We start from the raw sequence: 413,908 nt of genomic DNA, 5'->3' as shown, positions 1-413,908 counted from the left end.
AACCAGTACAAGTCTAACAAAGAATTTATGTGCATGTACACACACACGTACACAAAACCCCACCCCCACAAAATTAATACATATTCCTGGATAGACATCCTGCTGGAAGTAGTTTTGAGGCTAACAGCTTCTTTATTGATCAGGGTTTCTGACATAATTTGACACATAGCCATAAGGCTCAAGCATTTTGCTGAAGATGAGTTTGTGCAAGTAGATAGTTAATATGTGTATCATGGGTTTAATGACCCTTCTGGACTGGTTGATTTTTAAATTACTTTTCCCCCTTTTTGCATGTTACCCTTCATTTCCAGAAAGGTAGGAATTAACGATCCTTTTAAAATAAGAGAATAGTTTAAGAACTGTATTTATTACTCAGATAATTTCTCTGAACATGCAATTGTGAGGTTCCATAATGAGCAATTCTCAATACTTGTAGTTCCGCTTGTTCAGCCTACAGTAAGACTTTGTTTTCTTAAGCTGTTCTGAAAACTCCTGAAGCCAAGCCACATTGCTCCCTTCTCATGCACTATCAAAAGTAATAAAGACTTAGAGGTCAAATTATGACCAACATCCCAGCAGCACATTACTGATGACAAACTTGCACCAGTGTAACAGAGCAGGAGTATAAAAACTATCTCACTGATAAAGCCACAGGAAAAGACCTGCATTTCACTCACACTCAGCTGTGCTGGTCTCCAGTGTTTGATCAAAAAGAATATGAAGATATATTAGAAAAAAATAATAAAAATCCTTAAAGTGCCCAAGTAATAGTCCTTGCACTCTCTACGTGACAGAAAAGGGCCCGGAGGGATTCTGAACTGGCCACAGAGATAAGAACCGGACACAAAGGAGCCAGTGGAGAGACAGTTCAGGCTAAGGGCAGCATAGCAAAGACTCAGAACAGGAAAATGGGTGAAGTCATAACAGGAGATAGTTGCTACTTCTGCGAGGTGGTGTATCACCCCGCCTTGTTCCAGTCCTCCCTCTAGCCATAGCTGGCACTGCAACTTCAGTTAGGATGCAGACTTATGATGACTCCTTGCATGGAGTTCACTCTCACCTTTGGATTCATTAGGAGGAGCTATTCATAGTCATCTTTGCATGTGATAGGTCTAGCTTTAGATTTCCAAATATCCCCCCGCAATGACCAGGAAGCGTATCTTAATATGATTCTAAACACACTTTGCGAAGCTGATGACATTCCACCTTTATTATACTTGGAAATTGGTAGAGTGGATTTGGGAGTTTTTGAGGACCACCTGGAATGGTTATCTTAATTTAAAGGCTGTTTATCTCATTTATTATTAATTAGCTTTTATTTACACACAATTAAGCACACAGCATCTACTTCTGGAAACTAAATTCTATTCATAATAAAAAATTCTATAGACCTTAGGAACTGGGACTGATTAAGATGCAACTGCTGAAGTCAAATGATCGATCCCAGCATTACGTAGAGGTATTTAATTGGTTTTCTTTACAGATGCTATTCAATCTGTTCAACTGCTTAGCAATGTCAAATGGCAGCAATTGACTTGTGTGGAAAAGACCATTTACAAAGGTCCCAAGAGAGACATCAAGGGCTTCTACATGTACAAAAACTCCAACTTAAAAGATGGCTGAAAATAGATAAGAGAGATTATTTTGGTGATATCTAGTCAGAATGTCTCTCTAATTCTATTTATGTCACAGTACTTCTACCGGTATCACATTTTGCTTCTGCTTATTCAAGTAACAAAAAAGGAAAAGCAAATCTATTGTATCAGAAATGCATTATTACAGAAAATATGTTCAGAGCACTGCTTGGGAAAAAGAATTCGATCATAATTATTCCTATATAATTGATGCAAAATAAGCAGGAAGTGTATCATCAGTAAAATATCAATTTCCATGAAGGAAATGTAACAGGACTGCATCTCATCAAATTTCAGACTTCAATGAGAATATAAGGCTTATGGCTTGGTTTCACTGCTTCCCTTGGGATAAATTGATGTTGCAATGTTCATACATTCCTTAAATTAAAATGATGGCATTGCCAAAACACTATACATTCTTTCTGAAAAATTCAGTTTGTTAATCAAAAAAACAACTTTACCTGTATATTAAATATTATTAGTATATATTAGTATTATATATAAATATACTATATTATTCATCCAAGGTATAATAAAGGTCTGAAGTCATCATGCTGTGTATATACAGCTGTGGTTGACAGATCGGTATAGCCCTCTTATCTGGTAAGGCACGAATTGCATATTTACAAAAAAAAACAAAAAACAAACCCAAAACCCTCATAAATGTACAGTTCACTCCTTTCATAGTGTTAAAGGGACCTCACGATCAGTGATGTTGCATAAAATTTTCTATGCTTAATTCTGCTCTCATTTAAATCAATACAGCTTACTCTAACTTCATTGTGCGCCTCATGCATCATCTGAGCAAAGAAAAATTGCTCAGGAAAATGCCTTCCTAGCAAACCAGGATCTGAGTAATAGCACCATCTAGGGGCATCAGTTTCTGAAGTGACATTTAACCATAAATTATTTGTACAGAGCTATTTTAAAAGCTTTATCTTCATTATATTATCATGAAGCAGTCTGAGGAACTTTGATTTCTTTCTGAAAGCTTGTCTTGCTATCCTGTTCAGAGTGTTGAAGGGTTGGGGGTTTGTTTAAGTTTTAATTTCTCTGTTGTAATATAAACAGCACAAGATAATAGATCAACAAATCAAACTGACAGAAGGAATTTAGAATCACAGCTGAGCAATCATAACTATACTTGACATTTGTTCTTGCAGTATTACATAGTTATGCTAATAGTTTTAAAGTTAGTTATTTCTGAAATTTAAATGGTGCAATAAAGAGAACCAGACTGTGCATTTGAGGGGTTTCTAGTGAAATTACTGTACTTCTTCCCTTCACTTATAGCAACAGAATATTCCATAGCAAAGAAGCTGTTGCAATGCAGAGAACTAACTTAATCGGCTTCTTAAAATTTTCAAGCTTAGAAATATCAGGCAAAGTAGACACCTGCAATAAGCAAGCCAGACAACTTGCACAGAGAAATGAAAAGAGGGTGCAGAGCAAGACAATGAAACCCCATCTCTTCCCATGGAATGACAAGGCATTTAGAAAAACAGCTTTGGGAAATAAATCCTTGGCAGTTATCACACAACCTGTAGTGAATTTCCCCACAGGTCTCTTAAAATTTGAGTACTGATGTACACTAAATCCAAGTGAGGGTTGTCACTGAAAAAGGTCATTCTGTTTAATTGTCAGCTAATCAGCTCCTGTTCACAATGCAGCTACGTGAGCCCTCCTCCTGACTTCGAGAAGCAACCTGCAAACAGGTAGTGCTGACAACCCCTTTTGGCCACAGCCCACACACAGCTCAGGCTAACCAGCAAACTGTATTTAACACATTTTTGTAACTGTTTCCAAAACCTGCCTGATAATCAGCATGGTGATAAGAAAAGAAGCATGAAAGAGAGCAGTTTGGTTCGTTTATCCCTTATCTCAGAAGTTTAAAACCTCTATCCGTTTCAAGTTGATCGGGGAAAAGGGCATAGTGCATCTCAACGTTTTAAAGTTCCTTGTAGAACTGCAGTTAAATAGAAAATAAGTAACAAAAAGCCAAGGGGGAGAAAAGGACACAACAGCACTTGCTTTCTCAATCTGCAACTTTATAATTAAAAAACAAAACAAAACAAAACAAAAAACCACAGAGGCTTACATTCCTCTGAAACTTCTTACCACTAGATAGCAATCTGGTAATTAGTGGATTCACCTCAGATTTGGCAGACCATAGGTTGAGCTTACAACTTGCCACATTAAAGCTTGGTTCCAATATCTTTAATGACTGCCATGAGGAGTCTATGGAGCTGTTGTCTCTCTCTGTACTGTGAATATTATTTAACATAAATTTTAGCAGTAAGCGAGCCAAGCGATATGGGGAACACATCAGCCCTTAGAATTACTCTCAACTTTTCAGCATTGCAAGACCCATTCTGAAATCTAAAATTAAATAGGTGGATACTGTAAATAAGTTTCCTATACAGAATTCACATTTACTAGACATTTCCTGATGACCACCATGACTGTATTATATTAGAAACACACTTCCATATATAAATTGTATGTAGAACTACTTTGCACAGGGGAATCCATGCATGCAAATCCTTGATTTTTAATACTACATCTGATAATATGGCTAACATAATCACTAGCAAAATAGATTTCTTAACCTTAACTTGGGATCATTTATGAAAATCAGCTCAAACACCTGTACTCAACCAATATAAATAGATTCAGTAATAATGCACAACAAATACGTATTATATATCTCTCTAGCGTCAGCAGAAATCACATCAACAACCTAACCAGGCCTATTTATATAATATACTGCTCTCACCATAATTACGTGCACATGCATGAAGATTCTGCCCTGTTTCTCTTTTCCATGGCTCACCCCCCTAGAAAGTTTAGGAAAGTTATGAGCAACTGGAAAACCTCATTAGGAATGTAAATGCTGAGCCACACAAGGGAATGCTCTAGCATATTTTGCCTAAGATCACAAAACTAAACAGAATATATGTTGCCATGTATCTAAAAGTAATCCTAGTCTAAGTCAGATATACTGCTTTGATATTCAAAACTCTGCTGGAATTTCCTTAGAGGCTCTTCTAACAAACACACATTTTCTGCACACATGCACATGATAACCGTCATCTTCACATACAGCAAAGATGTAGTATTAATGTAAAATGCAGCAGCTAATTTATTTTATTATAAAATATAGTTCATATATCATAATGCCCCCACTGAGAAATTCTTCCATTTTCATATTTTAAACCTCATGAAGCAGCCTAGAACGTATTTTATTATGCTACAAATTCCTGTAGCGACATATTTAGCTACCTTAATTATTATCATCTTTCCGAGTATGGGAAATTCACAGCTCTCCATGATTGCATGCTTTCAGCAATTGCAGGTTCTAGCTGCAGCAATGACACAAAAAACTCGTAACAGACCTGTAGTAACCTCTATTACAAAGAAAATGAGCCATTAATCTGTGCTGCTACCATTAATCCGTATGCATAAAACCAGTGGATTAGTGGATGGAGGACATTTAAATCCTCAATTCTCAATTTACTGTGTCTTGCACACAATGTTTAAGGAGTTCCACTCTGCCTCTGCCCCAAGTGCAACTGATACCTTTTTCTACAGCTCTGCAGGAGGAAGATCAGTACATAATACAGTCCATCATGTTCATACATTGCATCAAGTCACCCTTGCTCTGAACTGCAACAAGTCAGGCATCTGAAAGCGAGTTAGCCGATCCGTGATTAGAGGCTCCAGTGAAGACCAACCCAGGTTCAATTTTGATAAAAACAGTAACCAGTGTTATTTTTGAACATGGCCCCACAAAGCTGAAGCCTCAGGCCATAGTTTGCAAGGTCCTATACAGCCAGCTGTCAGTGTGCAGTAAGTCTGACACATCAGGACTCAGTGTATGAACATAAGACTAAATTAAAGTCCCTGGCAGGTTTTTTTTTACATAGTCTTTGACATTTGCAGGCACATTTGCACAACGATTACTTATCTGGCTGATAGTATGTGACCTTTTCTAATGGTATGTTTGAGGTAGAGGGGCAATACACAATGAGAGACTACTAAAAAAAGACTTTGTCATTTAACCATTGTTAAATATCATTAAATGACAGTGTTTTGATCTACAAGCAACATTTTGCTTTTTAAAGTTCTATTCTGTTCTAATTCTATTCAACAATTTTTAATTGTTGTTCCAGAAAGAGAGCAACATCTTAAATGGCGTAAAACTCGCACCAAAAATCCAAAATACTGGCAATCCAAAGCTTCTGCAAATACACACATAAGTCTGTTACCTTTTGAAACACCAGACCAGAGCTGTGTAACTCCAGAAGAAGAAAGTGTACCATCAACAACTACAGAAATAACCAGAAAATATTGTGCACTGCTATCACCACAAGTCAGAGTCCCCACACTATGAATTGTGACTATAATTCTAACAGGCTGTTAGACTTAGCCTGTATAAGCAGGAAATATGGATAGGTAAGATTGCTCCAAGTTATAGGTATATTAAGCATTTTAAAATTATTTAATTCCCTAGGAGCATTCCCTTTTACTAAGGGAAGAAATCCATTATTACTGCAGTGACTAGTCCTAGCTGTACTAATTTTTAGAGTATTACTAACAGCTGTTTGTAATTTCAAAATAAAAGAAAACAACCCCCCGCTCATTTATATTTTTAGTAAATGAGATGATTCTTTTATTCCCAAGGATTTTTCTTGCCTTTAACATCTCCTGCAGTCTTCATCTATTTTACGCTTTCCTTGGACTTACTTTCATCTTTTGGAAACCAAATCATTTCCTGTGTAACTCAAACACAAAACTTACATGTATCTTTCAGAGCATAATGTCAACCTTCTCCTTCCATTTCCCACTTCTAATGAAGTTATTACACACAAAAAAACCCAGTATCTCAGTCATCATCTACTCTCTACAGAGGAAATACACAAAGTATTAATGGTCCCCAATTTCTTTAGACATAACAAACATGGATCTATATCCCATAGCAGTTACCATACACTTAATCATTTTATATACATTAGGTAGATACTGAAACACATACACATATACAGAAAAAAAGAGGTACCATCTGTAAATGTAGTACCATATAAAATTAATTCTATACCAGTAAAGATCTCCTATAGCCGAAGATAGAGGTAGATTTGTACTGGATATTAAATTGGATTTCTTCTCTTTGTTTACATTATAATACTGTCTAGCTTTGGATAATCCATAGCACAGCCTCTCCTAATCCCCCCTTTTGTTATTAACAATTTGCAATAACTTTCCAACTTCACCTCTGCTGAAAGTATCCTGTCCTACATTGAAATAGTGCAAGACAATTTGTTAAATAAGCATATGTAGTTAACAAACCTGACATCTCAAGAAAACTTTCTTGTATGATACCAAAATATCAGCTACTGTATTTTACTATGAATATCTCAAACATTCAGCACTGATGATACCAGATAATTGAAGGGCCCTGAAAATGATAAAATGTTCTGAAGACAACACTGTAAACGCTCCTAGACCTTCAGAATATTATTTTACTATTTTCTTGAAAGAGCACTACAGTATCTTATTAAAACTTTATTTTTGATTGCAATTCTAGTCATTAAAATCTAGTTTAATGGTAACATTCTGCACTGTCAAGATATTAGCATCTTAACAAAAAAAAGCTCAGACCTATTAAGGCTTACATAAAAATTAATGATGAGAGAGTTCATGTGACTAGTCACACAGAGGAAGGCAGGGTGTCACCTGTTTTTCCTCTTGCAACAATAAACAAGATTTCATTGAGCATTCACCACTAGAACTACAGGACCTCTGATTTATGGCCAAAAATTATTTAGGGGAAGAAAACCCTGTGTTGTCTAAGTTGATCCATTATTGAGCACTGCTGTAGCTCATCTTGCAGGTTTCCAGCCCGAAGTTAGCTTTTTAAGAATGGCAATTGCTAGGCAGTAGAACAACTATTCTGCAATCCTGTAATGTTTGGAGAGCTCCTTCTCACACTGTATGCTCCTTTCACTAGAGGAAGAAATTCACTCGATTCATATAAAGCCCATGTTATTGGAATCTAGACAGACAAACTGGAAAGGCATTATAAGAAGATAAAGCCATTTATGTAATTGGAAAGAGCGAGGAAAATGAATACTTCCCCATTGTGACTCCTAATGTCCAAAACAGACCAGATGGGACTTGACTTTGCAAGGTCTCAGCCAACACATCTGTCACAATAAACTGCAAAACCCCCTTAATTTAGCAGCCAAGAGATAGAGGTTTGTATCATCCCTCCTGGGACTTCAATCTGAAGCTCCAGAAAGACTTTATATTTCAAAGTTGGTGTTCAGACCCCAAAGGCATCAGTTCCTACTACTGCTGTCATTTAAATAAATAATTTTACAAGTGTCACAACATTTTTATGGTAGCAAAATAATTCTATCTGTAGTAATGAAAGCACCTCTGTAATAACAACCTTACACAGCATTTATACTCTTTTATAATACTTGAAAAATAACTAAAATGAGCTCTTCTTCTAAAAAATAAATGAGAAATCTACCCCCATACAATAATGTGCATATTTACATGAGAAAGGAACTTCCTTCTCTAATGTTACTGTATAATAAACGCAATCAGCTTTTTTCCTGAAACACTAAAATCTCCTATTGGTGACTGTTAACACAGATGAAAACAAGCAAATGATGGATTGAAGATATACAAGCACACTTACATCACTATACTTTCTCAAAATGGTAAAAGCATTATAAATTCTAGTACATTCATTTAGTGAAGTGCTGTATTCTTTTGATAAACTCAATAAATATTGCTAACGCACCATGTTCCTCATTAAATTAACAGGAGTTTATTGATTGAAGCATATGACTGCAAGCTGTTTCTCTCCCAGAAGGGAGCAGACATTCAAACACAGCACTGGGTAGGAAAACAAAATAATGCCCTGTTCTCTTCTGATGTAACTTAATCTCACTTTGCTAGAGAAAAAAAAACCAACATGCTTTTATTGACAAAAAAAAAAGTTAACTGATGTAGTCAAGAGTTAATGGTAATAGGAGCTAATGGAGGAAAATTAATGGAAAAACCTACAGGGTAACAAGCTCAGGGTAACTCAGTAACTGAACAGGAAGTATGCCAAATCATGTAGCATAAACCTTGATTCATCAGTGCCTGCAAGATAACTACGCAGCTTCATTATCATTTTAAACCAGGAAGACTGCAAGAAGGAAGTTCTCTGAAAATAAAGAGTACTTGCAAGTTATCACAAGAGGCCAAACCCAGAATTACTTACTCAGACCAAACTTTTCTATATTTCCCTCCCAATATTTTTGTCAAGTGCATCTTAATAATATATACGTGTGTGTGTATACACACACATACATACAAATTCAAATACTTGAAGCAGCTGTGACTGGCACAGGGCAGCCATCGAGCTCCTCCCACAGAGGGTAACCCTGCAGCACCCCCTGCTACCGAACCCTTGCCATTTATGTCCAATACAACAGCTTTGACCTCCAACACATCACAGATTTCCTTGGACTGTACCTGACTATTCACTCCTTGCAGTTTTGCCTGTCACATATTGTCAAAGCAAAGAAATTTCTGAATGAGTGCCCCTCCCAATGGCTCACTAGGCTGCAGCTTGCTAAGTACCAGCACGCAGACCACCTGTCAAAGCAATGCAAGCCCTTGCAATGAATCTGTCATAGAAATATTGACAACAATAAAAAAAGTAATCTTAGAAGCATTTCACCCTTCTAGAGACAAGCAGACAAGTTCATTGTAACTCAGATTTGCAATCCAAACTTACATCTTTTTGCTGTAAGTGTTTAAAGACTGCCTAATCATCACTTCTCAAGCGTAACAATACTGTAAATCACTCCTGCCCTTTCCTTCACCCTCAGGTCACCCAGAACACCCTAAAAAAACTTCCTTTGGACTTGCCACAAATGCCCTATGAAAGAGACAAACCTCTGAAAACCAAGTGCTTTATTAAATATCATATATATCAGCAGAATTTATTGAATAACTGTAAAATTATGTCCTCATCTTTTACATTACTTTACTAAACCACTCTGTGGAACCAATTAATTACAAAATACCTTAAGCTGGGAAAGGGAACGGCATATACAAATTAATGTCATACTCTTTACTGAGAAAGAAAAGCATATTCTGCTAAGCTCACCTGTATTGACAGACATGATCCAGTCAAATATCACTGAAAACGGATAAGAAAAAGGGCTGGATTTGCCATTGGAGAACATGCAGTTTGCATCAAAAATTCACACTGTTTGCATGCACTGTTGTTTTGTGTATTTTAATCACCTTGTTTTTCATTGGAAAAAGAAGCAAAATGACTCAGTCTCTAAAATATTAATAATTTACCCTAAACCAGAAACAATTCTAATGTTTCATGAGAAAGTGGGCCTATCTTGTTTCTGCAAATGGTCTGGACCTCATACTGACAAAGGCTGTGCTTGGGCAGCTTTCAATCAGAAAAACAGAATGCCTAGTATCCTTTTCCCTATTCTGTTATCTCAGCATTGAAACCTTCAGATAGCCCTCTACATTATGCTACCCCCCCGCCTTGTTTTGACTGGGATTTGCGTAAAGACCATCAATCCTAACAAGAGGAAAAGAAAAAAATAACAACAACAACAACATAATTCCACCACTAAAAGAGACAAACATAGTATTCAAGTTCTTTTAAAGTTATGTTTCCTCTATTCTGCCAAAATCGTAAAAATGTAGAAGTGAATTGAGCACAAATGGTTCACTGCAGCATTATCATTACCACAGCGAGGGAACAGGAGACTGGCCTAAACAATCTTCCCCTGAAGGTTTAATATCCAGTTTGTTCAGAGTTCTCAGATACTTCAGGAACTTGGCTATCAGCCTGTTTCCTCAGTCCTGGAAAGTCTGTTGCCACATCATTGCTTGTGTTAATGTTCAATGAATAACTTATAATTTTCTGATATTCTATAGTGCCTAAGTAGTTAGCTCCTTGGGAACTAATTATTCATTCCTCTCCTTTGAAGGACATTTTCTCGGATGTCCTTTAAAATTAATGCCATGAAGGCACAGTTCTGCAGCACCCCATTACACTATTTTATACGAGGCTTTCCGCAGTGTGATGACCAAGACACCTCACAACAAACCACCAAAGGCTGATTTGTATGCAACTCCCTTTCTTCAGCAGTGGTCTACCACAAATGCCCCAGGTCTCTTCCACGGCATATATAATTACCAATTACCTGTGAACACAGCTTCTACTGTAGTCACCATGATATCAAACTTTTGTCCAAAGCACACAGTAATAATTGTGCTCTTCTCCCATTTCAGGAATGAACTCTCACAAGGCCTCAGAAGTCACCTGTGGCATGAAATCCTGTTCACATTAATGTAAGACATACTTATCAGGTATGTTTGTAAAAGTTTTCCTTTACTGTCAGGAATAGAAGATCCATTAGAAAAAGCAAGCAGGCCCTGCAGCTAGAATCCTTCTTCCACTTCATGATGAAAAAGAGATTTTTACACTGATCATATTTATGGCCAACAGTCAGGGGACAAGAAGAATCTTCTCCAACAGTGTCTGTTATCTACCGAGGCTCTCCAGTCTTGTTTTGGGAAACTTGTGGTCACCACTGCCACAGTAATTGACTGCTGCCATCTAGTGCATTCCCCCTCTGGCAGCTGCTGCTTGTATTGCAGAACTCTTTCCCTAGACCAGCACTTTTAGTTACTGTCTTCAACATATTACAGTTACATAAAGGTCTCTCATAAGATTGCCAATAGGTCTCTGTTCCTCAGGATATTATTTTCCTGGTTTTTTTTTGGAAAAGCATCTTATCTTCAAAACTATGCATGGATATGAGGAACGGTTATCAGGGCCGTGAGTGTACTAACAGGCCTTAACAGCCCTGACCAGCTTCACCTGGGGCCTCCCTCCACACCCCTTGCAGATGGGCCTAAGATCTCAATTTCAGCTTGCGCCATTAGTCCCTGCCTGAGCTCTCGGTTACACCTGTCTCCAGCTCTGCCATTGCCATGCCTGTGCCTGGCCATGAACCCCACTGATCTGGATTCAGACCTGTGGGCCGATTTCCCAGCTGGACCTTGACTCAGCCTCACCACCGTGGAACTGTCCAGTAATCGCTGGGCTGTGTCTGACTCTGGTTACCATCACTGGTCCTGACATGCCAATTAACTTTCTAGCTTGACCTTGGACCTGCCTCATCACCACAAACTTCCCTAGTGATCCGGACATTTGGTTGAACATGGCCACTCTCCCCAGTCCTGTCCCACCTGCCTTGGCTGGCAAAGCCCCCATGCCCCCCATCCCTTAGGGAGCAGTCTGACAATCCCTTGCTGCAACCTGACAATGACAACTCCATATTCATTCACATACTGTTTCCTTTTTAAAGAAGACTGCAAATGCTACTGAAGTATCTTTCACAACCTTGTGAGAGGGCTTCATCTCTGTTTTACATTATAAAGGAAATAAAATGGAGCCAGGTTAAGATATTTCTCCAAGGCTGTATATTGCCTGCCACTACCGAAGTTGACTTATAGCGTTGCATTCCTGATGAATCCCAGGGCTATCATAACAGACTCCGAGAAGCAACTTATGCAAAGACACAGGGTTTGGTAGTATCAAAAAATCCAAAACCCTACAGCACTGTATAAAATTAGGAAAGTCATAGATAAAATACTTTGAGGTCTACATATTAAAAATGTGAACCATACTTGCTAATATTTGTAAATGCTTTGATGGATGTCAAAATTATCTAATTAATCACTGTTCTAAAGAACTGTGAAGTGCACAATTTGACTTCATAATAATAGCATGAAGTCATTATTGTATAATTTCATTGATCATCTGATTTTCTGTTTCATTGGATCATGTTCCCCAAGTATTTATTATAATAGTAAGAATTAATAAGTGCCTTGGACAGAAACTAATTAATTTCAATTTCAAGCCATATCACTGCTACTCAGGTTCTTAATGAGAAAATAATCCTACATTGCAGCCAATATGAAATATTTTCCTTTTTATGTTCATGGCTGATTCAACATGGGCAAAAGATTTTTATGCTGAAGCTATTTTATTTTTTAAAGTTTCCAATATAGCTAGATAAATACTCAAATAGAAAACAGACTGCCAAAGGAGAGTTGATGATTCACCCTGATGCTGAGTCGAAACACTCTTAACACTGAGTATCTGCCTTCAGAGTAAAAAAGGATTTCTTTCCTGCATGGTACGGAAGACACTGAATAAGGTACAAATCAGTTTGAAAAGATGCATCACAGACAAAAATAATGTTCACCGAAGGAAGCTCACACTGAAAACAAGACATGCACATTTTTCCATTGCAATTTACACTTGCTAGCAAGGAGGGCATACACTATTTCTGAAACACATGAAAGATCCATCTTGTATAATTTCTACTTTCTGAATGGGAAAGATCTTTCTATTTTAGTTACATTCTGCAGAGCCATTAAGTGGCATCCATCATTACTTGCTCACTGAGGCATTATACACGGGAGAGAGGAGCATTTAAAATGATTTAAACTAAACTTAGAAAGACTCTTGATTGCTTTTGAGTCTTTTAACTTCCAATAGACCCTCCGCCTGTAAAAAAAAAAAAAAAAAAGGAAGCTACCCTGGCTAAAGCAATTTTGCACATTATTGATTTAGATAACTGGCTTCAAGACAGCAATTTTTAAGTCACACTGGAAAGCTGAAATAAGTTAAAGGAAAAGTCTCCCCTTAGCCTCTGCACACATTTTTACTGTAATTGTAACATTTATCTTGGTGTTTGAGAACAAACTGCACAACTCCAAATCATGTCATAACTATAAAAGAACTTTTATCACCCGTTAAAATTCTGTTACATTAGCAGTCACTTGCCTTTAGAATTTTCACTAAAACTAAAGAAATATTTGGGGCTAACATATTACCATTCACCTGCATAGAAGAGTTTTTCAAAATACAACTACTTTTTTGTCCTGAGACATGAATATGTGCTGTACATAATCTTATGCACAGTTTTCATGTCAATATACATCTATGATTAACCATTAAGATGACAGTATGAAGATATCAAAAGTTTGCAAAGGTTTTTTAAAATGTTTTAGCACTTCATAAATTATTTGCATTTACTATTAGCATAACACGTGCCTTGCCTTGCACACTTCAGCCATAAATCAGGATCCTGACATGCAAGGAATCAGAAAAAACTCAGAGCAGAAAACATCTCTGTACAACTGATTCTATGAACTACAAGAAAAACAAGTAGCAGAAGAGACTGAAGGCAAACCAGAAAAAATAAAGACATTGCACTAAAGAAGTTTTCACAAAGCAAAGCAACATTGTTTGTTGATGACAGTAAAGCTCAGAATTCAAAAGAACAAAGAAATCTAAGGCATAATTAATAGAACAAAAGGATGGTTTTACTCACTCAATGTAAATATGGTGGTGCAGATGAGAATAGAGTCACTTTAATCAAATTTTTACACAACATTGGGAAGTAATACCATATATTGTAACTACTACCAGAAAACATCTTTAGTTTCTTAAAATTTAGGTTACAGGGAATATTTTTTATGGAACACAGCAACTCAAATGAACTAAAGCAAGATTGTAGCTTTTGAAGCTTTTGAGATGCTTGAGATGTACTCCCTGTATTATCCATTTACTGTATGCCCCATCAAGGTGTTTGAACTCTCCAACTGAAGCAACACTTTGGCACAATTATGTGGTACAGAAAACAATAATCTGTTGGTTTTTCATCGTTAGTTCCTTCCATAGACGTTGTGTTTAAAAAAAATTAATGAAACCAATGAGAACATTAATATTTAGTATACAAAGGTCTAGAACAGGGCGGGCGGGGGGGGGGGGGGCGTGGAGCAGGTAAACTCCTACAACTGAAAGTCACTGTCCAGTGCTCAGAAACTGCACGTGTACAGAACCAACTTTCTTGGCAGTTCCCAAGTTCTAAAAGTACAATCTTGTAACATGGATGCAAGGTAACAGATACAAAATAAATAGTGCAAATATATCATATAATAGGAAAAACATCTGCAGAACCATTAATGATACCAAGGTTTATTTAATAAGGAGGATGTTACCAGAATTCAGAAGCAGGCACCTTGGCACAAGGAATCTAATTTAATATCAGGCTGCTTTAAAACTTGCCACTACATTATTAGTTTAATTTAAATGGTTTGCAAACAAAGTGGAACTCCAGATGAAGGCTGCAAACACAAAGTTTAACCCACATATTCCTTCTGAAAGGAACGTAAAATAGAATATTGCAATGTTAGGCTTCTGATTCATTTCTATGAAAGGGTGAAATACAGCTCTCTTGTATTCACATTACAATGAGCATATCTAATTAGCTATTATGACAGGGTTTTCTTTTGTGGTTTTTTTGTTGTTTTGTTTTTTTGTTTGTTTTTCTTTTTCCTTCTCCTTCTGGAAGATTCACCTTTACTCAAATCTCTCCCCTATCCCAGTTAGTTCACTGACACCTTTCTGGTGGGTTCACTTATGACTGTTTCATCAACTGTAAACAACCACAGATTTCAAAGCATCTTCACAAAACTGTCTTTTATTGTATTCAGAGCTCCACTGCATCTTAGATGAAACTCCCAAATAAATCTTATTTTTAGCATGAATTCAACCTTTTCTGCCTTAGAAAATACAAAAATCTCCCATTGTTATCCCCTACATATCCATCTTTCTTCACTTTAAAATCCTAAAAGGAAGCTGAATTCTTTCATGCTTGCCTTTCAGCAAAATCCCCCAATGGGTGAGTAGGAAGGTTCAGTGCTTTCTATAATATTAACTCACAGGTAGTAAAAATCTCGTAGCAGGTCAGGAACAATGCAGATATAAGAGAACAGTGACCCATTATTACGTTCTCCCACACCATCCTGCTCTTAATTAACACTTCATCGTTTTAAAGGGTAACTAAAACTACTTAATATTCAATTCTGAAAGCGTTCTTTTAATTGAAGGCCTAGAAGGTTGCTCTTCTTCAGCTGTCTTGAATGCCATTTTTGAAAACTGAATCATGGCTCACCCACTGTTTAGGACTTGTGCCATTTCCTGCTAGAACCTGTTTTATTTCAAAACATTTCTATCCCTGTTCGGGACTCCACCTACACTTAAGAAAGGCACTCTACAAGTAGCAAGTCAGTCTCTGCCATTTGACAGTTAAAGACTAGGAAAAGGAGAGGGAAGATGTGGTATTTCCCCCACCACCATTCCACTGCTGCAATTTCTAAAACAATAGAAATAGTACAAAGAAATTACATAATTGAAGAGTGAACTGAAATCTCCCTACTTTCACTGTAGCACCTCATTTGGAAAGAGTTCTTTCATCGTCTTCCAGTCCACATAGAAATACTGGCCCACACAGGTCCTAGGCCACTGCCTTCTGGAAGCCTGAAGGCTATACTAGAGAAAGGATTATTTGCCCATTTGCTTGTTCTTCTGTTTTAAGAATTCATTAGTCAAAACAGGTGTACTTGACTCTCTACATAGCATGATTCCTACATTGAATAAATCAGTTTAAATCAGCTGATTTCATTAGAACTGGGTTGATTTATTCTAGTTGAGAACTCCGGGCTACTGCTCTTGTTGACAAAATTCTGATGTTACTCTTTGTTCAAGGATTAAGCTTTGAAGATAATTATCGGTATAGGCCTGCTCACAAGTCTGGACAGAATTTAAAAAACAAGCGTATTTTGCTTTTGGACTAATATAAAGGACTTACCTCAATTTGCACCATTAATCTCTACAAATGAAAGCATGGAATTTTTCAGCCACTGGGGTAGACTCCTGCCAAAGGAAATCACCTACAGCACCTCCAGAAATGCTCTCCTCAGGAGCTTTGAGAAGCTTTGTGCTCTATCTGCACAAACATGGCTTAAAGGCAACATGTGATCTAAGATTTATGTAAATGTTCATTTAATTTAGGACAGAATATTCAATGTAATGTTTTCCAATCACCACCTACTTCAGGAGATGCTGCAGTCACCTACTTTACTCTTCCATCCCTGGAGACTCAGTGCTTAGTATTCTAGTCTTATACTTGCCAAATGCAAGACTGCTACTCACTTTGGTATGCAAATCTTAAGAGTCAGGAGACAAAAACATCCAAGTTAACAAAAATGAGGTGGTTAATTATGTTTCATATTTACACACATCAGACAAAAAAAAAAGAAGTTTTTTTCATCTGTGTGTTTCTGCAATCGCTAAAGCAAGAAAGTTTCTTTCGTAGATAAAATCCTGTTTATTCCAACTTCAGTTTGCTTGCAAAGCTGACCACTGCCATTTCAAATTCTGAGCCCTGCTTACGTTTTATCATTCAAAAGGAAAACATGTCATGTTAAGCAGTTCTCAGAACAATTCCTTTCAGGTAGGTTAAGCCCCTGTAGTATGTAGATTAACACATCGTTGTTCTTTGAACACTTACTCATATTGATGTGATGGAAAAAATAGGTCATCTGTTCACACTCAAGGTCTTTACGCTTAGGACTCAGTTTTCATTGTTTATTCATCTGAGTCAACAGGCCTGAATTGCTAGGATTCCTGCAACAGACTTCTAGGCAATAAGAAGAAAAAACCACTAAATTTGCCAAAAAAAGATTAATTTGTAATAGACATGAAATAACATGCTCAGATTCATCCAAACTATGTGTTATGCAGACTGCAGATAGAGATGTGTAACTAATACTAGCATAAAGGCCATGCTGTAACAGTCATCTGGAATAAGGTAAAGAACCCTTGTAAACCACGTTAAAAAAACAACCCACCTTGGTCTGCTGTGTCATCCTCCCAAGACTCATTATGGCTTTGCCTTATCACTAAAGCCTGCACAGAATACCCACCCAGACTCCGTTACAAATACTATGAAAGTTAGAAGTATATAAACTTAAATGATTAATTGCATATAGATGAAATATGCAATTAAAAGCTTATACTGCTTTTAGCATTTAGACTACTTTTTTTTCCCTTCAGGATAGCCGTTCTTGGAAATTTTACTTTCACATAGGACATTTGTTGGTTTCCCATAATTTCTGATGAAGAAACCATAACAACATTTATTTTGATGCCGTTTGTTTGGCATGTCACAGCGACTTTTAGACAAATGAGTTTGTCGCTATAAATGCATTTCTCAACCTCTCAAGCTTTTGTTTATTTTCTTAAATCATAACAGATTTTCTTCAAACAGGGTTTGACAGCAAAATATGAGGAAATCAAGTATAGCAAATAAGCCAGAACTGTACAAACATGATTCCCGTCATCTACCATGCATTAAAAGTACAACTGCATGCCAAGAAAAATATATTTTATCTTTGCATATTGCAAACAACCTGATTGAACAGCAAAAAAGGGAAAATTATCCATGGGAACATACAGAATCCTAGCCTCTTTCGATACTGGAAATATGGTCTAACACCTTCCCTAAGATCTATATGGCACCTAACATCTTATTTTACTCATGGAAGCTCAGAATATTGCATGAATGCATGTCATCCTCCAGAGAAATGAAACTCAGCTGAAATGTATGGTGGGATTAGGCGGCATGTGGTACCATTAGCAACCTATATAAAAAAAGCGATTTAAAATTATCATTGGCACACCATCTTTTGTGAATTCCTGCCTCTCCTTTCCCCTGCCACAGATAGCTTATAGCCATGAGGCAGTCTCAAAATATTACCTGTGCTCAATAGATCTAAACACTGAAACATGTTCTGCATCTCAGCTTACATTCTTACGTGCCTGAATATGAGTACAGAAGCTTTCATCAACTGTTGATGGCTTCCTTAGACATCTAAGTCTAAATGTTTTCAAATTTTGAAATTTCCCTAGCAGTGTTCGCAATTTACAAATCCAATGTAAAATTCCTTGGGTTGGGCCAGACAGTGCACAGAAGAAAGCAGCTGTGCACAGACACACCAGTCCCACGTGGACCCTCCTCCAAGACTCTCTGAATTGGAGTTGGAGTGTGTATGCACTGTTAGAATCTGCTGCCAAACCAGTCTGTATCAAACTGAAATTTCTTTCAATATTTCTAACGTAGCTGTCTTCTAACCCAATCAAAATAAAAGTAATATCTTTCACACCAGAGTATTTTTCAGCCACAGAAGGAAATCGTATGTTTCTCTCTTTGAAAATCTTTCTACTGTATGTGAAGATGGCTGTGCAAAGACTGGGGACAGCACAACCATCTTGTATAATCACACCTTCACGTTTAATTATTCCATGCGACATGGAGAAGCTAAGAGAACTAAGAGGAGACACACACAAAGATTGTAAATATCAAGAACTTTATTAGGACATATATCTGATACATTATCAGATAGTTGTACCAAATAGTTGTATCAACCAGAATAGTCGTACCAAACTATTCAATTCAGCGTCATTACCCCTAAAAACTAATTGAGTTCTTTCAATTTAAGATGGGAACATGAAGTTACTACTGTATCCTATAAGGCAAAACCAGTTAAATTCCTAAGTCTCTGAAGATGGATAAGATTCAATTTAAATTGCACTAAAATGTAATAATCAGTTGAGAGAGACGGTGGATTCTTCTATGCTACAGGATCTACCAATTGTTCAGCACTTTCAATACTACTACAACAAAAAGCAAAACTAACCTATGTTCACATACATAAGTAACTCTCAAATTACTTTCAGTAGGAAGCCTCAAAGTGGTTTCAATTTTTTTTATGAATCTCAATGCATTCTGAATGGGGTGTTTTAAGTTCTACATTTAAAACCAGTCAAAAGTAACAGACAAGGCCCAAAGCGCGTTAATTGCAATGCTAGATCTGAAAAAAAGATTGCCTGCTCTGCAGAGCCCTTCCAAAGCTTTCCAACATGATCTCTGAAGACCTCTTGCTGTGGTTCCCATACTAAAACACCTTCAGCAATGAACACTAGCCTTACCACGCCTTTTTGACCAATAGCAGAATTAACAATATGCCTCTATTAATCAAAACTTGTCTATAACAGAAAAAAATCGGTGTCTTCTGGTGGTCTGTGTCTGGAGACAGCTGCACAAGGTCTTTTCATTCAGGCAGAGACAAATCAAAACATATTGCTAATATAATTTGAGGAACATTTTTACATGATCCAGCAGATATCCCATCCCACATGTGTCAGGGGCAAAAGATCACACAATCATCTGGGCCTTTCTTACCTGCATGTTAGATAATAATTCAAACATAAAAAACCCTCTCCGTTATCACAATAATTGGACCTGAGGAGGGGAACAAAACTTTATGGTGTTTTAAGACACCTGTATGTTTCTCAGGATGCCATTAGCATTCCATGCAGGGGGAGGAGAGGAGAACACAAAGCAACAGGAAATCAGTCTTTCATATACAGTCAAGGACACCAAGATTTTTCACATTGCAAAATCAGCAAGTAAATGGTTAGGTCTAAGCACTTATTTTTAAATGAAGTGTCTGCATGCAAAAAATTTATAGCTCTGCTCTTTTTCCCCCCTGTGTAAGCAAAGAAAGAGGTACTAACATTAACTGGTGTAGTCATGGTATTTTCAGAATGCTTCTCAGCCTCCTTTGTTTAAGGATATTTCAACAGTAAAAAGTCACCACAGTTGCCAGCAAAGGATTCAGCCACTAACAGGAATCACCAAATACCTTTAACTTGATATATATTAGGCACGCACTGCATTACAAGTACAGTCTTCCAATAATTATTTTCTAAGCAAGTTATTCAACATGCTTGCAAGCCCTTCTGCTACAACCAGTGCTGCTTCTTGATTTATTGATCCATAAAAGATCAAAAGACAAAACTAAAGTTAGAGACTAAATATATGAAAAAAAGTTTTATCAAGAAAGTGGTATGTACTCCAAATACTTATAATCATCCCATGAAGAGTAAAAGTTTATCCTCTCTAGATACTTCAGTGGTATTATTTTGATATATTAACCCTGCAAAATTTACTCTGAAATCTGCAACACTATACATGAGCTAAAAATTAAGCACTTCTCTCTGCAAAGGACTGTGTCTTTCCCCTTCCTCCCCCAGTAAAAATCTTCAGTACAACTGGACTTGGATGACAATTATTTCTGCTTTGAGAAAAGTTTGTTTGCTTCATGCTAACAGTGAACAGGAGCGTAACAGTGGAACCAATGGCAATGTTAATCAAATTTTGACTCTCAAAACAAAGGGTTCAGCTGCTGAAGAGATATTGGCATTTGTCTTTGACAGAAGACCTATTTTATTATCATCATCCAGACTAAGGATCAAGAAATAAAGGCCACATTCTTACCTACACCCCCGTGAATTATATATTTAATGGTCCCAGAAGCGACCTAAAATTTTGCTAAAAAGTTGAAAAAATTCAATTAATTTCAATTATTTCTAGAGAGGAACTTACGTATAACCTGATCTCATCTGAAAAAAATGTGCAGGATTTCTACTAAGCTCACATGAGGAAAAAAAAAAAAGGGAAGAAACTGAAAAAAAAGCCTCAAATTTTTAAGACTTGTTTGTTATCTACCCAGGAATGGCACTTGGAAAGGAGTATCTTCTTGGCAGGGAGCTGCCTGTTAGGCAAGGCCACTGACTCATCTGAAAAAGAATGACTCCTCTAAAAAAAGAATGAAAGATACAGGAAACAATGAAGAAAAAAAAAAAAGAATTTTCCAAAGAAACAGACCCATTTTTACAAAAAGATACACTTTTTTTTTTTTTTAAGCTAATGAAAGAAAACAAAGTTTCAGAGAAAAAACAGGTCAGTTAACAATTCTCCTAACACAGACCTCAAAGTATGCAATAGTCCTGCTGCACAGCATTGCTCCATCACCAATAGAACCAAAGCTGGGGCTTCCCCATAGCCAAATAACACCCAGTCACAACACACTTCTAAATCTTGTCCAAGTGTAGAAGGGCAAACAAGTAGCACTTAAAATATCTGGCTTCTGTTAAAACATAATCGCCCTGCTGACAAAATAAAAAGGGTACAATGTAATGCATGTGATAAGAGAATTCTTTCTGCAAAAGGTTTTCTTTACCCTAGAAAAAGTTATAATCTGGTCTCTTTGGCAAATATTAAGACATGATGTTGTTCCTTCAGTAATGACACTTAACGCTGTGATCACTGATGAAACTGACAGCGATCAGAATACATTTACACTCAAAAAAGTGGGCAACTTCAGTCTTTAAAACTTTTATAGTCCCATAATGTCCAAACGTAGGTTTGTTTTCCTACAAGAGCTGAGGACAGTTAGGTTCTAATACATAGAAGGAATAAAGCTGAAAAAGCATTGAGACATGTTATCAGCACATGTCCAGACTTGGATCATGGCAGTTAAAGAAAAGGAACAAAGGATTGTCTTCACTCAAGCTGGTCACTAATTATATATCTGCCAAAATCAACTGATGCTACACTAGTACAAGAGGCAAATAAAAGATCAGAACTTAGTCCCTTGTTAAAAGTACCTGCCTTCCACTGCTTGTGACCCCAGTACTTTCAGTCCAGATAAGCAGTTACAGGGGAGCATACCTCAGGTTCATAAATTACTTATATAGGCATTACCATGCCACTTAAAATAATGAAATGCTTTTTCTCCTTGCAAATCTGCCAGAGGCAAAGATGTGAGCCAATCTTCATCTCAAGTGTTCATGCGCATTAACTGCCTTTTGCTATGACTCCATTCCTCCTTCAGTTTTAATTTCTAGAACAGTCATTTGAAAGAAATCTCCATTATCTACTCATGCATCCAATCCTCTGAAAAGGGCATTCCAACCTCTTGTTTTTAAAGTCTTTTTGTTATGTAGGGATCACTTCATATTTTGTTCTCAGAAAGCAGGCGCATGCACCTGCTCAGCAAATTGATTACAGATTATTTCAACACATATTGATATAACCTCAGATTTAAGCAATGTAATAATTTAAAATACATAATATCCTGAATAGTTAAAAGCTACCCACAACAAAAGGGAGAGATTTATTTTACAGGGCTGATTAGCCAGCTGCAATTGGAGTCTGCTATTCAGTGTGTCTTCTATCACCAGTCACCTGTTCCAAATTCCTGAGGAAGTGCAGGGTAACAAGGCTTAAGAATGCAGAAGTCTGTCATTGAGATTACTACTATACTGCTGTTTGCGAATGAGAGCCCTAAGAAAGCTAATTAGAACTTCTACTTTAAAGCAATATGCTTATTAGCATAAATGAGTAAGTCTGTCATTAGAAAAGAAGAGATACATCAGACTGTGTTCCATTATTCATATTATAGTCCTGATTTTTTTTTTTAAGAGAAAGACACAATTAATTCATGAATTTTAAAAAGAACATACAAAAATGTGATGGTTTGGCCCCAGCTAGGAGCCAATCACCCACACAGCCACTTGCTCACACTCTTCCACTAAAAGAACAGGGGAGAAAATAGGAAGAACAAAAGGGAGAGAATTCAAGGGTCAAAACAATGACAGGAAAAATCACTCACCAATTACTGTTGCAAACAAAATGGGCTTAACCTGGGGAATTTAACTTAATGTCAGTTTTAATTACTGATTCAGGTATTCAGAAACAAAGATGACAAACAGTTAAATGAACGCTTACAGAAAATACTTTTCCTCCCGCTTTGCCAGGCTCAACTTCACTCCAGACACATCTTCATCCCCTCACCCCCCCTCCAGTCTCCACTCCCTTGTCAACCCTGCAGGTTGCACTCCGTCCCTTCAGGGGCAATACCTGCTCTGCTGTGGGTTATCCATGTGCCACAGTCCCTTCGAGGATGTTACTAGCTCCACCATGGAGCACCTCTTACTACTCTGGCCTTATTGTTCCTCTTTCTGGGGACTTTCTGCCCTTTCTTAAATAAGTTCTCACAGAGGCTTGACCAGCTTCACTGATGGGCTCATACATGTCCTGCAGCGGGTCCAGTGTGGAGCCAACTGCATCCAGCACAGGGCAGCCCCCAGCCTCTTCTCACAGAGGCCAGCTCTGCAGATCCCTCCCTTCTCCACCACCACCAAAAACTTGCCATTTATGCCCAATAAAAAATAAACTATTGAGATAAAAAAAATTCTTGAACTCTTCCTTCCTGCCTTTCAATAGTTAATCTGTATGATTATTGGTTGGAATCTTGGAAGAAGAACTTGCATCTAGAGCCAGCCCCATTTATTCTCTTGGCTCTCCCTGCCTACATCCAGGCGTCCTTCACTGATATAAGCCATGTTCTCTGACTTGGTTCCAGCACATTTGCCCTGCCAAGGACAGCAATGCCTAAAATCGTACTGAGAAAAGAATGAAGCATGCCTCCATATAAAAGAATCCTCCATTCCTTAATTCCAAATTCTAATTTCAAACAGCTCTTAATCATTTAACAGCTTTCTGTTAAAGGTATGTACCACATAAACACTCAAAAAATCTTCATTTTGTAGTAAGTTCCCAGATTCACTGATCAGTTACTACACACGTTTTATACCGACTCATTCTTCCCCACCATTTTCTGGGCCAAATCACCAGCAGCCTATAAGGGAAAAGAGCCTTTCCAACGGCTATGTAATAAAGGTAGAAAGGATTCTTGTGACTGTTAGTGCTTCTGAGTGCTAGGGAAAAACAGTACAAAGAGCAGCTCTTCCCCCAGCATCTGTACTCCACCAGGCTCTGTACCTAGGAAACATCTATAAATCCTCACCAACTGAAGCTCATTTCCTGACCCACTCACGCTCTGTGAGTCACCGCTACTCACCCCACACACAACCACGTAAATGGTAAAATTATATCATTCCTAATTAGTTTCCTGTGGATATAAAAGAGGCTTTTCTTTTAGGCAGCGGTTTGAATTTTGTTATATGTTTACTGCACCAGTGCTTCTGCATAGCTGACCACAGAAGGTATTCTATGTGTATGTATATCCTATATGTATATGTATATCCTATAGACATGTGAAATTAATTGGTTTTATACTAAACCACAATTCCACACTGCAAGGAGAAAAAGTAGAAGAAAAAGATGGTATACACTGACAGTACTCGGCTTAAACATTAACGCTTTTCACCTTTCCCTGCCAGGGAAACTGCCACAGTCAAAGCTTACTAAACACATAGCCTTTCTATGACTTGTTACCCTTCTTTTGCAGTGCTACAGCAATAATCAGATAATCAGATTTCCTAGCACACACATTACAAAGTTGATTGATGCTTTTCCCTGACTCCTCTGATCAATTCCCCTTGTGCTGCTGGCAAGTCTGAGCAGAATCTGGTCACAGATAAGCAACTGTATTTCAGATCCTCTCAAAGAAAACATAGCTGTTGAAGCTTCTTTTTCTTTTTAAAATTTTGCTCTTATTAGAAAAATAAAAACCTGTTGAAAAATAAATAAGAGAAAAGTTGGTTTCAAAGGAGCATTTAAGACTTTTTAAAAAAATATATTTTTAATATACCTTCTGATTAAGCACAGTAGCAAGGCATAGTTCTTTGGACTTACTCAACAAGTAAAACAGACACATTGCTCCTTTCAGACTTCATCTCACACTCTTCCAACAGGAACACACTGAGCCACACCAAAAGGTACCTGCAGCCCAGTACCATTTTTACAAACTCTGCCTCCCTCCTGCTCCCTGCCCCAATCCCCTTTTGCCCCCCATCAGAAAAGAATACACTGAAGGCAAAATAGAATGAGAAGCCATGGAAAGCAGCATAAAAAGACAAGGGCTGATACAAAGTCTTTCTGAGCCAGGGTCCAGTTCCAACTGTTTGGAAGTCAGGGACTTTATGAACCGGTCTCAGTCCTTAAAATCACTCAATAAATTTATTTTTCATTAATTTACTTAACCTTAAATAGATTTTTAGCATTTGCACATGCTTTGGAGAAGGAGTTTCATAGCTTACGTGTCATTGAAAAAGTACCTTTTGTTTGAGCTTACCACCTTCATTCTATGCTCCCTCTGTTATGAACAAGTACCAATTATACACTCTTTCCATTATTTTACAGACCTTTATCAACATCTCATCTTAGTCATGTGTTTTCCAGCGTTTTCAGTCTAGTACAACTAACATGTTTTTATCTGTTCCTTTCTCAACAATTCTGGACATTCACATTGCTTTTTACTAGTCCATGATGCTTCCATGGAACTAACGTTACTCCTCAGGAGTTCATGGTGAGCTCACGGCTCATTGCTTCATATGCAACATTAGGATTTCCCCATCCATGTGGACCACTTAAAATTCAATGTAGCTCAACATAAGCTCACATTTTAGCATCTGGTTTCTGGAACTCTTTCAGCCTTATTTAGTACAATCAGCACTTCTGATTAAACTTTCACTCCTTTACTAAGCCTCTTACACAGACACTGTATTCCCAAACTATAGCCTTTGAGTTCAGTCACTAATGTATTTTCAAAATTCTGCAAGACAAACTATCCTTCCTTACGAGCCTTAAATATTCACAGAACTATTCAGTCCCAAGGGCTTGTCTGAGCTTAATGTTGTAGTAGATCCAAGGATTAGAGCAAACTCACTAGAGACAAAATAAAGCAATTAATGGATGAGATATGCGAGTTCAACTCCTGTGAGCCCTGTAAAAATTAAGAATGCTGGTGGATAAGAAGTCACATTTAGCACAGTGTGCCAGGATCATTTTTCACACAAGTTAACCTGACACAGAAAAAAAAAAAAAAAAAAGATTTCTGAGATAAAAAATGCTCAAGTGTGAAGAAATAAAGTGGTCTATTATTTTTGTCATGAACCATAATACAATTTTTGCACAGGAATACTGTTCAAACAGAACTTGTAATCAGTTTGACTGTAATCAGTTCTAGCATCTAAGAAACACAATCACAGATGACAAATTCAAGTTAGATTAGCTACCACACTGAATTGGTCAACTTAGGCAATTTAGATGCCAGAACAAGAAAACCAACAGAACTAGATTCACATTTTTTGTAAAATTAAAATCAAATCACAGCACAGGAAAGCAAAAAAGGCCCTAACAGCTCTCTTGTAACATTTTCAGTCAGAATCAAAGTTATCTAACCATTTAGACTGCACAATTAGAACAAAACAATGTTTTAAATTGGCCTATGAAAATAACCTCCCTGCAAGACATAAGAAAATAATCACAAAAATAGAATGACTTTGCAACTATCATAGCAGAGCTTTCTGTGCATACTTCAAGTTCCATGAAGTTCTTACCTTTAATAGGGTCTCAAAAGAATCCATAGCGCAGATCCAAAGAGAAATTTGTCATCTCAGCACTGTGCAGTTCTTTCAGATCTCGTAAGTGGGACATGTGGGTTTGGACTACAGGTATCTAACTTAACCTAACTGTAATACTAAGAGAAAACTAAAATACCACAGAAAGGAAATTTCCTGCCCATTGACACTGGAGCTTCATAAGATGGCCAGCAGGAAACACTGATGGCATGTGGATCTATCTTCTCTTGACTTTTGACACATCACTCAGTGCTATTAGGGGTTCTTCCTCCTCGTTGGGAAGAACTACCTGGTACTCTCTCCTGAAGAAAAAAATTTAAAACTGTTCTTAAGGTTTAACGTATATCCGAGAAGGAAGGCTGCCACTACCATGCTGCTTCTTTCCCCATTAGCTCATTCTTCTAGGAGTCTGATGAGGTTCAATTCCCTCTTCCACCTTAATTTACAGCACCTGTCCCTCAGGAGCATACTTCACAACCAGGCAGTTGCCTGTTGTGAAATTCACCTATTGAAGCTATTGTGTTTTACACACAGAATTTTAAGATTCAAGAAAAAAGAGCAGGGGCAAGGTCTCTGACCTAGAGAAGAGGCCATTTGCTGTAAGTGCCATATGATATTAAACAGCCTCTGAATAAACTAATCAACAGTACCTGAAGCAAGGATGAGTTCTTCCAACTGAGGATCATAACCACTAGATGAAGGTCATACTCTTCAATGGTTTCTTTTTGTCTCATTTCCTCTACACCAGAACAGATTTGTTACGAGGAAGAGAAAGTATCTGTACCACAAAACACCAGGGTAAGCCTGCTTAAAAAGAAAAGGGAATAGAGCTCAAGCCTCCAGCACCTTCAGAAGCAAAACTTCCCAAGCACAGGGAAAACTTTTTTTTTTTGGTGGGGGAGGGCAGGGAGAACGTATGCCTTAGAGCAGGCAACAGCCGAACAAACGTTTAAATATTACAGTTTTGCATTTAGGTGACTGGATTCCAGCTCACATACACATTATGCTCTTTTTTTTTTTTTTATTTAGTCTAGATTTGGGTAACCAACAGTTTTGTCTTCCAAACACAAATACTCTACCATCCCTAGTTCTAGCTACCACAACTGAGAGCCACAATATGTGACAACATGTATTCATGACACCATGCATGTTTTCTAATGAACAGCCTTCAAACCATACATCAAAAAAGGAAGGGTGTTAACACTCAATACAATGGAAAATGTAAATAAATAGTATACTGTGGCTAGTTTAAACAGACACCTGCTTGAGAAATAAAAACCTACCACCGATAAACTGCAGTAAGAATTGGGATATAAGACTCTTAAAAACTTGTGAACTTGCTAGAGATACATCTACTCTGGCATACCATAAAGCAATCTCAAATTAATATCTTGTCAAGTGATGAATATCCTCTCAATTCTGTTAAATTGAAACATCTTGAAAAGAATATGAAACATGTCAAATCAGCAATTCCAAATTTGTGGGCAGCTTAATCTGTCAAAACTGTAACATTAGGAGAGTCATTATCAGCAAAATGACTCTGCAATTGTTTCAATGCAACTCAGTTCATGAACTTACACTAACCTTTAACCATTTTATGCACAAGGCATGCAGCAAACGTCTGCTTTGCTCAGATCAAATTTAAGGTAAATACATGTTTAGATAGCCGTGAGTAGCTATGGGCTTTCTTAGAATTCACATTTATAAGACTGCATGAACTTCCAGATAGATGCTTGTACTGAATTCTGAAGATCTGGGCCCTTATACATTCTTTTTTGAGCCAACATCTTTCCTGCTCAAATTCAGTGACAGAAAGGTTCAAGGATATTGGTTTTTTTGGGAAGAATCTGATTATTTCTAAATATAAGAATGTATTCAATTTAAGGTAAACATTCTTTTACATCTTACCACTGCAATTTAAAAGTTCTAAAATGAATTTTTTTGATGTGTTTAAAAAAATTAAGCTCTCAATTCCACCAGTGAAGCACATCATTAAATAAAATTTGAAGAAGCTTGCCTGAGCACTTCACCCCCTCCCCAGCAATTATGCAAGTATCAGGCATTTGGAGTTGTTCAGGAAGCTGCGTAGGAACCTGAAGCTTGAAGGTCAAAGGCTAAAAAAGGAAAAAAAAAACCCCAAACCAGCAGATCTCTGAAAAGAAAAAAGAAAGAAAAAAACCCCACCACAACAAAAGCAACAATCCCAAGTCATTAACTCATGCCACAAATTATTAGTGTTACATTCGAGTAGGAAATAGGAGCAGTTATAAAGAAGATGTGCAACAAAATGTATCTTTCTGAATATTTTTTAAATATTACAGTTACATGTTTATAGCAACCAAACTCCTCGTTCATCAAGCACCCTATACTCTACTACATGCAATGACACTTCTTTAGATTGTAACTGCAAGATTTGTTTAGGTGTTGCACAACTCTCAATGGAACTTCATTTTACTGTATAGTCTCCTCTCCCGATGCGATTCATTTGAATTAGATGTGTAAGATACCGACCTTCTCTTCTTTAAGCAATATTTGAAATTAAACATTTATTTCCACCAATGTTTAAGCACTGACTTAAGGAAACACATTACTAGTGCATAATTTCTATTCTTTCTTGTTCTTCACTACCTCACCAATGATAACATGGAAAAGAATGCCCATTCTAATTACTAATATGGCTATGTATGTCAATTCTACAGTGCATAACAAGGCTTGCTATCAAATAAATATTAAGTAACAGATGCTAATGTTACTCTCTCTATGTATTAAAAGCCTCAGTCACATTCCAAACATGCACCAATGTTTAAGTTCACTTTTCCCAATTTCTGCACCTTACAAGTCCAGATTTGCTTATTCACTATCCGCTCCAATTTTCCTAGTCGGGAGAGTCAGGAATTTGCACTTAAGCTGAAGTTCTAGGGTAGTGACATGCCTCCAGGGCCTAGGTCTCTAAAGCAACACTCAAATATCTAGCGAACTGTGCATCCAAGTGGAAGTAATGTTTGTGCTCAGAGGTACTAGAAAAGCGTAAAACTCCACTGTTAACACCACCCTGAATTTAGTCCTCATGGCAGCTACCAGATTTGACTCTCTTGAACAGCTGAGCCCCAACGGAACATTTCTATCTGGCCAGCCACTGAACCTTTGTATTAATGGCACATTGCAGAGGGGGGGAACCCACTTGCTACACTATATCTGAGATGGACTCCACAAATATTATTTAGAATGTGAAAAAATTAGATTAGCAGGTTTCCTTACTTAAAAGAAATATGAATGTATAAGCAGTAACCTCTATTTTTTTTATTTTGGAAACTAATTAAAGCAGTCATCACTCAAATAATGTCATAGTTTCTCAGCCTTGACAAATCCTCAAAATATTTCTAGCAAACGGAATTGAGCCCTGAATTGTCTTATGAATTGATTTTTATTACTTATTGTTTCTATTAAGGTGGTTTGTTTGGTACACTGAGTTCTACTCTGTTTGACAAGGCCATGCGTTTAGATTACACTGGACGGTTTGGATAGTCTAAAATATTTGTGGCACAGAAAACAACACTGTCTATATAAACAGCAGGCAATTGCATTTCAATTTATGATGCTTCATGTTCTTTTTTATATCACTTTGCAAATACCATGCATAAATTTCCAAAGAGTTCATTTCAGTTAATTCAACACTCAACATCCTAATAGTCTTCTAACATCATACAGTGTACTGGGACTAAAGCCAAGCCTTTTATGAAAGTACAGAACACTAGAAAGGCATTTACAGCCTCAATCTCCAACTGATGTATTCATAGAGCTTCTAGAGCAGAATCTAGACCAAAGTAGGTTTTGGGATAAAATGCTGATTTGAAGGATTTCTCATTTTTTCAAATATCTCATAAAGCAGTATTATTTTTGACAGAATATTCATGCTGTTTTGATGAAGGAATCAGAAGTCTGAATGGTTAACGTACACATAAAAGCTACAGGAGAAGGTATAAAGATGAAAGCAAAGAATGTGCTCATTCTTCCTCCTCCCCAGATAGACAACAGCACAATTCTATTTTCTTGTCCTCCTCCCACAATATATATTTTTTTTCCTTGTTCTCTCCTCCCAGTACTATATTGTTCCCATAGTCATTACTGCGACATTTAGCTACTGAAGCAAGACCATGTCAGATGCCTTTCACTGCTGTAAAAAACGTTCTGCTTTTAGCCAAGCTCAGGTATACTTGCTTCTCTTGAAGCAAGGGACTCGAGCATGATCTTTTTGCTGGCAACTTTCTGCCCTAGTTCTATCCAGTTAAACTCCAGTGGAACATTTATGCTTAAATGGCTGTAGACAGATGCAAGAAAAAATTCACTGAAGTGATTTACAGTTAATCCTTCAGAAGAAATAAAGACTACCAATTTCAACTGGGTTAGGCTGCAATGGAACCAAACCCTTAATCCTATCCAGCGGCTGACATTAAATGCTTAGTTACTCAAGCTTAACTGCAACCACCAATCTATCAGTTGCTTAACTGCAACTATCATTGCTTTCTGCTTTCCATGGCACATAAGGGATTAGACTTTATTATGAATGACTTACAGATGCTAAACCCGTTGCATAAAAAACCGCAAGCCTTTAACGGCAAGGTATACTATGGACAATATGTATTTTACTAGTTTAAAATCCTAAAGGTATTACTTCAGTTTTCCTTTTTTCTAAATGAAGATAACAATGTTATTATTGCTCTTCATTTGCAAAGGAAGATCACAACAATACACTTTTCAATTCTGCAGACAGTAACACAACTGCAACTCATACCAGTTTGAAAATGCAGGCATTATGTTTCGTAGTAAACTCATCACCAGTAGGTAGCCTGTTGGAATTAATATATAATTAGCTTGAGATAGTACTTTAGGAATATCATGGTGAGCTCATTCAGATACTTGCCACCAACTGCAGCTGCTTCTTAAAATTTAATAAAAACATAATGAAAAAAAATCTTGTTTAAAAAAAAAAATCTCTGAGCTAGGAATTCTCCAGCACAATCTAGAGAAAGAAACCATTTGAATCCCTTGAAATACTGGCATGCATCCATCTGCTGTACCTTACTGTATCTGACACGTCATGAATTGCATTACCCAACGGTGGTATTTGTCTCAAACAGTGTCAGAATACTCACTAAAAACAAAAAGAAGAAATAATCATTATCTTGCCAGACAACTTCCAGGGCCCAGTACCTTCTCTTACCATTGCACCACAGCCACCTTGTAATGGAAACAGATCTTGTATTAACAAGCTCTAAGCTTACTCAAGAGTAGTCCCTTTGTACAAAATTCTTCACAAAATTACAAAAATGCTATGCATTCTAAGGCATGCACTTATATCTGTAGTTTTAAGATGTCTTGGTAGAAGCCATCTGAAATAGTGGTATAATCACATTATTGATTAAGTGATTTTGCAATAACACACAATTAAAAAAGAACCAGAAAATACCTATGAGAAAAAGGGAACAGTGAAACACCCCAACTTGCACTAATGTTCTCCAAAAGTGCAGAGATGCTGTAACGACACTCTGACATATCTGCCAGGATCAAATAATTGATTAAACTTGATTTTTGTTAAACCAGCTGTATCTTTGCATCCCTTATTTTTAAATAAATATTTCCCCATGTTAATCTCTGGAGTAGTCTCCAATAAGCTATTTAATACTTGAAAATTGTCAAAGCAGAGTTATTCTGTTAAATATGATCCTCTGAATGGGACTTTGCCCATTTCTGATTTATGCCTATTAACTTAATATTTAACTTAATATTCCCCACATTAATATTAACTTAATATTCTTAACTTAATTTCTGATTTATGACTATTAACATAAATTAAATTTATGACTATTAACTGTTGAAAATTCAGTTTCAACATCATCTGATAGAAAGATAAATTAGCATGTTCTTAATACAATTTCTTCAGACACAAGAAGTGCAAAACTTGTGTTGGGAAATCTGTAAATGTATATCCCCTTTGTTCAAAAAGTTTTGTCGAGCCATTGTCCTTTGTGTTCCAAGGTAAAGAAGACATTGTTTAAAACAGTGCTGCATAGCAATGCAATAATCTTGGTCACAACCTTGTTTTACTATGTTTTTGTAACAATGGAAAAGAACAAGGAACACCAAGAGGCAATGTTTCTCTACGAATGTTGCTAAAATAATCTGTCAGTTTAAAAGTTCAAACAAAAGCCAGCAAAAATCCAACACAGCTCTCAAAGGGCTCTTCAGGTGCACGGTGGCTACAGAACCATCTCTATTTCAGAACTGAGGAAATGGTTGGCATGGAATCCACAGGAAAAGACGAGAAATCTCTGCAGTTGGAAATTACAGTATTTATAGAAGCTGCTTGTTGGATCATTTGCTGTGGTGAAAGACACTTGCACGCAAAGGCCTGGCCCTTAAGTCTTCTTCAGAAGCTTCCCATGGTGTGTGTGCGTGCTGGACACATGGCAGAATTTTTCTCTGTACAATGTGAAAACTGAGCTAAGCTCTGTTATGGTTTAACCCAGCAGGCAACTAAACACCACACAACTGTTCACTCGCTCCCCCCAGGTGGGATGGGGGAGAGAATCAGAAAAAAAAAGGTAAAACTTGTGGGTTGAGATAAAGACAATTTAATAGGAAAGAAAAGGAAAATAATAGTAATAATGATAAAAGAATATATGAAACAAGTGATGCACAATGCAATTGCTCCCCACTCACTGACCAATGCCCAGCCAGTTCCTGAGCAGCAGACCCCCGTCCAGCTTTTCCCGTAGTTTATATGCTGAGCATGACATCATATGGTGTGGAATAGCCTGTTGGTCAGTTGGGGTCAGCTGTCCCAGCCGTGTTGCCTCCCAACTTCTTGTGCACCCCGAGCCTACTCGCTGGTGGGGTGGGTGGGGTGAGAAGCAGGAAAAGGCCTTGACTCTGTGTAAGCACTGCTCAGCAGTAACTAAAGCATCAGTGTGTTATCAACATTATTCTCATCCTAAATCCAAAACACAGCACTATACTAGCTACTAGAAAGAAAATTAACTCTATCCCAGCCAAAACCAGGACAAGCTCTCACAAAGCAATGTATAGCCCAGTAAGTTCTCGTCCCTGAACATCTTCTGAGCCTGGCCACAGCTTCAAAGAAGATTATTTTTTCATTTAGCTTTCAAACAACATTCTTACCACTTGTAACACAACAGCCGGGAGAGAGGAATTTGTGAGACAGAATATGTAATCATTCCTATGAAAATCTCATGAAAGAGAGAGCACCTTCGAGATTTTTTTTTGGGGGGGGTGGGGTTCAGGTGTGACATTGCAGTGTTACAAATCTGACTCAGAGTAATGAAATCAGGTACACCGGGCAAACATGCTATACTTTGGATTTCTATACGGAAGGGTTATATTCTCTTCATTATTACTTTATCTGGAAAAAATAGAAATCAACTGCCTGATTCATATCCCTGCTTAGAACCTCCCCCTAGCAAAAATGATCTGGATTAGTGGCAGAGAGGGTTTTCTTGGAAGATTCAGTACTCCCACAGTCCTTTGACAGAAGAACTATTACAGGTCTCTTGCCCTAGTTCAGTTGAACTCCTTGTGAAGTCTCTTCATTATGAAATGGGCAAGCTACTGTTAAAGAATTTGTGCTCACAACTTTCCCATTTTTGGAAAGCATACTGCAATATTCTGAAAATGAAAGGCACTGTACAAAGAAAACTCATGCTACTTCTCAAGCATGGCTAAATGCTGACTTACGTTGAAAAATAAAACAAAAACAAAGACAGTTACAGAAAAAGCACAGCAAAACAAGCCAAAATGGTGTATTCACACTGACATTATCATCTGTAGTCACTACTGATTGTCATTTGGCCTTCTCTATTGTGACGCACCTTCAATCTCAACTGTAGCAAATATTTTCTAACTGAAAAGCTACAAAACATACGTGAATAGAAATCTGAACTAGCAAGTTGCAGAGGAAACATAATTCCTACCTAGAAACAGAGTTTCCATTCCTTCTGTTCTGTAATAGTCAGAATTCCAGTCATGGAAAAGACTGTTTTTCTTAATGGCATCAACTTAAATGAAAATGAATGGATCAAGTTTTATTTCAAAATTCTCTTAGCTCTGCTTCAAGTGCCTGCAGGCTACATGCTGCCTCAGACTATATGCATCTTCATCAAGTAAAAGGGAAGTGACCTTCTCATACAGGCATACAGGTGCTCTGTATGAGCACAGACTCTGAAAGTGAAAGGATCTAAGCTTCAGAATTCAATTCCTGTCCAACTTTTCTGTTGTTGGGGATAACTGAAAAAAAAAAAAAAAAAGTTGCACCGAGAATAGGCAGAGCTTGGGATGCATTCAGTTCAAAGCACATTCAAATATTACCATGCAGATTATTAAAACACATTAAACCACAAAATGTGGGTATGTAGCTGAAATACATGTGTTTAAATACGAGGTCCCACAATACTAAATTTAACTAGATGAAAATACTGAAAATACTTATCAAGACTCTTCAAGTAATTTTCAGAGTGGCAGATTTTAGTTTGCAATAAATATTAATAAACTTCAACTGAAAAAATAAAACTGTTCTCCTTTAGTAAAACGTGACTTTGCATCCTCTGTGGAATACTAAGAGGCTGTAGAGCCAAACTGAAAGAAGCAAACTAGCTGACAACTACTTTCCAGTATTTTATTGCATTCTTATTCTGAGTGGTAAAGATAAGAAAGATGCAAATGCTGTATTCCATGCAGCTATGCTGCCATTATTATCAATGAATCCAAGACGACTCATGCTGAATTATACAATGTCTTTCCAACACAGGACTGAAAAGATGCCAAATGTACTGATATTGTGTTAATGTGGGGAAACTACAACTTTGCAGCTGGAAGCAGGGGGAGGGGAAGGCAGTCATTCCCTCTGCACTTCTAAAAGAAAAATCACCAGTTTTCAGCAGCAGAAGCTGAAAAGGAATGGCAGAAGTGGCAACTGAGTTTTATAGCACTCTTAGTCTGATCAGTCATTGCTCATGTAGACAGCCAAGTGTCTCAGCCTTTTTGCTGAAAACACTCATAATCACAGTGGATTTACTGTTCCATTTCAATATGTTATTGAAGCAATTCTAGGAAAAGTGACAACTCAGGAACCATAGGACTATGCTAAAATGTTCAAAGTTCTGTTATTTCAGAAATCTCACAACAGAAAAGAAAGTCTGTATTTTCACATAAACACTGTAGAAATTCACACCTAAAGAATGGCATAGCCTAGCAATTTGTGAAGGCATGTTATTTAAGCGAGCGAGCTTTGGATTATATTTCTCTTGCTGTTCAAAAGGAAGTGCCTACGGACTGAAAATTCAGCCTGCAAAAGATAGAAAAGGCATGCAAGGAATTAGGAGCAGGTACGTGTCATGGTTTAGCCCCAGTCGGCAACTAGACCTCACACAGCCGCTTGCTCACTCCCTCCACAGTGGAATGGGGGAGAGAATCAGAAAAGTAAAAGTCAGAAAAATCATGGATTGAGATAAAGACAGTTTAACAGGTTAAAGCAAAAGCCATGCACACAAGCAAAGCAAAACAAAGGATTCATTCACTACTTCCCACCGGCAGGCAGGTGTTCAGCCACCTCCAGGAAAGCAGGGCTCCATCACGCGTAATGGTTACTTGGGAGACAAACACCATCGCTCCAAACGTCCCCCCCTTCTTTCTTTTTCCCCCAGCTTTATATGCTGAGCATGACGTCATATGGTGTGGAATAGCCCTTTGGTCAGCTGGGGTCAGCTGTCCTGGCTGTGCCCCCTCCCAACTCCTTGTGCACCCCCAGCCCACTCCCTGGTGGGGTGGGGTGAGAAGCAGAAAAGGCCTTGACTCTGTGTAAGCACTGCTCAGCAGTAACTAAGACATCCCTGTGTTATCAACACTGTTTCCAGCACAAATCCAAAACATAGCCCCATACTAGCTACTGTGAAGAAAATTAACTCTATCCCAGCCAAAACCAACACAGTATGCAAGAAAGATGATTGAAAGAACGAGTCGAGAAGAGTGGCTTTAAGCAATACAGGCCTTTGGTTGGAAAAATAAATCCACTTAAAGTAAAACTTCAGGCTGTGGTTTCCCAGGCCAGACATCCGAGTTCAACTCCAGCATGACAAGAATAAGGGCTTGTACATAAGAAGGAACAGAGGTCTCCAGAAAATATAGAAGTGGAGGATCCACTTTTTATAACTAGGGAATGCATAAAAGAACACAATCCATACAAATACATATTTTAAAATACATATTCATTAAAAAAAATCCCAAAACAAGCAAAAAAAAACACCAAACAAAAACATATCCCTGAAGTGGGATACAAATCTAGCTGAATGACAAACTATTGTTCTGTACCACAGAAACAAGTACTCAAGTGAGAGCTCGTAAAAATCCAAAGAAATTGGATGCTCTCAGCAAGGGGAGGTTGCAGATAAATTTCACCGACTTACTCACTCCTGCTAAATACTCAATCAAAACAATAGTCATTTCTGTCAGCATCCCTCTCACTCCAAATATGCTTATTTCCTGAAATTAAGCATAGCTTATTCCTTATTTCACAGGATACAGAACACCCAAGACAAACAGAATAACTTTATTATTTTTATCATTACTGCTGTACTGTACAGTCAAGAACAGAAGTTGTTTCAAAAGACTGCTTAGTCCATCTTCCTGTCCCGAGGCAAGATTTAAAAATAGACATCTGTCTAAACTATCCTTATCCTACAACAATTCCACCATATCCCCCCCAGTCAGAAAATAATTCTGTTATTTACACATGGTAAATGCAATCTTCCTTCTTGAAAATTAAGTTGCTTTTTTCCCCCCTATCCTTGCAAGACTCTTTTATTGATCACTAGCCTCCTAATGATCAAAATAATTACATCAAAAAACCCAAAATAAATTCACACTGTGGACTGTTAAATCCATGTCCAGGCTTCCTCTTCTAGAATAAACAAACCTAATTCATTTAAAAATTGCTCATAGTGGATAGAGGCAAACATATTTATTTTGGTTTCCCTTTTCCAAACTCCTTTCAATTCACCAGTAATACTTCCCATGTGACACAGGATTTCAGTACAGATCTTATCAATGCTAGTCAGAGAGAAATCATTACTCTCGCATGAACTCAGGTTGTTCAGAAAAAGTCACTGCTGGAAGTGTCACTCGTAATTCTTCATTCAGTGTGATTTTTTGTAATGCAGTTATTCTCCAGTTTGCATTTGATCATTTAATTTCACATTCCAAATGCAGTATTTTATAATGTAACCTTTCTTCATTTTATTTCATTTTATTGATTTCAGATTACAGCTACAATTCACAATTTGGCTTTCTAATCTTCCTTTAAAAGTGCTTGCATAAAACATGGAGATAGCATATGTATTCATATAAGTATACATCAGCAAGAATTAAGAAGTTAAGAAGCTGATCCATTGTCTGCACGTCTTCCACACACATATTATCTGTTGCCCTCATTCTTTACTTATATTAATAACATAAGAAGCATTTTATGGTCTGTATCTAACTCCCACAGGTTATACTTACTGACCCAGTACAACAGCATAACTTACCAATTTACATCAAGAAAAGATAGGGCAAGTCAGGCATTTTTAGGATTTTTTTTTTATGCTAAGGAAGATTATGACCAATGTAAAAAAAAACCTGGGGAGGCGGGGAATCCAATTATTACAGTTTAGTTTAAAAAAAGTGATGTTTTAAGAAAAACAGTACCTCATGCACTAATGACATTTTAAAGTAAAAGAACTATGTGTCAAACTGCTACAGCAAGAACATGATTAAAAATGGACCCTGTGTTCTAAGTGTTAGAATGTGAAGTATGCACAGAATTTCTCTCTCCTTTTTTTGGAAGTACTCTTTCAAATAAACACCTTTTCCCAAGGTTATCTACTAACAACTATAAAGAAGTTAGTAGAACATTTGCATGTATGTTTTTCCTTGTTCTCTCCTTCTCTACTTCATTGTTAAAATAACATAAAGGTTGCTATAGGCTCCCAATTCTTCAGACTTTTGAGTCAAAATACATCAGAAAAGTCTGACTGGATACTCGTGCATTTATATAGCTGAGCGCACCACTCACCAATCTCCAGGATGAAAACTATACAGTATGCCTACATTGTATTCTCCAGTCTTAGCCAACTCAGTGCTGAGCAAGTTGGTTCAGTTACCAAGCAAAAATAATTTTTTAGGCAGGTGCTTCTCTGTAATTAAGCTGGACTGAATTTTACAAACTCTCATTTCCCTTTATTCTGCAGCAGCCAAAGAGCATTCATTCATAGTTAAAGCCCCACCTGCCCTAGTGAATTTATGACAGTCTTTTTAAGCAAGCCACATTCCTGGTATGTCTTCAGCCTGTATCCTTAAGTGTACTCTCTCCTTCTAGGACAACAGCAAGCATTTCCAAGAAAAGTTAACCTTTACTTTGTAAAAAAAAGTAAGCATTCTTTCCACAAAACAAACACGAAAGCCAAAAGACTTTTTCAGACAGCAGGAAATCTGGTTGAAAGAGAACATCCTAGTGGCGGAAATACAGTATGTGATTATGTTAGCCCTTTGCTCATCTCTACTGCTTATAAAAACAAATTACCACGGAGTGGGAGAAGCATGTTGGATGCTTCTTGGAGAAACAGTAACATGCTACTTTATTTTGTGTTACCTGTTTTTTGATTTTAACTAAGTAGGCCTTTTGACCTAGCTATCTGAAGTACTTTCTGCAGTCCCACACCACCTGACTGTAAATTAGAACTAGCAGCACCTATTTCAACTGGCTGCCGAGACCAGCAGCAATAGTTCTGTCACAAATTGCAGGCAAAGAGCTGCAACAGGGGTGGAGAAGACTGTCTGGAACTTAAACAACTTAAAAGTTCTGGAGATGTAATAACATGAACAGTAATTAAGAAAAAACAACAGAGGATACCTCAGACTTGCTCCAAAGCAGCATCTTTGGCTCCAGTAACATTTTTTTCCACCAGCCTGTTTCTTCCTATTTCACTCTGAAGTCAGACGGTCCATCCCTTCCAAGGCTTATGCAAAGCTGACACAACAGCCAGTCATGTCCTAAGGGAAAGAATGCACAGTTTAACATACTTCCCAGGGCAAGACATTTTCAATTCCATTTTGATATTTTCTTGCAGGTCATAGTAGATCCATTCATATAATAGAAACACTTTTGACCAATACCACTTTTGAATGTCTGGTATTGCAGTCTGGCATAGCTCCCTTAGTTTCAGTGGAATTTTGCCGATTTACTCTCCAACCATCAGATTCATGGTTCTGTAAACTCTGATTACCGATCTCAGAGTTTTCCAGAGAAGGATACCTTCACAAAGCTCCACAACATGATACCAAAATGGTTGTTTCTCCCTGTCAAACTTTGTGCTTTCTTTCAGCCTCACACCGCAGGGACACACGACAATAAAAAAGCCAGCTAGTAACTTGAATTGAGAAGTAGGAACTGTCTGCACGTGTTTACCGTTACCAGAGCCTGAGCAATACAGACAATAGCTGCTACCTGTTCCTCACAAGGGCTGACTCTTGGTCATACATCTTACTATAAAGCAAAAATAATTACCTAATGCAGAGAGTTCCCTATCCCAAAAGGATCTGACTTCCACCGGATTACTATAACACTGCTATCCACTGCCACTTCAGTCACCTGACTTAAGATTTAGGAACTGGAACTAGAGATGCTAAGATCCAGGTAGTTATAATCCACAGAATTGCACAGGATCATTCACTAAGGTTTGGGGTGATTTGTTTTGGGGTTTTTTGTTTTTTTTAAAACATATAGAGCAAGAAAATCAAATTGGAATGCTGGGGAATTATATTATTTGCATTTATTTATCAAAAGAATTTGCAAAGGTACAGTTCATAGATACAACTTTCAGATTCCAGCTTACCTACCACACTGGAGAAAGGATTACCTGTGTTCCAAATAGCAGCTACTCTGGCATGAAGTGACTAATGATTTTACAGTTGCTGGACACCAATGAAATTGAAAGCACACAATGTGATTTTCTTGATAATTACTGGTATGCTTCTCTGATACATTTGCATACATATGTCCTAGTAACTCCAATTTCAGTGCAGGTGCATTACATTAATTTCATATTATGTGCACTTTAAATATTTACTCTTCTATGCCTTACTCAAAATTACACAATGAGTAAGTAGGAATGGAGTATGAAAGTTATTTTAATATTAGAGTAAATTTGCTTTTGGTTCCTGATGTACCCTATTGGATTTTTCCTCTTTTGAAAGCCAGAGTCTTCCTTCTTCAAATATTCACTTTTCTTTCAATATATCCCAAACAAAAATGAATAACAGAGAACAAACAAAATAAAACAGCCCAATGCAATGAAGGAAAGAACAGAAATTATATACAGTCCCCAAAGCTGTGCCAGACATTTCTACGCATTTATTTATTTCCTCTCCTCCACTCAGTAACTGTTTCAACTCTATACCAGAATCTCTGCTTTGGATCTCAAGATTGCAATCAAATCTTCTCAGGTATTTCAACTGTAGAAGTCACCTGGTTGAAGACAACACAACTGACATCCTGTTCTTAACATTCTTCATAGTTCAGAGAAAGAAACTATGGAACACTTCCCTTCAACTTTCTGAAGACCACCAACAGTAACCAACACTCCAGACTCCCACCTGTTATGCTTTGAATCCACCCTACTTCAGTAAGGACTGAACATTTGTCCATAAGCAGCTAACAGGTCTCCAGAGCTAAAAGCACCTTTTGGCACACATTCAGCAGTGGAAGCCGCTGACTGGAAGCACTGATGCCAGTTCCAAGTTCATCTATACCTACTGCGTATCTGTTTTCACTTATAGCTGTTCCATATCATTCATTAAGCTTTCAGAAATCCACGCATTTCTAAAAAAATCCATAGATTTCTAGTAAAATAGAAGAGTAATAATAAGAAGGGGTTGTACTACAGCATTTTTCTCCCCTCTTTCATAAATTACATATGGAAAAAACATGGAGAGAAAAAGCTCTACTGAACAGTTATTTGTTCTTGGTAAGGAGCATTAATATCATCCAGACTTAATTTGGCCATGCCTCCACATCACTGGTAAGGAAAAAATCCTTGCATTTTAGAACCACTGGAGTTAATGGGCCTGTTTTTCTTCTGGCAGTTGAAATAGAACTCAAGGTCTAATACAATTTTACTTGGGTCTTATTTTCCTTAGCAATCTAGCATATAGATGATCTGAGTGAGTTAAACACAGAAATGTTCCCAACTTTATTTAAGAGAAGTATGTGAGAAAAAAAAAGCTCTATTAGAGACAAGTTCAGTGCTTATGCTTGCAAGTGTTAACTCCCACAGAAGTCAACAGCAACTAGCCCCCTGACAAAAGCCTCTCACAGCGTTTCACGCAAGTGCAAGTTAGTAAGCACAGAAGAGTTTTCAAAACCAGCAGACCAAGGACACAATTTCCCTTCTGTTCTACCAGTAGCAACTCTAGGAGCAGGATTCAAAAGGAGACATCTTCTTAGAACATACGGGAATGATTCCCTTGCATCTAACCTACTGCTCAGGAAAAGACTGACTGCTGCTGCAGTGAAGGAGAATGCACCTTGGAAACCAGAAAACAAAAGCTCAAAACAAAGCAAAGAACTGGCATTTCAGTATGGGTACAACTCCTAAAGAAGGTCAAATTTGAGGCCTTAACATAAAAATTCTCATTTTGTGTCTTGACATAGAGAAAATCTAAGATCCACTTCAATCTTCTGAGCACCCATCTACTAAAAAAGAGCTGTTTGACATGTAATTCCAGTAAATTGTATTTTTTAGTATGGTAACAAGTAATAGCTGATGAACAGTAATTCAGTTAAACAAGCTTTAAACAGCACAAATGAGCTATCTATGTGTTTTTAACAAAGCCTCTGGGAAGATTTAATTCAGAACTATTATTATTATTATTGTATATCTCATTATCTGTAACCAAAGCCTTGTCTGCTAGCATACAGCCAATTATAGTAAGAAACACAAAATCAGTCAGGGAAATTAAAAAAAAAAAAAAAAAAAAAAAAGAGATACTAAAAAAGCTGACAGATTTCAGCACTTACTTACCAGGCTGTTAAGCACATCTTTTAAGTACATCTTTTATGTATTTACTGCCTTAATTTTGGATGCTTTTTTCATCACTGACCCTTGTCCTAGGTACACCACAAAAATAAGTGCAGTTTCCCACTAGCTGGATTATATTACGCCTTTACAGAGAAGAATATCTTGTGTGCAGTGTCCTGGTTGGCTCACTCAGAATATTAAGGCGTAAGTCATCAGCATCAATTAAGTACAAGGCTCTATCCGAGTATAAGCCAGAAAGAGACTTAGTAGAGGGAGTCCAGTGAAAAAGGTGTCCAGGTCACAAAGATGATTAAAGGACTGGAGCACCTTTCATACAAGGAGAGGCCAAGAGAGCTGGGACTGTCAGTCTGGAAAGGAGAAGGCTCATGGAGGATCTTATCAATGTGCATAAATACCTGATGGGAAGGACTGAAGATGACGGAGCCAGGCTCTTCGCACGGGTGCGCAGTGACAGGACAAGAGGCAATGGGCACAAACTGAACACCAAACAGGAAATTCCATCTGAAAGTAAGAAAACAAAACCTGATATTCAAAACCTCATCTTCAAAACCTGACTGGACACAGCCCTGGGCAACCTGCTGTAGCTGCCCCTGCTTTGAGCAGGGGGGGTTAAAGTAGATGGTCTCCAGAGGTGCCTTCCAACCTCAACTATTCTGTGAAGAACTTTATACTTTTTTGTGCATAGGTGATATGACACGCTCTCTCTCTCTGTATATATATACACCTCAGACTCCCCCCACCAAAACCAACCAAATGAAAGGCTGCAGCTCATTCTTAATCAATGCTCAGATCAGCCTAGCTACAGAACTCGCATCTGTGGAGAGCCAAAATGATGTTTTCTGGTTCTTTTAACAGCAATTCTTTGATTTTACCTCATCAATAAACTCTCGATAATGGTTTCCTTTGGTTCCCATTTCCTTTTAAGACTATGTGGCTAGCTATAGCTACATAAGACTGCTTGCATAAGAATATTCTGAACTGACAAAGTTTAACACGGAAATAGGGTGTGGAGTAAGGCATTAAAGATGCGCATTTTGCTCTCAACAATTAATCAGCGCGGGGTTGCATACAGCTTACGTAACCTTGGCCACAGGCTCTGTATTTACCTCTAGATGGGTCCACTCGTTGCATAAATCATGGAAAGCAGAGAACCCACTGCCCGTGGCCTGAAACAGGCGGCTTCTGGCAATATGACGTCCTTCTCATGCTGCTCGGGCTTGAAGGCTCTGACAAATCACTACATGTACCATGACCACCTCACTTCTGAACAAAGATGAACAAGAGAAAAAAAAAACAATACTGCACTTGCCACAGGACTCCTGATTGATTTTATTTTAAACATAAAGAACACATGGGAGAAGAACAAGGAATTTATTATCGTGTAATTTTATGACTTAATAATTCAAGTTCTACTTTTTCAAAAAACCAAACGTCCATTAAACACTTACAGACACACATCTCGGCATCTGCAGAGCCCAGAAGGAAACCGGCGCTGGCTTCCCGCAGCGGGGGGAAGGCGGCCTCGGCCGGTGCCAGGCTGGCCCGACGCCCGCCCTGCCGGCGCGCACGCCCAGTCCCGCTCCAGCCCTTAGCGGGGAACCGCGTTCTGCTGCGCCCGCAGCCCTGCTCCCCGCGGAAGCCCGCGTATCCTACGCGGACGCGCGGCACCGCTAGGCGCCTCCTCAGCGCGGGCGGGGGAGGGCAGCGGGCTCGCGCCGCCGGGCCGCCGTTGGAGCGGGAAAGGCACGAGGCGGCGCTTGGCAACGGCAGCAGCGCGCGCCTCGCGGCCCCCCGCGCGCAGGCGCCGGGCGCCCCCGGCCACACGGAGGGCGTTTGAGCTCTTCGGTACAAACAGGAGTATGAATTCCGGGATAAAATAGCGGGAACTAACGCTTTTCTTCAACTGTGCAGAACTTCTCGCAACAGCAAAGATGACAGGTCAAATAACATTAAGGTATCTCCATAAAGGTTTAGGTATTGTTTTTCTCCCTTGGAATTTCACTGATTTATAGTGAAATTATAATGAAATTTGTAACGAAGTGCCTGTAGTGCTGGTCTGGGTATGCCAGAGTGGGGGAAAAAGGTACGATCCTTCATCAGCTACCCACAGAAATTCTACCTAGAGACTGCACGTTCCCTCAGCACCCAGGGTGCTTGTTTTACAGTGTCGGACGTCGTTTTATGGTATGAACCCACTTCAGCTGCATCCACGCTTAAATTATTTTGCTGTTACATTGCTGGTTTTTCACTGGTAAAGCACTAACTGAAAAATAGATGCAACTACAAAAAAAGAACTGCAAGATTCCAAAACTGGGAATGCCAGCCCAACCAAGGCACAGCAGGCACTGCTGCGCCAGGGGGTTCATATCCCGCTTCCTGCAAATACAAACCACTTCCTTCGCTGAGTCTATATGGGGAAGTGGCACAGCCTTGTCCTGTACATTGACACTAAAGTTGAGCATATCCTGAGAGCAAACCTGCACAGGAGATGAAGAGGCCCTGACAGACCAGCGGGAAATGGCCGCCTTTCCCCTGCGCAACACGCGTGGTTGTCTTGGGGGCAGTCTGTCGGGATGTTAACGGTTGGACTCAATGATCTTCAGGGTCTTTTCCAACCTTAACAATTCTATGATTCTATGATGTTGCTATCACTTCTGTAAGGCTGTAACACAGGTCATGCAGCCTTTGCAACATGACTACATTTTGCCCACTCCTAAATTTGCGTAAGGATTCCCTTAAGTGTGTTACACCCTTGTTGATGCTTGCGCTTAATTCTGAAGAACCTCTGGAAAAGCAAAACCACCAAATAAGAAAAAATTCATGTCACATAAATTCTTCTTGAATTACTTTATTTTTCACAATAATAAAAAATAAATTAGTCATAAACAAAAATAGTTAACATTTTTTCATCAAAGAGAAGGTGTATACAATATGAAAAGGATGCTGTACAGTTCTGGTTCAGGTGCACTGCCATGGATACATATTCCTGAACGAGTCAGAAAGCAATTTGCCTATACTCTCCCCCTTTAATTCACTCAAGGAACTGGCTAATCAGAAAGTTTAGAAAATTGTATTATGGATTTACAGTATGACATATATACAAAAATATATATGTAATACCTGTGCTATAAGATTCCCTAGAAAGCTCGGTTAGTATAGTGAAAGAGCTGGACAAAATTTGAATGGTATATGTAAATAAATACATATTAGGTCCCTTTTAATAAAAAATCTGCCTCTTCTAAATATTTGAAATATTTTGGTGCAGTGGCTTGTTCCATAGACACAGCTCAGAATTACATATTTCCCATAGACATCTTGTATTTACAAATAACAACAAAATAAGTTATAATAAAGTATATCCTTCTGCCAAAATCAATTATGAGGGTCAAGTAGGCAATTTTATACATATTTAAAAAGTCAGGGTTTCTTTTGTCTCCAGTCCTTCCTGATCCTCTATGTAGATCCTGAGTGGCTATGATGGGACTTCACAAGCTCGTATGTACCCAACCCCTGCCAAGGCCACTGGTCTCAAGAGACCCAAACACAGCTTGGACAAAACAGTTCAGGGCAAGCAGCAATAACAGACTGTCACTGGAAAGTCAATGATTTCTCAAAATTAAGCTCCCCTCCTCTCTAGATATAGTGGTAGTTATCTATAACCCATTATAGTAAATGGGGATATAGAAGATTGGGAACTCACATTCTTAAAATTTCTGGTTGCTAAAAGCTGAAAAGCAAAGAGCTGAGTTCAGGCCTGGTACGAGTTCTCTTAAATGGAATTTTCTCCCTTTCACCAGGTTGGAATTTCACCCACCCTATTGAGATACTACAATGATGACAAGTTTGCTTTAAAATATATTGAAAATGCTTAGTGGATGATTTTTCATTTCTGATACAGAAATAATTATTTTACTCCGTTTTCTAAACAACCGCTAATGTATCCCCCACAAACATATTCTGTAAGCTTAGGGATAAAGGAAGTTTACTTTCAGTGTTCAAAATTTCACGTTTTGTGTTCCAATTACAGACATGCACATAAATTATCTGCCCAATACACAAAACAGCTCTTAAAGAAGTCAGAGACACTAAGTGTAAGTCTCAAGAAAACAAGGTAGACACACAGTTTTTCCTTTTGGAGTGTGAAGAGGAGATTTCTCTTTTTTTATGCATAAGATATTAGATACGAGAATAAAGGGCCACTACATACTTCAATAGCTGTGCAATCACAGGTTCATTGCACAGGAATTAATTCAGTAGGTACTTTAATATTATGCATTTAGAACTAGCCAACATGGACACACACGCACAAAAAAAAAAAAAAATCACTGGACTGGCAGGAATATAGCTCTCTTAATATCTGGGCTTATTTCTAGCACAGATTCCTATCAAACAAATGGCCAGTTCAGAATTTTCAGTAATTCTGGCAAAACTGAATACTGTCATCCAAAGGACAAAGGGATGGAGGTGAGATAAGAGGAAGAGGAGAACACTTATGGGTGTAAAAGGGAGCCAGGTCAGGATGAGGATAAAGGAAAGCAAAGCCCTGGAAAGCACATTTTACTGCTTATGGTGGTATAGATTGTAAAGAGTGGAAGCAAAGTATTTCCTTTAGGAAGGCATAACCTCCCCTTTACTATCCATAAGCTGTTTCCAGCACCTACCTCCTTCCTCCCTCAGTGGTGATCACTGGTGCCTTCTAGGGCTCGGACGTAAGCAAAGTAAGTAGCAAGGTCCTGGCAATACTGCTGCCCCATACGCTCTTCTGTTCTACAAGTTTCATGTACTCACTTGAGTTAGGGCTATACTGACTACTTTCATCAAGTCTATGAACAAGTAACCTAAAATACGTCTTTGCATTAACATGTTATTAACATGCTCTGCAACACATTGGCTTTTTTCTGTATAAAAGGACCAAACTCTGAACTGCACCATATTGTCATAAAAGTGGGATCTAACCAACAACATAAATGTTAAACACTGTGTTGTTCATACAGAAAGTTCTCCATTTGCTGAAGTATTGGAAAAAAAAGAAAATAGAATATGCATGTAATGAGGAAGACACTAGTTCCCTGTGCAGGGATCCTGAGGTAGTCCTGCATGGAGTCAGTGGGCATAGGCTACAGCTGGACTTCAAGGCTAGCAGGCGTGCAAGAACACCCATGTCTCCCGCACTGCGCTCCCCAGCACTCGACTGCCTGCTAACAAGCCCCTCCCTAACGCAGAGCCCTGGGGACTGAAGGTCAGAGACACTAAAGCAAATACTAACTCTGTCTCATTGCTGGCCAAGTCAGACACAGGGTCATTCCCACAGGAACAACCCTCATGCTTCCACACCGTCTTCTTCAGTTTTCTCAGCTAGCAAGAGAAAGGGAGAACTCCCCAAATTCAGTGCTGCTAATAAGTGCTCTCAAACTTGGCATGCAATTGCTATACACAAGCAATTCCACCTACATATGCTTGGATCTGACATTGCACAGGAGCTAGCAAACCCTGATGGACCCTTGATAACTTGATAAACAACTGCACCAGCAGTCCTCAATTGCAGAAGGAAAGTGCTTTGAGACACAGAGCCTGCTCTGGATGGAGCCGATTTTTGCCAGCTGCAGGTCTGCAAGAAGAAAGCTGTATGCTGATTTTACCCCTATAAGCAGTTAGAGTGCTTAGACTCTTTAAATCAACCATCTACAGCAGTCTTCCTACATTTACTCTGGTCTTACTCGATTATGTAAGGTGAAAATCTTTAAGGCAAGGAAACATTTTTTTCCACTAGTCTGTGGGATTTTGACTGATGTTAAAATATCAGAAAAAGAAATTAAAGCATTCAAACTCAGAAGCCTGCATCATTTCTTACTTATATTGGTTTTACACCTGCTCTGAGTCTACTGCATTCATTAAGGGCACCTCTGATTTACAGTGACAGTAAAATCAGGCCCTCTGCAGGCATCATCCTAAATTGGTGCACTGCTCTATTAAAACAAACACTTGCTATAGTCAAAATTTCAAAAGTGCACTTTGTGTGATGGTGAAAACTTAGTGTAGCACTTACTTTGTGTAGATAATTATTAGTACATCAAAGTGCTGAAAAGAAGGGTTCATTTTGCAAGAACAACTATTTTGATTATGCTGACACACGAGAAGAGATGATAAATTATTAAGTTTAGCAGCATTCTGGCAGTTTCCTTATCATTAGATGTTATCATTAGGTGAAACAATCTTTTTTGTTTTATCTGGTACATCTGAAAACTGTCCCTTTACTAAAAAAATAAAAAAAAGTACAATTTGTATAACCATAACTCACTGCATTCAATTCACAAAGCTGTATACCTTAGGTGTAGTACAAGGTTATATTGCTATGTGTATGTATATATTCTTTGATATTAAGCTCCCATGAACTCTGCTTACTTTAGTGGCAGCTTAATGGAGCCTACAAGATGATCATCTGTGTAAAATAACCCAATGGCCATATATTCCAGAGCAAAATAACATTTTATAAAAGACCAGGATTGCCTATGTGCTGAGTCGCTGACTATCTCGCAGCCAAAAGTGTGTGCAAGCAGATTACTTCCTATGAACTGATTGCAAACCTGATTACTTCATTGCATTTCATTCGCCTTGTGGTTTTCAGAAAGCCTTTTCATGGAACAGGTATTTCCCTCAAGCTGACAGGATACACTTCCTTGGGACAAAAGAGACAATACCAAAAATTATATACTGTATGTCAAGATTTGCTGCAATGAGATATCCAGATGAAAATCTGTATTCCAGATTGGATTCCAGAGTTGTTTATGCTGCATTTTCTCCATGTCATTCTTTGGTCAAGAATCTAAGGAATATAGTATGATCACAAATCTGTAAGTTATCTTCATGGATAAATCTTTGTAATACAAGGGAACAGGACTGTGAAAGATTCATGAACTCAAATGAAAAGTTTTCTAATTAGCATCTCTGTTTCTAACAGCTTTATATCAATTAATTACAGTGAAAAAGCCCAAATCAAGGTGTACAGAAACAACTAATGACATTATTGGTTTATAGTCACAAAGAGTAACTTCAAATTTTAGGGGAAATGCTTCTTCATTTCACTTAGCCAAACAGTAGTAGTTCATCATGTCCGAAATATATTTTTCACAAGTGACCGAATCAAAAAATCTAAGGTTTTTCTCAATCCAAGGCATCTTTTAGACTACAGGAGTTCCACTGTCCTGTGGCTTCCAGCACACAAACTGCCGTGACTAGTACCACACCCAGCAACCTTTGCCTCCCAGTGCCCCATGCTCTCTACCAAAGCAGTAAGAAGAATACACAATGAGGCTCAAACATGGCTCTTCATCAGTAGCAGGACACCTTAATCACTGTTATATCTCATCACTGGGAGGGACTTAACATAGATTAAAACTGTTTTTCAACTCAGACAACAGGCACCTTAGAAATAGATGCATAGCTGGGTATCACTAATTTAACAAGCAATATGCCGTAATAAACAGCTGAACAAGCAGAGGTGTTTATTTTTTCCCTCAGCCTTATTTACACATTTGAAAGACCTCTCAGGTAAAGGCTAGAGAATGTGTAGATAATGCAAAAACTTTCATCTGCGCTGCATAGCACATTCTGTTTGCTTTTAGCAAGTCCCAAGGCTGTGTACAGTAATTGCAGAAATGAAAAATCACCACACAAATTCAGCTCTAAGTCTGGAGCCATTCTTGAGGAGTAGAAAAGGAGTGATATGAATAGATCTGCGGGATGGAACTTGACTAAACAAAGACAAGTATGTTGTAATAACTGATCAAAACCTGAAGATTGTCAATAGCTAAGATCTCCTTTTTACAGATACTCAGCTACTGCACTCATACTGCTGCCTGATACCAAGAGTAACAGACTAGTATAAAGCACGGAGGCCTGCATCCTTTGGTGGTTGTTTCAGAAACTGGTGACATAGCCAGACTAGGTCTGGACAAAGTACTTTGGTACGGTAGTTGTTAAGCGATAGTGCAGAGACAAGACATTAGGCAAGATACCAGTTCACCGAAATAACTGCCCTACAGGAAGGAGACCTTGCCAATGGAAACAATCACTTTTTTTATACCCGCAAAGGCACTTCACCTTTCTGGTCAATCTGTCTTACTGACAGCTGCAGTTGTTGAAGACTTAAGGGGCTAGACACTAGTGGCACTTACATGGCACAGTATTTTAAAATCCATACAGAATTAGAAAAGTGTAACTTCAAGAGTTTATGAATTAAATATAAAGGCACTTTTTGGCAATCAAGTGTATATATATTTGCTGCCTGAGGACAGGACGTTAGTCAAAAGTACAACCGAGAGAGCTTAACAGTGACTCTAATATATTACGAATGGACTGAAGTAATTACAAATATACGTTAGAGTGCTAAGAAACTGATGATAAATGGGTCTTCCAGAGTCTGTTTCTTTGTGAAGTTATTTTTCTTATGTGCATGTTTCATTGATTTAGTCGTCTAATTTAAGGCAGTCCAAAATACCAAGTAAGAGTAAGCACTCAGAAAATAATGCAGCAGCTGTATGCATACTGGTCAAATATGTCCAGTAATTGCCTGTGATTGATTTAATTTTCATTAATTTCACAATACTAAGGCTGGTATGTTCTTTAAATAATTATCTGATGAGCAGGTGCAAAGAATAGTATCATTAAAAATTAATGCTTTAAAAAGATCATCGTTTTACAACAAACATTTAAAAAAAGATTACTGCACGATAACTGTAACTGAAAGGGTGTGAGATTTAACCATAGTCTTGATGTACTCAGCAATATAAAAAATCATCTCTAAGAAGCTAAAACCTGCTGTAGTCAAAACAGTAACACTGTTCGAGCTCCATCCGAAGACTGACATTGATGCTTTGAGTAGAAGAGTATTTGTTATCTACGTCCTAGAAACCCTGATTGTCTGTTTGCCACACGTGTACAGGATGCACAACAGGCTGTTTTGTAATAGGTGTAGACACAGAGCCGGGCCTGAACCACCACATTGCAGTTGTAGTATTTATCTTTGCAGTTCTCATCTGTGGAGAAAAAGGAAGAGAGAGAGAAGAAACTGAAGAAAACAGTATTACAGCAACAAATAACCAATCCCCTTTCTTTTTACCATGTAAAATCCCTTGGACCTGTATTTAAACATTCATTGTCAGGTTAAAATAGGCTACCTATGCAAATAAGTTAGATTATTCAAGATTTTCTAGACGTAATATAAAGATACATAAAACCGGGGAAGAAATGTACCTATCCTCATTTATAGTGTTGTGGATTTTTTTGCCGTTTTTTTAAACACAAGATTTGTCTTGAATAAAGATGTTAGGAAAGTGTCTAGTATTCTTCACTTCGGTACCTGTCTGTACTAATCTCTTGTGGCAGTGTACAGATGGCACCAGAAACTGCAAATGTTGTTTTCAAGTACTGACAAATCTAAATACTGGAAAATAGTAAACCACCTCCCTCCTTACAAATATTACAGACTGTTTAAAATAACTAGATTGAAAAAGACAGAAGTTGGTGTTCTTAATGTTCCCCATTTTCTAACCTGTCAGGATGTGGTCTATTCACATTCTGAAGTTTTCCTTTACAACCAACAGGGTTAGAAATACTTTTAAAGTGACAACTAAGATTTTCATATGATCAGGTATGTCATCACAGAGACTGAGGTATTAAGGAAAAGACTGAATGACAAAACACTAATAGCAGATGTAAAAATGAGCAATTCTGTACAAACCTGTTTTAAATTAAAAAATAACAACACAAACACAATAAAAAAATAACAACACAAACACAATAAAAAAAATTTAGTAATATTGCTATACCATTTTTTTATATAGTTATCTTAAGTTGAAGGATAATTCTCAAGTGAAAACTATTGTAGAACATATGAGTGAAAACTGTTTCTAAATACTTACATCTTCCTTTCCCTAGTCATTCTCATTACTATTAAAATCAAATCTGTATCAGATGAATGACTAATTCCAATGCCAAATTATGTGTATGTGTACATTTACTATATATAAAAGAAAATTGCTTAATTGCCCTTAAAGTCTTAGTAATGTTACTGGTTCTTATAGAACCTGTTACCAAACACAGTATATCATACATGATCCTTTTTTTGTTTTAAAGACTTGGCCAAGAGAAACCTTGGAGAATGCAAGGAGGCTGCATAAAAATACCCAGTATGTACCATTTTCACAGAAGCAGATTTCACACATTCTCAGCAACTTTAAAAGTAAGCCAGTTTCTTACATGTTACAAAGAAAACGTTTTTAATCAGAAATTAAAACCTACTTTTACACCATAGGAAACAGCTGTATTTTGTGTAGCAATAAAACCCTGAACTTGATAAAGAAAATACACTCCAAAACCTCTGCAAGATTAGTAAATATTTTCTCCACTAGATGGAGTTCCATAGTTAAAACAGAAGCTTCCTCTTCCTTACCTATTTCAGGGGTACAATCTTGTGTGTTACACGGTTCTTTTTCTTCAGGTTTAAGCTGTGGATCACACTGAGTACTGGCTGTCATGTCATCCGATAGACATCGTACCTCTCGAACCCGAAATCCTCCTTCACACGATTTGGAACACTGAAACACAAAAGCTGAAGTTCATGAAGACCATATGAGATGTGCAAATACAGAAAGAAAAAATGGGAACCTTGAAGCCAGACCCAGGTATTGCTGTAGCCTTTTATCAACTTCACCATTTCTGTTGTTTTTTGTTTTCTAACTATAAAGTCCTTAACATACAGGTGCAATTTTGTTAAAGGTTCAAAAACGTTTTTGACCACAGGGGCAACAACTGGACAAGTAAACGTGGCAGACACTGAGCAACTGAAAGCACACTAGAATATTTCCCTTTCTGAATTTATTAGTTAGCTTCTTGCTTCTCTAATCAGTCTTGTTCTTCACTGTTTATTTATACATATCTCCCAAATCTACTCTTTCCACAGTGTTCACATTTCTTATTTCAAGAACTTACTGCACTGAACTTTACTACTTGACTGAACTGCCCTCCACTGCCCTTTTGCCTCCATTTATATACAATGAGGAATAATTTTAATTGCCTTTTTTCTAGCGCTCAATTATTTTTCACTTCTTGCAGCACAACAATTTTACTAAGCATTATCGGTTTCTTTGAATTTCTAAAGAAAATATTTCTGTGCTCCTTCAAAGTCTGTTATGAAGCCAGAGACTTTTGTACTTGCTTGTCACGGTATTTTTAAAGCCAATTATTACACATTTCTGCCTATACTGACGTAAATCCCCTGTTGGCTTCAAGAGTTTCGCCTGAGTGAGGTCTTTGAGATTTGGCTCACTGTCCAGTTTGACCTAAATGCTCACAAACTTAATTAAACCTGGGTCATTTATAATGATTAAAACCTTAATAGCCCCAAACTAGAAAGAATGTTTTCTTTCTGACTTTTTTGGCATAACTATTTCTTCTCCTAACATTGCAAAAACAACTTATCACTATCATAAAATCAGATATTATAGCAAACTAACCAAAATAGTCTCAGTAATATATTCTTAAATTGCTCTTTCATCTTTTAGTACAACCTTTCCCCACTTCAGAAAAGACATAGCCCTGTGGTGGCAGTAATAGAACACTTGCGTTTTTTTTATATAATCACTCTTGTTACATGCCTGTATAGAATATTGTAATTATCCCACATCCAACAATAAGAACTCCAGTTCAGGTTTGTAGAGATCTTAAGCACTTAAAATGGAACCAAGACAGAATTTAGATGTTACATACAACACACTATACACAAACCCCAGCATTCTTTGTTAGCCAGCCATTTAATCTCCATGGCTGAGAGGCCACACCATTTATCCTAGGTCACATAAAAAGTCTGCTGACGATACGAACTGGACAGGGGCTTTGAACCAGCTATTCTGCTTACAGCTAACCCAATAATCCTTTCTCTTCAGGTCTAACAGTAAGAAATACCACATACTCTGGTGACAACAGTAACAGAAGGAGTATTGAAAAACGCTTAGAATATGATCTTGTAAAACCCCAGCTAACATACGTCTTTGTTCCTACAGTGAAGATGGTCACAAAGGCTTAGACCTTTAAGGATTTTTAGACACCAATTCTTAGGAAGCAGGCACTTAGAAACTAACTAGGGATCTCTAAATACCTATCAGATTCTGAGTCTTAGCACCTTGTTACTTCTATGCCTGCCAAAGAGACCATTATTTCCATTTTCAGAAGGAATCTAATCTGCTGCATTCTGTGGATGCAGACGGCTGTATCTCTTGTGGCTACACACCTGCAGTTTCACATTTGAAAATGGGTTTGCTAAGGGGAAGTTATTTAATCTAAACTAACAGCTCAGTAAAGAATCCAAAGAATTTCCAGCAGCATCAAAGAACATACTTCGATCTACATGGCTTTATTATGAGTCTAACTTGGATGTTGTTTTCAAATAAACATCTATATCTGCAATTAAGGAAGAAAAATCAGCATTCCCTTCAGCTGATTTATTTTGTTAAAACCATTCTACCTTCTTTTCTGCTTTCTAGTGCTGCTAGTAGGACAGTCAGATAATTGAGCATTTAGTAAAAGGGAAAACCACAATAATTTCACTCTTTCATGTCACATGGATGAGGTATTTTCAAAGGTTCCCGACTAATGGAACTCAAACTGAAGGCATCTGAGGTGCTTCCACATTTCAGAGCTGTCATTGTGAATTTGATTTAAGGCTCAAGGAAGCCACCATTTTTATTTTATAAGATGACAGTGGACTTTCTGATTTTCATTTAGGACAAAAATGTTGATTTTTTATAAAAATCCAATAAGCTTTGTCAGGTATACCAAATGATGGAAAGATAGATGAAACCAAAGCATTTTGTGGCCATGCTGAATGTAGCTGGTCCACTTCCAGGGGAAACTGAAGATACATGAAGCGCTACAGTAGGTTTTCTCTCAGTAAAGTTCTAAGTATTACAGTGAAGAGTTTACAGTAAAATATTATGGTAAAACTGACTTTACAATCTGAATACATCCCTCATTCTCTATTAAATGCTCCTTAATTTTAACGAAACCAGAGGTCTGAAAAGAACTGCACTACATAGCCTCATTAAGGAGCAAACCAATTTCATTAAACAGGAAGATTCTTGGAAGAAGAGATCAGTGATGAAAAGACAACTATGCAGTGTCTCCTTCTGGTGAAGATACTTCCTAACTTTCCTAAGCTCCACTGGGTACTAAAGAGGATGCTTTCTTTTTAGTATCATTCCTGTGCAAGATTAAGTCCATTTCATTTTATGCAAATGGTGTTCCTTTTCCATATACACGGAAAAAGCTGTATCAAACAAAACTAGTTATAGAAAAGCATGATAGACTTACTGTGCTCCATTCTGTATGAAACCACTTAGATCCACAGGGTTTGAGGTAGCAGGATTGCTGGCTGGGAGGTTTTTCCAAATATGAACATTCATAGGGGTTCAAAACATCAAAATTACCTTCAGTTTTCCTAACACAAATTACTTCTCTCTGTTGAGTCCCACTGCCACATTCAGTAGAGCACTGTATCAGAGAATAAAAAACAGTGGTGGAATTTGTTATTCTACTGATGTCCTTCAGCTTGTTTCCAAAGTAACATGTTTCTCCACATTATTAGTTTCTGAAATAAAACAACACACGCACATACACACACATATACTTGCATTTTCAATTAATATTCAAACAGGAAAATTTGTAAAGTTTTGTTTATTCCCTATTCTTGGACACATACCTAGACACTAACATCCAAAATCCATTTCCTTACTTTTATATGTTCTTTCCTCAGTAAAATGAACTTAGCTGTATCTTTCCTTCCATCACTGGCATATGTATGACTTGAAGAGAAAGGAAAAGGGTAAAGTATTCTTTAAGTTCCTGCGGTAGGGTTTTTATCTTTCAGAACCAGAATAGTAGCCTAGATAAATCTTGGGTTATTATTATTATTTGTATGTAGTACTAACATAGTAGCCAGCAGTCCCAGTTAGGAATCAGGTCAAGAAAATGCTGAAGGATATAGGAATGACTTAATTCATCAAGTGACTACTGACTATAAGTGCCAGGTATTAGGTATTTAATTTTTAATCTTAAAAATGGTTACAGCGGTTAAAACTGTACTTCTGTGTATTTTTATTCCACATGGTACCACAGACTCAAAACATATTTCTAATTATTTTTATGAAGAAGATGACATATGACTGTAAGGGTGCTTTTGGAGAAATCTAAAAGTGTAATTTTACCTGTAGCTCCAAAAAGAAACTGGTATTTATTTTTTTTTAATAAAAAGAGAAGCCTAACTTACTTTCTCCATAAACAGTGTTACTGCTTCTTGCTGAAGCAGGATTGTATGCACTGCACCGAACCTTTGAGGTTATAAGGTTAGAGCACAATTTTGCAGCTTTACAAATCCCCGCATTCTGTGTGGTTTTTAGAAAATGCCTTGATCTGCCAGGGTGTTCTTTTCATGTTTGCAAGTATCTATGTGATGCAGTGTTGGTTCCAGTTCTGAAAAGCAAATTTGACTCACATAGACGCTTACTGCCCATTTAAAGGTTAAATACACACACAATAACCGTTCCTGGCACTTGTAAAAAGGTTTTTATAAGATGATTCCAGCAACATATTCGTTTCTACGTTGCATAAAGGACTACAATTTTCAAAGGCTTTTTCTAGCCTAAACCAAGCAAATGTTATTAAAAGTGGGGATTTTGTTTATATTTTGGGTGGAATTTATGATCGCTTTACCAGATACCCACAAAAACCTTAGGCTGAATGGAGAACCTTGAGATGAATGCACCCAAATAAATTCTACAGGAAATACGTAACTGCACTTTCTTTAACACTGAACATCTCTGTCACTGTTCTCTTTTAATGGTTCCCCCAAAAGACAATATCTTAACATTCAGCCTTAGCTCTAGCAGAGCATAACACGGAAGGTCATCCACCAGTGCTCTCTCCTGCTCTGGTCTACTGACTGTCTGCTTTCATTTTGGTATTTAGAAGTCAGGATTTGGCTGGTAGAATAGATGTTGTCAGACACTTCTTTCAGATAACATACAGCAAAGACTTTCTACCCTTGGTATGCATCAAACAACTCAATCTCATGCAAAGACAGAAGGCGAATTAGCTTAAAAGAACAGGAAATTGTGAAGGACAGAAACTTTCTTATTCAGAACAGAATGGGGAGAGTTAAGATGACCTTACTGAAGGCTTCTCTCTGTGGTAGCAAGAATGGATACAAAGCTCCTATTCACCTGCATGGAGTGGTGTAAGTAACAAGGCCCAGATTTTATCTGTTATTAGAACTGCAGCTAAGTATGTTTTAAATCTGAATTTGTTATTACTCTTACACAATACAAATAATTATCACTTACACTTGAAAGCATTAGCATAGTAGTAGCCCTGTAATCTCCATCTCAGCTGTACCAGTTTAATTTCCAACTCCTTATCACCTGGAAGGATCTTGGAATCTGAAATGCAGTGAGTTAACAGCACAGCCAAGAGACTTTTCCCTAACAACTCGATCAAGTGCTGGTACCAGCAGTCCAAAAGGCTCTCTAGGCTATATGAGAGCTTACACAAAGAAACAGAAATGTCCGAGCACCAGCTGACAGCTTCTGAAATGCCTTTGTTCCTGACAGCAGGAATGTTTATTTAGAACGAGGACTATTGAGGTGTGGATCAAGGGAAGAATTTACCTTGAGGAAAGAGCATCAGGATACAGGCCACTGACCAAATTTTGTTCTTTTCACCTGTTATCACAAATTTCAGCACAACAATAGTGAAGCTAACTTTTAGGTTTAGCCATTGCTTTTTGTCTTATTTATCTTTTGGAAATTATATACATATATATACACACACATATATATACATATATATATGTATATACATATCTCTCTCTCTCTCTCTCCATGCAGGTATGCATGATCACAAAGGCTGTACTTTAAAAGGTGCAAATCTGGTGCTTTAGCGTTCACCTTAATATGCTAAGCAGCTTTCTGTTACCTTTCATTTTATAAATACACTGGGTCAGTAGATGAGAAATAAAAATGAAGATACAGAGGAAGAGAAGAACAAGATCTTATCTTCATCAAAGTAAGAAAACAGCAGGTGCTGGAAAGTATTGAACATCAGCTCAGCAAAATACAGGAAAAAAATATCTGAATACTCCACAGCGATGTAGAAATACCTTACAGCACGCATCTTCATTGCACAAAAATACATTTTTTAAATTAAAATACCAGCAGACAACAAATACATAGGTTAGATATAGAGCTTACCTGTGTCCAGCCCCCAGCAAACCACTCCACTTTACCAGCACAGGGTCCATTATTACAGGCCGTTGTTTCAGAGGGTCTGTTATTGCCACAGCCTTCCAGAGGCAAACTGCTGACGTGGTTCGTCATACAAACCACTGAACGCGTACGGACTCCGTCACCACATTCTGCAGAACACTGGGAAGCAAAAGACAGAACGTGTTCACTAATCTGTCCTCCAGGCTGCACAATGAAATGAGTAGAAGCAACAATCATGAAAGTAAATGAATTTATGCAAGTCGATTATTATTACTTGTAATTCACCTGTAGCAAATCATCTTACAGTTTCATACTTTTGAATACACTACAAGTAGTACCTGTCCTTTACAGTCACAAATGAAAGAAACTGAACGATTAGGGAAGAAAGAAATCTCTTTTTTATAGCTTTTTATTAGCCTTCTTATTTTTCCTTCCTTCTTTCTGTCTGTAAATTCTTCCAGTTTTCATTTTATTCATCTTTCTCCATACCAATTAATAGACCCGAGAAGGGATAATTTCAATAAGTAGCTTTTCAGACAGCAGTCGTATTTCAGCCTTTGCCTTGTTCTGTGAGTTTCTCCTCCGACCATTCAAGCTGTCAGCCAGGTGAACTCTTACACTGGTTAAAAGGACAAGGCTAGGAAGACTCTGAGGGCTGTGGCATTGGTAGTAAAACAACTGCATAGCGCATCCTGGAACTTTTCCATATAACGAGTTGACAGAGTATGAGAGCACAATAAAGTAGAGAAATGTAAAATTTTTTGACAGGTGGTTTCAAAAGATTCAGGTAAATCCTCTGCAAATAACTGTAACTTCCACTAATTATTGCCCAACTTGTTTCAATTTTAAGTTGCTAATTAGTTTTAGCAGAAGAGGTGGCCATGGAAGTTTATATAAATTCAATATTGCTTTCTAATGATATGACTTCCCAGTAACTAACCTTCACCACTCTCAACTTTCCACTGCTCAATTCTGAAAGCTTCATTTGTTGCTTAATTCTTTCTTAATCTTCCCTTTCTTTCTTTTTCTTTTAAAATGCATTTGTCATTTCATGTCTAGACCATTAAAATAAAGAAAAATCCATGTGCAGCTTGCTGAAAGATACATATATAATTGAATTTAAACAATTACAATTACATTACATATGCAAAGAAAACCACAAATAAGTATGTAGCATATGGGAGAAAAAGATGCATTTGATTGACATCTCAGATTTTATTTTTAACATACAATGTAATTAGTTAGGAGAAACTGTGTATTACTTCCACAATGAACAGTACCCTCCTTGTGAATGAATGTAACTCTGTATTGGAACATTTTTTTTAAATTTTATTGAATAGAAGTAAGAATGATTCAAAGAACTAGTAATGAGACACAGATTTGACCACTGGTTTGATTTGGCTCCCATCGGTAATAATGTAAGGGTTCACATGCAGTAGTTCAACTAGAGAACAGCAGATGCCATGACAGCACCACTGTTAGTAACGGGATTAACCAATCCAGTCATGCATTTCCTCAAGAGAGCGACCAGTGACTGAACGTACAATTGGTTGCAAACTACTCTTTACTCACTCGCACTGAACATGTGAAACATGTTATATTTATTCCACAGATACAGCATAGAAAAACATTTTTCCTATCAGAAAGTTGGTTTCTTTCACAAGATGTTCAAAGAGAAGGGCAAAGCTTTAGTGAAGTGGAATCCCTAGAAAAATAAAGAAGTGATTCAACTTTTTACAAGTAATTTTTTTAACAAACAAAATACAGTTTTGGAATAGCTGGAAATTCAGAATTTAAAGAGATGCTTATGTACTCCACGGAATAGGAAAAAATTGCTCATAGTTTGGAATGGTTTCTTCCTCCATCTGCAAGATCAAATAATTAAGCTTCTCTTAAATGATGCCTCTAAGTAACATAATGAACTTTTTGTTGCTGGCGCACAACAAAATTTTCCACTTTCACGCAGATATGTAAAATATACTTACCTCCTCAGCAAACCAGATTTGATGGCTAAGGAGGTCTTTTCAAAGTAAACTGGCAAAATCTTGAAAATACAAGAATGATGGAAATTGTGCTAGTAGTGAACATTTTCCTGTTTAGTAAACTAAAACTAAACTAAACCTATTTCAAACAGTCCACTCCTAGGTAAACTGACTGTTTAACTGAGCCCCATAAAATGGCTACCTTTCAAACCCACTGTACAGAAATAAATTTTGTGGCCGTTCATATTTTATCCTTGGCAAGTATGTTCAATTACATTATGCATAGAGAACTATGCACATACTCTGCAAATACTTTTCTTATTTCTAAGTAATTTTCATTTGACAATCTAATTTGCTTTTCTGCCTTGCAAACCGGAGCTGGGAACAAGTTTAGTCTATAAAGTCATCCAGAAAATCTCCATAGTCTTATGTTTTAAATGATTATGCATGAACTAGGCTTACATATCAAATAACAAAGGAAATACCAAATGGGAAGGTATAGGGTTGTCCCACCCTCTGCTGCAAGATTTTACTACAGATTAACTATCCTCAAAGGATTTACAAAGCAAACTTAAACCTGAATGTTTCTGTGTTAAGTATTTGGGTTTTCATGTTTTTTTCTTCCTTTCAGTAAAAATCTTCCATGTGAAAGCCATGATTTCCAAAGCCCAAGGCAGGGAGTAGGGAGTGTTTGGATAATGAATCCTCTCCCTTTGGTTTTCACAACTGACACACCCACTACTTTCAATTTTGTGCCATTGATTTGTTTCATTAATACCTAGTAACTGCCATAACCTAACATTGTATGACATGAGGAACTTGCACAGGCTGCAACTTCTCTGTTCTGGTCCTATTATTAAAGATATTTTGTTTCACTGTCTTGTTTTAATTGGCAGAAATTCCTCAGAAACCTTAGTCTGTGGAACACCCTCCCTAGTTTTAAGGAGTCTGCCATTTCTCCTCTTCCTGAGGTCCTTCCCTCATGAGTTCAGTTTCAGAAGCTTTCCATTCCCATTAAAAACTAAAAATGAACACCCCCCTCCCAATCCAGTGCTCTGATAGTTGTCAGGAAACAACTGTAACAGCAGTCCAGGAAAATAAGGCTAGTTCCTGCAAACTTGGAAATGCCTGAATTTTTGTCACAGCCACAGGGCACGGTAGAGCAAAAAAAACCCTTAACAGTGCCAGTTCCCTTTCACTAATGTGCCAGCCCTACTCATTACCCTCAGCTGGGGCAACAGACCACAAGAAAGAGGCAGCAGGAAATCTACCAGAACTGGAGAGTCCTTTCACCCAGGTCTCAGCATCATTGCTAGCCTTAATTAACTTTTTAAATAGCAACCAATTGAGTCCCAGTAAAACATCCCCCTTTGTGCAGGATTTCTGTCTACCACACTTAAACTTTCATCATCTTAATTATTCCCCACAAGATAGTAAAGTTTTTTTATGAATCATCCTCCTGATGTTACACTACTGCAAAAAATAAAGATCTATGTTTGAAATACATTTATGAAACTCCTTAGCACTATTTGACCTACTCTGAGAAAATCTCTTTCAGAAGGGATTTTAGAAGGATTATGTAATCTTTGTTTTCCCCATAATAAACTAAGAATTGTATTTCAGAAGCTCACTTCTGTCACAAATCCAAGACTGGGGGCAGATTTTCAAAGGACAGCAAACTGTTGAGAGGAGTCTTGATTTCTTAAAAAAAAAAAAAAAAAAAAAAAAAAGAAGCAACGGGGCGGGGGGGTGTAGTCATATCCTTATGTAATCCTTATGTATTGCCAAAACACTTTCTGATACCTGGATTTAAATGATTTTCCTTTAGAGTGCATCTATGCATACAGTAGGTGCTGGATCAGAAGTCAAACCATCCCTGTATTGAGTCTAGCAGATCAATGATATCCTTCCAAGGTAACAAAAGTTTTAAAATATGGTTTTGAAACCCACTTGTACCTGTTAGGTAATGCTTTAGGATTGTGAGGAATAAAGCGTTGATTTTCACAAAGCATACTACAGGTCTCTAATGGAAGATATTACAGAAGCATCGCTGTTTCTCCTTTTAATGAAGAGTGAAATCCAGAGCATGTGTTTGATCTGTTTTGATTTTGTTCCCTGATGTGCAGCATTTTTTCTTTCTTCCCAAGATTTTATTTTGGCCTCAGAATCTCATTAACATCTAAGAAATGTTTGTATTTTGGCTTCTTTTCTAAGTATGCTCTAAACAAAATGAGAAACAAATGAACAGAGAAGATGGCAATGAGGAATAAACAAAAATGCAAGAGGGGAATGCTCCAGTTAGCTGGAAGGAAACACTGGTGAATCTCCCATTGCTGTAAATCAGAAGAATGCAGTTTCCCACTTCTGACCCATAGGAGAAGTAAACTTTCCAGCAATTAGAGCTGTCAAAGAATCAGTCATGTGAAATGTTTGCAAGGATCTCATCTGCTCCCATCAATCCAATTTTGTTGCTAAGTTCAGTAAGGTTCACCAGCTTTACTGATTAATGGATGCAGTTTGGTGGAACTCTGCCATTTTAACACAGTATGACATCTTAAGAGAATTATCAGACAGGAAGCCATCTTTCTACAAATGCACATAAAAATATCAGAAAAGTGTGTCCAGACTCTCTATGATCAAAATGGGTTAAAGATCATGTAGAAGACAAACCCATGAAACTGAAGTTAATTCTCTTATTTATACTCAAGATAGAGCAATAAATGTAAAGACAGGAACATACAAAGTAAGATGAGTCTCGCGTTGCTGCTAGAGACTTCTAACCTGTAATCTTTCCCATTGAAATGAGTAGAAATTTCTGCTTCTCTCAAGATTGAGCCTGGGGGATATCAGAATATGGCGTTTAGATCTACTTCAAAGACAAATAACAGAGCATATACTTTTCAGAAAATAAAGGTTTGATTCTTAAGGATGAATTGCTTTCCTTCCTTCCTTCCTTTATATGTTCCACCAGTGTGCACATGGTGGCCATACAACTCATAAGCTTTGCAGTTAAAAGTGTGTGTGTTACATACATACAATGGACTTTGATAGCTGTTTATCAAAATAGCTCAAATCAAGAACTGTATTGTTTTAAGAACACGGAGGGTTTTTTTTAATTACTTAGGATTAATTATATGTATAAAGAATCAGCCTGTGCAGAAACTGAATCCAAGAAGGCCAATGCCATGGGGGAAACAGGTAGGCCGTAAAATACATAGATCGATGTTGTGGGAAAACAAGACAGGAGCACGTGGCAAGAAGGCAGCCAAGTGTTATTTACGGAGTAAAGCTACATACAGCCCACCCTGGGAAGCAGACACAACTCCTACACATAACTCTGTATGTACTCGGCAGGTTTTTAAGTGCACATGTGTTTTATTGCAGAAGTTACATTTAGGGAAATTTAATGATATAATCTTCCAGCTCAGAACCACAGAAACTATTAATGAGAATGAAGGCAATTAGCATGATTTAGCATCAATTAAGACTTTGCAAGGTTTCAGTAAAATAAGAAAACCCAAAATCTTTCCACCAATCCTAAATTAGATCCTGTCCTTTTCTTAAAACTCAGATGTGAGTATTCACCTCTCTCTCTCCCTGTGTTAAAGAATACCCTTGTCAAATTCTGCACAAATATATATCACAGTTATCAAATCCTGAAATTTAACATCTGTTGGCGGAAAAGACAATTGTAATTTTTATGTTACTGTGCTTTTTCTTGATGTTTCGCTAATTAACCAAGGCTACATTGTAATGCCCCACACATCACATAAATCTGGACATGGAAGTTTGATACATCCCTTGCTGAAAGAGAAAATATGTGCCTAACTGATTTCTGACAGGCCTCTGGAAATCTCTACTTGCTGCATGTGCCACAGTACACATTAAGTGTTTGCAAAATGGGTTCAGAAAAGTACAGGCCAGGCCTTCTGTTATGGCTGTAACCAAGTTTGAACTCAACCATTTCAAAGTTCCAATGTTCTCAAAAGTTATGATAAGTTCTTTTACCTCTTATTTCTAGACACGGCTGAAACGTCAAAATACAATGGGAAAGACTGTTCTGTGGTATTTCCAGCTGGGACTTGAAGTAGGCATGTAATAAATCTCACAAAGAAGGTCTGTTCTTGTGAGATTTCCACCACAGTTTTGCAGACTCAAGAGGTTTGAACAAGCTTTCTTTAAGCATTTGAACTTTTGGCTGCTTATCTGAACCATTTGTGGCTGCCCATCACTGATCTATGCTTATTGCTGAAGTGTGGCTTGGCTTAAAGTACTTTTTAAAGAATTGTTTGGGGAAATTGCACATGCAAGGTCCATACACCTGGGAATGCCCATTTCCATTCCATGACAGAATTCTCCTCTTGTCTTTCAATAGAAACACACTCCTCTGCAAAGAGAGAGAGACTTCTGATCCTAAAAAACAGCCCTTGAAAGGCACAGTAAGAAAGCTAATAGCCAAAGGCCTGACTTTGCAATGCTATTGACTACTCCTGTATTCCACTGACTTCCACTGGAATCACTGCCACTAAACATCTCGGAACCTCTGAGTTACAAGGTTTGCGTGAACCTTCGAAGATTCTGTACATTCTAGCCCAAATCTAATTTCTTCCTGAAATAAGCCGTTCCTTCCATTCTTTTTGTGAATCAAACTCCAAAGCTACTGCTGGCAGAACTAATACTGAATAATGCCAACTACAGTAGCAAGCATTTGGAAGAAATTAATTTGTACACTTACATAAGCTGAGAAGTTAACTAAATCCATTCGTTACTCTCTGACCCTAAAATGTTTGTGGTAAGAAAAAGCTCCAACATTTTCCACGTTACCTGCTTCGTTTTTATGTCTCATTTAATACATATAAATAAGCATAGTAACATTCTACAGTCATAACCTTCAGCTACAAAAACTACTTTTAATTCTGCAGAGGACAAAGTATCAATGTAGAATAACGAAGAAAACATTGATGCTAGAGTCTTCATTGGAATGTATGTGCTTTACGTGGTGGAACTGCACTAGCTGATAGTAGCTGGGCCAGCTTTTTCAAGAAAGATGTCTTTGAGAGTAGAATGTATTTTTCTCCCTTACTTGTAAAATATCACTTTAATAGCACTGTACAAAGAACAGCTCTACAAGCTAAGAAAAAAAAAAAAAAAAGGCCCTGCCATTTCCCTTACAGCAAAAACTTTACCATTTGCACCAATACCTGTACTTTACCTGGTAACTTTCTGTCTGTGCTACGCAAGAGTGTACACTGAGTGAATAACAACTGGGAAAAAAAGTTCAAATGACAACAACAAGATTTATTAGTGTATGGGGTTTTTTTTCTTTATAAAATCTGAGTTGTCCGGAGGCTGAAAATTTTGCAGGCCCTTAATTGTAGCAAGAGTCTGATCAGCCTTTTTAAAATTATGCGACATATCAGGTACCTGTCCTACTTGGGAAGTTCCTCCTCCTTCTCCGCATATAAAACATGGAAAATCTTCTGAGTGTCGAAACTAATGCATAAACTATGAGCCAGACATTCCCAGCTTTCAGAGATACTACCACAAAATGATGTAAATACGGAATCCGTGGAGTTACGAATGTAATCTTACAGCTTCAACAATAAATTATATTATTTGCCTGCCGAAACAACCAGTCAAAGAAAAGGAAGATACAATCAGATTTTACAGACTGAAGGCTCAACTTGTCTACAGATGAAATTGACACGCAAGCATCCACAAGAGGGACCAAAATACCAGGCTTTTCTTAGCCCATGTTTGTGAGCCTTTTAATGAAAGCATATAAATATCACTACTGAACAACAGCTCTGAGCCCAATCATGAAACACGGTAAATCACCACTGTTTTTATTGCTTTCATGCAGAGAATCTGAGTCATTGGAATAAAAAAGTACATCCAAAAGCCTGAATCAACCTTGCCTGAGTTTATGAAGTTGTTCCCCTCTTTTCACAGCTATAGGATAATTGTTTTATGGCTTGAACTTAACCCAGACATCAGGCCTCAAACCTCCATCCCTTACAAAAACAGTAGGGAAACTTTTAGAGTATGAATCTTGAGACTCAGGGCTAAGCAAGGCAGAATAATAAATCTCAGCACACTCAATATTTTGGGAAGTTCAGACACAGAGCCAATTCTAAATCCAGATGTTTGGCCATGTACCCACAGGCTTGCCCCTTCTATGCATTCTTGTATCCAACAAAAACTCAAGACGCCCTTGGGACCATTATTGTTTTGTTTGCTCTTGCTTATTTAACAGATCAAGGATAAACATGGAAAATAAGATCACTCCTTTTATGGCTGTACAGATGTATATTTTTTAATTCTGATGCACTTAAGTTGTTTTAGAAGATTTGTCAGCACAAAGATAATGAGAAGCCTTACCCTGTCACTCCACTCTGTAAGGAACCAGCTCTTAGCACAGGGGCCCATGTCGCAGTTCTCAATATCATTTGGCCGCAGCTTCATGTTACATTCCTCGTCATCAACAATGTCTCCAAGGTTGCTGACACATTTCACATCTCGGGTCCTCTGCCCCACTCCACAAGGCACTGAACACTGTAACAAAACGGAGGTCGCATCAGGACTCTATGCAAGAACTGCAGTGGTTTATCAGGAAGCTGGGAATGTACAGCTCAGTCATTGCTGCTAAGACATCTACAGAAGCTATAGAACTACTCTACATTGCTAGGAATAAGGAATAAAAACACATTAGTAGTTTTAAATCATATTCTCAGTCTGTAGTATTCTACAGCATACTATGCAGGTACATTTGGAAAACATAAAATTACTCCCTATCTTCAACAGGCCATGCTGCACCTTATCAAAATGAACTGCTGGTATTTGAACAGCAGGCTGACATATTCGGCATAATTTTGATCTTGACCTCTAAGCACATATGAAACAAGAGAAATGCAAAGAAACACAACTTCTGAATCCCTCTTACAAGTAAAGGCCGCCTTCTCCTGCTCTCTTTTCTTCAGCCTCAGGGAACACTGACAGCTATTGATATCTCTGCCTGATGATGTGAAGCATCCAGATCATGAAGCAAGATGGGAACATAATTTTCTGCTGTGTACGCATGAAATGTTTTGATGAGTCCTGTAAACATTCTAGAATTAAAGGGGAAGATCTCTGGGAATTTGAAGATTAAAAACTGCAGGACCTGCATACAAGGGTACCTAGCAGAGCTTCCAAAGGCAGCCTCATTGTTTTTCCCTCACTTTCGAATGCTTAATCATGCCTACTATATATATATGTCAAAGTTATTTATCATGTAAAATATATTCCCTACAGCAAGACACCTCACAGACTTCATCTTCAGACTGCAGCTATTTCTTCAACTGTTCACTCTAGAACACTGGCCAAAACCCAGACTAGATGTGAGAGGTCATTAAGTAGCAAAATACTAATAAAAACAAACATCCCATTCCTTATGTCACAAAGGAGGCAATTTGTCCAGAGTTACTCTCGGAGTCTAGTCTGCTGACTCCAAACTTGAAATTACCACAATGCCATTTTTTCTAACCAGATTTAGATCAAAGTTTTTGAGATTTGTACGTCAGAAAAAATGTTAAGCACATGAAGATCTTAAGATGGGCTTACTTTTAAGATCACAGACCTGTCTCCAAAGTGAAAATCTAACTGTACTTCAGTAAGCATAAACACAAATAAATGTTCTACTGAAACCAGTTTGCAAACTCAATTGCTCCTTTCTTTATGACAGATCTTCCTCATGCCAAGAACTTCAGTTTTACTTCCAAGAGGAAATTAATCACAGAATTTTATTGGAATTACGCTTATACTCAACCAGCTACAATTTCTAAAGCATTTGTTTAGCTTGATTCACCATATGCAGTAAACCTCTAAAGGCTTTGTACACCAGAATACTTTTCAAAATGCAACAACACACAAAACCAGCTCTCCTTTCTCATCATTAACACAATAAAATAATCAAAACTTTACCTTTAATATCAGTTTTACTGCCCTTTAATTCCAGATGGATTTTAATTCTTCATGAATAATGAATTAACCAACCAACATATCTTTACATTCATCTGTCTAGGTATTTCTAATTTTTTTGTCAGGAATACATCAACGTATCACGGATACTTCAGAACTAGGAAGTTAACAATGCCACCATCAGCCTCAGAAATGCAGCAACTAAGGGAGTTAGCTCACACAGGCTTTGCTGTGGGGGAGGACCCACTATAAAGCCACACAAAGTCTGCTGCATGACTCTTTAGCCTACTGTGACTGCGTGGATGGAAAGCTGTGCTGCTCCTGCTAGTGCAGCTAGCCCATGCACAACACACTGCGTGCTGCGATAGGCATTCCAGCACAGGCTGGGGCAATTAGGAGCAAGGAAGCACTTCAGCAGAAATGAAAAGGAAGGTTTAGGTTCAGGGTTTAAGCTGGAATTTTTCACGGTCTATCCACCCACATAATTCAGCAACTAAAATTTTTTTGCTTTGTTTCATGGCTAACTGAAAGTGATTTGTTTATCGCTACACCTAAAGCACCAGGATATTTTCTCTTTCACGCAATGGCCATGAAAGTATCTAGAATGGTTGTTAGGTTGGCCAAACCTTTTGTAAGCAACATAGAAATAAAAGCTCAAAACTACCGTCCACATTTATTTGAAAGCCTTGGCATAGCCTCAAACCAGTAACAGTAACAGCAACTACTACTCTATTCTCAATACATACATAAAGTTAAATAACTCCTGAAACTAAACTCTACAAGAGCAGTAAGTTTGCCACCACAGGCAAGCCTATCAGGACTCTCCCAACTCTACTTCATATAGTACTTAAAAAAAAAAAAAGCATTGCTCAGAAAGCTTGTATACTTCTGTACACACATATCTGTGTGTTTTGTACTATTCAATCGCTCTTTTTCAGCTTCTTTCTGGTTCTGAACAGTAAACTTTAATGGTCATAATTGAGCAAGGCTTTCTTGATCTAAGATTCACGTATTTCCAAAGCTTTTCACATTCCACTTCCCTGTTTTAAACAAAAACAATTTTCATGTTTGATTAGTGATACCTGGAAGAAAATTCGTATTCTTTCCTGAGGTTTTATGCCCCACGTTAATTAGTCATACTTACTGAAGTCCACTCTGTCCTGATCTGCCATTCACTGCAGATCTTCAGCTGGCAAGTACTGGTTGTCTCTGGTTTCTCCAGGTGATGACAGCGGTATTGCTGAACTGTCAAGGTACGATTGGCATACATTTGCCGGCATAAGATCTGTCGATGCTGCATACCAAGGCCACAGGTTTTGCTGCACTCAGACCACTCCCCTATATCCCAGCTAAAGGGAGGGGGGGGAGAAAAAAAAAAAAAAAAAAAAGGACGTATTTTTTCAGTAAAGACTTCTCTAATGCTAATCTTAACAGGACTCGAATGACATGAGTCTGATGCTGGTACAGAATCTTATAAAATAACACTTAAGTCTTTGCATGCATAACTTAATCCTTTATGAAGATAATGTTATATACTTGTAACCAATCTTCCTGTAGTGGTTGATAATAATAAGCATGCATACAGATTGCACAATTCATGGTTTCAAGACATCTTACAAACATTAATTAAGCCACTAATAGCTGTTTGGTTTTTTAAAGAATCTATCTATAATATATATTATTACTCTAATGACACTTCCCAAAAATTTAAGATGTGTTGCATAAAACTTTTCTGCAGCAAAGGCTCTAAAAAAGGACAATACCACAAAAATCACAAAATGCATCCAGGCATTCATTCATCAGTAAAATTGAAATAGTAAATTATAAGCAATGAATAAATACATTTAATTTTAGAGATTAAAAAATCCCTAGATATATTCTTCTCATTCTAAGATTTCACTGTATGTATTTAATCACTTTTGTATAAACACGTCATTTTCCCCTTTCCATTTTCATTTCAAGCATGAAGACATACACAAATAAGGGAAGTATCTGAACTGTTCATTTTATTTCAGAACTCTTGTGGAGAGCAAGCGAAATCTCTGTACTCTTTTTAATAAATATTTACACATCTTTGTTTACATTCTTGATATTATCCTGTGTAAACAAATTAAGCTGAATTCCTATGAGTTGTTAGAAAGAAACAGGTGAGAAAAATGCTTGGTGAGAGAAGACATCTCCAAGTAAATGGCTTCAAGAGTTCCTGAGTATCTAATATACACTAGGAAATTGCTTGTCAGGCATCGTTTACACCGTAACAGCACTTACACCATTAGAAACTTCCATGGGATAAGGAGTGGCCACTTGCTGCTCAGAAGAGAACTGAAAAATGTAACCACAAGAGAGGTGGAAAATACAGCTGCTGACCTGAAATAAAGTTGCTATAATGGCAACAGGGTTTAACCCTTTTCTCTTCTTGGTATACACCCTGGATGAATTGACCTGGATTGATAACAGCGGGATCGAGTGCACCCTCAGCAAGTTTGCAGATGACACCAAGCTGAGCGGTGCAGTCGACACGCCTGAGGGATGGGATGCCATCCAGAGGGACCTGGACAAGCTGGAGAAATGGGCCTGTGTGAACCACATGAGGTTCAACAAGGACAAGTGCAGGGTCCTGCACTTGGGTCTGGGCAACCCCCAGTATCAGTACAGGCTGGGGGATGAAGGGATTGAGCGCAGCCCTGCCAAGAAGGACTTGGGGGTACTGATAGATGAAAAGCTGGACATGAGCTGGCAATGTGCTCTTGCAGCCCAGAAAGCCAACCTTATCCTGGGCTGAATCAAAAGAAGTGTGGCCAGCAGGTCGAGGGAGGTGATTCTGCCCCTCTACTCTGCTCTGGTGAGGCCCCACCTGGAGTACTGCGTCCAGCTCTGGGGTCCTCAGCACAGGAAGGACATGGACCTGTTGGAGAGGGTCCAGAGGAGGGCCACAAAAATGATCAGAGGGCTGGAACACCTCTGCTATGAGGAAAGGCTGAAAGAGCTGGGGTTGTTCAGCCTGGAGAAGAGAAGGCTGCGGGGAGACCTTATTGCGGCCTTTCAATCCCTAAAGGGGGCTTATAAGAAAGATGGGGACAGACTTTTTAGCAGGGCCAGTAGCGATAACACAAGGGGTAATGGTTTTAAACTAAAAGAGGGTAGATTCAGACTCGATATAAGGAAGAAATTTTTTAAAATGAGGGTGGTGAAACACTGGAACGGGTTGCCCAGAGAGGTGGCAGATGCCCTATCCTTGGAAATGTTCAAGGACAGCCTGGGTGGGGCTCTGAGCAACCTGATCTGGTTGTGGATGTCCCTGCCCATTGCAGGGGGGATGGACTAGATGGCCTTTAAAGCTCCCTTCCATCCCAAAGCATTCTATGATTCTATGACTTTTTTTTTTTTTTTTTTTTTTTTACTATTTAGAAGAAGTTGCTCAGCCCATTGTAAGTCACAGTTTCCTGCTGGCAAGTGTCTTTTCATAAGGAAATCACACCTGAGCTGGTTGTATTAGTGTGCTGGAAACAAGGACTACCACTTCAGAATCCAGTCTTTAAGCTGAAGAGCTGCTGAATTCCAGGAAAGAGAGGTGATGTTTATGAGGGGGCTGTTGGGAGCACTATCGGCCTAATCTCATCTTTAAATATGACACCATGGAATGAACAGGTGGGTACTACAGCACACTGATCCGATGTGGAGTGATATAACCTACAGAGCCTCTTCTTTAGACAGGTATACGCCGAAATCTGTCACCTGAAAAAATGTACCCATAGAGAGACCATGTATAGTGTGCATGCCTGAACAATCACACAAATTTTGAGAAACTACTACATGCACTCGTTGCCAATTTCCCTTTTGTCTTCTCTAAATGCTATTGCTCCTTGTGAAGGGGAAGAAGGCCACCAACAACTAAGGAAAAAAACATCCACTACACTTTATCACATAAGTGCATAGTACGTAGAAGTTCCAACTAGTTTCCTACTTAGAATAGCCTCTTTCACAGGCAAAACTGCAATGACATTGGTTTATTTCATTTGACTTAAATTGTAATATCTTACAAAGCTGGACATGGGAAGAGGTTGCAGGCCTCCTCTTCTGGAATGGGTTTGGTGCTGCTGTCACAGTAACTCTCGGATACCTCCTCGTGAGTGATTCTGTTGACACAGTGGAAAACTGGGTACTGCGACCCTGAAATGAAGAAGAAAATTAGGTGATGCATTGCAACAGACTCAGCAGTATAAGCCATAACAGCAGCATCCAACACTGATGCAGAAAGGAAAAGCATAAATTAACCACAGGAAACAGACTAAGATTTTATCCAAAATTTCCAAATGTGAGAGTTGAATGCTATACTGTTTATGTTGTAGTATTAAGGCAAGTCCTTAGTATATAGAAAGTACAGCATGGCATTATAGGAAGGGTTGAGAAAACATGCTCCTTGGTCTGCATGAGATCTTTATAGTGCAGAGAGTACAAACATTAAGTATTCAGGCAATTTAAAAAAATGCAGCCAAGCAGCCACAACACAGGCTTGAGAGGAGGAAAAATCTAGCAGTCATTCTGTTGTGCTTCTGAAAAAAGACTGAGCCTCCTTACTTTAGAGTTACGTGGTGAGTAAACACATTATCACTTTACCTGCTTTTTTTAAAAGATTCATAAGTAAACATTATCTTAAATAATAAGATAAACAGGTTAAACATTACTGTAGACTACAGACTCACTAAAAATTACTACTCTCCATATTTAATGCTCGGTCTTTAAATAATTTTCGTTCTGGAGCAGAAAGACAGAACTCTACTTCTATTACTATTGCAAATTGACTACCAAAATGATGACAAAGAGCAAGGTGCTAACATGCCTGCTTGTATTTGGCAAGTGAAAAGTTGGACTACATTAACAAGTTTCCTGACACAGGTGATCGAGGAGCCAACCAGGAAAGGTGCTCTGCTCGACCTGATACAGGAAAACAAGGAAGAAAAAGCCAGGGATGTGAAAATCAGGGGCAGCTTTGTCTGCAGTGACCATGAAATGGTAGAGTTCAGGATTCTAAGAGGAGGGAGCAAAAAGCAGGACCACAACCCTGAATTTCAGAAGAGCAGACCCAAACCTCTTCAGAGATCTGCTTGGAAGAATCCCATGGGATAAAGCCCTAGAGAGAAGAGGGGTCCAGGAGAGTTGGTTCATATTCCAAGACCACCTCCTCCAAGCTCAAGAAAGGTCTATCTCAACAAGTAGGAAATCAAGCAAAGGTGACAGGAGGCCTGTATGGATAAGCAAGGAGCTCCTAACTAAACTTAGACATAAAAAGGAAGTACAAGAGGTGTAAGCACGGGCAGGTGATCCCAGAGGAGTACAGGGATGCTGTCTGATTGTGCAGGCATGCGGTTAGGAAAGGCAAAGGCCTACCTGGAGTTGAATCTGGCAAGGAATGTGAAAGGCAACTCTACAAGTACATAAACAGCAAAAGAAAGACTTGGAAAAAATTTCCTTTTAGCTTTTTAGAAAGTAGTACAAAAGTCTGCTGATTCTCTCTGCCGTGTCTATACCATGTAAAGTGGCAGCAACCGCTCCTCTCACTGTGGTACAGCAATGGCATAGGACACCTCCATGGTAACAGGAGCCATTTCATAGAATCATAGAATCGTCAAGGTTGGAAAAGACCCTTAAGATCATCGAGTCCAACCGTCAACCTATCACTGCCACGTCCATCTATACCATGTCTTCAAGCATCACATCTATCTGTTTTTTAAATACCTCCAGGGATGGAGACTCAACCACTTCCCTGGGCAGCCTCTTCCAATGCCTGACCACCCTCTCAGTGAAGAAGTTTTTCCTAATATCTAACCTAAACCTCCCCTGGCGCAGCTTGGGGCCGTTTCCTCTCGTCCTATCACTCGTTACTAGGGAGAAGAGGCCAACCCCCACCTCACTACAACCTCCTTTCAGGTAGGTGTAGAGAGCAATAAGGTCTCCCCTCAGCCTCCTCTTCTCTAGGCTAAACAACCCCAGCTCCCTCAGCCATTCCTCATAAGACTTGTTCTCTAAGACCCTTCACCAGCTTTGTTGCCCTTCTTTGGACACGCTCCAGCACCTCGATGTCCTTCTTGGAGTGAGGGGCCCAAAACTCAACACAGTACTCGAGGTGCGGCCTCACCAGTGCCCAGTACAGGGGCACCATCACCTCCCTGGTCCTGCTGGCCACACTGTTCCTGATACAAGCCAGGATGCCATTGGCCTTCTTGGCCACCTGGGCACACTGCTGGCTCATGTTCAGGCGGCTGTCAACCAACACCCCCAGGTCCTTTTCTGCCAGGCAGCTCTCCAGCCACTGCTCCCCCAGCCTGTAGTGGTTTTTGGTTACAAGAGCAACAGGGCTCAGCCAAAGAGAAGTGGTCAAGGTACAGCCCACAACTGCCAGTTCAACCACTTGAAGTTAGACCCACTGACTTAAAAATTGGGTGATTTTAGTTGTTTTAGGCTATCCTACAACAAGTAACTCCAAATGACTAATTATTTATTGGTATTGAAGACTTGTTAGTGCAGATATTCAGAATTACGCAGAGAAAGAAACCACGACCAGGTAAATTAACTCTGAACTGAAGGAGAAACATTTTGCTTAGGTTAGACCTAACTTTCTGCCACAGAATGCAATAAGCACAACTGGAATGTTATTCAACCAGACAAGCAGATACACAGTTTACACTTCTTTCCACCAATTTTTCCTGGAACGTTTTCCTGTTTTTGCTGGAATGCTCTCCTTCTCAGATGTCACGTTTGTCATTTTGCCTTGGAGATGCATGGATGATGCGTGATCATTCTGAACAAGGCTGTATTTTTCAAGTAAAACTGTACTGACTGACCTTGATATTAACAATATACTTCAGAATTTGGGGAAATATAGTGTACATCCTGAAGACAGAGTCATAAATGCCTAATTCTCAGTGTCTGCCACCAGAAATAGAATGAGACAAAAAACAAAATTCAGGTGGTTTAAGCAAGCACTTTTCCAAGAGAACTCATATTGCTCACACTCACACTGCTCGTCTGAAACACCTACGTTTATCTAGGAAAGCCATCACTCTATCTCAGGAATGCGCCCTATACAACAGTGTCTCTAGACCAAGCATCAGAAAGATTACAGAATAGTGGTTTTTCTCCATGTTACTGGCAAGATAGGAGGAAGCAGGGCACAAGTTATCAGTACAACAGCTTCACCTTTCCAGAAAATAGACCTCTCTTTTCCTTAGATCAAAATATATGCCTACAAAAAACCAAACTGCCATGCCTCTGAGTGAAAGGCAAAAAGAAGTCCCATCTTGCCTAGAAGACCCAGGCAATTTGCACAGAAAACTCAGCTGCATCTTTGCTGGTATTTCTGTCTAAAAAAGAGTGTAGAAAAGGCCTAGGTTGTAACAGTTAAAGCTTACGTACCTCAAATGTGGGTTTACTAAAGACTGCACTGTCAGTGACACTGATTCATAAGATGGTTGACACTACAAGTCTTAGGCCACTGGACTGAAGGTGAGTTTTCTCCAGTTTTCCATTTCTAATTATCTACTTGGACTTGCAGTCTTTGTCTAAGATCTGTGGTTAATTAGCTCCACATTTTTTACCTCCTGGAGCTCAAAACCTCTGTCGATTTAATGGTAACTGCTAAATAATTTTTTAAATATTCTGAAATTAACAATTCAAACATCTCATCCTGGGTTTACTGAAATCAATTTCCTTTGTCATGCAACCGACAGGTAACTTACTTGTGATCAAGAAATAGAAAGAAAGGAGGTTAATACATTGAGCCATGTATTCAAAACAGTATTGCACCAGAGATCTGTAGTCACTCTAAATTATGACTTTATGGCTTTAAATAAAATGAGGGTGGCTGTAGTTGATGGTAACTGTTGGCTGGCACACTTCAATTTCAGAATAGAACATCTAAAATTACAATTCCCACTAAAGTTATATTTGTTCAAGAATTTAATTCTATCAACAGTAAGGCTTTGTATCTCACCAGCTAGCTTACACTAATACTTCCAAAAAAGCTATTCTATTTTCTGAAATCTAAGGAAAAAAAGAGCAGTCTGCTCTCTTTAACCTCCTTTCTAATTCTTCTTTAAAAAAGTAACAAACATGCTGCCATGACTGATAACAAATTACACATCCCAAGTACTTTCCAAGATGTAGATAACAGTTTTAAGGCACAGGCTGTGGTCAGAGAAGATGAAGAGAGGTACTCCTCCTGTAAGATCTTTCAGACAAAATTTGGACGAAGTTCCTGTGGCTCCAGGACTGGAGGAATTTGCAGTGCACCAGCCCTCTTCTCTCTGGACAACAGAGAGGGATGATGTGCTACTTCACTTCCCTGACAGGATGCGGTAGCAGTTCCCACACTGTCCAAATTCTAGCAGATCTATTTGCTCCGTCAACTTAAATGGAAATCTGGGACAAGAGTCGGCGGTAGTTCTCATAGGAAGCATTTTCACTTTTTAAAAAAAATGATAATAGCCTTTTTTTTTCCAAGCCAAAAGTTTTACTGAAAAGTGCTTTGAAATCTCACAGCTTTTCATCAAAACTGTTAATTTATCCTCCCTTTTTCCTTACGTAGCACAAAAATAATTTTTCTTTCTTTCTTGTTCCAACTTAAAATTTCCAATGTTATTTAGCTTTGACAGGTTTATTTTGGAAAAAAAAAAAAAAAAGAAAATTAAAAACCATGTATCATCTACATTTCTGCATCAAGAAATGAAGTAGCAGAATAAAGGAAAACATGGAAAAAAGAAAAAAGAAGAGAGTGTCCTATATTGAATCATACAAAATGAAAACAAAGCCTTAAATAGTACAAGATTTCTTTCTGATTTTTTCACTCCATTTCTTATCAGCCTATATAACCTAGTTTGACTTGAAATGCCTTAGGGGCATCAGAGATTCACAAAGGCTTCTCACACCAAGATCAGAAGGAATGTTCATACAGTCTCAACAGTGCCAGGATCTTGCTCTCAAGGTCCAGTTTCTTTCGAATTTAACTTGATCAGAACACGCACGTATTCTCCAAGCAACGGGAAAAAGAGATACTCATTTTTGACAGTTCTCTTGCTAAATTTCAGGGAGTAAATTTAAGCTGTGTAGGAGGCTGAAGGATATCCTTTGAATTCTGTTTTCCTACAATTTTGCTATCATCATTTTGACTCAGATTTCATTAATATCATTGCCAATAGCTACCAGGTCTCTGAAGAAATGGCAAGAACTATGTTCAAATGTCCATAGGGTCCATAGGAACTACAACCAAGACTTCTATGATGTAAAGGAAGAATACATTTACCCTGATGTGTTCCGGCAAGTGCATCATAAATTACCTGATTCGGATACTAAAATTCACCACGTATATGATAACCCAGATACTCAGCAGGTGATACTCACTGATTGCTGCTAAACAATAATAAGGTGTAATTAAGGATTCTGCCCATATGACTTGTATTAAAGACACAGAGTGTATTTAAATGCCAACCAAAATAATTCTGGTTTACATTCCCTCCTTTTCTCCACAAAAAGGCTGACTTCAAAAAGTCTCCTGACTTTTATAGGCTGTGTTTTAGCTCTAACACTTTTGCAGTAATTTCTCCAAGGAAAAAAGTTTTCTCAATATACTGGGAAGCAATTTTGACTGGTATCAATATTGCTGTATTTTTTTTAGCTCTACCTGTAGCTGTAACATGGATACTCATCTGGCCTTGGACCAAATTCACAAAATGTCCTCTCAAACTAATTAGGAAGCAAATGTTTTCAATGTATACGAACCGGTGACAGTCAGCTGAGATCCCTCACTGGTACGTCTTTATTTCAAAGCTCTGTGATTTTTAAGGTATGGCGATGGGTGGCTATGTATAGTACAAAAGCTTTCACTTTTACTATCACAAAAACTTATTCTTCCAAATAATTGCCTGTGCTATGCACTATTGAATCTGTGGTCACTGTGAATGTCTTACAGCAAAGATTAATCTGGCAAGCTCAAAGTAGTGTATCCATGACATCCCAAAAGCTCACTAATTACCAGTCCCTTTCCGTCCCTCTTCCTTCCCACTTCTCCCCTATGAAAACCTCAGTCTTCTGAAGTCACATTATTGCTGTTCCAGCAACGTCCAATGAAGCAAAGACATGGCTGACGGAATCCCTGTGAAACCTTCCCCTAAAGATCAGAAAACTGTTGACAAAGACACAAAAAGCACTGAGGGTGTATCTGACAAAGCTGGAGAGGCCAAATGGAAGGATAAAGAATGCCAAAGAATGTTGAGGAAAGCAGCTGTGTATCAAGGGTGTGAGAGTGTGAAATATTTCCTTTCAGAGGCAAATGCCATATATTCCCTTTTAATTTACATACTTTGTATTTCATATTTTTATTTTTGTTGTTTCTACTGATTTAAATATAAGCACACATTATAGTACTGATGTGTCTTTTACTTGTAAGATAACAGAAAACACAGGTCCAGCAATGCTTTGTGCACACAAGAGCTGCTGAATAGTCACCCTGCTTCTCCCCTCCATGCTTCTCTCCCACGCTGGAACCCTCCCATGGGTCATCTACTTTCTGTGCATGGTGTATGAAGCACTTACCTTTCCCACATGTAGTAGTGCACTCAGTTTTTCCAATCTGTTTCCAGTTGTGTTCTCGGTTTTGTCTTGGTGGTTGCACAGCAGGCACCTGGTTTTCTGGCTGATGAGAAGGAAATCTTCCTGGCTGAATAACTGGAAAAGTTCCAGCTGACTGTCCAGTGAGAGTATCTGTCTCCCTATGCAAATCCTCATCCTCATGATTTGTACTTTCTGGCATTCCTAACTGACCATTCAAGGGCTCCCCTGATGATGGACAACAACAAAAAAGTAAAATCATAAGCCTCACTTGCAAATATCAGTCTGTGTTTTCATCCACTAATAATCACAACTGGAGCATCATAAAACTTGAAAGCAGCTTTCATCTGCTATGCAGAGACCTCCTAATAGTGTCCTGCAAAGATTGTGTTGTTTTAAACTAAGATAACCAAGTCTCAGCCAGCAAATACATTAAAAACTGAAGAATCTCCAAACGCACTGTAGACTTAATGCACCCAGTGTCAAAATTTCCCAGATCTTTTTTTTTTTGTACCATATTCTGTATTCTGTCTCCCCATGTCACAGCACAGCTGCTCCTCATTACAGACTGCAAACACACTTAGAAATTTGTCAAGGCGAGTCACAAACATTAGAAGTAGGACCAAACTCGCTTGCAAATTTTCTACTGTCCTTCAGAACTTCATACCAGTACACACAGCACATATCCACAGCTCTGTCGGGAGCACGAGCTGTCCAGATTCTGGCTTGGGAAGGCAACAGTGTTGTGTTTGATCCTCTCCAGTTGGGAGAGGAAAGAGAAACTGTGAAGGGTTGTTTTAAATTATCTCAAACTCTGAAGAGAAAAATCATGTTCTATTTCATTTCTGAGACATGGTTACAACACTCCAGCTCATGCAAAGCCATGGTTAACATTTTAACAACAAAATGGTTACTGAAAGTAGAAATATGTGACCAGATTTCCTGCTACAGCATAAATAATCCCTGCCAGTATTAATTCACTGAAGTTACCAAATCTGCACAGACTTCTCTTTCAACACATAGGGTGAAATTCTGGGCCTATCCCATATCAATGGCAGTATTTACACGGAATTTAATGGTATGAATTTCTCCATTAGCTTGTTGGGTAACAAACTGTGTTTAATAATAGGAAATAGTGGCATTTTACCTGGCCTCCTGTGAGCAAGCAACTGAGGACTAATGACATTGTCTCCTGGAATGATATACTCATAATGTATACCTGGGTTAGGCTGCTGATGTATCATCTAAAAAGAAAAACAGCCATATATTCAGTTCTTCCACTTATTATATTACTAATACTTAAATATGTACTTGAACTGATCAACTACGTAACATTACTTATCATTGGTCAGGATAGAAACAATGGTTAATGACTGTCTCCAAAAAATGCAAAAAAAGATATTTGTTTCTGGAAAAAATAAGAAAATACAGGTCACTATGTTTGCAAACTGAGCTAGCTGGTGATGGCAGAGAAACTGTTTCTCTAAACCTTCTTTGAAAAATGTAAAACTGACATGCTCGGGGCCAAGGTGTGGCTGTTGACTGCATCAGCCGTGGCCTCGCCTCTCGCAAGAGTGGGCATCAGAGGCTCACACCAGGCCTCAGTAGCAGAAGAGATGGCCCTAAGGTCTCCAAAACATTCGCAGATAGAGGGAGCTTGACAGATGCCTGAGGAAACATAAGCAAGGAAGAAACAAAGCAGAGAAAAATAAATACCACGGACTTCAATCTACAAATCTAGCCAACTGCCTTTTTTAAGGTTTATCAGTTGTACTTGAATGGAGCACATGCAGACAGCACATATGTGTTATTCTGTGTGTACCGTCCCACAAATCAAACTGTTCCTTTCATCGCCATGCAGCTACCTCTGCACCACTCAATGAAGACTCAGCAATCAACTAGCTAAAATTACTAACATTATGCTGCTCTCACCATAAGCATTGCTTGATAAAGACCACAAGTGAACAGATTACAAAGGCCCACATACTTGTTACAGCAGCTGAAGGGTGCCTGTGCAACCCTCCTGCATCCTTCCATGCTAATTTTCAACTGACTGAAGATGTAACGTAAGAGCAGACAGACTCCCACTGCTTTACAGCTAGCCACACCAACTCTATCAAAGTGCTCGTTATGAAACACAGGAGGGAACTGTAAGGTTTTCTCCTTTAAATGTGAAAACGAAGCCGAGTGGTTTCAGAACGCTGCTGCACAAGCCCATGTGAGCTGACATGAGCACGCGTGAAAGTCAGCGTCGCTTCTTGTGTGCCTGTTTAAGCAGTTAGGCATAAGACCTGAGCAAGATATGACTTTATGAAACCTTTTTAGAACTGTTAGCAGCACGCTACATACGCAACTGGCTTGTATTATGTTGTTGCTGCTGCTGAGAGCCTAAGCATACACTAGAAATGCAGGGATGCCATCAGATGCTAACTTCACTGGTTTAGCTTCGATTACTTCAGTACTGCTTCTACTGACACCACTGCTTTAAAAGTCCTGAACTCTTTGTGGGGATTGGTCTGGCAGAAGCCTCAGATTACCTTTTTTTTAAAAACCAAACCAAACCAAACAAACACCAGAGCTTGCACTAGCTCTCTGGTTCTGACAAAGCATGGGCTGAAATGAAAAAAGTCATGCTATGCCAATGGCTTTATGACACAGCAGAGCACACTTAACGCTTCAAGGTTCCACTAAATTCGTCGCACCAATTAACACCAGCTAGGGATTCAGACCTTTGTTTTTCCTTGTGTCAAAAACACTTTTTCCTTGCCAAACATAATAGCTGTTCCTCTAAACTCTGTCCCTCAGAGATCATTCACCTTTCTGAACCGTCTAATAATGCATTGCCTGTAATATTTTTTGTAAGGGTTGGTCCTTCCCATGTCACTTTGTTATCCAAAAAATACACCCTCTTTGTGTTTGGTCCTGACAGAACTGAGCACTGTGAAGCTGACTTCAGCGGAAGAGTACCCCCCACCTTCCAGAACCAGGACCTGTTCTTAAGATGGTTCCAGGAACAGCCTTCCAGTGGTTCCCATGGTTTTTCCATCACATTTCTGGAAACAACTGACAGGCACATGTTATAAAGAGCTTAACTGATGAAGTCCCTATGAATATATTGTCACAGCTTTCCTGCAGGAAAATACCTGGAATTATACAATAGTTTTGCTTTGAGTTAGTGGACCTAAGTCTTTGTAGCCATGTATACTTCACACTTGGACAAAACTTGCATCTCTTTTTATCTTGCTAATTATAACCTGCTGTAACTTGAGAGAGATTTTTCCTCTACATTTTTAGAGTGGAAGAAAGACAGCATGATGTCAGGAAAAAGGAACAGAAAGCCATTTTAAGTTCCCATCTGCAAATCTCTTCATTTTTCTACACAGAGCATAAAGATCATGAGTAGGGATGAAAAGAGAATTATGTGATTCAGGAACTGCAAGACAAAGTCTGAAAAAAAGACATCTGTATCTGCACGGCTACAAATTTCAAACCCGTAAGAGAGGCTGTGGCATACTGATGATTGATTTTCTTTCATCTAGCACTATCCATTTTTATCTTCCCACACTAAAATGAAAAAGACACTAAACTATCAGCTTATAATGAATTATAGTATTCCTCATATCTAAAGGAAACATCTCAGATAAGAGGACAGTCAAATTAGATGTGACAATCCATAGTAGCAGCCACAGAGCAAAACTGATAAAGCTATGCCCATCAGGCCAGCTTTCTTATATTCATTGCAAAAGCAAAAAAAGAAGAGACTAAGCCTAAACTAAAATGTTAAAATATGATAAATTTAAGCTTAAGGGTTTTTGGTTTTTTTTTTTATGGTATTACTTTGGCAAAAAATCTGTTTAATCCATTTCCTGATCCTTTTCTCTCTGGGTCATTACGTATTAGGCATCAATCAGCTGACAATAGAAACTGAAAACCAAACCTCAGCTCATAGCATTCTGTAACTACACAATGATACGTATATTTTAAAAAACATGGAGTCTGCATTGCAGAATCTAGGAGCCCAACCATTTAATCTTCCAGGCTTTTGCCAGTCTTACATTGCAATCAATCATAAATTACCTGAAAAGAAGTAATGTTTGCATAATTATTACATTGCTTTAAGACACCATATAGCAGATGGGGAATAACCTTGCCAACTTCTAACTTTTCCGAGTTAAGTAATCAGGGTAGTTCCTATTCATTTTTCCATGAAACAACCCAGCACACTCATTTTTCCACCCCATATTGCACTTAAGGGCAAAAAAGCCATAGCTGGACGAAACAACCATATCACCAGTTAATCTATTTTTTTCAATGAGTGGATTTTACCATGTGAAAGTGTATAATCTCAGAACACATCATTTATTTTTGAATAACTTGTAATCAATTCCACTTATATTTTTTATTTCAATATGATGCAGTAGAAGTCCTATCTGAAGTAAACAGCTTTTTCAATATGATTCCCCCCTCTTAGGCACAATTTGTCTTCTCTCTTCCTTTCTCAGAAGGTTATTATCTATGGTCTCCTAGCACAGTTTCGTATTAAAACTGCTCTGCTGCAAATCCCACATTCTAGTTTTTTGGACTTCTGTTTCTTTTAAAGAAAACTGAGATGGTATCACTCTGTGAGAGGCCTTGTCTGATTTAGGTATTTCCTTCAGTTCACTGTAAAATTAAAGTACGCCAAATTTGCTTGCGTAGGAAAGTATCTGGAGGAAATCCAGTTCACAAAAATCCCCAAACCAACCCCAGACATTTGTATGCTTTATCTCTATTTTACTGAGCAAGTAAAATTGGTTTTACTGGATCAGTAAAATCTGAGAGAAAAAGGCTTCATCGTTATTTAGATTTCCTATGATCTGGAGCAAGATGGGAGCAACAGCAAGCAATAGTAAATATCAAAAATAATGTTTCAAAATTAAAGGAACAAAACAGTAATAAAGTATCGGCACTGAATGCAATTTTAGTGTTGCATGTTAACAGTGAATTGAACAACTTTTGTACATCAGGAAGATTAATCTAAATACAAGAAACTTACATAGACATCAAGGACTTCATTTGTTGGACCGTCAGCTAAAAACGACTCTCCCGCAGTGCTGGAGATTTCATTGGGGCGTTTATAAGTGAACATTGTCCCACCACCTTCATATCTTCCAGGTCGATCAATTGCCCAGTTTCCATTGATGATGGACCGTCCTGATCGACTCCGCAACGCTGTAGAGGATGGAGACAGAAACACAAGGACTTTGGTCAGAGGAAATCACCTGCACATACTGGTGCCCAAGCAAATCCCCAAAGGTGCATGACACAGTTAGGTGTTCTTTGATGACAGGACAAAGCTGTGTGGCTGTTGAAAAGAACAGTTATATCAGTAGTTGTGCCAAAGAAAAAAAAAAAAGCCTAGAAAACTTTGTCCAAACACTTGGTATGTTTATGTTGCAAGAAAAGAAAGAACAATCAAAGATAGCTTGGAAACCTTTTTCAACAGTTCCTCACAGGTTGCCATGTGACTCTCAGCCAGCCATCAGCATGCACTGAACACACGTGGATGCTGAGGAAGTGTTTTCCTCCACTTCCTTCCCATTGAATTGACTGTTTTGTGATGTAGACAGAACAAAACACAGAGGCAGATACAGAAAATCAGTACATTATACAATGCAGAAGCAGCAAACAATTTAGGGACACATGAGTATCCTGGGTTGCCAAATATACCAGTTATTCTTCATGAAGCCATTTAGCTACTCCCTCCATTTCCTTTTCAGAACACGACTTTTTGCCAGAACATCTGCAGAGCCCCGATCTGCAGCACTGTTTGGAATGACGAGCTCTCTGAAAATGTCAGCAGGATCTCCTGTGTAAGGAAAAGTGACTTTGCAAATCAGATTCTAGCCAGGGAAGGATATAATATGGATTCAATATCCAGTTGTGCCGTCCATTCCCTTTGTCATCACGGGCAAGTCACTCATTTCCAGGTGCCTCTGTTCCTTCTTGTTCCTACCTTCTCTATCTGTCTATGTGACTATAATTTTAAGACCTTAAGGTCAGAAACTCCTGACACATACACATACATAATTTTACGCAATATTACAGTTATATATTTTAAAATACAGTAATATCTTGAAGCTGAAACCACATCAAGACATTGTTTAAGTACACAGGAAAGATAGGACCCTTTCTCTAAAGGCTCTACTCAAAAGATTTTCAGTTTTATTACAGAACAACTTGCTTTTAAATACAGACTTTAAACCAGACAACAAAATCTACTAATATCCTTGGCTGTGTGTCATGGTTTAACCCAGCTGGCAACTAGGCCTCACACAGCCGCTTGCTTACTCCCTCCACAGTGAGATGAGGGAGAGAATCAGAAGAGTAAAAGTGAGAAAACTCGTGGATTGAGATAAAGACAGTTTAACAGGTGAAAGCAAAAGCCACGCACGCAAGCAAAGCAAGGAATTAATTCAGTACTTCCCATCGCCAGGCAGGCATTCAGCCACCTCCAGGAAAGCAGGGCTCCATCACGCGTAACGGTTATTTGGGAAGACAAACACCATCACTCCGAACATCACCCCCCTTCCTTCTTCTTCCCCCAGCTTTATATGCTGAGCATGACATCATATGGTGTGGAATAGCCCGTTGGTCAGTTGGGGTCAGCCATTCCGGCTGTGCCCCCTCCCAGCTTCTTGTGCACCCCCAGCCCACTCACTGGTGGGGTGCGAAGCAGAAAAGGGCTTGACCCTGTGTAAGCACTGCTCAGCAGTAACTAAAGCATCCCTGTGTTATCAACACTGTTTCCAGCACAAATCCAAACCAGCCCCATACTAGCTACTGTGAAGAAAATTAACTCTATCCCAGCCAAAACCAGCACATTCTATATTGCTCGGCAATTTACTTTTTAATGCAAATTAAAGCTACGAGCTTTGAACTCATAAAAATGTAGGGCTGAGGACCCAGTTATTCCAGAGACTGTTTCTTCTTCTGTCACAAGTGCAATGCTCAGTTAATATGCTCTCAGCATTATACACAACTATTTATGCTGCTGGGAAAAACTTAAAAAGCCTACATACATGGCCTAAATGATGGGAAATTTTAATGTTGTTAATTCCAAAGTAATATACATTAAAGAAGAAACTTAAATTGTTCTTACATATTCCAGACATCTGAATTAAGTGAGTTAGTTAATAGAAGCAGTATTTCTGCTTTTGCTGCAGGCTTCTCAGTGAAGAACATCAGTGTGACTGTGTGGTGAGAAATGGTCACAAAATGTCAATGTAAAGGCGCATTATATTAAGATAAGAAAAGACAGCAATAGAGAACCACACTGCAAATATCATTGCTCTTTTATATAAATTAATGATTCTAAGTGCAATACTATTGCCACATTTCAGAAACCGTGTCAATCACTTCATTACTCTTCTTTCAGTACCCCCTTGTTGAAAGCAAACCTTCTGTATTGAGAAAATTCCATAGTTACAGATAAAGATGCAGACAAATATAGACATATGGATTAAAAATCAATTATTCCAATTCAAAACAAAAAAAATAAAGGAAAGTAATGAAAAAAAAGTTTTTAAATTCAAAAAGAATACTTTTCACATGATGTGTGTCTATAGGCCTATCAGCTTCAATCCAACAAGAAGCTGTTGAGGGGAACACAAGGGACTGACTGGACTGGTAGAGATTTTTTTTTTTTTTTTAATTAATGGAAGTAAATAGCTGCAAAGGAACATCCTGATATTGAAGGTTTGAACTTCATAATATCCTATGTATATTAGGCTAAGACCTAAGAACTCAGAACAGAACATACTGGGCAAAGGGACAGTGACACTGTTAGTGTCCTTGCCTTGCTAAGTTGCAAGATTCAAAGTCTTTTTCCCTTATGGGAGTGGTTGCTGCTGACTAATCAACTATTTTCAATTTGCTTAATATTGATGAAATTGTTTATAGAGGATGACTTCATTGTGGTTTTTGATAAATTTTGTAAATAGTGCTTAGATACCATCATGTACTGATGTCTCTCGTAAGTCCTTACCATTGTTATTCGTTACTGAAAAAGGAATGGTTCATTAGACAAAGGGGGTGACTTTATCAGTCTTCAACCAACTAGAATTTTCAGTTCTGTTTGTGATTTCAAGTCAGCTTGCATTAGTTTGCCTTATAATACATGCAAAACCAAAGGTATGCAATACTAATATATTACCTAACTACTAATAGATTTGAATTGCAGTTGTATGGGCTTTATTAATTATCCCTGCACTAAACTGATACAGTCACTTTTCTGTATGACTACAGTCATACTTTTTCAAAGTGGGGTAACAAATGACATGAGAACACGTGTGCAATTTGCAAATTTAAAATATAAATTAGTTTAGTCTTTATTATTAGTGTCCCAGTTTGTGCAATAAAAAATTTTAATAAGATCAAATCTGTTTTTCATTAAAAGGAAAATAAGGTAGTAACTGAACAGAATGGGTATAAAAGTAGATAAATTAATTTAAAAGACTTTATATTATTGCATTCCTTTCTTTCTACACTGTAAAGAAATGTGTTTTTTATCGTTCTGGACAAAATGTAAGATGTAGGAAGGTTAAGGATTAAAGCAATTGGTTACCACCTGTTCTGAACCTATAAGAAAGCAGCCCATATTGTTGACAAGTCTTTACTCTCGAGGAAATACATAGGACTGTCCCTGGACCACTTGTCCCTGTAAAGAGCTTTGATGGGTGAAGTTTCAGACTTTTACTTCTCCCTATGCAAAACACTCAGTGGACTTGAGTGGCTAGACAGAGCTGCACCCACATAAACTCAGAAGGCATGAGTCGCAGTGGAGAACTTCCCACCTTTTTGGACTTCTAAAGGACAGCAAACTTAGTCCATATCATTCCCAGAAGAGCACTAAAATGGCTGGCATAATCAAGAACCTAGTACATTTGGCTTGCAACTGAAGTAAAAAATTTAAATGACATTAAAGGTTCTGGATCAGACCCTGTAAAAACCTATTCACACATTTTGAAATTTTATTTTACTTAATGCTACCTGTTTATTTTCCCAAGAGCTATCATACAGCCACTTGCTTCCCAGGTCTCATTTTCTGACACATTAACAAAACAGTCTCTATACTGTAAACATTAGTTGAAAAATATTTTATACATCAGCCATGAAAATGGCATCATTATTAGTCATATAGTGCTGGGAGGAAAAATTACAGCTCACATACTATTGCACACAGGTTGAATATGAAATCCATTCACACTATTTACATGCTATTTACACTTGTTACATTTTAATTCAAACAACTGTGGAGTAAACGCTTCTGCAAAATTTATTGGAGACTGGTTTTACATTGTTTTTTAATATGGCACACTTCCTTAACTTTATGATTTGAGTATTTTTTCTTATATTGCTGCTAAACAAATAAAATAAATGAATTATCAAGAGCTCTAGCAAATAAAATAAATGAATTATCAAGAGCTCAGAAGAAAGAAAGAGAGCTGGCTAAGATTAAATTGTTGTTAATAATGAAGCTGTAGAAAGATGGCTGTCTGAGAAACTGAGACTCCATTAAACTTTCATTTCAAATCCATCATCTGACAGGTCTGAAAGAGGCCTCCCCATAAAAAGGGAAAATGTGCCTCTCTCATGTTTTGATCACTCCGCAGCTATCACCTCAACTCTGCCCCGTGAAGAATTTTTATGGTGCTAATATTTTTAGCCAAAGCATGAGAGATTATGAAAAGCTTTACCGTTAATTCCTCATGAGGAATTCCTCATACAGTCTGTAGCTGATTTCATCTATCTTCCATCCTGGGATCAGCTTCTTAACTAAAACTTTGTTTACAGTGGCCTTCAGTAATGTTTTGCACTAGAGAGATGGAATATTTCAGGATACAAACTGTGATCAACACTTCTACTTGGGCTACAATTCCATGACAAAATCTCAATAGGTCTTCTATTTCAAGTATCTAAAGAGTATTAATTAATTTTCTACAGTTCAGCTTACAGCTCTCCTTTTAAAGATGTTTTGCAGCTCCTGCCTTCCTCTTTAACAATTCTTTACAGCCTCCCCTACAACTCAGAAAAAAAACTAGCGAAAGATAATTTAAATCAAAGGCAGTCGATGCAGTGGTGCAACGGAGTGAAGTTCTGTAAAAAATGACCTCACATCCACTTTCAAGGTCAGTATTTCCAGTTAGAAGTTGTGTTTTATGGTTTATAAGAGTAGCTTTTGTAATCCTAATTTAAACTACATCACTGCAATCAGAAAATTAAAAAATCAGTTTCTCCACTACTTCAAAGATAATTCCATTACTATAGTTCCCTTTTGTTACGTTTTTCAATCTTGCCAACTTTCTCAATTCTAGCTCACTACATGCTCCAGCTCCTGAATGTTAGTGACTACTTCATACTCTTAGGTGAGCTTAAAAAAAGATAAAACCAAAACCTACAAAAAAGTTTGTAACACTCAGAATGAGAAAAATATACGAAGACGGGAACTTAGTATACATCAAAGCTAGGGTACAAGTAAAAAGACCCCAGTATTATTATTATTGTGAAAAACATCATCCAGCCTGTATCAAAACTTTCTATAAAACTTTTAAATATGTAACAACAAATTAAGAATCTTACACAGGAAAAAATGCACTGCTCCTTACCATTTACTAACCCAGTTGTTCTGGCATAAATCCATCACTCCTCTTTCTCCTTTCCCCTCACCTACAGCTAATTTAACAGCTAAGGTAAGTTTTGGTGTTCCAGATTTTAAAAGTTTCACTCAACTTTTTCAAACAGGCAATTTCTTATTAGAACTACAGCATCTCATTTACAGTATTACCACCAAAAAAGAACAACCCACCTTTAAAAAACCAGAGTGTGGATACAATTCAAGCAAAACCATTTGCTCTTCTGCTCAAAACTCTCCTACCTGAGATTAAGTGCCTAGTGCTGCTCAAGCAGATGGAGAAGAACTTGGAAAAAGTTGATACCATTGCATATCTCCTGAAGACAGTTTTCAAAAATGTGCTCTCATTCCCATGATATCAGCGAATAAGCATATTATCAGACATAAGGTAACTGCCTGATTAATTTTCGGCTCCTCTGTAGTCTCCCTGTTTCCAGAATTATTGTCTGATTTTTAATGACTTGGGGTCCCACTTGGTTAAAACTGACCAGAAAGTCTTTCTAGCCCTTCTCAACTCTGAAAACAGAGTAAATAGCTGGAATTTGGCCAACTTAAGATGCTACACCTGCAATATAATAACTATTAGCCTGAAAAATAAAATAACTCACTCTGTCATGAATTGTATGTGTGAAAATAACTGCCTTGGTGAAAGGAAAGTGTCATGAGTCAGTCACAGTGAAGCAGCGGTGAATCAGTGAGAGAGTATTACATGTACAGATCCACTGCAGAGGTTAGAGAAATAACTCCGTATGAAAAATCCTAATATACTTCCAGCTACCAAGTTAAGTTTGAACAAAATTAGTTTTCCAGATATTTTTAAGCCGCTAAATTAGTAACAAAACTCATTAAATCTACAGCGGAAAAGGATTTCAAGACTTCCAGAATTTTTCATTTCATAGTAAGTTCACATTATGCAAGAAAAGCCTCTTCTTGTGGAGTTTTCCTAAGTCTTAATTCTGGGAAAAGCCCAAAACATTTGCTTGTGAAAATTAAAGTTTGCCTAAACTCAATGTAAAAATACATTCAGCTTGAGTTACAGGGCAAAGGTTCATATCACATCTTAATTTATCTCATTATTATTATAACATAATACAACAAAAACGACAAAAAAGAAAGTGAGCAATTAAGTAGGAACAAATGGCAACTGCCTCTGTAAGATATGTAATTTACAGTGTATTCATGTTAATGTGCCAGGCATTGCCAACATTACACATTTCAATTTATTTATCCCCATGTTCCTCAAAGTTAGGTTTTGATAGGTCATTTCTGTACACATTCAGTTTTAGCCTACCCAATGTTAAACACACCTTATACTATATGAAGTGTGTCCAGTCTGGCATTGAAAATTTATAAAATACATGCTAAAAGCTTTGTATGATCCAGAAAGAATATACATGCACTATTCCCAGCCCAAAGTCCCACCTGTGCTTCAGAAAACTGGAAACATCCCGATTCATATAAGCAGTTTGATATATTTTGTAAACTTATTACTGAATGACTCCTATTTTTCTAACCACTTCATATCTGAAGAGAAATATTTTATGTGTGGGCCTAGTACCTCACTATCTGCAACACATTTTCACCCAAAATTGCATAGGCACAGTACCAATAATGAAATAAAACCTCTCAAACCTGGCAACAGCACTAATATTGAGTAACACAGTATATTTATTTTCTGTCCTAAGGCCTTTTTGTCTGGGAGAACAGTGTCCTAAGTCCTACTTAATTGCTTTACAAACCACATAAAGTCTTTAGACAGACAGAATCAAAGTTATTTCCCATATATTAAAATTATTAAGTGTCTCTCATTTGGTCCTGACCCAAACAGAGAGAAGGAGCGAGTAGTTCCTCTCTGCTGGGAAGAGGACTGCATGGTTGCAACTGTGGTCAGTGGGAAACAAAGTGAAGGCTTGTGCTGTTGAAGTTAATTGCAAATGTCTCGCTGGTAATTTAATCCAGGGGACACTGACAAGCTGCAGGTGCACTCAAGATGCATGACAAAGATTGACAAAACATGGTAAAAAATTATTCGATGAATTTCCTCAACAGAGGCACCCAGAAAAGGCGAGTGGGTGAGATGGATGCGGCTCTCAAGCCACATTTGTTTTGCAGCTGCCAATTAAACCAAAGCATCTTATGGGCAAAGTGTAGCAACTATCTTATTTTTACACCTCAGCACAATTTTTACTCGACACATCACATTTCGAGCATATATTTGGCGTTTTACTTTAATAAGCATTTTTAAAAATAAATTTTGTTGCTGTTTAAGTTGAATTAAAGTGTAAGAACGTTTTGGCTAAACTAGTTTTCTTTAGAAATAACACTTTCCCAGCATCTTTAAAGAAAGTGCCCAGAAAAAGCTGCAGTAAATAACACTACTTCTGAATAAGTACTACGATGAAAGAAGTGAAAGAAACACACAACTTCTACTATTTATTTTTCCTGTATGAAAATACATTGTATGGAGCTTTCAGAGACAAATCTAAAATATTCACACACTGGATTATAAAAATCAGTGCAGAACGGTGCATCTTGTAACACAAACCCACAAAGACACCCTTTGGCGAAATCTCCTGTGAGGTAAGTCAGTCAGTTTCTTGGTAAAAACCATGCATAACTTGGCAGTGGGGAACGTAACAGTAAGAGAGACTTGGAAGGGGGGGTGTTGTTGGAAAAGTCCAACCCATGGACTGCATCAAGCTGGCCATTAACTCTGAACAGCACATGCTTACAGCCTGTTGACCAGCTGTATACCACAAGTCTAACTCCTAAAACCACTGGCTACTTCTGAACGTGTATAGATTGTAAAACTCTCTCCAAAAGTACTTGAAGACAACTTCAGATACTTTAAAAAAAAAAAAAAATTTAAAAAATTCAGTTTTACAAAACATAGCTTGCCTGCATGCCTGTCAGCCTTGCAGTACAGAATACACAACACATTTCAAGTCAGCGAAGAAAGAGCCCATTGACCACAGTCTAGCAATACTCTAAGTCATATTATACAGCTACTAGGCTACTTAAAGTATCTCTGATGCGTAAAGAGAAAAAAAAGCCAAATGCCTAGAGACTCAACTACAGTTTTAAAATAGTAAAATATGCATTAGTCCAAATGGATTCTCTGAAATAACTCCTTTCCAAAAGCATAGATACTTGCTATTATTAGAACACACCTTAGTTACAGAATATTTCGGAGAAGTTTGGCACACTTCTTGTGAACTGAATTATGCATTGTTTGCCTCTGACCTTTTGAATTCAAACTCCTATTGAAGCCATGGCAAAGCTCCCACAGGACTCTGAGCTTAATTCAAGAAATATTAGTAGGGCTAAGAATCTTGTAATCAGCAAGAATCAAATGATCTTTAACAGTCTGATCCTACAAAACCCTTATTCTAGAGCCAACTGAGGATATTAGAAAATGGTCAGCAGTTCACTGACTGGGCCCTAAATTAGCAGCAGATTGTACACACTCAGTCTGAAGAAGTATTTCTGCAGGTGGGACACCTTAATCTCCTGCACTGTATTTGATTTCTTCACTGGCAAGCAAGACAGGGTAAGGGTACAGATCTTCCATGACAAAAATGGGGCATCTTCTAACTGTGAATAGCTGCGACAAAGTGTTGCTGAACTTTCAACCATTTCAACCAACAAAGCCAATACTTGTCACTTAAACAGTGTCAGAAAGGACCCAGACCACAGAGTGGGACTCTCCACTGGGAAGTACTATATGACCTTACATAACCCTAATGCAGATGAATACTTTCTAATACAAACTTTAGGACAAAAAAAACCCTGTGTATACCTCCACTATTCCGCAGTCCAGGGAGGACCAGAAGCAAACATAATACAAAAGCATAACATGACTTTTCATATGTTTTTTAAGATCCTGACTGAAACCAAGAGTAAGCTGGATCCTGTGGTATTTCCAGTCCTTTTTCAAAGCCTAGGAACCAGAATCTTCTGCACAAGTATCCAAATTTGAGATACTTATTCATATTTGGATCTGGGAAGCATCTGGAATTTTTGTTCTGTCTTTCTATACAGTTACCCAAAATAGGGTAATATAGACCCCATCCTTACAAATCTTAATCATTTTTTCACCTACTAGGAACTTAAAAATCTACTTTTTAGAAATCCAGCAAACATCTTTCCTTACATCTTTGAATAGCTTGGGCACATGCTTATTTCCCAAAGTTATTGTTGCATGTCATCCATGAACTGAGTAGTATTCATAACACTGCCAGTTAGGTACGACACATAGTGTTATTGCTAACAATAGCATTCAAGCAATTGCTTAAATATTTTCATAGTACAGAGGAAAAGTGGTGATAAAAATACCAGATTTGCAATACTATTACAAGAAATTATAATTCAAGTATACTATTATTTCCAAGGAAAGACTTGCGCAGTTTTCTTTCTTATCTAAAATATTAACAGTAGACTTCAGATCAACATTATGTTCTTCAGCATAATCCTGCTTAAGGAATTTTTCTGGTATTCTACTTGGGGAGCTATCAGACCATATCAAAGAAATCCTGCTTCAAATAAATTTGAAATGCTGCTTTCAAATAAATTTGAAACAGTGAATTGCATTAAACCAATTTTGCCAAATTTGTCCTGAGGTTCTACTTCAGCAGGTTTTATCCTTCCACAGTGACACAGTGAAAAAAAGCCAGTACAAGAGATTCCTGCTCTGCTGTCTTAGGTCTAATTTACTGTTGTCTAGTTGTGAGGGAACAGACATCAGCTGGATGCATTTTCTAATGATTATGAGAGCCATCTTTTTTTTTTTTTTTTTAAACACAGTCTAGTAAATTTGTATCGATTTGAAAGGTGGGCACATAATCTTTAGTGTTAGAATGGAAATAGATTACTTAATGGTAAGTTAGAACAGGTGGATGAGAAATCAATTGAGCTGATGGAAAATTTATCTTCAACCTCTATTACTGATTATAAGCTGGCTTTTCTGAATCTGCAGTTTCGTACCGCAGTTCTATGTTATATATAGATGTCACAAAACAATCTTTATTACTAACACTAGATGAGTGTGCTGGAATCCAATTCCTTCAAAGCTCATTTACTTTTTGCCATTCATCTTGCTTGGCCACTTATCTACAATGCATCCAGCAGGCTTAATGAAAACAGCATTGCCGGTTCTACTTCAGTTTCTGGGCAATTTCCTCTTCTGGATTTCATGCAAGTGCTGAGATGTTGGGAATGCAGTTGCTTCCAAGGACATGCTTAAAATAAAGAACATGTTTGTTAGGGTAGTTCTTTAAGACCACATCCTTCTCCTGCCTTATCTATTTCATTTAACCTCATTTTTGGTCCAAAATAATCTGACAGTATTTTAAAATACTTAAGATTCTCTGGAAATATCCTCTAGTTTTGATACATTTTTCTTTTGTGTTTCACTGTGTTACAAGCAAGTCCAATACTCATGAATTGATAAAACTAAATTACAAAGGTTTTTTGTGCTTCATCAGCTGTATGCTGTGATCAATCTACATTTCAGTTCTGAATTATGTGCAGAGATGTGTCAGTGATTGCAGCACTGCATTCACAGAAGACAAATTATTGTCAACTTTTCCAAGGGTTTGTTGCCTGGAGGAGACATACTCTCTTCTAACTTTTCATTTCAGATTTTCTGACTACCATTCTAAGCTCCCCTGCAGCCCACTGTTAAAAGCAGTCTAAAACCAAACAACTGACTGCCCCTTCTACACTACCTACAGCTGCACTAGATGGTAAAGCTCAGCAAACAAAACCAGACAAACCCCCAAATCCTAATAATATTACTTTGGCACAAAATGAAATGTTTTCCTTTGGTGTCAGAACATTAGTACTTTTGGTCTGACTCTGAAAAACGTAGCTTGGATTTGAAATTTGTGTCAAAATAAAATTTTGAAAATATCGTGTCACAAACATCTGTTGCTTTCCTGAAAAAGCTGTGGCCAAGTACTAGAGGAATTTGACACAGATGCATACATAGTTTTCATCCTGCCTCAGCCTTTTGTTGAACTTGCTACTTTTTGGCAGGTATTTCCCAAGTTTTAATTACAATGGCAAGACAATTTTGGTTCACTTGTGTAATCCTCTTTTTTTTCTCTCTCTATGTATCAATTTATCAAATCTCTGAAGCAGCAGCATGGGTGAAGTTTCACAGTAAAGTACTGCTGGCAACATAATTTCTTTATTTCATGATAGTTCCGAAATTGTCCTCAGAGAAAGAAGTTTAATCTTGCTCAGAGCTCCTCATGTGCCTGTTCTTGCAGATCATCTCAGGCAACAAATCCCACTATAGCTTTCAAAAAATTCCCCATTTTTTTTCTACCTGCAAAAAGAAAATACTATTTACTTGTTTAAAGGTAAAGGTTTTACAGTTAATCACTGCAAACAGAAATGCTCATTTTCTGCCACTGCAGCAAAGAGTCATTTTCCTTTTGGAGCATTCATTAAACTGTTGCTCTCCTAACTTCCCCCTGCTGATGCAGCCTTCTCTTCACTCAGTTATGCCTGTTCGTTCTTTCACTTCTGACTTCAAAACCCATGTTGATGCATCAGCACAAGGAAAATGCTGGGGCAGCAAAGCAGAACAGACAATTAACTACTGCTGCAATAAATAATACAGGCTTTGAGAAAGAAAACTGATTTATCATATAGCCATGCAATCTATTCAGGCCCAGACACTACAGCAGGTTCAAAGTCTTGACAGCTTCAATAAAATCTCCAAACAAATTTCAGATTTAATCTGCATGTTACAAAAGGGCATACATCTTTAGCTCTTATCAGAAGAGGATGCAGTATTTCCCCATGTTTTTTAATACAGTCTTCCCTGATAGGTATTAATAATAGCCAACTGAAACAAAAACACATTAGCTAGTCTGCCCTTCCTCTTTTGTTACGTCTTTTTGATGAGATGAGAAGCAAAATGAAACAAACACACTCTCTGACTACAGTATTCTCACACTTCAACTTTTGATACTCTGGCACATGCAAGTTACTGCAGAATTGCATACAGTGATATCTGACATGACATTTGCAAAATATGTGATTATATGGCATTTATTGTGCTTCAGTGTTGCTACAGCTCTCCCACACATCACACTCAATCCCACTGGGGAACAGAGTGCAACACTGAAAATCTAACCAGGGACCTTTTAAAAACAGATATGAATAGTAGTGTTAATCAATCAGACAATTTATTTTAATCCAGCTGCTAGAGTAAGACTGTAAATATATGTCCGTATATGGGCTGGAACTTTTGAAACAGGGAGTTCCTGAAGCAGATTAGATGATGCAAGTAAAAAGGTTAATTAAAGCAGAAATTTCAGCATTTTGGCAATTCTTCCATTGCAAGGCATACGCACTCCTTATGAATTACACCTTGGGTTTCATTTTCAGGTTTTTTTTTCTATTATTGCTTTGCCTCTTTAAAACTGCTCTAATAAAAAGCCTTTTCCCATTTTTCAAACAGGGGCTTTTGAGTGATTGATGACTTTTCATATTATTATTCATAAGTACAGAATTAATAACACTTACACGATTCCCATGCTTTCCATAGGGAGTAAGTTATGCAGAGGCAATACTCCGCAATGTTGAGATATGACTCTAAATAGCTTACCTGGAGCATACAATTAGTTTCTAAAAGCATTTATTGTAGGACATACTAATATTTACAGAGAAAGAAAATGAAAGAACAAGAGGAAACAACAGAGATGAGGTTCATCTCTATGCTAGTGTTATGTTTACGAGGACTCTAGCACAAAAGTAAACCTGCTTAGTCCTCTTTAGCATGATGGGCTTTATTAAAGTAAGGAAAGTGTGGAGGCATTAATGGTATGCTGTTAACTATCTATGCAAATGTGTCAGGATCTCAATAACCACTACCACAATTAAAGATACAACAATCCAATTCTGCACCAAGGGTGTTTCGACTCGCAGTTTGTATCAAAGTGTATGGACTGAAACAAGTAAAAAAATCCTGCATGAAATGACATCACTCCTAAACACAGTCATTGTTATTTTATGAGTAGTATATTACAGTCCTCTGTACTGGAGGGGAAGTAAGACACAAGTTATCAAAAGGCCAGCACAGTGTTTGCTGAAGGTTAAGAATCATTCCAACATTAATTGAAAATGAGTAGGTTTCCTATTATTCTGTAAATGAGCTAAACTAAAAGGACTTACACAGTCTTCACAATGACAGCATATGATAAAGAATGATGAGCTTTCCATTTCTTTTCACCTGGCCATCCTCTATAATTATATACCTCAAATACATTTTATTAAGTACTATTAAAATGATCTATAAAAAGCTCATTCTCTTTTAACTTGCACAGAAATTTCCCTCAAGTTGAAAGGGTAGGAGGATATGACCAAATTCCCAATTCCATTAAAGTCAGTGTAAACATTCTGCTATTTTCAATGGTATATAATTTTACCATTGTTCAGGTTTGTCCTGAAAATACTGAAAAGGACAAAAGGGCTGGCACAAAAGTAGACTGAGTCAAATGAAATGGGAAGAAGATAAAGGACAGCACTAAACCCCAGAGGAATGGAGTAAGAATCATGCATGTCTTGTATCTGTAGAGAAACTATGTTAAATGTATACGCAGTTGCACATCTACTATTCTGTTTTAGGAAATACAGCACCTCCAGGGAACTCTTGTGGTTCAGAAGGACATAGGAATTGATCTGCAGAATAACACACATGTAACTCATAACTGTGGGGTTTTTCCTACACAGAACTTCAAAAAGTCTTTTCACATTCTTACTTATGCATCCTTAATTTCTTTCTTTAAAGAAGACAGGGTTAAAGTTTCTAAGTGGCAGTCTCAGAACTTCAGCTCTTATAAGACTTAACAAAAAATTCAGCCTTATCCCAATGAAAAAGCACGGCTTGAATTTTTAGCAACTTATTTCCTACCATACCTCAGTAACACTGGGAAATATTCTTCACTGGCAATAGCTGTAAACCAAGTATTTAGAAATAACAAACAACATTCAGGACTAGTAGTCTCCAGGAGAGATACATTTCCAACGTAGCATGTGATATTTTATGCAACTCCCTCTGAACCTGCAGATTATAGTATTTGGCTTAGTTACATAATTTCAGTTAGAATCTGGTTCTTATATTTGAGGAGCTGATGGGACTGGCTGCTAATGGCTCCGAACGTGATAGCTGAGCCTTCTGGCACAGCTCAGCTGCACATTAGTTAGCCCAGCACAGAAACTCAGCACACGTTTGACGTAAGTCCTATGGGTGGATAAATGCAATTGAATTATCTTCTAATCTAGACACTACTTCAGTCAGAAGGGCCAGATTAGTCAAATGCATATGTGCAAATACCCCACTCTTTTCTCCAGCTGGCATAACAAAAAATGGTTTGTACCTCCTTGCACTCCTGACAATTGCCAAGAACTGGAATAGTTGTAAGACAGCTAAGTTAAAACAGCAGATTGTGATACCTCTGCAGAAAAACAGCACTGTATCTCATAAGAATCAAAAGTTGAAGTAGAAAGAATTATAACTGCTTCTTTTGTTTGCTAAATAGCTTTAATTCCTTGCAATAAAAAACTGGAGCTAATGAATATTCCTAAGCTGTTTCACATTTCAAGGGGAATTTCTCAAGAATTTTGGATGCTCTGTGTGGTAAAGTTGAATACTGTAACTCAAAACACAAGATCTGAGAGCTGCAAAGCACTGTTGGGTCCCCTAGCTTAGACATGAATTCCTCTGGCTCTATGTCTGTCATTCTCACTCTCTGGAGGGCTTTTGAACCTCGTGTCTGATTTCAGGCAAGTCTGGCAAAGGTGCTGAAGTCTTAAATACAGAAACATTTGAACAAATGCTGACAACAGGATAGAGAAGAGATCTAAAATAGTTTTCCCCTACTGAAAAGCAGGTTACAGCATGAGCCCGCAGCTATCTGTAATGGTAGGCCAGCCAGTTGGCCCAGCAGCGTATGCAGAGTTTAGAACCAGGGCCAGCACACAAGGTAGATCTGAACAGGGCACTGGCACGGAGACTGAAGTTACTAGACCAAAGAGAGATCAAAGGTTATTAAGGCTGGGAGAAGATTGGCTTTGATTAATTTAGTGGCCATTATGGTAAGGATACAGGAGCTTTGATTAATTCAGTGGCCATTACAGTAAGGATACAGGCCACAAACTAAACCACAGACTTACTTCCACTGTCCATGTTCAGCCCTGAAAAAACATTCAATTCTTCCCTTATTCTCTCTTCCAATAAAAGCTGACAACAGCGTAGTAAACCTTGGTCTTCAGCTTAGAACAGCATTAATTTATTACAGATCCTCCCAAGTATTTGGCTCTTAGCAAATTAAAACAAGATATAGACTAGTGAAAGGCTGTCTCCATTTACCTGAGAACACTTTGCCAGAAGATGAGTCCCTGGCACAACAAAGCTGGGTGGTCAGAGGAAAGCTGGAAGTACAGCAAGTCAATTCAGCATTGGTATCCACTTTCTCATACGTTATTTTCTGGCTATAAGGGCTCAGGGCAGTCTCACACATGTTATTGTTTATGTCAGTCTGCACATTTAAACATAAAAAAGATGTTTTGGGACTGAACTGATTTGATATTTATTTGACAAAGCTATCAAACTATGTGAAACACACAACTGATACCTGGAGATAAACCCAGAAACCTATAGGCATGACAAAAATAGAAATAATCTTATTTTATTGATGATTTTTATAGGTCCAAGAACAACAAAGAATATGACTGAATTATTTCACGAAAAGTACAGGATTATCCCAAATACAAGTCTATTGCTTGTAATACAGTGTATCATTTCTCATTCTATCACTGTTCTTTATTCCCAAGCTACCTATTAAGCTAATGAAACAAAAATTTTCTCTCATCAAACTTTTTCATTGAAATAGGGAAAAAAAAATATGGATTTGCAAGTTGTGAGTCTATCCCCAGATCACTAAAAAAGTCTGGCTAATTAATGGCAGTATTTTTGTCTGCAGCATAGATAAAACAGTGGAGTCCAGATTCTGAATAGATAGTAGAAGAAAGTGAGTTAAGCATCACTAGTACAAACTACATAATTATTTTGCCATCAGGAATTTAAAGTTTTTCCAACCATATGTGGGAAAGAATATATAAGTTAGAAGAAAGTTGTTTTTTTCCTTCTTTTACCAAGAAGTTATTTATTTCTTCTACCTACACTGTGCAAGTAGATCTCTGGCAAACTGCTCTGCAGGCAGTTGTTAGTATTTCTCAAGTTTGATCTTCTCAACCTTCTGCTTCCAGTCCCATAGGTCTCCTCATCAATACAGTGAGCAGAGATTGTTACATACACAGACTAATACAGGCCCAGATTTTCCAGAGGAGCTAGGGGAATCTCAGTAGCAACAACAGGCCAAGTTTATGCTCCTAAACCATGAAATATGACCACAATGAATTTATCATGCTGAACATTAAATAGTCAACATTTCAGAAGCAAATTTCTTATTTCTCCTTTACAATTCCACCTTAGAAAAGAAAAATCCTTGTCTTTATGTCTTTGATTAATTCATATTGAAGTTTGATAAGCCCTATCTTCTCCCTTTAATGGAATTTCTCCAGTGTCACTTTTTCAGAACTACAAAAAGTGATTAGCTATAGCCCTAATTTTCATTTAAACAAAAATTCATATAATCCATAATCTATTTTTTCTGCATTTCAGACAGCATTTTTCACACTGTTTAGATTAACAGTGAATTCATTTTTTTGTAGAAGTAGAATCATAGAATGCTTTGGGATGGAAGGGAGCTTTACAGGTCATCTAGTCCATCCCCCCTGCAATGGGCAGGGACATCCACAACCAGATCAGGTTGCTCAGAGCCCCACCCAGGCTGTCCTCAAATGTTTCCAAGGATGGGGCATCTACCACCTCTCTGGGCAACGCGTTCCAGTGTTTCACCACCCTCATTGTGAAAAATTTCTTCATTATATCTAGTCTGAATCTACCCTCTTTTAGTTTAAAACCATTACCCCTTGTCCTATCGCTACTGGCCCTGCTAAAAAGTCTGTCCCCATCTTTCTTATAAGCCCCCTTTAAGGATTGAAAGGCCGCAATAAGGTCTCCCCACAGCCCTCTCTTCTCCAGGCTGAACAACCCCAGCTCTCTCAGCCTTTCCTCATAGCAGAGGTGTTCCAGCCCTCTGATCATTTTTGTGGCCCTCCTCTGGACGCACTCCAACAGGTCCATGTCCTTCCTGTGCTGAGGACCCCAGAGCTGGACGCAGTACTCCAGGTGGGGTCTCACCAGAGCAGAGTAGAGGGGCAGAATCACCTCCCTCAACCTGCTGGCCACGCTTCTTTTGTTGCAAAAAGTACACCTAGTACACTTAGTTTCATACTCAGCTGGGAACATTTTTTCTGTATTTGAGATAAATAAGTGTGTCTTTTTACGAACACTGTCTATGAGTAAAGAGCTTGTTAAATATCTACCCTCCCAAAGGACATTTAAACTGGCTTTCTGTTATAAACACAAACTAAATAATCACTGCAATGGCAACGGGTTAAACATGTCTAGAAAAATACTTCATGCTACTGAATGATAGCACAGATTCTTACCAGAGCACAAAATCTTTAACTTTATATGACCTATTTCAATCTGATTCAAGTCAAAAATAGGAGTTTTATCAGGGAGAGGGTAAATATAGAGAAATCAACCTTCTTAATCCAGTTCTTTGTGGGCTAGACCATAATGATTGCCATAATTTAAAGTGGTTACATTCACAGGTCACTGCCAAGTCATAAATCAAAGCACTGATATTTCTATGCACATCGTATTCCACTGAGCGAGTACCTTAGAGATCCCCTCCCATACCCTAATACACTAACGGAGCAAGCTACCACTTCTTTGGTGGGTAAGCTGTTTATCTGCATATACTGTGATCCATAAACGCCTTGTAGTATAATTCTGCAAACAAATTTGACTTCAAGTGCCATCTTGGGATCGAGTGCCACTCTAACACATTGGCTCAGAGTCTAGAGTCCTGCTGGGAACAAAACAAGATCAAAGTGCCTGGAACTGTCTTGGTGAATGTTCATGCTCTATCAGGGAGCACTGCCAGTGCAAAGCCCGACTCCACTCTCTTCTGCAACGTAACACAAGGGTGAAAGTATGCTGGTTGTTTGCTTTGAAGTGGGAAAGGACATGGCCTGAGAGAAACTCTGCTGTACTGCACTGTAATTTCTGCTGAACAATCCCCTTTCCTTCTCCCCCGCTCCAGTATCATTTATAGCCCAAGTGACCCAGAATCAAGGATCCAAGATCTCCTTCTGCTCAGTCCCCTTCTTCATTCAGGCTGACCTCTGCCTACACAGCACTGAAAATTAAGTTTGTCAGGTGACCTCCTTGTAGCATGGAGGTCACTGGCAAAGCACTCCTCATCTTCAAGCAGGAAAAGATTTCACCCAACACATCCATTCCACCTGCAGCCTTTTTATGCTTCATAGCATTGATTCCAATAGTTAACCATGTAAGCATCGTTCAATAGCTACCCTGCTATTACACTACTAATATTAATGATAAAGCACCACTGAAAACTTGTTGACTTTGTTTAATTTCAACTGTTTAAAGTGGAAGCATACAATGCATCTTCCAATTTACCTCTTATTCCTGACTAATGAAATACAGAAATAGTCTAACTACTGACCAAAAAACTAAGAATTTTTTTTTCTGGAGAGAAGAGAGCCAAAGAGGATCAACTATATCAACTTAGGAGAGGCTTTAGGATCCTTTAGAGTCTAGGCTTGTGGTATGCAGCTGCTTTATACACTGCACAGCAGGACTGGTAGTAACTGCCAAAGTTTACAGAGTTTGTATGGTTATTATATAACATAAAGCAATTGAATTTGAGTAAGTCATTCAATAAAGCTATTGAGTCACCTACATTTAAAAATGTACATTGTACATTTAAAAAAATGCACAAAATAAATTTAAACAAATTAACTGAACCAAAAAAGTCTTTATCAGAGATTATTATTACCAATCCAAGTAAACAGCAATCCACAGATACTTCTTTGATGACTTTTAGTAGATTTGTAAATCCAGGTTAAAATTCTCCATAGCATTTTAAAGAATGCATTTTTGGTTTTGTTTTTGTTTAAATGGGTTTTGGTATTTCCCATTATACTGCCTTTCAATTAGCATCTTCTTTCCTTTACTTTCTCCAGCCCTTTTTTTTCTTTTCTATTTACTCATTTTTTGTTTCTATACTAACTGCAAAAAAAAAAATCTAAACTAAACCACAAACCCTGCACACCTCATCCAAAGAAACCATAACCAGCTGATCCAACAGGAATGTCTCTTCCACTCAAGCCAATAAAATCATGCATACATCTGCACTGACGGTCTCTTCTGCTCAAAAAGCAGCACTGCATTGCTAGCCAGTCAAGGGAGCCGATTGTCCTGCTCTACTCTGCACTGGTGCGGCCTCATCTTGAGCACTGTGTGCAGTTTTGGGCACCACAGTACAAAAAGGATACAAAGCTACTGGAGAGTGTCCAGAGGAGAGCCACAAAGATGGTGAAGGGTTTAGAGAGGAAGCCATATGAGGAGCAGCTGAAGTCCCTTGGTCTGTTCAGCCTGGAGAAGAGGAGACCTCATCATGGTCTACATCTTCCTCACAAGGGAAGGAGGAGGGGCAGGCGCTGATCACTTCTCCCTGACGACCAATGATAGGACCCAAGGGAATGGCAGGAAGATATGCCAGGGGAGGTTTAGGTTGGACATTAGGAAAAGGTTCTGCACCCAAAGGGTGGTGGAGCACTGGAACAAGCTCCCTGGGGTGGTAGTCACAGCGTCAAGCCTGACAACATTCAAGAAGCATTTGGACAATGCCCTCAGACATACAGTGTGAATTTTGGGGTTGTCCTATGCAGGGACAGGAATTGGACTCGATGATTCTTGTGGGTCCCTTCCAACTCAGGACATTCTATGATTCTATGAAAAAAAAAAAAAACCCAAACCATAACCCAAAATCCAACCAAACAAAAAAACAATGAAACAAACAAACAAACAAACAAAAAAACCCAAAACAAAACAAAAACCCACAACCAAAAAAAGCCAAGGTAAAAAAAGACATGGAATAATGCTGCAAACCACTGCAATATAAATAATGTACTGGCTGAGCAACACACATGAAGTCTCACTGGCGTAACACACACAGCCAAAAAGCAGCAAATACTGTTCTCTGAACAGTGAAATTCTCTGAAGCTCACTATTGCTGCCCAGCTGATCAGCTAATGGAGTTTTCTGTCAAAGGAGTTGTTCAATACTTTTCTCAAATACCTGATGTAAACACAGTTTCTTCCTACTTCTAAATGCATCACAAAGGGAAAAGCTGTAGGGCTTTGTAACACCTTTTTTCAGCTATTACATTCCAGAAAAGACAGATGCTAGGTGCCTCATCGAGACTGAGCTAAATGTTAATCACCCTGGGACGCAGACTTCTATCATCGCTCTCAGTCTGGAGTACGGCAGGAAGCTCAGCTCTTTACCCAGCCAACTGATGCTGTAAACAGCATAAGATCTTCAGTGCACTGATCAATAACCAATAATGGTTTCCAATGGTTACTCAGGCAGGGTAGGAATATTAAAGCAGCAGAAAAAGGGCAACACACAATTGGATTAAATTTCTAGAGAATGAAGATCATCTATACCTATTGCCCAAAAGCTGTAGTTTCTTAATTTGTGTTTGTGCATGCATACATACAGGCCTGGGAGCCACCAACATAGCCATGTTAAAACCTGTTCAACGACAAGAAATATTGCTGCACTCTGAGTTGTCTACAAAAATGTTACTGCAACCTCAGCTTTACATAACATACCAAACAACTGATCAATAATTTATTCAACAGCTCTTTTCCCATCTCTTAGGTTCATTTCTGTCTACACTAAATAGGAAGATACCATAAATCTGATACAGTGAAGGTAACATTTCTCATTTAAGTTGGCAGACTGAAATACTATTCATAGTCTTCAGTATGACATATTTATCTGTCTTCTTTTAATCAGTCCTTGTTTCAGTGTTTCCAAGTTCACAGCCTGCTTAATCAACAATTATTTTACTTCCAAACTAAATATCATGCTTACATTATTTAAGGACCATAACTCCGAGGGAAAATATCTGACTGTGAACTGACATTGTGAACTAAATATTAAAGATCTTTCTGTGCGATATTGATACTCAGATATTTCAAGTTCAGTGAGTTTCAACGCTCCATATTTTTCATTTATAATCCTATCACAAATCCACACGGTAACTTCAGTGGTTAACAGCATTTCCTGATTAACTTCAGTGAAGACAAAAACAAACCCCACCCCAAATACCAAAACACGAACTGGTTCCCTTTACAATGACTTACTGTCAGATACAGTTTAGGATAATGGTCACTTGAGAGAGAAAGGAATTTTTGGTAATTCAGTGGAGAGAGAAAGTATTTTCCATTTTCATACTAGGATATATCCACAAATACCGATGACTTTATTTTGTTTTGCCTTTCTTTTCCATTCATTTAATGCGTCTTTCTCTTGACTCTGTCTCACACAAAATCTGTTCCATGTGCTTGCAAGTATATCTTCATGATAGGTATTATTACTATTATTATTATTGGGTTTTAAAGTGCTTTATTCAAATCAGGTGTTAATACATATTGCTTTACTTCCCAAGCAAAGAGCCAGGCCTTTCAGCTCGTCTAAGGCAGCACAGTTCCAATGAAATCAATGGCACCATTGTAATTTACAAGCCGCTGAGGATCTGCCCCTGCTTGTTTGAACAGCAGATTTTTTACGTCCACAAGCACATGGGCATAAAAGCCTGCCGAAAGTTCAAAAGCATTTTTAATTTTTGTGCACTTCTTTTCAAACACTTTTAAAGTTATTTGGGTAGTAGAAAAAACACTTTATCCAGCTAGGCTCCAGAAGTGTTTAATACAGTTCATTGCAGGAGGAGTGCTTAATGGGCATTTTCAGGCTGCTCCTTATCCTGCTCACAGGATCGTGAGGATCCAATTAATTAATGTCAGGAAAACACTTTGAAGATAAGAAGTACTTTCTGTGATGATTTTCTCAAAGAACCAAGGAGCTTTTGTTTTAACAGCCGAATCCTGGATGGAGGCATGAAATGCAAACCGATACACGGGTGGATTTCAGCAGAAAACACCATCGAGAGAAGGTGAAGGAGGGCAGCCTTGCACAGCAGGAAGTTTTAGTCACTGTTCCCACCTTCCCTCTGGAACTATTTACCATGCTGAATGGATTTTAAGTGCTAAACAGCTACACTGCTATTTGTTACTAATTTTAAAAGGCAGTGTCTTGAAATACTTTTGGAACATCTTGATGCTCTATGAAAGTCTGGGAGCCTTTCAAAGAACAAGAAATCTAGGCGACTCTGCTTATACTCATAGGCACTATGCATGCAAAACCACGCACAAGATGAAAGGTCTGGCCCATTATTGCATTCTCTCAGAAGATCAGTTCTAGAATTTTTCTTATATTGATGTGGACTCTGAGAAAGCCAGATCACCATGACAGTCAAGAGGTTCAAAATAAGTATTTAACTCGAACCACCATCATTGCTTCTGGGGATGCAAATATGCAACACCTTTGGTAGCACTCTCACTTTCATCTCTGTTGTGAAACTCAATACTTTGCAAAAGATTAGTATAATTTATCTGACACACAACACACCAAAACAGAATCTGTACTTCAGACTCTTAAGTACCTTAGAACAATTAAATACATTATCATTAAGGCTTGAAAATCTCATCTATATATTGTATTTTTAAGGTCTTAAGTTGCCAGAGTCAGCACATATGCAAGCCCAAAGAATTCCACTATTCCATTATTCTGCATCATTAGGGAGAGTGGAAATTTCACCCTTGCAAGTGGTGGTACTGAACTGCCTTAGAAGGAGAGAAGAACAAGAGGCGAGAACTGCAACTTGGACATTAAAAGCTGTTTTCCAGGGAAGAAAGCCATAGGATGGCTGCTTTATACTGGAGGAGGGAAGAAAAAGCACAAGCAGGTGGCAATGCATAACAGTTACCAGGTCTTGTTAAAATCTAAATCCAACAGGAATTTGACTCTACGTACACAATATTGTGCCAATTTTAAGACATAAGTATACCAGAATGAAGGAGCAACAGATGACTCGCGTATGAGCAGATGCTATAGTCAGTGCTTACTGTTCAGTCTTGTTAATTCATTGTACTTCTAACACATGATGAAAATTCAAAGATAGTAAATGAAAATGTCACAATTCAACCAAGTGAAAAGAGAGCGGCATTAGTCCATGACTAAGGACGCTACATTCACCAGGAAAATCTGCATCCTGAGATGTATAGGCAAAATATACCAAGGAAATACTAAAGAAAATTTTAGACTTCATTACACAGTAATGTTATATCTGCTCTGTCACTGTATTCCTTTGTTTTAACATGCAGCACTCTCAGTTTTAGATTCTAACCTTGCAACCTAACAGATACCGTATTAACTCTTTAATACCAAGGAGCATTGAGGGTCTCAGCTTCTTTAGAGGGTACTCATCAGCACCTGCACAATTAAGGCCAATGGAGATGCATCTACCTAATTCTGAAGCCTAGCTGGGTTCCAACATGCCTGATTTTGGTCAGACTTCATAGGAGTCCTGACCATACTACCATTGTTTTCTGCTTAAAAGAAGCGATGAAGCTAGCAGACTGAAAAAAAACCTTCATCAATTCACCTCCAGAAAAGCATTAAACTGTGATTGCTTCATCTGCATTAGGGATGATATTGAAATAAAACGCAAATGCTTACATCCCATTCCACACTCCCTGTTTCTTCCTCTTGAATCTTTAGAGACATTCCAAGGTGGGAACAAAACTATTCCATTTGATTTCACCTTTGCTTCAAAAGTGTATGCAGTGGAGGTGGAGATGCTAAAGATTAGCACACATTCTAAACTGAAAAACAACAGAGAACAGTGAATTTTAAGATTCCTTATTTGCTTTGTTTCTCAGTTTAACTTTCAACTTCAGCCAACAAAATCTAACTGAGGAACACGACTCTGGCACGATAGAGTATCAAAGATCCTAAGGCGTCAGTCTCACCTGATTCTCAAAAAATACAAAATAACATTCATCTTCCAAGGTGCATACAGAAAGTCACATTGCTGTTTTCTTAAGCGTTTAAGTCTTTGAAATAATTGTCTGGTTTTATTTTTACAATAACATTGTGTTCTACTTGTTAGTATGCTCATTTCACAGCCTGTTAACTGAAGACAAATAAAGGCAAAGAACAAAGATGCAAGCTGCACCGTCCTAAATAGCTTGTGAAAACACTACTTCTGTTTGTTGTATGGTCATTGGACTTACTTCTCCCTGGGTTCCGGGCACACACCTCTCCCGACACATGAACTACCACACACAGTTTGTTATAAGGAAGCACTCCACAGGGCCACCATCAGTACAAGGTAATTCAAGGTTAATCCGAAAACATTAATAGAATTTCCCATGTTTATCTTTTTAAACTAAACTATCTACAAGGTTCATGGCAACATACTAAATTACAAATACGTGATACTTCCTCACAGACTAACAGAATGGAATAAAATCCTGGCTTTTCCTCTGCAGTTCTCCAAAATCTGTCTTCTGTACAACTGCTCAGAATTGAGCCCACACTAAGAGGCACGGGGAAGGAACCCTCTGTTTCATTCGTAAACCAGTGAACCTTTGCTTATAAATAACTGACAAACTTTGCAGTTTCAATGCACAATACCTCTCCCTCTAATAGAGCTAACCACTGGTAGTTACCAATAAACTAGGTCTGTTGCTCATTAGGACTGTATGAACAGTTTCAAAACAATCCATGAAGAACTGTTTTGAACCAGAGACTCAAAAGCTTTAGGAATGAACTATGATGTTCTATTAGGAGAGACAAGGGTTATAGGAAAAATTAATTTCTCACTGTATCAATAGATACAGTCTGAAAAAAACACGAAGTTCTTAAGATTACATGCTTTTTTCCACTGACACATTGGAGACATTTTTTCAAAAGTCCACTTTGTTAAAAATGCAACTGAAAATGACGATATTGGAAAATTACAGTCTCTGAACACAAATTTAAGACGGCATCATGCTTCTTGGTCTTTGTTTCATTGGCAGAAGACAACTGAAGAAAGGTATTGTCTGTTTATAATGTAAATTTAAGCTCAAACCAATCCCCATGGCTTAGCCTTCCTCTGCATTAATTCGGCTTGGGGAACGAAAGAAAAAATATTTGGTAAGAACAAAAAAAAAATCAGAAGGAACTATCATTCTGGATATATAACCACCTCTTCTAGCTCTGCCAGACACTTAAGGGAAAATCAATCCCCCCAGTCCTCTGGAATACAAACCTAAAAGGGAATGATGAAGTGTTATGACAGAAATTCAACAGTAAACTTCTAATTCCACTTACTGAAGGAATCTTTATCCTGCAGTCTGACTGAACATCTGCAGATACACTAAGACGTTGTTGCCTTAGGTCCTTACAAGCAATTTACAAGACAAATGATGGGGCCTCTTTTTGCCAATAAAAATGTATCTCTCTCCCAAGTTTTCCAAAGCTCTGGTATTGCTTACCGTTTAAATGTTCTCATGCTTTGCTTAGAAGTCCTCCTGCTTAATGGAGCAGCCCTGCTCTTGCTCCTCCCTGAGGTTTACCTCCCATAATTTCAGTAGAAACTGCTACACAGAATCCTTATTTTAAGTTACATTCAGATGTTCCTTGCTTTGTACCAGCTACAGACAAAGCATTTTATAGGCGTGGAGGAAACAGCTGTAGCCTCATGCCATAGCAATCACTCACACCAACTGACTGCATGCTGACTCAAAGCTGTGTATTATTTTCTTCGGTAGGATTGCTGGTGTAGGTGAATGAGGTGGTATTAACCTCTTAATGCAGATTAGCTGCAGCTGGACAATCATGCCCTTAATAAATCCCTTTATTGGCATTTCATGGTTACTGGTGGTCAACAGACACTCAGTTTTTCTATCTCAGGGTCCCTAAGCCATGTCTAGATTAGCAGTGCAAGCTGGTAACCTTTGATAAGTAGCTCACTAAAAACAAGTTCATAATCTCACAGCAGACATTCACCTGACCCAGAACTCTCAGCCAGACTACCAAAATCTTCAGAATTACAGCAGTTTAACTGCAACACAAATATATGAAATAAATGGAGCCATGACCATGAGGTAACTACTGCTGCCATGGGTACAAATACGAAAGGAAGATTGGGTCTGTAAGGTTTCTAAGCACCCAAATTTTTCTGACATAAAGTGTTTGAAGTAATATTCAATAGAAAACAAAGACACTGGGCAAGTTAAGAAATAAAGGATAAAGTTTAATCTCCCTTGACTAACTTAATAACACAGTCGATAAATCAAGTTTTAAATCCCCATATATATTGTGTATTAGAAAAGACTTGGATTTCTTTTAGAATTTAATGCTGCAATATAAAAATATTCTCTGCAGATGAAATCTCTTTATTGGATCCAACCATGAAGCCACTAATCATGTAGAATTTCTAATGGGTGATTATTTTACTAAAAGAGATTTTTAAAAGGGCAAGAAACAAAAATGTTGAAACTGAGAAGTTCAAAGGGAAATAAGAGAACCAAGAAAAAAAAAAAAAAAGATAAAAACATATTTCTTTTACAGAATCAGACAAAGATATAAGAACACATTCTATCTGACTAGATGAAGGGATGCTTAAGGAACAAAGAAGGGGTTTTGCTATCCAAAAGAAAATTTTGCTCAGAATAAAGTAAGATTAGGGAATCAAAGAATGCTGTACAGAAATACCTATGACGATTGAAATCAGGCTCCCAACCATTTTTTCTGAAGTTTTGTTGTGTAGCATTCGAACAACTATTTAAATTAGTAACAACCTCTCCTTTTGGCAAGAAAAGGAAGAAATGTGTCTTCATGTGATGTGGGAATTTGCCTATGGATGGTTTATGAACTTGGACTGACACTGGTCATTCTCTATGTATATCTAATTCAGAATACAAAATTAATTTTGAATTAAAATTTGTAAGTAAGAGAGAAAAGTATTGTATTGGACCCATGACTAGCAAGGTAAGATCACTACATCTTGATCACAACTTTAAAAAATGACATGTTTAGTCGAGGTAGTGTTTACTCCAGGTAAAACCACAACTGAGCAACAGATTACATATGAGGGACTTTAATCAACTCACAAAGCTCATAATTTCCACAGAGTACGAGACATTTCCAAAATGATCCCTTGTTGGCCATCTCAGAGACAAAGGAAGAATGGAGTGAAAGCAGAAAGTCAGCTGCATTAGTGAGAGGAGAATCATGGCGCTGACCAGTATTCAGTAACATGGAAATGTATGCCTCGTAAGGTGCTCAATTAACACACACTGTTCAGAAGAGCTTAGATTTTTAAGAAGCCTTGAACAAACCATGTGTTGATATTCCCAACACTGTGCGCTAAGACCAATGTTCAAACAGGTATTTTCCTGCAAATTACTTGATGGTTTGGTCATCAACTGGAAGACAAAAATAATCTATAGCTTTGAAGTCTAAGAAGTTCACATTAATTGGGTTCAGGTTAATAAAAACTGTTCAAACAGCCCATCTCTTTCATTTTTTAATGCATTTTCTTTGAAATTTTGCATTCAAGTTCCTGGGTTCTGTCCATACCTAGAAACAGAAGTATAATCAAAACACTGTGAGAAAGGCTGAAATTAAAGATTTTGGGGTCTGACAAGAAGCAGGAAACACTGAAAATCTTACAAAGTCCGTTCTCCAGAGGCTTCCAGGCCAAGGGGGTTTGCAAAGTTATATAAGCAACCATATTGCTGGGTGCTTTACAAGTGAAACTGAACCACCAGCCTTTCTGAGTTTCCTCTCACTATTTTGCATACTTCTCTTCATCCTTTTCCCTTCCTTTCAGTATTTCAATATTTCCCTTCCTTTCTATATTTCAAGACAAGGACAAAAACATTCCTTTAATATAGAACTTATGAAACAAGCACCTCAGTGGGACTCATGGCTGCTGGCTGTTGTTCAGATGATGCATTTGCAGGGCAGATCATCAAAGCAACAGCAGGCTTCAGCTGGTGCACTGCTGTAGCGATAGCTGTTTTTATAACAACATTGCTTACAAACAAATGGTAAAAAAAAAATAACAACACCTCTGTCAAATGATGACAGAAGTAGGAAACACAGGAAATTAAAACATGATTTCTGTAAGTTCCAAAGCTGGTCATAACCGCTGTGGTCAATGAGCAGATATGAGCCAAAAAGCCTAGCCAATGGGTGCTGGAAAGAAATATTCATATGCTTCTCCAAGATGCAGAGGGAAAAGAGAAAAAAGGCAGGAAGCCGTTTATCTGGAAAAGCATCAACATGAAGAACTCTCCTTGAGATTGAGGCCAGATGGAAAGCCACCAGTCTCCCAGGCCAGGCACCCAGGCTTCTTGCTCAGCACCCCAACTTAGGGCTGTCTCCCAGCAGATCTGCCGCAATCAGCAAGCAAGGGGAAACTCATTTAGAAGCTTGTAAGTGCAATGGCAGGTGACATGCAGAAGACTGTTTTGTAAGACAATGGTGGAAAGCTGTGGTACAGAAGTTAACCCAGCCATTAAGGCTTAACCACTTTCCTGAGGCCAGGGGAAAGAGTACTTCCCATCACCCAGACACGTAACATGGTCTGCCTTTTTTTAAGATCTGCCACTTAATATATAGAAAAGAATAAATCAGCTTTTGAGAAAGCATTTCTTTTGTATGTTTTCAAAATGCGCCTGGAACCCTACAGACCGCTATACAGTGTTAGATATTAGCTGGCTGTTTAATGAAGGCAGAAGGGAAAAGGTCACCTTGGAATTTACTATAATAAGTATAATAACCTTGCCAGAAACTCTAAAATGTAATTATTTAAGCAACACCAGTATTGAAAAAATATATGGTCAGCAAAGAATAATGTCCTAGATATATTCTGGTTCAACTACAGGTCATTAGACTAGGTAAGACTCTTTTTGCAACTTGAATTCAGGGGAGTTGAATTCATTAACGCTAGGGTTGAATTTCATCCAAAGTCTTAACAACTTCAAGGGTTTTAGTAAGTGATCAGCCTAGCCAAGTAATACATGTTGGCTACAATAAGATGAACACTTATTTAGTGAAAGAAACTCTCCCTGCAGAAAATCAATTTGAAACTATTTTAAGGACAATAATTCAAAGGATATGTAAATGTAGGTGTGTGTCCATGAAGAACCAGGCATCTTAGTAATGAACTTCAGGTAAGAAGTGTTAGAAAGATAGCTGTTGCACATTTCTATCTGTCTTAATATACTGTCTCCTATTAGTTTTTAACTCTTTTGCATTAGAAGCAAACTTGTGACAGTCTTTATTCTCCTTGGTAACTTATCTACACATGCATTATCCTCAAACATAGGCTGAACTCCAAAGGTCAAATACTGACATAACGTGCAAGGACTTCAAGCAGCACTGTATCAGATCATAAGTGAAATCCCCTTAATGCAGCCTCAGGAGTGTTCACACTGGATTTTAGATTGCCTCCCATCCTATACCTTACATGAAGCTGTCCCACCGTAATTCTTCAGTCCTGGATTTTTCTGGTTTTGTTCTTTTAAATTCGATGATAAGCTCATACGGTTTTCAAAAATCATTATCTTGTAAAGGCTTTCACAAGTGAAAGATCCTACGCTCTCCCTGGCTTTGTGTGTCCTAGATTTTTACCTAGCATCACCACAGAAAAGGCCTTCCGGATCCCAGAATGAACTAATCCACGTCACAACACACATACAACTGTGGCTAGAAAGCCCAGGCAGTAATCTCAATTGTCCCGCAACCTAGCATTACCTTTCAGGAAGGAATAGTTTAATAAATAGAATATTATCAATAATGCAATTAGTATACAGAAGAAATGACAAAGCCTGTTAAATGTACCATAGCGAACACTTCATCCTAGCTATGACTTTTTTAATAGGGAAAAACCACACTCATTGTGACAGGAATATGACCACAGAAGGCGAGATCCAAACTCAGACTGACCCAAAAATTCTTGACAGAATATGCTTCTAAGATTTCTGTCATCTCCAGGCATAAAGCAGAGACTCCTCATGTCTCTTCACCATTGTCTTGAATCCTCCCAACAGAATGTGGTAGCCAGACTGGCTATGTTAAAGGTAATTATCATGACCGAGAATAAGAGTAGGGTGTAGGCCTCACACCCACTGAAACGACAGTTTGCAGAGGAAGACCACGAAATGACCAAAAATCACTTGGTAAACAAGTTTTGCCATAACCAACTAACCACAATACTGTACTTACTTTTCAGCTTAAGGAAATGCAAGTCTCAGGCCAGCATATGTAGTCTAGATGTAAATCCTGAAGCGAATCTGTCAGCAATTAGTGTAATATTAACTCACACACGCTGGACTGGGTAGTTGCTAAAAGATGCATGTTTGTCTGATCGGACTCTGAGCCTCTGTCATGGAAATGCATTTTCCTGGATAGGTCAGCATTAGACACTTCAGTACTGAGGCTGTTTTTAAATCCATGTTGAGAAAGACAACTCTCTTAGTAGACCCGTGTTAGTTTTGAATTAAAGCTTGGCCATGCAGACAATTAATTCAAATTATTATTAATTCAGATAATCAATATATCTACACCTAAGCAACCAATGCTAACTAAACTGAATTAAGTGAAGTGGAAAAAATCAGAATCTTCTCTGCTCATCAGGTCTCTTCTAAAACTGACATACAATTGAACCTTTTGAGGTGGCCAAAAATTGGTTAAGTTTCTATTAATGGCCAATTTTGTAGAGTCAGAAAATATCTAACCAAACATAAAATCTGAAGCCCTGCAGGAAAAGACTGAGAGTGGAGACAAGGAGATAAGGCAGAAGCAAATAAGCAGGAGTTATCAACTGATATTACCATTACCATGTTTTTATAGGAATGCTTGATTTTGCAAACATTTTTAGAAAAAACAAGTTGTTCTTCTTTCTCTGTAGTATTTCCTGACTCTTCAGTTCAGTATTCAGGAAATAACTACACAACAGATTTGCTAGGATTCCTAATCATAAAAAGCACATTTAAGGAATATTATTCAAAATATTCTGGTTAAGTTTACACAGAGATTCTAACTGCCTCTTCAGATATTAATAATTTCCTCTGAAATTTCCTTATGGTTTGAACTTGCTGTGCTTAATTTCAGTTTATTTAAGAAGTGATTCCTTAAATCTTTGCTTCACAGTTTGGAGCACATCGTTGTCTGTACAAAGAAATGTCTTTGTTGTTTCACTCCAGCAGAGAACAGGCAAGAGGACCAAGGACAAAAGGTAAAACAAACAGTTATTCTAATCCAGATATTGTAATTACATAGTTTATAAGTAATGCATTCAGTTAGCTGTACATATGAGAGAGACACTCCAATTCGAATGCATAAACTGACACATAGAGATGCACTCAGTGCGTAATATACACCATAAGAAGTACAATGTCAAAGTCCTTGTGGGGGTTTCACAAGTCCGTCACAATAAACATACATAAGAGCATAGCTTTGGGTTGCAGCACTTTGAAAATTCAAATGAAAAAATTGCAGATTTTGTTTCTGAATAGAAATGTAAGAATTATCAATGGTGCCCTGATAGCTCTCACTACTTGTTTGGGACAGTCACTGAACTCAATGCACACCTAGGGACTGTAACAGAAGTTTACTATAAGCAGATCCCTTGTATATAAAGTAAGTGAGAAAACAGAAAAACTCCTCTCCTCTGGTATATTCTCGCATGTTCATTCCAAGCCCTGAAAATTCAAACACATACCCTCTCTCCTCCATATTACTATATAGTTTCTGTTGCAGATTTTTTGCACAGAAACCTTTAATCTTGTATAAAATTTTTTTAAAAACCCAAACCATTAAGAGCAATTTAAAAAAATGTATATTTTAAAGTGTATTAATTGATCTAATTAGCACCACATGAAGGAAATCAATGAGTTAATTGCTAATATATAAATTATAAAACTTTTCGTATGATCACATGTGATATAGCAGTGCCTCTAACACTGTTTGTCTTCTAAATTCTCCGCCAGTGTTCCAATCTAACTCCTTTCTTTGCTGTAAATTTGAATCTCTAAACTGATTTCAAAATGTTATTTTAAGCTCAAGAGGTGCTAACAATATTTGATCATGAAACATACCGTTTGAATGTTATCTGCTGCAGGGAATACTGAATCAAAATATTTTTTAGAGAATCCTTTCACAGCCCCTTTAGTATCAGCCACTGTTGTTACCATACGACAAATTCCTTAAATGCATATTCATGTTCAGGCACACCAATATTCACAAGAATGCTATTAACATCTGTTAGACTTTTGTTTAAAAAAATATTAATGTGTAATTCCTATTTTAATTGCAAATACTGTATACTGGCTTATGCTAATAGAAGATGCTAGAATAGCAGAGTATCATTTTACAGAAAGCGGGGGAAATGGATTAGATCCAAAGATCTCCCTATCTCATTTAGTGGCTGAAATAACTTAATTCCATGAAAAACAAAACTGAAATACATAATATATTCCCTGAAGGAACTGTAAAGCAATTAGCAATGAAATAAATTTCACTATGAAACATCTTTGTAGTAAATAGCATTCAGGTAACGCACAAAACGTTAAGAGACTTGCCAAAACTCTAATGTATATACTTTCCCTTTCATAAGATATTTCATAAACATCTACCGCCAGCCATGGCAGGCAGTATGTCCGGTACCGTTTGCAGAACTGAATCTCAAAGCGATATAACTCCAGATTCAGACAACTGCTCTAAAAACAAACTGTTGTTTGAGTTACGGGACATTACCAGATTCTTTTCAATTAGAATAAGTTCATTACACATGGTAAGTGGATTTCAAAATTAATGCGCTTTCAACCATTGTATCTTTCACTGTTGTATTAAGCTAAATTTCAATTTTTACTATTGATACCTCCTTCCCATCAGATTCTCTTGCTGCTGAGGCTATGGATGTGGATAACAACCAGCTTCTTTGAATTAGGTTCTCAAGACCCAACATGCAAAAAAGCACCTTGCAAAAAATCACTTCAGATTCATGTCATTTGGCTTTAAAATTTTGCCATTATCCCACATCCCAGTGATGCTAAAGTACTGATATTCAAAACCACATGCTTTGCAGCATAAGTGCTGTAACGTACTGGTCCCACTTAAGGTATTATGGTCCTCCCTAATTCAGTGGCAAGCTTCCTGCTGCAGTGTATGAGAACTGGCCAGCTGATGATTACCAGTGGGATAAAAAGTACGTCTTTGTCTCTTTTCTGTGCAAGACTAGCATGTGACAGAAGTGCTTTGCCAATGGAAAAGTCTGTCCAAGGTCAGCAGTTCTGTTGCTGAAAGGTCTAACACAACAGCCAGTAAGAAAATATTGCTGAAAACTACTTTGAGAAGCAAGTCATTCTGTACATAGCTCAGGACTGTACAGCCTATAGCCTTGTTTACACTTATAGAGCCTAAACCTAAATTGTAATATGTAGCTTTTGCTTCTAACTGTAAAAAAAATACTGAAGTAAATCTACAGACTGATTAATACATAATTAATAATTATTAATAGTTATTATTTAGCAGTCCAAAACTGGACTGCTTTCTTTCCGAACATACACACACAAGAAAAAATACAAGATGTTTCCTGAGGAATTTCTGATCTGCCTTATGGCTCTACTAGAGGTAGTTCATTCTGGCTCACTAAGAAAGACCAGTTAATGTCACAGGCCATTCTCAATCCGACTGTTAAAATATTTTCCTTTATCAGATCGACACTCTTCCTACAGTAAAGATCTTTGAGAAATGGAAAATCCAAAAGGATTTTTAGCAGAGGGGCAGGCAGGGAGAAGAAAAGATTATGTTTGTGCTGTATGGAATTCATTCGTTCAAAAACAGAACACCCCCAAAAAAGAAAACATAAGCAAAAGAAAACAGAAACAATGTTGTTGAAGGTTTTTAAGGTATACAGAAATAAAATAGTATAGATCACTAGATGCACGAGAAATCTATGATTTTGTAGTTTTTATGAAAAGTTAATTACAAAGTTACATGAACAACCAGTTGAACAACCACTGAAATAGCCTATCTCCTTAATCTGAATATTCGGACTACCCAGATAATGGCGTGGTCCAGAAACACTAAAAGCTTCATATACCACTGTCATGTTTTTTCTCTTAACGAAAATTTATTGTTTTCAAGTAGCAAGAACTTATAAATTTTATTCTGCAATCACTCCAACTTCTGTGCAAAAACCAAAAATGCAATACTTAACATTAGTAAACCTCAATAAGCTACCATCATAGTTAGCATCATCATTAGAACTATGCTTTTTATGAGGGTGACAGGTTTTGCAACCATGAGCAATAGATTATTACAAAAAAGTTCACAAAAGCAGCATGGAGAAGCTTTCAAATGTCTGGACGACTTTTAGCCGAGTTTGAAACTCTTTGGGTGAGAAACCTCACATGCTTGCCTGCTTTTTCCAGCACCTCCTGATTTTACAGAAATACCCCCTTGTGAAAACACACTTTCCTGATTGCTTATTTGATAGTACCTTTGACAAAGCAGTGAAAAGGTGGGGAGCTTTGTAAAAATTGTTTAATGAAACCACATGGAACACAAGACAGCCTCCTGAACAGAGACAAGCAGGATAACTCAGATTCCCAGAAACATCTGCTGTCATCTTCTAAAAAAATTTTAGTGACCCTGAGCTGACTTATGATTTTGCACTGAAGAAACCACAAAATGTGCAAAGCGAAAGGAAAACCAAAAGCAACTAACTTAAACCCCTTGCAACAAGATGAATGTTGCTTACAAGCAGCTCTGATGGCTACAGCTGGACTATGACAGGACAGGGACCTGAAGCTTCAAGTTTTGCAAAGCACTCAACTACATGCTGAAAGGAATGGCTGCTGGATTGTTTTTCTTGGTGCTGCTGCAGCATAAGGATGAGTTTGAGATTTTTTTTGTTTTTTAAGGTTCAAGACTTCTGCTTATTATCATAAATATAGAGAAACCAGTAAATACCAGATCTGAGTTTTCAATATTCCCAGCTCTACCAGCATTATGTGCTCTATAAAAATGTGAATGTCTAAATTTTGAATGCTGTTTTATCAGTGAGAAATTTGTGACCGCCAATATGCCAAAAAACAACCTCCCAACTACCATTTCACTTGTCCAATAAATTGCTTGATAAACCCTTGTATAGTTTTAGTTTTGCTGATCTGTTAGAACATGTTCATTCCTGTCCTGGTGCAACTCACCTGCCTCAATAAACCAATTTATCATGTAACGGTGTAAGCAGAGACTGGGAGTCCTTCTAGCTGGAACTACAGCCTCAAGAATTCCTAACAGGGGAGGGAGCTGGCAAATTTAGCAGACTAAATCCATACCAGCAGCTTTAAAATGAAACATATGAAATGGATTAAAAAAAAAAAAAAAAGAAAGAAAGAAAGAAAGAAAAGATGTTAGCATAAACCAAAAGCTCAGGGGATAAGGAGATAAGGAGTAGCATGGGAAAGAAAAACTTCGCCACTTTCCCATACATGCCAACAGCCTGGTTATTTTTAAGCAAAAAATGTTACTCTCTTTCTGTCCTGCCCATTCCAAAAATGTTCAAGTGGCTCAGGACATTTTAACATAGTTAAGGGAATTTTTCTGCCAGCTGTGTTCAGATGCTGGCATGTAGATCTACAGAAAAATTACATTCAACGTCATGATTTTGTATATTAGTAACGTGGCTACTTTCACTGTCCTGCCAAGTAAGCTGCATTCTCACCTGTTTTCTACTGAATGTACAGGTATCTATGGAAGCTCTTTAGACAGAATTATTGGGTTTTTTCGTCGTCAAACAAGTTAGTGTTGATGGATGCTATACAAACTGTTCGCATCAAAAAACGAATGCTAGTGTATATAGGTGTACGTAATGTACCAAAACCACATTTGGATGAAACCAGGACAAATTAGAACCGATAAGACCACCCTACAGGATGTCCAGAACATTTGGTTTTCTTGGACTGTGGGTAGCTTATATTATTTCTTCACTTTTGAAGAGTCACTTTTTTGGTAAAATTATGGAGTTCACATTACAGTTCAGACTGTCCCCCATAACAAGCTCCCATCTACAGGCAAATGTTTCTGTAGAACTAGTTACGGCTCCAGCGGGAATTAAGGAGAAGAAAGCTGAAAAGAGAAGAGAAGCAATTCAATAATGAGCACTTTCCTTTCTTCTACTTGAGCAGTAGCTGAGATGCTTACCAGCCAGAAGTGAGATAAAGCAGCTGTCAAACAAGAGTACTGGGATTTGAAACTTCCAGTACAGCTAGATAGTTCTAGTAATAATTACATCAAGCTAGCAAGAAAGGCCTCATGTAGCTCCATTTTTATTATTTGCTACGGTAATTTTTAAGACAGATCTAAGGATGGACTGACAGGTGAAGAGAAATTAAAGGGCGAGGGGCAGGTTTTACAAATCTTAATCAACCCCTTTCTCTCCAGTCCACTCAGCAGAACTGGCTCCAAAACAGAAGCACGCATGTAGGCAAACTAAGGGCTTTGTAACCTGGGAACATGAAAGGTTACAACAGGGAATGGCACAGTTCACAAATGCACATAAGACAGACATAGATCTGCAGAAATTTCACATAATCTCTAATTTGCAGCACACTAGACAGATCTAGAAATATACCACAAGATGCTCTGACGTTAGTATAAATATTCCAGGATCCTTTATGGTTTTGAATTAAGGACCTGCTTCAGAATAAACAACTATACAAATGACCTTGCATTCTGCAGATACCACCTCAATATCACATCATCTCAATACAAATTTGATACACTTTCACTTTAAAATAACTGAACTTTTTAGGCAATCAGAAGATGCTCTTTTCTTCTCAGGCAGCCTTGATACACTTGACATAAATAAGCATGCTGCTTAGCTGAATTCTTGGTCACTCAAAGAAGGTTAACGATGTGGGAAGCATAATCACCACTGTGGAACCAACTAATAGGAAAACACCAAAGCCAAGTCAGACAGACAGAAAAATAGATGGTAACAGGTCTATGGTGTTTGTCACGTGAGATCAAGCCAGAATTAACAACTGCCAGTTAGTTCTGATCAAAATGCCTGTTTAATGATTTTTTTTCCTCTCCTCTCTTGCTGTTGACATCTAATTCACACTGCTTAGAAGGCCTTTCAAGGCATAACCTCCACCCAGTTGCACTAGCACACAAAGAATGCTTTATTCACTGAGATGCAACTTACCCAAATAGTTGTTGCTCTTTGACATCTCAGTAATGTTGATTTTAGTAGCTCCTTCAGGAATTTCCACTATCTTGTGGTAGCCAAGATTTGTTAGCGTGTGTTTGAAAACTCCAGACACAACCTTGCAAGCAGTGTTGTCCCCTCCACATATTCCACACTTGTCAATCACCTTGTCTGAACCCAGATAGTCGTCACAACCAATGCTCTGCAAAATAAAATAAGATTTCTTTTTCCAACATCTTACAACTGCAGACTTCAGACATAACAACTGAGGACAGTATGACTTTCAGAGAACATTGAATCCTTGAAAAGATTTTGTGAATTAGCATTTCAGCAATTGCTTCCCTTGTTCTTCTGTATGCAAAAAGCAATAAAAAACAGAGGGTTCACAGACTTGGGATTTCAAGTTAGCTGACAGGTTTTTACAGCCTGTTACCAAAAACACAAGAACACACTAAAGAACACTAATGCATTGATCATTGCTGATTACACCCGCCTCAGCTGAAAGAAAAGAATCTCTTAACAACATAGTTCCTTTAGCTGCCAATCAGAAAAGAGGTGAAAAGTTACAATTTTGTTATGATCCAAAATGGGCTTTTTACAAAAGCAGAACTACTTTATATATATAAAGTGTCGTCTTAATCTCCTCTAAAATTGAGCACTGAGCCTATTGTCACCAAAAGAGCTTTCTAAAAAGTCTTTACACTGCATCTAGACAGTTATAGAAGCAATCCTCCTGTTCACTGAGTAGAAAATCTTCAACCCACTCAGTAACAACCACTGGGACAGGATAGTTTAAAAAAAATAAATAATTTAAAATAACGTAAATTAAAGGGCAGAAAAAAATGTTAATGATTTGACACAAAGCAGAAAAAAATCTTTCCAACTTGTTGCACTTCAAAAGTGCACATACTGTAGAGACCATCTCCTCTTCTACAGAAACATTTCTGTTCATTGATCTTGCTGTTTTGCATTTACAGACTTCAAACAACATTTATGATGAATGCATCACCTACCTATATGATTAATTGGCACATTGAAAAAAGAACTTCTCATTCTCATTCAGGTGAGAATGAAATATTACGTGAGCCAGTAGAACAGAAGCCTATCACGTATTTTATGAAATGTAGTAATTTGATGGAAAATATTCAAAATAAATGAGGGAGTACTGTTCTATTATTTCAAGTTGTCAAACATACTTGCAAATTCTTGATGAAAAAATGGCTAATTATTGTTTTATGGTCTTTCCTGGAAGCAAACATCCAAGTAAGAGGGGGAAGAAAAAGAATTTTTTGATACCACCAACTTACAACATAGGGAGTATCTTGAGCCTTGGCATCACTGTATTTCTTTCCTATTCCCAATATTAACGCTTGGCCCTTGCTGCGAAAAATGTTCTAAACTGCAAGCCAGAGTCTGCTTAGTTCCAATATAAATATTTAACACCCAACATCTTTTTAATGACTATCCAAGAAACACAGATAAAACCATCTAACTCTTCACTGCCAGGATCATATGGAGCTTGACAATGATAACTGTTTGTAGTCATGAAGCAAGAGAATGAAGAAGATTCCCAAGCACTCTGTGTTTCACAGTGGTAACCTGATAACTCAAAATCTGTTCCATCCTATCAAATCTCATGTGAGCAGATTGTTGCATGATTTCAAAGAGATTTTGGATTCAAATAGAAACACTTGCTTTAACACCTTGCATTTGCATTGCTTGGCGGAAATCTTAAAATCATGTATGAGTTCAATTTTTGTGTTTTGCCTCAAAATGCCTTTTATTAGTAACAAAGTAATGCATTTTCTTAAACATAGGAATTACAAGTGTCACTACACCAAATCATACAATATGATTTCAGACCTGCTAAAACAATCTGAAGAATGTGAGTGATCTAGGTTTGACAGCTGTGCCCAATGACTGATTAATCTCTGTACTAGTCCTCCTTGAAAGATATTTTGCTGAGAGTATTTACGCTTTCTCTACCACATATTTTTTGGATGGAAATATAGTGGCACTTATCATCAGCCTATGTTATACAGTGACTTTGCAGGAAATTTCCACTGCCAGCAAGTTGTTTTATGGAGGGAGTGCTTTCAAGTATGAGGTGTTATACAATATGAATTGCTAGCATAAATGTTTAATGGTGTTCTCCATCACTACTGAGTCCCACACAGGTTAATACAATTTTCTTCCCCTTAGCAAATGAAAGAAAATAGAGAAAAGTGTGTTTTATTCATTGAGACCATAACGCAGAACTATTGTGGGTCAGTCTGAACAGAACTACTTTTCACAGAAGAAACACAACCAATCAGTACAGATGGGATTCCTTTGTAGGGAATAAATATCAAACCTGTTTTAAATTCACATGTCATTCTTAGTCAAATATTGACTGACATAAAAAACAGCCGTCAATCTTTGGCTGTACTATTTGGAACTCTTCCCATATAGGGTAAAAGGAGCCTGTGTCACAAAAAGTGCCTGTAATGCTTAAATGCTCTTTCACAGAAATGACTGAGAAAGATACAAAGAATGAATTACTTGAGACAAGGACCTAATAATCTGAAACCAGCAACTGACAATGAGGAAAAAGCCACAGAACGACAAGTATATAAATAAGATAAATAATAAGATAATGAGTAAATAGCACAAGATAAATAAGATAATAACTACAATAAATAATAAGATATAAGTGAATGATATATATTATGCAGAGTGCACTCATATGCATTTTACATACCAACAGAACAGGTATTTAGCAACACATTACAATTTTACAAAGAAAATTAGAAATCTTTACTGGGGCATCTACTGAGGCTTCCATGGAAATGATGTGCTTTAAAGAGGAATAGGTTTCAGAGGAAGAGGCCAATTATAACTAATACATTCTAGAAAACCTTGACATTTGCTTAATACTGTTTAGGCAGACATATAAAAATGACTGTGTACTCGTTTCCAGATCCAGCAAGGATATCATAAAGCAAGCCCGTGTCCCATGTGTTTTATGGGAATCTCCCTTTCTAACTGCATAAAGCATACATTTCTAGCACTGACAGGTCATGACATATTGGATCAGACACCTGTTACTGGTCCAGGACTCAATACTTAGGATGTCCTGGGCCTTGGTCCAGAGTAATTTTGGGAAGATGAAAGACACACCTTTCTGGCAAGCTGATTCTGTTTTCTTTCTGCTCTTAAACAGCTGCTCGAAGCTGTGCAGAGATTTGGAATGGCAGTCATCCTTGTAGAACTACACTGGTAAACAGAACTCACCCAAATTAACCAAAAATGTAGAATCCATGCAACTGCACTGAACAGATAATTCAGCATTTTTTTCTTTTTTTTTCCTTCCTGTTTTGACTATAAATTTAAGAAGTACCACCTTGCTGTTTGATTAACATACATGCATATAAAAATATGAACTGACTTCTAACATCTCTCAGGATGTGGTATTCATTACATTTAAGCACATGTATATGCAGCAAACATAAATCCCCTTATCACATTGCCTAATACACTGTGATACATCAGCAAGAAAAAATGATGTTAAGGAAAGAAGTGATAGAAACTGGAATTCACTGTGAGTGTTCCTTCCAATACTTGCTGTGAGAACATGAATAAGTCACTAGATATAAAGATCAGAAGTTTTGCTAGATAAGCAGATAGGTCTGAGATCTCAGATAGTCTCCTTGTACAACTCTGGAAGGTTAAGATGTAAAGTGGGTGCCAAATACATTAACACCCAACTTAACAGCCCAGTACACTCTCACAATGGTGAAAGAAGGTCTCGGTCAATGAAGAATTCACAGTTGTTTTTCATCATGTAATACACATTTAAGGAATCCAAAAGCAGATGTCACTTTTCGAGCCACATCACACACAACATTCCTACTATGAATGTAAAAATATTAGGATTGTGAATATGAGATGAACAAGACGACAAAGGTAAATGCATTCTGCCCACCAAAAAGATTTTGGACAGGACTACTGCAAGCTGTTCCTTGGCTATCAATATGAGGAAGTCTAGAACACATCTGTCCCTTAAAACATTTTCTTGCAAAGTATTGTTTCTTAGAAGAGGTACTTTTGACGTGCACTATCTATACATCTTCTGTATTGCTCAACTATTTTTGCAAAGTGGTTCAAGAAACTCAAGTTACAAGTTAGCACAAAAGACGCTGTTCAAAAATTACAGCCAACTCCATGCCAAAATTAATTTAAATAAAAACCCTTGAGAGAAACAAGGGACAATCTGGATGAAATATTCAGTGGTGGACTTATTAGGGATTTAGGACTATGTATACAATAGAATGGGGCTGGTGCCAGGCATTTGAAAACATGAAGTGCTGATCCTTGAAATGGAAAACAGATGTTACAATTCCAGTACTAAATGATTCCATTAAAAATTGCGATCTATGTGGTAGAGCGGCATAAATAATATAACATGACAATAACTTGCTTCGATCGCTTTAGCTGCATTGTATTATCAGGTAGGAAAGCCACAGTTATGAGTTGTAGTAGATTAACATGATTTACTTCAAAAATCAGTTATATTGACAGGTAGTTAGCTAAAAGTTGTAATACATAAGTAATTTGGAGTCCAGACATCCATGGGGCTAGAAGGCAGAAGATTAAAATGTTTACTAGAAGTCATACTTAAGTATAAAGTCAAAAATTCTAAGAAAAGGGTCAGGGACAGTTACGGATGTACCACAGCTGATCCAGCTGCTAAAGGAATGTTGGGCAGGGTAATGTGAGAAGAGTAATCAAGCAAGGTGCATGGTCTAAAACACTACCCACAGTGGGTAGCAGAAGAATACCTGGCTACTGGTGGTAGACCTGTTTTAACACTTTATATTATCAATAAATCCTAGTTCTACAAATTGCTGAGGCTACTGCTAATGAAGTTTTATATCCTGCTGTCCTGTGAAACAGAGCTTCATGGGAGCCATCACATTTGCTGTTCGGCTTGAGCAATACCATGTCTTCCCCAACTTGGTATCACTGATTTAGCCACCAAAAAACATAGACTCTTTCACCTGCTCTGTGGAATAAATAGAAGTATTGAGATTAACTATTAGCATTGTGGGTGATTTCTGAGGGTTAACTACAAGAGATGATGCCTTTACTTTTAAGTTACTGTTTCTCCTCTCCATGTTCTGAAAAACTTGGTACATGAGTCTTATAGGGTAGTATAATGTAACAGTAATAATGTATAATGTAACAGTATCAGAACTAGTCAATACCTCCTTTCTCAAACTTCTGGTCATCCTTCCAAAGTAGTTCAACATCCTTTGATAGTGAATCCAACAAAAATCATGAAATATCAAGACCACTAAAACTAGTTTTGCTAGGTGATAATATCATTTCAGTATTCTAATTTGCAGTTAAAATATTTACCTTTTTTCCCTTCTATAAAGTATCAAATTATGCAAAAACATATTTTGAATATATTGGGATTTATGCTGTTTAATACCATGTAGCTTCTACAGAGAAGCAGGATTACATCAATTATTAAATATTATACTGACAGGAAATATTTCATAAAAATTACTGGATCTAATACTAAGGATTAATTATTTACTGCATTTAAAGAACAGGAAAAGTCAGATCCTCCAAATCTCACATTAGCTGTTTTGAGTCTCTTTGCCTTGTAAGTATCCAGGTACCTGAGCAGAAACCAGTAAAAATACTCCATGGTTTACATTAGAAAAATACCATGCAAGGGTAAGAATATCTGCATATTGACACAAAACTACCAAAGCAAATGGGTAATCCATGAAGCATTATCAACACATGGAATGATTAATTTTAGCACACATATCCTGTAACATTATTTCGTGTTGAAAATAGAAAGACAGATCTGAAAGAAAAACGACATCCTGTAAGTGTGTCTAGATGCTTCTCTGTTAATACTTAGCTCTCCACTTGCTGTTACCTAGTTTCATTTGTACTGTTAGCGGCTATAAAATGAAATAGGTTCATCTTCATAATATATTATTTAAATATGAAAAGAGATACAGAATGGTGATTGCACGGCATACAGAGAATGAGATTCAAGCGTGAACAGAGTAAGAACTATTCTTATGCAGTCTGCCGCTTAAGACAGAGAATACATAGTCATTAGATGTATATATTAAGGGCAAGCAAGAAGGAACACAGATTATTTAGTTTACCCAGAAGGTAAAATACTCTACAGACAGTTTTCATAGGTACCTTACAAGGACTTTAAATTAACAAGCAAGGATTAAGTTCCAAAACAGGATACACGACTCTAGAGAAATTCAACACAGAGGGCATGTATTCTCCTAACAGTGACTGCAAGAAATAAAGTAGACGGCCCACATTCTTAAGCCTTTAATAAAGACCATTTAATACAGTATTTTGAAATACTAGATTTGAGAGTTTTGATGTAGGAATACTAGCTGATAAATCATAAAGCTAGTACTATCATATATGTCATCTAGCTGGTATTATCAAATATGTCACCCTTACAGTAACATTATTTTCTTCTTGTCTTTTTTTCTGGAATATCTATGACATGGCGTAAAAAGAATAAATATTGAGGCAGTAACACTACCATTCAAACTCTCCATGAAACTACTCTTGTCAGACTTCACTTAAAACAAGCCATCTACTGAATTAATTCAGAATGATCTGAATTTTTGAGGAGAAGATATTTCCTAGGACTCATTTAGGATTTTGCAAAAATTATATTTAGCTTCTCATTTACATTCAGATAAGGAAGATAGGATGAATGGGTTTTAACTATGTATCTTTTTTAATGAGGTATCACAGATTCTGATCCAAATGTCAGGAGTCTGGCATTTCCAGCATTCATATTGTAAATCTGCATATATTGCACTATAAAGGAACATCACTTTAAACCAAGCCAAGATAAAGCAGCATTCAAGATAGACTGGTACTGAAATAATTATTTTGAACTTCTACCGTTATATGATGCAGAAAAAAACAAAACAAGAGGAAGAAAATGCTTTAAAGGTGACCTGTGAATAGGTAATAACTTCAAGAATATTTGGTAGATGACTTAAACATGGTCTTCTCAGCACACAGCTATTATTTTGCTTTTTGTGCTTCTCAGGTCCATGAGAAGAGCTGAATCTTTTTTTAAGAAATCCTGTGGGTTTTTTTCCAGGTATCTTGTTATTTCTGTAGCTTATTGTGCATTCTTATAATTGCACCTGAGTAATCCATTCCAAGGATGCACACTAACAACTTCGAATAAAACACCAGCACAACAAAAAAAAAGCAAAAGTCATTATGCTCCTCATCCATATAAGCAATAAATGGAAATACATAAAAAGCGTGTGTGTGTCTACACAGTTATACATCTGCCCCAAAATGACCCTTATTCTGTCATATCTGCACTACAGGCCATATAGCCTGGTTTCTTTTCTTCCCAAAGGGCGGAATTGACCCATAATACATCAGCAGTGATACAGGTGATGAATTCTGCAGTTGCAGCTTATGTAGTAGTCATTATTGGTTATTATTGTTGAGGAGATTCTGCCCTACAAACAGCACGGGAACAGTAAATCCAACACGAGTTCAGCATCTGAGAAGATTCTCAGTTGTCTCACTTTTCTGCCCTTCTCCTAGAAATTACTATTTTCCTTTCATTTTCCTAGATGGTCTATAGGATTATTTTCACTAGTACAGAACAAGAAACATGGAGTACCTTATAGCTCTTGGTCTACTGTTACTATATTCTATCAAATGAAGCATGTAGAGAGTAGACTATACGCTGTAATATAACAATTTTCCCACAGAATCATGCTACTAATTACTACTGCACTATCTTCTCAGGTTCTATTGGCTGTGTGGTGCTGTACAACAACAATTTAGTGCTTCACTTGCCACTAGCTTAATTCAGAATTTGTCAGAGAAACTGAACAGTGATCCATAGCAATGTCAGTAGGAACTGCCTCTTCTGAGTTTTCCTCTCTTGGTCTTCCTCTTGAGAAAGACTTCCAAGGTCCCCAGACACATGCCTAACCAAAGTCCATAGAAGAAAATTTTTCTACACTTACCTAATCCCTCCTTTCAAAATAAATTAACTAAACTATGGCATCTCTGAGAACAATGAAGGAGAAAAATAAATGGGGGGGTGGGGGGGTGGAACATCACAAATGTTTTTAAAGTTAGTTTCATTTGGCTTTTCCCTAAGCTCTAAACATTTTCCTGAAGATGTTTATTCAGGTCTACCAAAAAAATGCTCATTCAAGCACAAAGAAATCTTTCCCAAAATCTCTAATAACGCTAAAACTGAAAGTCAGGAAAGATGCCATAATAAGCTAGAAATACAGCAACGATTTAAAAGAAAAAAGGAAAAAGTTAAGATTCTTAGCAGATAAATAAAGGGAATATTAGAGCCACTTATGGTAAAGCTGAAAGGTGATAAAAGCATGTAAACAACAAGACAATTCTTCCATCATTCTTGGTCTTTTCTACCGAATGCTGGAGCCTTAACTTTTTAACTAACCCTGCTCTACATTGTTCATGGTTCTGCTGTTAAGAGAATCATCTTCGACCTTCTTTCATCCCCATTTTAATAAACAGCTTCCTATATTCCAGCCAAATTTCTAAGGTAGTCTGAGCTTTCCTTGCTATGTCAGATATCTTCTCCATATACAGTCTGATGTTTTTACTTCCCAAGCCTTTCAAACAGAAATGGGAAGAAGTTATCTTAATAATTCACTCAGTAATGAAATGGACACAATTGAACTTGCACATTAGAAATTCAGTGTTGCCCCCAGGACACTTAGGTGAGGTAACCGTTTGTACAATAGGTAAAACGGCTTCCCAATAGCTGAGATGCTAACTTAGAGACTTCTTCACTGACCAGGAATATAACTGTATTTTTACAAAAACAGTGCTGCTGTATATTTTTGTACCAGTTTCATTAAAAAACAACTTATCTATAAGAGAAATCCGTTTCCGTTTTGTGACAACATACAAAGCGCTTCATCAGCAAGCCAAGGAAGAGATTTAATGTCCTGGAATTTTCATACTGGTTATGGTCTAAGTATAGCCTGGAGATAAGTAGGAATTTGTGACTGCATGTGCACAAGCAGTGGGAATGGTTGGCAGCTAAATAGCATACAGACAAACCGCATGGTATTTACTGCTAGAATACAGGCTTGAATTTGAGTTGGCTAGAGGGGAAACTCCAGATCCTCAAGAGACACTTTTAAGATAAGCAGTGGATACTTAATATACCTTGAATCTGACAGCACTATCTTTAAGTTATTAAGAAGCAGAAAAGTAACTACATATAATTAGAACCTCTGTATTCCTCTGAATAAAATTTGGTTTTATTCGTGCAAAGCACGGAAATGCCTGAGTCAGGGCTTGCTGTTACAGGCATCATTGTACCTAGGCACTAGAGACAAGACATTCCCCCAAACCCTGTAGAAACATGGCATAGCTGACCCACCCAGCACCATGAGATGTCATAACACCATGTCCCACAGCAGAATACAGCTGCCATAAACACAGGAAACGGCAGGATGTCTGACAAAGAAAACCCTACAACCCACACATACAGATGCAGACTACCAAGCCACCCTCCGAACACCACAGTCCACCATCACTTGCAAGAAAGTCCCAACCAACATAGGGACGATGATTGAGCTGTTCAAGAGCCACAAATTAGTCACCCATGGACACAGGGAGGAGAAGGGGTGAATAAGCAGCCGCCTTTTCAGATTGTTTTTAAATCTGGAAGGATACGATTGCTAGAACAACCTGCAGTCACACTGGAGATCTCTGGGAGAAGCCCAAACTCCTTCCAGACTTAAGCCCCAGACCATGCCTCCATTATACTACTATTTTTACTTGGTTCCTTGTATCCAAACCTAAAGCTGGTATGGACATGTCACTCCACAAGAAAATTGTTTTGCAAGTGGAACCAAGTTAGAAACTCTGTTGATGCAGAAACCAGGAAAAAAGTCTCATTTTCCCTGGCACTGTAGGGACAACACAGCTATGGGAATGTGAGAATAATTTGTTTCTGGTTTGTGCATCAACTGAAAATAACTAGAATCCAACTGTAGAACAATGACCTGTAGGAATGACACTCCAATAGCAGCTTAACTACATTTTTAATGCTTTTCTAATAACTTGTATTTTCTGCTTCTACAAACATACAATGAACAATATAAATTTCTCTATTATAACTTACAGAAAAACATTGACAAATACTTTCTAGGAAGTTCTCCTTGCAGTATTTAAAGTTCAGAATACGCTATATAGAAATCTGCAGGAATCTTCGCAGCTGAAAGAGGCCTTAGGAGGAACAGTCATCTAAGATCCATAGAGCTTCTCCTCTCGGTGCTCTCTTGATCCTGAAAACATATCATCGCATACTTCTGGTATTATTCATTTTGCCACTTTTTACGCTACAAGCAACATCTTGTTTCTCACTGCATTCGGGGGGGCAGGCAGAATTGATTCAATCTTAGCTATTCCTTCTACCATTATCACCTCCCTCCTGTTGTGGCGTGTTGATATACTACTTCCATTCTTGAGAGCACTAACTACTCAACGGTGTTTTTTCCTTTTGGCTGCTAACATATGTTTCATTTCAAATGGACACAGAATACAGGCTGATCTAGTTACCACAGCTTAGTAATGTTTTTGAACATGTACATGGCCATTTGTGTTTACAGAAAATTACTCGAATCCCACCATTCAAATTGACTGCAAATGGTTAGATAGATGGCTGAGGTAAAGGGGAGGAAGACAAAGAGGAAAAAAGTAAAAGAGAGCCCAGACACAGGCTAATTAAACTGCAGTTTCTTCCTTGTCAATGCAATTCTCCTAGTATTTGCTCAACTTAATGTACTGGCGAAGCAAACGCTGTTGGATGTTTTTTGGCTTTGTTTGATTTTAATTTCTCACCTTATATGCTTGAGCAAATAACTGGAACCATTTAAAAGTAATTTACTTTTCCTAAATATACTATTTGTTTCCTTTGTGCATTTTGCTCAAGATGGACAAGGCATTCATTGTCTTGTTAAATCTTCATTTTCATTTCTGGTTAACAGCATTTTGGTATTACTTAGAGATGCTGTAATTTTTTAAACAGACATTATTTGGAAAGCCCACAATAGAGGAAATTAAAATGACTGAATTCAACAACTGTACTTTGCAATGTCCACTATTCCACGATTCTAAGAACATATACTGCAAAGCTTTTATTGCATTGCCATGATTGAATTTTATGTATTCGCTTTGGGAAATATTAGCTTTTCTGTTCTCTCACACCTATAAGCAAATTCTGAGCACCAAGGTTAGTTGGTTTAAACAGAGAGCTCTGCTTTACATATAAGCTCAACACTGAAATGTTGTCATGCAGTATCAGATTCGGAAATTCTACTTCTCTGACCTACCTGATTCAAGAGAGCCCTATGCATTTGCTGAGGCACTCGTTTGCTGGCAGTCAGACTGGCATTCAGAATTTAAAAGCCTTTGGGCAGGAGCATGACAGAAGTAAGAGCTCTTAATAGAAAGAAGTGTATACAGGTAACATAGCATGAACTGCTGACAATTAAAAATTACATGTGCTACTTCATGATATTGTGTGAATTGTTACTATCAAGCCACTTTCACACAAGGACATTTGGGGTTACAACATAAAGAGCTTGTTAAATTACCAGACATCCAGGATTTCACTCCTATGGTATTCCACTGCTGTCTCACTCAGGAGAAGCTGCCAGAAAACACAAGTCTGCTCCATTATACATTTAGAAAGTACTCTACCCTGCACCTTTACAGGAATTCCTTGCTTTTCCTCCTCAGTCCTTAAATGGTTTCTTCTTTCTCCTTCCCATTCAAAAACCATGCAGGGATGAAGTCAGTCACAGGATAAAGCTGCTCAGTTGGTGGTTTATTTTCTCACCAGCAGTCAGCTGCACTCAGTATCCAACTCTCCTTCCTTTGAATATTCCAGACCTCCTCATGATATAACATCTAGGGGATACTGGACCTTCTTTTTTTTAGCTCCCTTGTAGTGCAATTATGCTAAAACATGGTGCATCACCTTCATATAAAATGTCTCATTCAGTGACCGTGGTCTAGACCCTCAGCTGAGTCCATGCAGTGGGTTCTTGAGCCAAGAATACGCAGGGAGCTTTGAAAGGATTAGTAAGAATGTTTTCTTCTGAATCTCTTCTAATCCTCCCACACACACACACATTTAGTAAGCATAGTATACGTGCAGTAAGTGTTCAGATATTCCAAGATGTGTCCAACAATACCTACTTCATGGAGAAACACGTTTGTATTACTTTAGTTACTCTTGATTCAAATCCCACTGAAATCAGTGGAAAGGCTTCCTTTGAAATCAGTGGGAGTTGAGCCTAGGAATTAGCTCTAGTCTCCAGTGAAATGCCATCTACAAAAGATACAAAAGTAAGGATAATATACTGTTCTTGATTCACCAGGAATAAATAGCTTGCTGAAATCACGATGTAGTTCATGGCCCTTTGTAAGTCTGGAAGATTTTCAACTTAAAGTTGTGGGATTCACTGTACCACAAATACAGCATGATTAATGGCCTTTCAGAGCCCTTTCACCTCAGACAATAACTTAGGAGGTCTCCATAGGGACTCTTTGTCTGTATCTATTCTTATAAAGGTCTTGAACTCTGAAGGAATATAATGTTGTTCGTTTTCTGGGTTGGTTTATTTGAGGACTAAACTACTGTTTTATGTATTTATTTATTTATTTATTTTATTTATTTATTTGAGGACTAAACTACTGTTTAGTCCTCAAATTTCATCTTACATTAAACAAACCTCAAGCCCACCAGGACAACTACAAAAAGCTAGATGATACGAAGGAAAAAAATTTGAATGCTATCACCAATAGCCTTTTATACTCAGTGGTTGCTTCACAGATACCTTAATCTCTTTCACACTTTAGCCACTGGAAATGATCATTGCTGTTGTCGCGAGAACCAGATTTGTTTTATCAATCCCAATTTACCTAACAGGTTTACCCACCTCAATGTTAAATTCACACCTGCAAATACTGTTATTGACTTTTTAGCAAAGCATTTAGTATGTCAATATTGTTGTCTATAATACACAACATTTTTTTCCTGTCTGTGACAGAGCCTTCAAGCCAAAGCTATAAATATTTGCCTTTCTGGGAGTACTTTTACACACTAGTTCCCTCACTAAGATCTTGCCTTCAAAACTTTTAAGAATCACACCAGTATTGCTGTCTCAGAGGTTAACTATGCTTTCCTCTGGTAAGTCTGAGATTTCACATGCATTTTTAGTGATGATATCTGTTCCCCCTTCTGTCATCTATTCACAGAACTTGTTTGTAATTTCTGAAACAAAAGTTCGCACATATGCTCCTGAGGCCAAATTGCATACCGACTCCTTTATTTGTTATTTACAACATTCTCTCTCACATAAACAGAACTGTAACTAACTACAGGATTTATCCTCAGGAGTCTCTAAGAACTGATACAAGATTTAAACTAATTTAGCAAACACTACGCCCACCTTTAATAAAGTATGAAATCTGAGCACAAGCTTTGCTGCTTTATCGATCTGTTATTCATCCATCAAATATCCATTTGGGTAAGACAACATCTAGATGTACGTATGTAATCCAGTTTAGCCTTTTGACAAAGAAACTTATGAGAAAGTCATTTTATTAGAGTTCTTTTGATATGAAGACCCATTTTGAATCAATTCCTTCTTCACTGATCCCACAAAAAGGCAGCAAATTTTGTTGGTCCCCAATGCAACACAGAAGATATTGATGTCATTTAATACACAGCCTGGAACACAACTGTGGAAGCTAAGAAAGACTGTCAGTGGGAATGGGAAGAGCTGGGGAATCATGCCCGTCACTGAGACTCAATTCCACTGCAACTGGAAACAGGAAAATTGGGCAAATAATTAGCTTGAATAAGCTCTTGGGAAACTAAACATAAAAGACAACTCACCAGAGAAGCAGAAAGCAAAACCAGAATGTTTTTTGGCTCATTTCACCTTTCCAGTTCTGGGCCTGAAGCTGCTTAGGTTTAGTTCCAGTTAAATCAACATCAGTCTAATATAAGTTGGGTAACATGGTTTGGTTAATCAGCCCACATTGCAAAACATGAGAGAAATGAAAAGATCACATGATGAAAGCAGGCTTACAAAAAGGGGCTTTGGCCAGGAAGGCAGATTGGTTCTTTTTCCTGCTTCCTAAACACAGTGTGAGCACCTCGGAGATTTCAGTGCTGCAGCTGCATCTGGTAGTCAGAGCAGGACTGGCTAGAACTTCTGGCACTGCACTCCCTAGGAAGGTGTCCAGACACACTACAACCAGAGCTTGGCAGCTGCAGGATAAAGCCTCTTTAGCCTGGTTTCCCAGGCTCTGAACTAGACAAAGCTGAGTTTTGTTTATTGCCTGTTTCAGATCTTGTGTACCACTCTTGGGAGGTTAGTGGCCCAGGCTCAAGGCTAACTTTCATAATGCAGCCATCCAGCCTTGAACCACAGAGCTGAGATGCCTCCTGCCCTCCTTTTTCCCAGGAGGTGCTTCTAAGGTCAGGGTCTCACCACTGGTCTCTGTCTGAGCTACGCTGCAGATACACCTGTGCCAGATCTTGTACCACCCTGATTCTGACCTTGGACCTGACCTGCTGACTTCATTTTCTGGCTTGACATAAGATCTAGCTCGTCATTAGGGACTGACCTTGACATCTGGACCATTGGCTGAGTCTGGCAACCATCAGCAGACCTGCCCTACTTGCTCTGGAACTGTGGACATGCCAGTTTTTTGTAAGGCCACTGTCTCCCTGGTTTGCTGTGATTCTCAGCTCCAGGCTCACCTTCTCCTATGGATCAGCATGCCCTTGTTGCTCCTGACACTGTAGATGAGACTGACCAAATTAGTATCTCTTTTTCCTCTGGCTGTCAAACTACCCCACTACTCCAAGTTCCAGTCAAAGGAAAAAGAGATCTCCTGCTTTGAGCAATGCAGTTTGCTTACTGAATAGAAAACAGAAACCCCAAATAAGCAAATTAATATTGCTCTAGATAAGCTAAAACTCTCTGAAGCAAAATAAGCAGAAAATGCACAACTTTATTTTTTTCCCCCTAATCAGGGGGAGCTTGCACTGTGCAGTTGTTACCTACCTTTTACTGTATGCCATGATGTAACACTGCAACCAACAATGGTTCAAAACCTAGACAGTCTTGAAACTCTTAGTAATGTGTGATAAGAAGAAAACAAATGTAGAATATATCTGTTCCTGCATGCTCCTACATTCTTTTTAAAGTTAAGGGGAAACACTGTTTTTTCTTCTTAATCTAGGAATGTTAAAAGATTTGACCAAAAAAAAGATCCTTGAAAGGTTTTAAATCACTAAACAAAAGGCTGTATTATTTAACACTACTGGGAACAAATGCTCAGTCCCCTCTCGAATACGGTGGGGCTATCTGGTGACTGTTAGACGGAATCTAAAGAGAACCTAGAGCTTGGGTAGCTGAGAAAAAGGGAAACTTACTAATTAAAAGACCTGCTTTTCTGCAATTTATAGTCTTTAGTAAAGTTCTACATATCATGTAACAAATTGCCATTTGAACCAGATCTGTGATCCATACAAGCTAACATTCAGGATCTGAGAGTGACCAACAAAGGTATTTCAGCAAGAACTGCAAAAAATCATAAAGTAGTAAGACTCCACAGTAAGACTAGTAGAGTTTGGCTTTACTCACAGCCATTGAAGCCAATGTTCTTTGACTTCAGAGATTTCTTACAGAATACTCATATACTAATTAAGAAGGTAAAGTCTCAGAACATCAATTAACAATACTGAAAAATACAATGAATCATAATCCTCCCATCCCCAAAGAAAATGTAACTAATTTCTGTCACAGAATTTGAAACTAAATTTTACTATCCAACCTCACCAATTTGTGTCCCACAATGAGATACAAGATTAATAATGTTGTCCACAAGGTGGCACTTACAATCCTTGTGAAATCAAAATGTAGAAGGTCCACGCAAAAAAAAAAAAAAAAAAAAAAATTAATTTCATACACCTAAACACAAAGTTTGTATTGCTCTTCTGTTCAAAACCTAAACACAAAGTTTGTATTGCTCTTCTGTTCAAATTAGTCACTACCACATGAGTAACAAGTACTACTGTTTTGTTATCAGCAAAATGTTCTTAAAATTTATCAGTCAATCCAAAGATTTATTTTGGTTTGGGAGGCATTTTAACCTGACATAAAATGTTATTCAAAACTGAAATGAAGTAGAAGCTCTCAAACTGATTTTTCTTGTGTCACCTGCTCTCCTTGTCTGGAGACCAGGTGGACTTCATTTATCAATCATAAATAAATATTTTAATCCAAATCCTGCTGTCTTTCCTCAAAAGGAATCCTCACTGACTTCAAAGTCGACATCAACTGGAAATTTGCCAAGTCACAGGAGTTGGCCTCTTTATGGATTTGACATGGCAAAATTATGTCATTTCCATGGTCTTCACAATCCAAAATTTACTAACAAATTTAAATAACTTTTGGTTTTAAGTGTATCAAACAGAAGTATATATTCTAATTTTTTCCACTCACTTGTATTTTTGTGTAAAATTAAAACATTAGGGAGCACTTGAGAAAATTTTATGTACACAAATCTTTGGGACCAGACGGGATGCAGCCAATGGAGTTGGATGACATCACAGCAAGGTCATGGTGATTGGTGGCAATGCCCAATGACTGGAAAAAGCAAATGCCACATCCATCTTCATTAGGGGCAAGAAGGAGGACCTGAGGCTCAGTTGCAGGTTGGTCACCCTAATCCCAGCCCTCAGAAAGACTGCAGAGCCAATCCTCCTGGAAGTCATTTCCAAGAACATGAAGGACAAAAAAATTATTGGGAACAACCATCATGGATTTACCAAGGTCAAGTCATGCCTGAACAAGCTACTGTCTTCTATGATTAAATGACTAGTTCAGTGGATAAGTAGAGAACAGTGGATGTTTTTTACCTTGACTTTAGCGAGGCCTTCACCATAGTCTCCCACAGTATTCTTAAAGCCAAACTGGAGAAATCCAGACCGGGTAAGTTGACAATACCGTGGGTGGGAAACCAGTTGGATTGCCAGATTTAAAGGATAGTGATCACCGCTCCAAAATCCAGCTGACAGTTACTAGTGGCATCCCTCTGGGAGGCCTACTGGAGTCAAAACTGTTTAACATTTCGTTAAGGATCTGGACAAAAAGACAAGATTGTGTTGTCAACAAACGTACAGATGATACCAAATTGCGGGGAGTAGTCAAGATACTGGAAGCAGGACTGCTACTTAGAGGGACCTTGACAGGCTGGAGAAATGGGCAGACAGGAACCACATGAAGTTCAAATGCAAAGTCCTGCATCTCGGACAGAGTAACTCCATGCACCAGTATGGGCTGGGTGCTCACTGGCTAGGAAGTAGCTCTGCAGACAAGGACCTGGGGGTCCCTGTGGACAACAAGTTGAACATGAGGAAGCAGTGTGCCCTTGCAGCAAAGACAGCAACTGCACTCTGGACTGTACTAGCAAGGGTGTAGCCAGCAGGTCAAGGAAGGTGATTATGCCCTCTATTTGACACTTGAGAAACCACAAATGGAATACCGTGTCCAATTTTGTGCTCCCAGTACAAGGCATTTACTTTAAGAATGTTTTTGAAGAGAAAGCATTAAAAGCTTCTGAATGTGTCAAAGACAAACCCTTCTCTTCCTCTTTTTCCTGTTTTCCTTACCCAAGTCCCTCTGCTACCTTTGCATCCTCCAGAAGAAGAAAAGTGAAAATACCACGAAATGATACAAAGAAATGTGAAAGCACAAAAAAAAAAAGAATGATTATAAAAATAAAACAATACCAGTTATCAACTGTTTCCACTGGACATCTTGTAAGATGATCTGCATCACTTCCTTTTCATATTTTCTTTTCAAAGTTGCACCACCAACTAGCAATGGTTCTTTCTTATCTCTTATTAATTCTAGTTATGTCTCTGTTAGTTTTATGAGACATAGTCATTGTAAAATAGGCAGTAACCTTGATTAAAACTGGCTAGATCTAGACATCTACATTTATACCTTCAAGAATTAAGGTTTCATTTATGCACTAGTATTAAAAGCCATGCCATCTTTAAACTAAAATGAACATAAAGCAAAGATCCTTTTATTCTTTCAATACCAGATTTCTTTTTCTAAAGAAAGCCTTGAGCATCTTTTTTCAGAGCCAAATTTGTATCCTGGACATCTCACAGAAATTAAAAAATTACTTTAAAAGAATACATTCAAAATTTTAAATAGTAAGAAAGGCCAAGGATGTTTGGCAAGAACAGCCCATTGCTCATTTTCTCCAGATGAATATTTATGTCTAAGAACTCCTACTTCTTTTATAACCAAGCAACACCATAAAAATCAAGTCATGGTTTTTTCCCCCTAAATAATGGCTATGTAAGTATGTAGCTGAGAAAGAAAATTATAAACTTTAAAGTACGTCCCTTTATACCACTAGTACCTCTCTATTCACTCCGAACTCCCAGCTTCCAGGAGTTTATATTAATATAAACTCAGCTGCCTTATTTCACTTCAGGTTGTACCCCACAGAAGATCTATACCGCACCCTTCATTTGCATGTGCAACTTAACATTTATGCATTCTGTGTCTAATGGCTCAAATCCACAGCAAGTAGTGGATATACTTTTACAAACCCCTAACACACACAAATTCAAAGAAGTAAATCAGAAAAATGAATGAGAAGCAGTAAGGTTAGTTAATGAAAAAGCAAACCCAAACATTAGAATATCTGACACAGAGTTTCAAGCCCTGTTTGAACAATTTGAATCTTCTAAGTTTCTCACTGTGATTAAAAACATTTGATGCACAATACTGAGGAGAGAATATCAAAAAACAATTTTGGCATACAAATGATGATCTTTTTTCTCAGATCAGTCACTTCAACCTGGGTAAAAACTGTAGGATAAAATTTAACATAAACGTTAGTAAAATCAGATCTTAACAGAATTCTACACCAGAATGGGTAAAGTACTTAGCTACAACAAAATGGTGCAGCTCTGTCTATGGGGTTCTATGGCAATGCACATCACATGAGTATGTCACGCACTCTAGAAGGTATTAGTTTATCCACAAAGTCATTTATGATATTGGACTGTAGGGGCTAAACAAGTCATTAAATGCTTGCAATATTGTTTTAGTTTGGTGTTTACATTCTCGGCTCCCCTTTTAGAATGTGTACAAGGAAGCTTGGATAAAGAGGGCATCACAAGAGATACTAACTAATAAAGTACCAGTTTCACTAATTTCACTCAGCTGGAACTCACAGAAGTGCTGCTCATTTAATCCTTTCTCTCCAGGCAGGAGGTACATTAGATTAGTAACAAGAAAGCACATATTGCTTTGGCATCTGAAAGCTTTGGCTCCTCATCTTTCAGAATTACAGTTTGCATTAGTGGACTTACATTCCGTTCCCAGACAGCCTGTTTCTGACACTTCCAACCCAACTCTTGTTTCTTGCCTTTGACACATCTCTCTTCTTTCCGCTAGGGAGGACCCTAGGTGTTTGGGGTCTTTTTTTTGCCCCCAAGCTCAAGCAAGGCTGCCTAGAGACTGGCTGGATGGCTCTCTCCTCAACATGTGAAGAAGCCGAGGATAACAATACTGGTTTTCCCTGACTGCTGTTAAAACCTTTGACCTTCATGTATGAACTTACAGATTTAACTCCTACAGTTAGGTGAAGATTATTCCTTTCATTGCTATCTGTCTGTGACCAGTCTTGTATGAGGCATCAATGAAGATTTCATGACTGCTAGAGAGTAATAGCTAGCACATGCCAGTGTATCCCCTCTCCTGGTGGGATTCCCACCAAACGTACACCTCATTTACCAGAGCTATTTGTAAATGAGAAGAATTATACAGATTTCCAGGAACTGCTTTCAGCTTTGCTGATCTCTGAGGGAGCCAAAACATATGTGCTTCATAGCATTCTAATAGAACAGCAAGCAACTTACACCACACAGCCAGCATTTTAAGCATTTTACTGTATGAGGTAGTTAACATGTACAAACAAAAGTGCAAGGTTCAGTGGTGCATGTCCTGCAGTGGAAACAAAATAAACCGAGTGTTCAACAGTGAGGAACCATGCCTATACTTGTAGAGCAAGAGATACCTTCAGAAAAATTCCAAAGCCAGAGCACAACAAAGACAGTATAGCCTGCTTGTCTAACATCTTGCGTGTCTTCAGGATTGCAGCCTAACCCTCATTTGGTTTACAAATGAAAGGAGCTGTGCTGAGAATTTACATTCAACCACAGGATAACAAACAACATTCTAATGGCTCTCATTTGATTTGTGGTTAGCTATAACCATAATTTTTACCCAAACATTTGATCCTACTTTGGCTTTCCAATATTTCCTGCTGTCCACAGACCTAATGCTCACAAATCTTTGATGCTATTTACAGCCCTTCACAAATAAATTGTGGTCACATCCAGATACCACCCACTTAATTAATCACAGATTTTCTACCTGCACAATAGCTGTTTTCATTACCTATCTGTGCTTTATGTTGAACTTCATTTTGTCAGCTAAATTTCCGACAGCAAGAAGAAACAAACTATTTGTTTTTGCAAACCTTCAGTATCCGAATGACATTTATGGTATCTAGATATGCACCAGTTTAATGAAAAAAAAGCTACTCACATAAAGACACATAAAGACTCTTTCAGTAAGACATTTAATGGTTTCTTGCTGGCTAGAGAATTACTTGAGAGAAAAAAGGTTTTATTCTTGTTACAATGGAAAAAGTAAAGCCATCCAGGAAAAGTAATCATGTGAAAAGATGGTCTTAAAGATACCAACTAGTAACAGCTGATAAAAAAAGGATTAAAAATATAAAGCATGCGTCTTTCTCACACTGATACCTCTGACAGTTAGCAAAACAATTTCTCTGACATTGTTTTTGTTCTAAGGAAAGATGCTATTAATGGGACTTGTAGCTCTCCCATACACAGAATCAATTTGAGGTGTATGAAATCAAGCTAATCGCCAGCAATACTGCAGCAATAAAAAGCTGAAATTGAAACAGACCATCGCTGGCTATTGCCTTATCAAAGTAAAGATAGCTATTCAACTTTGAGACCTCTACTTTACAAATACCTTATTACAGAAGTTTGTTACTCAAGTGTTTTGAAGTGTCCGTGTTAGTAGCATTTAAGAGTGAAGGAGATTCAGATGCCTCATCATAATATATACATTCCCCTGGAAACGGTAAAACATACATCAAAGGTGAGTGCAAGGCCTGTAGGCCTTTTTCTTCATTTGATCGCATACAATTCAGTCAGCAGCACTCATTTCTGCCTGGGTTAGAAAAAATCTGTCTTAACCATTCAGGAGCCTCTTGGCACTGAATCCAACCACAAACACATGACCATAATACAGAAGGAGACTAGTTTCACCATGCCTGGACCCTAGGGTCAGCCTGTTCACATACGTATCTGCTGCTAGAGCATTCAGCAGAACATCTAGGGTCCTGGGGCTTCAGTTTTCTGTCTTCATACTTTCAAGTGGATCAAATTGCTGACATTCATTAAGGATGGGAATACTGTGATAGAAAAAACAACTAAAAAGTACCTGAAATTGAAAGCTTGACTATTTTTGTCATCTGAACGTTACATCTGCAACTGGAAGCTCCATATCCAAAAAAGTTCTAATGCTCAAGAGGTACAATAGGTTCAAATGATATATGCATCTCTAGAATGCACTAATTGCTTTTTCACTTCAGAAAACTTAAACCACAAGGATAGTAAAGTTGCTTTAGTCTGAGACCAGACTAAATCTAATCTGAAATAAATATTCCAAATCAGATATAATGAAGCACTCATGTCTGCTTGAATATACTGACCTGCTGCAAATATGGCAAATTACTTGATATCACAGATTCAGCAAGAGTAAGCAAACTTCATGCTTCTATTTATACAACTCAACTGGAAAAGCAGAGAACCATTTCAATATCTAAGGTCAGATACCAACTCCACACATTACAGTTCTTGAAGAAGGGTATCTTGTTTCCTAGAATCTGCACACAAAGATGAAGTGTATGTTTATGATGTGGATCATAAGGCTAAGGCCTTCAAAAACGCAGACAGGGCCTGGATGTACAGATGTACTGAATCCAGTAACAGTGCAGTCTGAAAATTCATGAAACATTTCTTAAAATCTAGCCTAATTTGACCTTGTTGGCAATGACAAGGAACAGTTAAATAAAATAATACAATTTATGTCTTTGATGTTAACTCTATGCCTTCTTAAAAGACCTCTTATCTAAGTGGCTAAAGCAAATGCATAAGTCAGCACCACCCTGATCATATCTCAGTATTATTGTTGGCAAGTAGTACTATGCCCATTTCGGGACTAAATGAAAGGTCTCCACAATTCTCTTCAAAAGCTTGATACTTCAGAAAATAAGTGTAAAACACAACATAACCCACCCAAAGGTATGGCTATTTCCCCAATATAACATATCTACTCCTTGCTGTCCTCAAACAATTGCATTTTAAGTTTTCTCCTGAACTCTTACAATACCTACCATTATTACGTTCTGGTTCATGAACATCATAAAAAGCGTAAAGAAAAAGCAATAATATTTGAAGACAACATCAGGAAGAGAGCTGAAGAACACAAATAATCTCAGCTACGACCTAAGTTTAAAATAGCCCCCTGAGCATTACAGGCAAACATTCGCCTCTACCCACACAGCAGTGAGAGTCTCTGCTTCCACAGTAACTATTTAATTGTTTGAAGAACAGTTCTATGCCATGATGACCTCTATGATGCTGTTTTTATCCTGCCATGTAGGAACAGGCAATGGAAAAATGAACTGGTAGACTTTCCATTTGAATGATGGAAAAATACACTAAGTTCCTTCTGAAAAATCAGAAGTGGCAGAGCAGCCACTCCACAATGCAGCAGATGTCTCCAGTTACAGCCCGGAGTGGAATCCTCCATTCAATACAATTCTATTTTCTCCATCCTTGGTGCTGAACAGCTATATCAATCATATCATATCATATCATATCATCCCAATTAGCATCCATTTAAACAACATGGGTGATTTTGCACAAATTCAAATGCTTTCTCTTTTTGAAGAAACTATATACTACACAGAGCTGCAACAGAGATACTTGTAAAGAAATCTTTCAAACTTACAGGTTCAAGTTTTCTACTTTTTAGTAATCAGACAAACAAAATAGATTTTATCCTTGAAAAGCTCTATTTGAGTTTGCAGTCTTGGAATACTAGAATTCTGCCTGTCCTATAGAAAATAACAGCCCTTAAAGCATAAAAAGGGTGAGTAGGGGGGAGTTTATTGCAAATCTCCTGCAAGACAAGTGGAATCTAAACGCTCTGGAGCTTTACATACTCTTATTGACCAGAATTTAGGAAAGCAGGCGGTGCACTCTAGCTCTGTTACATGAGTTAATTACAAAGCCCATTTAATATTGAGCCATCTGGATTTTTGGCTGTACATCAATCCTGTAGGGGAAGGAGATGTGTGAATCCAAAAGGGAGGAGACCACAAGAGCAGAGGATGTGATGGCACAGAACAGCTCCTTCCAAGTGTGTGTCTGCAACACAAGTAGCAGAAATAGGAACACCCATTTCCTATGAATGCAAGCAATACCTGAGAAAACGTATTTCTGGAATACTCCACACAGCTGCAGATCACTTCTCTTTAGGATCTCACGTGGCCCTGAGCATTTGTCAGACTTTTTAGATTTATCTTGAAAGAGACGGTTCTTTGCTCTTCAGCCAGCAAGGACTGGATTTAACTAGTGCTTTTTTCTTAACATGGTGTTATTGTAAGGTTTGTGCCAAAGTACAATGCTGAGATTCAACAAAGCAAACTTGAGAAATATTCCATCTGATAAAAAGAAAAAATGAAATTTACTATTATGTGAAACATAGTCTTTCCAGGAACTGTTTCTTCTTTATGTAAGTTCTTCCTTGATCATCTTGCAACCAAGATGCTACAGGTCTGCAACACATTCCCATGGCTCACATTCTTCACTCATGTTGTTTTACCGTTTCTGGGTTTAAAAGAGTTTAGCCCAAATAACTTCTTGTCTATACAGTATACTAAAACATTGTTTTAAATACAACTGGTTTTTACTGCAGTGGGAAGTTTCCTCTACTACATGATCTTCACCTACTTGTGAGAAATTATTTGCAGAGATGAGTTTCCTTTTTACAACATGATTTTGCGGTAACAGACATGGGATGAAAGAGTAGCAGCATGCCATCCCTACTTGTAGAGCTCGTGTTTGAAGATAGACAGAATACATTTCTGAAAAAATACTTAACTAAAACTATCCATCTTTCTATACCAACAAATATGACATATAAAAATAATAGTAATATAGAATACTGTAATTTTAGACAAAAACCAGCCCTCCTTTTCACTTCTTTTAATAGACTGCTTATATGGGACTAATCAGTTTACATGATTACGCATTTTTCATGTGCAAACACTATCAAATAATGAAAGTAATGTTTTGAGTGACATTTCTGTAGCCAGAAACCAGGGAATTTGATAAAGTCCAGTTCTTAGGATGCTGATTTTCTTCAAACTCGGAGTGGTAGACCAAAATCCCTTTTCTAGGCTCCTAAGCCTATTCAGCCAACAGTGAACCAGTGGCTCACAGAAAATGAAAACTTAAGAATGGTCTTTCTAAAGGTAATGACACTGAACGTGCCAAGTTCCTTTCCTGATTACCTCTGTATATGACTTCATAGGGTTTGCACAGGGATTAGATTTAGAAGCTTGTATTACAAAAGAGTTATTCTTGAAACCTAAGGATTTTTTTTAAGCTGCTGCTTAACTAAGCTGTTTTAAACATCTCAAAGTAGACATGAAAAGGTAAGATATACTAAAATTCACTGGGAAGAGACCTCTTTATCACTAAAAATTTAAAATAACTACTTCCAAACCACAGAATACCTATGTGGAGATAGACAGGTAACACTTGAACTGTCCTGTACAATACAGACTACACACAAATTTTCCACAACTGTTATTAAGTTCTTGAACAACCTTAACCAGAGATGCAAAGTAGTCTGCTGTCCTCACACTCTTCTTCCCTTGTTGGGGTAACTCAAGGGCTGGGAAACATAATCAATACTTGCTTTACGAGTAAAATTTGGACACAAGGAAGAAAATAGCCTCCTGTCAGCGTGTACAAAGCTGTTACAGGAAGGGCCTGATTTGAACAAAAAGACTTTCCTTAGTGATGCAAGAAAAGATAATCCACAGTTAAGCATAGTCAAGGTCTCAATTCCGCTTTGCTTTGTCTCTTTTTTTTACTCATCACCTCGCCAGTGCTCTTCAAAACAAAATAAAACCTGACAGCCAAATTAGACATGGAGCAATAAAATACAGCTTATTAACTCATTCTCACAGGTTTGTCATTCCAGGATGCAATTTGTTATGTTATGAAGGAAATCAACTAAATCCTTGCCTCCTGAACTATATAGAGTATTATTAAGTCTAGAAGATACTGTGAATGGTTTCCACTGACCATATGGTATAGAACTACTTATACTAACAACAATCTTGACACTTTCAACATACAGTTTTTAATTCCGTTCAAAGTTTTTCAACTTTTACTTATATTCTAGCACAGTTTCTTGATATTTGCAGGATCAAGACTCAGGCTCAAGCATAAGCAAAAAGCTGTATCTACTATCTTGACGTATTTCAATGGTGCAAAGTTTCAAATATTTTTATTTCTGTTCATCAGAGAGAAAATGTGCAAAATATCAGTGACAAGGTCCCTGAAAAACTGGAAATGGAGAACTGTATGCATTTCTTTGTTTTGATTGGCATACAAATAAGGAAAAAAATGGGGACTAATGCCTGCCTTGGAATAGTATGTTCAACTTCACCATCGTGTTAATAATGACTTCATTCGTAATTTGCACTAGAAGTTCCTGGTGCTTAGTATTTTCTTGCTAATGTGAAGCTATTCAGGTTAGCAAAGAAGCCTGAGTATGAAGAGCTTCAGAAGAATCTCAAGGCAGTGAATGGTCAGGCCGTTTGAATGACTCGATTCAATGACCAAAATTCTTCAGCTATAGCACAAGAACACAGAAAAATAAGAAAGTCATGTCAAGTCAGATCAAAGGTCCATTATTCAAAGGTATCAACAATGTATGCATAAAAGAGATCCTAAAACCAGGAAAAATATATGCTATTTTGACAGTATATTTTTCCAGCCTGCATTTTTTATTTGAGGCACAAAGACTTCCTAAGTCAGATATAATGTGTTTCATATCATTTAGTAGTCTGTTATTGAATATGCTTAGCTTCCTTCGTAAATTTTAGCAGCCCTGATTCCTATGTCAGTGAGTTCCACTGTTTAACTACATGCCATATAATTTTATTTTGAGACTAACACTAGGTAATTTCTGCCAATGCCTTGTATTTCTTGTCTTGAGAAAGACAATGACAATCATTTCCTCTTCACATTCTCCATGAACTCTCAAGTCTTACGGACTTCACTCAGTCATTGTCACCCAAGTTATCTTTTTTCCAGACTGAAACGTGCAGCCTATCGAATCGCTGCTCATGCTGTTCCATTTCCTTGTCATCACCGTTGGCTTAACTGCACCTACTGTAGTTCTAAACAATCCTATTTGAGATGGGGAGGCCCACACATTTGATATGCACATGCACCATGTGTATGTTTGTCTGTCTGTACATACTTATATACAGAAGCACACACAGAACAACCGATTCTGTTTTCCATTGCTTTCCTAATTCCTAACTTCTGATTTGCCTTTTTACTATTTTACAGTGAGCTGACATTTTCATAAAACCATCTGTGTAAGTCCGAATGTTTTTTCTGAATGGCAGACTAGTTTACTATCATTATGTTTTTTTTTAATTGGGGATATCTTTTCTTCTGTGGATGACTTGCCTTTTACTGTGCTGAACAGTATAAGCCTAAGCCAAGACACAGTGATAAAAATAAATATTTTCTTCCATTAAGAAACCTTAGAACCATATCTTCTCATGCTTGGGGTTTATCTCTTAACCAGGTACTTATCTATGGTATGATCTTTCTTCTTACCCCATCACAAATTCATTTCTTTAAGGGCCTTTATTGAGGGAACTTGCACAGAAGCTGTGGAAATCCAAATAGGATCTTCCTTGTCCCATTATGTTGATATACCCCTTGAAAGAGCTTAAATAGATCACATGAGCTTGATTCTCCTTTAAAAAGTAAAGCAAGCAGCTACATTCATTACATGTGAAGTGAGATTCTCGAGCACAAGGTCATATGAAGTACAAATTATGACATAGCATTTGTTTATATATGAGAGGATTACTAACACTTGAAAATAGTTTCTAAACATTAGAGATTTGAGAAAATTCACATTTATATTTGAATTAAAAGATTTTTTGTTTTTCCTAGTCTGTTTGTTTCAACAGACTAGTTCTCTTCCTCTTCCAATCTCATTCTTCGAATATATCTTTAGTGCTTATGCAGAAGGCTGTTACATCTAATAGTTTTTTAAAATCTAATTGTTTTTAAGATATGCTTTTAGGAATGTACATTTTTCAAAGTTCAATCCTGTTTTAAACATCATTATCTCTGTGCAGACAGAGCCACAACCACACTCGCAGTGTTTTCTCAGGGTGGAACTCATTAAAGGTTTGGTTAATTTTGGCATGGTAAGCAAAAGTCCGATATACCTGCATATGAATGCAACTGTCCCGCTTTCACAATTGATCCAATTATTTACGGGGTCAGCCCACTGCTGTCCCTCATAGTGTTCTTACTATATTGTTTGCTCTAAAATATTTTTCGAAGGTAATTGCCTCTGCTACTACCTTTCTTCAAATCACTTATGAGTGCTTGATCTCAAACACCGTTTCTCTGTTTCAGAAGAATATTTTTCAACATCTTTTTTCTTCTGTCTTGGATATCTTGACAGGTCAAAAGAGATATGAAAACTGCAGGCAGTTTTACAAGGCGAGATCTTTCCCCAGAGCATCATCCATTTGGAATGCTCTGTAAAAGTCACTGCCACAGCATTTGGATTTTTTTCTGATTTTTGACATAGCTGATTTATCTCTTTTCCCAGAGCACTCAGGTTCAAAGAGATGCATTTAGGCTCATGCAGTTCTTCGAACAATTTTTGTGCTATAGGAAAGATAAACAATAACCAATTTTTGAGCTATAGAATTCCATTCAACTTCTATATTCCAGTTGTAAATGCTGAAGAATGCACAAGCTGCAGCACACAGTAACAGGCTATGCCTGAATGAGAGACAAGATTTGAAATTATAATGGACAATTTGAGATTACAAATGCAACCTCAAATTTTATCTCCTTTGGTTTTCCTTTGGTTGTTAGTGAAAAGCTGAGAATCAACCTAGGTAAATCAAGGGCATCTGAGAACTACTGAGAATCTCCTTAGTGCGGACTCCACAGCTGTTCAAATACTCAAATCTGAGTTTAAGTTTTGTTATGTCAAACATCATCTGAATTTCAAACACAAAGATACGTTCTCATAAAACAGGAAAACAATTAGAAGGAATGTAACACTGTGTCTCCTAGATTACTAGAAAATGGATATATATGCAACAAAGGTCAGATTTCAGGAATTTGACTTTTGTTTCTTACTGCCCATGGTCACCACATAGTCACCATGTATTTGCTATACACCTTGTATCCCCATCACTACTTTAACACAAATCCTGCCACTAGGATACAGGAACCGTCCACAAATGACACTTGTTTGTAAACACATTATATGAGATGGGGTTCGCACCATGAGTACCTACAACCGCACCATGGCCACTGGCCTACTGCTGGAGCTACATCCAGACTGCACAAGGCATTCAGGCAAGGAAGTCATCAATTTATTCAGTCACTGCAGTTTTGTCTGCACGTATTTATACTAGAGAATATATGCAAAAGAAGGATCGAAGTTTGAGCCGGGTTATCTTCCCAGAGAGGTACATATATTACACAAGAGTAGACAGAGAGGACTGTCTGTGTTTTTAACACTATGAAATGTACTCTGAGTCGCATCTAGCATCTGTCAGCTCTCAGTCCTTACATTTCCCCAGCTCCAAAGATGATTGCTGATGATTCTGTGTCTTTTAGGCATTTCTGTTTCCTGGACTGATATAGTGCAGAGAGAAAAGGAATGAGCTTTGAGTAGTCATCTAAACATGGATCAGGTATTTGGATTTTTTCAGCAAAGATGAGTTAGAGGACAGAATATAAAAAAAGTTTTTTCTCCTATTATTTGAGAAACATAACTTTGACAACAGCATTCTTTTACATTTCAAATGCAAAGGTTAAAAAACAGAGATACTACCGTTGTCATTCTGTGCCTCATTGATTCCACATGGAGGGATTCTGTAGCAAGTTTTATGACTAACTAGATGAGCAAGAAGTAAAAACATAATGGAAATGCAGCAGTTAATTTTGTCTACTCGAATCTTGGGTTTTTTAATTTCCACGTGTTTTTTCTCATGATACCAAAAAGGGTCGCTTTTTTGTTATACTATGTAGACACTCCCTCTCCTCCCCAAACCTGCAAAGCAACAGGTCTCAGTGAAGAATTATTTTATATACAATTTTCAAATTCAGGAAATGCTTCATTCAACTATTGTGGCAAGGATTATATTCCTCTGGCAGGCAGTCATTGTATTTGTCACCTTCCCACTATTCAAAAATATCTGGAGGCCATTTATCTTGACGTTGGAATCAAATCAGTAACGCCTTCAATTGGAGTAAAAAAAATATTGTAAGAACAAAAAATTAAAGATGTAAGACTTATCCACATTACCTCAGCATTACTCTCCTACATGTATAATCTGTTACCATCAGTACATACATAGGTCACAGTTCTAAGAAGCCTGTACAATGAAATGGTGGTTTTCCTTCTATGTGTAAACCATAAATCTCTGAATAAATGAGATATCAAGTTGCATCCTTCCCTTCCTCCTTCCCTTTCTTTTTCAGGTTATCAGCAGGAGGTTTTGCAGACCACATCCTAAAAATAAAAGCTGAAGAAAATTAATGGAAAGCACTGGTCCTTGGTCGGATCCACATTACATTCCAAGTTGTATCTGTGCAAGTTTTATGGTTGTGGTGCAGAAATATGACCTTAGAAAACCTCTGAAGGACCATGGCAGAAGAGAGACTGTTGTCTGCATAGATTCTACCCATAGAAAAAAGTGCTTTTCTGGTTTTCTAATAAAAACATGTTAGGAAAGGCTTTCTAATCAAAACACAACTGAAGATTGTTCTACAGAGAAACTAGTCTCTGTATAGGTTTCTTTTATTGCCAAAGGTCATATATGTAAATAAATTCTACTCTAACCACAATACGGTATTAACAGTGCTGTGCTGCTAGGTTGCCACCAGCTTCATATTAAGTGTCAATGGCATGAAAACTGCCACACATTCACTCTATCAAGTGCACTTAATTACGTACTGGAAAAGTGCAGAGAGAGTAACAAGAATTTGCATATGTGTATATATATTATAACGAAATACATCTGCATATTCAGCCTAACACATTAAGGACACGTTCACATTCTTTCCATTATCAATTATCTTAGAAAATGCAACGTGTGTATTCATAAATACCCATGTCCAAGGCAAATGATCCTATCAAGATTTGTTTTAAATTCCATTTCCTAGACTAATCAAAGCTAGCTCGTTGTTGGAAAAACTTCATTATACGTACTCATTTTTTTTTTAATTTAGAAACACTACATGTGAGGCAGTGCATGTGACCCTACGCACCTTCTATTAATACTAAAGATTTCTACAGCTGTGACTGTCAAGATAAAAAAAAAAACCACAATGTTGTTGACGTTCAGATGAGATGGGCCTGAATTTTACTGTGTAAGCTCATACTTAGTTTTTCTTTTATTTAAGTATTTATTGCAGTCTATGTTATAACAGTGTTGATTCCTCAGGATTCAGTACCGTCCACTCCACTGATAAGCAGAGATAAATGAATGCCAGAAGTCTCTCAGAGCAGCAGAATTTGGATTAAAAATAAAATGCCTAGAGGCAAAGCAAAGCATAGTCATTGCTGACCTGCTTCAATCTTCTCTTCTACTGAAGAACAAAATAAAAGTTAAACTAACATAATCTGTTAAAAAAGTTAAACTAACATAATCTGTTAAAAAAGCAAATTTCCAGTTTTAACAGGTAACAATTTGGTTACCTCATCCAAATTCTCAGTGGATTGTAGAAACCTAAAATCCCTGAGGCAGATACTACACTGCACACAGTTTATAGACAGGTAAACTGAGGACAAAGGAATTACATAACTAGTTTCAGCCATTATTAGCCTTACAACTCTTGTGACCTGGTGTAACATACAGAGAATCCAACTCTTACAAGCTCTTTTTTATGGGAAAGAAATGCATGCAAACTTCTGCAGAATCCAATTCATAGTTAAGTACCACTGCATGCCAACACTGCTCCCCAGAATACATAAACCTCAGCTTGCTAAGCCACTCAGACTTCTCAACTGTCTTTGTTCTGTAACAGGAGTTTTCCAAGTTTACCTGCTTCATATGCATAAATAACTGTCCCTATGGGTATAGTGTATTTAACAAATACTTGCATGTTTTGCAATTTCAAAGTTAAAAGAAAGAAATATTTAATATTTTCTGAAAAATAACAGACCTAAAGTGGTCTAAGGCTAAATAAAAGTGGCCTAGTGTACTACTGTAAACTTCTGTCTCTTCCATACTCCTTAATAATACAGAAGTCAAGAACAGAGACTGTGTGAGCTACCCTTGAGATGGGGGAAGTTAGATTCACCGTCTTTCTAATAATTCCCAATGTGAAAAGGACTCTGGCCATTGCCAGTAGACTAGTCCCAACTGGCTTTATACTAGGGTTATGTTTATTCAAGTGTTCTCCTTTATGAAGGAAAAACTTGGCTTTATTTCAAGGTAAAGAAAAAAACCTCCAAGCAGCAAAATATTTTAAGGACAGATGTCTGATCTTGAAACAGCAGCTAACATAGCCAGACTATATCTGTGCAATAAACACTTACTCATCAGCCCTCCCTTTCAACTGCATGTATTTCTTTTTATCCACTATGTTGCTCACAAGAAAGTAGCACAGAAAACAGTGTTCCCTATTATCTCCCAGGACAGCTTTAATTAATTCCTTTTATTCTAATAAAATTTGAAATTCTATAACAAGTGTTGTGGGGGTTTTTTTTCCCCCTCTGGGCACTTAATTATGCCTATTACACCTGGAACTGTGCTACTGAGAACTATGAGGTGCATGGCCCAAACAGCAGCAACACCCAGGAACTCAAGGCATAGCGGATCTCCTATGAACCCAACTACCGCTTTGACCTTTCTTCACCCTGCTATGCTCACTGCTGCTCCGCTTAAGTCTTTACTTCCTCTCCACCCTGGTGTAGCCACTTTTGAGACTACCTGCACTGATGCAATTTCATCCCCAGCAATCTTTCAAGTTACAATGTAGCTAAAAAAAAAAAAAAAAAAAAAAAAATAAAGGCAGAGCTGGTAACTATAGTAATGGCTAATATTTTCAAATGCTTTCCAATAATATCCCTGTTGCTTTTAGATGGTTATAGCTCGGCCAAAACTGAACAACCCACACTGAGAATTTCCTTGCCAGGTACTTGAAACAAGCTGAACATTTCTTTTCAAAGAAAATAAACAGTAAAAATAATTTCTTTTTTTTCCGAAAACTGGGATTACATGAAATATTGTGTTTTGTAAATATTTTTAGAAAGAACTTATAACTGGTTTACTCAGGAATTCTTGTACTTTTCTTTTTTAAGATCAGGGGCTCAAAACTGGCAAGGAGGCTGAGAAAGTATCAAGGATGTGCTCTTTTCTCTTCTTATGAAATGATGTCCATGTCTAGTCAAGATTTACACCCCTGAGTATCACCATGCCATCTAGTCAACACAGACTTGTTAAGAATTAGGCAGCATAACACTAAAAAAATACCCCTCCCATACCGTGCATGCTCCAGAGTTTCAAGTGAGTTCAAGACTTTGCCTGCAATTGCTACCATCATGAAGGAAAGTGCATGAAAACAGCCTGCTGTCACTGAAGCAGTACAAGCAGCTCAGAAACAGTGTATTTTACTGTACATGACCAAGGAAGAGACAGTCAGTGGGTGGTAAGGACAAAAAGAGAAGCTGGAGCACAACTTACAAGAAGCATATTCTCCCAGCACCAGGACAAAAGAGGAGAAGGCAAGTAGTTTACAGCCAGGACCTGCAGAAACTGTAGCAAAGAATCCCGAGTCTCAACACTTTAGCTGTTCAGCAAACAGCTGATATCCAGTGGCTGTTTATCTAATGACTTTTATATGCTTGCTGGCCTCTGTGAGAGTCAAGGTGATTCCATGATGGAATCTCTGGGGGGAGCAGGGTTTTGCAGCTTTCCTTCTTTAAAAAACAAAGCAAGTTCATATGACTGTTCCAAACACAGGAAAATGACAACATTAAAGTATATCTTTCAATATGCTCTCAAACTCTCTTTATCCCCGCCTCCCCAAACTCTGCATTAATTCCCAAGGTCAGACTTCAAGAGCTAGAGGTGCTCCAAAACACTGAGGTGCGGAGACGTACCCCAACACTGAACTCATACTAACTAGGTGGGGTGGCACCACCAGCAGCTAAGAAACATTCTTTCTTAGTAAGAAAATGCTACAGATTTTATTGAAAGGTCTGGCTTACCACTTATTTGGTCAGGCATTCAATAAACGCTCTTTCGCCCCAAGGCATGTTGAAAGTGAATAGACAGTACCAAGTCTACGCTTCAGAGCTGGAGTTTCAAATGGGGTAGAGTGCAGGCAGGCAGAACTCTCAGCTTCCTACTTATTTCTCATTCTTGGCTGCTCCAAGCTCACACTCATTTACAACAGGTTTTCATGGTCACCCCTGGACTTGTCTGAAGGCCGCACGGCCATGTTCATGTTACACAACAGCACTAGGCCTATCCCTGTCAGGAGAGGAGGTTTACAGACACCTACTAAGGCCTAACCTCAACCCTTCCCCGAAGAAATACTTCAGCTCTTTAAATACCAGAAAGTCATAAACAGCCCATGGTATGAAGCGGGATCTATTTCACCATGTTTTCAACTTCAGTCTGCCTACATATAATCCAGCATCTCTGTCCTCACTGTGGTTTAATTAAGCCACAACCTGCATTACCAGCCTGCAAAGCCACCCTAATACTCAGGAGCAAGGGACTGAATCCAGCATTCTCCGTGCCCTGAGCTGGAAGTGGTACCTTCCAGACAAGACAAAGTAAATTTTAACAGTACCCCTACCTGCTTTGATGGCACCCCAAAAGACAAGGGATTATCTACCACTGATGTACTGCAACAGCAAGAACTGAGTTGCTTTTTCAAGAAATTCATATTCAACAATGGGAGGTATTTTCCACGCTTGCCTTCTACACTAAAAACTAGAATCTATCATATTTATCATGCTAACAGCAAAGCACATGCATCTTTTTCCCAGCACTTCTGTTCTTAGAATGTACAATCCATCTGTTAGTAAATCAGCTTGGCCTCAGGGATTATGTAATATTCTCACTCACTCGCTGTATGGCACCAATTACACACAATCCCAGTTTCAGTCATATTTTAGTCATTTCAAAATCTCTCACTCCAAACCACCAGCGAACTCACTGATATAATTTAATTATTACACCTTGTTTGTGCCAAGACATGACAGGATTAACCACACAGTCTGCCCATTCTTGATCCCCAGCAAAATCACAAAAACAACTCTTCTAGGGCTCTTACTCTTTAGGCTTATTCTCTCTACTCCAAGTGCCTAATAAAGTACATTATAGGAAGCCAAAGTAACACTACATTTCTATTCAAGGCAGATCTGTATTTAGGCTCTTGCTGGAAATAAATACAAATTTTCCTCTGGCCCTAAACTGAGGATTTTCTTCCACTTAATTCTGCCTTTTAAAAATTTATTACACTGCCAGTGAGTGCTTTTCAAATAGAAAACTGTTGATTTCTTTCACTTAGCTCTATTGTATCTACTGTGGCTTGAAGGCAAAAACATTACTTTGCCAGCTGCTGTGAAGAATCTGAGTCCCACTCCTTTTTCAACCCTGCATGCTTTTCTCCAATCTTTTCTCTCTACTTTATTACTCAAGTATCTGTTTATTCATGATGGCAGGGGGAGAAATGATAAAACACGTGTTGAACTTAGGCTTCTAAATACATTATCTGGGTACTGAACTCAACAGTAATTCTGCTACTTCATTTATTGAAAAAAAAGATTTCTCAATCAGGCAAACTCTGTGGAAAAAATGTATCACTTTTCCATAATATTATTCAGCAACAGCTAATGAGATGTGCGTACCACCTAGCTATATTTCCCAGTGCCTTTGGACTGTGATTTATTGAACTGGTCCTACACAACCAGCAGGCACTCTGACTAACATTTAGGTTGGTATAGCAATTCTAACCATCCAAATACAACCATACAAATGCTCATCACAATATGAACAGTGCAAATTCTCTGACATCCAGCCAGACACCCCAGACAACTGTTCTCCTGTCCAAGACTGTTCTGCTTGCTCTGTCTTCCAGAAGACCACAGCTCGAAAACTCTGGAATAATTTCTATGCTATTCATCAAAATAGAATTAAAATCCATTTTGAGCACAACTACCCATCTAAGCTTTTATGGCACATACAACTGATGAGAGAATTTGGCTTCTGTATCCTGGTCAGATTCTAACTTGCCTACAGCTTCTCTCTGAATTTGAAATAGAATTCAATTCCTTATACATGCTATTTAATTATTATTTTCCTAAACACTTTCCCTAACACCCACCACAATATAATCACTGGCCAACTGTAGAGACACAAGACTACCAGGTATGAAGAACAAAGAGATTTTTGATATGTGAAACCATCCAAAAACCTAGGAAAAGCATTCTCTGTGGTAAAGACCTCTAGGAAGTGGGAATAACAAAGCCTTACTGAAAATAAGTATCTTAGACTAAGGCACATGAGACTTGCACAATCCCAAATAAGAACCCTTCTGCTAAGAAGAAAGAGCACTAAGCTGCATCTCGTATTTTATTATTTTAAATTAGGAGAAATGGAAAATCCAGAAACAACATGGGCTTTACTTACATGAGAGTTAATGTAATTAGCTGAGAATATGGTGGGAACTCCCTTTGCTTAGAAAAGCTTGTTTCAGAAAATGTATTCTATATAAAGAATAGAGGGGGCCTAAATTCCACCCTACATTATTCCTCTGACTGCCAAAGAAATTGTCAGTACCCAAATGCAAAATTAATCCATACTCTGTGCAGTTCTCTAGGATCAGTTCAATAAAAGGAATAATCAGTATTTCAGTCAATGAGATCATGTATTTTCTCTTACAACAGGCAAAACTGAAGAAGTAGGTATGTTGTGCTATGAAGACTTCAAAATTTTGAATGACACTTAATTTTGTAGCCTACTATCTCAAAGCAAAATACTAGCAGACAAATTAGATTATTACATGCCCTCTTCTCCAATGCTTTTTTAATTACAACAAAAATTCTAGTCTAGGTTGAATCAAATTAAATACTAACTACCAACAAATAACTTTAACACAGAAGCATACATATACCACCTCATCCTGGTTATGCCAGTTTAAATGTTGTGCACACATACATGAAATAGAAAGTAAAGCAAATTATCAAAAGGCCAAACTACATAAAACAATATGATCATAGTTACCAATGTACACAACATAAAATATACGGTGACTGCTAATAAAAAGCACCACTTGTCTGTAAGTTATCTCACAGTGTCCCACATATTGCAGGTATTTTATACTGTTCCACATAGGGAAACGCACGAACAATTGTGGAATAGTAAGTGCCAACCTATGTTAATTCCTATATGATAATTGCTAAAACACTGGTTAAGTAGTCAGGTAAGTTGTAGCCAATGGGATACTTACATATACTGACACAAAACAAAACCTTTAGCTTTATGTTTATATTGTCTTTAGGCAACATAAGAAACTCATCCACACACATGTATCATTTCTGATCAGGTGAGATATAATATCTCCACTTTTGCAAGGCTTACATGCTTATCGTACTCTGAATTTCTTAAGAAGCCGACATTCTCCACTGATAAAGGACAAGGCTTGCAAGACAAGATACAGAACTGACCAGCCTCATCATCCTTCCAAGTGTCTGTCACTTTGTTTGCATCTTTATTTTCACTACTGCTTAAAAGTCTACCCGGATAAAAAAGCAAAGTGATAAAGACCAGAATGTTTTTCACTATACAGCTACTTAATGGATAACAAACACATTCTGCTCAGGCCTGCTGAGCTTAACTAGCCAGCCACTTCTCCAGGATTTACCTATCAGACCAAACATTATACAAGTTAACATGGACATGCAGTGGAACACAGGGCAGATGAAAAACAAAAGCCTAAGCAATTTTAGGGAGTTACTGTCTTTAAACATTTTTAAATGTTTGCTTACCAGGACTACTAAGCACTTTTGTATGAAAGAAACATCACTTAAATTCTAGTAAATTTTTTAAAGCCAAAAATTCACCTTAACAAAACATCCCAAAGACTCAACTCCACTGCGAGTTTTGACTACAGTGGAGATCATAGTCTGAATATGGCCCTGAATGAGGTCTCCAGGACTGAGCTAAAACTTAACAAGGTGTGCTACAAATAAGCAGAAGTTAAAAGGAAAGTGTCATAAATGTGTGTATAGCAGCAACAAAAGCTACAATACATCCCAGAAAAATATGCAAAGACATCTGCATTTAAGAGCTAGAAATGTCTTACCCAAATGGATGCCACAAGGCATCTCATACTGATATTTCATAAATAGCTTAATAATTAGTCCTCATAAAAATGAGACTAACTATAGCATCCACCCACATGAATTTATACAACTGCAGAAAAAAACCAAACACCTAATCATTTCCTCATTCCAGTCCTGCAATATGCCCAGACTCACTTGACCCAACAACAACAAAAAAAAACCAACCAAACAAACAAAAAAAGGCAAAATAAACTCTGCTCTTTTCCCTAGCACAAAGCAGTACAAAACAAGTAACTGCAAAAGCAGGTAGTACAGTGTCAACAAAATTTCTGGAAAACTTAGGTTCTTCCAATTAGAAAAATAGCCGAAAGATATACGAAAACAGCCAACAAAATACCAATGGCAAGCAAGGAAAGAACCAGGCAAAAGAACACACTGTTTGATTTCCTATCCGAGGAAGGAGAGAAGGAAGAGAGGTGAATTTCCACCTGGAACAAATCCATAAAATAGTCCAGAGCACAGAATTCTGGCAGCTGTATTTGCTGTTATATTGAATCAATATCCTGATCAAATTTGCCAACACTCATGCAAGCATCTGTTTTCTGCATTCATACCTATGTAAATATTCAAGAAACACAGCTCTCTCCTAGGCAATGGGAGAGCGTACAGCAAAGAGCAGAATTCTCTAACCACAGAAGAACCATAACAGGCAGGGTTTCCCAGCAGCTCTCCGCAAGAGTAAGCGGAGGGAACAAAATTTTCTATTAGCATGCTATCAGCATGCACAGTCTACATGCAGAACCATTCACAACTAACCGTGTCCACCGTTTCACCAGCTGTATTACACAGTAAATTGATCATATGTGCACAAAGCAGCAGAGTGACTGAAAAAGGAAAATTTTCTATGCAACTCATGATACATGAAGCATATGTCATTGAAAAAAATGCATGCAATAATACAACAAAGTATTAAAAAACACATAAACTAGAGATGAAAGAAAATACGAGCAGGAAGGAAGAAAAAAGGAGGGGAAAAAACTAATTCATCAATAAAACCATACCACTATGCAAAGGAAGTAAAGAGCTGCCCTCAGAAATTAACTGAAAGTCAATCAGAAAACTAACTCTTTCATGAGCCCTAAAATTGACCTAAGTCAGCTAGGTGGGTATAAATAAACAAACAGTAGTAAAATGCAACTTATGCTTTCAAAACATTAAAAATTACAATTCCCCACAATCTGGGTCTTTACTCCTACAAGAGTCACCTGAACAAAACAGCCCGCAGGTATAGCTTCTAAGCTGTTTTATTTTACATAACTTTGGAACCGTAAAGTCACAGGATGATGTGCTCACTAGTCCTTAAAAGCATCAGGGAACACTATCAAAACGTGCAATATCTACGTATGCCAAAGTACCTGAAGGGCTACATAAATTGCCGTCACCAAGCCATTGTGAATTTGGTGACAATCATTATTCTAATAGCACCCCAAAGGGACCAGGGGTGGAGATTGTAGTGGAAATACCTTTAAATTGTTGTAACCCATGATCTGAGCTGCATGTTATAGAAATTACTATAGCAGGAACCACCCGAACCAATGGAGGAGAAGCCTTACAAGAAGCAGCACAAGCGCAGCAGTGACCAACCTGAGCTGGCTCTGGTGCCCAGGAACTCCACGCAACACACCACCTCTCCTGTCCTGTGATGTCCACCATAACAGATGGAGCCCAAAGTCATGGACTAAATGAACTCAGTGGATATTTATGGACATTCAAAAGGGGCAGGCCATAGACCAAGGGAATAATATCTGTGTATTGTATCAAAGGATGGGAAGAGGGGTAGTGGTTAATGAGGATGTATTGGATAGTGTGGGAACTCAGCATAATGTAGAAGGTATAGAATAAAGGGTAGAGGATGTATTGGTTTTGGCTGGGGTAGAGTTAATTTTCTTCACAGTAGCTAGTATGGGGCTGTTTTGGATTTGTGCTGGAAACAGTGCTGATAACACAGGGATGCTTTAGTTACTGCTGAGCAGTGCTTACACAGGGTCAAGGCCTTTTCTGCTTCGCACCCCACCCCACCAGTGAGTGGGCTGGGGGTGCACAAGAAGTTGGGAGGGGGCACAGCCAGGACAGCTGACCCCAACTGACCAAAGGGCTATTCCACACCATATGACGTCATGCTCAGCATATAAAGCTGGGGGAAGGAGGAGGAAGGCGGGGATGTTCGGAGCGATGGCGTTTGTCTTCCCAAGTAACCGTTATGCCTGATGGAGCCCTGCTTTCCTGAAGATGGCTGAACGCCTGCCTGCCGATGGAAGTAGTGAATGAATTCCTTATTTTGCTTCGCTTGCGTGCACAGCTTTTGCTTTACCTATTAAACTGTCTTTATTTCAATCCACGAGTTTTCTCACTTTTACTCTTCTGATTCTCTCCCCATCCCACTGTGGGGGGAGTAAGTGAGTGGCTGTGTGGTGCTTAGTTGCCGGCTGGGGTTAAACCACGACACTATGTTAATATCCAGCATGCGTCTGCAGTCATGCAATACGGACAACTCATTGTGTAAGAATAAATATAATTCCACATGAATATCCTAGACTGCATTTGTGTTGCTTACCTCTACACTTAACATCCATATAATTAACAAATTAAATTAAATAGATGAAAAAATTTCCTGATAGTTCAATTTGGATGAAACTCCAGCGTTGTAATAAAAGATAGATAGTACAATGTTGTTTTAACAAAATTTACTGTAGCCAGGAAACTACTTAAACAGCGTAAAGGAATTAAAAGTATGTTGCATAATACTACTACACTGTGTTTCTAGTGATGACAGACTGGCTGTGAAATTAGAAGAGATTGTAAAGACATCAGTGCTAGCTGAGGAAAATCAGTTTTAAGGTAAAGAGATCAATTAAAAGATTAGCAATTAGATCAGCAGAGGATACAATGAGAGAATTTAATAAGCAAGCAAATTGCACAGACTAGTCTCCATTCTGGTGCCAGTTGGTGGTTGGTAAGTGATTCTATTCCTATGGAAAACCTTGAATTATTTTTCATTAGTTGGATTACAGTTATGTGTAGAGAAGGGACTGTAAAAACTCTTACAAAAGCAGTTTCTTGAAATATTCCAAAAGACAGTAAGACATAGAGTGTCTTCATAATATTCTCACAGAGGTAAACCATAACACTGAATGACTGGGTGACATCTTCAAAATGACACAGAAGTCTGTGCAGAGAATTGTACCAAAAATATTAAGATTGGTATGGATGACAACATATATGAGCTCCAGAAGAAACAGCAAAGCAACAGTTTAAAAAAGTGGCCTGTGTTGATAACAAAGGACACCGTTCATTGCAATAAAACTGAGGAACATGATGTTTATGTCAAGACCAGACTCTGGCTAAAGCAGGAGGGCAACGTGGCTACAGCGGGTCACATTTACCGTTCCTTTTCCTGTTGGTGCAACAGGAAGACAGACTGTTTCCATGAAGTTATCCCTAACAAGAAAAAATGGACAATGTGCAGCAACTCTGCTTTGGATTTATGGAGTGAGCTTCTGAGTCAAAAAGTCACTCCTAAATAGCTTTTAGGTTAGAAAAGATCTGTCGAAAACCTAAGTCTTCCTCCTTAAGCAAGAGACAACCTAGAAGACAGAGTGAGGACTGGACAGCCAGCATTCCTTGCCTTCCACATTGCACAGAAGTGATCCCATCCAAACCACTTTGACAGATATGTCTTGGTGTTTCAGAGTATATGTGGGTATGTGAGCGGGAGTGGTAAAATCAACTTGCCTCGAGATTTTACTATAAAAAAACCCCACTTTCTCCTTTGGTAAGATACTGTATAGAGTTTTATCATCTTAATTTCCTACATCTGTACAAACTAAATACAGTTCTACTGTCCATTTCCTGATGCGAACACAATTGTTATTTATGCTAGTTGAGCCCTTTTCTTGAATTACATTTCATCTGTTGATTTAAATTACTTTAAAAAGACTAGTAAAATGAAGTATTAGAGTAAATAATGAAATACCATCATAGCCCTATGTACTCTTTCTGACTTAATGAGGACACGTTCAAAATTCTAGCCAAAAAGAATCTACTTCATGAAGGCAGATGCATACCATTCTTCACTGCTTCAATATTTCTTTCTCAAGTGTTTTTGCCATCTCCCAGTATAAAATGATTTCTTTTCTGGATACAATGAAGACATCGCTTACTACAAGAGCAGATAAAAACAACACAAACATTAATGCTTCTAATGGAAGACAGTAGTTTTCAACAAGAACACTGCTGTAATTTCAGCAAATCTTACAGAGCGGTAATAAAAAAGTAAAAGGAAATCACACGCTTCTCAAAGCAAGCTGGTAGAGAGAAAACTGCAAAATCTTTAATATTACCGCCTCTTTAACCGTGAGCCACTTGTTAAGTTACACCCACATCCTCTTTCAGTATATTCTTTTGAGGAGTGAATGCAGACTAGACTAATCCATCACTGATTCTTGTAGGTAAGAAATAATTCCTGAAACACCCAATTAAGAAGCAGATGACCAATTATTCTTGAATAAAAAAACCCTTCAATATATTTAAACTTCTACTACCTGCTGAATCCTTAGTAAAACCAAGATACAATACTTGGCACATACATGGCAATTTTGCTTACCTCTTACTACCACACAGGTTCATAACGCCTAAGAATCCAGCACCTATTCTAGTTTTCTAGAATGCACATCTCAAAGCAGTTGCAGCTGCCAAAAGATGCAGTACAACTTAACAATTCTCTTTTACGCTATATACTATTTATTGTCAAGTAAAAAGTGAAGTCTGCACTAACATAAAAGTTATTGGGATTGGCTACAAAAGAACAGTTAAAAAGAACTTAATGAGACCATCTACAATTACCAGCATCTCTAACAACTGAATGGATGATACTGGCTCAATGTTTGGTTAACTCTGGTCTGGTTAAATCCTTTACACCAACTGAAGTACTTGACCTACAAATCTGAGTTCCCTTTACTGTGACTGCATGCTTAGTATCTGCTGAAACTTTAAATATAAAGAAAATGAAGCAAGTGGCTTCCATGGCTTAAGCCTGACTAAAGGATGTATTGGTATTGATATTCAAGAGTTTTCTGAAGAAATTGCCTTTGTTATCTGTAAGCCTTTCAATCTCAGCCTCAGTGAAATAAAGGAATGAAAAGAAAAAACAGGATAAATAGTTCACATGCAGGACACCCTTCATCAACTATTCATGAGGCAGCATGGAAGGATCTTCCAGCCTCTGTGAAATCTTACAGCAGTTGCCACAGGTTGTTGCATTTGTAAAGCAGTTAACACTTGACTTCTAAAAAGCAGCAGATAGGAACTCAACTCCAGAGGAGAGCGAATGGTTCTAGAAGACCCAACATTTATACACTGCACATCTGTTTGAACTTTAAACTGAAGAAAGCTGGGGTAAAGATCCTCATGAAGACTCACCATCCTTTACCACCAAAGTGCCACTTGGCAACAAATGAGTCACACTGAAAAATGTTTATGTAAAAGTTATAATCAGGACTCATTTACAAAACTTACTGTTTCACAACAAGCTGCTGACGATTTTCAGTAAGCCCTAAGATCTTAAGATTTGCAGGGTGAGCTCCATAGCAAGCCATATTTTCTTGTTAATTTTGCCCCTAGAAAACCTCTAATCTGTTAGATAACATTTGGAATACTTCTTTCTAGAATTCTAAAACTTTTCCTTATCTTCAATGAAGTTGAAAATCCATTATTATTATCATCAAGCTAGCCATCAGTTCTAAAACAAACCATTTACAGAAAACAGTTTCTCTGGCACTGTTGAAAGATGTTAATCGTTTAACACTGTTAATCGGAGAGAGACTATATATTACTATAACACCAACCACAAGTGTAATTTTAACCCTTAGAGACAATCACTAAATATATGGAATGGTAGACACACAGCAACTTTAAGTAAAGGCTATTTCTTAATGCCAGGCTGGTTCTCCACCCCCCCACCACCCCCTTTTCTTAATCAGTAAGTGTAAGCAAGTACAAATTGAACCATCTGACCACCGGGAGTTAAATTAATTAAAATTTAAAAGAATTAAATTAAAAGTATGCTTCAGCAGTTAAGAATTAGAATGCATTTATGTCCTTAAGTAAATTATCATTCTGATATTAAATCAATCACTACTTCAGTCTTGCCAAAGTATCAGAATACAAAGCATATCACCTACTCTCATTCTACTTATTGCTCAATTCAAAATTTGTTATCTCACATTTCTAAACTCAGTCAGGACTATGTAAGAGTCTTAATTTCACGTCTGTGGATTAACAGATAGTTTTCCAAGACCTGTCCTCTCAACTTGGAGAATGACTGCAAGTCTTATATATTTTGCTTGATTCACCAAGCATCACAAAGTGTTAACCTTGCTTCCTGAACAGTTAACACCCATTCCCAAACCACTTTTGTAAAAAAGCAATGTTTGACTTTCTATTGATTGACTGATGTGCTTGGCCAGATATTCTCATTCTTTATGGATATATAATTAGGCATTTAAGCTAGATTTTACTATTTTGCAATCCAGCTTTTAATCGCATAGGTTATAAATAACTGGTGTGTTACATATAAATGACAACAAGATAATGTAATCACTACTAGTAGGGGTAATTACATGAAACCCTTTTAAAATTTCTTCAAATTTTCTTGTTATTTCACACTGATAAAGCACAGCAGTGCTTGCTGTAATGATAGTTACAATGTGAGGTACTTCTCCTTGATTGGAAAATTCTGCCTGATGGTCTTAAAATTCCCAGACCTTTGCAGGATCAGTCCAGATGAGTTTTTGCCAACGACCCACCTGCTCAAGAAGCGAGGGTGAGCTATGTGGTAGTGGGGACCATTGTACCTGTCAGACTACAAAGACAGCATGCTAGAAAAGAAGATTCCGTATTGCCATGTCAATGCTGAACAAACGGCCGGAAGTGCAAACTAAGGTGAAGCAGAGACGGAAGTTTCCACTACTCGGTGCTCTGTACATGAAGCAGAGCCAAGAGTTTCCATCACTCTGTGCTCTGCAGCATAAGACCAAGTAGATATTCAAGCACACAGTTAACAGGACAGGAGGAAAAGTAATTCTCTGCTCCTCCACTACTGTGAGGAGATCAATGACCAGGAAATTCAAGGAGTTTCTGCAAGGAGCACAGCCTTGCAAAGTAGGATCAGGAAACTTTATAAAGATGACAGAATTTGGCCTATTATGTACTTACCATATTACTTTTAAAATATTTTCTTTCTGAAGAATTTATCCCAGATTGCAACCACCATTTCATATGAAGCTTTAAAGAAGTTGCTACATGATGTTTCCTACAATCCATCTATTAAAAATCTCTATGCACAGATCAGAGTTCAAAGAAATCAGGATGTAAATCTGTTTGCCCATATGTGAAGATTAGTTTCCAAAAGAACGATTTGTATTATTCTGGATACAATGCATACAGTCTCAGTATAAATAAAAGTCATATCATAGAGAGTTTTAGAAACCTGATGCCAGAATTAAGAAAGAGCCTAAATATTCTACTCTCTACCCTAGAGCAAAATCAGCAGCACTTTGAAGTTCTGACACAAAATCTTCAAAGCCTGCCTAACATTAATGAAGAGTTTTGGTTGATGCACGCTGTTTAAAAGGGACTATGAAATCTGTAGGCCTGAATAAACTATCATGGGTTAGGATCCAGCCCTTCCAACCCCTCCCTACAGTCTTGTGTGGCTCCAGACCTTCCTGGCAGACTTCCCTTCTTCCTCCTAGCTTTGGCCACAGGATACACCGCAGGATTTATATCCAGAGGCAGGGTTTCAGGATGCCAGGGTTCAGCATGAGGTCTCATCAACGTTTCCCTGTTCTGTTTCCACATTCCTTTATGTTCTCCAGCGCTATACAGAACACCACAGATTAGAGCTACTGTGGTACCTAATCTAACCACCAACGAAGAGAGGAGATAAACTGCTCCTAGAAAAGCAAACATTCCTGCGCAATTCCTATCAACCACCACGTTGGCTTACAGTAACATTTCAACAGGCCGCATTTATGACATACCCTGCCTCTATGAGCATGAAAGCACAAAAACTAATTTCACATGAAAAATTCCAGGCCTCACATCCTGTTCAGTATTGAACTCATCAAGTCTATTGTACAAATAGCTAAGAAGATGCTAGTGCTACATTTTTGCTATATAAGTACTCCAGGCTTGCTTCTTCAATACCTTGCATTTTGCTTGGACACAGGCACGGGGGAAGAGTGGGTGTAAAACACTAATGTTCTGATTTGTTAATATTTGAAGTTCATTTTGCACTGTGGTGTAAAAACTATATGCTCATCTCAGTACCTGGGCAGTAAACACTGTGATGAGGAGAACTGTTCTAACTGCATTTTACTGGACAAGCTTTTAAAGCAAGTTGTAAGCAGTAAATAATTGTAAGATGGACTTTTTGTATATTTATTGCATTGGGTAAATAAAAGTTTCCTGGACTTGGTTCAAGGTTTTTATATTTGCGGGATAGTTGCCAGTCTTTGTTTTAAACTTAAAGCAAGAGAAAGCAAGCACACTGTTATATTTCACAGAACATCTATTCTGTTACCGCATGACAAAAACACCGACCATACTAATACTTACGCTAATTCATTGAAGAGTATCTCCTTAAACTTGGCAGTAAAGTACAAAGAATTCCAAATGTAATTCTTAACGTCCCCAGTCCCAGACACTGGCAGAGTTTAGAAGCCAGGCTTTCTCAAAAGGAATGCTTTTAACTTCAGCACTAACAGGGCTGAAATTATTGTAGAAAAAAGTGTACTTCCTTTATCCTTCAAACACCCACTGTCTTCTGTGCAATTTAGCCCAAGCTTATAGAAAACTCTATGTTCTAAGTTTGGTGATCCAAATCCTTCAGTCTTTACTTAGGCAGAAGTCCCACTGAAGTCAGTGAAATCAGTGGGAGTTTCGCCTGGGTAAGAACTGCTGGGTTTGGCTCAGAACATACATGGCTCTGTAAGCTAAGGAGAACGTTAGGAGAATGTGAGTGAAAGTCATTGCTGCATGTAAATAGCTCATGTTTCCAGCCATGAAAATCATAAATTACTTTACAATATGCAAATGAGCATCTTAATAATTTCATATTACTTACATGATGTTGTAGAATGCATATGACAAAAGGAATAGAGAAAGGCTTGTGTGACTACTGATAGTCAAGTGACTGCAATGACACTAATTCTGTGTGCAGTTGCAGCTTTTCAGTACAACCTCTTTCTTAGCAATTTGAAAAAAAAATCTGGGACCTAAAATAAAAACTCCACTGAAAAAGACAGGAAATGATTAACTGAACGTGCAGCTCTGCTTAGAGCTGTGGATCTCCTGAGTGGGAAGCTCTGCTTAAAGCCGTGTATTTCATCTTATCTGTGTCCTATTGCAACCCATGGGATACTATTCTTCAGTGTGTCTCATAGCCCCACTAGAAAACTGTGGAGAGTATCTGAGATAAAGAAAGATTTAGGTTCAGAGAAATGCTTCATAGAAAACAAAGCACTCTGTTACTTAATAGGTCGAATAGCACCGTTGTGACATGTCCATCCTGGGTTTTCAGGGCATCTTAGCATGCCTGCACTTGCCTGCATAAGTATATTCTCTCTCACACATATGTACGTGCATTCTGTGTGAATTCAGTTTATGTTCTTAGATTTGGACAGCCCTAAACACCATCAGTATTGTGCAAAAACAGATGTGGGGACTTTAATAATGGTTTAAGAGTGAAAAGTGATTCAAACTGAAGTGAAACAATTAAAAACTTTACAATGAAGCATAAATTTGATTGAACCCATTTTAGCCAAGCTTCGACATTCCACAGAACTACATTCTAAGTATCACGCTTCATTTTTAATTTGCTTCTGCATGTTTCCCTTCCCCCTCCTTTTTAGCTTCTTTTAAGTTTAGATTCAAATTCATAAATAGGTTTCCAAGCCTCATAAAACTCAACTTTTGATAAATTTAAATAACTGAATTTTTTTGCTCACTTCGAGCATGAGACCTTGATAAGACTGCATGACATACCGCTGTCAAAAAATCTAATACCGTAAGTTCTGCCTTTTGATATTTTTTAAGTCCTACTCTTCTGCTCTGCCAGTATGCACACAAAAGAGTTGGATCTGCTACCTGAAATTAACTATCAGAGCCATTTAGGCCTCTCCCTTGCTCCTTGAATGGAGATTTAAGGATTCAGGCTCCACCCAGGCAGCAGAATTTAAGAAGTAATAGGAAACAGATACAAATCTCTTGCACACTACTTTTCCACCTCCCCTCAGTATTCTCTGTTCTGCACCTGTAAGAAACCAAGACAAAGCATTCTCACCTGTGTATCAACCACACACAGTATTTTTCAAAAGACTTACGTAAGCTGCAATACTCTCTACACATGATCTTCAGAGAAATTCACTGGCTTGCTAACTGGTGGAAAGTCCTCAATTCAAACTCAAATCTGAGGAAGTTATATGTAAAGAACTCTGAAAGTTTTAAAAACAACTTTTCCCATATTCAGTACATCTCAAAAGGAAGTTTAAATTTTTCTAATGAACTGATGGAGCCGGATGAACTACACAAATATTTCAATTGTCTCCTCATTCTCACAGAACTGTATGCAGTCTTACTCCACTAGTTACAGAAATAAGATTACTTTGTAAAAAATCTCTCTGTAATGTTTAAGGCCTAAAAACATAAATAATCCATTTATTTATTTATTTATTTATTCTTTTATTCCTCCCCAGCAGGCCTCTTTCCATCTGGGTTCGTAAGAAGACTTTGGGAGACAATCAGATAGGACAAAAGTGGTTGCTGGACTTCAGCAAGAGAAGCCTGTGGAAGACAAGAAGGATTTGCTGCAGAGGAGGGGCCACACAAGCCTGCATTCCAAATATCAAAAAGCTACATTAATGGAAGACTTGCCTACACCAAAATCCTGTATCTCATGATCAGCCAGTGAGTGTCCTCGCCCTCCAAAACCTCAGGGAACAGGGCTACCACCTGATTGCCTTCACTTCCCATGCTATTCCTACTGCAAGTCCTTCATGACTTCCAGGAAGGGAAAAACTCCAGCTTTCCCATCTGAATCAAATTATTGTATCAAAATCTAAACTAAAGAGGGGAAAAATAGATGCAACAGGATGCAAAATAGTATTTCCAGAAAAGTTCATATCTGTAATACAGGCACAGATTCTCATCTTCCTCATACAAAAAGTTGTTTTCAATAAAAACAAATCTGTCTTCTTTGTACCCTTAATATTTTCAAGTAACAGGAACAGAAGGGATTCTCTCCCTCAGGTTTATCTGAAAGAAGCTAACAAACACATTGACGTTCCATTTGGGAAGGAAGCCACGTGTGGTAATCTGTTACGATGCCACTGCTGTACTTGCCTAAAAAAATCTGGGTGAAGGCAGCCAAAAAAAGGGAATTTGTAAAGTCAGATGGCCCTGCAAATGGATTAGCATGCACGGTTACCATGCACAAAAGCAGTGAGGACGGATTTTATCTGGGAGATGGGAAGAAGGTATCAACTTGTGCTGCTTTACAGAGAGTCGGTTTAAACCTCTGTGGCATTTTTCTCCTTTTCTTTTCGTCAAGAGTTCTGAACTATGCTGCAGCAGATGTTACCATTAGTTATGCCTCCACCTGTTTTAAAAGCAGTAGAGGAACTGAACTCTTCACATTGTTGATGCAGACCAGTGCATTTCAGAAGGGACAAAGCTTACAGCAACAGAGAACAAGTCAGAGGACAAATAAGTACTACTACTTTAGCCTTCTACATAACTGGAAACCACTAACTCTTCAGATGAAAAATAGATGCTCTTCTACCAGGTTGCCATGGTAGATCTTAGAAAGACACAGACAGTTTTATGGTCTTATAAGTGTTCTTCACTGAAAGGGAAACTTGGAAGTAATAAAGCATTTTCTTACAACTGAAGCCTGACCGCAACTGCTGCCAATTCAACAGTAAACTGGCTTCAAGTATGTGGAGTCAGATGGTTTCAGCTTCACCACTACAGGGAAACCAACTCTGTAGCCTGGCACAACCGCTATCTGGAAATCTGCCATGATTGTGCATTGAGTTAAGCTCCAGACAGACTGTAAGGGCTGAACTTTAAACCATTTGTATTCTTAACGTACACAAATAAATTTATAGCCGCATAAAAAAAATGTCATGCTTCAGGGATTAACCTCTAATAACCTCTCTTGCTATGTTAACAAAGATATTTAAAATCTGCCTCTCCAAGTTACACAGGACTCAGGTTAATGAAGGCAATTCAAAAAGAAATTTTAGGGCCTCATTATATCTAATAAGGGATTAGTGACACCAGCAATTTTTAAGACCATTTGTGGACACTTTGATGCTGCCCTGTGGCTTGGGACTCCCTCATTTTACCTCAGGATTCACAGATGAAGGTAAGTTTGGCAAGGTGAATAGAACGTTACAGAAGTGAGTGGCATGAAAATAGAAATAATTTTCAGAATGTCATGACATGCAGCTTTCATTGTAGGCATTCTACCATCTAACCATTTAGTGTTAGCCCTGTTTAACAGATGAGAAAAGTAAGGTCAATCAGGTAAAGCAATCTGCCTTAAAATTCATAGAATCATAGAATACCAGGTCGGAAGGGACCTCAAGGATCATCTGGTCCAACCTTTCTAAGATCGTAGTTTTTCTTATGAAGCAGAGTTTGCCAAGGAAGAATAACTATGGCTGAGCAGTATTTACGTGACACTAATGCAGCTACAGGACACTACCAGAAGTTTCCTATTTCTTAAGTCAAGCAAAGGCAATACAAGAAATACATGGCAGAACAGGGACTAGTTAATGGGAAGTTTTAAGATCTGACCAGTTTTAAACACACTGAAAACTTTAATGGCTTACCTATACACTTGAGACAGGCACCACAGTTTTTGGTAACAGGAGATTACGTAGAAGAAAGTAATCATACATTCCCAGTCAGAAAAAGCTGACAGTAGTCTGTCTTACCTCTGTTAGAGAATCCATACAGAAATGATCTGTTCTGAACAGAAACAAGGCCCTACAGAGATGTTCATGACCTTACGTATTTTCTGGGAAATTGTCAAATATTCAGACTACCCAAGTTTTGTAGGTTTATTTCCAAACAAAAGGCATATTCCTAAATTTAACTACTTATCTCAGAACCTTCAAGGACAGAAGGCAAAAAAAAAAAAAAAAAAAAAAAAAAAGGAACAAAGATGGAAATTGTCAGGTTTAGAAGAAAGATCATAACATAAGGTGACCTGCAACAGAAAGTTGGACATGCTTACCCACAAGGACAATTCTAATCCTATATTCCAATATGACTATTGGAATGCTTCTATTTGTTGTCTAGACAAAACAGTAAAAATACTTAAAAGTGAAAAATACCAGGGAGAAAATTTAGTTACATTTTTTAGAGCTTCAAGGACATGAAGTTTAGTTTGACTTCTGACCATAAACTATAAGGTTTCCACAGTTTTTATTTTATCTGAAGTTGTTCAACAAATCCCTAGTAGAAACCATTCCACAGGGTAGATGTAAAAAAGAAAAATAAAGCCAAAAACCAAGAAACACCCAGCCACCCAACTGCTAAAGCAATCCATTCATGCATCTGATAATATTCTACAACTGTTGATGTGACTTCACAAACCGTGGTCTGTTATCTGGGCTTTATGGAGCCTACACATACACAAATACACATTAAGGCTGTAATCCATTAAAAATTGTGTATACTTAATTGAGAAGCAAGATTACATTACATTTTCTATGCAGAAGATGTTATAAAATACAATTGAGTAGTTCATGTTCACTGGTGTCAAGGACACAATAAATACCAATAGCACATCAAGGACATTTTGTCAATAACAACTGACAGAAGCATGAGTGAAAAACAGCTTTTTTGTCTGATTCAGGAATTATTCTTAAAATGGTACGTTCTGATGAAATGTTAAGAGGCCATGAAGAGACTAAATGTTTGCATTTATACATACATCCAAATACATTGGTAAGCACGTGGATAGATTTTTTTTTTAATAGAAACGCAGCTGTTATTCATTTTCTAGAATGACTCTATCTCAATTACAGTTACATTAATTCTTCATGGTTTAAACACCTTCAAACTCAGTAGTCCATCATTTATACACAAAGTTAAAAGCAGACAAAAGGGAGAGATACACAAAAGAAGTGTGCCTCTATGTAAACATCCCCATAGGCAACTAAACAGAAAAACTCCAGCAAAATTATCTGTTTGGAACAAATAAATATGAAATTTCTTACATAAATTAGCTGAGAGAATGTTGTAGGCCTACCTAAATGTCATTGCAGTAATCCACACTTTTAGGGGTTAACTGCATGTTTACACTCCAAATATCTTAAGAATAAAGTAGAATGTGAGCAGTAATTTGAATTAAAACATGACAAAACTTACCAATGTGACAAATATAATAGCTATGATCAGTATTCTGCTTTCATTAGACTTTTATTTACATCTGAATCTTAGTAATAAAAGTGCTTGTTATTAACCAGAACACACGTACAAACATTGTTACATTTAATCCTCTCCATAGTACCTTACCTTTAACAAACAGTACAGAGCTTCATTTGATTGATACTACTAGGACCAACAAATTGTTTTTATTTTTATTTGAAGGATCTGTTTTGAAATAAATGTTAAGGTATGATACCTTATCAAAACAACCATATCTAAACAACACAAATACAAGAAAGTAGTATGTATTGTGGGTCCTGTTACTTTACAGACTACAGTGTCTCCTGCTAAGAGGAATCTCTCACGATTTAGCATTGTAATAATGCATCTGTGGGACAAAAAATTTAGGAAAAAAGGTATCTTTTCAAGTACAAAAAATATGAAGACTTCACTTAATTTTTGGTTTACATATCTATGGATTTCTAAATAGAAGTATACTATTAGCAAATTAAAATGAAAAATTTTGATTCAAGCTTTAAGCACATTTTATAGTGCCCACAGGTATTTATTGCATTGAAGAAAATGTCTCTGCTGTCAGCCTGCTTGCCTATAAAACCATTAACAACAGAAAACTGAAACCAAAATCTGTATGGAGGTAAACTGTACCTAAAAAAACCTGTCATTAGCTGGATAGCTCTCTAAATTTTTACACTCGTTCTCCAGAAGCCCTAAATCTTAAAACAAACAAACAACAAAACCAAAAAGCACCCCTCCTCAACCCCCCCTCCAAAGCTATGGAAGACTTTTTAATCCTTTCACCGTCATCACTATAACCCTCTGAAGCATCCAAGCAATGATGTCTGAGAGCTCTGTAATTATCATACAATGATTTCAGATCGGATTAAAAATTAACTACTTCTTCATATCTGTAAGTTTGACAATTCAGTGAGTGAATAACGTATTAACTGTGTTAATTAGACAAAGGGTTAATATTCTCATAGACCTACACCAAATCGTGGCAAATGTCTCCTTTTTTTTTTTGGGGGGGGGGGGGGGGGGGGGTAGGATGGGGGGGGAGTGGACTGAGGGGCCCCAAGGGATACAAGTATAAAGGAAGTCATTTCATGAAGGCAATACTTTATAATACTAAGATAATGACGCTGAGGAAACTATCGGATAAATCTACGAAAAAGATGCATCTTGTTTATTTCCTTTTTTGGCTTAGGCTTTAATTAATTCTGAAGTATCAGCAATCAACAGCGGATGAGGATCAATTAATGAAAGAACCCTGATTCTTGTATGGACAAGCAGAGTTGCTTCTACCACGGACTCAGTCAATGAATAAAAACCTATCAAAGCAATAAAACTCATTAAGTTTTTTCTTCAGTTATAACTTGGTTAGCTTCTGATATTTTTCATACTGAACTACTGAATTCTGATTAAGTAGTTTTTCTCCCAAGCATAAAATTATGAGTAGCTTTGAGACTTTATTTTTTCTTTGAGGAAGAAAAGAGTTTTTTTAAACAGGAAGAACAGATGCGATGACTTCATTTTTAAACATCACTACAAAGACCCTCTTAACAATGTCTTCATTATTAATCTCAGCACTAGCTGATTGCAAAAAATGTTACTTCCCTGTATCTGCACCAGCAGGAACTCTTGCCCTAATTCATTTTTCATAAATCTCACATGCCTGAAGACGTCATTTACCACAGCATCCAGGTCTCAAGACGCTGCACAAGAAATACACACTTAGAAAGAATCCTTTACAGTCATGCTTGCAAGTCCCACATAATTAACATTATTCCTAACTTCTCCTTAGTTGCCAGTAACACTGTGGCCTTAACGCTGCTGGAAACATGGTTCCATAGCTTTGTGTAGAAACTCCTATCATCTTCAGAAAGTAATGCTCACTATGGTCCTATCTGAGCACCCTATTTCAAGGGAACTTCCACACGCTTGAAGCTGTGAACATGTTCAAGTATTTGCTGAATAGGGCATGTCTCTGATAAAGGGGTACAAAAATTTAAGTGGTATATGGTTTCATTTTCAAGCACAGCAGATGCTGAAAAGTTAGAAATTATGATCTTCACTAGTTACTGTAACTGTCGTGATTACCAAACAAGACTACTACCAGGAAAATGATCACAACACTGACACAATCTTTTCCCTTAAATGTAAACATCCTTTGTACTTAAGACAGATGAAAAAAATTTTAAAAAGGTTAAAAAAAATTCCAAAAAAGGAAAACTGGGATAATCCTGTAATAATTGCTGTAATACCACGAAGTGCTAGGACATAATCACATATTTTTATGTTTCTTAAACACACAACTGGAAAATACTGTGTTTGGTCTTTGACTTGGCCTGGGAACTCAGCTATTACAAGCCCTTTGAAGCCATATGCAAAGACTTCCATCACATGCAGTGTGCACGTAAGATGACAGAAAAACTTACACTAACCACCAATGATGGCACACACAACAGTTCTCTAAGAACATTCACCATTTGGAAAAAAGAAGAACAATAAGGCTGAAGTAACACTTTCCCCCCTCATGCAGTAATACTAATTATATATTCATCCAGCTTACAACCTAACTCTCCGTGAAACTGGTTTCATTAAAGGTCCAGACTGAAACAGAGTTTGATTCTTCCACCCACTAGCAGAAGGTTGTTATCCAGGCAGAGCTGTATGTGATTAATTGGTACAAGGCACATGCCTGGACGCTCCTTGAATTACACACAGACCATTCACCAGTCTCCACCTTTTGACAATGTATTAAAATTAGATTAAAAAAGAAAAAAAAAATCCAAAACTTGTCATGCCACAGTACTTTTATGAATGAAAAAGGGACAGCATTTCTCCTGAAGTTTTAGCAGGAGAGTTTAGCAGTTTAACTAAACTTTACTTTAGTTCTAAAATTGAAAATGGTTTGCACAGAGTTTAGTCAGCTCTTACTATTTTTAGATATGCCCCACATCAGATGTTTTTTTCCTTCCTTATGTTGCAGAATACCACATTTATTTCCAGATCCTCCCAACCAATGCTTTTACAACTCAGCCATTGTACAACGCATATAGGAAAACTTGCATCTAATCAAGGCAGCAGGATTTGGCTAATGACATCTTTCCTAAATCCCGAGTTGCCTAGAATGAAACCCCATTTATGACAGTTTTAAATCATTGACAATTTGGCTTTCATCATCTTCATCTGAGCCAAGACTTCACCTTGACATTCCCAGTGTTGATCCTCTACTTTTTGCTTCCCTGCTATGTCTCCCTAATGAAGTCTCCAATAGTTTTCACAAGGCTGATTGCTTTTGAGGTCATTTCCTTACATTCCTATAGATCCATGGCCAAATCCTCTTAAAGCAAACAATGTTTTAAGCAATAGTGTTCACTTCTTACTTTCTGAAATTTTGCCAAACTGTTTATGATAAAGCAGAAATTTCCTTCTGACTTGAAGCAGAAGTATTAGAATTTTCTAGCAACATCAGTCTGTTATCCAAGAACTACTTATCCTTTACAGGGAGATGTGAAAGTTGTACAAATTTTAACTTGCTTACTAGGTATTCCCCGCTTTCTCTTTAACAGAGAGAAGAGCCCAATCCTGAAACTTGAGTGAGAGCAGTGCTATAGTGCTATAAACATTGAAATTTGTTCTTGCAAGTTCTGAAATGTTTCTCCTTCACTAAAATACAGCTTCACCAGCTCTTTAATGCTTCTTTAGCAGCTGGAAACAGCTGCAGATGTTAACTTTTGATGTCATCTGCTCTCAATCAATTCTTAAAATGAATGGCTGCATATACAGCTGGAGCTACACCAACTGCCATTCTTTCCCAGGACTAATGGACTTCTGTGCATCACGATACTGACTTCTGACAACATGGAAAAACGTATTAGATCTTTCCAAGTAACTCCTACTTTTTCAGTACACTGTATCTTGTCTTGTAAACAGGTATTTACTGATTCTTCTTTCCTAAAATTGCCTTTGGGAAAACCATAAAAGAATGAGACAGTTCTTTTTTCACAAGCAGAATCTACTGCAGCGAGAATGACAAAATAAAAATTAGCCTAATGACTCAATGTATCCACTACTAAAGCAAAAATGATGGACAGACAAAAAACGTGCTTAACAAACAACATTTATTATCACCTTTAAAATAGTGTGGTATTTAGGCAGTTTGTTAGGAGTGAGAACAAAGAAACCAGAACTGTACTTGATAGATTCCTGGCCTGATTCTCACTGAGAGTAATGTTCCTTTAAAGCCTCTCAGTAGTGACACAGCTATGAAGAGAAGTTAGTACACCTAAAAATAAGACTACTAATCTTTCTAATTTCTTCTGAATAAGTTATTATGATTGTTTACCTTTATTTGAACCCAAAGCATGGTTTTACTTAGCTATTAACAATTTTTATGTGGTTAGAAACTGATTTCTACCATTACAAATAAAGCATCATGATATTAGCTGTCACTCCTTGTATTTCTCACTCTCATATGCCAATGATAAGTGGCTGTCATTCAGAAAGAATAGGCAGGACACAACTCAGTCTACTGCTGATTTGCTTTTACCAGAGATAATCCCCAATAGCCACACTATGACAGCTGGATGCATTAGGTATTTTCTTACTTTCACCATCAGAATGATCTGATAGTGGAGCTGCTTATCATTTTGCTTTGCATTAGCTTTGTTGATTTCCTGGACCATAATAGAACAGCTGAAGAAATACCTCTGCTTCTTATGTTGATCATTCTTAATTACTAGTTTCTTTGGTAATGCGTTGTTCTTCCGGGTGCCATCATATCACCAATAACCAAGCACCTCTACGAACATAACATGTTACGAGTGTTTGGTGTATGCTCTATCAGGCAGCCTGATGATAACATTGAAGAGTTAACCTTGAAATACTAGACCATCACCTGACTACCTGAAAATTTCAAAAGGATGAGATGCAGCCACAGAGCAAATGATGCTGTAATCACTGCATGTCACGAGCAGGGTATGCGTGCGCTATCCTTAACAGCGTGGGGCTACAATGCCCCTATCACTTACCCTCTTCCAGTTCCTCCACAGTACCAAGAAAATCTGTGCCTGATATATAAGCAAATACTTAACAAAATTGTCTTCAGTTCAATAGATTGGCTCAAACAACATAATTCTACCATTTCAGCAAAGAATTTTCCATTTAATGAGGAAATAACAAAAGTCATTTACATAGTTATTCTGTGTCCTTGTGCTTTTCTAGAGGATATTGGCTCATACCTAACATCAAAACAGTTGGTGCCCCTGGCTAGAATACTTCACTATCACCTGCTCATTTGAGCACTAAATAAATCTCAGTTTTCAAGTACTTACAAGCAAGAGTCCAGCACGTGTTTCAAATGCTCTATTCATGTACAGATGTTAATACACCCTCCATACACTGAATGTTATCAAATGTGTTTTTGTTGTTTCTGCAGCAGTTACTTAAAACTCATTTCAAAAGTATACTGAAATTGTTACATTAAGAGAAAGAAGAGAACTTTCCTTAGAGGGGGCAATTTTTTTATGGTAAATCTATTAACTGTTTGGGATTAAAATGCAGCATTTCCATGTGTTTTTTACCATTGCTTCTATAATTTCAACTTCCAAGGAGCAAGGAGGCAATCTTATATTAAAATACTAAGCTTTTGACTGCTGTGTTATCCTTTACCTGCGATGACTTACATATTAGTCAATATCTTTTCAAAAAACAGTTCTAAAAAACCTTTTCAATTTTTGATGAAAGGAGTAGTTTCTAACTGACATATTTTAGCAACATAAGGATTCTTCCTTTAAGTCAAAAATGTTAAAGGATTTATTCCCACCACCATGACATTTTGGGAAAAATCTCACAAGAAAAGGAAGCAAACATTATGCTGCAGTCGAAAAGCAGTTATGGTTGGAAGAATTAATTTATTGACTCCTAATTCACCTCACTCTCCTGCATCTGCCAAATAGGTGGGAGTGGAAATTTGTTAAAAACTTCTGTCTCTTGATAAAACCTTCCTCACAACCCACACACTGGGAAAATAATACCTGTAACCCATGAAGAAACAGATCAACAGCTTCAGGCAATCACATACACAGGCAAACCTTTAATTTAATACTCTCTCTCATGCTCCACTTTCATGTGTCTCATTTAGAAGGGGTCTTTAAAGAGAAGCAATGTAGCTGCTGTCAGTGATATAATTGCTGTGTTGGTGCCTTTGGGTCCTTAAACACACCAGCAGATGATGTTTGATCCCTGCTGTTATCCTTTTGGCAGCAATACGTAGTAAGTGATATGGAAGGAATAATCAAGAAAGCTACAGATCAAATAAGGATAGGGATATGTCTCACACTTACAAGCCCCCTTCTATCCACTGTCTTTCAACCACACAATGAAAATTTGCTTTACGTTCCTGATCACTGCGTAATTCCCTCCAACTCTTGACTCACAGGCTCTGAGCCCCAGCTCAGTGAGTACTGCTAGTAATCCATCTACAGCAGTCTACCTGCAGGAAAGCTTGTAGCAAAATTACAGTCTTTAACAGCAGGGCATTTGTTCAGTTACTTAGCACAGTCTCTTCTGTGTGCCAGGTCCCATTTCCAGAATGGCCCTGGTGGTAAGAGGCTGGGTAATTCTATTAATCAACTACTTTCCTTAAAAAGTGTACATCATCCACATGCAAACATAACAGGGCTGTACATAAAACGAAAGATAATCTCAGACTGGGGCGGGGGGGGAGGGGCGAGGGGGAGTGTTTTAAGAAGTGATATTACTTAAAGGCAATCACCAGGAGTTTACAAGAACTTCCATTCTTTTAATTAAACATTTTATGAGTCTTGGAACACATTCCTGTGCCCTATTATACATCAGAGCACTTAAAAAAATTCAGAGTCTTATAACATTACCATAAAGAGACAGGAAAACCAAAGAAGTCTTCTTTAGAAGAAAGACCTATTTATACAATGACTTATGATTTAAGAACAATTACAGGGACTTACTTTACTTACTAGATTTTATTCCCCCCTTTTCTGTTGTTTGTGAACACCTTTCAATACATCCTAATATAAACTACTCACCTCCTAAATTCATTGCTCCGTTTATATGCTCAGCATGTTTGGAACAAATATTAAAAATCTAAGAAATTCAAGATAGACTCACTGTGCCAGAAGAAAAAGCATTTTCATTATAGTGATAAAAATACATTCATTAGCATTCAATTTTAAGTGAATTATTACTTCAAAAAGCAAAGATGAAAAAAAAAATAAAGCAAGTAGATCAAGAGAATGGATACTGATAATGAAATACAATAAAGAAAGTATTTTGTGAACCATCGTTTCTAGGTAAAATAGTATTTCCAGGTGTAAAATTAATGCTAAATTCTTTAAAACGTATGACTATCTAATAAGTAATTCAACAAGTTTCTAGGACAGCTTTCCAGAAAATGGTCTATGAACCATGTCTAAGAAAGAAATTAGTTCATCCATCACACACAACCATTTATTTGGTAATGACTTAATGAATTTAGCTTAACTATGGTAGGACTGAGCATGATGCTGTAATTACTGTGGGAATTACTGTAGCCCTCAATCTGCCTTTTAGGTGTTTATAGCATGGAACAAGAAGCTCAGCATAGCCTGAACCAGAGCCCAAAGTCAAAAGGCTTTGGATATAGGCCTATGATCTGAGAGCTATTAAGGAGGTATCGTTACAGACTTCTGCCAGTACACACCGCTCTGCTAATATTTCAGTCCTGCCTTTCCCACAAGAATAGGCAAGGATACGCAGTATAGGAAGAACTGAAAGCCCTACAGAAATCTTGAGAAGAAAACTAATCATTTAGTTATTGAACTAAATTCCACCTAATCATAAAAGGTGAAATAATACCTTTTGAGTAATTTTGCTAGAATGTAATTAACTTTAAACCGAACATCCTACTACACTAAGTTTACATCAAAGTTTTTAAAGCAAAATAGGGTTGTGTTACTAATAGTGCAGTTGAGACAGACAGTAAAGCTCGGAAGAGTGAGGCAAGAATGCCAGAGGTCAAATAAACCTGTTCTGTAGTACTTACAGCAACAGGAATACAGAGCATATTCTTATAATTTGGCCACGTCTGTGGATATTTACTTGACAGGATTATTTTTCAACTATAGTATGTCTCACTTTCAGATGTTCTACTGGTGATGTCAGCAATTACTGCCATATGTAAATTACCATCTGTTTTTTCTAGCTCAGAATAAGGTAATTTTAAAGTAAATCCAAATAACTTTCTTTTACATATGCTAAATAAATAAATGGTTCAATCTCTCCTTAGTTACCAGGCCACAAAGGCTCTCAAACATTCTCATGCTTCATAAACAGAAGGGTTAAGGGTGATGTTTTATGGGAAAATATAGTCAAGGTGACATACCAATTTCTCAGGAGAATCAATGGAAGCCCTATTAACCTTGGCTTGCAGATGGGAATACTCAGGTACAGAGATGAGAAATTATTTTTGTCAGTATGTCAGTGGGAGGAATTATATTTTCTTATACGCTGGCCCCATGAAAGTCAAAAATGGAAATGCTTGTGTTATTGGGTCATATCATGTGTTCCCTGCCTATAACTGAAGAAGTCGTATCAGTAACTGTAGCCTGGTGACTGAGCAGACGTAGGTTAACTAGTTCATTTCCTGGCCACACAGACTTTCTTTGAGACAGTGCTAGGATACAAAACCATTAAGGTGCTGGAAAGGCTGATTTGGCAAGCATATCTAAAAGTTCTTCTTATTGACAACTGTTTTGAGCTTCTGAATGGTATTATACCTCTGCGGCCCAGGAATTTGGAAGTAATAGCTGTGTAATAGCACTCCCCTACCTCACAGGACTATCATAAGGATAAGAAAATTAAAGACAACAAAATCCACAGATACAACCGTAATTAAGGCCATGCCAATATGGCTGGTAATGTAAAGCTGAATGCAATAAATGAGGATCATTAACAATCATGTAGTGTAAGGATTGCCATGCTCATTTCTCCACACTGTCCTTCCACAGAAATGTGCTGAAATTTCATTAGCCTACTTGTGTGACCTGCTGATTAGCTGTCAGCCCATGCCTCTTCACAAGCACACACCATTTGCCCCACATGTGTCAGGTCTGACCATCTAATACTGGAAGATTCCACTGAGTAAGGTCAGAAATTTTACTCCAACAAGTCAGAAGAAAGAGAGTTCTTCCTTGACAAGAAATAAGTCAGTCAAGAAACAGTGTCAAAAAGGCCACGACCTCAAGTTGTTTGTTGTTTTTTTTTTTCCTCTTGCTTAAGCAGTCTATTTCGGAGATCAGCAAGAGAAAAAGCTCCATTCCTATTGTACCACACAGAAATCAGTCACAATGCTGGCATGAGCTGTACTCCTCAGCTAACCTCAGAAACCAATTGGGCAGGCAGGAAAGAATTCTGCAAAGGGCTACATGTACCCTGAAGATGTTTTTTAAAATTATTAAGGTTTTTTTTTTCCACAGCCCAGCAGAGCACAGAATTAATTCTATACATATATACACATGCGTATATGCACACACGCAAAGTTTTACAAGCAAAATCACAACTTCAAGCTTACAATAAGGATTACAGGTCTTTAACAAGGTGAGAAAGATAATAATTAGGAATGGCAGAAATGGTTCACGTCTAATAGAAACTCTCTTTAGTCTCTTCTGAAACTAAAACAATGTATCTATCTATTTTTAGGCATGAATGAAAGCAGTTTACCTACAAAGACAGTGTTAGAAGTATTTATTTTCATGTAACTTATTAGTATATTTTGTTTTGGCCAGAAAGGGAACCCTGTCTCTGAGTGCAAAGTGTATATAGTTTGGATTAAGGTCTGAACCAAATCTTCTAAAGTTTGTCATTAATTCCTTTGCCCGTTTTTCAGTTATATATGCTTTAGAGCTCTACATGTTCTTAAGTTTCTTGCAACATGTAGTGGGGATTGTGACACCTGAACCTGTCCGGAACTGAATGATCTTTTAAAATGTTGACAAGTTCCCTTTGCTTTTCTGGTTCCTGTGGACAAGTTACATACTGCAGAGAGGACAGCCACTGCAAAAGTAGAAATGAATGGGGAGCTCACTACAATAGGATCCTCTGCATTTCTGTGTGTGTACTCCTGGTCTTGCAACTTGGGACACTGTGTAAAATAACTGTTCCAGGTATCAACCCATAAGCCACCGATCAGAACCAGTGGATTCTGTAGCATACAAAGATTCAGACTCCCTTACGCATTTTAGCAGACAGAACTTGATGTTTTCACCCTTTTTATGCCCAAATTCCAAAGGGAAGTATCTCACATCTGTGATTAAATAAACACAGCATTTAAAACAAAAATATATATTAAAACTGAACAATGTCCTCAGAGGTTGTGTCTTCTAGGCTTCATGTTACCTGCTTTATGCAGAAAGCTAAACCGTATCTAGTATTCAGATATTCTTAAAGCTAAATAGTATCCATATATTTAAATCAAAATTTTGTGTCTATAAACAACTTTATTTATTATATTAACTGTAGCAAAACATCCTGTTATCTGAACAATACTATTCAAGAACTGAAAATAATTAGGTTTAAATCTTAAAAACCAATTCCTATTCACTGAAACCTGTTGAAAGTTCTGTGTTAAGTCATATATCATGTATTAATTTGATTAGTCAGATTACGAGTACTTGCCACATTAAAATACAGATCAAATCAACATTTAAGTTACACGTGAGGCTTAGTTCCCTTTGTCTACATGTTTTGTCAGCTAGACTGAATTTTTCAAATGCTAATAGAAAACAATACAAACGGAACTCCAAACTGTACAATTGGATTTTGCTTTTTTGCCGAGGAGGAGAGGCTGGTGACTTTAGTACATTTGCGTAGCTTCACCAACACCTGTACTAGTTCAAGTAGTACTAATAGTACTGATTCATGGCCAATGTGTACAAGATTAAAGAAGCTACTACAACGGGAGGAGAATTCAGCTGCAACGACTACAATCTCAAGGAAGGTGAAATTCTCTTCTCAAAATACAAATACCTATCAAATATACTGAGAAATCAATACTTGAAAGGCTACCTGCTTGACAATGAGTGAAGAATAATGATATGCTTAGGAAGACTTGAAAATATGGAGAGATAGGCTATTCCTCAGGAAGACTATCTAGTTGCTCAAAGATGTATCTAGTCAAACCAATGATTTTCATACTAGAGATTATTCCAAACCACCAGATTAAAAGAAGTGGGAAGGAAGAAACCTTGATTAAGTAGTGTTTTGAAATTAGGAGTTCAGGCCTTACGCATTCTGCATAGTATCACATATCTTTACCCTGCTTCATCTTTACTTTCTAATTCCTCATCACACAGGTTTCCCATCTGATGCCAACTTAGCCTTAGCTCTTTCTCAGTCACAGAAGACAGCAGCACAGTCTGTTGATGAGGACAACTGCTCCTGGACACGCCAGAGAGAAGGAAGCTGAACTCCGACCCTCTAGCGAGGCTGAATCTGGACGCTACCAGCTAGAGCTTCCAGCTATGGATGAAGAGAGTCACGCTCACTTCCTAAGAAGCACACAAAAAAACTTTTGGTCTTGGCCACTGCAAATGTGGTGTAAATTGCAAACCTATACAACCTTATTTCCCTCCTGAATGGAAAAGTGATGCAACGCAGTTTCACTGACTTAATGCCAAGTCATTCCTTAACAGCAAATGAAAAGCAGAACATAATTATACACACATTAGAACAAGTGTTAGGTTTTCCTTAAGAAATATAAGGATAAAAACATAAGAGTTGGATTTTTGTAATTTTTTATTTCTTGAATGGTCAAAGTTCTGCAGCATTAAAATACAGAGAGAGCAAGCTCTCAAGAAAAGCAACTTCCCATTAACTTTATAACCTATCACAAACTGACACTTTTATGAACAGAACTTTTAAAAATACATACCTATAGATCAATTAAAATATTCAGAGAAGTAAACAGAACAGTTCAAAGGAGCACAAAACTACAATACAGGTTCCTTTTAAAAATGGCTTCTCACTTATTTTCCCTGTCTTCAATTCACTGTCTGTCCACCACAGGAAAAATCTGAACTGAGTAATTTCCTAGAGAAATAATATTTATATAGCTAAGGTTCTGCAGCTGGAGCAGGGAAATGCACAAGATTATCGGGTGGTCTCTTACAATACAGGACAAAGAATTACTCTATTAATAATAGTAGACACAGTATATTTTCTGTTATAATTTTCAAAATTAGCCATACGAACATAATAAAGGAGAAAATTTCTCACTACCTACTAAAACCTACAACCTAAGATTCATTGATAAAGTAACAGGCCATTTTTCATATTCTCTGTGCTGTATTAGCTGAAAAACTAAGAAGAGCAGTACAGCTTAAAGTACTTGGCATATGGATCACAGCGCTAAAACATTCCACATTGCACTTTTACTGCAGAAATTCATTTCCAGGTAAGAACACAGCATTGCTTTTATTTTACTTGCTAACGAGGGTAATTGGCAGGCAACACTGCTGCTGCTCTAGATTTGTTCTTTATATGGATCTCTGAAGACCACATGTGCAGGCAGTGGTGACAGAAATATTTTCCATATGAGCCACCACACATTTTAAGGTCCCTCAGTCTGGACAAGGTGAGTCCATCTATCATTTTCTGTGCTCAGTAACAATCAACCAGGAAGTTAAAAACTTCAGTGACAACTAGAGGGCAATGATCACCTTCCAATTGCTCTGATCATCAGTCCATTTAAATTCCCTGAGCCTCTGCTGAAAACTTTCCCCTGCTTTAATTAGAACAAAGGCAGCACAAGATTTCATTAAAAGACATTTTCTTGAATCAAAACCATTACAACTTCTCTTTTTAAAACACCCTGAAAGCAAAATACAGTTTATATCTAGACATACGAGCTACAGAGAGTGTCAACCACACACTGTTGGACAAGGTGTTTTTTCCAGTTCACTTCCACTTTCTTTTACCAGGGAAAGTAATTGCTCTGGACTTTATTAGGCTACTATAAACTTATGACAGGGCTAACAAAAGACAAAGCTCTAAAGCAGAATCACTGTTTTCAGAAGATTTAGTTAAGGAAGGCATATTGTGGAGCAAAACTATCCAATGATTCCTTTAAAATGCATAACTATACATCACATTTCAGTTAGAGCGAGGAGGAATGAGTATCAAATCTATGTTCTGCTAGTAACTTAATTAGATGGACTATTTCGTATCTAATATTACTATGCTTGATGAATTATTTCCTAAATGACAAACAAGTAGCTGAAATTTTCTGCTTTTGTATGAAATAAGAACTTGATGAAAAAGTGCTCCGATGAGAACAAAAATCTGCAAAACTGCTCTTTGTAAATCAATTAGCAACTTTTTAGAGCATAGCAAAGGCTATTCTATTCCATTACTTAAGATTTCTCATATTAAGAATGCATAAAGTCCCTCTTTAATGATATGACACACATTTTTAAAAAATAAAAGTTCTTTCTACCCTGCCACATACTAAACATTACATATATTTGCACAAAAAGAATGTTATTGAAGTAACGGAGCCTAGAATTTTTACATGCTCACATCCCCAAAATATATCCTTTGTAAAAACTTTTTCAATCATGCACGGTTTTTGTACAAAATCTGAACAGTACACCACCATCTACTGCTGCAGAGAGTATCGTATTTCTCTGTATGTTAGCAAAGAAAAATTCACAAATTAGTCATCTCTCACAGAAAGCATACTGTATATCAAATTGAAAGAAGCTAACTTTCAAACTACTCTCCCTTAGTACCTATAGGCTTTGGGGAAAAAAAACAAACAAACAAACACACACAACAAACCAAAACAAACCCCCAAATCTGAACCAAACCAAACCAAAAGCTTTTTACACGTGAAGCAAACAATGCAATTCTAAAATGTCTAGCAACATAAAAATCATTCACAATCCGTCTTAATAGATAGGAAGAAAATACAACCCTGACAAGACGATTTTTGACAAGACATTATACTTTGCTTACCTCATGCCCAGGTCTTGCTGACGCTGCTGTTTGAAAGCAGAGCAACGTTAGTATCAGGTAGCTGACAAACATTATTACCCAAAGTTAGAGCTACCCTGGAGGAGAAAACCCTCTGCCAAGTCCTAACAGCTAGCAGATGCACTTGTGTCTCAGTATCACAGCCCTTAGTTCTTCTAGGTACGACTCTTTCTCCCTCTCCCCCTTTCTATCTATCGCACTCACTGTACGACCAGGAGCTTTGCTCTCAGCCACTGCTCTGAAGACAACTGGTAAGTTGATCTCTTCATGTAATGACTTCTCCCTGCTGGGGGAGGGGGCTCAGCCCGCAATGAGCTGGGGGGCTGTAGTTAGTATAAAGCAAAGAAGGGGAGGGACAGAAGTGGTCACTGCCAAGTTATGCATCTGCTGTGATTCATGGAACAAGCTAAATGGTAACCTTTAATGCACGAGGAGGTTTGGCAATGCGTTATTGACTTAGGCAGGCATGATTGGAGAAACAGGCTAAAGCAGCTTGCAAAAGATGCCTGTTGATGGTTAGACGGCATGTGCTACTTAAAGGTACAGCACCTCCTTTTCTTGAAGAAGTTTAGAATACATCAATCATAAATTAAAAACTAACCAGGAAGCAGCCTATGGTTTTACAGTCAGCCCTACATCAGCACAATCCTGCAACCTGAATGGCTTGATCCTGCCAGGGACTCAGTCAGAACCTGCCGGCTTTCACTCCTGGCCCACAGGGAACCCAAGTGTCCATTCACTCTCGAGAATGTCACAACTGCTTCCTGAAATGGACCCCCATCCTTTAGGATAATCCTGGAGCAGGATATGCATGTAATCCCTCTTTCATATTATAGCTGAATAAAACAGATTTTGATTTATAACAGTCCAACACATCAAATAACCTGCTTTGACTAAGCAAGCAGAAGTACAAGCCTTTGAAAATAAAATCTTTACTTTTAGAAGATGAGTAAGACCTATTTTCAAGTAAAGAATAAAGCAGTATTGAAAGCCTGGTACAAAGCTGGATTACTACATCTTGCAAGCAAACCACTGAGTGTTTGTCCCAAAAATTAGTACAATTGTAAAGAGAGCTATAGAAGTTGGAGGGCTTCCCTTTAGTTGAGTATGTCTGATTGTAATCTAGGCAATAGACATTTTCTTATGGTGAACTAAGCAACATAAAAATACAGAATATAGTTTTGAACCCCAATGTTCTATCACATTCAACAACAGGAGAGAACAACTGTTTTCTAACATATACGGGACGCTCCAGTCCTGTATTCCCTTTCCTTCCCTTTCTCATTTTACTTTTTAACTTCTAACTTTACTGTTGCCCATTTAAGTACTTTATCATGGAAATGTGAGACATTCCATCTTTCTTAAAGTCCTAGCTCCTGAAGTCAAGAAATCACACTATATTCTCATCTTTCATGTAAATACATATTTCTTATCCTCATGATTGCAGGGGAAATCTCAAAAATATGACCCAACAATAACCTGGTCTCATATGTCAGACAGTAAACCACGTGAACTCAGAATACAGGTACTTTAAAATATCTCAAGATTTTAGGAGGCGGGAAGTAAAAATTTTGGTGAAATTGAGAAGCACAACATTCCTAGGTATTAGATTTCTTTTTGTAATATGGTAAGCTGTGTATACACAGCTGAATATGTCAGACACCTCACCCTATTTTTAAACTAGCTTTACCAACTCTTCTTTTCCTCTGTTATGAGGGATGAAAGATACAAATATCTTCCCTCTTTTTTAATATTCAAACAAATCATAACAACAGACTACTTTTATGTATTAGAGAGTTTTCAGAATTGTAATTAAATACAGTCAAACTCCTAAACCAGTATAGCAAATTACCATTCTCACTGTTGCTAAACAGCATAGTAAAATCTTACCTGCATTGACTAGACATCATTGTCACTGCACCTCGTCCCTCTCAGGCCTTTCCTTTTACGGACTACTACTATTGTCCATAAAGAGTACTCTCTCTTCTCCTGCCTAACCGGACTCACAATGCTGTATCTCTTCCACATCTACTGAAAAACCTGTCCTTTTTAGCCTCTCAAATCAGCAGACCACCTTTCACAGGTGAACCTTTTTTTTCCCTGTCGTTACACAGCCTTGCAGCGCTGTGGTTCTGACAGCATTACTGCCAACACCTGCTAGCACTGTGTTCAGTGAGGGCATGCCAGGTAGGAAGCAATGCAATGTAGGCCAAGCAGGACTATGGGTCTCAATGGCAGAAGAGTCCCCTTCAGCTGACTCCCCTCAAGGAAACAGTACAAGCTTAAGATGATTCAAGAAGCCAGAGTGGCAGTTGGAGTATGGAGTTCACGAGTAACTCTTCTGAATGATGGGAATGATCACAGGCAGCCAGCCACAGAGTTGTAAGAATGGTGACTGACAGCAAAACCTGCAGTTTTTGAAAACTTGACACTATAACCTTAATGGTACTTTCTGACAAAAATCATGCAGAACTCTCTGCTACTATATTGATCTCACAAATACAACACCTCCCTTCAAGACCTAAATGAAAGAAGCATTTTCCCCCTTTTTAAGGCAAGCTGAAGGTTTAGAGATTACACCATTGTGCTGACAGCTAAATGTAGAGCTGCCATTACAGGTACTTCGTACACTGGTTGCCTATGGCAAAGTCTCCGGACTAAAAATGTAAAGCCAAATAAACTTTAGGAAATTTTCCATCAAAACCCTGTCAGGAAGCCAACCTGTCTTTCCTTATTTTTTTGAAATTATGTAGATGTACCACAAAAGGAAAAGGGATAGTGAGGAAACTGCCAACTAAACCGGAGTTGAAAACACTTCCAACATGAGAGCTCCAACTATGATACTTAAAACTACAGTTCCAGTGCTTGAAAAAGTTTAAAAAGAATACACCATTTCAGATGTTGCAGTGTGTAACAAAAACTCCAACGATGAGAGTTGCTTCAAGCAGATTGACTACTGTTTCCGTAAAACAAAGCTTTGCCTTTTTCTGCAGTTCTTCACAAAGTGAACTGATTTCTGTGAATAAATATAGAGCATAGGCACAAAATTGCCAATCCTCTCTTTTTTTAATGGCAGGTAGACAAGCAAAATTAAAAAATTAGGAGTTACTGTGATTTTAGTCTTCTCTCTGCTCATCATTCCAGAAAGCAGTATATCCTCTGTACATAATAAAAATCCTTATCAAAGTCTAACTGAATACTACAAGGATGACTTTCTGAGCACAGAAAACTGTACTACATTCCCATTTAACAAGTCATATAACTAATTGTTTCCATACGCATTTAACTTTTCCTCTACAAAAACATACAGGCAGAGTTCCCTGAAATCCAGAAGCTGCTGTTCTGTTCTCCATGTTAAGACAAGAGATCTGTCCATTCCTGCTACTACACTTTCAAGCTTTATCCAACTGAACTGGATGGAACTGTGCATGTTCACAACCACAGCGTTTCTTTGCAGCACAAAGTAACTTGAAATTTAACACTAAGCCAAACTTGCACTGCTGCAACCAAGACCAGAATTTCTCTGCAAACCTCGACAATCACTACAATAGAGATTACAAAACTACTGGTGCAATAGAAAAAGATCAGTTTATGACTGAAGAGCTATTTCAGACACGAAGTTCTGCAGTAGCAGATAAAGAAACAAAAATATCTTGCAACAGTAAAATGGAAGACATGAAATAGCTTTAATTTCAACACAAAAGCGTCCTTGATTTTACTTAGAAACATACAAACATAGCAAAATAATACCGTAAATATTTTGGGTATATAATTTAAATAGAAAATTTAAAAAAAAACCAACAACAACAACAACAACAAAAACCCCACCAAAACAAAACAAAACAAAAAAAAAAAACAGAAAAAGACTTCAGAACCTTTTGAGGAAAGTTCCTATCTTTTATTCTCAGAAATTAAAATACACAAAACGCACAATGGACCTTTGGAAAGTATAGCTCTCATTAAAAAAGTACTGACTTTCATCTGTGAACAAATTAACTGTCTGTCTCAAGGGGTTTGTAAATTTCAGTCCGTTTATGAAGTTTGCTTACTAGCTGCCTCCTGAGGCAATTGCACCTAAATCTCAAACAAGGACAAGTTTGTTAAACTTATCAAAACCAAGCAATTTCTCTTCCATGTCTCTCAGCCTTCCTGTAATTCCACATGAAATCATGAACAGTATGCTCAGGTAAAATCACTCGCAGTTACTTCTTTCTGCTAAAGGTGTATTTGCTTAGAAAGTTGATCAAATTCCTAATATTAAAGTAAGAGAAAACATGAGTCAAAACAACATTTTAAAGACTTCCTTTCTACTTCCTACAGCTTTCACGTTTGTAGAGCTTAACTCTCAAAATCTTAAAGCAAGTTAACGTGAAGTATAACTACACATTTTAGGCTGAATTACTTTAGAACAAGACAATGATGATTTCTGTGTATTTCATAGAATCACAGAATCATAGAATCATTAAGGTTGGAAAAGACCCTTAAGATCATCAAGTCCAACCGTTAACCTATCACTGCCAAGTCCACCACTAAACCATGTCCTCGAGCACCACGTCTACTCGTCTTTTAAATACCTTAAGGGATGGAAACTCAACCACTTCCCTGGGCAGCCTCTTCCAATGCCTGACTGCCCTTTCAGTGAAGTTTTTTCTAATATCCAACCTCAACTTCCCCTGGCACAGCTTGAGGCCATTTCCTCTCGTCCTATTGCTTGTTACTAGGGAGAAGAGACTGACCCCCACCTCGCTACAACCTCCTTTCAGGTAGGTGTAGAGAACAATAAGGTCTCCCGTCAGCCTCCTCTTCTCCAAACTAAACAACCCCAGCTCCCTCAGCCATTCCTCATAAGACTTGTGCTCTAGACCCTTCACCAGCTTCATTGCCCTTCTTTGGACACACTCCAGCACCTCGATGTCCTTCTTGGAGTGAGGGGCCCAAAATTGAGCACAGTACTTGAGGTGCGGCCTCACCAGTGCCCAGTACAGGGGCACCATCACCTCCCTGGTCCTGCTGGCCACGCTATTCCTGATACAAGCCAGGATGCCATTGGCCTTCTTGGCCACCTGAGCACACTGCTGGCTCATGTTCAGGTGGCTGTCAACCAACACCCCCAGGTCCTTTTCTGCCAGGCAGCTCTCCAGCCACTCCTCCCCAAGCCTGTAGCACTGCATGGGGTTGTTGTGACCCAAGTGCAGGACCCAGCACTGACCCTTGTTGAACCTCATACAGTTGGCCCTGGCCCATCGATCCAGCCTGTCCAGATCCCTCTGTAGGGCCTTCCTACTCTCCAGCAGATCGACACTTCCACCCAACTTGGTGTCATCATTTCGAAGTATTAATATGTACAAGTGAAAATCATTAGTCTAATTCGCATTTTGTCACTATGGGTGCAACATCAATGCTACTGAATTGGGGAGGAAACAGAGGGTTGACTGGAATGTCCACTGGTACTCAGCTGAAGCATGCAAACCGATGAACTATTTAAAAGGAAGATAAAGGCTGAAACAAGTCTGCTGCTACAGCATAACCCATAAGCCCTTTAACTGTTTCTTAAAACAAGTATTTAAAATAGCGTTCTTTTAATGCGCTTTGGCCAGACACCATCTTCCTAGAATCACTAACACAAAAAGCAAATTAAGTAGACACTGCATATTCTATTCTTACTTAAGAAAAGGTGTTTGTTTTTTATTTCAATGTTCCATGTAAAAATTTAACAGAGAAAAAAGGCTGAATGTACTAGAAATTTAGTACAAGTTACATGAGATGCTGATGAATAACAAAAGAAAGATCAAGTGGAAAATCTACCATGTTTTGGTTTTATTTAATTGGTCATCTTCCCCACTTAGTGATCTACAGGCTACTTACAACAAAAAAGGAAGAAAAGTTTAACAGAGAAAGTCTTATATGCTTGACAGTCATGTGTAAAGATGGCTGCCATATTTAAAGCTGTCAGATAGGCATTAATAATTATCTCATTATCTCGTATTAATGATTATCTCATTTCATTTTTTCCAGGAAGCATTACCTTCTGAATTTATTATTCAGATATTTTAAAGTTAGAATAAATTACTGCTGTCCTTTACCCTGAACTACTGAGAGACACTGGCCATAAAACTTCACTTAACATTTCTTCTATGAATTTTCTTGATTTAAAAAAAAAAAATAAAAATTTGTGTTTGTTTAAATGCTTGAAATAAAGAAGTCTCTTGCCACTGCATGTGTGTCTCTGAGCAGTCAGGGAATTTAGACAGCAGAAAGAATGTAGATGAAACAGCGTACTGAGGAGGTTGCATGCAGAAAAATGCCGCTCCCTGCCCTGCCTTCTTGGATTCAGAAAACACTGCAGCTGAATCACCAAGGGATTTCTTTACCCGTATGGAGGCTTTTACATCCACTTCACTGGTTTCTGCATTTCAGTGGCCAGACAGGGTGAAGAAAGAGAGCAAGAGATTCTCTCCTATACTCTCGCTTCTATAGTTAAAGCATTTCTCCTTGCTATTGCAGTCCTTTTGAAAGAGGCATGCTTATACTCACACTGAATCTGAATTTCATCAGCATCTCTCTCTTCTGTTGACCAAGAAGAGACGAAATAACAATAGGTACAAGAAGGACCAAGAGGGAGTATCTGGACTTTTATACATGCCATTAAACAATGCAAAACCCACACAGCTTGGGAAGGAAGTCAAAGTGTGAGCTATGTATTACAGCCTAAAGGCTAAGTATATGGAGCCCTATGAGAGCGAACCCCAGACACTAAGCAACTTGGAGGAAACAAGTCCCAGAGCCTGGGAACTGAACGTATTTCAGTGCATCTCAGCATCTTTTCTTGGTTGAAGTTTTAATTCAACTTAAGCATTTCAGACACTAACACTTTTCCAAGTAACTCCCAATGTCTTATTTATATCTTTTTGCTTAATTTTTTTGTTAAGAAAGCAGCTGACTTCACATAATTTCTTGTCCAAAGAAACCTTTAAGGGGATAGTTATGCCCATAAAAGAATTCCTTCCAAAACTGAAATATTGATTGGCTACCAGAATACACCGTTGCATGGGGCAGCATGTCTTCCAATATTATCTTACATAACGAAGCTAGGGATATTCTTATCTACCTGTATGTCTCATCATTTTTTGATCCCACTGTACAGTTATGGAAAAGACAAAGGGACGCTGTGGAAAAAAGATCTTTAAAGAGTTTTTAAGAAATTATTCCATACGGTCGCTTTGTGTCCTTCCTAATACTTTTATTAGGTGACAACTTTCCAACTTACCTTTTAACTTCTATTCCTGCTTATTTCCCTTTCTAAACTGAACAATCCTCATTTTTCCACTTGTTTCTCATCTAAAGTCACTCCAAGTTCTGGCTTTTCCTCTGTTTCTCATCTTTTTGCTTCTTTGTTGTGAGGAAAGAGAGATCTGATCAGATCAGCTTAGAAAGCACACTATTAAAAAGGTATTATTGCATCCTGTGGAAATGGCATTACAAAGTAAGTTTCAAATAGGCGTCTGTGTATAATGAGGTCAGCCCAGCTTACCTTACATCACTGGAAGTTTGTCACTTACTTCAGTAATAACATGTTAGTCTTCATTATCATCTTCTTTTTCTCCTCTTACCACCATGGTATTGGCAGTGCATGGTGCTTTTATACTACACTCAAACCCTGAAAAGGAAATCTGAGCATTTCCTTCCTCTTCTCCCTACTCTTAACTTCTTAAAGCTCAGACTTTTGATTACAAAGCCAGACTTTACTCAAAAGGTCCACCTTCAAAGAGGTGAGTATTAACCTCAAATTGATTTATCATCTTGAATCTTTCCTTCAGTACTAAATCTATTATCCCTTTCTCTTTTCTGGCATTACAGTGTGCTAGAGGGAGGAAAAGACCCTTGGTCATTACCTGCTCAGGGCTGGGCTAGAATGCATATTTTTCATGGCCATATTCCAATTTTCTGTATTTTGATGATAGAATTCTGGTTTATATCCCAAGTTCTCAAAGCACCTCTTTGCCTCCCCAGACAGTAGTTGCATAGTGCAAGTAGAATAAGACGACATTTATGAGGCATTCCTTCCTCTGCCCAACACTACATTTTGAACAAGTGGACACCATGCTTTGAACTTCTAATTTTTATGAATACCATTCATTTTGTGACAAAATTTGTTCTCTCTGCATCTGTTCATCAATGTCTTCTGTTTTCCTAATAAGGCATTAAGATTTTTAGCACCATATTCTGGTCCTCCTCACACTTTATTTTAATATTATTTTCGCACCTATTTTCATAACACAAAATCCAACATTATTCATGCTGTCTTCTACCTCTTCCTATACACGAAAAAGCGGTGAAACCAAAAGGTAAAGAGTTCTTTCATGGATCATATTTAATCTCTTTCCTTGTATGCATAAAAAACAGACACACATTTCTAGAAAACTACCTCTCATCACACTAGTTTCACATAAGGCATTTTGATCTGTGTTTCATGTTGAAGTGTAGCAAATGAGCAGCCACATAAAAATAGGAACTAAAGGAAAAAACATGCCTTACCCTTTAAAATATTTGAACTGGTTCCTTCGCACCTACCACAAAACTGGAAATAAACTACTTGGTATCACTGCTATGTTTGGATACTTCATCTAAAATAAGAAATGGGACTAGGCCTGTTTGTCCTTAAAAAAAAAAATCCCCCTGAAAAACTGTAAATAATCTTTAACTAAACCAAATTAATTATAAATTACAGAAATAATGCATCTCTATTTCCTGTGAAATGTAAGCCTCCCCCTAAAGAAAACATTCTAAATATAAATTTGAATCATGGTATTTTCAAATCTTTCACTTCTTCATGAGGGATAAAGGCTTATACTTCTAACTGTACATGTAGAAAGTATTTTAAAGATACAATAAGGAAAAAGGTGAGGCCTCTGGATCATGTAAGTATACTTATTTTTTAATTACAAAAACAAATAAACAGAGGTCCTGGCAACAAAGCACCAAACTGCATGACATAATAGGCCATGACCTATGCTATGAATTATTCTGTGAAATCAGAATTATAAAGGAGAGTCTTTTTTCAGGTCCAAAACTAAAACGCATTAAACCTAGATTTTAGCGCTAACACACATTTTCCCAAGTGTCCAGCTGGCAAATGACATCAAACATGCCATCATAAAATGATGGGAACAAGCTGTCTCCAAGAAAAAACTAACTAGTTAGGATTGCAAATGTAATCATAATTTTCAATTTTGCTTGGAAATGTTCTTGAAATTCATTCAGAGGAGGAAGCCCTTGTAGAACATGTTTTCATGCATATACTTTACCTGTCCTGTTATTTTCTACATTGGTAGAAATCTCAAAACCATAATGATACTCTTTCAGACAGGGGAAAACAGATCTAGAAAGAGCTTTGAAAATCATTGTGAGTCCTACCCAAGGGTGGAACAACTATAGCACATACTAGTCCAATATGCAGGTAGGAAATGTGTAAAAAACAATATGTAAAAAAGCTACATTTCTAAGAAATGAGCATCATCATCTGCCAACTAAAGATGAAAAGAAAGCTCGGCAAAAGCTGGCCAACACTTTTCATGCTTACTACTTAACTAAAGCAGTAAAACAGTATCAGTCAACCTTCAAAAACTCTTGTCAGGGAGCAGCAACAGCTGGCTGCTCCCTAAAGGGATGGGGAGCCAAGTGTCAAGCATGCCAACAAGGGCAGCAAGGAAGTCGCCTTCACTGGCTAGGACTCCATCCCACTGCCACCACAAGACGGAGCAGGGCAGATCCAGGAGTGGCAGTCAAGGTCAAACAAGAGTCAAGATCACCAAACAAGTCTGTGGTGACAAGGCAAGTCCAAGGTTAAGCCAAGAAGTCAGTCCATGGATCAGGGTGCAAATCAGCAGGGTCCATGGCCCGGTGCACGCATGGCTGCGGCTGAGCTGGAGAGAGGCATGCCTCCAAGGCAGCTCAAGCAGGGACTGAAGGTCCAGGGCTGAATTTAAATGGAGCTACTGGTCCCATGCGCAGAGATGTGAGGGGAGGCCCACTAGGGTGAGGCTGGTCAGGGCTGTTAAGGCTGATTAGCGTAATCAGGGCCCTGAAAGTCTGTGCCTATGCCAAAATGCTCATTTCTAACTGTGTGTATACAGGGCTAGCAATAGTAGAAATCAACTAAGCAAAAGGAAGAAGTTATGAGACTGTATCAGGCAGCAGATAAACAGTCTTGAAATACAGGTAACCTTGAGAAAGGAGCCAGCACTGCATACATTACACACACTATTTAGGGGAGAGGACTAGATCAGCATTCCTCCTAACAAAAGAAAGTAAACATCAGACCAGGAGTCATACAGCTGGAGCACCAGAGCCAAGGACAAGTCTGTAGCACAGGCACCTCCATTCTCTGATGTCACAGAGGTACTGAACTAGAGCTTACTTCCAAAAGAAGAAAAAAGGGAAAAAATCTTGGAAGACTTGGATTCATGATCAAACTGTATTTTCTGCAGTTTATGGGAATACCAGGTTTCTCCTCTCTTCTTCTGACAGAAAAAATGAAAATAGCTGTTGTGTTGCAAAGGAAATTTATATGCTTGGCTAAAGACTCGAGATGTAATTGCAATACTGATCAAAACACACTGGATTAAGCTCTCATCCTGAAACTAAACACAGGAATAAAGAGGAGGAAGATTTCCAAAGTAATTTCATTACACAACCCAGATACCTGAAGTGAGCAGAGAGAACTAATCTCATAGTAATGTAACTTATGGTTTGGGCAGCAACCACATCCCAACTTTTCCCATCTACTTAGAAACCTCGGGAGCCAAAGATGCAATTATTCCTTCCCAAAATCTCTTCATGTTCTGTTTGATTCCATCTTCCCAGTTCACCACCTCTTCCAATAAGACCATCTGATTTAGGCATACTATAGCATACAACCTCCCCCTAATTGCATTGCAAATTAAAAGAATTAACACTAGCCTAGGTCAAAATCTACCCCGATAGTAGACTAAAGGCTCATTTTTCATCACTGGAGGTCCATGCCAGGTCAAGAACGCACAGCACCAACAGATCAGTTACACTGCTGGTGCAAATTAGGTACAAATTAGAAGCATGGCTGCAGTGCAAGAACAAGGCTTCTCTTTCTCTGCAGATGTATACCACACAAAAATGAATTAATTCTTTTAATTAAAGAGAAACTGTGTATCTTTACTGTCTTGAAGAAAACAAGATTCTAGGGAAATCTGATTGCTTACATAATAAATTTTTTGATAGTTTATCTTATAAACGTGCTTGTTTTTAATCACATTAAACAAATGTTGCCCATAAGAACCAAATGAACTATCAGCCTACGTGGAGTCTTCCAGCTGTCTGGAAAGTGGTCCCACATGCTTAAAAGTTTGGGAAGTACACAAGTAGAGCAGATACCTGGACTTTACTTCATTTTTCTAGGTGTCTTGCAAACACACATGCCATTTACAAAGAGAAAATGGCCAATTCTTGTGCATGGTTGATTTCTGCAACACAGGAAATAGGAAACATACAGCTATAGATTATGCTAAATCTTGAGCTACGTCTTGTATATGAATTCTGAAAATTCATATGCAGTTCAAACTAGATAACGAGGATCTTAAAATAATTATGCATTCTTGTGTCTCAAATATTTAATTTACTATAGGATCATCAACAAACAAAACTGATAAAACCTTGTATAAACAGCTGATAAGCCTCTGAGTATTCAGAGCATGTCCAGTACAATTTAACTTGAAATTTGTCTTCCTGAAACAGACAAGTGAAACAAGTTCAGTACTGTCAGATTTTCTCCCAGGACAAACAACATGCCTAAATTCAGGAACACTTTTCTACTATATAAGGAGGAGAGTCAAGCCCAAAATGACTGCACGAAATAGTTCGATACTCTGAAAACATTTTTTTAAAAGTTAGTTAGCATGCCATTTTATTTTTAAGCAGTTACGTACAATTATTAGCTACACAGCTAAACCTGCGGTATACAGCGTAAAATCTCCACATAATGGCACAAAATGCGGAAACACTGTTTGCTGATAACAAGGTGTAAATAAATATAATATGAACACTAAGAAAAAAAGATAATTTCTTAAAAGGCCACATAGAACAAAGGTAGTGAGGAAACATTCTCTAGATATATTTTGAAAGACGCAAATGGTGCTGATTACTTTATCCCCATACTCAGACTGTCTATGTGGGTTAAAGCTAGCAATAACACCAGTTCTAATCTTAAAGGCCCGTAGAGAGACATAAAACTTGACTGTTTGAGAAATCTGGTTGTAAAAGCACATCTGTGCAGCCAACACCATCACACGGCTGGAAAACAATCAGAATTCCAACAAAAAGCAAGTGAACAAAATCACAGAAAATTCCTTCAATGTGGAAGGAAGATTTCCTCTGAAGATTTCCTGCACAGTTCCAAGTCTTTTCAATACAGTAACTTCATATTTGTATGGATCATATCTTAAATAATTTTCAGCCAATGTTTCAGGGAAGACTTCCTCACAATGAACTGCTTCTCAATGACTATATCACTTAATTTTTATATACAGCTCCACATGCTAGCTCACGTTCAATGAAACAAGTCATGGTACTCACCAGTTAGTTATTTTCCTAGCATAACAGCACTATAACCCTGCCGTTCCATTGGTAGCATATTTAGTTTAGATTTGACTTGCCTTTTTCACATGTATTTCACAAACCACATATCACTGCTGTTTTAGATATGCTGTCATATGACATGTTTTAGATATGCTGTCAAGGGATTAGTGCAAGCATACAAAACAGTTACAAAATTAAGAATTATTAAGAATTAAGAACAGTTACAAAATTAAGAATTATTAAGAATTATTTATATATATATATAAAATATATTTTTCCTATCCTCAACTTTTTGTTTGGAGTTTTTCAGGGTTTTGTTTAGCTTGCTCATTTCACTGCAGATACTACTGAATTTAAGAAAAGATGACTCTTGAAAGATAATGAGCTTAGTGATACTTCCCATAGGGAAGAAACTCCGGCAGAAAATAGTGTCACATGATACCTGACATTACCATTACACTCAGGAAAGCTGGAGAGGGATTTCTCAAGGCATCAAAAGGACACAATTATCCTACAATACAGATAATTCATGAACTTCATCAGAACACCCAGATTTCTAAAGTGTCCTGGTCTAATGGATATGGTCCAAATTGTTAGTGACAGGAATTTGACCACGTGACTTCAACCCGAGATTAATGATCACTTATTCAGAATCACCAATACACACTAGCCAGGTATGCATTACAATCATGCTCCAATAGGAAAGAAAATGCCATCTTAATTCATAATTTGTAAGGATTAGAATTCTTCCGAAGCTGCTGATCAATCCAATTACTGATGACCTTAAAGCACTACAGGTATTTCAAACTTCACCTCATCAGACAAAACAGATTCCAGAAAAAACACATCTCAAAAAAAAGGCAATTATTATTTTGCTCTCTTCAACTGAGAAAATTTCTGGTACCCAGGGGCCCGCACATTAACAAGTAAGCCTGTGGTGTAACACAGAACTGAATTTTCTTTTAAACATTCTCCTGCATTCAGAGGTTAGTAGTCTAGCCATTGAGTCATCATTCATGCCAGCAGTCTATCCCTTAATTTAAAAAAGAATTACTCAAAGCTATATAGCAACCCAACGACATGAGCTGGTGAAGGATGGTAAGTATGACTAATACCACAGCTACTCTGCTGATGTATTTGGAAACCACTTGAAGATCAAAGTGAGAGCTTGCCATGATACTAGACAGCTGCATGGAGAATGCTGTTTATTATTAATACTCATCATTTGGAAAAAGTATACACAGATACATAAATTCCCCAAACTACAAATAAGTAAACAAAACCAGACACCACTTCCAAACTGGCAGGGCTTTTTTTATCTATATAAGTTTGCAGATTTGTCATTACCTGTTTTAGAAGCAAGTTTACAATTAAGTACGGTCATTTTATCCCTTTCCAAGGAAATACACCAAATAAAGTGCAATGATAAGGTTTTCAGCATATGTTCTTACCCACACACAATAACAAATATCCAACTAATGTTTTAAACTGTTAGGTGTGGAATCTTTTATTTTTTGGGGTCAAAAATTACTGCCAAGTCAGTAATAGTTTTATAGTGTCTCAGTTAATTTATACTTAACCACAAAAGGTGGGATTGACGGGAGATTGATTGCTTCTCTTTCAATCTCAGTAAGCATTTCTTTCATTTTTATAGTATCACAGACTGATTTTTACCTTCTTTCTTTTTACTGAAAATGAGTGATATTCTTCTCTCTTATGAAATGTTTCATAGATAATAACTCACAGTGCAAAATTCTACACAATATGCTAGAATAGAAGCCTAGTTCATACAAAATATGTATTGTTTCAAATTTCTAAATGCAATATGTGCAAGTAGATCAAGAGAACACGATAATATACATGCTAAAATGTGATGGTAAATGGCTTTACACAAATTCAATCTGCCATGGACCACCGACGACTACTTATCCAATGCCAAAATAGACAAAGATTAAATCAAGCATTAATCTATGAATTAAACTATTTATTATGAAGTATTATCATGGAAGACTATGCATTTATCTTAAAAAGGCTTTCAAAATCTCATTCTTTAACTTTCCAAGCACTCCTTTTATATCAAACAGATTAACATTAATCTAAATGTAGTATTATCCTGGTACTTTTTTGCAGCTTTTCCAATCCTTCACCTCCATGTTCTCAGTTATCTTTCTTTCTCTGATGTCATTTTCAAGTAGACTCCTCTATAATACCCATTATTAGTCCCCGTTTCCTCACAATCTCTCAGCTTGATTGCTACCATCAGATAACAAAACAGCTACTTTGCCAATATCTTAGAGGGAAACAAAAATAACTGCTTCTCCAACAAGTATTTGTAAACAGCCTGACTCCTCGGGGCATGGTCTTATAGATAAATATTAACTTTAAATGTAAAACATTTAATCTAAGTGCCACACATTGCTTATTTTTCTCTCATTTTCATGTCTTGTGACATTGGCACAGTAGACTATCAGCGGGTTCTATGTGAACTAATTCTTAGGACATATAACATATTTCCACTTCTGAAGATTTTTTGCAACCTAGAGACACTAAAGAAAGTGTTTAGTAAAGACTGGATTTTAATTTGTAACCTTTATTTCTAGGAAAAAAAACTTACCTTTTGCTTTCCTCTAAAAAATTGTAACTGCAAAGGATTCAAAGTCAGATACTGTACTTAGTTTTACCTATTAAAGTAAAAATTCTTATGTCCATATCTAGAAAATCATCAATATATCTAAGAAGAAAGAAAAATTTCCTAGAAATTCCTATCCAAGATCACTATTATATGTATTATTAGGGAGAGCATAATCAACTTTAAGAGTATTAAGAGATTACCAATTAGGTTCTTCAATACATCTATCCTACTACCCTAAAACTTTCAATCATTGCCTTTAAATTTGTGTAGGAGTCATAGACCATATTCCCTTCATTGTGGAGAAAAATACAGTACACATACATAATTCCACATCTACCCTTCATGCAATTCACTGCCAAGGCGGTTTGGCAAGCAGTGAAGATATTTCAAAGGAAAACATATAGGGCCTCACTCAGCCATGTTAATGCTCCTTCGCATTCCTCTTGCAATATTATACTGCCCATAGGCTTACTTAAGTACAAGAACATCTTCGGCAAGCAGGGCTTTCAAAATAAAGACCCATGTGGAGAATCCAACATCAGCACCAATACTTAGTTTTCACCTTCACACAATAGCCATATTACTAAAAGAACTCGTAGTTACATGAGAACAGAAAGTGATGTATAGGTTTAGGATTGCAATCAAATATAACTTTCCCAACAAATTTTAAAATTAAGAAAGTCTGCTGATGTCACCTGGTCATTTTGCATAAAAATAAAAAAATAAAACCCATACAGACCTAAATATATAAACAAGCATACCACAGCAGCACTGCAGAGAGTAACTCTAGACAAAGAATTTTTTTTTTTTAATGGGCATAATAGAGGGGAAGTGGGGACTGTCCAATACATGGCTGAAAAAAATAACATTCAGACACGTCTTCCCCGTCAAATGTCTTCTCTAAGCATGTTTATGTTATGAGTAGTCTAGCACAGTTTTAATTGGAAGAATACATAGGGTTTTAATCCAAAAGAGAGTAAACACCCATTATGCTTAATTTAACATTCCTCTTACAAACTGAAAAACAACAGGAAAGTTTGATCAGTTACAGTATGGTGCATCTTACACTAAAAGGACAAAGAAAATTGTCAGAATTATGGTTATGAAAAAAAGTGCGGAAAGCAAAATACCCTCTTGCATTTACATACGTAGCAAAAAGCAACTAAGAATTTGAAGCCAAACTCATCAGTGTAATTCCTAAAGCATAATGAGAAAAGACAGCAGGTAACAGCTGCTGTGCAATAAATGACTGTTATTAGTTTATCAGACATGATCAGAGTTGACCACAGAAGAGTTTAGAAACATGATTTTAAGGTAGCTTCCTTTTTACTTCGGTTTTAGTGAGACTATAGAGAAGATTTTTGTAAGAGTCAAACTTTTGAATGCATTGCATGCTGGACCCATCTTGGTCATAATTTGTAAAGTATGTGTATAAGTGACACATTCGCAATAAATTTCTGAGCTGGAAGTTGCTTTTGAATTACTTTCAAGTTCAGAAAAGTGGATGGAATTATGTTAAAGAAATATAATAATTTAGTTTTACACAAAATTAAGTTCTAATGAATTTGGTCTAGAAGAGACTCGTTATGCAACATATGATAATTCTGCATCTAATTCTGCGGTTCTGCCATAAATTCAATCAGGCTTTAGCATACCCCCAGTTTAATACTGCTATTACTACTCACATCAATCACACAATGCTTAATCTGAACATACATGTGCTTAGTCTGTGGGGGCACTCTGTAATACAGAAATTGCCAGGAATAAATTGAGCATGTGAACCTATCTATTTAAGGAGATTAAACCCACTACAATAGTAACAGAATAAACACACCACTCCTCTGAAATAGACTGATACTATTTTTTCTTATCTCTTGAATCACACTTTTGCAAACACCATCTTAAGATTTTGAGACTAGTTTCCTATGATTTCATATAACAGGCTATGAAGTCTTAAAAATGCACCCAATTCTGTCTCCATTTGAAAAGAAGAAACACAGCAAAACCAAATTCTTGAAAATTATCTTACAGTCCCTCTTTGTAGATCAGAAGCTGGCCAGGGAATCATCTTTCCTCTTACAACTAAAATTCCAATCGAGTCCAAGTTTAAACTTGTATATTCAGAAATATTTTTGAGAAAATAAAAATCTTAAACTTCTATCTGTGATTAATTCTACTTTCTTCTAATAATTGATGTGAAGGTCCTCTTCATTCAACTTACATATACAGTCATCTCAACTGTTCTTCGGTGAACACTATACAGTTTAACAGGTACACACTATGCACAGAGCTTTCTTCTTTAGTTCATTAAAATGTGCTCATTGCATTCATCAGCCATGGGAAAGCTGAAGAAAAAAACTGAAATCCTGATGATAAAGAGCTTCTTTAGCCTTCAAAAGGAAAGCATACTCAGGGATGCTCCATTTAACACGTAAGCAGCAACAGATAGAGCTACCAAACCCAAATTATCAGAGGACTTCATATTCTGTCAGCAGAGAGGGCAAACTGTGACCATCATCTGTATGGAGATTCAGCACTGGCCTTCATTTTACTGGTGCTATTTCCAAATCTGCCCTTTTTTTTGGGGGGGGGGAGGTTGGAGAACCGCAAATGCACAGCACCTCTAGGGTCTGTTGTTTAACTACAGCCTGCTGACAGACTGCTGAACAGCTACCTGTCAATTTACAGATGATCTCACCATGCCAGCTTGATGTATTCTGGAAATATTTATCATCTTAAGCTGTCCTTTGGAATACCTGTTCTATATCTCAAAGTGCCTTTTCCATACATGTAAAAAAGGTTGGTGTAACTCTGTAGAATTCACTAGGTTGTAAAGCTGGGCATAATGTTATACATCTGGATAGCCTGGACAAATACACAAAAGCCTTTAATTCTCTCAGGTCAACATTTCCAGGAAGAAAGAAGGACATATTTTAGAGGAAGAGATGAGGCCTGAACATATGGTTGCCATAACCAGTGCAGTATAAGTTAATACAGAAAGACTGGAAAGAAGGATAGGGTAGCTCATCCAATTTCTCTTCATGAATACATCTAAGACACACCCATAGACCCCATATAAACAATCTGAAATATCACACGCATAACAGGCCTAAAGAAAAGGAGAAAAAGAAGGCCTTTTGCTAGTTTTCTAGCTAGCAGCAAGTGCAATATCCCTCTTTGGAAAGGGAGCTGGGGGCCAGTGGCAATAACAGAACAAATTAGCTTTATTGGCCTGGAACGTTTATGATTAGCATGGGAGGTCTGAAGCCTGCTGATCACTACAAAAATAACATTTCACTTTGATGCACGCCTATCAACTCCCACTATATTAAAACATTTTCCTTTCTAAATGTGGGTTTCAGCTGCTGTGTCTGGCCACCATGTGATATGAAAGTGAAGATCTTTAGCCTATGTAACATATTGTTTTTCTAATCAGTATTTTGTATAAGAAAAGTTAGCAAACACTGAATATTCTGTGTGCTCGTGTGCTTGCAGTGATTTAAAAAGAGTTCAAACTAATAGAAAATACTCATTCTTGGAAACCCATACTGGAATAAGAAGCACAGGTTTGCCACTAGAAGCAAGACATTTTATGGCAAATTGAGTGGACAGTTCTGATTTTTTTTAAATGAAACTATAGAAAAACAGACAAAATTTGACTGCATAAAGCAAGGTCAAAACTGCACGTTAAGAGTGTATGAACTACTGAATGTTCACCATATATCCTCTATGAAACATACTGGAAAGAATTAATTTGTGTGTTGGCAGAAGTACAGCACCTTAAGCACTTGTGCAATAAAAATGTCAGACACAACAACCAGAGAGTATGATACAGTATTCTTCTTGAGGGTTTTAATATTTGTTACAAACTGATATATAATATAAGCTAAATCTTTCTTTGCGGCTGTCTTCAGTTTTTTCAGCCAGAGGCAAACAACTCTTTACAAATGTGCCACCTCAGCCTCTGACTTGAGGATCTGGGATTGGCTTCCCTAAACATGGGTTGTCTTAAATTAGGTTTACAGTAATTAAGAAAGAACTGCAGTTGTACTGAGAACCAATTAAGGAAAATATGTCTTGAGAAGGAGGCAAAGACATTTACATAGCTGTTGATAACTTACAGCTTCATGTTTTGTTGTTATACAGCACGTAAACCTCCCTTTGTCCCCTCATCATTGTGCAGTATGAGAAGGGTTAATGGTGGTCTTTTGTCTATGGCAATAGTCAGGGACTCTGGAAAGTTAGGTTCTTACACCTAAGCAGAAGTGAAATGAGCTGTCTATGTTTCTAGATGGACATGCACATACAAATACAATTCAAGATCAAGTTTAAATTTAAAGGCCAGCATTAAATGAAGACCAAATTTCACAATTTTGGAGAAATTAGTGAACTTACAGAAAAATTAGAGAAATTTAGAGAAATCTGACATAGATTTAAAAACTATCAGGCTGGATTGTGATCTGCAGATGAGGTTCCAACCATCACTTCCAAAACTGTCATGATTTTACATTCAACATTCCTTCTGGCCAATCCCTAAATGAACAGAGAGATGAGAAACAAGTGTTAAAAGTTTCCTAGATCCCACGTGCACAATGACAGCTTCCCTCTTCCACAGTCTCGGTGCAGTTGTTGCCAAGGAAATTACAGAAAGGCCTCTATCAGTCTTTACTGCTTGTGTGTCTGTCTTCTGATTAGAGAGCCATGCAAATGTCCTTGTAACTTCTTTGTGCAATATTCTTTCAGCTAGTGGAGGCGCACTGGCCTAGTTCTGGCCAGAACCTTCTGCAAGGTTCTCTTCTAGCCCAATAGCTATTTGCAGGCAATCACAATAGTGACAACTCTGCAAAGACTTTCCAAAAAGTATGAAAAAAATATATACCGCTTAAAAGTATTTAGAAGGCTTTGAGTATTAGCTGTCTGCAATATTCTTAGTAACTTCTTTTCTAGAACACTTTTGGTGATCCCCAGTTCTCTTCTTCTGCAGACACATCTTGAATCCTACACAGAAATTAACAGAGATTCCAAACATTTAAAGCTGACAGTTTATATGTGCAGAATAATGTATGGGTTACAAAGTTGATTGGGTATTACAGCTGATGAATGCATGTACTATACAAACCAATAAAACTGAACAGATTGATTTAAAATTCACATTAGACAGCTCAAGATAAGCTTCTGCATGAACTATTTGTCAAGAACAGCTGTCATGATTCTGTGACCAAATAGCTGGTGACACTAGGGAAATTTAGTATACATATGCAGGTAAGTTGGAAATTATTTTAGACTGCTGTCATTATGCAAACAAAACAAAATGAAAATTAAACGGAATGTTCTTTGTCATAGCTGAAAAAAGGAAGGGCACATTTCAGACTGAAATGTCACTGAATGTCTCTTGGATCTGCTTCTACAAAGATAATATTCACAATTTCGCCAATGACTTTAATGGGCAATTAAGTGGCTGACATGAATTCATTAGTAACATTTTGTTTCCCTTGCTAGTCAGATATTCATGTTCTTCATTTCCTGTCTTCTGTTCTACATATTTTTATTCAACAAACAGAAGAAAATCTGGCACAAACATCAGTCTCTGATCAACTAAAGAACCAAAACTAGGCAACCTTTCAACCGAAATCAACAGGATTACCCAATGTCAACACAACACTGGAGTATTTGTTGATTTGATGGAAGAAGCACAAGACTGCACATTTAAGATACTTAACTTTGTTTCATGCAAGATTAAATTCAGTTGACTTACCAAGTAGCAAACAGCTCAGCCATGAAGAGACTTAGAATACTGTGCACAGTTTACCATCTATTAGAAGTTTAAGACAACCAAGATACGGTGATGACACACATGTTGTCAAACTGATAGAGCAAGTGGTAAACTCGGACACATGGCTTCTGTTTGCTCTAACCCACTCTGATTGGTCTACTACATTTAAACTTTTTAATGAGCATTATCCTGGCCACGCTTTCAAACCTTTGACTTTTCACCAGGTTGTTTCTAAGGTGTGGGCTAGTGCTTATAAAATATGGTCTTACACCAATCAGATTTCTGCTTCTGGCTATACAGTTTTAATGGCTAACTGTAGTTTAATTCAGTTTCCAGCACGATAAGCCAGAATTGGTACGGAAGATACACAGAGCAAGGGAGAAACTTATAATAGCAATTAATGCCATAAATTAATTCAGGACAACATCTTATGTCACTACTGCCCATATAAGCACAGTAAGAATGCAAAAAAATGTTAGATATTTTAAAATATTTTTAATTGAACTCTTAAACAGTGGGAAAGATATTGTTGGTCTGAGCTGGTCATGAGCTAGTAAAAATTTTGCATTTTAATTAGGTGTGATCTAATCACCTTTCACTGCTCCAATGAAAAAACAAATGCTTTATCCTTTCCAAAGCCAGGTTAGATCAAGATATTTTACAGATTATTCTCAATGTTGCTTTTAAATGAACAGACTAGTTGTCTATATAGTAATGACTTTTTAACCAACATCACTACATAAAAATATGATCATGTAGGTATCCGCTGCCCATCCTCTGACACAATATTCCCCAAGACAGAAAATTGCAAATAAAGGGAGACTTGGAATTCTGGCAAGACAAGAAGGCAGTGCAGCTGCATTAGTAAGTTTGCAAATATTAACATTCCAGCTGAATATAAGCGTGCACAGAAAAGGGCCATTAAAAATGGCAAAACAAAGGATGATATTATTTTTGCACTATGTTCTTATTCCCTGCACAGATTTCTTCTATCCGTGTGGTCCCTTGTCTAAAATGAAAAACATTCCTGGAGGATTCTCAAAATTGTAACGATGAGGAGTAAGGAATAAGGAGGGGCTAGAGAACAACTACTGAAGCAGGGGTTAACACTTTGTTAGTAACAAAACCACAGAACCGATATGGGAAAGGAAGAGGCTGATGATGGGAAGATGTGCGTAGAGTGGTAGGAGGAGGAATCAGACTAATACTCATGATTAAACTGAGATGAGAAACTGGAAGATAAGCTTGATGGTGAAGAGAGAAAAGTGCAGGGACTAAATGGTTTAGGGGTGGAGTATCAGGGCTTTAGTATGAACCCCTGGGTAAGTCAGGACTTACTCTTCTCAGGCAGAAATAAGCTTTTTAAGGAGAGTTAGGCTGTTCAATTCTCTTCCACCTTCCCATTTCTTGTATTTGTCACCAGAGAAATAAAACTTCTGTTCCCTTCCTGCTATATTCCAGCAAAGGAACCTGAGGATAGAACATAAGCACAACAGGCACTGTCCATATAACTGGAACCTCTGTGTGCTATACAACCAGAAAAATCTGTTCTGTAAATGGAACGTTAATAAAGAATGCCCAAAGATTTGTCATGTATATTAGAAGGATCCTATGAAATAGGAACATAACATCCATTTAGTTGCATATTATTAGCACTTCATATCCAAGTGAAGACATTAGGAATAATACTTTTGAAGTGATTATCTCAGGAAATATTGAAAGATATTATATAAAATTATTCAGGTCACAATACAAAATGCTTGCCAAACAGGCAACAAGGACAAAATGGAAGTGAAAACCATCTTACATGCATCTTATGTCCATCTTAGAAAGGATAATGAACAGCAAGTAAAACATGCTCTATTAAAAAAACAAACACGCCCAAACAAACCCTTTCTGGTAAGATACAACAGTTGATCCTACTATATAAATAACACCAATGGTCCTTCAGAATACGATTTCAGCTTATAAAGAAAAGATCATTGACTTCTTGTGTAGAACAGGTTGCAGAGGAACAGCAAAAATCTACACAGGCACCACAAACACTGACTGGGCTAAACTACCATGATTTTATCCAGAAGACTTTTTGTTCCTCATTGAGTGTGAAAACTCTAGAATAAAGTAGAGATAATTCATCTAAGTATTGCAGCATTTCAATTTTAGCTAGCCACTATTTGAAAATTTAAAAGCATAGGACTTTTACACATGGCGCACAACTAAAAAAAATATACTAAAATGGAAAATTGAAGAATGTATGTAAGAATCACCCTTCATAAAACAATAAAAAACCATACTTGCAAAACTCAATAGAACCCCTTAAATTAGTTATTACACATGTAAGAATGTCCAATAGAAAAATTGTGAGCAAGGCTCAAAGATCTTGGCCAACTAGAAACAACCAAAGCCAGGTTCTCTCTGCTTGCCATTTATAAAAAAGGCTTTCTCTCTCTGCAAATGACAGAGGTACTGTAACAGTGACATTCCATTAACATTATAATCATGAATGGCTTTGATCTGTATTGTATCAAGCAATTAAAAATTATATGGCTTTTCCATTGTTTCCCTGAACTGTTAACCCTTTCCTGACAGGAACTGTGGGTGGCAATAACATTTTCCCTATGCAGTAAGACAGAAATTGCAGATGCAATGCCTACAGAAAAAGACATTCATAAATATACATCAGCTTTCACAGAAATGCCCTTCCTCTTTGGTGAGCAGAGGCGTATCAGTGACAGTGATCAGAATCAGGACGTGCGCTACTGACCCACAGAGCTACCGAGAATGATTCCTTCACAACCCTTCAGAGATTCTTCTACAAAAAAGCTTGCCAGCGACATCAAAGATAAGGGCAACTAGAAAGCTGGAGCTCACTCTGTGAGATCTGAGTCTCTTCAATTCACAGAAAGATCTACTCATGAAACATGGCACTGTTGCAGAAGATTTCCAAAAGCAAAATTTCATCTTGAATTTCATATTCAAATTTTAATAATGAATCTTCAGTGCTTAGCAAATCCAAAGAAAAGTTGATGAAATCTATTTAGTCAAGAAGCCACTTTGCTCTTGGGGAAATTTTCAAAAGTACCTTAAGTGTGATAGAACCACAGATCCTTGTGCAAGTCAACACATCTTTTGTGTTTGTATTTCTCCAGTGTTTCAAGAAAATCTCCCCCATAAAGCAACAAGAATATAAAAACATCTCTAAAAGCATTCTTCTCTCTGAAATGACTGTTCCCTTTATTCAGCATTAGACTTCTGCTATGTTTCTACCACCTTTTTCTAATTTGGAGAATAAGCTTGGCATTTTAAATTACAAATGTATTTTCAAACTATTTTTCTAGCAAGCAATTTAGTAAAATATTTCAAAAACAGAACAAAGCACTCAAGAGTAAGTACCTGGAACACATTTTTTTAAACATGGTGACAGTGACTTCAGGACCCAGTAACTCCCAGGTTGCTGAAGGTCTTCACTAACACATGCACTGCAGTGCAATGCAGAGATACCCAAGTCAGTCTTCAAGAGATCTGGTCCAAGTGCAGAACATAATTTAGCTGTGACAAAGTAAACCAGCCACCACTGAGATAGGTCTATGTTGCCAAATGGCTTCCACCACTGTTCCAAAAATCTCAGACCTTTTGCACCATGCTATGCCCAGAGCTATTACAGCTGGTATAACACTGTAAAAGAAATGCTCAACAGGATTAAGAGGGAAGAGTTTGTGCAGGAAGTCTAAAACTGTTTTTTAAAATGAACTCCTGATTACATTTTACATTTCATATGTAACCAAATAATCATGCTTTCTTTGTCCCTCAAAAAGAAGAGCTTCAAAGAAAAAAAACCTATCAAGAGTCCTCAGTAAAAAAAGCAAGCAGTAAATACTATAGGGTCAAAAATTTGAAAAATATCTGGCTTTTTGTTTTCCAACATACCCACCCTATGAGTAGGCTTCATAGCTTTCCTTAACAATGTTCTTAAAACTAAGGAGAACACATGAGCCGATTTCCTCCTCCTCTCCAGTAACTTTAACCCCTGGAGGTTTTAAAGCTAGTCCTGTAAACAGTGATGTAGGCGACTAGTGCTGGAAGAGCAGAGTGCTAGAATTGCTCAGCCTGAGCTCTATGCAGCTGTACCAGCTCTGCGATACATAATGCTTCTGTGCCAGGAGTCAGGTTTCTCCACACAAGGTTCACCGGCAACAGTGCCAAGGAATTAACCAGACACTGAAGTCACAGAGGGGGTTTATATGATTCCAGAAAAGCCAGTCTGAACATAGTAAACTACTTACTAAGGCTTCTAAAACCTTATAATAGAAATTAATTACTCTCAAGTAGAAGGCTGGCATGCCGAAATGTGTTCAGAACCATAATATTCTCTAGATGATAGCCCTAGGCACAGCTGCAGAAATAATAGTCCACCATATGAAAGCTGAGGTTTACTGGTAAAAATTTCCACAAAAGATTCGCATAAATCAGTGCACCCACTCAACACAAACACCACAGAGCAACATCCAAAGATACCTGCTTACAGTTCCCCACTAAGTGAGCAGAGAGCTGCCTGACAGCTAAAGATGGTATGTTTTGCAATTTTTTTCATACAGTGTTACTTCTAAAGAAATGCCTGCATGATACTTTGCAAGCAGATGCAACTCACTCTGTCCTCCTTCAAACTGGCCAGACACCAACTCTGTACTGTATAGACAAAGGGCAAAAGGTGTAAAGATTTAACAGTGTTTAGTGTGACTGCATGCCTTTCTGAGAGAAAGTACCAGTACCAGGCATACTCGGTATCAGCATCATGTGGCTACAAAGCTTCTGGATGGCAAGGAGCATGAGCCAAGAAACCTTGTATCTGTCTGCCAAAAAGCATGGCAAAAGATCACTTCAAAGCAAGCTAGAAACAGATCATTTGAGTGCATGAGGCTTTTGGCTGAAAATTTTTGACCAGATGTCATATGTATACCTCAGTCTCAGGGGTGCCACTTTATTTCAGCTATTATCTTACAAGAGACTAAAACAAAAAAAGAAAAATGAAAGAAAGAAAAAATGAAGGTACACTAAGGAGGGAAAGATTCTGAATTAAATCTCTCTGCAGAGACACCACATCTTTTGGATCAGCATAGGGAAACAAACTCAAGACATTAACTAACAAAAATTAAAAAACAACAAAAAAAGAGTTTAAGTCAAAAGCTTCCAATCAGAATTTTGTACACTCCTCTGAAACAGCCAAGAGAAATTACATGTTCCAGGCAAGACTTTTTGATTTTGGGGGGGCTTTCAGAAGCTGACCAAATAGCAAGGCAGTAAAACCAGCAGTCCTGTTGAACAGTACGTTCGCATTATCTCAAGGACATAAATCACAAATTACACAGAGATGCAAAAGAGCATCGTACTCTACTCTGTATTACAAAGGGAGGCAAAAGCAACTGCTGCCATTTGAATTCCTCACTATTTACTTGCAAACTGCAACCCTATCTTCTCTGTGTGTTCAGACTGAAGGCACATCTGAGTTCTGCAATGAATTTCTACTGTTACCAATGGCAGTCTCATGTATTCACTGTAGACCGATAATGTATTTTGAGCCATGTTCTGACTTCTCCTAAAGCCTTTTATGTTCAACCAGTGACAAGTTTTCCTTTTCTGTTTAAGATCCTCTGCAAGAGAAGGATGCGAGTTAACACCACCAATTATTTAGGGTTGCTATTTTGTTGTGGTTTCCAATGTTAGGCAGATAATTTTTAGAAACGTATGAGGCGATAGAAACTAAACCTCAGGGACTGGTGATGAGAGGAGGTCATAACTTTTGCAAATGCTGACTTCAACTTTTCAGTGTTACTATTTAGTTATCTGGCAATATTAATTTATCCGTAAATTATAGACCACTACATAGCTAGGAAATACAATTGCCAGGTGGACAATGCAGAACAGACTCCTTGTGCTACTCTGCCACTACTAAAAGCACTTGAAGTAATGAGTTCTGATGCTATGTGTAATTCCGCAGAATAATTTCATTTATAATCTATTAAAAACTACATGAATGCGATTATTGTATTAACAAAAAATAACAGTGTTCTCTCAAGCATTCAGGTTGTGTCCTATTAAAGACTGGGTGATCGTTTGTCTTCTGATGTGTATTTCTTTATATCCTTCCATCCTAAAATTCATGACAAAGCCAGAAAACACAGACTACAATCATCAAAAGATTAGATCCATCCTGATAGCTCCTCAAGTTCTCAGAAGGTTATTACCTGTCTCGTAGAAGTAAATTCTGAAAGCTCTCTAGTGAGCAATGCTGTCTCCCATACCATTAACTCAATAAGGCTGACTCTTCAGCAGGAGGCATGAGGTGCCAGTAATTAGCCTTCATGGCTGGCATGCCCAGGCAAAAAGAGCAACCACAGAAATACATTCTTCCCTAAAGGCTCATCAGTGTAACACAGCCTCATATAAAAGCAAGAAACCATCATCCCCATAGAAATACACATCTGTATTCTCTGTTAGCTTGTCAAGAAAGAATGTATTTTCTGAAATTTGGAGGTGCAGCACCGTAGGCATAATTCTTCCTGAAAATTGTCTTAAAATTCTTTTCCATCCAAGTACTCTTCACCTGTATTGTCAATCCTAGAATCAAACAGACATTTTCACCTTCTTCCATTTAGTTGATGTGCCTTTCAGGTAGGCCTGTACACTCAATTACCTAGTTAGTGCAAGGCATCATGTCATTACTTATTGCATTCACACCATCACATTAATTAATTATTAATAATCTGTCAAGTAGAGGCTGAATCTAATTACAAAGGGGTTCCTAGGAAAGAAAATCTTCTGTATGTGAACCTTTAATATTCCATTTTGAACAGAAGCTCTGACAATAATTTAATGCTTTATTTCCAACTATAGTATTTCACTTCAGGGTAATACAAAGCTTAACTACTTTAAGTCCAGCTCAAATTGAAGTTCTGACAAACGTGTGTTCTCTCTTGCTGAAAAAGAGAAGGCAGCAACACTACAGATCCTCAGCTCTAAGCAGTTAAATATAGTAGCAGCTGCCAACTTAGAAGAACATCATGGTAATCTTTGAAAAATTAGACTGTGTTTATTTTCACACACACAGATAAAGGCAGATCTTAATACCTTCTGCAGAAAATCAGTCTTTGCTCTCACTTGTATTCAGAATCACACTGAGTACTGTTATTCCAGGTACAGCAACCTCTTCACTCGCTATATGCAACAAATCATATCTTCAAATATGTCTGCTAAGGAAGGACTTCCCCAGCCAAGGAAAGGAAAGGATCCCATTTCCATTCAGATAAATGATCACAAATTACTTTTAAATTTTCAATTCCGGGGGGGGGGGGGGGGGGGGGGGGGGGAGGGGGGAGGAGATTTTTTTCCTTCAATTTAGAATCTACAGACCAGCTTCTGAAGATTATTAATGGAAGATAACTGCCTCACCCCATCTTGATTCAGAGATGTACCCTCCAAAGTGCAAATGCAGGTCATCTGGGAGCAGGAAGCAAATCTTGACATAGTCTAATTATTTGTAATTAGGGAAATATACCTATGGCATAAACATGAGCCTGAACAGTTTGTAACGGTTCTTAATAAAATACAGGCTTTCATGAAAAATACAGACTTATTAATTCAGGCAATTTCTTCCTGTGTGAAGAAGCTGTTAATTCATGTCATGAACATCTACAGAGTCAAACAGAGGGCAGGTGTGGGCTCCAAAATTACCTTGGTACAAAAGGAACAGATGGGCACTGTAACTACATTGATGGAATAATAAAATTAAACTTAAAAAAATTCAACTAGCAGTCAAAATAAGAATAAAAATACATTAGTAGTACAATGTAGGTCTAATCCAGTATTTAACACTTGAACTCAAGGAAATGCTGCAGAAATACAAAGCACATCTTATTTTCTGATTCAGGACATATTGGAGGAAGCTGAGAATGTTTCAAACTGGATCTGTGCTATTTTACAGAATTTTCAGAATTTGTAGTCCATGCAATGAATTTTACAACCACTTTTCATTTTAAACACATGACTGTTCAGAAAATCTTTCAGGACACAATTATCTTGAAACAGGCCTGAAATATCTGAATAAAGTCCTATTCCATATGTGTTCTAACTCATGTATATGAAGCTAAAAATACAGAGCTTCTTGTGTATGTCTGCATATGCAAAGTACAATTAAGTGTAATACCAGAATGTCTTCCATGATCCAAAAGCAGAATATCATGCTAAATATTTAAATATTCTATTTGTCTAACTAGCAAGATAACATCAACTTCCCTAATACAGTAAAGGTAAATTTCATGACTGAGACCACTAAGTATTATTGAGAAGATTTAATTATATACTGAGTTATTATTTATAAAAAAAGACAAAAAAAACCCCTTAACACTAAGTTTGCTGTACTTTGTAGTCCTCAGCAAGGTTCAACTTCATCATAAAAGGAGACTTGGTATATTGTCACTCCACCAAAATTTTTAATGTATAGTATTATTTGTGGCCTATGCTGCCTCAGAAGAGAGTGCTGGACAGTTTACTTGAAAACCTTCTGCACTGTTATTTTAAGTGCAAAAAACATGTACTATAAACATTATCCTGATTTGCTGTAGACATTGTAATGAGAAGAAAACAATGATAAATGATAATCTCTCAGAAAAGAAGTTATCTAAATTTATACCAGCCAAGTTTCTTCTCCCAATCAAAGATGGTGTGCAATTACCACCTAAAGTACAAGTGCCCTTTACATTTTTAAAATACATTTGTACAGGACTGGATTGGGCACTTGAATTACATAGCTAATCCTCGCCATACAGCTTTTCTGTAAATCTCATTCCACAATTACTACTCTGACCAACAGCTGGTGAACATGTGTAACTTATTTTTTTCAAGTTACCTTTTCTTAATTTTCATGTCACTGCCAAAGTTGCAGCTGTTAGAGCTAGGAGTTGCCTATTTGAAATCCTTAGAAAAAATCAAGGTTGTTTTTTTATCTGGCTAGCCAGTAGGTCCTGATTTAACTTCCTTAGTATGTCTGAGATTCTTTCAGTAAATCAAAATCAGAAATATTAACAAAAACCTTTGTCTGCTATACCAGATAAATTAATTACCTATTGATTTGCTTAGGTATATGAATGCACTACATATTTAGGCACACAATTTATGTTAAAGCAAGAGTCATTAGATTAAATGATAAGTTAGCTAGACACAATACATAAGATTGAGCCTTCTGAGTCTAATTCAGCAGAAGCAAGGCAAAGGTTAATTGATTAGTGCACTTAGAGCTACTGAAACATATATGAAGACTCGGCATTTCTGCCTTGAATGAAATATCCAGGCACAAATGCTTTTCATCCTCCTCCTCAAAGCATAAACATCCTTCAGCAGAACTGGTGTGTTCACATTGACTGAGAAGGGAGAGGAGCAGGAGATGGGAATGTGAACAAGAAGGTCAGAACCCACTCACAGCATCAGAGGAAAAGGACTAAGAACAAGTGCGAGTATCCATCCATGACAAAATCCACTATTTCACAAGGGATGTGAGGTAGGTGGGGAAGGGAAGAAACACTAGAGCTTCTCTAATTATTCATGTGTCAAACTGTAGACATGGCACTTCAAATTTTGCATGTGCTTATAACAAAACCAAAAAGAAGCCATTGTGTTCATTACTTCAGCTGGTATACTGTAAAGTTACATCATCTCATATAATAGACAAAATTCTCCTGACATTTATACCTGTGCAATCTAAACGGATGGGCTGATATCTATTTTCCATATACTGACATGAATGAAAGTATGCCTACTTATATTTTACCTTATATCTTAAATGGCATTTAATAAAAAATTTATAGCCATAGCATATCCAGTTCTCTTCTAGAAGTCTGCCCATAGTAGTAAACAATAGGCAATGAAGCCAATTCAGTGACTTATTCAAAGCTCTGCTTAGAAGAGCATACACATCAAACTATTACTGGATCACAGTGCACAACCAACATGCTTTACAAACCTCCAGAACTCTCCCTGGTGTGCAAGAGTCAACATAGCCAATGGCAGTTTCTCTGACAACATTCCCCCACATAATTAGCCTACACTCTTTCAAGAATGAACCAGAACTCCACCACTCCTGGAGGAACTCTGCAGCTGTTGGTTTTGGATCTATAACTGCTATGTAAATTTCCAACAGCAGCCTATACAGGGTTTTCCGATGTATAACCTTTCCACTTAGCTTTTTTTCTGGCTTCATAACAATAACTGCTTAGAGAGACAAAAGCAATTTGCAAAAAGCTTTAAAATAAATTCAGTACACTAGGTCATCGTTGTGTCACTCCACAAATACCAGCATGCCAACACCAAGATGCCAACATATTTTGGATTTGAAAATATAGTGTCCATTCTTTTAAAATATGGAAGAACTTCTCCAAATATAAACTACCATATAAATACTCACTGGGTCACAGCACAGAAATAATTTTTGTCAAAAGCTGTTAAACAATCCTTTCAATACTATGCTTAGTGTAAGAAAAATATTTCAGCAAATGTGCATGTATCACTGACTTCTGGCTTTTATACCATCCACTAAATTCTGAAGGTTTTTAAAGCACAGAGGCTTATTACGAAGTTTACCACTCTTGCAGTATTGTTACACCAGTCCTCTCCCTTCTTCCACCTCAAAATGTTTTTACAAAATGTCTTTGAAGTCAGGCATGTCATAATGTGGGCTCCACCACACTAGGTAAGACTAATATGCAATATGCTTATCTAATGGTGTTTTTGAACTAAAGCTAATCACAACAAGTAGATTGATCATAGGTTTTCTGATTATTCATCAAAATTGTTATGAATGATACAGCAGGAATAAATATGCCAGTCCAAGAGAAAAGGCTGCAATTATTGGATCTGAATTACTGAAATCCTCAGAAGTCAGAATATTAAGACAGGATAAATTTACAAAGACCAAATAGCAACACTGACATCAAATTACTCAGTTACTGGGCCAAAACTATCAAATTCCTTCCCGTCCCACCCTAAGAACAAACAGTAAGATATTCTCTCTTAGAAAGGAGGCACAGTGAAGCATAAAGCATCAGCAGGAAAAAATGATGGGCAGATAAATGGCAGGAGACAGTATACAACTTGTTAAATTGTTTCAGATATTGCGAAGGAAGGAAATCCAGTAGGAATAGACGACCACTTCTACACCACAGCAGGCCAGAGGTGGCTCAAATAAAAGAGGCCTACCACTATTTAAAAACTAAATAAATAAAATAATAAAACCTAAAAAAGCAAGTCAAATATGGAACTGTCATTACAGAAGCTCACAGGAGGGGGTGGGGGGCGGAGGGGAGGTATATTTTCTCATCATTTGGGATTATCATCTGGCTATAATGTGGCTGCTGCAAACACGGTAATATCCTCAAGGAATCTGACTGAATCTAAATAAATGAAAGATAAAGCCTCCTAAGACTAGTGATATTGAACTGTCACTGTGGGACAGTAAAGCCCACAGTGAAACTTGACCCCTACTGACATTAAATAAATAAAAGGTGTCAGAGTTACCAACTACAGTGAGCACAAAACTGGATTGCTGGTGGACTAAACTAGGATGACATTGCCCTTATAAAAGTGAAATTACATCGTGCTAAAAACACTACCAGAAATACAACCCAAAATAGTAAAAGAAAAAAAGCTCCAAGTAACAGGAAAGGCTTAAAACGAAAGAGAGTGGTATAGACATTCCATCCTCATACAAGTAAAAAAACCTACAGGTGTAAATAGTGATTTTTCTAGCAATTTTATCTGCTCTGCTAGTTTTCCAGCCCAAATACATGACACAAAATACCTGGGGAAATACAATTGGGCCTATCAGCTATACCAGAACACTGAAACCTAGATGCTACACTGTATTGAAATTTGACGCTACTTAAGTTACATTTGCAAAACCCACTGTTTTAGATTAATCTCTGGCACTATCCTGTTGGGATTATGTAGAAGGATTAATATCTGTCTCTGTTGTTATACTTACACTTTTAAAACTGCACAAATACAAAGAAATACAATCCAAGAATTTGTAAGACACCTTATCTATTCTTTGCTATATATAAAATTCATGCATTTCACTATTAAATGCTGAAACTTAAATTTATGCATTTCCCCAAACTTCTCAAGCCCCCAAGACAAAACAAAAAAACACATATACACACGTCCAAAAAAAAAACCCAAAAAATAAACCTTGCGATCTCAACACACACTTTTCTTCTCATAAGCCTTAGCATTGACCTATTTGTTCCCTAAGGAAAAATTCAGTCAGAAACAGCAGCAGAGAGCAATTAAACAGTATCGTAGCATTCAGTCCATTTAGGGTCATTATTTGTTAGTTTCAACAACTTTGACACTGTTATTTGAAGTCTGAAACCAACTCTATGCTACAGTTGGGGAAAAAACCTCCACAGTTAGCATCTGAAAAGCATTCAATTATATAGTAATACCCAATATTGTGTAAAGCAGATGTTCTCAAACTAGAGCCTGCTGCCCTCATGAGATGAGTAAAGACCTTCTGGGGGTCTGCAAAGTTCCTTGATTTTGCTTGTAAAATTTGTGCAGTTACCTAACTGCACTTGACAGAGGGAGGAAAGGGTCTCCAGAGAAAACAGTTCTGCAAAGATTAAGAAAAGGTAATCTGATTTCACAGTATGCACACAAGTACAAACTGAAGATTTAAAATGCTCATATGAGTTAAGATCTGAACAATATTTATTTTGATCATGCTATGGCAATAGAGAAAATTTGGAAATAGCAACAAATCTCTCATCTCCTTGTTCAGGGAGTTACCTGAGCAACCTGGACAGAAGGGGTTTCTCCCTCACCTGTCCACAGCCTCCTTCTGGCCACTGTCACTGTTCCTGCTGTAACTCCTACTGAGCAAGAGAAGAGACAGCAGCAAGCTGGGGGAACTGAGCAACTTTTCTTGTCTTCTTATGGCTTTTGGCCTTCCCCTCCCAAGCAGAGTCACGTACTTCTCTGCCACATGCAGAATCAGAGAATCGTGAAACTATTTCAAGGTCAAGAGACAAAGGTCAGCTCCCACAACTATGAAAGTTGTGGGTTTACTGTCATGCAAGGCCTCGGTCCAAAAAAGGCACCAGCATGGGTATAACTCTGCAAATGAACACAGCCTTTCTAAATTCGTCTTAGTATCACAGTATATGCTGATCACTAGGCTGCTGTGAGATCTCTTTCAAAGGCTCCAGTTCAGAAATACACTTATTTGCTTCTTATTTTGTATGAATTCTCTTTTTGATGGGAAGCAGTCATGGTATTGCTTTGTTTGTCTGAATGCAGATTTCTGCTTGGGAATCACTGAAAAGCCAAAGAAAATTTTATGTTCAGAAAGTAAGGTCACTCAAGGAAATTGCTAGTTTGCGGTAGTTCAGTAAAAGCACAGAGCCAAAAGTCCCATGTGAATAATTACCAGCTCTTAGAATGATGCTGTTCAAGATATAAGCTACTACCATGGTAACTCTCTGTATTAGGTGACTGCTACAATTTCTCACAGATATACACTAAAAAATGCAGCATATGATGGAATTCCTATTTCAGTACAACAGCAATACTCATTATTCCTTGAGGATTTTGTGTCATTAATTACTAATTTTTTTCATCTAGCGCAACTTTTTTCCCTACTAAATATGTATTTCTGATTCTATCCATGTGAGATACATCAGTTAAGCATTTTCATTAATATATCCGTGCTTAGAAAAGCTTTTTTGTGTTACAATACTCAGTCAGTCAGTAAAGCTTCAATTCATCAAAGCGCTTAAGCCTGCACCTAACGCCAAATATGCACATAATCCCATTGACTTTAATGGGACTGCTTACTTGCTTAGTTAGGCATGTGTTTAAGAATGAAGGCGCACGTAAGCATAATTGTGCTCTTTGGCCTGGACCCAAGCCCTTAAAAAAGGAAATAAGCAGAATGGAGAACAAATGTTCGGTTGAGCTGTAAGAAGGCACAGCAGCTTTCTAGAGAATACGCACAACATAAAAAATAATTTAACTATCTTTACAGAAAATCCTAACAATCAGAGTTAACTGGGAATCCAGTTATTGAATTCCACCAAGATATTTTCAAACCTAAACTAAGCATTTTTAAGTACACTTACTCAATAAAGGTGTTGGCAATCATAACTAAAAGAAAAGCCAATACTAGAACACACAAGCACTTTCTCCAGGTGCGTTTATGCTGCTTCACACAACTCATCCAGTTACTAAGGAACATAACTGTCCGATACTGCTGAGCACTGACACTTCCCTTTCTTTTTATGAGCTGAACTTAATTTGAAATATTGTTAGAACAATGTATATTAAGTCTAAATTTGGAATACAATTTTGACAAGATGCACTAATGTAATCAAGAATTCAGTCCTGCAGCTTGAACTTCTACAAGAATTCAATGCCCCTCTGGGTTAGTAAAAGGCTAACTTAAAAAACGTACTGGATACTGGCAGTGATCTCCTCCTAGTACTCCTCAATGCCCAGAGTGAGGGCACACGCCCAAGATGTGGAAATTCCAAGATCTAGCAAGACTTCCCACAATTTTCATGTGTGTTCTCAAGCAAACACAGCTGATCTGAATGTGGGATAATGCTTTAAATTCCTCAGTGTTTTCTGTGGGTGTTTTCTGTGGGAGTTACTCAATGCTGAGGCAAAGAACAAGAAAGAGAAAGGTTCAACAGCCTGCAATGGATACTTACCTGGAAGGTGGGACCCCACTCCAAGTAACAACCATAACTTCTATAGGAAGTGGAACAGCTGCCACAGTATTGGTAGGTAACACCATGCCCAGGGTATCAAGCAGCATGGTGACTGGGATAATTCTCAAAGCGATGGGACATAGCTCCAAATCCCACTGAATTTACTGCAACGTCAGAATTGGAAAAAAATTTCAACCGCCTTTAAGGCTGGTAAGAAATAGAAGATGTTTCCAAAAAATACCCATTTTCAACATTTTCCAACAGAATGCCTTGAAACAATTGTAGTAACAAATTAATCTGATTTAATTTGCATTTACTTGCAGTTTAAATGCTACAGACACTCAAAAGCTGCAGTATTTTTTGCCAAAACAAGATATGCAACAAAATCTTATAAACAGTGTTTCTCATGTCTAAACACAGCCTCTCTCATTGGAATCTGCTTTATGACAGGAACATCAAAGCAATGTATTTGAGAAACTAAATGAGGTGCCTGGAAGACTCATCCAAGATAAGACTGTTTCACATCCAACCCAATCTAGGAAACTGAGTTATAAAAACTGCACAGAAAAAAATAGGATGTTACATTCCTTTCTTTTTTTTAAAAAAAAAAAGGGCAAAAGAACAATTCCTCCCATGTCCATGTCCATGAAACTCAGGAACTGCTACTACCAGGCCAGGTTCATTCTTGCCACTGCGCAGCAAGTTAAACACAGGAAAACCTGACAGCTGGAACACAATGCAAGTGGTGAAACTGAGGACTTTTGGCTTCTTCCCCTTTCCATCACTGATGTTCAAAAGAGCGTAGTGGCAAAAGTAGCAGAAGCCGCCAGTACATGAAGTGGCAATGGTTTCATTTATATTATTAAAATTATTTGAAAATACATGAGGAGTGAGATTTTTCTGAGGCTGATGAGCCCTCGTCACGCTTCCTAGCAAGCAGGGTAGATAAAGACAGCATGGTTTTGATAAAAACAAAACCAAAAGCTTTCTATTTAACAAGACTGGAATTCTCTCTCTCAGAATGGAACTTAGACATTTGACAGTTCAAATGACCAAACACCTGACAGGTAAGATTTTTATACTTCTATAAAATAGATACCAGCAAGTTTAACATGAGAAGAACAACTCTACATAAAACATTTGCTGAGCAACGTGGTCCCAAGTTTCAGTTATACTTATACTTTGCACAGCTGCACTGCGGGAGAAAATAAATAAGATGAACCCATTTTTTAACAATGACTCATAGTGCAAAAATAAGCCTGAAGCTTTTCTTAAGTACTGTTTTCACTGGCTGGTTGATATCGCAGTGCAGAATTTAAAACTAATACAACTACAAAAACACAAGGCTTTAAACCCCTAATATATTAGATTCACAGAAAGCATATCATGGTTTGCTTGTACTGGCTCCTGAATAATACAGAAATATACACTGGTTTAAGTATCTGGTACAACTGAAAGGTTAAGCAACAACAACTGGAAGTCCACATTTTAAAAAGCACTGTACAGCAGAAGTCAAGCATCTTATAGTCCAGGAAGATCCAGTTAGCTAGCACTGCTGTTCATGATCTACTTTTGGCTGTTTTAATTGGTTCTGTCCAGTATCTGGTCTTGTGAACTATCTTTATCAGGACAAACGACAAGGACAGTAAAGCATCCATGAAGTATACTTTCCACAAAGCTACTTTTAAAGGGCAAGATGACTCTAGAGCTGCAATGAATGTGTCAGATCATCTTCATGTTTTGGTACTGATGGAAGAAACACTGCATAGGCAAGATAATACTTCTGGAAAATCACATGCAACAAGCAATGACACATATATAGAAATTTTATTCTGAAAATTCTTAGCTTTACCTTTTTTTGATATATAGATTTACTACTTCAGGGGGGCAGAAATCAAATGAAGACTGGAATAAAGAGTGAGCAACTAATACATAAGGAAATACAGAAACAATGATATCGGAATCTAGTTCATCCCATTTGATTTTGTTGCTGAAAACAGCAGCGATCTCAGAGCTGTATGGAAGGTGTAAGAAAATCACAATGTACAACTACTACTTGCAAAACAATAACTTTTTTTTTAATGTCTTGCTTTCCTAGAGAATAGAAATTTAAGCCTTGTAAGTACATCAGAGGGGGGAAAACAAACCTAGAAAAGCAACTGCAAGCTCCAGCCTAGCCTTAGTAGCTGTACAAATTAATTAGTATCCATAACAGAGTTGAATGACCTTAGAGCAATCTAAGAGTCCACTGCAAACATTCCAGAGTTCAGAAGTCATGTCCGTCACACTGTGACTCTGTGTTGGCAAAGGGGCTTAACAAACTTCAGGCACATAAGATAAACTGCATCTGCCACATATAGCCAACTGTAAACAAATAAATGTCGCAGTAATGAAATTTATTTGTTTTAATAAAATTCTATGGCCTGTAAAACAATATCCTTGTGCAGGTAGGATTTCCACAGGTCAAAGACTTTTCAGTCATGCCCCATTTCTTGAAATGTGAGCATAAACTGCAACAATCTCTTTAAAATGAAGGCTTGCTGTGGTAGGAGACACATACAATTACGACAACTATTTTCCAGTCTTAAAGAATACAGACATTTTAGGCTGCTTCCATGCAGGCCACTGTACCTATTTAAGGGTTTAAATGCTGCGTGTTCAGACACTAATATAGTTTCAATGCATACATATTTCTTCCATTCAATTCAACAATAATCTGATGGAAAGACCATGCTTCTTTATAAAACTCAAGGGTTGCACAAGGCCACCTAATTGATTTTAAAAGTTGTTTCCTCCCTCTCAGCAAACATTGAGATGAATATTTTAAAATTAAGCAGATGTCTGGCCCAAAATTTAGTGTCCAGTTTACCTGTGTTCATATTTTATTTAAATAAGCTTTAGCGAATGCGTAATCCCTCAAATCTCTCAATATTTCACATTCAGCCCTTCTCCAATTTTACTACTGAAGTCACCTTAAGACACACTTTTCTCTACATGAACTGTTTATGAGAATCTTAAATCATGAAACGAGAATATTTCCTAACTGCACAAATGTGTGAACTTTTATTTAAAAAACAGTGGAAAAGATTAGCCAAGTTCTTCTTCAGCTTTAGCCACATACACAGCTACAATAAAATGAGGTTTGGCCTATCAACACAAACCCCAAAAAAGATGTTCTGCAATGGCTAAGGTAAATTCAGACATACTGGTTTTTGCGTCGGTGCCCCTTGCGCGTGTTGGTTTGGATCATGAAAGCTCCTAGAAAAATTAAAAGAGCTATTCTGAAAGATGACATTTCTTCAAAAGGTTAATTTCTTTTAGGAAAATTCATTTTCTAATATGAATAAAATCAATACTCAAGCTACAGCTAGTTACTGAAATTTAACATTAATACAGATGAACAGAGCTACAATAATTGTATAACCCTTTGCCCACAGCAAATGAAAGGTAATGCGATTATCTTAAGTCTTTAGTTGCAGCAATTCCAGGCTGCATTATTTCTTACTTGACATGAACAAGCATCACAGTCACAGGTGGTTACTGGTTTTTAGCTAATCTGCAATAATGTGGTCTTGCATCCAACCACTAAAGTACTTCCAAACCTTAGCAAATACCAGTTGATTTAAAGCCACATTTTCTTCAAGCTATTTGTTGTACTGCACATACTGCACACCTATGTGAAACATACACATTTCCTTCCCATACTACCCAAGCTGTGTAAGACTTCAAAGCCCTTCATTATCTCCTCTGTAGCATGCTCTTTCTTACCGGTGTCACTGCAAATCTATAGCAGAACAGTCTAGATTTGGTTCTGCTCTGATTATCGCCAACAGAAGCATCAAGTAAGTTACAACTAGAGAACCCCAATTCTTCTTTTTCTCATACTTTCCACCCTACTAAACTGGGTAAAACTCTGTGTGCTAAAGAGAACAAATCAGCAACACAGCTATGATGTAAAACAACCCTTCTAGGAAAGCAAGACTACATTCATTTATTGTAATCGTATGTCAAGAACGGTGCTGAGGAAGAAGCATCTGCTTTGTAAGAACATGTATTTAACACTACAGCAGGAACTTAGTCCCCTTCAAAAATTTTATACTAAGCAATTCTTCCACCTTGCATTTTATAAGATATCACCAATCCACACTTGAAACATCTACATAAATTCATTAGCCTTGTGTGTAAAGACTCACACCTCTCTACAGAAAACAGCTTGGGATACAGGGAATAAACATGGACAGGAAGGGAAAGAAAGTGCCTCTGTCACAGAAGAGTTTGGGACTAGGGGACTGATTTTACTCATAACTAGTTTTTGAAGTTGCTCACTAGTATTCTGCAGATATTTTTCATATTTACACAGGGACCAAACCAATATGCACATTCCCGCTTCTGTCATCACAGTTCCTTGTGTGTTCATGAACTTGAGAAGAATAAGCCAGACTACATATAAATAGCATCAGCAACAGCCCAATATCAGTAACTAACAAGTCTCTGACGTTTCTAATTTCTGTAAGGTCAAATCCTGGCAAAAGACCGTTATTAAAATTATAGGCACAGCTCTAGTATGGAGAGGGAAAGGCAATGTCTGTAAAAACATTTTGCATTTTATAGAAGAAAACAGATTTTTGTTTCAAAGTCATCTTTCCCTGCTATGAGATACTTATGTTTCTAATTTCCACTACACAGGGTTTGTTAAAACTACACACAAGCCAAACTATACTAAAACACTGCCAGTGAACTATTAGGATTGCTTGACTGCGGGCACAAAAGCTTTAACCTTGGCCAAGTTTTCATTTCATGAAATGCACTTAGATGCCAGGTTAAGCTGCCTCAAACTACAAAGCTAACAATGTCACATGGCAGACATTATTGATACATTTAAATGCACCATAATTTAAAAAGAAAATCTATCAAGTGTAATGCATGTGCTCAAGTAGGTTTTTACAAGAGACTTTGAACAGATCAGGTGTCACTGTTTGTTACAAAGAGGGAACAGGAAGTTATTCACAAGCATTTTGACGACTTCTTCATTGAGCAACATATAAATACTCTTGCTCAAAGATACTGTATTGTCAGAATTCCAGGAAAATTGGATTATATCATCATCAGGAACAACACAGTATATTCCTGTGACTGCAGAGGAGCTGTGGCCATAAAAAGGATTAAAAGCCAATCTTATGTAATAACATCACATTTGTTCTGTTTTGTTCAAGTTTTGCCACTATTTCTCCCAATGTGAAAAACCTGTTGTTACAATAATAAAATGTTTGGGGCCCCAAAACAGAGGACAGACTTGCAAATCAATAGAATTTTTAATAAGGGTTTGAACTCACCTCACTGGTTTTGTGAAGTCTGAGCCATTAACGTGTATGATCTAGTCATTTTTTTATTTCTCTCAGCAACCATGGAAGCTGGAAATTCACATTACTTTAAATGAAAACCTAAATTATCATAGATTCATGTGACTCCAGTCTGCAGGACTTCAAGAAAAGTCAAATACTATCGCACTTGTAGGGAGAAAAAAAAAAAGATAACTGTCAATATCAAGATTCCAGTTTCACTGCAAAGCCACAAGAAAGTCTGGCTGATTTCAGGTTCTGTTAAAAATTCAATTTCAACCAAGTTTGAACAAGCTCATTTTGATCTAGCTGTGCGCCGTTTTACAATCTCTGATCTAATCTTATTAAATTTCACAGACTGAGGTGGTACCAGATGACATCCAGAACACTTTTGTTTTGAGCTTTTGAGAGAAGCTCAAAACCCTTATGGGAAAAACTTAACCAGTGTGAAATTTAAACTGAAGGGAACTCTGCATAGGCTCCTGTGAAACTAAACTGTATCTTTTATACATCTTGTAAATATAAGCTGCTGCATCAAAAATGAAACTCTGGTCTCAGCAAAGGATTAAGACTCACATTCTTCCTCTCCCTGAGAATATTCTCCCACACCTTTGTTTTGCTCAAGGGCAAAACACAACTTCCTGCAGATTAATGTGGTCAAAACATATAGAAAGTCCACAAAAAAATTGGTTTTTTTACAATGAAGTGCAACACTTTGCTATTAATCCAGTCCCTATGTACATTTCACTACCATTAGGTCTCACAAATTGTATTTCTCCTGTAAAATAAAGATTGGCCACACTATTCCCATTTTTGAGATGGAGAATCTAGGCATTAAGAGCACATTTGGGACAAAGATGCATCACGTGGTGGATACAAGAACCAGTTCCCAGCAAGCCACCCAAAGGAGGAAAGTCACAATACTATTGGGCTCCCTCTCCGTTAAAAAAATTGGTTCTTAACAGGGCTACAGAGTCTGAAGAAGAGCTTTCGGGTCCAGTTTGCACATTCCACACACACTCAGGTATCCTTACACAGTGCTGTATTAACGATAACCAAAGAGGTTAAATGAAATATCCAAGGTCACACAGGAAATCTCCTGCAGAACAGCCCTGCTCGTTTGACTGGAACAGGGATCTGAATCCGTACTAGCTCTTAGGAGCAAACAACCAGCCACTCTACATAATCCAGTGACTTCATCTCTCGATTAGATACTGGCAAGGCTTGAACTTTCCTGCTTTCCAAGTGTCTCTTCTTTTACACGTACACTACCACAAATTTAATGTCTGTGTTCCTAACATGGTAGTACCTTTTTTTGTGTCCTTCACTTAACACAGTAAGGCAACAGTTCAAGCATTTTTTAAGACAGAACAGCTCCTTAACTATTTGTTCTGGATGCATCCATACATGTGTGTCCAAGTGCCTGCATAAAAAGAAAAATATATGCACACAGAGAACTGCTCTCTCTCTATATGGACCTTCCTCTCAAGGATTTATTTATTCATGTGACAAATTTGCCCAACCCAGTGTATCAAAATTGTAATTTTTGTTTTAATAGAAGTGCCTAAAAACATACTGGACCCTTTCCAGGCTCCAAAGTAATATTATAATGTAGCTAAATGAAAACAAAGCCTAAATACTTAATTTCCTGCAGACTAGATTTCCAAGATTGCTGTTCCAGTTTCCTGATTAAATAATAGGTATTTTGGAATATTCTGTTCCAGTTCTTATTAGTATTTTCAATTTGCTCCCAAAAATAATCAAAACAAAATTAAGCATTTACTTACTATTTGCCTCCTTAGTAAAAAATAGCTTAGGTCAGACTAAGCTGCACTGTCATCACTTTCTAAAAATTCTTCTACTTTCATTAAGACCTCTGGGTTGTTGGCTCCTGATAGTTTATTGTAATTTCTTAGTAGTTTTATAGTTAACAAAAAAAAAAAAAATCCTACAGTGCTTAAATTCTAAAGTTTCTGAAATGGCTGAATTTGTAATAACATTTCCATCTTATCAGTAATTTATCACTAGTAACAGTAATTAAAATACTACCAATATTAACCTGTAACCAGTTGGTATAGTAGTACTATAAAAGAAAAGATGAGCAAACCTTTAGCAAAAAATATACTTTCATACTGTACTTCTAAGAACTCTGACTTGAAGATGAGCTCTGAAATATCACTAATTGCTAACACTACGCTAGCACAAAGGAGGTGCAGCCACAAACTAGCACAGGGCTATCCAACTGCAAACAAAGAAAACCTGATCCCTAGACCACGGACATCACAGGAGACAGCGTGGATTCAAACTGACAGAGAAAGCAACAAAAAAAAAAAATCAAAATAAAAGTGAAATACTAATTCCATTTATTGTTTTAATGATTTTTTAGCACTCACCTCATAAATCCTCACACATGCAAGCCTTTACCTTTCCCTACAACCGTTCATAAATAGCCTCCCTCCTACTTCATGATCCCATCTGCCATGTGAACGTTTCAATCTGCTAATAAGCTGTCTCTAGCATACATACATTGCCTTTTTTAAAAATTTGTAATAACTTATAATAGTCTTATTGTACATTCCAACCCCACTGCAGGTTAAACTCTACAAACGGACACTCAACAAGCAAGCAGAGAGAAAGTACACAATCAAATGAGAATTCTCACAAAATACGTCATACCATATCAAGCCTGCTCTTATACTGTACAACTAAGTCTTCCCCCCCACACCCCACCCCACCCCGGCTTTTCCTATGTTTATCATGACAAAATCATTTGTGGTTGTTTACAGTGACAGTCTTCTAGTATAAACATTACCAGACAACAATGATTTCAAGAACACAGTTTCTTCATTTTTATTTTTGTGCATGACACACCCCCTGCAATGATGAAGTTCCCCTATCCAGCATTTCTCTGGGACAATGGCACAAAACTGATGCAGCCCAGTCCTGAACTGACCAGTGCATCACAGCCTCTACTGACATAGATACAACATATAGAGAATAAACCAAAATACCACTCAGTCTACAGGGGGACTACTGACAATGTCTAGTTTTAGGCATCTAATCAAGGTGCCAGGATCTCTTTATACATTCTGCAGAGAGTAATGTATATGCCCTTTTTGGGAATCCTAACCTAATCACCACAATGAGATGCTGAAAGTCAAATGGCTTGAACATATCCAAGCTCTGATCTCTAGCACAAGAAACATAATCCAGTCAATTAACAGAGAAAAATTCCATAACTTAAACCACAGATCAGTTTGTTCTGATAGTATCATTTATAATTTAGGAATAATTGTGAAGATTTCATCCATGTTTTAAATAGGAGAACAAGAATGAATATTTATACAGTCAGTCACCTTCTTTATAATTTTCTCCCCATTGCTTGCCTGTCCAGCTGTTAAACAGATCCCTTACATCTGAGCTTCAGAACATTATTTCTGCTGCAGCCCTCTTTGTTTCTTTGCAATAAAACCTAAATTACTTTGTTTCCTTTTGCTGTTTAACCTCAGAAGAGGGTCTTGTACTAGCTACATGATTCTCTTTTACAATCGCTTTCCCATCTCCCTCGAACAAATTTCAACTGGTTGAAATTTCTTCTATTTTTTTTCTTTGAACTGCTGTGATGTAACACAAAACAGATTTGGTTCTCTTGGTTACTTAAAAGGCAATAACTATAAATTAGTAATTCCTGCATAAGAGACATCACGTAAAACACTACCACCTCAACCACGAAACAGAGTACACAGTTCTTCATCCGTTTGCCCCTTTTGTGAATGCGGTACCATGCTGCAAGCTATCTTACTACAGGCTATCATAGCTTGTTTTGCTAGTATACATTCATGAATACTCTGGAAAAGGACTGAGAAAAAGGAAAAGTTTTGAGATCACATTTATTTTGTATTTTTATTTATACTCCCTTTTTCTTGTCTACACTTAATTTCCACATCATGGCAGAAAACTAGTAATTCAGAAGCAGAATCAGTGATCAAGAGCTCAGGTTTGTTTATGAACAACCATGTGAAGAGACTGGTGTGTTACTGAATGTTTCTTAATAAACACTCTCAGCATCGTTTGATAGTAGTGTATTACTATATTACAGGACTTTATCTTGTTTCTTTAAAAGCATGTTAGGTGCAGAACATGACTCTACTGGGAGGATTACTACATTGCATGCACTGCTGTTTGTACTGTGAACTCAAAACAATCAAGTTCCTCTCTCTCACTTCCTACCCAGCAAACGCTGCCAGTTGTAGGCCTCAGAAAGACACTTAAAATTATTATCAACAGCTTCAAGCAAAAAAGAGAAACTTTAAACAAGAAATTCAAAACTAAAAGGACTGTCATTGAAAAAAGATGCTACACGAAAATGCTGGAAAACAGGTCTAAAAGACAGGAACAGAAAAAAAATGACTGGCAGGGAATTACAGAGGTTGGTTTACTCTTCAGCTGCTGTCTTGGAGTCATCATTAGAATCATCACTAGAATCATCAGCTGTCTTGGAGTCAAAGACTAAAGAAGTGAGTATATACTCAATGCTAGACCCAGAGAAAGTCAGTAGCACCCAAGAGTGATCATTTGATTATTCCAACCTAGGGAATACTGCCAGATTAATAAACAAACCTGGCTTCACTTGCAGCCTGATATATATCAATCTGTCTAATGAGGGAAAGAAACAAGGCCCAACAACATACAGTATTTTTTATTTTCTATTCCACTGGTAACCCCAGCATTCTTTAAAACTTTAAATTTTCTTAGTTCTATTTTGGAATTTTTAATGTATTATTTTGAAATTAGTTTGGAGAGAAGAGTGCCTCAAATGTAGTAAGATTCCCTAATTGTGTCACTTAATCATTAGAGAGAATAGCATTTACTTTCAGAACTATTTTTGTAGTGATACAATTAAGCTCAAAGCTGGTATGTATTTTCTAACACTGTTATCCAACCTATGAAGACAGATGCATACTGCAGACTAAGGATTACATTCTACCTTTTTAGAAAGACATCTGAATCTGCAAAATAATTGTTAAAAAGAATTGCAGAAATAAGAACAAATGAAAGCTACACACAACTCCTTCGCTTTCCTACGTCTCAAGCTGCTTCCGATAGGCAGGTTATACATTATTGACTACATTTGACAGGAAAACAAACAGAGACACAGAGTGGAGCACGGAGATAATCAGAATTTAGATTAGCCATTCTATGGTGCATTTCAGCATCTATTTTTGCCCCAAACTGAAGTACAGCAAACATTTTCCAAGCAATATGCTATGCAGAATATTTAAAAGCAGTTAAAAAACATTTTAGAATGAAGACATTCTGCAAAAATATTTCAGGTTTGTTTGGGTTTTGGTTCCCCCTCCCCAAATTTCACAGTTTTAACTTCATTTTATTTTTATATAATTGCATAACACTACAGCAGTAAGATATAATATAATTGGAAGTTCTAGTGCTTTATTTTTTAAATCTTCAGAGTTACACAAGGGAAATGTTTCCTCTTTGCCATTTAAGAAAATAATCTAGATAATTTGATCTAAAAGAAGGAATATAATTCACACAATTACAGGCATCAGTTAACCTTAATAACACATTCTATTGACATGCTATGGAACTTGAAATGATAAATACAATTTTAAAAAGCATTTAATTTTTTTAATTTTGATCAGGACATTTTTCAAGATTGAGATTTTACCTCAGGTATTTGACACTGGAATTTTTTATCACTTAAGAAAAAAGTCTGTTTAATCAGGCTTTTTCTAGCATTAGTATTGTATTTTACTTTTTCCCAGCCACTCTGGTGAAAACATTTTAACATACAATGATAACCTTTTTCTCCAATACTTAACCTGTAAGCCAAATTTTAATATGATTGAACTATGTTGTGTCTTTTCACAAGTTTCTTGTCAGGGTGTAGTTCAATAGAACAGTGAAATCTCGCTTTGAGGTTCCAAGTGTTGGAACAAAAAAAAAGGTTATGTACACAATTATGACATACAGATCTTATATACATTCACTCTCATTAAATTACATTTATTTAAAATTTTCATGTCTGCTTAAGGTTATTTCAGTGGGTTTTATTCCATACCTATACTGCATTAATTTAATCAAGAACAGTTTGTCCCCCCATAACTGCCTTAAAATTGGGGAGAAAAAAACCCAAAACCACTAGCATAAAAGCTGTATTATACGGGCTGGATAAATATGTTAAATGCCATTGTAAGTAATATCTGACCCTGATAACATCTGTATTACTGAGTTATTTATAATGAGACTAAAGAGTGCAGAACTATAGATTCAGATAGCAGCTTCATGGAAGAGTGAGGAACTCCATCCTTTGGATTATGAGATTCTTCTCAGGACAAGAGGCTGATAGACAAGCGGAGAAGAACAAATACACAGATCTAGGGCTTACTCATTTTGTTTCAACTTAACTGACTTGAATGGTTTGCTATTCACAATTTCCTATCATCAGATTTTACGCCTGTTTTAGCTCAGTTCAAAGGTATTAAAGTTATCCTTTCGGTATCTTTTACATGCAGTGATTGCACCTCCTGTGTATCAGCTATCAGAAGTAACTTAAATTAGGTCATGGCCAAAGATCATATGCCAAAAAATATTTTAGTGTTTCTTTATAAATGGAGGAAGGCAGAAAGACTTTTTAGACAGGGAGGTCAAGGAACCTTACAGCAGCTCACTTACTCTCTGTAAAACATTTCACAGAAAACCATGCAAGCAAAGGGAAGAAGTGGCAAAAGGAGTTATTTCTTAGCTCCATGGAACCTGTTTCTTCCATTAACATCTTATGAATGCCAGGCACGTGTTTCCCAATGCAATGCTTGGCATTAGCAAGTCATTATGAAAAGAAACAATGAAGAGTCCCATTTCCAACAGTCAAGAAATTATAATGGTGTGTATGAAAAGGCAGAGAGAAAGAGAGCACATTCTATTGTAACTATAGTTTTTCACTTTTATAGTATATTTTTATGGTATATTTTACAGATCAACCGTTTTTCCTTGAAAGAAAAAGCCTCCAACAGAGGCTCCATACACGGTATCAGTAAAACTAAATAAAGATCTGGCAAAATGATGATTTTTGAATGCATCCTACCTATTTCTTGCAAAGGTCGTGAGCTCAGAGCACAGTGTCCTCAGCTACTATTGATAGAAACCAAACAAAAAATAAGAAAAAAGCAAGCCTTGAATATTAAAAAACTACAGATTTAATTTTCATTTGATTCTGAAATGCATTTCAGCATCTGAATGCCACTAGGCTCCATAACCTAGTTCTCCACTTCCACAGAGCATATCTTGTGTGCCATCATATCCTGGGCAAAGCCTTGGTGACAGTTCTCTGCAGCATGTAACTTCTTAACACGGCGGCTCCCATGGTAAAACAAGATAAGTGATTCACTATTTCAAGGCCCACTTTTAGGATAAGGTCAAATAACCAGAAACAGTTCATTACATTGGTCCTCCTCAAATACAAACAATGCTTGACACCAATCTTCACTTGCCTTTCTGCTACTTAGGCTAATACCACAGTACTGATGGCCAGAGCATGCCACTGAGGCACAGACCAATGTTTCATTTGGTACAGTTTCTCAGGCTTCTTTCAAAGTCTTTGTATCTCAAGACATAGAGCTGTACAAAGTTCCTGTGCAGTGAAGAATACACCCCCCTCTTCTGAGCACCCAAGCAAGATGAACAAGCAACCACAAATATTTTCTGTCATTCAGCTGAAGGACAGATATAGATATTCATGTGTCCTTGCTTCTGCTATATTAATCCAGGTATTAGGTTCTTCCTTGTGTTATTATTGATAAAAATGAACACTCTAATGTCTAAGGAACAAGGAGAAAAGCTTCACAGAAGTTAGCACTGTACAGAGTACTTGCTCAGAAGAACCTACAAACTTAATAGAAGAGGATACGGAAAGGAGAGAAGTTTGGCTCCAACTTTAAGAAAGTGCACACACAAAAAAAATTCAAATCCACCCCAGACCCTTTTTTTCAGTGTAAGCAATCAACATTACACAAGTCAGCTGAGATTCCTACAGATTCTTTACCCTTGCAAGAACAACCATAGGACTACTCTATATTTCAACATATATGAGTTATGGGAACAACCCTAACTTACGGGAAGTACACAGCTCTCATCATTCTGATCTGTTACTCTGATCCTACAGGCATTAAGACTTCCCTAACTTAAAACAATAATGGCACCTATAGTTCTGCTACCTGGACACTAGTGCACGTCAGCAGAGTTCCAAATAGGAGCTCCTTGCCTAATGATGTTTTTCTGATGGAGAGTTAGCTTGCTTGGCAATGCTTCCTATAGCTGACTTAAGTTACCTCCCTATAAAGTTTGCAAGGATTTCAACATCTGATGCATTTTTTTTTTTTTAAAGGCAAATAAAGTCTCTGCTGCCAGTCATTTTGCTACTGAAATTAGTCACTGTGTGGATTTTAAAACCGCTCAGATATTTTCAGTTAACTTCAGAAGTTAAATGGAAGATGAAAATAAACTACAATGCAAGAGAAAATGTAATATAAAAGTCAGGAGAGAGAAAATAGTTGTTTCGGGTACCTTTAAAAGATAGCTACAGTGCCCACCCAAATGAAGTTTTATGTGAAATATAAAATGATATTTTTGTAAAGTGCGCCACTGAGTGGTAACTAACACCTCTGCAAAACCAATTTGCTTCACAGCTCACAAATAACCTTTTTTCTGCCTCCAAAACTACGAGTCAGTGCTCACACCTGCCCAAGTACTGGGAAAGACTTCTAGCAGAAGTGTCCTAGATGCATGCAAAAAACGCATGCAACATACTTCCCTATAGCTGCACGTAGTAAACGATTGTCACGGGCAAAATTATTAAGAGCATTCTTTCCTCATACTTTGCTTTATTTATTAAAACCTCCTCAATATTCTACTTGTATTTTTCTTCTAAACTTAAAAGTTACTGAGTAGGATCCTCCCACTGGCTCCAAGAAGAAATAAAAGGATACACTGATTTAAAACAAGCAGAAAAAATATCTCAAAACAAGAAAATACACACCTCAGGCTAAATATCAAGTTGAAGAAGCCCCATTCGTAGGCATTCTTTAACTTAACTGCACTGTGAAAATACAGAGTTAGGAGAGGGGTAGCAAATGTATTAAAACAAATGACACATACTCAATAATACTGAAACACATTCAAAGCATACGTATTAGCAATAACCAGCTGTGGCACTAAATAAAAGCTAAATAAAAAAAAGTGTGGAACTCAATAAGGCTGTCAATTAAAAAGTTCGCTCACTTTCCAAAATTCACCAGAAAGAACATTGTTCAAATGTACAGAAAAACAATTTTACACAGAAATAATAAAACTGATTATCAAGATCATTGTTATATTTCTTTTTCTGCATAGGTAGAATATCACCCGGTTCTTCCTATTTTGCCTAGTTTTATTTTAAAATTATTTAATTGCTTTAAAAAGGTTTCATTTCATTAGAATTCAGAGTCTAGTCTACACCAGGAGTACAGAATCATTTCAATGATGAGTGAGCTTTTTCTGTAGTACTTGCATTATTATATGTGCCAGTTATTGCAATGTCACAGACAAATAAGAAAGTGAAAAAGACAAGAAATTAGCATATTTCACCATAAGAACATACTAAGTTTTGTTAAAGGACTATGTCTGAAAAATGAGCTTTTACATATCACCTCTTGTGCTGATCAAGTTATAAAGTTTTTACTTCCAACTCTGGGGGCCAGTTGAACAAAAGAACAGCGAACAGTGAAAAAAGACACTCTCTAGAAGTAAGGAAATGGTTACTGGGATGCTGTTCAGAGGTACTCAGAAATATAATGTTGTTCTAATCTTCCTGCATTATATTGTAATGGCCACAACAACCAGGCTTTAAGAAGGACTTTCGTACACATTAATGTTTTAAAAATCTTCTCTTATGCTATAGCTTATCTTGCTGATAATATTAAACAATACTTTAGATTTAAAAGATTATTCTATCTAACATTGGTTAACAACTCAAAAAGGAGAGAATTAATACATTCAACATTCTGGTTTTGACATTAAGACAAAACTTCTCTTTAATGTATTTTTAGCGTTAACAGGTGTGACTGCATTTTATATATTGAGAACTTTCAATTAATGTTACTTGTGGTTGCCTTACATAACATTTTAAATGGTTAAAAACTGAGAAGTGAGAAATACCTAACTTCATACATGTTTAATTTTTATCCCACATGAAGGTAAACCTGTCTCTATTGCATTCTTTATTTTGTTTCTGATTAATTTTTATTAGAGCAACATTTTCCATCTTTTGTTTCTAAGAATAAGGTAAACTGAAAACACTAACCAGAAACAATGGTCCTGGGAACAAAACAGATCGTGGTTTTTTAACACAAGGATGTTATTGTTCTTGTAATGCAGCAAAATGTCCAACAGAGGGTGATAGAGACCATAAATTCGTTAGATGCTTAACTTAAATTATCTGCCTCAAAAAAAAAAAAAAAGTGCAGCTAAGGAAGAGCTACTTACTACAAGGATTTGAATAAGCTTCATTACTTGAGAAACATTTTCAGTTAACTGTAAATGCTGACAACTTTTCAGAAAAATATTCTTTTAAGTATCTGACAGTACAAAACAAATTATTTGATTCTCTAATTATTACATCCTTCAGCCACATCCATGTTCACTCCACAGTATATAATATCACTGTTAAGTAAAATTATTTCATTTATTTTTAATAGTTTTGCTGCCTATGCAAGTGGGATACAAAGTCTCAGAGTCCAAGGAGACAGGCAATATATGCAACTTAATATTCCTTTGTGCGTTCAGATTTATTAATCCTTAAATCATAGGGAACATGAGATTTTATATATGGAACAGATAAAAAAGGAACAAGTAATTTTAATACAGACGAACCTATCCTGAAACATAAAGTACTTTTAAGAAGAATTAAGCATATCTTATCTGACATAAAATTACCAACTTCCTTCAAATGCAAACATGCTATTGACTATTTAGAGGTGAAGCTTCTAATCTCGAACCATGGAAATCACTGAAAAAAGAGTAACTGAGTCAATAATGACAGTGCTTTGAAGTACCATGAGGCTGTAATACTGTATTTTCCTTTAGTCTGACATACATATCTCTGAATACTCCCCCACATACTAACTCAAAACTTTGAAGGAAAGAAAATTAGAGTGTGGCTTACACACACACAAAATCTCAACATTACTGCATGGTCGAACAGATCAAGTCTCTTTTCAGCTGACATCCACCTTACAATTTTACTGAGGCTGCAAGTAATGAATAAGGAGTGAATTGCTACAGATCAAAAGAACCAATCACAAGAAGCTGGAAAATGTCTGAATTAAATTCCTCTTCAGAATACAAATACAAACCTTTTAATATTTTAGCTAGATGTGATGTGTCTCCCAAAGCCTCCAACGTTCAGCCTTCTGCACAAATGCAGTTAATGCTACTGCATATGAGGACTCTGTCAACTCCCTCAACTTCTCCCAGCTCACATTCTCATTCTACTTTGCTGTAGTGAGAAGCACTACAAAGTGCACAGAGTAAGAATTGCCTTGATCTGCTTCATCTCAGCTTTCTCATGGTAATTTATTGCCTATAAGGCACTGAGAACCAGTACAGAACTGGTTCTATTTAAGTCTTTAAGAATGATAGACTACATCACTGAGCATTAAGTTTAAGCATCACTGTGGAACAGTTTAAATCAACATCGAGATTTTGATTTTTAGGTCTCTTTTCAACACCATAGGGGAAAAAAAAAGGGGGGGGGGGGGATCAACCCAAAAACCTAGGAATCCCTAGCATTAAGAGAAGGCTAAGGGAAGGTCTTACTGCTGTCTACATCTAAGGGGAAGGTAACAGAGCAGATGGAGTCAGATTCTCAGAGATGTGCAGTGCTAGATTGAGAGACCAAGGGCACAAGCTGCAATACAGGGAATTTCAATTGAATAAGAGGAAAAAGATTCCACTGTGATGTTGCTCAAACACTGGAACAGGATCAAAACTCAACCTGGGAAAGGCCATGATCACTATCTGATACAGCGGGCCCCGTTCTCAGTAGGGTGTTGAACTACATGACCTTCCCAGGTACCTTACAAATTGAATTATTCCACGATTAATCCCAAGTTTTATATTCACAGTTAGGATTCAGAACCTGTTGTTCGTTTATATACAGCTTTGGGAAGTGGCATTCTGCACAGGCAATGGGTGATTTTCAGAATTCAGAACACTCTCCTAGTAGGCTGCTGAACACCTCCTTTCCTTTCTATCCCAGACCTCCAATACAAATGTATCAGTATACACTTTTGTAATTGTACAGTACTGGGAAAATACAACAGCTGGTATACTAAATCTGTTTTTCCGTTTTCTGAGTCATAGATCAGAACTGTAATTAAAACAAATTTCTGGCCCTTTCTGAATTGGTTTGAGATCAAGGAAAGCTTTAAAGAATAATCAACTTCACACAGATTTATCATCTACAAAGGAAATTCAAAGCTATAGCTTTGCTTGCACTAAGAAATACACAACAGAAACATACATGGCATTGTCCAGATGTGCAAAAAAAAGAGGAATCTGGACATGTAGAGGTAAAGGTTGTATTCATAACTGATTTCCTCTGGCAAATCAACTATTTAAACTGAACTTGACCTTTCACTATTTGAGTTCATGTGTCACGTCTGACCCACTTCTGCTTTTTTTGCCAACATATATGGGAAACATCAGCCAAGTGTTAAATGCCCCTTGCTAGGAATTTATTTCTTTCACTAACCTTACTTGAAAGATTACAAACTTTTTTTTTTTTTCTAAATACCATAACATTTTGTTTCAAATTGCTACCATCTTGCAGAAAGCAGTGTATTTATTCATTACAAAGGGAATCTACACAGTAGACTGCAAAAATTCAACACAGTAGGTCCTTCTGAACCCTTGAAAAATAACCATTCACTCAAGTATTTTCTAAGAGAACATCACTGCTGAGTAAATGGACAGCCAGTAAGACCTGATTCTTAAAAATGGCAAACATGGACCAATCAGAAAAGTTACACTAACACCAGCTAAAAAGCAATCAAAATAAACACATAGCTGAATAAACCATTATGTTGCAGATTGAAAAAAATATCTCCACTCTAAAGTTTAATCAAAGAAAGATATTATATTTCTCTCTTATTTAAGCTTCCAATCTTTTTGTTCTGATTCTTTCATAGAATCTCTTTTGTAGAAAGCTAAATGTGTGGAAAAAGCTCACTGGAAGTCACCTTAACAGTGGCCAGAACACCTTCTGAATCCAGCCCTTCCGCATTCCATAGTTTGTTCTCAGTAGACAGAAACATTTCTTAAGAAATAAAACCTGTGATAACAGTTAACATTTTTCACATCTATTTAAAAAAAAAAAAAAAGAGAGAGAGAGTAGTTCAAGACGCCATTTCACAGGTACAGTCATATCAACCTCTCACAGAAATTTAGTATGGCATATACAGTCTACAGGCAGACTTGCTAGAGAGATTAGCCTTACCTTGCACTGCCCTGCCACACAGATCGAAGTTCCGTTTTGGTCACAGGGCGTCCCATCTATCACCTTTTCAGCTTGTCTCACGTAGAATCGGTAACCTATTGCACGGCAATTCAGCTCACACTTCTGACTTCCCTTCACTGCAGAAAGAGACAAAAGTCCCCGTTATAAAGACCACAGCAGTAGTTTTAAAAAGTAGAAGCCCATGAAACTAACACTAAGGTCTGAGAGGAAGAAACAAATAGGCAAACTGAATGCAATGTGAATGACTACATCAAATGAATGGTGATTAAGAAACCGGCTCCAAGGTAAGCATTCCAACATACCTTATGGAAATTGAAACAGTATCTCATTTTTTAAAGACAGATATTTTCCTAAATGACCAAGAGTATTTTTAGTTTCCTAAAAATTTTGCCAAATTTAGTGTTCCTAAAGCATAATAACATGTTATGACACTTCATAACTCCTAAGTGTCAGCAAAATTACACTGTAATCAGGTAGATGTGCATCAAATTAGGCTCACATATAGTCAATGGTCAGTTCACGGCAAATAACATACTAACATTTAGCATTAAGAAACACATAAAACAAGCCAGATGCCCATTTTTTTTTAAATTAATTCTTTTTTTTCTCTTCATTTTTACAAGTTGCACTTTAGTGACTATTCCTTAGTTCAAGAGAAAATTAACAACAATTTTTTGATTTTTAAAAATATATAGAACACATCATTATTCAAAACCTCGTGATCTCTGTTGACACACAAGAACCAGAAGGAAATCAGTCCATTGAACTCTGGGCAAGAGGAACACAGAAGACAAGAAACAGTTATCTTCTCCTGTGAAAATCGGTTACTTCAACGGATACAGCCTAACACTCCACATATCTTATGCTATCGAGTTTGTTAACACATTTGTGTAGTCTTTCTATTTCAAATCATCTGTCACGCTGAAGTTGCACACAGTTCATTACCCCTATTTGCCAACTGAAATAACAATACCTTCAGTTTCTTTCCAACCAAGAGTAGCACTGTTACACAGTGGCAGTGAGGTACAAACAGAATTCCTTTTTCTTTTGACAATACTTTCCTTGCTGCCATAATCAAGAAGTAAAATTCCCCTGACTTCACCAAGCTTCAGCTCATACCCTCTAATGTAACTGAAACCCACTACTTCATCCATCAAAGGAGATGCTATACACCTTAGTTAGCTGCCAGAACATGGTATTCCCAGGATTTTCTACTTGACTTAAGTGTATTTTTGAATCTTCAGCTAAGACTTAACAAATACCCAAAATAAATACATGCAATTATTTCAAATATATATTTAACATCTGTTTTCTGTAAAAGCAACAAACTTTCAGCTCAACTTAGTTTAACCCCTGTGCGAACACAGGATTAGTACAGACCAATTCCGAAACTTGGATTTTGGATTTCCCCTCACTCAGGTATTCAATTGCTACTCGTATACATCATCTATTGCATCTGGCAATCTTTTGAAAAAATCCTCAAAAACCTCTACTAATTTTAAGTGAGGTCAAAGATCTGTTTATCTAGTTCCTTTTTGCAGAAGCTATGCCTGCCATGCTCAACTAGGTATTTCTTCCACTGGCTACTTTTTTAAGATAGATTCACTAGCTTATCATTCCAAGGACTTCATATAGTTATTTAAAAAAAAAAAAAAAAAGAAAAAAGAAAAAAAAAAGTTAGGTATTTCCTGCAGCTCCATCTCCAAGTATAAGTTAGTTTTAATGATAAACTAAGCGTTATTCTTAGCAGCTTAGTCACTTCACACATAACTATTTTCAGAATTCTCAAATAAATATAATCCAGCTTCAGTGATTCATTACAATTGAAGTCAACTTGTCCTTTTCTGTGTCTGCAAGTGTCCTATTTTTATAAACTGCAACACTAGCTATCAAGCAGCACCTCTGCAGTATACATTTTCTTATCTTCCCATTCCCTAAAATCAAGTCAAACTAGCCATTTAGGGTTTCTTAAATGTCCTTATCTTCTGTGTTGACTCCCTTTATTTCAAAGTATCTTGAAGCCTCACATTCCTGAACTCTTCCTCCTCCTAATATCTCTCATTTGGTTTTGATCCTTTAAAATATTTGGTTTTGAAATTCTCAGTTTGCCTTCTAGATCCCAAGAAAAGGTTTGTGCTACTCAGAAAGATGAAGAAATTAACTGCTGAAGCATGGTATTTTCTCCTGGACGTCTGTCTTCCTTTACTTATGATTTGATAGGTAAGCCTACTGCATTGCTAATGCAGCATATTAAGAACCACAAGCAGACTGACCTTACTTGCTCTATAAAATATGACTCCTATTTCATAACTTTTGTCTTTCATTCTTTCTTATTAGGAACTGTTCCTGCGCATACAAAAAGAAACATTAACACAGCCACAGGCTTTGACCAGTACCAAAAAAAAAAAAAAAAAAAAAAATCAAGCCTTAACAATAAACATACCCCAGAATAAAAGTTTGTATGAGCATCTCACCCTATAACCCTTTGGCTTTCAATATTGAGATTCTTTTGATGAGCGACTGTAAGGCACTGCCTTGATTAGTCATATACCAACTACTACTACCTAAAGACAATGTTCCCAGATGTCAAAGATCTGAAAAAAACCTTTTGTCTAAGAAGAACAAAGTCTGCTAACTAAATTGCCCCCATTGAATGAGAGGCATTTCCCATTAGGATTTTATGTAAGCATTGTATATTTACCATGCATAAACTGCAGCAGAAGAAACACATTTTAGAATTCCCTTGTAAAACAAGATACCACACTAGTAAAAAGTACTCTATTGCCTATTAACCTCACGTGTATCTTGACACCCTCCCTTACCCAGTATTTTGTCACAACTCTTGGGTTTTTATAGTTTAAGCTGTAGGTCAAGCTACACTATTGGCTTGGCAACTGGACATAAAACGTCAATTAAACAGTGAGCTGTGAAGCGATTGATTCCACACAGGCAACATATTTCAGTACTATGTCATCTGATCCCAGACTTTACAAAAGGATCTATCTGACCTCAGGGAACAGAGTAAGGCTTCTAGGTGAAGACCTTCCAAACTAGCTGGCAGCAAGACACATTTCCACTCAAAAATGGGCTCTTTTAAAGTGTGACAGAGTTACTAAGACAGTTCACTATACGGGTACTGTTTTACACGTCCTCCTAATGTATTTGCTTTTCATTCTCATGCCCACCTTAGCACAACCAAGTCTTTGTGGAAATTCTCACCTTACCCGACTTTATTAAATAGTGAACGGGTGAAATTTAATGCTACCACGCAGGTTCTGCCAGACATATTCATTATTGATTTAACTGAAGGAGGTGCCTTTAGTAAATAAACCTGGTAACATGTAATGTTTGGTTTTCATTTTATAGACTGAAAAAGTATCTAAATCAAAAAAATTAGTAAGTTTCTTATAACGTCCTCACCAAACTAGCCTTAAGTACCTCAGGAATATACTGGGCTTGCCTAAACTGCAAGACTTGGGAGTTTTTCCTCAAGTCCTCTCTTGAAACTTACCTTCCACCTTTCCTTACAAGGAACAAGACCTAGGCAGGCAAGAATGGGACCACAGCACAGTTCTGCTACCTCCCACTTCACCAGTAAGGGTACAGAGACCTCATGTTTAATTACTAACTGCACCTGTTCTGCATCACTGTGCGGATATTGCAGTGAAAACTTTCTAACATAAATTAATCCTTTTACATGTTCTACCAAGACACAAAAGCCCTGCAGATGGGCACTAATTTAGAAATCATTAGCCTTCCAGACAGACGAAACCTGAAGTCTGTCACTACCAGCAGTGACACCATTAAGTACAAAAACCAATCTGCTTTCCAGTTAATTTGTCCTATTCACTGATGCACTAAAATTCACACACACAACGTATTTTGCATTGCATGTGTACTGACAAATATGTGTAAACCTGGAAAAAGAGGAAACGTGATTTTCTGAAGTGCTATTTACCAAGTTCACACAGTAAGCCACAGTCAAAATGAATGCAAGAGTGGAGGAGTAAGGGCAACCCATACATGAATTTATAGTTGCTTTTATTCTCCTATCAGTGATTTAATTGATCACACGTAAATCACAATTAAATATCAACACATTTCATTTCCCCTAAACAACCTGTTTAAATGCAGACTTCAGTGCAGTACAGGTTTGAAAAGAAAAATTCAACTGCGCAACCCACCCACACATTTTTTAAAGGAAAAAAGAGGGATTTAGATGTTACCACATTACAACCAGTGGCTGGAGTTCAAACTAGGTCTTCAGCAGCGTTTCAGGCTAAGGCCTCTTCACTGACCTGGCTGAGAGGCAGGACAGAGCAGCAGCACGCCCGCTGGGAAGCACAAGCAAGCATGGGAAAAGCTGTCCTCCCCCAGGGTTCACAGGCTGATGCTCAAAGAATCCTAAAGTCCTTTTAATCTCACTAATTAGGAAAACACAGGTTTGTCCGAGCCCACGACATGCTCCCTGCGCAAGGCGTTGTCACCCTGATGAGGAGGCACCGCAGGCCTGACAGGCCCGACGCTGCAGGCAGGCTCCGGTGGCACCGGGGCACCTCAGGGAAAGAGGGGAGCCCTGGAAGCGATCACTTCAGCACAAGCCAAAACGCAGCAATTCCTGATGGAGAAAAACTCCTGGATGCGACATTAAAACAAACGGGACAATAAACGAATACTCCCTGCAACTGAACTCCTTTGTTTTTCTCTCGGGCTCGCCCTGGGTCCAGCCACACTCGGGGAGCGCAACCCTCCCCGCGCCGCCTCCCCGCTCCCACCCGCCTTCTGGAAGGTTCGGCCCCCGCAGAGGGGGGCGGGCGCGGCCGCAGGTCGCCTGGCGCCTCTGTCCTGGGCAGCTGCTGGGGGGAAATCCGCCGCGTAGTTGTTACTGTTCCCGCAGCGCTGGGGGTAATTTCTGCCTTGTGCCCTCGCTTGCTACCTGGCGCAGGGGGCGAATTAGCCTCTCTGTGCAGGAACTCTGCATAATTTTACCTCATCTTGCATCGATCTTGGCCCTCATCATTAAATGAAAGCATAAGAAATTAACGTCCTCAAAAAATACCCAGCCCAAAGCTAAAACCTGTAAACGTTTAAAAAGGCAGAAAGTCACCATTTTGGAAACATTCCTACTTGCAGAAGCTTTTGAATAGATCTGTTTGCATTTCACCAAGAAAGAATATTTCCAAATGTTAAAACTTCACTGAAAGTGAGTTCTCCACCCAAATTAAGTGCATTGCTCCTTGTGGCACGCTCAGAGGCACGCAACGGGAGCCCTGAAAGAGAACGGCTTGCAGCAAAGATCCCCCAAGTTAAATCCGCCTTCCCTCAGTGCTGGTCAAGGCTGACACAACCCTTAAAAACAGGACGGAGAAAGCAAGGCAGCTGCGGTCACTGTGTGCGGCTGCGCGTCCTCCACAGGACTAAAACCTCCCACCCTGCAGAGCCCCCGTCTCCTGCCCTCCGCTCAGGCCTTCCCCCTTTCCTCTGGTCTTCTGTCTTCCCTCTGCAGAAGACCTAAAAGGAATTCCCCTCCCTGAAGTGAGCAGCTCCACAGCAGAACATGTGCAGGGGGTGCTTTTGGACTTCATGTCAGCTATTCCCTTCCTTCAGCTTCCTCTTCCAATGCATTCCTCCATCTTCACCGACCGCTAGCCCAAGGAAATGCGGCAGGGAGGAAAACAGGCACAGTGGATAAGCAGGCCAAGCCGGTGGTAGAGCTACTTGGCAATGAACTTGAAGAGATACAGAGAGAGCTCAACAGGCAGCCTGCCAATGCAAGGAATTTCAATCTAATGATATTCTTAGGAAAAAATGTTACAAGAAAGAGCATTCCAACTGCAATACATTTGCTAAATAATGTATTGAGCTGTTCAAAGGGAAATTAAAAATAGCCACAGAATCAAAAAACCTCAGGAAATAACGTGCAAATCAAATCAAAATGCAACTGATAAGTAAACTAATGACATTATGCACAACTGTACGCTGACTGCCCTTAAAAAGTGTAGGAAGTTCCTCCTTTCTGTTTCAGCTCCTGAGATCGCAAGCTGCTTGGAGCATGTACTGTGTCTTATTGCATGCACATTAAATCTCCCACCACAGACAATGCTAGCTGTAAGTGCAACCAGAATAAACGATACAGCAAAGAAACTTCACGTTCCCCATGCCGTGAGGTAGGGACTGGAATGTTCAAACTCTACTTGATGGTCCCTCAGTCCGAATCTTAATTTAATGTGAGATTCAGGCTCCCCATTGTTATCTATGTAGCAGTTCTAGTTCTCTGCAGAACATTAGAGAATGCTTTTACCATTTGTCAGTTTTTGTAAGTTTGCCTAAACATCTAAAAATAGTTAATAACAAGCTCTGCAATTTGAGAAAGATGCCTTGAGGGTGCCCATAGAGAAGTGGCATGCACACTCTTGCCAAGCAAATATCACATTCATGCTAATACTGCATTATGGGATTAAGCGAATTTAAATTAGGCTTCATTCTGTGTGCACAGTGCCTTCTAAAGTCAACTTCGGTGCTTCTCCATAACGAGCCAAGATACACTCATCCACAATGTGTCAGAATCGATTGTTCCAGGAACAAGTTGTCTCCACATAGCTCAGTTATTTTCAGGGCCTAGCTTGCCATGGGCTGTAATTCAGTATTTACTCACGATAAAAGCTATGAGTCTGCTTTACAGGAAGTGTAATGGGGCATAGCAGACACTGGAAAAACGTTTAAGAGATGTGCTCATGTCTATCCATGTAACATCTACTTTAGTTAAAGCGTATCAATGCTGCGGGATTTCAGCGACAGACGTGCAGGTTACTGACATTCTTCTTTATCCCACAGAAGCCCGCAGGGCAGAGAAGGAAGAATGGTATGGTAAGGAGTCTGGCAAGTCTCAGGCTTCTGTATCCACTATACTTGTTAGTAAAGCTATAGTAAGTCTACAGGCCGATGTCATCTAAGTAAAGCAGCGGTCTCTTCCATTCAGGAGATGTAATTTAATAAGTACTGTATTCACTAAGGCAGAACTTACAGTTTTGTGAAACCAAAGTTTCTGTTCAGAGGTTTTATTTGCATATAGGAAGTGCTTCAAGACACACATGCATACAGGAAAACAAAGACAGGTCCAACACACTACTAGCAGAAGCCTAGTCCTTTTGCATACTGCTGTGGTTGTAAGCTGACAGCTACATTGCAGACTTAAGAGTGATACACCACGCCAGACACAGACCTAAATGTGGCAATTCCATACTAAAAAGCATCCACCAGTGATCACCTGTGGAGCTCAGCATGGATGACAAGTGTTGGTGTAGTACTAAAGGTAGGCAACTGTGTTTATGCAGCTTCCTATACAAAAAAGGAAAATGTATAGGAAACAAAAAATACCACATTCCCTACAAAGCTTTCAAGAAAACAGGACTACTTTATTTAAGGTTTCACTGTTTAGGATAATAGACTATGTTGGCTTAGTTATCAGTACTGGAACATTAGTTCAAGTTTTGCAATTTAGCAATGGAGGCTATCAGGTCCATAACAGAAAACTGATCCTGAATCAGGTTGGTTTTCCACTGATGGACAGTTACAAGTTTTTGAAGTGGCCAGAAGGAATAATGCTTTTTACAGCAGTTACCTGTTGCCAGATCTCTAAATAAAAATATGCAAACATTTTCCAGGAAATAATTATCATGCAAGTACTTTTGGTCTTTCCAATAGAAATACTTGTGTGGTGTGATCTGTTTTATTTGAGTCTCTTGATACTTTGTCCTTATTAGGCTTGGGAACATCTCTTGACAATAACCAGAAAGAGTTGTGTTTATTTTTTGCTTTGTCCCTTTCCATTTTGTTAACTTCTTATGAACTTCTATTACTCTGGCTTGAATTTTTTTTTTTTTTCAAAAATCATTTTCCATTCTTCATTCCAGTGATGGAGGAACATTTCCTTCTTTTTTTTTTTTTTTTTAACTTCCACTTTTCATTTAAAATATTTTCTGCAGTAAGGTTCAGATATTACGTAAGAAAAAAAAAATCAAGCTTTTATAATGAAACTTCAAGTACATTTTATCAAATATGAAGCCAAAAAGGAAGATATCATTCAAAAAACTCCTCATCTTTACCTGAATATACCACACTTTGTTCTACTCTGAGATCCAGTAAGTCGTATGTTAAATAGTCATGGGGAACTATTGCTGAGTAGATTCAGTGAAGATTTTTCTTCAGTGAACAGAAATACTTCTGAAAGGTCCCAATGTTCCATAATCTTGTCATCATATTTAGTGTTTATGGCAATAAGAAACTTGCAAATATTGTCATTTACTCCAGTTTTCCTGGTTTCTCCATTCCTCCCAAATCTCTTTGTTATTAAAAAACTATTAATGATACCTTATAGATTTACTGTCATCCAGTAAAAATAGCTGGCAGGTTGATTATTATTCCCCAATGAAATTAAAAGAAACCAACTAGAAAGAAGCAATCCATAAACCCACACATATTCAAGTGTCTCTTAACCAGTTAGAAAGGTGGAAATCAGCAAAAAGTGTAAGTTTGATGTGCTTTTATGAAAATTCTTTTTGTTCTGACTGCCTAAAAATTTGTCTTAACATACTATGAATGTTCTACCTAGGTCCCGCTGTAAAAGAAGAGGAATTTAGCTGTTTGGGAAGTTGTGATGTTTAATAAAAGCTTCTGAACTGTCCACAATGAGCTCAGTCATGTCTGCCATTTTGAATTACTTCTACAAGAGTGAGAAATCCGAAGAGCTGCCTTAACAACCTTCACAGTTTTTTTTTCTTTTTTTACAGTAGGTAGAAGTAGTGATAACTCATACAATGAGGGATTTTGCACAGTAACAGTAGCACAACTGCTCTATGACATAAACATCAGGCATTTACACTGTGAATGGCAGAGAATCATTATCAGAATGTCTACTTTTCTGCCCCGGTTACAGCTTTTACAGGCATTGGGGAAATCCTACAAATGTAATTATTGACCCATAATTAAATAAAGCATCTATAAACAATTGTGCCTGCTTCAAATCACTGCATATTGCAAGGTGGCCAGTCTTTCCCAGGTGAGGGTATTTCTGTATCCTCCGATCACTGCGGAAGTCTAGTCAAAGGCTTTGGGAAACCACAACACAACTCTCCTGTGTCGTCTCACGAATTCCTTGCCTTTGCTGCTTCTTTGTTAATAATGATTTTCTTGAATCGGTGCTCAAAACTGAGTTTTTCATTTAAAGTTTGAATCAATACATACACATTTGTCTACAAAACCTTTAAGATGTGTTTGCTCATAACAATTTAAAATCTAAACTGTAGATGTCAATGTGCTGTTGGCTTCAGTTCAGCAAAGCACTTAATCAGGTGGTTTACATGAGTACCTGAAGAGTAAGTACTGTTGGCTTCAGTAGAATTGCAACAAGTTATATGTTTAACAGTGGCTCCAGGCCAGTATCCCTTTAAATGACATGACCAGGTAATGTAGTTTCATCTACAGACCTTAGTTTTTACTGTGTTGCATTTGGAACTCTTTTCTGAATTTCAAGGAAAAAAAAATCCTCCTAAAAATGCCTGTTTTCACATCAGCCTTTCATTTGTTAGGCGGTCAGAATCCAGAGACTACCATTTATCAGTCACTGAAGATATTGGCCACTGGATGTCTCCACTGCCCTATGCAAACTTAGATTAAAGTTCTCGGGGGGGGGGGGAGCTTTTTTAAAAGGCATTTATTTGTATTTACAAGCCACCACTTACACTTTGCTTACAGTGCACAGCAGCCACACATACTTGCACTGTCTGGCCCTCAGAACAGCCAGGAGATGGCAGTTTCATGGGGACTGCACTTCTGCTGAAGTTTTGAATAACAGCTCCCAGTATGTAAAATCGAAATTATTAAAATGTTGCTAGATAAGTAGAAGAAAACCAAACAGCAGTTGCTTAAGCTCAAAACTTTTTGCTTCGCTTTATATCCAGCAACAGCTAACATTCTATCAGTAAAACCCTCATAAGATGATGGGTGAAGAACTGTCCAAAATGTCAAGCACGGATGCTTCTAAAGGGTAGGGAAGTTTTCTCCTCACCATTTTATTCTTTTGCTGGCGTAACTGGCTTCATGTAAATCTGACAAAATCAACCATTTAGTAATTGTATGGTTTGACATCCCCTAGAAACTGTTTGTAGAAGATAAGACTATTAGGATTTCGTGGAAGATGTCTTCTCTTGCAGGGATATTGTACAGAATTTATTAAAAATAAAATTAACATATTTAGGGAACATATTATTAAAGCCCTAACTACAGAAAAAAAAAATTACAACTAAACAACCTCATTTTCCAGCCAGACTTTTTTTTATTTATTTATTTCTGGCACGAATCAGAGAAGAAAACCTGCTACACGCAGTACAATTTCTCATCTGGAAAATACTATAAAGTGCTCCGTCCCATGAAGTGCTGACCACTTCCTAAGGGAGGCTGAGAGCTATCAGTCCCAAATGCTATTAGTTTGGGATGTTCTGAAAGGAGCTTGATACTGCTTTCTGGCTGTCTTCAAAATTTGAAAGAACGGGGTATTTCTATTTGACTCTATTAGAATCTTACTGGCCTCTGAAATCTCAGCTTGCATCCAGATCTGCGTTTTGAAATACGATTCTATCTCCATCGGCACACTAGTAGCCCAGAAAAATTTGTAAAGTAGAATAACGTAAAATTGTTGTATAAAATCAATACTTTGGCAACATTAGTAAATATACATCCAAATCCTGCCTTCAGACTTTCCACAGAGCACTTGGCCATTTTTATTCAAATCGATTCTACTGAAGAAGGACTTCATGTCACACTTCAGAATAATAAATGCGAAAGGTAGATGGAAGAAAGAAGACTCAAGTTTGGGCTTGTGAAGCCCCCAGCAACATTCCAGACAAAAGCTTTCAGTCATCTCTTAAGGGAGTATATTTATGCTCACAAAGTTAAATATCTTAGAAGTCTCTCTCCTATTAAAACATGAACTCTGTATTTGAACACTAAAAATTCCCAAAGTAATGCTTTTTATTAAAAGACCATGAGTCTATCCAGATCTCTAGTATTTAATAAAAATCCTAACAAGGATCCACAGAAAGTCTTGCCTCATATTTGCGTATCGGTGGAGCTTTCATGTAAACTAATGGCACGCTTTTACATATGTAACAAGTCACTCCTCACTGAAGTGCATCCTAACCTTTCTTTGATACGAAGATAAAAAACTACCAAGCAGCCAAATCTGACAGCAGTGGAAAGAGGGAACACTGAATGCTGCTGTTTCTTGCTATCAAGCTCCTGTACGAAATGAGCCAGCTCTCACTGACTCATTTTGTTGCATGACTGGCAACAAATTTTTCTTTTCTTTCTTAAACAGAACTTGCTCTGAAAAGTAGAGATCGCATTAAAGCCAAAATGCTTTCTGAAGTTATGCTTCTCCAAGTTATTTAGCGGGGGGTGGGAGAAACATTTTCTCTTTAAAAATAAAAATTGTTACATCATTACTTACAAGAAATGATGACACAATATCTCTTTAAAATTTTTCTATCTAGGAATCAACTTTCATTTTACTTTAATTACACAGCTCAGAGATAATAATAATGTTTTCAGTCATCACAATTTTTTTAGTTTCTTTAAACAGACTGAATTTGCCAAAATTTCCTAGCCAAATCATTTTGGATAAACCCATAATAATCCTTATCATTCCCCACCACTTTACCCCTGATTTCTCCATAGGAGGCAGTGCCTCTGAAACACGTCTTTTTTCCACAAACCCAGTTCCTGGCCTGATTAACATACTGCAAATCATTTCATATCTCTCTGACTGATAACCTCGTTGTTTACAGTTTTCAGTGCTGACATGAACATGGCAGCTTTGATGAATACAGACTTAAAATCCACTACCAGTGGTTGTGTAAACTAAGTCGCAGTTGATTTACACAATCCGAGAATAAGCCGCCTTTTTTAAATCATAATTATTGCAAGTTTGCTTTTATTGAGCAATATTATTTTCTTCAGAAGCAAACTGTTGATAAAGTAAGCTTTTGTGAAAAGCTCCAGCACCTAGACAAGACAATCATTACTGAGAAAGGATGGCATGCAGATTCTTTAGTGGCAGGCATCTGTGTGTGCTGATGAAATTACAGAGTAAATAAAGGGGAAAACACAGAAAGAGATTTAAGGGGGGGGAGAGGAAGACACAGTAAACCAACCGGATAGTCTCAGTTTCAGAGTCTACAAAAAAGCACTGATGTTATTTTGCTTTTCTGTGATGCCTAGTTATATTGTTGGGGAGCCACAGATACCACACAGTCCTCAGCCGAACGAACATGCTGTTCTTGTCACTGAATGTATTGCTATTACACCACTCACCTGTGTGTAAATTAATGCAAATATAAATATGTATAATGAACTCATTTTTACTTATATCCAGCTGAGCTATTTTCCTGCTCCTGTACACTAGAATAAGCAGCTCCATAAATGATTAAACATACTGCAACCCAGGCTGCCAGGGAAGCGCTCGCACCTGACACAAGCACACAAGAGTCTTGCTGTGGAAAGGTCTGAGATTCCCATCTTCACAGCTAAGGAGAGAAGCTGTAACTTGTGCTGCATATGAAGGCTTTGTAAATGAAAGCAAGCATCTGCTTTTATACTCTTTATAGACAGGATCCTTAGCACGTGCATGTATCAACAGGCAAAGCAAGAAAGGAGACTAAATCCCCTTTTTTAAAGGTTTGTAACTGAGGATTCGTTGCTCTGGAGAAACACCAAGAAATTACCACCTGAGGAGCCACTGCAGAAAGAACAAAATCAGAAACAAGCAGCAGCTAAATGTCAGCCCCATGCTGACTGTCACTGTCCCTTAGGAAATACATGTCAGTATCTTCTGACTAAGCCTTATACACTTAAGGATTGAATTAAGTAAAAAAAATATTATGGGGTGATGAGTGTTTCTGAAATACTAGAAGAGACGTGTACTTATTTAAATATTAATATAGCTGTTATTAGGTCTAAAATGTCCTAAGCGTATTTCTATGGCCTCCTGCCACAGTCCTTTAATAGGCAAATAAATTCTTAAGGATTAGTTAAAACATTCTGTGCTTTTATTTACATACTCATCAAAGGTATTTATTTCTTACGTTCTCATAAACATTAGTCAAAAAAAAGAATGTTCATTAGAACAATGTTTTCACTAGGATGCCGGTGACCTGGAGCTCCGTCAGTTAACTTGAAAGCTGCTTTCCCTCTGGTCGCAGATAAAGTCCTGAATGGTCAGTGTTTGGAGATTTGGTTTCACATTATATTTATTTTTAAGACTATTCTTATATAAAAGGCTATAATGATCATTGCTGAGACTCGAGATTTCTTGGTAACTTTGCTTCTAATTTTTCTTTCTTTTTTTTTTATTTAGGTTTTCAAAGTTTTCACGCTTTGATTGCTAGATGTTAAGACCCCTGCAGAAAACTGAAAGGTACCAACTCAGTTGGATCTGGGAAAATCTTACTGGAAGGCACTGAGAAGCCAGTTATTGCTCCCTGAGGCTGGGAGCTGGTCTCCACTAGCTCTGACCCTAGCACTACTAGCCTCTATGCTCTTAGCAATTGGGCTTCAAAATAACAAAAGATTAAGTTCTCTCCTCACGGCTAAGGGCAAGATTAAGATGTCTGAGAAAAGACTGTTTTCACACTGAGAGTTTTGCCCCACAAAACTAGGATCTGTCTCTCTTGCACTCATTTGTGGAATCACCCGAAATCCTACACCTCCCAGCACAGCACTAGGCTGCCCAGAGCAGGGCTGTAAGGCTGCTTCCTGGGAAGGGCTGCAGTCACCGCTGCAGGGAAGTTGCATGCCAGAGCGCTTCCCAATTGGATGTGCCCTTCTGCCTACCAATTTTGCTAGATTATCATTACATGCAATAGAACTAGATACTCTAAACAAACTATGTGGCAACTTCCTCCTCTCATCCTGCATATTCTCCCTGAGAGTTTGCGTTTTTGAGACAGATGGAAAGAGCTGACGATGTAGGTTTTGCCATCAGACCTTCAAGTGGTCACACAACAGGCCATGCTGCCTGCAGATAAACCTGGGGTGCCTAGAGCAGTCAGGCTCAATGGACTCACCCTTGGGCACTTGCAGAAGCAATCTCAGAGCAGTTGTCATCTTTGAGAACTGTGGAGGGTGTGTCAGATGACAGAAAACTAGAAAGGGACAAACGGTTTCCGAGCTGCGAAGTGCAGAACAAGGAGGAGCTGGGAAATGCTGAACAAGTCAAGTCAGTTTCAATTCCTGGAAAAATTCCACAAGAATTCAAACCCACTGTTCATAAACACCCATAAAATAATCAGGGCAGCAGTAGCAACCAGTATGGATTTGTCAAGATAAAAATCTTGTCAAACCCATTGAATTTCCTTCTACAAACAGGCTCTGCATGCGGGAGAAGCGGTGGCTGTAATTTAGCTTGCCTTTTCTAAGGTGTTCGACGCTTCTTCAAGCTAGGGAAATGCTGCCTAGAAGAAATGGCTATAAGGGATGTGCAAAATTGGTTTGAAAACTATACTTAGTAGTCCACTGGCTGGGTTTTGGTATGTATTGAGTGAGAATCTGCACGATCTTTCGTAAGTATGGTTCCAGTGTACATTTTCCTGCACAAAGTTGATGATGGCATCGAGAGATGATATTCACAGATAACACCAAGCTGGGAAAGGCAGCAAGAATACTGGAGGGAAGGATTAGAGTTCAAAAAAGATGTTGACAGCCTGGAAAAGGGTCTGAAAAGGCAGGATGAAATGTAATGGGTATTGGTGCAATATCCTACATTTATGACAGAATACCCACCTGCACAAACACAGGCTGAGTAACTAATGGGGAAGCAGTAATTACACAAGAAATCTGGAGCTGTGACAGTGGATCTCATTTAATCTGAGACATCAAAGGGGTGAACTTACAAAAAAATAAGCAACTATTGTACAAGTAGGTATAAACCAGAAGGTAGTCTGCAAATCACATCAGTAACTCTAAAATTCAGCTGGAGCACTGCATCCACTTCTGGACACAGGTCCATGTGAAGACCGTCCAGAGGAGAGCGTGGGTGACCAGCACTCTAGAAAACATGACAGAAGAGGGAAGATTCAAGTCATGGTGCTGTTTTGAAAAAACAGAGGGGACGACAGTCTCTAAGTAGAGAAAAAGTACAGAAGGGAATAGAAGTGCTCCTCCGTGCACTGTGAACTGGACAGGAAGTAATGGGCCAAAGTCGTAGCAGGGAGGATTTACATTATACTTCACAGAAAAATTTCCACTGGAAGGAATAATTAAGCACCATTTACTTATGGAGACTGCAGAATCTCCACCACTGGAGACTGGCACTAGGACAAACTGAATGAAGTCACTGTGCTCTTTTAAAGGGTTCCATTTCCTAACCTAGGATCTTGTACAGCACACAAGCCTTCCTATGTTTATTGACTGACTTCTTCCTTCTTCCATAGTGCCTAATTAAAATAGATACAGCAGTAGCTTTCATTCAAAATATTTTTGCTGTCATACAGTAAACTTTGAGATGCTGTTGTTTACCATCAAGGAAATTGTTACCATTAATACAAACAGTTCATAGCAGTTTCTGCATGAATAAACCTCACACTGTGGCTTCTCCTCAGAGAAATGTAAATATTCAGGTGCAGTCCTAGATACACATATGTTCAGAGTTCAAAATGAAAAAGAAGGAAGATTTTCTTGCATCTGGCTGGACTCCGTCCCAGAGAATTGCACCAAGGAGTATTAGCCCTTAACTGCGAAAATATTTCCGATAGGTCAGTTTTTGTCTCTGGAAGGCAGTAAATTGGGAAATTCCAGTCTTGCAAATCCTATCTCTAGCTCTGGACTACAGAAAGCATAATTAAAATACATCGTTTTCTGTCACCAAAATTGTATATGAAAAGCATCTTCAGCCTGATCAGTGTACAGCTGTGAGTCTAACAGAGTAGGAGCGATGTAAGTACTGACACTTAAAAATCTTTCTGGAAATATTATCATCATTATGCCAAAAACAACCCATACGGTAACTGCTGCATCAAATGCCTAGATAACATCAAATGCATGTATTTGTGTTCAGGCTGTTGATTTAAAGATTGCTGTTCATAATTTTCTTAGTTTATAAGAAAATTACTCTTAAATAATGAAATATGCTGCAACTACTTCGAAACATCTTACATACTCTGAAACACCTTACTTTCCATCAACCTTAGTTTTGCCCCTTAAGCCATCTCAGTATAAATGTCTTAATAGGATGCTGGAGATCAAACCATGAATCTCTAATAATGAAAATATCAGGATGATCACCTGGCAGTCAAGTACATCCTTCAAAACTAGAAAATCCTTCTCCTGAATGATAACATAATCGTTACCATCATAAGGCAGCAATACAGAGCACATTTGTTTAAAGCTTCACTTTTTAATTTCCATAAAACAGTAGCCAACAGTTACCTATGTGTGAAAGTATCAGAACCATTTCCAAGATCTGAAACAATAAAGTTTCTCACTTTTGTGAAATGTAATTTCAAGGTGTTAAAGCCACAATTTATAATCACCTTACAATGAATGTGTGAAGCAAATTAGACTATTGCTTTGTGTCCATGCAGCCAGGCTACTAGACACAAAACAATACAGGATTTTAGTGGGGACCTGGGACATTGCAAAAATGTTTCCAAACCCTCAAGAAAGAGAAGTTACTAAACCACGTCCAGCCTAGTTACATTCATTCTTCCCAAAGCAATTAGGGCGCAGAAGGAATGAATGTTTAAATGTGCAAGTAATTTTTAAATGTCTGTATCAATTAATGCTTGTTAACACAGCACAGAGAGGGACACACATTAATACAGCTCTCTGAAGATTTGCTAAAGCTGTTCTCCCCACCCCTACCTCAAGTTGGAGTCAATGCAACATAGTAATGCAGCAATCCTTTCCAGTTTGGCAGTAAGGCTGCAGCCAAATATGTAAGCTATTCACAAATATTATCCAAAAACGGAGGGCAAGCACAGTTTGTGATTTAGGGTTCACCTGGTACAGACCTTACGGAGGAAGAAACTGTTTGTGCTGAAATAGCAGAGGTAGCTTTACTAACTGTAAAGTATCTGAGGGGGAAAGAAGGGGAAACTTCAGCAAAACACTATTGTGAAAAATAATGAATCACACTCACAGACATTAAATATAAATTACCTCTCCTTTAGCCAAAAAGCAGCTGTACAAAAGCTGATGTTAACCATTATCCGTTTTCCATTGAAACCGTTCTGTACTGGCTCAAACACTTTAAAACTATATATACATACAAGCTTTCAGCAGCTCACCCTCCCCCTTTCTGAATTACTGCGTGAATTCTGAATTCTGGTGAAAATAAGCTGGTTAAGTCCTTTAAGCAGCCTACTCAATGTGATGCCCAATCCATAGCGAGTAATCAAGGATTTGGGGAAAAAAATCCACTGCTTCTCTTAACGAGAAACACAAGAAGGTTTTGCACTGTTATTCAATACTCAGGCTAATAAAAGCGATTAAATATCCCTCCTCACTCACTACTCCCGTTTATTTGGCATTCTCCTAAATTCTAAAATACTCCGCAGTGAAACAGGAGCGTAGACATGAACTGGCATTACCCTATCATTGCAAGGGAACAGCAAAATTGTATCCAGTGCAATGACTGTGTCTTTAAGAGAGGGAAGTCAGAGGAAAAATATAGCAGCTCTCAAGTTGCATTAGCTGCTATTCTTCTGGAATAAATAATTACTGGACAAGAGATGTTGCCAAGCTAATGACCTATTCAGATAGATTCTGAGAAGGAGATTACTGATGAAATAAATATTTTGAATTTTGTGGCTCTCTAAAAGACCAGTAAGCTTTTGTTACAATATACCCGAGGATACCAACCTTACCAAGTATTTGTGCTAGATAAACCTTACATGTGCTAACACTTCAGCTATTCCAAAGCTTATTGCCTGTATATTGACCAGCTTATACACAACACAAATGTAGAACAAAATCATATATTAAATTAATAGCACACTCTTGAGAACTCCAGTGAAGACGCAAGAGAATTCAAAACACATGGAGGTATTTTCCTTGACTATGGACTATACTAAATAGGAAGATGTATTAGTTACAACTGGGAATTACTGTAGACAGATATCTGCCACAGACATACTGCATGATATTTCACACTAGAACATTTACAGTGCACATGAAGCCTGATCCAGAAATTTGCACTGCCCTAGGATGCACAGATGCATCAGGAAAATTGTTTTGGTTCCTTCATTGTGGAAGACAGCCCTTGCCCTGACTGGAACACCTTCCAAGCTTTAAGTTACACCACTAAGTAAATAACGCAGAGTAGCACAGCTTGTTATATGGGATGGAGAAACACTAATACACAGCCCTGGTGCTCTAGCAGGTGTTTCTTACACCGGACCAGTTCTCTAACAGTGAGTTTTAGCTAGATTTCAGTTCATGTAGACTACTTGCACAGCACAGAAGACTCATACCTAGGCTGTCTCTCCATTTCCAAAAATAAATAGACTGTATCGTAACAAGGTAATTCACAGCAATTGTGACCAATCATATTGGTTTTGAAAGAGATGATGAGAATGCAGACGGAAGGACCTATAGACAGACTTATCTGTATAAACTCCAGAAAAAAATAGAACTGGTATAAGATCAAATGCAAATGTATAGACATTTAACTACATTTTACAATACATATAGTCATTTAAATTGTTTTTTCTTCTAAATATTTTCCACCTCTTTTAAATCTCCAGTCTGTATGTGTTTGGTCAGATTCTTTAACTGATACTAGATGTCTGCTTCCATTTGCGAACATCTCTGTAAGCACAAGGCCATGATTCCACTCTGCAATGGGCAGCAAATAGAGAGTCACAGAAAGTTCCCACGGAATCTCTTTAACGTTGGCTGTGAGTCCTTCAAAAGACAATAAGGATGGCTCGTGGAAATGAGATGTGAATGAAATGTATTTCAACTGAGCTAAGCATGTTAGAAGGTAATTGGAGTCAGAAAATGATTCTTGATGTAATATTTTATTTCCACTGAAAGACAATCACTTCCATTTTGGTGGTGATTGTGGACAGAGTGGAGATGGTACTGATGTGTGGTTTGGCACAATGTAGCAGTACTAAAAATAGGACGAAGGATGCCTGCTGGTATTATATATGATTCAATACGTTTAGTTTAGAATCAACTAGCTAACAGCAAAGATGAGCAATTAACAGTATTCTTCTTTTGTATTTACACTGAAAGCAGTTGAGATGGTTTCAGAGTAATTTCCAAAATGCTTACAACATTAGTAAGATAGAACTCTTTCCCATCAGTGTTTCAACCAAAAACTCATTGATAGTTCTAAGAGTTAAATTAATCATGACATTTAGCTTCTCCTTTAATGGCATCAAGAATGATGGATAAATAGAATAAATAGCATTTTAGGCAGGATGCTTCATATTAGATCCTGCCATAGCTAAGACTTGCTTAATTGCATTGGACAAAATAGTAACCAGATGCGCTCTATAAATTACAAACCACAAAATCAGGCTAAACCTTCCCTTCTCGCAGAATTACTCCTATAAATTGCCAAGATGTTCACATAGTCCTGTGAAGAGAGCCAAACAGGTACCCAGACAGGTTAAGTCTCCTTCTCCCTAACACTGGGTAGCATCGTATCTGACAAGATATCACTGTAATCAAAGCAGATTTATGTTCAGAGTGAAATAGCATTCAGACTGAGAAAGCATGACAAACTTGGCATCTGGGTCTTCAAAACAGGTGTAGCTTTCAAAAGCAAGAGCAAGAATTCCTGAGAAGGAGCACTGGACACAAATCTTCATCTGCACACAGCACACACAGCATCAATTCTATCTGCAGCTGTTTTAGGCAGGAAAAACTAACTCCATAGTTTGGATACTATTGCAAGTATAATCTGACCTAATTTTGAACTGGATTTTATCCAGTGTTCCCCAAGGAGACTTGATCCACTGATGACTTCTAAACTGATTTTCATAGAACCGATCCAAGATTTTTCAAATATCTCCTTTAATTTCCCAGTGACTAATGTACACTGTTTCCATCAAGATAATGTTTTATTCTAGTAAAGAGAACCGAAGCTTTTCATTTAGTAAGTTCACCTTCTTCCTGCATATGCTGCGTCTTCTCTCTGTTCCCAGCTCCCACCCCAAATGAAAACAGAACTTGAGTCACAGAAGGGCTAAACGTGTCGACCCAGCTAACTGTAAGAATTTTCCATCTTGTCCAATGCAGATTTATGCAGCAAAAGCTGCTGTCCCCAGACAACAGGGCCTTTGACATTTTTAAGTTAAACTTTCCAACTTAACTACTATCACTTAGAAAAAGTTTAAATTTTTTCTTTAAAATGAGGATGCTGCAAGCATGCTAGAAAAATGACTGAAAATATTTTTCTAGATAACTACCACTGATTTTAACGGGAGCTACTCAAACTCCATTGCGGTGAATAATCACCTCAGCAAACTTATATACATACATGAAAACAAACATGCTAAATTTGACTTACTCAGATTCATACACACTTAAAGTACTTAAATATTGTTTTGCTGAACCAGTACCTAGTGAACCTGCACAATACCTGAAAGAATTTGGTATTTCTTCATGGTTCATTTTGCTCACACTTTCCCTGTGCTCCTACTCTGGAACAGGAACCCAGTCCCTATGTATATCCCCCTTGCACTGCCAAAAAGACCGTGCATCGCCAAGACACTTCATCTAGCCACCACCCTCAATAAAGAAGTCCCTTGGTTATGCTTCAAGGACCTGATTTAAACCCTCTTGCTTCCTACACAGATTCGACGTGAAGGAGGACGCAGTTAGGCACAGCCATCTCGTTCTCTGCGCAACAGGAAAGGAGAAGACAAACCACAGGTCACTCACCCCACCCCATTCCCCAAGGTGAGCAGCAGTAGCCAAAGGAACTCTGTAATTCCAGTTTCTGCCAGTCAGGACACTACATAAATAAATAAGTAAATGCTGCGGAATGATCTTATTGAAAATCCTCCAAATTTCAGTGCAGCAACAATCTCTTAATATTGTTTGAACACAAACCAGAGATTGAATGTTCTGCAATAAAATTTGTCAGTGACGCTAACAAAAATATTAAATTTCAGCAATATGCTGACTTTTTAAAAATGGACATCTGTTTATATTTAGGTTCTTCATGTGACTATATTCAATAACAATGAAAGGATGAGTGCATTCCTTACCCCAAATCCCTCCAAAACTGGTGGGTGACTATCAAGCTGATTAAATTGAGAAATTAGCAGTGGAGGAAATCAAATCGTGCAGTCCTTGTTCAGGGGAAACACTCCTATTGAAATTAAAGGGAAGAACCTGAAGTTCAAGTAACTGAAATCATGTGACGTGAGTCAGGATTGCTGCATTTGGCACAGGATCTGTAAGGGATCCTAGACTATCTCTCAATGCCTCTCCATCCTTGTCTTCTGAAACTTGCCTGGTCCCAGGGCTTTGCGAGCTACACTATGTTGTATCACAGTTTTGAAGCATGTAAAAGCAGAACCTTGCTAGAGTTGAGAAAGTCTGGTTTCACATGCGAATTACAGAAAATTTAAACCACAGGGATGAAAACGCTGAAGTACCTATCTGCTGTGCTCTGCTCTACTCACCCCAGCAAGCGATATCAGATCACTGAAGTGGTTGCCATTCAAATCTCCATTCTTATTGCTGTCACACCACTGGCATTGGACGTATAGCAAAACATACCAACCAGAGCAGCTGTGCAACACTTAAATACCACCTGTCTCCTGCAGGAAATTTCTGGTTTACTATTTGAAATTCAGACCAGCCCACTTTCAGTGAGCCCCACACCAAAGACGGCTATAGTTTTCTAGTAGGATTAAGGCACTCCAGCCACAACTACCAGCAGTCTACTCACTGAGTTTTTGGGGAGTTCCTTGCCAACCATCTGAACATTCACAGCTGGCAAAGAAATCTGGAAAGCCTCAACCTTGGGATGCTGGGTTGTCACTGCTGTAACCCATTTCAGCGGGTGACTGAATATATTGGTTCTAATGGAAAATTTTAAAGAAGCCTTTGATGCCATTAGGAATGGAGACGGCCAGTTTCCCAGCACAGTTTCAGGTCACATACAAGACTCTACTGCAAAGAATGCTCGAACTAGGAAATGAGGAAGAAACGTGGACGGACACAGATCATTAGGTCTGCCTGGGAACAAATGAAAAGTGTAAATAATGCCTGTCATTCTCACTATGAAATTGGTATTGTCTTTTTTATAGCTACTGATCTCCTATTTCTCACACTTATTTTTGTGGAGATAAACAAGAACAGTAAATTTTCATAATAATCTAAATATGTTATACATTAAAATTGTATGTTTTCACAATTATCAATAAAACAATTCTTGACAACAAACTGAATTAATGCAGACAATTTAGTCTGCATTACTTAAAGTACTTCTGGAAATAACTAAGATTCTCATGCACTTGAAATTTTAGGAAATGGCGAAAGCCACAGTGAGATCAGATTTTTTTGTTGTGTTATGCAAGTATAAATCTGAACTATTTACACTGAAGATTTCAAGTGTTTGAGCAAAGGTTAAGAAGCTGGTTACACAATCTCAAATCAAGAGATGTGAGTAAATTAGATTACAGTTCATAATCAACCCTATATATTAAATACATGTCAGAGGATAAGAAAGAACTGATGATGATGCAAAACTGTAGGTGTTTTTACTATAATTTTTTATTTATTGCTTTCCTAGATTACCTTTTGAACAAGCTATATATAAACAAACTCCACAGAAATCTGTTCATTCAATATCCCTCTTTAAAGCCATATTTTCTTACACAACTGAAAAGGCAAATGCAATTGGTTTCCTTGGTTCTAAATATGCTAGAAATATACATTTCCAGTAAACAAGTAATGCCCACTAATATCATCCTTTCAAAAAAGAGCTAGATTCCATTGTACTGCCACTTCGGTAATACCATCAACACTTCCATAATTCTATTTTCAGAGGTTTATGTTAATGATCTGCCACATTTTGCTGCTGGCTGGCAGACACTGTACAAAGTTAAGCATTCACACCCACACAAATGAACAACCGACTCTTCCAGCCTGTATTCTGTACAGGACCACAGCCTCATACAATTCGCCTCTCCAGAAGATGTACAAATCTGAGCATCATAAAAAAAAAAAAAAAAATCTTCCACCATCACATGAAAAAGGGTAGAATGGAAAAATTCCTATTGAATACCATGAAGTCAGGACTTCACCTACAGAGCTTTTAAACATAACGTCTTTTAGATATGTGCCATTGAAGAAATTACATTTTAATTGCAGGACCAACAGTAGTCACACCAAGCAGTTTATTTTTGTACAGTAGGATGCACAAACTTTTTGTGATATATAATAGCTTTCCTAATACTGCTCTAATATACTAATAATAGTAGAGCCTCCCATATTGTAAGCATATACAGTGGATTTCACAGGCAAGACACCTGCAAAATCTCAAAATGTATTTTATTTAAAATGATGCATTGGGCACTCTATGGGCAGAAAAAGCAGACAAAATCAACAACATACACTTTTCTGGGATCTTAGCATCTGCTCAACTTATAGGCTGAATGTTTAAACTAGGTTAGGTGAGAAGCACAGATTTATCTAGGAGATTATTTTGAAATAGTCTCATGTTAGTTAACCCTTAGTTTTCACACCTTATGCTGCTCCCAAGGATGTTGTTACACGATTCTCATTAGTGATGAAGTCAGCTTCAGAGGTTTCTGTCATATCACCACCATCTCCCCTGCCACTAGTCACTTGTGGGAATAAGTATCAGGAGATGGGATCATCTTAGTTTGGTTGCACTGCCAAAGCCAATGAACTGTGTGGTCACACTTCATTGAAGAACGGGTAAAAAAACCTTACAGCAGGCCAAAGACTGGGATTTTTCCTGGCTGTTTAATGTGGAGTAAAATGGTCCTTCAGAAAGTGAATGAGGCAATTACCTGAGGAAAACATCTTTTATAAAAATACAGAAAACTTCAGCCATCAGCCATTAAATATCAGCAAACACAAAACAAAGAAATGAGGTGACATTACTTTAGGATTGTGGTTGCGATGCTTATCTCTTCCTTCAACCTCAGAAAGGTAATTTTAAATTTGAAACATTAGCAACAGTGCTATTGGCTCTGATGATCAGTGTTGATGGATTTGATATTTGGCAGAGCCTGCCTACCTTCTTAGATTTCAATTTTGGACACTGTATACTGTGGGACTGCCCTCTCCCAATGATAAAATGAGGTGGCCGTGCTTAACCAGTGCATAACCATAGGAAAAGCCATAAAATACGCAAATGAGATGGCAGCAAAGCTTATTCTCTTCATTTAAGTTTTTGCTGGTTCCCTCTCTGAAATGCCAGTTGAGACTTTTTGAAGGTGAATCAGAAGAGGGCACTGCACTTTTCAGATGTCAGCTACCAATAAGTAGGACCAGACTATGCCATTTTTATGCAAGTCGTGACTCCTATTATTGCATTTACTAAATTTCAGACAGTCTGCAAATCAAAAAAAATTATTTCCAGTCAGTCAGTCAGCAAGCTTGTGGATATTCTTTGAGACTTTTGACGGTATGGGTTAGTCACAGTTTGGGAGTTCTGTTTTTTTATGCTAGCCTGTAGACCTCACATCTGGTTACCGGGAGCAGTCAACATAAAATCCTAAAGTAAACAGCACTCTGATTTATTTGCTGCTTCATTTTTAGACTTTGATTCTGCAATCGTATTTATACATGCTTACTTCTAGAACATTAACAGTCCCTCATTTATTTGGAATATTTACCTGACTAAAGTGAAGTACAGAGGAGGGTAATAAGAAACATTTACTTTCAGTGGCTCTTGTTTTTGTTGTTGGGATGCTGTAAGGCTCAGCTTTCTTCTCTTTTCTCTTTGGTAGATTACTGTAGAAATCGCAGTTAAATGATAGCACAGTGTTTGAGCTTGCTTTTTGCCTATTTCCATTTACTGAAGCTCACAGAGATCAAGTTGATTGTCCAAGGTCACACAGGGAGCAAATGACACCATAAGGATTACAGCTCCAACTCCACTCCCTCACGTTCCTGCAGTTCTTTATGCTGAATCACACGGCAAAGTTAACTCTTCCTCCCTGAAAACTTGCTCAAATTCTCCCCCATTCTTCTGTTTTACAGCACTTCATCGCTCTTCCAAAACATTGAAAACAATATGCGACTCAGTGACCTTTTTTATTCTGTTGTATTTCTCAATAATAAGAATTACTGCATTATTAAACCACATATTTGAGTATTTATTTAGTTTCTTTTCTTTAAGAGCTGCCTCTTTGCAACAGCCTTTGGAAGTCTGAGAATAAACTGCTTTTCTCTACCAGTCAATTCCTTTTGAAAAACACTGGATTTTTTTCTTGCACTGCATTTATTTGGTTTCTGTATTTGTGGACTAGTTTGATTTGGACTCGATGATTTTAAGGGTCTTTTCCAACCTAAATGATTCTATGATTGTGGAAGGCTCGGCTGGGATTAGCAACCAACTTCTACACGAGAAAGGCTCTAACCTGTGCTTAAAAATTACCTATTTTATACAGCCCTTAAAAGGATACCTATATTAAAAGACTACATAAGCACTTACTGACAAGATAGGCCTTCTGCAAAATGGTTACTGCTTGCAGCTTACATTCTTAGACTGTGATCCCATCATCACTTGTATGTAGGTCATTTGTTTCACGTAAGTCTTTACTCCTTTATTTGAACTGATTCCTTCGAAGAAAATATATGGACGCACATGAAAACATGCAGCACCTCAACAATAAACTAAAGGTAGCAGAGAGCAAACCTCGCAGACAGACGACTACTTAGCAGAAAAATACTACAGTCTTAGCATTAAATGAATCCTGATCTGGCCTTCATAGCAGAAATGTGCATGGGTAATCTAGCAATTCAGAAAGCATTTCCAGCCCACTGGAAATACTTCCAAATTCAGAACAAGTGAGGCAACTCTTGGAAGAAGCAGCAATGAGCGATTCACATCTTTCTATGAGGTAAACTGGTCATTTCAACTTGTGATTTATTAGAAGTATTAAAGGCAAGCTATTAAAATTTCCACTCTCTGGATCTACAACAAGATCATATTCAGCAGAGACTCCACATGCTCAATAACTTAAATTTGTGTAACTGTCTAGAATTCCTGACAATTGTAACCATACCAACATAAAGTGAAGGGTTAAAAAGATACAACAGGACAGCATGACACATACAGTATTAACTATTTGTTTTTGTTACTTATGGCAAACAAAAAATATCACACTCTCCATCCTTCAAGATACTGACAGTCCATATTTCTCGTACATTCAGAAGAACGGACAAGGCTTTTCCTGTCTTGATAACCAAAGGAATTGTTTATATGTATGTTGGGGATATTCAGTGGCGCTTCACAAAACTACTTTCAGGAATCGCAGGTGCAAGGTCGACTACACTATCGAGCTCCCATTTCCCAAGGCAACCTAAAGACAGAATATATTCCCGAGGGATAAGCCATCATGAAATATGCAGCTTGATGCAGTTCATACAAAATCTACAGGAAGCCTCCTCCCACAATGACTAGATCAGGTCCTCAGTGGGATGCAAACTGAGTGTTTCCTTCTCCCTAACAGCTCTCTGGCTTATTACGACAGGGCACACATACATGCAGGTATGTGCTGACAGACTCACGTACCAAAGCTGGTTGGATGCAATCCAGGTGTCGCACCTAAACTGTACAGCAGCAGTAGCATGATGAGGTGAACGAATATGCCTCCCTCTATTTTCACTAGACAGACTCCTACAGTCAAGGCAACTTTTTAGCAAAAGCGAAAGTATATATTTGAGATACATCAGCTTTTTGCATTTAAGGCGTCTTTGAAAACAATGATCAGCTGTCTCTGCTCCCTTGCCCACCCCGTGCTTGGCTCTTCAGCATTTTTTTCTTTTGTCTTTAAGGCCTTACCAGAAACTGACCTACCAGCCCCAAACATCCAATTGCAAGGTCCAGGAACACATGAATTCCTTTTTTCATTAATTTCAGCATATGATATATGAAAGCAGAGGACTGTTCCATACGAATTTCATAGTTCTACAAGCCTACAGCTAAGGGCAGTAGCACATGCTGCCCTTCTAAGAAAAAGGAAGAGGAATCAATTATCAAGAGATGACTGGGAGGGAGCCAAATTATTCCTACCTAAGGAGGAGTGAATCTACAGGGAGCCTCTTGATTCCTTTGGTAGGCCACAGAGCAAGTCTAATGTCCAAGTAATAAATTAAGCTCTGCAGAAGAGGGGCTGCTTCAGACTCTGGGCGTGGTGTCAACTCCTCCTGGGTTAGGGAGAAGGGCCAACAGTCTCCACCGGCCTCAGAAACCAGAAGTGCTAAATACTTCGCTTAAAAAACACTAATCATGAAACATGTGAACCTTTTGAAACAAAACCTCCAGGTATTACTTGCTGACGTAACACAATTTGTTCCAAATGCTTGAAACAGTTACCAGAGCTCTTTGCAAAATAACTCATTTAAGAAAAGAAGAAAAAGAGAAAAAAGAAATTATCTAATTTGATCATTTCTAATGATAATTTCCCTAAACCTTCACATATATGTAAATACTTAAATTATGTGGCACATCACTGCTTTCATTAAAATCCTTCTAATACATAATTTTATTAAACAGCTGATATCAAACACATTTTAGATGCACAAGCTGAACAGCAGATTTTCACCCTTAATACTAACAGGAAATTATGAACTCCCCTCTATAAACTGCTAATAAAATAATTGACTCAACATGGAAAGTAATAAGCAACCCAGCGATGAGGTAGGAATTTTCTATAAAATGCCCTATTCACTTTAAAAAGTTTTAATGCCCTAAAAATGGAGATGCTAAAAGCAATTTCAAGAGTTGTCTTTTTTCTGGAGCACGATTTTCTTGCAAATGACATCTGTGGCACTTAACGCCGTAGTGCTAGAAGAATTAGAGAGAGCAAACATACTTCAGTAATCACCACAGCAAGGATACCATCATGCTGAAACTGCTACGCTACTTCCCGGATACACAAGAGTGCCCGGCACAAAAGGCACGCCGGAAAGCACCGAGTTTCCCTAAGTGCCAAAGCACTCACCAAGTTCACCAGAGCACTGAGCCTATTCAGATACAATAATCAAGATATTTTATGTGAAGAATGTGACTCTCTCTGTACGACTCTCTCAGAGAAAAGAATTTCCACTGGAAAGTATGTGCAGATAGGTCTTCTCTCTGTTCGAGTGAAGTAAAATGGACTCAAACTATTTGTATATGTTTGCAACTTGCTCATCACCTATGTTTGTTTTTTTTAACATACAGTGAGATTGACTGCAATTCTAGATAGCATATAATCGCATGCTTAGGTTATTTTGTAGTCATTACTATTAAATACACACTTAAAATTAAATACCTGCTTTAATAGTTTTCTGAGCTGGGACAAGGGCATTTGTAATGGTTTATTGAAGGGCATTTGTAATGACCAATTTCATTCTAGCCAAGGGCAAATGATGCTTTTTAGATGTATGTGAAACACTCATCCAAATACTATTGTGACAGATAAACTAAGAAGTCTCTGGAGAAAGAATAACGAAAATTGTTATCTTGCTATTATCTATTATGTGAATTAAGCTTTGTCATCTTTGGTGCTTTGTCTTGATGAGTTTTAGTTCCAATAGCATGATAATAGGCACAACTCCAGTCTGAATAGTAAAGGGTTTTGTTAGTATGCTTTGATTTTTTATTTTTAAGGGCCTGATCCTGATGCTATTGCATTCATTATGAGTTGTATAATCAACTTTGATGGAAGCAGTTGGATCCTAAGTGAGTTTATACGGGAAACAGAAGATCCTTTTTTATTACTGAAAGAAAAGTTTAACACTGGGCAAATACTATCTAGTTTACACAGCCTAAAAGGAGAGGCCATTACCTGTTCAGCTGACTGAAAAAGTAACTAAAGGTTTTTGTTTCCTTTGTTTTCTAGAAAATAGTTCATAATTTGTTTCAAGTTTTTTGGGAGACTTTTTCCTTTCAGAAGTTTTCTTACCTGTGTGATTTGTTTGGGACTATCTTTGCCTTGCACAGCTTGTTTAGGTTTGGGCCAGGAGAAAGATGAGGAACTGTGCTGGACTAAGCAACCCTCTAACTCAGTCCTCACCTGCAGGGTAGCTCGCAATTGAAACATCCCCTGGTTAAAGATTCACCACAGTTAGGTTAGGTTAGATTCACCCAATTAGTTTGTTATTACTGAACACCTTACCTCACATGTATGTCTGACAAGTGACTGCTCCTCTATTAACCTTTTTGATATAAGAAAGTTTTGGGAGGAGCTCCTTACAAAGCAGAATGAAAGCTTTGCTACTGGATTCAAGGCTGCATAAAACCACCTCAGTTTCAGGTTCTGGAAGTAATACAAGTCTTATTGTACACTAATGAAATGGATGGGCACACGGGACCACATCTAAACCTGCAGCTGTCACATCTGCACGATCCCGATGAGCAATCCAAGCACACCTTCTGGCTTTTGTTTTTGAACGTCCAGGTCCGTTCCATCCAGAAATATTGTGGGTGCTAAAAACCCACATGAATCAAAAGTTAAACTAAGGGAAAATTTTCCTGATGCCCCTGAGACCGGAAACACCAACTTTCACATGCACTGCCTCTGGGAACTGCACAATTACATCAGTTGACATATATAAGTTCTCTCTTTAAAACATACTTGGGCTTTGAATGTGCAGTTTGGAACCCAGCTGGACCTCTAAATGGCTGGGTAATGATTTTAAAATATGTATTTGCCCAATGGAGTTATTAAGGTGTTTAGTGGTAATACATATTTGCTACTCAGGCATGCACCACTAATAAAGTTTCTTATGAAAACGTCTTTTAACACGTAATTGTTGTAAGAGAGCAGGAGCTACTTTTCAAGCACTCAGCTACATCAGCTTTCTTTGCAAAGTACCAGCCTTAAGAGATCACCCACTTTTCTCGTTTAAAATAAGCTATATTTTTTTATTCTAGGATATGCAATGGATCTGTTATTTCATGAACCTGTTATTTCAGAACCGGACTGGACATGGTCTTAGGCAGCCTGCTGTAGTTGACCCCACTTGAGCAGGGGAGTTGGACCAGATGATCTCCAGAGGTCCCTTCTGACCTCAACTGTTCTAAGACTTACAAGTACAGGTACAGCCTTTATTTCTATCTTTATTTCTATCCAAAGACTCCAGTTCCAAGTAGCTCATGTTTTCTTTCAGATTTCCCCTTATGAGGAAAAGCTTACTCTGTGTATCAATAAAAACACCACCTTGACCTGAGATCTTGCCAAAAAACTCACGTGTATTGTACTTATGCATAAAGACACCCATAACCTTTAATTACATCTTCATACCACAGGATCGAAGTAATTTGGGATCGTTCCATGCAATGTACCACAGAATACTAAACAGTAATAATGACAATTAAAGCACACATTTTTAAGTTAAGTGCCTGAAATTAGGGAATCAAATTCATTTTAAAGTTTCTTAAACCACACGTGAGATTGACAGACAGAACTGCATCCGCAGTTCATCCTGACAGTAAGTCAGAAACATCTCTATAAGGTATTCACATATGTTCTAACTCCTACAGATTTTATCATCGGTATGACTTTCTGTACCAAAAGCAGCCAGTAGTCTTTTCCCAGCTGTTTGGACTTTATCTTAAATGCCACAATATTTGGGATTTTTCTTAAAATTTTTCAGATAAAAATATTACAACCTCTACGTTCATTTTCAAAATGGCATTTTGATTTTCATGTGTGCAGAGACAATGTTTTTTAAAAGTAACTCCATTAAAGGCCAAAACTTTAGTAAGTGAATAAAAATCCCTCCCCAAAATGTGGTCTTTGAGGCTTCATTTCAGTGCAGCAGTCATGTTTTTCAAGGCTTTAGTTTGACTATGTATATTGTAAAACAGCTATCCACATGACAGAAGGTGGGGTAAAAGAAGCTTAAAGAAAACAATTGACCCTGGAAAAGGAAATAAACATAGTTTTTGTTCTGAAAAGTAATTCTCTTCTTTTCTTTCCTGCAGTACACAGAGCACGATCTACAGGACATGCATCGACACATACTCTAAATACTTTGCATACCTTCTCCACCCTTACACGCAGAAGGGCAGTCCTCCAACTCATGAGCTCATGCAAGCCAAACAGTTCTAAGATTTCTAATGCACTTTGGATAATGAGCAGAGCACTCTACAGCACAGGACACTGAATTTCCCTTCATGCATCTGCACACTCGCACATATAGTCTGTGTTCCAGAAGAGCTCATATCTCTATATGGAGAGGCACATCTCCATCCTGTTCCTGAAACATTCTACCCAGTGTATTTCAGCAGCTCACCTAAGATTATTTCCACAGACTCTTACTAATTTTATTCAATGTAGAGATTCAGCTCGCCACTTTTAAAATGCTTTTATGGGTGTTACTTTTTATATTGCTGAGTGTCTGTTCATCCCTAGAACCATATGAGGACTTGTAGGCATTAAGTCTGATTTCTCTTCCTGTTTTCTTCTCTTTATCCAGAACCAAAGCTCATGGGCTATCTTCAACTTTTTCTTTTCTTTTTTTTTTTTTTTTTTTTTTTAACTGATCTTCAATTTATAAGGAGACATATTATGTACTTTTTCCAAATAATTACAGTTCTAGAGGGGAAAAAAAAAAAACAAACAATGTGTATTGTATACCCTTGGACCAAACTAAACTCGGAATCACAGTGTCAGAATCCTGACTTAGGTCTTTTGACCTTTTGGACAAAGAAGTATGCAATCATCTGACTGGGTTCCTCATTACACGCTTAGGAGACAACATCCTTCCTTTATAAAGACAGAAATATAGCATCAGTGTATCTGTCAGTAACAAAATATGGCACGTTCTCAGTTCTGAGGACTTTTCAGGAATAAGTTCTGATTTCGATCTTACAAATCTTTCTTTACAGTAGGTAAATCCACTGAATTTAGGAGTTGCAACTGAGTTGCACCTGTAAAAACAAAATCAGATGCCAGCCTACAACTCTATTGGTGAACTCATCTTCCATTCACATATAATTCAGTCCTCCTTTCTTTCACACAAGTTTGATATTCTTTCGGGCTTTCCTGGGGTACACACCATAAGCAAGCATTGCAAGCACAAGAGGTCAGGCTTTCACATAACCCCCAATTGTTCCCTACATTTCAGTTACATATATTTGAAAATATATTATTATAAAATTGAAGAAAATGTCATGTTCAAATGCTTTGAATCAGATTTCTTATATTACATATATTACATATTTTTTACTTTCTTTTTCTCTAAGCTAGCTGAAATTTTATTAAATAACCAAAATATATCAGCATCACTGTGTTTTCCTTTTTTCACTGGAGAAGTTACACATTAAAAAGTCTGGCCGCCTTAGCATAGCTCTTTGCTTCTCTAGCACTGGCACGCAGACAGACTTCGTGTAGTAGTCAAGTACATTTTATTGATTTATTTTGTCTAATTGCACTTTACTCTCTATCCCTATTGAGGAGACAGCACAAGAAGGGAAACTGTGCCATACAGAAGTTTGTTTTTTAACAATGATCCCTACAAGAGCCTACTGTTTTCTCCTCCTTTCCTGAGAGCACTCACCTCTTATGGAGTCACAGCCTGTTCACCCATGGCTATCAGCCATCCAGAGTTAAACTCATTCTGTGACAGAAGCTGGCCTTCAGTCAGTGACCAAATGCAAAGGTCATTCTGGATGATTTTCCAACAGTTCATTCACTTCATTTGCAGTTGTCACATGGGAATTGCTATTTTCACAGCACACCTCCTTAGCCATAGAGAAGAGCAGCACATTCACTGGATACTGGCTAGAATGTGAGCCGAGGCCTCGCAGCTCAGACAGAAGCAAACTGAGCTCTAGTTTCTCCAGAAAACCATTCTTATGACTGAACTAATGGAATTGGGATTTCTCAATGACACCACATACATTTTCAAATGCTAATAAACACAACAGATGTATCTACATTATAATTTTAGTTTGGATAAGGAATTTCCTTTTAAAGCAAAACTCCCTCCAAAGTCCCTACTAACCATTGTTAGTTCCTATTGCCAAGCAATCTCTAAGCGCACAAACTGGATTCCTTTCAGATTAAATTAATCCGGAAGACACTCTACTTCTGACAAATTACATTTAGCTCACGGGACCAGACGACGGCTAACCTCAAGAACAACTCCCAAAATGCACACGCTGTAAATATTGGGTCCTCAACATAACCATTTTTCTCTAAAAAAACTTCATGCTCCCATTGCATGTAGACAAAGCCAATGTCATTATAGCGCTGCTTTATGCAGAAATTAAAGTATTGTGTGTTAAGGTGAGGAACACAGCTCTACATTAGACTTTTTCAATATGTTTCTTGGACTTTTTAAAATAGATAGAAGAAAACAGGAAATTCCCATCACTGTTTGAATGAATAATTTAAAAAAATAAGAATTAATCAATCTCCAAACCATACTTTTCAATAGAATCGGATTCTTTGTGCTATACAGACTTTTACATACATTTAAATAACATTATTTTAAAATATATGCATTTACATTTTACAGATCACATGTTCTTGTTAGATATGTATGCCTGATTTCTATTCCTCATGAAATAGAAATTCAAATGAACTCATGGCTGGAAAATTTTGCTCAGATATTGTATGTAGATAATTAATTGGATGAATGTTGAAGACCCAAAACTTTTGCATATTAATGATAAATATTTTCTACTGCCACAGAAGTCTCAATCTATGAAGTTAAAAGAATAATAACATTTTTATTTTCTAACCACTTCTTATGTACCCAAGTATCTTGCTGACCTGCCCCTTCGGTGGCAGCTTGTTTGCACTGGCCCTGGAATGAGATGTCTAATATGAGTAATATTACTGCAGTATACTTTCATATGTTATAAACTGATTAAACATGCAAGGTATGTCACATGAACTGTGGCTAAAGGCAAGTAAGGTACAGTAATACAATGAGTGCTTTTACTGAAGTCTCACAATGTCAGATGTAAGTGCAGGGGCCTCTTGGGATATAGACTTTCAAAGAAAAGATTATCATGAATAATACTAGAAAAAAGGTCTTTTAGGTAACAGCATATTACTTATTTGTCCTTATGCAAACTCTATCTCAAAAAAGTGACAAGAGGCAATAGTCTCAGAAACAATAAGGATTTTTTCTCAGAAGAAAGCTGGTAGCTTTCTTCGTTGCAATTCACAGAAAAAGAAACACAGAAGAATAAACAGCAGAACCAGAACATTAATAAAGTGGCGCTTTGATAATAGCAGGACACGTCTATCATACCTGTATATTCAAAACCACTTGAATCTTAAGAGATCCAATATCCTAGGCTGTAGAAAAAACCTTCTGAAACTCGGATTTGTTTTTAACAACACAGCCTTTTCTTCTTTGAAACTGAACACCTGCTTTCAAATCTCTGTTTGTAGTTCAGGCCCCTGCCCTGCATGGCTCTGTAGAGGATGGCTATAACAGAAAGCGGAGGTATAGCCTCTGGCATGTACTAGCATATCAATCTTGCTAGTCTATGATACTAGCATATCAATCTTGCTAATATGATTACAAACATCTGTGAAGACAAATGTATACAGATTTTAAGCTGTCTGTGGCATAGGTGCATATGCCACTTGCCAATATATGCAAATCCTCAGGTCATCATATTTTCATTGCAACTGATGGCCATGCTAGCTAGATTAGACTATTACAAGTATAGGAACATATGCTACCTTCACTTTGCCTTCCAAATTCAATATCCAGCAGTAACTGTGATCAATACCCAATATGAACAGGTGCTTTGGTCAACAGAAAGCCAACTTACATGTGAATGCAATAAATATTTCAATAAGCAATTATGCAATAAATATTTATTGAAATATTTAGTGAAATTATTGCAACATTGCAATAACTTATTGAAATATTTCAATATTTTAAATGCTGCAATAAATATCTTAATACATATTGTTCCATACATCATAAACTGATTAACATTTAGAGTATATGATATGAGCTATACATACATCCAGCATTTCCTTTATACACAAACACCACACAAGCCTGCACACACACAATTCCCCAATTAAATGGTGGGGGTGGATTTACCAATGTATAAATAAGATAAGACTAACTGCTGTTAGCCTTAGCCACATAGTTTTAAAATTCGTTTGTGCACAGTTCAGTGAACTAAAAAACGTATTTCAGTGCTGACTACTGGTAACTGTTTACTTTTCTCTCTTTGTAAACATTTATGCCATGAAAATTAAACTCAGATAAACAGATAGATTAGAGATACACTTCATCAGAATGAATATCAACATGTAAGAATAAAAGCAAAAGCTTATTTGTGGAAACAGTTTTGTCTGCATGCATTGGGCAGTATTCATAGGACTTGTAAAGTCAGAGAGCTAGCCTGATTTTGAAATTAAAAATACTTTTTAAGTCTTCCACCATACTTTCCGTTATGATTTTGATTACTGAAAGCTGCCACAACTGAATTGTAGGTTATCAGCTTGGGATTTTAAACTCCCAGATGTGCTAAAGGTACTGATTTTTCCACTCCATTTATGACAAATTGAATTTTGCAGGTCTTCAATGCTAACCCACCATTCCTATTATTTCATTTGGAAACAAACACCGTGTTGTCCTTAAGAACTTAAGTAATTTCTGTTGACTGTGGCAGTAGTGGTAAAAAATACAGAATTAATGTTACTATTGGATGAGCCAGAGCTGACTTCACAGAACAGTGTCTATTAGAAAAAGGGCCAAAAGCAATCCCATATTAAAAGATCATTCCGATCCCCAAAATTTCCTGAAGCATAATGCTAAATGTTAACTGGAGATTTAAATTTTACTCTAGGCTATACAGTAAGAGCAGGCATACTTTGACGTACAGTACACAGGATCACATTTCCTCTGTCTCAGCCACGCAGGGCTGATGCTAAGCATGTTTACTGATGAATTCTCCATGCTTTACAGTATGCAGCACAGGAACAATATTTTAAAACTGAAGACAAACTGCTAATACTTTATACAGCTAGGTTTTGTTCCCCTTATAAAATTTGATAAGAAACGTTATCTTTTGCTACAGAATTTTTAAACCAGGTAATAGTGAAATGCCCTAGAGCTGGGCTGTACAAACATGCAGGAAGCTGGCTGGCCCTGCTCGATTTACCGCTGTGGATGAGCAACACATTGCATATTAGCTCCAGGATGTGCCTTTGTATTTGAAATAGAGAAGACTAAGGGATTATCAGTGTAAAAGAAGGATAAGTAAGTGACAAAGGGGAGGGAAGAAATTCAATATATCAAGCAAAAAGTAATCCATACTGCTGTCCAGTAACAGCTCTAACCATGGTGCTAGAAAACCAACACTGAAAGTGTATAAACAGTCACTAGAGAAAGCCAACTTTTTGGAAGTCTTAGACCCAGATCTTCCTTTCATAAATGATGAAAGAAATAACCAGACTTTACTTCCAAATATTTTTAAGCTAAACGTATACAGTATAAGTAACAGTCAGACAATTAATGCATAAACACCTGAAAATACTGTAAGTACATAAAAAAAAGATGAAGAATGTTCAGTAAAGTTGATATGGGTTCCAGAAGAAGTAAGATCAAAATAAAACCCCCAAGCCCAGAACTCATTAAAAAAACCAAACACCTGACAGTGAGACTATTAATGGAAAATTCTCCCAAGGAGAATTAAGACCATTTAAACTCAGAAAATAAAGTTATAAACATATAATGAAACAGCGGATGGATAAATTAGGCTAATCAGCACATCTTTTTTGACTCTTTTGCCTATTAACTTCCTATATGTTCATGGAGATAAAATTAATGTTTATTCTATGTGTTTGCTGCTGAAATTCAGATTTGATTAGTGGACGAGCACTGGGAATCACATTCTCTTACATGCTCTTCAAACTCCATGGCAAAAACTGCTTTTGTGGCAAGCAACAACCACGCTGTTACCATAGCTCATCAAGCAGATCATTTTCTCAAATACACTATGCTTGATCTAAGGAGGGAAAAGCAGGCAAAAAGCATGCTCCTCTTCTGACCTGCTTTTAACTGTCATAGCCAATACCGTCTCTAGCTGGCAAAGTACAACCAGCCACTTTGCTGAATCAAATTCCACTATTTACACCACAACTGAATTTGCCAGTCTGTTTGTAGACGGCAAATCTAATCATGCTGTATAAAAAGCAAGGAATAAGAAAACGGCTGCTATTTTTGCTTACCCATGACAGTTTCCGGACCGATACATATGACAAAAGGAATTTTCTTGGGTTGCTCTGGACTCTTACACTCTCAGATCCGGTTCTATTTTCCAAACCTGTAGAGTAGTCCTTGTGTATCTCCTTATAGTAAAATTAAAGATCACGGGTCAGACCCTCAGCTGGTAGAAACCACTCTTGCATCACCATGTTAAAACAACGTAGAACCAGCTGAGGGTCTGCTGGAGTGGAGTTTGATTTTTCTTCCCTATGCAATATCATTAATCAATGCAGATTACCCAGATTGAGTAATACATTATACCATTAACCATAACAGTATTATTAACCTAAACATAAAGAGTAGAATACCCCAGAATAAACAGCGACATGTTTACTTCAGCAGGAAGCCTAAACTCAAATTTCTGACACAATTCAGTTCAAAAGCTTTTCTGGCTCAAACTAGTTTTGAAAAAGAGCACTGCATCAAGTAAACAGAGGGCCATTTCATTGACGGAAGACCTTCTGGGCATCTAACAAAGCAAAGCATGTTTTCCAAGATCTGAAAATACATGTGTTACAAATGCAGTATTTTAGGGAGGAAAATCTGGGGGAACAAACCAGGAAATACTGCAAGGGAATTGGTGGAGCTGACCCTACAATGCCAGTGTAAATTGTTTTTGAGGAAAAATGAGAAACTATGCCAAACAACATACCGAATTACTCTCCACATTATTTTACAAGTGCTTTGAAAGACGATGGTAGTTAAAAAGTAACCTCAACTGAAAGGCATCCAACAGCTGAAAACAAACTAGTGGCTTGTTTTCTCTTCTTGTGGTGTCCATTTAATCAGTTCAGAATTAGGCTTCTCTTCTTTTCAAATGACATGGCCATGTGCAAGAATCTCTTGGAAATGACTGAAGTTCAGGAATATAGTGTACTGTCTATGTATTGCCTGTCACTCTGGCATTGAAACATCTTTTAATCTTGGTCTGAGCTGCTTCTGCCCAAAAGACAATCCACTCACAGAACCTCATGAAAAAGATTCCCTCAAAACCCAGAAATCCCTCTATCCTCTATGCTAAGAGCATAAGGAGAAAAAAAACCTTTTCTTATTGTTCTTTCTTTTCTCTTTCTGTGTATAGCAGAAGTTACAAATCACAATGAATTCAAAGGTAATGTTCCAAATATCAATTTTTATTCCAGCATTTCTTCTTAACCTCAGATTCAAAGATTTATGGCTGTCATATCCCTCAAAGGTCCAGCGTGATCACTTAATCTCTCTATCTGCATAGTATAGGTTGTCCAGTTGAAAACCTTAGGATATGCATTTGTCTGTATGAACTATGATGTATCTTTCAGAATGAAAGTAATTTGACTCTTGACACCCTAATTAATGCCACTGGTTAAATTCTTGCAGTGGAAGAACAGTGAAACAAGAAGTTTTTTTCTCCTGACACCCTTAACATACACAGCCAGGAACTGTTACAGTCCTGAGCTGGTTTTAACTAGACCAAACCAACAGGGCCAACTCCAACAGATCCATACTGAACCATAGCCCTCTTGACCTGACTGGTCACACCTGCATGGCATACTGGTGCAGCGTTTTACCAAACACTCCTATCGGTGCACTCAGGCTTCCCAAAAGGAAAGCAATACTCATATCTTCATATTGTATCAGATTACTTCACTTGATAATAGTTACTGTGATATGAAAACGCAGTGGGTTTTGTTTCTGTTCTGGTTTCTTGGATTTCAAGTAGCTAGTGCAACACTTCTTTGCAATTACCATGCACAGATGGTTGTAGAGTTCCTTGAAAAGTTCTGTATTCTTTTGTCTCCATGCACATTTTTATCTAATTTTAACTTTTCTATATTAACACAAAGCATTGTGCCCAGTAGTTTAATGTTTCCGTAACAAAATTTCATAATGAAGACTTGACATTTCTCAGACTTACTGGCACAGTTAAAATTAAAAGGAAAAATCAACTTTTTAAAATGGGCTATTTCAATCTTTTCCTATCTCACATTGCTAACAATGCAGATATCTTCCAGGGAATCTTGTGCTTTGCAAGTAAAGCAGAATGCCCTAGCCCACAGTTTGTTAATATACCTCCCAAATTACATACGTAAAAAGCATTTTATATTACTTTTATACAGCTCCGAGGCCATTTAAAGTCTATCTTCAACCTTCTAATATCAAAATGCACCGGACTCACTTCAGAGTGCATATTTCTTTCAACGCAGTGATGTATATTGAGAGGTAAGAGGGAAAATGACAATCCAGAAAAGTGTAACAGTTCCTTCATGGCTTTTTCTTAATTCATTATAAATGACTATTTTATCATTTTTGACTAGCTAAAGCAATTATGCATTGTCAACATATGCAAAAGCAGAAGAAACTGAATTCACATTAAGGTTTCACAAAGCGCAAGTGGCACCAATGATAACCAGGTAACTGTTTAGCCCTGTAAGCAAGAGCACCGATACCAATCCGCAAGAGCTGGCTTTAAGACTCCTCTCGCACAAGGGCTCAGACAGACACCGTGGGTAATGCTGCAGCAGCTGGTCGCGAGGATCCCACCCAGGTTCACTCGGCCCTCTGCTCCCAGACACTGGTCCCACAGCCACACCGCAAGAGGCAGATGTGGGTCCCAGCTCCTCAGCTGCCACTGCTCCCCACTGAATGCGACAGGTTCAAACCACCTGTATTAAATCAGAGCTGTAAACTTCCCTGGCTGTGTTAATGACTACAGCAGGCGGCTAACAGCAGCAGCACTTGAGGAGCCAGCCAGCACAGACGTTAACTTCTGCTGGCCCATCTCTGGGAGCAGTTACCTTCAGCAAAGCCCTGGGCAGATAGCTGGGGCAGTAATGCATTACAGCCACGCTGTTACATCAGACAGAGCTTGTCTGTTAGACCCTTTAATATCCTCACTGGGGAGCTCTGACAGATGAAGTTCCTTGCAGTGCTCCCTCCTTGTCTGATCAATCCAACATTCCTGCTTGCCTATCTGAATTCAAGAAGCTTTTACGATTGTGTTTTGAGGGTTTTCTTATGGCATTTTGATGATGATTAAGATTCTTCAGGGTTAAAATTCTGCATTTTTTTTGAAAGCAAGTTCAAGGTGCGACTAACTGACCGGACCCTAAAAAATTTAGAATCAAAATACTACCACAAAAACCAACAACAAAAACATACAACAACAAAAACATACAAACAGAAGGCACTGGTCACTGTCACAGAATGGTAGGGTCTAATACATTGCTATTGAAAGAAGGAACAAGTCTTCACTTGGCTCTTGCGCAACAATAATTTCAAAGGGAAATTATAATTTCAGTACCTGCACTTAAGGGCATTTCTTATATATTATATTTTCAGCGTACTTCGCAATCTGGTTATAAATACAGCAGACTCATTTAATTGACTTTTTTCCCATTGTTTCCAAAAATTAAATTTTGTGAAAACTGAAATCTTGCCTCAGACTACGTTAGTTTTGCTGAAAATGGACAGAGGGAAGTCAAAATCATTTCCACTTCCTTGTTTCATTTCAATGCTGAAACATTTTATTTTACGGAAATTAAAAAGAAAAAAAAAAAAGAAATGCTAATAATATTACAATCATACATATATTTTTAAGTTTCGACAATACTGACCCCAAATAATTTGATACTTAAAAAATGTTTTGTATTCATGGAGAATTTTCCCATTTTCAGTTTTTGTTCACACTTGGAATGAAAACAAGTAGTCAAAATGTTAACACTGCAACAACAAAAAGCGATCCTTTTCCTAAGACATACAGACCAGAAACTGATGTAGTCACAAAGCAGACAAATAATAAGTATCATTACAACTCATGCCAAATTTTATGTAAACATTGGCCAGTTGTTTGTTTACAGATTATTTAGCTCCTGTCAGTAATGTTAAAGCACCTGATATGCATTACGGAAAGCCCATGAGATATAAAAAGGGCATTTTAAACTGAACTTCCAAGTCAGGATCTGGACACAGAAAGATTAACTCGCTGTTAGATAGGAAATCTATGCAAGCCAGAAATCTAGTTCTGCATCCCATCCCCCCTCAGAATACCAGTTCCAGTGCCTTAAGCCACATCACCATCAGTCCTAGCTATCTGAGCGTGGAGCCAATAGCACTGCTCTGTATTTCACCAGATCTGCATTTGGTGCATTATTTATAATTTTATTACTTCAGTTGATCAAAGTAATGGACTAGATGTTGACTTTTTAGCTGTTTTGGCAGCCTTGTTGGAGGAACTTGAAATTATTAAGCAGATGTTCTGCAACATAACTGGGGGCTTGTTTTGCTCTAATGAGATACAGTATTTGTTACAATGAAGGAAATTGCTTGCGGATTTGCTATAATGCATTTTACATACACTGGGTTACATTTATATTGGAGTAATGAAAAAAAAAATACAGTAAAAGTCTATATTACTTTTCAGATCTGATGATGTCACCAGACTCATATTATATTTGAAAAAAAGATCAGGCTCAACTTTTTGAGGTCTGTTTCTGTTTTTATACTTGATATCCACCTCAGTGGTGTAATGGATCCAAACAGTTAGCTCTTTGTGATCTCTCTCCAGAGGGATCGCTGTACCGTTTCAGCAGAACCAACCATAGTGAGTTGCACCTCAGTATTTTTAGGCCTCTGACCAAAATTATTCAGAAGCAGATCTCCTCTCTTTGCAGATATATGAGCAAAATTAATGCACAGTTTCTCTGGCTCTTTCAAACTTAATTTTAAATTTGTGGCGTTTGGATTTAAATTCAGAGTTATACAGTGCAATATGGAAAGCAAATTAACAACTTCACAAGTTGACTCTGTGGACAAATGCCAGAGATTTGTATCTATCTGGGTGTAAGAGGGAGGACTGATCCAGAAAACTATTAGCAAGAATTGTCTCTCCTTTGTAAAAGACCTCAGACTGTGGCTTAGATATTTATTATGCGCCGTGCTTATAAAACTTCCAAAATGTCTAATGGAAACAGAGCACAATAGAAGCCAGTTCTGCTTTTCATTTTATATACTACCACTGGGAATCTCTTTCTTCTGATGTCCATCCATTTTATAAGCTTTTCTTTCACAGTGGGTAAGATTTTCCTTGCTTTGAAAATAGTAATTCATCATAAGGAGAAGGAATATCACAAGCATATATAAATGCCAGTCCAACTACTTATGCTGCCTAAATTGGCAAAATCTTCTTAATTCCCTTCATATCACTCAGCACTACCAAAAACCTCCGTTCAAAACATTAACAGAATACTCCAGAAACACAGGAACGCCTATATTTAAATAATAATGTGCAGCACAAGCACCCACATTCATATTAATAAGTAACCTCATTTTTCTAGCAAACAGTTACATCAATGAGAGTTGTAAACTCTGTGCTCCTTTGAAATACCGGGAGATGAAGTTCGAAATTGTCAATCTGAGGGCTTTTAAAGGAATGCCACATTAAAAATTAGGCTATAATACTTAACCCTTATGAACCCTCTGTACTAGTTTATCTTTACAACCTCCCATTCCTCCCCCACTCTTAAAGGCTTGCAGAGTGAGTCCAGACTAAGACTGAGCTTGGTGAGCCTCCGTACTCAGCTTCAGCCACAGGGACTCACCTTGCAGGCTTTCATCTTATGCTACAAAAGAAAAGATAAAGTCTTCTCCCTCATAGCCCACAGAAAGAGGTTTTATCAGAGTAAGAGAGGCTTAAGCAAATGACTTTGACCTTGTGTTTGCCACAGGCTAAAAGTATGGATATTACCAGTTAGCGTGTTTCTAGGGATGTACTTTTGTTAAGCAGCAGTAACTCACAAGCATGTCTTAAACTTTCCCACTACTGTGGCTCAGAGGCAGACACTGGGACAGCCCCTCCAGAAGCAACCCAGGCATCTCTCTAAACTGGTAAGACTGCAATTATGGCCTTACCTGGGGGAGCTCGGATTTTCTAGTTCAGGCAAAAATTGCTCATGCTTTAAGTGCCCTACACCATGCTTAAACGTCAATCACCAATAAGCCACCTACTATTAAAACACAGCAGCAGAAGACTCGACAGATCTGAAACCTAACGCCTTCTGTACTTGAGCAGGCTTCCTAAACTTTTCAGCTAGCTACAACTTCTGGACTTGTGAACTCGCACCACACTGCTATTGATAACTATGATCAAAGCTTCTGGCCCCACTTGCAGACTGACCCAAACCCCAGCTTCAGAACTGATGAGTTAAAGCGAGCACATTTATAATCAGGTGAAATCCACAAATTATACTGGAACCAGAACTTGCGTATCTACCTTTTCAGTATACATAGGTGTTAATTTCCAAAATCCGCACAATGCCATAGAAATTACATTAAGAAAACAAATATTTGCATGTAAATATTCCAGAAAGTGCAAGTTCTACTGCTGAGAGTGTGCATAAGCAACTTTTGAGTGCACAAAGGGAAACTGTGAACATAAATGTTTAGATTCACATTTTACTCTCTCTGAAGTTAATGTTATCAGCTGATACTAGAATAGGCTCAAAATGAAAAACCATAAATGAAAGGTATTTTAATATGTAATTCTTTCAACATAATGAAAAATACTCGGAAGAAATCAGTCTCCCAAAGTAGATGGGAAAGAGCCTGTATTTACTAGTACCCCTTTTATAGGTTTTTCTCCAGGAGTTACTTCAGTGTTTGGAGGTTTTTTGAATTAGGAATACATACACTATTTTGATTTTTTAGAACTGTTAATACTTAGAAGGTTCAAAAGTAGAATAAACGTTTCATTTAGCAGTCACAATTTTAATTGCTCAGGAACACACACAGTAAAACAAAAGACAGAGATATTTTGGGGAGGACCAAAGACAGAAGTAATTTGGTTTCTGACATGGTCCTAAAACCCCTTCTTTGTGTACTTGTAATTCTTCACAGAATGAAAGAAAACTCTGAATCCCACGTTTATGTGCCGCTGCTTTCCGAGTCCCTGCCTGTACACTCACCCAACAGAACCGGGCCCAGACCCAGCAAACTCCTTGAACTGTTGAACAGAGTAGAGAGCGCAGGTGGGCTCTTTGAACCGAGTCCTCTTTTTTCAAAGAAACTGTGAAAATTTCCAGTGAGGTCCTGAGCCTCCATGGAATTAGGTACGTACCAATTCTCTGAATACACAGAAATCGATATTATCAACCTGCAACAAAATTTTGCAGGATCAGACCTCAGTTCTGTTCACTTTTTTAGTTACATGGTGAATTTTCTTCTAAATGACCTCATCCAAAAGCCACTGAAGTGAATGGGAAAAACTCCCACTAACCTCAACAATTCTTGGCCCATTAGGACCTATAAAAAGTCATATTTATATTACTTTCCTTTACCTTCAGCAGCAACCTGACTGGGAGCTCCGCAGCCTGCTACACACACAGCACTACATTAGGACAATCACTGTTGACCAGAGCAGATAAATGTGAAAGCTTTTTTGAAATCAAACACACGGAAAATATTATGAAACTATTTAAAACCCTTTGAAATGCGTAATTGAATCAACAAAAACTATTTCTACATATAAACTGAGGCAAAGATAGTAATTTTTAAAATCTCAGACAGCTTGATAAGTGTTTTTTAGTAGGGAGCCTCTTTTCTACTTACCAAACTCGCTTTATGTATTTTCTCCCTATGTTTCAGTTGTTCATTTCTTCTTAAACATGAAAAGAATATTTACCAGGCATTTTTCAGTTGTGCCTTCTAGGTTAACCAGGCTACACTGCACAGAAGAAAGTGTTTAAAAATCAAGAATGTATACTTGATGTTAAAAATTGAAAATTGTACAAGAAATGTGTTGAATAAATGTCATATATTTAACAACAAAGATGGAACACATGTTGATAATCCTTTGCTTAATTGTTGCCCTGTTTATTCAATATTCCCCAAAGTTAATGTATACCATGTTAAAATGATTACACAGTCTCGACCTTGCAGCTCTATTTTATTCTCCAGACTGTTTCATGGATCTGAGAGACATGGCAGGATCACTGGGGTTTGTGCAAGAAGTGCACACCTGCAAAACACTGCGAGCCCTAAGTTTTCCCCCATTCTAGTGCATTATGCTACAAAACACGGTTGTGCAGATCTGCGTGACAAGGACTCCTAGGACTACAATCATAAAACTTGTAAAAAATAGTTTCCTTGTGAAGCTGTAAAATACATCTGTTCAGAGGATCTGAGCCTGCTTGTCTCTGTCTGCTACAAAAAGAATCTACCACCAAAAAGAACAGATTTAGAAGAATTCAGACTAAGATTCATTTTTCATATCCCAAAAGAGGTGTAGGAATAAGGATAGGATGCCCTCGTTACATTGGTTTTTTGCTATAAAGAAGCCAAAGGAAGCAAAAGATTTTGATCCAACAGCAAAGGCAAATTTTTGGAGTGACATTTTGGCTCTGAAGCTTAACGAAGGACTTTTCCCATGGACAACAGGAGGAAAAAAAAAAAGACAATATCAGCTCAAAGAAGACTAAAGCATCCCAAAGCACTTATTCTACATAGGTACTTGTCTACAGTAACCATGCCAGTGCAAACAGCACTAAAAAGTGTGAAAAAAGATCCCTTTTGATAAGACAGTCTAGATACTTAATTTGCCCCCTGTTCTGCCCTTTATCTTGACAAACCCAACATACCAAAGGATCTGATGCTACAAAATGAAGTGGAGATTCAAAAAGACTACAATTCTACCACTGGCCAAGGTTGCCACACAACCCTTGCTAGAACTGATGAAAAAGAGGAATCAGCATTATCTTTATTTCCTAATTCATACATGGCAGAGGTTTTGGCTCTGAGAAAGTTGTGCTTGGCACAAGATCCAAAGTAGAGGACACAGAGAAGATGGAGACCAACTCCTGAAATTGCCCAAGGCTGGTTAAATTCCTAGGGTATGTTAATTTAAATCAACCTTGCTCTCTGCTAATTTTCACTCCTGGACGATCACTTCCATAACCACACTCTCTGATTCCCAGTAGGACTCTGCTTCTAAGGTATTCCCAAGCCCACCCTTACACAACCCAGACTATTCCCCAAATCAAAGGGATCCAAATCTTACGTTGTCTACGGGCAGCAAGTTTCAGACTGCTCTGCACAGCCACCGGACACAATGAAGCTATATAAGGAATATATATGTATTTTATATATATATATATTTTTAGATATTCTAGATATGTATTATATTATTCTATATATATATATAAAAGGACTGTTACAGATTATGAGAGGTCATATACTGTTGGTTCATGTAGTCCTGCTTATTAAAGACTTTGCTTGATAGTTAAGTCAGACATTGAGAAAGCTGTGATAAAGCTACTAAGTACTTTACACCAGTAGGCTGGGTTTTGTGGATCAAAGTATTCCACTGATTCATTTTTACAGGGTGATGTTGTTTTGTTCTGGTTTTTTTTTTTTTTTTAATTAATTTCTGAATATTGGGTGTCTGTATCTTGTTCCAAGGGCCACTAACAGGTAAAAATCTACTATAGAAATTCAACAAAGATTTTGTTTATTCATTTGCAGAAGAACAAATAAAAGTAGAGAATAGTATAGTGGAAAAAAATTGTTGTGGTTTTTGTTTTGTTTTTTATTTGTTTGTTTGTTTGTTTTCAGTTCAAGTCATGAGTGAATGCATTTGCACGGCATTTCTCAGAGATGCCTGCACAGCATCAGGTAATTTGTGGATACTGCAGACATGAATATTGATCTGAACCCATGGAGGTCTTGCTATTGGCAGCGAGCGGAGGGAGTCAAGACAAATTTTATCAAAGTAGGCTTAAAAGGATCTATACCACTCACTTCTACACGTGCTTTGCAAAAATCAAATCTTCCTTCTACATTGTATTCTAGCCTAACAATCTTCATTACCACACAATCTGGATACAATTTTGTTTCTAAATCTGAGCCTGAAAGCCACAACATCCGTTCGTAACGTTCTGCTCCCACCAAAGGAACTAAGAAGTGTGCTTTGAAAGGAGGGCATAATTCTTCCTGAGATGTTTACCCAACTCTCAATGCAACTAGGCAGGTCAGATACTCTAAAATAAAGCAGTAAATATTGGTCACCTGGATACAGAAGACAACGTCTCTTCTACAGCAAAGCTAGGCTAAATTTATCTAAACTCTGTAAGATTAGGACAGATATGGCTTGTCAGCTCATCTCCTTTCTCTCACTTCCCTGTCTTCTTAAAAATACATTCTGTTTACATGGTTTACATTCGAGTCCACTTTGGAGCGTACTGTGTTTACTGCTGAATGATAACTTTTGATGGATGCCATTTCCCATTTTCCTAAAGGCACTAACAACCTTTTCCAGTTCTTGAGTGTCATCCAGGTGTCCATCTATAAATACCCAAATCTTCTTGCTCTTCTCCTTCTTAACCCTTTTTCCCCTCCAAATAGCAAGTAGAAAAGTGGGGAAATTGAGGTATGCACAATGAACTAGAAACATTACAACACATGGTACATGTGACCTATTACAGGGAAATGGCTGACTTCATACAGCAGAGTATGGTCCCTGCTTAAAGTAGTACAGTTAAAAAAATACGCATTATTATTTGAATTGTGACAAATCACAGAATCCCAGGTAAAAGCCAGGCTCTGATATCGCTACGTTTCTTACAAATGCAAATCAAAACATGTATATTAATAAAATTATATAGGAAGAATAACTATAAAAGGGAAGTTGCCATGTGGAAGCATTAGGTTTCCATACATATAAGCATCTAAGCATATTTTTTATTAAAGCTTTCTATAGAAGTAGTTACATATTTCAGTAATACACAGGATATTTACAATTTCCAGGTCAAGCTCAACACAACAGATGTTCAGGAAGCAGATTTATTGATGAAGTCAAAGAAATGTCTCAGATACTTTAGCACAGCCATAGTCTTAAAGCTTTGCAAACTTCCATCTGCCTTCTCTTGTGAACCATTCACAAATCAGGAATAAAGGGGAAAAAAGGGACATAGTATAAATGAACTTCTTGTTCTACTGCATTTCAATAAATCCTAGTCTCAAAAGTGAGCAGCATTTCAAAGAGATTTCAGTTAAAACGAAACAGAATTTTCAGTAATGTGTGAAAAATGGATATTTCACTGCCTCGAATAGGATTTCTAATGAGTATAAAGGAAATCAGAGCTCATATTCCATCAGAATTCAAGAGAAATTGTATGTCTGTAGTGCTTAAGCTCCTGTCAATAATTTCAGGTATATGCTTCAGGATGTCCCACCTTATACTAATCTGCTACTGGCTTACTGTTCAGTTTAATGTTACTCATTTGCTAAGTAACTGTTCCTGAAACAGCTAGAGATTAAGACTGATCCAACTTAAAATTAGCCCAACAGATAATAGAAAAGGCTGAGCAAAGCAAATTACAGTATGTTTCATGTGTCTACTCATGCTGAAGCCACCAGTTCTCATAAAATACAAACAGGACAAAGTTTTCACTAAATTTTTGCAAATTTGTTTCCTAAATCTCAAATTATGAAAGATCATAACCCTGAATAAAAGTGCATGTGAAATGTACATGTGAACAGCATGTAGAAGGGAATTATATCAGCATAGTTGTTTAACATTTATTTTAATTGATAGGCATAGACTTAGACTTTTGGTTTGCAGGAAGGAACTGAGACCAACTCCTAGACAGCTGGGGTTTTTTCTACACACATACTACAAACAAGGAAAAAAACAGGTGGTAATAAGCCTTTTGGTTTTTTGTGATTAAATGTAAGAAAGCCAATTCTGTTATTACTTATATTCTATTATTACCTATCGTTAGAGAAGTGTTCACTATTTGACTTGTAGCTAATCAACAAATGCAAACACCACCCACTCATTACATTTCAAACCTCCCAAAACTCTGCCTGTTGCCTCTTTGATGAATCTGTCTGGCTACAGCATTTCACATAAAACAGGAGTAACAAAAAAATTGTCATAGAAAATACACTGCATGCAGTTACAGTACAAGCTTCAAGAACAGCTAGCCACAAAATGGAATAAAAGCAATCAAGAAGATTTCTAACAGGTAGAGGCAAAAAAAAAAAACCAGAGAAGTATGGTCTGTTGCGATGAGAAATGAAGACTTCAAACAGCTGCCTCACTGAATATAATACCTTGCAGCTGGATGAACTGCAGCACAGCTGGATTATTTCTTGAGATACTGTGTACGTATTCAAACATCTGTATGTTCACTAACTAGAAGTAACTTACTAGAGAAAGTATAAATAAAACAGTAAAACTTCTTGTCCTTTGGGTGAAAAAATTAGGTTGTCAAAGTATTGCACACAAAACTAAGAGAATACCAGTTCAGCACAGCATATCCTGAGCCACAAGGAACTGGCAGTTACAAATCAGGAAAGACCAAGAGTTCATAAACTGGGACTACGTTACCTTTGCTTCTCAAGGACTGCACTCCTCTAGCCAAGAAATCACAGGCAATCAGGAAACATGCACTAGGGCCTACTTTACTAATCTTACGCAAGGATGAATTCTCCAATTACTCTAAAGTTCCACTTCCAGTTAACCTAAAAAGGTGACACGAATGTTATGTTCCTCTGTATATATCAAACTTTACAATGCTTCTGGAATGGTTTTATATTAAGATGTAATGAAATCCAACAATGGACACTGCATGAATGCTTGCACTAATAACATGCATATAAACAACATATATCTAGAATTTGTTTATACACACATCTCACAATTCTAATGGAAGAAAAAACAACACACTAAACCACTGAAAACAAGTATAATATATTCAGGGTTGGCCCAGAATATTCACTGATTTGCAACATTACACAACACCCAATAGGCCTCATTTATATCTGGCCCCAAAACTTTTTGCAAAATTATTTGTGCGTATTTGACAGCTATATACAAATAGTCACATGTAATAACAGAAAACTTAGAATCAACGTCTAAAAATCTGACAAGACAAGAGAAGTGTTACTTGTCCGAATTTTGATATTCATTTAGCAGACTTACAAACACTCCCAGGAAGGGCTGTCCTGGGGTTCACCAGTCCTGGTGGATGATCAGCTGAATGGAAAATGCTCCACAAAGCATCTTATTGATGAGACTTCAGAATTGAATAAATGGTTTCCTCACAAGCCTATATACCCTTGTCTGCACAAAGCCCAAGCAAATGAGGCAAAACCTCCCAAACCCTGAAACATCAGCAACACCGCTCCAAGCCTACAGCTGGTTGTCGAGGATCTGTAGGCAGTTTCTGTATTGTCCTGTTCACTGTACTCCCTGTAACAACCCTCTGCAGCCAGCCCTCTCTGACTTCTGAGTACTCCATTCCAGAAGCGCTTAATGCTACTTACACCTCTCAGTACCTGACCAAGATTTTTAAAAGATCAATTAGGCTTTTCCTCCATTTTATAATTACTTAAATCGTATTCATCAGAGCTCATTCAGTGTCTTCAGTGTCATCAACTACCAGCAGACTGGAGAAGTTTCTTAGCAACTTAACATCTTAAGTTGGGCCACTACATTTTCATCTGTTATGAGAAGCTATTTCGTCATTCAAAATGAGTGAAATCTGTTGTTACAAATCCAGCAACAAAAAAACCACAAATAAATAAATGTAGCAGCCCTGCATTACTCTTCAGTCTCCATCCTAATACCAAAAATGAATTCAGTCTAAATCGTAAATGCCTCTTATCTGACACAAAGTACTGAAGTTGCAGTATTTGCTAGACACTTGTAGAAGTTATACATTTAATTTTCTTCAGAGCTTGTATTTTTCACAGCTGTAGCTGGGAGACATCTAGAGCTAGAAGTCAGGTTACTAGAAGGTATTTTAAAACAAAAGTAAACTCACAAAGGATTTTACAGCATGCACAGATCTACCTCTACAGCGAGTTCTCTGAACACAACACAGGCTTCAGGATGGAGCGCTGACATGAAAGTCATTTTAGAGAAAGAGTACCATGAAGTCCAGCGTAAGAAATATGCAGACCAAATATCCTTCCATCCATTCAAAGTTTGGATTCTGATACATCTCAGGTAAACAGAAGCCAGCTGAAATTGCCCAACTGCCCTGCCACAAGGCTGGGTGCTGACGCCCGGCGCCTGTCAGACTCTTTCACTCCAGTTGATTTTGAATCATTCATTAGGGTGCCCATCAGTAGTTAGGTTGGGCAACAACGGTGTCGGGGGAGACTGGGGACCCATTTTTCCCTCCACAGAAAATGCGGCAATGACACTAGTGCCATTTCATATACGCTACTGCTGCTTTCAGCTACAGGAATTTCTATTCCAGTTGAAACTCAGCTGGACTTGAACCCTACTCCAAAGAGCAATGTGGTGTACAGGCTCTGCACAACTTTTGTCTTGCAGCAATCAAATAGAAAAATAAAGAGAAGTTCGTAAGAGGAAGCCAGATCTGGCAATCAGAAGGAACCGAATGAACTCTGCCAGGCCTTCCAGAGATCCCTCTCGCTGCCAGAGTTCACCTTCTCTGGCCGACCCTGCAGATCCGGCGCAGGTGAAAGGCGCTGCCCTCGAGGCCAGCCCGCCTGCTAACAGCAGGGAGCAGAGGCCTCTCCACGCATTCTGCACAGGCTTTCAGGTTCCAGCAACTATCTGCCAGCAACAAACTATTTAAACAGCTTTCAAGATCTGAGCATGGCTCTGTTCCTAGAAACTCGTCTGGCTTGATACAGCGTTTCCAGCCAAAGACGTCTTGACTCTTCCAAGTGGAACTAAATCATCTGTACAGCCACCATGATGATGATCCTTTAGCCACGTCCTCATTCCTATTACTACCTTTGTTCGCTAGCGTCCACTGAGCTCTCACACAAGTTAGAGCTGCATATGTAAAATAACACATACATTTGAAAGAGCAAGAATTCCCGCTGTCAGTGCAATGCAGGTAAACAAGTGTGCTGCCCTGCAAACAAGCGCACTCACCTGAAAGGGGAACACTGAAACTAGAGCTGGTTTTCAACAAAAAGCAAACAAAAACATCATTTGGAGGAAAGGCTTGGTCAAGTCTGCATTTTGGAAAACTTGCCATTAAAATTTTGCTCTAAAATAACAAAATGGGGAAAAAAAAAATCAAAGAAGAAAACAGAATCATTTCCATGAAAATTTTGCATTTCTTTTACTGTGAGGGAAGGGGGCAAAGCTTCAATATCTTTCAGGGACAAATCATGTCTGACTTTCAGTGGACCAGGCTCTAATTTGCAAAAACCTCTTTTTTTCTCTTTTTTAAGAAAGTGAAATTGCCTCTCAGGAGAAAATGCTCAAACTTTGCAGTATTTTTCTGCTTGTAAATTGCTATGGTTAGAAGGAAGGAAAAAAGCCAAGTCCCCAAAGAATACATTTTTAGCTATTTCAAGTTTTACACACCGGAGATGCCATCACAGGTCCTCCTAGACTTCAAAGTCCTCCTCCACGTGAGAAGCAGGCAGAGGCAGCCCTGCCAGCGGCTCCCCTTGCCCGTTACCATGCCAAAGAGCAGCACAGGCCGGGAAAGCCGAACGTCCCTGCAGGACTCCGCACCTGAAGAGAGCGGAGCGCGCGGTGCAGAGCCACAGTGCGCTCTCTGCACGGGTACCCCTCCTACACCTGCCTGCCTGGCACAGGTGTAGTTCTAACTGCTGTAACAGAAACCCATGGCTAGGACTGCAGTATAAAATACTGTCTACTACAAAAGCCTGGCTGTCATTATCAAACAGAACTCAAAGCAAGAGGGCCTGCAGTTGACCAGGATTTTCTGCAGTTGTTGATTTGAAAATACTACATTTGACAATGTATTTTGGATGCATAAGACTACCCGGGTATCTTCCTGAAGATGAAATATCAGACAGAGATTTTCCTGGAGAAGACTTTATTTCTTCTTCAACTTTATACAGGATTTCTGACAAAAAATATCTGCAGTTGTCTCCGTCATCTCAAAAAGTGCAGTTATTCTTCATTAAGAGAGACTCCTGTTATCAGATTCCCAGTGAGTTATCCTTTTCAATGAACCAGGAGGTTTTCTCCTTTCAATAGATTATATTCATACAGCCATCAAAATATCAAACACTTTAGGGTATGGATTTTTTTCACCACAATTAAAAATAAAAGTCAGCTGAAATAAAGAGTTCAAATTAGAGTTCAATTATCAGAATGATTAAAATATTTATTCCTTCTGTAGATTTAAAGTTCCTTACAGGTTTTATGGTCATGTCACTGTGATGTTTTCTCTTTGTCACAACTGGATCCTTCCTCTCAAATCTTGCCCTTGAAGTCATTATGTGCTATTGGTTCTCCAACACAAACTAGGGTTTTTTCATTAAATACTCTAAATTCATAGGGTTTATAGTCCCTTTAGTATGGCTTTTTTAATAAAGACAAAAGTTTTTGTTGGAGCAGTAGCAGATAAAACAGGGATTAGAAATGCAGCTGCACCAATCTGAACAAGGGAGAAATAAAAATATGTATATTTTTTAAAAATAATAATAATCACACTTAACTCACCATCAGGACAGGGCTGTAAATTATGGTTTAGCTGCCCTTGTTGATCCAACATAAACATTAGGAGCAAGCATGCTATGCAGGGGAGGCAAAAAGAAATGATTGTGGCATGTTTTAGATCCCCTGAGTCATCTTTCCTGGCACAGGGCAGGGTGAGTCAAAGCTGCTGTGTAGGAAGCAAGGAGATGGAGGTGGGCTGAGCTGGCTCAGCATTAGCTGTGTCTTATCAATAGCAGTTTGAAAAGGGATGCATCAAAGCTAATACATAATAAGTCCTTGGGACCATGCTGTAGGAGAAGTCATGCTGTCCGCAGAATATGCCTTCAGCCATGTGCTTGCTGGGGTACCAAGCTCTTTTCTGCCAAAATGCATGGCACAAAGTGCCAAAGTTGTACAGCTCTGAGACTTCCTTTTGGGCAACTTCACAATGCCGAACAGGGCTTTAATTAAAAGCATAGTATATACTGAATGTTCATAATTTGAGGTAAAGTACAGCTCTGCAAGTCTTCACTATACACACAACAGATAAAACCAGGACTGAGGCATGACTACATTAGCAACAAACATTATTAGATCAATTGGGAGTTAGATATGAACCCTACCTGAATCTGCACTGACTCATGTTGAGCTGTAAAAATAGGTAACATCAATTGTGGATCAAAGCGGCTCATCTAAAGGAACTACAGAGAGCGTGCTAGCATGCTAAGTAGCCATGGAAATGTCCATTTCTGGGTATAGGAAAAAGGAACTTCACACACTTGCAACACTCCTTGAGTCCCCTGAAAAATAAACAAGCAATGACTTCTAGTACTTCCTTCAGCACATCTTTGGAAGGGTCTTTATTGTTACAAACCAGGCATTTTGCCTTTGTGCAATGAGGCAAGGCACAGAACCCTGAAAGCTGGCTCAGAGAGAGCTATTCACACAACGCAGTCCAGCAAGGGGTTCCCTCAGTCCCCAAGAGCAATACAGTGACAGCAGCACGTGCTGTCTTCCAGCTGACACACCCAGCTGCAGCCCTACACAGCTGCGCTTTTCGCTGCTTTCACTTCAAAACTTAGTATCAGGCTCTATACTACGTGATAGACACGACCTCAGGTTATTAACAGCAAAAAATCCCCAGTAGCTATCATCCTTTTCTCCTTCTAAACCGATTAGGATGAAGGGAAGGGAAATAAAAACATGAGAACAAGGAGGAATCCCTCCATCATGAAAGAAACTTTGCCATTGCTTTTCCAAATCTCTTCTTTTGCCTCCCTTTTGGAGCTGGGAAAGCAACTTAGCACAATGAGTTGACGACTGAAGTAAAACATACACAGAACACTAATTGCCCCAGAGCAGATCACTGACACTGAAGATGCACATAATCAGGTAAATCTTGCCACTACGTCAATTTTAGGACATACAGGGGCAGGGCATTGCCATAAAGATAAATCATAGTACACTGAAGCCTTTATTTGTAATGAAGTCTTCTGGCAAAGAGAAATCCCTGCAGACACTGACTGTAAGACATTAAAAGCGATGCATTAAAACCGTAACATATTACTTCTATTTAATTGGGTGGCATTGTATTATATGTAGCTACTTACACAGAAGGCAATAAAAGCCATATTCAAGAGAGATTTTAAAAATACAGGTAAATTCTCTTCCTTCTGCTTTGTTCTTCTCAAATCTAGAAAGGATAAGTAGATGGGCCTATATCCTGCATTTCAAAATTTTAAGACTGTGCCTCCATTTGGAGGGGAGACATTGCACAGAACACGTGGTACAGGGCACACATAGCCTGTTGGTAAAGGAGTCTGTGGGTAATGAAGTCATCATTGGACTCCCCTACTAGTGATTCACGCCAGGTGACAGAATGGCCACAGGATAATAAAGACAGCTTGTCCACAGTATGCGTACATATTTCTCTATGCATAAATCCTCTTTGGTCTTTGAAGTTTTGTGGAAAACAACTTTTAAAAAATGTTAATTTAAAAAATGAGACATGAACTAAATTCCTCTGAATCCAGAGACATATTTGAAGAACAAATTATTTACCTCATAAATAATCATGAATCTCAACTGATGGGGGCGCAGCTCTTGTTTACAGAAAGGCAAACAAAATAAATAACTATTTCACAAAAGACGTTTCTGGAGAAAGGTTATAACCCCCAACTGACTGAGATTTTATCTTCCAAGGGTTAGGACTCTAGCAGGGTGGCAGACCACTACTAGCGCTGCTGCTGCTGCTCTGTGTTCCGGGACAATCAGTTCAACATGCAGCTGGGGAAGTCCATAGCACAGGATCCCTCCCATAGTCACCATCCCAACTATCAAACACACCGTTAGAAAACACAAATTAGACAGCCAGAGAGTCCTGAAATGAATGCAGAGGGACCATGAGTCACATGCTCAGTTGGCATAAGAAATTTTAACTCCGTTTACTGAAATGGAGCCATACTGAGCCTTTGTCATCAAAAATAAATACATAAAAAAAGAAAATAGTTAACAGTGTAGTAGCTGAAATACTGCTGCAACGCTATACAGAGCCAATGGTATACCATTCAAAGTAGGACTTACATGCTTTCATTCCTGTAAAATATAAGAAATATTGATGTGAGATTATCTACTTGTCTTACCATGAATAAATGCAGCAGACAAACAGAGCAAAATGAGCAAGACTCAAACAGTAAAAGCCTGATGGCTTCCACTGGGTAAAAACCACATTTGCCTTCCCAAAACACAATCTGTATAATAATGCAAAACCAAGTGGTCTTCCCTTACCTTCTGCAAAAGGTTCCCATTCATAAAATCGACCCATAAATGGCTTGTTATTGTATGATGCACATTGCACTTCTCTAATATTTCTGCTGCTTTCAGGACACGTCTGTTTAAATAAAAAAAACAGTCACATTATAATCAACAGCAATGTTATTATTACTTTCTTATTAATTCACTTTAGAAGGTTAACGAAGGCATTGCCAAATTCTAATCCAGATGAACGATATTAACATCAGAAGACTCCTTTTCTTTAAAACAGATAACAAACAGCGTGCTTTTAAGTAACAGTATCAAAAGTGCCTGCAGAAAAAAAATGAATTTGTGGAGTTTGTGGAGCCACAGTTCTACAAAAAAAGCAAATTTTTATTGAGCTGTCATTTTCCTCAGCAAAAAGATGACACTTCAAGATAAATTCAATAATTTAGATCCAAATAATTTCCTTTCCACAACAGCTTCACATTTTTCATTATTAATTTTCTGGGCTCAGATTCAACAGTTGAAACACTTAAATACATGCTTCCACAACTTATTAAAAGCTGGCCACACCAGCTTCTTATTCTCATCCTATGCTTCAATACTATATTACCGCTTTTTCTTTTTTATTTCCACATGCTGCTATTACAGTCATTGCATTACTTCGTATTTTAACTTGTGCCTTCAAAAGCTAGCTTCAGAGTTCTTGAAGCTAAATAATGGGAAGAGCTTCTTACGTACAGGCACGTGCGTGAACACACACACACACACGTATTGAGGCAGGGCAAATTTTACAGATAGAATGAACATCTTTTATTAGGTCACCTGCAATGCAAGCCTTTGGCAGACAAGCCTTGTTTAGATGTGAAGCAGATTCCAAAAGTAAATACAAGTTAAATACTTAAATACTTAATTGCTTTGTTCTGCCTGTATCCTCACACTACAGCAGTTACAGCAAAAGACTACGCTGTGTGTGGGCACACACAAAGGGGAGAAAAATTGCTGGAAAAGGCAGGGGTTAATTAGAACAATTTCTATGCTTGGAGAAAATAGACGAGCTTTGGTCACAGATGCATTTTTTCAGGTAGCCTTTAGATGATCAAAATGGCTCGTAAAAACACTATTCAAGAACAGCAGAAACCACATGAAGAACTGGACTAGAACAGCAGAGTATTTTTTCTATAGGAGACAGATTTCAAGGGAAAACTAGAGACAATATTATATGAAAGCAGCATGGCTAAATAATTGTGTTTTTGAAAGGAACAACAAGAGAATCAGTAAGAAGAGCTCTTATTGCAACTGCAAGTCAGTTCTCTTATATTTGTACAGAGGGAAAGATCGGTCGCCTTTGCAGTGAAAGCCAGCACGCCAGAGGTCCCAGAGGAGTTCTTGCTTTGTATCCACTATCTATCTATGAAGATGTCTGTAACTGGATCAGTGAGACGTCAAAGTCAAGAGTTTTCAAGTGGGCTATAAACCGTACCAAAAACATGCCTGGGGGAAGGTTCATGGACTACTTTATTTTCCATTAGAATCACGGTAACAAATCTTCTAGAATAAACACTGTTTCTGGCCAAACCGCCATCTGTGCTTTGTTCGCCCACCCTTCTGAGATCTCCAAGTACATGCAAATATTGTTTTCCTCAATAAATCCTCTAATGAAAAAAAACAAACAAAAAAGCTTCCCTGAAAATAGGACCATGAGCCACCAAACTACATTGGAAGGGTGGGACCAAAGTCCTTCTAGTGCCAAATGCAGAAAGCAAAGCTACATTCCCACAACTGAAATACGCATCCTTACATCTGTGACCCAGCAATGCAGCAAGGGTAATTCAGCCACAACGACCAACCAACCAAGGCTAGGAAGCTTACATTTTTCATGGAAACCAATTATAGCACATATCCTAAAGGTGAAGGGATAGAACCTGAGCTGGCATTAATTAAGGTCACTACATTAAATTACAGCAGAATGACATCAGTTTGCACCAGCAAAGAGCCCAGCCTGAAGGGTTTCTTTTTGGAACGCTTTTCCCTTTTTTTTGGCACATGTTTTCTGACAGTCTATTGTGAAGTTTTGTTGTTTCTTGTTTTTCCTTTTCTAAGCCTTGAGTTCGTGCTCTTGTGTACCAGTATTTCTGGCTCATAAACCATTTCCTGTACACCCTGTTCATACCAACTGCAGACAACGTATGAATAAAAAGATCAAAATATTCATTGTTATTGCCAAAAAATAGTGACACCCGCCCCTTCTAAGATCATTTTTATATAGCTACAATTTCTGTTTTTAAACTTACTGAAAGTTGCCCACAGGACAGAGGCCCCATTGCTTTAAAGCAGGACAAAGGACTGACAAATACACTAAAGACTCTGTGGATCAAGCCGAAATCAGAAGAAAAGGCTAACTCAGTAACATCTCTGCTACTTTAAAAGTCCCAACTTAGATGTCCTTCCTCCATTTCTTTCGTCAAACTGTAATTACAAAATAAAATTTTGAGTAAAAATTTGAGAGAGTGACCTGGTCTGCAAAAACTCTTTGCTTTATTCTTTATACAGATTATACTCATTTTTATTTTTAAATGTCTTTTTAAAATAGTTTATGAAAGAGTTAACTACAAGGCGCAACTAGTCAAACTTACTACAGTTTATGAATCACCAAGGCTTAAAAGAGTTATACTGTATGTATATACTAGCTAACATCTATACATCATTTATTAACCCCACCTAAATTCTTAGCGCATAGCTGAACAAAATGACGGTTTTATGCTGCCTACTGCTCAGTGTCCTTGAAAATGAAATCCTTGAGCCTTTCTCAGAAGAGCTAAGAATTCCTCTTGGCCTCTCTGGCTTTTTAGTACATCTTTTACACTGTTATCGCTAAAAGGAGAAAGCATGACCCTGTACAATCAAAAGTGAAACTTTAGCATAGGGGTTTCTGCAGATCCTCATTTTTCATCTATTCCCTGAGAGCACAACCTATTTTACACTTTTATTTAATTACTATTTCTGTCACAAACACGTATAACTTGACTATAAAACTCCCAAAAGACAGCAACGAGCATCTGTGATGAGAAGATGACAACCCCAAAGAAAGCTCATATTGACAATGTCTAACAGTTGTACCTTAGAGAGTTCATCATTTGCTTCCCAGCTCACACATACGGCTGGGAGATACTGGAAGACGACTGAGGACAAAGCCAGCCTTTCCCATAGCACCATCCCCTGGAGCGTGTGGTCTCCGTCATGCAGCAGGTCACACCTGCCCATGACAGCGTCCCTACACCCTTCCTGGCCCTCTGCCAAACAAATAGCAATTTTGCTTTAAAAAGCTGGCATGTTGGCATGTTTACAGATGAAGAATGTTCCTGTGGCTAAGCCAGAGTACTAGGATTTAAACAACCTGGATCTCTTTCCAAAATCTTCCAGAGGCTTTCGGAATGAACTTTGCTAAAATATTTAACCTTATTGTGTGATTCTCCCCCGGTTCCCCTTCAGTGACATGAGGGCATTAGGATCATGCCGCCTGGTAGGGACTTGAAAATTTTTTTGAAAACAAAATGTTGACTTTGATTCATTGTTTTGTTAATGACAGATCTGGAATTTCATTTTTTCCTCAAAAACTTCATTTTGTTTTGTGATTACTGAGGGAGTTATCTGAAGTTTTTCATAGAGGTTTTGATATAAAAACAGGATGACCCCTTTGGACATTTGTAAAAGAAGAAATAAAATCTCCTTTTGAAACCAGGTCTGTAGAGGCTAGATCAGGAAAAAAGATACGTTGCATTTACTAAGATAAATCTCAGATTCCATTGTGTAGAGGCAGATATAAATTATCTAGAAAACTACACTGTATGCTGGGAGAAGGGGTTTTTTATTATTATTCAGTTGTGCACTATAAAATTAGAAACAGCATCTAGAATCCATAATTTTCTATGGTTTTAGATGACGTCTCTCCTACTTAAAATATGCTGCTTGGAAAAAACAATGCTGTAAATTAAGCATGCAGGACTTTATTCAGCTAAATACCTTCAAAGTGCTGGACATTTTCACACAAGGTAAGACACTGTCTGAGCTTCCACTGCTGCAGTTTGATACAGCTGTTTCAATGCGTATGACATCTTGGCCAACTTTTCTTCCTGTGCTTTCAGAATGTGATATTAACAGCAGCAGCGCAGCACAGCACTGCGTTGATGAGGCAGGCAGTACTTAAGACAAAACATTTTAGAAGTATCCCTTTGTGTTTTGGGACCTCAGGCCAAATTTCGTGAAATGCACTGTGTCTGCAGTTGACAGAAACTTTGCACTTCTGAAACAGTAGCTTTATTTCTGCCTCAATTTCATCTGAGATACGCAGGTATGAAAGTATTCTGAGGGACAGCAACACACAGTATCTCTGTCATGTACCATTACAGCTTTCTTAAAATGAGCTGCTAGTACAGCTAAGACTGCAAAACAAAGAAACCACCCCACTTGCTTTTTAGCTTTTGGGAAACATTCAAAAAGCACAGGTTTTTAACAAGTCTTTGACACTTCAGTTAATTAATGAAGTGTTGGCAAAACACCAGAAAATTATCAGTCTGCCAGCAGATGTGCGCTCACACTGGATGCCTGCCTGCCATTAGCAAAGCTGTTTCAAAGCTGCACTGAGATAATGCACTTCTGGAAATGCATAAATGGGCCATTTTGATCCTGAAACCAGCTCTAAAGGCATTTAAAACATTGACTAAGATTTTTGGCACTGTTTCATTCTTATCACCTACAGTAACTGGCAAACTCTTTTTTCCAAGGCCCCATAGTCCTTCTGGATTCTCCAGGCTCAGGCATAACTCATAATTAATATTTTCTATGTGTGCAATACTAGATATTAAGTTAAGTCCAAGTAATCTAGTTGTACTCTAGTTTTCATTTCTGCAGTGGTTCTATCTAATCATATTAATCCTTTGACATTACAAAGGATAAACACATCTCCAAAGAAAAATAAAATACCTAAAACATTTCTTTCTGAAAGAGTAATCTGAAGATTCTTCTTTCATTTTCAGAACATACTCTTAAAAGTGGCATGTCCTTGCAATATGCATACTATATAAATTCCAATTCTTTACACAACAATCCACCATGTCTGCGGTGAACTTCTGCTCTGAAGTGCTGGTGCCTTGTTCCTCCTGAAACATATGGGAGTTCCATGCCCATATCTGAAAGCAGAATCTGGGGTCCTTCAAATTTTAATTCTTCTGCTGAGTTGTTTCTCTCTGCATTGCCAAGGACCACGCACGCCCCTATAACTGTTACTTAGAATCAAGGCAACTTACTTTTGTCTAGCTGAACACACACTGAAAGACAGCAACAGATCCATTTAAACTACTGGAGACTCTTTTATTCCCCCAATAGTTCTAATTTTTAAAAATGGTAACAGAACATGAAGACAATTGTCTGCCAACTAAAAAAAGAAATAAGATATATTAAATGTGTCTTGATATCTGTGGCACAAAATATCAGGCAGATTTTTTTATTAAAATGGAATTGATGCTTCTGAAAAACAAAAATATGCAAGAAACTTTAAAATGCAAAATTTTAAAAATTATGTGAAGAACAGCCCTGCAGTAAAAATAGTGCTAGCCAGCTCTAGTTACAGTCCATGACCACAGACAGTACACTATAAATGTCTGGCTTGACAGGGAATGAAAATTAACATCTGTGAATGCAGCAGTATCTGGACAAGTTTGAGGAATGAGCACCTGTGTTGCCGAAATCTCAGCACTGCCTCCAGCGATGAATTTACACCTACATGTCTGTTGCAATGGAGATTAGGCTTAGTTATGACAATCATCATAAACTACTAACTTCCTTTACTAACCAGAGAGAGATTCTGAAGCGATGCAGAGTCTAAAGGAGCAAGTAGTACAGGGTCACAGCCTTTCTCTTTTCCCTCACTGCTTTCAAGGGGCTGCCTGTCGTAGACGGAAAAGACCTTGGATGTGTGTACAATACAAAATCATTCTATTTCTGCCCAGATCCCATTCAGCTAGCAACGAGCTTGTGTTTGGAACAAGGAAGATGGTCCGTGGCAGAGCTGCACAGCGGGGTGCCTGCCTTTCCCAAGGTACGTGCTGGCTCCCACTGCCATGAGTAAGGGAACTGCTACCATCTCACTCTGGAACTTAAGAACCCTTTTTTCCATTAATGATTTCGGCTTTGCACCAAGAAAGTCCCCTGAATTTAACTAGAAAAGTCTTTGAAGTGTTACCCAAACCTAATCTTTATTAACTTTGCAATGTATCAGACAAATAAGGCACTAAGGCATAACGTGGCAAGTGCATCTACTACTGCTTTACCTTTTTTCCCTTCCATAGCACTTCACAGCTGAAAACACAATATGTCTAATAATGGGGAAGAAAGATCAACCAAACAGATGGAAAAAGAAGTATTTCTGCTTAACTTCACGGGTTTGTGGCTTTTTTTAAATTCTCACTGACAGACCCATCTGATTAGACTGAAATAACTTAAGATCTTCAAGAACTTGTAATAGATTCAACGCCAGCTTTGGTTTTAAATAAAATGTTAGCTGCTCATCCATCCCACACAAGGCACCTATGCTGATCTAATGTGCATGACTGGAAGCATTTGGCACTATAAGCTTAGGAGAGGCTCACCAAAGAGCTATAGTAGGAAAATTAACAGTACAGTTCCTCAGTAGTACCAAAAACGTGTCAAGAAAATCATTCATTTCTGTTTATTGCTAAAATTTTACAAATGCTATTAAAAAAAAAAAAAACAAACAAAACACAACCAACCGACCAAACAAAAAAACAATCTGAGAAAAAATAATTGGTTTCTATAACATCTAAGTTTAACAATTAGAAAATAGAAGACAAATACTGAAAACAGACCATGCTGGAACAGAGTATCATCTGGTGTAAAGTGATATGCAAGTATGCTATGGAAGTCAGAGCTATGTCAATTCACACCTGCCAACGATCTAGCTGGTTGACTCTTGCTGGTCTTTTTTTGATCCTGCAAAAGACCAGATGACTATCAACTCATTCCAAAGCCACTTTTTCAAAATGTAGTTACTATTTTACTGTCCCAAATTTCTTTTAGTGCCCAGTTCCCCAAGCGAAGAAGTACTTTAGTATCAAGACTGGAATGCACATAGGATGTTCTTTACATGATCCCAATCAAGCATCAAAAGCTTGGCATTTGCAACAGAAGTCATAACGACTTTGTACAACGGCTGTTCTCAGTCTCAGCAGTGGTATCATTTTTCTATATAAATATGCTGCATAAAAGAATCCACCAAATACAAGAATCCCTCCATTCAAATATCTATTTATAGAAACACTACATAATGCTCAAGGTGCTTAAACTGCACACTATTGCCTCATTTAATGGGAAATCAATGAAAAGTTCTTTCCATTTGACACAACCTGGCTCAAAGTCTGAAGAATGCCTTAACATGGAAGCTTTCAGCCTTGCTGCAGATTCAGTGTCTCATCTGTCTACATTGTTCAAATACACCTGAAAAATAGAGCATGTTTTAATAGTCCTCCTCAGAAAATGTGAGGTTTATGTACTAAGGATAGTTGCTTTAATATAGTAGTAGTAGTATTCTTTATACTAGAAAAATCGGCCACTCCAAAACCCTTTTTGAAAGGCACCACCAGTATCAGCTTTGGAAGACCCCAAGACAAACTCATAATTGATGCAAGTCTAGTGAAATCAACAGACTTAAAGCAAAGATGATATATCTAGCCCTTGTAGTTTGTAGAAGATTATGCCAATGTGATAAAACCATCTACTCCAAGGTTTCCAGCAGTATTTAATTTCACTTTTAAAAAACATTGTTCTTGAAGCAGCCTATTCTTCCTGGGGTGCAGTCTTTATGTCACATAGGTTTCACTACTTTACTCTTTTATTCTACCAGCTTCATCAGTACATGGGAATAATCCTCTACCAGTTTTCTATACGAAAGCCTCATCAATTTAAATGGAAATTCAATTGCATGCATTCCATTTAAATGACCAGCCTTTGTGTGGGAGGAGGGACTACCTGAATGGTTCCAGCAGAAGGACTGAAAGTTTAGGGAAGTTTCTGATTTGTATTACCATCATATTCCACTATTCAATTAAAAATTCTTATTACAGCAATAATCACAATATTCTTAGAGAAGGATCTCTATTGTAAGTGACAACCAGGCAACAGAAATGTTTATGCAGTGTTATATGAGGCAGAAATGTACAGGCACAAATGTACAGATGTTACATCTAGGGTGAATTCTGGTAAGTCCGTTGAGAGAATGCATTTTGTTCTTTCTTGTTAAAAAAAAAAAAAAAAAAAAAAAAAAAAAAGAAAAAAGACCCACAATGTGGAACAATTTGTTTTCCACAAAAAGTGAACAGTGGTAGAGCACCGTACATGTAGCTTAAAAATGACTGAGTTTGCAGGAGCCAAGTGTAACAAATTACAGCATTATTCATATTTCGGAGTTCTTATTTCCATCAAAAATGAGTTTCTGATACAACACACTTACACTGTTTCTGCAATACATTCTTTATTCCTAGGTTATACTACTTAAAAGAAAAAAAAAAAAGGCACCTTAAACTAACTAGCAGATATATTTACCATATTTTGTAATGCTTTGGTATAGCTACAGCTGGTAGCACTGTCCATTTACTTATGAGTTCGTCAAACTTTAAGCGTTCAGACTAAAACTTTCCGCTCCTGGTATCTGTCTCATTTTTGACTGAAGTATTTCATCCAAGAATGAGTCTGAAGGAAAACAAGAGGGGAGAAGTGTTTTATTTTTTTCCCATGCTTCAAATATTCTGATAATTTTTTTTTCAAAATATAAGTGCCTGATTTATTTTAATGAGTGAAATGAAGTCAGACAGGAAAGTGGGTTTGTTTTTTTTTTTTTTTTTCAAGAATGCATCTTCTGCCTTTTATATGGAAATCTACCCAAATATATCCAGGCAACAAGATTTTGAAAAAACTGCTGATAATCATACATTGTACACGTTCAGTCAAAACTTATTAAAGTTTTGCAGCTAAGCTACTGGAACAATCTGTTTACAAGAAGCGTGTTCCACATCTGATGCTAAAAGAGGCTGAGAAGTTTTCCAGCAATTATTGGTATGTGCTCCTGAGGTCTGTATTAGGGGCAGTCACTGGAAATGAAAACAAGACATCTCTCTCTTCTGCTCTTAATAACCCCTTGAGCCTGTTGCAAGCAGCATGGACAAAGCAAGGAAGCAGCCTAATACAAACGCCTGTACCTAAAATGCATGGAATACTTTGGAAAAACTTGGATAAATCTTGGGACTGGGATTCAAGAGATAAGACTGGATGAGCAAGCCAGCTGAAGAAGGTACTGAGAAGAAGAAAGTGAAACTGGATGAAACTGGAAAGAAGCTGGGGAACCTAAGTAGAAGAAGGAGAGACTGGAGACAGAAGAGATGGCAAATATTAGTCAAGGTACTAAGTGAGAAGTGTGACTGAGCAAGACAATACAGTGGGACAGCTTCTGCTAGAGGGAAGGAGCAGAGATGGGCTGTCTTTGGAGGAATGGCAGAAACGCCTGTGGTGAGAAAAACCTATGAACACCATGGCAAAGCATTTTCATTGCCCTGTAGGACTAGTAGAGTATAAATTCCTTCTACCATTAGCTCAACTGCAATGGTCTGATGAGTCCTGTGAATAGTGACGTATTCACATGATGGCATTCTGGTTTTGAAGGCTTTTTTGGTTTTGTTTTAAAACTATAAAGTTACATACAGTAAGTCACAGGACATTAAAAGAATGTTTAACCTCAACTTAGAAGAGACTGTCCATGCAATTACTATATAATTTGGCTCTTTTTGCCTGTGAGGTCCATTCTCAACTATATGATTACATACTATTTTTTCCATATGATCTATGACTCATTCAGTGTGCAGAATGGACTTACTCTAGGGATGAACAGGGAATGTTAAGTTAGAAGAGTTATTATATAATCTCTGTCTCATTCACTGTAGAAGCTAGTAGGTATACAACAGACAGACAGAATGAGGAACATGAAAGATGGCCTGCAGTTTCTGGAACTAGCTACTCTACCAGTTTGGGGAAAAAATGTCACCTATGGTGCAATTTACTTAATCCAATCCTTTCTCAGTTTGTGAGCTACGTACTTTCCGTTTTGGGTGTCTGACTGAAATCCTCTGGATCTGATTTGCAGATGAGCTGCCAAATCATAATTACAGTTTTGGCCAATGCAAATTTTGCTTTGACTATTGTCAAGTAATAAATATGATACTGAACACAGAAAAAAAAAAAAATCCAATCCCAATCACTCAACATGGGGCATTAAATTATTGAACGCTTCTTTTAAACCTCATTCTTCCTTATCTCAGCTCCCTTTCTTACAATAGAGATCAGATCTTGCTATCACACAGCAGCTTTGTGAATGTTAAATCAGACACTACGGTACTAGTATCAACGACCAGTCCTTAGAGAAGCCATTTTTTCTCATCTTCTGAAAGGAGCTTCTTTAAGGCAGAGAATCAAAGCCTGAATAACAAAGAGAATAACATTGAGAAGTGTATCACTAATAATTAAGCTGTTGATACATGCAGGGTCCCTCGGGTAAAATAATATATTTTCAGGTAATTAAATAATTTTCTTAACACAGAAGAGTTTGCATCATAGAATCATTAAGGTTGGAAAGGACCTCTGAGATCATCAAGTCTAACCTGTTAACCTAACTGCCTGGTCCACCTCTAAACCATGTCCCTAAGCACCACATTCACACGTTTTTTGAACACTTCCAGGGACTGAGATTGCACCACTTCCCTGGGCAGTCTCTTCCAATGCCTAACCACTCTCTCTGTGAAGAAATTTTTCCTAATATCTAATCTAAATCTCCCCTGGCACAACTTGAGGCCATTTCCTCTTGTCCTATCACTTGTTACTTGGAAGAAGAGACCAACCCCCACCTCGCTACAACCTCCTTTCAGGTAGTTGTAGAGAGCAATAAGGTCTCCCCTCAGCCTCCTCTTCTCCAAACTAAACAACCCCAGCTCCCTCAGCCGCTCCTCATAAGACTTGTGCTCTAGACCCTTCACCAACTTCATTGCCCTTCTCTGGACACGCTCCAGCACCTCAATGTCCTTCTTGGAGTGAGGGGCCCAAAACCGAACACAGTACTCGAGGTGCGGCCTCACCAGTGCCCAGTACAGGGGCACTATCACCTCCCTGGTCCTGCTGGCCACACTATTCCTGATACAAGCCAGGATGCCATTGGCCTTCTTGGCCACCTGAGCACGCTGCTGGCTCATGTTCAGGTGCCTGTCAACCAACACCCCCAGGTCCTTTTCCGCCAGACAGCTCTCCAGCTGCTCTTCCCCAAGCCTGTAGCGTTGCATGGGGTTGTTGTGACCCAAGTGCAGGACCCAGCACTGAGCTTTGTTGAACCTCTTACAGTTGGCCCCAGTCCATCGATCCAGCCTGCCCAGGTCCCTCCGTAGAGCCTTCCTACTCTCCAGCAGATCAACACTTCCACCCAACTTGGTGTCATCTGCAAACTTACTGAGGGTGCACTCAATCCCCTCATCCAGATCTTCAATGAAGATATTAAACAGGACCGGCCCCAACACTGAGCCCTGGGGAACACCACTTGTGACCGGCTGCCAACTGGATTTGACTCCATTCACCACCACTCTCTGGGCTCGGCCATCCAGCCAGTTTTTAACCTAGCACAGAGTGCACTTATCCAAGCCGTGAGCAGCCAGCTTCTCCAGGAGAATGCTGTGGGAGACAGTGTCAAAGGCCTTACTAAAGTCCAGGTAGACAACATCCACAGCCTTCCCCTCATCCTCTAAGCGGGTCACCTTGTCATAGAAGGAGATCAGGCTGGTCAAGCAGGATCTTCCCTTCATGAACCCATGCTGGCTGGGCCTGATCCCCTGGTTGTCCTGCACGTGCCGCATGATGGCACTCAAGATGAAATGCTCCATGACCTTTCCCAGCACTGAGGTCAGGCTGACAGGCCTGTAGTTACCCGGATCCTCCTTCCGACCCTTCTTGTAGATGGGTGTCACATTTGCTAACTTTCAGTTACCCGGGACCTCCCCGTTTGACCAGGACTGCTGGTAAATGATGGGAAGTAGCTTGGCAAGCTCCTCTTCCAGCTCCCTCAGTATCCTTGGGTGGATCCCATCTGGTCCCATAGGTTTGTGGAAGAGCAGGTCGCTAACTGTTACCTCTTTGAATACTGGTGCTTCATTCTGCTTCCCATCTCCATCTCCCAGCTCAGGGGGCTGAATACCCTGAGGATAACCAGTCTGAGTGTTAAAGACAGAGGCAAAAAAGGCATTAAGTACCTCAGCCTTCTCCTCATCCTTTGTGGCGATGTCTCCCTCCACATCCAACAAAGGACGGAGATTCGCCTTGGCCCTGCTTTTGTTGCTGATATATTTGTAAAAAAATTTTTTGTTATCCTTAACTGCAGTGGCCAGTTTAAGTTCTAGACGGGCCTTTGCCCTTCTAATTTTTTCCCTGCATAATCTAACAATATCCTTGTAGTCTTCCTGAGTTGCCTGTCCCTTCTTCCAAAGATGGTAAACTGTCTTTTTTTTTTTTTCCTGAGTTCCAGCCAAAGCTCCCTGTTCAGCCAGGCCAGTCTTCTCCCCCGCCTGCTCATCTTTCGGCACATGGGGACAGCCTGCTCCTGCCCCTTTAAGACTTCCTTCTTGAAAAATGTCCAGCCTTCCTGGACCCCTTTGCCCTTCAGGACTGCCTCCCAAGGGACTCTGTTAACCAGACTCCTAAACAGTCCAAAGTCTGCCCTTCTAAAGTCCAGGGTAGTGGTTTTGCTGACCCCCCTCCTTACTTCTGCAAGAATCAAAAACTCTGTCATTTCATGGTCGCTGTGCCCAAGACAGCCTCCAACCACCACACCACCCACCAAGCCCTCTCTGTTCATAAACAGCAGGTCCAGCGGGGCACCTCCCCTGGTTGGCTCGCTTACCAGCTGCGTCAGGCAGATATCTTCCACACACTCCAGGAACCTCCGAGACTGTTTCCTTTCTGCTGTGTTGTATTTCCAGCAGATATCTGGTAAGTTGAAGCCTCCCATGAGAACAAGGGCTAGTGATCGTGAGACTTCAGCCAGCCGCTTGTAGAATACTTCATCTGTTGCTTCATCATGGTTGGGTGGTCTATAACAGACTCCCACCAGGATATCTGCCTTGTTGGCCTTCCCCCTGACCTTTACCCATAAGCACTTGACCTTATCATTACCATCGTTGAGCTCTATACAATCAAAACACTCTCTAACATATAGAGCTACCCCACCACCTCTCCTTCCTTGCCTGTCCCGTCTGAAGAGCTTGTAGCTGTCCATTGCAGCACTCCAGTTGTGCGAGTCATCCCACCATGTTTCTGTGATGGCGACCACATCATAGTTTTCCTGCTGCGCAATGGCTTCCAGCTCTTCCTGTTTATCATCCATGCTGCGTGCATTGGTGTAAATGCACTTCAGTTGGGCTATTGAGCTCATCTCCAACGCGGGCATGCCACCACTAGGCTCACCCCTAGCAAGCCTGGTTTTATCCCCTTCCCCCTTCGAATCTAGTTTAAAGCTCTCTCAATGAGGCCTGCTAACTCCTGAGCCAGAAGCCTTTTCCCCCTTTGAGACAGGTGAACCTCATCTGTCTCCAGCAGGCCTGGTGCCATGTAAACTGCCCCATGATTGAGAAACCCAAAATTGCACTGCTGGCACCAGACTCTGGGCCACAAGTTAATGAAGTGAGTTACCTAGGGTTGTTGACAAAACTCTAGTTCTGAAAGCTCTAAGCCTTTGCAGGTTTGACTTTGTCACATTAAGAGAGTCCTTTTAGTGGCACTTTGATGCTCAAAGCAAAACTACACACCATCAAAAAAAATTGTCATCAAAAAGTGACCCAAACTGAGGTCTCAAAACAGCTCTCAAGATAATTAGTATGTTTGCTATCTTTAACAAATGATAACGCAAACAAAAATACAGAAAAAGAAAACAGTACATTGCTTGGCTGGGAAGTTACCAAATGTTGAAGCCAAAAACCAAAGACCATTGGCAGAAAGAGGCAGGGGATGCCTCCCTGGCTTCTTCCCCCTACAGATCACCCATCGCCTCTCTAACACTGTGGTGACAGTTATAAAAAATACAGGATTGGCTTTTCCACAAATATAGGTCAAGAGTTTGAAGATAAACAGCCTTACCAACCTATCACTAGAAAGAAATTCTGTTTTATTAATTACACTTGCATGTCTCTATGTGTGCAATATGCTGCCCGCAAAGGTGTTATTTCTGGACAAACACACAGCACACTCAATGAAGTACTAGCAAAGATGAGGCAGAGCACCACAGCCTGCTTGTTTGGTTTTTTTTTCCTTTTCATTTTTTTTTAATAACACCACTGCTTTAATTATTTCTGGGGTTTGCATTGTTCTGTATGCAGTTAGCTCTTAACGTATCATATGCAAAAGTCTTATTTAACTGTTCTGGGCACCACAGGGCATGTAGTGCCAGCTTCCATTTTCACCACTTCTGGGGGAGAGCGTTTGGACTACCATCCTTCAACACAACTATTCTGTGGTGAGGCAAGGGAACACATGCTTGCTAGAGGTAATCTCACATTTATGTTTCCTAACTTTCTACATGACTTTTGGCCATTTGCTGTTTTCAAGCCCTGCTTAAAAATCTAAAATTAAAAAAATCCACAGAACTAAAAACTCTAGCAACAGCATTGCTAACAGACCACTTCTCCTTCAGCACCCTTAGCTTAACTTTGGCAGCTTCTCCTGCATTTCCTTCTTCCTCCGCTCACCTTGGTCAGTACAAGAAAGGATTGGGATTGTACTGGTGGGTACTTTCACTGCAAGTTCCTGTATTCATGTAATTTATGTCCTTTTCCTGCTATCTGGCCTGAAAATGTGCCTTAAACTTGTTCATTATCAGCAGTACTGAACTAATCTCCTAAAAATACCAGGAAAAAATTACTCCTTTCATGTACCAAAACAGATGCTGACATCTGACAGTAGGTGTTTTCTATACCTCTAATTAATGGGAATAGTTAACAAATGTTCATAAAAACATTTTTAAAAAATTATTTGTAAATGAATTCAAGGGATTTCCCCTGATCAAAGTTTCTAGACATCTGCAGCTTTCTCTGCTTTGAAAACCTGGATACAATTAAAGTAACATATGAATAGAAAGCAAGTTTCTTGTTCAAATTATAGGCGTGTTGAATAATTACGCACCGGAATTTCAAAGACTTTTGTCAATATGAATTGACAAAAAGAAACAAAGACAAACTGGAATGCCTTAAAATATCTCCCATAACACTTGTCTATATTGATAAATGACAACTACTCAAATTTACAGTACCCTATTAAACAAATCTACAAATACGTCAGGAATGCAACCGTCTGGTTGCAACTCTGAAGTCACAATTTTCATTGATCAGTTTCCTCTTTAAAACTTGGCACAGAGGTTATGTCTGAACAATAACCAGGCAATGCATCTGAATCACCCTGCAGTCATGTCTTATTGCAGAACAAAAAAAAAAATCACTTCAATTTGACAAGCATCCGAATGAAGTTTCTGAATCACTCCACATTTTAAGTGCTAGCGCTGCTATTCAAAACCGATGAAGTGACTGGATAACTGTGGATCTTTTCCCCCTTTCCCCTCCTCTGTGACACATGCGTTCCATTTACTCTAAGAATTAGAAAGGTAACTTCTCGGACCATTCCAATTGCTACATGAAACCTAGCATTCATAGCTCACCAGGAAGTTAGGAAACAAATGTTTTAGCCAACTGATACACAGTTTGGTTTGATTTTGAGGCACTTAGATGAATTATTAACATTTTTACATCACATTATTACTACACATAAATGAGGGTCTGAATCTTCAGCTATTCTTAGACACAAATTCACTCAACTTCAACCAGTACGTAGACTTCTCCAACTTCACCATGCAACTCATTTAACAGGCTCAGAACTTCAAAATAAACCTCACAGAAGAAAAATGCAGCTCAATGCTTCCTGAAGTATCATAAAATACCGAAGTACTACTGTTAACCATACCTTTTGAAGCACTTCTATACATTAAAAATCAAGAAAATATATACTGGGAAGTTGACAGAGCCTCTGGAAAATTGAGCTCCCAGAGTGCTCACGCTAAACTCCAGACATACTAATGGCGCTAAATGTATATGAATTGGGTCTTATGCTAAAATATGGAAACTGTCTACCACATATAAACACCAAGAACAGACAAGAGAATTCCCCAAGATATTTAGGAGCCATAACATAAAATACAAGAAAGAAGTTGAAAACTTAGGTTGACCACCACAAGGATTATTCGGACATTTTTACAAAAGGGATTTTTACATGGAGAGAGCTTTCAGCATGGTATATTGTCCTGCGCTATATTCATAATGGTTTGAGATACTTCATTTTTAATGTGAAGTTATGTATGGCTACTGCTTCAAAAGCAGTGCTATTGTGTATGGAGTAAACATAATTGCAGTCAGCACGGGCACTCGCTACAGATTTTCCAAATTTATGATTGTGAATCCCACTTCTTCTTTCATAACGTTTGAGTGGAAAACATGGGTGAACGGGGTTGGTACCATTCATTGAAGATCAGAACTCAAACTAGAAGCATGTCACAAAATGCCTCAATCATAAAATTTGTTCTGCATAACACAAAGCAGAGTTAAGATGGTTTCCTTGATTAATTATGGCATTTCTTGCCTTAAAAAAATACAGTTACTCTATGTATAAACTGAACATTTAAGTTTCTTACTGTGTCTTTCTGATAATGCCCTCACACATTTTATAAATTTTTATCACTGATACATACTCTCAACCTTTATTTTCCAGTGGAGTATTTCTGTTTTATTGCCTTAAGGTGTTTATTCTATCCTAGACTCTACTATGTTTTATTTATATCTTATTAAATTGTCTTTGGAGAAACACAGAAATCTCATCATTTCTGTATGATGCAGAGAGTCATCATAAGAACATTACAGATCCCACAGGTCACTTCTCCCTCACCTGGAAAATACAGGCTATGACTGTAGCCGCGTATACATTAGCAAATTTTTACCTGCACCTATCCTTTTGGTCTGTGTTTTTATAGTTCTTGGCACAACAGGGCATTAGAGCATGACTCTGGGACTCCTAGATGCTAAATTAGTTTAAAATAACTCAGATTTATTGATCAAAGTAATTGAATTTTCAATTAAAAACCATAAGCCTCTAGACATCAAAATTTTCTGAACTGTGTGATTTTGGCCTTATTATGAACATTTACTAGATTAGTAAGTAATTAACCTAGTAATAATTAATTTGTGTAAAACAGCTAACTTTGTGTTCTGTTACTGCCACAAGTACAGAGCACGCTTGTGGAATAAAACTATTTGAGAGAGCTTCTAAAGTTACCCCAACGTATTTTTCCTAATGATTTAAGGCAGACAGTTTCCCGTAATTATTTAAATTCCAATAAGAACATCATAATGCAAAATATTTCCTAATACAGTGTTCTCAGTTGTTGAAGAGGATGTCATAAAGCCACAGTGCAGAGATGCAGGGCAAACAACTATGGTCCAAGAGCTTTATCCAAGGTGTCTCTATGGGACTCTTGTATACAAGGGACAATTGATCAAACTACGTAGGACATTTTACAAGGGGTATCTCTGTGCCAGTGCCTGGTAAATTAAGCCTGTATTAGTGACAACGCATTCTGAATTAAGATTTATAAAATTCTGCTGCAAATATGAAAACAGTCAAAGAAAGGACAGTACAACTCAAAGTAATGTAAGCTTTTAATAAGTTTCCTATACACCCACGGAATGTCAGACTACCAAACGTACATACAATCCCACAGTGTTTGCAGGGAAAATTCCTCACATAAAGTCAAGGTTAAATTTCCTCAGGAAAAGATATGTCATCATAACCCCACTTTGCCACTTATGTCAAACACCTACTCTATACAAATCTCAAAACGAGAATAAATAAACCACACAGTAGCTCTTTGGGAATAAGAAGGGGCTTTTCAGTTTAAAAAAAAAAAAAAGGTTCTCTTAAAAATACAGAGACTTCTATTTGTCTTTACCTCAGTATTTGAGCATCCCAACTACATTAAAGAGTGCACACATCTTTGCAGCACCCCATATCACATCTGAAAAGACCTGTCTGGGAATTACATTTTCTGTTCCATATGAAATTAAACATTTCCACTTCTACCTTTGTTAAAACTTGAAACGCTGGAAATGTTTCATTTTCTATACAGTGGAAAACTTTCAAAAACGCTTGGGCAGAATGCCAGCAAGCTGGTGAAATGGCCCAAGATCCCAGGTGCCAAGGAAGCCTGCCAATGCCTACCTATGTGCTTAGGTGACAGAAAAGCACATCAGTTTTTAATGGACTCAACACATTCCTGCAGAACATTTTAATTCTATTTAATTATGGTTCTGCACCCAAAAAAGCCTTCCAATGGAAAAGTTTTAACTCACACCAGTCAAAATTAGTATCATCATCATTAATATTCTTTAGGAAATTAAATATGTTAATGTATCCCATCATGATAGAGCTGGGGATTAGCCCTGAGCCTTTTACCTCACCTCATCTCTTCAACTGTAAAAAAACCTCTTTCCACTTCCAAAATTGTCTTTTCAGATACTTTGCATTCCTTGCTAAGGTGCCATTCTCAAGTGCTCTGCACATAGGAGCACAGATCCAAGTAAAGAACTCTTATTCAGAACCAAAAGCTGGATTTTCCATAGCTGTGCTACCAGAATAATAGTATATATAGCTGAAGAGTCAGGATAAGAAAGTTAAAGTAATCATTGTTTTCTGATCCTATCTGGATACTTCTCCAAAACACAATTGACTTCTTGCTAAGGAGGAGTCACACAAAATACTGGGAAAGGCAATATACTCTAACTGGAGACATGACAGTAACCCACGTGAAGCAGGGGGCAAGCTAGCAACTGTGAACAGAACTGGACAAGCTCAGCAAAACGCCATCCATCAATATCTCACTGAGCTCTCAACAATCAGTCTTTCATACATTTTAGCTTGGTTTTTGCAAATTCATATACAAGGAAAAGTAGAAACTTGGTCAAAAACATACCTCAATCCATAGCTAAAGACAATTTAGATTTTACGTCCATTTTGTGTTGCTCTTCATGGTGAAACTCATATATGAATTTCTCTGCCTGTTTTTTCATACTCCTTGTTGCACTGTAACTGAATCACCGAAACAGTCACTATTTTGTTTTACAGGTTTTCTAACCAGAGCATTTAAGTGGTCATGATTACTATGTGACTTCAGACTCAACTGTATTCGTGCAATTTGGAAAGCGGGAACTGCAAGAGAGGAGAGGTAACAAGCTGTCAGGGTAAGCAGAGCCTTCTGACCTGAACTCACCACCAAGGATAACATAGAAGCACAGAACAGTTTGGGCTGGAAGGGACCTTTAAAGATCATCAAGTCCAGCCCCCGGCCATGGGGAGGGACATCTTTCACCAGACCAGGTTGCTCAAAGCCCCATCCAACCTGACCTTGAATGTTTCTAGTGATGAGGCATCCACAACTTCTCTGGGCAACCTGTTCCAGCGTCTCACCATCCTTATCATACAAAATTTCTCCCTTATGTCCAGTCTAAATCTACCCTCTTTTAGTTTAAAATGGTTGCCCCTTGTCCTGACACTACAGGCCTTGGTAAAAAGTCTCTCTCCATCTTTCTTAGAAGGCCTCTTTAAGTACTGAAAGGCTGCAATAAGGTCTCCACATATTAAGGACAGAGACTTACTAAGAATGAATGTTTCTACCAATAAGACATAATTCACTATACGTCTCACAAAAAATAAAATAAATCAGATAAAACTGACTTTACAAAGGAGCACTCCGTATCACCAAACTTACACCACAAAACAAGCAGGCTTGAATGTCCAGAACCCTGAAAGCTTCCTTGTGTACACTGCCCAAGCAACCCTCAGCCTGAAGTTAATTTAGAAGTCTATTCTCACGCATTCAGACACTCACGAAGGGCTAGTGACTTGGCAATGCTTGAGACAATTAATAACAAAAAGTGCTCAGTAAACAGATGTTCCATTTGAGTTGCTTCCTTTGTTCTGGTGACAAGCAACGCAAAAAAGTTTGCATTCAAATTCTACTTCACCCACAAGACCATATAATTCTCCTTCCTTTAATGTAGCGGGAAGTAAGGAAGATTTACTCATCACTCCCCCATTTTGGAGGAATACAGACTACATTTGAAGACTCTTATTGTATTGTGACTAGCTTATGGTTTCAGTAAGATCTGTCAGTACTGTTTGTGTGTAAAGGACAGATGTTCACTGCCTGTTTCCTGCTGAAGGAGATGACAGGCAGCTGTATGTTCGGAGGTGAGCATGTACAAAGCCTATATGCAAGGTGCTGAAGAGGGGAAGCCACTTGTACAATAAGAAAATAGGTTTAACGACCTGCAGAAACACTTGAACAAATACAAGCACTTCCGAGGTTCTCCCTAACCAAAACCCGCAAGTTTAACTTTTATGAATCAAGCTGTCAGTCATGTAAAATGAGTTCAGCTATTAATGAAAAAACAATAAATGTACAATAATGAGGAAATGACCTAATGGACCAAAGCAGATTGACTTAATTTGTTATTAATTAACTGCCCTTAGGAGAAACTGTAGAGGGAGTGGCCAAACACCAGGATAACCATTAACAGAATACTTTCCTCTCAATAAATGAGATTTTCATTTTTGGTATGCTCCAGGAAGAATTAAAAAAGAAAAAAGAGAAAGACAGAAAAAGATACTGTTCTCTGCGTGCTGGCAAGACCACTGGCACATGTCACTGCCGATAAATTAAATTAAAGCCCACGTGCAGAAGCATTTAATCAGGAAGAACAGGCAAACAAAGTAAAACACTGTCGCCCTTGTTTTGCTCTCGTCCTGGCCTTTATACTAAAACTGTTCTTAGCAACTTCTTTTTTATAATTATATTAATTGCCACATTCTAGGGAGAAAAATAACCCTGAATAGCAATTACAGCTTCTCTGGGGGTAACAGAAACGTTGCTAAATAAAGAATATCACTATGAAGAGTTCCATGCCTAGGAGGAGCTGCATCATCTACAATTTATCTTTGTTATTAAAAGTCTCCCGTAATATAAATGATGATTTCTTTATAACTGCATTTATACATGCAGCAATGGCAAAGATGCAGCAACAGCATGCTCACCTATTTTCTCCTCTTCATCTATTGAAGTCTTCTGTTTAAATAACAGTTTCTAGAATTAACATGAAAATATTTTCACTCCTTTTCCCCTGCTACCAAAAGAAATTTGCCAATGGCCAGACCACTCATCATACTGACCTGCATGTCTTGTCACTGTCTAATTCACAAGCTCATAGCCCTCTTCTCTGCAGCCCACTTGCCACTCGCAACAGATTTCCGCTATAAACCTTCCTTCTCCATACCTTGGCCATCTGGGCTTGCTCCTTTCTTCTACCTCATTTCTAACTTCCTCACCTCTCACCCCTCACTCTCTGAAAAGAGATCTTTCCTGGAAATTATTTTGTTACATTTCTTAAGTCAGGCAGAATACTGTCCAACTTTTTGCCTAGACACAGTAAGGGATGAAATAAAGACTGGGACGTTTGTGTATCGCTTGGACACCAGTGAGCAAATTCAGCACAGAAAACTTTCCAAATTAATGCCTGTGCACTAAGTTCATATTTTTTTCATTTCATAAATTTCCCATTTCCTTCAAAAAACAGACAGCGTTTTTCAAAAGAGCACTTTGTACCAGAGACTATTCTTAGAGGCTCAAACTAGCCCTTTCAAGTTTTCCATTTCAGACAAATACACTAAAACTTTCTTGACATTCAGTCTCTTCAATCAACTGCTCTAGTCTCAATGGACTTTATTCATAAATAAAGCAAATGTAATAACTGCTACACTAAGAGGCAAAAAGGCAGTCATCTGATTTGCTTGGGTCGTGTTTGTGTTACCCTGATCACATGTTCTGCTGCTACAACTCCACTATGCAGGCTTCCACTAAATGTCACAGGATTTCTAAGACGCAGAAGAATCAGATGTGCACCCACCCAGAAAAATATGGCCTGTTATGTCAACATACTGAGACCGCTCTTGAACATTCTGCTTCTAATATCCAAATACGAGCTTCTTCAAGTTTGCAATATTAAGTTCGATTAGTAGCCCAAACAAGACACAAATATTAGGAAGAGGTACTTTAGGAAATACTAAAATGACACAGACAGAAACTGAAAATTTTAGCAGGATGAAAATTGCTTGTGGGGAGAAACAGCAAAACCTCACTAGCCTCCCACATACAATGAGAGACTGCCCCAGAGCATAGAGCTACATCCAGCCAAACATTTTTGAATGAAGTAATAACAGAGTAAGTTTTATTTAAAAATTAACACAGAACAGATTTTCTCTCCAATAAACTAGGAAGCCAAAATCAAAGCATGTAGAGCTTGAATGCTGGTAAAAGTAGCATCTGTCACAGAACGCACACAGCATCATGGAAAGATACTGAAGTGATCTAGGCTACTGGGTGCTGACTCTAAATGCTATTTAGAGCATGACTAGCACTCCCAAAAGGATAGCCTTACCTTATGGGACTGAGAAGTAGGGAGTCTTCATAACATGGTCCACACCCACTCCATTTTTTCATTTCTTAAATGGAAGAATATTAAACTTGTCTGTGACTCAGTTTCTCCCTCTATCAAATTAGAATTGTAAGTATTGGTAGATTTAGTGACTCCTTAAAATCCTTTAAAGTACGGTATTAGGTAACTATAATATTATGCATCTACTTTCAGTATTCCCCAAGACAGTTTAAAATAAGTTCACAAAAAATTTCATTAAATTAATAAAAAACAACGTTCAACTTAACTTCTTGACTATGTGAGCATTTAGCATACAAGGGAAAACCAATAGCTGTGCAACAAATTAAATCTAGGAAAACCAGACTTACATTTGTGTTGCAGAGTTTATATTGCTTGTAGGTACCAATGCACACAATTGCTGCAGCCCTTTGAGGCTGGGGCTGACCCTGGGCTGGCGGGTGTGATGCAGACCCCTGATGGTTTGAGTCACTGCTGTGAAACAGGCTTTGAGATACAGGAAATGAAGATGACTGATAAACTGAGGGCCCCAGGACTTGATGTCCAGCCTGAGGCCCACTTTCTTCTTGATAAAGATTCCCGTGTTGAAGTGAAGGACTAGCTGCCTGGCTATAAGTGTTTATGAGACTTGGACTCTGATGAAATACGTGGTTCCTTGATGACTGTCGCTGCCTCCGAAGCTTCTGAGGCTGCTGACCAGTATCAGTTTGTAAAGGTAAAATGTACGGCACTTTTCCATATCCATACTTTCCTGGACCAATAGGATTTCTGTTTCTGCTTCTAAAAACAGAGAAAGAGAGAGAAAACAGTTACTGAATTCGTAAGTGAAGGAGCAGTTACTTATATGACTTGTTATTTGTCAAAGTTATTCACTGCAAAGCAGCAGGTAACCAGAAATTTCAATCTATTTTACAGAAAATATGTACAAGCTGTAGTCTTGCTTGGTGTATTGGGTTGAACTAAAACCTGGGCCGTCTTTGGCTGAGCGTCACATGGGAAGTCACTTAGTGTCAACTAGCAAAGGCAAATGGTTAGGTATAGTATAAAGTAGCAGTTCAGGGGGAGGTGGTTGTTGTTCTTTTAATCCCTAGGACCCTCCTTTACAATGGAAATTCAGACAATCAAAGCTGTATATTCCTACAATTCATAACCATGTTTCTGAGGAGCTTGAGATACATAACAGCAGGAAATCCCTACTGTGGATTTGAGTAATGACAGAAGAAATTTGAATTCAGTACGGCAAAGATCATTAAGCATTTTCTATCCATTTAAAAGGCCTCCTGTGGTTCTGCTTCATTTGCTACATAAGAAATAAAAATAGAAATAGGAAAAGGATAAGGAACATCACAATATTACTGAAAGATCTCTGGAAAAGATGACAAATGCAGGAAAATATCCCTGTTATGGTACACAGTTTATTTTCTCTTCTTTGGCCACCAGATTTACTCTTTTTTTTTTTTTTTTAATATACAAAGCGTGGATTAGCAATATATTTAATTAATAAGTCATGACCCCCCATTTTGTTGTCAGGATAAAAGCCCACCTTTCACTGTACATTACTAAAACATTACACAAGAGCTTGACAGCCGCTAGCACTAATCACAGGAGTTTCAGGTCTGCTCTCTTGCGCACAGATTTCTCCTTAATTACTGAAGACCCTGTGTTTTGGGCTGTATTACACCTGTACCAGCACTCTCAAACAGCTGGAACTCCCTGGAGGGTAGTTTTGTCCTCTGTACACTCACAGCAAGACAATGGACTCGGTCAAAAAAAGTCAGCTCCAAATTACAAGTGAAAAATCACAAAGTGAATAATACCACATTTGGGTCACACCATTCAAGAGGCTTAATCCTGGAATTTTATCTGCAAACAATAGGCTCATTTGCATTTGCTTTTCTTGTCATCTTGTACAGCTCAACATTGCATCATGCCTTCACTTTTAATGCTGCAGTCTGAAGAATAAGTTGGCAAAAAAGATTTCTTCCAGTTCAGAGCAATATATGAATACAGCTGTTTTGGGTAACCTTTGCAGCTCAGGAAGGGAGACACCATTAAAAGAAGGTTATTTTCTTTCTGTCCATAAAATGTATTTACATTTTTTAATATATATAAAATAGACTTGAACTGCAGTGAAAACCAGAGGTTATAAATTGACATACTTATTTTTTAAAAACTGAAGTGTTACAGATGTCAGACAGCCACCAGACCAAAGAGACTTTTCTTTGGGGTTGTTTTTTCTTGTGTTTGTTTTCTTCCCAAGTCTTATATTCTCCCAAGACTCCTGTTACATGGGAACCTGGGAAGTCGTTTACTTAACATTCTAGCTTTATAGCCACGTGGGGCTTTTAATCAATCTTCCTGGCTCAAGGATGTGTGAACAAGAGTGCTGATTTACCCCGGCAGATAAGCGACCAGCACTCTTGAGCTGTTTATACCCGTTAATCTGCTCTGTGACCGTGATGGTCATTGTTGAGGTAGGGTTTTGGTAGTTACAGCAGAGAAAAGTAGTGCAATGGGTTTTGGCATTAAGGGAGGGGGAAAACAGCTTCCTGTAAGTGGACAGGAGAGGAAAGAAAGAGAAATTGCGAATGGGAGCTATTTCAGAAGTTGAGACTAAAACGAACTTGATTTAAATGAGCAGAGTTTTGTGTTGCATTTTGAGTTTGGGTTTTTTTTAATGGGCAAAGAAATTGATTCTCCCTATGTTGCTGCTATTTTTAATTTTTAACATAACTCTTCATTTCTGAGTGAGAGCAAAAACAAACAAACAAAGAAAAATCCTTCTTGAGCTTTCTAGTTATATTCTGCACTCTAAAAACACTTTGATATCATAGTTCTCATGAAGCATCTTAGATTTTGGAGCAAATTGGTTCATCTTGGAAAATAGATACAACAACTTATTTTCTCTTGCTCCGGTCTGTAATGATTCTTACAGACAGCAGTTTTCTCAACCTGACCACACCAACTTTGAAGTGTCTGAGATAGAAACCTTGGCAACAACTCCTGGCATTGAGAAAGTTACTGCTTCATTGCAGGGAGCACAGACTGCATGGGGTGGTGTTCGCCAGGGTGGACAGAGGGTGGCACGTCTACTTTCAAATTTATCATCTACAGTCAGGTTGCTTGCATCTTTCATCAACAGGAGGAGAAAGCTGCTAATAACTGAGCAATAAGCCATGTGCAGACCAGTGGAATGGTAGGAATATGCCTCTGCCCCAGCCTTCTGAATGCCAAATCCTTTGCAGCAGCAAGCACTAGACTCGTCCAGAGAAGAACACCTAGACGCATCATCCAACCCACGTGGAAGAACTGCTGCCTGGCAAACTAGGAGAGGTCACGCAAAAGGTTAAAAATAAGACTGATGTTTGACTCAGTCTCCAGTTCAGGGTCATGAATCGGAACTGAAAAGAACTGAAGGACATGCAAGAAATGGTGACGTAAACTAGGACCCTTCAGCCTGCAAAAAGTGATGAAATGGGCATATAGTAGTCTTAAGCATAGAATGACTAGTATCTGAAAGAAGGACTCATGGTTGAGGGCAGCAAGTGTCCAAAAGCTGCTGGAATCTCATAAAATTATTTGCAAAAATTAGAAAAACTTGATTTTGAGGGAAGCCAGACTTTTTTCTTATAAAACGATCAATCACTGCAACAAACATACAACGACAGCGCCTAAGAAACAACAGCAATAGCAACATTCTCATACTGTTAGTTCCTGCCTCATCTTGGCTTCTTTTTCTACACTGTAACTTGGAAATGTTGCTGGAGTCCCCACTGATGAAGAAATGAGGCACCCTTTCTGGTAGCCTAAGTTTCCAGCACCCTTATGATGACATGCCTCTGGTTGCATCAAGGCTCATGAGGGGTGAGTCCTCGCCTTTGCCTCTTCCCCCCTAACAGTCAGGGCCAGAATAACCCAAGACATTGCCAGGTACCACTGAACACACGTTTCAATTTGCTCAGGTTGTGCAGTAATTACGACCTGGAATTTTCATAGGAACACACTTCCTCTGAAATGGAAGGTTAACTTTTTGTAGCTGGGAACATCGCATTTCTTTCAACATGCAAACTTCTGGAAACAAAGTGTAACACAGAACCTCTAATTATTAACATCTTTATCAGTGTTCATACATTCATTTAAACCAATATTGCCCAGACTGAAACTATTCCAAACACTGTCGGTTTTGCCTTAAAGCATCTTTTATTCAAACTTGGCAACATCCTTATAAATTAGGAATGCAGTTTGTTGCAATGTAATAAAGAAGCTTGTAAAAATAACTTGATGGTAATTAACTTTTATAATTCTTGGGGAGTGTCAGGCAGAATTATGATGTCATGCAGCAGTGAGGGAGGGAGTGTTATGTAGGTCCATACACAATGAGAAAACAATGGGGAATCAGGGAAAGGAAAGCGGGAGGAAAATCAGACAAAATCTACCATTAACTTAATAATCAGAATTAAACTAACCTTGCTGACACTGTTTGCTTTATGCTAAATCAACCCAGCTTTGATCTGCTGGTAGGAGATGGAAGTAGGTCAAGCCCTGATGGCTTGCTGGGAGTTTTCAGTTGCCAGCAGGCCGTTTTCTTACCTGTCATTCACTATGATTACCTATATTCATTATAAGCCACGTAACTCACTCCTCCCCACAGCATTGGCTTGGAAGCTCCTCCATATTGGTTTGGGGGTTTTTGTGTTGTTTTGTTTTTAAATGCATACTATGATGACCCAGGTCAGAGTTGGAATGCACTCTCATTTAATGCAACAGGTAAAGGAGGAAAAAAGAATTAGCAAGTAACAGCACACCCCTAAGCCTTGTAGCTACTTAGCCAGACCTACGCTAGAGTGAGACTTTGCAGCATTAGACTTTACATATCCAGGTATGCTAAAAACCAACAGAGTCATCGTTCTTAATGTAGCAGTGGTTAAGAAGAGCATTTGAACAGGATGTTGAGCATATGTTGCTACAGGAGTGAAGTTGAGTGTATGAACCACAGTCAACAGCTCTCAGACAAACTCTGAAAATCCAGTCTGAGCAAGATCTGAGTTTTAGACTCCGATTTTTCAACAACTTTGACAAAGCTTTTCCAGCAAAGTGTTAGATTCTGTCTTTACAAGTCTATGGTTCCCCAGCATTAATAGAAATAATGACAAGAGTCTGGCAGCAGAATGGAGCCCCATATTTCTCCCACCAGCACAATTCCTAAAATAGCTGTATTTAGAAAGGATTTAATATATTTCCAAAACCTGCAACATGCTGCACTGCACTGACTTATCAAGGATATGACTGTGTCAATACAAACTCTTCACATAGCCTATATGAAAACAGCAAAAATGAATAATGCTTAGTTTCCTTCTGATAAACAGTCCCTGCAGAGCAGATACTGTTTATAGATGGATTTACTTAGGTATTAAAACCGTAAGTTGGAGCACCGATCATGAGAATGATTGCAGAGTTGAACTCCAATAGGTATGAGAAGTCAACCACTGGCACTAAGATACGAGCACTATCACGCTCAGAACTGAAGCAGTTAAAGTAACACCTTACTGCTCATTTAACTATACAATGAACAGTTAAAAATCAAAAGAAACCCAACTCCCGGAGAGAAAACACCAACTGTTTGAAAAACAGGTGACAGGAAAAAGAAGCCTGGGACTTTATTCTGCAGGATTACTCAGTGTTTCTCACTGGTAAAATCCAGTGCTCTTTTTGCACATACTTGGGCCCTTCAGGAAGTTACCAATTACATTCTACATCAATCTTTTCAAGCTGAACCAAATATGACTGTATTAGCAGAACAGTCTTGCTAATTTTCCATTGCCTGTAAATTAATGTTCACAGTCAGGAATTTAATAGGTTTGTCAAGTGTACTTCCGTCTCAGGGTCCATCCAGTCCTTAGATGTGCAGAGACAACTTAGGACCGGGGAGAGCTACATTCATATCCTACATCTGTTTCATTTAGAGAAAAGTTCCTCTTCCTAGATCAGCCAGATCAGCTCAGGTAGAGAAACAACATGCTCCCACGTTTTTCATATGCTAGGCCAGTTAATTTTACATGAGGGCTTTTGGCTGCATATCTTTATGTCAGTCCGATTTCTGCCACTGCTGATCCACTTACGTTAATAAAACTATTCAATGTAAGCCAAGCCTTTTATTTAATTGCTTATAATAAAAAGATATCAATCAATGATTGTCTACAATACTTTGCATGGAGAAAGCTCCTAAATACGCCTTCAAAAATTAGAAGCAACAGAAAGGAAGAAGTACCAAAAAAGCAAGGATAAGTAAATCTCACCAGCTCCATCACCTCTTAAGCTCTCTCGTTAAACTGTCTGGTATATGAAATAAACACTTAACGAAAAGTTGTTCAGTTCTTTACTGGATTGAAGAAGAGAAAGAGGGAATAAAAAGAGGAAAAGAAGTATTCAGCAATATTTGCAGTCAGTTAGGATGAAGACTGCATGTACTATGGACAAGCAAAGGGGGGAAAAAATGCCACCAAGAACAGTGTTATCATCTAAAGGCATATTACTGCTTAACAGAAAAATATATGTTGAAAAGCAAGTAGCTACATTAAGTGTTTTATGTCAGACCATAGCCAGTAGACATCTCTGATCTATTGTGTTCATCTCAAGTTGAGGCATAACAGCTGTTTAAGGCAGATCTGGCAATCTTCTTTCTTTGGGCATAATTCTCATAAACACACACACACCTCCCTGATGGTTCAGACAAATCTGTTGAGCACTCTGATAACAAAAATGATGGGCCCCTTTAAACTTAAGCCAACCTAAATATATTCTTGAATTCAAAAATACATTTGCCCAGACAAGTATGAAAATCAGGTTTTGTGCTATTAGTGTAGGGATTGTAGCAAACATTTTAAAATTATTATTAGCTAGTATTCTTAGTGGTCTAACTATTAACAATTTCTCTCATGCTGAGGGTAAGTCAGCTGAGAATAGTGAGAACTGGCCCCTCACTGCATATTTTGAGTGACAAAAAGGAATTTTGTTGTAGTAGCTTTTTCCAGTTTTAGCCATAAGCATACATGTGCCCTGGTCAGCAAATAAATGCATTATCACTGCCTCATAGAGTTTATGCTAAGAACAATGCTTTGAACCTCAAGTGTTCTTGAGGTTCACTAAGAAAGAAGTACTTTCGGAGCTGGTGGGCTGGTTATTTATATGAGGAGAAACCGTCTTTGAACCAAGGATACGCAGCGTCTTTAAAATACATAAATAAGATTACAGGTTTCCTGGGCCTCCACCTGTTCTCTTAAGTGCTCTTTACAAAGCGTCTCTCCAACATACATTTTTCATTTTTTCCCTTTTTTTCCCTTCCTTTCTGCTCACATTTCTCCCACCATTCTCAAATAGAGCTTCCCTGGCTCACTTCCAGCTGAAGCATAACTCGTTTTCTTTCTCTTCTGATGTCAGACAGAATAAAGAATATATTTTACATGAGCTTTGCAGCATTTCATTCAACTTATCTCCTAGTATCAAAATACTTCTTCTCTTGTAAATGAAAACCTGCTAGGTTGAACATCAGCAAAAACTCTCATTTATGACACCACGGAAGACTTGTTGTCCTACTGTTGGAATGTTTTCTTAGAATGAACCCAAAGAAACTGCCAATTTCCCTCATTTTCAACTCACCACCTTTCACTCTGTTTCTCAAGGAGTAATATAATGTTCTGGGAAGTCAAGAGCCTTCAGCCACCAGTTTCACCAGGGATAAGGAGGAAAAACTGCACAAGAATGGCAGGCTTCGTGATATTTTTTCCAAAGTTTTCTCTTGTCTATTGGCAGAAATTATTCCGCAAGCAGAGGAAGACAGTTTTTTTTCCCTGTATGCCCAGCTACAACAACCACTGTAATGAAAGACAACAGAATCTCATCACGGAGCATTTGGATAAATGTGAAACCAATGCTTAGCACTTCCTTTAGATTTTGTTGAGAGTTTGGTCGAGTTTGAAGCTTTTTTCAAAATCTTCAGAGGCTTGCTTACCAACAACGCTGTCCTGGAATTAACAGATAAGTCCTCCAATGCGCTAAGGAAACTCACCTCATCAGTGAGTCTGGTCTAACTGCACATGTAGCCTGATGCTGCTCTGGGTGCCCAGGACCCAAGCATTCTTCAGGTGCCTTCCTATTCTTCCCACTTGGGAATTAAGCAGCTGCCTATGACCCAATCTCTAAAGTGTTGCTGGCTGTATTTTTGTCCTATCAACACAGAAATCAATCCACAGCTAGCACCTACTCAAGCTGAACTTAATAGTGATCTATCATCAGAAACAGAAGTTCTACGTGCAAGACAAAAGCAGGAGAAAAAAGAGAAGAAATAGTACAAATACGATTTATAGCTTTATTTCCCAAACAATACGTAACAGTGTAACACTGCAATGTGTCTTTTAAATTTTACTGATTTGTGCTTTTGCATTGCAGTTATTCATTTCTATTAAAAAAATGCTCCAAAAGTGCATTTCTTTGATTCCCACTAGAAACTTAGTTCTAAAGGAGCTCAGTCCCCTTAGATCCTTATCAAGGCTCTTTAGCTTACATTTAAGTCCTACTACCCGTCATGGTTTTAACAGGACTATACACACGCTTAAGTTAGTAGGCCAAATCCTCTTTAACTAAATCAACTACATATATTCTAACTTAATTAAATCTATTTCTGTGGATAAGCATAGCAAGATTTAACCTAGTGTTTTAGATCATAGCAAAATATCTATTTAGCAGCATTACATTACTGTAATTGACAGCTTTTAAAGGACACTACCCATTTACATACAGTTCAAGTATTTAATATAGTTAGCTGTCTTGATTTTGTTTCTGAAGAACTGAAAGTGACTTATTAGCTATTCCTGCCAGCAATGAAGTTATTGAAATATCACTCTGATATTTAAAATGTAACTAAGAAAAAAATAAAGGGAGACCAAGAAGTCTTTGCAGACACAAAACTTCAACTACAAATGGAGAAAACAGATCCTAATTACATAAGTTTCTGTTAACAGGATAGGTACAGGTATATATATTTTTAATGTACTTTATTATTTTTATTACTCCTAAAATAGTATCCTTAAAATAATTTCAGATATACATTTTTAATCTCTGGCACTTCCTCCATAATTCAGAACTGTAACTGGCCTACAACTGTCCTATTCAACCTTTTACTTTCCAGCCCTCCTGCTGCTTTTAATTTTCTTTCATGTTTTATATATTCTTAGGCACACAGTTAACAAAGTTTACTTTAAAAAGACTGTCCATCATGCATTTTTGGCCCCCTTTTCTGAAGTTTAAATCACAAAATAAACTGTCTTATCCTGGTCATAACCGCTATCAAGTTTACACCTCACAGTATTTTAGCAGATTCTTTCACAAGAATAATTTTATTAAAAATGAATGATTTACTGGTTTGGGAAATATATTTCCATCTTCTCAAAAGGGAGAGCTCTCAACAGTCAGGTTGATTCACATCAAAAGCCACTGTGTAGCCACTCTCAGAACTGTACCATAGCCCTGTGCAGCTTTGCATTCCACGTACTCACTTCTCACCAGCTCTACATCAATCTGGAGAAAATTACTTAAACATGAATGAAAGAAGGGAGCCCTTTGACTCTGTTTTATGTTATGAAAATGCATGCCTATCGGCTGACTGACCTAGAAAATACCCTTAAAGCGGTAAGCAGTTATCTTTATCAAATGTTTGGTCACAAGAGTTAAACCACCCCTTCTGAGAGTATATCACACATTGGAAAGTGGAGCCATCATCACAAACTTCTTTTGCCACATTATAGCATATTATTCACACTTCTTCAGCACATTTCATTGCAATTAAATTGGTGTAGGCATTCGCTTCATTTTACTGATTTTCATTATCAAGGTAACTAAAACAATGGAACTAACTAGTTTGTTTTACATTTCTGGTAACTTTGGTAACCACACCATGATTTGTGGATATTCACTACTTCCCATGTATCATATATGCATATGAGTATTAAAACTATTGTAAGCATATTTGATCTAAAAATTTCAACTGCTAGACGACAGAGTAACCAACTATACCTAAAAAGTGCATCTTCTGGAGGAAAATGGATTACACCACAAGGATGATTCTTCTCTCATTTCTATATTATATTAGGGGCAAAAAATATTTAAATTTTTCTGACAGAGTAGAATTAGTGAATAAAGTCACTATGTAAATTGCCTCTTGGGAACAGGTTTAATTAATTGGATTAATATAAGAGAGATATATGTGGACTATCTTAAATGAAATTTTCCATCCTCTGAGATCACCACTAATACCCCAGTACAGCATAGCTGCAATAAGCCCAGAACAATAACTTACTATATTGGCTTTTGCTGATCTCACAACAAGTGCTGACCTCATTTATGTCACTTTCAACACTGAGATAGGATTCCAGAATTTGAACCCAAATACTACAGTCCTTTTTTTCTATAAGTTGAATAACGCCTCTAATCCCAGGAAATTTAGTTACAAGTCTACAAGTTTTTCCCCTTAGCTTCATCTTTAAGGTTTGATTGAATAATGTAACCATGCAGTTGTCAGGCAAAACAGCAGAAATTCAACACAAGTAACCACAGAACTCTGCTGAGATGCATTACAACTGTGATGGGAGCTTTGTTGTGTTTCTACCCCTTACTGAGCAGGCAATAATTCATTGGTAAAATGCACTGTCTCACATCTGACTGAATGCTAGCAGCGTTCTCACTTCCCCTCCCCTCCCTCGGTCAACCCACTTCAGGAAGGGTTGAAATGTTCAGCAGTAAGATTAAGAAAGCTTCTCAGGTGGCCTGCTATTATAGTATCATGTTAGGTTTTTATTTTTGGTAACACCATTCAAAGTGTACTTACAGTAGCATAATAAAAATTGATACTAATTAGGTAATAGTAAGCGAGACCTAGAGCGTATCAGGGGGATTAATAACCAGATGAGAGGGGGGACAGCACAAAGTCAACCCGAGGCCACAGCCACCCCCAGCTAGCTATTCATTTTGCCAGGAAATACTTCACGTGATCTTTATTGCTATTAGAATCTGTTTGGAATTTTATTCAGAAGGAAAATAAACATCTTTCTCATATAGCTTTAAATCCCCCAAGTGCTACCAAAATGAGTTCTTTGATTACGACTGCTGCTCTTAGATTTTTCTGGAAAATTTATCCTCAGAAAAGGATCAAATCCTTCTCCCTCTGTCTTCCTCCTGCACACACACCAACCCCCAACAAGCTTTTATAACCATATTGCGTTTGGAGTAAAATGCATCACATTTTCAGAACCTGAGAAAATAATACCTTCTTGAACCTGAAGGTCCAGCAATCACACACTCATCCACCTCTATGAACTGACACTGACTAGAAGAAGTCACAAAAATTACATCAGAACATGAAGCTAATGATGCTTCAACAGGTTAAGGAAATAACAACTGAATTGTCCCTTTAAAGGTTAATTGTAGACCTGCCAACTGAGTGATCTACATTTGCCTGGTCAAAGCATCTGTGACAGGGGGCAAAAGAAATACTTTCAGAAAGGAAATTCTGCTTTGACATTAAACGATGCACTCTTCCTTTCCATTGCGCACAGGCCTAGAAATGCAGACTGACCCTATACAGGGTACAAAGCAGCACAGCAGACTTTCACATCAGCTGCTGGCAGCAGAATAAAGACCACAGAGCTATAGCCATGCGAGAAGTTGATGATTTTTGGATTATTTCCTCAGTGCAAATCTTTCCTCCCATTCTTCTTCCAAATACAAAAAGAGCTTTAGGGAAGCCCTTTCCTTATTAACATAGTTCTTTAGACTTGCATTATTTATGCAAGCTTGCTTTACTTATTTCATTATTCTGATGATAAATGTAATTTTGTCTTTCTGCTCCTAAGAACCACATACAAAGTACACATCGTTCTTACAGAAGTGGACACAGAAGTTTTGCTGCTCCACCACGAAAGTCCTCTTGTAGAGAAAGCGAAGGTGGCAGTTATAAGCATCCTAACACTCAGCACGGTTTTGTCTTCTCTATCACCAAAACAGAGAATTGGAAGTGCCACATTTAAGAAGTACTAAAGCCTAGTCCATTGATGATATTTCCTTTTGAGATGTGTTTTCTCTCTTAAAGCATGTTATCCTTTGCATGCCCTTATTACTTTTCCCTATATGCTTCTCTATTATAAAGATGTCTAAATGCTTTGATATTTTTTCACTATCTCCTCATTCCTGTTTCTTCTTATCGTATGGTGTGCTCCATGCATTTTATCTGGGTGAAATAAAAAACAAGGCTGTGCTAATGGGAACTCAACTCCTCAAAGCTGAGAAGAGCTCCCTTCCTTTGCCAGTGGACAGCCCAGAGAACCATCAGCTTTCTTTTTGTGTTTCCATCCTCATTCCAGTGACTGGCTATAATTTCCTAACACATTTCAGTTATCCAAGAACTCTACTTACAGCACTATGATAAAAAGGGGAGCACTTAAACTTTTTAAATTAGACTTCTAATTGTAGATACCTCAAATCTCTCTCTCCCTGAGCTTCAAGTGCAGCCCTGGTCTCTAAAGCCTAACTGAATCACACGTGAACTAAATTTCAAAAGCTGAAAATGTGAATATCCTCTTCACAGACAAGGTATGTCAAAATTTATGATACATAAATTATCTTTTGAATTTTGCTAAAGAAACTGAACAATTCTTTTTCAGCTGCCTGGAAGCAGGCAGAGAACTTTTCCACTTGCTGCTAAATGACACAAACATATTCAGTGGCTTTGAAGGACTGCTATTGCTGTCAAAACGTATTTGCCTTGGCAGCCATCCAATTTCATCTTACCATGCTATCAAATGTGAGCTTATCTCAGTCACAAATGTCCATTCCTCTTTTATTGTTTTATGGAAGTCTGCTAAAATTACAGCTCTTATATAAGTCCAGTACAGTAAATAGGAATACCCCAAAAAGTTTCCACCGACTGTACATACTGTGAAAACACAGATGTTTTTTTCTAATAGCCTGACACCAATTTCCAATATCACCCATTTAGTGAACATTGAACACTGTTCTACAATATAAAAATCATGTCTAGAGTAACTTACATTTTGAAATCTGTTTTCCATATATCTGATAGAGTCACTAATCTCCTTTGTAAAGAAGGTTTGTACTCTGGATTTTGTAAATTAAGGAAAATTATTAGGTTTGTCATTCTAATAATTTCATTTTCAAATAATATTTTTTGTTCTCATTCTGTTTTTACAGTCACCACCAAAGAATCTGAAAGTTATGCAATACAGCAGACTTTAAGGCCACCAGGGACCCTCCTAACACAAGATGGAAATAACTTATTACGCAAATAAGATTAAACCACTGACCTTGAATCCACAGTCTTTTGCCAAGGGGCAACATGTAGGTGGGTGGAAAATCAACTGTGGTACAGAAGCTTGCACTGTGCTTAGGAAAGCACAAGAATTTTCAAAAGCAAAGGCCTCCATCATACAGGAAAGTGGAGGCACAATAGACATTATGATCATTTTAGTATTTCATATGGCAAGGCATTTATTAAGAAATAACATAGCTTCTCTTCTGTACAAAGTCAACATTATTTTCTGCTCATTGCCCTCTCGTGTTCCAGCCATAACTGCAGTGATCGTTTCAAACTGTTCCAGTGTCTCCTGGCCTGCAGAGGCCACCACAGCAGCAGGGGATAGCCTGCGGGGATGGAAGCCCAGCTGTGCCAGCAGCCTGGCAGCAGGTCTGCTGCATAGGCCAGGCCAGCTGGGATTCCCTTGGAGACTGAGGGTGCCAAGGGGCTGGAGCAAAAAGGCTTTGAATGACTTTGTTCTGACGGTTCAAGGCCAAGCTTCCAATATTAGTAATAACCCAGCTATGTACTACAACCTGCATCTGTTACGCTGCGCAGCTGAGAACAGAAGTGCATTATAGTAGATGATTAAGTAGGAAAACAGAAAAAAGAAAATACGACTTTTGTCTCAATGCAGTCACGTTAACACTGCTACTAAAAAGCCTGCCTCTGGCATTCTCTGAATTTTTATAAGATCGTCAGTGCCATATTGAAGTTATGCTCAGTAAGTTTAAGCTATCCATTTGCATGGGTTTGAAAGAAAGACAACGCAGTGATTAAAGGAAACGGCCAACACCTAGGAAGATCAACATCTGAACAGCTGGTTCCGCTTTTTGAAACTTATGCTTCACTGAGATAAACAGGAGGCTTACAGGTTAATTTCTATTTTCAAATATTCTTTCAGATGGAGAGAGTTTCTTGCAGGGGCTGAGGATGTCTTTATCACCAGCAACAGGGAGTCCTACTGTCTTATTCCAGTCAGGCTGGAATATTGCCTCAAGGTAACATTCTTTTTTTGTTTGTTTGTTTGGGTCAGCAAGATGTCTTTAAAAAGGGAATTACAGTTGACTGCTTCACCTAAGAATCTTAAAGAAGCAGATGATATGAAGGAGGGTTTTTTGGTTTTGCTTTTTGGGTTCTTTTTTTGTTCGGTTTGTTCTGGGTTTTTTGTTAACTACCACAAAAAAAAAAAATCTCTCCATGCATCTCCAAGAAGAGGGCTGAGATGGAAAGAACCAGAGAACTGCTGGAATACATATTCTGAGGAAAGACAAACAAAATAGAGACGTTTCAGGAGCACTCCCTCCCAGGGGATCTCCATGCCCATTCTCCTCAGTTTCCAAACTGGAAACACATCTATTTTCCTTTCATACACATTAAAAAAATCTGATAGATTGGTATCTAAGAAGAGAAAAAAGTGTTTCTCCAGAAACTGGAGAATTAATTGGAATTAATTGTAACAGCACAGTTCCACCCAGCCTTAAAGACTGAACCGCTAGTATTACGAAATTGATATAAACATATATGGTGTTTAAAATATTCCATGTATTAAACAACCACATTTTTTTAGTTTCATCAAACAGGAAATTTTGCTAAAAGAGGTGGTAGAAAACAAAAAGGGGAAAAGAGAAAACAAAAAGCCCATAAATAGAAACTCTGGAAAATACAAAACAAACGTAGAATTTTGACTAGAAAAAAAAGACTGGACAGTTGGCCATTCTTTATGAAAAAAAGTTTGGTGAATCTTTTTTCCAATCAATTAAAATCAGAATGGCTGTTGAAGTTAAGAATCCAATTATAGAGCTGTTAATTGTTCTGATTTTTATTATTATGGTGAAGATGGAAATGGCAAATGAGAGCATAGTAGAAAAGGAAAAATATCTCAATACATCATAAAACAAATGTTAAAGGGAAATAAGATAATCTGCCTAGTACAATTGTAGAATAATTATATCTGTCCTTGGGTATTATCATACAAGTAGTCAACAGGGAAGATAGACTTCCACAAAAGATGGTAAACATTGTAAAAGTCAGTCTTTAATAACTTCTCCATAAGTATTTAAAAATATCAACTCTAATCTGACGCGTCATTCTTAAGATACATCATTCACAGCAAGAACAAAATGTGTGCATAGACACATACCTCTTTTCTGGCTTGGCGTTCTGCCTCTGGGACTGAGAATGCCTGCTGCCTCTCAATGCTCCTCTGCTCAGATGGCTGTTATTATGGCCTCCAGAAGAAGCAGAGGCCCAAAGGCCAGCCCAAAGCTGCTCTTCATTCCTGTGAAGTGGCACAGATGTACGGATGGCAGAAATGACATGGCCAGGATAAGCAGTCAGCGAGTCCTCGCGGTGGCGGGAATTCTGATGAGCAAGAGTTCTCTCTGAGGCTGAGTACTGCCGCCCTGGCCTTCGGTAGCCCCTTTCCCGGTAGTAGGCTGGGAGGCAGGGCCGTGTTTGCTCCATCACACCGCCACTGCAGCTCCGAGAGCAGGCAGACCAGGGGCCCCAACTTCCCCACATGCCTGGGATTCCTGCGCTGCTATCCTCAGATGCATCTCTTTGCTCTTCTATCCTCTGGGGAACCTGTAGACACAACAGATTGACTTAGGAACAAGAATTCACACTGTAATATGAGGAAAGCACTAATATCCTTTTTAAGCCATTCACGCTGCAGTCACAAGTGAAACTGAACGACATAGGAAGTAACTTGTCTTATTCATTCCCTGTCAAATGGCTGCCCGTTCTGCCAGCATAGGAGGAGGTCTCCTACAGCCATCAACCATTCAGACCAAAAGTAATTTTTGGACTACCTTGATAGGAACAGATTTTCCTTAGTTTTCAGCAATGGAAAACTTTGCGTAATGCAAAGCTTGGAAACGTGGAGATTGAAAACTGTTATAATATTAGCAAAGTCAGGAAGTAAGGTCATTTTTGGTGACAAACTTGGGTCAACAGACACTGACTGCTCTCTTCCACTCTGACGCCTCAACAATGGAGATTGCTAGTGGTTGCAATAATATTTCAGGAGCTCCCAGCTCATGTGGAACTTTGTAGGAAAGCAATAACGTAAGAGGACAGGCTGATTTCCAACCAGCTAAAAATACTGCAATAGTTAACTCGTATATTACCACTTTTCCCCCACCCCCCATATTAATGCTCCAAGGAAAAGAGCCATTCCAGATGACCCACCTAATCCTACATTCACAGAAATCCGCATCAAATTCAATAAAAGACAGGATAAATTGTTGGTCTTGAGTGTTCAGTGCCACTTGGCCGATACTCACCATTCAGCAGCACAGGGAAAGAGAAACAAAGGACCCCACAGACAGGGGAGTTTTCTCTTGAAGGAAGCTAGGAAGGATTAGGAAGGGCAGGGACTGTTACTGTAAGGAGAGTCAACGCCTCAAGCTGTGGCCAAATATTTAAATATTCTGACCCTGTGGTTGGCAAGGTACCAGGACAGCCTAGAAGTTACAACCACCCATCCCCATCTCCCTGTGGACTTGTGCCCCAAGCTTTACCCATTCCTGGAGCTAGATATAGTCAGGATTTCTCAGTGTTTCGCGCTGGGCAGAGTGCTCAACTTTGTCGCACAGAAATTTGATCCATTTTCATTAAACACATCGTTTTTCTGTTGCTTCCCTTGTCCAACTGGCTGAATCACAAGTTTTCAAAGCAGGCTTCCAACGCCTGATTCTCACAATTATTAATATGCAGAACATTCTTTTAAATGAGCATCCTTGTTTATTTATATTCTGAATAACCTTTGTATCAACAAGCACACGCACATATCAATTCAATTAGGAGAAAAAAAGCACTGTCTACAAACAAATGCTTGCCATACCTCTCCAGCCCTATTCAAATGTGTAGCTACCTCAAAATGAGCTTTGGAAAGACAGCCTTGTCTGTCTGTATATCCCTTCTCCCCCCATCAAACGATGACCTCCTAAACATGCAACTTCCGTTAATAATTTTGCCTCAAACATTATTTTATAATAGCAAAAGATTAACATCTACACACTTTGCCTCTAGTCACAGATAACACATGCAGTCACTATCTGAACTGCAAACCACCTATGCCAGTGAGCATACATTACTGATCAGCTAGCTATAAACATGGCAGGCTTTGGCGGAATGTGGTTTGCAAACATGGGTTGAATACACCATTACAATATGAAAAGCCAAGCCAGCGCAGGGTTTGCGGTGCTGCTGTGTAATAGTCAGTTGTGGTCTCCGTAATCTGAAACATTCCCCCCCGCCCCCCGCCCCGAGGTTGCTCTCTCACTTTCATCACCAACCACAGAAAAAACTGCATTTAATTATAACTTGCGAATAATAAAAAGCATCTGCATTAGTGTGATATGTTACCCATTTCTCCAATGTTATTTGAAAACAGGAGCAAATGCCTCTGTACATTTAATATGTCTTTTTTCTGTGGGTACCCCATTTGGCATCAGCCTTTTAAATCCAATAGCCTGTACAACCTAATACCGCATAATGTCAAGATTATGAATAACATGCAACAAGGTCTTGGTTTCTGGCTGTTACATTTGCTTTCATATCCAACAACAGAACACCACTGGCTTACAATTTGACCAACAAGCTATTCTTCAGTTTCTGATTTTTTCAGTGAATATTCACTGTTCAAACCTACACAACCTATTAATGTAGCTCTACCACAGATATAAAATGATAACGGTTACACACAGAGACACTCTTCTGGTCTGACCCCAGTTTGCAGTAAAATTTACTTTTTATAAAACTAATAGTCCTTTGTTATCAGACAAGTCAGGTTTCATCTGTCTGGACTATTTCTTAATCATTTCTATGATGGTCCAGTACATCTTTTTTTTAAAAAGCCAGACATTCATGCAGGCAACAACTACAATCTATTAGTCTGCAAGCAACTCAAGTCACCACTAACATTAGAAATATTTCATTCTGCAGAAATAGAAACTGATATAATAGTGGCAAGTGTTAACCTGTTGCAGGGAGAACTTTCTGGCTGCCAAACTTCATGGCAGCAAGAATTGCTTCAGATAAAATGATGCTTCAAATGACTGAATGCAATGTAAAGTAATTTCACACCCCTTAATCTTCACAGTAAAAGAGTTGTAGATGTAGCACAAAGAGGTTTGCTGGAGCTCATTAAGTAAGAACATAATAATAAAACTAACCAAAAAGTAACAATATAATGTCTTATGCTGATGTACGAACTCATCAATACTACTTAGTTATGACAAACTTCTGAGACAGGAATTTTCAGTAGCAAATCAGGTTATGCACTTTCACTTTTAATTAAGGTCTCTGTTTTCTTACTTTGAGAAAGAAGGGGACTACAGACGAATCTTTAGAGAAGATGACATGTGATTAATGGCACAATCTACTCAGTGAAACCTACTATGAAAGACTAAATAAATTGAAGCTGCTTAGCTTAAGGAACGGAAAACGTAGGGGGCAGTAATAAGTCTTCCAAACATTTTACATAAATAAATACAAAGAGCTGTTCATTTTCTCTTTGCAGCAAATTGTTCTCCATGTCTAGAGCCAACACAAAAGTAACAGTGGATTTAAATTGAATCAGGGGTGATCCAAATTAGCTGGTAGGAAAAACTACTTAGTGGGATGACAAACAAAGCACGGGAACAGACTGCCTGAGGAGATCCTGGCACCATGGAGGTCGATCCCAAAGCTCTACCAGGAACAACTAAGGTATAACTGATCCTCCCCAGCGCAGAGGAGCTGAACTGCAGGACTCACGGGTCACTTCTTGTCCTTCGGTCCTGTGATTTCCAAGTTACTTTGTAACGAGTAATGAATTCTACCACAGCCCTAGGATGTAGCCAAGAAATTACAGGTAGCTATGGGAGACAGATGAAGTATTTCAGAACATCTCAGAAACACCACATATTCAGAGATTCCTGATGGCAGGTCCCTCCTCCTCTCCCTTTAAAAACTACCCATTAAACACCACACTTTCTAAAGGGAAGAGTTTGAGCCTGCACTCGGGAACAGTGAAATGCATACTGAATTTTCCTTGCCAAGTCAAGTCATGAAACTAATTTCTTTAATAGAATCACATAGCCTGCAAAAGGGAGAGATCAACTAACCCATCTAATCTACTTCCCTGTAGTTCAGGATTGATTCCTTCTCTACGTGACCTAGTAATATTCCTTCTGACTATAAATGCACCATCAAAAAGACTTCTATCTACTGCAAGTTAATCAACAACCAAATATTTTGCTCTACAAATCAATCTATTTTTCCCCTTAATTTCACCCCATAATTCTAGCCCTTTCTTTCTCATACATTTTTCAGTTATTTGGCAGGACAAGGTTTCTAAGTGGAAGTAATATCTTTGACTAGGTACAGCTGCATAGTAAACAATGTAAAGAAGACAAGCTTTCAGGTGTGCAAGTGCTTACAATTTCTACATCTGCAGTAACTCTATCAAGTTGCTATCAAAGATTCTTTAAATCAGAAATTTTCTTCATAATGACTGTTATGCACCAAATATCTTCCAATCTGTTACCCTTGTAACGGTGAGTGGCAAACTGAATTGAGGCTAGGTTTTTAGAAGGGTAGCTGGAGGGCCACTCTTCTTCCTTTACGTTATCAGCATTCTGCATCCCTTTCTGTTCTTTTCCCCCAGTTTCCTTGTATTTTGCTAGTTTGCTGCTTTTGCAAATCAGGAGCTGCGTTACATTCAGGTTTTATTCTGACAGTTGCCTTTTTCAAATTAGGCAGAGTTTCTAAAACAGTTTGTTGGGGGTTTTTTTTCCCCAAAAACATCATTCACATATAGAATAAATATATGAGGTCAGTGTGTAAAAAGTATATAAAGACTAAAACTTCAGAAATTAAGTACTTTATTTACCTAAATGAACCTGGTTGAACTGAAAACAAACAAAAAGCCAGAAAAACACCCTTATTTTAAGCGGTCACAAATGACCAGATCTAATCAGAACCTGTTAGAAGCTCAGGACTTCTCAATATTGGGACCATTTATTTAGAAATAATATAAGAGAGAAACATCAATACCAGCCCAAAGTCTGTTTCAGACACAGTGAAGCAGATTAAGAGAATCCCCCAAAATCTTAGCAAAAATATCACTGTGGGCAGGCAGTCTATGGAAAAATGTAATTTCAATTTTATTTTTTATTTTCCCAAGAGATACTAAGAATCTCCCTCTTTCTTGGAGGTTTGTTTTTTTTTTCCTCCCTGTTTCTTTGGGTTTTGTTTATAAATTGGTTTGTTGTAAAAGATCTGTAAGATGATATTTGTGATTTAAGCTACTGTTTTTGAACACCAAACAGAGCAAGCTAATAAACTTATTAAGACAGCAGAAGTCAACAGAGAAAAGAAGGAGATGTTTATGCACATGGCAAACAAGAACACAAATTCTAATGCCTCTGTTTTCCTTCATTTTCCCCAGGTTCATGCAACACGCATCATATTTGCTTCCTTGGGTTAACTAATCAAGTTAAGACAGACAATTAAAAACATATCACCAAAATCTTCTCTGAAACGAACTGTGTACGACTCCCATGGATTTAAATGGTAACTAGGCATTTGTTTTGTTCTGCATACAAAACCTTCAATACTGATTCCATGCAGAACTAAATAAATGCACAGAGAATATTTAAGTCCATGGTATTTAATCCTAAATGCAGAACTAAAAATCCATAACTAGCATTCAATATTACCATGAATTGTAATGGAACTACAGCACAATTAAGTTTGTTTGATTTTAAATATTTCACACACACATTTTACTTATCTTCAATGCAACAGGCATGACTATGTAGATTACAGTTACAAAAACTCTGTATATCATGGGTAGTAAATTAAAAAAAAATGAAAGCAGAATACTTTAGACTACATCTCTTGCTTCCTTAATTACACCCACTATTTTTTACTTTCTCAAAAACAAATCTAATTTTATACTCTTTACTTGCTTACTTCCAAATTTTAAGGATTTCAGAAATTTAAAGTTACCCTACAGAATTTTAACATGTTTAGTAGCTTTTAGACAGACTAATGCTCCATTCAATCACTGCCTAATGCAAGAGTTGTCATTCCTGTAGCTTTAGACTTACGACAAGAATTGTGTCTTTCCTCACTTTTACTATATTACAACCTTAGATCTCATGGAATTAAACATGCTACCAGTAGGTTGACATAGATTGCATTTTAAATAGAAAAATAGTTTATCTTGAATTCATATAATTCAGCAATCACTCTGATCGGGAATCAAAAATTCCAGCAAAAACTAGGAGTGCACAAGCTACTGAAATACAATGCAAATTTCCAGTACCGCCTCTGTCAGAATTTAGAAATAAGATCCACATCTCGGGATTTCAGCAGCAGTTGTTGAAACTATACTATGCAAGAACGCCCCCGAAGAGGAAATATCGCTTGAACTGAAAGCCACGAATATTTCAAATGTAACTAGTTGTGCGTGAAGACAATGACTGACAATGCAGTACTGATCTGAGAAACACTGGTTTTAAATACTGTAGGATACTTCATCCTATTAAACTATAACTTACATACAAATTAACTGTTCAGAAAAGTAGCAAAAATGTGCATAAATCAGAGGCCCATTTAACCCAGCATTATGTTTCTGAGTGTGTGGAAGAAGCAAAGGTTTAGGGAACAGTATAAGAACCAGGACACATTCAGAGACATCCACGGACCCTCCACTTCCAGCTCATCAGTAATTTAAGGGCCTCCTTCAGCTAAACGCCATATTCAAATTGTTTTTCATACCCACAACTGGACTTAATCGCCATGAATACAATTAATCCCTTTTTTAGCATATTTCTAATCTTGGCTTCCAAAAGATTGTGTGTTTTACATTGGAAAAGTGCTTTTTTTTCCTCTCGTTAAACATGCAGCCTGACAATTTCACTGTCTCTCCCAAATTTTTTCATATTGATAAATGAAGAATGATCATTCTGTATTCTCCTTCACCATACCATGATATTTGATTTGAAATCACAAACACAATCCAGTTCCAGGATCTCTCTCTGAAATTCAGCAGTCCTAATCTGTTCAGTCTCTTTTCGTAAGGAAAACGGGGCAGAGTTTGGACCGCCCTCATTCTCAGCATCTTTTCCACTCCTACATTTTGACATGGGTGTGCAATGCTGCATACGGTACTCCAAATGCAAATTAGTGATGGACTTTCACAGTAATAATGACCATAAAGCTTGGAGACAATATATACCTTTTTAACCAGCTACATAATTAAGCAAGCTGCTATAGCCACAGCCAATGTTACTAAGTATTTTGCAGATACTGAACATGTTATAGCAGTCCAAATTCAAAACTGAAAAGGGATACAAGACAATGGCAACCTTTAAACCTGGAAATATCTAAACCAAATCAGACAATTTCTGTTTTTTTCCAATTTCAGTTTAGATACAATAATGTTATATTCCATAGATTTAATTTCTAACACGTTGTCCAGTGATTCTTTTTCCTGGTTAAATGTCCTGAATTTAAATGGATTCATGAACAAATTAGCTACATCATATTCCTAATTATACATCTGAAAAGGATGTAACAGGCATGAATGTGAATGTACCTTTTGGTATTCACTCAGTAAACTCACATTCACGTGCTGGATGCAAAGTGGAATTAACAGAAGCCAGCATGCCATTTTTTATTTTAAACTACTACTACATATTTGTCCTGTGCTTCCCAGAGCAAAGAGCCCTAATCCTGTTAATATTACTCAACACCCTTCAGGCTTTAGGCATTTTTTCATTGTTCCTTCCACACTCCTCCTTCTCATTATGCCACACATGATAACTCATGCTATAACACCAAACTGTCACCATCATTACTAAAGGAGTGTCAATGCACTTGGAAAACACGACCTCTTCTTATTTATTCCATTACCCCAGGGTCGCACCTCCTTTATTTTATAGTTCTGACTGATGGAAGATTTCACCAGGGCACAGCCTGTCACAAGACGTGCATGCAGCTTTTATCACAGCCAGGCTCAGCCTGACTAAGGATTCAAAATATAATATATTTTGTAATATATAGTATGATATATATTATAAATATAACACAGTATATTATATTTTGCAATATACAGTATAATAGTATATTGTTGTTATTAAAAATGCGTATGTCATATTTGGAATGAGATGAACATAGCATTCTTCATGAACATACACCATCTTCTTATATAATTCATCAATCATCAGTTCCACAAAGTAAGAGCTGGTCTTTGCCCTCTTAAAATTTCAAGAGCGTAAAAACAAAAGCAGGCAGACTCACAGAAACTACAACTGAACTGCAGTTCAGAGCAGAGCATGCCAAATTTTGAATGGGCTGAGGAAATTATAGTTTAGTTTTAGAACCTGTTCAAGTGTAACATTATCGTATTTCCCTGCCAGTGTTGTAAACACATCTATGGAACTGGTTTAATTCTTTCACCGGTCTAAGCATCTTAAAGGAATATTCTTCCAGTATTAGCTCAGCTGATTTCCAATAAAGGCCATACCTATACAGCCACGACAATTTCCCAGCAGAAAGTCTTTACAGTCCATTTTATTGATGTTCATTTGCAACAACCATATTTTTTATGCCTCTTACCAGAAACATGTGGAACATTGGTGGTTTGATAAAAAACAATCTACCAAAAAACCCCTAAAACTTGCAGATAACAACTTCTCAGATCTCTCAAGGCTAGCAGAAAAATGGAACAGAGGCCAAATAAAACATTGTGACACAATGTGTACATGTCTGCCTGGTTAGTATGCTCAGCTATTTTAATCCTTCAGTGCATTTTGGAAGCCTTTAATCAGAGATGTAGTAAACCGTTTGAATTTTACAGTACATGGTAAGTGTAAATATTACCAGCTTAAACGATTTGGGTTTCCGTTCTTTGTATAAAAACTCTGTCTGAACATCTGTGCCTGTGAAGATTAAAGGGCTAAAAAGCCTGGAAATAGAAGACCTTTGTATTCACAAATCACTGAAGGGAGTTACAATGCCTGGAAAGCTTAACTGCCCCTTCAACCAACTTTGACCACATCTGAAGAAACTGTAACATTATTTAAATAGTCTAGAAAGTAAACAGCTCTGAAAAAGTTCAGAACAGTTTTTGTGCCAACAGAGCTTGAAGCTTCCTCCAAGTTTGGCTAATTTTTTTCACACCAAGACCACCTCCATTGCACTCTGTGAGCCTAGTGTTTTAAGGCAGACGTTTCCTTCCATTTTTCTGTGAGACCATTAAGCACTTTCAAGTAAACAGATGGCTCACTCCTGACCTCACTTCTACCAGTTCTATGTAATCACTCCTTATCTACAGTAGGATTGCTTCCAATTTATGGTAAGGTAAAGATGATAAGCATCACGCCCTCGCTGTATCACAAGTCAGGCTTCTTTATTAGAATAAACTATTTCCTCACCATTGACTATCATCTGCAACCTAAGTCACTCAGCTTGTACTACCCTAGGCCTTTTCCAGGTCAATCATCTTCAGCTGTGACAAATCTGTTGCCATTCTATCATATTTCTACACTCAGAAAAATTCTTTGGGATCCACATGCGGTGGAAATATGGATTTTATTTATTCAGTAATTGACGTAACACCTCTCAGCGAGTCATCCACCCATCACTCCAGAAGCAGAGAGGACAAGCTGTCATAAAATAGAAAGCAACATTCCCTAACAGGAGAACTCATCTGTGAATCCAAAAAGCTTCTCATCTTTGTCATCACTCTGATCCAAAGCCTGGGACAGAACCAGCATGCAATACTGCTCTGAAGGAAGATGAGAAGATTATCTATGACCGTGTAAGTTCACCTGCTCTGGAATCCAAATGGAACAAAGATCCTTCCATTTTTTCCAGAGAAACACAGAACGAGCTTTAAGCCCCTCATGCTCCAAGCTTAAAGAAGTCAGTATTTTTTAATTAAAAATAAAGAAAGAAATAAAATCAGAGGTCCATGATAAAGCACGTTAAAAATAACAAAACCACTGGCCTTGATTTTTTCAAAGAATATACTTGCATAAAATAACGTATGCTTATCCTGTCTCCTTTCCCCAAACAAAGAAGAACTTTATTTTCTAACCATTTTAATCCACAACATCAAGGACAGGGAATTAGTAACAATGCAGAGATAGCAAGAAAATTCTTTCAGCTGTTGTTCTAAGTATTCTGTTGCACCAAAAGGCTAATTTTAAAGAAAAAATCTTGGCATGGACTAAATTGGCAGGATCCTGTTTCCTAAAGATCACTGTAATTAGAATAGCAACATCATTAGCTAGAATTAGCTTTACCAAAGTTTCAATAAATGCAACAGCATGTGTATCTATACAGTTAAAGTCAAGCAACTGTGCTGAAGGCAAGGAGATATACTGACCAGTGGAAAACCGCAAGAGGAAAATGGACTACATTTCAGTTGGTAGTGTTTTACGAAAATACAATAACGGACAGCCATTATCTTATAAACAAGAAAAACATTACAAGAAAAAAAAAGTGACACCTGTAAACACTTGTTGCAAGGAACACATACACAGCAGCTGTATGCAGGTACGTGGCGACTGAGCTGCCCTAGTAAAATTCAGTTTAGCGTACGCAGGCCAGCAGGACAGAACCAGAGTAACTTTGTAGTAGGCCTATTAGCAAAAGCTGAGTTCCAGCAAGTCCTGACAAGGTATACATTTCAGTCCCTGTTGACCTTAGGGCAGAGCTTCACCCTACTTGTATTGCAAGGAAGAGCACAGCCTTCCGTTACATGCTTCTGCTTCTAAGGATATGTAAAAGCAAGGTGGTGACCAGCTGCGGTGGAGATCCCATGGTACTCCTTAGAACTATTAGGCATTAGCCCTGGTGTCTTGGCCAAAAGCCAAGCTTAGATATTAACTACTTTGTCTAACTCCCATTTCCTCCAGTGTTTCAAGGATATAGTAGACTTGCTTCATGCTTCACATTTTACTCTATTACAGTGTGTTCAGCTGTATGAGGCAGCTGTATCCTTTTCGGTTAACAGAATACTGACTTTAATAGGGTGCAGCAGAGTAAAAGAACAATGGAAATGAAGAAGCATTGCATTTAATGTCATTATGACAATATAAATGAAGGTGCAGGATCACATTTATACACCAAATTTCCTATATGAATCCTAAAAATGATACCACGGTCAGATTTAGTAACCAAATTCTTACGACTTGAAATAGTACTCTTGAAGTTATCATCCTCTCTGTACAGTCTCCCCCTACCTTTCCATTTACATCTCCATTATCCTCTGTCTACAGCCCAGTAGAAGGAATCTTTCCTAGTATCTTAAGCCCTTTGCAGTAGTGCAATGTACTGGAGCAAGCAAGCAAGATTGCCAGGGAAAGCAAAAATGGAAAGACAGAAAGATGAAAAGAAATCAGTGGCCTACTTCGTGATTTTTTTAAAGACAGAGGAGAGCAAGACCAAAACTGGTCTCCTTGCTTTTGCCCCTCAAAGTAGGTAGTCCAATTAATCTAAGAATATGCCAGAATTCCTTTAAGTCTTAGCATTTCATTTTACTTGTCACATATCAATGTTCTGTTCCTAGGACAAACTTCAGGGAAGTATATGACTGCCCAGAAAAAGGTCTATCCTACAGCAAACAAATGTAGATGTTAAGCAATTTAAAAACTCTAGATAAGGGCATGGGCAAGCAGGGGAGCTGCAGTATTTTTAACCATCTTGTCCTGAAGCAAAGGGAAAGTGCATACATCCTCACTGTCAATCCACAGTGACAGATTAATTTGTTTAAAAACTTTCGATAAGCTCCTAATTCAATTTCATGTATTCTGCCAGTGCAATCAACGCAGTGCTATGATGTGGTGGATTTAAGGAGAAAAAGGAAAACAGAGGTAACTCAGAAATTACTCTTCCTAGAGGTAAGGAAAACTTCTGTGTCTACTGAAAAGAACACAAGAATACCAAGCCGCACCCCCACACCTCCAACCAAACCAGAAAAACTCACCTTCTCCAAAAACCAGTATCCTACAGATAGGAAAGCTGCTCTGAAGTAAGTGGTAATTGTAGAAATTCCCTTTTATGAACAGAACTGCTATTTGAATACATTGCATTGCTACTCAGGCTACATTTCCACAAGTAACTGAACTGCTCTGACAGCTCACCATGACCAAATGAGGGACCTTGGCCACCTTTCCCTTCCCCCATTCCTCTCTTTTCCATCAGCTTCTGCTCCTGATCCTGTTCCTTATTTGTCCTGACTTAGCAGTGATGACCCTTCAACAAGCATATTCAAATCCAACACGGGGGGGGGTACAAAAAAAAACCCAAACACCACCACACATCTTAAAGCACATTCATCTCCAAATTTTGTGGGGAGTACAGTCACATTCACTTGATACATAGCTGCTTTTCATAGAGAGATTGTGTGTCTGACAACAAGAGATAACACCCAGTTTGTTTCTTCTTTAATTTAGAGCCAGCATAAACTAACAACACTAAGCCCAAACAGGCTCAAAATTCTTGAACAATATTGTAGCGCCCCAATGAAATGCTTGTAAAAATAAATCCTGACACTTCTTCCATACATTGAAAATTAGTTTAAGATACTGTACCTCCATTGAAGTCAATACTAATCTACAACTGAGTGACAAAAAGATACACATAAATTCAAAGCAACTCCATTGCTTCAATGCTATTATTTAATGCTATAACAGAAGCAAAATGTTAAAAAAAAAGCAATATTTACATCAGAAATTTTATTTGAACAAATTTCACTACTATGTACATTACCAATTTTACTAAAATAAACAAGCCATAAATATAACTACAGCTTACTTTCTTAACACACCAACATACGATTACTTAAAAATCCACCCAGGAATGACTTCTGAAAAACCTTGAATACAGACTTCAGTGGTTGTCAGGGAGAAGGACTGTTATGTTTCATAGTTTAATCTTCTGTTCATCACAGTATGACACTTATCAGATAAGGTTAAACAATATTTATTCAATAAAATAAGCACAGGGAGGGAGAACAGAGAGCTTGACTGCCTGATGAGCAGCAGGAGGGCTGTTCATACGTCCAGTACTGATGGACACGGAAAGGTAATTGTTCAAATACTAAGAAACATTTTAATTTAACCAGTTTCAGACAGCTTGGTTGATTTTTAAAGGCAAGTGGCAATTCTTTGGTTTCACGTAACATTTCCTCCTTTTTTGCTAATATTGATGAGTATTTTGGCCTTATGGAGGAGTACACTTGATATATAGAAATTATATACTATGAATGAGGAATAAGTAAGTTAGATGATGAAAAAACTCAAACTCCAAGAAGCTACTGACCAACACTACAACCCCTGTCTTCAGCAAGAAACCATAAGTCTTTTGCATAGGAATTTTTATTTCTATCTAATGAACATACCATGTTTAATGTATTTGTATTACCGTCCAACCTGTGCTATTTACAGATAAGATTAACAAACAGAGCAGTACCATAAGCTCAGATGTAGGAAGATGTAAGGATGCTCTTTGCTTTTGGTTTTTGCGCACTTCTGACAGAAGAGACAGCATTCTTCAAAGTAAATAAGCACAAAAGCTACTTCTATATAAAAATCAGGTAGCCGTGTATTTCTGAAACTAGAAATTCTGTATTGGTCAATTCTGACTTTGTATGACAGACAAGCTTCCAAGACTTTAATTCCAAAATTATAAAACCTAAAAGCAGAAAGCATTGCCCAGTCAAATGTTTTCCCCAAAAGAAGTATCTTCTTACTAGCTAGTGTTCAAAACATTTTTACTTTAATAGCAAAGCTTAAGTTTCCCCAGAGTAACAAAATAAGGGGAACTGAAATGGAATAGTATTGCATTTAGTCCTGAAAGCAGAAGAGTTACAGAATAAACTGCAATTGAGAAAAAAAATAAAACTTTCCCACTTGGTCCTGTCATTCCCCCCAAGTCTTAATTCCACTATCTGCACTTCCCTGCTATGGAAGTGATTTGGCTCATTTTTCTAGCTAACAGTCCCCAGGCTGTCATGCCAGAAATACATTTTTGTGTGTGCGTCTGAGGAAAGCAACCTGTTGAGCTCTGCTTTTCCAGACCTTGTTGATGAAACTTCCCTTAAAAAAAAAAAAAACTTTTTTTTAATTGCTGCTTGATAAGATAAACTGCTTTCTTCATGTTAAAGTCCTAAACATATGCCACTAAGGCAAGAGTAGCTAAATGGTACTTTAAGCAGCTTTAATATACTGAGGCCAAATAAAAACTTACAACTAAGAGTTAGGAAACTACAAACAGATTTTTGTTCAAAAATCTACATTATGTCAGCCTCTGAAACTAGTATGACATTAAACATGAATTCCAAAAAAAAAGAAGAAAGAAAAGATTAAAATCTAGCAAGATTTTAAAAACAATCAGAAAATAGTATTTCCTGATGTTTTTAAGTGTTCAAGTCCTAAAAAACAACATCTCAGCTGAACTGTGAGTGTCCAGAGGCAGTTACAACTGGATTTCCATCAGCTGCTTTGGAGATTGTCCGGAGTTTTATTTCATTTTCCCCAAAAATTTTAGTGCAAGAAAAAAATCTAGACTCTTTGGAAATATTTTAATGAACTACTCAGCCAAATACCCAAGTTCAATTCCCTGATTTTATTTCCCTGTCCATAGCCTTCAGAGCAAAAAATAACTACATGCAGGGTGCACAAGACAGAATCCAAAAACTCTCCACCACTGCATGTTCAAGCATCAATCGTGCACACATGCTTAACTTTAAGCTGCAAAATAAACACACAATAAGGACTGGGGTATAAGCTAATGTTTTATTAGAATTCAGGTCTAGTTATTCAATTTCCACATACTGTACCCTCTGAGTGTGTATAGGAAAGCTACCAAACACCACTTTTGTTATTCACTACATTGTTAAAATGACATATTGTTCATCAAATCCTTCCCTCCTTCTCTCCCTTTCTTACCACAAACCTGACCTCCTCTCACATAGAAGGAACTCTGCCAAACAGCAGAGAAATCCATGCAGAAATACACAGGAGATGCTGGCTAGGGATGCCAGCAAACACACGTCTAGGTTACTGCATAAAAAGAATGGGAACACCTTCCAGAGCTACAAAGCTGAGAACTCACAGTTAGAAACATGTCTGACTTGGCCTTCAGAGCTACTAACAGCCCCTCTTGTCTGGAGCCGATAGGTGGGTCCAAAGGTTTCCGAAAAGTTTTATAAATACAGACTTCCAGTCTAAGCACAGTTTGGCATTAATAGAATCCTCTCCTGTAGTGTAAGAGCTGAGAATGACAGACAGCCTTGGAGCCCATATGAAATTGTCACTAGGAAACTTCTGCCTCTCTTGTTTTCAGTAAAAAGAACAGCTCCAAGGTGGCTACCATGCCCCTTAGTACCATGCCTTCAGTCCTTTTAACTAGTACAGAAGACACTCCAGACCCGTGGCTTTTCTCATTCAACTGAAAACAAAGAATCTGATTTTATCAGAATTAATTCCGGAGCTTCACAGAATGAAGTAATTGTTTCTCTGACTTACTCTATTTTAGTTAGTAGATTTTTTTTCCCCTAAGGCCATTTGGAAGCTCAATTGCAGCATCTCTCCACTGTCAGTGTTACAAAAGAATGTCTAATTAGACAGAATACTGGAAACAGAGCAGCAGCATGACCATCTCAACTGCACAACAAAATAGAAGAGATCTAAAATAGGGAAAAATACTATGTTGTACTCAGATTTAGAATAGAGCACTCGGGCAGCTTGAGAAATGCTGCAGACTGCCAGTTGCAGACTGCATCGTTACTGACCTCATTTAACTTGTCTTACAATTAGGCTGAACAAGGAGCTGAACGTGACAGCTATGTTCTTCAGGAACTATGACTATCAGACAACTTCAGGTTTCTAGTCCGTACCTATGGAGCTATTGTCCAAATACTTTTTTACCCTAAAGACAGTGGCATATGCACATAAAGAAGGAAACCCCCCAAATGTGCTTTTTATCTCCTTTAAAAAGTACAGTTTAAAAAAATATGCATCTTGCATTATTAGTGAAAAATCTATTGTAAAAAGCAAGCTTTTTAAAAATAGGTTACTTGATGCATTTAATAATGAATTGTTTGTGTTTGAATACCAATTAAGAGATGAGAACAACATCGATATAAGGTCACAGCCCATAAGGAGACAGAAGAACATTCAAGGGGTCTCCCCTCATGTCTCTGGTAGAATCAGCAATACCTACACATCATTCCTGACCAACATTTGTCCAACACATTCACAAGAGACCTCCATCATGGAACTTCTAAACATTATTCAGTCAATATGATCTATTCTTCCCTATACCCTTACTGTGAGAAGTTTTTTTCTAATATCAAACCTAAGTTTCCCTTGCCCCAGTTTAAATCCATTTCTTCTCATCTACTCCGCTACAGACAGAAAGAATAGCCTTCTCTTTAGCACTTGTAAGTATGTGGAGATTTTATCTGCCTCCCCCCCAGTCTTCTAATCTTTAGACTAAACAACCTGAATTCATCCAAACTTCCCTCAGAGGTAAGATTTTAAGACCTCTTGAGGATAATCACTGCTGCCCTCTGTTTCTCTCTAACTTGTCCACTACTTTCCTGAAAAGCCGTGCAAAAACCTAACCTAAGCATTCCAGCCGAGATCTCACCAATGCTGAGCAGGATGGAAAGTGTGCAGGCTGCAAGCCTTCTTAGACATGTCAATGCCTATGATGGGTGAACCATTCACAAGAGCACAACAGGGAGGTTCAGCAGTGTCCAGCTCTGATCTCTAGCAATTTATATCTAGCAGCAGAGCGTGGTTTGGGTCCAACTTCTGTTTCAGACATCTCCATCTCTGTAAGAGAAAGAGCTACCTATGAGCAACTCTATGCTTCTGCTAATCCATGTTTGAGCGCTGCTCTCACTAACATGAATTCTTCTTCCCCTTTGTCTTACATGATGAAAATGCTCCAAAGCTCAAGTAAGCTGACATGGACCTATTTGTGACCTACAACACTCCATACAATTACTCAGCTAATTAACAGTGATAAGCTTCTTTTAACCAAATATATGTTTATATATATAAAAAAAAAAACAAAAACCACACACTCACAAAACAAAAGCCACATTATTCCCAGAACTTTATGTAGTTTGCATTGCGTTATGCATCTTACTCTAATGTTTTCTACGTTTACCTTTAAGTATAGAAAATCTGAGTATTTCTAATGCTTACCTTTCTGTGTTCAATTGAAGGCTGTGGGATGACAAACTGAAATCCCAGCACTGCTAGAGAACTGAGAAGTCTGAAAAAGCAAATAGTGAAACAGAAGATATAATTATCACTAATACAAACCACACATCTACAATCTATTACAGGGCTTCATACTGCAAGAACTTATTTAGACACTTGAATATCATTACTAACCACAGCAGACTCATGACACTGTAGGAAACATTCTTATGACATTCTCTTCACAGCAGGCAGTACCAGGTACATACATATATTTGTCTATCTATAAAGCAAAAGTGCACTAAGTAGAATCCATTGATAGTATTTCACATAAATTTATGTTTAAATTAAAATATTTTTGGCAGTGCATATTTTAACACCTCAGCATTTGGTGTCAAACTGACATATACTTTGCAAGTTGTCTAAAGTGCTACGTAAGAATTCACCATCTGTGGACTAAGCCTGCTTCTAGCTCTGGCTCCTCATTTTGCAGATGAACACTCCACCTCCAGCACACAGGAAACATGCAAAGAATCACCATGATTTTGCAGAAAATAGGTTCTTCCCCAGCTGCCTAACACTTGTAGAAATTGAATAACCTAATGGGCACAGAAGATGGAAAGCAGTGGACACAGCCCACCAGAGACTCAGGATAAGCAGCCAAGCATCACCCCAGTCCCCACATCTTCAATCTGAAAGGAGTCATAATGGGAACCAAGCCCGAACAAACTTTGTTCTGTCAAGCCTCACCACTGTAATGACCCCTAGGAGCCCATTACAAGTTAGGCTCAGTTAGCTCAGTCTTTTGTTTGCTATAATTTGCACTGGGAACTGGTTTGCCCCCTTCTAGCAAGCTCCTTCATCAGAAAACACAGAAAGGTATGAGAAGTAGGATCAAAATATCTTCATTTCTACCAGGAGTTTGACTTTTCAGGTTACAAAGAGTATGCTTCGGAACCTCTATAAAGGGGAAAGCTGCTAATGATTTGCTGAATTTCAATGCAGAAGTAAAACCTGATGGATTTGGACACAAAATCCATCTGCAAACTAATGGACCAGACAAAATCCAGCTGTGCTGCCTACTCACAGCTCCTTCTTTTGCTCCCTACACAGAAACCCTTTAAATATTTCTCATTGTTTCAGGTATTCTCAGAGACGGACCTCCTAAACAGAAAGAGTTTTGTTCATACTAAGCATTTCATTACCACCAATACAAATGTTCTTCTACTAGGCAGAATGTTTTTCTTGATTTTTTTTGTGTTTGCACTTGCTAACATACTGCAAAAGGAACCATTAGGTAAGTATTGATTGCACAAGGCCTATCATCACCTCATCACCACAGTCTATGCCCCTCTCTCAAAGCAAGAAACCATTCAAAGGCAAGAAAAAGTCATTACTTTTACTGCCACATCAATTTAGAAAAAAAAAAAACAATTAAAATACTTTAAAAGTCTGTTAGAAGGAAGTATCATATTTCACAAAGCTATCATTTGTGATAAAGCAAAATACAGAGGAGGTGGCTGAAATCAGAGCCAGGGTAAGGAACTATAAAGAAACCACAGTAAGAGTCAAAACGTACAGTTCAGAGCAAGGCACAGTGGTGGATGGAAGCCAAAGGCATGAATGAAGAAACTGATTTGCCAATCACACTTGAAATCAAAGGTAGAAATAGAAACAGAACTCAGACCTCCAAAGTGCAAAATGACAGCATCAAGTCTATCTTTAGCTGACCTACATATCCCTTTTTCAAGGGCTCAAGTGATCTCGTAAGTATTCTCAATGAAAACATGACAAGCTTCTAAGCAGGCAGAGCGCAGTCTCTGACAGGCCCAACCTACATCCTCTGCAAGTCATATTTAACATCCTCTTCAGAATCTTCCTACTCGCTCCCTGCTCCCTCATGGCTTCTATATAAATAATCCCTATAATTCCTATAATCCCTCAGAGCATGCGAAAGTTTATTCGGACTTTGCATAAGGAAATGAACACTTTCATCCTCAACAGGACAAGATTTTTCTGATCAGTCTAAAGGACTACAGATTTCCATGCGTAAATGCTTCTGAAATCATGCACAAGGTTGGGAGTTCTGAACTGAGTGAGAACTGTAATCTTCAAAGCAAATTACTTATCAGATTAAAGTTTTTAGTTCTAAAATGCAAACTCTTAGTATATGTGCGATTACTCCATGCCAAGCATTTCCTGACCATTCTTTAATGAGGTTGCACTGTAATCACCATCTGTATGTACATGCTCAACGACAATGAAGTCAGTTTTTAAGTTCGCTTCTGTATCTGCAATTGGATCTCTCAGAAGCAATGGTATCAACCCACTATTTCAAACACACAGGAAATCCACCAGGAATACTTAAGCTATCCTGAGGTAAGCCTCGAGCTTCAAATCAGTGTGTGGCAATTTAATTTTTTTAATGTTGTTTCCCTCAGTAGCTTGCTTTGGCTAACATCTCTGGACTAGGCTTTTTTATTTGTCATGCTTGACTAATGTTAGGCCTCCCAAGCTACAAAAATAGGCTTCTCCAGTTTCAGTGGGTTTGTTTCAGGTATTCTTACTGTGCAGAAAAGCCAAAAAGAACAAGTGCTCCTCAAAATAAGGCAAAACTTTTCAAGTATACATGAACAGGTCAAGTACCAACTGCAGCTGATTGATGGCTGTTTAACCCAAGCCTCTGGGTAAGAACCTTGCTGGTACAGCCCGTGCTCTCACAGTTATGGCACTATTTGGAGCCAAGTACCCAGTTTAAAGCAAAATCAGGCTTTAAATTGTCAGTCTATCCAAATTGCAAAAGCAAACACGCTCACTTTGTTTTACTGGCAATACTAATTTCTGTTTAACTGGTGGGGCGCAGAGCAAAGCGAAGTGGTGTTAGCTCTATTGTAGGAGTAGCAAGAAAAAATTTGCTATTTAACACCTCATTTCGGAACACCTCTCAGAGTTCTTCCTTTGGCATTGCAGCGAGTATTAGCTTTCCATGAATGAAGCTGGAGGGTGTCAAAACAGTTTTCTTGCATGGTTGTTGCCTCTTAGTAGTTGATTTTATGAAGGGCTATCATGGTCAACTGTGGATTGTCCAGATAGGAGTGTAAGTATTTTAGCCAAGTGATTAGGACTGATGAGTGCAGTATGGCTCTTCTCTCATACTCCCAACTTCCTCCCAAATGAAATTCTGCAGAACAGCCTAAGTCTGGGACAGCTTGGGAGGAGCTATGCAGGGAGAAGGCTCAATAGGAAAGATAACACAGGTAGTGTCAATAATATGTGACAGATCCATTTTGATGTGGAATCTGCCCTGGCATATTAGGAGGGTGCCAGAATTGCAATTCAAAGATTGATGTCTGAAATTGACAAGAAGGAATACTTGTGATCAGAGGTGTTACTGACAGTATCTCCGTACAAATGAAAGAGCATGCAGCTGTCATTCCTCACAGGAGGTCAGCTTTTGTTCATGTAGCATCACAGCTGCCTGTTTTCTCTGGATCTGCTTGCCCAACTACAGAACTGGACAGACCAGCTTAGAAACAGCTGAGTGTTTCTTTTGTCAGGAAAGCTGTTTGAAAGGTCTTTCCTATGTTTGCCTACTGGAAAACTGTTTCAGGAATGCATAATATAAATCCCTGAATGAACTGCAGCACAGGTACTAAAACAGGTAAATCAGTAATTTAAGCCCAGTGACTGTAGTTGTACAGCCTCATCAAAAAAAAAAAAAAAAGAACTTTCCAATAATAATATGCCATCACATTGGCACACAGTAATAGATACTCTAAGCATAAACAAACAAAACAAACACTGAGGACTTTCTTTTTTTACTGTCACCAAAGAATGCTATGTCTGGTATGCATGTACTTGATTATTTGGTCCTTGGACAAGATTTTTATTTACCCTCCTATGATACAAACACTTTTAACACCAAAGCAAGAGACAACCAAATGGATATTTACCACAGTGTGTTAAGAGCATATTAAATAAGGTTTTAAATGTTTTATTGCATCACTCACCTCAAAGAAACTATTAAACTGTCTACCATGATCCTTTAATGCAAGGTGTCTTGAAGTGAAAAATTCCTCTTCACTGTGGTACAGCACAATGGCAATCACACACAAATCCTACAGAAAGAAAAGATAAAAACATTTAACACTGCTTATTCAGGATTTTCCAGGATGTCTATGAAACTGGATACAGCCTGACATTAGTCATCTCTTCCTCAGTTCTTGGGACTTTACAGCAATTCAAGCCAGAAATCCAGTGTATGTTACACGAATAGACTGGATGCACCGCATTTTTTGCAACAGGACTCCAAGAGTGCCAAAGTGCTTTGCTGAAAGGCTATGGGATGTAAAATCCGGATTTGACTCCCAAGGATGCAAACTTGATGTTAAACTTACTTGCCATTTTATCTCACATTCCTGGTATGTCACTTGTATGACAACAAAGCAAATGGCTTTATTTAAAGTCTTGTGTTAATAGAATTCATAGAACTGAAACTGGGTTACCAACTTCTAGTGTATAGTAGTATTATTAATACGTCTTCATTTTGTGAGCAATGCAAGGATGATTCTGTTGTGAGTGCTCATACAGTCTGCTGAAAAAAACAGAGAAGAGCAGTGTTGTTCCCTCGCTACTACAGATGGCAAACCCAGCCACAATGAAGTTAAATGCCTTGCCCACAGTCACGGAGGAAATCTGGGGTTAAACGCCATTCTGAACACAAATTCAGCTGAGCCTTATTTCTAAGTACTATCATTGCATCATGACTACCGCAAATGCAGAGAAGTCCTACTAGCCCTCTAGAGGGTTATTACCTAGGTACACTCTCATTTGTCTGGAAATACTCTCAAATGTTCAGACATCAGGGGAGTTCTTATTTTGGTAAATTTGTAATCATATATGGGACACCTAAAATGCTCCACTGGAATTTTCAGGCAGGAAAGAGATCCTTACAGCAGGGAAATACAATATAAATCGGGGGGGGGGGGGGGGGGGGGCAGGGAGGAGGGAGGATAAAGGAAATAAAACACTATTAGGACTGAACCTAAATCCATGCATTTCAGAACTTGGTCAGCCGCTGTCTGTATCTTGCCATTTACAAGTGGTTACAGGTTGAAATGCAGTGGAGTGAACAGAAACAAGAGAACATTGCTCATTGCTGTTCCTAGATAGAGAGCTCTCAATTTCTGTCAGACAGCCAGATAATTAAAATCTGCCTAGAAAGCGACAAGACTTACAAGGACTTAAGAAATGTACAGTTAAAGTACAGATCCTGCTGCTAGAAAATGTGGATTGTTTGCAGGTAACTGGACAAGCCAAATATTCCCCCCCCCCCTCCCCCCATAAAAATCAAAAGCACAACAAATTTGTTTTAGGAAATCACAAAATACTTCTAACAACTTTAAAAGAAAATTCCTCTCTTTTTATTGTTTGATCGTTTTGTTTTTTAAATGGAAGGCATTAAAAGTTGAGTACTTGGGAAAGTATCATGACTAAAGTTCCGCATGTAACAGGTTTGAGTTAGTCATGAGGAAGAAAGCATTAGGGCTCAGCTAAACATCATCCTTCCTTTCTGCAGTTCCATGGTTCTCAGTAGATCTAAGAGGCCTTCTCAAACTTACTCACCATTTTCACTGCTTAATGTTGTACAATTGTTTTTTAAAACATGGGCAACACTTCTGAAAACAGATTTTTAGTCTAGTTCTCCTACAACACTTTACACCATTTGAGCTTTTAGCACAGTTTCAGAAAAAGCTACATTCCTTTAAATGTTAGGCAAGGCCACATATACAGCACTAGCACAAAACATTTAGACAGATCCCATAGGATACTATTTACTAACAGGCATTTTGAATTGTGAAGGAAACCAATTTCTCACTTCCTGCAACCTGACTCTTAATTACCAGGCATACTGAGGCAATAGTCTTTTCTATCAATTATTGAAAATGGAGGATATGCACGTAACATGGACTGTAACCAACATGGTTTCAAGTTCTTATCATTCTGATTTTTCCAGATGTATTCTCTTTAGGTTTTTTTTCACTCCACAATAATCTTTTTATCCAACATCCTTGTATGGAGGGACACAATCTCAGCAGAACATTGTTACAGGATACAAACTCACAGAAAAAGAAATATGCACTCCCCTAATCCACTTTGTAAACTGCACGTTATTTGAAAAGCAGAAAAGATACTATTACGGATCTAGTTTCGCAAAGAAGCAGGGAAGGGACCTCCAGTGTTTCTGGAGATTGTTCTTAAAAAGAATGCTTAAAGTCCATGCATATGTTTTCAATTTTTTCAGTTCATCTGTATCCTCATTGTCAATGGCAGGTTGCATTACAAACTCAACTTTCAGCAGTATTTCAATGCCTTTTTCAAAACACTTCTTACTGCAACTCATAGATCCATTTGTTTTGAAATAGCATTTGTAGCACACAGTGTAAAAACTGCTAAGTATCAAAGTGACTTAAGAGCTTGTTTTCAAAATTATTTAAGTGCTTAGGTGCTTACAGTCTATTGAAAGAAATGTCATTCCGGCAGTGGTGTTTTTGATACGAAAACGTGCAAACGTGACAATCATTTTCCCCTCCAGAAGATCCGGGGCAAAATGAATACCTGAAATGGCTAGACAGTTAACACTAGGATTAATTAACATGAATGTTTGCATGGAAACTTTCAAAAGCCTGATGAGGTGTACTATGTGCTAGTCACTGCAATAAGTCTTGCAAATGTAAAAGTCAAATTACCTTCCCACAAGGGGCTTCCCACAAGACCTATCTAGCAGAAGACTTTCTAGTAACCCTATTTACAGCAGAATAGATGTTAATATCTCAACTGGAACAACCCACACTCCTGTACTTCAGCAGAGTTAGCAATACTTTCTCCACTGCATTAACATATTTCACACTTCATCGATCTTCCCCATCTCACCTCCAAGTGGGATGAAAACAAAATCTGTGAAACTGGGTCGGGGAAAAACCAAAACATACACACATGCCCCCCCAAAAACAAACAAACCAAACAAACCAAGCCACCACACAGGATGGAACAGAATTCAAACCTCCCCTCCAGAGCAACCATGGCATGACAATCAAAGGGAGAGTATTTCATTGCATGTAATAAAACATGCATCAGGTCACAGAAAATAAGACTGGATAAAAAGTCTCTGGTTAAGGTCTCCTCCCCTTTCACACTGCAGGTGAGTGACCCTAACACCTTCAAACTGCTGCTGCCAGTCTCAGCAGTTATATTACCCAGTTATGAGCTAATAATAACCATCCTTTGTCTTGTTACTTACTGAAATCTACTCTGACACTTACTCTCAACATTACCTGTGGAGTCTAATCATCTCAGCCTAGCAGCCCACCTGTAGTCAGACACTTCTGCCCTTTGCCAGCAGGGCTCAGATGAGTGTCTAAGTGAAATTAGAAAACAAAAATATTAATTTGTCATGGAGATTTCAAAAAGGGGCAGAGATGGAAAATGGCAGTAACTCAGAAAAAAATAATCTAGTAGGCTCATAGGCAATCCCAGAAATTTGCTGAAACAGACACAATAAGATTTCTCAAATTGTTAAATGATGCAATACACAGAATTATCAGGACAGACGCCACGGACACTGTACAGGAAGTTAAGAGGAAGAAAGTCTACTGGGAAGTCAACAGTGAGATTTCCCCCTCGGCTAATTAACTTGAAGAAGTGTCTTCCTAAAAGGTGGCTTGAAAATTTACAGAAAGTCAATGAATTAGTTATCCTAACCTCTTAAATATCACGGGACCACTCACATGCAATTTTTCATGTGACCATACTCTGTGTATTGTGAGTGGATGGGATTTCACTTTCATGAATTCCAATGTCATTTTAGCATCAGCCTATACTTCTTATAAGTCCTGTCAACTCACATATCCCCATATGCATCTATGTACTAACTGTAACAGAAATTTCTTAACACGTGCATATGTACAGTACCTACTGGAACAATCCAAGACCCTCTATTTTAACTCACAACAAGGATGCGAGATACATCATGTAGAAACATATGGTAACTCAAGAAAGTTCAGAATTGCTCTGAGCTTTTAGCCTATTTTATCTTGTTGACTTAAATATATAGTAAGCCAACTTAAATTTCCTTCAATATTTATCTTTCTGGTTAAATTATGTATCTTGCCAGCTACTGGCAATGGCAACTTGAAATAGCTATGAAACTTGAGCATCATAGCGAAGTCATGTTTCAACTGATGTGCAAAGCTCTTTTTTTTGCATTATTTAGGGAAAAAATCATAAATAAATAATATTTAGAAATATTTAAAGAAAAAAATATTATACCCTTTAAGACTGCCTTTGAATCTGTTGCCTTGCACACCGGTAAAGTATCTATTAGTTTAGTTGTTCACACCTATTAAACAACGTTCAATGCAAGTCCTTTGGATTGCATCCAAAATTCACTGCATTCACAAGACTTCAATAAAGCACCTCACCGTGCACCAGCTTTATCTAGCTACATAATTTGTGGATACATCCAGCAGCTTGGACTGCAGCTGTTGACACCTACCACCAGTTTTAACCTCTTCAAATATTCATTAACTACAATAAAACATACACTTGTCTCTGAAAGCTGCATAACAGAGAAATCTAGCATCAGATCTGATGAAAACTTCTGATGCTTACGTGGAGCAAACATTTTCATTAAAACAAAAATTGCAAGTTACTCCACCTAACCCTGAAGGTGCCTCTCTGTTTTACTTTAAATGCTTTGAAAACTTTAAAGTTCTCCTTCTGGGTGTGCCCAGAACTACTGCAGTCCAAGAAAGCTCACTGCCTCTCTCCAATCTAAGCTTGATCAAGATCCAGAAGTTTTCATTTCTTTGCCTAAAATGTCACAAAGGAAAAAAAAAAAAAATCCGCAGTCCAGTAAGTATACCCCACAAACAACAACATACACAGAGTCACGATCAAGCCTCTTACATTCACAGGTGCAACTACTATTGTCTTTTAAACATAGCCTCCGGAATCATCTGCTTTTGCATAACAGCTTGGTGACTCATGCCCCTGTGATAGGCAGCCGTGACTCAACTCTGCACGAAGCCGAGAGGCACTCCCTGCTGCCTCAGGGCCCCACCTTACCCGCTGCCTTACCGACTCAACTAGGTGAAGGTGCCTACAGTTCTAGAAAGTTGTGCTTCTACATAGAAGCACCAAAGACCCTAAATAAAACAATAATTGTGAGGTTGAAGGCCATCCTGGAGTAGTCTGAAATTTTGGTCCCATTTCGATAGCTGTTTCTTAATTCAGTGGACGTACTGCTTCTCAAAGAACAGTTTCAGCTCATTTCTTTAGAATTCAGTGGAAAAATGGGTAACCTGATTATTTGGCATCCAATTCTATAACATTTAATTGTCCTCTGAAAAATCTAGGAGACAAACTCAAAGTTGGTGAAATCCAACAGTGACCATACACACGATTTCCCAAAATATCCATTCGCAAGATGCAAATTTTGCCTTGTAAAAATATTGTTATGCTGGAGGGTGCCACAATTCAAACAATTCTGCTTCAGTCTTTGTTGAAGTACATAAAATTTAATTAAAGATCTAACAAGGTTTGTGACATTAATCATGTAAGTAAAGGGGGGAAGCAAGAAAGGGCTTGTTTATAGCTTGTGAGCTGCAGTCATATTATATATGACTAGTAGGATTTGTTTCTTTAATTTTTCCTCTAGATTTCATTTTTCTTAATCTTTTTTCACAACACTGGTTATGTATTTGCTGAATGTGCACTAGTAATAAAAACATCATAAAAGTGAAAATATGATAATAATGAACCTGATCTAAAATTCACTAAAGACCTCAAACTCAATAATAACCTTAAATATGGATATAACACCATAACAATAGGTTTGATAATCAAATAAAGTATACTGTTGTGGCATGAATTATGACATATAGTTAGTTAATTGAGATCAATTGCAAAGGGAGCATGCTGGAATAGCAGTGCTAAGTTGATCAGTAATTCTGATATGATTTATAATATCCTGAAAAGGTAGTTTATGTGGAAATCAGATTTATCCAACTTTAAAAAAAAAAGACCAGAAAACACAAAATCAAATTGAATGTCAGAAAAATTGAATTAATTGTTCTTTTTTACTTCTTTGAAATAATAACCCAGAAAGATGACTCTTTCTCAAGATTCAGGCTGCACCAAAATTGCCATTTTTAGTCTGATTTTGCCCCCTCTTTCACCTTTTGAAAGCATTAGCTAATTCTCACAAATGCTTACTGCATTTGAAGTTCTCGTGTGTGGTTTCCAGGCATAAGACAATTATGTAAAAGGTAAAATGAATCACAGAAATGAGATCATATACTCTCCAAATCGACAGAGAGATTCTTGGGATGTAACTGTGTGGAAAGTATTGCAAACCTATCTTAAGTTCATTTCAAGATTTCAAATTGACAGGCTGTGCAATTTTAGCCAAATCCCTGGCATTATTTTTAAAACTGTGCTTAGTACCTACAATTTTCAGAAGAATGATTTCTTATGAGGACACTGTAGATGGACAACTTCATTTCTAACTGAACAATGTTTTGTCAAGAAATCACAACTCAAAGTGCATCTTTCAGTTTTTGAATCTATGTTATTTTCTACAACAGCCAATATAGAAAACATTATTAAGCTCCAAATTAGGGGCCTACAGAGCATCATCAGGTCATTGACCTTTCCCTGACTTTATTGTGTTATTTTCTAAGGACAGGCTGAAGTCAAGGCAACATTTTCCACAATCTTCTATGAAGTAGTAAAGCCAGATACTATATTTTACTGAAAAGATCCCTCAACTCCTCAGAAGCCTTTGCAGGCAGAATAAAAGGAAACTAGAAAACACCTCCAATAAACAGAGGATAGACCAACTGGTTGCAGCATGTATTTAGTATTCTATTTTATACAAGTTGATTGGTATTACTGCTTAGGGGACACATACAAAATATGCACTCATGTATCTGTCGGTATATAAAAAGAAGCCCAGCACACAATTAACAAAGCTAAGGTAGCCAAGCCACATGGTGCTTGGGGTTTTTTACCTTCCCTTCTTTCTGTAAGGACGCTACTGTAAGACTCTTGATACCAGCTTGTCACCATTCACTGATTTAAGAATTCCAACTCTTGCCATAGCTGTTCTGTATCACTAGTGCAGAACAAACTGGATAGACCTTAAATAAGACGAGTATGTGTAAGGACCTGAGCAATTCTGTTCCCATCTAAAAGTACTTACTCAACTTACTTCAACTAGTACATTCTACTTGTGTCATGTAAATGTGGCTGCAAATTCCCTTGGCTCACAGATCCACTAATAAGCATTGCACACACAACCATTAAGTGCAACCTGTTCCACACTTAATCAGTCCAGAGAACTGAAAGAAGTTCCAGCATTTGAAAGCTATTGCAGGTGCTACTTATCACAGCTCTACATATTAGAAACCATCACCTCTTCTAACAAGACACATTCCATGTATTTTAATAAATTTTGCTCGCCTTTTAAGGAACTTTTTTGGTACAACCTCAGTATTCCAAACCAAGGATGTAGAAGGGACTGCACATGTAAGAGGGAGGGGGAGATTATATGTTAAAGACCCTTTTCATAAAACCATCTTTTAACCTTTCCATAATCCTGATCAACATTAATCTGATTATTGATATTGAAAGATATGGAAAAGGGCATGGTTAACAGCCTAAAAAGACAGGTGAAAATACCCGTCATCTCTATAAGCACCGAGTCAAAATATAGGTGAATCATTGTTATGACAAGCAAGAGAAACAGACTTGCGTGAGCTCCACTATGACTAAACAACTACAGTCTTGCCTGCAAAGTGAGCAGTAAGAGCACAAATTTATTTTCAGCAAGTTACTGTTCTAGATACTTTTCTACCAAGCCTAAGTAGCTAGAGTGGTGTTTTATATTCAGTTCATATACTGCTTCAAGACCCCCTCCATGTTGTGGAGACTCAGATAAAACTGTGTGCTGTGACTGATAGTTAGAATGCCCTGGCTAGAAATATTTAATTGAGGGAAGTAGTATGTATGAAATGTCAGTCTCCAAGTCTATTTATTTAGCAAAACTCTTAACAATACTGATATTGCAAAGCATATAACTGTATTTCAGAGCAACTAGGAATACCAGAAAATTTCTTAGAGCCTCTTTTAGCCATACTAATTTCTTTACCTGTAAATATGTCCAAAAAAAAGGAGCTTTTTTTATGTTCCTTTCCTGACTTGCTTGACAAAAGCTGTTTTCAGAACACAAGGTGTCTCTGAAATCAAAGAAAAGCTTCTAAATTCAATCTATCTTAGTCTGAGTTTCTTCAAAACAGGCCTGCAACAGCGCTTAATCGGAGTTTACATCAAGAAGTAGATGATGGTTCTGAGGACCTAACGTCTTTTGCATGAAAACCAAGGACCCACCAGCCTCACTCAAGGAGTTATAACACATCCTATTTGAAAAGGTCATAGAAAACAAGTATTTTAGCAAAGCTAATTGAAGGCACATGTAGAAGGAAAGTAACACACAACATATTTGAGCAGTATAATCAGCTATTTCTTAGTAACACAGCTGGGAGACACCCCTCTCATCAAGTAAAAATCACATATCTTACATAATTATTGTGCAGTTAGAAGATACCTTCCTTTTGCAAAGCGGAAACATTGGTTTTCAGCCATCTGTTTAATGAGAACATCTATCTGGCAGAACACAAGTCTTTTTTTCATTTTTTTAAAACCACTTACCATGAGAATTAACTTTCACGCTGTTCAGTAAACATTGTAAATACATGCCCAAGCATCAATATCCTCCACGTAGAAACAAAAAAAAGGAACAAAATATAGGAGGCTGTGCTTCAGAGAATAAATTTTTTGGCCTGAGTATTAGGCAACTTTCAACAGCACACAAAGGTGACGATCAAGTGTTCCTGGTGACAAGGTACCCTTCGAAATAAATATTTCATTTACTGGTAAATAGATGTGTGTATCATTAGCCTACCATAGCTAACTCTGCCTGGCTCCAACACAAATAGAAAACCTGATGTGAAACTGCCTGTTCTCTAAGTTAGGGCTGATTCACACTAACGGGATAGTATAAAGAGCCAGCAATGCTCTGTGAACACACAGAAACATTTCTAACGATATAAAAATCCTGAACTTCATAGCTCTGATTTTCTAAGGAAGAAATTAAATAGCAGATGAATGCTTAAATCTACCACTGTCCTCACAAAAAAAAAAAAAAAAAATTGGTGTCCCTGTCAAGGTACTACCTGAACATGTGCAATCTCAAAGTATTAGCTTTCACAAAGTTCCTTCTGTTCTGATTGCAAGATTTCTGAGGTGCTTGGGGTACCAGTGTTAGAACATAACAGGGAGGAGAGTATGCAATGGGGACTTGAAATCTTTGCTTGCTTATTCAGAAACGAAATATTTTCTGTGGAGTTATCAGTGGAGGAAACATCTCCCTGCATAAGTAAGACCTCCAAATAACAATGCTTTCTGGGAATATTCATACATTGTTCCAGAGCAGAGAAATGATAAAGCTGTATCTGTACAGGGACACCCAAAAGTCAAACCATACCACTTTTCAAATTTGTTAGCCAACCTCCAATGGAAGCCTTCTTAGTCTTTGGAAGAGATCACTATAGATCACCCAGGTTACCAGAGCGAACACAATCTTGTCAAGATTGACTAACTATTTCTCTTCTGGGTAGCTATTCATACCCACTATTGTCAGAGATGCTTAATTTTCTAAAGTAAAACCCTATGCAGCAGAACAGATACTAACTGGAACATGTATCTATAAATATAACAGAGGCATCCATTGAAATTACCATTAAGATCCTTGGGGCTCAATTCCAAACTTTGGCTACAGTGACTCCAAGGGCTTCTGTAGTATTATTCTCTGCATACAGAACTATAAATGAGATAAAAATCATTCCCAGGGAACTTGCAGAGATTTCTCTGCCTGTTATGTAGTTCTCTGGTTTGGGTTAAGCATTCTAAAGAAAGGCTGGCATTCCCTCAAGACTTGAATGGGACTTCGACACAGAACAATAATTTAAAAAAAAAAAACAAACACCAAAAAAACCAACCAAACAAAAAAGAACCCCAAACCTATTTGTTAGTACAGGTAAAAGCAAGGCAATTCAGTGTCAGTTTCTTAGCCCATCTACTTACCAAAAAAATACATTTCTAAATGGATATGCCAGGCCACAGCCAAATGAGTATCTCTCCCCCATGCATTCCGGCAGCAAGGAAAGAAGGTCTTACTAGTCCAGCAACGATACCACTGTGATTCAATGCAGTGCTGCACTGCAGACCACTGGCTTCCTGTACTCTCTCTAATGGAGACTAATGTGGGCACACATCCCAAAATAACTCATCAAATCCTTTTCTACACAAGATTTCAAGGACAAGTGTTTTAACATACATTTCAATACTGCCATAACTGGAGGGCAAAACAGCAGCGACTACCTACTGATGTACATTTTGTACTAACCAATGTACAAAAAAGTGACCGGGGCTTTTGTAATAAACATTAAACATGATGAAAGTCCTCTTCCCTTCGGTCCTCTCCTGCAGTCAGCAAACCCAACTGCTTTATTTTGGCAAAAAGAAGAGATTTCTTTTTTCCTTCATGCAATTCTCACCTGAATTGAGCTCCACTTAAATCAAAGTGACTAGCACTGCTCAGGTAACAGTACTGCTGCAGCCCAGTTGTCATGAAGGAACTGGGCAATGACTTTAAGTCACTGTACTGTACTGGGGCATGGAAAGGGCAGAGGTGTAGCATCTTCTTAAAAGCTCAAAGATTCAAACAACAGAGTGTCCTCTAACATTTGGGAGAATTTGGGCACTAAACACCTTCTAAATAGGTGCAGTATAGAGAGCAACATAGGGTTTCAACTGACTAGTGGCCAGATGCAAGGATGTAGAAGCTTCTCAAGAACCCATGTGGGGATATGTTTTAGGGACCACTGAAAAATAAGTGGCATGTCCAAAACAAATAGTACTGTGATATTATGGCATTCAGATAAATCCTAAACATGCGTTTGCCAAATAAAATGTAACAAATCAACTGCTCAGGTCTGTTCTGAAGGAAATTTCATATACCTAATAGCAAGACTTGGGTGCTTTATCTTTAAGAGGCAGTACAGATAACAACTGCTAGATCACGGACAGAAACACAGCTCACCATGCAGCTTATGCATCTTGCATTGTGGATTTCAGAGTCTAGGCTCCTGAAACATCTTGAAGTGAGCTAGTTATAAAAGACTGTTTAAATTACTTTGTTGTTAAATAATACTATAAGAATGATGAGATTCTAATTTATTTCTCATTAAAATCCTCTCTGATGTGAAGCTCCCCACATACTGGTATGGAAATGCAACCACGGAATGTGAAGATTTATTGTTTTCTTTTATGTTCCTACATAATGATGAATAATAGGTCTAATGAGAGGTCTTACAAGAGCACTGTGAAATTAAGTATTTCTTTCATAATTTTGAAACAGAATACCAGGGAATTTAAACCCAACATGAAACCGTAAGCTACCAATGGATCTCTGACAGCCAACTGGAAGAATGACAATAAGTCATCTTGTATATCTTTTGCAAATATTACATTATACATGCAAATAAATACAGATATAACTCAGAGAACACACTGAAGAACTGTTTCAGAGAGTTCTATTTAGCTTTCATCTACAATAAAATTTAGATGAGGGCTCCAGCACAACAACATAGACACTGAATATCCTTATCCTCTGGGCTTGGTATATACAGAATCTTACAAAATGTTCACAGCTACAAAACTGGACAGGCAACCAAGATAGTAGCATCAGATGCCAGTTGTGCTGTTAAGTGTTCACCATTTAAAGGGGTACATTTGCAGAGGTGCATCTCTTCTTATGGGAAGAAGATGTTAATAGGGATAAAAAGGAAAATGCTAAGTTAGCCAGCTTTAAATTAGTAAGGATGACAAACAACAGTATCATTGTGTCTTTGTTAGAAAGAGAAACGAAGATTCTGTATGATTAGTGACAGCAGAAGAAATGTAAAATTCATATTTTCAGAAACCCAGAAACAATTTATGTTCTCAATTCTACCCCTTGAGACTGAAGACACTGAATATAATTTTCCCAAAGTCCTTATTCGGTTCAGACTTCCAGAAATATCCTAATGCTTGTGTCAATCATACATCCATGTGGTGAACCCTTCAGCCTCCTGCATTTTAAAACTGAACTGCAACATCCTTTAAGGGTGGAGAGCGAGAGCTGTTTATTCTTATCCTGTCAGTTTGAAAGGGATTTTAGACATCCTACAAATCTTGTCTTGCTGCTATGCCTCATGTGCTCTGGTGGTCTAGATGACAGTTAGTATTTCAGTCCATTTAATGTAAACTGCATAAAGTGTTACACTCCTACAGGAGATATCAGTCCTTGACACAAAAACACAAAGATAATCATACATTCAAGGAATCTCGGGCTATCAATCACTGAGCAGCAAAGTTGAAACATTTCACTCGCTGCAGATTAAAATCTCCCTATTAGGAAATATATAGTTTGGCAGATACCGTCCCGTGGCCTGTGAAGAATTAGTTTATGGTTGACAGATAAAAGATACTAACCTCACAGAATCACCAACAACCCTTGTCACCCTTGCGAATATCATTATGCAAAAAACTAAACTAATGAGTCGGGAAGACTGTATTCCTTTTTGACTTCCAGTCACCCTTTCCAGGTTCTAGTCTTGAGTTTTTCTGAGCCTATAAGTAAATCTGCTACTGCTTTCAAGAGAAGTTTGTCTGACAGTAAGTCTAAGACCTCACTGTATAATTTGACTTCGAAAGAACCGAATTGACTTTGTTACTTGCAAAGTCATTCACTGGAGATGATGCATATGAGTACCTACTCTCATATCTGCAAAAGCCAGAAGGGTTGAAGAGAAAAAACAGTAAGAAATACCAAAATATCATACTTTTCTACAACCCCTGCATGGACTTGCAAAGAAAGGCAGGTTAATGGAAATCCCCTTTTTAACAAAACAGCGGAAACCAGCAGTACAGTTAGTCACAGCATAGTAGAAAGGTGACTGTATCCTGCCTCCCCATTTAGCTACACACTACTTTATTCAGGATAAACGAGCCTATTTGCAATCCCACCTTGCAACACAGCAGTTTGGGCAAAATTATAACACTTCGTTTTGAGGGACCCTGCACCTCACAGCTCAACAGCATACCTGGATTAGCAGGATACCAAGAGCAGGAAAGCGTGACTACCACAATACAGGTCTACCCACTGACAGCATACACAGCCTGGCTAAAATCAATGATGACTTCAGATTAAAGTATTATCTTCTGCTTATATGTAACAAATGTTTTAACGCATAAACACCTTTGCTTACTATCTCTGTTGATCAGATGTAGCTTAGAAACAGCACTTAGTAGCAGTAGTTTCAGAGTTGGCAGCCATGCAAGTCATAATAAAATCCACTCTCACCTTTCACTTCTCTTTTCTGACCATAATAAATGCTGAATCTAATTCAGTTTAATCGAACTTATCTACAATGAGAAACCTCTGCCATCATCACACCATGCTTAGGGAACTTTTGTAACCATTCTTGCGCAAGCAAACCTATTCAAGTACTCCGAGTAAAGTGAGAGTGAAGAATTCTGACTAGGGCCCTTATTGCGTCAGGTAAAAAGAAATCAAAGGTCATCTCTTGGCAGTAGAGCCTGAACTTATTTGTGCTTGAGGGCAGGTTATTATAGTGCACTGACCTTCACCTGACATCACTTAATGCTTCAGGCAAAATATCCATGTCTCTACAACCTGAAAAATGGGGACTTAAAATGGGAATGAGAGACAAAAAGAGCCAATTACAAAGTGCTGACAAAGAAAACCGAGTAGCTCCTCCAACACTGTGGACTTCAGTTGCTGCTTTAAATAGTTCCTGTGCCACAGGCAGAGCATGCAATATCAGCGATCTTCAAAAAAACGTGACAAAGTTTTGTATGTTTTTTGTTTTCTAAATAGGAGTCTACTGCTGTTGTGCATACTGCTTAAGGTCAGAAAAGCAGGGTTTTATACAGCGACTTGCAATCTTCTACTTGAGTACTCACTGTTGGAGATAGGTGAAGACTTGCTGAAAGGAATGCAACTCGAATGTAATTGCTCTTTGGGCACTGCTTGATACTGTGTTTCCTGGTTAAGCATAAAATCTGTATGGTCTGAGTAAACAGGAATTTTGAAAAGCCCAGAGTTTTGAAAAGTCCTCCTAACATAACTTTAGGAAAACGGCAAAACAAAAAGCAGTAACAAGCAAACCCTACTTTTCTGAACCCTCAATTACCAGCAAGATACATTTGGAAACAGTTTCTCCCCCTCTTCCATTTCAAAGCAGTAGAAACGATCACAATTTAATCACAAGCAGCATGGTTCAAAAGAAGGCAGATCCGTTTCTGTCCAGTTCTAACAGTATGAAAGCAGCAAAGACATTTTAGTCCTTTCATGCCCTCATAATTCAAAACTGTATTGGGATTTTTTTTCTTGTTTAAAATAATTATTAATTATTATTATTTAAATTTTAAACATGCTCACAAACTGTCACTCTGCATTCAGCCCAGGTGTGATGAATTTGGCCAGCAAATACAGGCAGAAGGGACAGCTTTATGACAACTGATTAACCACAGCAGCATTGTCAGTGCCTAAGTAATAAATCTAAACCTGATCCTGCAAAATTGTAAACATTCCTATGAGAAGCAACAAAAGTACTCCAAACTCCTTAATGCCAATGTGAGCAAACCCCTGAACTGTGAGGGGAAAAAAAAAAAAAAAAGACAGAAAGAGAGACACAGTCTTTTTGATGTGCAATATGTATTAACAAGTACAAGCAATGCCTGAAGAAGTAAAGGAATATAGGAAATTACATTTTTAATGGCTGCTTATCACTACAAAAAAATCAGAACTGACATCCTGTCTTAACCCCACGTTTCAACACATGAACAGTACTTCCTGGGCCATCAAAGCTGAACAATACTAATAGTTAATGGTTAACACACTCTATTCTTTTAAATCCTTATTCTTATGCTGTTCTAGTTAAGCGCTTAAATTCCACATACAGGCCCTGAAGATCTGCAAGGAGGTTTGCCCGCTGTTCCATGCTCACTTCCCCAGTGAACGTAGCCCCATGGAAGCACAGGAAAATGAGACAGAGCTTTCATTGCTGCCAGATTAAGTAATTGCATCCATTCCATATAATTTATCACCCTTTTGGGCAGCTTGTGTCATGGGATGTCATTTTATTGTAATTATGCAGGGTGGGATTGGACAGGCTTTTGCTTCTCTTTGCCAATCTGATAAGCAAAATCATTTCTTCTTTTTACTTTCGTAGAAACTACATGCTTTAGATAAAAATAACCAAACAAAAATACAAGTATAATATATAACCAACTAATAGCAGCCTGCTGTTACCAAGCCAGGACTACAGCAATCACCTTTACCATGGAAAAAAATCCGGAACATCTGAAAACTTTCCAAGTCAACATTTACTCTCAGATTATTGTCAACAGTTTCGCTGAATTTGCCATTTAGAGATAGGTTTTTACTTCCATGCGCTTCTCTACAGCTAATCCAAATGGAGTATCAGGGGAATCCGCTTGATTCAGGATTACAGATTTTAGTCATGGGATATTAGAGTATCTAAGTGACGTTTTTCTCCCGGGGGAGTAGTATTCCATGCTCACACATATCCAAGTGCTGATCCAGCAAGGCCAGGCACAACAAATGTTTTTCACCGAGAAGCAGTTTTCATGAAGAAGGGGTTTTGAAAAGCGCTTCCTTATCCATCCTCTTCCCAAAGCAAGAGCAGAGAAAACACATTCCAACTCGGGTATCATGACTCACATAGAAGGCAACGAGCAGGAAACCGCACTACACATCGTTATGGACAGTATCCTTAGGCTCACAAGAACCATTTAACTTTGGGCAGCCTTCTCCTCCTGTTCTTTTATCTCACTAGGCCATGCAGTCACAAAGGTCAGACCTTGTCCCACCTCTTGTGCAAGCAAGGTCCAAGGTGTCACGTCAGCTTCCACACTGACAGAGACGAATTTGGAAAGATTCTGCTCACTACCAGGTTCCTCCGCTAAACTTCATTCCTATACAAGAAGAGGCCGATACAACCCTCAGACACAGATAAAGAAAGTTCAGAAGTTGAAACTGCTGTTGTCACAACAGTTATCCCTCGAATTTAACAAAAAGGGCGTATTCTTCTCTTATTTATTGTAATATTTTAAGAAGTTTGGGTTTAGGAAAAAAGCACAATTAAGTAAGCAAAGTGAAGTCAACAAAAATGCAGTAAAAAAAGGTAGCTTTCTGAAGAACTGTATTTCTCTCTACACTTAATCACATATAGCTACATATAACCTGTGAGTTTATAGCAGTCTTACAGGAATGGGAATACAGGATCATAGTTATGAACAAGTGGATCCTCTGCAAAGGGTTGAATTTTATCTACCAAGTCCTTTAATTTAAACTTAATTTTTTTGGTACCCAGAGAGTCTCCCAAAGGCCCCAGTTCCAGGTACCGACTGTACGACAAGCGTAACTCCCATTAAAAGGACAAGTTACTAGCTCTTGCACTGTCAAAGAAAAGACTGCAAACTCTAAGGGCTCCAAAAACATGAAGTCAGATATATCCATTTTAGCATTTCAGGATTTGTAAGCCAATCTAATGATTCTGGGGCAGACCTACCTCCTGATTCCTAAATGCTCCATGAGGTAGTACTGCACACTAACAAACTGCCTTTGGACCACAAATGTAGCTTCTGTGACTCTGCTAAATGTCACCACCTGATCAGTAAAATTTATTTCCAGATCTCTGAAGCTTAGCCATTTCTTTCCACAAATCAGATGAAGATATTGAATGTATCTGTGCTGTTAAAGCCTCCCTCCCCGCTCCTTTTATAAATACATTATAACTTGTCGATTTGATTCTGTGTTCGTCAAAATTCACAATTCTTATGTTGTAGGGCATTCCCTGCTCCTGTTGAAACAGGATTTCATTTTGATTTCTGTTTCACAGACAGTTGTGTTGAAGTGATGATATGGAAAAATGTTTGAGGAAAGTAGGGCTCCACGCTTTAGGCAGGGCTGAACTCCAAGACTGCAGTCATATCAACACTTGAAAATTTTCATGTTTAACACCAACTGATTAATGCAAACGAGGAATATGAGCCAATGCCTGAGAACAGTTGCATTTATGTGTTCTGTCAAGTCATTCTACCAGCAGAGAATGAGCTTTTACCACAGCTCAGACACAGCGCTAGTCCCATTGGAGAAATAAAGCGCGCTGCCTGCTTGTAAAACCAGGCGATACACAGAAGTAGTTCCTTACATGTGAATGCAAGCATATCAACAGATAGGCTTTAAAGAAATACTGAAATGATGGCTTAAAATGCCACTAAGATTTCATGGCTGAAACCAGCAGTCATTCTTTCCAATGACAAGAGCACATCACATGGGAATGCCTTGATCTGAAAGCCACTGAAGTCAGTGATAACCTTTTCCTTGACTTTATTGGCCCTGAGATCAGAGCATTAAAGAAAAGAGATAGTGGCTCTTGCACTCACTGAGAAAAGAATCTACAGAACCGATGGAAAAAAAGGTCATTTTTTTAAATAAATTTTTCCATATAAGGAGCATGGAATCTTCCTGCGAAGGGAAATTCCAAAACCAGGACCAAAATAAATACTGAAGTGGGATGCCAAGTAGCAGCAGCACAGGACTGATGTGAAATAGCCAACAAGCAAGTCCTTAAGGTGCGATTTGAAGAAACACAGTGATAAACCTATGAGGCACATACTACATAATTTGTTTTTGTTCATATACAATAGATATTTTTATTCCAGTGCCTTTTTCTTAAAGCATAAAGCACTTTGCATGCAAATTATCTTCAAGAAATTTAATAGTTGGCCAATATCCTGTAATTATCATACCTTGTTCAGAGATAAAGGAAATGGAGCAAGATGCCAATAAGACTTGATCAGCAACACACAGCAGGTCAATGGTAGTGCTGAAAACAGAAGCCCACATTCCAGCAACTCGCACATATATCACCTAACCAACAGATAAGGCTACTTTCTCTCACAAGGATCATATTGAGATCATATCAACATTGGAATATTACCTAATGCAAGAGCAGTTCCTGCCAAGAAGCCCCACGTTTAACGCTTGGTACTACCATTTAAAAAAAATACGTAACGGATGCCTGTAGATGGTGTTGACAAGTGGTGATTGTTTAACAGCAAGCAAAATTATGAACACTGACCCATCTCTGGGAATGCCATAACCCTGCAGGGAGAGGCTACACAAATTTGATGTGTGACATGACACTCACAAGTCCCCAGGAGGAAAATGGGTGGGACAGAACATTCCAGGAGGAGATAACTGAGTTGTTTTAAATTACAGAATTTGTATCTGTTATTTTCAACTAACACAAAGAACAAAGCAAAACAAAAAAATAATAAGGCAACACTGAAGCACACAGTTTCAGCTAGGCTCCCTTTATACAGAGTCAGATATGAGGCCAAATTCAGTGCCCATCAGATCATTCTGTTAATCAGTCTTTTTTAGTTCTATCTGCTTAACATCTCCCTATTAACCTAAATGAAGTACTAGACCATGCATTCTCCCTAAAAAATCTAATATATGTAAACAGATTTTTCTAGTGTAATGTACCATCCTGAATGCAAGAGAAGTTATTTAAATGCAAAACACACAATAATCCACTCTTACTTAACCTACTATAGATTAGCAATGTAATCATGGTGATTGATCACGTATTTAAACCACAAATATTCATAACTGAATTAGCTTTACAATTACCTGATTCATCCTCGAAACTGCATTTATATCAGGTTAAGCTCCTTTCTGAAAACAAAAGAACTAATAACTGAACTGTATATGTGCCTACTTATGGGAACAGACTTTTCACAGAATATGTTCTCCAGCTAGGACTATGACCATCGGAAGCATTTCACAATTAAAAGCTACAGAATGCTTTGCCTGTCTACAGTGGTAGAAGTGATACTATCAAGGTCCAAACTGTTTAAGAAGTTGGTCTGGTACAGTAAGTTCTCTGCTCTTACTTTTTTCCTACTTCTAAAACTGAAGCCTGTTATGATAATACAACACTACGGAGGACACAGTTAAAATTGCTTATGCATGGTTGACTTTGGAGTTCCTTGGGTTTTTTAGTACTTAACCGTCAAACCTTAGTTTTCTCTAACAGAACAACTCAAAGCCCATGGAAGTCTCTACACTGACTGCACTTAACTGTAGATGATAAACCTGAGTTTTAAAGTAAAAAAATCCAAACAAAGTATCACTACTAAGTGTCTGACCAGCGCTTCTTCACCTCCATTTTCAGTACAACTGCCATTGTGAATGGTCTGAATACCACACATTTGATGTCACATTACAGAGATTGAGACTACTATATGGAAAATCAGCTTTTCTGCTGTCATTGTCTGCACGGAACCACACACTCAGGCCAGTCTAAGTCTTCAGGATGATTCTGTTCATTTTTGTTTTTCTTTTAGGCTTCGTTTAATGCATGTTTGCCTAGCACAGTTTTTCAGCTTGTTCTACAGCAAAAGCAAAGGTTTTATACTGCAATCATAAAACTCACCACTGCCTATCAGCAACCTAATTAATTTTCTGCAATTAAATTGGCTGGAGCTCTGAATGAACCTGTTGTATGAGGTGCGAAAAGACAGAAATCTTGCACCATGCAACACCTCCAAGTCCTTCTGAGAGTTAGAGTCGGGAATCAGAAGTTGCTCTTTCAATTCCAATGGAGCTGTTTCAGATTAGAGTCATCATCAGCAAGGCCTGGGATTAGCCCAGCTCCTAAATAAAACCTGACAAGCTATGTTCAGGGCACAATTATGACAAATAATCCATGTTTCCTACCTACACTCACTTTGAAGGCCTCTATAACCAGCTGACCTCTTATTTCTAACTTTGCTAAAAATTCTCATTTTGTAGCACTTTACTCCTTGAAAAGCAGTCTCTCCTCCTAGTCTGCTTAACTCCATTGTCCCGCTAGATTCCCTGGGAGAGAGGTGATGGAAAAGAAAGCATCAAGAATTACAGCTGTCTAATGAATTTCAGCTGTATCAGGTTTCATTTAAACCCCTGGTGATACTGAATGGGTGGAAATTACATCAACCAGTAGATTACTACTAATTTTACACCAGAAAGAAGGCCAAGTTTGTAAACTACAGCTTGATAGATCAAGTTGGCAAGAGTGCATTTGCAGTTCCACAAACAGCACTAAACTTGGACAAATTTGGGCTATTTTCAGTTCTTCCTCATGCCACAGAAGACAGAAGAAACATGCACAGCAGACTGACAAAAAATTAAGAGCCCATCAGGCAACTAAATGATTTTCATGGATGAAAATCCATGGCATTATACCCTTGTATTGAGCTACTAACGACTAGTTACTTAGATAGTGGTTTCTGATTAAAAAAATAAACCACACTGATTCATCAACAGATGACCACACAGTGAGTTACAAATATTTCTATTACTTTTGTTGGCTACTCACATCGTTGATGCACCGACTTAAATCTGTCATCTCTGCTAGCAGACATCATCATGCCACTACGTAACCCATGTTGTACTGAAATCTTGAATACAATGCTTAGCTTTGCTGATCCCGTGATTAAAATGTATAAAAGAATGAAAACATACAGAAAAAGGTAATGACACTGGCAAGAGATATGGAAGAACTCCCATACAATAAGTGACTAAAAAGCTAAAAATTCTTTACCTTGAAATAAGAGATAGCTGAAGAGACCGATAACAAAAGTATACAACCCTGAAATAACACAAAGATAGCGAGCAGAGAACAAGTATAATTCATTTTATAAAGACTGAAGAGTATCAGGCAGCAGATTTAAAAGAAGCAAAAGGAAGTAGTTTTTCCACACAATATATTAACCTGTGGAACTCAGTGCTGCCAGGTTTTCTAAACTGTTCATGCTTCTAGCAAGAAAAAAAACATTTGGACGAATTAATGGCAAGTGTGTCAAGGGCTATTAAACACACAAGTGTAGACACACTGACAGTTGAAAAAATGTAAAGCTACAGCTGGAGGAGAAGAGGTATTCTGAGCTTCCCCTCTGCTACGGGACGTACCACTGTAGCCTGAGAAATGAGCACGAACCGCTCAGGTGTTGCTAGAATCTGAGCACAGGAGAGAGCGTACAAAGCCAGAAGCAGGAAAGCGCGAAGAGAAACTCCAAACGCAGTTCATGCTTTGCACACTGTGCTTAGACAGATCAAAAGATCTGGCCCAAAACAAGAACAATTGCGACACACATTCTTCGTGAGGAAAGTTATTCACGTCTTTTACTCTCTCATACGAACTGCTGGATTCAGCTCAGACTACGTGCAGTTACTGCTTCTGGTGGGACACCGAGGCAAAACGAAGCAGATCCTTACACACCCTCTGGATGCAGCCCCTGGAAACCGAGCGTGCAAGGAAAGCAGCTTGGAAATGGCTACGTACACAGCTAAAACCAGGCAAAAACACCAGGCGCAGGAATCTCGCAGCGCAGAGCAGAAAGCTCTCTCACAGCCGGGAGAGAGCGAAAGCTCCCCGGGCCGCGGCTCCGAACGCAAACCCAGACTGGAGCAGCCCTCACCGCGGCCTCGCGGCTCCGGCCATCCCCAGCGGCCGGTCTCCGAGCCGCCCCGAGCCCCAGCCGCCCCGGGGCACTGCCCGCACACCCCAGCCGCACCGGCACCGCCGCCCGGACGCCCGCTCCCCCCGAAGAAGGCGCCGAGCCCGCCCGCCCGCTCGCCGCCCACCTGGCGCGGGGCTCCCTCCTCAGGGCGCTGCCGCCGCGGGGGCGGCCGGGCCTTGCCTCACCGCGCCGCTCCGCGCCGGCGTCCCTCGCGGCGCACGTCCCGTCCGGTCGCCCCACGACGAGGCGCTCTCCGTGCGGCGGGGGCGAGAGGGCTGGCACCCACACGGCCTCCGGCGCATGGGAGGCGGCGCCCCCTCCGCCGGGAATGCCGGAGCGCGGCTGCAGGGCGCCCCGCAGGACCCGAGGCAGGTTCCCGGCGGCTCCGGGGCTGAGGGACAGCCTCTCCCTCGCTCCCGCCTGCCTCCCGCGCAAGGGGAACGGCGGCGCGCTGCCCGCGCCTGCTGCCACCTGGCGGCCGCGCCGCCCCGCGGAGCCGCCGGGCGCGCCCGCCTGAGGCGCGCAGCCGCCCCGGCCCTCCCGCCCGGCCTCCCTCCCCCGGGCCGGCACGGCGACGCCCAGCCCCGCTGTCCCCCGGCTCGGCCAGGCCGACCAGCCTGACGCGGGGAAGGGGGCGCAGGTGCTACCGCGCCCGTGGGGCGCGGTAGCACCTGCGCCCCCTTCCCCGCGCCCACCCGTGTCCGTCCACACACGGTAATAACGGCACGTGGAAGATGGCAGGGAAGAAGAAGCCACCGGCCACCCCCAGGCGCAGAGCAACGCCTCTGCAGCGAGCGCCCGGGACAGGGGCTGACTGCCGGGGCTGCACAGGCCCCGGGGCTTCCCTGGGCGGTGGAGGACGGCCTCCACTCACACAGCCATTCTGCACGTTTATAGTATATAGAATACAGTATATTATACCCTATAATTTTTTGGTCCCTACAGCGATGAGGGCACTAACGCACCCCATACTGCTGCCCTCAGATGCTACAAGAAAACAAGAGAAAGACAACTGCCATCTTCCTACTCACTGGCTGGATGAAAGACCATCTGCTTCTAGCAAAAATACTCACGACTAGAAGATAATGTGTGATTCCTGCCAGTATTTGCCCAGAAGTCTGAGATTTGAAACCAAGCCAGTAACAGTGATACACTGGCACTGTGAAAAGCAAACCACAGACAAGCATATATGAGGAGGATTTTTTCTTGATAACTTTTGAGTCAGCATCTGAGGAAAAAATTGGATTTCTCTCTCTGTTCCTGCTTTATATTAAGTGTACTGGACCTAAGATCCCTAAGGGCATTTTTATTGAACAGTGCAATAAAGTGTCCAGCATGAGCTCTAAACCTTAGAACCAGATAGTCGCTGGCAACAGTTCATTGAAACATTTAGTTTTATGCTTTAAAAAAACCCCAGAACTATTATTCTTGTGCTGGAACTGACCCAACCAGGTGAACCCATTTGCTTTAAAGCACAGCAAAACAGGTTGTTTTTTCTTGGCAACATTTTGGGCTCGATTACACTTGAACCCGGCCGAACCAGTAAAAGATGATGTGCTGACTGTGCTATTCATTGCACCAAAAAACCTACTCCGTTCCCAAGCCCATGTATAGCAACAGGCTCTAAGCAAAAGATCTACTGCAGAAAACTTACTTTTTCCTGTATATTCATCAGGCAATTGCCACAGCACAGCACTCCCAAGCAGTTTCAGACGCCTTGTGGGCACCATGGCAGATCTTGGCTGTAAAAAGACAGCTGTACACAGCTGTGTGCTAAAGATTTCTCACAGGCAAAGAAAGGCTGCATTATAACGCTAAGAGAAGGGTAGCTATGCTATCTCCAAGAGATCGAGGTCTCACTTGTAGTAAGTAAATGGGTTTGGAAACCACAGATTTGATCTTGAGAGAATTCCTTCAGTCCCTCCTGAGTTATGCTGTGGTCTGGTATCAGGTGAATGTGTATCTGCACTTCAGAAGCCTGTTCGGCAGCAGTAGACAACCCAGCAGGAAGCAACTGCTGCGCTACCCTAGCCACGATCTAATGAAGTACATAAATAAGTGACTAATTGCTAAGCCAGGTAGCATGTGGGCAAGAATAGCTCCGGCAGATTACAGCATTTTAGTTTTAATCTCTACTAGAGAGTAGATGTTCTACTTCATCTACTCTGTCAATTATATGACTACTGTTTGCTTCTGGGGGAGGCACAACTGCGGCCAGGCGGACTAGAGACAAGAGTTTCTTTTCAAGAGCAGAGACTTAAGTACTTAGGTATTAATAAATTAATTAATGTGTTTAGCCAACATGGTGGGATTGCTCTGCTTGAGACAGTTCCTAACTCCTGATATTGGGGAAAGATTATTTAACCTATGCCAGTCTGAAAATTAGCTACCTAAATCTACCAGCCCTCGGGGGGAGGAGGACTTGATTCTACATTTAGGGAAGCTGAACAGCAGTAGCCTCCACCCTGGAGGTCCCAAAGGCTCGTTCAGCTGGGCACTAATAGCATCAGAAGAGCTGGAGCCTCAGAACATTAAAGCAGCGACCACAAGGAGGCCTTTTGAAAAGCCAAGGAACGTACACTTGTCACAGTTTTCCCTTCCTGTCTCTTTTGCTGCCTTTACTCTAATTTCCCTAATCTCTCTCTTGTTTTCTATTTGACTTTCGGAATGATTGCTCCCTCCCAAGGGCTAATGCGGAGTCCTGTCTCTCATCCCTCCATCTCCTCCTCCCCTTGCCGATGAACTGTTCAGAACAGCGTGCACCGTGTTTTCCCAGCAGTGCAAGCGGAAGTTGTCATGCTGCTGAGGGGGCGAGGAGCAGGCCTTCCCCCACCTTATCTGTGCATCAGGGCAGCTGACGCTCACTTTGTTCTGAACAATTGCAGGGCTCCCCTTCTCATTATAGTGCAATGTTATCTGAAGTCTTTCATGGTCTCGCATAATAAATGTGGCTATCTAAGAAAAAAAAAACCAATATACTCAGGCTATTGGCTGCTCTTTTCTAAGAGATGGACATGAAGGGGATTGTGAAATGGCATCATTCTTCTAAATAGAGAGCAAAACATCATAAACTCTTGAAAGAAAACATCATTCACTAGGAGTTTAAATGTAATTTTTCCTGCAGTAATTCACAAAGGAAATGCTTGTTTAAAGTTTTAGTTTGCTAGCAGAAGATGCAGTAGAAAATAATGCATTTGAGGGAGGTATCAACTCACCAAGCAAAGGAAGATCTGGGTGAGGACAAGAATCAACTTACTTGATCACTTGTTCAGCACATGGTGATCCAGCCACATCTTGTCTCCTTGTGTGAGGGCAAGGGATAGCCACCAGCACCACTCACTCAGCAAGTTGCAAAGATTCAGGTTTGAGATGCAAGAGGTATGTCAGTATTTTTACTTCCAAAGCTGAAAGACTTCCCTGCCCATGAGCCAGTTCTTTGGCCAGCTGCCTCAGTGAAAGAATAGGAATCTATTTCAGTTAGTTTAATTAAAATTCTTTGGGTTACAGCAGCCTGGGAACAAGACATTAGTGCTACTTTGAAAATTCAGACTAGATTACAGCATAAAATGATAAGACTGGCAAACAGATAACAGGGTAGAAGAGGGGTCTGCCCTGCAGGACTGAACTGCTGCCTGCTAGTCACAAAGAATCATCTCGCACTAACAGTGGGAATGAAAGTGTGTGAAAATCCCCATTGGGATAGAGAAGGAGAGAATCTGAGAAAGAAGATCAGATTGTGGTAGAGTAGGAAGCTAGAGTTTCCCTCCCTTGAATTGTTTCAGCCACTTATTATTTGTTTCAATACTTCTCTGTGAGCCACTAATTGTCGCAGTGGGATCTTTCTGCTTCATTTCCTCCTCTTTGTGAGAGCAGGCGTCAACATTGCAAAGAGTTAGAAATCTGCTGCCTAGTATATGGAAGACAATGTCAGATTCGCAACACGTCCAGCACAGGTCGGTGGCACAGTTAAGCCTTGGAAATTGCCTTTTATACAAGCGTTAGATTTCAAGATCTGGGGGAAAAAAACCCACTATTGCAAAAACCAAAAACAAAGAGAAAAAAAAAATTAAAAATGGAGACATGAGTTAGCTTGCTGGCCTGGAAGAAAGACAGTGTAGTTTTACAAGTTTTCTCTTCACCTCTAGATCTGTTACTCTTTAAGCAGGAGTACTAGAAAGAGTACATGACACCAAAGGAAAAGAATAGTAGCTAGCTCAGTTGCAGCTTAGCTATCCTGAACAACAGTAGTGCTTTGTAGTTCACACCCAGAAACTGTGCTCAGAAAAGCATCTGTTTTATGTCCCCTGCCTATGCCTTTCCCCAGTGCTAGGAGGTCAATTGTCCCTGTCAGATCCTTGCCCGAGAACAGCAGAGATGCATAGAAGATGGAAAGTTTTTCAATTGATATGTCACATTACAGAAATGGGAGAACATGCCTGTTTTATGCTTATTCTGCTTTGCATGTGAGGGCAAGTTCCAGGAATGGCGCTTCCCTGGGACCAGCAGCCACTCTGGGCTGTCGTATCACTGCCTCACTCTTAAGGAAAACTCCACAACAGCACAGCAGGGCAAGTTGACTTTCTAGCCAAACAAAAAAGGACTTCCCCCTTCCTCCTCCATACCAAATATTTCTCTTTGGTCACGCTGGAAGACTTCTCCATGCTTTGGGTGAGCACCAGCCAGATCACGTACAACTACATAGGCCACATCCCTTGCTCTTACTACTGTGCTACATATAAATACCTCAATAGTTTTCTTTATGTGGACATATGCACTACTTTTTTCCATTGCCTTTTGCTAATCACCATCTTTAGTCCCTTAGAGCTAGTATTGCAAAGTGTGTGTCAAATAACCTGTCTACATGTGTTTCCTGCCTAAGCCTTCCTTTTAAAACACCTTCTTCACAGCAGGGAATATGAATGAAAGACAAGGAGAAGGTTACATAGATTTAGGTGAAGCAAAAATATGCATTCAGGAAAACATGAGAGTCATTCAACTAAGTGGCCTTTTTAGCTTGTGTTTCTTATCTTTACTATCTAATAGCAAGACTGTAGACCTACAGCACACACAGCATGTGCTGTTTTACATTTATTTTCCTTTGTTGTTTCTCAGCTGTATAATTTAAACCTTCTTTCTTTTACTATATCAGTAACTACAACACATTCTAATATTTACAAATGGAGAGTGACTTGGCACAATATTGGGTGCAGTCTGTCTGCCATCAGAGAGGCATTCTCTAAATGGGCCTGCCCGTATCAAGAGCTGGGAGATCTGAACTGTTTGTTTAAAACCTAACTTCCTCCGAAAATAGCCATGCACAGCTGTAGGTCTACTGACAACTGTTAAATAACTGGAGATTTAGACCAAAACATTGGAGCAGGGTTAGGAACCTTTTAATGACCAACTAGATATCCTGTGGTAAGAGGGAGCAAAGGGTACCCAAGCTGTTCAGAAACAAGCAGCCAGGAAGAAAGCCACTGTGCTAGGCAGCAAGCCTATTAATGCTTAATACTGCCATGGAAAAGAGGTAAGAACTCAACTCGTGGACCTTAGAAGTAACCATGGACTTTATCATCTTTCACAGGTTAGAAACTGCAGATGCCCAGTCACCAACAATCTTTGCCTAAGACATCTTTATTTCCTCTTGATGCAAAGAGATAGTTACAAAGACCTAAGAACAAGACTCAAAATGCCCTATATTCTAGCTGAAAAGCAGCTAAAGGATAGGAAATGCTGAGGAGAAGAGTAGTTATAAACACTCAGCTCCCTCAAGATGTTCTTAGATCAGGGATTTATTGGTGAGAAAGCATAAATAGAAGTACTTGTAGTGCAAACATGTAGTGCTGCTTGCCACAATGGGCAGCATGTGGCTAGAAGCTTCCAGTAGAGAAGCTCTGCAGCCAAGATAACCACCTCCATTAAGCACCACAAAGACAGAGGGGAGAGAATCCACACACCGGTTCTCCTTGCTCTGCACCTCCTCATGTGTCACAAATTTGTGCTTTTCTCCCCACAATGGAGCTCTACAATTGAGCCTTCTAAGCAGTGTGAGAATAACAGGATGATACTGAGGAAACTGTTCTTGAGCATGAGCTTTGACCCTTCTGGGCAGTGAATATGAGACACATGGTCTGGACAAGTCCCTGGCACATTAGCTGCCTTTGTGAAGTTATTTGCTGATTCAGAGGTGTGAGACTCTAAAAAACACTGTGGAAGCAATGGCACTGCTTGTGGTACTGAAACAGCATGGATTCCTCCTGGGCTGTTACGACTTCATAAATATTGACTTTGGATAAATCTTCTGACAAAATTCTGTTGTGTTTTTTTTTTTCTTTTTCCTCCCAAGTGGGTTCCCAGAGCTAATTTGCTTAAGGCAACATACATGACACAAGAATAAGCCCTTTGAATAGTGATGCAATTGCTTGGTCATGAAATGAAAAAAGGCTGGATTTTGATTGATAGTTGGAGTTCATGCTGTTTGTTGGATTTACTCTGGATTCTTTGTCACCTCAGTGCCATTCCTGCCAACACATGTCAAGAGCACAATTGGTTATGGGCTGAAATACTGTTTTAAAGTCTTTTTTGAATTTTACACTTATCAGTTTTTCTTCCCTCCCTCCTCCCCGTAGAAGCAATGCAATTTTACCCATGAATCTTTTTTCTCTCCCTCCTCCCCGTAGAAGCAATGCAATTTTACCCATGAATCTTTTTTCTTCAAGAAATCTTCTAAGCTACAACTTAGCCACATGCTGGGCCTTGTTCTTTTCTCATTTGCAGCAGTATGAAAATTAAAGCAACATAATTTACTTCAGTGAAATGATTCCTATGCAGTACATTACAATTAGGTCTAATATACTTTAGAAAAGTATTATTTTTCACTCTGCGACATGATTGCAATTGCCTTAGTGCACTACTATACTAGTTGGCAGTCACGACAACTGTCACCCACTCAACACCAGCACATGATTCTCCCAGTGTCATGCACAGGAAAGCTCCAATCCTGTACAAACGTGTCAGGAGGTTACGGTGAAGACAAGTACACTGAGGAACTGACTGTTTCCCTGCTTTGGAGGGAAAAATCAGACACTTCTTCCCCTAGAAAAGCACTTCAGTGTTAAACGTGCTTATGTGTTTTGCTGAATTGGGCCCAAATTTCTAGTCTTTTATTCTCAACAGAACAGGTTGAGAGAAGAACCAAGAGAAGAATGACGGCAGACAATAACTACATCTGAGAAGACAGGAGATTATGACATAAGGCACTTAGCTATGTTCTCCCTTGGCAATGGCAAAGGTAGCTTGGTAGACTCCAGCAATATTTCCAGGAATGCAAGAGTCACGTACTAATATTTAATTTGTACTCATTATTTCTTGCCCCTGCACTTCAGTACCGCATCACTGCACCTGTATCAGACACACACACACACAGACCAAACTCTCATATCTAGCTTGGAATAGAGGCTGTTTTCAGACAGTTTTTCTCTTCAACATTACCCACGGTCCTGATTTACTGATTCTTGGCTGAACTTAAAATTATCTAAACACCATTGCCACTGAGAAAAACTTTAGTATCCATACTCAAGCACTTGCTGAATGTCTAACCTGGAGACCAACATCCAGAGATCCAGACTCTGCGATATGGCTCTGATCAGATACTTGAATGCAAGTCATTGGCAGGAGCACTCCTATCATCATTTCTTGTCATGCTGTCTGCTGGCAACTTGATGCTAAATAGTTTAACATTTGTATCAGCCACTCAATCAGGATATTAATTTGAAGCAGAAGAGAGTTGTTTACCAAAAATAAATAAAAGGCTTATGGATGATGTAAGTGCTGAGCTATGGGGCTTGCCTGCCCATACAGTGGACATGCCTAGCTGTTTTTCTGCTGATTCATGAAAACAGTTGGACCACAGGCAACCTGCGTACAGATCTGCAGGCAAATCTTATGTCAAAACATTGGTCTATCCTCAAAACATTTCCAATGCATGAGGAACAGCATGAAAGAAAACACAGTGGTTGCCCCCTCCCCTGCACCTCCTGAGCATTAATAGGTCTGCATCATCTTTTACTCTCACTGGAGGGTGTTAGCCCTCATACAGACAAGCTTTCCATTCTACACTGGGAAGAATAACAGTGCAATTGAACACTGTGTACTGACTGAATTATTAGGTTATTAAAGAGAGAAAAAGACAGGACAGTGGAAAATGGATGTGTGCTCAATTTCCCTTTTTGAAAAGAAGGTTTTTTTAGGATGAGGCATATGCACGCAGCAGTTCAGGGAGGGTATGTACGAATTATCCTTTTACATAAATGGCCACGGCCAAGACTATCCAGCTGCTTTGTAACACACTTTCTACACTGAAAAGTCATCTTTACAGCCAAATCCCTATGAGCATAATGTGAACAAGATTTTATCCTGTCCTCTGTAGAAAGAGGGAGTCATTTTGGGGCAAGAAACCAAGACATGTTCCACATAACTCATGAACAAAAATTCCCTCATCTAATAAGCCCGCCCTAGGGTTTATTCTTGAAAAGTTTACCAACAGAGTAACTAGAAGTCCTAACACACTTGAATATATTTCTATGCTAAAGATTCAGACCATAAATTTAGCAATATATAATCTAGCAACTACAGCATGCACAATTTTTAACTGCCTCATATTCAACAGTTTAATTGAGTCCGATTAACCACAAGTGCCAAACACTTAATGTACAAAACACAGACTCTTCCTTTTATTTCAGTTTGGGTTCTTTAGAAGCATTAGGCTGTAGTGAATTGTTAAAATCCTGCCTTTTTTTTCCTCTTTATTTATCCCTACATAGAGGCGTAAAATAGGTTGTCAGTATAGTCGTTTTCCTGGCTTCCTCCAAACACCCCACACAAATGACAGATATTTCATAGCAGAAAGACTCTTGTCCCTGAGGTGATACAGCATAGTTGAACTACACAAGAATCTCAGGTGGCAGAGCCCATCCAGCCTTACTGTGTTTCTCTCATCTAGCTATGCAGAGCCCCATCTATCTCCAGCTTGCTCCCTAGCCAGGCATAGCACAAGGATGAGCTGTCAACATGAAGCTTGACCCAAACAGAGCTGGAGTCCACACAGCCAAAGGCTGAGCCCCGATAATAATCCCTCCCAACAAGCGCTTGTGCAACAGCTCGTTAGCTGCCTGTTCTCTGCCTGCCCTCTGAAGTAACACACACGATCTGGCCTCTCAAAAAGGCTGTTGCTTCTAAAACTTGAATCAAATTTAATTTATCATCTGCTACAGTGAAATAAAGGGAGAAATAAAGAGGGTGGGGAGGAGAGAGAAAACATTCCATTTCATTTAAAGATTAACATGAGGATAATTTAGTAAACTAGGCTTCATATGTTGTCTTTCTTTGTGCATAATGTAAACAGAACTCAGTTCGCTTCAAGTAGATGGTCTACAGACTCCAAGCACTTGAAACATGGGACGAGCACAGGCAAGCACAAGTGGATGAGGAGGACCAGGGTTCTCGGTACATCTCAGTGTAGGCATATTCTTAGGGCCATTAGGCACTACATACCACATAACAAAACACCCAAACTCTGCTTCACTGATCTACCTTCCCATAAAACCTAATCTACATAATATCAACATCTGTTCAGTAGGACAATTATACATGTAAGTATACTTTATACACACACACACACAGAGCCTCAGATTAGATAGCGTCTCACACTCTATAAAGAAGTAAATAGAAGTTCTATTGTGGAAGGCACTTTTCTCATGCTGGAAGAACAACTTAGAGATGTTTAGAGGGCGAGTGCAATACTTCTCACTATCTAAATATCTCTAATTCCCAAATTCCTTAAAGCAGGCGTTGCTAATTTTTTTCAGGAAAAATATTTCTTTATGCATTTCAGCTGCACAGAGAAGAAAAGAAGTTTACATGCAGCTTTGAACAGATGTGTTCACAGGCATAAAAGAAGAAAAACATAACCTTACAGCTATGTAGCAATTTTTCTATTTGTAGTGTTTCTGGATGTTAACTTTACAGTTCCTGTAGTTTATTGCAGTTCTGTGGGGTTAATTAAAATCCTTCTACAAAATCAGATAAACAAGAGGAACGCAGGAGGGAAAGTGTGCATTTTATGTACTGTCTATTCATCTCAGATGAAGCCTGCCCCATATGTACGATCACACATCTGTGGAAAGCCTGCTCTTTGACCACAGCAATCACTCTTTGCATTCCAGTTTTGGTAGTGGGTTCTTTTCTTGAATTTTGTGTGTATGTATGCATGCACACATATGTGGTTTCAGCATACTTTTCACAAATGAAAGAAAAAAGTAAAAGAGTTTACATGACTTTTATTAATGTAAAAGCCAAAAAATCTTCAGTCCTTACATTGTAGACAGACAATGTTTTAGAAACTTCTACTCTGAGATTTTATAGGAATTAAGAAGTAGCTTTTATAAGTCATATGTACCAGTCACATACTGATGTGAGAACTATCAATACAATCAAACAAATCAATCTATCTAGATTATCTTTACCGTCTACATATGTATAGGATCTTCCAATACATGAGATGATCCAAAATGGAATTAAATCAATGAAGAAATACCATGTGGATTTCAGCCCGCTGGGTCAGACCCTTACACTGCAAGCAAGAAACAGCTCACATTCAACTTTTAAGTAATCATTTTAGGCAGAAAGATGGGCCCATGATTGCTTAAGAGCTCATATTCCTCAGGGCTCTAAAGAGCACAGTTTGTTTCCTAGTTGTGGTATCTCCACCTGTCATAAATTCATTCATTTTGGTAATGATGAAATGTTACTCCTTCTGATGGAACCTGGTATTTTACTCTTCTCAGGCACAACATGCAACATATAGAATACAGAACGGCACTGATAAGCCCCGAATGAAATTTCTTTAGTCATATCAACATCCTTGCCTCAGGACTTTCAGAGCTGTTAGATGAACTGAACATTTTAGGACAACTTCACCACAGAATTAAGAGCACCATACCAATAGAGAAGGCATATCTATTTCTGGCTGAGAAAGAAGAATCTGCCTAGTTCTCCATACCTGAACTTTAAACAGACAGATGTGAAGAGCTACAATGAATTCTGCCTGTTCTCGTCTCATTTGTCAAGTTTGAGCTGCATCCACGAGTGACAAGAGTTCCACATCTACATTCACGGCACAACACTGTGCTGTGGTAAACACAGAACAGAGTAAAACATCTTCACCGAAGCAGCGTTTGCGCGCACGTCAGCTGTGCAGTTTAAAAGGCAGGCAGTGTGTAAAAGAGCAGAAAAAAATTATGGTAACATAAAAGTAGCTCTTTGCATAACAGATTTTTAGATACTTTTACCTGAAGTCAAAATAGATTTTTCATGTCATCGAGAAGATAGAGATTTTATTTAAATTTTGAAGATTATTTTTGATAAATCGTTCTGTGATAAGATGCTGCAATTCCTTTGATCCAGTAGGACACCACCATATTCTAAAGTGACACAACAACCAGTAAGAGAATCTGCCCCTTTTAACAATCTCTCTTTCCACAAAGTAACGGTTCTCCAGTCTAGCATCTCAGATAATACACAGTATTTTTGGTACTTACATAATGACCAAATAGGTTGCAGTAAAACATACTTTTTTATGGGCTATTAAAATTGCTCCAAGTCACTTGGTTATTACTTTCCATATTATTATGTAATTTACTTCCACTATTTCTTTAGCAACCACGGCATCTTTTGGAACATTTTGCTGCTCAGAGCCAGAGACAACTGGACCAAATCCCTAAATTCCATACTGCACCACTGAAGCATCTGTACGTCTTGCCTACCTTATGTCATGTTTTTCCAGGGTTCAATGTTCATCTATAAAAAACAGTATAGTTCCATTTATTTTTCTTCAATAGCCTTCCTCTTGAAAGTTTATCATTTTCTATTAAAATTATGGATGTAATTTCAACTTCAAGCAAGCTAGAGAGAAACCTCCATCTCTCTATATATTATACATACTGTCTGCACAGTGAGTCAGAGCCTAAGCACAGCTTGTCAACACAAGTACCTAGAGCCAAATCATAACCTCCACTTTAAGGTGGGGACTAGATGAAAGGAATAGAAAATGCATTACAATGTCCAGAAATCTGTCAGAGGTTGAGAGAGGTCTTCAATCTTAACTAGCACTATGCTCTGCTTCCCACGTTCCCAGGGTACTGTACATTTGGGGATTCCAGGTTACAGCGGGGTGTAGCTGGCTGGAGCGGAAGGATAGCTAGAGAATCCTGGCTCTGCACAGCTGAGGTTTTTGACACATCCATAGAAATGCTCTGCAGAAGTAACTCTGAGTCAACTACAATGTTTGTTTTTCTACCTGCACAAACTCACAGTTCCCTGGTATGTGCAACGAAGAATATGAAGCTGTTCAGCTAGGGCATTCTGTTTTGGATGGGACAATCCTCCGCATGCTTTGAGGTCTAGAGAATTTCCTGACAGATTATGAAATAATTAGTTGGCCAGAGATCCAGCCCTGGGCCCATTCAGTAGGAAGGCAAACTTTATTCCCTCACAATCTCTGACTGGAGTTGGATAGAAAAGCTGGGGTTTTTTTTAATCCCTAGGGGAAAGCTGATAGTTTTGAGATGATGGGTTTTCCAAAGAAGTTTAAGTTACAATGAAAAATTATAAGTTTCCTATTTGTTTTTTTCTATACTTTCCTGGTTTTCTCACTTTTGTCGTATAATTTCCAGTAGAAAGAAAGGAGTTGGGGGGAAAGGAGGCTGGGGAAGGAGGAGAGGATAAAAGTGACCCTCCCCTCCTGCTATTTTTCATGTATTTAATAAAACTGTTTAGTAGGAGAAAAGATGGAGATTAGTAAGAAAATGTGTAAGTACGAAAACAGCCTTTTTCTAATTGCTAAGATAACCCAAATGTAACCCAGAAAAGTGTCAAGATTCAAACTGTAAAGTACAATCCATCAAAGTCATGAAATGCAAATAATTACAGAGTTTTTGGAATTCCAAGATTACTGTTAGTACAAGGTAAAACCAAGCTCCAAAAGAACTTCTTTAGCAGCAGGCAGAAGAAAACTTATCATAAACTTTTGATAACCCAAAGAATAATGAGGCCTTTTGAACTTTGCTGACACCAGATGGAAATATTTGGGGAAAAAAGAAAAAAACCAGAAACAAAAACCAAACCTAAACACACATGATTTAGAAACACTTCTGCTTTATAATCACAGTAGACTGATGCAGAAAATACTATAATGTCATAAGGAATTAGAACTTCAAGCAATGAAAAGGCAATGGGAGTACAATGTTCCGGAATTATAAAACTTGAAACAAAAGAATTAAACAGAATTTGTGATAAAATTGTTTTTAAAAGACATTGGGCTTTATGTTGTGTTTTGGTTTGGTTGGTTTTTTTTGGGGGGTGGTTTTTTTTGGGGGGGGGGAGGGGCGGGGGGAGTGGGGCATGTCTACCAGAATCCACTACACAGTCCCATACCAAAGACACTGACTGACAATATTTAATGCCTAAAAGAAGTTGAAAAATTACTTCTGTGGTCACTTGTGTAAAAAAGAAGTGGGAAATAAAAAGTGGGGCAAATAAATGAAGTCAGATGCAAGCAGTTTCTTAGTAGGTACTACTACTTCTAGGTTCTTTTAATCAGATTAATTCTGATTCACATTACTTTGGGCTTTGACAGCAACATCAAAAGTTACCCTAGAAAGCTCAATTGTAAGAAGTGCTAGAAACACTACTGTTGAAAAGTGAGAATATTGAACTTCAATTGCTAGAAAGATTCAATACCTTCCAACAGAAAATTTCCCAGGATCTTGCAAAATTAGGTGTTTCAGTGGATAGATACAATTTTTCCAAATATGCTAAGATGAGGTCTTTTTTACCTGGTGGTAAATGAAGTTCTACACAACTTCTTCCACTGTTGAGAGATCAAGACATAAAATTAAGGGCTATCGATCTAGGTAATAAAAGGTGTGTTAGGTTGCAAACACATTAGTGTCCTTTGCATTGTTCAAAATTGGTTGAAATTAAATTAAATCCTTTATCTCAGCCATGATTGTTCTGTTGAGAGCATCTTTTTAGCCAGGAAGTACAATAGCCTAGTATTTCAAAGGCATTTATCTTGAGTGTGTTCTGTATACACACTGTTCAGAAGTGGGTAGTACCTAAATAGTCAGAAAGCAACTGTACAAGCAAACTCACGTTTTCTTCATAAGGTTCCACAGGACACCCAGCCCACCTGTGGAGCATAGGTTCTCGAAGACCCTGCCTGCTCTCCTGCTCTCCTACTGCACCAAGTTCCTGCTCAGAAAGACAGCTCTTTGAATCATACAGCTATGGGTAACAAAAAACAAAGAACATGAATCAGAGCAACACCTCTATGATTTTGTACCTCACTAGTTGCAACTTTAGCAACACCACCTGGGAGAAAGGCCGTTGCTCAAGTAGGGCAATAAATCAAAAGCCCATAGAATCATAGAATCGTCAAGGTTGGAAAAGACCCTTAAGATCATAGAGTCCAACCGTCAACCTATCACTGCCAAGTACTACAAGTAACAATCCTTATGTCAATGCACAGGGTTGTGAGAATCACATGTTTACACTCAGCATTCTCACGCTTCTCTTCATGACAGGATACCGAGGCTAGGAATAACAGAGCACTTTTTTTCTGTTGAGGAAGATAGAAAGGCTGAAAGTGACAGGAGATGGAGTGAGAAGCAAAAAGTCTTCTCTAGACTAAAGAACATAGAAGAGAGTCTTCTATTCCCTTTTAAAACATAGAAGGCTTCAAATGTGTCCATTCTATTACAGACATTCACACCTGCCTAAACCATTTTGCTTGGCTCATAGCATATAGCAGTGTGTCATGGGAAAGAGGATCACTTACAAAGCCCAGCTGTAACATAACAAGGTAAGTCATGATCCAGATATGTATCACTGATAATCACACACCTCGAGAGAGAAGCCAGAGAACCAAGAAGCAGATGAGAACTGCAGGCCCCTAGGTGCTGAAGGATGAATTAAACAGCAAGTCAATTGAAAGTAAGTGACAGAAGAAATCTGTATCAGCTTCCTCCCGTACTTCATTTCCCATGGACAGATTTACGTCCAAGGTCTGATGCTGTCTAGAAAGCTTCTGCCAGCTCATCTTGAACAACCACCACTCTGCTTGAAATAGAAAAAAAAAAAAAGTTCCTAGTTGTTGAAAGCTTTCCAGGGTGCCAACATTAACTGTCAACTCTTGTTGAAGTAGTCCCCGTTTCTTACTCCTATGCTTCTTTATCCTTTTTTTACTGTCTACTCTCTCACAAGGGCAAATGCTTAATGAAAAATAGAATAGATACGTACATACAGATATATATACACACACACACAGAGTCTATTCCTAATCTTGCCATTGCTGCAACCCATTTAGTTTTGGAAAAAGGAGCCTGGACATATTTTAATTACAAAAAGCTGATTAGATAAATCTAGCCTGATTTGTTGTTTATATGATAAATTGCTGCAACAGTTTCACCTACTATGGCACATTGCCAGCGCTGGCCCACAAAGCAGATATGAGTGCCAGCTTTAGCTCAGTCACACTCCCTCCTCAGTATTTACTCCAACAGTCATTCCTTTGCCCTCCCTGTTCTTCCATGACTGTGGGTACTCACTGTCATAGGACCATAAACATGAAAACTCTTGAGGCTATAATTGTTGTTCTTTTACCAGCATTGTTGGGGTTTTTGTTTGTTTTGTTTTCAAACAAAAAAAGAAACCCACTGCTGTTGTCAGTGCATCCATTTCAACAAGTCTGTTTCTAACTCCAACATATTGTTTTTGATGCCAGTGCACTGCTTTACCAGTCAATAATGTGCTCATTCACCCCTAATGAAGGGTCACAGAAAAGTTCAGCAATCAAGGCAGAAATAGCATCACTTACACCCTGGTCACAACTGCCAGGCAATAGGAGATGTGGAGCTTGTTGTCAAGTCACACAGTTCTAATAAGGTTTTCAAAAGCAAACCCCTGCTCAGCACTGGCCAAGTACGCATCTTACACATTTTTCCTGTACTCTGACGTGTTATCAAAGTTATGAAGTGTGAAGATAAAGCTGATCAAAAATAGCATGGACTTTATGTTCAAGCCAGAAGTTATTTCTCAAGCCCCGTAGTACAAAAATAATCCTAAATATCAGTTGAAGATTATTATATAATAAACTACACCCTGAAATGTGACTTGAGATATTTGATATGTATTTTGCAATAGCCCTGAAGAACAATATGCTATAGGAGCTTAAGTCATCAAGTCAGCCTCTCAGTACCATCATAAATGGTGCAGCATTGTGCCCTACTCAGGCACATAATAAAAGTCACTGACAGAAAACACTGATGGAGGTAGGCTATTTGTCTGCCCACCCGAATTGTTCTTATACTACATGTTGTTAGCCCATTTTAGTTTTTAAGTCTCAAGGAACAGGAGCAACATTTTAATTTTGCCTGTAAAACTAGCCTACATTTTAGGCTCTTTTCCTTGTCTTCAACAGATACTAAATTCACATCCGAATTTACCTCCTTCCTGGAATTTGTCTAGATGTCATTAATCTAAGGGAGAGAATTTTGTCACAGCTGGAGTTAGTAAGCACCAGCTATGGACAGCAAAAAGAAGTAACTCCCCAAAGCTTATGTGCAGACATTCTGGCACCTGAACGCAGACTAAACTATTTCTATACTGTCCTTGCAATCTCACAGTATTTCTTATATTTAATCAAAATAGCTATAATTTTCTTAATCTCTTTAAATTTATGACTCCTTGTCTCTCTAGTGTCTTCATTTGTGTCTGTTATTAAATTGCCCAATAATTCTACTTCAAAGATAAGCTGAATAACCAAACCCACAGAGGTTATGAATCTTATAATCACAGAATCATAGAAAATGCTAATGGCAGGGACTCAGGGACTTCTGCCCCACAGCAGGATCAGATCTACCTGACAGTTGCCTGTTAGAGCTGTTCTTAAAAGTCCAAGTGACAGAGATTTTACAATCTCCCAAACAAAGAGTAGTACATTATCCCTAACTAAGCATTAGCCAAACCTAAGCAGAATTTATCTTATTGCAATTCAAGCCCTTTATTTCTTTTCCTATCAAAACTTGAAAACACATTATTCTTTGTACTTTGCAGTAGTTTTCTAGGTATCTGAAGGCATTATTTAAGGAGGGAATTTTTGTTCTCAGAGAATTTAGCTTTTTGAGAAAGCACTGTTGTTATTGGAAGATGAAACAAACATATTTAGACCTTCTGGGAGCTCCAAAATATTGGTTTATTTCCTAGCATATTTGACACAGCTGTTTCTACACTAAGTGTTGAGTAAGTATGAATGACATAACTGATTTTGACCACACCAGAACTTCAGAAGTGACTCACCGACCCTTTTCCTTCTACGCAGCTGAGAAATGAGTAACTTCTAGCACGTTCTTACTTTGGGTTACTCGTGTACTGGTCCTTTGGCACAAGTCAGAAAAGCATATTGTATGATGGCACTGCAGGGTCTCTGACGAGCAGCTGCAACACCTAAGAGCTGCAATTATGTCTTCTTTCATTTACCTCCTATCCTTTTTTATTCTGGCCAATGTAAGGAGCAGGACAGAGCAATCATGCATACCACACAACTTTGTGCTGGCCATCGGAGCACAAAAAATAACTGTCTGGGGAGAGCGTAGGTACATCATTGTATTTGCATACTTCGCAATTGAAACTTAACATACATGAGTGAATGATGACAAATAACTACCCTTATCTTTCTCCCCTCTAATCTTCCCGTGCTATGGTTTATGATACATGCGGTTCTTGATGTCAAGCCTTTCAAGAACCTAAACAGCAAAGAACTGTTACCCTGACTGTTTGTAATTCAACCCATCAAATGACAGCTTTCTGACAATAACATACTCTCACTGTATCTGTGAATACGTACACCAAGCAGGGAGAAAAACTGTTCTCAAACTCTGTCCAGTAGGGAAACAAGCCAAAGTCAGGTACCCTGTTCTGTAAGTCTCAATAAACACAGTCATTTGCTTCCATTTCTCTCTAGTAGGAATGAATATGTATCATTGTCCATCGATACAATGAATATGTATCATTGTTCTCTCTAGCAGGAATGAATATCTATTGTTGTAGAGTTTAAAGGAATACTGTTTAAAGGAAGATACCTGCTTTTTAAAGACAAACATTTTGATATTAAGGTCTTTCAACTGTATGAGATTCAACAAGGCTCAGTGCTGGGTCCTGCACTTGGGTCACAACAACCCCATGCAACGCTACAGGCTTGGGGAGGAGTGGCTGGAGAGCTGCCTGGCAGAAAAGGACCTGGGCGTGCTGGTTGACAGCCACCTGAACATGAGCCAGCAGCGTGCCCAGGTGGCCAAGAAGGCCAATGGCATCCTGGCTTGCATCAGGAATAGTGTGGCCAGCAGGACCAGGGAGGTGATGGTGCCCCTGTACTGGGCACTGGTGAGGCCGCACCTCGAGTACTGTGTTCAGTTTTAGGCCCCTCACTCCAAGAAGGACATCGAGGTGCTGGAGTGTGTCCAAAGAAGGGCAACAAAGCTGGTGAAGGGTCTTAGAGAACAAGTCTTATGAGGAATGGCTGAGGGAGCTGGGGTTGTTTAGCCTAGAGAAGAGGAGGCTGACGGGAGACCTTATTGCTCTCTACACCTACCTGAAAGGAGGTTGTAGTGAGGTGGGGGTTGGTCTCTTCTCCCTAGTAACAAGCGATAGGACGAGAGGAAATGGCTTCAAGTTGTGCCAGGGGAGATTTAGATTGGATATTAGGAAAAACTTCTTCACTGAAAGGGTAGTCAGGCATTGGAACAGGCTGCCCAGGGAAGTGGTTGAGTCCCCATCCCTAGAGGTATTTCAAAGATGGGTGGATGTGGTGCTTAGGGACATGGCTTACTGGTGGACTTGGCAGCACCAGGTTAACAGCTGGCCTTAATGATCTTGAAGGTCTTTTCCAACCTTAACGATTCTATGATTCTATGAATTCAGCAGTTCTTTTGGCCTCACTGACATCTGATGGTGACAAGTTTTATTGTTCATTGTTTTATTGTTCATCCACAAAAAAGAAGAAAAAAAAAGCAACTGTCAAAACACTGCTTTCCAATCTATTTGAATGTTCTTGTCCATGTGTTATGGAAAATGCAAAAAGAAACACGGGTGGGCTTATTCAGAGCACACATCGTCACAAACACACCAGTCAGGCCTTCTCTCATCTCTTCAACAGTAACAGTCCTACTTTCCTCTCACATAGGTCTTTCTGCGACTTCAGGTCACTTTTTTCCCCTTCCATTTCCTAGTAATAGAGGGGCAGCCACAGCACACTTCACTCTCAAAGCATTGTAATAAGCTCAGTATTACTTTCTGTCCCTTTCTTTAAACATCTACACAGCTTGTTTGCTTCTCTGATTGCTGCTTCATATTGAGCAGATCATTTCATAGAGTACAATGATATTTCATCTTTTTCCTGAGATTTTCAGCCAATTTATGTGTGACTGGCTAAAATTATTCCTTACACTGCCTGTTACTGAGCATTTGACAATCTTTCCACCTGTCATCATGGTGCCTGAGCCTGTGACTTCATTTTGTACACCTAAGTCTTTTGCAGTTTTCTCCAGTACTGTGTATTTCACAAAGCCTTTTTAAAACTTCTATGCCAAATGTCAGCCCTCTGCCCATTCAATTTTCTTCTATCTATTTCTTCAAAACGTCAAGGTCACAACAGGCTTCAACACTAATCCGGAGATATTCCTTTAAACACCAGTGATTCAAATCACTGTCAGCTGTCTGCATCCTGTACCCTAGATGATCTTCACTTTATTCTCGTACTAGGCAGCATTCATGTAAAATATAACATGTTGTGTTGAGGTTTGCATTCAAATTGTCAAAATATATCACCATTCCCAACAACTTCAAAATTTAAAGGAAGTCCCAATATGACTATTTTAACACCTTAGAAAAACACATTTAGTAATCTTTTATTCACTGAGCTTCTTCAGAATGTGTAATGGCATCTGCAGACTTTCAGAAAGCTGCTGCGAGGGCAATCACTCCTTCTCAGTAGCTGCTTCACTGGTTTCCTGCTAGGCAACCGGACTATGAAATTGCTCCACATCAACAGATGTTGTCCTGCTTTACTCCTTTGACTTCAGATTCTTCTCTTTTTCATGGTATTTTCTGATCAGTCCCTTTATCCTCATTTACACTAGAGAAATCACTTATTGCTGGTTTGGAGTGCAGAAGAGGACACAACTGCAAGCTAAGTGCAGAATGTGCCAGATTAATGCCAGTTCCCAAAATAGTTCTGAACAGACTTTGTCCTTGTGTATGCTGGCAGCAAACCCACATTCATCTGTGATTCTGCTGCAATACTGCTGACATTTAATATCAGCAAGAGATAATTTTCCTAGTATAGACATGTATTTTTTCTTGCCAAATATTAAACTTGGGTCATTCATAAATACTACACAAAGTCACTTTGCCATAGAACCCTTGGGAATAATTTCTACTTGAGCTCATTTTGCCTCTCACTGTTGAAAGGTTTGAAAAGAAGTCAATGAAATAGAAGGCCAGATCTCTGAATGGTCTAAATCTGTGCATTTCTGTTGATGGTGCCCATAAGGCCCATACAAGAGCATGGACCATATTTTAAATTTTTCCTTTCCTTTTGTTAATGGAATATGCTCTGGTCATCTTCATGCTGACATCATATGAAAAACACTTTGGATTAGAAGTCAAAGTCCCATGAGCATGCAAAACTTCTGAAAATGTGTACTTGGGCGCAAGAGCCAATCCATGTTCACAATCAAAGGCTGCTGTAAATTGCTCACTAACTTTCAAAACCCAGCTTGATGGAGGTTTCTACTTGCTCTGCCCCTTTCATTTAGAGGGCATGAATTGTAGACTAGAAACAATGGAAGGCAAAGATCGTTTTTACACTGAGCACTGTTTGGCATGAGTTTTGACTATTGCTCTGGGTGTGAGCAACAACAATGAAATAACCAGACTCTCCTCCTAGACTAAATTCAGCTAGTTATTATGTGCACCCCACATACTATATACATATCAGCAAGCCAGGGCCCAATAGCTGGCAGTCACCTGGCAGAAGCAGCAGTCAAAATCACTTCAAATGCTAGTTATACTTATTCAAATGCATCCTTCTGGTTTCAGGGAGCTAAATCTTAAAGCTAGCGTCAGTATATTGCTTTCAGGTTTTTTTACATGCCTTACTTATTTACAGTTATTTTTCAGCTGTTCTGAGTACAAATCAGTGATACAGGAAAGCCCTGCAATTCCACTCCTCTTTTCTTTCCTTCTCTACAATAGCGATACATTTGGCTTGCCTTCCAACTCATCGTTCACCTGCGTGTCTGTGACTGAACAGAAAGCTGCATATAGATCCTTTATAAATTTTCAAAGACCAACACATGGACTCTGTACGCAAGCGATCCAATAAATATTTTAGGAAGACCTCTTTTGGCTACCCGGAGAAATTAGCAAAAACCCTGGGAAAGCTGCGTATGTTTGAACCACAAACAACAGGAATATCTGCATTAAAAGCCCTGCTTAAGGATAGTTTGGTGGTAAGAGACACAAAAGAAATAAATCCCACCTAAAAGGCCCTACAGCATCTTCAGCAGAAATCCAAAGGAACCTCAGATCTTCACATAAAGACTTACACTGTAAATTGCAATGCATTATACTGAAAAAGATCTCTTCTCCACAGTTTGAAGAAAACATGTCTAACAAACAAGTAGTTGACTAAGCAAAGATAAGCATTCAGTATCAAGTATCGAAACCCTCAAGATTTTTCATCCGTCCTTATACAGTTTTGATTCCAACAATTTCAGGAGTTGCCCATGGGCATCCACCAATTCATCTGTTGAGTTTATCCAAAAGGTGTAACAGCATATTACAGGGTCATTATTTTTAGTACACCAATTCACACCACACTCACAAAGTTCTCCATGTCCCGAAGAACTGCAGGTTTGTACCAGAGTCTTTTTTTTTTTTTTTTTTTCCCATCAGCTGCTGGGTATGATATTTTAATGGAGACTTAATATCCTACAGGCTAGATGTCGAGAATGCACAACTGCATTCCTCAGAATAGAGGGCATCTCTGTTGTGTTAATCTTTAGAAGGTATACTGATTTCTGTCCTTTTCCAAAGTTTCGCTCTGCTAGTAAGAGGTCAAATGCAATTTTTCCTCAAGTATGTAACCAGAAAGAGGATGCTTGTATCTCACTTAGCTGATGAAACTGCCAGGGAAAGAGTCCAGTTGCAGGGACAGACTTTCCAAGAGAGACATCTGTTCACTAACAACTGGACTGCAATTACTGAACATTTTCTTCAGATGTTACTGACCAGCAAGGAATCAGAAAACAACTACACAACTGCATTTTCTACATTAGTTTAAATTTTTGGAGGCCTTCTAAAAACTAGAAGTAGCAGTAGTGTAACAGTAGCTTTTAAGAGCCCTGAGAAAGATTACCAAGACCCATAATAGCAGACCAGTACAAATGACAAGTGAAAACCACGATCCCTAAAGCTGATAGCCTAGCTAAGCAAAAGTAAGATGAACCACAGACAGGATATTCTCACTTAAGGCTAGGGAAACATGGCACAGAGAGACTGAACAGCCTGCCTAGCTCTCTGGGAACTGAACTCTGGTGCTCTAAATTAGCACCATAACTAAACAACCATCCTTCTTGCATAATTTTCACTAAACTAAACAGCAGAAAGCATTCTGTGATTTTCTTTTTTCTTTGTTCCAGGACAACCTACTACAGCCCAGGGCACACTAAAGTAGTACAGCAAAGCCCTTCCATTCCCCTGCTGTGGTCTAGCCTAACCATCACTGAAACTGCAGCCCAAACACTGCAGCATTTAGGTAGTGTTTCACATACGATACTCCGCATAATAACCTGAGAAATCAATAATCCTACTAATTGGCTCCAAATCCATCTTAGCATGTGCCTTCCAGGTCCTTCTCTAGACACCCATACATGAATGGGACTAGATTCAGCTGTGCTGGAAAAAAGACAAATACACTTGCAGTGCAAGATGCTGCACCCTCCTTTATCCTACCATGAGAAAATCACTTTCAAGGAGGGCAGCTACTGGATGCTACCTTGGTATCTTCTTCCCCAAAAGAATAGATGTAAGGATTGCGGAGGTCAAAGCTGCTAACAAGACATGCCGAAACCAAGTCAGCTGTCCCAGCAGCTGCATTACCCTGGTAAAAGAGGCCAAGGGAAAGTACAAAGGGCATAGCTGTCTTAGTCAAGAAACACACTACTTCAGAGTGTGTTGGTTACAGCATCCGTTGTCTGGACTAAGCAAGCATCCTCTGAATGAACATTTGCAGCTGTCTTCTTTATTCCTCTCTGAATTTCATCAATACTCACCCAACCTCTTTGCTAGCATCTAGGTATTAAGAAGCTGATTTCAAATTACTAGCCTGACAAAAAACGTTTTTATTAATTATACTGGAGTTAGAAACCAAACCTACCCTTAAGTCATGATTTTCAACTTTTACAACTTGGAAAAGGTGTTTTTCCCCCCCTTGTAGTTTTATAGTGGAGGATTTGCAGGAGTGTTCACACCACAGTTCCTTGGAGCCTTAGATTTCCTGTAATGCACTCTGAGTTTCTGCCCTGTGATTAGACGTTCTCCACTACAGAAATTTTCTAAGAAAACCCATACATTTCTAAGACTGGTGCCGTGATTCTACAGCAAAACTGAAATTACCACTGTAGACAGGGATCCTATGACTAGAGTAATTATTAATTCCATATCTCTTCTCCTAATAGATTCTGAACAGGTTTAAATGACACTTTGAAAATAGCTGAACTAAGAGCCTTGCTTCTTAGGTTCACAGTACTGCAGTGGTGATAGTTTTAGCAGAATCAGGCAATTTCATGTGAAGATAAGGTTGTAGTTTGCACCTGAAATGAATATGTTGCTGTGTCCCAAAACTTCCATAAAGTGCTTTTATTAGACAGGAAGTTAGACTTGTCCTCCTCTGATATTTTAGCTTAGTGAAAAGCCTGACTGGCAATTTTCAGGAAATCACTGCTTTGCACCAGCCTGAAACCTATGAACAATCCTAAATTATCAGTGGAAGGCTTGTATGCAATACCCATAAAACCTGAAGCCTGTCAAGCTTTGAGTTTGATCTGGATGTTCTTTTCTTATAAAGCTTTCTTTCTTCAGTACACAGCATTGTATGAAGCAAGCCTCCCATGACAGATTAAAAAAAAATAAAAATCAGCACACACTACAACACACAGTTAGAACACACAGTAAGAATGAAGGAATGCCAAGTTAATTTCCTTACCCAAATTTGTCACAGCTGCTTGGCTATTTTCAACTACACTAATAACAATAATAAAAAATCATGCTGAAATTAATGAAATTGACTTAATGATTACCCATACATTTTAAAAATCCATTAGTAATAGGTAAGTAAATGTTATTTCAGAGGAACACTCACAGAAATAATGTCTGTTGCAAGATAAAAAAATTTAGCTTGGAATTGCTTAACCACTTTTTTAGCATCAGTTTAAATCTTGAAAGTAATTGTTTGTTTAAGAGGACTAATAAGAGGGACTATAAGACAGGACAATACAACTGGGAATCTAATTCTGCTCCTATTGACAATACAGAATAACAGACATCTCAGGAGTTCATCTGGTTCAATACCTGTTCAAAGCACGGCTAACTTTGACACTGGATCAGGTTGCTCAGGGACCTGAGTCAACAGGAATAAAACCCCAGTATCTACCAGTAAAATTACATTCATTCAAGTGAATACAGGAATAAGCCTAGTTCAAGGAAGTTCTTTCCAGTTTTGCTATCACACTTGAACTACTGCTTCCCCAGAATGGGAAAAAGTATCATCATATAGCTGATCTAGATTAAAAGTATGAGGAAATATTTTTTTCGTCTATTAATCTAAAATTATTATCTTATTTCAACTAAGTATTATCACATCCTTGGGAAGTGCACCAGCAATACCAAATATTGGTATCTCTATCAAAGATCACCAAGTATAATTCTATTTGAGGAATTGCCTGCTTTGATAAAGATGAAGATTTGGTAATTATTAGTAAGTGGCAAATGCAGCGTAAAGGTTAGAGTGCGGGATAATGAGCCAAAATACTTCGCTCTCCTCCCATCTTGGCCATGTAATTAGTGTGTGATCTTGAACAAGATATTCAAGTATTTAAGAGTAATTCACTGATTTTGGAATTGAAAGTCTAAATACATGAAACTTCAGGTGTGAGACAACTGGCTCTGTAGGAGAAGAAAGGACAGCTGATGTTGCCTTGCAGTCAAGCCACAAATACTTCATGAATATAGCTTCTGGAATGCCTCATACTAATACCTACAACATTCAAGAACATTGGTATGTTCATAGCAGTTTACTCTTGACTTACAATCTCCACATGTTCACTTCACAGTTACTCCTTTAAAGCTACTAGGAGACTATCAAGAGTATTACAAGTACAAATTCCACCCTTATGCATGACTGGATTCAGCTCTTAATCACTAAGATGCTCGAAATACAAGAAAACAATTCTTTACCTTCTTGTGTATCTCTTTCAGGAGAACGCCAGAGTTAAAAATGTCTTTTTTACTCTCTCCATTTCTTCTCTAATGCTTGTCCAATCTTTGTCCTGTCTCAAGCAACAAGAGTAGTAGTTGCAAAAGGACTCTTGGCATTATGAACAACTGTCACTATACTTGAGAATAACAATAATAATCTACTACTCAGTGCCAAGAAAAATGCTCTGTAAATCTTTAGCAGTTACCTGAGCTATTGCTTGGCTCTGAGCAGAACAATGTTTTGTTGAAGAAAGAAAAGTTACCACTAAATTTTTAATTACACATTAGTCTCCCACGTAATTTATTTTCCATTTCCTTGGTTCTTACTGTGATCAGTGCTCTGAGTCATATTTCATCCCCCAGTCTAGCATTTGGAGCATGCAAGCCTTTCCAAGGAAGAGTTCCAAAAGCTTTCTGATGTTTTGGTCCTACGTGCTCATAGGCTGCCTTTAGCCCTGCTCCCAGTGCTCTTGGACAGCTTCCTCCCGAACAGAATCAAGATTTTTAGAGAACCTGCCATTGCCTAGGCAGCAGTCAGTGAAATCACACAGACGTGCATGCTGTTGAACAAAACGTTCCAAGCGTATTAAAAAAAAAAAAAAAAAAGAGCTAGCATCTAGCATGCTTTTTACTCAGTTTCTTATTCCCCCCACCCTGTAAAAAAATCTCCAGTTTTATAAGATAGCAGAACTTGTGGAAAGACATGGAAAAGACATTACTATTATAGTATTAAACACACCACAGTGTCTGTGCACATGTATTTTTGCTTTTAAAAAGAAAAGCTAAAAGAATATTTTAAAAGCTAGGGGGAAAACATTTCTAACTTTTTAGAATCAATTGAATTCTATTTCTCTACAAGATTCCTCTACACCCCCCTTTTCTTCTTTCACCCCTTCTTTTCTTCCTTTTTCACTTCATTCAAACAAACAAAAAAAAAACCAAAAAGACAAAACCCCAAAGACCCTTCTGAAAGTTCCCTGAGACACAAAGTAAGCAAACAGAACACACTTTTTCTCCAAACCCCACAAGGTAGAGGAACTCCTCCGCTTAGTGACAGAGCTCTGGGAGGAGGTGAATAGGTTGAGGAGTATCAGGGAGTGAGAGAGAGAGAGAGAGACTACTGGAATCACACCCTACCTTCCCTGAGCCAGGCCCAACAGGCAGACAGGACCCATGATACGGAGGATTCCCTACCCTCTCTCTGCCTGGCTGAACACAGTGATTGAAGGGATAGGGGGCAATGGTGACAAGTTCCCGCACGGCGCAGCACGCGCATCTCCTCTGTGACCACCCCACCTTCCCAGGTGCCCTCACATAACAGCTATGAGGCTCTGCAAGTGCAACCAAACAATAACAAGGATGATGGTTCATCTAACTTGGAAGTGTCACTGAGGTTAAGTCAGCCTATGCCCTGCATCAGAACTGCTTCCATAAAGAAAAAAAAAAAAAAAAAAAATGGGTCATTGTCATGGGAGACTCTCTCCCGAGGGGAACAGGAGGCCCAATATACAGACCAGACCCACTTCTCACAGAAGTCTGCTGCCTCCCTAAGGCCCAGGTAAAAGACACGAAGAGAAAACTTCCTACTCTGGTACAGCCCTCAGATTACTAACCATTATTGATTTTTCAGGTAGGCGGCAATGAAGTTGCAACTAGAAGTCCAAGGGCAATCAAGAGAGACTTCAGGGCCTTGGGATGACTGGTTAAGGGATCAGGAGCACAAGTAGTGTTCTCCTCTATCCTTCCAGTTGCAGAGAATGATGAGGGAAGAAACAGGAAGAGCCAGCAGATCAACACCTGGCTCTGAGTCTGGTGTCTCCTGCAGAGTTTCGGGTTTTTTGATCATGGGTTTGTTTACACAACAGCAGGCCTGCTGGTGATAGACAGGGTACATCTGTCTCAAAGGGGGGAAAAGATCTTTGCACAGGAGTTAGCAGGGCTCACTGAAAGAGCTTCAAACGAGATTTGAAGGGGAGAAGGGATAAACCAAAGCCTGAGGGTGGCATGCCAATGTTTGAGGGACAGTGTGCTAGCGAGGTCCTTTGGTCTGCCATCTCAGTGGAGGCAGGGGATGGAGATCCATGCGGCAGTGAAGATGCAAGGTTATTGATGTGGTAGAAACCACAGAATCACCTGAGAATAGTCACATAGGGATTAGGATTTCTTCCCCCCAAAAGGTGGTGGGATCAATAGCCCAACTGAAGTGCATCTACACCAATGCACGCAGCATGGGCAACAAACAGGAGGAGGCCATTGCGCAGCAGGAAAACTATGATATAGTTGCCATCACAGAAACATGGTGGGATGACCCGCACAACTGGAGTGCTGCAATGGACAGCTCTAAACTCTTCAGAAGGGATAGGCAAGGAAGAAGAGGCAGCGGGGTAGCCTTGTATGTTAGAAAGTGTTTTGATTGTCTAGAGCTTAACAATGGTGATGAGGGCGTGAATCTTTGCTCTTTGTAAGTGACAGCTAACAGATGAACAATTTTGGAAGGAGGGGAGGGAATAATCAAATAAATATATTTATCTAATATAGTGAATTTTATGTCCTGTAAGGGAGAAAAAAAAAAATGCAACAGGGCTTACCTGAAATTTTCTATTGCAGAGAAAAAGAAAACTCAGCAGACAAAAATGAATTATTTTAAAGTCTATGGAACTGACTGCAGAATTTCAGAACTGCCTTTGTCTTTTTTTTTTTTTTTCTCTTTTCTTTTTTCTTATCACTTCCAATATCCAATCTTACAGTCTTTGCAAAGATAAACTTAGTCTTTTACTCTTGGGACAGGGCCCTTATGAAGATTACAGGTTCTCATGTACACATGTAAATACAGGTTTTAAGGTTTCTGTGCTACTACTTTACCTTTTCCTGATCTTCAGGAACTGATACAAATTACTCATTTACTAGTTGTCCAAACAAACACTAAATCAACCTCATTCATTTTTTTCTAAGCCTTGTGGAAAACTATATATACTCACTTAACACTTCTTGAAACTTTGCTTGGAACTTTTCAGGTAGAGGCTCTGGAATGAAGAGTTTGGAAACAGCTGAAAAACAACAGCAAACTGAGGGAGACCCTGCTAAGCAAATCATCCTCAAGATAAAAGGTGCGAGGTCCTGCCTTTTTCACCTAGTTGCCAGGCTCAAACAAGTCTTGAGGGATGACTGCGGTGTTTAGGTGTATAGACTTAAGGGTTTTTTTTGTCTGCTAAGCTCCTGCCCTCATTAGTTGTTTCATGGAAGATGTTGCTTCAAACTTGGTGATGGATTTTTTAAAAAAAAAAAAAAAAAAAAAAAAATTGACAAGTCACATTGAGGTAAAAAGAGGTGGTAAACAGAGGGATTTATAATCCTATGAAAGAACTGTAGAATGGTTGAAATCCTGGTGGAAGATTAAAGTCCTCATACTTGTCTGCAAGAAAATTGCAATGGCTTCGAAGTGGCATATTACAGTCATTCTCCTATTGTGTGGTCTCATGTCCCATGGCAAAACTAGTTTTCTTCTTTCTTTCAACAGATGCTCTGGTTTTCCGAGTTTGTTCCAGCATCCTAAAAGGCCTTTCATATGTCTGCTTAATAACCCTGTCTTGGGTTATTAAACCCTGCAACTGCTTGGCCCCTGGTTCTAAACAAAACAAACCAAAAAAATCTTTCCTCAAGCACTGTTAGTAAATTTAAGGAAATGATCTGCATTCCAACACCACTAAAGAAGAGAATGTTCTCACTCTTGTGGTTTCAAATTTGAAAAGGAGTAGAAGAAATCTGTATCACCCCCTCCACCTGGAAGGAGCGGAGCACGCAACCATAATCTCACTGAGAGAGAAGATTAGATTGCTACTACTATCACTAGCAGAGTCCTGACTCAACAACAAATCTAAATTCAAGCTTGGCTATAAGCACTTACTGCAATATTTAAGTACATGACTGAAAACTTTCACATAAATCCTTTGTTGAAATGTGACCCAAGTACAGACAGATGCATTAAGTTAATATTTATGGCGACACTTAGTACATGTTTTTGTGAAAGACAATAGTAACAAAAAAATGGGCCAAGGTTTATTATTTAAAATTTAATTCTACAGGAATTTCAGAAATGCATTCAAGAACAATTGTATTAACATTTGAAGAATAAACTACTTAATGGAGTATATTTCCCATCAGAACTCTCTCTTTCACAATATCCTTACAGCTGTCAGAGACAGGGAAAATATCTAGGGTGAAATGTAAAGTATTGTCTAAAAATAGGATTTATCTATTTAAAACAATTTATGCTACAGAAGTTAAAGGCAATAGAAACAGTTCAATCAATTAGATTTCTCCTTACAAAAAAATGTAAAATGACATTTAATGAAACAGTGGAAGGGTTATTATTCTTAACTGTAAACAATCAATGGAAGAATATTAAGCTCCTGCAGGTCTGCATTAAGAGAATTGTGTGGGTTATATTTCCACTTATCAACGAAAAAAGTAAACTAGTATGTTTATAGTAGATCTGTATAAAAAGCCAGACACAACCAGCTCTGGGTGATTCATAAAATCACAAGATAAAGTTCCAGTGCTTCCACCTAATAAAATGTCGGTGATGTCTGCTGAACCATTAAGTGTTCTATCAAGATCTTTGGTATGAGATAAATTGTTCAGTATTATGACCTACTACTTTATAAGATAGATTCAGGTTGCTCTAGAATGTACGTCACTGGGAAACACACAATTGCACTTCCTGTCGTTGGTAACTACTTCATAAAATTATTTGAGATACAGTGTATACAAAAGCATGCATGCAAACACATGCATAAACATCCATGTGCAAACACACTCAACGTAAGTATTAATCTATCAACTCAGCTTCTGAGAAAAGCATGACGGAAGGGAACGTAAAGACAAGGGAACGTAAAGACAAGTTACCTTGTGAATTTCTAGGCTAAAGTCTATTCTTTGTAGACTAAAATTTTTCTTTCTCTCTTTTTCTTCTTTGCTCATAAAGCATCTACATTTAAAAAAAAAAACTTTAAAAAGTGGATTTTTATTTGCATTTTGTTTGTTTGTTTGTATTAAACACCTGGCCTAAATGTCTACCATCATGAAATACGACCTTTCGCTTAAAAATTTTGGGGTTGTGGACTGTTTTACAGTTCCCACAACAGAGCAGTTCTTATTCTTACAAAGACAAGTCTGAATGTGGGACTGATCCAAAGGTGACTTCAGACTGAGTGCATTCATCAAATACACAAAGCTGCTACAAGCATATAAGTAAAGAGGGGACTACCTGCATGATGAAAGCATAGCAGTTGGTGCAGTAGATAAGACAGGCTAAACTCCTTCTTTCAGATTTTTTAGCTTGCTAGGCTTCTGATAAATGTTATAGACCGAGAAGGGTGGGTGGAATGGACAAAACTGTATGCACAAAATGAAACACTTAATAAAAGAGAGAATGAGATTCAGGGAAGTAGGTTTATGCACTTTAACATATTTGCTTCTAGAAAAATAAAACACAAAAAACCCTGCACAAATATGAGGAGGTAAGTAGTTTGCACAGGTATGAAAATTAGCCATAGACTATTCTATGGGTAGGAACAGCTTTAGCGTGGTAAGTAGTATATACAGCATAGAACTTAAAAATAATAAATAATATTTGAAGGAATCATATAAAGTTCCATGTAATTCTGCAGAATATAAAATAAGCAATTTTAGGGGATTGTAGAATTAAGTACTTGCTGGACTTAATTTGTGAGCATCTTTAGAACAATTAGGATTCCTAACACTAGCAAATTACTATTATCCAAAACACTACGGATGACTGTTAAAGAAACATTTTTTTGTTTTGCTTTTTATGCTTGTAACAGAATGCTTCTTTTGTGCTCCTAGTAATGAAACACTAACTCTGTATTGTGCTGGCTATTCTACAGTTAAAATCTCTTGCTGACCTTCAAACTCTGCTTTGGGTAAGCAGCTTTATGGAGAAAGCATGTACCTGATGTGTGCATACAACACAGTATGGCCCTACCATGCACACTGCAAAAAAAGGAACAATTGCAGTGAGTCATCCAGTGAGTCATTAACTCACTGAAGTTAAAGAATCAACTGCAGCACTGGACCCAAACAAGGTGATATGGATGTAATTTTTCCTTCATAAAGAAGCTTGTTTTCACCTTCCTCACCTCTCATATCCACAGATTGGTATATATAGTCCTATTTGATCAAGTTCCAAACAGAGCTCATTAAAGGAAAAAGGACTGAAGAAGGTGATAGGCACCAAGGTTAAAAAAAAAGAAAACCAAAACCCAACCAACCAGGAAGCATTCAGGACTTCAGGAAGGAGTGTTTCATTTCAGTCTTGGAAGTGTTTTAATACTTCCCTGTTTAATGGTAGTGCGAGTAGGAATATAGATGAAGGGTGATAGGAGTTCTACCTACAGGATAAACTACACCTCAGAGCTGCCAAAAATCTATCAGCCCTGCTCCTTGGTTCCCATCCCACCAAAGCTTAATGTTTGACTTCTCCTTTTTA

The 413,908-nt window shown here is 38.2% G+C and overlaps 1 protein-coding gene across 1 annotated transcript; it reads right to left on the bottom strand.

Moving 5' to 3' along the window:
• Positions 1-46,171: 46,171 nt before the first annotated feature.
• THSD4 (thrombospondin type 1 domain containing 4) lies at positions 46,172-382,188 on the bottom strand. Its single transcript, XM_087744677.1, has 18 exons — positions 381,872-382,188; positions 359,970-360,077; positions 355,963-356,032; positions 338,877-339,319; positions 323,724-324,153; positions 300,713-300,815; positions 244,018-244,154; positions 122,869-123,073; positions 84,869-85,044; positions 80,981-81,077; positions 79,819-80,061; positions 73,272-73,401; positions 70,376-70,580; positions 67,654-67,827; positions 59,276-59,449; positions 56,343-56,522; positions 53,428-53,572; positions 46,172-52,012 (listed from the first exon to the last, which is right to left on the bottom strand). Exons 2-18 carry the CDS (start codon positions 359,996-359,998, stop codon positions 51,870-51,872), a joined length of 3,084 nt encoding a protein of 1,027 aa, XP_087600803.1. The 5' UTR covers positions 359,999-360,077; positions 381,872-382,188; the 3' UTR covers positions 46,172-51,869.
• Positions 382,189-413,908: the final 31,720 nt, after the last annotated feature.

The sequence above is a fragment of the Nipponia nippon genome, unplaced genomic scaffold (genome assembly GCF_047370975.1).
Source record: "Nipponia nippon isolate SJK-2023a ecotype South Korea unplaced genomic scaffold, ASM4737097v1 scaffold_9, whole genome shotgun sequence".
Taxonomy (NCBI): domain Eukaryota; kingdom Metazoa; phylum Chordata; class Aves; order Pelecaniformes; family Threskiornithidae; genus Nipponia; species Nipponia nippon.
The sequence above is the reverse complement of the archived record's forward strand: the minus strand, read 5'-3'. Positions and strand labels throughout refer to the sequence as shown.

What these genes read in the sequence shown, in the direction of transcription:
- THSD4 (XM_087744677.1), bottom strand. Translation starts at nt 359,998, where the DNA reads ATGGTAGACAGTTTAATAGTTTCTTTGAG. An exon ending in AACGCCAAGCCAGAAAAGAG is followed by an intron (nt 324,154 to 338,876) that starts GTATGTGTCTAT and finishes CTCTGTTTTTAG; the next exon opens with AAGCAGAAACAGAAATCCTA. An exon ending in CACTACTACATGTGGGAAAG is followed by an intron (nt 73,402 to 79,818) that starts GTAAGTGCTTCA and finishes TCTTCATTTCAG; the next exon opens with GGTCGCAGTACCCAGTTTTC.